At 40.2% G+C, this 576,716-nt stretch overlaps 1 protein-coding gene across 3 annotated transcripts; it reads left to right on the top strand.

The window, feature by feature from the left end:
- The first annotated feature begins 262,749 nt into the window (after positions 1-262,749).
- On the top strand, positions 262,750-540,640 carry SLC8A1 (solute carrier family 8 member A1). 3 transcript variants are annotated; one of them, XM_036262521.1, is made up of 8 exons: positions 262,750-264,578; positions 475,686-475,792; positions 479,265-479,282; positions 483,512-483,580; positions 488,726-488,856; positions 492,824-492,923; positions 511,135-511,410; positions 537,189-540,640. In XM_036262521.1, the coding sequence occupies exons 1-8, from the start codon at positions 262,780-262,782 to the stop codon at positions 537,563-537,565; spliced, it is 2,877 nt and encodes a 958-aa protein (XP_036118414.1). In that variant the 5' UTR covers positions 262,750-262,779; the 3' UTR covers positions 537,566-540,640. The 3 variants fall into 3 exon arrangements, with proteins under 3 accessions (XP_036118414.1, XP_036118412.1, XP_036118413.1); XM_036262519.1 differs by lacking the exons at positions 262,750-264,578; positions 475,686-475,792 and adding an exon at positions 476,335-476,435; XM_036262520.1 differs by lacking the exons at positions 262,750-264,578; positions 475,686-475,792; positions 483,512-483,580 and adding an exon at positions 476,335-476,435.
- Positions 540,641-576,716: the final 36,076 nt, after the last annotated feature.

Below are 576,716 nucleotides of genomic sequence, written 5' to 3'. Positions count from 1 at the left end.
AAAAAACATTTGTTAGGCTCCCATATGCTATTTGCTATTGACAACTAACAACTCAAATATATAGACTTCTTCAAAATGTATTTTAAAATAAACCTGCCAATTGTTTCCTCTACTTCATTAAATCAGAATGTAATTTGAATGATATATTCCTCATTGGGCTCTGCCACAGTAGCAACAAATGCACTAGGTAAAAATCACATAAATTATGATGGAGGCAAATGCACTGCATCCATGTATTTGAATTGAGTTATGCCCCTGAAGTTCTTGATTCAGTGGTAGCTTTATAAAGCAATTAGCTCTTCATCACAGTGGTCCACCATGCACTCTAGCAGTTGAGGTTAGAAAGCACATTCAATGTCAGAAAAGCATTTCTTTACATTTGCCAGCTTCCCAACTGAGATTTTTAACACTCATGGAACCCCTTCCCATTAAAAGCTCTGTTGTGATTCTGCCTTGCCTCCAGTTTTATGGCTTGATACACATTCTCTCCAAGAAATGCTTTTAAAAATCTTCTTTTGTCGGTGCCTTGAGGACCACCTCTCAATGGAAAGTGGTTTTAAGAAGAGCTCTCGTCGTCTTTGGAAAGGTCACAACAGCTGCACAGCATCTCTGCCAAAGGTTTGCTGCAAACTGGCTGTGATGTATCTGCACTGCCTAGGGGCCGTGTTAAGTAATGCATTATTTTAAAGAAACTTACACCTTTATAGTGCTAAACTTATACTAAATATTACCATTTTCTAGAATTACCAGTTTGGGAAAGCTAGGCTATTTCAAAGCTAACCTATCTCAAAAATATTAAAAAGTGAAAGAAGTGAAAATTAGTAGTTTCCGGGAATGATTTTTATAAAACAGACTTTACATGTATAGCATATGATTGTGTGGATAATTCTGCCTCACACATTTGAGATTTGAAGAATTATGTGGAATTTTTTTTAAATGAATGGTTGGAATTCCAATCATGCCTAATGCTTCTTTATGGTGAGTACTGGACACTTTTTATTTCCTAAGAAATATGCCAGCGGGGGCTCAAGAAAGTATATTGAAACTTGTGGACTTGGAATTGGACTTCTGCCAACCAGTGGTTGATGCCATGTGACATTGTAACAGTACCTCTAAAACTAAATGTGTGGCTGAACCTGATTTATTAAACTTAGAAAATATGTTTTTATTTTTAAATATGATTAGAGTCCCAGGTAGTTGCAAAGAGAGTAAGTACATATAGGTCTCACGCCCCCTTGACACAATCTCCCCCAGTTGTTATATCTTAGTTAATTATAGTAAAATAACAAAACCTGGAGTTTGACATTGGTGTGATATGGGTATGAATGAATGATGTAGAGTTTTCCATTAATTTCTGAATGATACAGAATTCTGGGTTTACAGGTTGTTGTTTTTCAGTTGAAAAGTGTTACACGGCTTCCTTCTGGTTTCTACTAGAAATTGGCTATTATGCCAATTGCTTCCCCCACCCCTAGGTAATGAGTCATTTCTCACTGGAGCATTATTTACAATAGCCAAAATAGAGAAACAATCTCTGTAGCTTTTTAAGAAACTTTCTTTGCAGTTAGTCTTTAGAAGTTGGACTAGAATGTGTCTCAGTGTGAATATATTTGGGTTTATATTGTTTGAAGTTCTCTCAGCTTTGTTAATCTGTAGGTTTAGAGTTTTTGCCATAGTTAGGACATCTTAAATCATTATTTCATTCAATACTTAGCCCCATCTTTTTGTTTCTCTCCTTCTGGGATTCCAGTGATCCCAAAGTGATATTTGTATTATAGTCCTACAGGTCCCTGAAGCCGTTTAATTTTTCAGTTTATTTCTCTTCGTTGTTCTAAATGGGTGATTTCTATTGTTCATTGATTCTTTCTTCTGTCCTTTACATCCTGCTGTTGAGTGCATCCACTGAATTTTTATTTATGTTCATGTATTTTTGACTTCTAAATTTTCCATTTAGTTTTTCTTTAAAACTTCTATTTCTTACCTGAGACTTCCTATTTTTCTGCTGAGACCATATTTTAAGGCATTTTAAAAGACAATAAGGCTGCCATTAATATTTGTATGCAGGTTTTAGTGTGGACATAAACAATTCCTTTGGGTAAATCCTAAGAAGCACAGTTACTGGAGGATAAGGTTAGAATCTCTTTAGTTTAGTTTTTTTGTTTTTAATCACCAAAACATCTTCCAAAGGGATGTACCATTTTTCACTCCCACCAGCAATGAATGAGAGTTCCTGCTTCTCCACATTCTCACTAGCTTTTGGTGTGGCCAGTGTTCCAAATTTTCGCCATTTAATGCATATGCGGTGGTACCTCTTTCTTGTTTTCTTTGCATTTTCCTGATGACATATGATGTAGAACAGCTTTACATATGTTTATTTGACACTTACATATCTTCTTTCACGAGGTGTCTTTTCTTGTCTTTGACCCATTTTTAAATTGGGTAGATTGTTTTCCTATTGTTGAATTTTAAGAGTTCCTTACATATTTGGGTAACAATCCTTTATTAGATGTGTCTTTTGAAAATATTTTCTCCTAATCTGTGGCTTGTCTTATAATTCTCTTGACATTGTCTTACTCCGAGTAGAAGTTTTAATTTTAATGAAGTCCACCTTAATTATTTCTTTTATGAATGGTGGCTTTGGTGTTGTATCCATGTAGTGACAGTTAAGTACACAAGATAAATATGTTTGTCACAAATCTGCCTATGTGTCGATATTCAGTGTATGCTAAAAATGTCCAAACTGTGTTCTGTAGGTGTTCAGTGAAGCACTGCGTTTCAGCAGTACTTCAAGGCCATGACGGCTTAGTGCTGTAAGACCTGTAGTATTAGTGCTGCGCACTTTGAGGGGCAAAAAGCAGATAACTCAGACACTGGAGGGTAGAAAGGAGTAGGAGCAGCTTAGTCGGAAGTGTGAACAGGGAGCACACGAATGTACTTGTGACATGGAGGAGAGACGTTTTAGGTAACTGTCAATCCAACTAGATATTCTCTTTTCTCCGAGCTAGCGTTGTCTATAAAACCTCATTAGATATATTTGCAGATTCCATGACCAGTATATATCACCACTGGAAAAATCAGTGTGTCATGATCTCCAAACATACTGTGATTGATAATTCAGTAGAGAGATGGATAAATAGTGGAATAATAGAAATGTAGCCCATATGTATATTTTAAAATGACATTTTGAACAACTGAATAGTCTCTGTAATTACCGATCAAAACCAGTTTGAGAAAATGACCAGACAAATGCCAAGTAACATAATGAGGGGAAAAAAACAAAAACAAACCAATAACAAATACAAACACTAGGCGGGGACAAAATAGACCCTGCTCTTATCCTTTCTAAGTTCACAGCTGAGCTTTGGAAAGTGCAACCAATTTATCCATCCACTGTCCTGGCTGTTATAAATTCAAAACAAGTCTGTCAATGTAAGGCCTTATTTCCACAGAGCAGAAGGAAGTGTGTCTGTGTTTGTGTGTGCACATGCACCAACATTTCACAACGGTGAGCTTTGGAGAGGAACGTGGAATGACTTGGAGTGAAACTCTTGATCCTTTATTCCATTTCTTTTTGTTTTAACAGTTACAAAAGGCTGACTTGTTGTTGTTGTTGTTGTTGTGTGTGTGTATAATTTAAACATCTAATACACACCCTAATATATACATACACACTCATTTTTTTCTTTTTTGCACACATATAATCCACACATGGACACACAAAAACACAATCTTAGACCTAAATATTGAGTTTGAAGGTAATGAAATGCTTGGTTTGGAGTAAAAAATCAAAATTTAAATAATAATATTCATTAATTGTAGTGGTGGTAGACAAGTTCATTGAACCTTTTCTTTTATTGACAAAATCTTCCTTGAACCATCAGTTCTTCATAGCATACTAGTCACATAAACAGGTGGAAAAGAGGCGAGAAATGAAATTATATGAGTACTTATTGTGTAGAAAATAATGTGCTAAACATTTAGCCTACATAATGGCATTTAATTCTCATGCTATCATAGTGAGGATAGTTATACTATTTTCACTTTTGATGAGATATTTGAGACTCGAAGAAACTAACTAACTTGCTGAAGGTTACCAGCTAGTAAATCCTGAAGTCAGAGTTCTAGGTGTGTCTTTTTCCAAACCCAGACTTATTAGTCAAGGTCTTGGCAGGAATAGCATACTTGAATTGCATAATTCAAGGAAAGTTGAGAGAAGGGCCAATTTATACAAATTTAAGCATGGTAGAGGGAAGCAGAAGGGATAGTGCCTTTCCCAGGACTAGTAACCTCCAAGCCTTGGAGGGAGAAGGTGCACATGGTCATGGGAATCTAGAAGGCAGAGTGTCTCTGCTGAGGCCACCTATGGGAGATATGACCTTCCCTTGAAGATATTACCTGTCTCAGGAAACTCTAATCTCCTAGAGAAATATACTGTTCAAGTTTCCCAGGGAAGGAGGAATAAAAGGTCTCAAGTCACCATCCCAGATTCCTTTGCTAATTTACAGGAATCACTCTGTAAAGATTTTATTCCCTTTCACAAGATATTGTGATGTTCCTTTAAAAGCATTTTCATGTATGAATCTCCATAGTGATATTGTGAATGCTTTGGAGTGGCCTGGTCCCCAGAATCATCCAGTAATTGGATAAGCCGAGAAATTTGTTCTGCTTCTTTCTTGTTTCTGCTGCCTGGTTAAGAACAGTTCACTGTTCATTAGGATCTCTCCAGGAGGAGAAGCCCAGAAAAGATACAATTAGAAACTCACCCACTGTTATGAGTAAATACATAGGATCTTAAGAAGGGAACTTAGCCATGGCCAGTTTGGCTCAGTGGTTAGAGTGTCAGTCTACAGACTGAAGAGTCTCGGGTTTGATTCCCAGATAAGGGTATGTACCTCGATTGTGGGTTCAATTCCTGGGCTCAGTCAGGGTCCTGTGGCAGGCAACCAATCACTGTGTCTCTCTCATATCGATGTCTCTCTCTCTCTCTCTCCCTCCCTCTCTATCTGAAAAATATCAGTGGAAAAATATCCTCAGGTAAGGATTTTTTTTTTAAAAAAAGGAGGAGACCTAAAGCAGTAAAAAAAAAAAAAATTTTTAAATTACTATGCCATCATATTAGCAGAGAGTAAGTGAGAATTGGGATACACAGAAGCCATTTATAGGGGAAAGAATCCTCCACGATTGCAGAATTTATGAAATAAGACAATGCTTTATTGAATAAGAGATTATGTGGTTGAAACAAGGGTGATTTTTATTTTTAAAATTGCACACATAATAGGAAAATGAAAGGAATGAATTTGAGGTTCTATTTTAGAGAAATAGGAAATGAAAAAAGCAAAAATGGCTAAACTTTGCAAAAAACATAAAACAAGAAAGGCTTTAAAATATCAAGCATAAACCACGTATGGTTAGGAAGAGAAACTTTGCATTAGTATCTATTTCAAAGACATCCACTCCATCATTCCCATCAGTTTAGCGAGATGATTTCTGCTCATAGTTGCTTGTATTTATCTTTAAATTTATATAGTCTATCTTACCTGGGTCTTCCTAAATTCTCCAAATTTGAATACAGATAATTAGAACTATTTCCAAGAAAAACCCAGACCACCATTAAGTGTTAATCTGCCACAGGCTCTGGAGAAAATTCCAAGAGAAATTTATTAAGATTGTGTTTGCAATGGAAATGTTTTTTTTCCCCTTGTGTAAAACCTGTCAAGATAAATAATGTGCATGGACAACCCTTCTTTTCTCTTCTTGCTTAAAATTGAGCCACATTCTCTTATGTTTCTACTTATTCAAATAATTATTTAATCATTGTTAAATGCATTCATATTATCTTTTACTTTCAAAACATGTATATTTGAAATGAGCATTAAGACCTCCCCTTATAGAGGGCTTCAGTTTTGTGGGACATCATTAACTCTACACTGTAGCCGGCAGAGTATTAAGTCACATGTTAAGGATTTACTGATACATATAGGAGTTATTCTGTTTTAACAACCTAGTCAATTCAGGAAATCCCTCAAATGTTCCCATCAAAAATATCTGTAGTGCATTCTTTTGGATCAACAAGATTCTTGGTGACCACATGAACCTAATATAAATATCCCTGAGAATATTAATGTGTTGTTATTTTAAGGTTTATTAAATACAGCAGATAGATTACCTTTTAACTCCCTACTGAGGTCATGGCACTCAAGAAATTAGGTTAAGAACATCTATTTGATGTATCAGAGAGGCAGGTTGTAAAGACCTACCCAGTGTGACACTGGGAACAATAAAGCCTTTGCAGTGTTACGGGATGAGTGAAGAGTTACGAGCTGGAAATGAAAAATTACATTTAAAAAAGTATGGTGGCCAAAAAAATTGTGTCTACTGCTGAGATTTTCCAAGACTAATCCCTAATAAATACATAAAGTCTTAAGAGATAATACAAAGTTAGATCCTCCTACACTATGTGTGCCTTTCTCATTGCACATTATTATGATTTAAATATTATGGTTTAAACTATTAATTCACCTAACATATTTATTAAGCTCCATTTATTTGTCAGACACTCTGATAAAATGACGAAAGTTTTGGGTCCTTTTCCTTAAGAATCTTAAGGACTGCCCTGGCCGGTTTTGCTCAGTGGTTAGAGCATCGGCCTGCGGTCCAGAGAGACCCAGGTTCGGTTCCCGCTGAGGGCATGTACCTCGGTTGCAGTTTGTCCCCGGCCCTGGTTGGGGCTGGTGGCAGCCACTCATTGTGTCCCTTTCACATCGATGTGTGTCTCTTTCTCCTCCTCCTCTGTCTCCCTCCCGCTCTATCTGAACAAAAAATGTCCTCGGGCGAGGATAGGAAGGAAGGAAGGAAGGAAGGAAGGAAGGGAGGAAGGGAGGGAGGGAGGGAGGGAGGGAGGGAGGGAAGGAGGGAGGGAGGGAGGGAGGAGGAAGGAAGGAAGGAAGGAAGGAAATCTTAAGGACCACTGTCATTTATCCTTTACATTCCCAGCACCTATAAGAATGATAGAAATGCTCCAACAATTCAAATTCTCGCATTATAATATATTAGTTGTTCCTTCTTTTTCAGAAAAGAATGCTTGTCCCATTCATATAGTAATAAAATTAATTTGAAGAAATATTTAGAGACTATACCAAGAATTACTTCAGTAAATACTCAGGTAACAGTTGGACCAAAATGAATATATCTAGTTATGTAAATAGTAAACTTGTTACTAGGTGTTGTACATTCAGGATCTAGAGAGTATCTAATCACATTGTAAACTCTTAATAAATGTTTTCTGATTGAATAAATGTATGCAGTCCTGCCTTTACCATTAAATATGTGAACTCAAGAAAGAAACTTCATCTGTTTGAGTTTATTTTCTCACCTTTAAAGTAAAATAATCTATGCCCTGCCCACCTCACAATGGTTATGCTCTAAGCAGATAGGATAGGGAATATTTAAACTGTAAAGTTAAAAATTTATAAGGTAATATGTTTCAGTGTATTGTGTATACATTAAAGAAATTTTAGTTGCAAATTTCACTTTCCTTCTCTGCCTTCGTATTCCATTTGACTGGGATCATTGGAAAGCTCAAGTGCAAATGCTGAGGTTCTGGGTAAGTGTTATAGGCTTTCTATGAAAACTCGTTTTACGCCTGCATTGTTTAATATGGTAACCACTAGCTTTATGTGGCTATTTATATTTAGGTATAAATTAATGAAAATTAAGTACTATTAAAAATTCAGTTTCCCAGTGGCATCAGCTACATTTCAAGGGCTGTTTAGAGAAAGGCTACCATATTGCACAGCACGGATATAGAACACTTCCATCACAGTACAAAGTCCTGCTACATCATCATTCTGGCTGTCACAGGGCTGCACCTTGAAGTATTCAAACAGATTAGATTTTTGTTTTTGGTATAAGTTATGCATTTGGGTTATACCTAAATTCAATTACGATAAAAGTGGAATGCACAAGATATAGTTCTTTGTGGGAAGAAGCAGTATAACTACTCTGAACTGAAGTCTTTAAAGTGTCAGAAAGCGTTATGTCAATTTAGCTAGTTTAATCTAACATTACTGAAAGATAAGCAGTGTAAATTTAGAGTGCTCTTAAAAGCTGTGCTGTAGGGAATCTAGAGGAATTTAAGAAGTCAATCCAATATGATAAAAATATATCTGTGGCTCACCCTTGTCTTACTTATTCTTTAAGAAAAATATTGCATTTAATATAAAATATAATCAGGGCTCAACCTAGTACAGGCATCATTGTTTCATAATGGATTATAATAATGCATGTACAGTTCCCTACATCTCATGCTACCAATTTCTGAATAATCATTTCCTGTAGTGGTTTAATGGGTATCATTTAAGTAGAGTTTGAAAGAAAAAAATTTATATTTATCAAAATATTCCACAAGCTAGAAGAACATTCTTTATTGTACCTCTCAGTCATTTGTTTTTCATACTTGAAATATAGGGACTTCTTTACTTCCCTAGGTGACTCATTTAATTGTTGAACACTGTAACTTTTATTTTTCTAATTCTAAACTGGAAAAAGGCAGCATAATCTTCCATCCAAAGTCTATAATCCCCCAGAGGAAGGGTTATCTCATCTCTGATTCAGCATTACCAGTGACTTTTTATTTTTATTTTTTTTATTATTTTTTTTTTTAATCCTCACCCGAGGACATTTTTCCATTTTTTGTTTAGGTTGAGTGGGGGGGAGAGAGAGGAACAGAGAGAGAGAGAGAAACATCGATGTGAAAGGAACACATCGAGTGGCTGCCACCCGCACGACCAACCAGGGCCGGGGACAAACTGCAACCGAGGTACATGCCCTTAGCGGGAACCGAACCCGGGTCTCTCCGGACCGCAGGCCGACGCTCCAACCGCTGAGCCAAACCGGCCAGGGCACCAGTGACTTTTTAAATCACCCATATGCATTCAGGTTTTATGCCATTTATTCTTTTTCTTACACTGGATTGGAATACCAATTCCACCCATTGATCCATTTCTAAGTCTCTAAGGATACACAGCAAAAGTCTTATTATCCCTCTTCCACATGGTGGCACTTCAATTACTTTATGATAACTACCATGCCCCACTGCCTTTAAGGCTTCTATTTTTCCAAGGCTCAAATATCACAGGGTTCTTCAAGCATTCCTTCCTGTCCAAGCTGTCTTGCTGTTTGAGGAGTCTTCTGTCAGTAGAACTTGGGGATCATGTCTTCATCCCTGATGAGATTCCAAAACTGTAAGTGTCAATCTTGAGTTATTCACTACCCCTGGCTTCATGCAGTTGTAGGAAGCAAAATCAGTAACTTCAGTCTCTTTTCTGCCAACCAAAAATGTATCAGGGAAGCCATTAATATGGGCCTGGTAATTGGTGAACCTCTGTGTTCTGCCTACCGACATCAGGAAGTTTTAATGTTGCTAAGTGCTATAGTTACTCTCAGGAAGCCCATTTATGAGTGAGGCAACTGACAAAGAAACAGTAAGATGAAAAAGAAATGCATTTGTCTGTAATGATGACCGTGGGTGTCATCCTAAGAGGGGAGAAGGACAAAAGCACTGAAAGCAGTAATGTAAAGAAGGAAAACAAAAACATCCTCTGCTGGCTGGAGTATATCACACAGGAGCAAGAGACACGCCATCAAGGACGAGATTGGTAGATTGGACTTCATTAGCATGAAAAACATTACAAGAAAAACTATATAAAGAAATACAAAGGAAAAACCACAATTTAGATAAAATTATCATAACCTGTGTAAAGTATGAAAGTCTAGCAGCAGCCAGTTTATATAACTTATATAACATATAACTTACATAAATCAGTAAGAAGCCTAGCCGGTATGGCTCAATGGATTGAGCTTCCCCCCATGGACTGAGAGGCCCTGGTTCGATTCCTGGTCAGGGCACATGCCTGGATTGCAGGCTCGATCCCCAGTAGGGGGCGTGCAGGAGGCAGCGGATGAATGTTTCTCACATTGCTGTTTCTCTCTCTCTCTCCCTTCTCTCTCTCTAAAAAAGAATCAATGAAAACATATTAAAAACAATGAACAAATAAATAAATCAGTAAGAATAATTTAAAGCAACCAGTATGAAAAACAAGCAAAGGTTTTGAATTCCTATGGAAGAATTTTAAATGGCCAAGAAAAGACACTAAACTTCACTCCTGAAAAGTACCCAAAATGTAATCAGTTAAAATCACATCTATAAGATTTTCAACAAATATGTTAATATAAGAGAGTAAACAATAACTTTCATTCATTGCTGGTATGAATCTGAATTAGTAAACCAACTTTGAGAGCAATTTTGCAATATCAAAGTTGTTTGAGTAAGTCAAAATTATAAACATTGATTGAGAATAAGTGAGCATTATGTTTGATGTAATCACACAGCTGTACATGCTGTGGCATTTTAAATCAATGGACGAAATTTACTTGTGTCAATGTCACTAAGTCTGAAAAACAATGTTGAGTAAAAATATGTATTTAAATCCTAAAATACATGTATAACTTTGGGAGAAAACTAGTAAATCATTGAGAGAAAGATACATATCAAAATCCAGATGGGATTATTTTAGGAGAGAGGCAAATGATTAGCATTAAAAGATCTATTCAGAGAGTTTTTATGTATCTGAATTTATGTCTTTAAAAATATATCTGAAGGAAATACTGTAAATTGTTAAAATTTATTTAGGTTGGGTGATGGTTTCTATAATAGGTTTGTTTAAAACTTGTATAGTTTTTAATAAATTATTCTCATATTTCCCATATGTGTGAATATCATATAATATAAAATAACATAAAATAAAATATTCACCAAAATAAGTACATGAATTAAATCTCTAAGGATAGAAATTATATTGTAAGGATAAAAGAGAGCTTTACTTACTTAATATAGGTTAATATTATTAGAATTTCTGCAGTGAGAAAGTTTTCTTTTTTTTTTTAAGAATTTCTTTTTTTCTTTATTGATTTCAGAGAGAGAGAGGAAGTGAGTGGGAGAGAGAGAGAAACATCGACAAGAGAGAACATCAACTGGCCGCCTCCTGCATGCTCCTCACTGGTGACTGGGCCTACAACCTGGGCATGTGTCCCGCCCAGGAATTGAATTGTCGACCTCTTGGTCCATGGGTGTACACTCAACCACTGAGCCACACAGGCCGGACTGCTGTGAGGAAGTTTTCATACATTTAGTTTCATGAGTAAAAATTAAACCAAACAAATGTAAAATAAATTATATATAAATATCAAATTTTATATATATATATATATATATAATGATATATGTGTATGCCTGAAGCCTACACTCAAAACATAGAAACTGGATGGCCATGAATATGTCTGTAGTAAATGCTAAAGCATGGCTTTCTGGTCATTATATTTACATGATATTTTAAAAAATCCATTTGCCATTCTTCACAACCCCTATTATGTCACTTTTAAATTGTGACACTTGCACCTAAAAATAACATTTCCAGTTGAGAGGAGTCAGCCTACATTAAAACTAACTCTAGAATTTTCTGTTTCCAATATGCACTTTATAAACATAACCTAGGATTATATTAACTGTTACTGTACCTTCATCCTATAGTTGTCCCATACTGAGCTTGTATTCCATGAAATGACCTGATTGGTTTTCATAGATGATATTGGTGAACTGTGGACTCAGTCTGTACACAGTCTGTAGATCCACACTCCTCCTTAACACTCACCTAGTCCTAACATGGTGTGCCAACCCTTACTATATAAATCAGTGTCTCTCATTCTCCACGAATGAAGTGGACATCTGTAGGTTGGCCCAGATACCTGCTGCAGATCCATGCCATTCCAGGAGGCTGAACGGAAGAAACTTGTGACCTAAGTTAAACTGCAGCCGTTTTGTTATCATGAGGGGAAACACGGAAGACAGCAGAGAATTAAACAGTCAACGTAGAGTTCAGAACTATGATTAAATTATTACCTTGACATTCATGCGCTGAATTAATGAAAAAAATTAATCCCTGTCATTATTTTAAAGAGCATAGTTGAGATTTCTTTTAATTAGAAATGAAAATGTTCTAGATAATAACAGAATCTGATTCAGGAAAGAGTTGTGTAAACTGTCACAGGTCCCAAATGTGGAATGGGCTGCAATTAGGATGAAACGATAAAGTGAGTATATTGTGTTTAAAACTGACAATCTTTGCTCTTCGTTAATTCTCTTTCCTCAAACAATGATTTATTATTCCTTGGTGAGGAGATCGTATGCTACAAGGCTATCACATTAAGATATTTGGCAGGACATTTGTAACATGCTAGATTGTGTTGGCTACTCACGCAGACTTAATGAAGTGCCGTTAGAATAAATGTTTGTATTAAAGCGGACCGTTCTGAGACAAGAGAGGGAAGACAATCTTGCTTTTCTGGAAGGAAAAGGGCCTTTCTGAAAATAATCTGCAATCCAAATTGCCTGAGAATGGGAACCTGATCACTGATATATTTTCAGGATTTGACAAGCCAGGTCTCAGTCCTAGCTGGCTAGTACCAGCAGAAACGAAGAGTATACAGACACAGCAGACCCGAGACTGGGGCCCAGGAATAGCCAGCCCAGCCCCAAAGCACCTCTGCCAAGCTTTCTCTCCATTACAAAGGAGTCCTGATTCATTAATGAGACATGGCTGGGTTCAAGCTAGAGCAACATGTAGCTGATTCTTGCTTCATCACCTAGCCTGTGTTTTTACATTGTCCAATGTAGTGGACATCAAAGGGAACCTAGGTACTAAGCAGTGTGGCTGACCATAAGCAAACAAAAAAGCCAATCTAGGCTCCAAGACCATGATGAGACAATGTCTCTGGCTTTGGTGGTAAAATAGGAGAGCAAATTGGCCAGAAGCCTACATGTTGTTACAGAACTTGTCTGTCCAAAGGAGCCCCAACCTGACTTCCCACCCTTTGTTCCTACTCCAGCCAGAGGACCACCTTCGTTTCTTTTTTTTTTTTTTTTTTTTTTATTTTTTTATCCTCACCCGAGGATATTTTTCCATTTTTTGTACAGACAGAGTGGGAGGGAGAGAGAGGAAGGGAGAGAGAGAGAGAAACATCGAAGTACGTGCCCTTAGCGGGAACCGAACCCGGGTCTCTCCGGACCGCAGGCCGACGCTCTAACCGCTGAGCCAAGCCGGCCAGGGCCCACCTTCCTTTCCTATAGCACACAGGAAATGTGCTACAGAAGCTGCCACTCGCTTTCACCTGCTTTTCTGAGTGATCAGGTCCCTCTTCTCAGTGTCAATGAAGAGATACAGCTTGTCCGGGTCATTTTAAATCTTTATTCTGGGACAGATAATAAAACTTTCCCTTCTTGTTACACTCTCCCCAGGAATCTCTCTCTAAAAAGTTAGTAAATTTTCATAACATGATTATGGTGAAGTGGCAACTGGATCAGCAGCTCATATAACTCATAGCAGGCTGACCTTTTATTCAGTGATTTGTCCTGGGAAATGCTGTTTGAAAAATAATGTATATACACCGCAAAGCAACAACACATGGGGCAAATCATTCATTAAATTATTAGATTAATCATGTAGAATATAAAGCAATCACTTTGATTCTAATGCTTCTGGGAAGGAGCTCATGTCTGTTCACCGATCTTCAGGGTAGAAAGATCTGAGTAAGCCAGGACAAAGCTGATATCTGTGCTCCGATTTTTTTTTTTTTCTTTCTTTACATCACGTCTTTTGAATTCTTCATTTTACTTGCTTATAATTTGTGAGAATTCATACTGGTGAAATGTTTTGCAAGTATAAAGTGCTATATAAAATATATTATTGTTGGAGATAAGCAAAAAGAGAAGTCAGATCTCTTGGGAAAATGTTCTGGCAACCTTATAGAGCAGAACCATTGATTAAACACAGCATGTTTTATTTAGGGTTTAAAACATGGCTCTTGAGAATCCTATACTACATCTATAACAATATTGTAAAGTAACACTATCTAATTAAAGTCACACATTACCCTTGACTCAAAACTGGTGAATATCAATATAAACTAAATTATAGAACACTGTAACAAAGCATTAAGTTGAATAAATTATTTAAGAGAAATACAAACTCATGGCAGGTTCATTGGCTGTACTAAAATAAATTATTCTGATTTACCTTTGTTTTCAATTAAACAATTTTAAAAAACCTTCCTTTATACGTTCTTATTAAATCTCACCTCAGAGACAAATTGAAACAGGAAAACATTTGGTTTTCAAAAGCATAGTCGTGATATTCCACGTCTAATTTTCTAAGCAGCTCCATAGGCAGAACTTAGCCACAGGTCTCAACTCCAAGGTGAGAGTTGTTTTGCGTTGACTGCTCTGAATGCATTGGTGGGTTACAGCACACACAGACACACACAGACACATACCACACATACACAACACACACACACACACACCACACCCATACACATACACCACACACACACTCACACACACATACACACACACACATTTGAAAGAGATTATGCCCTGAGGGGAAGCAGCCAGTTACCTTGTGGAAACCCAGCATCTGTGTTTAGAAGGGCTACACCCCTCAGAGAATCTGTGTATGGTCCTCTGTTTCTCTTGTGAATCTGAACTGTAAAAATTTATCAGTATAAAAGAGAGAATATTGCTTGTGAAGAACAGAGGACCCAGCTCACCTAGAGATATAAAACTTCTGACAAACAGCCCTGGGCAGTGTTACTCAGTTGGTTGGGCATCATCTGGTGCACCGAAAGTTTGTTGGTTTGATTCCTGGTCAGGGCACATGTCCAGGTTGAGGGTCAGAGGGCATGCAGGAGGCAGCTGATTGATGTTTCACTTTCACATTGATGTTTCTCTCTCTCCCTCTCCCTTCCTCTCTCTCTAAAAATCAATTTAAAAACAACTTCTGATTTTTTTTAAAAAGGGGGATCTCTAAGCTGTAGGCTAGTGCAAGTCATGTTAGGGAGGCTAAAGTCTTTGTGTTAAATGAGTTATCAGGCCAAGGAACTATTTTCCATTTAAGTGGGCATAGCTTTTTGGATTTATGGATGTAGGAAATCTGCAACAGATGGGCCTTTGGAATGTTCTAGGTTGTTGATTTTCTATAATATTTAATACTTTTAAGTATTACTTTCCGCCCTGGCCAGTTTGGCTCAGCGGTTGGAGCGTCGGCCTGCGGTACAGAGAGACCCGGGTTCAGTTCCCGCTAAGGGCACGTACCTCGGTTGCAGTTTGTCCCAGCCCTGGTTGGTCGTGCGGGTGGCAGCCACTCGATGTGTCCCTTCACATCGATGTTTCTCTCTCTCTCTCTTCCTCTCTCTCCCTCCTGTTCTATCTGAACAAAAAATGGAAAAATGTCCTCGGGTGAGGATAAAAAAAAAAAAAAAAAGTATTGCTTTCCCAGTTTTTCTTGAAAACTGTATTTGGAAAACTCAGACTGTTGACAGTGAGAGATCATCTGCACTTCACAGAAAGGAAGTCAGAGCTCCTGGGCTTATATATACTAATTATTAATTTTCTGTGTTAGCCTGATGGGACTGCTGGAGGCCAGATATTTTGTCAAATATTATTCTGGGTGTTCCTATGAGAGTGTTTTTAGAGGAGATGAATCTTTAATTGGTAGATTAAGTAAAGCTGACTGTCCTCCATAATGTTGGTGGGCAATCATCCTATCGCTTGAAGGCCTGAATAGAACAAAAATCATGACCCTTCCCCAAGTAAAAGAGAATTCTTTCTGCTCTGTAGCCTTAACACTAGAACATCAATTTTTCCCACTTTCAGACTCAAACTGATAGAATGACTTCTGGTGGCTCTATGAATGAGTGATGTCTACAATGTCCTGTACTCAGCAGCCTTGCTCAGCTCCTGTAGCATCACGCTTATGGCTTTTCTTTTTTTATGAAGTCAATTCATCCCATAGTTGCTCTTCCTCTCTTCCTGCTGCCTTCTATATTCCCAGCATTATTGTCTTTTGCACAGAACTCTGCCTGGAGTCCTAAAGTAAGACAGTTCCAGTTTTGTCACTGTTGCCTCCAGTGATGTTTCAGGGTGACTTTAAGACCCACTCATTTGTTTTGCAGGAGGCCCAGGTCTTCAGACACTCTTCCAAAACTATATTCCAACATTTTTCTTATCTCCTTCTTCACTGTCCAATTTTCATATCCATGCATAGTAATTGGGAATAAGAGGGTGTTGAGGACCTGGGCCATTGCTCTAATTTCCCACACAAGTAAAGTGATGCTCCAGATGTTGCAAAAATGGCTTCTACCTTAGATGGAGCCAGAAATACCAGATGTTCAAACCAGATTAAAAAAAGAAAGAGCCACTTGAGATCTAATTGCAAACATTCGCTGGATACTCAAGTGCTCCAAAGAATTTTAGAAGGTTAGTCTATGTTTTATAGATACAGTAAAGCCTTTGACTATGTGGATCATGAAAAGCGTGGATTGCTCTGAAAGAAACAGGCATGCCTCGGCACTTGATTGTCCTGATCTGCAACCTGCGTTGTGGACGGGAAGCCACTGTCAGAACAGAATATGGAAAGACGGGACGGTTTCCTACAGGCAAAGGTGTCAGAACAGGTGCATTTTATCTCCCTGTTTGTACTTTCATGAAATGGACTCTATTCTGTGAACCCTAGACATGAATATAAAATTACTAAGCTCTCCCTTATACCTCTTGCAGAATGCTAGCTGACCCTGACCCTCCTCAGAGAGATTTTTACACACATGAGAACATGATTTTCAGATTTCTTCACTTATCACTTAGAAAATATGTTGAAGAATCCACCACTTTTAACTTTTTAAACATTCCTTAGAGTAATCCCTGCAGAATCATTAAGAACTGCAGCACACTTAGAACAAGAAGTGGGGTTTTGTTTGTTTCTGAACATATGAAGAAAAAGCACTTGAAAGAGGAGAAAGTTTATAAGGACAGTACAGACTGTATGGAGAGCCAGTTTGAAAAGTCTTTTCAATGGAGCATAATTGGCTGTATACAAATCAATGAAAAAGAGTGGGTACAAAAGAATACATTGCTGAGAACTTCCGGTCAAGACGGCAGCGTAGGTAAACGCGGTATCACATCCTCCCACAACCACATCAAAGTTACAACTAAACTACAGAACAAGCATCATTCAAAACCGCCTGAAATCAAGCTGAATGGAAGTCCTACAACTACGGAATTAAAGCAGCAGCTGCATCCAGACTGGTAGGAGGGGCGGAGGAGCTGGTCCCCCACCCACGTGTGGCGGATAAAAATCAGGAGGACACCTCGGCTGGGAAGGTCCTCCCTGAGGACTGAGGGGTCCTTGTCCCACACCAGGTGCCCAGCTCAAGGTTCCAGTGCCAGGAAGAGAATCCCCATAACTTCTGGCTGGAAAACCAGCGGGAACTGAGGCTCAAGTAAGTTGAGGCAGCTGGAGCCCCAGGCAGCTCCTTAAAGGGCCTGCGCACAGACTTATCAGACTCTCTCCCTCTAAGCTTGGAGGGGAGGCAGCTAAAGGGGCACCAGAGACATACAGGGAAGAACTGAGCTGTTTGGCAGTAGAGCAAGGGCTGGAGAGGGGGCTTTTCCGGGACAAACGTGCTGTCAGAGGCCTTTGTTCCTTTGGTGAGCCCTTCCCTGGGGTGGCAGACAGTCGCCATATCTGGGACTCCAGCAACCTGGCTCACACTGGTAGCCCCACCCTGGTGACTCCCTGAGACACCCAACTTTCAGGCCCACCCAAGCTGTTGCCAGTTGGTTAACCATAGGATTGGCCTGTCTTGGATCCTGCTTCAATTTTCCCTAAATTCTTTCAAAAGAGCAGCATCTGGTCTCAGCTAGCCCCATACCTCTCGTTAAGTAATACACAGAAACAAACACAGGGAGGTAGCCAAAATGAGGAGACAAAGAAACAGGTCCCAAATGAAAGAACAGAATAAAACCCGAAGAAAAGAACTAAGTAAAATGGAGATAAGCAACCTAACAGATGCCGAGGTCAAAATACTGCTTATAAGAATGTTCAATGAACTTAGTGAGGGCCTCAAGAGCATAAAAAATGAATGCTCCAGTCAGAAATGAAGGATGCACAGTCAGAAATGAAGGAGGCATTAACTGAAATAAACAATAATTTACACAGATTCAATAGTAGAGTATGTAAATCCAAAAAGCAAACCATAGATTTGGAATATAAGAAAGCAAAAAATGCCCAATCAGACAGGAAAAAGAAAAAAGAATCCAAAATAATGAGGATACTGTAAGGAGCCTCTGGGACAACTTCAAGTGTGCCAACATTCGCATCGTAGGGGTGCCAGAAGGAGAAGAGAGAGAACAAGAAATTGAAAACCTGTTTGAAACAATTATGGCAGAAAACTTCCCTAACTTGGTGAAGGAAACAGACATACAAGTCCAGGAAGCACAGAGAGTCCCAAACAAGATGAACCCCAAGAGGCCCACACCAAAACACATCATCATCAAAATGCAAAAGGTTCAAGACAAAGAGAGAATCTTAAAAGCAGCAATAGAAAAGCAGTTAGTTACCTACAAGGGAGTTCCCATAAGGCTGTCAGCCTCAAAAGAAACTTTGCAGACCAGAAGGAAGTGGTAAAAATATTCAGAGTGATGAAAAGCCAGAACCTACAACCAAGATTACTCTATCCTGCAAAGGTGTCATTTAGAATCAATGGCCATATAAAGAGTTTTCCAGACAAGAAAAAGTTAAAGGAGTTCATCACCACCAAACCGTTATTATATGAAATGATGAAGGATCTTTTTGAAGAAAAAGATAAAATATATGAATAAACAAAATGGCAATGAATACATATCTATCGACAATGGAATCTACAAACAAAATGAACAGGCAGAACAGAAACATTCTCATAGACACAGAGAACATTTTGTTGGTTGCCAGATGGGAGGGGGTTTGGGGGAATGGGTGAAAAAGGTGAAGGGATTAAGAAGTACTAATTCATTACTAGACTGACAAACCTCAAAGGGAAAGGGGTTGGGGGGTGGGAAGAAATAAACCAAAGAACTTATATGCATAACCAATGGACACAGAGAATAGTGTGGGAAAAGGTGGGAGGGGGCGGGAGTGGGGAGGAGGCAGTCAGTGGGGGAAAAATGAGGAACATCTGTGATACATTGAACAACAAAGATTTTTTTGAAAAATAGTGCTCAAGTAAAGTATTGAAATTGGTAAAATGTAACTAATTTCTGTCAAAAAAAAAAGAATGCATTGCTAATGTCTAAGAAGTTACAAGAAAATCTGAAAAAGACATGCTTGTTTAGGAGTAAGGCACAGTTTCAAAACAAGTTCCTTATAATAGAATCTGTTGTTTCCGCCTGACCAGCCTGGCGTCCTACAACCCATGTGGATTTATTTGGTGGCTACCAGTCATAACATTATCCTGTGGCTACAGTAAGTTCCTAGCAATGGCCTGAGACTCCTGAATGCCTACTACAATCTTTTCTATGCAATGAGGTGAGAGAAGCTCTCTCTTCCTTTTGAGATGACAGACATTGCATTTTATAAGCTTGGAGCCATCGGCAGGCACACACCTCTCTCTTCATGTCTCACCCTGGCACCAGGAGAGAAAACAGCCAACACACAAACAGGTAACCAAGAGTCTGAAAAGGAAAGATTTCCAGTGGCATCACTCAAGGCCCGGGCTCATGGGTGCCAACTCCATGCCTGGACTTCAGAGTAATGTGAATAATTTTTACCCCCCTGAAATCAGTACAAGTTCAGGTTCTATTGGCGGCATGCAAAGTCCTAATGTAGCTGTCTTTTAGACTGAAAGCGCTAAGTTATCTATAGATGTATATTTCATTATTCTTTTATAAATGTAATTGTAAGGGAAATATGATTGATAGTGTTTCATTTCTACACCATCTTTACTGTGTGGAAGGAGCTCAAGTCAGGCATAAATGTCAATTCTACATTTTCTTTAAGTGTAAAGATTTCATGAAATGCTATTTGTCTAACATTTAACCATGAAAAGTAGTTAAACAATAATTAAAATCTAGATCATTACCACAATAATTGTTTAACCATGTTGCAAGAGAAGTTTCATTGAAAACAAGGACATAAGAGTGTATAGTCTGTGTCCCAGTAATCTTGGATTATCTGTTGAGGTAACTTGCAGCAACATTTTCCAAATTGAGATAACAGGGATGTAGGTCCTGAACTTGTATGATTGATTGTACATTTCCATATAACTTGCAACAAGAAAGCTAGATAGATGTAAACATATGGATTTTGTCACTCTAGGTTATTTTGGAGCAGAAAATATATTTATAATTGATCAAGCCATCTTCTCCTAGTCCTCATCTCTGTCACTGTCTGTAGTTTGGAGGGTGACTGAGTACTGATACTACCATCAGGGGGTGGCAGAGAAGAGATACAGGGAAGCTAAAGGCAAATGATTATTGGCTATCTTTGTCTCTGTCTGTAAAATGGAGGTGAAAAAAATTGATGGGAATAAATGTGACAAGTATTCGTTAAAATGAGGCTAGAGTTGTAGGTTTCTACATTTGCCATTACATTTTCTGAAGCAGTCTTTTAAAACAAATAGACAGATGTTATACTCTTTATCCCAGAGTTTAAGTGGGATTATAACAAAAAGCTGTTTTGATCTCCAACTTCACCTTGCAGGTTTGAATAAAGAACTTTTTAAAGGACAAAGTGTTTCTATAAACACCTTGAAAGATCATTTTGTTTTGATTATATTAGAACATTTATCAACATAAAACTAATAATTCCTTCTAGCAACAAAGTAAGAGGATTTATAACAACCTTTAAAAATAATTTTATTCATAATGGCTTTTAGTAGTCAAAGCAAAGCTTTGTAAAATATTGATTCTCTGGGTGTAACAATTCAGAATTTCATTACATGAGGGGAAATATAATTTATTTTAAATTAAAATAGAAATTTATCTCAAATGTTCTTATATTTTAGCTGTCGACTCAAGGTGTTTTTGTTTTAAATTATCTGTTTAGATTATTTTCCTTTTATTATTTTTACTGCATTTACATTTTTTATGGGAAAACATGCTGTGATAGATGATTCTGTATATATATGAGAGGTTAACTATTGTAAATACATGTAATTATTTCTGAGAAGTATTTTTTATCCAAGCAAATATTTTAGTTGACAAGGATGTAGAGTAAATAAAAGTATATTAACTAAAGTAATTTAGATGCATTTCTTTTCATGATACACTGAATTTTGATCAAGGCGGTGATTTTTAACTTTTCTGAGATACTGAAAAACCTAATGCAATTTGTATATCTATTGTCAGAAAAATGCACACTTATGTTTGTCATATATACTGTTTATTGACCATTAATTGGGGTACATGAATGGCTGATTTAAACAGTAGATTTAGAACTGATTTAAAGTGAAATCTGTTTTTAATGTTAATTATAAAATGTAATCACCACCATCCTTATTTGACATGTATATAGATGGATTTTAAAAAGTAACATTCTAAATGATTGAAGCGTTGATTATTGATTTGATCAATTTTCTGGAAAACATGTTTTAAAATTTAAGAAATAGAACAAATATTTCCAAGCCAAAACTCTTATTAGAAAGATAGACAAATAACTTATTTTATAATAAATCAATAAAAAGGTATTGATTGGTATTCTAGGAATTTAAAAACTCTTATTCTTCTTCTTCAAAAAAGAAAAATAGCCAACTCATGTTTTCATGTTATTAAAATATAAAGCTTTTCCACTCTTAGTGTAAATGCAAGAAAATGTTTTCATATCAATGAAAACAAAAATAACTCATTCAAAAAATAATGCTAATATGGACTTGCTTACAATTTGGAATATCATCAATTATTAGATATTTCCCTGCCCTCAGTGAGCTTATATTTACAGAGACAAAAACTCACAAGTATGCAGGAACACACATACACGCACACACATACATACCCCCACACACACACTTTAATGTCTGTTTACTAATTTTTCCCTTAGATTTTATAATTACAACATTCTACATGGGTTCCAGAGTGAGACATCTATAGTAAAAACCTGGGTCTATCACTAAATGGCAAGATACCTATTTTCATCTGTTTCCTCACCTGTAAAATGAGTTTCTCTTCGGCAGTGTGGTAATGTGCTTCATAAGGCTTTTGTGAGGACTGAACAATATAATAATTTTGTGTTTATTGTAATGCCTGGAACATATTTCACTCAAAATGTTAAACTATGAATAGTACTATCACTCTACTGTGATAACGGTAGTGGTACCTGTAGTAGCAATAGTACTTAATGTGATCAAAAATTTCCCATAACTTTTTCTAACACAAAGAGGATAGACAGATGATAGATATATGATAGATAGATAGATAGATAGATAGACAGACAGACAGACAGACAGACAGACAGACAGACAGATAGATAGACAGACAGACACATAGAGCTTACAGTTCTCACAGTGTGGTCCAGGATTCTCTGGTGGTCTCCCAGGTTCTCTCATGAAGTTCATGTCATCAAAACTATTTTCATTATGATACTAAGACATCATTTGCCTTTTTTACGATTATTCTTTCACAAATGTAGAGTGAGGTTTCTAAGGCGAGAAGGCAGAAGCAGATATGAGAGTCTAGCAAACCTCTATTAAATAAGACATTAAAGAGATTTGCAAAATGCAAAATAATGTCACTATTCTCACTAATTATTTGTTTCGGAAAACATAATTATGTTTACAAAATATGTTTTTAATGTCAATATGCAATGTCTCATTTATGGTTATTTAAAATGACAAATATATTAAATATGTCTCAGTTTTAATTGTTAGTAACCATGAATAAATAAAATCCACAGAAACTAAATATCTTTGGTATCATTCATGTAAAGAAGTCTTGAAACTAAAAAGATTAGGAACTGCTCTGCTACTCTATAGATTGATTTGTAATGTGCCTTTTATTACTTTACCATCTATCAGGAACATTTATTCATGTTATGTCAATATAGGCACATCTATGATTTTTATTCTATATGGCTAAATAACATCCCATTGTTCAAATGTGCCAAATTTATTTAACCTAAATGTAAAATGACTGCTTTTTGCTTTTTTTTTTTTTTTAACACAGAAGATAACACATATTAACATATATTTTCTTTGGGATGAGCAGAAAACTTTCTTAACTTATAAGAATAAATTTTTCAATGAGTCCTGTACAATTCGCTGTGTTCAGTTTTGTTTTGTTTTGTTTTGTTTGAGGTTTTATCACATGTCAATGCCTGAAACAAACTTGATAACCATGAAATTACCCAAGGAAAATGCAAGGCCAGTCATTAATTAGGTATTTCCTTATCAGCTCTAACAGAACTCATCTAATAATAATGGCTATGGGGAAAGAAACCAAAGGGAAATACCAAACATAATTGCCCCTAAGTTCAAGAGCACCTAATTACTGTACATTTAATCAGTAACAAAGAGAGTTACCTTATGTTTCACTAAGCTGATAAGATAAATGTAAGTGAAGTAAATACAAATTACTGTTTAGCTATGATCATTATCCATTTATGCTAAATTTAATCTTGAAATCTTTAAGTTTTTTTTAGTTCTATCTGTTTTTGTGTATTTATGGAGAGACTGAAATATTAAGCCTGAGTATGTTCTCTAGATTTTCAGAGGTCAGCTCATGCTCGGGTTATCAGGGTCTCAATGTCAGTGAACAACAGGATAAAAACTCAGTATTATGGAGAAAGAAAACATTGTAAATGATTTATTTTAACTTGTCTTTATTATAAAGAGAATATCTTCATTCTGAGTATATTAATTTGCTATTGCTGCTGTAAAAAGTTACCACAAACATTGTGGCTTAAAATAATACAAAGTTTTTTTCTTACAGTTTTGGAGTTCAGGATTCTAGAGTCTTGTTAGGTGTTAGGAGAGTTGTGTTCTTTTTGGAGACTTCAAGAGATATTCTACTTCCTTTTTCTAGTTTCTGGAGACTACTTACATTGCTCAGCTCATGGCCCCTTCCTCTCTCTTCAAATCACATCTTCCAATCCCTGACTCCATTGTCGCCTCCTGTTTTCTAATGTTGGCCCTTTTGTTTCCCTCTTACAAGGAATTGTGACTTCACTGGGTCCACTTAGATAATCTAGGATAATCTCCCCATGGGAAGATCCTTAACTTAATCACATCTGCAATGCCCCCTTTCCCATGTAAGAAACATACTCACCGAGGTTCTAAGGTTTAACATAGAAAAATCACCACGTTAGAGAGAACAGTGTAACGCATATTCTTTTCAGCAAAGAAACATATACCATCTGGGGTGGGGGAGTTACCTGTGTTTAGGCACACATACGTAATAAATAACATCATAAGTCATTACACAACAAAAATTCTAAAATAGAAATATCTATTAATAGAGGAATGAACAGTCCACACAGTGCAAAGTGAAAGTTTAGAGAAGAGCAAAGTCTGTGGCTGAGATGTGTTTGTGGAGGCTCGGTGGCAGCAGGGAGGATGCTGTGGGAGCAGGGATGGAAGGACAGGCGATCTGGCTGGGTCTGGGAACTGGCAGATGTCCCAGGTGACCACAGGGAGGGGCAGCAGTGTTTGTGGGATACTAGACCCCTTTAACCGATTTGGATGGTTCCGAAGGGTATTGAGAAATAAAGTTCAAACACTAAGTTTTGACTTGACTGGAAAATGTCTTAAATGACGGATACAGATTTTGGAGATTACTATTTTGATAAATAATAAAGATAGTGATACAGATGGAAGAAACATAAGGTAGAAGAAAGAGCCATAAACAAGAAGTTTGACCCTTTGAATTTGGCTAATGGTTTGAATATGACCATGGCTCCCGTCCTTTCTGAGTCTCAGTATTTCAAGTAAAAACAATAACTACCTCAACAGCAACGAAGCAAGACTTGCTCGTCCTATTCTCATATTGCTTGGAGGATTACCCGAGATCATACATGCTAGAATGTTTTACAGTTGTAAAGCTACGTAAAAGTAAACATCTTATTTGAGTAATAAGTAGAAGATTAATGCCCTGACATAAGCAAATCTTTATTTACTCCAGTAGCTGTTGACAGAAATGCATCTTAGGTTAGAACAATCATTTTTTATCCCTAAGGTAAATGTGAACAAGTACATAAGAAGAGAAAGGAGAAGAGAGGAGAGACAGAGAACCTAGTCATTTCCTTCTTTCTTATAGTGCTAAGAAACAGTAAATTATTTTACCCCTAAGTTTAAGAAAACAGACAAACAAAAACAGGGTAAAGATATATATGCTAATGAACCAGAATTTCTCAGTGAGTTCTGTGGATTTTATTCAGGTCTCCTGAATCTAGTACCCACATTCAAAACTATTTTAACAGTAGATATATATGCTTTTAATATATTCTGTTTGGTATTGTCTCTTCTATCCTCCATTAGAAGGGGTAATAAAGAATGGACTCTATTATAAGCAGATATAAATTGATATATTTTACATTCCTCCAGTTTCAAGAGGTAACACTTGGAGTCCGTGCCTACCAGAAAAAAAAAAAAATTAAATTTATGGTGCTGTTCTTGTGGGAACCCTTGAGAGGAAATGTTCCTTCATTAAGAGAAGGAATGTGATCACCACATTGGAATGTAAATTTCATGGGCACAAGGGTTTCCTTACAGTATTTTAATAGACCTTGACTTCATGGTTCCCTTAGCTTAAGAATTTGTCAGGCATCAACACAGTTGCCGTCTTTTCCAGCAAGACAGTAAACAGATAAGAAAATATTAACAAGGCACACGGGATTGCATTTAGCTTAGATTTTTTAAACAACCTAAAATGTAACAGTATTAAACTGAGTGGTAAAAGGCACCTCTGAGATTGTTCTCTAGCTTTACGTCTACCCCCACGCCCAGGCCATGGTCCATCCAGCCACCATTAGGGCCACACACATATATTCCAGCCCACTGTGGGGACAGCAGTTTTTCCTCCGGGGACATGAGGAGATACTGTTTGTCTCAGAAAATAATGAACTGAGTATTTTCCACCATTGCTTTCAAAGATATTTGTGGACCTTGATTCTAGACATGGACCTACTGCTCTTTAGTTGTCTGACTCTCGATGAGACATGAGACATTTAACATTGCTGGGCACATCAGACATGATAAGGCAATTGAAAGTAATTTGAAAACTATCTAATTACCAGTGGAAGTTGTTCCCATTTGTAATGGTGTTGGTAATAGCCCTGTTTAGCAATGCGTTTCATCCATTCTCCACACGCATGCACACACAGAGAGAGAGAATGCAAAGCCCCTCCCCCACTGGTTCTTAAAAAGAGCTTTGTTTGTATTGTATTTTAAAAGTCAGGAAGTGGAGGGTCCAAGGTCCTCAGCTACCTCATCCAAAGAAGGAATACATAAACGTTATTAGAAATTGTCAAGAGAGTTAAGATAAATATGAAATAGCACGATAAGGTAAAAAATAGTGCTATGTACAAAAATGCGCTGTTATTAAATATACAAAATCTTCATGACAAGCCACCTTGACAAAACAGGTTAGCCAGACAGACACAGTCTGCAAAGCATACTTAAAGAAAATGATTTGCCTAGGAGGATCAGTTTGCTAACCCTTGGGATCTCGTCCCCTACGGCAGTGGTTCTCAACCTGTGGATCTCAACCCCTTTGGGGCTCGAAAGACCCTTTCACAGGGGTCACCTAAGGCCATTGGAAAACACATATTTCTGATGGTCTTAGGAACCGAGACCCCGCTCCTCTATCCGTCTCCAGGTGGGCCCGCCCACATGCAGATGCGCCCACATACAACATGAGGAACTGTACTGAAGGGTCGTGGCATTAGGATGGTTGAGAGGGCTGGCAGAACAGCCACAAACCAGAAAAAGGACTTACCTGAGAAACTGGTATGTAATTCAGTGCAGCAGGAAATCTGTACCTACTCCTCCCTGAGCATCTGTCCTAACAAATAACCCCAAAGGCCGTCCTTACGAGGCAAACACCTTGAGTGGGATTTATGTTTGAGTGGGGAATAATGTTACTTCTGTGAAAATATTTCTTCATAATCATAACTACCATTTGTTGAGCACAATATGTGGTTCTAGCTCCTTCCCACCTGCTTTTCTATTGGCCATTTCCCATCTTTTCCCAGTTGACATCTGCACACTCATCTGTTAACATATGTATTCATTCTCTTCCTTTTATCATTCAGAAAAAAACATTTACTGAGAATGATGAGACAAACTGGCATGCTTCCTGGCTTGGGTCCTAACCAGACTCCCCATTGCTCAGGGAGAATTCCCAAGCCCCCTGCCCATGTCAGAACCTCTGATGAAAGATTTCATGGGTTCCTGAACATCTCCTTCACAGCATGTTTTCAATTCGTACGACTTCCCCAAATAGAAGTAAGTTCTCAGGTCTGGTCATATCCACCGAATTCTCAGTGCCTTTTACAGTGCCCTACACTGTTTATTTACTCAGCGAATAGTTCCATATTTTTCAAAAAGTCAACCAATGAGCAGAGTTTCTTTAACTTATCTACCTAAACAAAGGCAACCTAAAGGTTAGAGGAGAGTGAGCATGTAAGGACAGAAGTCTGAGGGAAAGTGATAATATTAATTAAACTCTACTGTGCACTTACTCTGGGCAAGGCTTCATCTCATTCAATCTTGACAAACTTTTTAGGAAGTGGGTACTAATATTTGCATGTTACCTGTAGGGAAAAATTAAGCTTGGAGAGACTGTAACTTGCCCAAGGCGAAACCACTATTAAGTGGTAGAACAAGATTTATCTGACATCAGAGTCTGGATTTTTAACAATACCTAGTATTGTCTCTTGCCAGACATCTGTAAGTGTTCAATGTCAAGATGTTTTATCTTTAAAAGACACCAGAATTTTATGTTACTTCATTATAAATGGTATTTGCTCATTATATAAAAGTAATTGCTTATTAGAGTAAATATCAGAGCAACGTTTTTGACTCCAGGAGGTGTGACATGTTAGAGTCTCCACCCTCTCGCCAACACACACACCATACCCCGTTTGAAATGCACAGGTTTAAAACAGTCCTGTGGATATGATTTGTCTTGGCAGAGGTTTGGACTGGAGTCAGACACCAAGAATGCAGAGTGTATGAGAGAAGGAAGGCAAAGGATCAGGGCGCTCTTGTAGCCTCACATGTATGTACATCACTCACCGCAAAACTCTTCCCATCTACTCTCTACTACTTGGTGGAGAGGATAAGGGAAAGGAAAGAAAAGCAGAAAGAAAATGAATGAATGAGAACGTTCCGGAGTGTGTGCTTGTCATCTGTTTTGAGCCAAGACCATAAATAAAGCACTGATTTTCCTTTCCTCCAAGTCATCCACATCACAGTATTTTCTACTTGCTTTGGTTGTGGGGTAACTGCTCCCTGCACACATTTGATTTATGATTCAGAGCGAGTTGATGAATGAAGAAAATATTCTTTTGCCTAAACTTTCTGTGGCAGCTTGAAAATTCAGTCAGGAGAAGCATGACTTTTGTCCATCATTCATGACAGTAAATTTAGTGACATGTGCAATGTAGTAAATAGAGGGTGAAAAGAAGAGGAGAAATGGTTTGGTGTCTGGAGACCATGCCCATCAGACTCGCAGCAAGAGAAGAAATTGCAAAGATTGCTTTGTTTTGTTTCATTTTAAAAATTTGGCTGTGAGGATAGTGGCATTTTGCTGTCACCACAAAATAAATTTCTTTGGGAAAAAAAAAATCTCTGCTGGTGAACAATTTCTCAAGGTGACCTGGTAGGCTTAGAATTTAAACTAGAAATGTCAACAGCAGAAATGAGTGTGGAGGAGAATAATGTTGATGCCTTCTGAGAAGAGAGCTTAGGGCTTTAAAAATAAAGTTAGAGCTTCTGATATTTGGCACCATTTCCTCAAAGAAATTATGTTCAGACCTGAGCACTATTCCATGGTGTGGAGGTGGATTTTTAATTCTTTAGTCAAGAGTAACAACCCAGTCCAGTGAATTCTTCCCATTCTGAGACTGTGAAGGTGTCAGGACTTGTTCAAGTTTCTGGAAGAAGAGAGGGTTAGAAATATTAAAACTAACCCATGTTAGAATTAGAACAGCTGAAGACCAGTCGGTGAAAATTTTTGTAGTAGGCTGTTTGTGACATAAGATTCCCAGTGACATCGTTGCTTTGTAACCCCAGTAGCCTTTAAGCAAGGGGCTATCTTGATTTCCATTTTACACATGAGAAAACTGATGCTTAAAAAGATGTTTTCCTCCACTAAAAGTTTAAGAATTATATCCATATTAGTTGACCCCAGATCCTGAGTTCTTATGAGGCATCTCCCAGATAGCTATCTAGGTTCTAAATGTTCTTAATATTTTCCTGCTCAGCTACTCTTAGAAAACTCCGGATTAAACAAAAAGAAGTGTTTTCTTTATTGAAAGACTTTTGCATTGTGAATTTACAAGAGTGGGATATAATTTGTACCACTTCCCACATTGCTGTAATTAGGAAAATCTTAATTTTTTGTTCATTCTCATCAAACAAATTTGGAAATTTTGGAAACAATTTTGAGAAAAGGCACAAGTGGTAGTATTTATAACCATTAGTTGCTTTTATTGTCTTAAACTGAACACATGGCCCAAAGATCATTTCAGCTACCAGAGAAGACTGGTAGGGAAAGTAGACACTCAGTGACCTTTGAGACTCCTCATTTACATTTACCACATGAATTCATGAAGGTGCTCAGTGACTGATAAATGAAAAGGTTCAACACCCAGCTCTGCCATTTACCAGATGCGAAAACTCAGATCTAAGTCACTGAACTTTTCTGTGCTTCAGTTTCCTCATGTGTCCAGGAGATACTAATCGTATCTGCCTCACAGGAGTGTTATGAGGACTACATGAGTGAATGTTCCTGAAGTATTTAGAATAGTTTCTGGTACAGAGCGAACTCCATGTAGGAGTTCAGTAAATAAATTATGGAAATCTGGCCTCACTGATCTGTCATGTATTTAGATTCTTTTTTTAAAAGCCAAAAATTCATCTATAGGAATCTTTATTTAAATGAATTATAATACCATGGAAAATAGCAATTGAATGGTCATAGGTTTGATAATAACTTCTTTGAAACTTTGCATAAATTTCTGGATTTACATGATTCAAAGAACACTTCTGTTTGGAAGACAGAAGGATTGATTCTGATTCTTGCCACTTTCAAAGCCTCGTTGAGTTTTGGTTTTCTCATGTGTTCATCAGACGTGACTCATATCTGGTATTTAGCCATGTGAGTTGGTGCACTTCAGGTCATGTATATAGTACTCTTGACTCACAGGAGGCATTTGATAAACTGTAGATACTCTTCATTGTTTCTTTATTGTTGCTAACAAGATGGTGCTGTGGCCTTAAGTATTATGGACTAGGCAATTCACTGGCCTTTTATAATACTAATCTTATATACTTAGTAATAAAGATTTTTCTAAGGAAATGAATAGCAACATAATTGTCAGTAAACGTATACTCTAAAAATATATGAAATAGGATACCAATTATAGATAAGAATTTAAAGAAAAATAATTGTGTGCATTTTAATAAGTTTCAATCTAACTTAAATTTATTTTCAATTGTTGTCTAACAGAATGTAACATTTCTATATTGTTTTTCTTTTTTTCTTCTTCTTTATTTTCTCTTTTAGTTCAAGCCTTGGTAGCTTTATCTATTAACAGCTAGTTTATTGATATTTTAAAATAGCTGAGCTGTCCAGCTGGTGTGGCTCAGTGGTTGAGCATCAACCCATGCACCAAGAGGTCACCAGTTCGATTCCCAGTCAGGACACATGCCCAGGTTGTGGGTCTGATCCCCAGTGAGGGGCATGCAGGAGGTAGCCAATCGATGTTCTCTCTCATCGATGTTTCTATCTTTCTCTCCCTTTCCCTTCCTCTTTGTCTAAAATCAATAAAGAAAAAAAAAAGTTTTAAAAAAATAGCTGAGCTAACTGAATTACTTGACTTTAAGAGTTGTCTATTTAGCTAAGAAAATGTTCATTTAGGGTGCCTTTGACTTCTCTCTAGTTCCTACTTAATTTAAACTAAATTTTAACCCTCTGATAAGGAGATTGTGTATTCTTAGCTCACTTCAAACCCCATTACTGTATTTTGTCAGTGATGAAGCAGGAGTTCTTTGCACTGTGGTGCCATGTCTCACGTCTGTCCACTGATCCCTCTCACCTCCCACCTTGGATTCAGCACAGGTCTAGAGCAGCGATTTTCAACCTTTCTCATTTCATGGCCCGCATAAACTCATCACTAAAATTCTGTGGCACACCAAAAAATATTTTTTTTGCTGAGCTGACAAAAAAAGTGGCATAATTTTGATTGATTCACACGGAAAGTTTATTGTGTTGGCAGTTGTCATTTTTTTGCTTGACAGTCTAAGGGTAAAGAGGCCAATGCCCCTGGCTAAATAGTCAGGTATTGTATGTTTTAAAAAATCTTGTGGCACACAGGTCGAAAATCGCTGGTCTAGAGTGTCGTTAGATAGCTTGTTAGGTAGCGTGGGACACAGGACAGGACACTGGTCTGGGAGTTGGAAGACTGAGCTCAGTTTTCACCAGGTCGCTGCTGGTCTCTCCATGGTGATTCTTCTTCCTCTGCCAGGGAGGAGGCGGGCTCAAGGACCTGCAGGGTTTCTTGCAGTCAGATCTTTTTAACACCTCCTTTCATTTACTAACTAAACCCTTTTTTGCTCCAAAAGCTGCCCTGTTTTTAAGAGTGTTATGAAAATCTTTATTTTATTTATTTTGTGTGACACTTTTTAACTTTCATAGTTGATTCCAAACACAACGTGTGGGGAATTCTTTTAGATGATTATATAACATAAGAGTTTTCTGTGCACGCCATTTGGTTGATCTGACTGCATTCTAGGAGACTCTACCGTAAAGGCAGGTATGCAGACGCAGGTGGTTGAAAGCAAGCAACCTCCTGAACAACAAACTGACTAGATGACATTGCAACATATGGCCTCTATTTGGCGACATTCCATACCCCACCCCCTACCCCACCCCGGGAAGCTCACAAAGAGTTAAATCAAATTCCTACAAGGTAATTAAATGTGTTACAATACCAAAAAGTCATTGCTTCAACCACACTAGTGTATTCTGGGTAAACTTCTGAAATCATAGCTTAAACACCTTCATAGTTTATTTAGTTTCTAAAATCAGTTTTATAATGATTAATTATCAATTAATAATTCTGTTTTGACAACTCTATATATCAGCCCTTTGGTTTAAGATTTTTAAACCAGAATTTCTTGTGTGACACAGACTTCAGTCACTAAACACTTGACTAATCCCTAATGATGCCGAGACCGAATCCCAGCTCCATGATGTCCATTCAGTCTCCATACACTGTCCTACTCCATCCACTCACTTTTCAAGAGGATGCTCTTTTAGTTAGTAATGAGAGAATTGGATAAGTGAATAAAGGTAAATTAAAAATATTATCTTGGAAAATATTTCTGCATGTTGGAATCCAAGATTCTGACATAAAATAATAATTAAAATGAGAGCCAATTTGTTTCTCAGTTTTAATATTTAAATTAATACTTATTTAATCTAAATACACATTTGACTAGTTGCCCACATATATTGAATGGAATCTAGCTAGCTAGCTAGCTATGCATATATATATTTGTATAAATATATAAATACACAAGCAGGCCACAAGCAGGTTTGCCTAGGGCAGGACAATAGCATGAAGGTTCTTGACTTCATGCAGGAAAGATTTCATAACATGAGTTCAGGTGATTTTTAGAAGAAATGTATTAAAGCTGGAGGCAGGGAAACCAGGAAGGGCCTGGGACAGAAGAAGCAATGGTAGAGTAACTAGGTGGGGAAATGAGCCTGGGCTGGTCAGCGTTGGCTCACTAAGAAGTCAGAGAAAAGCGGCCTTGGGGACAGGGTCGGAGGGGTAGCCCAGGATGCGCGGCCGGCTCTTTGCTCCCTGGTTGCAAGCCTCGTGCGTGCCTGTTGGGGAAGAGACGGGAGGGAAAGGCATGGGCGTGCTCCGGGAAGGAGAGAGTGAGCTGGTAGTTCAGTTCTGACGGATGTTAAAGGCTGGGAGTTTAGGAGAGATCTTAGGGAGGATCAAAATGGATTATTCCTCAGTTTTATGCTGATGTGCCAAAATGGGATTCATTCCTTTAACTTCATCTGTCCTTGGGTGTGGTTGGCAAATGGCCCTAATTGGATTTCTGCTATCTCCCTGAGTAGGGTGATTTAAGCTATTTCCCCTCTAGTTGGGGAGAAGGACAAACCATTTACTCTTAAGTGTCCTTGGTTACAGAAGATAGGATTTTACAATTTGCTAGATGGCTATAAACTGCTTGGCTATTTAACTGTCTCAGTTTCCCTATTCCACTTGTCCCGGCTTACTAACCTGCCTCATTTCCATCGATAAATGGGTAACCAGATCTCATATGTGAGGCATTACAGTTCCGTGGTGCCAGCATTTTCTATGTCACATGGAACCCTCCCTTGGAAATGCTCGATTTTCATTCATCTTTAAGTCTAAACATTTACTAAATAGTTTTGAAATGTGTACTATGGAAACAGTGTTTCATGATGTATTAGTCCTAATTTTTAAATAATAATGGTTCAAACCCACCCTACTGTGTTCGCTTATCTTTTTATTTTGTTTCTATCCAGTAGTAAGCTGTATTTTCTTGTTCCTGTCTTCTCACCTTCCATTTTTATCATTCATTGGTTCACATGCTCCACGGAATCTGATTTTGCTTGGTTTTCCTATTTCTGTGAGACACCTGTGGTTCCCGTTAGGCACCTTTGACCATCTTTAGGTAACTCACAACTTTGGGTCTCCTCTCTCTCCCACTATGCAACCAATTAACATTCTCTCTCTCTCTCTCTCTCTCTCTCTCTCTCTCTCTCTCTGACATTTAGTTGCAAAGACCACCACTAACTACACATATACAAGCACCTGATAACAGATAATGATAGGAGAGAAGTCACTAAAGTGCAATTATTAATAAGATCAAAAAAGATGGAGAGAAAAGAAGTGTTGAGGAAAAAATGTAACTAGAATGTTGATTGACTAAGTAAGACCTTTCAGCCTTCAACTTACTCTGAAATGAACTGTCTTAATTTTTTTATCTGCTAGAATCTACTCTATACCTAAGGTGTGCACAGCGCTCAAATTTATATTAACTCTTAAATATTCAGTGGGAGGCGTAAGAATTAAAGGAGCACTTGGCTGCCTTTCCACATTTTACTCGATTGCAATATCACTTAATTTTGCAGTATTTAAATAGCATTGAATCATAATACTAATAAGCCTCTAACTTCCCTGTTCAGCCTGTGCTTTAAATGAAATTCAAGGCCTACTGGACACCATCTATTATACCTACATGTGATATGAGGAGTTTGTTAAAATGTGCTCCAGTTTGGAAATATTAAGACTCAAGTACTGTACTTGAAACAATGGAGAAATAAAAAGGTCATATATTCTTGAAATAAAAACAAGGGCAAATCACACACTGCATATTGCAGTATTATACACATTCAGATATATTTCACTGAAATAAAAACAGTCTTGTAAACGTAAAATTGAAAACTCAAGAGTCACTTTTGACTCAATGACTTTAATAATTCAGGGAACTAAAGGAACCATACATAAGTCTTGTAAGCTCAACAACACAGAATCCTGATCCCACTTCTTCAGATTGTCAGAAAAACAAAAGAACATCCCTGCTGTAGAATGTTCATTTATGCGATTATGTCATTTAGTATATGAAATGTACAAGGACATTCGTAGCATTTAATTACTTTAAAAATATCACTCCCATACCTTGAGCTCCCAAGCTCCTTGAAAATTCAGCCTAATCGGAGTTTCTTACATATTTATTTTTGTCCTCCACTACTAATTTGTATTTTATAAAAACCTTATTGTTTTAAAACTCGTTTTATTTCACATACTAAAATGCAATCAAGTATGTGGGTAAGAACAGATAAATACTTTGATGGGAAACTGAAGTGAGAAAGGAATGATATTTTAAAAAATTTTTTTGAAAACACAATAACAAATAACAAAATTTGTCAAGAAAGAAATGTAGATTTAAACATGTTTGATAAACAGGTTTATATACAGGATGAAGAAGTTAATAACTGGATATTTAAAAATAACCCCGTGGTTGATTCTTCTATACTGTGGCAATACTGGCTTGATGGCCTTCTCCACTTTTCAAATAGATGATACCTTGTGGGATTCCACTAGATTATGTTGACATGTTGAAGTAGACGCTTATGTTTCAGTGACGAGAGAGGTTGACAAAAATAACTGACAGTTACTATTTATATACGAAATCTTAATTCACTAGTATCTTTTTTCTTTGACATGCCAATTTAGAGAAAAACATTTTGTTCCCAAGATGGTTCTCACTAAGGGCCCCCTCCCTTCATGTGGCCTAAGATTTTTAACTTCCTGCTAAAGTTCGCATGTTGAGATGGTTCTTATGCATTAGCTCACATGTCAAGATCCAGACTTTCTGACTCAGCACCTTTCCCAAGTAGCAGGTTCCCGCACAATTCATTCATTTTAACATGCAGATCACATACTTTCTCATCAATCCGAAAAGAACCAAAGTTGCCCTAAAGTACTTTTAATAAAGACACCCAGGATTAGTATTTCCTCCAGACAGGATTCTCAGGGTACTTTTGCCACACTTTCCATGTGATACAGATTTAGAATTTTCTCCCTGTGATAATTAAGAGACTTATGTTCCAAAATCAGTTCTCCCACTGTAGTGTGCTGTTGTCCAATATAGATTTTGTTGAAACACACACACACACACACAATCTCTTTATTTACATTTCAAATATTGCTTAAAGCTGCTGTTGATTTTGCAAAACATTTTTGAGATTACTGCGATTATTTCAACCAGTTATTTCCAACCAGCTATAAGAGCGGTCTGTTAAATTTTCATGTAAGTAAGTTGCAGTTTTGAGAAGTTATGTGGTTTCCCAGAACATCCTGGTAGATCAGAAACCTAACACAGTTCGCTACTCCTTAATGTGGCTCCCTATACCTGTATTTCCTCAGAGAGGAGACCTGTGGGACTATTTGGGACACAATGAAAAAAAAGAGAGATTGAATTTTAGCCAGAAACTGACTTGCTCCAGGAGATATCAAAGTTGTATAGCCCTTCCTGATAATGTATGACATTTCTTCCCATGGTTTAATTTTTCATACTCCACTTGACATGGCCTGGTTACTAAACAAAAACATCCTTCAACCATCAAGTACCTTGTTGAGCCTAAACTCCATCTATATACAAATGGAATTATATATTTCCTGTGTTGTAGCAGAGTTTTAATACATCTAGTTGGTATGTTTTTTGCTGATAAGATTTTATCTGTGATGTATCAGATCAAGTAATATTTCACTGACATTCAATTATACCTTAAGGTTAATCAACCCTATAAAAATAATTTCAGTACATAGCTGATAGGACAGACCTAGTTTAAATCCCAACACTTACACACTGTATAGAAGGGTTAAGAATTTAAATTTCTACTGAAGTGTGGAGAGAAAATATATCTGCTGTACTTCTATAACTCAATAGAATTGGGAGTAAATGAAATTGTAGATATTCTAGTAATACCTCACTCTTTCATTTCTAAGTTTCTTTTAGTTTTTAAACATTCTGAAAATATACAATTTAAACATTCCACAATAAAGATAAATTAAAAATAAAAAAAGTAAAGGGTATTATATAGAAATTGGAGGAATTTATGACCTTTTTTTTTTTTTGCAATGTACCACTGTCATATATACCTTAGATTACATTAAGACTGTATTGTCTGGCAATTGTAGGAAATACACTGCTTTATATATTTAAAAAATGGCAAGTCCTGTTAAGGCTGTTCATTCTATGCCTCATCCTTCTTAAGATAGCATCTTAGAATAAAAGAAGGCTAGGTTTCCATGGCATAGGGCTCATGAGATTGGGGTTGGTGGTTATCCCTGCTTCATTCTGGTCCTTGGGCTACACTACTGGCTATGTGAAGGCTGGTATCCCTGAGGCGGGGTTAATAAGCATCCTACTGTTCTTCATTAATAACTCCATCCTCTTGACCTAGTCACAAACCTATAGCTCTCCTTTGCTGCTGATTCATTCCTACCAAAGACTAAAGACCTCTGTATCTTCCTGAAGTTCAGATTTGGTCCCCAAAGTAGCCTACTCAGTAGCCCTTAATGACCAAGATACTTTGCCCCCAAGGAGATATAAAACTGCCCAAATGCTTATAAGTAAATGTGTCATAATAAATAATCATCTCATTAATCCCATAATCCCCAGTGTGCATAAAACTATACAGTTTACAAACCAAATAAAGTTAATTAAAGTTAGTCTCACAATAACTGAGTTATAAAGGATTGAGACTATTTTCTCCATTTTTTTCACTTAGGAATGGAACTGCAGAACTGAACATGCTTCCATTGCATGACACATATGTGCTGGAACAAAAGGGGGTGTGCAAGGCTGGTGTGGGGGATAATCTTTCCTTGACACACAGCTTAAAATTGTATCATTCTTAATTGAGACTATATTCCATAATGGATAAGAATTTTGTGAGTTTAGCAACTTAGGGGATTTTGGAAACAGTTCTGCCCAGTCCCACATGAGCGCTGACTCCATGAAATGTCCTTCCTACCCACACCATCCTGGACCCTGCAGGGTTAGCACCCGCCACTTTTTTTAAGCGAGGGATATAAGTGTGCTAAGCCATTGAAGAGAGACTTCATTCACAAGGCCTATTTTGGATAAAGCTGATTGAAATCTTGAAATACACAGAGACTCCTGCCTGATGAAAGACCAGGGCGGGGTATAGAAGCTGTTGTCTGGAGGCAACTTGACTTGAATGATCATGAAAGGAACACTGATAGAGTTCCAGGCTCATAATGATACAGATGTGGTCTTCCCGTGATAGGCCACATCCGTTTTTCTTACTACTCAGCTCAGCCAATGGTAATTCAGTCTGAGGGGACAGATGATTCTAGATCTTCATCTAGACTATTTGCTCATTTGTTAACACTCCAGATAGGGGGATATAACATACAGCCACTAGAGGACAGCAGAGAGCCAGGAGCAGGTGCAGAGGTGGCTTGATACAGACACATTTGAAGCTGCAGTTGATGCAGAAGAATCTATGGCCACTTATCGCACCTCTAAACCTGGCTCCCACTTAAGTGGAGAAAAGAAAAATACTTAAGTGCAATCCACAAAAGAAGTTCAGGATGTAGTTTCTCAGGTGCATCGCGTTACGGGTATAGAGTTTGAGATGCTAAACAGGACAAGCAATGCAGAAAGGTGGAAATAATAAAGGCTTGAGAATCAGACAAATGTTGGTCTATTAAACAAACATTTATTGAATGTCTACTGTGCACCGTGTACTCGGATATACTTTGTAAATAGAAAGATATAGTTAAGTCTAGGAAGGGAATAGCCATAATAAAAAAGAATACTTAAGGCAAATCCTTGTGGATGTAAAGGCATGGTCTATATGTCATTTTAGTCCTAATTTTAAAAAGAGTAGAGTTTAAGACCTTCCAGAAGGTATTACTCAAAATGATAATATTTAACAAAAATAGGAATGCAGGGAAAACGAGAACTAAATGGAGATAAGAAAGTATAATGAAAGATAAAGAGAAAGTTATCAAGAACTATACCTGAATTAATACTATCAAATAAATTCAAGACATAGAAGGAGAGTAAAACAAATGATAAGTAAAAAAATTTCTGGTTTATACATAATACTATTACTTAATCTTCCAGAAAACTGAATCAGTAAATTGGAGAGGGCATAAACAAGGTTTTTTGCTTGTTTGTTTTGTTTTCACTGAAAGTTGGAGAAGAGTAAAGAAAGTGACAGGGGAAGAGTACTCTTTTACAAGTTTGGAATTTAAAAAGAGAGAAATAAGATTCTAGGGAGGATAACATTTTTAGAAGGGAAAGAGAAAATTTATGAAATTTGGATCCAGTCATTGGTAAGGTGTGTTAAAAGCGTCAAAAAAATTCAACTTGACCTTGTTTTAGGAAAAAAACAATAGTTAAAACCAAAACCAAAACAGAACCACTAGCAAACCTCTTCAAACTGCTTTGTGTTTGGGGTATGGGGGAGGAAAAATAATTTTTCCACTACCCTTCTAGGTTCTTGGCTGAGACACCCTCCTCCCACTCCTGCTGAAACATTAATGAGAAAAACCAACAGAAGCTTAACAGCAGGTATACCTCTTATATACATGGGAGATACTCAGGAAAACTGAATAGCTCCCAAATTGGCCTGAACTACCAACTTAAATACCATCTCCAGCTAAAGGCAAAAGAAGATGTTGGTGGGCAGGGGAGCCAGGGATGGGAGCTTACCAGAAAAAGCACAGCAAAGGAGGGTAAGGTAGTTATGCAGATATAAATTATTGTCTTCTCCATTGATAAGTTCCCAGAGATTTAGTCATCCTTCTCTTCCTGGTTCAGAGAATCATTAACAAGTGGAGATTTTCCTTATAAATGTAAATATCTCTTACAGAAGGGTAACTTCTGCTCAGTTTTCAGAACTTCTCCTTTATCTTCTACTTCTTAAAAACAGACTAAAATAATTCTGTTCCAAAAAGGTATATTTTGGTAAATTCTGTCCCCCTTTTGAGAGCCTTATATGAACCTGGTGCTAAAATCATCCCCATAAATTATCTTATAATGAAGGACATATAGTGCTTTCAAGAGCTAACTGGACAGAGTTCTGGCTGTTTCGGTTTATGGTCATGACAAAAATTTCATGTGCTAATTATGTTTGGTGAGTTGGATGTAGCCCAAGTAAGAAATGTGTCCAGAGAGTGCATTAGGTTCATTTCATTAGGCTGCTAGGAGATCTTATAATAATGATGATATATTGCATTTATATACAAGTATTTTCTTCACAGAACTCAAAGCACTGTATCTTTTTTTGGAAGTTCTGCATACTTATTAACTCCTGCAATATTTTTTTTTCTGGCAAAGGTAAAAAGAAGCAATGTGTGTTTATAAAGACACAGCAGGGAAGTACTTGATTCGCTTAACCTGTATTTATGAGACATAATTTATCACTGTGCCTACTGTCTACTGGACGCATGATAACAGCCTGAAGAACTACCACATCTACTTAACATGTGGCAAGCTACGAGGGTGGGGAGAACAATGAGCTTATGACTCCTGTAATACAAGTCTACATCATAGGAAAAATCTTATGAAGTCTATGTTCACCAAAGAAAAAAAGTAAAAAAACTAAAGTATTTCAGCAAGCACTTTAATACACCAATTTCCATCCACAACTTTTTGCTAGACTTTGTAAATAGGTATAATGGAAGTTTTTGCTTTCAACAAAGAACTGGCATAGAAATAAATCTTTGAAACAAATTCTCATGGATGTTATAGACCAAAATTAATTTTAGACTTTCATAAAGAATCAAAAGCATGTATTTGGGCAAAAATGAGCTGCAGCCTGGGAGACGCAGATTCAGGTAATAACGTAAATTGTGTTCCACTAAGACAAAATCACCTTTTATACCAAAAGTTCCCACCCAAGTTCTCAATTAGGTCCATTTCATGTAAATAAGGTATATAAATCGTGCAGTTCTGATTAGACAGGGCAGATCTCAGGGCTCTGGCAGAAAGATGAAACCAGGGTTTCCCTGCAGTAGTTGACTCAGATGGCATAAATAAGCAGGGCATGGTATGGAAAACCGAGAGTTTAGCCTGAGGTTCTTCTGAGTATACAGAGTATGTGAGAAGCCCCTGTCAGCAACTAGCCATTAGGCACTTATTATTTATAAAATTTAGGCCCCTGGTTGACCATGGGAAGTCCATCTCAGCAGATAACTTCCTTCTTGGGGTTCACATCAAATGAATGTTTCTTCTTGGAGTTTACAATGTGAAGACATGACTATAAATAATTTTAGTCCTAATTTGAACAGTATGTTGCTGAGTTCTTTTGCTCTATTGACAATATGTTTTTACATATATTTAGTCACTTTAATACATCAAATATGTTGAGTATATTTAATACAGTATCCTTTTAAACAGACTATTGTCAATGGCATAGCATATACATTTCTGGATAAGTCTCCGAAGAATGTAAAAAATTAGTTAATGAAGAGAGATATTTGTGCATGCTACTACTTCCCTCCCATCAGTGAGAAAACATGCAGCCATATTCGGGATTCTGGGAAGATGTCTGAATTGAAGTCACATCTATGGCAGGGCTAACTAGGCTGTATCTCCAAAGCTGAATGAGTTTCTCGTGAGAAACTGCTAAATGCTATGCTGCTACACTCAAAAATTTTTAAAACACCCCTAACAAATTCACCTCAACTGAACAATAACTGCAGAGAAAGGAAATGCATACACACACCTCTTTGCTGCCTCCAGGATGCCAGATTGTTCTGCGGCCTATTGTTTCCTTTTCAGTTGCCATAGTGAATGTTCGCATGGATTGCTAAGGTTCTTAGAGAAAAGTTTCCTTCTTTTTAAAAGAAACCTTGCTTTCCAAAGAACAATGTTCTATACACAATATAATATCATTTGGAATTTTGATCATTATGATTTCCTGGAGCATACATGCAAAGCTCTATTATTAAAGACTGTTTCAAAACACTCTGGCAGATTTTAATATTTATTTAAAAAATACATTGCAGAAGTTTTATTCCTAACTATACAACCACATCAATGTTTGCCCATCCCCAAGGCCCATCCCAGATATAGTAATTAATTATAAATATGATTCAGAAATTCTTCAGATGCTAGTTTAATGCCTAATAACCTGACAAAAGTATAATTTTATTTTATAGATATTCTTTCAGGTATTCTTTCAGAATTTTAAATTATGTGATAGAACTCTAGTCAGAAACAAACACCTATACATGACCTCAGAGTATTCCTTCTCTGTTATCTACTATAAAAAAAGATACTGAGATTTTTGTGCTAGATGATTTATGGATAACATAACCTAAAAATTATTTTATGGTAGAGACTTCGAGGTAACTGCCTTTTCCCGTGGGACTAGAACTTTCAACTGATTATTGGTGACTTGTCACCAAGAAAAAAGGCTGTGCTTCTTAGGCAACTTCTGAAGAGTGTGGTTAGATAACTAACCTGTAACATATAAGATGAGAGATCAATTTCGGGAATGTATCCTTGAAAGGAGAAGTGTGCCCTTTTTCCTTCCTCCACATCTGCTCTGGGAACATGAATATGTTAACTGAAGTACACTTTGGGACTGGAGGCCAAAGGCTGTAATATAGAAATTACAGAGCAGAAAGCTGAAAACACCCCAAGTCCCAGAAAATATAAAATCTTAAACTGCCTCCATCTGGACTTAGCTTTTCTCTTTATGCGAAATAGAAATAAACTCATATATGGCTTAACCAATTTTATTTTTAATATTTTTTATCTTGAGATAATTATAGATTCACATAGAGTTGTACTAATTAATATAGAGAAAACCTTCAGCATTTTCCCTCAAAGGTGGCATAATCACAATCAGGAAATTGTAATTTTATGCCGGGTCTCTGTAGCAAACCTATTTTGTGAATTAATTTTTATTTGGAATGCACAACGTTTAGGTCTTTGTTACATATTTAAGTCGAACATATGTCATAGCTAATATCCTTCGTGCTACTAATTATGAGAAATAAAAACTGCAATAACTATTATAAGTCCTTTGAAAATTCAAATTATGTCCATGAAATTAAAGAATGATCACGGACGGAAGCCACCGAGTGAACACAAAGCTAGTGTCAAGCCTTAGGCTGGAGCAGAGCTGCCCTGGGTGCAGCTGGGTGCAGCTGGTGCAGCTGGTGCAGCTGGCCTGGGTGCAGCTGGGGGCAGGCCGGTCAATGATGAAAGTGGCTTTTTCTGCAATGTCGGAGCTGGAGGCATGGCCTTTGGTCCTCCAAACATGGAGAATGGCTGTTCTTTCACTGAAAGGGTGGACTAAAGCAAAATTAACCGAGCAGGAGGGATGGCCCCGATGGATGAAATGCTCTCAGAGTTCCCCTGCAACTGCCCTGCCTACCCACAGCCCATCAGGAAGGGTCACATTCCTAAAAAATTTTAACATAAAAACATTTAAAAGATAGGTCTAGGCTAGTGATACTCTTCAGTCTTCTGGAAGAATTAAATGTGTGTATGTATATATATATATATATATATATATATATATATATATATTTTTTTTATCCTCACCCGAGGACATTTTCCCATTTTTTATTCAGATAGAGCGGGAATGAGAGAGAGGAAGAGAGAGAGAGAGAAACATCGATGTGGAAGGGACACATCGAGTGGCCGCCACCCACACAACCCAACCAGGGCCGGGGACAAACTGCAGCCAAGGTACATGCCCTTAGCGGGAACCGAACCCGGGTCTCTGTGGACCACAGGCTGACGCTCCAACCGCTAAGCCAAACCGGCCAGGGCTAAATGTATATTTTTCTAATTCAGGCTGCACAAAATTCTTACCAAACAAGAGCTCACTATTAAAAGTACGAAGTACACGAGGAACCAATCAACCACGAGCAAGAGTAGGCAGAGACAAGCAAAGTGACATGACCTTCTGTGTTAATTTCCAAGGGCTGCGCTAACAGATTGCCGTGAAGAACAGAAACGTATCCTCTCAAGGCCAGGAATCCAAAGTCAAAACATCAGTGGGGCGACGCTGTCTTTAGAGGTTCTCTAGCAGATCTGGTCCTTGACTTTTCAGTTGCTGGTAGCTGTGGGCATTTTGTAGTTGTGGCTGCATTGCTCCATCTCTGCCTCCACCATCTCCTCTTTCCTGCGTCTCTCCTCTGTCTCTCCCACCTAAGGACATTTGTCATTGGGTTTAGAGCCCACTTAGATAATCTAGGGTGATCTCCTCATTTCCAGAGTCTTAATTTAATTACATCTGCACAAGGACCCTTTTTAAAATATGGTAACATTGCAGGTTCTGGGGATTAAAACATAGATATATCTTTTGGGGCGTCTACCATTCAACCTACTATATTATCTAAAGAATTTCAGGTACTAGAACCAGCAGAGAGTCATTATGTGTGTTTAAAATAATTGCATTTTTTAATGAAAGAGGCAGCAATATGATGTTATGGAAATGCCTGCCAGTTTTGCAAAAGACCAAAACAGAACTTCAACTTACAAATAAAATAGTCATTAAGCCCTGGCCGGTTTGGCTCAGCGGTTAGAGCGTCTGCCTGCGGTCCCGAGAGACCCGGGTTCGGTTCCCGCTAAGGGCATGTACCTCGGTTGCAGTTTGTCCCCGGCTCTGGTCAGTCGTGCGGGTGGCAGCCACTCGATGTGTCCCTTCACGTCGATGTTTCTCTCTCTCTCTGTTCCTCTCTCCCCCTCCTACTCTACCTGAACAAAAAATGGAAAAATGTCCTCGGGTGAGGATAAAAAAATAAAAAATAAAAATAGTCATTAAAATGAAATACACCAGTGGATGAGTTATACAGCAAATTAAACACTGCTGAGATTATTATGCAAGTTATCTAGATTATATGCAAGGGGAAATTATACAGGGATTATATAATAATAAGGTTAAGAGACATAAAAGATATAAGAAAGTTTTATATATGTGTGTGTGTGAGTATATATGTACATACACATATAAATAGTTAATGGAAATTTTAGAACAAAATACCAGAATGATTGGGAGAATGAAAATATAACTCAAAATTTTTAAGAATTATTAAATATAAATTCTTATATTCAGATATCATGAGTCTGAAAAAAAAGAGTAGATAAATATTAATCCACATCTAGAAATGACACAACAAAGCTGCATCACAACAAATGAAAAGACAAGACATTAAGTGTAATCACACTAAATTTGTTTTTATCTATAAAGATAAATAATCAGTTGAAAACAGACCTCAATAAAAACAACAGAAAAGAAAATACCAGGCTTCTCTGTAAACACAACAGAAAATAGAGTAGAATAATGTTACACATACTGAAGATAGGCTTTTTTGGAGTATTTGTTTTTTTATATATGGATTTTGTCTTCATCCCAGAGACCAAGCAGAAAGAGTAGGACTTCCCTGGAAATTGCTGGTTTTGTGCCAGGGGAAGACACATGGTGGCAGACCACATAATACCTCTGAGAAATTTCTGGAAGTGTGCATACACCTATTCTGCTCATATTGCATTTTACACATGAAGCCTTATGGCCAAGCCTAAGTCAGTATGATAGGGATATATTAATTTGCTATAGGGGAGGGCACAGAAAATATTTTAAACAAAAAACAGTCTGTCATCAACTTGTACTTATTTTGGCATGTAAATTCTCCTTTCCTTGATTTGACATTGTAATCAGCCTCTGTGGCATGCTGGCATCTGGTACTAAATATAGTTCTAGAGGAAATTAGATAGCAGTAATAGAGCAAGAAGGTAACTGGGATTTCCTTCAAAGGTGACCTGCGAGTTCATGTCAGCTCTTCAATAAAACTGGCCCCTCCCTACTCAAGAGATGAGAAAGTATTTTGCTTCACCATTGATGCTCTTTGGGGTTTGGGTCAACTTTTTTCACCATCAACTTTCACACGAGGGACCCAGGAATTTTGTGGATTTCATCAATATCATAATTCTAGGAGTTTTATATATATAATCTTATTTAGTACTTCTAAAAAGTCAAACCTAATAAGGTAAGTAAAAATTTTTCCATATCGTGCCTAATACAATTATTTTATATGATACATTTACTTCAAGATTTTATAATATTTATATATTTAATTAACACTATTTAATTATTTTTACATGCAATCAAATTAATCAATATCAGGGATATGATTCAATGGGTTTAGACAAGTGTAAACAGTTTATGACTGCCACTGCAGTCTAGATTTAGAAAATGTTCTTCATCGTAAGTCCCTTCCTCTCTTCCCTAAGTCAACCTTTTCCTCCAAATTCATGGCCCCTAGAAAATAGTGATTTACTTTCTCTCACTATAATTTTGACTTTCTAGAGTTTAATATAAATGGGATCAGACAGTCTTTGGTGTCTGGCTTTCATTTAGCAAAGACTTTTGAGATCCATCTATGGTGTTGCATGGTTCAGCACACTATTACTGTTTGTTGCTGAGTGGCATCCCATTTTAGGGATATACTACATTCTCTTTAATCATTCATAAGTTGATGGACATTTGTATTACTTTCAGTTTGGGGCTATTATGAAAAAAAACATGCATTAATATTTTTCACAAGTCTATATGGAGGCACATGTCTTATTTTCTCTTGGTAAATACCTAAGAGTGAAATGCTGGATCACATAATCCTTTCGTGTTTGACTTTATAAGAAATTGCTAACTGCTTTTCTCAAATAGATTTATAATTTTACATCTTTACCTATCCTTTTCTGCAACAGATAAGGTTTCAAGTTACCCTGTTATTTACCAGGATTCAATACTGTCAGACTGATTTTTTTTAATCTTCACGGAAGGATATATTTTTCTATTTATCTTCAGATAGAGTGGGAGGGAAGGAGAGAGAGGGAGAGAGAGAGAAACATCGACATGAAAGAGACACATCAACTAGTTGCCTCCCTCATGACTCCGACCAGGGCTGGGATGAACTGCAACCGAGGTATGTGTCTTTGACTGGAATCGTGTCTGTGACTCACTGGTCCACAGGCCAACGCTCTAACCGCTGAGCCAAACCAACCAGGCCAAATTGATTTTTTAATTAAAGTATACTTGGCATAGCCCTGGCCAGTGTGGGTCAGCGGTTAGAGCGTCGGCCCTCACACCGAAGGGTGGCAGGGTTGATTCCCAGTCAAGGACATGTAGCTGGGTTGCAAGTTTAATTCCCAGCCCTAGTCGGGCCACACGTGGGAGGTAACCAATTGATATCTCTTTCTCACATTGATCTCTCTCTCTCTCTCTCTCTCTCTCTCTCTCTTTCTCTCTCTCTCTCTCCCCCCCCATCTCCTTCCCTTCCACTCTCTCTAAAAATCAATGGAAAAAATATTTTTGACTGCAGATTAACAAAAAAATGAAAAGAAAAGTATACTTGGCATAAAAAATTATATTGGTTTTAGGTATACAACAGAGTGATTCTACATTTATGTATCTTAGGATATGGTCACTGCAATAAGTGTAGTAACCATCTGCCATTGTACAAAGTTATTACAATACTATTGACTATATTCTCTGTGCTGTACATTACATCTTTGAGGCTTATTAATTTTACAACAAAGTTTGTACCTCTTGTTCCCCTTTACCTCACCGCCTTCCCCTCTGGCAACTACCAGTTTGTTCCTTGTATCTATGAGTTTTTTTCCATTTTGTTTGTTTACTTGTGTTTATATCATGGAACATTACTCAGCAATAAGACAATTAAATCTTGCTATTTGTGACAACATTGATTGACCTAGAGGATATTATGCTAAGTGAAATAAGTCAGACAGACAAAGACAAATACCATATGATTTAACTTATAAGTGGAATCTAAAAAAACAAAAACAAAAAACAGATTTGTAAATATTTAAAAATTCTGGTAAGAGTATAGTGGTATTTCTTTTGAGTATTTAATTTGTATTTTTCTAATAATTAAGCTGTTAAGCATCTTTTCACATGTTTATTTAACATTCATCTCCCTTTCTTGGTGAATTATCCATTCAAATGTATTCCTCATTTTTAATTGCATTGTTTAGTCTTAACATTGAGTTTTGTTTATATATTCAAAGTGGTAAGAATAAGTATTCTTGCCCTGTTCACAAGCTTAGGCAGCGGAATCTTCTGATTCCAATATTAAACATAATATAACCATGTTTTGTAAATGTATTTTATTATGTTGGAGAAGTTTCCTTCTATTCCTAGATTGTTGAGAGTTTCTATCAAGGAAGGCTGTTGAATATTGTTAAATACTTTATATGAATATATTAAGAAAATCATATGGGTTTTCTTTTTCATCTCTTGACATGATAAATTACATTGATTGATTTTGAATGCTAAAGCATGTTTGCCTTCTTGGGATAAAGCCCTCTTGGGATAAAGCTGTCTTGCTCATGATATATTATACTTTTTATATATTGCTGAAGTCAATTTGGTAATATTTGCAACATATATTTACATCTATATTCATGGGTAATTCTGGTCCAGAATTTACCTTCTTTAAATGCTTTTACTGATTTTTTTATTAAGGTAGTATTAGCCTCCTGCACTTTCTCTATTTTTATCACTTTCTCCCCCTTAATGCCACATGTCTAAGCTCTGGCTTTGTTCATTTTCCAGGATATAACACTGGCTGACAACATTATCGTTATGCTCAGGCCTAACTTCATTGAGAAAAGTGTGACTGAAAACAGGAAGTTTCCCCATCCCCATGCCGTTTTGTCCATGCCTAAATTTAATCATGTAATTTCATTTAATCATTGCCTTTTCTCTCCAGTTTATCTTTTAACATGCAAATTGTTTTAAAGATTACAAGTTCTAAGATTTTAATATTAATAAGCTTATTGGTTGTTTTCTGTAGGTAACAAGAAATAGAAAATGTTTTACTATCAAGAGAGAAATTAAAAGAGACAAGAACCTAAAGTACATACTGGGGCACCAAAGAAAATTGCATTATTGCTTCGAACCACATAGTTTGATTATTATTTTTGAGTCAGAATATGCTGCTCATAAAGATTCCAATTCTCTTCAATCCTACCCCTTTGATAACTGTAAATGAGTACATTTTAGTTTCCTTACCAATGTTCTCTTACAGTGCAATAGTGCTAATATTTAGTGGCCAAACTTAGAAGACACTCCTAATAAATTTGTGTCACTTGTAGATAAGAGAAACAAGCATTCTAACCCTATGACACCGTGAAATGTGTAAACATGGGTGTCAGCACTGTACTGTCCTAACTGTATGGATGTTAGGTGCTCTGCATTTTGGTGTCAGGTGCTCTGCTTTTACACCACAGTCTGGCAGTGAAGGCTTCTGAGGGCAGATGCTTTTCTGAGAATCTCCAAAGGTAACAGGAGTGGAATTTCCAAATTACTATGGTAAACACAGATAAGCTACCTTCACCTTACTTTGGAAATTTGCTCCAAAACACCAAAGTGAATAAAAATCAGAAATATAATACAAACTCTATCTATGATTTTTTTTAAATCTGTTCATTGAAACAAAAATATATGAAGATAGAAAAAGGATAGACTAAAAGTAGACAATTTATCAATGAGAAGGAAGTTCTAACATAAAGGTAATGAGTCATGGTGAGAAAAAAGATATCTTCCAGAAGCACGTGTATTGATTAGTTCTAAAGACATTCAAAAGACTGAAAGATTCAAATAACCAATTAACATAAAGTTAGGAGAACGTGGGGAGCTGAAAGTAGGGAATTTTTTAAAGTATTTATAAAGATGAGTGTGGTTCCAAGCTCCTCAACTCTCCCATGTCTCCTCACTGTCCTGGAAACAAAGGTTTACTCTCTGTTCTTTTCCCCTAAACATATTCCAGATTCTATCATCCTTTGGTGAAAGCTCTCCAAATCTTCACATCATACTTTCTAATTTCTGTGTTCTATCTTTGCATCTAAAAAATATAACCAAATTTGTGTAATTTGCCTTACCTGGCCCTCGTCAGGGTCTTGTGGGAGGCAACTAGTTGATGTGTCTCTTACATTGATGTTTCTCTCTCTCTCTCTCTCTCTCTCTCTCTCTCTCTCTCTCTTCCCCCTCTCTCCCTCTCTCTCCCTCTCTCTCTCTCTGTCTCTCTCTCTCTCCCCCCGTCTCTCCCTCTCTCCCCGGCTCCCAACATTCCTCCCTTCCACACTCTCTAAAAAAAATAAAATGTTTTAAAATGTTGTACTTATTTAAGTGTCTTTGAGATGCTTAATTTTAAGTAGCAGTAATGAAATCTTGAAATGATTTTTTTCTCTTCTAAATCTTGAATGGGAGTGTAGCAGGCTGCCGACAAATATGCTCTGATGTCTGTTTGCATTGAAATCTACCTTTATTAGTTGTATGTCATCAGGCAAGTTACTTTCTGTCCCCTTAACATTGTTTGTTTGTCTGTAAAATGGTGATGATAAAAGCTAGATATCTACATAAATATAAGCAATATCTATATCTATGGATAATAAACAGTATAATTTCTCATAGAGGTTTTTTTGAACATTAAGTATGTGAAGCATTTAGAATATTAGCCCGGCACATAGAGTTCTAAGTAGTTGTTACTTATTATCATGTCAAAATTCTGTTATGATGCCTACCTCTGAAGATATACTGAGAGTTAGGGACTATAAAAATATTAAATAAATATTTTTAGAATTGTTATTATTGTTACAGCAGTAAACTGATGAAAAAGCAAAGATTGTAGTTGCTCACGCAGTATCATTTCTGCCCTTCTTCCTACTAAAAGAACTGGTTTTATCCAGTGCAACAAAATAACAATAAAAGATTACATTTCCCAATCTTCTTTGAAGCCAATGAAATATACACAGAAGCTATCGGGGTATCTAGATTTTTTTTTTTTTTTTTAAAGAGGGACATCTGTCCCTTTAGCTTCCTCAATCTTCTTTCCTGGAATACAGATGTACTGTCCGGAACGATATAGTACTCTTGTGTCATGAGGTAACATTGAAAAGGGAAAACATGCGCCAGGAAAGGCAGAATAGAAAGATAAGAAGAAGTAGTATTTCTTAATTTCAGTGAAACTGCCATACCAGCCCTGGAGTCCTTATCTTCACAATTTTTGTGAAACAAAGTTAAGCTTCTGTGATTTTAAAGACTTTAATTTGGGTTTTGCATTATATGCTGCTGAAGTCAATTCCAACTGACACAGAGGCCAATGGTGATTTCATTTGGCCCACAGTAAGAATATGCTTAGAAAAATTAGTGATTTTGTAAAAGACAAAAGTTAATCCTTTAAAATAATATGAATTCAGAATCTACCACAGAGCCTTCAATGAGAAACCTTTTTCAGTTAGTTTATGGGTTTGGGGGTATTTTGTTTTTTTGGAAAGATATTTCTGTGTTATGGTTATGATTCTCTTCAGTATCATCAGAGTGCTTTTTTAGATTTCTTGCAAAGAAGCACATACAAAATTTGAATGCTTACTTTTGCTATTGGTTTTTCCAGAGTTATGAGCCTTAAGCTTTGATCGACGTTTTGTTAGCATTACATGGCTCAGGCTGCTGTGCAGTAGTGAACAGTGAGCCATTACAGTGTTCACTGTGTTCACAGTCAATAAATATACTATCGTGTATGTGTTCATTGGCAGTGCACACATACATGGTATAAAGATTACGGAAAAGAAGCCACAGTAGTTTTTCTTATGTAAGTTAAATTCAAGGCTCTCGTTTCAAAGACTCATTGAGGTCTGGTATATGTTTGAAAATGATATAAAATATATATTATCATATATTATAAGGTACGCATTTTTAACATGGGCTTATATAGGTTAGAAGAAATAAGGTCTCTCTGTATATAGCCTTACATGGCCCACTACCATTCTAAATACTGAAATCATACTATAGGGACATAAAGAAGATGAAGGATGATTGGATAAACCATTACAAAAAGTAGCAGAATAACTATTTGCTACAAGAAATATACTATTTATAAGTATACCTCTCATAATCACTTTATGAGCCTTTGGCAACTTTTACACTTCAAAACCAGTCATCGACACCAAGGGATCTGGATTTGACCATGTAGGTTTCTTTGCCATGTCTACAAGAACTGTAAGATCACATAGCTCCTACACATCAAAACCAGGCTAAAGGAGAACAGGGAGTGAGCATGATTACCACCAGGTATCATTATTAAAGAAAGAGGACAACCCAGTCTGAAAATCCAGCATTGCCTTCTACTGGAATATAGAAGACTCTCCCAATTTAGGAGATACCTATCTACCATTTTCACTAAAATACTGATTTCCCAAACTGAAACAATAGAAGAGAAAGAGAGCAGACTACAGTATTTTTAAAAGCACATTATCTCAAGCCATTTTTTATTTGTAGTCTGTCGCTGCTGAGAGGAGGGGAATCAGGTCATCATGAAGTGTTTATTTCCTGGATTGCAAAAGGCAAGAGAGACTTGTGTGAACAAAGGTACCAGGAGCATGGTGATTCCCAAGGGCACAGATGTGCCTAAGTAGTCATAGACTGCACAGTGGGTACTCAGGATGGAGTGGACTGGGCAAGATGCAAATTCTACAATACATGCTGTGTCAAACTGTCACATTGTAATAGAAACCTTAAAATTTGGCTACATTAGCCTGGCTGATGCGGCTCAGTGGTTGAGCATCGACCCATGCATCAAGAGGTCACTGGTTCGATTTCTGCTCAGGGCACATGCCCATGTTGTGGGCTAAATCCCCAGTGGGGACATGCAGGAAGTGGCCAATTGATGTTTTCTCTCATCCATGTTTCTCTCTCTCTCTCCCCCTGTCCATTTACCCTCACTCTACATATCAAAAAGAAAATAAAATTTTTTTAAATTGGCTATATTATACATATATTATTAAAGTTCATTATCAAATACTTCTATAATCTTGGTCCAGTTGCTCTTTGGTTATTCATGACCAGTAAGTATCCTACTGTATCTTTTCCTACAGAGCAATTAAACTGCTCAAAGCACAGAGCAAGTAAGATGGTTGATTGTTGAATCACACATCTTCTGGACCCCTCTACCTGAGGTTGCCACAATTAGCAGATAAAAACATAGGGATCGCAGTTTAACTTGAATTCTATTATTATTTTTAATATAATTAGTATAATTATTCTCCATGCAATATTTGAGACATTCTGAAAAGTATTTGTTGTTTGTCTGAAATTCAAGTTTACATGGGTAGGTATTCTATATTTTACCTGGCAAGCCTGCCTTGGTACATTTATTTATTTTATTTATTTTATTTTTATTTATTTTTTATCCTCACCCGGGGATATTTTTCCATTTTTTGCACAGATAGAGTGGAGGGAGAGAGAGGAAGAGAGAGAGAGAGAGAGAAACATCGACGTGAAAGAGACACATTGAGTGGCTGCCACCCGCATGACCAACCAGGGCCAGGGACAAACTGCAACCGAGGTACATGCCCTTAGCGGGAACCGAACCCGGGTCTCTCCGGACCGCAGGCCGATGCTCTAACCGCTGAGCCAAACCAACCAGGGCTGCCTTGGTACATGTATAATGTTCTTTAATATGTTGGCTAAGGCTGGAATATCTTTAAACTTGCGTCTAACACCAGAAAGGGTAAAGTCAACCCAACTGCAGCCTGGAGCAAGCAACTGCACCCATAGAGAGAGCTCTCCATGGTCCTGTCCACAATGCATCTCTCATGCATCCACTTATCTCAGGTAGTGACAACTGACATTTGTCTGGCCACTTGAAGATGTATTGAATCCTACTGCCTTGATTTAACAGTTACTAATACCCCACCCAGTTGCCTTGAATTTTGATTTTATTTAACTGGTGCCTAAGTTGTCTTCAAGTAATCTCATCTCTCCACTTTTTAATATTATGTAATCTATGGTATGAATAATTTGTAAAACTGTTAGGAGAGCATTTATAAATAAGACTACATATTTATTCTAATTGTGTTCACTATAGTGCATATAATAAGATATCCATGGAGATAATTGTATTTTAAATGAAAATGACATCAAATAAAAATAATAATAAAGCAATAAGCAGAGTATGTGGAGACACAAACATACATACATTTCTGGAAGAATTACATAAGAAGATGAAATGGTGAAAACTTGTGTGTTCAGGTAAAGAGACTTACTATTTAACATTGACATTATTGTATGTGTTTATTTTTAGCATTTTTAACATTTTCTGATAAAGTCATAAATCCTTAAAAAAAACAAATTAATATAAATATGTAAAATCTACTTTAGACTCAATACGGAGAAAGGCTAAGAGATATTTTGATAACATAGAGAGTATTTCATTTTTCTATGTGGTCATATCAATGTTGTTTATTAATATTTCAAAGCCTGAATTCTAGGTTTTGTTCTACACACCTCTCTTGATCTTAGTTTTCTTATCTTTAAATTGAGAAAGCTGGACTAGATTTTCTATTAGTTGAATTTTGGTCTAGATGACCAATAAAGTCTAATTTAAACTATGTCTTATAAATAGTTATTTTTATAATATTGCTAGTCATGCAACCTATATTGACAGATTATCAAAGGCACATGAAGTTCTTAAACTTCTAGTATATTTCAAAAGGTAATTTTTAAAACATACACAAAATAAAGTAATAAAATGTTTAAATGAGTATATTGTAAGAATTCACATGAAATTTTGTCCTGGCAGGTGTGGTTTAGTTGGTTGAGTGTCATCCCAGGCACCAAAAGGTCACGGGTTCATTCCTGATCAGGGCACATGCCTGGGTTTCAGGCTAGATCCCCCGTAGGGGGCATGCAGCCAATCAATGGTTCTCTTTCACATCAATGTTCTTTCTCCTTCTCCTTTCCTCTCTCTGTAAAATCAATAAAACATATTAAAAGAAAAATTTTCAAGAAATTTTATATGCAACAATGCAACACAAAAAAGTTTAGAAAATAATAAATCCAATTGCTGATTTAGTGATCAGCAATTTGATTAAAATTGTAATTTCTTAATTTGAATCTAATATATTTATCATATATCTACTACAGTGATACCTCGGTTCTCGAACATAATTCGTTCCAGGAGGACGGTCGAGAACCAAATTGTTCGAGAACCGAAGCAATGAAACCCAATAGGAAATAATGGAAACTGGATTAATTCGTTCCAAGCCCCAGAAAATGCCTATTTACTGGCCTAATTTGTATATAATATGTAGAAAAACATAAGTCTCAACAAGAAATAAAAGTGTACAGTATGTCTAAGGGCTAAATTCAGTGTAAAGCGTGACTCTCTCCACAAAGCGTGACTCTCTCTGCACTCACACTGATGACGCAAGCAAGGCGCGCTGGGCCGAATGAACGCCATTCGGCTCAACTCGGCTCATCTCGGAAGTTCGAGTTCCAAATATTTGTTCGGATTCCACGACAAAAGTTTCTCGAATCTCCTGGTCGAATACCGATTTGGTCGAAATCCGAGGCGTTCGAGAACCGAGGTATCACTAAATATACTAGAAGATACCGTTGAAGTTATGACAAATGTATCACTTATTCTCTAATTTTTTTTATTAAAATTAGGAGGTTGTAGCGATAAACATTGTCTCCCTAGAAGATTCTTCAAATGTTTTGCCCAGAAGTTGCCAGTACCAGTGATACCTCGGTTCTCGAACGCCTCGGTTCTCGACCAAATCGGTATTCGACCAGGAGATTCGAGAAACTTTTGTCTTGGAATCCGAACAAATATTTGGAACTCGAACTTCCGAGATGAGCCGAGTTGAGCCGAATGGCGTTCATTCGGCCCAGCGCGCCTTGCTTGCGTCATCAGTGTGAGTGCAGAGAGAGAGTCACGCTTTGTGGAGAGAGTCACGCTTTACACTGAATTTAACCCTTAGACATACTGTACACTTTTATTTCTTGTTGAGACTTATGTTTTTCTACATATTATATACAAATTAGGCCAGTAAATAGGCATTTTCTGGGGCTTGGAACGAATTAATCCAGTTTCCATTATTTCCTATTGGGTTTCATTGCTTCGGTTCTCGAACAATTTGGTTCTCGACCGTCCTCCTGGAACAAATTATGTTCGAGAACCGAGGTATCACTGTATTTTTTGAAGTTATCTGGTGCACTAGTTTGCTAAAGTTGCCATAACAAAATATCACAGACTGGGCAGCATAAACAACATACATGTATTACTTACAGTTCTAGAGTCCAGAAGTCCAGGATCAGGTTGTTGGTGGGTTTGGTGTCCTCTGAGGTCTTTTCCCTTAGCTTGCAGAGGACTGCCTTCTCACTGCATCCTCACTTGGTCTTTCCTCTCTGTATACGCACCTGGTATCTCTCTGTGTGTCCTAATTTCCTCTTCTTATAAAGGCCACCATTCAGGTTGGATCAGATCTCACCCTGATGGCCTCATTTTCACTTAGTTGCCTTTGTAAATACAGACCCTACCTCCAAATTCACATTCTGCGGTACTGGGGGCTAGGACTTCAACATATGAACTTTGTGGGGAGGAGAGACAAAATGCAGCCCATAATAAGCGGGGTAGAAGGCAAGGGTCTCAGCATTCAGTTCATTCTCCAGTTTTCAGAATGTGTCTCTAGCCTCAGCTGTGTTTGCTGTGCCCAGGAGCAGATGTGCTCTTCACATTCTCCAGAAACTGAACCTTCATTTTTCTGCTGCTTGGCTTCACTGCTCAATGTGGAAAAGGATCATTTCTTCTTCATATTATTTTAATTTCTTTTTAAGCAATCTTTTGATCAATTTTTCTCTTATGAATCCCAGTTTTATTACAGCTTCCAAAGTTGCAAGTGCTATCAACTTTTGTACATTCTGGTTATTGTATGGTATTTAACCGATTGTTTCTTGGCTGTCTACTCTGTTGGCTTTAAGATCAGAATTCTTAACCTAATAAGTCAAGACCACTTTGGTCACGTTTTTTAGCTCCTGAAACTGTGACTCTTGTGTCCTCTCTCATTCTTTTGCCTTTGATTACTTGTTCATTTTATAAAACTCCTTCCTCTGTCTGACATTTGAGTGGGTTTCTAGATGCAATAAATGTTTGTGTTCAACCTGCCATCCTAAGTCAGGGTGATAAAATTTGAAACTAAGAATATTCTACACAAATTTATGCTTATCTTTAAAACTCAGATTTTATAAAAAATATATGTTTGCAATATTATCATTGCATTTGCTATTCAATGCAGATTGTAAAGTTTTCCTCAGAATTGTCAGGTTAGCTCTTTTACTCTTTTCTGTAGTTATTTTTCTTGTTTAAGTTCTGTAGTTGTTAAACTTCAGTCCTAAGTGTAGAAGTTGGAAGAAGGGCATGCATATATTCAACTGTCATTGAATTGCTTGCTATCTACTATACTTTTGTTTAATTTTACTTTATACAAATTATAAAGTAATTTAATAATAGTGTTCTATTGATAAACAGTTACTACCAGACCAAAAAAAAAAAATGTTTCAAAAATAAGATTAAATTGGCTCTGTCTGGTTTGGCTCAGCAGTTGGAGCGTCGGCCTGCAGACCAGAGAGTCCTGGATTAGGTTCCCGCTAGGGGCACGTACCAAAAAAAATTTTTTTAATAAGATTAAATTGATAATTTTCCATCTCAAACAGTATTGAATAAGTGTTTATTGAGAGTATTAATTTAAAAAATTAAAACTTTTTATATTTTTAAATGCTTTTTTGTGCTATCAAAATTATTTGCACAATTGGAAGAGTCAAAGTTCAACAAAATTTTGTAGTTAGCTGAGGGAACAGTTAGTACATGTTTTCCACAGTTATAGTATAAAGTCAGTTTGGTCCAATCTGGGATGTCTATGAATGATTTGGTACTCTAATTCTAGCGTTTGCTTGGATTTCTTCTAAATAAGTGCTTTCTGAGATTATTTTCATCAATAAATATTTGAGGTTTTGATGTAAACCCAGCATAATAATAAATATTTAAATCAACAAACTTCACAGATGGTGCCATTCATTTTTAGGATGTTGCTTGGTCTTAACTGAAAGCTGTCTTCTATACAAGATGCGTAATTCAATTTTGAAATTTTACATGGTTAGCCTGGAAATCACCAACTGTGAAAGCATAAGAATTATGTTTTTCAATAGAATAAATCAAACTCTTTCAAAACTTCCATGGCAACTTAATTCTAAAAAGACGATTTATTTGAGACAAGACAATTAAAATTATTTTAATTATTATTAGATAATTAAATGATACTATAGTACATAGTAATATATGTAGATTATATATACATATATGGTAGTATATGTAGGTTTTATATATATTATAAATATACATAAAAAGAGAGAGAGACAGAGAGGCAAAAATAGAGAACAGAGAAAGAGAGAAAAAAAAAGATATTAGTGAAAGTCTGTCTTGCTGTGTGTCAGGAAGCCAGGGAGAAGGCTGAAAGGTAGAAAAGAAAGAAGGAGTAATACAGGTATTCTCTTTAGTTACAACATTATATGAAAACAATGCTTGGAAACTTGCTGTTATTGTTGACACAGAGGTATTAATATGATGAAAGCCAAGAAATTATTGTGATCTTGCTTGGAAAATCACATTGAATACTGTATACTATTTTCAAGAGGAAAAACAATTGTTTTTGTTTTTTTTCCTTTTTAAACCCTTAAGACATATTTTTCTCATTCCAATGAAATAACCATGATTTGAAGCTCCAGTTTAAAAATAAGCTACTTATATTTTCTAATATCATAATCAAGACAAGGAACAAGGGAATCTTGCTACATCTGTTCCCTCTTTTTCTTTTTTTTTTTCTTTTTGCCAAGATATGACTCCAGGCTTTTTAAAATAAGAATTTTCACATGAAGATGAGAACGCTTATAACATATTGGAACAATTTTGTTCACTTTCCTTTTCCATCTAGATTGTCTCAAGGAAATAGGTAGTAGAATTTTAAAGAATTCTGCCCACATTGATTGAATGCTGGACAAGGTCTGTCTGAGGGCAAGGACAACATTGGCTCTAGCAGTGATTTCTGAAAAGCATCCAGGAAAATGTTCAGAAATAAATAAATGGTGTGCTATAAAATTTCCCGCGATGGCTCAGTCCATCATACGTTGTGTAACTATATATTTTCACACCAATATTCCTGCGGTCGCATGAATGACAGAACATTGTAGCTGTCGAGAATCTTGGCATGTGGTATGACTGACATTTCTATCATAAGAGTAAGTTTTTGTGCAAGATATTTAATTTTCCATAAAACTGGGCCACTCCATAACCTCATCTAGATCCAAAATGACACATCCAAGTTTCCTTTATTTAGAAAAACAATATTTTCATTTTAATATACACTTAAATCATATATAGACAGTATTCATAATTTGAAAATAGGTAACAGACATGAGCTGTTTTTGAGTGGGCCAGTTTTCAAATCCCATTTATTCTACATGTTCCCCAGCATTTCATCTCCAAGCTCAGAACAAATGAAACCATCAGGAAGTGTCCCTTGTCCTGTAGTTGTCATGATTTCTTTTCCAAACAACCTACTGAGAGTATGACTTCTTCTATTAAACTGTATACACATGCTAAATATTTAAAATGTCATCATGCACTTATCATCTATTAGTCAACATTCTTCACTGAATGTATTCATGCCTTGTTGCATATTTGGAAAACTTGAAAAATGAGTCACTGAGCTGATTTGCTATCATTGGTAGTCTTGAGTTCTGCACTGGGAAGGTGGGCAGATGAGAGAATAAAGAAGACTTCAGAAGGACAAAATAAGCAGATTAAATTGAAGTTCCAAAAATATGTAACAGCATGTTAATGACTATCTAAGGATGAATATCTAAAAAATTATATATGACTCTGTTTTTGAAGATTGTGTGAATATTGAAAAGTAATTTAGAGGTCACATTTATAATGACATTATTGATACTACCATGATTATTATTAAATGTTTTTTTTATTATGAAATGTTTTTAACATCTTCTCTTTGATTTTATTAGTCTCTCGTGTTTGAAAAATGGTTGATATGGTGTAGTATGCATGTGAGTTAAAGTTTCTAAATAAACTTTAATTAAAAATCTGAGCAGAGCTTGTGGGCCTGAAGCCATTAAAAAGGCAACGTGTAATTATACCCAAGAAAGGAGAAGTTACATTGGGTAGGGGAGAAAAAAAAGTGAGAAACTAGAAAAATTTCCTTACGAGTTTGCAAATTAGCAAAACATTTTGGAGAAGGTATGTGGGTTGTTTTTGATGTTTGTTTTTGTATACAAAAGAAAGAAAAATAGCTGCCAGGAAATAAGGTCATCATGAAGAGACAGGTATTGAATCCTATGCTTCCTGCTTCCCTGGGCGCTAGACATCACAGCAGTAAAGGCATAATGATCCTTGGACGCTGAAATGGGGACTCTTTATTAAACTCCCAGCTTAACTTGAGTCCAGTAGCTGAGCCTACCCAGGCACAGTGAGATTGTGAGTGGGAAGTGCTTTGAGTTCTTTATAGAGATATGTTTTACATATACTATTATTATTAAAGCTATTATTAAAGCCGAGCCCTGGTTTTAGCTGATGCATTTGTGGAGGCAGTGGGTGGGCATCAACCCACTTAGTGCCTGCCTTAGACACTTAGCATCCTCCTTGCTTTCCTCCAGACGCTGTATCTCAGTTCTATTGTGTTTAGCGTCCTAGCTTTCTCAAGGAGCTCATCCTCCCCCTTGTCTCAGAAGGTCATTCCTCAGAGAAGGGGAAATCTCAGAAGAACAAATCAAAGTAGCAATTTCAGTAAAAATAGCAGGATTTAGCCCATGATAAAATGGTTTTTCTGTTTTTGTTTTTGTTTTTTTACAGAGTTTGCTTTGACACACACATTCATTACTGTATGTCTTTCCCATATACTGCAGGAACCCAAAGGTGTCAGCTGGCAAAGACTTTAGATTTTGCTCCGGCATCCTTACAATCCCTCCAGCTGCCTCCTAACCACCCGCCCTGGGCTATGAGACGGTCATTTATCAATTGTATCCTGCCTTGATTTAGTCACTCACATTTTGGCATGTATGCATCTGCTACATCCCCAAGGCAGCCCATTTTATAGAACTGTTTTTGGAGTCTTTTCTTCCTTTCTTTTAAAAACCGTGTTTGAAATTACATTTATGTTGTCTAAAATTTAATGTCCTCCCACATACATTTTAATTGTAGCTTGCACCTTAGACTCTCAGAATCATAATGGAGGCATACATGGATATCGGAAAAAATAGGCCAGTAAGGATTGGTTCCCACAAGAAACTCTGAAATGAGCCCCAAAAGATTCAAGTTGATGTTGAACTCTGCCACATTCACCAGACTGCAGTTGTAGAACTGGGTAGTTTCTAAATTTTACACACATTATTGTCATCATTTCAAGCAGCACCCTGAAATTCACGAAATTAGTATCCTTTTCATGAGAGCAACATGGTACAAAATAGTGGGGCAACATTTACACAATGAACCCTTAGGTCCAAGAGAAGAGGACTTTCAGAGGTCATCTGCTCCAGACCAATCAGTTAGAGATGGAGGAACTGGGCCCCAGTAAGGTGAAGTCCCTGCTAAATGTCACTTCGATTATGGCAGAGCAGGGACCAGAGTCCGGGTTTTCTGAGTCAGGGAATTTTCTGTTCCCTACGCCTTCCACGGTTACATTGTATTAGTTTCATTACTTTTGAGAAGCTGGAGAAAAATTTCTAAATAAAATGCAAATTTTAGTATTAAATTAAAACTACAAACTGTACTAGTTGTTTTAAAGATTTAAGAACTCTATACTACCTTTTCGTTTTAGATTAATATGTTGTTTATGATTGGACAAATTTTACATATACAGAAAAATAAATATAAATGAAATCACCTCCCAGATAGAACAACTATTATTTTGATAGTTTTTTTCCAATTTGCTTTCACTTTCTTCTATAAGTATGTATAAATATATTTATAAATGTATACATGTGCAAACATATAAATAACATCGACTTGATACTGGAAAAATAATTTTATATATTTATTCTTTCCCTTAGCTTCATTCAGGTCATTAATATTTTCCTATGATGTTATGTATTTTTTTTTTTTTTTTATCCTCACCCGAGGGCATTTTTCCATTTTTGTTCAGGTAGAGAGGGAGGGAGAGAGAGGAAGAGAGAGAGAGAGAGAAACGTCGACGTGAAAGGAACACATCGAGTGGCTGCCACCTGCACGACCGACCAGGGCCGGGGACAAACTGCAACCGAGGTACGTGCCCTTAGCGGAAACTGAACCCGGGTCTCTCTGACCGCAGGCCGACGCTCTAACCGCTGAGCCAAACCAGCCAGGGCGATGTTATGTATTTTTAAACAATGTTTTTTAAATTATATAATTCATTATGTTCCATTTGACCAAAATTTCAAACCATCTTCCATTTAAGATATAATGTACTTTATATTTATCTTTTTTTCCTGTTTCCAAAAGGGGGTTAGCACATACAATAGAACAATATCATGGAACCTAAAGAGAAATTAATTTGCATTTATGAAAAATCTAAAACCTCCTAACTCACATTTGCAGTGTAGCTTGATTTCTGTGGTTATTTCTACCTGAAAAGCCTTTAAATAAGGATTGAACCCACATCAGAGTAATTGTTTTTCTTTTACTAGGAAGTAAATATGGCTATATTGGAACTCTTATGGCAAATAGGATGATGGAATGAATATCTTGTATTTTAAAATAAATAAAAGAATTCACTCTGGAATCTGGGAAAATAACTAGATTAATGCACTTGATAAACCAGGAAAATAAAAACTTTAAGAAATTTGAAACAAACTTAAGTTCTGATTATGCAAACTAAAGATGGTATATACAGTGTTAACAAAAATGTCATTGCATCTATAATATGCCAAGAATGGCATTAGGTGATAGGAACAGAAAGATGCATTAAACATGATTTTATTCCTCAAATAATTCACATCCTAACATGACATATACATATGTATGTATGTATACCAGTCACTGCTATAAAGTTGTTCAACATAATAATGATATTATGCACACATTCAAGTGGTGTGGAAAGATAAAGAAATAATTAATTTTGACCAGTGGTTGAGGAAGATGTAGAAGACTTCCCCAGAAGAAAGGAGTTACAAATTACTATCCCAGGGGTATAGTAATGTTTCATAATGAAATTATTAGGAATAGATAATAAGTTGTGTACTGGAGAAATAACAGAAGATACATTCAGTCATTTATTTAACAAAAATGTACAGAATGGATACTCCATGCCCCCCTCTCTGATCAACCCATATGAAATCTCGCTTTGACTCGGGGAGTTACCTGCTCCTCGGATGCTCTCTAGTGTGGATCTGGATAATAAAGTCTTTAACCTTTACTTGAGTTACCTAAACTATTTCTTTTCCCCTTGGCAAGAGAAATGGGGCAGCAACTGGGGAGAGATTTGCTCTCCAGGGAGGCATATAAATATGAAAGCCACTCCTGTTTGTTTCCAAATAAAATAATCCTTACCATAAAGAGGGAAAGACTCATAATGTCCCGGAGTGGATACTTGCAGGAGAAATGTTTGTGTCCAAAAAGAGAAGGGACCCAGTAGAAAGGTGAGACATGGAAAAGAGCAAGGAGCTTACGCGTTATTGCAGGAGGAGAGGAGAGATTCCAGTGCAGGCCACGGAGGGTTTGCTCACCGGAAGGTGAAGGGGTCCTTTTCTGATGGCTTCTATTGGCTCATTAATATCTAATTCATTAGATTATGATTCTGGTGTTTGGGCTTGTGAATTCCATTTAGGAGACCATTTGAGATGGTGTGCCGGAGAAACATAACTTTTAGATTCAGATGAGAAATGACCCAAAACAGTGTTTGAATGCTACTTTCTAACCAAGGAGGACATATGCTTTTTAAACAAGTGCATACAGGATTGGTTCTATTATAAACATGCTTCTGCTTTCTGATAATTTTTTGACAATAATTTGTTCTTAAAACATATTTCTTTAATTCTCTTTGTAACATAATGATGATTATCACTGTAGGCTAAGAAATAAATAACTTATATAAATGTATACCTAATACTTTAAAACATCTGGCTCCATAATACCTTATAAACCAAATAAACTGCTTTTAATTCATTAATTGCATATTATTTCTTCTACTATCCCCTTGAATGCCATTTGAAAATATTAATATTTGGAAACAAATTAGACCTATATTTCTCATGAAATATGTTTCAAAACATTATATCTTTCTGATCATGAAAATAATACATGCTAACTATTGATAATTTGGGAAATATAAAAATTTACAATAAAGAAAAAAACTATACTCAAGACACAGATATAAACACTTTCATAAATATAGCATATTTTGTTATATAAACATACCACCATAGGTTTAATCAGTTATGTAGGTCATTTGCAGATGTAGAGTGTATCTATAAGGAAATTTACTAATGGACAATTGGAGGAGTGGGAAAGGGTGCAGCATAATTGCAACCCAAAGCAGAGACTTTCAAAACTACAGCATATTAGACAAAAAAAGATATGAAATCATGACACAAGATCTAAAGAGCTTGAAAGATTTTATTATGTGCTCTCAGCATGCCGCTCTCCTCCCCCCCCTCCCCCCTCTTTAAGTCTTCCACATGACCTGGACCCAAATCACGAATAAGCCTTGATTCTCTCTGAATCACCGCAAAATATGTATTGTATTACTTTGGGAAACTTCAGATCAAATAAAAGCAGGTCAGGTTAACCCTGTGGCAGTGTGTGGTAAGCTTGCTGCAAGTTCTTTCTGTCAATGCAGCTTATTATGGCGGCAGGGCAAGGTTTTCTGAGTCAGAAACTGCGTGAACTGGGCCAGCGTTTTCATATTTTGAAGATGTTTTAAAAATTGAAACATTATATACAAAAAAGGGCAAAAGTGGTTTAAAATAACATATGAAACTACCTTCTCTCTTCAAAATGTAATTACTTAATCTACCAGATTTGAAAAAAAAATAGAGGTAGGGAAAAGTAGATTCCCATGAAAATCATTTACTTTCAAGGTTGTGTCCATGTTTAAAATCTTTTTTAAAAATTTATTTTACTGTTGAGAGTGTTCCAGATGTCCCTTATTTCTCTGCCTTTGCTCCCCTCTGCCAGGCTCGCATCCCACCCCAGGCCTTCACCTGCTATTGTCTGTGCCCATGGGCGATGCATATATGCATATAAGTTCTTTGATTAATCTCCTCTAGCCCACCCTCGCTCCCACCTTCCCTCTGGGATCTGTCAGTCTGTTCCATGCTTCCATGTGTATGGATCTATTTGATCATCTGTTTATTTTGTTCATTAGATTCCACATATAAGTGAGATCATGTGATATTTGTCTTTCTATGACTGGCTTTTCTTTTTTATCCTCACTCAAGGACATTTTTCCACTTTTTGTTCAGATAGAGTGGGAAGGAGAGAAAGAGAGAGAGAGAAAGAGAGAGAGAGAAACATCGATGTGAAAGGGACACATCAAGTAGCTGCCACCTACACAACCAACCAGGGCTGGGGACAAACTGCAACCGAGGTATGTGCCCTTAGGGGAACCAAACCCAGGTCTCTCCGGACCACAGGCCGACGCTCTAACCGCTGAGCCAAACCAGCCGGGGCATCTATTACTGGCTTATTTTGTTTACCATAATACTCTCCAGATTCCTCCATGCCTTCTCAAAAGCTAAGAGATCTTTCTTTCTTACAGCTGCATAGTATTCCATTGTGTGTATGTACCACGGCTTTTTTATCCACTATCTACTGATGGACACTTGGACGGTTTCCAGATCTTAGCTATTGTAAATAGTGCTGCTATGTACATAAGGGTGCATACATTCTTTCTGATTGGTGTTTCAGGATTCTTAGGACATATTCCTAGAAGTGGGATCCATTTGGGTCAAATGGCAGTTCTATTTTTAATTTTTTGAGTAAATTCCATACTGTTTTCCATAGTGGCTGCACCAGTCTGCATTCCTACAGCAGTGTACTAGGGTTTCCTTTTCTCCACATTCTCAACAACACTTATTGTTTGTTGATTTGTTGATGGCAGCCATTCTGACAGGTATGAGGTGATCCCTCATAGTCATTTTAATTATCATCTCTCTGATAATCAGTGATGTTGAGCATTTTTTCACATGTCTATTGGCCATCTGTATGTCCTCTTTGGATAAGTGCCTATTCTGGTCCTTTGCCCTTTTTTTTAATTGGATTGTTTATTTTCCTCTTGTTGAGTTGTATGACTTCTTTCTATAGTTTGGAAATTAACCTCTTATCAGGTGTGTCATTGGCGAATATATTCTCCTATACCGTGAATTCCCTTTGCAGTTTGAGGATGATTTCTTTTGCAGTGCAGAAGATTTTCAGTTTGATGTAGTCCCGTGTGTTTATTTTTGTTGTTGTTTCTCTTATCCTAGGAGATGTATCTGTGAAAATTCTGCTACCTGAGATGTCTGAGATTTTATTGCCTATGTTTTCTTCTAGGACTTTTATGGTTTCATGACTTACATTTAAGTATTTTATCCATCTTGAGTTTATTCTTATGTATGGTGTAAGTTGGTGGTCTCGTTTCATTTTTTTTGCAAGTACCTATACAATTTTTTCAACACTATTTATTGAAGAGACTGTCTTTACTCCATTGTATGCTCTTGCCTCCAGTGTCAAATAGTAATTGAGCATAATGGTGTGGGTTGATTTCTGGGGTCTCTGTTCTGTTCCATTGATCTATATGCCTGTTCATATGCCAGAGCTGAGATATTTTGATTACAGAGGCTTTGTAGTATAGTTTGATATTTGGTATTGTGATCCCTCCAACTATGTCCTTCTTTCTCAAGATTGCTGCAGCTCTGTGCAATTTTTTGTTTGTTTATTTTATTGTGTTTGTTGTTCCACATAAATTTCTGTAGTATTTGTTATAGACCTGTGAAATATGCTATTGGTATTTTGATTGGATTTATAGATTGCTTTGAGCATCTTTAAAATCTTAAGACCAAAAAAAATCTTAAGATTTTCTGTATTTCTTTTGCTTTTATGGTGAAATCTGATATTATAATAAGGCAATCTATTTTGTTTGTGGAGTTTTTTCCCTCCTCACCTGACTCATGAAGTATAGAGATAGTAAAATCAACATCTGCCTGGGGAAATTGAGTTCAGAGTGAGAATCATTTTAGAGTAAAATAAAATTTTCAAGTTAATTGTATCTTGCTTCAATATCAACTCACTGAGGAAATTAGTAACCAAAATTTTTAAAAACCAATTATAGAAAATTTGTGAAAAGATGCATGGATTTTTTTTCCTCTTTCTTTTACATCTTTGGCATCTTTCTAGTTATAAATGCTGTACACATGCTTGAATCTTATCACAGGGTTGGCCTAACCAGAATGAAGTAGGTCTGCTGCAGAGTAGAAAACCCAGTGATTGGTCAGCCATAGAATGATAAAGTGACTTGTCAAAAGATGTGGGAATGTGCAAAAATCAAGCAGTGGGAGAGTTTTTATTTTGGCAGACTCTAAAAGAATGCTTATTTCAAGTGTTTTAGCAGGAAACCAGTAGAGTGATTTTCAGGAGCAGGGGGACCAGTCACAGGCAACAGGGCAGGATTTTACTCCTTAAACAAGCCACAGAAATGAGCTCAACCACAATTCTGAAGGGCACATGTGATGGGCAGGGGCTCCTGCAAGCATGACAGACACTCAGAAATAGGAGCTTTAGGTGGAGATTAAACTTTGATAAAATTTAAGGAGTATATAATTTTAGAGTGTATTGTCTTATGATTCCATACATTTAAAAAATAATATTTGGAAATTAAGAAATACTTTTGATAACTTTTTAACCAAAAGGATATCAAATGTGAAGTTTTAAAACATCTGTAAGTCAGTTTCTTGTAGACAGCCTAGTTGGGGCATGTTTTTTGACCCACCTTGACAATCACTGTCTTTTAATTGGTGCATTTATACCATTGATGTTCAAATAGTTATTAATATATTTGGATTAATAGCTACCATATTTGTTGTTTTCATTTGTTGAGCTTATTCTTTGTTTCCAATTGTCTTGCACTCTTTTTTCTTTTTGTAGTTTTAATTGAATATTTTATATGTTAACATTTTTCTCCTTTCTTAACATATCAGTTATACTTTATCTTTAACTTTTTTTAAGTTATTGAACTAGAGTTTGCAATATATGTTTACAACTAATTCAAGCCAGTGATTAAATAACATTCTGCCACTTCACAGGTAGTGTGTGTACTTTATAATAACAAAATAATCCTGATACCTCCCTCCCACTCCTTGTATAATTGCTGTCATTCATTTTACCTATACATGAGCATATATGATACACACGTAAGCATACAGAATTAAATACATTGCTGATACTATTATTTTAAACAAACTTCTCTGTTAAATTAATTAAGAATAAGAAAAATAAACACTTGATTCCTTTATTTATTCTTTCTTCTATACATTTCCTTTCTTTAACTTCATTCCCCTCCCTTATTCTCTCATCTGTTCTCATGCTTTAAATGCTAGTTATATACTGCTGAGTATCATATTTATATGTCCAGCCAGAACTATTCCCCAGTCCTCCATAGTCAGGTACTTAGCAACCTACTCTACACAGATGTCTAAGAGATATTTCAAACTTAACCTGATTCTTGTTTCCTCACCCCAAATGATGCACTTCTTTCAACTGTCCCCTTTTAAAGTATAATTCTATCTTTGTCATTCAAAGGTCTCTGTGCAAAAGTTAGAGAAGTTTTCCCCAACATTTGATTCATAAATTTACAGCCCCCAAGCCCAGGCACTGCTTCCTCTCTTGTGCTGAATTTTCACCGTTTCTTAACACTAGTTATGTAATTAACTGTTGCTTATTATGAGCCTCCCCCAGCTAGAATGTAAGCTTCAATCTCCGCTCTGTTCTTAGGGCCTAGAACATGTGTTTGGACATGGTTTGAGGAGTGAATGGTTATACATAGAGTAGGTTCTTGGGAGCCCGGGACACAGACATCAGCATCATCTTCCAACTCAGCCACGCGGCCTAACATGTATCAACCGGGAGCAGAGCTACGCCTCTCGGTTTGCCTGAAAGCTAGTCCTCCTCGAAATAGAAGCTCCTCCTTCAGCACCCAAGCTCCCAGAGATGAGTTGGCAATTCAGCAAAGACGCCTGAATTCAGCTTGGAGAACAGTGACAGCGTAAATGTCCCAGCGACATCATCTTTACCTTGACATTCAAAGTACACCTTAAAAAATAGTGAATTGTGTTACCTAAGGAATCTGCTGGTAAAAGACACTAGGTAATACAGCTTTCAATGTAGGGAACACTACTAAAGTCAAATAAGTCTATAGGTTGCACTATATTTATTCCTTTAGTCAGGAGTGTGGCTTTATATGCAACTAAAATGTATTGAATTCCTGCCTTTCATTACAAATAGCAAAACCTGCCGTTTTAGAGATATAAATAGTGACATACCAAAGACCAAACAATAATAGCTTAAAATATTAGCAGAGGTATATAGTGCTTTCACTCTATGCTAGACATTATTTTAAACAATTTACTTGCATCCATTTATTCAATCCTCATACAACCTCTAGTTGATATTAGCTCCTATTAAAACTATTTTACTGATGAAACAGCTGAGGCACACAGAGGTAATATTTGCCCTCGGTCGCGTAGCTAGGGAAGCTGCAGGGCTTGGATTAAAATCCAGGCAGTCTGGCTGCAGGGTCCAAACTCTGAAAGAATCTGCTTCATTCTTCTCACAGAGGAGAGTGACTGAGCTGTTCTTTAAACTCATTTTTTTCCCTCCAGCCAAATTTTTATTCCCCTACATCTCAGGGGCTGAAAATCTCTCTCTATTTGTAGTGGAGAAAGGAAAAGGGGTCTGATTTATATAATTATATTAAAAGAAAGGGCCAGAGATTTATGAAGGAGTCAGAGCAAATTAAGAGTTTTATCTGGGATTAAAGAACTGGGAGAGAGAGAGAGAGAGAGAGAGAGAGAGAGAGAGAGAGAGAGAGAGAGAGAGACGTTTAATTTATTTCCTTGACATCAATCTTATCACCAATGAGTTGCACTAAATGTCACCAGGAAGTCTGCTTAAATATCAAAAGTATGTGGTAGATATAAAACACCATTTTAAAGAGATCAATTGTTGTATATGAACTTTGTTATATTCTTTTGGCTTAATTATTTAATTTCAAGAATTCCTTACACTTAGAATAATTGAGGACATGTTTAGAGTTTATCGTTAAATATCATCATCTTCCCAAGAAATGTAATATTTTTTGCTAAAGAGTTTTGATGCACAGTAAAATTTAATACACATTTTAAAAGAAATAAAGATATTTCTTCACAATCTTATCAAGGAAATTTACCTAGATGATAGGATAACAATATAGAATTTAAAAATAAGGGTAATGATGTTTAATTAGCTCTTTTATCTAATACATATGTGGCTCAAATTTTAGCTCTAGTGCACTAAGGACCCATGGTAAGTGTTCATTTTGCTTAATGTTACATTAACTTGTGTGTTTTCCTTACCAGACTATCCAGTCCTCGAGGACAGCTAGCATGTTCTATTTACATTTCTGTACCTCAGTTAACACATTAGAATAAATAAATTAGACCTTAATGGAAAAAACTATTCCTATGTCTATAGTCATCAGATGTGGCAATAGAAGACACACACAAGTAGGATACTAGAAATGTCACTGCACATTTATTTGGGGAATGTGAAGATCTCAAATAAATTTAATCTGATACACTACTATCTATGTAAAATCTTGACTGTTATCCAAAGACAAAACAGGGGGCAAACCTTCATTAACTGATAGTTCTTTCTGCCTCTAAAACTACTAAGACTATTAAAAACAGTAACCTAATTCCAACAACAAAAATAATTTAACAAGCTTTTGATTTATCATGTCACTATACTAAAAGAATTACAGAAATATGTCCTCTGTCTTTTACATGTGCATAACTGATGTAGAATAACTACTTATGAGCAAATAATTAAAGATATACAACAGTATTACAATAATACCCACACAGTCTTCTTGAGTTTTGTATCCAGGCAAACCTGAATCAATTAACCTTTGTTCTCATGACTTTTTAATCCAAGAGAAAATAAAACATAAAAGTTTAAGTTACACTAGATTTATAAATTCATGATAAAAGAACTACTCATGGAATCTGGATGCCTGGTGGAGTGCTGAATAAATGTAGGAGTTAATACATAATTTATTTCTTTGTAGACTCCTAAATGACTTCTGCTTCAAACCACACTGAATTTTTCTTTCCAGGGTAGCTTAGGAAAGATGGCCTAGATTTTGAATAACTTTGAAAAAGACCTTCAAAGGCTACTAGGAAGTAATGTGTAAACTGAAACATGACTTTGTATTTGAAGACTTACCTTGTGGGAGGTCAGCTTCGCGTAATTTAGATGGCCTTGTACATAGGGGGAGCATCTTTATAATTTTTAAGGTGACTAACTTAAATAATTAATGGTTCTAAGACAGAAGTCTTTCAGATAAGTTTGCTAATTAGTCATATTTTTTTATACCAACTAAAATGATTTTGTGCAAATTTTTGCTCCAAATTGTGCTTCCTGTATAAATTTCCTTCTCAAGTACCATTCTGTCAACACAGTCTGTCCTTGTGACTGTGAATCACAGAACGGTATTGGGATAGTATGGGACACACTGGGGAGAAAACAGACTGAATATGCATTCCATGAAACGTTCCCAATAGTGTTGCACGTGATTTGTAGTGTCCTGAGACTCCAGCCACGTTATAATGGGAAACAGAGACTACATGGATATTATTTTTGTAACATATAATTATGCTACATGAAATGAGCCACATTTCCACACTTATCTGAGTGTGAATAAGATACAATTAATTTTAAACAATTAAAGACACATGAGCCCTGGCTTGTGTGGCTCAGTGGATTGAACACTGTCCTATATACCAAAAGGTCAGTGGTTCAATTCCTGGTCAGGGCACATGCCTGGGTTTCAGGTTCAGTCCCCTCAGGAGGCAGCCAACCTATCGTTCTCTCTCACATCAATGTTTCTCTCTCTCTCTCCACCTTCTTCTCTCTAAAAAAAAATCAATTAAAAGTGTTAAAAGACACACGAAATAACCTTTGTTTATGCAAATTGATTTCAAACATGAGTCAGCTATCAGAAACTACTTTTTTTCTATATACCTGTCTATTTATTAGACATTTTTTTTATAACAAATCCTCCATATTTGTAAGACAAAAATTTGGTAGTAAATAAAAATATTTTCTGCTTGTAATTTCTTTCTTTATTTTCCATATGTCTTTGTGATCTTTACACATGTATGCCTACTATTTAAACAGTGTTCTGGACTGTACTGGAGGAAAGCGAATGAAAGGGATCAGCAATGCAGTAAATTACTGTTTCCTTTACTTTTAAAAAAATGTAATTCTTTTCCTACTCAGACATTTCAGAGAGTGTGATGCCTATGTCAATTAAAAAACAGAAACACCTAGGAAACTAAATAATAGAGACATAGAAAATGATGAGGACACGTCTCACAGAGCATCCTAAAAAATTTGAAGGATTTAAATTATTTTTCATGGAATAAAATTAACTGTACATATCTATAACTAAAGGTACTTCTTTTAAATTCTAAAAAGTCCTGCCTTATTTGTAAAAGTAATGTGTGCTGGGCTTCACTGCAATTGACTTTAAATATCCACAGTTGGTTTGTATATCTTGTCAGAGTACAAGATTAATTATTTCTAAAAGAAAAGAAACTTTTGGAAAAGTGACAAAATAAACGTAGCATTTCCCTTTTTCAACAGAGCTATGGGGCAGTAAAAACAAAGAAAAAAGGACACATAGGACCAAAAAAGGAGAGAAAAGGATGGAGACAGTTCCTACTGAACCATGAAGCTGACCAGAGGGTTCATGGCAATTGAGGTTGGTGGATGAGGCCAGGACACAGTAGGAGCTCAGTGGAAGCAGAGTTCTTAAGAGCATCCCTAAGGGGTTGGAAGTTAGGAGTCAGTAGAAGTAAACGTGGTCACAAGCAAAAAGGAGCTGGTTCTAAATGTGGTGCCTAGCACCTTTCAGACATTAAAATATCTCTACAGGACAGGCACATGCCTTGCAAGTTTCCTTGTAGACATTCCTAAATGTGTCTTGCATTTGTTTCCCATTGTTGCATTATAAATTACCACAAACTTAGACACTTAACACAAAACCTATTTATTATGTCAAAATTCTGTAGGTCAGAAGTCTGGGTAGGCTCAAGTGGGTTCCCTGCTTAAGGTCTCAAAAGATTAAAATCAAAGTTTCAGCCAGACTGGGTTCTCACCTGAGGCTCTGGGGAATAGTCCATTTCATGGCTCATTCAGATGGTTGGCAGAATCCAGTTCCTTGGGGCCGTAGATCTGAAGTTTTTTGCTTGCTGGCTGTCAGCCAAGGGCCACTCGGGTCCTGGATGCGACCTGCATTCTTTCTCACATGGCCCCCTCCATCTTCCTACCAAGAAAGGCCCATCAAGTCCTTTCCATGACTTAAATTCCTCTGACTTCCTTTTCTGCCACCAACCACAGAAAATTTCTGTTTTGAAAGGGCTCACCTCATTAGACCTGACCCACCCACAGAAACTTTGTATCTTAAGGAAACTGGGTCAACTGACTAGTAACTTTAATTACATCTGCAAAAATCCCTTTGCCACCTAGCATATATAGTCATGGGAGACATGCTGCATTGTATCACGGAGGAGGGAATTATACAAGAGCAAGGATGAGGGAGGGTCATCTCAGAAGGCTGGCTACCGCATCCTTTCTGGATGATATTGTCAGACATTTATATTAAACTCCACAAAAGTATATTTTTAAAAGTTCACTCAACACATTGATAATTCCACATAATCGAGTAGAGCTAAGTCATTGACTCTCCCTCAAAATTAAAACAAATAAATAAAATTATAATTAGTGTATACTAGCAGTTAGCCAAAGGAAGAAAATATATCTACACTAAAATCTTTGAAAAATACATATCAGGAGAAAAATGACAGAAGATTCCAGGGTTTACTACTCTTTCCCATATTTCTTCTCACAGAAGGACTGCCTGGTAGTGTTAAAGGTAAATAAACATATATTTAAAAGGTGAATGGCAAGGTGTGGAGAAATCCCAGGAACATATGCGGATAATTCTGTAGTGCAGAAGCAGTCCTGGATGTAGCAATTTACCAGGGTCAGAAAATTACCATTGTTGCTTGCCTTTTGCTTTTTTCAGAATGGGAGGCAAGACTGAGGGATGAAACTTGTTATCCTAACTGACCAAAGGTAGTTCCCCAATAGCAAAAAAATAAAATAAAATAAAAATAAAAATAAACTACTAAAAAGGAAGGAGAAAAAAAAATCATCTTATAAATAAGATCATGTCCTTAGGTCCTCTGAAGATGTGTGAGGTAGAGAACTATTACCACAATCAAGGGAAATCCCCTCTACCATAGAAAAGTAAGAGAAATTACATTTTATTAATATCGATGAATTTTTAAAGAATTGTATAACTTAAATATTTTTCACAAAATGTAATAAATGCACACTAAGAGTAATCAGGAAATGAGATGTTCCAGATGTTCGTATAGAAGAAAAAGCAGAGAACAGCTAACAAGTGTGGTTAAACTTTTCACTTTTCCTAGAGCACATAAAACCTCATATGCTTAGAATTATACACATTATCATTCTACAATGTCTCTGGAAAAGTAAGTGTAATAGCATATAGTCCAGATCTCTCCTTCACGTGTTTTGTTTTGTTTTTAATTCTATCTTTCAACTAGTGTTTAAATTTAATATTATTTTGTATTAGTTTCTGGTGTACAGCATAGTGTTTAGATAATCATATATTTTACAAAGTGTTCCTCCCTGATATTTCCAGTACCGACCTGGCACCGTACACAGTTATTATAATATCACTGATATTCTCAATGCTATACTTTACATCCCCGGACTATTTTGTAACTACCAATTTGTACTTCTCCTTAATATGCTTTTAAAATGCTAATTATTTTTCAAGTTTATAATATATATATATATATATATATATATATATACATACTATATAATTGATATTTTGCTGATGATTTTTTTAGGGCAATTCAACATTTATGAACTTATATGACACCTTGCCTTCCTTTCTGTGAATGATGCTTATTCTCATCACTACTTCTACAAAATACCTACTTTGGTATTTGAGTACAGGTTTTTCTTCAAGATTATGGTTTAAAACAAAAAACAAAAATTGAAAGCTATATGGAATTTTTGCATTAAGAATCTTTTATAAATTTTATTAGTGAGTGAAGTTAGGAAGAGCAGCCCCTCTCGCAGAACATGGTTCAAACTTAAAAGAAAAGGATGGTTGGCTACAAGTCATAGAATTACACTAGAAAAAAATTAACATGGTATGTAATGATTCGCTCTATTTTGAATCTTTAAAGAAGATTCTGAGTGTTTCATTTTCATATCTTCAATCTTTTTAGTGCTTTTGTAAACATTTTATTTAATGTTTAATTAATCTTAATTAATGCCCTTACAAATAAATAACTAGGTTTAGGAGCATGTTAGAACCAAAAAGTTGATAAATGAGGTGAATTAATAATACTCTTAGCTTGAGTCTTTCGCCTATGCAAGAAGACTCTAATTATGAATCTAAAGAAAAGTCACTGAGGTACTTTTTCTTAGCAAAGGGAAGGATAGTGTGGGAAGCAGGAATAGAGTGGGCATAATACCAGCTTCATTTTACATCATGCTTCTCCTTTGAAAAGTACTAGTTGCATTCATGAAAATGACCTTTTCCACTTTATTATCTGTCTGATATAGTTGGTAATTGTGTTACACTCATATAGCTGAGGTAGAATATGAGGCTGATTAGGTCATTGTGGTTTCTCAAGCTCCAAATGTAGCCATATCAATGTGGTGCCACGCAATTCCAATTAACAGTGAAAAATCAAGGTGTTCTTTCGCAAACTTTTGTCTGGAGTCTTTGTTGCTAGAACAACAATTTTCAAACCAGTTTAGATGAAGATTTTTTTTGTCAAAAAGTAATGTTTTTTTATGAGCACATAGTATTTTTGCATTAATATTAAAATTAAAATTATCAATCCATTGTTTAAATGAGGACCAATATAAGACAGAGCATATTTCATCTTTCTTTCAGATGTTACTAATATTCTGCAGTAGCTCTTCTCACTATGTGTGTCTCTACTTCTGCTACTACATTTTCCGAGAACACGCAAATGCACAGTATGAATAGTTGATAGACAGTAGAGAAGAACAATAGTTATGCACACACAATTGCAAGGCAATTAGGCTTAATTTATTTCATGAATAACAGGTATATAAAGTATTGATGACTACACAAAATTTTTTTTATAAATTTATAAAACCATAATGTCAAAGTTTTCTATTTATTTCTGGACTGGTTTTATCTGTAAGTTAGATATAGTACTGAGACAGCAAAGAGAGCCAACACAGTAAATACAATAAATTTCAGTTCGATGTGAATCTAAAGAATAGAAATGTAACAAGACCCTCTAATTATTAGCTTCCAGTTCCAAAACTGGTTTTATTTAATTTTATTTTTATGCACTTTCAAGCTTAGTTTATCTCTGCGATATCTTACCCACCAAAAAATTACCAGGAATGAATCATAGCTAGATTGAATAGTGTATTCAACATGGGAATACATTTATTTTCATGAAAGTGATAATGACAGATGATTCATTTCCCTACCAGTTTTAGGGCATAATTGACAATGTTAATAATAATAATAATAATAATAAAATAGAATAAACTCATTGCTTTGTACTGTAAGGGATAATGCTGATTTTTTCTCTATATTGTGTAGTCAATGCAAATCATAATCAGGACATAGTTAACATAAAACATTAATAAGTTTGCTGAGACAAAAACAGACTAGTCATAAAAAATGGTCATAATTTTTACAATTGTAAAGAAAAAATATTGGACATAGTAAATAATATTAGTAAATTGCCATCATTTTTATATTTTTATAGATCTAAATATTTTGATGACTTGCAATTTTTGTTTACGAAAGAAGTTGTTATGAATGATGCAAATGGGAAATTAAAATCTCATTACTAACAAAACTATTTTGAATTACCTACAACTGTTTTTCTCCCAATTTTTCAGCGTCCAAGTTCTTTGATTTCTTTCTAAGACAATTTCACACCTCACAGTCATATATATGTATATATTTTTTCTTATTTAAAGGAAAAACAGAAAACAAGGGATTCTTTGGTAGGCTAGATAATCTTCAAGCAAAAGCCAGTATTTTAAAATGTGTTTGCAGGAAACCTAAAAGCTTTATTTTTGGTAATACGAGTCAGCATGCTGTCAGTTACCTCCTCCAAGATGCAATTACAGTCAGTACTAAATAATTTTAAGCTTCCGGCAAGAGACTATATTCAAAAAGGTTTCCACAAACCTATAAAACGAATGTACTTCTAGAAGCAGTAGGAGAGCAAAATCCCACTTAAGCTATTTTCTGGCAGTTAGAACATGGTGGAAAAGTTGGGATATCAGCTGGTTTTATTATTGAATATTCCTTCAAGAAGCAAAGACATTGCCCAGCTGGTGTGGCTCAGTGGTTGAGCATTGACCCATGCACCAAGAGGTCACTGGTTCAATTCCCGGTCAGGGCACATGCCCAGGTTGTGGGCCCGATCCCCAGTGGGGGGTATGCAGCAGGCGGCCAATTGATGTTCTCTCATCAATGTTTCTATCTCTCTCTCTTCCTCTCCCTTCCTCTCTCTCCAGAAATCAATAAAAATATTTTTTTAAAAAGAAGAAGCAAAGGCAATAATAATAGCTTTCCTTTTATAAATTGCCAAGAAATTCTTTGTCACCAATTTAAATTTTCTAAGGAGTGAGAACAAATGTAAAAGCCACCCGCAGTGTGTTCAGTGTTTACGTTGACTGCCTTACTCTTCTTACTATGGAAAATTAAGTTGCAAATCATCTGCCTAAATCCCAGATGTGCTATAAGTGGTAATTGTTCTCTGCTAAATCACCAAACACAATTGTCATTGTCAAACTAGTAGTGAAACTACTGAGTAGAAATTGTTTCAACGAATGTAAGAAAGATTGTAATTTATGACTACAGTTAACACTTAACAACACAAATTTGTTAATTAATTAATTTATTTTTGTTACAGATGTTTCTCCTCCCCCCCCCCCGCACTGATTTCCCCCTCCTTTTCCCTCCCCGCCCTGTCCCCAGCTTTGTTGTCCATGTCCTTTGTTCATGCACACATGCATATAAGTTCTGTGGACGAATTTGAATTGCTTGGGTCCACTTACACAGACCAGTTTTTTGTTTTGTGTTTTAAATGGAGGTCTGGTAATACCACATGTTGGCTGGTGAGAAAGTAAATTAATACAGTACCTTGGAGAACAGTTTAGCATTATCTGGTAGAATTCCGTGTGTGCAAATTCAGGACTCGGAAGCCATTTCTAGGTAATTACCTAGAAAACTGTTGAGCATGCCTCCCAAGTGACCTGTAGAAAATATGTATGGCATTGCTGGATCCCAAATTACAAAAACTCAGAATGACCATAGACATAGACATAAGAATAAGTAAATTTTGTTTAGGTTATTCACACAATGCAATACTATACTAGTGAAGAAGAAGGGTCTGTTCAAACACCACATAAATGAACATCAGAAACATCGTTGAATGTAAAAAGCAAGATACAGCGTATTCAACTATAATTCGATTAATAGAAATTTCAAAAACACACAAACTGAACAACAGAAGTTCATAATATACAGCAAAACTAAAATGAAAAGAAAGAAAAACACAGAAGTTGTTATGGTTATATTTGAGTTGGGGGGAGACAATGTCAATATACGGAAGATCAAAATTAATAATATTCTATTAATTAATTAATTATTAGTTGCTAAAATTAGTTTATTATTCTTTTACTTTTATATATTATGTATGTTCTTTGGTTTGTCCTAACTGCTTTGTATATATTGAATCTTCACTACAACCCTATAATGTAGATACAATTATTATTTTATTTCACATATGAAAACACAGGAACAAAGATGTGAAGTAAGCTATCCAACTCACTCTGCTAAATTGGGATTTAGTACAGAACATGAGGGTGGCCTTATAGCCACTGAACTGCAGTAATTCCTTACGTTAAAAACCACATAAACAATACAAGAAAAATAGTACCCTCTCGCAACTCCTCAAGTGATAATTTAAGCTAATTGGTTAATAAAACAGAAATGATAATACTTAGATAGTCTTGAAATTATATATTGCAGTACAGTGAGCAAAAATATTTTTTCTGTGAAATGTAAAATTGATTTGATACAGAACACTAGACATTTCTCTTCAATGGAAACAAGACTCTTAAAAGCCTAAATTATAGGCAAGAGCATACAGTGGAGTAAAGACAGCCTCTTTAATAAATGGTGTTGGGAAAATTGGACAGCTACATGCAAAAAAATGAAACTAGACCATCAACTTATACCATACACAAAAATAAACTCAAAATGGATAAAAGACTTAAATGTGACCCGTGAATCCATAAAAATTCTAGAAGAAAATGTAGGCAACCAAATTTCGGACATCATACGGAGCAGAATTTTCACTGATACATCACCTAAGGCAACAGAAATAAAGGAGAAAATGAACACATGGGACTACATCAAACTAAAAAGCTTCTGCACAGCAAAAGAAACAATCATCAAAATGGAAAGGCAACCCACTGTATGGGAGAACATCATTGCCAATGATGTATCAGATAAGGGGTTAATTTCCAATATATATAGAGTGCTCATACAACTCCACAAAAGGAAGACAAAGAACCCAATTAAAAAATGGGCAGAGGAGCTGAATAGACACCTCTCCAAACAGGACATACAAATGGCCAAGAGACATATGAAGAAATGCTCAACATCACTAATCATCAGAGAGATGCAAATTAAAACAACAATGAGGTATCACCTCACACCTGTCAGAATGGCCGCCATCAACAAATCATCAAACAACAAGTGTTGGCGAGGGTGTGGAGAAAAGGGGACTCTAATACACTGCTGGTGGGAATGCAGACTGGTGCAGCCGCTATGGAAAACAATATGGTGCTACCTCAAAAAATTAAAAATTGAACTTCCATTTGACCCAGTGATCCCACTGCTGGGAATATACCCTAAGAAGCCTGAAACACCAATCAGGAAGAATATATGTACCCCCATGTTCATAGCAGCACTATTTACAATAGCTAAGACCTGGAAACAGCCCAAGTGTCCACCAGTAGACGAATGGATAAAAAAGCAGTGGTACATATACACAATGGAGTACTATGCAGCGGTAAGAAAGAAAGATCTCTTATCCTTTGAGACGACATGGAGGGACCTGGAAAGTATTATCCTAAGTGAAAGAAGCCAAGCAGAAAAAGACAAATACCACATGATCTCACTTATATACGGAATATAATGAACATAACAGTCTGAGGAATACAGTAGACCCAGAAACATGGAAGTAGGGCACAGACTGACATCCCTCAGAAGAGGGGATGGGGGGTGAGGGGGTGGGAAGAGATAAACCACAGAACTTATATGCATGTATGCATGACCAATGGACATGGACAACTAAGCCGGGGACAGGGTGGAGGGGGGGTAGGGTGGGGGGTACCAATGGGGTAAAAAGGTAAAATATCTGTAACAAAAAAATAAATAAAAATTCATTTAAAAAAAAAAAGCCTAAATTATAGTGTCCTCTGAAATTTTGCACTCTTAAAATACAGTGGTTGAAATCCTAATTGGTTTTAAAGGCAAAAATAATCAGAAAACAAATAAAAATATAAAAACCCAAGCCACGCCCTGGCCAGTTTGGCTCAGTGGTTAGAGCATTGGCCCACGGACCAAAGAGTCGTGGGTTTGATTCTGGCTAAGGGCACGTACCTCAGTTGCAGTTTGTCCCTGACCCCTCGGTGGCCATGTGAGTGGCAACCGATCGATGTCTCTCTCTCTCTCTCTCTCTCTCTCTCTCTCTCTCTCTCTCTCTCCCTCCCTCTCTCTCTTCCCCTCTCTCTCTCTCTCCCTCCCTCCCTCCCACTCTGTCTGAAGATAAATGTAAAAATATCCTCGGATGAGGATTAAAAAAAACAAAACAAAAAACCCAAGCCACATTTCCTGTACTAATCCCCCCAAATCTGCTTTCTACTTCAGTATTTCAGAATTCTCATTTTGATGATAGGCACACGTGGGTGGGTAAATATGTATTAGAATACTTTCTTCTTCTCTTTTAATGTAGTTAGCAGAATACTATGCACGATATAAAAAGAAATATAAAAGCCTTCAAAATAATTAAAATACTTATGCACTCTGATGGGATGTTTCTATGACAGAAATCAAGAAGGTTTAATTAACAGATCATTGACTGAATCAAAGTTAAACGCACTCTTTCAGTTAAAGCATGGTTGTTGCATTTAATGAGTCAGAGCTTACACTTACAGAAACTAAATTGCACACCAGTGATGAGTAACTATCCTTTTACGGTAGATTAACTCTCCAGGCTGTGTCTGCTCAAAATAGAAAGCTATAAAGAGTAGGGAAAAAGAGAGAATTGGCAACTACAACAGAGTTGGTAAAGAAACTTGTTAGTCCTTCAAGAGCTGTATGTGTTAGTGAACATAGTGCCCTCACATTTCAAGTACCTAAAGCAGGTAAGTAAATCAAGCACACACACATAAAATGGTAAACTTTTTCTGAATAAGCTCAGGTACAGGGTAACTATTCAATTAAACCCTCCTCTTATGGTAACTCCCAGATCCTGCGATTGACATTTCACTACTTGTGCCCACAAGCTAAATGACAATGTTATTTAATTCATTATGAAGTTATGTCATTTTTATCACAGTCTAAATAAATGATTTTAAAGAACATTTTAGGAGATAAAGAACTGGTGAAAAAACCTGGAAGTAAACAGACATTAATATACCAGATGAAATATGCTGCATTCCTACTCTGTGCCGGTCACTATTCAAAACACAAGTATTCTATCTTCGCAGATATTCTGTGAGGTAGACAATATTATTATTCCAATTTTAAGTTGAAGGAAACAAGTCACAGTAAGGTTAAATAAGTTCTACAGAATCATACATCTTGTAAGACATATCCAGATTTCAAATTCAACCCATCTGACTCCAGCATCTATATCAATATCATCTGAGCAATTTAAAAAATTATACCCCCGCTACACTACCATGATCATCATTCTGTTTTATTTTTAGAACCAAGGTCATTTTATTGTTTTTTACCCCCTTTTATCAGTATAAAAGAAATAAAGTATAGCAAAAATGGAAATAATCTACAGTGCCACCACACAAAATTAACACTTCAATAAACAGTCACATTTTTTTCTAAGGATACAAACACAGATATATTCTTAAGAGAGAGAGAGATGGCCTGACACATATTAAGTAACTGATATTAACTTATAAAAACTTATTGTTATGGCTGCATATAGCTATACTTTATTTATTTATAATTTTTTTCTTTATTGATTTCTAGAGAGAGAGGAAAGGAGAGGGAGAGAGAGATAAAAACATTGATAAGAGAGAACAATGATTGGCTGCCTCCCACATGTCCTCCACTAGAGATCAGGCCCACAACCTGGGTATATGCCCTGACTGGGAATCAAACCAGTGACCTCTTGGTGCATAGGTCATTGCTCAACCACTGAGCCACACCAGCTGGGCTATACTTCATTTATTTTTATTGTTATAAAATATCCTAGTATATAGATATACCACAATTTATTTATCATTTCTGCCTTAAATAGATATATAGATTGTTTCCAGTTTGATGCTATTGCAACGAGTACTACTATAGCATTGTTTTATATTCTGGTGTGTACAGTTTATACTGGCTCTCTAGGGTGGGGGAAGAACCCCAATTTATGGCTTCAACAAGGTTCTAATGTAACTACTACCATCGTGACCAATTATGCTACCACTGGTCCAAGGGTCAGGTTGCAAAGTTTTTCAGAATTTAACAACTGGTCCTCCGAGCAAGCACTAGCTGATTTGAGCACACCATTCCATATTTATACCTACGGAACTGCGAGATTACAGAGTATGCACATGCTCAACTTTAGTCAGTAATGCCAAGTAGTTTTCCAAAGTCATAGTACCAATTTACATCTCTACCAGCAGTGCGTAAGAATACCCATTCGGGTCAGACTGTTCAATTTTAGCCATTCTAGCTGGGTGTGTGATAATAAGTAATTGTAGTCTTTTCTTCTCTTTTCCTGATTGACAATGAGCTTGACCACCTTTTCATGGATTTATGGCCATTTTAATTTTCTTGTGATTGTTCAAGCCATTTGCTCATTTTCTGCTTGTCTATTTTTCTTACTGGTTTCAGAAGATCTTAGATATGTAAGATATATCATTGTCTCATGTGTTGAAAATTTCTTCACCAAGACTATAGCTCGGCTTTTCACTCTCTTAATGGAGTCTTTTTATGAACAATCCTAACGTGTTCAATTGCACCCATCTTAATCTGATTAGACTTTTAGTTTTGTTTGAGATATACTTAGCCAAGATCATGAAGATATTCTCCTTTATTGGCCCCCAGATTCTTTATTATTTGGCCCTTTATATTCTTATTTATTTTCTACATTAAAAGTAGTTTTTGCATATGACATGAGGTAGGAGCCAAATTTCATTTTTATTTTTATGGCTATAAAACACTCCGGCATGATTTATTGAAAAATATTTTCCTTTGGAATAGCACTCATTTTATAAACAAAGACTTCACATATGCTTTGGTCTTTTCCTAGACTCTCAGTTTTATTCCACTGTTCTGTCTTTACATTTATATAACATTACCTTATTTAGAGAAACATTATACAATGCCTGGGTAGAACAAGCCTACTCATATTGTTCTTCTCTAAGAATATTATGGCTACTTTAAAGATTTATAAAGCTTTATTGAGGCATGATTGATTCACAATAAAATGATCATATTTAAAGTGTCAATTTAATACATTTGACATACGTACACACCCATAAACATCACAAATCAAGATAGTGTATACACTCATCACACAAAACAGTTTTCTTGTGCCCATATGTTATCTCTAATTCTCTCTTTAATCTTCCCTCCATTCTCACTTAGGTAACCACTAATATGTTCTATCAGTATGAATTAATGTGCCTTTTCTAGAATTTTATATAAATCTTATAATATATACTATCATTTCTGGTTTTGTTTGCTCAGTGTAATTATTTTGAGATGCATCCATGTTGTGTGTAGTTTCTTCCTTTTATGTTGCTGAGTAGTATTTTAATATCTAGATATTCTACAATTTGCTATCCATTCATTTATTAATGAAAATTTTTGTTGTTTCAAGTGTTTGACTATTAGAAGTAAACAAAGCTGCTATAAGCATTCAAGTATACGTTTTTACGTGAATGTATATTTTCATTTCTCCTCAGTAGATACCAAGTAGTGAAATGACTGCTAACAAATAGAGATATGTTTAATTCTGTAAAAAACCTGTCAAATTTTTTCCAAAGGGGTTGTACCATTTTACATTCTCATAAGCAATAAAGGAGCACTCCAATAGCTCCACTCAGCAACATTTGGTATGGCCAGTCTTTCAAATTGCTGGGTAGCAGTATCTCATTGTGGTTTTAGTTTGTATTTTCTATACAGCTAATGACAGTGAGTATCTTTTGATTGGTTTACATGCCATCCATATACTGCTTTGCTAGAGTGTTTGTTCAAATATTTCATCCTTTGTTTTTTAGTTTGAGATGTTCATCATCTCAAAATATTTGTGTTAACTTGCTTTTATTATTTTATTTCTAAGAATATAAGGACATCTTCCTGCATTTTTTGATGACAGTACTAAAAACTCCAGGCACTGCCCAGCTGGTGTGGCTCAGTAGACAGTGTCGTCCCATGGACTGAGAGGTCCTGGTTCAATTTCGGTCAGGGGACGTGCAGGAGGCAGCCTATGGGCGTTTCTCTCTCACATCAGTGTTTCTATCTCTCTTTTTTAAAAAAAATCCAGGCACTACTAAAGATTCTTTAGGGTTAAGTCAATGTCTCTTGGGGAAAATCCCTGTTTAACTATTGCATAATCAATTCCCACCCACCTCATCTCCACCTGTAATGCATTCTATTGAGAGTTGCCCTTTGAGAAACAGGTTTCAAAAACAACAGAGCATATGCCTGTAAGAATTTGATTTATAGCTCTCATTTGAAACCACTGATGGTTTTTTCAATATACAGTCTTAATGACATGGCATATCTTTTACACAATACATATTTAATGATCACCCTTTATGTACCAGGCAATTTTCTAGGCATTGGTATAGGACAGTGAAAATAAGAAACAAAAATCCTCACTTCACGGAGTTAGTTAACGTTCTAGTATACATCTCTCTGAGTAGATGGCACTTGCCGTACCTCACTTCCAACCCTCCCGAAAGTTAGCACATAATCAGATGTCTAAGGGACACCTTACGTTGTGTAGTCCCTGTGGCCTACATTGTTTTTTTCAGATAACTCCAAATACTCCCTTCCACCTAGAATAACAAACAAATACATTGAAATTTAATTTTATGTCTTCATATTAAAGAAAGTTTGAGAATCGTTTTAAATGTTTCACCTAATAAGTATACGTGCATATACTTTTACTGAATAGTCACACTAAAGTCACATGCGTGAGGAAAAACAGTGACATTAAATTGCTTTTAAATGATATCATCTAGTATTTATTGAGCACTTACATCTTCCTATCCCATTTACTTATATTAACATGTGAAGTAAGTACTAGAGGAGAGGAAAACCCGGAGGTTTAAATAACTTGTGCAAGATAACCATGATTAAAAGGTGAAAATGGGTTGGGGGCGAGGAACCAACATCAGGGCCAGCATTTTTAACCACGATGCTATGATGATTTCAGATATTGAAGAGTACTCTAGAGTATGGATTCAGATGAGTGTAAATTAAATCAAAATTACACATCACTTTTTATATCCAGTCTAATGTTAAAATAATTGATTCGTGGAACTCCAGGGCTGTCAAGAAGAGATGAAACTACACAACATATGTGGAAATAATACTGTCTGTGTGTATTTCACCCAACAACTAGTTTGTTTTGCTCTTTTACAGAGCGATCTTTATCTTTTGAGATTTGTCTAAATGTCCTGTGGGTGCAAGACTGTTCTGTGTACGAGAGTGGTCCTCATCGAACCCGCACCTCCCCGGAGGGCTGCATACCACTAGGTTTTTGGAGCCTGCTCTAAGTGACTGGAACTTTAGGGACAAAACCACAAACTGGATACATGACCCTTCATCTTGGAGAACTGATTGCCAGTGTCAGACTCCATCATTCCCTTTTCCCAGGGCTGGTGTCTGAAGGAAGGTTGTGTGTGAAAAAAGATACTGTGAGACAACTACTGGGTCAGGGAACAGCCAGAGGGACAATAAATACTCTTCCAGAAGCAGGTCACCAAACAGTTACAGATGACTGGGTCCTCTGAGACTATGCTGTAAAATCCTATGGCTGCTGCAGCTTCAGCCAGTTGCCACTCACTCTCCCTACCCTGGTCTTTTCCTTGAAAAAAAAAATTATTTTGTCTTTTTATAAATCAAAGTCCTTTTATTAATAGAAATGAGCCCCAGGACTTCCAAGTACACAGTGGAAGCAGAATTGCCACGGGGAGAGGGAAAGCCCACTACACAACATCGTGTCCCTGAGAACGCACCATCTCCTGGTGAATGCTCACCCGTTCCCACTGGATCTGTCTCCACACCTCGCACACCTTGTTTTTTTATTTACACTTGTTGGTCTAAGCTTGGGTATATATGATGCTTAAAACTAAAAAAACAAATTATTGGGACAAGGGAGTCATTTAAGAATTCGCTGAAAGCTAGTGAATAGCAAGACACACAGAAGGTAGCGAAGTACATTTGCTGATTTCCAATCGACTGTTTTTCCATCTTCTAAGCACCTACTTGCACCAAACAGAGGCTCCATGTCATCTGTACCATGACTCTATGCTTACAGCTCTCCATTGGTTTTCTTATTTTCCTGGGGTAACTGATACCAAAACTGACTTCTCTTTCTTGATGTGTTCAAACCTCTAAGGTCTTCATGGGACAGGTATATATCAATATAATATGGCAACCCCAAGATTTATATCAAACCTATATACATACTCACAGTAACTGGAGGGGAGGAAGAAGGAAGCTTGGAAAACAACCTCCCTTCCTTTCCTTGTCCTCTCAAGTTTTGGGCAGCCTTTCTGGTCAGAAAGTAGTTTGGGGAAAGATAAGCTGAGACTATCCATGTTTTTAGCCTTTATCAATGTCTGATGATATTACAGTGTGGACAAGTAGAGTTTAAATGTGGTTCAGCAAGCCACTATTTAAGCCCATTTAAACCATGGCTGAAAACAGGATTATTCAGACACCTGTAAAAAGGATAGATGAGAGAAATAAATATCTATTAGGATAACTAATGGAGTGAATCCCTGAGCCTGAACTGGTCTGCTGGTCCCACATGTGGAACAGAAGGTAGAGAGTCCATAACCACTGAACCTGAGTGTAATGAATACTAAATACATGCTTAATGAAATTATAACCCCTCTGCAACAAATGACAACCTATTATGTGGACTAAGAGCGAAATGAAGCAGCATACCGTGTACTCTCAGAAATTCCTGAAAGCAAAAGATAAAAAGTCCAACAAAATTAAGAACAAAATATCTCAAATACAGGCTAGAGGTGACTAAGACCAACATTCTTATTGTTATTTGGATACTATGATGAAAATTGCAATTCGTGGGAAGAACAAGCAATATCTAAATTCTCATGATATCCGAAGAATTGTTTCCCAACTCAGAACAGTGACTGCAAATTGGCTTGGGGGTATGATGAAGAACAACTAGAGAGGAAGTAGCTGAGCTGAAGGACTAGAAACAAAGAGGGTAAGACGGAGCTACTCACTGAGCTCCCGGGGCAAGACCAGAACTCAACCTTAGTTCATTTTTACTGACAATCCGTGAAAGTGAAAATATAAACATGGACATGGTGACTAAGAACCTGGAAAGTGTTGAAATAGTAAAAACATACAAGTTAGTCAATTTGGGGAGAAAAAAAAAGTGATGTAGGTTTCATTGTTGGGTATGGAAACAGACCTAGGACTTCCGAACAATGCTTTCCTCTCCAAACAAGGCTGAAGTGTAGAGAGATTCTTTCCGAATCAGTAATAGAAGCTCTAGCTGTCTTTCCTGCATATCCACTGGGTTCCCAATGGGTTGTATAAAACATGAAGGAAAAGACACTGTTTCCCAGTTATGGTTCTCATTTGTGCAGTCTCTTCCCAACCCCTGGCCCTACTTCCAAGTGGCCAACAGACCTTGAACCTTCATACTTCCTAGTTTAGCCTGCTTTTTCTTGTCTTCATCCCACCGCCTAACCTCGAATATAACCTCCCTTGTTGGGACCTTCCCCGAGGTGATGATGTAGGGTCACTATATCTAATTCATTTGTGACCTCAAGAGAGATCTATTTACCTATGTGTCGACATAGGCCTTCTTTCCTAATTTCTGCCCAACTACCAAGGGTTAGGTCCAGAATTTGGAGGTGACCTGACACCTTCACCAGATGATATGGATTTTATTTCTTCTCATTAGTTTTTCAAAAACAAAAGTGAAAAATCTCAAAAAGTTGCTAGTTGAACACCAGGTAATTGTTTACTCTGAATCAAATGGTTATTAATTATATATTTGTAAATTACTTTGAAAACTTATTATGCAGAATTAATGTTAGATGTGAACCTGTAGCAGGTACCAAACTGTAGTGTTACCCTTAGAGTTTTGATCTTCTATTTTGTAGAAGGAATTTAATAAATTGGGTTCTATGACTACAGAACACATAGGGGTTTGCAAAAAACAGTCTTTATGAATGTAAATTATTGCTCTATTTTTTTTTTTTTTTAATTTTAAGAGACGTAGTGCCAATGATATATATTTAGACTAATATGGAGTGATATAGAAAGTCTTGGATGGTTCCATTTTCCAGTAGAAAGAGACCATCTCGTTCCTATCACACAGTGCAGGGTTCCCTAATGAACAGCCCTCCCCCTTCTGTACCACACAGCAATCTGCCCTAAATATGCGGTACATTAACCTGCCTTGGGAACAGTGGCCACCCAGATCCCCAGACATCACCCTGTGTGGCTTTGTGTCCCCTCCTCCTCGCATGGCTGTGGGCCACATGACTGGGGCAGCCTTGGTAACACTAACTTAAGGGGCACATATTTGCAAGATTATGAAAATAATTGCAGAACCGTGTTTAAAAAATGGTTTTGGCCATATGTTTACGTGTTCTGAGATAGCTTTCTCCATGAGTAATAAATTTTTATGAAAATGTTTGACTTTTTATAAAAGTATATGAGCTATATGTATGAATTAAATATATACACAGAATTTATACTTAGGATTTGTACATAAATTAAAATATGTATATGTATAATTTATTGAGTTATTAACCCAGGCCTGTGAAAAGCAAATTACATACATCATCTCATTGTATGCCCATTAAAACACTATGAGAAAAAGGGCTACTGAGGCACAGAAAGATTAAACAACTTGCCCAAAGTCACACAATTAGTGCAGAAGTCACTACTCTATGTATTAAATGTGTCAGCAAAGATGGGTGCTAACTAGTGGGGTCTGCAGCGGTTTCATCACCCAGTCTCACAACACCCTAATGGACATTTGACATACAGCTGTTGGTTGGGCAGCATCTAATCCCGACAACATCCAGCAGATGGAATTCAGAGGTCCATGTTCTGATGGGAAGTGGTATAGTATGGGGCTCTCTCTGGTGTTTGAAGCTTCAGACACCAGAGAGAGCCCCATTCCCATGATCAACCTCTCTGAAAGCAAGAACACGGGATTCTAGCAGACAATTACAAATAATCTTGACATTTCGATGGCTCTTTATTTCCCAATGTCATGAGGAGATTGTAGTTGTATTTGATAAATTCCCCATAATTTGCTTTCTCAAAGTGTTATAGTGACAGGTTAAAATAAACCCGACCCAAATTAAAATAAACCAAAATATGGAAAGCACAGACTAATTAATTCATCATGAGTACAGGATGCTATTCTAGAAATTGTAAAAGTTATTTTAGTCTGCACACCATACTATTTTGCTGGGAAGAAATCTAATCCATGTAACATTACCATTTTCTTTCTGCTAGGGAGAGATTACAGAAAGAACACACTGTATGGTCTGATTTTTATTACATTGATAATAACCTTTGCCTCTCACATTAGGACATTTACTCAAGGTCCTTCCGAAACTGATCGTTTGAAATGATTAAAGGACTCTTTCCAAACTTCTAGAATGCCAACTATTGTAGATGAGGATGTACTGATCTGAATTCATTATAAACGGATCATTCCATTCATTCCATCTACTGAGTTACCAAAAGTTTCTAATATAAATTAAACTGCAACAGTATTCAGCAAAAATAATAAATCAGTATTTCTTATTTCAGCAGAGAAAATTCTCTTTTTAAATATGTTTTTATTGATTTTTTAGAGAGAGAGATAAGACATATCAATGAGAGAAAAACATCAATTGGCTGCCTCCTGCACAACCTGCACTGGGGATCGAGTTCCCAACTCAAACATGTGCCCTGACTGGGAATCAAACTGGTGATTTCTTGGTGTGTGGGACAATGCTCACCCACTGAGCCATGCCAGCCAGGCAGCAGACAAAATTCTTTATCTAAACAGGTCTGGAACCCAAAGGCTTTTTACCCAGTCAAGCTTGCTCTCTCTTAATAAGTGAAGGTGTTATACGTGTGTATTCATATGAAATAAACGTATTAAACAGACTAAGTCATTTTATTCTAACCAATGTAATGCTATTGTCACTTACATTTCATACTTGTATGTACTCTACTTTGTTCCAAAAATGGAAGACAGGGATGAAATGAGAAGGAATCCTAAAAAGCAGAATATAATAATGTGCCTCAAAGATTTACAGCCCAATAAAAATATATACACTAGCAACAAGAGAGACATAACATTTCAGAGGAGGATGGGAAAAAAAAAAAAAAGACTGTTTTCCAACAACTCATTTGACAGATAAATTGAAGCTAAGTTTTTCTCTGAGAAATTTCTTGAACAATACAAAGTTAAATTTTGGCTATCATCTTTTCTGTAAAAATCACTATCTTTTGTGAATAATGGTAGAAATCTTTACAAGACAGTCTATTATAAATACTGTTCTTTGTCATGTAAAATGGAAGTGTTACAAGAATTCAAAGAAGGGAGAGATTAGTCTGGAAAGGGTAGGACTTGGGCGAGCTCCTGAGGGAAGGAATCATTTGACTGGCAAGAGAAACGGGCATCCCAGGTGCGCAAGTTCAACTGATCAAAAGCAGGTTGGAAAATCGTTGATTTACTTTATTGGAGCAATAATTTGTGCTGGAGACAGAAGACGGAAGAGGTACATAAGCTGTGCCTCTCTGTGTGATACAGTATTCTAAGAGCCTAGTTATGAGTTTCTAAAAATAATATAAAAAAGAAGATTGTGAATTTTCCAGTAGATATAAATGGCAATTAAATTTGCTATCTGATTTTAAAGTCTTTTTTTCCTCCCTAAATTTTCTCTTTTCAAACATTCTCTTCCTACCTACTATTCTTTCCTGTTTTGTTTTTCCCCTTTCCTTCATGGAAAATTGTCATTTCTGGGGATATATTTATTAAAAGTATGTAATTCTCATTTTCCGGTAAGAAATTCTAAGGTTTAAACAGCCACATTTTAGGTGACAATTTTGAAACATTCCTTTCAATCTCTTACCAATTACAAATCAGTCAAATGGTAAGTAAATTAGGAGAAAATCCGAATGCTCAAATGTTTGCTCTGCATGGTGACTTTTCCAGCAATTTCTTCTGGAGCTTCAGCGCTCCGGGGGAGCTACTTCAAACAGAGCAGCTACACTTTCGTTTATTTTCTCTTGAAATCCTAAAGAAGTATTTATTTGGAAAAATGCTTTGAACACGAACATTAGCTCATAATTATTCTGTCTCAAATTCAATACTGCCTCTCATCTAGGTTTTGTTTTTTTAAATGAGCCAAATATGGGCTCAGTCTTTCAATGATATCTTCAGCTAAGAAGCATCTGTTTAGGACCAACTCGAAGAACAAGCTAGAGTTCATCTATTTGCAGCCTCTGTTAAAAGAATAGAATAACCAACCTTAAAAGATAAATGCCATGTTAGAGCCGTACTACAGACGTAATAATTAATAGGCAACAAGTAAGTTTATTCATCAAAATTCTAATAGTACACAATTCCTACTTTGAATATAAATATATATATTTTTCATGTGCACTGAGAAAGTAAAAATTAAGTGTTGAATTTCAAAAGCAGGGAAACATTTCAGTTAAATGAGAAGAAAAGCACAGCCAATCAAAAGAAAACATAATCCAGTGTCATTATCCTAACAAATTAATGTAGTATGCTCTTCAATAGAAATAAAAATTGTCAGATTAAGTTTTTCCAGATATATATGAGGTTTATAAGTCACATTAAAAATAATTTTAAAACTATAGAGCAGGCAAAATATTACATCGCAATCATAAATTTTAAAATGCAACAGCATGATGAGATTTTATTATACTTCTATCAATAATTACAGACCAAACAAACAGGAAAATCAGGAGGAATACATAATATTTGAACTCTATGTTTGACAAATATGATCGAATAGGCACATATAACATCTTGTACCAAACAATTAGAAAATATTATTTTTCAGGCATACAGGCAAGTGAATAAATATTGGCTACACTCTAAACCTTAACACACGTCTCAGCATTTTCCAAACACTAGCCTCATATGAACCATTTTTTAACTTTAGGTTAGATATCAATAATGAAAATGTAAAAAAGTAAGCTATGTATTTGCAAATTTTTAAAAACACTTTAAATAACTGATAAGCTAAAGAAAAAATCATAATAATAATTACAAAAGAATTTACAACTAAATAACAAATTATTACATCTCAAAACTTCTGATATGCATCTAGAATTATACAGAAAGGAAAGTTTAAAGACTTCATAATACAGATTATATTAGAAGCGATAAAAAAGCTGAAAATTAATGAGCTAAGGATGTTAGGTATCAATAGGGGTATAACCACAGAAATAGCAGAGATGGAAAGATAATGAAAACTGATAAAGCTTATGACTATCTATTGATAATTTAGGAGAAATACATATTTCAAGAAAAATAAATATTATTAAAACCGACAAAAGAAAAACAAACAGAAAACCTCAAAAATACCCTAATATTTAATAATAATCAATATGTTTATAACACAGAGAAACTCTTACATATGTCCTTCAGCAGACACCTTCCACTCTACCTCACCCCAAAAAATATATATGCATAGGTAACATTGTTTGTGGTAGCAAAAAAATGACAAACAACTCAAATGTCCAGAAGATAGATATAAAAATAATGACATATATATGTATACAATGTATATAGAGTAGAAATGAATGAACTGTGTCAATAAACATTGATGAATCAAATAAATTGAAAGTTGAGCAAAACAGCAAGTAATAGACTCTCCATGCAGTTCGGATTTGGTATACACTGAGTTTTAGACATACCATCATAAAACACATTATTTCAGAATGGATTCACATCTGGTAAAACTATAATGAGAAACAAGGAGCTAAATATGCCACAAGGGAGAGAGGGGGAAGGGGATGAAACTGAGGACAGAATCAGAGGGCTTGGGTGTTACTGGAAATGCTTTATTTTAAGTTGTGTACATGGGTAATGGTACACAGCTGTTAATACTACTATTTAAAATATACACATATGCTATAAATATTTTCTATGTATGATTTATTGCATTATACCAACAAATTCAATTCTTTACAACTTCGAAGGCGATTGGCTATTTACTAAATGTCTTCTCTTCCTCTAATCCTTCTTCATTTTCAGACCCACGGCAGCCTATCTGACTACCAATTTAATAACCACACCCACCCCAGCCATCTTTATTGCAAGAGTAAAAGCACGTAGCCTTTTCTGTATAACTGTGTATTCTCAAAGTGCTCTGTGTACCTCTCTATCTTCATACTTACATCCTAGTGTTCTAAATATTGGTTTATGTACCTTTCTTTCTAGCAATATTGTGACCTAATTGCCCATCGAAGCTGTGCTTAAATTCATTGTTCTGTCCCTAGAAGACCATCAGAGTGCCTGACACAAAACCAATGCTTAATAAATGTGTTTCCTGATGGATGGTCGGATGGATGGGTGGATGGATAGATGGATAAATGAGAGAATTCATGAATGGTGTTTATTTTTCAGTGCATTGGTTTACTTGGCTTGAATTATTTGGATAATAAGCATAGTTTCCACTAGCATATCTATCTCTTGCCGTACTGTATCAGGTATCAGATGTTTATTATGTGCTACCATAAAACACTCAGATTTTGATTGGTAAAATTTAGGAAATTACATTCTATAAAGGAATAAAAAGAAGGTAATTTCAAAAAGTTTATAGTGAGTATAAAGTTTGGAGTTAATTTTTCGTAGGGACTTTAATGTGGGTCAAATCACTGTTTTCAGAAAAGTTATGTTTCCGTAAATTCACTGAAGAAAAACACCTTTTATATATAAACACCTTTTAAAATTTTTATGAAGGTATAACTCACATATTTCAAAAGTGCCTTTCATCCTTCAGTATTTGAAAATAATCCACCATGGAAATGTTGAGATGAATTCAGAAGTTATATTCTAAAACTAATTGGCAGAGATCACGTTACCTGTCCAGTACACATCCATCCAACATTGCACTACCTCTTTCTTTATATATGAAAGCTTTGATGACTGTAAAAGAGGGTAATTTGGCCAAATTAAAACATAATTTAGCTGTAAGAAAAGGAATATAAAGTCAGAAAAGAGCATATTATCTGGATCACAGTAGTAATAATGATAATAACTATTATAACTGACACATAACAACTTTAATATTGTTTAGCTAGGTAATAGGTTCTATTCTTTATTTTAATTTCCTCATCAAAATTTTACAGTAACCATTAATCTCACTGATAAGGAAATTGGTCTCAGAGTTTAAGTCTTTTTCCCAATAATCCACATCAGGAAGAGAATTTTAAATCAAGCTCTCTGACCCTACCTTTACTTCTTGGTCTGAGCATTCTTTTTGGTTTATAACAATGTTTCTCTTTTCCTTGGAATTACAATTCTAATATTTAAAACACAACATTTTACTTTAAAAAATCAATTTGAATTCATTTTCTTTTAATTTAATAAGTTATAATTTAGTGATATGACTATAAGACTAAGCAAACAGTATTAAAGTAGCAAATTTGAGTTAAAACTATACCTTGAATTTAGTGGCTGAGCTCTTTCCCAGTTTTTGTGTAATGTTTTCATCTTCTGCCCCAGGCTGTGATCTTTGTTTCTGTACTTGGTGATCTGTTGTGATCAGGAGAAAGATATGATTCTATATACCACCCTAAGTCAGCCCAATATAACCATGCGTCTATTTTTTTCCTTAAGACTACCAAGAAATTTTTTAAGTTTGGCCAATGGCCCAAGTAGACCAGATTCCTGATTACAATTATCCAGAGATTGCCTAATGAAATACTTATCTTTCCTAAATATTCTGATTTTAAGGCTATGCACCTATAATTTAACTAATATGATTTTTGTCAGTGACATAATTATGACAGTACTTAGATTCAGTTTCTCAGTAATGTGTTCAACAGACATTTATGAATAGTCTACTATGTATGAGACAATATTAAAAGTCACTGAGCATGCAGGCAGCAAAAACCCAGGCACGGTCCCTTCCCCTTTTTGAGCTTAGGTTCTGGAAGGTTGATGGTGATGAAGACAGCAGCAATTCGGACGGCCACCATTTAGTAAGTGGTCACTGAGAGCCAGGACCATGCTAAATGCTTGCAATGTGTTGTCTCTTGACAGTCCTTACAACTATTCTGCTAAGTAGGTAAAAACATCCCATTTCATAAGTAAGAAAAGGAGGTCTAGACAGTTTTGTTGACCTTCCAGAATCACCCAACTAACAAGGAATGGAACTGGAATTCAACCCAGATTTTATCTGCTGCCACAGTTACATTCATAATCACTACTCTATGAAGTCCACCTGTGATGGTACATCCTTTAAAAATAAACAGAATTGCCCGGCCAGTGTGGCTCAGTGGTTGAGCATCGACCCCTGCACCAAGAGGTCGCCAGTTTGATTCCCAGTCAGGGCACGTGCCCAGGCTGTGGGCCAGATCCCCAGTGGGGAGCATGCAGGAGGCATGTTCTCTCTCATTGATGTTTCTATCTCTCTCTCCCTATCCCTGTTCTCCCTCTCTCTAACATCAATAAAGAAAAATAAAATAAGCAAAACTGTTTTCTGGGAATGACTGCTTTTGAAAAGAGAAAAACAATACACATCTATATCAAATTACATATCTATATCTAATCTTTTCATAAAAATAATAGAAAGAAAATAAAATTGAATAATTTTCTCATCAACTACTGATAGGGACTGTTACAAAGTTATTTAGAGAAGTACTTTTTTGCCAAAAAGTAAACAATTTGAGGAGGAAACAACTAGCCAGGAGTTTTTTAAAGAACAGTATAGATTATTTTCTTTAAAAACAAATTTGTTTTATTTGATTTGATAAATTTTATCTAGAGTAATATTTCAATTTGGAGGATTTATAACTAAAAATATGCTGTAACATTTTAATACAATTATTTTTATATAATCAAAATATTTATTTTTCTAACCTTGCTTTACCCAGTACAATAAAATTAAATTTTAGTACCCAAATGCCTGACCTCAAAGCGATATAGTTTCACATTTAGTCCATAGAACTAAATGTAAATGAATAGGTAAGTCTGTTCTAAGACACTTTTTTTTCTTAGAAGCCTTAAAAATGAATTAATTTGAAGGTCTGGTTCCCTATCCCCTTAATTTTTATTATTCACAGAGAAGCAAATGTTTGTATAATATAAAGCTAATTAATTAATTTCTATTAAACCACCAGCCAGTTTTAATTAAGTGCCTTTACTTAGCTTTAGTAAGCATTCACTCTTTTCTAGGAATTATAATAAAGACCGGGAATATCAACATAAATAAAGTCACATACTCTATCCTAATAAAGAAAACTAATGGGACAATAAGCTGCTAATGAATTAGAGTGCAATCTAGTTAAGACTTTCCAAGGAGATCTGTAATAGAAATTACAGTAGCATAAGAAAAAAAGACCAGGTGTACCCATAAGCAGTCAAGTGGGGAAAGCATCCCAGAACTATTGCTTGACCTACACTTGATCTACAATTAGGGATTTCCACAGTTGACCAAAGACAGAACATCATTTAATACAGAAGGTAGAGCAGCAGCAAAGGCCCAGAATGTCAATGAGCAAACCTAGGAACCGGCCAGTCATTCCACAGAATGCAGGACGTGAGGAGGGAATGACATCATATGCTGGGATTAGAAAGATCGTACCAACTTCTGTCTCTGTTTTAAGTGTTTTCAGGAGTAACTATTAAAATAAGAAAAACAAGAGCCTACCTGGTTGCATGTACTTCTAAATCTGAGCGTGACTAGGGGAGGAGAATGAGAAGGGAGAAAAAGGAGTTTTTCTTTTGTTTTCTAAAAATAGCATTTACAAGTTCAGATGCAATTGGGTCCACAACATAGCTACAGCACAACATCTAGGCTTTGCCCAGCATGTTTTCTTTTCAGAGTCTGGAGAATTTAATGCAAGACATGTAGTCTTATTGCTACCAGCTGTGAGTATTGGAGGTGGTGGAAGGTTGGAAGTAGTATCGAACACTTGCAACCACAAACATTTTTTATTTAACTGTAATCACTCAAGTGCCTAAAGGAACAGGATTCAATGTGTATTGGAATGCTTTGCCAGTCCTAGATGTGGAAGAAGTTATTTATTTAAATGGGTCCTTTGGGCTTTTTTTTTTTTTAAGCAAATTTGTTTTTAATTTTTTATTTCTTGCTTTTGAGAGAGAGAGAGAGAGCATGGTTCGCAATCTTGGCATATTGGGACAATGCTCTAACCACGTAACTACCCTGCCGGGGCCTGGTCTGATTTCTGTTAAGTAACCAAAACCCTAGAGCTCAAGTGAAATTTCAATTCCATTGTCTGTAAATAGCTGGTACTTCTGAGTGCTCTAAAGATCTCTGAAGAGCAAATTTGCTAGTCTGTAAGGAGTAAGTGTATACTCTGTGTACAGAGGTGGCTGAATTGTAAATAAATGGAATAAATTCCAGAAGGAGATACTTAATGATTGGCTTGAGATGCTGGAAGAACTATGCTGATGATTACCCTGAAAACTGACTTTTATACCACAACCTGTCTACACAGTGCTTTTGTACACATTATTTCATTGAGTTCTCATAAGCACTCTACTGGGTAAGCATAATCACCCTGTTTCCACAGAAAAGGAAACAAGTTCAGAGAGGCTGTTTTTCCCAAGGTCACATAGTAACAAGAGGCAAAGTCGGGTCTCAAAGGCAGGTGTTGTGTTTCCAAGCCCAGGGCTCTTTTCACTAACTTAAATCCTTGGCCAGATCACATAGAGATATTAAAGTTTTCCACTGCAAATATATTAGGTACTCAGAGAAAGTTCTGTGGGTCCAGAATGGCTGAGATAGACTTTGGTTAGGGGAAAACACTGGAACAGAAGCTATGCAGATGCATTAGCAGAGGCCAGTGTAACTGAGCAAACCAGCGGAGCATCTGGGCTTGAGATGACCTGAGGACACATTGTGCAAGAGAGTCTGGTAACAAATGTTATGAGATTCATGGACAGAGGATGACAGCAAGACATGTTCATACTGGGAAATCTTTAACATGAATCACTGAGATACTCAAATGCATTTTTTGCTTAATGAAGGGTGGTCTTCAGTGTGTGGATTTTCTTTGCATTCATACAACTTGCATCTGCATTCTGTGGGTCAGGGCTGCAAGCACAGAACTGGAAAGAGCTGACTGAAAGAATCAATGGAGCGTGTTCTCCAATGTCCATGGGGACTGGTGCTAAGAGAACTGGGACACTCTGCAAACTGAATGCTGTCACTCTGCCATTTCTGTTCTGAGCCACATAAAAATGCAAAACCATGAATGGCAGAATGCTGTGCTAGCTGAGACTTTTATTTCTATCACTGTAGGGCTATGACTATGACATACCTTTCACTTACATATTAAATTAAAATGAAAGTGTCTTTTATCTCACAGATTTTCTTTCAAAACCATATGTATTAACTTTATTTCTCCTTGACTGGGTTTATAATAAACCCCCCACTAGTGAAGTAGCTTTCCCCAATAAGAGTTCTCAGATCTGCCCTTTGAAAAGCTTTGAGTAAATTATCTATTTTCCTGGAAAAGTATTCCTAATCTTATCTCTTTTTTTTCTCTGTCTTCAGAAATTTCTTATTGGACAATATGGTTGAATTGTTAGCTAAATTAATACATGTGTATGTGAAAGATACCAGTATTTCAGTGTGTGCCGGTGGGGTTTTTGTTTTTGTTTTTGTTGCAATTTTATCAAAGGTTTTCAGAATCTCTTTGAACAATACATAGCCTTTGGTGTCCTTTTTATAGAGTAAAATGTTTCTTGTATCCTATTCCCCAATCTTTTAGAATCCCCTATTATGTTATTTCATGGTAGTAAAAATCTCAAATATTATATCTGCTCATTGGGTATCAAAATTAGAAAAACAAAAACAATTAGCTTGGCTGGCAAAAGGTACTCTGTGAGTATTTAAAAGAAATAGAAATTGGTTGAAAGCCTATTTTGTGCACATACTTTTTCTCACACCATATAATTTAATTAACTAAATTAATCAAACTTGTGAATTGTTTAGAATTTTCTCTTTACAATGAGAATTTACAATAAGCTCAGAGAAGTAAAGAATTTTCCCATTCAACTGAAAAATGACAAATGTGAAATTCAAACCTACAGGTATCTAATCATTGCTACTATGTCTCTTACACCATGCTAATTTTAAAAATTCAAGTCTGACCCTGTCTTTCATACATGACATTGATAATCTTTATGGAGTTTTTTTCCCCATGACATAATTTTCTTAAACCATTTTATAGAGGTATGATTGACAGTAAAAAGCTGTACATGTTTAATGTATACAACTTGATGAGTTTGGGGTTAACCATACACTGGTGAAACCATCTCAAGACATGGTGACCTTTGGATTGAATTGCAGAAATATGAGAAGGTGAAGAGTGTATTTGAAACTATCCAAATAATTTTAAATTTCCCTCCATGGAAGACTGGTTGGATGCCCATGCTATCAGTACAATTAAGGAGTGTTAATTGTTATCCTGAGTCAGTCAATTGATCATTTTTGCTTGATCAATGATTTTTGACATGATTTTGACAAGAGGCTAAAGAGCATTTACTGAACACCTATATAATTTTATTCATACAATACATAACTATGTACCTTCACAACTTTATGTCATTCAGTCCTCAAATCACTCTACATGCAAGCAAACAAGTTTTTAAAAATAGTAGCTATTAGAGCCCACATTCTTCTTAATAACTTTATTATGTTATTGACTCTTAATGACTGGTCCTAGTAAGTAGAAAGTTGTCTGTATAATCAATTAAATAATAAAATGTCAATAAAATCTAATAAATTTTTATTTATTTGATTTTTTGTTATTGCTAATCCTCACCTGAGGATATTTTTTCAGTGTTTTTTTGTTTGTTTGTTTGTTTTTGTTTTGTTTTTTTGATAGAGTGGAAGGGAGGGGGAAAACAGAGAGAGAGAGAGAAACATCGATGTGAAAGAGATACATCAATTAGTTGCCTTCCACACAACCCCAACCAGGACTGGGGATGGAACCTGCAACCCAGTATGTGTCCTTGACCTGGATTCAAACCTGCATCCCTTCGATGTGCAGGCTGCTGAGCCAAATTGGCCAGGGCTATTTATTTGATGTTATGGAGCACGGAGTATAGTATTTAATAATTAAATCTGAGCTCAATTTATTTCTTCATTATTAACTGTGTAACTTCAGAATACTAAATTGATCTGAGCCTCAGTTTTCTCATCTGTACAACAGTAATAATTCCTACTCTACAAAGGGTAATGATTAAACAAAGTGATATATATATATATATATATATATATATATATATATATCACATTACCACAAATTCTGTAGAGGGAGAGACAAGTATGGATTTTTATATAGGTAGAGAATCAAGAAATTGAAATCTATTTTCCAGGCTTAGTAAGAAATGAGCTCATTTTCTGAGAAAGAATTCCTGGATTACTGAAGCAGTACTAGATTACTGAAGATCAACAAAAGTCTGAAGAGAAAAATGATTTCTTTTTCTCTTTATTCCATGAAAATTACATATTAACATAAGGAAAATAACTAAAAATCCATTTAATAAACAAAGCAGGAAACAACCAAGGTAAGAATATTATCTGCCAAAATTCATCCCAATTTAGGAAGCCACCAAAAGTTTAAGACATGTCTCCAGATCTCAAAGAGGTGCTTTATTTCTCTGTAAATAATGGTACGATCCTGAGGGACCCAGGATTAATTTCTTAGAATGATAAGGCCTGGTTGACGAGCTAGCCGGGAGAAGAGTAATTTGGGAATTTGATACTATGGCACAGAGCATCAGAGCAGAAGATAAGAAGGAAGTGACGACACCCATACCCCATTTACGTCTTCAATCACGACTTCTAATATGAGGTATAAACTGCAAATGGAGCAGGATAGAAAGAGAAAGCAGAAATCACCTTGCATCCCCTTGCAAAATTTGACTGAGCAAATACACATACTGATGCCCTGAGAAATCCAGGTGAGATTTGCGAGAATCATGCTGAACTGACATCATGGTATCTGCTGCTACCTCTGGAGGAAACAGTCAGGAATGTCTGCCTCCAAGACAAGAAACACAATGTATCTATTTGGAAAATGTTCTGAGAAACATTCCCAAGCTATTAACTGCCTCTGACCATTACTTATAAAGAGCAGACAAGAATTCTGTAGGCTCTAGTCACAATTAAAGAAAGCTCATGAAGAATTATAAGAGAGATTATATACAGAGTTGATGTAAAGCAAACAGGGGCAAAGGAACATAGCAAGCAAAAGGCAGTGCCTGGTAGAGATCAGGAAAGAATTGAAGGTAGCAATGAAATCATTATAGAAATGAACAATAAAGACATTAGATGTACCAAGACAGTGAAAAGGAGAAAAAAAGGATAATAGAGTTTATGATCAACACTTCCAAAGATTTTGCTGAACTATAAAATGGAGTAAGTAGTTAGCGGTAAAGAGACAATAAAGAAGCAAAAAATAGTAATAGTAATAATAATAATAATGCAGGAAATAGGAGAGAATAACAAAAGAATAAAAAGAACCCAAAAGTTCTCAATAGACTAGTTAAATAAATTATGGTATACCATATAATAGAACACCATACAGAAATTTTCTAGTACCCAATGTTGGAAGGAATATATTAAAAGATAAGGAAGATTATGTTAAATAAAACTCCCATTTGTGTAAAACAACTAGAGACCACTTTGCTTCCCCTGGAAGGGATGAGTGTTTAGAAAACAGGATAAGCAGAGGGACCTACTTTTTACTCTATATGCCTTTGCACTTGTACAAAAGCAAGTTTTACCATATCTATCTTCTATTTATTAATTTAAAAAATTTTTTAAAAGACAAGAATAAACCCTTGACTCAGCTTTTCCAAAAAACAGCTAATGAGAAATGTATGCAGATGATGTGGTGTGGAATTGTGCACCTGAATCTGTATAATGTTGTTAACCAGTGTCACCCCAATAAATTCAATAGAAAGAAAAATAATAAATCATAATCCCCACAAAAAAAGAAAAGTTGAAGAGGAAATAAATTGAGGACCAAAGAGCAAAAGATAAAAAGCAAAAACTGCACTAACCTTAAAATACAAGAGTGTCTTGGCCATTCCTTTGCTTTTTTTTTTTTTTTTTTTTTTTTTTTAAGTGAGATCTCTTACCCTTTGAGACAACATGAAGGGACTTGGAGAATATTATGCTAAGCAAAATAAGCCACTCAGAGAAAGACAAATATCACATGATCTCACCTATTTGTGGAACATAATGAACAAAATAAGCTGTCGACCAAAAGAGATCCAGAATCATGGAAGTAGGGAGCAGACTGACAAACCTCAGAGGGATGGGGGGTGGGAGGGTAGGGAAGAGATCAACCAAAGAACTTATATGCATATATGCACAACCAATCGACATGGACATTATGCTGGGGAAGGCAGGAGGGAGTTGGGAGCAGGAAGGAAGGGGTCAATGGGGAAGCAAAGGGGAACACCTGTAATACTTCCAACAATAAAAATTTTTTTTAATTTTTATTCTTTATTCTTTATTTTTTAATTTTTATTAAATCTTTAAATATATTTTTCTTTCTTTTTCTTCTTTTAACATATCCTTTCTTCTTTGTATTGTGTGTTCACCTCCCCAAGTCAAATCTTCTTCCATCATCATAAGTACCATCCATGGTGACTCTTCAAATTATACCTCTAGCCCATACTTTCTTAATTTCCCTGAACTCCAGTTTTATATAGCCAACTACCAACTTGACATTTCACTTGCATTTCTAAAAGACAGCTTCAATTTAACATAGCACAATGTGCCCTTTCTTAGTCTTTGTTATCCCCATGAAATGCACCACTATTTACTCATTTGCCCAAGCCAACATCCTAGGATTTATCCCTAAAATATTCTCCTCATTCCCTCACCTCATCACACAGCCATGCTGACTCTTTCCCTAAAACATGTACCAATTCTGTCCAAGTCTGTCTGGACAGCTGCCACTCTGCTCCAGGTGCCCACCATCCCCTCCTGCGTGCCCTCCCTGCATACACTCTCACTCCTCCGCCATTACTCATTGTCTAAGCTCGGCCATCCTGCTGCCATAATAAACTCTCCATTGATTTCTGCTTTCATTTATAGTCTACTCTCCACATGTGGCCAGAGTGGTATTTTAAAAAGGAAAATAAGATCATGTAATTTAACTCCTTAAAACCCTCAAGGATCTCACATCACACTTAAAATTCAGGCTCGCCACCCGAACCTAAAGGGCCTTCCAGATACTGACTACTTCTCTGACATTATTTTTCCTTCCCCTTTTTCTTCCCTTACCCAGATCCATCCATGTGGAACCTTGCTTTTGTTCCTTGATGCTGCTACGTTTGTGCTTGCCTCAGGTTACTTGCATGAGACATTTTATTGTCCTGAAATACTATGTCCTCATTTCACCTCTCAGAGAGGTTTTCCTTGAACACCAATCTAATGGCATATCATCCTATCCATCACTGTCACACTGCCCTGTTTTATTTTCCTTATTTGCCTTATAAAAACTATTTGATTTTTCTCTTTTCTTTTAGTATTTAAGTCTAGGAACAAGAACAAAAAAACAAATATAAGTAGACTCTGTGTTTGTTGAATAAATGAGTCAATTTCTTTTGTATTCTTAAAATGTTAATGAATCTAAACATAGTTTTTTTTTCTATAGACACAACAAGAGGTCAAGAAATAAACAAGAGACAAAAGTTTCTGATTGGCCCTGGGAAATTAAATGGTAAGGAGGTGAACTTGTGCTTTTAATTTATATGCTTTGAAACTAATTTAATGAAACTAATTTAACTTCTGCAGTGAAAATTACATTATTTTTGTTTCTTATTAACAAACACATAAAGCTTTTATAAGTGAAAAGCCCTGTTCCAGGGGGCAAACAATCCAGAGATTACTGGAGAGGAGATACAAGAACTAGAACTGGTTTAGATAAGTAGAATGCAATAAAATCTTTGTCAATGACCATACATTTATTCTATCCACACTCCTCTTTGCTTTATGCTATAAGCTTTAGATAAAATCCAATTGCTCTTAATCAACAAATGTGATACAGCACATAAACAAAATAAAAGATAAAAACCATGTGATTTGACAAAATCCAGCACCCATTTCTGATAAAAATGCTTAACAATGTAAGAAGAGAGAGATCGTATTTCAACATAATAAAAGTCATATATGAAAAACCTACAGCCAACATCATACTCAATGGGCAAAAACTAAAAGCATTTCCCTTAAGAACGGGAACAAGACAGGGATGCCCACTTTTGCCACTCTTATTATTTAACACAGTACTGGAAGTCTTAGCCACAGCAATTAGACAGGAAGAAAAAAATAAAAGGGATCCAAATTAGAAAGGAGGAAGTGAAACTGTCATTATTTGCAGATGACATGATATTGTACCTAGAAACCCCCAAAGACTCCATCAAAAATCTACTAGAGTTAATAAATGAATTTGGAAAAGTAGCAAGATACAAAATTAACATCAAGAAATCAATGGCATTCTTATACACCAATGATGAACTCACAGAAAGAGAAACTAAAAAAAAATAATCCACCCTGGCTGGTTTGGCTCAGCGGTTAGAGCGTCGGCCTGGGGTCCAGAGAGACCCGGGTTCGGTTCCCGCTAAGGGCACGTACTTCGGTTGCAGTTTGTCCCCGGCCCTGGTTGGTCGTGTGGGTGCCAGCCACTCGATGTGTCCCTTCACGTCGATGTTTCCCTCTCTCTCTCTCCCTCCCTCCCACTCTATCTGTGCAAAAAAATGGAAAAATATCCTCGGGTGAGGATAAAAATAATAATAATAATAATAATCCTATTTACCATCACAAGAAAAAAATTAAAATACCTAGGAATAAACTTAACCAAAGAAGTAAAGGACCTCTTAACCAAAGAAGTATAGGTCATTGAAAAAAAAATAGAGGAAGATATAAAAAGGTGAAAGTACATACCTTGTTCATGGATTGGAAGAATTAACATCATTAAAATGTCCATATTACCCAAAGCAATCTATAGATTTAATGCAATCCCCATCAAAATACCAACGGCATACTTCACAGAACTAGAACAAATACTTCAAAAGTTTATATGAAACCAAAAAAGACCCCGAATAGCCACAGCAATCTTGAAAAAAAAAGAACAAAGTTGGAGGGAAGACATTACCAGATTTCAGGTTATACTACAAAGCCACTATAATCAAAACAGCCTGGTACTGGCACAAGAACAGGCAGATAGATCAATGGAACAAAATAGAGAACCCAGAAATGGACCCAATACAATATGCTCAATTAATATTTGACAAAAAGGGCAAGAGCATACAGTGGAGTAAAGACAAGTTCTTTAATAAATGGTGTTGAAAAAATTGGACAGCCATATGCAAAAAAATAAAATTAGACCATCAACTTACACCCTACACAAGAATAAACTCACAATGGATAAAAGACTTAAATGTAACTCATGAATCCATAAAATCCTAGAAGAAAATGTAGGCAACAAAATCTGGTAATGTGATTCCTCTTACTTTGTACTTCTTTTTCAAGATTTTGAGGTCTTTTTTGGTTCCATATGAACTTTTGAAGTATTTGTTCTAGTTCTGTGAAATATGTCGTTGATATTTTGATGGGGAGTGCCTTGAATCTATAGATTGCTTTGGGTAGTATGGACATTTTAATGATGTTAATTCTTCCAATCCATGAACAAGGTATGTGCGTCCACTTTTTTATATCTTCCTCTATTTTTTTTTCAATGACCTCTAGTTTTCTGTGAATAGGTCCTTTATTTCTTTGGTTAAGTTTATTCCTAGGTATCTTAATTTTTTTGCTGCAATGGTAAATGGGATTGTTTTCTTTGTTTCTCTTTCTGTGAGATCATCATTGGTGTATAAGAATGCCATCAATTTCTTGATGTTAATTTTGTATCCTGCTACTTTTCCAAACTCATTTATTAACTCTAGTAAATTTTTGATGAAGCCTTTGGGTTTTCTATGTATATTATCATGTCATCTGCGAATAATGACAGTTTCACTTCCTCCTTTTCAATTTGGATCTCTTTTATTTTTTCTTCCTGTCTAACTGCTGTGGCTAAGACTTCCAGTACTATGTTAAATAAGAGTGGCAAAAGTGGGCATCCCTGTCTTGTGTCTGTTCTTAAGGGAAATGCTTTTAGTTTTTGCCCATTGAGTATAATGTTGGCTGTAGGTCTTTCATATATGGCTTTTATTATGTATAGATATGATCCCTCTATTCCCACATTGCTGAGCGTTTTTATCAGAAATGGATGCTGGATGTTGTCAAAGGCTTTTTCGGCATCTATTGATATGATCATGAGGTTTTTATTCTTCATTTTGTTTATGTGGTGTATCACATTTATTGATTTGCGAATATTGTAACAGCCTTGCATCCCTGGGATGAATCACACTTGGTCATGGTGAATAATTTTTTTGATGTGTTGCTGGATCAGATTTGCTAGTATTTTGTTCAGGATTTTGGCATGTGTTCATCAGGGATATTGGCCTGTAGTTTTCTTTCTTTGTAATGTCTTTTTCTGGTTTTAGAATTAGAATTATGCTGGCCTCATAAAACGAGTTTGGAAGTCTTCCTTCTTCTTGAATTTTTTGAAATATTTTGAGGAGAATGGGTGTTAGTTCTTTTTTGAATGTTCAGTAAAACTCCCTCGTGAAGCCATCCAAGCCTGGGCTTTTGTTTGCTGGGAGAATCTTGATCACATCTTCAATTTCTTCTATTGTTATTGGTCTGTTCAAGTTTTCTATTTCTTCCTGGTCCAGTTTTTGGAGACTATGTGTTTCTAGAAATTTGTCCATTTCACTCAGATTGTTGAATTTGTTGCCATATAATTATTCACAGTAGTTTTTAACGATCTTCTGTATTTCTGTGGTATCAGTTGTTACTTCTCCTCTTTCATTTCTGATTTTCTGTATTTGGGTTTTCTCTCTTAGTTTCATGGTGAGTCTAGCTAAGGGTCCATCGATCTTGTTTATCTTTTCGAAAAACCAGCTCTTTGTTTCATTGATCCTTTGAATGGATTTTTTGGTCTCTGTGTCATTTATTTCTGCTCTGATCTTTACTATTTCCTTCCTTCTACTTGCTCTAGGGTTTTCTTTCTAGTTCTTTAAGTTGTGAGGTTAGGTAATCTATTAGAGATTTTTCTTGCTTCTTGAGGTAGGCCTGTAGTGCTATGAACTTCCCTCTCAGAACTGCTTTTGCTGTATCCCATAGGTTTTGTGTTGTTGTATGTTCATTTTCACTGGATTCCAGGAAGTTCTTAATTTCTTCCTTGATCTCCTCATTGACCCATTTGTTGTTTAATAACCTGCTATTTAGCTTCCATGTGTTCAAATGTATTTGCATGTTCTTGTTGCAGTTGATTTCTAGTTTCATGCCACTGTGATCTGAGAAGATGTTTGATATGATTTCAGTCTTCTTGTACTTGTAGAGACTTAGTTTGTGTCCTAACTTTGAGGTCTCTCTTTGAGAATGTCCCATGTGCACTTGAGAAGAATGTGAATTCTATAGTTTTGGGGTGTAATTCTCTGTAGATGTCTATTAAATCCATTTGGCCTAGTGCTTCATTTAGAGTCTCTATTTCCTTGCTTTTTTTTGTCCAGAGGATCTATCCAGTGATGTCAGTGGAGTGTTGAAGTCCCTTGCTATGATTGTATTTCTATCGATTTCTCCTTTGAAGTCTTCCAGAAGATTTTTAATATACAGTGATACCTCGGTTCTCGAACATAATTCGTTCCAGGAGGACGGTCGAGAACCAAATTGTTCGAGAACTGAAGCAATGAAACCCAATAGGAAATAATGGAAACTGGATTAATTCGTTCCAAGCCCCAGAAAATGCCTATTTACTGGCCTAATTTGTATATAATATGTAGAAAAACATAAGTCTCAACAAGAAATAAAAGTGTACAGTATGTCTAAGGGTTAAATTCAGTGTAAAGCGTGACTCTCTCCACAAAGCGTGACTCTCTCCACAAAGCCTGACTCTCTCTCTGCACTCACACTGATGACGCAAGCAAGGCGCGCTGGGCCGAATGAACGCCATTCGGCTCAACTCGGCTCATCTCGGAAGTTCGAGTTCCAAATATTTGTTCGGATTCCAAGGCAAAAGTTTCTCGAATCTCCTGGTCGAATACCGATTTGGTCGAAAGTCAAGGCGTTCGAGAACCGAGGTATCACTGTATTTTGGTGCTCCTATATTGGGTACATATATGTTTATCAAGGTTATATCTTCCTGTTTGATAAATCCTTTCAATATTATGTAGTGGCGTTCTTTGTCTCTAGTTATGGTCTTCATTTTGAAATCTATTTTATCAGATATGAGCTTTGCTACCCCAGCTATTTTTTCCTTTCTGTTTGCTTGGAAGATTTTTTTCTATCCCTTCACTTTCAACCTATGTGAGTCTTTTGTTGTGAGATGGGTCTCTTGTAAACAACATATAGATGAGTCATGCTTTCTTATCCAATCAGCTACTCTGTGTCTTGTTATGGGAGCATTCAATCCATTTACATTTAAAGTGATTATTGATAGGTTCTTATTTATTGCCATATTTGTTTAGTGTGGTTATATTTTTCTTCCTATTTCTCCTGCTAATTACAGCAGTCCTTTTAACATTTCTTGCAGTCCTGGTTTCGTGCTATTATATTCCCCTAGCCTTTTTTTGTCTGGGAAGCTCTTTTTTTGACCTTCTATTTTGAATGATAGCCTTGCTGGGTAGAGTAGTCTTGGATTCAGATCCTTGTTTTTCATGACCTTGATTACCTCATGCCATTCCCTTCTGGCCTGTAGTGTTTCTGTTGAGAAGTCAGCTGAGAGCCTTATGGGGTTTTCTTTGTAGGTAACCTGTTGCTTATCTCTTGCTGCTTTTAGGATTCTCTCTGTCTTTAATTTTTGGCGTTTTGATTACTATGTGTCTTGGTGTGGGCCTGTTTAGGTTCTTCTTACTTGGGGTTCTCTATGCTTTTTGAACTTAAATCCTTCTTCCTTCACCAAATTATGAAGTTTTCTGTCACTATTTCTTCAAATATATTCTCTAACCCTTGCTCATTTTCTTCTTCTTCAGGGACTTTTATGATGCGTATGTTATTACATTTCCAGTTGTTGCACAGTTCTCTTAAGCTGTCTTCTTGTTTTTTAATTGTATTTTTCTTTTGGTTTTCTAATTGGTTGATTTTTTCTACCCTAACTTCTAATTCACTGATTCGTTCCTTAGCTTCCTCTCTCTGCTATTTAGACCTTCCAATGTGTTCTTTATTTCTGCTATGTCATTCTTCATTTCTTCTTGGTGATTTTTAATTTCCAACTGGTTGATTTTAAACATTTCTATGTCTTTACTCATGGTGCTCTTGTCCTTACACATCCTGTTGAGCTTCCTCAAGATCATGGCTCTGAATTCTAGTTCTGTTAACTTGCTTAACTGCACCTCATTTATCTTATCTTTGGTAGAGGTCTCTTGTTCTTTCATTTGGCTTTTGTTTCTGTGTTTTACCATTTTGGCTATCTCAGTGGTCTTTGGAGCCTGCCAAATTTTCCCCGTGGGTGTTGGTATTCTGCTGCTTGTGGCTCCCTCTCTTGGGTTTGGATGAGCCAGGGAGGACCCACATTACACACCACTGTCAAGTCTTACTTTCCTGGTTAAAGTTGCTAGCCCAGGGAATGGTACAGTTATCCTCCAGCTTTTTGCCTGGAGGCTATCAGTAGTGATTACCTGAAGAACCTTGGCTTCTCAGTTGAATAAAAAACTCCCTCAGGTGCTCAGTGTAAGAGGATTTCCTGAGGGTGGGTCAGATGCTCGTTGTTTATGGGCCTCAATTAACATTTCAATGGCCACCAGGTGGGGTTGAATTCCCGAGGGAGGGGCCACAGCCTCTCCCCAGAGCTCTGGAAAGGAGTAAGATGACCACAGTCCTGGGTGGCTGCAAATCAGCAAAAGCTCTGAGCACCCTCCAAATCCTGAGTGTCCCCACACAGTTCCAGTCCAGTCTGCCCTCCCTCTGCCAGAGCCCAAGGTAAGTGGCTGCTGCTATTTTAGCCTCTGTCCTGGCTCTGCGCTGTGGAGCCACCTGGGAGTGTAACCCAAGGGCGCCGCTCACAGCCTAGGCCGCTGCAGACCATAGGCTCCCAACCCCCCTCTCGCATCTCCGCAAGCCTACCAGGATTGAGTCAGCGTCCCTGGTTACGTGGTTCTCCAAGCTGCTTTTCTGTTGCCTTTTTCTGACGATTTGTCTTTATTTTTGTTGTAATTTCAGTTTGGTCCTGGGAGATGGTCTGTGTAGCTTCCATTCACTCCACCACCATTTTGGAATCTCAGATCTCTTATCCTTTGAGATGACATGGGGGAACCTGTAGAGTATTGTCCTAAGCGAAACTAGCCAAGCAGAGAAAGATAAATATCACATGATCTCACTTATTTGTGGAATATAACAAACATAACAGTCTGAGGAATGGGGTAGTCCCAGAGACGTAGAAGTTGGGTACAGACTGACAATCCCCAGAAGAGGGGGGAAGGGGGAGAGATAAACCACAGAACTTATATGCATGTGTGCATGAACAATGGACATGGACAACAAAGCTGGGAACAGGGCGGGGAGAAAGAGGGAGGGAGCATCAGTGAAGGAAAAAGGAGAAACATCTGTAACAAAGATTAATTTATTAATTAATTTAAAAAAATAAAATGAGACCGATGCAGAGAACCAGAAGGCTGTCCCTAAGTGATAAGCTTCCTAAGCCTGTGGGACTCAATAACAGGAGGTAGAAAAAAATAAAAATAAGAAGTACCTTTATGTGTTATCTGGATAAAGTCAGAAATTTCATAAGAGATTGTTACATTTTCATATTGATTGTATTATTGATATCCAATTTTTCAAAATATTATAGGGTTTTACAATCCCAATGCAAGTACAGAGTAAAGATGGAGGAAATAAAATATTACATGTTGTTATAAGTAGTTAGATGCTTATGGCAGTTGTTACTTTCATATTGACCAACATGATTAATCTGTGGTTTAGAAATAGAAAACCTGAGTCCCTCTCAGAGAGGGAAGCTACAGGCACTTGGAACTATAATTACCTGTCACTTAATGATGGTATACATCTGAGAAGTTTGTCCTTAGGTGATCTTGTTGTTCGAACATCACAGAGTGCACTTATGCAAACCTAGATGGCATAAGAACACCCAAACCTGTAGAGAATTTCTATATATGCTTATTTGAGTCAAACAGAGGATATATCTGAAAGCAAGATTTCAATAAACAAAATGCTTCTGAGCATAATAATAATTTGCAGTTTCTTTCATACATTTGAGATTAGGGAAGGAACCTAAGGAAAATTACATAAAGTTGGGGGAAAACAAGATGAGGATTGGTTTACAGGATAAACTCTTGAGGGTGATCATGTGAGGATCGGTTTATAGGTGCTTTCTTGAGGGAAGTATTAGAAAGAGAGATCTGAAAAGAGGCATTAACCTGGATGCACAGAAAAAATGGGCTTGCTTGAGGCAAAGATAAGCCTTTGCTAAAGAGGTTGTATGTCAGGGCATGATTACCCACTGTGACCTATCCAGTTAGGAAAGTATGATCAGATCACCTTGTGAGTTCCTTAGAACTTCTTTTCTTCTGTAGACACCAAGAAGAAAGATCCACTTGATGTGCACTTTGAGAAGGAATTTATCTGTTGAGAGCCTAGCAGCCATTTGTTGATAAGGGCTTCTTACCAGGAAGAAAATCAGGCTGAACTCTTGAAGCTTCATGCTTGTTTACTCCATCTGGGTCAACCACTGCAGAGAAACCCTGGTTTCCTCTTTTCTACCAATGGACTGGGACCTGCCCTGTCCAATCAGAACTGCACAGTTTGGATGCCTCATTTACATAAAGTGGACCTAATTGAGAACCTGGGCGGGAACTTTCACTATAAAAGTGGCCTTCACCCTGGTCGGTTTGGCTCAGCGGTTAGAGCGTCGGCCTGTGGTCCAGAGAGACCCTGGTTCGGTTCCTGCTAAGGGCATGTACCTCGGTTGCAGTTTGTCCCTGGCCCTGGTTGGGTTGTATGGGTGGCAACCACTCAATGTGTCCCTTTCACGTTGATGTTTCTCTCTCTCTCTCCCTCCCACTCTATCTGAACAAAATATCAAAAAATGTCCTCGAGTGAAGATAAAAAAAAAAAAAATTGTAGCCTTCCCTTTGTTTCAGTGGAACATAATTTAGATTACTACCTGAATTTGTGTCTCCTGGGCGGCAGCTCACTTTTGCTTAAATAAGTACCTTTTATGCTTTATTATTCTAAAATTAATTCTGGTTTACACTTTCACACACAGGAGGAGAGATGGGCACTTATGACTATAAATGACAAAGTAGGGCTGCTATTAGCTCAAATTGTACCTTTGCAAGAATTTTTAAATGGCATTTCTTCTTTAATTTGCTTTATTTCTTTTGGGCAGGAGAATTATTATAGTCAACAGACAAAGCCACAACATTCGCCATCTTAACAGTGCTCCAACCTGTACATAATACTCGGTGTCTTTGTAATTTAGGAACATTTGGTGGAAGCTACCAGGAGACATTTGAGCTCCAAATTGGGAGATATTTCTAACATCATTTTTAACAGTCAGATTGAACTGTTTCATTAAACTCTAAGCCCCCTATCATTGGAGGAATTGAAACTGGCTTAATTATACTCACATATTAAGTATAAATTATAGATAAGACGTTAAACATAAATGGTAGTTAGACTAGATAATCTCTAAGGTTTTTTCTAACCCCTAGAATTCAATATACTATTTGAAAAAGATTTAGAAAAACTTCAACAAAAGATATATAACACATTTGCTGTTATATATCCAGGAAAGTATCAGTCATAGCTTTAAGAGAAAAAACAAATCTAGTTCAATATATTTCTTAATATCTTGTATTTATAAATCACTGGTATTACCCTTCATGCACATGGTTCCATTGGTTTCTGAAAACAATGAGATAGAAAGGCAAGTGTTAGTTAATTCCATGTTGAGATGAGACAACAAAGATTCAGAGACCTGATTTCACACAATGTTTCACAAATAAAAGCTGAAGAATGTCAGACTCAGATCTGATTTCCTGTCCTTGCTCTCTGTGTCACATTCTTCCTCCAGAAAGTTTTAAGTTTAACTCTGAGTTTCTAATTTGCCAAACCAAAAATGCAAATATAATGAACCATGTAATTTGTATTATGTGGAAAAAAGAAGTTTGACAGGACATCAAGTAAAACAAACATTTTTACTACTATAATTTATTTTTTCACTTGTTTGTTGACTCTCTTTCCTACTAGAATGTAAGTTTGATTAGGAGAAAGAGTCTGACTCTCTTGAGGTGAGTTGGTTTCCACCATCTAGGCTCTCAAATATTAGCTGTTTGAATTAATAAATAGTTTAAGCAATTAATTATGTGGTCTGTATCTAATATATCTTAGATAAAATAGGAGATTCAGCAACAGTTGTGTACATAAATCCACCTTAAATAAGTAATCAGAAAAGCATGGCTTTATAAAATACCACAAATAGGATGGCCTAAATATCAAGATTAAATTTGTGTAAACCAGATAATCAGGTAATTGACAACATAACCCCTTTTAATGAACTGTTTGGACAGTGTACACAAATAGAGTTTTGCATAGTCAAAATTGAATTTCAACTCCTGATTCTTGGTCCATTATTATTTCCATTGGGAATCATGTCTTCTTTCCTCCACTCTATATTAGTTCCCTGCTATTTTCACTAATAGAACAGGAGGGTTGTCATTCCTGATTAAATTCAAGAGATTTTTATCTGTTGGAAGTATTAAATAATACACAGATAGGAAGAAAATGATATAGCTCCCAAATGGATAGGACACAGTGGCTAAACTGGAGAATTAATAAGCTACGACCAAACAATACATTGTGAATGGGACTTGGTGTTGATGCCAAAGTAAAGAATGGAAGGTTTTGGTTGATTCTTCTTTATTGGCATCAAGTCTTTTTAATTTGGCATTTTGAGGAGAAATTTGTTCATTTTATTTATTTTTAATATTTTTATTAAAGACTATTTTTTAGAGCAGTATTGTGGTATTGTGTTCACAGCATAATTGAAAAAGGGATTTTACATATATCCCCTGCCCCAGCACATGCATAGCTTCTTCTATTATCAACACCCCCCCTTCTAAAGTGATACCTTTGTTAACAATTGGTCAGCCTTCAATGACAAATCTTAATCACCCAAAATCCATAGTTTACATTACTATTCATTCTTGGTGTTGTGTTGTACATTCTGTGGATTTGGATAATGTAAAATGACATGAATTCATCATTATGCTATCATTCAGAGAATTTTCACTGCCCTTAAAATCCTCTATGCTCCACTTATTTATCCCTTTCCTTCTCCCAACCCCTAACAATCACTGATCTTTTTAACGGCTTAATCATTCTGCCTTTTCCAGAATATCATATAGTTGGAATCATACAGTAGGTAGCCTCTTCCCATTGACTTATTTCACTTAGTGGTGTTAATGTAAGCTTCCGTTGTGTGTTTTCATGGCTGGATAGCTCATTCCCTTTTTAACAATGAATAATATTCCAGTGTCTGAATGTACCGGTTTATATGTCCATCAACCTACTGAAGGACATCTTGCTTGCTTCCAAGTTTTGACAATTCTGAATAAAAGTACCATAAACAATTGTGTGCAGGTTTTTATGTGAACATAGTTTTCTACTCCCTTGGGTAAATACCAAGGAGCATAGTGACTGGATCATATAGTAAGAATATGTTTAGTTTCACGAGAAACTGCCAAACTGTCTTCCATCATGGGGGCACCATTTTGCACACTCACCAGACTGAATGAGAGTTTCTGATGCTCCACATCCTGCCCAGCATTTGGTGTTGTCACAATTCTGGGTTTTGGCCAGCCTAATAGGTGTGTAGTGGCATCTCATTGTTGGTTTAATTTGCATTTCTCTGATGACATGTCATGTGGACCATCCTTTCATATGTTGTTTGGTGTCTGTATAATTTCTTTAGTAATGTTTTAGTTAAGGTCTTTGATCTATTTTTTAAGCAGATATTTTTGTTTTCTGATTATTGAATTTTAAGCGTTCTTTGTATATTTTAGATTAACAGGCCTTTAGCAGATGTGTCTTTTACAAATATTAACTCCCAGTCTGTGGCTTGTCTTCCAGTTCTTTGTCTTTTACAGAGCAGATTTTTAAAATTTTAATGAAGTCTATTTTATCAATTACTTGTTTAATGCAATATACCTTTGGTTTTGTACCTAAAACATCATTGCCGTACTCAAGGTCATCTACCTTTTCTAATTTTATTTTTCAGAAATACCTGGAAAGAGTTTCTCTGTCTCAGAATTATAGTAGTGACTTTGTTCTCTTGGGGAAAATATTGATGTTGAAATTAAAGTCATAGATTGGTACTATCATTTTTCTTAATGGAAATTAAAGCACTATTCTCTTCAAGAAAACATAGTAAGCTTTCACTTCAGTGGCATTCACTCCTTTAATAATTATATACTATCTACCTTTTAGTCTGTATCTGTCTCTGTGATGTGTATGTATTACTAAAATTTCTTTTTCTAATTGATGCCATTAAAAAAGGTGCTGTTTAAAGACAAGTGACATTTAAAATGATAAAGATAAAATACTAAAGGTAAAACTAGCAACTTTTACAAGTCAGTGGGAGAAGGAAGACATGGCAAAAGTGGCAGAATATCAATCATAAGAAGATGTGAACTATGTTTTAAAAAGATAAAACAGAAAGAAACTAGGCATACATGATTTGAAAACAATTGGTGGCATCAGGAAACATGGTATTGATTATATCAAGACACATAATCATTGATATTCTGACCATAGTTTAACACAAAACCTACTGAATGCTATGTTTGTGGTGCCACAAGACCACAAGTTCAATTCATCATGTGTCGGTGTGAGGGTGTGAAGCAGAGAAGGGAGATGGCAGAGCCTCAATGATATAGCAACAGTTTAACAACAGAGAAGTCTAGATTCTAAAGATAGTAAAACAATACTGCCAAAGAGGATGGTGTTGAGGGAAATTTGTAGAAAACAGTCAAGAAGACAAAACACAAATGAAGGGTGAAGGAGGATCCAAAGAAACTCTACAACTTCTAAGAAGAGGGTGTTTTGATGGCTGTATCTGTCATTTTCTGGGCAACGGGGTTGGTTTGGTTGATGTCTAATTAGAAGCCCCTCCCTCTCCCCCTATTCTATGATGTCTCACATTCATCAGAGAGTAGCCATTCTTTCAGCAGGGATAATTGTTTTTTTAATGTTTTTATTGATTTTTAGAGAGAGAGGAAGGGAAAGGGAGAGATAGAAACATCAATGAGAGAGAAACATTGATCAGCTGCTTCCTGCACGCATGTGCCCTGACTGGGAATCGAACCAGCAAAGTCTCAGTGCATGTGTTAATGCTCAACCACTGAGCCACACCTGCTGGGCAGGGACACATTTTCTTTAAGTCCCTCTTTCTCATTTTCCTCTTCCCCTGACTTTCCACTGTTATCTTTGATCATGTCTAATACTGAAGACTGTGAGAATTGCTACTTGGCATTTTTTGGCACATTTTTTGGCACAAATGCACCAGGGGATATTAAGAATGAGGGACTACTGCTACATAGGGTATTGTGTCACTTAACATGTGTCGCTTTAAGGCAATCAATGTTATAGGCAAAAATATAAAAGTATGGAGAAAAAATCGTTTATAGAACTTTAAAAGCCATAGCAGAATCTTAGCCTTCATAATAGTCACAGCAGACATTTCTGCAGCATTTACAAAGGGCCAGATATCACTCCATATATGAACTTCTTCCGTTCTCACATGGTAGATACTTTTATTTTTCCCATTTTACAAATGAGGCAAGTCTACACTACTGTCTTGTTCTAGAGACCTTCAGACCCACAAGGTGGCAGGTCTTACTTTCCAGGGAGAAACAAGCACAGTTCTCTTTGCCTTGACAGCACTAGAGCTCAAGGTAGAGTCAGGATGCAAGAGGAAACGAAACTTTCAGCAGCGGAGAAGAACTTCTGAAAGTCAAATAGCTCTCTTATATTTCTTATATGTGACTTACCTGGTCATATTTAGAAAAGTAATTCTAATGCAGCTTAAATTTTTTTCTCATTTTGACATTTAGCCTGAAAGCAATTTCATTCCCCAGTATTTTCAGACTGAATTATTCCTAGGTGCTATTGAATAGGAGTCAAAACGATGGAGGGGGGGCTCATGACAGACAGGGTGTTTTGAATCATAAGGATTTGAAACATTTTTGGTTTTCTATTTTATGTGTTCCTGTTAAAAGCATGCATTTTAAAGAAATATTTCATTAAATGCTTAAAAGGTTGGGGGTGAGGGAGATATAATTAAATGATAATGTCAGAAGAATAGAACATTGTCCCAAGATAATGTTCCGCTCTCCTGCTGGAGCAGAAAGGGAGGGACAAAGTGGAAGCACTGATTTTCCAAGCAGGAGACATTTGTTCGGTGACAATGTCTTATTACAATTAATTTACTCTTTGTATACAAACGACGAATGCAAGAGTAATTGCAGCCCCTGCGGATTAGGCAACATTGTTCTCCTGGTTCCTTTCTTCGGGGCCAGAACAAATCGCTGTTGGCAGCTGCCGCCGCAGTGCGTAATACTTCCTTCTGTCTCGCTCTTTCCCCAGGGTGACGTTCCAGCAATGATTTCTCCTGTTTACCCCCTCACACCCTCTTTCTCAGTTTCTTCTACCTCATTGCACCTTGTCATTCTTCTTCTGATTTTTCACTTATTTATCTAAGATAGATAAAGAAATGATTGCAAACCTGACTGTACATCAGAATCAGAATATTTCATTAAGAATAATGAGTTCTGGGCCCCATCCCAGGAAAGCTTAACTGACCATGAAAATCAGCAGTTATCAAGTTCGTATTTTCAAAAGATTCCCATATGATCATTATTTGCAGTCAGATTTGAAGATCCTTAATTGATATCCTTTAAATGACCTCAGTCAGCTTTCAGGTGGTTTATTTCAAGGTACAAGAACTTCTTAAATGCAAAATCAATGCATCGTCCACTTCAGAACTAATGTTCCCACACAGAGGCCCAAGTGTTCCTGCTCTCTGAACCCCCAAACAGCATGTGAACTCCGACACGAAGTCCACGTTGAGTGTTTTTCCGATTCCCTGCTGCTTTGATGAATGTACGATTAAGCAGGCAGCGGACCTCCCGCCCACAGAGACCGTTCTGGAAAAAGTGGACTATGATTGCCGAGCTCTGACTTGGAGTCCAGTCGGAGGAGGAGAAACCTCTCTACGAGAGGGAGCAAACAGCTCCTTTCCTGAGATGTGTGCCTCTTCCCTCTTAGCTTTTATACAGTTATAAGAGGCAGCAAGCCTGGCAACTCTCTCTCTCCTCGTACATTTTCCAAAATTTGTGGCAACCATCTGATAAGCACAGAGAGGCTCCGTTTGCTATTGTTAGGCTGGTTCTACAGTGGCTACATGTGAAGCTGAAACCTACCAAGAGCACACAGGCCCTGCAGACAGGGTTCGAACATCTCTCTGCAACGGTGAATCATTGAACCGCTGAGAGCATTGTGACCACGACACCAGCCCTTACAATGCCTTTGGAAAATTACATCATTATGATTCGCTGTGAAAATATATTATTTATGGGGAAGTTTAAGGGTGTTTTCAAAAGTATCTTAGCTATTCAGCTTCCAGTGCAGAGAAATAAAGTTCTTACATGATCTTTCTAGGCAAAAGGAAATGCAAATATGTAGTTCTATGATTCAAGTAGCATGTATTTATTTAAATTATACAGGGATAATGCAAGTTTGCCACCACACCTTTAAAACCCATGAGCTAAATCAATATTTCTACTTCTATGTACTGATAGGATAGTAAATTACCTCACCTTGACTAGTTAGCTTTGATCATTGAAACAACAATATATATATAGGGTGGTGTCTTGCCCAGGTACTGAATTTATTATCTTTTGAAAATAAAAATAAATAAATATCTCTTTTCTTATTATAACATGCACAGTCATGCTCATTGTTTAAAAAAAAAAAAAATAGACAATGTAGGGAAAAAGGAAGAAAATAAGCCCATCAGAATTTCACCACCCACAGATACCAACATCTTTCACATATTTCAAAAAACATACTTCCTTCCACATATTTTTCTATGTACATGCACACACATACTCACACACACACAGGATCGGGCAATTGAAGAATTTTTCTTCATGTAACAATAATATGGAAAACAATATGGACATTTTGTCAGCAAATACAGACCTGCATTATCATTTTTATAAATATAGACCATATCCTGATAGGATTGCTCTGCAACTTACTTAACACACCATTTTACTTGAACATTTAAAGTGCTTCTAATTTATTGCTATAAAAAATGTGTCAATGCCTTATTTTACATATATCTTTGCCTACCTGTATGCTTATTTCTTCAAGATAAATTTCTGAAAGGAAAACTGCTGGCCCAAATGTTCCTTCGGACATCATTCCTAGCCTTAAAAATCACATTCTTTAGCTCCATGTTACACGCGAAAGAAACTAGGAGAACAAACCTGCTCTTGTTCACATGGCTGTTAAAAATCTGAATTCAAATGAGGATTAGTCAAAGCCACTGCTGATCTCAAACTGACTCTTGATACTATCAAGAGGTTAATCCTAAATCTTCTTGGCCTTTGAGATAAGATTTCCAAATAATGATTCCCAAGACCCATGCCTTATACAGTGGGAAGCCAGAACCCGAACAAGATTTCAGAGGCATATCAAGCACCCTATCGACTTCTGGTTACCTTGTGTTTCATGGTTGAACTCTGCAGATTTCTTGTTCCAACTCTTACAGCCGCGACTCCTTTTCTGGTATCAGTTCTAACCAGAAGTGGATCTCACTCCCGTCCTCCCAAACCCCATCAAAGCAAGATTGCGCCATGGAACTCATTTCACCACAGATAGGGCATTCACACAGGGGAAGGATAGAATAGCTAGAGCAGCAAATAATTTCAGGATTAAATATTATCCAGTTCTTATTTTAAAACTCTTTTGCTCTTGCCATTTCGGGGGATTTCTCACCATCCATCAACCTCCATTAATTCCATCCTGAGATGTGGTCACTTCTTCCCTGTGATTCTTGCCTCTGGCTGAAAATTAGAAATGCTGGAGAGGCTTTATAAAAATGTTGTTGTCCAGGCCCCACCCAGACCAAGTCTTTGGGGAGTGGAACCAAGAAATGAGGATTTTTTTAAGTTCCGCTGGTTATTTCAACCTTGTTGCAACCAGGTGGAAAATGACTTTCAGCCCCTTCATCCAATGCTCCTCTTTCCAATTCCTGAATCGTCCAGTCCTTTGATCTACTAGCCAAACCTGCAAACTAGTATTTCTTGCTTTTGCAGAACAAGGTATTTCTTTTTTGATATCATTTTTTTTTTCCCTTAACCTCTCTGCGCAATGCCCTAAGGCATGACCTTTCCATACTCAAAAAGGTGATTTCCTAAATAAAAGTGAATTTCGGTCCTAAGGAAAAACCTGCTGTTTTTTTTAGAGTGCAGGGTCAAATGTCAGCATTTTCAAACTGTGGAAGTTCAAAACTGGCTCCTTTCACGTAGACTACATACAGGGTGGGGCAAAAGTGGGTTTACAGTTGTGAGTACATGAAACACCAAGTTGATTCATTACTATTATTTATTAATGATTGTATTATTTTCCAAATGAACAATTAGAAACCTACTTTGCCCCACCCTGTACATAAATGAAGCAACCTGTCTGGTCAAAGATCTTAATTAGAATTTGCATCATTATTAAAAATTCACATGGTTAAGGACTGGTCTCTTTCTGAATGGGTTCTGTGTACATTTTAATGGAAATATACACCAGCCTTTCTTCTCTCTGAATTTTTTCTTTTACTTTGCTACCTGCCTTCCCCACATTCTAGAAGTACCCTCTTGAGCATCTTGGACTTTCTCTGTAGAGTCCTAGAATCTGGAGACTTCCACCAGCGTGTTGAATATCCGACTCTCATGCCTGTCAGGAGAAAGTAGGTAACTCTATATCGCCCACAAAGAGAAGTTTACTTTGTATGAGATCTCTAAGGCTGTTTTTCCAGTCATTTCACATATTTTGTCCTGTTTATTTTGCAGAAGTTCATTTCATCTTCCACAATCATATGTTAAACACACACTGCAGTGTAATTGTTTGTGAATGGTTCTGTTTCAGGGGGGTTGTTCTACTGCCTTAAATAACCTATTAATTTTTGTTGTTGTTGTTAGGAAAGAGCACATAAAACTGACAGAAATGATCCTTTGAAAATCTGGGTTCTGAGATCATGGAAAAATGAAAGATACAAATTCATATCTAAAACATCTAAACAAAGTCTATCTTAATAAATCGTTGGTGGTTATTGGAGTTTACAGGTGGTTCTATTTTATGTGTTCATACCCAAATGGAGTTGTGGCACGCCAACATATAGTTTTTGAAAAACGATACCTCTTACACATGAGAGAAATAGAATGTTTGTTAATATCTTGCTTCTAAGCAACATTTTTTAAAATTTGTTTTATGTTCAAAGATTTAATTCTTTCTGTGATATGATGAAAGATATTTGTATGGACAAGAAATAATTTTCATTGCCCTAAAAATCCTCTGTACTCTATGTATTTATCTCTTCTCGCCAGCCTTCACTCAACCCTTGGCAACCATGGATATTTTTATTGTATTCATAGTTTTGCCCTTTACAGAATGCCATATGATTGGAATCATATATTATGTAGCCTTTTAGATTGGCTTCTTGTGCTTAATAATATGAGTTTAAAATTCCTTCATGTCTTTTCATGGCTTGATAGCTCCTTTTTTTATAGCGCTGAATAATATTCCATTTTCTGGATGTACCTGTTTATTTACCCATTCGCCTACTGAAAGACTATTGCTTGTTTCCAAGTTTTGGGAATTATAAGTAAAGGTGCTCTGAATATCTATGTGCAGGTGTTTGTGTGCACAAGTTTTCAACCCTTCTGGGTAAAAATCAAGGAGTGTAGTTACTGGATCATATGGTAAGAATATGCTTAGTTTTCTGAGAAACTAGCAAACTGTTTTCCAAAGTGGCTGCACCATTCCCACCAGCAATGAATGAAAGTCCCTGATGTTCCACTTCTTTGCCTGTATTAGGTGTTGTCTGTATTCTGAGTGTTCACCATTCTTAATAGGTATGTATGCATGTATGTAGGCCTATTGTTTAGAGGGATTCTTCTTACTATCCCAAATTAACTGGTGAGTTTTTTTTCTAAGTCAATGAAAATGAAATTCTCAGAACTCAGAATAAGACATGAGTTAAAAAGATCTTTCAGTAAAATCTCTTTATTTCTACTCAATAAAAATGAAGTAATTATCAGAAACGAGTCTTCCATGTTTCTCAGTCCTTTGTCCATGAGCTTATTTTCCTCCTTGATTTCTCTTGCTCTCCTTATTTTTAATTCTTTTAATTGTATGACCCAAACTGGAAATGCCACTTGTCTTTCGGGAGCACAAATACAAGAGTGTCTACAATTAAGGTCTATGTGCAGAGCTGGTCATAGCTTTTCTTCTTTGAGATCTTAAATATGCAAGACAATTGACAATGATGACATCGAATTAGACTTTTTCTATTCTTGTTTGTTCTGGTAACAGATACTTAATATATATTACAGTGAAGTTATACAATCTAAAGGTGACCATGTATTTATTTTATTGCCTCATCAGAAATCACATTCCTTCTCTTATGGAATTGGAATGCCCTATACTTTGTACCACACTCTTCTAGTGACAGTCTTATCAAGTCACTTATGTTCCTAGATGAAGGAGGCATTTTCTTGTGACAGATTGCACGGTATGCCTCAGAGCTGCTGCTGGGATTGTGTGAGCATCTCCTAACCTTGAGAATGCCCCTGCTACAACTCCAGGCAAGTTCTTCTGGCAGTGCAAACAGAACAGAGGAAAATGGAAATGAGTGCCCTTCTGGGGAGGGAGGAGCAAGCAGACACTTGTACCTGATGCCTTTAAGAGTATAATGTTACTTAAAAAAAAAAAAACACAGAATAAATGGGATCTGTAGATTCAACCTGAACAGTTAAGGTATCTACATGTTACTTTTGTATATATCTAAAGAAAAGATCTTTCAAATAATCAATGGGATTGGTAAAGTGTTTTAAATGCAGGATGATTCAAATTAACCTAAGCAAATACAATTACACCAAGCTCCTTTTCTTTGCACATATTTGAGACAGTTTCCTTTTTAATGACAATTTTTTGTTTAAAAAGTAGTTCAGATAAAATAGTTTTGAGAATGTTTGAGACAGATTTTCTTCCTCCTCTCCCTTTCAGCCTCTCACTTCTCTTTATCTCTGTTCTTTTCCACTTCTTGTATGCGTATCTCCCAACACACACTCCTAAACTCCTTGAAGAGAACCTGGTACGCACACATGCCAGATGTCGCCACAGCAACTCAGAGAAGGTCCACAGATGGGGAGCCTCACATCTCTGACCAGAGAAGATCCAGTTAAGATCCAGTTAAGGATTCATACTTAGTGATCTCTTAAAGATACAACTACTATTTACAGGTAAAACTGTATTTAAAAAAAAGAAAATGGAAAATCTCTTTCATCAGTTGTTGGAGGTGGTTGTTTTTATCATTTTGGTAGCAGTATTAATTTCCACTTAGTTGATAAATCTGTCTACATTTCCATCTGTAAAATCAAGTTTGAGTGGGCCCCAAATGCATTTCTTAAGCATTTATGTTCCCAACCTGTAGCTTCCTGATGCTGTAGTGGGTAGAAATATAAATAGCCAAGAGATAAAATATGTCTGATAATAAGAGAATCCATGGAAAGTTTCCTCCAGTCACAATATTTTTACTGCTCATCCTTTAAAGGGCTTGCTTTCTGTGCTTAGACTAGGGAAGGGAGCCAAAGAGAAAGGGTAATCGCTTACTTTGCTCTTATCAGTCCTTTTGAAGTTGGCCCTTATTCCTAAGCTCCAAAAATAAATGCAGCTGAAAGTGGCAACGTATTTATCACTAGAACAGAAAGAAAAAAAAACCTAAAAAACAATAACCAGACACATACATACGTAGAACTATTTATAGATATATGTGGAGAGAGAGAGAGAGAAAGTTAGCTTTATATTTTCATATTCCAGGACAAATTATCTTTTAACCTCTTCTGATTCCATGAACTATGTATATTCTTATAGAGTCCATATGAATATAATAGTAATAGTAATGGATAACAAGTACTGAGAATATAAAACTCGTGAAGTTCATACAGATTTGAAGGTCCAGCTACGGGAGGGAAGAGAGAGGACAATCAACAGTGAATCAGATGCTTTGACTTAATATCTAAGTGATTGTTGTGGAAGTTTATAAGATATGCATTTTTCTTTTTAAAAAAAATGACTTCAGTCACTCTTGGTTCATTGGAAATGTGACCAAAATAATATTTGACCTAGTCTAAAGAAGTCATCATTAGATATTACTATTAATATGTGCAAAATTAAAGAATGGTCGAGTAGTGATTCAGTTACCCAATAGGTTTTCTCCCACTTCCCTTGTAGTTCAGCCTTTATGTACTCAGAGATGAGTAAGAGACTTTATCATAGAATACTCTGATAGATTTAATTGACTCAATGAAACTGCAATTAGTGTTTACCTTCTTGGATATTCATGATTTTCTAACTGAAATAAATAAAAATCTTAATAATTAACATACATAATCATCACATTCTCTTATCATTTCCCCACTTCTCCATTTCACAGACTACAAAACATTTGAATATGCCTAAACTTGCTTAAACAGCAAAGTAATACCTCAAACTAGATGTTTGCCAAGGTGAAGACTAAGTAGCACTGACCCAAAGCCTGAAGCTTTCTCTTTCTATACAATGTCAGTCTTTATGATTGTGACAAAGTCATTTCATTAGCCAGAGGCCAATGTCAACAAGGACCTGGGGGCTGATATTTCTGGTCCATGCTCTTCCTACTTGTATTGCTATGCTTGTCAGTGGGATTATAAATAATGAAACTGAACTTTTGCTCTGAAAATGGATTCTACTATGTGACCTGGGAGCGGTAAATGTACCTTGATTTCTTCATCTTCAAAATGGGCAAAATACAATCATCTTCCTAATTGGGTTTTTGTAGAAATCATGTAACATTGATGAACTCACTGACTGGCACATCATGAGCTTTTAATAAAAGTTATCATCATAATCATTACCACTATTCTCTTGACTGATGATCACAGAGATATTTCTTAGTTCTCTGATTAGACTATTCTCTTATGATCTAATCCTGTAAGGGCAAGTCTAAAGAGAGTAATTTATATTGTCCTGTCTCCACTGTCACTTAATATATTGCTCATTCTTTACTTGTATGGCACAAGCTTAAGTCAATAACTACCTCCCAATTATATTTAATGTGCCTTCTTTGAAAATGTAATCACAGCAAAAACAATTTACCAAGATAGTGATTGCAAAATTAGTTAAAATAGATAAAAAGCCATAATTAAGAAATGATCCAAATGATCATCAATAGAAAATTAAAGAAACTGGTTCATTCTCACAATAGGACACAAAATAATTTTTAAGGAGAATGAGCATGCTCAATATACTTGGACATGGAAAAAAATCCCATGAAATACTTGACAAAACGTGTTTTAGAGAACAGTATGTATGCTGTAATAGTATTGAGATTTTAAATTAAATATATAGAGATGTATTTTATTTAGCCTGTATATACATACATACTGTTGTGAGATTAGCATACCATGTAAAGATGATCCCTGAAGCGTGAGAATGCACAGTTCATTCTTTGACATTGCATATGCTAAAGTATTATTTGCATTATTTATGTGAGCAGTGCTTTAAAAGTTGTATCTCTTAAGAATCATGATTCTCACCTCCACATATGGAAGGGAAATCATTCTTATGAATGTGATCCACCCCCCTTTGAGTCTCAAGATGCCTCTATTTCCTATTTCATTTCTTTCCCTGAAGAACTGACTTATAAAATCCTCAAAAGAAAAATTAATGTAACAGAAAAGATAGGGTAAAAAGCAAGAGGAATGTACATAAAGATTTTACAAAGGCAAATAAAAGCTGATAGTTATGACTAGAAAGATTTCTAAGCCTCAGTTGGTGGTTTTTTTAAAAAAAATTCACATTGGAAGAATAAAACCAATCAATTCACACTACTCACCTCATGCCCCTATGGACAACCACTACTAAACGAGCAACAAATAAGAATGCGGAATGTCTAGTGCCTCCTTTTAAAATTTTTCAGCCCTATGTATCTCTTCACTTCCAAATATTAAGTTAAACTCAACTCACTGGAAGGCTTCATGGATTAACTCAATCCAAGAAATCACATATACAGCTATTTTAACATTTGTACATTTACTATTATTTGTACATTAAGGTTTTTAACAAAGAGGTTTTTTTCTAACTTTTTAAATTGGTTTTCTAGAGAGAGAGGAAGGGAGAGAGAGATAGAAATATTGATGAGAAGAAACATAGATCAGTTGCCTCCTGCACGCCCCTTACTGGGGATGGATCTTGCAACCCAGGCATTGTCCTGACCTGGAATCAAGCTGGAATCTTCTCAGTCCATGGGACAACACTCAGTCCACTGAGCCACACCAGCCGGGCTAATAAAGAGTTTTTCATTATGAATGTTATTACATGACAGTTCACAGCTATTGAAATTGTGATTTAAACAAGATTCAAGAAAAATATTATGTTGATTCAAATAGGGTAAGATAGATACTATAAATAATTTGCCTTATTTTCCTCTAAATATTTCTATACTTCATAGATTCACATAGTTTTCAGTTTTACATTGTTGTCATCATTTATATTGTCATAATTTCATTATTATGGCTTGTGTAGCCTATATATTAAAATAAACTCATTAATATAATTTAACAACTCGATTATATTCTATGTATATATATCATGCCTTATTTTACCAATATCTAAGTAAACAGTTCAGTTGTTTTTTAATTTTTTTACTATAATAAGTAAGAATACTATAAAAATCTTTATGCATAGTCTCTTTAAAAAAAATTAAAAGAGCTTTATTTAGAATATCCCAGAAATGAACAAAGTATGTGCATAGTTTAAATATCTTAATATATGTCTCCAAATTGCTTACAAAAATGATTTTTTTCTTTTTAATCAACATGAATGAGCTTGCTTCTTTCTGTATATATGAGTAGGTTTTTCATTCCTCTTTCACACTGACTACTGTGGAAGTACTTCGGCCTGTGACAACTGCCCCCGAAAAAGGTTTGCATCCTGTCCTTATATTTTTTCAACTGGGAAACTCATTCTCATCAGATTCCTTAATAGGAGCTGCTTGGGATGCTGCTGAAACTTGTGCTCTAGCTAGATCCCATTTTTATACCAGGTGTTCTTCAAGAAACCCTGCATTTTCACGGACACGAATAGTGGTTGTTCTTCTACTCGTTCTTTCTGCAATAATTGGAGGTGCCCACTGTCTGTTACTTACCACATTTCTTATTCTATTCTTCCCAGGAAGCTGAGTTTGTAGGACTTCAACTTTCTTCCTAGCTTAGTACTTTTCTTTCCATAATACTTGCAGGGTAATGACAGCTTGTTATTTGCGGATCTTGTAGAATAGAGGGAATATCCTAAACCCAACAAGATAACTCTAAAAACAAATCCCCAACTTACATCATCCTTGTTGGTGAAAGACTGAAAGCTTCCCCCTGGAAGATCGGGAACAAGACAAGGGTATTCATGTTTACCCTGTGTGCTTACCAGTGCACTGAAGGTGCTAGTCGGAGCAGCTAGGGAAGGAAAAACATTTAAAAAATGCATATTGAAAAGAAAGAAATCAAACTACCTCTATTAATAGATGATGTGATCATGTAATAGAAAATCCTAAGAAATCCACATAAGAACTATTAGAGAACTAATAAAAATTTTAGTAAATTATCAATATACAAGTTCAATATACAAAATGAAGCACACTTCTTTACACTAGCAATGAATAATCTGAAAAGGAAATAAAACAATCCCATTTGCAATAGCATCAAAAATGAGAAAATACTTTGGAATAATTTTACCAGAAAAAGTGCAAAACATACATTGAAAACTATGGAACACTTAGGATAATACTTTCCAGGTCCCTCCATGTCGTCTCAAAGGATAAGAGATCTTTCTTTCTTACAGCTGCATAGTACTCCATTGTGTATATGTACCACTGCTTTTTTATCCATTCGTCTACTGATGGACACTTGGGCTGTTTCCAGATCTTAGCTATTGTAAATAGAGCTGCTATGAACATGGGGGTACATATATTCTTCCTGGTTGGTGTTTCAAGCAGAAAAAGACAAATACCACATGATCTCACTCATATACGGAATATAATGAACATAACAGTCTGAGGAATATGGTAGACCCAGACTGACATTCCTCAGAAGAGGGGGTGGTGGGTGAGAAGAGATAAACCACAGAACTTATATGCATGTGTGCATAACCAATGGACGTGGACAACAAAGCCAGGGACGGGGCAGGGGGGATGGGAAGGAGGGTGCAATGGGGTAAAAAAGGAGAAACATCTGTAACAAAAAAAATAAAATAAAAAAGTAAAAAAATAATAATAATAAGGTAGTTAATTATATGATAAAATACAACAACATGTTAATGGTAGAATTTAAATGATAATATATGAATATTCACTGTAAAATCCCTTTAACTGCTGTACATTGGAGAAGTGTTCACAATAAAATGTTTCAAGAAAAAAAATCAATAAAATCATATTAAAATAATAATAATAATAAAATACTATGGAACATTGTTGAAAGAAACTAACAAAATTAAAAATAAATGGAAGGACTCCTGTGTTGATGCATTAGAATAATTAATATTGTTAAGATGAAAATACTCCGTACATTAATCTGGAGATTCTGTGCGTATCTATAAAAATCTCAGCTGAATTTTTGCAGATGTTGACAAGCTGGTCCTAACATTTATAGAAAACTCAGGGGACACACAGTAGTCAAAACAATCTTGAAAAAGAACAAATTTTAATTTAAAAAGTTACTCCAAAACTTTAGGACTCTGTGGTACTGACATAGGGAGCACATACAGAACGATGAGATGGAATGGAGAGTTCAAAATAATACCATGTATCTATGATCAATTGATTTTTCACATGGATTCCAAGATTATTCAATGTGGGAAAACAGTCTTTTTGACAGTGGTGCTGGTACAAATGGGTATACAGTTGCAAAGGAATGAAGTTCAAATTATATACAAAAATTAATTCAAAATGGCCCAAGACCTAAATGTAAGAACTAGAACTATAAAACGCAGAAGAAAACAGGCATAAATATTTGTGATCTTGAATTAGGTAATGCTTTGTTAGATATCACAGCAAAATCACAAGCTTCCAAAGAAAAATAAATAAATCGGACTTTTTCAAAATTAAAACTTTGTGTTTCAAAGGACACTATCAGTGAAGTGACAATACAACTTACGGAATGAGATAAAATTATAATTTTCATTATACATTAAAATAATGCTTAATATATCATGGAGATGAGTCAAAAAGATTGTGAAGTTTCTCATTGGCCAAATCTATGGCAACTGAGTATAACAAAAAATAATAATTCAATAATTGATTATAACTTTGAATAAAATAGGAGTCAATGAATCTCGATGAATAGACATGTATAAATGAATGAATCAATAATAAACAGGGGAGATAAGAAATCTCTATCAATAGAATGCCAACTAATAAGCAGAAGAAATGAGAGGATTAGTAACATCAATGTTTGCTAAATTTAATGGGTGAAAGTTTGATGAGGAATAGGATATTTACATAGTCTTAAAGTGCCTACTCATAAATTACAGATGCATTATACATGGAAAAACAATTTACAGTGGAGAATCTTTGCAGACACTACCTAAGCACATGACCAAAGTTCAATTTATCAGTGTTGGGACAAACTGACATTATGTGCCTCCCAGTATAAGAAGTGAGAAGGGCACAGCATTGTGGTATTCCTGGAAAAAAAAAAGTATAACCCAAATTGAATCATGAGAAAATGACAGAAACACAGGACATTCTACAAAATTATTATTTTATCATCATTATCACTACCACTATTAACTATTCTCTTAAATAAAGTCAAAGTTAAGAAAGACAGGAAAACTGAGGATCTTTTTCAGATTAATGGAGACTAGACATGATAAGTAAATGCAACATGTGATCTACATTGGATGCTATGCTGAGGGGAAAAAATGATAAACTATATTACCGAGAAAACTGGCAAAATTTAAATATATACAGTGGATTAGGTAGTGTATTGTTCAAGTTCTTATTTTTTATAGTTATTTAGGGGTGAAAATATGCCTCCAAATGACTCTTAAATACTTTAGAAAAAATATGTTTGCATATGTATATGGTTACAAATATTTATACATTAATAGCTGTGTGAGTGTGTGTGTGCACACATGTGTGAAGAAAAGTAAATAAGCAAAATTTAACAGTCGCCAAATCTGGGTTAAAAGTATAAGATAATTTATTAAACTCTTCTTGAAAATATTCTGTAAATTTGAAATAATATCAAAATAGAAATTTACAAGCAAACATATAATAATTTGCAGAGAAATAAACAACGTAAGCATGCCAAAATACAAATGGTAGTTTGCGCTGGTACCAGGACTGTAGGAAACATTTCCTTGCTTCCTTTTCTTTTATTTCACTCATATCTCGTATTAGAAGTATGTTGTAAATGACCAACTGAAAAAGTAGGGGGCAGCGAAGAACATGCCTCCCTGCGCTCTGCATCAACTACCTTTAGCTTAACTCCTATGGTAAAATACGGCATTGCCGGATGCATTTAAACTTTTTTATTTCTTTTCTTTTTATTGCTTATTGGTATTTTTCTCTTTTATTGATTTGGGTGTTATTACCGCAATATTTCAGAAACTCACCCTTTGGCAGAAACTTGTTTGCTAACTTACATGAAGCATGAATTGTAGCTTTTTTTTCTTGAAGGAACAAAATCCTTAATTTATTTATAGATTGACAACTAAGGACAGAGGATGTCAACAGCAACAATGATTTTAGAGGCAAACAGTATTGGAACTGAGGCTATCTATTTTTTCACGTCCATTCACCCCGCTAGACATTTTTCCCACAACATGAAACAAGCCTGTTCCCTGTGCTGTCAGATGTGCAAGGTGAATACACAACTCGCTTCCCTGGCTCCATCTAGCAAGGTCAGAGTCCCCGTGACCAACTCTGAGTCTCGCTGTTAAACAGAGACACTTCTACTTTCTGCTTTTCTGTTTTGATCTCAGGAAAAGGTGTGCTATAAATAGGCCATATCATCATTAAAGACCAACTTTCCCTGTCTATGTTTTGATCACTGACATTTAAATGGACCCTAATTAGGAACTGCTTAAAATACCACTGGATGAATTTCTACCAGAACATATTTTGAAACTGACAAATATTGACAAAGTTTTTAGAGACATTTTTGCAAATGCCCACAAAATAGGGAAAACATCACTTTTTTTGTAACCATTTTGACAATGCAATCATTTTACTATAAAGTTGGCGGTATGGAACTAAAAGTTCTAGCTAATCCAGGGCCAGAATTGCTAATAAATAAATAAATAAAAATAAATCAAGAATTACTTTCTATTCAAAAGTTTTCAATTGCCTTTTTTGATCAAAAAATAAGAATTACTACAAAATGGCCAAGTCTCATTTCAGGATTAATTCCTTTAACTCAGAAAGTGATTCTGGCTACAGAAGAGAAAAGAGAATCAATCCTAAGGTAGAAATGGACATTTCCAGTGTTATTAATAAAATGATTTGCTTTGTCTGTGGTCTCTACCAATGAGACATAATTTCATTTTCCTGTGAAGCAGGGTACTCTATTAGCAGAGATCTATTTACTGGTGGTGGTAATGGTAGCTGTTTATAAGATAAATGACATTTACTGCATTAATGCTACACAATCTTTTTTTTAATCCCAAAAATTGTCAAGGAGTGAAATGCCTGCCATTGTATCATGCATTTGGAAAAAGTATTGGTGTGTGTGTGTATGTGTGTGCACCAGAGATGCAAGAGAGAAATTAAAAATGACTTCATACTTCATAAAAGAGAATTTAGCAACTATGTGATTATCTTCACTCTCTAAACCCTATTGTGCCTGATACCCCCATATCCAGAGGAAACCGGCGGGTATACATCAGGCTGTAGTGACCCAGAAGTTAGAGATATTGATGTGAATTAAATGAAAGAAAAAATGTGATTTAGCACAGAAAACAGAGCCAGCAGTTCACTTCTTAGACTAGTGGCAATATTCGTGTCTTCTATCAATGTCTCTTCGGTGACTCTTCAGTTTTAAGTAAAGGACTGTACTATCAGATCACAAAAATGAAATCTGTCCAACTGGCACTGAGATGTCTTGGCTGCCAGGCCAGAGGAAAGATGAGATGGTTGTGGCTGGTGATGAGTACATTTGACTACTTAAGGCCAGGATACTCATCTGGAAAACAGAAGGCTACATGACTGAACCCATGAGAGGCATTATTCTGGAGGAATGACTGTGTTTGTGTGTTAAATCTTTATATATATATAGCTTTCTCAGATTTGGTCATCCATCTCTGTGGCAAAGTTGAAGTATAGCCCATTGCCATTTTATAATGGTACATATTTTAAGCAACAAAAAAATTATTTATCCAGTATTAATTGTGTTCCACATATTTACTTGTCATGAGCCATGCATTATGGTGACAAGCAAAATAATGGTCTTGCAAAGATGTCCTCATCCTGTCCACATGGCAAAATGCATTTTGCAGATGTAATTAAGAGGAAAGACCTTGAGACAGAGAGAGTATCCTGGATTATCTGGGTGGGTCCATTCTAATCCTGAGTCTTTGCAAGTGCAGGATCTTTTCTGGGTGGTTAGAAAGCCAGAGAGATGAACCCATAAGACTGTATCTACCCTTGTTGGGGTTGATGATGAACAGAGGAGGCCATGAGCCAAAGAATGAGGGAAGACTTTAGAATCTTAAAAAGGCAAAGAAATAGATTTACAGAAAGAATACAGCTCTGGCAACATCTGGATTTGTCAGGTGAAATTTATGTCAGAGTTTCAGTCAACTGTAATGTAATAAATTTATATTGTTTAAGCCACCAAGTTAGTGCTAATTTGTTACAGAACCATTAGGAAACTAATATACTCATGAAATTCCCGAAATGTTATTTCAAGTGTACAGCATTTTCTCCATTTTACACATATCCAAACTGAAGCAAAGGACAATTTATATAAATTGCCAAGGGTATCATAAGCCAACTGCAAAATCATAATCAATCTCTACAATCCTTTAACAATGATTGGTTGTTCATGTGGAATACATAATTAGGTGTCATTTCATCTTTTAAAGAACGTATTAGCTAAATTAATTAATAAAAGTAATAATCCAAATATAAATATAGTAAGATTGTACCATTTCTATTTGCTCAAAGTGATGAGAACAATACTTGAAAGAAATATCTAGGATAGTCAATGCTCATAATGGAAAAGGATATTCTAATGAATTAATTGGATTTATAAATTAAAGAATAAAGAACAAGATAGACATGCTTGAAAAGACGGACAACAACTAGTGTTGGAGAGGATGCAGGGAAGTTGGAATCTTCATACCTTGTTGGTGGGAATGTAAAATGCGGTCGTGCTCAAGAAAACGCTGGGAATCCCAAAAGTCAAACATAGAATTACCATGTGACCATGCAATACCCAGGAAAACTGAAAAAATATGTCCACCAAAAAATTTGTATTTACATGTTCATGGTAACATTATTCATAACATCCAGAAAGTGCAAAACAAACAAACAAGCAAACAAATATTTATCAACTGATGAATAGATAAGCAAAATATGACATATCTATATAATGGAATATTATTCAGCCATAAAAAGTACTGATTTGTTCTATAACATGGATGATTTTGATTACATTATGCTAAGTTGAAAAAGCCAGACACAAAATGCCACGTTATATGATTTTATTTCTATAAAATATCTGAAATAGGCAAATCCATAAAGACACAGTAGCAATTAGCGGTTGCCAGGAGATGAGAGGAGGGTTTCTGTAGTGACTGCCCATGGGTATAGGTTTCCTTTGAGCAATGGTGAAAATGTTCTGAAATGAAGTATTGTTGATGGGTAGCAAAACATTGTAGATATACTAAAAATCAGTAAAAAGGTATAAACATTATAGTATTGAAATTGTATCTCAATTAAGGAAAAAAGAATGGAAGGGATGCCTTTAGAAATCCAAGCATAAAAATGTGGATTCTGCCCAGGCCGGTTTGGCTCAGCGGTTGGAGCATCGGCTGCGGACCAGAGTCCCAGGTTCGGTATCCGCTAAGGGCACGTACCAAAAAAAAAACATGTGGATCCAGGGAGCTCAATATTTTATAGGCACTTTTCATCATGAATACCTACCCCTGTAGTATGAACAAGTTGTAGTATGTTTGTATTTGCTATCCCCTCACTAAGGATATAATAAAGGCCATTCTGATTTAAACTTTAATCATTACTATGTCAATAAAAGGATTTTAAAATGCATTTATGATTTCTAAATACCAGAAAATAATTGCAAGGAGATTAGACACAAATGGATTTAAGCTAAATTTATAAATGCAAATGCGTTCACATTTAAAGTTAATACTTTGTCCTTCTCTAAAACTTTCTTGCTTGACTTGAATATTCTATTGATTTGCTGTGTCAGGGTTTACTAGCATAGTATATAAAGCCTTTAGTTTCTAAAACCTTGCTATTTATCACAGAAAATCTGCATGCACTATATCACATGAAACTTTAATGGAGACATTTGTTCTATAATAATGTACCCTGGCATTGTTCTATTTGCTTATGTAACAATATCTCAATTGATTATACTCATTCATTGTTAATTAGCTTCTTACTAAAGGGTAAGGGTTTCTATAATATTCTTAGCAACTAAAAATAACGAAATATAAATAAACTTAAGAGACTCTGAAATGTCTACCGTATTCCCAGACCTGCTACTCCAGTATTTAAGTATAAAAATCAGTCTATTGTTGGATGTTGGGCCCTTCCCTTAAAAACAAGATGAAACCTGATAACCTGTTAAATGCACTTGTATCATCAGCAGGAGGGAAACCCACAAGAATAACTACACAGTTCTGGCCAGGAACTATGTAAATACTCAAGCGTTTTAGAGAACCTGTTTGAGAAAATGTTTCCTGTTTTCTTCCACAGATTTTTTTTTAATGTATCAAAAATATGTGAGGACTTTAAATGTAATCCTTAGCAATCTCCTGCTTGTCTTTAATAATTGCAAAACAACTTGCAAGTTTAGAGTTTGAAAACACATAAAGGTTGGTTATTTTCATTTTCATTTTGAGGTCACCGATAGCATTCCACAACTTTCTCTTGTGTCATAGTCTTCAAAACACAAATTCCAGATGTTTCATTTGATACCTGCATGTCTTTCTGGAGCTGTAATGGATACCTTTTGTTCCAGGTGAAAAGCAATAGGAAAAATACACCAAGGCCTGGAATTCTAATTCTTATTGATCTGCTGGATCTGACATTAACAATTTAAGAGACAGCTTGAATTCAATATTAAAAGACAATTACTGTAATCAGATGTGGATATGGGTTTGTAAAAAGCCCTCCTGGAAGGGAAAAGGACAAAAGGCATGGATGGCTGAGATCACCTGGGAATATATGCTGGTTTGTGGTTATTCTGCTTGTAATACTCCATTCGTGTATACCCCCCGCCCTCCATGCTTTGCTTTGAAATTAATTGGAAATACTTAACTAACAGAGTCAATGAATAGAGTGCCAGAATTTTTCAGCTTTTCAAGCTTTAGTGAACTGCAGTTATTGGAAATACAGCAGAAGTTAACATATTGAAATCTATTTTCATAAGAAAAAAGACAAATGAAACTAATCAAATACAGAGAGCAAACATATAAAATTTAGTATCAAAATTATGTTATTGTGCTCTGTGATATTCTGATTTGGGGATAATCTTTGAATAGAGCTCATAGTTTTCATTGAACTCATATTAATTCTGAGAAGACCTCTAATTTTGTGACAACTAAATTTGGCTAAATATTTAAAAGAATCATAAATAAATAAAACCCATTTGATGGGTTTTGTTTCTGTTTTGTTTTTTTTATCCTCAAGGACATTTTTGCATTTATCTTCAGATAGAGCAGGAGAGAGTGATGGGGGCAGAGAAGACACATTGGCTGCCACCCACACGACCCCAACCGGGGCCAGTGACAAACTGCATCTGAGGTACATGCCCTTAGTGGGAACTGAACCCTGTACTCTCTGGTCCACGGGGTTATGCTCTAACCGCTGAGCCAAACTGGCAGGGCATGGGTTTTAATTTGTAAACATATTTGTCACAGAAATAGAACAAAACAATCCTAAAATTTGTATGGAACCACACAATATGCCAAATAGCCAAAACAATACTGGGAGGGGGTGGGGAGGAGGAAGCAGGAGGTATCACACTCCCTGATTTCATACTATATTACAGAGCTGCAGGAATCAAACAATATGGTATTGGCATGAAAACAGACACATAGATCAATAGAATAGGAGAGAGAGCCCAGAAATAAACCCACACCAATTTAGTAATTTAACCTCAATATATAGGCACACCTCACTCTGTTACACTTCATTGATGATGCATTTTTATAAATTGAAAGCAAGACCTTCACCAGCAAAAAATTACTACTCATTTTATTGCCATCCTTGCTTTATTGCAGTGGTCTGGAACTGAACCTACAGTATCTCTGAAAAGAAGAATATTCTCAATTCAACATTTTATTAATATGCATAAATATTTTAGTTCAGATATTTTCACAAGTAGTATCATTTTACTTCCATTCAAAGTACTTTATTAACAAATATGTTTACAAATCAAAACTCATCAAATGATTTTTATTTATGATTCATTTGAATATTTAGCCAAATTTAGATGCCACAAAATTAGAGGCCTTCTCAGAATTGATATGGGTCCAATTTAAACTATAAGCTCTATTCAAAATTTTTTCCCAAAATCAACACATCACAGGCTCTGGCTGGTTTGGCTCAGCAGTTAGAGCGTCGGCCTGCGGTCCAGAGAGACCCGGGTTCTGTTCCTGCTAAGGGCATGTACCTCGGTTGCAGTTTGTCCCTGGCCCTGGTAGGGTTGTGCGGGTGGCAGCCACTCGATGTGTCCCTTTCACGTCAATGTTTCTCTCTCTCTCTCTTCCTCTCTCTCCCTCCTGCTCTGTCTGAATAAAAAATGTCCTCGGGTGAGGATAAAAAAAAGACATCATAGAGCATAATGACATAATTTTGATACTAAATTTTATGGTTGCTCTCTGTATTTGATTCACTCCATTCCTCATTTTTATAAAAATGTATTTTAGTATGTTCATTTTTCCTTTATTTCCAATAACTACAATTCGCTAAGCTTGAAAAGCTGAAAATTTTTGGCACTCTATTTACTGAATCCTTTAGTTAAAGATTTCCAATTAATTTCCAAGCAAATGCAACCAAAATTTGTTTTATTTTTTTTTTAATTAACAATAGCATCTATGATAATTGTCAAATATATTACCTTTTACTAAATGAAGTTTTAAAGCATTACTTGGATTCTACAAATTTGATTTAAAATTGAATTATTTTTAGAAATAATTCATTTTCTTTGGAATCAGGTGACACTGATATAATACTGACATCATTTGATGATGCCAAGTTCTTCTGCAAGTGGAACTAACATAGTAACATTTTTTATACATGCATAAGAAAACTTGAAATTAAAAATCAATGAAATGTGTAAGAAAAATTGTTTGATCTAAATGAAAAATGGTGTGTAGTAATATGAACGTGTACTTTCTGCAGCTCTGTGTGTAAAATTAATGCTTTGTAAATCCTTTCTAAAACAATCATTAGCTTTTGAAGTAGATGCAAATGCTTATTCAGCAGATTTGTTTCTTATTTTTATATGTCCAGTGACATCACCATAGCCCTCACAAAGAATGCTAAATATTGACAAATAATTTGTGCAATTTAGTATTGATCATCAACTTTCTTGAGAAATGAAAATGTAGTACTTCTTTTTCTTTTTTTATTCATTTTTAAAAATCTTGACATTATTGCAGGAGCCACCCTCCCCACCCTTGCCCACCTCCACCCTCTTGGACATCACCCTTCCTTGACCTTTACCAAATTATTGTCTGTGTCCGAGAGGTATGCATGTATGTTCTTAGCTATTTCCTTCACCTTCTTTATCCAGTTGCCCTCCCACCCCTCCCCTTGTGCACTGGCCAGTCTGTTCCATGTATCCATGCTTCTGGTTCCATTTTGTTTGTCAGTTTATTTTGTTCACTAGAGTCCACATATTAGTGAGATCATACAGTATGTGTCTTTCTCTGACTGACTTCTTTCACTTAGCATAATACTCTCCAGGTCCATTCATGCTGTCACAAATGGTATCATTTTACACTCATTTTCATTTTTTTAGCTCATTGCTGCCTAAAGAGTATTTTTCAAAATGACAGAATCAAACATTGTAGCTTTACAATGCAGAACTGCTATAATAAGAGATTTCAGATTGTCCTCCATAAACTCTGTGGCTGAAGTACTTATTCTCTTTTGCTGTACACAGTTCACATACAAGTAACCTGTAATTTTCCATATATTCCACTGATCCTACTAAGTGGTTGCCTGGAGGCCTTGTTATCTTGGCCACTCACGTACAGAGCAGCGGGTTGGAGCATCAAGTAGGAGGCAGAAGCAGCAGAGTTGAGTATTTTTATCATTATCAACTAAACCCAGAAAGATACATCTCACCCAAACTTTCCCTGTCAACACACACTTTGTTTTATCATCAAGTACCCCCTAGCTAATACTTAAAAGAGAAATGTATGATTAATTCTGGAAAAGTTTGGGGTAGCAGTGATGAGTTATCACTGGTCTTCTTTTAGAGTTACTCTATCTAGTAATTTCCATATGGATCTACTGGACCCCTTTATAAATCTACAATATTTTATGGGATCTTGCTGATCTTGTTTTTTCCTCTATATTGAAAAATTTTGCTATTTTATCATTATTTAGCAATTATTTCCAACTAATGCTAAAAAAAAGAAACTAGAAGAATTATACAATAATGTATCCTTTTTCCATGTTCTTACTCTGTCACCTAAAATATTACATCATATTTCAATAAAGTTTAAAAAAAATGATGCAGATTTTATCTTTGGAGTCTGCTTTTAGCCATCACTAATACTGCTGAAAAATTCAAAATGTCATATTTTCCACCTATAATAGTAGAGAGAAAAAGATTAGAAGGAAGATATTCCACACTTATTAGATAAATTAGAAGATTTTTGCAGTGACAGAAGTATCTTAGACTTTAATGACAACGGTAAAATCAATCACTTAAGTGAAATGTCAGACTGTGTGTCTTTAGATGATGATATACTGGATGAATTTTATAGAACTCAAGAACAAATGAATAAACAATACATTCCTAAGGATGTATGTCATTCTCAACCACTAAGTCATTCAACAGAAAAGTCTATGTGAATGTATGACAACTAATGAGCAGTTAGTTGCATTCAGAGGATGTTGCCCACTTCAGATGTTACATAAATTCAAAACGAGGAAAATGTGAAGTGAAAATATACATTTGCTGCATTTAAATGCTTACTAAAATTAGAGTTAATGACCTGTTTCCTTCTATGTACTACACATGCATCTGGACACTATTAGATGAGGCCAAGATGAAAGTTAGAAGTTTAAAGTCAAAGAATAATAAATTCATTCTGACTTAGTTTAATGCAGTTACTAATAATAACTTACTATTTTTTTTCAAACGTGATGTATGCAAGACTAAACAGGAGGCCGAGGGGGAAATAAATGAACTAGAACTATTACTTGCAAAATAAGATGTTGGATCCCCCTAGCTCCTAACTAGTATGCTACAACATTTAGTTAAGCAAAATTTTAAATAATGAAGCCCATAAACACTTAAACCCAAAACCTTTTTTTTATTTATTATTTTTTATTTTTTTATCCTCACCCCAGGAAATTTTTTTATTTTTCGTTCAGATAGAGTGGGGGTTGGGGGGAGAGAGAGAGGGAAAGGAGAGAGAGAAACATCGACATGTAAGGGACACATCGAATGGCTGCCACCCGCACAACCCAACCAAGGCCAGGACAAACTGCAACCGAGGTACATGCCCTCAGCAGGAACCAAACCCGGGTCTCTCTGGACCGCAGGCCGACGCTCCAACTGCTGAGCCAAACCGGCCAGGGCCCCAAAACCTTTTAGTATCTAACAGGTATCTGGAAACTTACAGTGGATCTTAGGGTGGAGTGTAAACATCCTCCATGGAGGCGTCATCACTTCTTCCCCAACAACGGTCCAATCGTTCCATCTCTGGGCAAACGCACTATCTTTTAGAGTGTCCAAATAACGACAGTTTCTTGGCCATCATGCTAGTGCTTGAAGCCATCATGCCACGTAGCAAGATATACAGTGTGTTTATTTGAGCTACTGTTTTCTCTGTATAATTGGAGTGAAGAGTTGCACGGCCTGGAGCATATGGGTTCAATGTAAGATATTGGGAGGCTTTGGTAGCTTTCTCACCGAAGATACTAATTTTTTCACTTGAGATGCCTTCTCCCAAGTGATTAGGAACCGGAAAATAGCACAAGTACCAACTCTCTTTGACATGATTCTTTCCTTCAGCGCTTCCTGTTAGTGTATAAACTAGTCCCTCATCTCACCATGGAGTGGTGAGATCCAAGTTGGAGCTCTGATGTGGAAGTGAACTAAACTGGCCTTTGAGGTTGGCTGCTTTTCCTCCAGACTTATTCAGGATGACTGAGCATTGATAATGGCATTCTCCATGGCGTCCAGCCTAGTTCTTTGCATCCTCCATGGGTAATTGGGGTAGAAATCTCATCTTGCCCTTCAGTATAATTCTACCTTCTTTTCCTTCCTTAAAGAATGCATGACTAGAGTTGATTGGCCAAAAACAGAATACAAATATTTCTGTGTCTCTTGGCCAAATACTTTTGCTAGCCACCAACATCCTCAACACCTTATAGAGAAAATATAATTCTAACATTCGTTAGATAAACAGACTTTACATATTATCAAAAGTCAATAGTCCAAATTCCTTAATAAGGTGTTAAGCTCTTCATGATCTGGCTCTGCCCTGCCCTCATCAGTGTAGTGAACACTGACCTCATATGGCTACGCTGGCACTTGGAAGGTGGCTAGTTCAAATTGTGATGTGCTGTACATGTAATGTACACTCGATTTTGGAGACTTAGTATTTTTAAAGGTAAAATATCTCATTATTTATGTGAATCGATATTATGTATATGAAGTATAAGTCGAAATAACATTTTAGAAATATTGGCTTGTCAAATATATTCGAAATTAATTTTACTTGTTTCTTTTTATTTGTTTAAATCTAACTACTAGAAAATTTAAAGTGACGCATGTGGCTAATAGTTTCTTTCTATTGACACCACTGATCTAGATCTTGCCTCTGAACCCGAAGCCTTGTCGTTTTGCCCTGGCTACAGGTATTTGCTTCAGCACTTTGCAAATAGAGCATCCTGAATGCATCACACTGCCCGCACAACCACGCTTCACAACGGTGCTTCCTCCCCAACTTCTACCCCACGATACTGATAGAACAAAAATGATTCCGACAGTCAACAGATTAGTAGCTAAAAGACATAATTCATATGTCACTCTTCTGCAAAGCCATTTCTGTCCCCCAAGACAGTTCACTGTGCTAATCCTATGCCGTATGCTTACATTTAGTAGTGGATTTATGACACCATACTGTAATTATTATTTACATTTGTCTATTGACTTGCTGACAAACTCTTTGAGGTCTAGGATCATGGCATATATATTTAATATAGTACATAGTTTTCAATTAATGTTTCATGAACTGAATCAAATAATAGCCTTACATATGCTGTTAATTTGAATTAGTTGTTAGCACATATTATGTCAACATTACATCAAAACAAAGTAATATTAAGTAGTTATTACTACTGAAGAAACTGAAATATTGAATTTCTTAAAAATAACAGAAACTGACACTGAATATGGTTATCAATAGTTATATAATCATCATGAACTAAAGTTGCCTTTACATAAAAAGCAAAATAACTTTATGTAGAGCAAAAAAAATTTTTCTGAAAGCAATTATTGAGAATTTAATATGTGTGTGGCACTGTGTGAAGTACTCCATATATGCTCTTTTATTCAGTTTTTATAAGCTATTATCATGCCATTTTTAGAGATAAGAAAACCTAGAGGTTAAATGACTTGTCCAAAGTCACCCATAAAATAGGCTCCATCTGGAATCGAACACAGGTCCTCTCACTTCAGAGCTCTTGAACTTCTTAAACTTTGGAGGTAAATTATAATATGTGTTACCCAAAAGGTTAAGTAGAAATGGAATATTTTATAACATTCACATAAACTGATCTATTCTTCCTCATCCAAATTAGATTCTTTCTTTTCAGGCTGCCTAAGAGATTTACAGGCGTCACAATCATCACTGTGCCAGTCTTTGTAATGAGATGAAAGACAGAGAGAACAATCTCAGAACTCATTCTCTATCAGAGTATCAGGTCAGAATAGAAACAGGTAGACTGGCAGAGGGGAAATGGGGAAGCTATCTTTAAAAACAACAGACACATCTCATAAGACAGCTCTCTGCTTTGTCTTGAACTGCAAATCTAAAACCACCTTTTAGAATTTTTATCTTCACTCCACCAGGCTATTTTTGGTCTGTGTCTTTTGTTCCTGGATTATTGAATACTTTCCTCCCAGAGCTCCCTTCTCTTCCTTTTCCAAAGCAGTCTGAAAAACATTGTAAGATTAGTATTTTAAAAAACAGTTTCACATAAGTCAATTGTTTAGCTCAGAAGTCTTTAAGAGGTTCAGTACTATCTGGAATAGAGTTCAAGGTCCAGCTGACCCTTCTGACTTCTATAATTAATTATCCATCACATCTTTTCAATTCTCTACTATACTCCCATCTTCCTCTATATGTGTGTATACACAGGTACTTACATCCTCTGCTCTGAGGATACTAATATAAACAGCCCCCCAAGCCTGTCATCCACATTCATATGATTCTGCTTTGATTCATACTATTCCTTCAGCCTAAAATGTTCTCCACCCCACTGCTCATCTTCACAAAGGTCATTTCTTTTTATATTCAAGTCCTACTATTTGCCTTATCATTTCAGATACAACAAAGGTCTTCCCTGCCCTTTGTCTGAACACTGGGCTGTCTTATTGTTATTATATTGACATTGCCTTGTGTTACATTCCATATAAATACACTTTCTCTTCTCAAAATGAACAGCTTTTTCAGACAAAGGTCATTGACTATACCTCATGTATTATATAATACCTGATATCGATCTGTATGAGCTTAGTACACTTTTATTCTATTAATAAAACCCACTATTAATTGGTTATCTCTCAAATGAGCAGTTATAGAATGTATTATTCTATTGCAAGATTGTGACATTTGATCTTTACACTAGAGTGAATATCATAACAGTCACAAACTGAGTGTCCAACAATAGCAAATACATGACAGTCTATGTAAAAAACATTAAAAGGTAAACTAGAAAGAACTTGTTGAGGAATCAGAAGAAAACTACTTCTTCTCATGCATTTTCTTTTTCTGGGCATTTAAAGTATTTACAGTGGTTCCTATTTCCATCAGTTTACTTTTTTTGTATTCAAATTTAACACAGAATGTGCTTGAGATGTTTCTGATGACATAATTACATGAGGTAAGGGTTCTCGAGACTGAAATCTAGAATTGAAAAGAAAATTAAATATTACTTCTACCTACCTTAATATTGTTCAAATAAAACATAAGAAACTAGCACAGGACTTTGTTCTAAATAACTATAAATGTAGAAATGGCAAATAGTTTTGTATTCACCCACTCATTCCCAAAGAGTTGACTACAATGATGCTTTGGTTTCATAGCTGAATTCACACTCAACATGGAAATGCTCCGAACAATTTTTTTAATATTGAATTGAATAAATGCATATTGATGTATTCATGCATTTCTGTAATAGTCATGGGTTATATAAGAATCTATGGGAGCTTACACATGAAATGAATTTAAAAATACTAATTGCATTAATAATGACTATTCCACAAATGAAGATAAAGGAAGAAAGGAAAGATTTGTGTCAAATAGACCGTACCAACAGAAGAACAGGTACTTAAGGGAATCGTATTGTTATTTTAGAAACATCAAAACAAAATGCTGAATATGGTTGTCTCTTTTTAAAATGTTTAAAAATGTAATATTATCTATTAGAAAAATTAGAGATAAGAATCATTCATTGAAAAGATTACTTCTGAGGCTAAATTCCATTATTAAATATTTAAAAATGTACCCTAAGTTAAATAGTTTATATTTCATTTTGAAAAAGAATATTAATTCAATGTAAAATAATTTTTTAATTTTTATTTACTAAAAACTAAAACAAAACAGAGCACAACATATCTGAAAAATAAAACAATTCTTTTTTTTAAACAATTTTTTCTTAATATTTTTCTAGTCTATCTTTTCTATCAGAAGCCAATTGATAATGAACTGAAGAAATAAATGGGGTTTAAGATAAACACAAATAAACACAAAATTGAGACTTTAACACTAAGAGCAATCTCATTTTCTGAAATTTTGACCTAGAAGGTGATTACTAAGTTTACTGCGATGCCAAACAAATTCATGGAGGATGCCAAAATGTCATTAACCATGTTCTTGTCCTCATGATATGAATTGATAGTAAAATCAGCAGAACTCATTTTACTTTCTCTGCCCTGTAAGATAAACAGAAGATTATAAGACTATTCTATACGAAAGTAGTTCTGTGCTCACAACCAGTAGCACTAAAGAAGGATAAAGTCAAAATAACTAAAATAATTAGTGTTGTACTTACTGTGTGCTTATGGATTACTGGATCCCCATCCAAACTTAGTTGTACCTGATCTAAAATCAGTCCACGATACTATAATCGTATGTGAGCTCTCTTTCACCACCCTGAGGCATCGTAGCAATGCAGGCTACCACCTTCTCTTGAGGAAGGAAAGAATTTATTTTGACATTTGCTCTCCCACTGGTATCTATTGTTAAAAAGGTATATTTGTGATAAAGAGATAATATGATTCAGAGTACTTTCAGCACAGATATGGTTTTCTGAACCAAAGGGAAAGCTTTATAATTTTATCGATGTTAGTGTTATATAATGAAGAAAATAGAACTTCAGAAAAGAAAGAAAATAAAACTAAAAATCAGCAAATAAAAATATTTATATTAGAACAACCCAGACAAATATTTTCATGGATTCATATTAGTTCAAATTTGTATTTCAGGAATGAAGGGAAGAAGTTTTATTTTTCTATATGGCAAAGAAAATAAAATAACAAAATGGCTTAAAGACTAGAACTGAATGTACATAGAAACAAACATATAGACACTGGCAAGATTGGAAGAAAAATTTGAAGTAGATAAAATGTGACCCTGCATTTATAACATATATAAATATATAACATATATAAATGCAACTTCAACTCCCCTTGCCCAAAACAGGCTTTATGTCTACCTGTAGCCAACCTCCTCCTATTCACAATTAAACATGTGTATATAAGTGATAGGCATCTACCTCCAACCTGTCAGTTTTATAGAAGGGTTTTTGAGCAATTTCTACACATATGTGGCCATGGATTTGTGAACAGATATTTTGGCCTCTGAAACTGATGGCTACACATCTGTGCACCCCAAGTTATCTTCTCACTTAGGAGCTGTGGGTGTTTCCCAGGATCTCCCTCCCTATCCCTGCCGTCCTTCCTGTGCCTGTCTTTTCCCAAACTGCTGCACAGGAAGTGGACTTCTCTGTCCTCCTAGATGTCCTCTCTCCTCTCTTTCTGCACAAACTCTTGTGTTTTCTCTTTAATGCTCTACTTCTAGTTACTTACACTCAGTAGCAAGTACAATTTCTTCCCATGCCCCTGCCCAGTCCTACAGAAAACATTCACATCAAATGCAAGACCCCGTTTAGGAGTTAGCCCCAGGTACTTGAATCGCGGGGTCTTGATCTATACTCCCTTACCTATAGAGTTCTAGAGGAACAACTCCCTTTGACCTGATTTTCAAACAAACCATTCAATAAACATTTGTGAGGTGATTACTGAGCGCCAGGCTGTGTGCTGAGTCTGGCAAACTGAAGGGGAGTACGCCAAAGACCGCTCACTGCCGTGGCCGGCTGAGAACACAGGCAGCCACACACACGGTGCACCCGTAAGTGGTGTGATGGAATTGCCAGCAAGGTGTTGTGGCAACAAATGCTTCTTGCTTTCGCAAGGTCCACGAGCACATTTTACAGTTCTTTTTTTTTTTTTTTCAGGCAAATGGATGTGTTTTATAGCACAGCATTGAATAAAACACTTGCCAACAATTTGATAGAAACTTGCTGGGGATAAAACAAACAAACAAAAACAGCCTGTGCCATTTTCTCTGCTCTGTTCCCTCCTATCTTTCGCCTTAGTTAGATCCCCTCTGACCACAGCCCTTTCATCCTCTCTCCTTGTCACTCGCCCTATGTAGGTATCATGTGTCACACCTGATAGTCTTCCACTGCCCTCTTTCTCTCTCCTTAGTTCACTCTCTCTCTCTCTTTCTCTGCCAAGAGGAACAAAAGGTATGAATTAGATTAAGATAGATGCAGCCACAGTTTTCTTTTCCTTAAATGCAAGAAGGAACCCTGGCTGGTTTGGCTCAGCAGTTAGAGGGTCGGCCTGCAGACCAAAGGGTCTAAGGTTTGATTCTGGTCAAGGGCATGTGCCTGGGTTGCAGGTTTGCCCCGGGCCCAATAGGGGTCGAGCTGGAGGCAACCAATTTATGTGTCTCTCTCACATCGGTGTTTCCCTCTCTCTCTTACTCTTTCCTTTCCACTCTCTCTAAAAATTAATGAAAAAAATATCCGTGGGTGAGGATTAAAAACAAAAAACAAGAAGGAATGGTGAAAAAAAAGAAATCATTATCCTTATAAATGAATAATTTAGATTTCTATTTCAAAAAATTAATAAAGGGAATTTTACTTTAGAATCAGATTTACAGCTATTTTTTTCTTGTGCATAACACACTCCACGTCCCATGCAGCCATCACCAAGACAGGAAAATAGAGCCTCTCTAGCAGCTGCCCTCTCCCCTGGATATTATTAGTTTGACAACAGTAGGATGCAGAGGAGACTGTTACTGTATCTCCATGTTAGATCATCCTGACCATCATTTACAGTGCTGCACAGACCTCGGTTTTGTCCTGTGCATTCAAGGCCACTATTCTATTGTTAAGACACTACTGCATCCTACTAAGAACCCTCCTATTTAGTAAAGATGTCCAACATATTCACCTAAAACTGTTTTAAATAGATACAGCTGATTCCCTGGGGAGGAGTCCAGTGTCACTAGTTCAGGACAGCAGCGGTAGCTTCTAGCTTCATTTAGCTTCCCAGATCTGTTGTCTGGAAAAAGAAATCAGACCTAGGATGATACATAAGGAGATGTGTGCTAAACTGCTTTTCCCCAGGAGGATTAAGGCAACTCACAGGTATTGTGTTCGGTCTGCCATCTGGATCATAATATCAACTGGAAAAAATATAGCAGATATTGTTAATATCTGGAAACAATGATAGGTAAAAAATAAAGAAGAAAAAATCTTCTATCAGTGACTGTCTGTTATACTAAAAATAGAGGTTAAAGGCTTTATAGGATTTTTCCCACAACCCTTTTTAAAGAACATACATACCCGCCACCTAGTACCCTCTTTGTGGATGGATTTTATCTCTACTGTGATGTGTGCAATCACTGTTATTATCATGTGTGAGAATACATTTAAAGGGCATGCAGATTCAAATAAAAATAGCTAGACTCTTTCATACCCCTGCTGTTAGAAGAAAAGACCAGAATGCCATAAGGATTGCTGACTGGCCTCAAATGTCACTTACGGTGTATAATGAGCTGAGTTATGAAGGGAATCTTTCATACACTAGAGCTTACAGTTCAAAAGTTACTTATTTTGGGGGTAGCATTAGAGCACGTGCATGTGTGTGTGTGTGTGTGTGTGTGTGTTTGCATGTAGCAGTAGATACCAATAAGTACACAAAAGCAATTTTGTTTATAGCACTTCTTTTCTTGAGTTAATTTATGTACATGAGAAGTTATGTGACCTCCAATGAATTCATTCCTAATGAATTTAAAATATCCAAGGGCAGGAAGGCTGCTGGGAAGGTAGAGAGGCTGTACTTGCAGCATTGCTTATTGTCTCATAGTTCTGTGACCTTTTCTTCATTTAAAGTGATACCAACACCTGAAGCAAGGTTATTAGATTAGCAACACAAGGAATATTCTCTCTTCACTCTGTGGAAATATACCTGGGAAAGTAAGGCCAATTTACTGTCTATACTAACACTGACAGAGAAAACTAAGGGGTGTAGTAGTCCGATTTAGGACTTAGCTAGGAACATATTCAGAGATCCCATTCATATTTTATTTGTCTCTTTGCTCCATTTTGTATTTAATGATATTTTACAACCCTTTACAAGAAGAGAATCAAACACCCCTACTCTACCCCTAATACTCACTTGTTGCTGTTAGAGTACAGAAGTAAGTGCTCACAGTCAGAGACACAAACTTCAGAATTTCGTGGGACCAAAGACTCCACAAGATTAGCAGATGGGTTCCAGTGGCCATCAGATGTTTTTGTGTAATCTGTCAGTAAGCCAGTGATAGCTGATGTAGACAGTGATAGCTGATTGAGAGTCAGCTCTATTTTAGTAACAAAATTTCATTCCATCCAGGTAAACAGTCTCCATAAATACCAGACAAAGCATATTCCATAATAGAAAGAGAAAAGGGCACCAAGAAAAAAAGAACCCACACACAGCAGCAGTGACTGATCCTTAGGGCAGACACTCATGAACTCTCCTAAGCAGAGACGGACGCATGGGCATTTGTGGCTAGATCCTGGGCAGAGCGAAGGCCAGGCTCTTGTCCAGACTCCACCAGTGCTTGAGAGTCCCCATCTGCTAATCTGTGGAACCAACGTCATTGACCATCAGCAAGTGCACAGCACGTGGTGCTGTGGTCCTCCAGCATGCGCCTTGGCAGGCCACCTTCGCCCTTCCCACTGGCCCACGTGGCCCTGCTGTGTAAAGGGCGCACAGCTGCTGTACACAACAGAGGCTCGAAGTAGCTATTTCTCCAGATCCGGAGGTTTAAAGGATTGAGGAAGAAACTGACTTTAATTTGCTCTGGATAAAGGCTAATTACAAGGATATGTGATCTCGGGCTTCCCTTCTTCGGTATATGAGATATTCCTTTTGATTTGCATTCCTCCGGGGCTGATCTCTTATTTCCTACTGTTCCCACCTACTCATCCACTTGAGGTCAGATTTATCTGAAAGGGATTTTGGCTTCGGCATCTATAATTATGCCTGTTTAATTTCTTTGTAAGGATAGGAACAGTGTGTTAGCCTTATCAGTGAGAACTTGGCCCTCTTCACCATCAGATTTTCAGCTTCCATTAAGATCATAGTAAGCTTAGCTAAAGGAAGGGGGGGAGATGAACTCTCTTTCTAAAGGTCAGCCTTCTTAATTAAATGAAATCTCAGACAGCAGCGTTAGGAAATGAAAAGACTGTGCCCATGCTCTTCGGGAGGAGGCCACACAGTGTCCCGCTGGTCTGGCTGAAAGCAGGGCGAGCTGAACTGCTCCCAGATGGGTAAGAACGAGGCTGCAGCATCACAGCGCTGCTTTCATTTCTGCAAACAAGTAGAACGGACTGCACGTGACCATGGATGTAACGGAGCCTTCAGGTGCAGTGTGCCCGGCGTCCAGTCCACCTGATCTTCACCTTCTCTTTGGCTGCCACCCCCTGACACCTTCAGCTTTCATGGCCACTGTCTTCCTTCAAGGCCAATATGGAGGAGAAATCAGAAAGAGGCTCGGAGCTAGGTACCTCCACATGTAGGAGTTCACATAAACCCCGTGACCAAAGGGTCACCACTTTATTTCTTTAGGAGAACAAATTGAAATTCAGAGAGGTTAGTTCTTTTACGCCAGGTCATGCAGCTATTAAAGGATCTGGCTGGATTGGATGGTCAGTCCCTAGATCCTATTCTTGAGCCCATTCTTTTTCCCTAAGAACCTATGTTTGTGTTGCTCTCATTTTCTTCCCACTGCCTCACTTGGGAATCTCCGGGATGGCATCAGGGTGACACGGCACCTTCCCAGGACCGCAACAAAAGCCACTCTGTCGAGACTTTCAGCCTCGCTCTGTCTCTCGATTTTAATCCTGTTTTCCAATAGGACCCTGGCCGCTTCTAGTTGGTTAGGAGCTCTGCGAAGTCCTCACTTGAGTAAGTGAATCTAGAGGTCTTGCAAAGCAGTGAGAGGCTGCAAGGATCGAAATGGACGGCTTATTCTAACTCCCCTCCTTAGGTGGCTGCTTGACTCCTCCCGTCTCCCAACAGCATCACGGTGAATAGTGACACCGTGACATTGCCCTCCGTTTCGAAAATTAAAAAATTCTGGATCTGTAATTTTATTCATTGATTATATTTATATTCAGTCAAATAAATATGTCGGTTGTGGCTATTCTTCATGAATATATAGCGTCTCTTACTTTGTTAAAAATTAGCACACAGTCCTAAAAGAGTAAAAAACACATTCCAGACACTGATTGGTTTAGTACAAAGGATCTAATTCATTAGACTTAGTAAAACTCTTGGATTTGAAGGTTTTTCAGAGAATGAGTTGGTGTTAAGGCACAGCGGCCACACTGCACACTTCATGGGCACTATCTCTGTTGAGCTCCAGGGGGAGCCATTGAGATTGTGTGAAGTGGTGGCCTCTTCCAAACAGAAGGCAAGGTTGAAAGCAATGGTTTGCATCTCTGGCTGCAATTTGAATATTCAGGGGAACTTTCAGGATCAAGGTCTGAGCTTTACTAGAGGCAATTAAGTCAAAATCTCTGGGGTCAGATCCAGGCATCAGTAATGTTTAATAGTATTATTATTATTTTAAATCACTGGTTGAGAGAATGGGATCTGCAGAAATGGAACCTATATTAGAATTCCAGTTCTTGAACTCTCTAAGGGTCATGCTCTTCATCTTCAAAATAAGAATATGAAATGTTCTTACTTTATGGGATTGTAAATAAAACCCCTACCATTGTATTTCTAGTAAAGATTTAAAAATCATTGTTGTTGTTATATTATTATTGTTATTATTATTATTGAGAAACATATCACTGCTGCTCAAATACTTTAACTTTTTTTTTAATTGCCCGGCTGGTGTGGCTTGGTGGGTGAGCCCCATGCACCAAGAGGTTACCAGTTCGATTCCTGGTCAGGGCCCATGCCCAGGTTGTGGGCCCAGTCGCCAGTGGGGGGCATGCAAGAGGCAGCCAATGGATGTTCTCTCTCATACATGTTTCTATCTCCCTCTCCCTCAAAAATCAATCAAGAAAAAATTTTAATAAGGATATTTTACCAATTAAGCCCACTGTTTTCTTAGAGGTTCCAAAGTATGTAAAATATGATTACTGTCGGATGAGTCAGAAGATAACTCACTCAGTCAAGCCTATAGAAATCCTACTAAACTCTGAACATGGAACATTCACTAAAGATAAGACCTGGCTAAAATCTGGCACTGAACACCCTGGCACTGGAGTTTCACCCTGGCTAACTTATCTTTCTATTCTAACCGCCCTTTGCTTTATCTGCTACTTCAGCTCTCTCTTAAACACCGAGCCTACATTTGCAGTGACTGTTAGCTGCCTCTAGTCACCTCAAGTCCTTCAAAGTTAACCTTCTCCTAAATGTTATTGCAGCAATATTGTGGCGTTTATAAATCAACTTTTTGGTTCCTACGTGATTTATAACACTAGTGCATTTTTTAAAGACAATTATTAGTCAAAAGCTAGTATTAGTCTAATCTCAGTTTGTAACTCCTAATTTTGACTTCTACATAATTTATGAGACTGATGCATTTAAAAGAATTATTGGGTTATGGTTTTGGATTCACAATGTATAAAAATGTGATGTTGTGACACCAACAACTAAAAGGTGTAAGGAGGAAGCTGTCAAGTGATAGACATTTTGATTTTTTTTTTAAATCCTCACCCAAGGATATTTTTCCAAATATCTTCAGATAGAGTGGGAGGAGGAGAGAGAAACATGGATGTGAGAGAGACAAATCAACTGGTTGCCACCCACACAGACCGAAACCGAGGTCTGTGCCCTTGACTGAAATCGAACCTGGCACTCACTGGTCTGCTGGCCAATACTCTAACCACTGAGCAAAACCGGCCAGGGACAGAGTGACAGACATTTTGTATGTTATTGCAGTTAAGCTGGTACAAATTCAAAATAGTGTGTTATAACTTTAGAATATTAAATGCAATCCCCATGGTAACCACAAGGAAAATAGTTACAGAACATAAAAAAAAAAAAGAAAATGAGAAAGAAATTTAAACACTTCACTATGAAAAAATCAACTAAATACCAAAGAAAGCAGTAATGCAGGAAATGAGAGGCAGAAAAGCTTTAATGTACAGAGAAAACAAATAGAAAATTAACAGAAGTAAGGTCTTCCTTACCAGAAATTACTTTAAATGTAAATGAATTAAACTCCTCAGTCGAAAGATAGAGATTAGCAGAATGGACATAAAAACACGGTCCAACTACAGGCAGTGTACAAGAGACTCATTTTAGATCCAAGAAACAAATGGATTGAAAGTGAAAGGAAGGAAAAGGGTATTCTATGCACACAGTAACCAAAGAGAGTAGGGATAGTTATATTAATATCAGCAAAATAGACTTTAAAACATAAAAGACTACAAGTGACCAGGAAGGACATTATATATTTTTAAAGTTTATGAAGAGCAAAAATACATAACAATTAAACATGTATGCAGCCAATGACAGATCATCAAAATATATGAAGCAAAAATTGGCAACATGGAAGGGAGAAATAGACAGTTCTAGAATAATCACTGGAGACAATAGCCACTCCAAAATAATTAAGGATCCAAAAATCAAAGTGATGCTCGTAGAACTAGCTGACATTACAATGGATGTATGTCAGCTTAACTTTCTCATCCTCAAGAAAGTCCATTTTGTTTCTACGAAGAGAAAGCGAAAGGAAAAAATAAAGGAAGATGAAAAACCGAAAAGCACAGAGGAATAAGTAAAATAGGTAACAAGAAGATGAAGAAAGGAGAGGCCGGGGAGACAAGGAAACACAAGGATCAGTCATGGCAACTTGAAATCAAGCAGTAGAAAGCCTCTCCATTGGTTTCTTCTCTCCGGCTGCAAGATCTGGGCTCAGAACCAGCCTTCACAGGACTTCTTGCCCTTCACTTACCATTGCAAGGGACACTGCAGGCTGTGGTGTCTGCCTCAGATCCTCTTCAGAACACTGAGGGACTAGGAATAGAGCCATCATGAAAAGGAAAGGCGGGCACTAACCAATGGGTCCTTATCACTGACCACAAAATAGAGACCCATAAGCCATAATCATCAACAAAAGCTTTCCATGGTGGTTACTCAAGACCAATGTTACAGATGAGTGTTTGTCAACTGTGGCCATGTTCAAGTCACCTGGAGGGCTTAAAAAACAAAACAATAACAACAACCCAGAACCCATCCTTAGAGATTCGTCTTTAATTGGGCTGAAGTAGGTCTTTATATTTTTTTATCTAAGTACCAAAGGATTGTAATGTGATCTGAGGCTTTGGAACACCTTTATAAAAGGAAATTTTCTAAAATATGCTGCTGGCTTACTTATTGGTAAAAATAACTAATTTTGACTGTTGTGAACTATTAATTTTTATTTCCTTGAAATCCAAGGGCATTTTCTCAATGCTTTGATCTCATTCATCTGACAACATAAAAACAAGTCATCAGACTGTTCTTAACACAGTGTACACGGCACTGTGTAACAACTTCCATATCTTATTTCATTTCATTTCAGCCAGTCTTACAAGAAGCTCAGGTCCGTCTGCATCCAAAGCCATTAAGTCTTCAGTCCAAAGTCCAAATTCATACCTATGTCATTGCACTTCTCAAAAGGATTTTAGTATCTTATCCTGCCTGATTGGTACTATGCTGTTTGTATAGAGTGAAAATCAGTGAGCAATGATCCTATCCCAATCCCATCCTTTTCTTCCAGATCTGCCTACATCAAGAACAGAAAAAAACTGCCTACTGCTACTCTTCTCATATCTGCTGTCGGGGAAGCGTCTAGCACTGTTAATTACTCTGGTTTTGAGACGATGCAGTGAGGATATACATATCTTCCTAAATGCTTATGTCTTATTTTAATAGGCTGTTAACATTCTTAGTGATCATCAGAGCAAAGCTATAAGATTTCTACATTTTTCATAATCAGAGCACCCCATGAAGCACTTGAGTGAATGACGGGATTTCCCAAAGGCAAGTTCAGGCACTACTGATAATAGTCCCAGAATAGAGATGCTGGAATAAACAAGTGGAAAGAATCCTAGAGCTGCACTTGGAGGATACAGACTAAAACTGACTTGGTATGCTTCCAAGCTGCATGACCTTGAACAGATCATTTAACCCTTATGAGTTTCAATGTCACTACCATGGAGATAGTAGTTTCTGCCCCAGCCAGAACAGAAAGTGATATAGTGTGCATATAAGAGGCCATCTTTAGGAACACATTGTGTACTTTTGAAAAGTACAGTGCAAACAAATATTTTTGTTCCCCTTCTCTCTGTTGCTCGTCTCCACTACTCTCCAGGAGGTACCGGGAGTCACTAAGCACCAACATCACACACACAGCTCTACATTAGAGAGGACTCCAAGTGTCTGAGCAAAGCAACCAGTGCAGGCAGGCAGAGGTCAGAGGTTGACCTGGGCTACAGGGACTAGAGAAAACCATGACACAGTAGAGAAAAAGAATCAGAGGATGATAATGCATACCCTAATTATGTTTCTAGAATTTATTTTGCAAAATATTAAAAGTATTTATTTCTTGTAAGTATATATGTTTGATGATACTTTTAGGTTTTCTTTATGAAGCAATCAAGGGATTCTAAGAAATAGAAACAAAGTTATCAAAAATACCACAACAGAGCCCTGGCCAGTTTGTCTTAGCAGTTAGAGCATTGGCCCATGGACCAAAGAGTCACGGGTTCAATTCTGGTCAAGGGCACGTACCTGGGTTGAAGGTTCAATCCCAGACGCTGATCAGGGTCATGTGGTAGACAACCAATCAATGCATCTCTCTCACAATGATGTTCTCTCTCTCTCTCTCTCTCTCTCTCTCTCTCTCTCTCTCTGTCTCTCTCTCCCTCCTTCCCTCCCTCCCTTCCTTCCTCCTCACATTCTATCTGAAGATAAATGGAAAAATATCCTCAGGTGCGGATTAAAAAAAAAAAATGCCACAATAGAAAGTTCATTTGAAAAAGCTTAATCATATTGGGAGAGAAGATCAACTCAACACTTGATCCCCAGATGCTGAAAATATATGACCAAGTATGACCAGCAATACAGTCCCAGAAACAGAAGCAATACAGCATTAGAAAGTCCTGTGTACTTACTGGCATTTGTCTGACATGCTATAAAGGAAAGAGCAGGAGTTGAAACAGAATAAATATGTTTCTAATATGCAATAATAATATAGCCTGAGCCTAAGGAACCTTCCTTACAAGTACCTTTATTCTGCATATTAAATTAATGACAGTAGTAGATGTTTCTTACTAACAGTAACTATCAGTACCGTTGTTACCTCAGATAGTTTTCAGTACACCTCACAAGGTGATTACTATTCCATCCCTTCCCCACCACCATCTGCAGATTGTAAAGTGGATAGTCAGAGACAAAGCACCAAAATGTTTGGGGTTTATTTAGTTTTATTGTTTGTTATCCTTTTCCCTCTTGGAGTGAAAGATTTTCCTTGGCTTAATAATTAATCAGAGGAGGCACATTTTCTTTCTTTCTTTCTTTTTTAATCTTTATTGTTGAATGTATCACAGATGTTCCTCATTTTTCCCCCATTGACCCCCTCCTTCCCTCTCCCGTCCCCTTCCCACCTTTTCCCACACTATTGTCTGTGTCCATTGGCTATGCATATAAGTTCTTTGGTTTATTTCTTCCTACCCCCAACCCCTTTCCCTTTGAGGTTTGTCAGTCTAGTAATGAATCTGTACTTCTTAATCCCTTCACCTTTTTCACCCATTCCTCCAAACCCCCTCTCATCTGGCAACCAACAAAATGTTCTCTGTATCTATGAGAATGTTTCTGTTCTGCCTGTTCATTTTGTTTGTAGATTCCATTGTCGATAGATATATATTCATTGTCATATTGTTTATTCATATATTTTATCTTTTTCTTCAAAAAGACCCTTCATCATTTCATATAGTAACAGTTTGGTGGTGATGAACTCCTTTAACTTTTTCTTGTCTGGGAAACTCTTTATATGGCCATCGATTCTAAATGACACCTTTGCAGGATATAGTAATCTTGGTTGTAGGTTCTTGCTTTTCATCACTCTGAATATTTCTTGCCACTCCCTTCTGGCCTGCAAAGTTTCTTTTGAGGCTGACAACCTTATGGGAACTCCCTTGTAGGTAACTAACTGCTTTTCTCTTGCTGCTTTTAAGATTCTCTCTTTGTCTTGGACCTTTTGCATTTTGATGATGATGTGTCTTGGTGTGGGCCTCTTGGGGTTCATCTTGTTTGGGGCTCTCTGTGCTTCCTGGACTTGTATGTCTGTTTCCTTCACCAAGTTAGGAAAGTTTTCTGCCATTATTGTTTCAAACGGGTTTTCAATTTCTTGTTCTCTCTCTTCTCCTTCTGGCACCCCCAAGATGCAAATGTTGGCACACTTGAAGTTGTCCCAGAGGCTCCTTATACTATCCTCATTGTTTTGGATTCTTTTTTCTTTTTGCTGTCCTGATTGGGCGTTTTTTGCTTCCTTATATTCCAAATCAATGGTTTGCTTCTTGGCTTTACCTACTTTACTATTGAATCTGTGTAAATTATTCTTTATTTCAGTTAATGCCTCCTTCATTTCTGACTATGCATCCATCATTTCTGACTGGTCCTTTTTTATGCTCTTGAGGCCCGCACTAAGTTCGCCGAGGTTCTCACTAAATTCACTGAGCATTCTTATAAGTAGTATTTTTAACTCAGCATCTGTTAAGTTGCTTATCTCCACTTCGCTTAGTTCTTTTCTTGGGGTTTTGTTCTGTTCTTTCATTTGGGACCTGTTTCTTTGTCTTCTCATTTTGGCGGCCTCCCTGTGTTTGTTTCTGTATATTACTTAACAAGAGGTATGGGGCTATCTGAGACCAGATGCTGCTTGTTTGAAAGAATTTAGGAAAACCTGAAGCAGGATCCAAGACAGGCCAATCCTATGGTTAAGCAAGTGGCAACAGCTTGGGTGGGCCTGAAAGTTGGGTGGGGCGGGGCCTCAGGGAGTCAGCAGGGCGGGGCTACCAGTGTGAGCCAGGTTGCTGGAGTCCCAGATATGGCGACTGTCTGCCCGCCCCAGGGAAGGGCTCACCAAAGGAACAAAGGCCTCTGACAGCACATTTGTCCTGGAGAAAGCCCCCTCTCCAGCCCTCGCTCCAGTGCCAAACAGCTCAGTTCTTCCCTGTATGTCTCTGGCGCCCCTGGAGCTGCCTCCCCTCCGAGCTTAGAGGGAGAGAGTCTGATAAGTCCGTGCGCGGGCCCTTTAAGGAGCTGCCTGGGGCTCCAGCTGCCTCAGCCTCCCTGAGCCTCAGTTCCCGCTGGTTTTCCAGCCAGAAGTTATGGGGATTCTCTTCCTGGCACTGGAACCCTGAGCGGGGCACCTGGTGTGGGACGGGGACCCCTCAGTCCTCAGGAAGGACCTTCCCAGCCGAGGTGTCCTCCTGATTTTTATCCGCCACACGTGGGTGTGAGACCAGCCCCTCCGCCTCCGCCCCTCCTACCAGTCTCAATGTGGCTGCTGCTTTAATTCCGTAGTTGTAGGACTGCCATTCAGCTTGATTTCAGGCGGTTTTGAATGATGGTTGTTCTGTAGTTTAGTTGTAACTTTGATGTGGTTGTGGGAGGACGCGATACCGCGTTTACCTTCGCCACCATCTTGACCGGAAGTTGGCACATTTTCTTTTAATGATCTATATTCTTTGCAACTTGTGAAGGCAATGATTTTTTAAAACTCTATTTCTATTTTATTAGTTTCAAGTAAATGAAAATTGAGGAAAACTTATAGTCCAAACTAAACTCTTCTTATAGCTAGGAAAACATAAAAATACAATTTCCAATGGAAAGAAGTAAGTTTGTAGATTAATATAGTTACAACTAGTAATGGAACAATTATTTATTAATAGAAATGAAACAGCAGTATATTTTTCATCAATATGTTAATACGCATGTCACAGAATTATTTTTGAATCCATGTTTATTTGGGAAAAATATGCCTCCTTTAACAAAAAGACTTTTTTTGTGAGAGTATAAAAATAGAAATGTAAATGAGATGCTTATGTAATTTCTAATGCTAAAATAGCACTAAACTGTACTGTTGGTGGTATTGACAACCTTAATTAAGAAGTCATTTAATGATAATGTTAACAAATTGGCATCTTTTTTAGTCAGATTGACACTACTCAAGACACAAGCATAATTGATGTTCCCTCAGTAAAATACAGAGTATAATCTGTGAAGGAACATCTGATGTCTATAGCAAAATTAAGGTCAAGGACTTGGCAAAATATGTTATAGACTGTAACAGATGTTCCCAGATTAAATCACATTTCTATTAAAAACTATAGAGATGCTCAGTTGATAGAACCTAGAATCACAGAATTGTTGAACCAAAGGGATTTTTAGAGACTAGTCATTCCTATTATTTTAAAACTGAGGAAACTGACATGCAAAGAAGGTTAAGTGATTAGCCCCAGGTCCCAGAGTAGGTTATGAGGGTCTGGACTAGAACCCAAACCTTTTCGACTCTTCTAGGTTGTCTCTCAATTGTGACAAATGAAGGGACATTTTAATAATTTATTTAAAAATATATTTGGGATAAATTATCCAATGAGGTAAAATTAGATGCAAGAATATTAACACAACAGACCATTGCATCTTTTGGATCTTACCTGACTCTGGCTCTTAGCTATTGCCCAATCTTATATTTAACATTAAAGTCCAAATTACTGGAACACTGCCATTCTCTGGGCATTAAAAAAATTATGTCAAACTAATATTAAATCTGCAACACACATCTTAAAAAATTTTAGTGGTACCATTAAAAATCAGCAAATATTAGCACCATGCCAGTCTGTGGGTGGCAGCTCCTCAAATTCAGATAATGAACAAACACTTTCTCAGTTGATCTTTCACAAGATTTAATATCTAGAGTTTGGGTGTTAATACTAAACTTCTATGAATCACAAGTGACTTGGCAACAAATGGGCAAATACACTGGCAAAATAAAAAACACTCCAGCGTGTTTAATATGCTTTTTTTCATGAATAAATCAACTTTACAGTGGAGCAGCAGCGTATGTAGAGGGAAAAATATATGTTCCAAAATGCATTTATCACTTGTAATTTTTAAGACCTTATAGACTGAAAATTAGAAAATCTGAGTTCTATTATCATCTCTTCTGTCATGTCAGGAGGGACTCTGACTCCAACTTTTCACTGACCTACTGGGATATACCTTCTACAGGACAGACATCAGTAAATTAGAATATGGTTGACTTTCATCCCAATAATAAAGATGCAGAGCTAATAATCTCTCACCATCTTTGCCAATGGCAGAATTGGTCTTTGTTCCCAATAACCTTAACGTTAATATGGACTCTTCACTTGTGCCCATCCCCCATCTCTAATTACTCAACTTGATCAAGTCTATATCTCACTGCATTAACTTTACTTCAGTGGTTCTAAAATGATGGGTATCCAAATCTTCTGGGGAACTTGGTAAAATTTTTAAAAATTAAGGAGTCTGGGCTTTATTAGCTGTGGTGATTATGATATGCAGCAAATCTGAGAAACATTAATGCATGTTCTTAATATCTCTCTGCCAGATCATTGCATTTGCTTCCTAATTCATCCACTTGACTCCAGCTTCTTGCTGCACCAATTCATTCTCCAGCCAGTCAACAAACCTGGAAAAGTTCAAGCTTAAAAAAGAAAAAAATTAATGGTTGCTTATCACACTCAAGAGTAAGAATAAATTTATTATTCATCTAAGGTCTTTCAGGATTTGCCTTTTATAGTCCTCTCCCAGTCTTATTTTTTATCACTCCAAGGTACATGCACATTCCCCTCATGCACAGTTTCCTCAGAGTCTGGGTCCACATATTTATTCAAAAATGATTTATTGAGTTCTTCCCATTTGTACAGCAGTGGATCTCACACGGGGGGTAAGGAGGTGAACAGATGGACATCATACCAGTGCTAAGGAGTCAAAAATATACAAAGGAACACATTCAATTTATTAGAATCGGGATCAATGCTATAATGAGTAACTATAGGGTTTAATGAAGCAGATAATGAGAGTCTCACCTACTCTGGCAATTTTCAGAGGTAGCTTCCTCCAGGAAGTGATTTTTGAGCTAATGCTTGAAGTTTGGATAGAAGTTTCCAGTAGGTTCAAAAGAGCCTTCAAGTTGGAACAGAATGTGCAAAGCTCTTGCAGTGGGAGGAGAATAACGTGTTTGAAGGAACCAAAAGAAGGTTACGTAGATTAAACAAAAAAAGAGAGGGGGTAAGTAGCCAGAGATAAATTCGGTGATAGAGTCAGAAACCAGTCCTTGTAAGAACTTCTTAGGCATAGTTTTTCTTCATCCTAAATAAAATTAAAAGTTATTCAATGCTTTTAAACAGATAATTGTCTCAGATTTGCATTTGAGAAGAGTATTCTGAACACAATGTAGAGAACCCCTCTTCTGGGATGGAAAGCAGAGATCACCTACTACTTACTACGTGGTGCTTACAGCAGTCCAGGAGAAAATAGATGGTGCTTGAACTGTCCCCAAAGCTGCGGCAGGGCAGATGGTGAAGGACAATTAATCAAGGGATGCTTTGCACTCTCCTCAAATAATCACCTTTCCCCCCACCTCATCTGTTGATTTCATCTACAAGGGCTACATTAAATTGGGTTTTCCCCCTCTGGGTTCTCTCTTAGCAATGGGCATTTACTATTGCTACATTTTAAATATTGAGTTATACATCTTTCTTCTGTACTGAAATGTAAACTGCTAAGGACATTGACTATGTTTTATCTCCACTGCCTGATTAATTTTGTTTCAATAAATATCAGAATGAATCAACCATGAATTGACCAGCCACTTATAAATGGGTACTTATAAAGTTGCCAAGATAGTCCTCCATTTCATCATTTAAGAAGTAACCTCTCCTCCTCACCCATTGTGAGTTCTTGAGCCATATCCTGATAAGCAGATCTTTTTCCTGGTACCAAGGATTTACTGAAATGGAATTAGGTAGATCCAAACAGGAAAGATTTAACTGAAAGGGATTTCATGAAGGGACTTTTTATAGATGTTGGGGCAGGCTCAAAGGACCAAAAAGAATATCTCAGCCACCCAGGACCTTTGGTATCAGGAAGCCTCTACCACCCCTAGACATAGAAATATAAAGATAAGGAATAGTGTTAATGAAGCCTAATGAACGATAGAGCTATGGGTGTTGTTCTGTCCAACAGAAGTTGTGGTCATGAGAGCAGCCACTGCCAGAACAACGGCCAGGCAGGCGGTGAGCTGGTGGAGGGAAGAACTAATACCCCAGTCTACCTCCTCCCAGCCTTCAGCATCTTCCCAGAGCCTCTCATTCACGGAGCCAGAGGAAAGCCAGGTGATTCTGTTCTTGAGGTTGATCTCTCAGGCCACTGAGCATGACATACCAAGGGGAAGAAGGGATCTAAGGAAGCAATGGGGAATACTCAAAACAAAAAGAAAGGTTTACACAGCTAATAAACCATGAGGATTGAACTTAGTAAACCAGAGAAATCAGTCCAATAAAGCTTTCTAAATGATGAGGTGGGCCAGACAGGAGCAAAAATAAGAACACAGAGAACTCCAAAAAAAGGATGAAGTAAATGGACAAAGAGGAGGACAATATAGGCAGAAGCTCAAGCCTAAATCCTTTGCTTTCACATATATGTCCACAACTGTGTTCAAAGGGAAATAATGCAAAATTTCCAATCAAGAAATGAAGTAATCTCAATATTTATATATATGTGTGTGTGTGTGTAGACACACACATATATACATATATATGTTATTGTAACTGCAATAAAATACCTTTTTACCATCAACTACTCAGAGACCCTTGTTTCACACACTCTATTTAATTTGATTTAATGTAAAAACTCTATGACCTAGGAGTACAAAACTAAATGAAATTCAATATATCCAATATTAAATATCAATTGAAACATTAAATTATGAACCTACATAATTACTGTAGATCTGTAGAGAATTTGCTGTCTATCAGGCAAAGATTAATATAAAACTGTATGTGAAGGATATTATAATCCACAGCTTTCTGGAAACAGGCCTAAGCCGTCTAAAGGAAGGTACCACACCCTACATGACAGGTGGAACGTGAGAAGACTGGGTTCTCACTCAGGTCTCTCACCCTAGAGCTCGGGTTCTTTTCTCCCTATGCCATAGCCTCGTGAAATGATGGAGCTGCCCAGGGTGGGGGCTAAAAACTGGTGGATGAGTTGCCTGTTTAGGTACAGGGGTACGAATGGGAATTTACTTTCTTTTCTAATCAACTGGGAAAAAATATGAGGAAAGAAGGAAATGTTTAGTTAATTGGTTCAGGGAAATGAGGTAGCTTGGGTTAGCAAGAGTACATGATGCCCCATCGATGTTTATTACAGAGGGAAATGAGCCTCCTCTCCTAGGGTCCTGGAGAGAGTTTGTGATCCGCAGGCTGGGCTTGAAAAATGTGTCGTCAGGACGGGAAGATTGGAGATGAGCTTGCAAAAGGAGACATGCAGCCATGCGGAGTTGTTTGTGGGAAAGGATGCTTTCAAGTCTGCCTTCCTGGCTAACTTTAAACATTTCTTTATATCACCTACCTACTTGCTTGGGTAACTCATTTCCCTTCTTTAATTCCAAAAGCAAATTTGACTGTTCTGTACATTCATGCACACCCCCAGGTGCTGGGACATGGAAAGACAAAGTTACATGCTCTTTCCCCTCACAGAGTCTTATATCCAGTGGAGGACGAAGAGTCGTACACCAGCAATGGTAATCTTACATGACAGATGTTCAAAGAGCTGCTAAGGGTGCTCTGGAGGAAAAAACATCATCATTCAGAGGTCAGAAGGGTTTCTTTTCAAGAACTTGATCTTGAAGCATGAGAATTAAATGGGTAGAGAAAAAAATGTAAAAGGTTTTAAGTAGAGAGAATGACATCTGTGAAATCCTTGAGGACAGAGGCAAATCTTTTTATACAACCAGAGCATCCCTCTGAGACAGGGATGGAAGATGAGCCGAAAGAACAGGCAGGTGGCAAATCATGAAGGAGCTTGTAGACCAAGCGAGGGAATTTGAGAGTAACCACAGAGCTCTGGGGAGCCACTGAAAGGTTTCAGTCAGTGGAATGGCAGAATCAAATTCAAGCTTAGTAACGATCATATTGGGGGCCATGCGGAGAAGAAATAGGAGGAGCTTCAAGCAGGAGGCATAGAGACCAGTGGAAACTTGTCCCCACACCTGGGCGATTCTGCACATAGTTGATCATTACTGACACGGGGAACACAGTAGGAGAGGCAGACTGGATTAGAGAAAAGAGTTTGCCAACCTAATTATTTTCCCATAAATTCTCATCAACCCTTCTTTAACGTGTTAAAAAGGGGAAGGGGAAATATATACAATTGATAAAGAGTGGATATGATTATGCTTGTGCTTATTACCTGTTCTTGAACTGAACACGGATTTCCAGGGAACTGTGTTTGCCGGGAATATGCAGAAGCAGGAGAGATGAATTGACTTTAAAAACTCCCATTCTCACCCCTTTGTCATAATCTCCCCTCCTCAAGATTTCAAAGCTAAGAAGACACTTCGCAGTGATGATGATCTTTGAGGGGAGAAATCCTAGTGTCAGTGAGGAATAAATGAATTCTCCAAGAACATGGTTTTTGCTTTGGTACACTTACCTTTTGCCAAGTCAGACCTATTATGCCGAGATTCACATTAGTAGGCAGCATGTAGGAGGGAAAAGCAACTCATCCACCACGTTTGAATGGATTTCTTGCCTGCCTCACTGCAGATAAGGGCCGGTATTGATCTGATTAGGGTAGTTCAATTAGCAGAGCAAAGAGATTCCTAGACTGGAGAAAGGCTAAATGATGTTCGTCCTTGACCTGGAAAAATTAGCTAGGCAACCAGTACCCACAGTTTCTCTGTCTCCTAAATGAGCCTGGTCAATGGTGCACCATCTACATGAGTGAGTCTGATACGTTTTGGGACCCATTACTCCAGATATAAAGATTGTAGGGGGGGGGGGTGTGAACAGATACATTTCATTTGCCTCCTCTCCCCTAAAATGGGGTAAACACAACCAGGGAGAAACATTGTGAAATGTACACTATCTCAGTAAATGAATGTTAGCAATCTGAGAAAAGCACAATGTTGCCATACTAAATAATGCTTGATGATAAAATTATTTGGGTATTTTACGATATTGCTCATATGGGGAAACAGCACTAATTATATCCCTCCCCCCTCCCTCCACTCTTCTATAGCAAGCAGAATTCTCTGGTTAAAAACATGAGAAGCCAACTCTATAATTTAAGGAGAAAAAAACTGTGGAAGGTCAGGGGGGTGGCTCATAGGAATGAAGGGTAAGATGATAAGGAAACTGGATAGAGACATGAAACACTTGTCTCTGGGGACCTAGAGAGTAGGAACCAACAGATGTCTCTCCTAAGGGACAGTTGAGAAAAATGAGTTCCTTTTCAAGTCACGTGACAGCTTTTATAAATGATGTTGAGGGAGGAATGAGCTGCACGAGAAAGAAGAGGAGAGGCAGACAGGTGTGTCAGAACTCCTGAAGCAGTCAATCAATGTGCACCTACCTCAGTTGGTGACGATCCCTTGATGAATTATAGCAATTTAAAATGAAACAGCCCAGCAAATATTCTGTCTATAGAACATAGCTTAAAGAAAGACAGCGTGAGGAATAATATTTTTTAAAATCTGACTGTTCTACCTTGACATCCATCAGAGTAATGCAAAAGTATAGGTTAAAGTGTGCAATGATAAATTTAATAAGGCTTACAAGCCACACAAGGTCATAGAAGGGAGGAGAAATTAAAAAAAAAAAAAAAAGGAAACCTACTTTCTTTCAAAGTGGAAAAATAAAACTTGATTTGGGCAGGATTTATAATGAATTAAAAATTAGTTTCTTTCAACGTGTATTAAATTTTCTTGAAATAAATACCCTTTATGGGGCCATGAGGATACCCAGCCCCAGCCAATGAATAATTTTATTGAACTGCTAGTTAGTTCAACAGAATTTTCAGGCAATAATTTAGATGACACTTTAGTGTTAATTATCTCAGAATGGAACCATAAGTCTTGATGATGTAATGATAACATTAATAAGAGTGATTGCATAAGATGAAGTATGTCATCTCCCTAACACCACAATAAAGTAGGGAGAGTAGTTATCATTTGGAGGCCTGATGTTCAATCTCACACTTGTTATCTACGTAGTTTTAGGTAGCGTTTGAACCTTTTTAATTCTCAATCTCATCACGTGAAAGCAGACTAGTAACGAATGCCCAGCTCTGCCTGTCTCACAGGATGGCGAAGTACATCAAGCAAAATGATTGGTGGGAAAATCACTTTGCAAACCCTACAGCACCCTATAAATCTAAGGATTGATTGCATTGGTGTTGACATGCTATTTAACAGTAAGCTTCAGGACAAAGTTGTAATGCTTTGGGTTTCTTGACCTCAGGTCTTAAAAGCAGTATTCATAGAATTTACATTCCCCACAACCACTTGGAGCAGTATTTCTCAAACTAAAACAACGTTTGTAAAGAGTTAATGCCAGTGTGCTGAGTTTATATTATAACCCTTAGAGGAAGTAACTTAGGTCTGTAATGTGTCTATCTCCATAAACAATTTCGTAGTTAAGACCATGTGAAACACCACTGGAAAAAATGCTGCAGTTGTGACACCACCTCTGACATGACAGAGCATGAGCATAATTAATATGCATACAAATATCTCCAAGCATTGGATAGCGAGCTCACCGCTTAATTGTTCTGAAAATGATAGGGTATGTTCCCTTTAAGCTACATCACCACACATTTTTTTTAATTGCCCTTTAATAGAAATCATACTGTATTTTTAGTCTAGAGAAAACAGTGTCTGTGGGAACCACCTCTCCCACCCATGTCTTGGCAGTGGGAACGAGTGTCTCAGATCAAGACTATTTACTGATCCTCATGGCAACAATGTGCTCTATCTTGCACAAGTCCCACTATCATAAGGACCCAATGAATCTTTAGTATGGAATCTCAACCCTTAAATAAGAACCTTGGTGTGAACTATAAATACTTTCAATAGAAGCATTTTTTAAAAATAAAATATTGGTATGAAGCCAGAAAGTCTTATGTAGTTTCACCTGATTTTCTTTTTGGAATAAATCCTCTGCCTTTTCTGAGTAAAGACACGGGACCTTTCAGAGAAGTGGCTGAGTTCAAGTTGTATCCTTTGTTACTTGAAAGAGCAGTAAGTGGAGTGTGACCCTGTTGGGGCTGGGGTGTTGGGTGATGTCCCGACACACATGTAGCAACACTCCGGAGACACTGCCAGGTGCATGGGTTGCCTAAGTTTAGGGACCATTGTCCTCTTGTCTTCCAGGCTTGCGGTAAGAAATTACATCACTAGGACTTTCTACAGTGAGACTTGGTCACTTTCCAGGTTGCTAAATGTGTTAAAACACACTGGCTAGGATTCTAAAAGACAACATGAAAAGATTGAGTTATACTCATAATTGCTTTGGGGTCCTCAGAAGAAAAAAATGCTGTATGAATACCAACACATGGTATTATTATTATTTTATCTCCGGTCGGACCTGACAGTTTTCAAGCCTACGGGATCACACACACATTTTAATAAAATTCGTGTTCCACAGAATGTACTTCCTTCCATACAACTACATTATAATTTTTGTTCGAGAGTGTAGGTGGTGGTACTGATATTCTACTTCCTTTGACAGCTTCTCTTCTAATGTTTCAAAAGCATTAACACTCAGCAGGAATAATGGAAATACTTTTTAGACTTCAAAACCATTCCCTTGCATGATCTCAAAGGGTTGCTAAATCAGGGTTGAGTGAGCTGTAAGTGGCAGTGTCATTCATTGATACTTTTTTTTTTTTTGTAGACATTTAACATTTCCATGCATTTAACACCCTCTTTTGGTATTGAACGCAGTGAGAGCCAACTCTTTCTCTGTTCTCTCTTGAAGGCCTGCTGTTCTTTTTCATTGTTCAAGTGCTTCCTGAACAAATAAAAGCACTTGGCATTGTCCTTCAGAGCAGTGTTTCAAACTCTGGACCCGCTGATGTTGCTCTGAATCCTTTGCCTCCGCCCTCTGCAACCTAAAGGTGACCAGCTGAAGAGCGGCCGCCTGAGCACAACCAGGGCCGCTCCACGTGCCCCGCAGCCTGCCCAGGCGCCTGCTCCCCAAGGTTCTAAAATGAGTGGCCTTTTTGTTCTTTTTTGTAAACTAAAATTGTCTAGTGAAAGTGCTAGTTGGGAAGGATTAAATGAAGAAAGCAAATGAATTTTGACCTCACCGAGGTGAAAAACTTCATCTTATTCATGTTTGTATTCCAGGTGGTAACTGACCCCTCAGTGCCTCACACAGGTATAGGAGTCAGAAGAGACAAAGAACAAGGGACAGATTTCTGAGTCATCCAATATAAGGAGGAAGGTTCTCATTTTTTAAAAAATCATAGTCATAAGGAAAATCTAAACAAAGCACAAGTTTGGGAAACATTGCTTATATAGTCACGTGTATGTCTTTATGTGTCTGTGATAGGTGTGTGTGTGTGTGTGATACGTGACGTATGGCTATAAAATAGGGAAGTTTAAAAAACACATATTTGGACAATATATCTGTTCTCCAGTGAAGTTTAATTAAATAAGTTATGTTAAAGTTCTTTGCAAAGTCCTAAAATGGTATCCAAATGTAAAATGTTGCAGTTATAGATTGTTCAACATTATTTAATGAGCAGATTCTATGGTCCATAGCAATCAAATAATAGCATTGGCCCCAGCCAGGTAGATCAGTCAGTTGGAGTGTCGTCCCATACACCAAATGGTTGCAGGTTGGATTCCTGGTCAGGGAACATACCAAGGTTGCAAGTTCCATCCCCGGTTGGGGTGTGTATGAGAGTCAACTGATAGATGTTCCTCTCTCACGCTGATATCTCTCTCTCTCTCTCTCTCTCTCTCCTCCCTCTCTCCCTCCCTCCCTCCCTTCCTCCTTCTCTCCCTTTCTTGCCCTCTAAAAAAAATCAATAAACACATCCTCGGTTGAGGATTACAATAATAATAATAATAACATCGGTAGGGACCAGGAAGAATGAAATGACTTTTTCCATACCTATACCACTACAGAAAAGGAGAAACAACTAATATAAAAATAGATGGCAATGTTTATTAAAGACCATTTAATGATGAGGCATCCTTATCTGTCCAATATACAATTGGCTTTGAAATACATTGTTTCTTTATTTCTGAAACAGTCATTTTATCGTTGTACTTTCAAATGGCCACTCAGAAGCTGTCATTAAGAACACAAATAAATTGAAGAACTTTCTCCTCCTCCGCCGAGAGTATGGCAGTGTACAGACGCAGTGCCATGTGGCGGCACAGAGACACATGCAGGAAGACAGGTTCTCAGTAACCTCGTCCCAAATGTACTATCAATAGCGTTTGCACTCACTCTCGGCTGCACTCTGTCTCACGGTTGGACAACACCTCTCATTCAAAACAAACCTCCAGTTCTTAATTGCTCCGAATCAGGTTGCTGCCATCTCCTGCTGTTTCATGACCAGAACATATTGCTTTCAGATTTGTCTCTCTGTGCCCTTGAAGCAAATTCACAAGCACAGAAATACTTTGAAAGATCTTACACTTACGAGTATTTGTGAGTCTGTATCAAATTGAAAACAAATCACAATGACTAATGCTGTTATTGCAAAGTTGTCATTTCCACTTACCTGTATCTGTGGATAAGAAATGTGTTGAGTTTTTAGGATCAGAGATTCTCTCCCCCCATCATGGTTAAAATTTTACACGTGGGATGAAAAAAACTGAAGAAAAGCAGTGATTTACTGAACTTGTTTCCTTCAGAAAGAATCTCATTCAAGTAGCTTGTAGATAATTCTAAACTATCTTAAATAGGATCAGCTTTTATTTGGAAAAATATATATCTCTGTGTAATGTTTGTGCATCTTTCTAAACCCCTGCTGTGTCTCTTTTCTATGTTAACGAATGGCTTAGGTGACATATGTAATAATTTGTGGACTTAGATGGCTTCAATGACTCTCCGACATGGTTAGTTTCTAAGAAATGTTTAGTAACAAGTTATTTTTGCCAGTTCTCTTGATTTTTCTTTTGAACCAATGGCCAGGTGCGTTTGGATAAATGCTCCCTGCTTTTTCAGCTTCACCATCATCACTCAGTTCTCCTGTCAGTACCAACTTTACTGACCTTACTCAGTCTGGTTCCAACTAGCTTGATGGGATGCCTCCTCATTCATCGGGGCATTTCAATCCCAACCCAGATTTTCCCTGGGTTCCAACTAGGAAATGGAGAGAGAAGAGCACAGCATTCCAACTTTTTCTCTCTATTCTTGTTGCCAACAATTATAATCAAAATGCCTTGAAATTGCTTACCCTCATTTCAGCTCTTCTCTTCAAACTCTGCCTAATATAACTAACAACAAAGCAAAACAAAAAACCCTAAAATAAATCTTCTTTATTGTACTTTAGCATTAATGTCTGCCTGTTCTGCAGAGATAAGCCCTTGAACATGATTATGCTTAACCAGGCTGTGTACATAGGAAGCTAGAATAAACTTTAAATGATACACTATTATAATGAGTAAAGCCTTTTAAACACTGATTTTTTTTTCTAGTCAGTGTCTGGTGACAATCTTCACAACAGCAAAATCTGAGTGGAATAAGGAAAATGTCAGTTCACAAATATTTCTTTAGTAATGTATTTATTGAGGAATGTAACACATTATTAGGTCCTACAAACGGCTTATACAGTACATATTAGGCTCAGTCCCTGAAGTCAGGAATATTCTAATCCACTTTTAAAGAAGGATCACCAGTCTTTATGGAGAGCAAAATAAGTGAATATTATTTTGTTTTGCTTTGCTTTTTAAATGAGATACGTAACTGAAGTCCTGACTTACCTCTACCCTTCTAGCCTTCCCCTAGAGGGAGGGCCTTGTATGCCATGTGAGTGCCACGGTGGGCACCTGGGACAGGCCACAGACCTCGCAGCCCAGGAGGAGTTGGAGACCAGTACTTTGGGCTTTCTGTTCTGTTGTTCAGGGGCTCACATGGAGAAGCTTGAATGATCGCCTTGCAAGTTTATGTATATGTAATAGGACATGCGTTTGAGAAGTGGAGGAAAGGGAATCTGTCTTTTGCAATGATAGAGAAGAACAAAATCAATCTCTGTGAAGAGAGCAAAGATGAAATGAATTTACCCAAGATTATCTCCTTGGATACCACCAGTTCAGTTAGAGCCAAATTTCCAATGATTTCTTCAAAGCACCAGATCATGTAATCTAAAATACAAGGATATCTAACACAAATAACCAAATATTTTAACTATAATCACACCAGGTGAATTAAATATTCTTATTATATAGGGTTATTTGGATTATTTAAGAGACCTCCTGTATACAATCAGTAATGGTAAGTACAATGATTCTACTTTTCGATGCCCTGAGCAGAATTTAAAGTGTAAGTGATCATATAAACTTTAGCCCCAACACTTTATTCTGACCAGAGATTACACACTTTCTCTCCTCCTCCTCCTCTACTAAGCTTCATATTAAATTCAATAGTTAAGCCCTGGCCAGTTTGGCTCAGCGGTTAGAGCATCGGCCTGCGGTCCAGAGAGACCCAGGTTCGGTTCCCGCTAAGGGCATGTACCTCGGTTGCAGTTTGTCCCCGGCCCTGGTCAGTCGTGCGGGTGGCAGCCTCTCGATGTGTTCCTTTCACTTCGATGTTTCTCTCTCTCTCTGTTCCTCTCTCTCCCTCCCACTCTACCTGAACAAAAAAATGGGAAAATGTCCTCGGGTGAGGATAAAAAAAAAAAAAAAAATTCAATAGTTAATTTATAAAATAAGTTCTATTTAGGAACAAAGAAGACATTAAGTATTTTCTTCCAGGGGGTGCCAAGTGAGAATCCACCAACCTTCTTATCTGTAAACATTTGATTTTATGATTATTCTAGTATTCTCTTCTCATCAAATCTCATTGCACAGGAAAATTAAATCTTATAAAAATGTTAATTTTGACAGTGCCATAATTCCTCCAATAAACAAACCCAAAACCAAAATGCTGAGCCTGGCACCTGAGGTCTTTTGGGTTTTCAATATTGCCTTCAATTACCCTAAACTTCAACCAAAGTGGACTCCTCACAATTAATCAAATAGATTCCTTCTGTACCATAGCGCTTCTCTGTCATTACTCAAAATCTTCTTTCCACTTAGAATTCCTCCCTTCTCACTTACCATGTATTCACTCAGGATCTCAGGACATGTATACTTCTCGCTTGGTCTATGCCAATTGTCTCAATTCTATCCCTGCTTCAGGAGAGGAATATAATTCAAAAACCATGCAATTATTCCATAAAGTCTTTCTTCATCTTTCTGATTAAGAAGAATTTATTAATTGATCCATTTAGTCATTTGTTCAGTTAAATATTATATTGAATACCTATTGTATACTGAGTCCTAATGATACAAGTACAGATGAAATCTGTTCCCTACCTTTATGGAACTTGAAATCTAATTGAAAGCTAAAACAATGAAATATTAATTTTCCTACAATTATAAAATGGAATGGCAGAGTTGTGCAAAGTGCGTCTCAAAAACCTAAATCATACCAGAAAGGCCATTATCTTCCCAGAGAGAACTGATGATGTGAACCTGAACATTCAAGGAGAATTAGCTAAATGAAGAAGAGAATGAAGGCTATTCCAAGCAGAATGAAAAGGCACAGGGGAAAATGACATGAGTGAGGAAAACCAAGGCTCTCTAAGGGGTCAGAGTGCACAGGCAGTGCGAGTCATTTGCAGTGGCTTCCATGAGAGCACCTTGGTAGATGAGTGACCAGAAGAGAATAAGATGTGAACAGGAAGTAGATCCTGTAACATTTCTGACAACTAAGTTAAGAAATTTATAGTTCATCCCAAATGGTTTTGGGAAGTATTGAAAATGCTGAACAGGTTATGGCAAAATCAGAATTTCTTTTTGAATGGCACCCAAATACTTAAAAGCCAGAAATCATGCTATCACCCTCTCTTTCCATCTCTGACATTTAATCCACCAAGTCTCAGATCACTGTTAAATGTATCTGGGCTCCATCTTTACTTCTTCCCCTCTGCTGCTACAATATTAAACCAGGATCAACCACAATGTCTTCAAGAATTTTTGAAGAATATGCTAATTGGTCTCTTCTCTCTATCAATTATACAATAGCATGCATGATCTTCTAAAAATGTATTTCTGATAATACTGTACCTCTCCTTCAAATGTTTCATTGATGTAATCCTTTAAAAGATGATTAAATAAGATATTTCTGAGGACTTCATATCTGAGGTAAGGCCCATAAGATTGAAAGGACATAATTATTCAAAGAACTAAGGGAAAATCAGAATGACATCATTCATTGAGTGAAAAGGCACCCAGGGAATGACAGAAGATATTTACAGAACAGGGCTTATATACACAATTAAAATTAAATAATAATACAAGTCACAAGTGGCTGTCACAGTGAAGAATGACAGGTAACAGCAATCAAGTCTTGCTATTTACTGAATGTCTGTGTCTGCCCCAAATTCGTATATTGTAACACTAGTGCCCAATATGATGGCATTTGGATATGGTGGGGCCTTACAGTGGTCATTCAGTGTAGATGAGATCATGAGGATGGAGCCCCCGGGATGAGATTGGTTCCATTAAGGGAGGCTAAGGAGACCAAAGCTGTCACTCACTGTCATGTAAGGATACGGTAAGAAGGTGGCCATCTGTAAACCAGGAAGAGGGCCTTCACCAAGAATCCCACTATGCAAGCACCCTGATTTCAGATTCCTGGCTTCCAGAACTTCTGAACTCCCACACATGTTTGTTGTGTGAGTCACGCAGTCCATGGTATTCTGTTGATACAGCCTAAACAAAAGCAAGTCTTAAGGACTAGAGCAGGATCCCAATTTCCCCAATCTAAATTAAAAGATAAGGTACAGGCAGGAAGGATGAGGTTCAGACGCAAATGATGCCTAGTGTTAGGCAGACATTTTGTCATCAGTTGATGATTTCAGTTTAATTAAAATATATAAAGATCAAAATGGGAATGCAGCTTTAAGGAAGGTCAAGCAGAATACCTGTAGGCAAAACAGCCCCCATCCTGCTCACTGGTTTCTGTGAAGACCAGAGACACAAGCAGCACCAGAAGGTAGACTGAGTGGCTCAGTGTTTTGAATTCATAATGCTTCTGTCTGAGAATTTCACCAAAATTTAAGAGTTCCATGTCAGAAACTTCAGTACTTGATCATAGAATAAAGGTACTTCAGAGTTCCACCAGTTAGTATGCTGCTGAGATAGAATACAACCTTTTTAATTAAAAATAAATACAAGTATTTTGAGAATGTGATATTTTGTTAGAATCAGGGCAGACAGCTATGGAAGACCAGATCACAATCTCACATGTTATGTGAGAGGCTACATTTTCGACACTCGTATTAATATACACCTCATGATCCAATACTTCACTTATCAACTTTTGTCCTGTTCCTGGCTCCAACCCTCATGTCTTGAATGATTATTTGCAGGTATTCTTGCCCGTGGGCTGTCTACAAGAGCATTATATAGATAAGGCAGTTTGTGTTGTCCTATAAAACAAGAGAGTGGCTATGTAGCCATCAGTTTGTGGAGACATAACAGCAAAGAGAACAATATGATTGAAAGTCATTCAGTCCGTCTAAAGGAGAAGAAACAGAAAGCACATTGGTTCATAAGAGGGAAAATTAGAATCAGAAGAAGAATCAAACAGGGACTTTGGTGGTTTCCCCTCATGAATGCTAATTTCCTCCGGGACAACAGGGGCGGAGGGAGCCAGCTCTCTACCCTATGCTTGGATTTTTTAAGAGTCTGAGCCAAGTCAGAAAATTACTAACCATGGAATTATATTAACCTCATGCAACTTTTCCAATAGAGCTATCTGTTCCCATTAAAGCAAGCATTTTTAACACATTAATTAACACTACAACCTTATAAGATTAGTGATCAACTTCTGCATCAGGTGAAAGGAAGACAATTATTGTCAATAGTAAAGTAACCAAAACATTTACTAAGCTATAAATCTGTGTAAATGAAAACAGCGGTCCCCCTCTTGCCCCCAGATTGCTTACTTGCCACTTTTAAAAGACCCTCCAGCCCCCAATGGCCCTGGTAAATTCTAATCCCCTTAATTTTTCATATACTTCCCTTTATAATGTTGTAGAACACTTATTAAGTGTTCAACATTGTTCTTGTGCTAGATATAATATAAACTAAGACTTAGTTTCAGCACTCAAGGAATTCGTTGTATAATCCAAGAGTCAAGGTAGCAATATAAATTGTACAAAAATATCATTAGGATCGTTCAGGTGGAATGTGGATGAAGAATTCAAGGCAGGCTTCACAGTGAAAGTGGCTTATAGTTTGATCTTGAAGGATGAACAGCACTTTGAAAAAAAGAAGGAATTCTAGGGGAAAAGAAAAACATGCAACAGCTTAGTCATAGAGATTGTGATGTGTGTGAGGTATAGTGAAAAGTTCATTAAAATTAGCAAATAAGCTGCAGAGGGGAGAGTGATAGGAAATGTAACTGAACAGTACATCAGTGAAGCTTGAGGTGTACCTTGTGATCAATGGGAAGTCAAGCACAGTTTGAGCAGGACAATACATATGGAAACTTGTTGTTGATGATGGTTACATTATAGTTTTATATTTGAGGAACATAACTCAAATGGAAAAGGAACCTATATCAGAAAAGACTGGTATTGATTGGGAAGATCAGATCAGAAGCCCTTTCCAATAAAGAAATAATAAAAGTCACCATAGAGTTATAATACTGGTGTTTCTACAATCTCTTCTAATTTACATATTATGTATGGCTAACTTCCACAACAGTTAAGTCCAGAAATTTCTATTATTTTTTAAAACCCAGGATTAAAAATCAAAACAAAACAGAACAAAACTAAATCTAATAAACTTATAAATGATTTTACCTTAAATTTCTAAATGTCTATTATGCTCAAATTTACATATTTTCTCTCTAAAGTTGCAATCTGTCCATTTTCTTTGTTTGGTTTGCTTATTTGCTTACTTTGTATGTTTGTATTTTTCTATTTGTTCCTTTCCTGGCAGCATTTAACAACCTGAATACTAAATGAAGGAATGAGGCACTTGGTTACCCAGCCACAGGGCAAGTAAAACTGATTTTAGATATCATTGTATCTGGTAGAAAGAAAATGAGTAAGTACTTTGTAAAAAATAGGAGGTTCAGACCTCTGCTTCTACTAAGTACAACTAAAACTGAACATTATATGTAAAACAAGCATAGAACTCTGAAAGAAGGCAGAACAGTGAGGGTCTTGGGACCCATCAACAACGTAATGATGAGTTCCCTAGGTTTTCTTTTGCCTCTGATATCCCAAACATGGAGCTGGTGTAAAATAATAAATAAATAAATAAATAAATAAATAAATAAATAAATAGTCCTAACCTGCTCTCTCTAGAGAAAAGGATGTCCTAGAAAGATAGAAAACATTTAGAAAATCACTGCTTACTCCAAATGAACACCACAAATAGACACATGATGGTAAAAATGCTGAAAATCAAAGACATGGATGAACTTTGAAAGCAGTAAAAGAAAAACAACGTGACACTTACAAAGGAACTTCAATGAGAATGTTTTCTGACTTCTCAGCAGAAACAATAAAGGCCAGGAGGCAGCGGGATAACATATTCAATGTGTACAAAAAGAAAAGAAAAAAACAAAATTCCTCTCTACCAAGAATGCTATAATCAGCAAAGCTATTTAAAAAAAAAAAAAATAAGGCAACATAAATACTTTTCCAGATAAACAAAAGCTGGCAGAATAGGTTGCTAGCAGACTTGCCCTATAAGAAATGTTAAAAGGTCTTCCAGCTGAAAGCAAGCAAACCTAGATGGTGAAGCCAAATAAACAAAGAGCACTGGTAAAGGTAATCAAGTAATTATAAAAGACACTATAAATACACATTTTTCCTTTTCTTCTAATTGATTTAAAAAGGAATTGTATTAAATTATGTATATAATATACTGTTAGGTCTATCACATATAAAAATGTTATATATATGTAATGTATTTGCCAGTAATACAAAGCACAAAGGAGTCAGTGGGATCAAAGCTGTACTGATTTAAGAAAGTGACTACAAGTGGTAAAGTAGTAGTTGTAACAATGTATTATTGGTTTGGTAACATTAATAGATGTAATACATATAGCAATAATACCATTTTAAAGGGGGTGGGAGTAGAACTATTTAAGAGGAGTATTTCTCTATATCATGGGAATTAAGATAATTTAAATCTGAGGCCGATCCTGATGTGTTAAGATGTATATAGTAACCCTCGAGCAACCAATAAATAATAATTCAAAAATATAGTGAAAAAAATTACTAAATGAATTAACATGCTACATTAAAAAATATCTTAAAACTAAAGAAAGCAGTAAAGAAAAAATAAAGGAACAAAGACATGAGAAAATGAAACAAAAAGCAAAATTAAAGGTAAATTCAACTACATCAATAATAAAATCAAATGTGAGAAAGTTAAACAATCTAATTAAAAGGCAGACATTTTCAGACTGGATTAAAAGCAAGCAAATGAAAATAATATAACCTAATGAGGTTTTTCCACAGAAAACACACTTTAGTTTTAAAGACATAAATAGAAAGTTAAAGGATAGAAAATAACATCATGAATTTAGCAGTCACAGGAAAGTTGACATGGCTATAGTAATTTAGACAAAATAGACTTTAAAACAGAAAATGTTACTAGAGATAAAGAGAAATATTTTATAATAAAAAGGGTCGATTGATTAGAAAGCTATAGCAATTGTAAGAATTAAATTGCAAACACTTCACTAGATTAACCAAGAGAAAAGAGGGAAGACTTAAATTACAAGATTTAGAAAAGAAAGGGTGGACTGATTATTACTGACCTTGCAGACATTTCAAAAACAGATTAGAGAGAATACCATGAACGACTGACAACAAATTGCTAACTTAGATGAAATGACAAATTCATAGGAAGACACAAACTACTTAAACTGATTCAAGAAGAAATAAACAACCTGAATAAACTTATAACAAGAAAACAGATTTAAATAGTATTCAAAAACTACCCATAAAAAAAAAAAAAAATAGGCCCAGATGGCTTCATTTTCTTTTCTTTTTTTCTTTTTTAGGGAGAGATAGAAACATGGATGTGACAGAGAAACCTCGTTGGCTGCCTCCTGCATGCCCCATACTGGGTATCAAGCCTGAAACCAAGGCATGTGCCCTGACTGGGAACTGAACTAGAGACCTCACAGTCCATGGGGCGATGCTTAATCCACCGAGCCACACTGGCCAGGCCAGATGGCTTCATTTTCTATCTGAAAATGAAATTAAGAAAACAATTCCATTCACACTAGCATAAAAAAAGAATAAATTACTTAGGAATAACAAAAGAATTACAAAACGTATACTAGGAAAACTATAAAATATTGTTGAGATAAATTAATGAGAAGCATCCCATGTTTATGAATGAGAAAGCAATATTAAGATGGCAGTGTACCCTAAGCTGATTTATGAATTCAACATAATTCCTGATTCTAAAATTCATATGACTTAAAACGGACCCAGAATAGCCAAACTAATCCTGAAAAAGAAGAACAAAGTAGGAGGACTCACACATCCTTATTTCAAAACTACTATAAAATAATGTAACGAAAACACTGTGTTACTGGTACAAGGAGAGAGATATAGGTCAACAGGAAAAAACTGAGACTCCAGAAATGAACTAATACATCCAAGGCCAACTGATATTTAACAAAGGTACCAAAAGTATTCAATGAGAAAAATTAGTCTTTTCAACAAATGGTGCTGGGACAAATGGTTATCCAGATACAAAAGAATAAAGTTCATTTTATACAGAAAAGTTAACTCTAAATAGATGAAAGACCTAAACATAAGAGCTAAAACTATAAATCTTTTAGAAGAAAGCATAGGGACCAATGTTCATGCCCTCATATTTGGCATATGATACCAAAAGTATGAGCAACAAAAGAAAACAAAGGATAAACAGAACATCATCAATATTTAAAAATTATGTACTTCAAAGAACACCATCAAGAAAATGAAAAAAAAATCTACAGAATGTAAGAAAATACTTGCAAATCATATATCTAAAGTACTTGTATCTAGAGTGTGTAAAAGACATTTATGACTCACTAATAAAAAAGACAAATAACTCCGTTTTAAAAAATGGCCAAAGAATCTGAATAGATATTTCTCCAAGGAAGATAGATACACAAATAATAAGCACTTGAAAAATTGTTCAACCTCATTAGTCCGCGGGGAATGCAAATCAAAACCGCAATGAGACCACTTCACAAACACTGGGATAGCTAGAATCAAAAGTCAGATAACAAAAAATCAGATAAGTAAGCATGTGGAGAAATTAAACCCTCATACACTGCTGATGAGAATGTAAAATGGTGCCACTGCTTTGGAAAACAACCCTGCAGTTTTTCAAATGATTAAGCATAGAATTATCGGCAATTCTATTCACCCCAGAGAAATGAAAACAAATGTCTATGCAGAAACGTGTGCACAAATGTTTATAGCAGCATTGTTCATAATAGCCAACAGACGGAAACCATTCAAATGTTTACTAATTGATGAGTGGATAAATGAGATAGTGTAGGTCTACACAATGAAATATTGTTCGTTCATAAAGAGGAACAAAGTACTGATTCCTGCTGTAAATGAGTGAACTTTGGAAAATGAAAGAAGCTAGTCCCCAAAAAATACATATTGTATGATTTCAGTGATATAGAAGTCCACAATAGGGACATGTATAGAGATAAAAAGTTAATTATTGGTTACTTGGGGCAGGGAGGTTGGAGGGATAGAGAGTTGGTAAATGTTTTAAAGTTGATTGAGGTGATGGTTGTACATATCTGTGAACATACTAAAAAACATTGAATTGTACACTTTAACTGGGTGAATTGTATGGTATGTGAATTATATATCAATAAATAGTTGTTAAAAAAAAAGAAATCTGAACATTTTGCTAAGGGAACCCAAATGAGACTAATTATTATGTTAATGGTGGTTCTGAAAATCTACTTAAAAGAGGTGTTGTTTGAGCTGCTTCTGAAAGGGTAAAAGCCATGTTTAATCTCTTCTCACTTCTAGTCTTGCAAAATGGGATGGAACTTTTGCTATCCATTTGCCTTCAAATCTTTTGAAAACATGTTGTGCCTTACATCATTAGATAAAAAAAGAAACATTTTTTAAATCACAAAAAATTTAATATCTATCGCCTTTTTAAAAATTGCTGTTCTCGCCCTGGCCGGTTTGGCTCAGCAGTTAGACCGTCAGCCCACAGACCAGAGAGACCCGGGTGCGGTTCCTGCTAAGGGCACGTACCTCAGTTGCAGTTTGTCCCCAGCCCTGGTTGGGTCATGTGGGTGGCAACCAGTCGATGTGTCTCTCTCTTCCTCCCTCTCTCCCTCCTGCTCTATCTGAAGATGAATGCAAAAATGTCCTCAGGTGAGGATAAAAAAAAAAATTACTATCCTCACCCCTCTCTCTCTTTTTAAAATATGTTTTTATTGATTGGAGAGAGGGAGAGATAGAAACATCAATGATCAGCTGCCTCCTGCATGCCCCCTACAGGTATCAAGCCCACAATTCAGGCATGTATGCTGACCAGGAATAGAGCCAGCAACCTCTGCACATGGACAATGCTCAGTCCACTGAGCCACACTGGCCAGGGCAAATCCTCACCCCTCTTTAATAATAATAATTGGTGTCAGCTATTCAGTCTAAATTATCTGTTCTAATGTAGTAGACCACTGAGTTGGGTAATGAGAAACATTAAATAATTTTCCTAGCTAAATCAGGATGATGTCAATATTTCTGAACTCTGTTTTCTGTCTCTTTTGAGTTGACAGACCTTACCCAGATAGGCAATGGGTTATTTGAGATTCCTGTACCTTACACAGCAGGGAGTGTTGCTAGGCTAATGGTCACTAGTTGACAGTTAACTACCGTTTTCTCATTTTACACTCATTTATCAATGCAATTAATTCTTCAATGAACTTGTTATGGCTTGCTTACTATAAGGTGAACACTATAATGTTGGGGATACAGAGTTGGCAAGTAACACAATGCTGCTCCTTCAGGAGCTCACAGTCTAATGGCCAAAGGCAGACAGGTAGGAATAGACTACAATAAAATGCTATATGAATACCTAGTTGTGAGGTCAGGAAGACTTCAGGAAGGAGGCAGCACTGAGCTGAGTGTTAACAGCCTGAGACTATGTTCTTTCTGCAAAGGTGGAGTGCATGTATGTGTGTACATAGTTTGGGGAGGAAGTGCAGAACATTTCATGGAAAGAAACAGCCTGTGCAAAGCACCCCATAGTGAAACAGAATGCCAAGAAGCATTGAACTATACCCTTCTTCGTAGAGAGGCAAATTGATATCAGTACATTGAATCCTGACTTCTGTGTCTATAGGGTTCACAGGAGACCAATTTAACCTCCTTCTGTGGAAGCATGAAAGACCTTTAACCTCTTTATCAGGAGATCTTCTCCTATCCACACATCCCACAGCATCTTCCAGAATTGGGAAAGATCACATGTCATCTCAGTTTGGCCAACCCACAGTAGGTAAATCGATTTTAGAATATACAAGGTTGTCATATCTTGGCTGTTCCTAACTTTAGAGCAGAATTCACAAGAGGTTTTAAAGTAAGCCAGTCAACGTGTCTACAAATTCTTCTTTGAACAGAAAGCAGACGCCTAGTCCCTGTTATATTAAGTATGGAGTCACTGTGGGTCCTGTGTGTCAACCATCCTGTATATTAAATAAACAGTCCCTTGCATTGATGTAATCCCTTACAATTTATGAAGCTATACCACACACATTAACTCATAGGGCAATTCTGAGGTTAAAAGGTCAAGTGTTCTCTTGACTAACAGAAGAAAATAGAACTCTATGACATGACCAATGCCACACAGCTAGTAAGTGACAAAGCCAGGACCAGGGCACCAGTTTTTTATCCAAATCCCTAGTTCACAATCTAGAATCTATTTTTTGTATTAATTATGGTTTTATTTTTCTCACATGACAGGATGTCCAGAGGTGGGTAGTTCAGGGTTGTGAGAGCTGTCTGTCTGGTCCACCTTCCTTTGTCCCCTCCTGGTCACCAAATGGCTGCAGCAATTTCAGGCTTCAAGTTTGCTGTCTCAGAAGGAAATAAGTGAAAGACATACAGGGACAAGAAGGACAAAAGCAGAGCCTTCCAGTTTTTAACAGAGAAATAAAGGCTTTCCTGAAGTCCCACTCAGGGGGCTGCTGGTTGCACCTGCTTAAGCAAACTGAGTTACATGGCCCTTCCCAGCTGCAAAGGGCAATGGGAAAACAATGCTTTGCTTTTGGATTTCTAAAGCAGAGAAAGGCAGGAGAAGAGAGGATATTGATGCTCCTGGGTGAGGCAATTTTCTACTCCCTCCATCACTGAACCATATCTGATCAGCTTTTAAATATCATATATTGATTTTTACTAGATATAAATTATTATTATATAGAATATGTTGTATAGATAGGTTATTATGCATGTATTACAATAGTATATTATCTAGATAATAGATACCATAAAGTATAGTATATAGAATATGAAATATATATGTATTGATATGTGTGTATGTGCGTATACCTGAGTGGATTTAGGGAGAAAGAGGTTAGAATATCAGAATATTTTAAATAAAAACCCACAACCTTGCCCCTTCTTGTTCTGGCCTAGTGCTTTTGCAGAGATGACTAAAATATAGGATTCCTCAAACTTGCAATTCATATGTCTATTTTGTACTCGTCTCTCCTTTTTTCTTTTCTTTCGTAGAAATGTTAAGTAGAGAGGGTAATACAATGAACCCCTATTGACAGGTCGGTAGGTACAGTGATCATTCTGCCGGTCTTGTTTGGTCTATGCCTCCTTTTGTCCTCTGGAATTTTTTTAAGTAAACTAAGTTTATTTCAGTACACCAAAATGAGTTATGCCTGTATGCCTCAGACTTTTTCTTCTTCTTCAAACAAAAGACTCTATGTGAGTTTTAACATGATTTTGAGAAAATATTACCAATGAAAATGTTATTTGGACATCATCTCTCTTTCTCTCTCCGTATTTTGACCTCTCATTACACAAGAGCAAGAACAAATTTTAAAAAGAAAGAGAGAAATTTAAAAACCAAGAAGCCAAGTTACACAGAGACTGGAAAAGCTAAGCAGAGTCTGGCCAGCACCCTAAGGGAGTACCTCTCACCTACTACCCTGCCCCTCCCCCATCTTGAAATGTAGGTCACAGTTATGGGTCATTTAAAGTATCTTGACAAGTGTAGCAATTATTATTCTATTCAGGTTTACATTCTTCGACATTTAAAAAAAGTTTTCTAAATCTCAAATCATATGCTCTACAGTGGCTTCCTTAGTAGGAACTGTCACAATATCCTAAATGAGAAGCTGTCGAAATAAGAACCTGGCCTCTCCTTGTCTTTTAGAGATTTTGATGACTTTGACCTTCTGCTGCTCCCTTATCCTTTCAGACAGATAATCCAGAATTTTAACAACTATTCCTAGTTAAATGAATACATTATGTATTTATTTATTCATGTACAATGTCATCCACTTGCTCAGCCATTCATTTATATGTTCATTCATTCACTAAACATTTCTCAGGTCTCATACCATATCTTACTGCTAAAATCTATAAGAATGAAGATCCCGGGACCTGGTTTATACTCTGTTTCCATAAAGCAAAGCAAACGCACATCCTGAAATCTCGTTGGGAATCAACTGGAAAGTGGTAGTTCTCTAAACGTTTGGAGAGGAGAAATGTCAATCTGAAAAGGGTATTTGCAAAAAGGCACAGTGGCAGGATGGTGGGGTGAGAAACGGGCCTGGCTGGAAGGATCTCTATATGTGTATTTTTATCATCCATGTGTTGGATGAAGCGGGGAGCTGCCAGATAGCTTCTTTTCGACAGCTTGGAGTTACTGTTGGGAACAGATCCATGTATGGAAGCGAAAGCCGAAAGGCGCAGATAAGCAGAGATCCAGCTATGCAAACCATGTTTAGAGACACTTAAAGGACAAGCGTCCCAGGTCCTTTCTTTCCGGTAAATGTGGAGGAGCCATCTCACCGGGTCTTTTTTCACATCCAGCCCATGTGGACCAAGCAGCCCAGGCTTGCTGGAGAGGTAGGTGCGGGCTTTGTGATGAACGTGATCCGCGGGAGCATTCTGAAAAGTCCCTCCCAGGCTCTTGATGTCCCTTAAGGGAAACTGCCGGATAATATTTTGTGGGGAAAAAGAAAGAAAGAATGATTTGGGTTGGGGTTAGTGACTAAGGGGTATCTAACAGCTCTGTCTTCACGAGACAGGACAGCTTGGTTACAGAGAGAAGGTGATAGCTCCGAACTGCTGCCAAATATAATCCCTGTGCCCGGGTCACTCACCGTGCAGAGTTTTGTGGCTCTGAATCTCCCTCGATGTTGCCGGCACCCTCAGGGGGTTCTGATACTGTGCGTGTTAGGGTGGGGGAGGTAGAATGTGCCCTTTTCTTCGCTTGCGCCTCCGAAGCCAGCATAAACTGCTGTGTGGCTAGTTCTTCCTCAGACATAGGAAAAGCTGCTTGTAAACGACATTATTATTTTTGGCAGCTGAAGTCATTTTTGCAGTGTTTCTCAGCAGATCGGAGGTTGATTACATCCTGTCCAGAGATTCTTGGGTTCGTCTCACAAACACGGCGTCTTGCGCAATTGGAATCGCTGAAACCAGCTGCCGCGCCGGACTCTTCTCAGTGCCTTTCACACGTTCTTGCTCTCTTTTCTGTCAATGACTGAATACTTGAGGAGTGGATGAGAAATTTCCCAGAGGTTATCATAGTTTTGTCATCGGGATGTTCTGGGGACAGCAGAATAACAGCAGCCATATGTCTCGGGGTCCAGAGAAAAAGTATGAAGCGAAGGCAAGAAGAATACTAGTCTTTGTCTGCCTCTTGTCTATTTTCTAGAATACTCGTTAGCTAGCCAAATCATTACACTTGAAATGCTACTCCAGTTAATCACCAAGTTGTAATAATTAGATCATTAAAGCAGCTCTTTTAAAATTGTTAGCCAAACCTGAGAACTCCTGCAAAAAGTCACAAAAAGCATGGGAAAAAATTACAGGTCATGGCTATAATACGTGTGTGTGTGTTTCCAAGATTTAATTAAAAGAAATTTTACACAAGATAATGAAATTTAAATTCAAGATTTCTCGTTGAGAATAATGTGTCTGTATTTCAAGCAGTATTTGAACCAACTACTAATTTAACTAAGAGTTTTCAACCTTATGCTAGAGCATGAGAGGAAAGAAGAAAGAACAACTGAATGTGATTTTTACTTCCCTGATGACAGAACATGACATGGAAAATGACTAATAAACAAGTGTAAGAAAATAATATAACGTTTATAATACTAACCAAGGAAATGTTTATTGGGTAAACCAGATAGCTTGGAAAGACAATTCACGTAAGGGGTATGCATGAAATGACTTCAGTTATGTGGTGGTTTCCTCCAAGTCGCAAATGTTCCATAATACCAGAAGAGTGGCAGAAAAGACGCATGGTTCTATTTCCATAGTAATACAGTATTATTAAAATAATAACAATACTAAAATATGGATTTTTCATCAAATTGTTCTTTTTCCTTTCTAGTCTATGTACACTGACAATACATTCCATTAACAATACATTTGCACTTACCCTTCCCACAACTCTAAAATAGGCTATCTTCCTTCACTTAAAAATACTAATTCTATATTTGAGAGAGAGAGAGAGAGAATAAACTATGCCTTCTTTTTATAAAACTAATAGAGACAAGCTGTCATAACTTTAGCTAAAGTGGAACAGGCCTACAAAAGGATGGTTTGAAAATAATTAAACACTACATACCAACCAGCTTTCCAAAAGGAACAGCACAGCAGGTGGTTGGGCAATTTTCAATATGTAAAAGATGGTTCTAAATTATGTCACTAGTGTTTGTGATCAGATGCAATGCAGACACACATGATATCATAGAGCATTTTCTCATTTGCTTACTGCCAAGTACGTTTCAAGTGTGCACTTCTCATGAGAAATGTCTGCCCAGTTTTTCTTTAGCAAAAGTTTTTACTAAGCATAATAAAAGTAATAAAGAATGACTTACTGCTATTTTTATGTACAACATGTCAGCATGTATGGAAAAAGGTGATAAAGTCAAGCTAGTTGACCTTTTGACTCATAACTTCTTAAGCATTCAGTGATGACTATACATGTAGAAAATCTCGGCAAGATCATATTTTGAGAAGAGAATTGGAAGTATTGACAGTCTAATGTGGTAAAAAAAAGAGTCGAATGTTCTATCTATGCTATGGTTAGCTGAGAATGAAGCAAATTCCTGTCGGTAAAGAACGACAGAGAAGATAAAAGTTGTCCTACAGTCATAGAGCACAAATGTAAAGCTTCTCTCCATATAATAGGACCAGACTGGATAGATTCTGGGCCTGGCCAATGAGCAGGAGGAAGCAAGTGTTTTTAGGGACTTTGATGGGGACCAGCATCCCTGAATATTGGGGGGAATTTGTATGAAAAGTAAGAGTAGAGCCCTGGCCGGTTTGGCTCAGCAGTTGGAGCGTCGGCCTGCAGTACAGAGAGACCCGGGTTCGGTTCCTGCTAAGGGCATGTACCTCAGCTGCAGGTTGTCCCCGGCCCTGGTTGGTCGTGCGGGTGGCAGTTATTCTATGTGTCCCTTCACGTCAATGTTTCTCTCTCTCTCCCTCCCGCTCTATCTGCACAAAAAATGGAAAAATGTTCTCGGGTGAGGATAAAAAAAAAGAAAAGTAAGAGTAGGGATTTACTCTTCCAGAGGTATGGAAAGTTTTAGCCACAAGAAGGGTCATTAAGTTTCAAGGAAATGATAGTTTTGATTACTCTTTTAAAAAAAATCTTTTTGGGAAATTTAAATAAAATAAATTTTACTCAGGTGACTAAAAACTGTGAGACACTAAGACAGACCATTGAAGATTTAAAGAACTTTAAAAATGACAGAAGGCATGAGTCTAGGAGATGGTACAAGTGAGGAGTTTGAAAACCAGAGAGGGTACATACTTTTTCTAAGGTCAGTCTTTGGAAGGTGAAGCTTCCCAATCATCCAGATCACATGGTTTTCTGATGAGAAATGATCTCCCATCCTGCACCTCTTCCAATTTCTTAGTCTTAAAGTTACGTATTTTTGAGTGTCATGGCAAGGTATTAGAAGAAAATTTCATGCCGGAAATTTTTTAAAAGTAGTCTTAAGGTATATAAAGTAATGGAAGGGAGACAAATTTCCATGGCTTTTAAGTGCTGCTGAGGAGAAAATGAACTTTCCTGTTCCACTGACTTCTTCCCCTGAGATGAGTCACAGTACTCAACTCTAATCATACGTTTGAATCACTTAGAGTGTGTGACGTCCACACCATATACCAATGAACTAAATATGCTGATAGGGTCCAGGCAAGGGCAGTTAATTTTTTCAATATACCCCATAATATTGGGAGGTATTATTATTCCCAAGGTGATAATAATGAATATCTTATGGGTCAAGTATCTAGATTATTGGTCATTGAAACATTTTTAAGCATGAAAGGAGGGACTATTAATAATTGCACTATATTAACAGCAGTGAATGGACTATGCTTGCCCTCATTAAAGGGCTGTTTTCAAGAATAGATGAGTACTGAGCAGGTGTTCTAAAAAAACTAAAATGAATAGCTAACAAACACTTCCACCAAATACTAGATTTATGCTAATGGGCTATAGACTAAAAATAATTCTATAAGAGAATAAACTAGGAACTACTATATTAAATCCAGGTAAATTGATTCTTTACTGAAGGAGTTCTTGGAGTTTTTAATAAGCTAATCTGCCTTAGGAATGTCTGAGCACTGTCAGTGTGTTTCATAGGTTTTATTTTTTCAAGGAGATAATATCTGATGACTCCAGCCTTCCAATGAATTCAGTATGGGGAGTAATGGAAGGCAAGGTTCAGGGATAGAGTGAAATGGGTGATAAATGTGATTCCAAGATTTTTTCCAGAAATTTTGTTAGATTGTTGGACAGATAGCTCAGTGGTGTGGAGAATTCCAAGCCACAATTTAGAAACAATGTCACCCCGAGTTAGCTGCTACCAAGATGTCAAGGTTGTTCTGATCTCCTGGAGAGACAAAGAAACCTTTTCCTGTTTTTCCATGAAAATCTAATATTTGGTTTGTTTTTGTGGTTCTATGGACTTGAGTTTATGACTGGGAATTTTAAAAAGTAGGTTCTTGGTGTTCTCTCCTTCTCCTCCAGTAAGGACTTGGGATCAGAGTCAAAGAAAACACACACACACACACACACACACACACACACACACACCCCACAGATTCTGAATTGCCATTGACACAGAAGCCAGAAACATGTACAGAAATCTTAGGTATGTGACATATGAAGGTAAGAAGATGAGCTCAGAACTGGAAGAAAACCTAACCTTGTCAGATGCTCAGCAGAAAGTTACCCTGGGCCCTTTTGCTGGAACATGACTTCCCACACACTCTGGTGGGAGTTGTGGAGGTGAGCCAGCAACCAGAGCACTTGGGAACTTTCACCAACTTCTATACACTGGTTTACAAATGATCTGTAAATTTTAAAAAACTGCTTCAAGATTACCTCTTTACATTTCTTTTTTTAGCTAATGTTTCCTTGGTGGGGTGGTAGATTATGGTCCATACTCCTATAACTACTAGTAACAATGATAACTAACTCATAAAGCAATTTCTATGCCAGACACTTTTCTCTGCTTTTATGAGCTGGATTCTATTATCATCCTCATTTTCAGATGAGAACAATGAGGCAGAGAGGGACTAAGTAAACCTGCCCAAGGTCACACAGCTCTTAAATAGTGGAGCTGGGCAAATCTTGCTCCCAAGTCGGTTATTCCCCACTCCTCTATGGGCAATTACAGAGATAAACAGGGAAAGGCAATTTCTCTTATCTAGTAATGATAGTTTTAGTCCTTATAATCAGAATATAATTCTTTTTTAATTAAACTTATTGGGGTGACATCACTTAATAAGGTTATATAGGTTTCTAGTGTACATTTCTATGATACATGACCTGTATATTGCATTGTATGCCCACCACCCACAGTCAAATTGTCTTCTGTCACCATATATTATTCCAACTGCTATCCCTTGAAGTCTCTGAAGACCAGATGTTAATTCCTTTTTCTTAAACTTTATGACTCCAGATCCTTTGGTGGGTTCTCTTATGACATGCACGTGAATTCCTGATTACTTTAATTCCTAAATCTCATCTTCGAATATGCACTGGTGTGTCTATTTTCTTATTTAGTTAGTTGATGTATTAAAGGTGTTGGTAGCCACAACTTGGCCAAGAAGTACTTCTCAAGTAATTTTAAGGTCTCCAGGTACAGGACCTTGAGACCCAACACTGTTAAATTTTATCTTTTGAGATCTTAGTGGATCCTCAATGTCACCCAGCCTGTTTTCATTCTTCAACTTTGATATCTATTGCGAAGGTAGTGAAAATGGCTTTTGTACCTTCTTCCAATCCTCTGACAAAGTACTTGGCCAAAGCCAAGCACAGTACCATGCAGAACACCACTCATTTTATCCATCAAAAGTCAGCAGTATTTGAGCATAGTTGTTCAGTTAGGATTCTCCTTAATTGCAATCAGTTCATATTTCTCTGCTTAGTACAGAGTACCTTTGTATAGTTATGTAAAATATCCTGATGAAGGTCAGAAATCATGTGCCAAAGGCATTTCTCTGTTGGCCTAATTTAAGGTCCCTTAATGTTATGAGGTTGGGCTCATTGACTTTGAACATTGACAGTATATTTGCTTATTAGCAATCTTTGGCTCTTCTTCCAATTTCCAGAATTCCTCAACGACTACTGGTTTGTTCAGCATTCTTTGTAAAGATATTTTCATACATTAGAATATAATTTACGTATGCAAAGCATCTGAACAAATTTAGAGAAGCTAGGTACTGTTTTACCATCACTTTTACTTTTGACTCTAGTATCCCATTACTAATGTTTACTGCCCACCCTCTATCCATACATCCAATTATCTATTCAACCCATTTCTGCAGATCCTCTGACTCATACTTAATATGTTCAAAACTAAACTCCTCATTTTCATTATTCACCTGACCCACTTTTCTGGTTTATCTAACTCTTTATTTCACCTTAAACCAAAAAGGCAACTTAGATGTTTTTCCTTGACTTACTGTCTCCCTACAACAAATATAGTCACCAAATCCTATAGTCATATGTCCTGAATGTCTGTCACATCTATTGCCGCTGCCTTTTATAATTTATTACATGAGTGATTACAATAGCATGTTAAAATACGTCCTTCTACCAGCATGGCCACTCCCAACTATTCTTCACTTTGTTGCCAAAGTGATCTTGCTAAGACACAATTTTGATCATGCATACTCCTCTGTAAAAATCATCTAATAAATTTCTACAACTTCCAGGTTAAAATCCAAACTCATAGCTTGGTACCAGAAACCCTACATTGTAGCCCTGCCTACATCCCTAAGCTTGTCCCTCTCTACCTCCCAATAAACACTTTTTGTCCCAGCTTTACCAAACTACGTATGATTCACTACAGTAGTCCAGCAGAGCTCAGATCTCCCTTTTTCTTACATGATCGTTACCTTATTTCTTGAGTGTTTTTGTTCTCTTTTCACTTAACAAATGCTGCTGCTGCTATAAGACTCAGTATAAGAACCATTCTCTCTGTGATGCTTTGCGTGCCATCATCCAGTTCTAATCTGGAGTCTCCTTTGTGCTCCTACTGCACCCTGCACACATCTCCACCATAGCACCTACTATCCTCAACATGTGTTCTGCCTCCTCATTAGATTCTAAGCAACTTGAGGGCATGAGCTTGTCTTACTCATCTTTATATATGAAGGGCTTGGCACAGTGTCTGACATACAGTGGGTGCAGTCCTTAAATGTTTATCAAATAGCAAAATGAAGGTCAAAATAATTTTCATTGGATGAACTAGAAGAAAGTGTACTCTGGGGAGTTACGTTTTTCTTTTCTCTCCCACATGCAAGGGGTCTATCCCTTCCTCATTTAGCTCCAAACTGTTAAGCTAAATTTAAGAACCCTATTTTTTCTTTACACCCTAAAGTCCACCTAACTAATTTATAAATAGACTTTTGTAACATTACTCATTCCCATGTTGAAGGACGTGTGGACTTTGGCAGTTCATTAACTCCAAAATATACGGTTTATTTATTGTGAGGCTATCCAAAGTCACCAATCCCAAAAGCTGTCAATCTGACCAACCTCAAAGTGAGAAGAACTTACACAGAGGAGAGGGTGATTGGGATCTTTCTCCTTTAGTTAAATATTCTTTTTAATTATTTTATCTTTTGATATTCACAAATATTCTGAGAGTAACTTTTTAAAAATTGGGCACTGGTTTGCCCAGCCGGTGTGGCTCAGTGGTTGGGCATTGACCCATGCACCAAGAGGTCACCAGTTCCATTCCCAGTCAGGGCACATGCCCAGGCTGTGGGCCTGATCCCCAGTGGGGGGCATGCAGGAGGCGGCCAATTGATGTTCTCTCTCATCGATGTTTCTGTCTTTCCCTTTCCCTTCTTCTCTCTCTAAAATCAATAAAAAAAAATTTTTTTATAAAAATAAGCACTGGTTTATCTGGTTATAAAGGATAAAACAACACATGGTGATGGCGAGAAGCTTCTATTAACATTTTTAGCAACATTATCCAGATCTTGAATCAACTGTTTGAAGTACTTGACATATAGCAGTACTTTCTCTCTTTGGGTAGTTCTGAAATCCTTTTGGGTAGTAGTTTTATTTTATTTATTTTGGGGGGGGGGTAGTATGGATATTTTATTTATTTATTTTAAATTAATGATTTTTGTTGTTGTTGTTACAGATGTACTTTTTCCCCCACTGATTCTACCTCCCCCACCCTCCCCACCCTGTTTCCAGCTTTGTTGTCCATGTCCATTGTTCATGCACACATGCATATAACTTCTGTGGTTCATCTCTCCCCCCTACTCCCTCTTCTGGGGATTGTCAGTCTATACTCCACTTCCACGTCTCTGGGAACCCCATTCCTCGGACTGTTATGTTCAGTATATTCCGTATATAAGTGAGATCATGTGGTATTTGTCTTTCTCTGTTTGGCTTGTTTCGCTTAGAATAATACTTTCTAGGTCCCTCCATGTCGTCTCAAAGGATAAGAGATGTTTCTTTCTTACAGCTGCATAGTACTTCATTGTGTGTATGTACCACAGCTTTTTTATTCTTCTTCTACTGATGGATATGTGGGCTGTTTCCAGATCTTAGCTATTGTAAACAGTGCTGCTACAAACATTCTTCCTGATTGGTGTTTCAGGCTTCTTAGGGGATCACTGGGTCAAATGGAAATTCAGTTTTTAATTTTTTGAGGTAACACTATATTGTTTTCCATAATGGCTGCACCAGTCTGAATTCCCACCAGCAGTGTACTAGAGTCCCCTTTTCTCCACACCCTCACCAACACTTGTCGTTTGATGATTTGTCGATGGCGGCCATTCTGACGGTTGTGAGGTGATACCTCACTGTTGTTTTAATTCACATCTCTCTGATGAATAGTGATGTTGAGCCTTTCTTCATATGTCTCTTGGCATTTGTATGTCCTGTTTGGAGAGGTGTCTATTTAGTTCCTCTGCCTATTTTTTAATTGGGTTCTTTGTCTTCCTTTTGTTGAATTGTATGAGCACTCTATATATTTTGGAAATTAATGCCTTATCTGATGTATCGTTGGCAATTATGTTCTCCCATAGAGTGGGTTGCCTTTCCATTTTGGTGGTTGTTTCTTTTGCTGTACAGAAGCTTTTGAGTTTGATGTAGTCCCATGCGTTCATTTTCTCCTTTGTTGCCTTAGGTAATTTATCAGTGAAAATTCTGCTGCATATGATGTCTGAAATTTTGTTGCCAACATTTTCTTGTAGGATTTTTATGGATTCATGAGTCACATTTAAGTCTTTTATCCACTTTGAGTTTATTCTTGTGTATGGTGTAAGTTGAAGGTCTAGTTTCATTTTTTTTGCATGTAGCTGTCCAATTTTCCCAACACCATTGATTAAAGAGGCTGTCTTTACTCCACTGTATGCTTTTGCCCCCTTTGTCAAATATTAATTGAGCATATTGTCTTGGATCCATTTCTGGGTTCTCTATTCTGTTCCATTGATCTATCTGCCTGTTCTTTTGCCAGTACCAGGCTTTTTTGATTATAGTATAACCTGAAATCTGGAAATGTAATCCTTCCCACTTTGTTCTTCATTTTCAAGATTGCTGTGGCTATTCGAGGTCTTTTTTGGTTCCATATGAACTTTTTACGTATTTGTTCTAGTTCTGTGAAGTATGTCATTGGTATTTTGATGAGGATTGCATTGAATCTATAGATTGCTTTGGGTAGTATGGACATTTTAATAATGTTAATTCTTCCAATCCATGAACAAGGTATGTGCTTCCACTTTTTTATATCTTCCTCTATTTCTTTTTCAACGCCCTGTAGTTTCTGCGAATATGTCCTTTGTTTCTTTGGTTAATTTTATTCCTAGGTATCTTAATTTTTTTGCCGCGATGGTAAATGGGATTGTTTTCTTTGTTTCTCTTTCTGTGAGTTCCTCATTGGCGTATAAGAATGCCATCAATTTCTTGACGTTAATTTTGTATCCTGCTACTTTGCCAAATTCATTTATTAAGTCTAGTACATTTTTGATGGAGTCTTTGGGGTTTTCTATATATAGTATCATGTCATCTGTGAATAATGGCAGTTTCACTTCCTCCTTTCCAGTTAGGATCGCTTTAATTTTTTCTTCCTGTCTGATTGCTGTGGCTAAGACTTCCAGTACTATGTTAAATAAGAGTGGTGAAAGTAGGCATCTTTGTTTTGTTCCTGTTCTTAAGGGAAATGCTTTTAATTTTTGCCCATTGAGTATGATGTTTGCTGTAGGTCTTTCATATATGGCCTTTATTATGTCGAGATGTGATCCCTCTATTCCCAGATCGCTGACTGTTTTTTATCAGAAATGGGTGCTGCATTTTGTCAAATGCTTTTTCAGCATTTATTGATATGATCATACAATTTTTATCTTTCATTTTGTTTATGTGGTGTATCACATTTATTAATTTGCTAATATTGTACCAGCCTTGCATCCCTGGAATGAATCCCACTTGGTCATGGTGAATAATTTTTTTGATTTATTGCTGGATTCGATTTGCTAGTATTTTGTTCAGGATTTTGGCATCTATGTTCATCATGGATATTGGCCTGTAGTTTTCCTTCTTTGTAGTGTCTTTTTCTGGTTTTGAAATTGAATTATGCTGGCCTCATAAAACAAGTTTGGAAGTCTTCCTTCTTGAATTTTTTGAAATAGTTTGAGGATAATGGGTATTAGTTCTTCTTTGAATGTTCGATAAAATTCCCCGATGAAACTGTCCGGGCCTGGGCTTTTGTTTGCTGGGATAGTCTTGATTACATCTTCAATTACTTTCATTATTATTGGTCTGTTCAAGTTTTCTATCTCTTCCCGGTTCAGTTTGAGAGATGATGTGTTTCTAGAAATTTGTCCATTTCACTTAGATTGTTGAATTTGTGGCCGTATAATTGTTCATAATATTTGTTAAGAATCCTTTGTATTTCTGTGGTGTCAGTCATTATTTCTCCTGTTTTATTTCTGATTTTGTGTATTTGGGTTCTCTCTCTTTGTTTCTTTGTGAGTGTAGCTAAGGGTCCATTACTCTTGTTTATCTTTTCAAAGAACCAGCTCTTTGTTTCCTTGATCCTTTGAATTGTTTTTTTTTGGTCTCCGTGTCATTTATTTCTGCTCTGATCTTTACTATTTCCTTCCTTCTACATTCTCTGAGGTTTTGTGTTTGTTTGCTTTCTAGTTCTTTATGTTAGGAGGTAGGACTAGAAATTTTTCTTGTTTCTTGAGGTAGGCCTGTAGTGCTATGAAATTCCCTCTCAGAACTTCTTTCACTGCATCCCATAGATTTTGTGTTGTTGTGTGTTCATTTTCATTGGTTTCCAGGAAGTTTTTAATTTCTTCCTTGATCTCCATGGTAACCCATTCATTGTTCAATAACATGCTGTTTAGCCTCCATGTTTTCAAATGTCTTTGCATGTTCTTATTGCAATTGATTTCTAGTTGCATGCCATTGTGATCTGAGATACTTGATATAATTTCAATCTTCTTGAACTTGTAGAGATTTAGTTTGTGCCCTTACATGTGGTCTATCTTTGAGAATGTCCAATGAACACTTGAGAAGAATGTGAATTCTGCAGTTTTGGGGTATAATTCTCTGTAGACATCTATGAAATCCATTTGATCTAGTGCTTCATTTAGAGTCTGTGTTTTCTTGTTAATTTTTTGTCTAGATGATCTATCCACTGATGTCAGTGGGGTGTTAAAGTCCCCTGCTATGATTGTATTGCTGTTGATTTCTCCTTTGAAGTCCTCCAGAAGATTTTTAATATATGTTGGTGCTCCTATATTGGGTGCATATATGTTTACCAAAGTTATATCTTCCTGTTGGATAGATCCTTTCAATATTATGTAATGGCCTTCTTTGTCTCTAGTTATGGCCTTCATTTTGAAATCTACTTTATCAGAAATGAGTATTGCTACCCCAGCTCTTTTTTTTTTCTTTTCATTTTCTTGAAAGATTTTTTTCCATCCCTTCATTTTCAACCTACGTGGGTCTTTTGTTGTGAGGTGGGTCTCTTGTAAACAACATATAGATGAGTCATGCTTTCTTATCCAATCAGCTACTCTGTGTCTTGTTATGGGAGCATTCAATCCACTTACATTTAAGGTGATTATTGATATGTACTTATTTATTGCCATATTTGTTTACTGTGGTTATATTTTTCTTCCTATTTCTCCTGCTAATTACAGCAGTACTTTTAACATTTCTTGCAGTCCTGGTTTTGTGCTATTATATTTCCTTAACCTTTTTTTGTCTGGGAAGCTCTTTATTTGACCTTCTGTTTTGAATGATAGCCTTGCTGGGTAGAGTAGTCTTGGATTCAGATCCTTGTTTTTCATGACCTTGATTACCTCATGCCATTCCCTTCAGGCCTGTAGTGTTTCTGTTGAGAAGTCAGCTGAGAGCCTTATGAGGTTTTCTTTGTAGGTAACCTATTGCTTCTCTCTTGCTGCTTTTAGGATTCTCTCTTTGTCTTTAATTTTTGGTGTTTTGATTACTATGTGTCTTGGTGTGGGCCTGTTTAGGTTCTTCTTACTTGGGGTTCTCTGTGCTTCTTGAACTTAAATGCCTTCTTCCTTCACCAAATTATGAAGTTTTCTGTCACTATTTCTTCAAATATATTCTCTAACCCTTGCCCATTTCCTTCCTCTTTGGGAACTCCTATGATATGAATGTTATTACATTTCCCGTTGTCCCACCATTTTCCTAAGCTATCTTCCTGTTTTTTAATCATTTTTTCCTTTTGGTTTTCTGATTGGTTAATTTTTTCTACCCTGTCTTCTAATTCACTGATCCAGTCCTCAGCTTCCTCTACTCTGCTAGTTAGTCCTTCCAATGTGTTCTTTATTTCTGCTATGTCATTCTTCATTTCCACTTGGTTGGTTTTCAATGTTTCTATATTTTACTCATGGTGCTGATGTCCTTACTCATGCTATTGAGCTTCCTCAAGATCATGGCTCTGAACTCTACCTTTGATAATTTGCTTAACTGCATTTCATTTATCTCATCTTCGATAGAGTTCTCTTGTTCTTTCATTTGGGATTTGTTTCTTTGTTTCACCATTTAGGCTATCTCAGTGAATTTTGGAGCCTGCCAAATTTTCCCTATAGTTGGTGTTCTTCTGTTCGTGGCTCCCTCTACTGGGTTTGGATGAGCCTGAATAGGTCCACATTAAACACCACTGTCAAGTCTTACTTTCCTGGGTAGATTTGCAAGCCCATGAAAGGTTCAGTTATCCTCTAGCTTTTTCCTGGAGGCTAGTAGTTTCAGTTACTCAGTGCCTTGGAATGTAGCTCTGGTGTTCTGCATAAGAGAATTTCCTGAGGGTGGGATAGATGCTGGTTGTTAATGAGCCTCAATTTGCATTTCTTTTCCTCACCTGAGAAAGGCTGAATCTCTGAGGGTGGAGGGCTGCTGCTTTTCCCACAGCTCTGGAAAGGAGCACACTGGCCACCGTCCTTTGTGGCCACGACTCAACAAAACCTCTGAGTGCCCTCCAAATCCTGGGTGTCCCCACAGAGTTCCAGCATAGCCTGCCCTTCCTCTGCCGGAGCCCCCAGGTGAGTGGCTGTGGCTATTTTAGCGCTCTGTCCCTTTGCTGTGGAGCGGGCTTGGTCTTTATTCCCCAAGCGCACTGCTCACAGCTAAGACTGCTGCTGGCCATGGGCTCCCAGCCTGCCATTGGGTAGTAGTTTTAAAATGTTTATTTTAATCACACAATATCACATACCATTGCAGTAGGGCCTCCATTTGGATTTGGAAGTTTGCCTCATTTCACCAGTGTATACAAGCAAGTATGCCAAATATACCTAGTCAAGAAATGTTTATTTAAAACAATATGAAAATACCATTTAGATAATAGCTAAACATTTAAATAGATTCTAAAGCTTGACTTTGGCTTTGTATTATTTCATTGATTAGAATCAAAGTGTTTTCTAACTATAAGAATAAAATGGTAATGAATAAATGTTGGGTGTCTCACAATTGCTGAAAGAGTCCTCTCTAGAGCTCTTCAAATGTAGCCCCTGAATGGATCCTCTTTATTTTATTTATATATATATATATATGATACCTTTTGAGAATCAAATAATTTTTTCTGGCATCTAACAACTGAATAATCACTGATAGTCCTTCATGGCAAAGCCTAACCCTGTTAACAAAGGAGGTATGACTTTAAACTGGCTCCAGGTTCCATGTGTGAATATAAAAAGGTAAACAATTATACTCAAAATCCTAAGTCCTGGCTTCAAGTTCCAATTCTGTCACAAAGCAAATAGTTAGCAAGTCAGTAATCTTCTCCAGACCTCTGTTTCCTCTGAAGGATGGCGAAATTGTATTTCATAACCACTGGAATGTCTTCTTGCTGTAAAGTTCATGGTCAAAAGTTGCATGAGACGATGGAGTAATACACTTGCAAGAAGTTTCTCAGTGTACATTTTGGTGTTTTATTCGCAAACTGATACATCTGTGATTTGTTCCTACACCCACTCTTTGTTCTTGATATTGCTTATCATTTTTACATAAATTGTCCTAATCCTTGTCATCTGATGTAGAAATGAGGAGGCATAATCAGAAAATAATAAAAACCCTTTAAGAGTTTGTCCTAAACTTGGACCCTTTTCTGTTCTCCTACGCATTGAATATAAAACATGTTGACTTCGGATGATGCTTTACTTGCAGACATAGAGAGAATAAGTACTATTATTATTATTATGACTGTCATTTGTTGAGCTACTACATTGTAAGCAGACACGCTAGAATTGAACATATGTTCGCCTGACACTAAAATCTATGCTCTTTCCACCATGTGTTGTGACTCGGATACTCATCACTCACACTGGAAGTTTTTATTATCATAAAAGAAATCATGTCTATGAAGACCATACAATTGTGTATCACCTGATATATAACTTTTCAATGTTTCTTCACTTTATTTATTATAGTGCCTATGTTAAAGGTGAACAGAATACGGAATTGACAGGATGACTTTTCACTGCGGTCTTAAATTCAGTTCTGCATTTGTAAATGAATGATAATAATATAGACTTTATTGGTTTGGGGGAGGGGTGGCCAAATGAGATAATAGATGCTAGAGCATAAACACATGATACATGACTCAGAGTTCTCTTTTGTCCCCCCCCCCCCTCGTATTTACCTCTATATTTTCCTTAGAAAACACATTTGAGATCCTCAGAGACTAGACCAGTTCTGCCAATGGCTGACACAAATTACATTCATGAATGAATGACATAAATGTTTCTGAACATCATCCAAAGGGAAGATGAAACTAAGTCATCTCTAGGTCCTACTTGGCTTTACATATTATATTTATGATTTATTTAACCTCAAAAGCAATTTTTCATGCTTGTGTTTCCTCTTTGGAACGTTAAGATTATTTTAAAACATTTTTCCAAAAAGCGATTGGATTGAGGACAAAACTGTCTAGGTCCCTAAAAGAAATTACAAATTAAATGGATGAGTCACCGAACGGCAGTGGGACAACCAAACATATCAGATCCTTTTCTTATTAGAATTTGGGCCAAGTGACTCAAATATTTTATTATAGTGATTGCAAAGGCCTATAGAAATCTCAAGAAGGCACGCACATTTTGGTCGATGGAGTCTGACCATCAGTTTCTCAAATCTGCAAAAAGGGAAAAGTATCTACTGTTTAAGAAAAAGTTGCAAGAAGGAGAATGAAAAATGAGAAAACCCCATTACAGAGACTGAACAGAGCTCCTGACGGGATTCCCACTGACAAAAATAATATGGGAAAAATGGTTGTATTTTGATGGAGGAAGTCTAGGCTGGGTTCTCCAACTCCCCAGTTCTGTGATCTTAGTAAATTTATTCTCGTTTTCTGGATCTAAGCTTCTTTGACCATAGAATAAGAGCTTAAAGTTAGTGATTACTAAAGGTCCCTAACAACTGTTACATTTTATGCATGGGAGAAGAACAGAGTCTTATAAAAGCATATCCTTTTTTTACATAGAGAGAACTTCTTTATGTTGATTTGTCTTTGAGCCTTACAACTTCAAAAGAGAAATTCTATACAAGGTGGGGCAAAAGTAGGTTTACAGTGGTGAGTATGTGAAACACAGTTTATTGTTATATTATTATTTATTAATTATTGTATTATTTTCCAGACAAACAACTGTAAACCTACTTTTGCCCACCCTGAATTTTAACACTGGGCTGTTTATTTTCACATTCTTTTCCCGAAGAAATACAAATTTGGTAGGAAGTATAGTGAATGGCAGGGTTTTTGAATCCAGATGTAAGAAGATATTACTTACCAATTCTTCATTGTTTCTTATTTGTAGATATTCTTACTCTGTATCTGGTTTAATACATGTGTTTCTCTATAATATGATTAGTATCTTTGCCCATATGTTCCAACCAGATGTTAGTCATCATAAAGCCTTACTGTGCTTTGTACCTTTTGCTTCTTTTTCTGATATTATTAATACCTTGTGTTCAATGTCTTTGCCAAACTGACATCAGAAGTCTTCCATTTTGAGTTTTATCCTTAGACATCCCTGGTTATCTGAGCAAGTAGCTGTGAATCCATGGCTCTTTCCCACTCCTCACAAACCACCTCAGAATGTCATCATGTTCCATTCACCTTTGCACCATCTGCATACACACAGAACTTTCCATCTACTGAAGATCCATTAAGTACCTAAAAGATCCTCATCTTTGTTTTCTCAACACTATTGGAATTCTAGGTATCTAGGAGAGTCTGATCAGTCTTGAATAAGTTAATATATTTCTGTTTATAAAAAGAAGCATTGTTTATGCGTTCCAGATATGAATGACAAATTTAGAAAAACAATGAAAAAAGAAAAGAAAAACAATTAGGGGATGTGAAATGAAGGTCCTAAAATTTTACAGCAATATTATCCTGTGCTTAAGACCTTCAAAATACCAAAATTTCTGTTCAGAATCTGCATCAACAGTCAAAGGTTAAAACGATAATAAGAAACCTCTCTCTCCCTGCTTTCCAATGAGCCACATGTTTTAAAGTCAAACACATCACATTCGCCCTCATAAGTATGTGATTGCACATTCCAAGTGATGGATGGTGCTTAAATGATGCATATTTTCCCTGGATGTAAGTAAAATATCCACACAATTTCACCGGTTTCTTGGTGGAAGAAAAACTTATACATATTTAATGTCATCAAAGTTTTGATGACTGTGCCTTGATAGGCACAGGGAAAAACAGCTTTCTGTGTTTGTTTTTAACACACAGATAAGGACACGAAGCAAAATGTTAGAAATGTCCCCCGCCCCCCACCCCTTGGCAACCACTTTCTATTTCTTTCTCCTTTCTTCTTCTTCATCTTCCCTCTTCCCCCATCTCTGGGAACCACCTTTCTACTTGGTGTACCAATGATTTCAGTGGGGTTTATTTCTTTCAGTTTTATTAAGAAAAATTGGCATACATCACAGTGTAAGTTTAAGGTATACAGCATAATGGTCTGGTTTACATATATTGTGAAATGACTGCCACAAGAGAGTCAGGTAACATCCATCATTTCATATAGATACAACAAAAAGGAAGAAAAAAAAAATGTCTCTCCTTGTGATGAGAGCTCTTAGGATTTGCTTTGTTAGCCACTCTGCCATATATCACACGGCACTGTCAGCTGTGGGCATCATGTTTACAGCCCAGTCCTATTTGTCCCATAACTAGAAGTTTATGTCTCTTAACCACCTTCCTCCAGTTCCCCTGCCTCCTACCCTCTGCCTCTGGTGACCACATATCTGATCTCCGTTCCTTTGAGTTTGGTAGTCTTTTTTTTTTTTATCCTCACCTGAGGACATTTTTCCATTTTTTTGTACAGATAGAGTGGGAGGGAGAGAGAGGAAGAGAGAGAAAGAGAAACATCGACGTGAAAGGGACACATCGAGTGGTTGCCACCGGCACAACCCAACCAGGGCCGGGGACAAACTGCAACCGAGGTACGTGCCCTTAGCGGGAACCGAACCCGGGTCTCTCTGGACCGCAGGCCGATGCTCTAACCGCTGAACCAAACTGGCCAGGGCGAGTTTGGTATTTTTGTTTTGGGGTGTTTTTGTGTTTTTTGTTTTTTTTTTTAGATTCTACGTGTAAGTGAGATTATGCACTTTTTTCCCGTCTGGCTTATTTCACTTAGCGTGAAGTCCCCTGGTGTCATTTCAATTACTGCAAGTGACTTCTGGGGATGGACAATGGGGAAGGTTGCACAGTAACATGAATAGCCTTAATACCCCTGCAATGTACACTTCAAATGCATAAGATAGTAAGTTTTAAGTCATATGTATTTTACCCCAGTAAATAAATAAATAGATGTTTTCAAAAAGAAGTGTATGATCCTGTAAAGGTAAGTAAGTTCCATCACTCCACACTGGGCTGTAAAATCTGAAAACTGGCTCTTTAATAAGGTGCTACTATATCGTATTGCCTCCTTGGAGATTTAGAGAAATGTTTTTTCCTTGGCTACAGTTTTGGAATTGTTCCTATGGGAGGATTCTGCCAACAAACGTTATGATTCTTTCCCTGTTCAAAGACTAGCTCCCCAGAAGGTGGTCAGGGAGCCACTTCATGGGTGTAGTTGGAGCTGAGGCCTGAGGGGTAGGTTCCCCATCTGTCCCGAGAGAGGACCGAGTCTGCCTGTTCTTCCGCCCTCAAGCTTTCTTCTGTCCTCTGTTCTTCACCAAGCAAAGTGTTCTAATCCCAAAATGAAACTGAATCTTCACCGCACTTCCCCTTCCAGAAATATGCCACAGTCCTCTTACCAGCAGAACAGAAAAGGCCATGCTGGGGTCTTAAAGGAGTAACGCTGACCATCAGGAGAGCCGAGAGACTCCCAGGCTGGCGCAAAGGCACAGAAGCCTGGCCTTGGGCAGAAAAGTCCCTCTGCTTCCCCTGCCTCATGCTTACTCCGCGTCCATTTCCCACTCTGCCCCTGGTCGATATGGCTGTTGGCTGCAGTATAAACACTTTTGCATAGATATTTATGTTTGGTTTACAGGCTCATGTAGTCCTATTCAAGCCCAGCAAAACTGGAGGTAAATGATACTTTTGTTTTACAGATAGTGAAACTGAGCAGACAGATCTGATTTCTCTTTCTGCTTCTTACAAATTACTAGCACCGTGTTCTTTGAGACAAGTATCTTTAGTCTTCTGAGTCCTCTGTAAAACAGGATTCCAATAGCCTAGGAAGTTGATGCAACGAACACATGAGCTGTTTGCAAGGCACTTCATGCTACGCCTGACACAGAGTAGCACTCAGTATTACTATTATTACCATCATGATTATCTTGTGGGATTCTGGCAGTCTTCTACTTCCAAACCCAACATTCTTTCCTGTCACATAGCCATGGTCTCACACAGCATTGCAATCTACCTCCGGACAGACGGATGGCTCGGTGGGGCAGCACTGTCTACCCTCTCTGCACCTTCTCTGAGATCTTCCAAGGAGCCCGTCTTCTGCGAAGGTATGAAGATTTCCAAGACATGAGCACAGTCCTGAAAAATCTCAGGCAGGTGAAGAAATCAAATCACTATAGGTAATACCAAAACGACACAAGGAAAGAACTCCTGTGAACTTAAGTAGCCTTTGAAAGTAAAGATGATTTGGATGGGAGGAAAACAAAATAGGAATGAGGAGATTAACGGCTTAGTGCAAAATGTTTGGTTTTCTTTTCCTTTGCCTCACCCTTACCCCACCCCCAACCTTTGGTCACTTAGCTTTAAAAAAAGCACACAGTTGGTTTTGTTCAAAAGCACACTGTCACATGAGACTTCCCTTTTGACAGTTAAAAGGGAACATGTTCATTCCTTCCACGTGCAGAACAGGCTCTCAAAACAACGACAAACCCAAAATCTTAAGAGTCGTGTTTCAAAAAGAATTTGCCTGCACATTCACACCCTATGAAATTAGATGGCAAGAGTCTATCCTAAGAGCATTTTAACGGACTCGAATCTTTTAACTTCTATCTCATGGCAATTTCCTGGCATTTATAGTCTCTGACTAGCTTTCTCCCTGAGTTTGGGGGAGAGGAAGATTGTAGATGAAAAAGCCGCTACTTGCTTTCGGTCTATTTCTATCCACAGAAGGTGGCCCCCTTGTGGTCACAGCAAAGGCGAGCCTGGCATTTCGTCTAATCTTGTGATATTTTACACATGTACAAAGACCTTTAGTTTTCTGACTATTCGCTCTTTAATAGCTAGCTCTTACTTCTAAAAGGTTACACTTTTATTCAAACACTCATTCCGATCTGAAAGTTAATGCTAAACTCAGAGCCAGATATGCAGTCAGCTGGCTTTAAACTTTTTAACCTCACTTGTTTTGAAATCCTCCTTCCCAGGGACTGGTTGTATTGGTTTTCCATGAAGTAGTATCAGAGATTAAGATGGTGTTATCTGTCCATTAACAATTTACTTACTGGAGCATGAAAAAGTACTTAAGCACAGTGTCTGTTTCAGTGCCACGGCTGACCATGAAGCTTTCTGTTATGCAACCCAGCTCTGCCTTTTTAGCAACGGAGGGAAATCCAGTCTGAGTCAGCAGGCACCGCCGAGGGCTTCTTCCCTCCGCCCCTCTCTCCTTAGAGTCAGAGTAAAGACCAAGTAGTGAGAGTTGGTAGTTTTGCTTATTTTTAAGGAAGTATCTCAACTGAACTTCTGGTTCTCTGTTTTGAGCAGATTGTGGGAATGGATGTTTTATTCCTCTGTCTACTATGTTGACATATCCAATTATCTTCTACACAACTTTCAAAATAGGAAAGGTTTACACGGTGCTTTATTCAAGAAAATGGAAGGTGATTAAGCGCGCTGAGACAATCACTTTACAAAGGCAATCCAAACTACATTCTCTCTTACTGGAGAAGTACACAAAGAGAGAAATGTGAAATATTTCTCTCAATCAGCTATCTTCTATAACTAAAGTAATTTCCAGGGACATGGTATATATTTAAAGTGCTGAAAATTGTCAAATATTAAAGAGAAAATCTGGGTAGTGGTAAATCAGTATTTAACAGGATGGAGCTGTACATCTACACATGTCATCTCTTATGCCACATCCTCAAGAAAGCCTGTGTTTTCACTACTGGCAACCCAGGAGCCTGGCATATGTCATACATACAATACATGTCATTGATTGAATAATTTTTTAGAAAATGGATATTTAAAAAATACTTGGCTTGTGTATACCACCTTCTTCTCAAAAACGATTTATGCGAGTCCATTGAAGGTTATATTACATACGCTAGATTAGGATGATGCTAATAAAAGATCTTTAAAACAATTTTAAAAGATATCATTAATACAGTGTTCTTGGGCATATTTTCCCATTTTCTACTTATTTGTTCTGACTTTTACTCATTGATATACTATAATCTATGTTTTTGCAAAATGAATGTAACAATTTTAAAAATCAAACATAGAATGGCTCATATATAAAACACACTATGAGTATGAGAACTATTTGTTAGAAACAAGGATATATCTTATTGTCTATGGCAAAATTATGTTCAGGGGACATAATCTAATTAAGCATCTAGATCTGAATCTGCCGAAATAAATTCTACCATATGTGATACTCAGACCAAAGTAGAAGACATCAGTACTTTTTTTCACAGTCTCTATTATTCCTCTTGTATCATAGCATATTTTCTCAGCAGGCGTTCTTTGAATATATTTGTTGATAATTGTTAAAAATTTGTAGCATAAACAATTTTATTGTTTTATATCACTAACCTGTCAAGGTGGAGGAGATGGAGCAGACCCTTAGATCAATTCAAAGCAATGGTTGATTGGTTCTTTATCATTGACATTTGTGAAAGTCAATGAATCACTAAAACATAGTTGTGCATCCATGGTATTGGACTATTCACTTTTTTCTGTGGCGTTGGGAAAAGTCTAACTAATGGCAGTTGTGCTTTTATCCTGCTCTGTGATGTCAGGACAAACTACCAGTGAGTTAATATTGAATCCTGGATTCTTATGAAGCTCATATAATGCAAAAGTTGTTCAAAGCACTAACTTGATCATCTGGGAATGATGTACTCACTTGAGACACCACATTTTTAAAGAGTTAATAAACTGTAAATGACCAATAAGGCAAAACATCTGTAAAGAACTTCAACGACGAACAGGTGAAGGAGACATGGATGTTTAAATGTACTTGAGAAGGCATAAGAGTTTTCTTCCAATACAGAAAGTCCATCTTATGAAAGTGGAGGGTTTTGTTTAGAGTGGGATGGAAGAGTTCAGAACACAAAGAACTTTGCCATAATTTGAGAGGTAGAGCACAGGGTTGGGCTTTCTTGCAAAGAAGTGAGTTTCTTTAGGTTGGTTAAAAATGTTCAAAGAGTGTCAGACAACTCATTTTCAGGTGAGTTACTGAAGGAATGTTTTATTACAAAATAATTTTGGCTGGGTAGTCTTTAAGGGCACTTCCAACTCGAATTATTTAGAATCATCTGATTAGCTGGTATGTAGCAAGTAATCAAAGGAATGTAAAATTCAGAAGATAAATTCTGCTTCACACATAACAGGTGGAAACAAATACTTGTTGAATAAATAAAGGAGAATTACTCTTAAGGGGCCTGGAGGATGAAATGGGCAATTTCAGATGAGGAAGACTCGTATGTTGGCCAAGAAAAATGGCCCCAAACCAAACAATGGCTACTATATAATTTTCACAATTAAAAGTAGCACAAAGTGGGTTCTCAGTTATTATTTTTCAGGTTCACTTATTGAGAACTTCATATGGGTCAGGTAATATTTTAGGTGTACCCAGTTTGTGCAAGGTACAATGCTAGATTCTGGAAACACCAGAGTGAATATTCTCTACACACAATGAGCTTACACAACAGTGCAGAACTAGATATTAAACAGAAATTACACTCATTATAATTTTCACTCATTACAGTTATGCTAAGTGCATATCTAGAAATACAGGGTATGAAGCAGGGGTCCTGCTCACAGGGAAAGTTTTCTTAAGGAAACAACACTAAGCTGAGTTATGAGAAAATAGCCACTAAATGTTAAAGCACTTATAAAATAAAGATAGCAGTTCTATACCAACAAAGTGAAAATGTGTAAATGTAGACAACAGAAAAGGATGTAATACTACATACAGACACATTAAATATGTATATAATGTTTACAAAAGTCATATGTTATTTGTATATGATGACATATCACCTACTTTTCAATAAAGAAATTATCAAGCAAGGCACTTAAAATAAGAATACTTATCCAACAGGTAAAAAAACTACTGTGAGCAAAACTAGGGCTGAATATTAACAAAACATTCTGAAATATTCCTTCTACCTCTAAAACTATGATGTCTGTGAGACAACCAAAAATGCAGTTGATTAGGGGAAATACATAAAATGGTTCACTGTCAATTAACATTTCAAGAATTAGATAAAGGACTGAGACATATTAGAGTCTATGTCATTTTCCATATTTAATAGGATTATTTAATAGGACTTCAGAAATAATTATTGAACAATTGATTCTTTCTCTAATACTTGAATTAGTTTATTTATTTAGAAGAAACAGATTTTCTCTCTTCTGAGAGACAGTGCTTTGTTAGTTTACTTAATATTAATCCTCCCCCCCCCCCCAATAACTGTTCTACAATGTGGCTGATTTTTCATAATTAGTATTTGCTCTCCAAGCATGAATTGGTTGATTTTCCTCCCGTGCTCAAACATCTGCTCCTACGTTCTATACAACTTCCTCTTTTCCTCTGACCTTCATTTGCTTCACACTCTTCACCAACTTCCTCCATATCCCAGATGTTTAAATTTGCTTAACATCCACCAACTATGCCATTTGTAAAAGAGAAATTTATCAGTTTAGTTGTTCAACAAATCCTGGATGTCTGATGTCCTCAGATCATATGTGAAATTTTCTACATAGTATTTTTGGAGCATTTCCAGAAAGGTGCTATATATAAAATGTCATCTCTCTTTTGCCAGACATTCTAGCCTTGATATAATTATTAACATTATTTTCCTGGGCATCTTTTTTATGTGGTCATTATTCTAGAGAGAGAGTGTAAGTTTTAGCCACTAATAACATAGTTAAGAGTCTTCAATTGAACAAGAGTTTACCTTATGTTTTTATCTGAGAGAAATCAGAGCAAACGGACAACAGTGATCCCTGAGGGAAGAGGGGCGATGACTAAGATGAGAAGAATGTATCACTTGCCTTGTCTTGGCTTAATAGCTCCTCATATTTAAAAGTAACTGTATTTTGAACATGTAGGATTTACAGGGAACAATCATCAAAGCAACAGTTTTTCCTCCCCGTTCTTTTCAACCTCAATACAAAGCTGAACAATACGTGATTAAAGGTAATTGTTAGTAGAAACTCTGCAGTCATTTTAAGACATTAACATAGTCCCAATTTAGAAAGCAGAATACCTGGTCCCATATAATGAGCAATTGCATTTGATATAACCTTGAGCCCTTTTCCGTGGGCCCTGGAGGCTGGCTGTAGGTTGATGTCCGCAGGCTGAGGGCTGGGAGGGGGTGGTGGCAGGACGGGTATCTGTTCTCTCCTAGTTTGCTTGGTTTCACTCTCTGTCCCCTGTTCTTGCTAACCCAGTCACAGCTGACTTGTGGGGAGAAAGAAAGAGGGAGTGGAAATAAGAAAGTGCCAGAAAACTCTTATTCATTGTTTAGTACGATAACTCCTCACAGGTGTCTGACTTCCTCTCATGGGAACGGTCTTGGATTCTGAAGAGATCCCAGCAGTGAGGAGGATAAATGATCATTCCCAAGAGGCAGGTGACACATTGCATTTTTCTCTGACTCGCCCCTCCATCGCCAGCCTCTCTCTGCTGAGGTCCCGTCACATGCCAGGTGGCCCTGATGGAGAGAACCTAGAATGACTACACAGCACAAGTCCTCTTGTGTTCGTGGCCCACATCCAGTTTATGAAAATCACTGAACTCGGCCTTTGAACACTGCTCTGGTTCAGGTAAGTGCCAAATGCAGGCCTCCGCCCTCTCTCCCTCTGCCCTGCTAAACCAGGTGACAGTACCGACTTTCACCTTCACCGTTTTGAGAATATGTTGGACATGATGTTCCCCGAATTCCAGACACATTTCAAGCCCTCAAGCCCTTCTCACTGGCTTTGGGTGGTAGGGACAGGGAGCACCCTTTATGTAGAATTATCAAGGAGAGCCTCTGTGATAAAGTTACATGCAAATGACTTATTGTAAGGATACTGGGAAGCGAGCAGCATCCCTAGGAAATAGAGAAGCAGAGTTGGAGCATGGTCAGCAACAAGGGCAGGATAGACAGTCAGACTCCATCTATCCATGTCCAGTAAGGACACAGCCCTCAGACCCCTGGCACCCTGCTTACACCACTGCCCCTTCAGTACTGGATGATGCACTTCCTTCCAAAGGGCACTGTGATCACTGTTGTACCTAGAAATCAGATGTTGCTGCTGGTTCCACCACCCTAGAGAGGACACGCCATTGCTCCTTCTTTCCTGCTTCAGTAGTTCCCATGGAGAGGCAGAGCCAGGTGTCTGGCTGATCACAGGTTATGTGCCCACACTCTAGGTGCCCAGAGACTAGTGACAAAGACAAGACTTTTCAACATCTATGGTGAAAAGCAAGCTCTGCCTTACATTTATTGGTGGAATAATAGTTACTGAACACCTGCTGTCTACCAGGCACAATTATGCCCTAGGCCCTGGGGTCCCCTCACCCCTCATGGAGCTTCCATTCTAGAGGAAGGTGGGAGGTAGTGCTAATAATGGATGCAGGAGGAAGAAGGCATGGCAGAGGACTGGGTAGTGGGCAGAGGGAGTTACCCAAATTCATATGGCAGAGAATTTCCCAAATCAGAAACAGCGGATCAAATATTTAGAAGCAAGAAGAATCCAATACAGGAACCTAATTTAAAATAAGGTGTCGATGGACAGCATCTGAACACAGTTCCAAAGGTAGAGCTCTAACACTAATTTGGTTAATAGCAGTATGATCGGAATAATAATATTTTCTCCCACAGTGACAGTTTGTGGGGGATGATTTTTAAAAATTATTTTTATTAATTTGTTTTTGTTAGAGATGTTTCTCCTTTTTACCTCATCGACACCCTCCTCCCCAACCCCCCTGCCCCATCCCCAGCTTTGTTGTCTATGTCCATTGGTTAAGCATGCATGCATATAAGTTCTGTGGTTTATCTCTTCTCCCCTAACACCCTCTCTTCTGGGGTTTGTCAGTCTGTACCCTGCCTCTATGTCTCTGGGTCAATTTTGTTCATCAGTTTGTTTAGTTCATTATATTCCACAAATAAGTGAGATCATGTGATATTTGTCTTTCTCTGCTTGGCTTGTTTCGCTTAGTGTAATACTCTCCAGGTCCCTCTATGTCATCTCAAATGATAAGAGATCTTTCTTTCTTACAGCTGCATAGTATTCAATTGTGTACATGTACCACAGCTTTTTTATGCGCTCATCTACTGATGGACACTTGTGTTGTTTCTAGATCTTAGCTATTGTAAACAGTGCTGCTATGAACATAGGGGTACATATATTCTTTCTGATTGATGTTTCTGGCTTCTTAGGGTATGTTCCTAGAAGTGGGATCACTGGGTCAAATGGCAGTTCAATTTTTAACTTTTTGAGGTAACACCATAGTGGCTGCACCAGTCTGCATTCCCACCAGCAATGTACTAAAGTCCCCTTTTCTCCACACCCTCGCCAACACTTGTTGTTTGATGATTTGTTGATGGTAGCCATTCTGACAGGTGTGAAGTGATACCTCATAGTTGTTTTAATTTGCATCTCTCTGATGATTAGTGATGTTGAGCATTTTTTCATATGTCTCTTGGCCATTTGTATGTATGTCCTGTTTAGAGAGGTGTCTATTTTATTCCTCTGCCCATTTTTTAATTGTGTTCTTTGTCTTCCTTTTGTTAAGTTGTATGAGTACTCTATATATTTTAGAAATTAATCCCGTATCTGATGCATCATTGGCAATTATGGTCTCCCATATGGTGGGTTTCCTTTCCATTTTGATGATTGTTTCTTTTGCTGTGCAGAAGTTTTTGTGTTTGATGTAGCCCCATGTGTTTATTTTTTCCTTTGTTTCTTTTGCCTTAGGTGTGGTATCAGTGAAAATTCTGCTGTGTATGATGTCTGAAATTTTGTTACCTACATTTTCTTCGAGAATTTTTATCGATTCATGATTTACATTTAAGTCTTTTATCCATTTGAGTTTATTCTTGTGTATGGTGTAAGTTGGTGGTCTAGCTTCATTTTTTTGCAAGTAGTTGTCCAATTTTCCCAACACCATTTATTGAAGAGACTGTCTCGATTCCACTGTATGCTCTTGCCACCTTTGTCAAATATTAATTGAGCATATTATCTTGAGTCAATGTCTGGGTTCTCTGGATGATTTTATTTGAATGCATAATAACAATACATTGTTTTTAAAAAGTATGGTCATATAATGTGAGTTACAGTTAGACCTGTTCTATGATGGGAGCTTCTCAACAGAATGATGGTTGATGTTGATGTCAGCCTTCTCATGAAAGGTTTTTATCAATTAGGATTAAGGTCAGCTGCAAATGAAAAAAACCCCAAATAAACATTTCTCCAATGAGCTCTGGTCTGTCCCTCTCTGACGAACAGAAGTTGGAGACGAGCAGTCCCGGTGGACAGAGTGGCCAATGATCACTAGGGCTCCTTCTACCTGTCTTGAAGCCTTGTCAGCTTCCGTGCACTGTGTCACATGGACCAGGGGGCTGCTCAGATCCCAGTCACTAGTCTGCATTCGAGCCAGCAGAAAGGAGCAGGGGGAGAGGACGAGGCAAAGGGCCACGGCAGCTGTCCTTGAAGAAGGTGTTGTGGAAGCTGCCCCGTAACACTCGGTTTCCCTCTTGTCACGTGGCCACACCTTCCTGCTTATTCCGAGCAGTTAAAATGGAGGGACCTGTTCCTAGTAGAATATTGGACTAGATGAGTAGCAGTCTGTAATTTTTTTTTTTCATTTGTTTTGTTTTTGTTTTATGCAGCTTCTCCCTTGGGGAGGTTAGGACTAGGCTTTCTCTCCTCTGAATGGTCAAGCTTTCCGCAGACTTCAGCATGCTTTCAGCTCAGGGCTGTTCACCCAGCCTCCCCCTCTACACACGCTTGCATTATTAGATTATAAGCTGCCGGGGATCAGAGACGTATGTTCCTTTACTTTTCATCTCCCAGAGTCTTGAGTGAGTGATTATGTATTTGAAATTTAGATTTTAAAATATAATAATATCTAAATAAATAGAGTTAACTTAATAGTCACCAGTAATGCAAAATTTTCAACTAATCATTGTATCTCCTTATTTATTGTCATCAGCACTTTCTCTCATCAGTCTCCTGTAATAGAAATAAGGAGAAGCATTGTCTCTGTAACTTTCTGAAAGTGTCTAGAAGAGACATTATGTTGTCATGGTAAATGGAAGAAAGGCTCTGGAGACAGATTGCCTGAATTCAAAGCCTAGGTCTGCTGTTTTCTAGCTGTGGGACCGCAGCAAGTTACTTAAAGCCTCTGTCTGCAGTTCCCTCATTGTGCAGATTAGAGGCAATTACAAGGATGGAGGTCATCCGTTGCTCTGAAGTGGACGTACTGAAAAGCCGAGGAAGCTTCTGTCCATAGTCACAGCTTTCCTGGCGATTTGAATCCATGATCATATGCTTTGGCAACATTTACAGAAGTAAGATATTTTTTGTCGGTTTGTTTTCTTAAAGCAGGCCCCCAAACTGTATAAACTTTAGATCCTACAAAACCCGAGCCTCCCCTGGCCACTGTGCACTGAGTCTGAAGTCAGAGATGACCCTTCACGGAGGAACCTTGGATTAAACAGCCTGTGAGGCAGGGGTACTCCATGTGAGAGGGCCAACGGAATCAGAGATACTCGGGATATTTGTTTTTAAAAATTGCAAGAACTTGGAACACATACCTCCACATTGAGAGTCGTTCGAGACGGGTCCTGCGAATCTCTACTGTTATCAAGTTGCTCAAATGATTCCAATGTGTCATAAAATTTGACACACTCTACTGTGATGTCTCTCCCAACTAGGAAATTCTAATATAAAACAACGCAATCCTTATTCAGAAATCACTAAGGGCTGTGGAAGAATCAGAATCCTGGCTTCCTCCTCCAGGCAAGGAATTCTCTGAATTCTGAGAGAGAGAAGGAGGTGTAGAGATGTGAAGACTTGGGACCCCACTTTTAAGCAGGTAAAAACAACTTGTCTGAAAAGGTTAAGATTAAGAACCATTCATTTTCCATTGGTATACTTTCAAGAACAAAAGGAGTAACCCACTTTCTCCTCCTACCCATGAGCCCCGTGTTAAAGGTTATGATAATTCTCTGCAACATGTGATTTTATTAGCTCGAATCAAGCTGTGCTTCACTGCAGGGAAAGGAGAGGAAGCGAAGAGTTACTGACTATTGCTCTTTCTGAACACACTGCTGGGTGCGCTACAGGTTAGCTTGTTGAAATTTTACAATGGTCCTGCAAGAAAGGTGGCATTCCCAATTTTATGAATAAGTGAAGCTCAACTAGATTAAATGATTTTGCAACAAAATCACATAGCTGATGTACGGCGGAGATTTAAACCTAGGTGTGGCTGAATTTAAGGCCTATTTTGCCTCCTTTCTCCAACACTGTGGTGCTTTCAAATAAATATGGCATTCATTGGTGTAAAGATGACATTCAAAACTGAAAGCCTTAAAAAGAAATGTTACGTCTCAGAACCAATTAATTGCCCTTTTTTTATATGCATTCCTCCCCATGGTAACTCATGTTCTTTAAAATGCTCAAGTGCCTACGCCCATGTGTATACACACACACACACACATACACACATACACGAGAACATTTGCTTTCTTTTAGAAATTGTCTCTGAATGCTGCCTGCTTTTTCTGACACAATTGTTTCTAAGGGCAAGGAGTGCACGTCTCTCTCCCCTCCCACAGAAAAGCACATCACTAAAAAGGTTGTGGTTGTGATCTCGTGTCTTTTTAAGCACTTGTGTTTAAACATCAGTGCAGTTACAGACACTCACAAATCTCTTCAAAAATGTGGGATTAGATGGTGGCTGCAGATTATCATGGGCTCCATCTTTTAGCCCATCACTGAGTCCCTCTTCCTGACATGTGGACTGGGGTAAGGAGGATGGTAGAGCAGTCAGTGCACACAACACATCTTGACAAGGGATGTCTCTGAGCCCCTGTCACCCAGCCAGACGTTTCGATTGGATTCAACTAATACACTTAACCTCTTTTATATATATATATATATATATATATATATATATATATATATATATTTTTTTTTAATCCTCACCCGAGGACATTTTTCCACATTTTTATTCAGATAGAGTAGAAGAGAGAGAGAGAGAAGCATCGACGTGAAAGAGACACATCGAGTGGTTGCCACCCACACGACCCAACCAGGGCCGGAGACAAACTGCAACCAAGGTACGTGCCCTTAGCGGGAACCGAACCCGGGTCTCTCTGGACCGCAGGCCAACACTCTAACAGCTGAGCCAAACCGGCCAGGGCTCAACCTCTTTCATCAAAGCAAGGTTGGGGCAGCCTAACCTTTGATGGCAGAAACCAGTTCATTTGGGGAAAAGAATCATATTTGGCTTCCACTTCCAATATTTCACAAGGTGTTTTTTTTTTTTTTGTTTCAGTCTTAAAATAAATGCTTGTAGCCTCTTTACTGGCACCAAAAACTAAACCTTATGGTCTCTCCTTGTCCGGCTTTTTCTCCCATTCTTCAATGAAGTCAAGTCACTGTGCAAACCTGATCATGGGCCGTCAGTCAGTGTTCATAGCTGTATCAACAGATCATGGCATCGGGAAGAAATTGCCCAGGACATTAATTACTGTCCCATGGGTGGAGGCGGAGGACAAGAAGTGATGCTGCTACTTAATGGACCACTATGATGAGATACATGAGGCAAGGGGTGTTAAATAGGCTTGCATTTTTCTCCCAACAGCAATGATTTTTAAAATGTTTTCTACATATCCAGAAGTGTTAGGATTCCAAAATACCTTGTAATCAAAGCTGAGATGGAAACACTCATTTATTATGAACATTTTAGTGATTTTTCCTAATAGAAATAAAACCAATGTTTTAAGAGATGAGAAGAAGAAACCCCTACTTATTGCTCTTGAAATATTTTTTGTTTTTGACCAAGATGAGAAGTTTCTGTTTCCTCCTCTGTAGAATGTATGAAATATTTATCACTATTATCTCTGCCTCAGAATATCTTGATGAGAAAAAAAAAAAAAGTGGTAGTCAGCCTGGTGACAAAGAGAAAGATCTTTATGAGTTTAAAAACATTGATTTCCCGCAACTTGAGAACATTTATGATCAGAAGATAAATAGTATATAAACAGTTTAGGGTTCACGTTCTAGTGCAGCAATGAATTCATTGTGACTATGTGCTTAAATATAAAATAGTCAAAAGTGTAATTTCAAATTTGTAAGTTAAAATTAAATACAAAAAAACACGAATTCCAACGTCTTTTGAACACTTAATTGAAAAAATATTAATTTAGAATTGAAATCCCACTAAGAGGACTCTCACAATTCAGTGAAATATATTTTAAATGTTCATTTAACAATAAGCACATGTCTAAATGTTTGCACATTCTGAATTCGTGCTCTGAACTGATGAAGCCTGAATGTTTTCCTGAAGCTTAACATTTGTTGGTGAACAATGTAATCCAACATCCAGCGAAGTGGATGCAAGTTTTCATTAGGAAGTTTATCGAAGTATAAAAATCACTGAAATCTTGCTCTCTCTGAGATCCTCTGGAACTAAACCGAAACTGATTATTGAGAAGGAGACGTGTACTATATTCTGATGAGAGTTTTTCAACAAAAAGAACTACTTCAGTTTTCCCCCACTTAAACAAATCACAGAGTTTTACATGGGTTCATTTGATTCGATAACTTTAAGTAGATATTTCAATTAATGCTTGGATGTAGAGATAGAAAGATGACGGCCTATTGCAATGTGTTGGAAGGGCTTAGCTCTGTAAAGGTCATACTGAGTTTAGTTGGCCTCAGCAATATGTAAACAGGGCAGGGAAGACACTTGGTTCAGCAGTCCTCTGCTGGTTATGGCTCAAATAACAGCTGTCCTCACCGGGACAAGTAGAACTGCCGTAAGCAGGTGGCTGGTTTTGTTTTTCAGAAAAATGGTGATGTTTTTTGTGTGTGTGTGTAAGAGAGAGATGGGCCGAGTGTGTGTGCATTGGTCATGAAAACTGGGTGGGGGGAAAAAACTGGGTCAGGGAGTGACTCTATCATCCTCAGCCAAGGTGTAGCTGAATGTAAAAGGCAGAACAAAGAAATTACTTCTCAAAGAAAATTAGTCAACAGGAACGAAACAGGGAGTAAAGCTCTCCAGAAACGGTATCACTGAATTTTTACAACTTGATGCCAAAATATGTGGCTGAGGGGGGCAGACTAGTATAACAATGTCATGTTATATGTGAATATAACATTTGTTTCCTGAGAAATTCTTAATACATGGTGATCAATCTCTAGCCTTTCCTGAGCTGCAGTCCAAAGAGCTCCTAGAGAGGACTGAGTCACAACTATTCTGGAAACTGGCTTTGGCATGTCAAGCTACTCTGACTCAGAAATAGACGTGTACTGAGCCTTTACTGGGCCCTTTGAAACTTCATTCACCAGTGTCTTTGCATTCAGTTCCCACATTGACCAGATCTCTCCCTACACACACACAGACACGCACACACACAGGCCCACACAGGCACAGACACCTACACACACACACACACACATCTTTATTGAAATTCAGTAGTTCAACTCAAGGGCAAATTACTCATGTGGCTTAAGTGTACAGAGCAGAGAAAAATGCTTAAGTTCATCTCCAGCTACAGGAAGGAAAGCCCTCCACGCCAAGTGACCCCTTTTCTTCCTTCAGCAAAAGGTCAAGAGTCTTTTGCATTGGGGTAGTGCCTGAAAAGTGCAAGTATCGCTGCTGAGGTATTGTTTCGGTGGCAAGAAGTTATCCTGTTTTCAGTATGTGGGACGAGGAAATTAAGGGAGTGGGCTAAAGGAGAGGACCCGGGGATCATTTTACAGATAAACAACCTGCATCAGAAAAGATGGAGTTGACGTGCTCACATGTAGTCAGAGGTTCTAAGAACAGGGAGCTACACAACTTAGCTCTCAGTCTAGGGCTACATCATAAGGTCTGCGTCTCTTAAGATACCAGAAACCTCACATTTTCTTCACACTCGGTGGTATTCCGGCCAACTAAAAATCAGTTAAAAAGATCATGGGGTGCAAGACATTCATATACGTATTTAATGAGCTCTCTGTTTCTATTTTCAGAGAAAATAATGCGATATGTTTTTAAACATTGAATATTACAAATAATGCTTGACACCGTCATTGTCGATATTGCTTGCTATAGGTAAAATGCACCCAAAATATCAGAGAAAATAGTCTGACAACGTTTATTCATTGATTTACTGGTTCATTCACCGCTTCAACTATTGAGTGCGTATTTAATATGCAGTAGGCATTAGGTTTGGTGCCGTAAGTAAAGGAGTGAACAGGACCAGTAATAGAAAGATAATTATATTAGAAAATCTGAAATGAGTGAGCACTATTCCTAGATACTCAGAGATCAAGAGAACATTGTATGTCCTCTACCCCAGTGAGCTTCCCCGGAGAGAAAAGAAGTGTATGTTTCTCCTAAGAGACTCTGCTCCTCTTGATACAATCATTACATCAGGACAGGAGTTAATGTTGTAGGTGCCAGCCGCTAAGTGTGTGCCCCACTTTTTGGAGATTTTCATTTAGGTTTAGAAAAGACATTAAAGTTCTTTGTTCCTAGGGAACAATCAATAAAACGTGTTAAAGGAATGATCGGACCATCTTGTCTAAGGATGATAAAGAGGTTTCATTCCACATCCGAATTCTGCAAGTTGCTATGGTAGCTCCTGGAGTGGCTATTACCTGATCACTTGTGTGTTGATGAAAATCGCTCTGAGACTTAGGGCGTTATGTTCAAACCTCAGAAGTTACGGGAGGGATATAAGAACCGATGCCCCAGCTACCTAAATGACCACATAAAATCAGTGACAGCCTGAATCCTTTGGATGACTTTTTAACTCCTCAATTAAAATCCCAAATTTGCATTGGGATGGCCTGTGCAGCCCTTTATTTCTCAGGCCTCTTTCTCACCACTGTTCTGTATGCATTAAGCGTCCTAAACGCATCAAACTTCTTTCACATCCCAGGATGCCACTATTGTTCTTCATGCCACTGCTCCCTCCTGCATCGCCTTCCAAGGGAACCTCTCGTGGCCCTTTGAGAGGTTTTGCCATCAACTTCTCTTGAAAGCCCTACTCGATCCTCCTCATTTTCTTCCTGCCTGCAGAGCAGGCCCGACCCTCCCTGCAGAACAACACCCAGACCGTGCCTCTACGCTGCCTTTGCTGCCTTGCCCACCTACCGTTCTAGCTGTTCCTACATCAAGCTTGAGATTTCCAGAAGGCAAAGATTTTGACTTCCTCACCTCCGTCTCTCTCTGCAGACCAAGCTAGTAGGACTGCAGTAAACGCTGGTTGCCCAAATGGACTTAAAAATAAATGAAAAGCAGCATTCCTATGGAAGTTGAGAATCTTCTTTTCCTCATCTTCTTCCCTTTTATGTCTCCAGATCTGCGGTGTTCCAGGCACGGTTCAGTTGCTTAGGGACCTCTCCATTGTCCCTGTTTTGCCCGAGGTAGTTCCCCCCCCCCCCCCCAGCGGAGGACAACTGCAGAGATGCATGGAAAGCGCTCTCAGGGTAGCATAACTACTCTTTCTGACTCTGATATTGGAACCTCAGGACCAGTCCTCACGCTGTCATTTATTTTATGTCATTAACTTCCCACCAGGACACGAGGCCTCAGGGCTGACCCATGGGAATGGAGTCTGAACCACAATGTACTCCACCTCCTCCTGATGCCTCACCTCCTCCTGATGCCTGTTTCTCTTCTACTGTCTGCGGACTCTCCTGACAACTTCTGCCTTGAAACGGGCATTGTTCAACCAGACCCTGACTCCACCTCTCTGTAATACTGTGATCTGAACCCTCACCCAAGCTCTTTTATTGGCATTGACAGTCCACAGCAATGCACAGCCCAGAACAGAAATACCCCCTGCCTCTCCTTTCTGCTGATTTAATCCCAATAAATGCTCCTATTAGCTGTGCTTAGAAAATATTATTTTCTGTTCCAACAATTATTCTAGTTCGCAGAAATAGCTATATAGCTAAACATTAACTTCTGATTCTAGAAGAACTGGAACATGAGGTATTATGCTTAACCCTAAAGAATACTCACTGTAATTAGTTTTCCTTTAATGACTAAGAAGGCTTTGGGGACCATATATTAATTTAGGATATTATCATGAGCATCAATTATTTTCTCATAAATATGAAAAAGATCCAGTTAATTTAACGTCCCAGAAAATAACTACTGAACAATCACCTTATTGTTTTTGCATATCTTGTTGTATCTTTTGTTTTTAGTTGAATACGGCAAACCAATTTGCGTCTAGTTGATAAATACAGTGTTTGTTTATTAGGACATTTCTTTGTAACATGTTATTCTAGAGGAAGGATGGTGTTTGAATGGGGCAAGGATCTTGGTCTTTGGCATCCAAGGCATGCTATGGCACAGGATAGAGACAGTCAAGGAAGCGAATGAGAACAAAATAAGGAGCAGAACATCTGAGGTGGACACGTAGGTGTAGAACCTGTTATGCAGAAAGGAATATAGGTGGGACTAGGCACCAGTTACTCGGTGGTGTTTTAAAGTCAGGAGCAGTCAAAGGGACTGTCATCTACTGTGCTTGCTACCTACTTTTCTACACTTGTGTGCTTAGATGCTCCCAGGACATCCCATTCTCCTTGCTGTCCTCGTACGTCAATGGCCACTTATTCCGGTTTCCTTCTCTGGGCCCTCCTCTTTTCTCAGCCTCAAATATAGGAGTGCCCTGGGCTCAGTCCTCAGACCCCATCTCCTCTTCTTTCTACTTTCCTTCTTTGTTTGATTCCACCCAGTACCAGGGATTTTTAATGACCATCCATGTGCCAGTAATGTTCAACTTTTCATCTCAAGCCAAAACTCTGAGTTCCAGACTCATGTGCTCAACTGAGAAGTCAACAGTCCTACCTGGATATTTACTAGGCATCTCAAACGTAATACATTCAACACAGAACACTTTACTTCTGTCCCCTGGATTCCTTGTCTTAGTAAATGGCAAGAACGTTCATCCAGTTGCTCAGTAAAAAAAATTCACTCACCCTAGTTACTTTCTTTTCTGTATATCTCACTTTGGATCCATTAGCTAAGTAGCTAATGCTGTGGTCTCTAGCATCCAAAAGAAAAAAAAAAGGTCTCAAATTGGACCATCCTCTCCCACTGCTAACTAACATCCTGGTAAAAGCCACTAGCAACTCTCTACCCACTGGTCTCTTTGCTTTCATCATGCCCCTAAGCTGATGGAAGTGTACTCAGAGTGATCCTCTTTAAACATGACACTCTTCTACTCAAAACTTTCAAGTAGCTTCTGGCACTCTTAGAATAAATTGTGACAACCTCTCAGTTCTTCTATCTCTACCACTTGTTCATTTGGCTCCAGCCACACCGTCTCCTGCTGTTTCCTCCAATGCAAATAAGTCAAGTTTCTTCTTACCATAGGGAACTAGTATTTTCTATGACCTCGACCAGGACTGCTCTTGGCGCAGGTGTAGACTTCTCCCTTATGTTTTCAGAGCTCTGGGCAAATGTGACCTGCTAAAGGAGGCCTTCCCTGACCCCCTTACCCAAACCCTTGCTTTGTCATTGTCTATCCCATAACTTGCTTTTTTCTAGGGATTACTACTACCTAACATTAGATTGTATCTTTGTTTATTTTCAGTGTTCCCCAGATAAAAGCAAGTTTCAGAAGGGCAAAACTTGATTTCTCTTTCCCTAAATGAATAAATTGACTCCAGAAGGCATCGAGACCTCAGCCTTGCCAATGTAGTCAGGCAATGGGGTTTGGACAATGGTGCATGGTGGCCCTGGGAAGCTGAGCCAGCAGTCTGCTTTACACGCTAAGCCCAGAGTTCTATGGGGTCTCCTTTGTGAAAATGGGCTGTTGCAAATTGGGCGATATGAGGAAAGGTGAACAGGAAAAAGTCATAGTTCTTGCAAGAGAGCCTTACACTTGCCTGAAAAGTCAAAATGTTCCACCAATTAACTTGTAAATAATACTTTTAATTTCTCATTACTTATTTATTTTCATGCTTTGAAACAAGACAAAAGCTCTGAGAGATTAAAAAAAAAAGTCTAGAAATATGTTAAGGTTGTTGACTATATTTTGAGTAGAAAATTGCTTTGAGGAGGGAAATTCTTCCAAACCCTTTAAAAATTCTGAAGCATCAGAGACTGTTATGTTTTGGGGAAAATGGAACTAAAATAGGAGAACCTGTGGCATGTGTAATTATCTAAAAGAAGCACTAAGGGTTATTTTGTTTTTCTCCTCATTGGTCGTTGTAAAACAGCGGTTCTCAAAGTGTGGTCTGGGGACCCCTGATCATCTCAGAGACTCTTTCAAGGGGTACATAAGGTTAGTGCTATTTTCACAAAATATGAAGATGTTATTTGCCTTTTTCATTCTCATTTTCTCACGAGTGTACGCTGGGGTTTTCCAGATGCTGCATAGTGTATGATATTGCAACAGATTAAATGGGAAAACAGACATGAAAATCCAACTGTCTTCTCTTAAGCCAAACATTCAAAATATTTTCAAATATGGAAAACAAGATCATTCTTCTCACTAAATTTTTGTTTTGGAAACAATAGTGGGTTTTTAAAATATATATTAATTATGTTAATGTGTAATGGGTATATTGTTATTTTTGTTGCATTAATAACTGAATAATTAATCAATTCTTAGTTTTAATTTCTAATACAATAAATGTCTATAAATAACCCATATAAACAAAAGCTCTTTTAAGTCCTCACTTATTTTTAAGAGTATAAGGGGTCCATAAAGTCTGAGAAATGCTGCTCTAAGACACTCACTTATTTTTAAGAGTATAAGGGGTCCATAAAGTCTGAGAAATGCTGCTCTAAGACATTGAACTATCAACAAATAGTTTCCTACATGAATGTTTTATAACTTAAATTTAAGACAAATGAAAATACTGCAAACTATATTTTAACCTTGAACACCTTAGTTAAATATATTTCTCAGGGCTCCAAGAAAATCATAATTTTCTTTTTGGTATCCACCATGTCTTCCTCTTTCCACAAAGGTTGTTAGTGTAGACTCAAACAATTGTTTTACTTATTAGCCTACGTAGTTAACCAAAGCTTTGCAAACATATATCCCAGTGGAAATCCATGGAGAATTTTTAAGGTCTAGCATTGCGGCCTTGAGCCAACCCTTCTATGCTTTAGTTTCTTTAACGCTAAAGTGTGGATAATATTAATACCTAAATCAAAGGGCTAGTAAAAACATTGAATGACTTCATACTTCTCATGTCCAGAACAATGCTAGGCACATTTGGTAAATGTTAGCTGCTCTTATACTGAATATAAAAATGTTAGCTAGCATTATAATCATTACTGAGAATAATACCAAAATATTAGCAGGAACTGTGTGTGTGCGTTGGGGGGGTCTAACAATAAAACTGTAAGAAGTACTGGGATTTCAATGTAATTAGAAACTAAAAGATAAATTTATTTATTTATTTTATTTTTTATTTTTGGTACATGTCCCTAGCGGAAACTGAACCCGGGACTCTCTGGTCCACAGGCCGATGCGCCAACCGCTAAGCCAAACTGGCCAGGGCCTGAAGGATAAATTTAATCTTATCATTGAGACAGTATCCTTTTTCTGAGAAATCAAATTTGTTTTGTTCAAAAGTAAATTTCCCCTCTGATACTCTATTCGGTGACTATGTGATAAGGCAATTTTGTTATATATATATATATATATATATATATATATCTCCCAAAGAAGAAAACAGAGGCTGCAAATTATGAAATCAGTAATTAAGGACAATAAGATCTGTTCGTTCTAAGAGTGTCATTTCCTAATGACATTGCTCCCCGAGCCAGGACGCCACATTTAAAGCCAGAGGACTAGAGAGCAGTTGCCCTGACGAGGGTAATGGGCATCGGTGAAAGCCAGACTTGTAGGAAGACAGTCTGCTGAGAACTCCAGTCTCGTCATTTGCACTACAGAAAGGACAGCAGGGGGAATCACCTTAAATGGAATGGTCTAGGTTATCTCAATTATTTTTATGTTAACACTAGGACTGTAACTTGTGAAAGTTATATTTTGGGCATTTTTTTTTATCTCAAACAAGTTTATGTCTACATCTATATTGAATATCAAGTCAAATTAGAATTAGGATAACTAAACAGAGTTTTAAGAATTGCATAATTTGGTCCAATGTAAGAAGAAAATAACAAAAGATCAGAGTTGCCTACGCATCTTATTTGAGATGATGAGTTCCCCGCCATTAGATGTCTATTTTGTTTTATCAGAAAAAAGTCATAGGTCCTACTGTTCACCCATTGCATTAATAAGCTAACAAACAAACCTCTTATCCTTCTATAATAGAAATAAACTGCTCTGTGAAGTAACCTATTTTATATTCTGGACAACCCTCATTCATTTATTTAACAAATATTTATAGTCTAGACATTCTTTTAGGAACTTGAAATATATCAAAGAACGAACCATATAAAATCCATACTTTCACATGACATATTATTTTGAGATTAGGCACATTAATAAATAATAAGTAAAAATATATGTGTCAGAAGGTGTGCTGTGCTGTGAAGAAAAATCAAGCAGGGAAGAGGGATAAGGAATGTTGGAATAAAGGTTGGGGGATGTTAGTTAAATACTAAAGGATGGGTATCCACAGAGGAAATAAAAAGAGGTAGAAGTAAGGATTTTTATTTGTCCATTGATTAAAATTTGCTACCTGGAATCACATCAAATAAATTTAATTTATTTATAATTAGGTGACTGTGTTTGTCTTTCATATTGCAGGCTAAATATCTTCAGTTCTTTCATTATTTACCCTGTGCTTGACTTCTATATCCCTTGTGTCTTCTATCTCTCCCTTGGACAGGACGCTACACTCTAAAATGCAGAGTAGATTGGGAAAATTACCCTCCGCTCGCATTCTGTGTTCTGTCTTCTGGCCTGAGTGGTACTTGCTTCAGGATGCCTTTCTGACTCCCAAATCTGAGCTATGCGTCTCCCCTATGCATTGTCTTAGCTGTTTTATGCTGTATTATAATTCATCTTCAGTCTGGCAGGCTCCAGATTGCCTCCTAAGCCATAGGCTGCACGACAACAGTAGTGTGTATATTTTATTCCATCATTCTGCTTGGCACAAAGTAGGTATGCAGAAATATTTGTCAAGTTGGATGAATTACTATCCCTCACAAATCTAGTAGCCTATAATTTTAGTCTCTGCTGATTAGATATGTAAACTCTAGGAGGGCAGAAGTTTTATTGTGTTTCCTGCTAGACCCACGACACCTAGAATAAGACTGGTACATAGCAGGCATTCAAAAACATTTGTTGGAGGAATATACATCTTTGAAACAGCCAATAGGAGTGTTGGGTACCAACAGTTAGGATTGCATAATTGGCAAATAATTCTAAAAACTCAGTCTTATATTAATACGGTGCTTTACGTTTTACCAAGTACTTTCTCCTGTGTGTTCTTCCATGGAGGGGTAGATGCGATGCGATGCTGTGCTTCCATTTTATAAAGGGAGCCATTGTATTTGGCTCACAGAGGCTGGGTTATTCTGATGGATGTGGTCAGGCTCGCACCCAGAACTTCCAAGTCCAGGGCTTACAGTTCTTTATACCACAACACACGAGTACAAGTTGATTGTGGGGTTGCCATGTAAAATGAGCATTTCTTTATCGTATGTAAGTCAGAGTGTCACCGTTGACAGCACTTGGCTTTCTATAGCATTTCAATGTCTCTGCTTTCACACCCACACGTTTTAAATGGTTTCGATGTAGGTCAAGTTTGTTCACAGTTCCTCTCAGTCCATTCCTTTCTCTCCTACCCTGGGGGCTCTGCCCTTTTCTCCCATTAGATGATGTGTTACAGCGGGATAAATATCTTCTATAATCTCTTGGGTTTTATTTTGCTTTTTTAATCCTCAACCACGGACAACTTTCCATTTATCTTCAGAAAGAGTGTGTGTGTGTGTGTGTGTGTGTGTGTGGTGGGGAGAGAGAGAGAAACATTGATGTGAAAGAAACACACTGATTGGCTGCCTCACCACGCACTACCCTGACCAGGGCCGAGGTTCGTGCCCTTGACCGGAATCGAAACTGTGACTCTTTGGTCCGCGGGCCAACACTCTAACCACTTAGCCAAACTGGCCAGGGCCTTGAGTTTTTTAAAAATATTTATCAGCATGTGATAGAAACATGTATATCAGACTTTTGTCTTAAGGTCTAGCATTTGATTAAAAAATGAGTCTTGCCTGATCTTGCCAAAGTTATCTGAGATTTTCACTATTTGTAATTTCAAAAAAACTGTTTCAACATCTTGCAATCGCAGTAATCATTTCAGATTTCCTGTCAACTTTATTGCCTTGGTGGGTATGAATAGGGTATTTCCAGACAGTTGCCTGAGGTCAGTAACTTCTTATTTTAATGAAGGGTGTGCTTCCTCTATGTGACTGATGGAGAAATGTCATTTCTAGGCAGTGATAGCAGTTTGGTGTGGTTGGCTCACAGTTTACTACCCTCTCAGAATGTGGGGTGAGGGGAAGTAGTACTGACCCACAGGAGTGAAATCGTGCAGTGCCGTGAGAGTCTCGACACTGACGGATAAGGCCATCTGTTCCAGCAGAACCGTGGTGGCAGAGAACCAAGTGGGATGGTCTCTGCGTGGCTAAGACTTGTCAGATAAGACTTTCAAGCTAGGAAAGAAAGTGAATGAGACTGAGCTAGAAATGCAGGCAAAGGATGGGTTTTAGAGTAAAAAATGCTGTGTCCAAGTCCAATGTAGGAGTTTAGTAGCTGTGTGAACAGGGGCTTTCTTCCCATCTGTAAAATAAGGTTATCAGTACTTATATCAGAGGGTGGTTTTAAAGATTAAATAGCATAATATGTATAGTCTCCAAGAACATGAGCAGTGCCAAAAGTTTCTGTTTGAGAAACTTAAACTTCGGTGGAAACCTTCCAATTGCCCGGCTCAGGATAAAATCAGCAATTTCACAGGTGATAAGAAGCATCAAGTCTAGGTACATAGTTTTTTTTTTTTTTTTAAAGTTGGACAGTAGAAATCATAGTAATAGCAAAGCCACTTATCTATAATCTGCACCATGAGATTTAAGGGAAGAAGAAACAGTGATATATGTTAGGTTTAAATGGCAATGAACAGGGATCTTCTTTATTTACAAATTAAAAATGGATTTTTTTGCAAGTAAATATTTTTTTATTGTTGACTAAAAATACTTCTTTAATCATAAAATGTAAACTTTCAATTTTATTTACTTTTTATTGTTAACTTTGGTCAATATTCACGTATTAATGAAAATAAACAAAGTGGAAAGAGAAAATTACTCAAACACCACCATCCATATATCAACAAATATGTTACGTTTGAAAGGATGGGCTTTCAGAAGTTTTCTATGCATATCTGTATATCTTTATCTATTCATATAAAATTACTCTTTTTAGAAATATAGTATCTAAGTATACATGATGTTTTTAATCTGCTTTTAATACATATATATTCATGTCAGTATAGATTTTTATTCTATATTGACCTAGAGATCATCTGTTCATGTCCACATGGATCTATAATTTCATTTCTAATGCCTACCCATGATTATCATAATGTATCAGATAGGCTATTGTGGTTAGACATTTAGATTGTCTGCAGTAACTTTTGCTATTAAAAACAATAAATTTTGCTATTATAAACAATGAATTCCAACGGGTAAATTATGAAGTAATGATACATAAAATATTACCAATCTGAAATCTCCAATGAAATAAAGAATCTGGACAGTAATCCTCAGTGGCTGCTGAAAACACTAGTTGAAGAACTTGAATGAATTAAGCTGATGATACCTGAGCACACGAGTAAGTTTAACAACACAAAAAGAAAGCAATCAGACATTATTTGCTTCTTAATATGAAACAATGGAAGATATATACACAATGCTCCCTATGATGCAATCACGCAGCTAAGCATCTAAGCGTACAGAAGACACAGAAGACAGAAGTCCATAAAAAGATGCCCTGGCAATGCAATCAGCAAATTGCAGAATGTGTGAAACTTGACAGAAAAAAGGACTTGAATTCTTTCTTAGGGACATTAAATTGCAATAACAAAATGAGAAGGGGGATTTATAAATAGGGTCTTAAAGACATATCAGACATGTGTGATGTTCTAATGTAATTTAGATCATTATTCTCACACACCATTTGCAAACATATTGTTAATGAGACAATCAGAAATTTGTACACTGGATATTTGAATATATTAAGTAAGTATTGTTAATTTTTTTTTATCCTCACCTGAGAACATTTTTCCATTTTTTGTTCAGATAGAGTGGAAGGGAAAGAGAGAGAGAGAGAGAGAGAGAGAGAGAGAGAGAGAGAGAGAGAAATCGATGTAAAAGAGACACTTCGAGTAGCTGCCACCCGCACAACCCAACCAGGGTCGGGGACAAACTGCAACCTAGGTACGTGCCCTTAGTGGGAACCAAACTCGGGTATCTCTGGACTGCAGGCCAACACTCTAACCACTGAGCAAAATTGGCCAGGGCAGTGTTGTTAATTTTTTAAGCATAATAATGTTGTTGTAGTCATGAAAAACAGGCCTCTTTTAGAAATATACATTCAAGTATTTATTGATGAGATGATGTGATAGCCAAAGGTGGCTTTAACATAATCAAACCTGAAAGGTGGAGGGGCGATCTAGAGGCCACAAAACTGACTATTTGTTGTCAATTGGTGAAGCTCATTCTATCCCTCCCTCTATTCTATGTATGTTTGAAATTTACTATAATAAAAAGTGAAGAAAGTTTTGCAACATAGATTATTACATACAAAAGATTTATGCACACTGGGAATACACAAAATACAGAAAAGAAAAGCTACTTTTAATTAAGAGAAAATTAAAATCAAAAGAGAGCCCTGGCCAGTTTGGCTCAGCGGTTAGAGCATCGGCCTGCGGTCCAGAGAGACCCGGGTTCGGTTCCCGCTAATGGCACGTACTTCGGTTGCAGTTTGTCCCCAGCCCTGGCTGGTCATGCAGGTGGCAGCCACTCGATGTGTCCCTTCACGTCGATGTTTCTCTCTCTCTCTCCCTTCCTTTCTCTCCCTCCCACTCTATCTGTACAAAAAATGGAAAAATATCCTCGGGTGAGAATAAAAAAAAATAAAAATAAAATCAAAAGAGAAATCTGTGCCTTGGCTGTGTCGCTCAGTTAGAACGTTGTCCTACTACACCAAGGTTGCAGGCTCGATCCTGGTCAGGGCACATACAAGAATCAATGAAGATATGCATAAATAAGTGGAACAGCAAAATATCAATGTTTCTCTCTGTCTCCCTCTCAAATCAATTTTTAAAAATTAAGAAGAGAAAATTGTGATAATCTTAAATTCTTTCTGTTTTCAAAAGGAGCTTACTTAAACCTAATGGGCAGTGCTAAGAACCTGACTCCCAGATCTGAGCTATGTGACTTCTCTATGCATTATCTTAGCTGTGTTATGGATCACCTTCATGTGGAAAGACATGAGAAGTCTTCATAATTAATTGAGTGATTGCTGATTTTTTTTTAATCCTCACCCAAGGATATGTTTTCCTATTTTTTATCTTCAGATAGAGTGGGAGAGAGAGAGAGAGAGAAAGAGAGAGAGAGAGAGAAGCATCAATTGGTTGCCTCCCGCACATCCCCGACCAGGGCTGGGGACTGAACCACAACCGAGGGACCCGCCCTTGACCAGAATGGAACCCGCAACTCATTGGTCCACAGCCCGGCACTCTGCTGCTGAGCCAAACTAACCAGGGCAATTGCTGATTTTTTAAAGGATCTATTTAGATGGATAGGAAAGGAAAGAGTATATTTCTGTAAAAAGGCAATAATAGTAAATAGTCATAAAAATACATATACACCAGTTATTTTTAAATAATGGCACTAAAGTTAGTGTTATCCCAAAGTTTTCTTTCCAGAGAAAAGGAATGACTATATTTTGAGCAAGATGAAAAGAATTTCCCATCATGGAGGGGGATTCTAGTAATTCCCTAGCAACTCTCACATAATGTGCAAAGTACACCAAATGATGGGAAGTGAGCTTTGAAACCAAGAGCAAGCACTGAGGCTTTTTATCATAAAATATCAATGTTTTAATGGGGAAAAGTGACAGAATCACCTCACGTCCCCATTTTACAAATAATCAATCTGAGATCTTGGAAGCCGAAGTAGTTTGCTTAAAGTTATAGCCATAGAATGGTAATTACATTTATTTTTGCACAGTCATATGGTCATAAGTAAAAAAGTCTTTATTCCCATTTTGTCATCAAAAATTACTTGTGAAGATTACAAAAAAATGACTGCCATAAAAATTTAATATCATGAATGTAATAGATAAAGATGGTGGATATACTAGTGAATTCAAAGTGTCACAAAAAAAAACCACATTGTTTTTTCTTTGGGAAAAGGCAGACATTAATGAGGATTTAATTAAAGTGAACAGCATTCGGAAGGGAGTGACGAGAATAGAAATTATTTATGTGAATGTCAATTACAAGGAGACATTATATGATATCTAATTAAGAAAGAAATTGTCTCTAAAAGGAACAAAAAGAAGCAAATCATTATTCTGTTGAAAAAACAAAAGGAGACAAAGATGGCAGCTACAAATGTGTTTAATTGGGAGGAGAAAGATCATTTAGAGAAGTGAATGACACAGTGTGACTTTTGGCCTCCTTCCATCCTAGCTGGTAGACGATCATTACGCTGCTGACCTGTGCTGAGGAGGGCCATGCTGCTGTGTGAGCTATAGGGTGATGCTCTGTAGGGCAAGTCCTTTCACTTTGGGTTATTTCTTTATTAGATTGAATTTGCATCAATCTGCTATCACACTCTCAGCTCTGTGCACAAGGAAACCTTTTCCAAATGTGCAGCTTGGGTTTCACAGTAGAGTGTTTGGACAGGTAAAAAATTGAAGCGGAACAACCCTCCTGAGGGTCAGATACCCTATGTGGCATGATAAACACTGTGTTCCAACCAGCTCCACCAGCCTCGGGGATCTAGTCCACTCCTTCCAAAGGATTTAATTAACTGCTCCCCTCGTGTGCACCAGGTCACTCTCAAATTAATTCACCTTTAAGACACACATGCAGCTTCTTTCTTTCTCTGCATATTTTGTTTTTAGATTGCCAGTTCCTCTAAAATATATGATGAACTAACCCTGATATCTAGATGCTATTATATTTAATGCTCTCAGACCATTTATAAATGAGTTAATGATGTCAAGTAATCATAAATAGTGTTTTCAAATATATCATACATGTGAATAGAGAAATTAAGCATCATTCATCGGATATTTAGAGACCAAGTCAAAACGTCCCTATCTGTGCTCCTTGGGAGTAGGTGTTGGGGTGGGGACACATTCAACCGACAGCATGAACTATTAGCTGTTCTTATGTGCACAGCTTGGGTCTGAGTACTGTGGAATGAAGAAGGTACAGCACCGTATTTCCTGTCATCACAGAAGACTTTATACTTATGGCACCAAATGATTCTCACAATAATATTGAAAGAAGCAGAAGAGTTATTAGCATCCTCAGTTTGCAAGGGAAGAGAGGCTCAGAGTGGTGGTGAGTTTACTAACAACTAGTTCACAGCAGAACTGGAACTATACATTCATTCCACTCTTCAGGTAGCTGACCATCCAACTGGGTATAAAAGCTGCAGAAAGACCTTTTAGTCATTTTCCAGTGATAGTCCCCAGTGGAGGTCTGGAGAAACTCCTTTCCTGAAGAGGCTCCCTGAAAGGCATATCAGTCCAGAAATGTTTCAGTCAATTTAAGTTATTGAAAGAGCCTCCTTTTTGTAATTGTTAAATTTAGGTCTCATAATCCATTTAAATTTCTCCCCCAAATCCTGTCCTAGCCACAGCAGACAACATTTGCAGATCTTGAGAAGTTGTGAACTTGGAGAGGTTATCGATTTCTTCAGATCCAATCTCCCCCTGTACAACAAAATGCTGTTGCAACTCCTCCATTATTCTGAAATAATTAGTTATAATATAGCATATTCCATGAATATTTTAAAATTCTATATAATGCTCTAACTCTAATATAAAAGGAGAGTAAATGCCAATATTTTGTAATAAACTAACACATTGTTCATGTGATGAAACTCAGGTATGACCACTGCAGAAGATACGATGGATGCTTGTCCCATTAGGTAGAACCACCCTGAGGGCAACAGCTACAAGTCTGATTAACAAGTGATTTTGCCATCTGTGAAGTGATTTTCCAAATGGTAAACAGCTCTTGTTAAATTCTGAATAAAACAAAGCATGATCTTTTCTCTAGTGGTTACCTTCCCCTACTCCAGGCGTACATGATACAGAACTCAACTGAAGGCTAAGACTGGAAAGGCAGACACCAGTCTCTCCTGCTTACAATCTTGAAAGCAATTCTTTGGGAGGCTTCCTCTTCTTACCTCACAGGAGGAGCCAGCTGGGTACTGACTTCCACAGCTCTTGAGTGGGTAGCACACAGCACAGTGCCTGATTTATTTACACACCCCAAAGCAGACATTTTAACTTCAAATAAAAAGGTGGCTATGTGGGAATCCTTTAGTTATGAATGGCGTTGCTTCCATTCAAGAATGTATCCAGTCTTTTGTGTTGTGCACTTGGGCTTGCGATATTTCTTCTTCACTACAAGAGTGATTTGGGGGGGCACGTCCAGGAGATATGTGGGCATACAAAGAACAGGATTCCCACTGTATAATCTGCACAGCGCACTGGTGGAGAGTCCTGGTCATTGTAGTGATTACTGATAATCCACAGGAGACCCCCTGACAAGGCACGACAGTGCCAAGTACAATCACGTGTAGAAAATATGACTTAATTTGTTTGTGATTTTCCAGTTGTCAAGTTGGTCCCTTAATACCGAACTTGGAGTTCTGGTAAACCACATGTGAGCAAGGAAAGCGGGAAAAGTGAAGAAGAGTTTACTTATTGCCAAGCTAAATTTTTCCATGGGAAAACTAAGGCAAGTCCCCAGAATGATACAAAAGTTATCTTAATCTTGAAAAAAGACCAGAAGACCAGGCCCCGCTGTTCTGCATGGCTCTGTCTACCCTGCAGCCTGCTAACACCCTTTCTCCCTCACTTCTGTGCTTTACGCCCTCGAACTTTTTTCATTTCCTTGACTGCTCCTACTCACCCCAGGACCTTTGCACCTGAAGTTTCTTCTGTCCAGGACTAAACAAAGCTCACTCAGCTCTTCTCCCAGCCAGTTCCTAGTCATATTTTTGAGCTTTACAGACTCTCCTAAAAAAGGTCAGCTCCCTCTATTAGAAAACTATGTAATGTGGTTAGTATCTCTCTTTTTCCTCAAGATAAAGGCCCCATGTTTTCATGTGTTTACTGAAAATTCCCTTATGTCTAACATAGTGCCTTGCTTAATAGGCACTCAAAATCAAAATGCAAGTCCACCTCCACAAAATTTAAGCTAACATTTATTCTAATCATGTGCTCTCTCATAGGTAAATGCAAGAAGTTTCCATACTCAGGAAATTCATCAGTTTTCTAGTAGTAGTATTTATATATAACTAAATTTTATTCTATTAATTTAAATAACTTTATTTAAATGTACTTAATGTTAATGAATTAATAGTGAAATGTATTTAACGTATTTAAATAAAATAAATAATTTCACTTTCAAACAAAGGGCTAAACATCTAAAAATCTATCATCTGCTTTCCATTTAAAAATATATCTCATAGCGTCAAGTAGCATTAATGTTAAATTAACACTAGATTTCTCATAATGATGAATGCAGTTTTTAGTGTGGGTCAGCTTAAGGGTGTGTCACGAGAGATGTCAGAAATACACATGAAAAATTAAACCAACTTACTTTATCCTTCAATCTGTTATCCAGCAAATAAGACTGCTTTTAGGGAAATGTTCTTCTGAATATATATATATATATATGATCAAAAGACAAAAAGATTTAATTAAATGTTACCCTTACATTCAGATTTCCTTCACTGATTCTAATTATTTCTGAAATAATATTAAAAGCAGCTGTGTTGAGGGGAAGCTCTTTGTAAAGCCCGTACTTCATCAAACTTGGCTCCGGCCGGCTCTCCACGCAGTGGATTTACAGGTCTGGCGATTTACTAGTGGAGCGGAGGGGTGGGTGTCGGTGGAAAGAATCTTTCACGAGCTCTCTAGGTACAAGTCCGCTCTATGTCATAGAAAGAGAATCAGAAATGCTCAACTCCCAAGAACCTATTTAAAGGCAGCTGCCCCTCCAGGGGACAAGCCGTGGGAGAAGTCCGTCGAAGGTGCGAAGAATAAGCGGGCACCCTGTTTGCAGAGAATTTAAACACAATAATAATACCAACCAAGGGTCATCTACTCTCTGTTATCACCACGTGCCATCTCGCCGATGCCGGAGCAGACGACCCCCACCCGCTTCAGTCTGCCCCTCTCGAAGGAAAACACTTCCCTGGAACCCTAAGAGCCTTATAGAAAGCATGTGTTCCAATTGAAACCATCCAGAATGATTCCCCTGAAAATGAAAACTCCGTATGTTTGAAAATATTGGCCTGGGGGTGGGGGTGAGGTTAATGGCATTCAGCCAAGAATGGAGCCAAAGAGAAAAATAACTACATTCTTCCCTTTCTTCTCTGGGAATTGTTTAGAGTACTCGTATTTGGGCTTTCTGTGAGACTACTGTAATCATCTTCTCACCGGTTTCTTCTTCATAAAACAGATATCTGGCTGTAGCATCCATGTGCTCAAAATCTTCAGTCTAATTCTCGCTATGAGACTTAATTCCGAGAGGTCATAGATGGTGTCTAATTCATGTTTTAATCACCACAGAACTTAGCTCTTGGCTCTGAATACTCGCTCATTATTTGCTGCTTGATTTAAAAATTCAGCCAGTAAATCTGCTTCAAAATTTCCTTTAAGTGATTGCCCTATAATGAGGCATGTTCCATTAATTTGCATCGTTTATTCAACGCATATTCATTGATCATCTATTATGAGTTAGGTAGGCACTTGCTGTGTTGAATAATTTTCCATCCACGTGTGCCTTTCCTTGAGCAACTTCTACATTCAGAGGTATTTGTTTGTTGGCAAAAGAAACAGGAAGAACACAAAATGTATCTTATGATCCCTAAAATACAAAATTCAGGATTTGGGTTTTTTTAGGCTTCAAATCCATTGATGTTCATTTCAAGAGATCAGTGCATGGGTCATAATCTACTTTAACCTAGAAACCTCTAAGTAGACTGAAACCAAATATTCAAGATCTGGCAAATAAAGGACCACTAATGTTAAATAAAATTAGGAACAAAAGGAGGTTGGCTATTATTTCCATGGGTTATTTGCAAATTCACAAATGGTGATTTTTCCATAATCATGTGTGTGGATGAGAGTGTGGGTTTGTGTAAGAGTTTGTTTATGAGTATAGTATGTGTGCTTGTGTGTGTGTGTGTGTGTGTGTCCATACGATGTGTATTGTATTGTGTAATCTCGGATAAGAATGTAGAAAGAAGGAAAAGGAACTGTGACAAATTCATGGAATAAAGCCCCGGAACCATCATTAAGTCACACATATGTGATTTCCCTCCCTCAGCACCAGCACTGTTGACTTTTTGGCAAGAGGTTCAGCCATGGGAGACCACTGGCATAGTTTTCCATCTAGTTGCTTTAATAAGATGCTGTTCTTTAAGTAAAACCAAAGGGGACACTCAGAATTCTTGCAGCAACTCTGCCTTAGAATAAATACAGTCATTTTATGTGTGACCTCTGGGAGCTGTCTGCCTTCTTGGAAGGACTCTGGGATTTATGTCCTATGAAATGCTTCTGAATGAGCTGGTGGATGCCGAGTGACCATGGCCCTGCAACTCCGACGAAGGCCAGTGGCTCTGAGGTGGGAATCCCTATAGAAACCACAACTCGGGGCAGAAACGAACGCTCACACAACAAAACACTGTACTCTACCACTCCGACTATTTGGGACGCCAGGAAAGGAATGTCGCTGTCACTGAGAAATCCTAGCTTCATCCAGTTTCTGTAAACAGATCATCTAAACCAGCGTTTGCTCCTGAAGTCTCTATCATGCTTTCCTTTTCGTTTCGTTCTTAGCAGTATCTCCATCTGACACCTTATAATGTGTCAATGTTTATTTTGCTTATTGCCTCTTGCTTTTCTAATGGAATGCAAGTCCCAGGAAGGCATGAACTTTTACTGATGTTTTCATTGTTGTATCTCCAGGATTTCATACAGTACCTGGCCCAGAGTAGGTCCTCATAAATATTTGTTGAATGAATACATGAAGGAATGAATGAACAAATGAATGATATGACTATTCTCAACTGTGTTTTTGTTGGTGGTGGTTTTCTGTGTCTTTGCTCTGCCCAGCTTCTTGTCTTTAATGAGAGTTGCTTGACCACTGACTTTGAACATAGCAGGAAGTTCACAGGTTTTTTGATTCTTGAAATATTATATATAAAAATACAAGTATAGTACCCATAAAATATATGCCTAAAGAATCCCTCTTAACAGGAAATAAGAGATTCTCTGACACGCTTACAAACTGGGCCAAACAGGAGCTTATAAGTAATTCCCGAGATAATCGACAAAGGGTCAGTTTACAGGCGCAAGCCTGAGGCTCGGTCAGATTGCCATCTCTGTGTGGTCTGGCCTCCTGCAATGTCACAGACAATCTGTCATTGCAGAGCAGGTGGCCAGGCAGATCTTTGGATGTGGATACAGTGACAATGTCAGTTGCTAACCAGGGCCGTCACTGTGCTATAAGGAGATGATTGCTATTAAGTTGCAATTTGTACTAGACAGGGGCCACAGAGTCTATATAGGCCAGTCCCCATACAGGGGACATTATGTGCTTTGTTAAGTCATCTACATGCACCAAAAACTGCTTTAGATGCTGGGGACTGAGTGTTCAAGACAGACACAGGCCCTGCGGCCGTGGACCTGGCTTTCCTGACCACATCTCTCAAGCTGCTTATGCATCTGTGTCAGGTCAATTACAGTACCCACCTGTGCCTCGTGGAGACTCAAAACAACCCTCAGACATTTGTAAGTTCTCTTAAATTTCCAAGAAAAGTTCCCATTTTTATATTCTGTTAAATATAAATATTCAAAGGAGCAGCAAAATAGAAAGATCATTGTAGCGGAGATGAGATTATTTTTTTCACTTGTCTTTACTACTTATTAGCAATTTGATCTTAGGCCAGTGGTTCTCAGCTCTGGCTGAACCTTAGTACCACCTAGGGAACTTAAAAATATGCTGGTGCCCATACTCTACTTCAGCTCTACGGGAACAGAATCTCCTGGGCTTCAGTATTATTTTAAAACAACACAAGTGATACTTCTGTACCCAGGACTGGGCCTATCTCTGTACTTTCTCAGTCTCTAAAATGAGAGTAATCTCCCGGCCAGTGTGGCTCAGTGGATTGAGCTTCATCCCGTGGACTGAGAGGTCCTGGTTCTATTCCCCGCCAGGGCACATGCCCAGGTTGTGGGTTCAATTCCCAACAGGGGGCGTGCAGGAGGCAGCTGATTGGTGTTTCTCTCTCACATGGATGTTTCTATCTCTCTCTCTCTAGAAAAAAAAAATCAATAAAAACATATTTAAAAAATAAAAATAAATAAATAAAATGAGAGGAATCATAGCTCACCCAACTAGGTCATAAATGTTTCTTATATAAAAACTTTGGTTGCAAATGGCAAACAAGTTTTAATATCTATATAAACAATATGTTTATTTTGGTCTACACTCAAAAGTTCTAAAACTTACCCAGAGATGACTAAGCTTTTGTGGGTGTGACAGGACAATATGTTAAAAAAAAAAAAAAAAGGGAAAAATGTAGTCTCTGAATGTCTCTGCCCATGATTGCTAAGGACTCTTTAAGTCACACTAGATAAGATTCTGACTTTTTAAAGAGACAAGAGCAGACAGTTTTGTTCTTTCTAAACACTTGCAGTGGTAGCAGAATCAACGCCATTAAAACAATGAATTAAGACACCCTAAGTTCAGTCTATTTCCCCTTTAGGTATTTCTGGTATGACTATTTTCAAGGGCTACAGTCTGGGCTTTGTCGTAACCACTAAAACATTGGCAGTTCTCAGAAGATTCTAATCAGTGCCCAGCAATGGAAGAGTAGAGGAAGCTATTCCTCATCATAGAGGCTGCCTTGTAAAAGAGATGTACTGAACAAGCTGAGGTGCCATCTCTCAGGGACATTGGTTCAGACCTGGATGGCAAGGGACAACTGCCTGGTCCAGAGCCCCCCAGGGGCTTCCTCTTGAGTCCCTATTGACGGAGAGTCCTTGAATCAATATTGAGGGAAGTTCCTACAATCTTTGTGAAGAAGTTTATGTTCTAATAAGATCCCCTGTTGATACAATTAACGTGACAACAAAACTCTTCATTGTCATGGAATTTGTTTAAAATGGCTCTATTGGAAATTATACCCTCAGATCATTACAAAGATGGGATCAAGTTAATATCCAGACATAAAAGAAAATAAATATTGTGATTGAGCCAGAATGTGGTACCCCTTTTATCAATCACATAACCACACTCTGTACGTAGAAAATCAGACAGTGTACAAGTAGCTTTTTTAACTGCAGATAGGGGAAGTACTTTTATACTGTAGAGGCATACGTTTTTCTGGATTATTTGTTGTACAGAGTTCTGTATAACATAAATGATAGCATAATTATTATCAGTACTGAGAGGTCCTGAATATGTGGAACAAAATTATATAGAAACTTTTTTTTAACTTTATATATATCATTTCTATGCAACTTTACCAATAATTATAAAACAACAATATCATTTATTAAATAATTACTATAATCAGGAACTATGTCACACACATTACATATGTTTGATCCTCTCTATAGCTCCCTGAAGGAGAATTTTACCATCTAGGTTTTCCTGACAGAAATTATGATTCAGAGAGGTTAAGAAACTTCCCCAAGGTCACCCAGCTAAAGGTGATATTCTGACTCAGGTATTCTGACTCCAAAGCCTTAACTCTTAACTAGTCTCCGTTATTTTTGAACACACTAGTTGCTCTGGATAATGACTTGCTATTGAGTTACTCATTGGCAACCGTACCATTGGTAAACTTGTGGGATCAAGACTACATGTATCCTTGATATAATAAGGAGCAAAATGAGAAACCAAGTGTGAGCATTTTGTACAAGGCCAACCCTTGACTATAACTGCTTAAATGCAGAAGTGCAGGCACCTGATATCCAAAGACTGACAAATACATGAGAGGTGGGTGACCTCAGCACAGGGGAGAATGGGTGATAACTGTGAGTCTGGGAGTAAGGCTGCCCCCATTCAGGAACAATAGCATTTAGAAGTAAACAAAGAATCCTATCACCCCTGAAGCAAACCCCCTGGATCCCATCAGAGAAAACCCAAAGGACCAATGGAGCCAGAGACCCACCTGAGGTTTCCTAGGTGTGAGGAAATGGTCAATGCAAAGCTCCACTAGCTGGTCAGGCTGAAAACATTATAATACTTTTTCTTATGTAGAAATCAGTGTCAGACTCAGCTCAAGAATGAGCAGAGATCTGAATGGTGACACCTAGCAAAACAGTAAATGAGGTTGGGAGGGACTAGTTCTATATTAGCATACTTAAGAAGCACCAAGTACTGAAGAAAAAAATGGTAGTACCTCTGACCTAAGTAACTCAAATTAAATGGAAAGGAATTACATTATAGCAAAGTAATTTTTCCCTAGGATAAAAAATTATTGAGTGTTTTAGTAAAATATCAAATATTTAGAAAACATTTTGGTACCCCTGATTTTTCCATAGACTGGATAAAATGTTAGACCTAATTCACAAGTTTTATGGTCTGAAAATGAGTAGACTAAAGTCTCCTGAAGATTTGCAGGAAAATAGTTCATGAAAATCTGAACCATCTTTAGACTATATCAAGTCTTTCTGAGTGGAGTCCTCAAATGGTCATGCCATTACTGCTTGGATGCATAACAGTGGAAACCTGTAACTCAGAACCTCAAGACCAAAGTAAAGAATGGCAATTAGTATTCAAGAATACAATGAAGAAATACTACTGCTGTTGGAATGTAAACCACCATCTCCTTCTTTCCAGAGCCACAGACTCACAATTTCCTTAGCTAGAGTCTTGTGCCAGTGATATAGTCTTTGATAATTCTTGCAATAAAAATCCAGTCATGCTTGACATTTAGGAGGGAGCAAAAGGTTTGATTTGCCTCGGGGCCCTGGAACCCTTATAGAGATGCCTTTAATGAGAAATGAAAGGCAATGGTGATGGAAAAAATTAAATTAAATTTAATTAAAAAAATAAGTGTTCAAAAACTGAGCCAAATCAAAAAAGGTTGTCAAATTACTAGGCACCAGGCTGCCTTTAAAGGTTCTAGGTAATGGGAGGACCATTTAATGAAGGACCCCACCCCCCCCCCCCATAATCCAAGTTGGACTAATATCAGTCTAGATTGGAAAAGAGGAGGAATAAAAAAGATCCAAAAGGTAGCCTTCATGCCTTCTTGGCTATTGACAAGATGGGCTTTAGAATAAAGTCCTTGGACCACTGGAATAAATATGTTAAGAACAGAGTTCTCTTCACCCTACATCACAAGCATGCTTACCCTTTCCAGAAAACCTGAGCTCTCACTAAGTGGTCTATAATAGCAATAACAGACCACACCCCTTCCACAGAATCTATTCCAAAGAGAGGTACTCCACTGGCATTTTCATTTAGCTCTTCCACTCAGCTCCTTCTGTTAGCTTTGTCCCATTTCCTGTAGGTGGGGTCTTTAGTTACATGCTTCTCTCTGTGTCATTTAGAAAGCAGCCACTTGACTTTCCAAGCCCATTTCACTGAGTGTGAGCCGAATGCCTGCCTTTTCACATCCCCTTCAAGTCAGGACTCCAAGTAATTTTTGGCTGAGGATGTACTCAAGCAGAGAGGTGGTGACCTGTGAGTCTCCCCACGTGTGATTCTGTTCACACTCACTAGTCAATGCACTCTAACAAAAGGTCTGTGTGCAGAGTGGCTTCCAAGAAAACTTAACGCATAGCGAGGAAAGGAAAATGTTCTTAGAGAGGAATTATTCCTGGGAATATACAAGACGAGAAGAAGCTTGGAATTTCCTCCACCAGGCCCAGTGTTCATAACCACTGGCTGGAATTCAAGAGACCTTTGCTAATTAAAGTGAGGGCCTCATTCAGGCAGCATCACCATCACTAGTAAGTGATGCAAAAGTGCGGATCCCAGGCCTGCTCCAGATCTATTGTAGCAGAAATGCCACTCCCTAGGTTATTCAGAGCACATTCTTGCTTAAGGAATACTGGCCTAGAACAGTGACTTTCAACCTAGGTTACATAGGAATCATCCCGGGCACATAAGAAAAGAAATGACTGGTGCTGGGGTCCCACCCCCAGAGATTCCAAGTTAATGGGTCTGGGGTGTGGCCTAAGCACCAGGGTGTTTAAAAGCTCTCCAGGGGATTTTAAGGGGCAGTCAGGATTGAGAGCCACTGACTTCCATTAGGCCCTCTCGCCTCATAGTCAAACAGGGAGTTCCTGGTCAGAATCTCCTTTTGCTATGGGCTGGCTGCCTCGGATCTGCACGGTAAGTATGGAGGAGAATTCTGCTAAGGAACTGCACTTTCCGCCTAGTGCTCTGCAGCTCTCTCCTTCTCTCACCTTCCCGGGGTAGCTGTCCCTGACCCCCGACTCCTTGGCAAACCACACCAGCAGCGAATATCTACTGGTGCTTTAAAAATACAAACTTGGAGTCCCGCTTGAGAGCTACAACACCAGTCTCAAGATGGGACGCGGAAATCTGCATTTTTAACAGGCTTCCCAGGTGTCTGATGTGCAGCCAGGTTTGTGAACTCCACAGTAGGTCGAGCCTTTCATCCTGCCAAGTCATTAAGTATTTGTAAGGATGAATGAGCTGTCAAGAGAGCAGGGGCCTGGTGCAATGCTCCTTTATTAATTATGGGGAAGTGATGTATTGGCAATGATAATGCTTCTCTTGGAAAGGGCAATGAATGGTTCGTCGATTTCTGCATTAGATCTTTCCCAACTGAACCTTAATGCTCAGCTTTTACTCCTCTCTGTAGTTGAAGAGCTGCGTGGCGTTCACATTAAACAGCCTCTTGGTCTTTATTCCCAGGTGAGCTGCAATCTTTGAGGGAAATACCAACACGGAGAATCTTTCAGAGTTCTTGGCTGGGGAATACCTCTCTCCCCACCCCCATAGCCTTATCTGCTTGCGTCAGCAGCGAGTAGCCAGCGTGTTGCTGTGCATGTCTGATATGCAGGAAAAACACGGAGTGAGGATTTAAGCGAAAATCAATGATAGATCCCCAGATCCCTTTGCTAAAAGAAAGCTTCCTTTAGCAAAGGGATAGAAAGTGAAGGAAGAAAGACAATATCTGATTAACAGTTTCAGAGGTGAGAAGCGGGTGGGCGAGCTGGGGTTGGGGTTCTGCCTGCGGACGAGGCGAGGAAGGCTGGAAAGAAAAGTTGCAGCGCGGGTCTGTGCGTGTAAGCGGTGGGCTGGGAGCCGGAGAGCGCTAGCGCGCGCCCGGAACGCACTGCGGGGCCGAGAGCCGGGAGGAGACCGAAAAATCTCAGCGCAGAGACGGGAGGCTGGAAGGGCTCCCCGCCCGCTCGGCGCTCCGGCAGCGCGCCGGCTCCACTCCCGGGCGGTGGGCGAGGGCGCGGGGGGCGCGCAGAGGGCCGGCGCGGGGGGCTCGGCGGGCCGCGGCGGCGGGGCCGAGCGCGCGTGCGAGCCAGTGCGAGGCTGCCGGCGGGCGGGCGGGCGAGTGTGCGCGGGGGGAGGGAGAGCGCGCGCGCCGCCCGGCCCCGGCCCTCCCAGCCTCCCGGCCTCCGCGCTGCCTCCCGCCCGCGCGCACCGGCTGCCCGCCGCCGCCGCTCCTGCTCGCGCCGCGCTGCACGAGAGCCTGCCCTGCGCGGGAGCCTGCCCGCCGCCGCTGCTTTGTGCTTCCCGGGAAGATGGGAGCGACCTCTTCCTGATCCGGAGCTATTTAAAAGGACGGAGTGCGCCCTATTTCTCACTAGCGTGGAGAAACTGGGGGGAAGACCCATCCACACTCCCCCAAACCAGGTAGGATCTTATGATGGGCAAGCGAGGGGGATTTGGTCCGATGCCGCCAACTATTTTCCATTTGCTGTTCATAAGGCTACACTTCCCTCCGCTGTGACAAAGGACCGGCTCTTAAATTGTGTGTGTATGTCTGTGTGTGTGTGCGTCCCTACACATTGTCTGGGGTGTCCGGGCTTCTCGGGGAGTGGGGTTGCTCGGGCTCGTCTGTCTGGGTGAGTGGACCTCCCCGCCGGTGCCGGCTGCCGGCTGCCGGAGGAAGAAAGGGCTGCCAAGGAGAGATGCTGCACCCCGCACCGCACCGGGCTCTGAGGACTGAGGGCGCGAAGATCCGAGTCCGCCCGGAATGCCGCGCCTCGGGGGAAGCCAGGCATCCCCACCCACTGGGCCCCGAGGTCATCCCTCCTCCTGGTAGTCCCTGGGGTCTTCCCCAAGGCCGCATTTGCGAGTCCCCTCTTATCAGGCGACGCTGGGTGCTCCTTCACCACCGACTGCGGAGCAGAGGGAGGTGTGGCCCGGCCAGGGGGCAGGCAAGGGGGAAATGCGGCCAGTGGACTGAAGGGTCCCCGTTTTGGGGCGCAGCGCCGGGTGTGCGTTGGGGATTCTGCACACACAGGCATGGACCCCCAAGGGAGTGCCAGGGAACTTTGCAGCTGCATTATCTGCCTCTGGAGCTTTGGGGAAATGGCCAGTGTTCTGAGATGCGAGGGTACCCTTCTTGGCCCCACCTTAATGAAGAGGGAGGTCTTATGGCTGGACAGTATAGGCTAAGGAAACCAAATCAGCCCAGGCGACGCTTTTAAAAACACAGTATGTGTGCATCCTGGGTTTTTAAAATCCCTCCCCCACCCCCGTTGGATTCTGTTGACTGATGAATGGTTTGGGCTGGCAATTCATATTTCCCTCTCCAGACAAAGTGGCAGTGGTTGGATTGAGAGCAGAGTGATCACATTTAACAAAGACTTTTTTGAAGAGAGCGATGTGCATGGTGTCCGCAGTCACTGGGAAGAAGTCATGCTTTGCACGAGGTGACTGTTTTAACCCCCTTAGCCTGGCTCCCTTGCCTGTGCGCTCAGTCTCATTCCTGCTAGTCAGCCACTAGTGGTTGTGAATATAACAATACAAACTTTGTCCTGCTGGAGGTGTAAAGACTAAACGGAGAAAAAAAGGATATCAGTAGGAGGTGTAGTGGAAGAAGCTTTTTAAAAAATGACAGATGTGGTAAAGACAGTACAGGCATCTCGATCATGGAGGAGCTGGCAGAGTAGGTGGGGATTCTGATCAGATCTGGTTAAAGGCAGAGCTTGAATATCTCCAAATATGAGCAATAGAACATCCACATGCCAGCTCCTGTGTGAAGATGTCCTAAGGGAAACCTTGGGAGTAATCAGGAGGGGATTGCAAGGTGTACATCCCACCCGTGCCCCCCCCCCCCACACACACACACCCTCAGCTCACAAGCCTTCCCTTTCTCTCCCAAAGCGATTCCTGCAGCAAGTCAGGGAAGCAGGGAGGGAGATGTATCTAGAGGTTTCATTCATTTCACATAAGAAAACAAAGCCAAAATTAGGGTGATTGTCTTTAGGTTCCTCTTTCAAATCCCGTGGTACTTGGATTTTGCTAAACTTGCTTAATTGGGAGGTTAGGCGGGTATGAAAGGAGGAAGGAAGGGGGAGAGCTCGTTTCATTTTGGGGGCCTTGTGAGTGGTGAGTGGAAAGGTGGGGGGAAGACCCACTTATTTTGTCAAGAAGCAAGATGTGTTTTCTTAAATGGTTTTCATTTTATAAATTCTGCCTGCTTGGAGGATGCCCTTTGGATCTAGGGGCTCTTTAGCTAAGATTTCTTCCAGCCACTGTAAAAGGATCCCTGCTTTTCCCCCTAAAATGGCTGTTGTCTGTTATTAAATATGGAATGCTTAATTCCTAAGGGGGAGAAAATAGACAAAGGTAAACTATTGTGCACTGGTGAGCTGTGAAGACAGTGCCAAGGATGTAAGTGTCCATGGCAGTCAGACTTCATTTACTCTGTCTTGCAAGGTTAGTGGGGCTGGAAGAGGAGAGGACTGAATTAAAAGAACGTGAAGGCTATGCTTTATTATCTGCCTGTCGAGTTACCGATCTACATACTTACCTGCCTATCTAACTATATTTCTATTTACTTTTTACTATTAATATTTAATGATTTCCACTGTATCTTTTTGGATTAAGACTGAGAACTAGATAACCCCTTTGCTGACTCTGAAGGGGAATAAAATGCATAGCAGTGGGCAGTACTTTAACTCCAAATAAAATTACAAAAGGAAGGTGAAATACAGTCAGGAACACCTACAGGACTGTTTGCAAGAATTACATTAATTGCTCTTTTAAACTTACTATGTTCTCTTGGAAAGAAAAATATATTGCAAGAGAGCTTCAGCATTTTGTTAGCAAGCTATATTTAACATGTTTTTTATCAGACAAAAATAGACTTTTATTTATCTTGCAAAGTAAACGCATGGTTCCTTCCCTCTAAGTACTTAATGTGTTTCTTTGACAAAATAAATGATGAGGAAAGCTCTGCGGATCCAATGAAGTCACATTCCCCCTTTAAAGCAAGTTAAAGCATTCATTTAGCTCATGTGCTTCTTCCAAAGCAAGTGCATTTTAGGACTCGACCAGCTGATTTTCATGTTGTAATTCAGTGAGAGGAGACCCTTCTCCAAGATGCCTTCAGGTAGAGGGAGAATAACCTGTAGGTAATAAGCAAGCAATCTGCCCCATCAGCATGGAAATAGATAAGTTCAAAACAAATGCAAATGAAAAGAGGCTTGGCAGAGCACGTATCTTTAATGGTTTATGTTTTTGCAGAGTGTATGTAGGTTGCTTTTAACTGCACATTAAATTGTTGCTTTATATTTGCTAAGAACTTAGGAATCATTATGCACTGATCTCTTTTCTTCCTGATCCTTTCATCCCTTTTTTGTCCTCTAAGAGGTAAATGTCTCTTGCCAAAACACCTTCCCAAATCATCCAGACCTCCTAGTTGGACCCCTCATCAGAACCTCTACCAAATTGTCTCCCATCTGACCAAATTCTCCTGCTCCCTCTTGTGGCAAATATTCTCCCCAGGTCCCAGAATCGTCACTCAGAACTCCCTTCGCTGCCTATCACTCGGGTTCTAATTCTCAGTAGTAACTGTGGCTCACCAAGGCAGAGGGATCCTGAACTAGCTGTTTCCAATTTTCTATCGGAACAAAGGGGTGTCTAGGGCCTGGAGACACTTGAGTTTTAGTGGAAGTGAACGTCAGTTGTTTTCTGACCCATTGGGGTGGACCAGATTTGGGGAATGCAAGCTTTCTGAGTCTGCTTCTGAAATTTTGGCTCAGATTCCGGGCTACTCTGGTGGGGCCTCATCAGGTGCAATGGGATTATTTCCAGTTTTCTTTCTCTTCCAAAAGATACCTCTGAGTGTGTGCATCTGTCTCTCTCTCCCTCCTCAAACTCCTCCCTCCCTCCTCAGCCTCTCATTTACGTGCATACATGTCACAAAGCATATTTTACATAACACATATTTTGAAGACTCGAACTAATCAATGATTAGATTCTTACTAGGGTCTGTAAATCAAACAGCCTATTTTCTGATCTGGGGACTCCTAGGGTAAATTACTGCTCCTGATATATTTTATCAGGAGCAGTTCAGACTACAAATGAGGAGGTTGGGTGCCTTTTCTCATGGTGTTGAATTAACTTGGGAGATAGCTTCTATCAACCCTTACTGCCTCAAGTGGTTTTGGCAGCCTCTCTTTGCTGATAGCTCCGTATTGAACCCTGCGTGTTTTATATCTATATTTGTGATTGTCCTTTGATCTGCCAAGAGCCTGTGGTAAGTAACAACATAGACAACGGTTCACAAGAATTCTATTTTCTCTTTATCTGAAGCTTCCTAGCCCATTTCAGAAGGAGAAGAAAAGTCCCGAGGTGAAGGAAATGTGTTTGTGGTCAAGGGCAAGTATATTACAGGTAGTACTAAAGTGATTTCAGGAGGGCAGAGCATCCCTAGGTGCAAAGCATTTATCCATCAGCCAACACAGGATCTGAAATTCTCACTATCAGAGACATTCCACTGAATAAGTAATTCTATCCAGTAGATCCAGTAGATCCTTAATGAAATGCAATGATATGACCTAAGAAGGAGCTACCATTAATTCTCACAAATCATTAGCATCTTTTTTTTTTTTTTTCTTTTTAACTGGGATTGCTTTATCCGATCAGCCTGCAGATAGAAAAGTCCTGAGGGCCTGGAACACAGGAAGAAGCAGAGGAAGTGAAAGAATTTTGAAACTAGGTTGCCGCCTAGTGAGTGCCCTCCCCTCCTAGGGCTCCTCTGGTGGGGACATGCGAGGGACCCCAGAGCCTGGGACCTGCTGCTGACAGAGCCAGAGGCAAGGATAAACTCCACCGCTGAAATTTTACCTCTGGGGCAGCACAGGGAACAGACATTTGACCCTTTCTTGAAATATTAGCCTTTTTAAAGTCTTCTGAGAAATGGGCAAAATATTTTCCCTGGCTCGAAGTGATATCCGTAAACTCTTGACTGCCTTCTACTATATCATTTTGGAATATTCACATCGGTCACAGGGAAAGCTGGTACGATACCAGTGCAAACTAATGGTTTCTTGCATAAATAAAAGACGTAGGAAAATACATGTAAATTGGATTCATCTTCATTTTTATTTTTTAAAGACAGAAAAAGTAAGCGCTTTGAAGATGTCATTGTGTGTGAAGTCAGCATAATTAATAATTGCCTGGTTGAATTTAATGTGAGATGAAGTCAAACAGACAAGAGGGTGATTCAGCAATTTATTTCAACCCAACCACGATATTTATTGAGCATCCAGTGTATGCAAGGCACTGCACCGGGCCTCTCAGAGAAGGCAGGTGATGAAGGGGAGTGATTTGACCTTTGCTGAGCACCCACTGTGTTCCAGGGACCAGTCTAAGCTCTCGGGACACCTTTCTCATTTCATGCTCATAAGTGCTCGTGCTGTAAGGGGAAGCGTTCTTTCCCCGACATGAAGATGCAGACGATGCCTCAGCTAGATAACTTGTCCAAGACTTCATAGGTGGTGGTACCGGTTTTTGAGGCTGTTCAAAGCCATGTTCTTTGTGCCAGATTCTCTGTTCTCAGGGATGTCGCGGTCTAGAACAACTAAATACCTGGCCGAGTGACATAGATCGCTGCAGCTAATGAGCCAAGTGCTGTACCGTTGAAAGAACACTGGGAAAGGCTTCATGGAGGAGGAAGCATGTTAGTTTGTTCTCAGAGAGAGTGAAAGGGACTTTAAAAATAAATAAAGTCTAGCCGTTTTAAAATAAACAGCCCCAGCTAATTTATGACAAGGACAACCTAGGGCAATGTTAGGGCCATTTCCTGACTTTTCAATTCAGCTGTCTGTCACAGGCAGGGCTATGCCATGGGAACTGTGGCTCTGGAACAGATGATAGCATAAGTCATTGCACAAATGTATTTTGCACGTGAAACCAAAATGTATGGTGAATTTGCAGCCCAGCCCTGAAGAAGAGAGGCTGCCACAGTCCGAGAGGTCAGGCAAGTGACACCTGCCAGCCTGTCCCTCTCTTAAATTTGATGGTTATGCTTTTTGTGCCGTTACAGCTGTTTTTTCTGTTTTTGGCACCAAATGGCTCTGGTGCTTTCCCCCTTGAGCTTCTTGAGCTGCTCCAGCTCCTCACATCTGCTTCCCCTTACAGCACGAGACCTAGGGCTCTCTGTCTGCTCGCCTGGATAGATAGCATCCAGTCCTAACAGCAGGTTTAGGGAATCGGACTGCTTGCTCTGCATGTAAACCTAAACCTCCATAGACGGGTCGAGCCCCAGGGTGAGGAGCATCAGCTACTGGGTAGCGTTTGGACAGGTGCTCAGTCATACAGCAGATCTCTCAAAACAATCTACCTTTTCACTGCTGGGGGATGTGAGCCCCTTAGAGCTGAACGCTGTGAGTTGGTGCTGGGCAAAGTTGATAGCTCTTTTCCCCCCTGACTCCTCACTGTCTGTCTTCTGCTGGACGTTTAGCTAGCTTTCCTGACCAGTTCTTTTTTTTTTTTTTTTAAATTCTTTTTTTTTTTTTTATTATCCTCACCCGAGGACATTTTTCCATTTTTTGTTCAGGTAGAGTGGGAGGGAGAGAGAGGAACAGAGAGAGAGAGAGAGAGAGAGAGAAACATCGATGTGAAAGGAACACATCGAGTGGTTGCCACCCGCACAACCGACCAGGGCCGGGGACAAACTGCAACCGAGGTACGCGCCCTTAGCAGGAACCGAATCCGGGCCTCTCAGGACCCCAGGCCGACGCTCTAACCGCTGAGCCAAACCGGCCAGGGCCTGGCCAGTTCTTTTCCTGCTTAGAACCACAGCTAGTTGCTCTGGAAAAGACATCAGAGCATCTGATGTTTTATTTGTTTGTTTTTGAGTTTTTAATGATTTGAGAGGAAGAGAGAGGGAAAGAAACATCAATGAGAGATACATTGATTGGTTGCTTCCCTACTGGGGATCGAGCCTGCAACCCAGGCATGTGTCCTGACCAGGAATCGAACTGGTGACCTCTTGGTGCATGGGGCAACACTCAACCAACTAAGCCACACCAGCCAGAGGTTTTTTGTTTTTTTTTAAAACAAGCATATGAAGGGCATGTGAAATGAAATTACTTTATAAGAGTGAACTGGAGATAGTTGAATCCAGATCAGTGACTCTGAAGTCATTTCACCAAAGCCACAGATCCCTTTTTTCCTAGATAATGTAGAAGGCTCCAGAAACGTGCCTGTGTTTTCTGGCCTTAGGACTCTCGGGATGAATAATGACGATTCCCTAGAGTGCAAAGAGAACTATGACGTTTGCTTCTTGACTGAGGAGATTGACGAATAGAAGGAAGAGCACAAGAGTACTCAGACTAACATTGTTTGAATTCCGCAGATGGTCTATTTAACACCTGTGCCTCATTTTCTTCATCTACTAAATGGAAATAATAATAATAGCAAAGAGGCTTATGGGGGTTTTGTAAGGAATGACACATTAATACTTGTAAAACGTGGGACAGTTTCACATGAATGCTCTGAGTTTATTTCTTGTCATGTGAGAGATGGGGAATGAGAAAACCCCTGTTCCTGCCTGTGTCCCTTGCAGGGGTGGGAACCCTTTTTTCTGCCAAGGGCCATTTGGATATTTATAACATCATTCGAGGGCCATACAAAATTATCAACTTAAAAATTAGCCTGCTATATTTGGTCAGGCCAATTTGATGAGGGGTGTGATGTTAGCTGGTATAGATTTCGAGGGTCTTAAGCGGCCCTGACATTCCTCACCCCTGCATGAACATGCTAATTGTGGGGCGTTGCCATGGACAGTTGAAGGAAGACAAAGACATACAAAGTGACATACACCAAAGGTCATACAACTTTCTTTCAAAGGGCTGCATAGCATTTTCGGCTTTGTGGGCCATGGGTTTGTCACAGTTCTTCAACACTGCTGTCGTTGAAAGCAACCATAGACAATACTTAAACGCACAGGTGTGTTGCATTCCATAAAGTATTATTTATTGACACTGAAATGTGAACATCATCTAATTTTCACATCATGAAGTATTATTGATTCTTTATTTACAAATATTTGAAGATGTAAAAAAATTCATTTCATGGACCTTATAAAAACAGGCAGCAGTCCGGCCGATGTGGCTCAGTGGTTGAGCGTCGACCCATGCACCAAGTGGTTGCCAGTTCAATTCCCAGTCAGGACACATGCCCAGGTTGTGGGCCAGATCCCCAGTGCGGGGCATGCAGGAGGCGGTCAATCAATGTTCTCTCTCATCCATGTTTCTATCTCTCTCTCTTACTTCTTCTCTCTCTAAAATCAATAAAGGAAAAAAAAACAAAACAGGCAGCAGACTAAATTTGACAAAGTTGACCCATTGGCCATAGTTTGCCAAGTCCTGACACACAAGTAAGTTGTGAAAGACACAAAGCAGCATTCGTAGGCTTGGGAGATCTTAGCCTTTGGACTGATGCTGTGTGAAGAGAGATGACCCAGAAGCTCAGACACCCTGTATTAGAGCCCAGCTCTGTCGCTTCTGAGGTGGGTGGCTTTGAAACATCTTTTAGGTTATCCTGGCCTGAGTTTTCATGCAGGAAAAGGGGGAATGAACAAAGTTGGATGACTTTTAGGGGACTTCCTAGCAATAAAAGGAGTTTTATTAAGGGAAATTGGGCCTTTGAGATGGATCATGGAGGACAGGGAGAAAAGCATAGGCAAGGAAAATGTACAGGTCTGGGTCCTTTTCATTTGGTAGCTCAGTTGACCTGGGAAGGTAGACAGGCGCTGTGGTGAGGGTGATGACCTTGAATGCCAAAGTGAGGGATTAGAGTATCAGAGCTTCAGGTTGTAAGTGAAATTCCACAACTCTGAAAAGGGGCAAGTGACTGTCCACAGCCACACCTCTGGTCAGTAAAGCCTAGTCCAGCACTCATTCCTTTTGGCCCCCAGGCCAGTGACCCTCACCACATTGCCCCCCAGCAGTGTGGTAGAATGCAATTAACTGCAGCTGCATGGCTGTGACCTCAGAGGGGAAAAGTCTCATGTAAATTACAGAAGCTGCTTTCAGTATTTTCTGAAAACATGATCTCATACCCCAGTATATCTAACAAGGTAGGTCTGTGAGTAATCTCACTCCAGAGAGGGGTCACTGCACACTGTCAGCCTCAGGCCCTGCACTCCAGCAACCTTTTGCCTGGCTTCCTGCTGAGTGTCTTAAATTTCAGCTCACATGTTATTTCTTCAGCAAAGCCTTGCCTGATACCCTAGTAGGTCAGGTCTTCCATTATTTACTCTTGTAGAAGGTATTTTTCCTTCACAGCATTTATCAGAGTTAATGATTATGTTTCTTTTTTGTAACAATTAAATTAACATCTGTTACCTGTCTTCCCAACTAGATAATAAATTCCAAGAGGAGAGAGATTGTGTCTATTTAGTTCCTGGTTCTAGCCCCCCAATGCTTTGTACATTACAAGACACACAATATACATTTGTTGAATGAATGAATGTTCTCTTGGTAGTCATTGATATTGATGAAAACAGCACTTAAGCAAAGGTTTAACAGGCAGAAGTTATGATCTTCACTTGCTGATTAAATGATTAACATTTCTTTCTCCATTGACTTTTTTCGCTACATTTTTTAATTGGGACTCTCCTATGGATCTTCCGATCACAAAAAGACAATTTCATAGTAGTCTTGGCATAGTTACTAACATTAAAATCATAACACATAAGCCAATATTTAAACAGTTCTTCAACAACAAGTGTATAGGGCTGGCTTAAAGAGATAAGCACTAGATGCCTTATTTCCTAGAGAAACTATGTGTTTCATAAACTATGCTCAGAGGTTTGTGTAAACATTTTATACTTTTCCATAAGCCACTCAATTTGTTCCTCTAAATAATAAAATCTGGCTAGTTTCTTTCTAAGCTGCTTCTATTTTAAAATAGTTATTTTACATCTTTTTTGTTTTAATTGATTTTTTAGAGAGAGAGATAGCATCAATGTCCCAGAGAAACATTGTTGACTGCCTCCTGCACCCCCCCTACTGGGGATTGAGCCCGAAACCCGAGCGTGTGCCCTGACTGGGAATCAAACCGGGACCTCTCAATCCATGGGACAACACTCACTCCACTGAGCCACACCGGCTGGTCTAAGCTGCTTCTATAAAAATTAATCCGTTCTATGTACATAATACACTTCGTTTTAGAGCCGTGTCACTAGTATATTTTGAGGAACTTCCGAAAATTGTAACATAGAATACTGATGAAGGGTCACCATTTCCTGAGCATCTATCAGCTTGAGTTTCTTCTTTAAATATTTCTTACTTCTTTCTTTTGCTCTCCTCAGGAGCATCTTATTCTTTCAAGGACTGTGATTTGAGACTACGCAGGAAATTTTAAAAGACTTACAAACTTCAAGTTTGATAGGATTCCATCTCCTGAAAAGCAATCTACTTGAAGATGATGCCTAATGACTCAGGGAAAAAGGCTGATGAATTCACCAGCTTCTACTCACATAACCAGCGTTTTCCTTGTTAAAAAAGTTTTTTTGTTTCTTTAAAGGCATTTTAGGTTCCTATCACATAACTGGAAATTGGATTTTATATTAAAACGTCCCCAGTCCCAAGGGGTAGACTCGAAAGCAAAAAGAGTGACAGCAAAGTTTTACCGCTGAGTTGAAGTAAACAAGGGGACAGGTGTAAGCAGCCTGTCATTTCAAGAGCCCAGCTTTCCTCAGCACCCGAGGCTTCTAGCTGAGGGCTGTGTTTCTGCATATTTTCTTCCTCTGTTCAGGATTTGTGTATGGAACCTAGAAAGAAGGTCTTTGAAAACTCCATTTATGCTGGGACTTTGTCACTTGTCAATTCAGAGTCTGAGCAGTCCCTACCTCTTTCTACTTGGAAAAGGCAGGATTAACCCTGGGCAAAATGATGAAGTAGGTATGTTATTCCAGCGCTTTAATCTTCTTTCGAGGGCCCCTGTGATCTCCTAGAAGGGTTCATTCCTCTCTGCCCCCCTCTCTCCTACCTCGGACACACACTCGCCAAGGGCTTCAAGATGATGCTATCTGGAGTCCTGTCTGTGAGAAGAAAAAGTTATCCGATATCTTATTTCACATCGACATCTTCCTGATATTACAACAACCTCTCTCCTGTTTTTTAGACATTAAAATACCCTATTTTAGTTCTTTTGCCCTCCAGTCTGTAATTGCTGAACATGCCCCTGCTCTGTGGCACTTCTACCTAGTTCTGTCCTTTCAACCCTTTGTGCCAGTTTCTCTGGAGGGGGGGGGGGTGTGCCTCCCAGACTGCCTGTATCAGAATCACCTGGGGAGCTTGTTAAAATGCAAATTTTGGGTTCCTCTTTAGAGCTACTGTGTATCTGAGGCTCATGCCCAGCCATTTGCATTGTCATGAGCTCCCCAGGTGATGCTTACATGAACTGAAGGTGAAGAAGCATTGCTTTTCTGTCATTTCTTTCTTCCCGAATAGCCTCTCACTCTCCAGCTTCTGTCACCCTTCCAGCCCTTCATTTTATGGAATTTTCCATCTTCTTCCTAGTCTTCATGGTCATTTGAGTAACTATCACTTGAAGATTGTAAATTCATGAAGCGCAAACACCATGTGTTAACCATCTTCGTAATCCCCGCAGTGTTTGATCTGGTGCTTTGCTCATGGATGCCACGCAGTAAATCTTGATGAATACATGAATGGTTCACTCTCTGGAACTAGAAATATAGAGAGGGCTATACTTCTCTCAAAGAACAAAGCAAAGCGAATTTCTTAAGTTGAAATGTCATGAAACTGGTGCGCAAAATTTTTTTTGGAAGGTAGGTAGGAAATCTTTTTGGGTGACTCAGATATAAATGCAGGTATATGATCTTATTTTAGTTTTTCAGTGTAGAAGGTCCAACATCAAAGAAAGACTGCTCTTTCTCTTCAGAGTGGACGATGAACAAATCAATGATTGTCTGAAGTGGTTATTATTGTCCATCACGAGGCCCCTGGAAGATTCACAGGGTACATAAGAGATTCTCCAAGGCCCTGCCTCCGGGAGCTCACTGCACTCGGAATCTCTCTGTTGCAGGACTGTAGGCTGAGCAGTTTGAAGTTTCTAGGACCCTGGTTGTATTAACCCAAGACCCCAGGTGCATTCACCTGGGAACTATGTGGTCCCCTTTGAGTGCACCAGGGTGCACCTGTGGCCGCCCTGTCTGGATGCCTGGAATGTCTCCCCTCTCTGTGATTCTCTTGGAATGGAAGAGTTCTGTCTTCCATAAAGGGGACTCACTTCTTGACTTGCAATGCCTCACTAGAATGTGAGCTTCATTGGGGATATTATCTTACTCATATTTGCAACACAGTATCTGGCACACACGAGTGTCTAAGAAACACTTGGCAGACAAAACCGTGAATGGATGTGTTGTTTTTCCATTTCTTTGGAAAACTTACCAGTTTAAAAAAATTTTTTTTTTTTAGTGTCTTGACCCTAAAACAGTACATCTGTGAGCTGCATTGAAATTCTTCAAAAAATATTGATGTATCCTTATTTGAGCAAAGTATGAATTTGTTATGCTAAAATTTGATATTCTCCCCAGCTCGCTCGTTGCCCTCTTCCACTTTGGTTTTGTTTGCTCGCTGCTAGGAGTTCTAGTTCTCTTTTCTTTTTTCCTGACCAAGTGGAAAAACCTTGAGATTATTACATGACTTTGGAGTGATTTCAGACCTCAGATTTTAGCTGGTGATCCTCTAAATGGATCATCTTTTCCTCGCCACGTGATGAAGAGCCGCGTTTACAGAGCCTTCCCTTGGGGGCTGAGGGGCAGCAGAGAGGCCGGGAAACGTGAAGGGCCCTGTGAGGGCACAAACTACCCACCTCTCTCCAGGCGGGAGGAAGGGTGCTCTGTGCTCAGTACCCAGGCAAGGAGCCCTCGGCTGCCACGGAGCAGTAGCTCAACCAGTGGAAACAAACACCTTTTCGGTGCCAGTGTTGTGGAAACCATCCTGCGAGAACCCCAGGGTCACTTATGTTTGCCTGACATCAGCCAGTTTGCCTTTGTGAAGGATCTCTATTTCTCCCTTGCAAAATGGGAATGTCATACCTCTTTGCAATATTGTAAGAAAGGTCAGGATAGTGGAGGCAAAGCAATCAGTATAGCGTCTGGCCCAAAGCAAGGGCTCAGTCAATGGTTTTAGTCATGATTGTCACAAATGCCCCAGCTCAGGTCCTTACAGTGCCCTTGGCACTGCATAATGAATCAGAGGACAATCCCGGATGGCTTTACATGGAGCTCTCTGAATTCCTCGTCATCTATTATGGGAAGATCCTTCATTCTCCAGCTTTCTTCCTTCTACCCGTATTTCTTGGTCAGCGTGCAGAGTTAATATATTTACAGTTAAATTCTGGGTCCCCTTTCCCTGTCATGGGGCCTTTGCAATGGAGGTGACCTTTGGTTGGTGTTGGACTGGATGTCTTTTTATTGTACTGAAAGGAGAAGAAGATACGCTTTCTTGAGAATGTCCAGAATATTAGAATCCTCAACGGAGCAGATGGTTTTGGCATTGCAGAAAAAAATCAACCAGTCAGGGCCACTGTAGGAGGACCCCAGCCGGGTGCTGGGGACAGGTCAAGGCCCCAGCCCGTCTCTTTGTGCTGGAGATCAGTTCTCCCTCCGGAGGTTCTCTGCCTAGGAGCCCAGTCAGGTTCCTCCTCACCCAACACCGACACTCGCTTTTCAGTGTGATTACTGGCCTCTGCTCGTTTTAGGGAACATTTTTAATTGCAAATGCCCAGACTCCGCTCCCACGTTCGGATTTGCTATCCGAGATTCCATGAATCAGCACACAACCCTATCTGAATGATTTTACTTATTCAATATGCAGGTCCCCTGCTGCTTCCATTTACCAGACTCTGCTCCAGGAACTGGAGCTACATCAGTGAACAAAAGAGGCACAGATCCCTACCCTCCCAGGCACAGAAAGACAATAAACAGAACCTTTAAGTAAATTGGACCGCATATTAAAACTAATAAGTTCTACACAGAAAATGCAAGTAGGGGAAAGGGCCCAGGGGTGCGTCTCATGACTTTTTAATCACTTCTTCATTATCCTAAACCTAAATCCATCTTTCCTTTCTTGGCCATGTTGTCTGGCCATCCCCCCCCACCACTTCCTTTGATGAATGAGGCGGGTGTTTTCTGACATGGCACAGGACCCTGACTCTAGTCTTCTAAGTTCAGGCCAAAGGACTTGAGCCCCTTACCTGACCTCTTACTGCTCGTCCCCTCGAGAACCTGTTCCAATTCATCAGCGGCAAAGAGGAAACTCGCTGGAAAAGTGGTCATAGCAGAGAGCTGCTGTGGAAACCACGCGCCTTCCTGACGTGTGGTCAAGCCCGAGTGGCCGAGGTCGGGGGCCGGGCCAGTCATTTGCAGCCTGCATGAATGGTCAGATAAGCAAAGTCACTGTCTGGCATCATCTCCTTGTCTAGAAGCATTTGGAGTGCTTGCCTGGGTAGTGGATAGAATCTGTGGTTGCTTTAATGTTGCCTTAGAACAGATTAATTGCTTAGCTTGGAGGCCTTCAGTCAGCAAGCATTACACAGAAGGGATTCCAGGTCCTGATGAAAGAGAGACAAGGAGTTCCTTGGAATAACCCCAGCTGTCAATCAACAGAAGGAGATTAGGCCGCCTCATGCACTGGACTGGTGGGTGTGCCGAATGTATTCCTTGTCTCCGAGTCAGATTCTTCTTGGTAATCAGAATGGCTCTAGCTTTCCACAGGGAACCCGCTGCTCTGCTGCCCCACGAATCCGCAGGCCCGTGCTGTGGGATTCTCTTCCTCACGCTTTACACAGGCATTTTGATGCAGGCAGGTACGTGTTTCCATTCCTGTGTCCTCTCCCTTCAACCTACGTTAGTGGGCTTGCTCAGTTGGATCCAGTTTCACTGTCCTTTGCCAGTGCCATTTCTGGAATCTGTAGGTGCTGGGTTGTTGGAGGTGTTTTAAAATATATAGGAAGCAGAAGATAATCCAAGCATTCCTGACCCTGTGGATGATATAATGGGGGTTCCTAAACAAGAACTGGCCACGGACGTAATAATTGAGCTGAAACCACCGTTAAAACCAGTCTACCCCTTGTTCTAGAGTTCAGTGGATTAGATCAGGGCAAAATACAAGAAAGACAGGCAGCAGACCAACATGTTGACAGCTTCTATTTCCTGCCTCATTTCTGTGGAAATATGTATTTGAGGGGAAAGCGGGGAGAGCCAAGTAGATCTGCTTAAATCTGATGGTAGAGGCACGACCCTGAAAGATTGGAGACAAAAGAACGAAGAAGAACTCGCATTTAAGTGACACCATCCCACTTCCTTACAAGCATTTGGATCAGGTGTTAATTCAATAATTAAAGAAGCTGAAGTCCAGAAAGTTCTTTCCAGTTGCTTCATTGCCAATAGGCTGTTTCAGTGATTTATGTCCAGTGATTTCACGAATTATAATACTACCAGTTTCCAAATCTAACTGTCATGTTTTTGAGTTAACCTCAGACGCCCCTTTCCCTTGTCTCCGATGGTGGGGATGGGTTGGTACTGTCCATTCCCCCTTGCACACCTGGTACCCTTTTGGCTAAGCACATGCTGTGAGATGTGAGTTGGGGCAGGGCTCTTTCTTGGCTGACCTAAGAGCTCGCCCCAAGAGGGCAAGCAGGAAGAGGTTGCCAGGTAATTGCTAAAAGGCTGGAGAGTGAAGGGTAGCTGTCTCCAGGGGCATGCCAGCCCACATATTACATTGCAGCCATTGAGGCTTGTGTGTTTGAGTCTCTAATCCATGAGATAAAAGCCAGGCTGTTGGAAACCTTCCACGGGACTTTTGCCACCTAGGCCCTCCTACCCTGCATGAAAGCCAAGAGGTTTTCCAATGGGCTCGTCCAAGCCCAAGTTTAATAGTTCTCAAACATTACTTCACACACTATCAGGGATGATATAATGGAGCAGTTGATTACATCAGTCTCGGAGACAGACCAGGGGTTGAATCCTAGTTCAAGAGTTGACAATCTGTGTCGGAGGCCAGAGCGGCACCAGGTGTCAGACTGGTGGAGCCAGACCAGACCTCGGTTCAGCAACCTCGGTACTTGAGTTCTGGCTAAGAAAGAATTCATAGTCAAGACTCAAACTATAAGCAAACGTTTAATTAGAAAGTCACAGAGGTAGAAGTGAGCTGTAGAAGAAATGGGTTCAGGAAACAAGTTACAGACGCGAAAGAAGGGCCCTTGGAGCTTAGGAAACAGAAAGGTAAAGGTACAGTACCCGAGGGGAAGGAGAAGAGGAGGGGGCAGGAAAGGCTGGTGTGCTCCCAGAGCGAGAGCATGCTGGGTCCTGTGTCCTAAGGGCTTTTAAGGGTGGGAATTTCAGGGGAGCTCCCAGGGGGAGGATCCACAGAATATTCATCAGCTTTCCTGGTGGGTCCTTTGAAGGTCATGATCTCCATGATTGGTTGGTGCCGGGACAGGGGGTCATTAGTCAATGTATCTGGTACTGAGGTCAGCCACGGTGTCATTTCTCTGGTTTTGCTGCTTTTCTGGGTCTGGAGCTGAAGCACAACCAAGGCCTAGATGTATTTGATGTGGGTCAGAACCTCATTGTCCTGGGGGTTTCATGCTTAAGGGCTATTCTCTGGTCCCTTCGTTCGTTTCCCCTCCAAGGGCTTCTGACCCGCATGACTAGCAACATGCCAGGGGAGGAAAGGTCGGGGGGGGGGGGGGGTCAGGACTGAATGACCACCATGTGCTAGGGGAGGGAAAGTCTTCTGGGGACAAGGTCCCTGTTTTCCCAGTTTGCCTGTTGCTAGGCATCTGGGGCTTTCCACCCTGGTGACCTCCTGTACCTGGCCCATCATCCTTGCTCTGGTCATGTCTGTCTAACTGCCTTCCATATCTGTATGACTTTTAACAAATACTTGGTTCTCCCACCTCCAAAATGGGCCAATGATACCTACTCTGTAGGGTTACTGTTAGGGCACTGTGCACTGTGCAACCACAGGGGGCGCTATCCTGGACATGGCAGCAGGAGCCCAGCAAGGCTGGTTATTGTATTAGATATAAAGATACCTGTGAAGAATTTCAGCATGGTGTCTGGGGTAGTGTTTAAGAATGGAAGCTAGTGTTATTCTCTTAGGCAACTGACTATCATTTGCTGTTGTGCTCTTTGGAAACTTGCTTCTAAGAAGGAAAATAGTTTGAGGCACAGAAAACATCATATGCTAAAGACCTGGAGGTAAGAAACTGTTTTTGTGTTTAGGGAATGGGAAGACTTTCCATATGCTAGAACTCAAAGGCTATATCCTAAAAGATCTGAACAGGCTGTCGAGGGCTCTGGGTTTGTCTTAGGGCGATAGGCAGCCAATGCAGTTTTAAAGGGAGCGAGTGAGTCAGACCTGCACTTCAGAAGTGCATTTTGCCTGAAATGTGAGGAATGTGATGATGAGATTTGGCAGCAGTTTGAAGGCAGTGGTTAACATCAGGCAGGAGTTAGGCGCAGGTTGGAGTCTCTCTGGTGGTCGCTGTCTCTGTCCTGTGCTACTCTGAGCAGCTCCTCACCGTTTCCAATCCTCACAGACTCCTGAGGCATTTTAAGTTGGAAATCTTTCCAAAGGGTCACTACAAATGTGTCTTTTTCCTTTTTAAACTGTAGATCTCTACTGGATCATTTTTATACCTGCCAGACATTGGGATCATTTAAAAAACAGATTTTTTTTTTATAATAATCAAAAGCTAGTCTTTTTGTTTTCTCCCTTGCCCCATAGTCTTTCTGCACTGAACAAACAGAGAGATCCTATTTTAAAAGGAAAATCAGCTCGTCTTACACTTGTGATCAGAACCTCCCTGGGATTCCACCCCGTCACGGTCAGTCGGTGCCTTAGTGGCCTCAGTGCCTCTCATGGCCCATCCCCGCGGTGTTCCCCCCTCTGAGCCCTGCTCCCTGCGCTCAGTGCACTCTCCTTACACTGGCTTCTCTGTGGTTCCACTATCAGGGTCTTCGCACTTACCTGGAATTCTCTCCTTGCCGGTATCCATCCACAAGGCTTGGTCCCTGGCTTCCTTTAGGACTCTGCTCAAATGTCCCCTTATCGGAAAGGCCTTCCTTAACCATCCCGTGTAAGTCACGCATGCTGTGTGCGTGTACACACTGACACACACTTACACACACGTGGACTCCTGTCCCCTTATGTTCTCTTTCCCATCTGACATTTGCATTTATTTGTCTGTTTCCTTCCACTGGAATACAAGATCTGTGAGACCAGAGATTTAAAAAAAAAAATTATTAATGAATTCTCAGGACCTAGAAGAGAACCTGGCAGATCATTCTGAAATATGCATTAGGTAACATGGGTACATATTTGTGGAATAAAATGGCTGTGTAAGGGAGTTAGAACTAGACTTTCCACTATTCTTGTGGGCTGGTTCCAGGTTACCTTATTTCAAGAGATCCCACAACCCACCCAAAGCCCTGTAATGTCTGAACAAGCCATCCCAGGGACCACGAACCTTTGCATATTCTGAAAATATGCTTTTATTTTCCTGCCTTTTACTTAGAATGGACTTCTACCACCCCACGCCTCTGTTGTGCCTTCGTCAGTATGGGGAAAACGTCAGCGCTTCTCCCCAACAGTGATGAGCTACACGGGGCTTTAGGGGATGGACTGCCAGGGTGAGTGGGCCCTGGGGAGGTTTCCAGGATAAGCCATCGGCAGCACACATGGGCCAGGGAATGCAGGTGAATGTGGGGAGACTCCCAGACAGCCCGAGGCTGGGAAAGGCTCTAATCCAGCTCCACTTTTGACTTCACTGGGCCACAGGGCTGTGGTCTGACTCAGGACCCTTCTATCACCACTCTGTCTACTGGCTCACTGACCTTCCAGACCAGAGTTACCCTGACTTGGAACAGACCCTGCTCTATTCCCCCGAGCCCTGGAGGCAGAGGTGATGTAAGGTCCAGCTGATTTTGCCTGAGCTGGTGGGTGAATTTGGAGCAATGGTGGCTCAGTCCACCACTTTGCTCTGCTTTCCAAGCTTCGGGCTGCTCACTGACTCCCTTGCCATAACCCTAATTGCCTATAGTCCTTCATCATATGTCACTTTGTGGTCACTGTCATTCTGCCACATGAGCTAATTTAGATGGAATCATCGCTCGTGCACTTTTAGGTCACTTGAACCCTCTATAGAACTAAGATGTGTTTTAGAAGGATCATGGAAAGTATGAGATCGGCACCAAGAAGGAACACTTTATGGCTGGCAACGCTGATTTCACAGCCTGCCAGGCGAGAGCTGACACTCACAACCAGCTCTGGGCCTGGCTGTCTCCCTGTCTGTTGTGGACAGCCTGCAGATTCTCCGCGAGTCTGCGCACAGATGTGCAGAGCTGTGCTGGAGGAGCCAGAGGCCCAGCTGCTAATGCATCAGGAGACCTGCGCTTGCTGAAAAGTAGGAGGAAATGTGCTCTCATCAAACACGCTTTTAAAAACTGTACTAACTGTGTGGAAATATTGCATTGCTGCAGACTTTTTTTTCCCCTCAAGTACAAATGCCACTGAGCTTTCGTTGCGGGCAAGCGTGCAGATTTCACTGTTTCCCAGTAAGCTTGGAGTGATGGCACATGATTTCATGAAAGGTAGTGTCAGATGTGCCCCAGAGTCTAAGATTATCACCAGGCCCCGTGTGTTGGTGGGATTTTTAAAGTCTGAACTTCAAACCATTTTGGGGGTCTTTTTCTTAGATTTATTTAGGTTGGTAAAAATTCCAAAGCAAGCTTCTACCCACACTTTACAGAGGATTGGAAAAACATCAAATAACATTAATGGAAGGGGGTATGGCATAGGAGTAGCAGTCCATGCCTCATCCTCGAAGCCCCAGGACCACCACTAAAGCATCAATTTTAATATGGTGATTTTGGCAATGAAACCGTTTCTGGAAGGTAATTGTACTAATCAAAATTTGAAAGAAAATCTGCTTCAGCAACAAGGAGAAAATTATTTAATGCTTCAAAAGTTTGTGTTTTTCCCTTCTCATTGACTGTTAGCATAAATGTGCAAAGCTGTCATTGAACTGTTCATTTCCAATAAGTCAGCTGTGTGTAGAAAACCCACAAGCGGAGTTGAGTTGTACACTTTACTTCATGACTGATGGATTCTTAGAAGAATGATTCACCATACATGGTGTGATAGTCAAGTATAAGCAAATCACTGGTAAAGTTAGTAAATATAAGTAATTAGTCATGCTTTGGATCTGGCTCTAATGATGCCATTTTTCCCACCCAACCCCCATATTATTTCTTTCCAGTAGGTTGGGACGGTTGGAAGTCGGCTGCTGGGCAACATGCTGCGAGTAAGTCTGTCACCCACCTTTTCGCTGGGATTTCACCTGTTAGCTATTGTGGCTGTCTTATTTTCCCATGTGGACCATATAAACGCCGAGACAGAGATGGAAGGAGAAGGCAATGAAACTAACCAGTGTACTGGCTCATATTACTGTAAGAAAGGGGTAATTTTACCCATTTGGGAGCCCCAAGACCCTTCCTTTGGGGACAAAATTGCTAGAGCTACTGTGTATTTTGTGGCCATGGTCTACATGTTTCTAGGAGTCTCTATCATTGCCGACCGGTTCATGTCCTCCATAGAAGTCATCACGTCTCAAGAAAAAGAAATAACCATAAAGAAACCCAATGGAGAGACCACCAAGACAACTGTGAGGATCTGGAATGAGACGGTTTCCAACCTGACCTTGATGGCCCTGGGATCTTCTGCTCCAGAGATTCTCCTCTCCGTAATCGAAGTGTGTGGCCATAACTTCACTGCAGGGGACCTGGGTCCCAGCACCATCGTGGGAAGTGCTGCCTTCAATATGTTCATCATCATCGCACTTTGTGTTTACGTGGTCCCAGATGGAGAGACGAGGAAGATTAAGCATCTGCGTGTGTTCTTTGTGACGGCAGCCTGGAGCATCTTTGCCTATACCTGGCTTTACATTATTTTGTCCGTCATCTCTCCTGGGGTCGTGGAGGTCTGGGAAGGTTTGCTTACTTTCTTCTTCTTTCCCATCTGTGTCGTGTTTGCTTGGGTTGCAGATAGGAGGCTTCTGTTCTACAAGTATGTCTACAAGAGGTATCGGGCTGGCAAGCAGAGGGGAATGATTATTGAACATGAAGGAGACAGGCCATCCTCCAAGACTGAGATTGAAATGGATGGGAAAGTGGTCAATTCCCATGTGGACAATTTCTTAGACGGCGCTTTGGTGCTGGAGGTGGATGAGAGGGACCAGGACGATGAGGAGGCTAGGCGAGAAATGGCTAGGATTTTGAAGGAACTCAAGCAGAAGCATCCAGATAAAGAAATAGAGCAGTTAATAGAATTAGCTAACTACCAAGTCCTGAGTCAGCAGCAAAAAAGTCGAGCATTTTACCGCATTCAAGCTACTCGCCTGATGACCGGAGCTGGTAACATCTTAAAGAGGCACGCAGCTGACCAAGCAAGGAAGGCTGTCAGCATGCACGAGGTCAACACGGAAGTGGCTGAAAATGACCCGGTCAGTAAGATCTTCTTCGAACAAGGGACCTACCAGTGTCTGGAGAACTGCGGCACCGTCGCCCTGACCATCATCCGCAGAGGTGGCGATTTGACCAACACTGTGTTCGTGGACTTCAGAACTGAGGACGGCACAGCCAATGCTGGGTCCGACTATGAGTTCACTGAAGAAACGGTGGTCTTTAAGCCTGGCGAGACCCAGAAGGAGATCAGAGTTGGCATCATCGACGATGACATCTTTGAGGAGGATGAGAATTTCCTCGTGCATCTCAGCAACGTCAAAGTCTGTTCCGAAGCGTCCGAAGACGGCATCCTGGAAGCCAACCACGTCTCGGCACTGGCTTGCCTCGGCTCCCCGTCCACAGCCACCGTGACCATCTTCGATGATGACCACGCGGGCATCTTTACTTTTGAGGAGTCCGTCACTCACGTGAGTGAGAGCATTGGCATCATGGAGGTGAAAGTATTGAGAACATCGGGCGCTCGAGGAAATGTTATTGTTCCCTATAAAACCATCGAAGGGACTGCCAGAGGTGGAGGAGAAGACTTCGAGGACACCTGCGGGGAGCTTGAATTTCAGAACGACGAAATCGTGTAAGTCCTTTTTCTATATACACGTGTGTTGGGTGCGTTTGTGGAGGTGGGAATGCGTGCATGTTCTTTTTTTTTTTTTTTTTTTTTAATCCTCACCCAAGGATATTTTTCCATTTATCTTCAGATGGAGTGGGAGGAAGGGAGGGAGAGAGAGAGAGAGAAACATCAATGTGAGAGGGACACACTGACTAGCTGCCTCCCGCAGGACCCCGACTAGGGCCAGAGACCAAACCACGACTCAGGTATGTGCCCTTGGCCGCAATCAAACCTGCAACTCTTTGGTCCAAGGGCTGAAGCTCTAAACACTGAGTGAAATTGGCCAGGGCACATGCGTGTTCTTCTAAACGAAACGGCATACATGGAACAGAATGGTTACTGTACCAGATCACTTTCAAATCCCAGCCCTCACTCATATACCATCAGGGCGCTCTGTACACAGAGGTCTTAATTTGATTTTATTTTTACTTTTGCACTTTCAGGTATTTTATGTACATTATAGATCATGATAAATAAGTCTGGTGACACAGTTTATCAGACCACTTATGATGGGTAGAAAAATTGGCATTCTATTTTGGATCACTTAATATACACACAGTAAAGGAATATTTAAATCATCACATCGGGCCCTTGAGTTCATTACTGATTACTAACTGGGAGAGCCCAAAGAAGAGACACTTCTGAAAAGAACTTTCTGGCCACCAGGGCTGGCTGAAACAGTTTCTGCTGCTTTTATCTGACACTGGTGTGTGACAATGTGCTTAAATGTTAATGCTATTGATGACAATGATCAATTCTGCTTTTTCAGTTTTATGCCAGTATGGAAAAAGTCATACAGCTCTTATTTAGTTCCAGTCTCATTTTACTTTACATGATGAAAGAGACCCTTTTCCCTACTGATAGTGATGGGGAGAGAAATAAGATTCTCTCCAGGCACCCCACTTGACGGGGTGCGGGTCAAGGAAATGGAGAGCAACGTGCGCAACGTGCTCTTCCTGTTGCCGCTTCGCAGTGACTTTTACCAACGTTGTAACGTGTAGTGCCTGGCTGTGCACTGCTTTTTCCTTTGACAGTTGCTATTTAGAGAGCTATTCCTCCTTCCTTGCCTAGGAGGGGCATTGCACTCACTAAAAGCAAACCAGAAAATTTGACTCAATGAGCAATGTCTAAACTGGCAAGAAGAAAGAAAGGAAACTGTTTATATCTCCAATGCAACCAAGGACAGTAATAGGAATGATTACGTTGGTTGAATCATTGCTAACTTAGGAATTTCAGGAAAAAAATAGAAAATATAGTTTGTTCTATCCATGGTTAACTATTGAGTAAATAGCATGTATATGTCAAATGGCAAGTGCATTCTCCTACGGAAAGTGTAGGGAAAAAACAAAACACACAGGTGTGGTGGTGGGGTGGGCAGAGGGAGCAGACTTTTTTAAGCCTCCCAATGTCTTTGACATTGTAGTCCAGAGGTGAACAATTACGGAGCGTGATTTCATAATGAAATCAAGCAAAACAGAGATTATAATATCCATCTGTGGATGTGTGTGTGGAGGATAGCTTTTGATGACTATTTAATGTTGGTTCTTACAAAGTTAATGTTTCACTTATTGAGATGTGTTTTGTTAGGACACATGTTTTATTAAAAGTTGGTAATATAGTAGCAAATGAAAATCTTGCATACCCCAGGAAAGATCTTCCCAAAGGCCTTGTGTGGACTGTGATCCTGCCCACATTAGCATATAAACTCTGCTCCTTTGCTAGGAAAACTTTCTCACTGTATTTTCTAATCATTTCAATTATTGAACCCTCTTGTATTAGATTGCACTTATAAGCCATGGGAAAGTGTGTTACATATTACTAAAGGGGTATGGAATGTTAGTAAATGAACTCACAAGGGCAGCCCTTAAACAGGACCAAATTGGTGTTTTGTTTTGTTTATGCATTTTACTTAGGATGTTTTCTCATGAAAATGTGGTCTTGCTTTCTCTTAATAATGGCTCTGTACTTGTTTATTTGAAAGGGTTCTCCTATCTATCCCGGTGTCCAGGACTTTGACCCAACCATAAATAAATAATCTTCTTTTGGGCACTGTGTAGAAGCAGAAGTAGAGGGAAAAGATAGTGATTTGATGGAATAATTTATTCTGCCATCTCCTTCTAAAACCCTCACCCTATGCCATTAACTTGATTTAATTCTTGCTAAGGAAGGAGTATTGCCAAACTCCAGCTTTAGATATTTACATATCTTGTGAAAAGCGGTAAGAATTGGTGGAATTATCAGTATGGCATCTTGGTATACATGTTCTTAGGACTATTCTAGACCAATCGCCGGTTTCTAGTTTTAAAATCTCTTACTGAATTTTATTTGCTAAATTAAAATATGAAATTTAAGAAATAGCAAAACATTTTATTTGTAAGTGGAATAAAATTACAGCCCTATGTTTTTACTTTTTCTAGAATTTTAAAGAATTTTTATCTTCACAGTATAGAGTTTTACTACTGATGAAAAACGATAAATGGTTAATAGGTCTCTTGCTTAAATACATTTGTTTAAGTGACTGGGACTTAGCTTTAAGATAGGCACCAAGGATCCAAACATAATGTTTCTAGAAAAACATAATATTATCAAAGGTCCCTCATTCTATATCTTTTATGGATTTTTTTTTTTCTGGTAGTTGCTTGTAATGTCAGGTCCACACGGTCAGATCTAAATGAGAGTTTTTACCTCATGCAGTGAAATTGAACTATGTAAAGTCAGCACAATTTATCTTTAAGAATGAATTTTTATCTCCTGCAATTACACAATTAATCTCAAGAGTTTACTTTCTTTAAAAACCTACAACACGTATACGGGACTGTGGACACCACTGAGCTTCATTAAATACTTCAAAAAATCTGTTTTGTTTGTTTAATGCTCTGCACAGAGCCAGAATTTGTGATTCTTTCCAGAGTACCATAAAGAGATTCCTGGAAATGTCTGGATTTAAAGGCTATCTACTTTTAAGAAGCCATTAACCGAGGTAGAAATAGTGTCCAGTCTGATCAGGGATGGAGATCAAGAGGCAGTCAGCTTTATTGAATCTTTGGTTTTAAGAACAAAATAGATTCTTAATCTTTGATCTTACTTTTAGTACAGAATTTATTTAAATTTATAATTATGTTTGTGCCTATTCACTTATTTTATTTTGTTTACATAAAAGAGTTGAAATATTTCAATCTGACCCTTTTAAGAACAAAATCTATATTTGAGAAAAATACTGATAAGTAGTAAGTGGTGCTTGTAGTCTCTAATAAAATGTATTCTTGGCAAAACCTTTTAAAATTCTAGTTGAAAAACTCATTAAATAGATATAATTAATAGCACATGCATTTGTATAAACTCAGCCAGTGACAAATACTAAACCCATGCCAGCTAATCCTGACTTTTAACAATGAATTCTGTCTAATGTTGACAACTAATAAAAAATAAATGAAGAATACGCTAATTTGATTTGTGGTTTAGGAAAGTGATAGCTACAAAGTTGGCATGCTACTAATAGTTGTTCTTTAATGATGCTAGTTCAGTGGTAATAATTATTACAAAAGGTTGTTTGGTCTTCCAAGGTCTAACTTAGCTTGGCTATTCCAGAAAATGTTAAGGTTAATGAACTAGTACAAATATAAACCAAATTTAATTATAGTACTTAGTTATAGCTCAGTATGAATATTATTTTTAGAAGACAACTTAGAAAATTACCAGCATCTACTATTATATATTTAAATATAGAGTTGAAAAACAATGTATGTAGGTTGGAAAAGTTATATAATATATTACTTAGCAAATCAGTTTACTGGGCATTTCAGTCACAGCATAATTTATCAAACAATGGATCCGTCCAAAACAAATTCTCTTTTAACAACTATTACACTTTCAAGTATGATTATAACTTCATTAACTAGGAAATAAAATAGTAAGACATCTTAACAAATATAGCTACTTGACACTAAATATTTACATCACTTTTTTTGGGAAAAAAATAGAAAAAGTAAAATTATATTATTATATAGATTTTATGGAATTATTATTATTATATTCCAGGGAAAATACTTTATTTATATTACCAGTGTTTTTTTGCTTTATAGAATTCTAAGGAATAAAGACCTAGCTATAGGAGAGAATGATTCAATTCTGAAAGTAGACCAAATATATAATACAAGAAGGCAGCCAGCTGTGAAAAAAAATGGAAGAAAAAATATTAAGAAAACTTGAGCCCTGGCTGGTGTGGCTCAGTGATTAATGTGTCAACATGGAGACCAAAGGGTCTCGGGTTCAAGGGCACGTACCTGGGTTGCAGGTTTTTTTCTTTTTCTTTTTTCTTTTTTTATTATTAATTAATTAATTTATTTTTGTTACAGATGTTTCTCCTTTTGCCCCCACTGATTCCCCCTCCCCCTCCCTCCCTGCCCTGTCAGCTTTGTTGTCCATGTCCATTGTTCATGCATATAAGTTCTGTGGTTTATCCCTCCCCCACCACCCCTCTTCTGGGGATTGTCAGTCTGTACCCCACTTCCACGTCTCTGGGACTACCCTATTCCTCAGACTGTTATGTTCATTATATTCCACAAATAGGTGAGATCATATGATACTTGTCTTTCTCTGTTTGGCTTGTTTCGCTTAGGATAATACTTTCCAGATCCCTCCATGTAGTCTCAAAGGATAAAAGATCTTTCTTTCTTATAGCTGCATAGTATTCCATTGTGTATATGTACCACCGCTTTTTTATCCATTCGTCTACTGATGGACACTTGGGCTGTTTCCAGATCTTAGCTATTGTAAATAGTGCTGCTACAAACATGGGGGTACATATATTCTTTGTGATTGGTGTTTCAGGCTTCTTAGGGTATATTCCTAGAAGTGGGATCACTGGGTCAAATGGAAGTTCAATTTTTAATTTTTGAGGTAACACCATAGTGTTTTCTACAGTGGCTGCACCAGTCTGCATTCCCACCAGCAGTGTACTAGAGTCCCCTTTTCTCCACACCCTCGCCAACACTTGTTGTTTGATGATTTGTTGATGGCGGCCATTCTGACAGGTGTGAGGTGATACCTCATTGTTGTTTTAATTTGCATCTCTCTGATGATTAGTGATGTTGAGCATTTCTTCATATGTCTCTTAGCCATTTGTATATCCTGTTTGGAGAGGGTCTATTTAGTTCCTCTGCCCATTTTTTAATTGGGTTCTTTGTCTTCCTTTTGTTGAGTTGTATGAGCACCCTATGTATATTGGAAATTAATCCCTTATCTGATATAACATTGGCAATTATGCTCTCCCATACAGTGGGTAGCCTTTCCGTTTTGATGATTGTATCTTTCACTGTGCAGAAGCTTTTGAGTTTGATATTGTCCCATGTGTTCATTTTTTCCTTTGTTTCTATTGCCTTAGGCAATGTATCAGTGAAAATTCTGTGTATGATGTCTGAAATTTTGTTGCCTACATTTTCTTGTAGGATTTTTATGGATTCATGAGTCACATTTAAGTCTTTTATCCATTTTGAGTTTATTCTTGTGTAGGGTGTAAGTTGATGGTCTAGTTTCATTTTTCTGCATGTAGCTCTCCAATTTTCCCAACATCATTTATTAAAGAGGCTGTCCTTACTCCACTGTATGCTTTTGCCACCTTTGTCAAATATTAATTGAGCATATTGCCATGGGTCCATTTCTGGGTTCTCTGTTTTGTTCCACTGGTCTATATGCCTGTTCTTGTGCCAGTACCAGGCTGTTTTGATTACAGTGGCTTTGTAGTATAACCTGAAATCTGGTAATGTGATCCCTCCAACTTTGTTCTTCCTTTTCAAGATTGCTGTGGCTATTAGAGGTCTTTTTTGGTTCCATATGAACTTTTGAAGTACTTGTTCTAATTCTGTGAAGTATGCCGTCGGTATTTTGATGGGGATTGCATTGAATCTATAGATTGCTTTGGGTAATATGGACATTTTAATGATGTTAATTCTTCCAATCCATGAACAGGGTATGTGCTTCCATTTTTTTTATATCTTCCTCTATTTCTTTTTTCAATGACCTGTAGCTTTCTGCGAATATGTCCTTTGTTTCTTTGGTTAATTTTATTCCTAGGTATCTTAATTTTTTTGCCACGATGGTAAATGGGATTTTTTTTTTAGTTTCTCTTTCTGTGAGTTTATCATTGGTGTATAAGAATGCCATCAATTTCTTGACGTTAATTTTGTATCCTGCTACTTTGCCAAATTCATTTATTAAGTCTAGTAAATTTTTGATGGAGTCTTTAGGGTTTTCTACGTATAGTATCATGTCATCTGCGAATAATGACAGTTTCACTTCCTCCTTTCCAATTTGGATCCCATTTATTTTTTCTTCCTGTCTGATTGCTGTGGCTAAGACTTCCAGTACTATGTTAAATAGGAGTGGCGAAAGTGGGCATCCTTGCCTTGTTCCTGTTCTTAAGGGAAATGCTTTTAGTTTTTGCCCATTGAGTATGATGTTGGCTATAGGTCTTTCATATATGGCCTTTATTATGTCTAGATATGATCCCTCTATTCCCACATTGCTGAGCATTTTTATCAGAAATGGATTCTGGATTTTGTCGAAGGCTTTTTCGGCATCTATTGATATGATCATGTGGTTTTTATTCTTCATTTTATTTATGTGGTTTATCATGTTTATTGATTTGTGAATATTGTACCAGCCTTGCATCCCTGGGATGAATCCCACTTGGTCATGGTGGATAATTTTTTTGATGTATTGCTGGATCCGATTTGCTAGTATTTTGTTCAGGATTTTGGCATCTATGTTCATCAGGGATATTGGCCTGTAGTTTTCTTTCTTTGTAGTGTCTTTTTCTGGTTTTGGGATTAGAATTATGCTGGCTTCATAAAACGAGTTTGGAAGACTTCCTTCTTCTTAAATTTTTTGAAATAGTTTGAGGAGAATGGGTGTTAGTTCTTCTTTGAATGTTCGGTGAAACTCCCCCGTGAAGTCATCCGGGCCTGGGCTTTTGTTTGCTGGAAGAGTCTTGATCACATCTTCAATTTCTTCTGTTATTATTGGTCTGTTCAAGTTTTCTATCTCTTCCTGGTTCAGTTTTGGGAGACTATGTGTTTCTAGAAATGGGTTGCAGGTTTGATCCCTGGCCCCAGTCAGGATGGTGTGGAAGGCACCCAATTGATGTGTCTCTCTTACATCATTGTTTCTCTCTCTCTCCTTCTCTCCCTTCCACTTTATCCTTCTTCCCTTTCACACTATCTAAAAATCAGCAGAAACATATCTTCAGATGAGGATTTAGAAAAAGGCCACTTGAAGTGCTCAGGAGAACAATTACGTGTGCTCAGAGAGTCAGAAATGATGAATAATACTAGAGAAAATACCGTCAGACAAGAAAGGCTATTAGCACATACTACCTTGAGTGCAACATAGTGAAGATTCACTGTATGGCAGAAGAATTTTATCTCCTGCTTTTAGGCTACTAAATTTATGTGTTCCTTTTAGCCTGTGAAAACTTAAGCTATTTAATTAAAATTAAAAATAAATATTTTACAGTAACATAAAATTTTCCTGGGTAATATGCTACTGAAAAAAGTTAGATGCAGTAATTTTTGGATTTTGATGAATTTGATGGAATATTCTTTCAGACTGAAATATTTATCACTTCTTAGTAATCCACACATAGTAATAACAGCAGATCTAAATTACAACTACAAGAAATGTTTCTATAGATACATATACTTTCATGAATGCATAGCTATTATACTAATAAGACAGGATCAACATAGAAACAAACAAACAAAACATTTATGGCTTTGAATTCACTACCGCCAGAAGCCTTAATTGATTATTTACATAAGGGTTGTTTACCAAGGTCAACCAGATTGCCATGTTTGCTGTTATCTCATTTCCCACTGCTAATTAGAGTTTGGGGTTATAATACAGTTATGTAAAGAAATTTTATCTTAGCAAATGAAGAGGTTTCATTATTTAGACACAATGAACTATTTAAATTATGAACTCTTTTTTCAGTGATCATTCAAGGCCATTACATAGGGTACTAAATGCTTCACTGTTCAAGGCAGGAGAAGAATTTACATGCCAGTTGATCTGCACATACTTATTAAGCTCTGATTTGTGCCCAACACTGGACTAATCATTATGAAGGAAACAGAAAAATATACTGCTTGTACTCTAAAATGGGAGATGAGATAACTCAAGTTTTGCTAAGTACAGACATCATTATGAAGACTCAGTAAATTGTAGGAGAAGTCTTAATTTTGGGCAAAATATCTGCATTTACTTTTGAAAGACAGAAGGCATAATCGGAGAGAAAAATGTACATTTCAGTATGGAGCCATATCTTGGTAAATCTGGGAGTAAGGACAGTTTCACTAAATAAACAGGATGGTTAGCAAATGTAATGGAAGACTCAGTGAACATTTGTTTTCTTTAATGGGATTTTCAATTATTATGAGAGCATTGAAATAAATCTGAGTATATATCCCTTTAAGCCAGTCACGGAAGGACAAACACTGCAGGATTCTACTTATACGAAGCATCTGAAATAGCCATTCATAGAAGCAGAGAGCAGAGCTGTGGTTGCCGGGGCAGGGAGAGGGAGAAATGGGAAGTTGCTGATTAACAGGTATAAAGTCTCAGTAATGCAAAACAAATAAGTTCCAGAGATCTGCCATCCGATATCGTGCCTGTATTTGTACACTTAAAAATCTGCTAAGAGGGTAGATCTCAAGTGAAGTGCCTTTACTATAATAATATAAGAGTTTTAAAAATAAATAATACAACTGATCTACTTGAAAAAAGCAAGCTTATGTGCTTGCCCTTCTGTACCACGTTGCCTCCTACAGAGTCTAAAGAAGGTTGACTAGATTTCTCGGTAAAATGTCAATCTATGGACTGGCCCTCGGTCTCAGGAACTGTGTCACTGACTTCCGTCCTTGAGCAGCCCTTGCTCCGTTTTGCTGTCCACTCTCTCTCTGCATTCGCTCAGAGTTACCAGGGAGCTGCCACTAGCTTGCTAAAACCTGAGCAGATTTTACACAAAATCACAAAGTGAGACGAAATCTTCTTTCCTGAGGACACTGGGAAGCCAGGGAAAGGGATTTAAGCATGCCGAATTCTTCTGAATGGAGCAACCTTGAGGGTCTGGCACCTCGAATAGGATGATTTGTTGCCGTGCTGCTCTGTCCTGTTAGCTGAGGTGCAGAACATTTTCGGTGGATTACCATAGCTTGAGCACCATAGAGGTTTTCCTCTAAAATACAGGGTGGGGCCAAAGTAGCTTGACAGTTGTGGGCACGCGAAACGGTTTATTTTTGTATTAGTATTTATTGATTATTGTATTCTTTTCCATACTAACAACCGTATTCCTGCTTTGGCCCTGCCCTGCATGTCCGTCGTGCTCTGTCCTGGCTAATGAAATCCGCTCACGGAGGTTTCTTTCTCCAAGCCGCGAAAGTGTGAGGCCCCGGGGACACTGTAAATGCCATGCAACCAAGTGTTAACCTGGCGGCATTCGAATAGAAGTGGCCCTAAGCAGGTGACACCAGAGGACGAGAGGACAGCCAAAAGGGGCGGTGGGTCGTCGGGGATCTTTATAGCCGCCCTGGGTGAGCCAGCGGAGGGGAGCCCAGGGAAGGGGCTCCGAGCAGGCCAGCGGCCGCAGAGCTGGTGGGCATTAGCTGCTGGCTTCCCACACTGCCTGGCACCTTCTGACATGGCAGTGAGGAGTCCAGAAGGTCCTGGGAGGGAAAGCAGTCAGTTGACAATATGGGCAGAATGGAAGGAAATCTCCTTTGCTTCCTCTCCTGGCTCGGCACACCACCTACATAATACCCATCCGTTTGCCAAAGGCTGCACCAGCCAGGGCTCATTCTTTGCACAGGCCTCTCCAGCTGTCTCGTTGTAGGCCCAGGCAAGACAAACAATGCCTGTTCATTTCCTGCCTTTCTCTGGAGGACTGGTGCTCCAGGCGACATTTCTTCCCTCCTTACAATGGTCTCCACACGGTCAGCCGGTCAGACGGGGAATAGGCATTGTGCTCTTCGGGGGCAACTGAAGATCAGGACGCAAGGGGCAAACACAGCCAGAGCAGAGCTTGCCTCTCAAGCTGGTATTCATGATAAGAGGGAAACCAGGGACATTTCACTGAACCTGGGACTTCAGATATTAATGAAATAGCCTGGGGTATTTTATTTCCAGATACAGTTTTTCTAAGGCTTAGCTGTGAGAGATCTGGAGCCCCGTGGTGACCCTTGCGGCCAAGATTACACCACTTTTCCATGTGAGACTTCCTGAAATACAGACAGACTTAGGTATAGCCATTTGGATGGCTAAACTTATAACCTAAGTTTGAGCTCTACGCCTGTCCCCTTTGTGACTTGCAGAGAATTAATTAAGCTCACCTGGATCTGTAAAGTGAGGATGATGGTGGTAGAGGTGGTGGTGGTAGTAAGTGATAATGGTTGTAGTGATAATGATGATGGTGTTAGTGCTGGTAATTTTGCATATGGTGATGGTTGCAATGGTGGTGGTGGTGTTGAAGGTGGTGGTAGTGCTGCTGCTGCTGGTGGTATTGGTGTTGGAGGCAGTGGTCTTAGATGTGGTAGTGATGTTGGAAGTGATGATGCTGATGAAGGTGGTAGTGGTCTAAGACGCAGTGAGAGCCAGGTTTCCTGCCTTTTCCTTACAATGTTCAATTGATCTAATCATCGCAACAACTTTATTAGGTAGGTGCTATTATATTCATTTTACAGATGAAACAGCTGAGGCTTAGGGAGCAACTAACTGTCTTTGGGTTGCACAGCTAACAAGGGTGGACCTAGAGTTTAGCCATAGGACTTCTGCCTGTCAAACCTGTGCTGCCTCATCAGGAGCTGGTGTCCCCTCGAACAGCTTGCAGAGGCTGGACGCCCCCACGGGAGCCCTGGCATGCAGTGACACCGACGACAGCATGGCTTGTGCCGCTCAGAAATGAGAAATTGGGGCATTTATCTTCTCTGGAATTCCTGAACATGTATTAACCACATTGCACCCTACCCCCACTCCAGGAAAGCCACAGTTAACTGAGTTTGAGAAGCAAGAAAAATGCTAATGCTATAATCTCTCCATGTACCTTACCCATCCAAGTGTCATCTGTTATGTCGTTTCTCCATATTTATTTCCCTTTGTTCCTAAATGAGAAAGAAACTTTTTATTAGTAGCTTTCTGTCATTGCCTGCACTGGCCCTGTAACATTTTAACTTCCTTATATGGCTGTATAATGAATGTAAGCTTTTCTCCATACTTAAAATAGTAGTTTCTCCGTCTATCTTTTTTATGTATAATACAAGACAATGTAAAGTAATGACAACAGAGAATCTGTGCTAGAGGATGCTTGTTACCTTGTGTCAGTGCTACCATTCTTGGCTTCTAGAGGTTATCAATAGTTAGGATTGTTGGTTAGGAGGTTTTCCTAGAATAAGTGACCAACATGGCATTTCATCTCATACAGCCCTACCCAGAGCAAATGAAATTTTTAGACACTTTTTAAAAATTCAATTCTAATTTGCTTGTGCTTCTGAGCTACATTTTCTGTAGGAGATAAGACCAACAAAGACAAAACCTTCTGCCCAAAATCAGATGACTGTCCAATGACAATGAGCATACACTGGATACAAAATCAGTCTTCAGGTGTTTGTAACTGATTTGCTGTTTTAAGTGGAGTGGTTTTAGTTTATCTTTTTTAAACTCATGTAGGTAAATTATTGGTCTGCTTGGAGTAACTCACTGTTGATATGTTTATAAATACAATTAATTATAACCTCTAATAGAGGCCTCCAACCATTCTCTTTCAACAGAGAACTTTTCTCTTACACACACACACACACACACACACACTCTGCCAAGGTAAAGGTGGGAAAGTAAAATTAAATCCTATTTACAGAGAGTTTAATTTTGGGGTGCAATAAAACAAAAACAATTCCCAAAGGACAGCTTTCATTCTCACACACTAAACATTAACAACCTTAACTTCACACAGTTTGCAAATGAGCTCTTCAGTTCAATGTGTGTATTTGTGTGTGTGTATGTGTGAGGGGGGGTGTTGTGTATCAGCTCAACTAGGGGACGAGGGGGAGGGAGAGAGAGGAGGCAAAGAAAGGAGACGAAAGGGAGGGATCAGAGGGTCAGATTGGAGATTAGGAAGGGGGGGGGGCAGGGACTGGAGTGGGGAGCAAAGGGGCAGAGAAGTATGGGAAGGAGGGGCGACACAGGTAGAAATAGAGAAAGGGACACAGAGAGGAAGCAGAGAGAGAGTGGGGGAGGGGGCGGAGGAAGAGGGGGGGAAAGGAGGAAGAGAGAAGCAGATACCTATCTATAATCTATCTAGATATATGTCTGTCTCTATATCTATCCCTCTATCCCTCCATCCATCTGAATAGAGAAAGAGGGGAGGCGGGGTCTGAGGACTGGGGAAGAGAAAGGGAGAGGAGAGAGACAGAGGGGAGGCAGGGAGAGTAAGAAAGGGGAGGGTAGCCAGAGAAAGGGGGGAAGAAGGGGAGGGAGGCAGGCAGAGGGATGAAGACAGAGGCTAAGAATACACAGCCCTGATTAGATTTCAGCTATTACCAAAGTGAACTGAAGCCTGGAATTAGTCCAGAAGACAGTATGAGAGTAAGAAAATAAACATGGGATTCACTCAAATTGCTTCTCTATTAAAAATCCCCAGCAACTTTGTCTTTGAGATCAGGTGTACATAACAATCACCTAAGTATGTTTGAGGAGCTGGAGGGAGCTTGTGGCCTCTTCCTGGGCTGGATAGAGCGGGTAGGGCTGTCACCTGGCCTCTGATTGCTGCTTTCAGCAACTCTTTGATGAGCACCCATCCTTTGTCACATGCCTTTGCGAGATGCTGGGACAGCAGTTTCTGAGACATGGGCCTGCCGTGGAGAACCTCACGCTGTACTTGAGGATGTACAGATACTCGGTCCTGCACTGACCTGGGTGTTTCACCAGCCACCGGAGCCTCTCTGTGCCTTCCTTGGCATCTCCCTCAGTGCCCCCCATGGGGCTCTTACCCCCCATGGGGCTGGTGTTCAGGCTGAGACGGTACGATGATGAAATGTCAGTGTCACCATTGGCCACCCCAGCGGCGGCAACCCCCTCTGTGTGCCCGCTCTTCTTCAGAAGAGAACTCCTTCTGGGTCCCCACTCCATCGCAGATGGCCCCTGTCACCATTTGGCTGCCCTCTTAAAGGGAGACCAGGAGAGTCGACTTCGGGAATAATCCAGATCTGATGCACGGTTCCCAGCAGTAATGGACTCAGAGGGATGTGAAGTGGGGAAAGGTCGCAGCATTTGGTTTGGAACCCGAGCAGCTACCTGCCTCCCGTTGTTTCCTAACCCTGTGCCTTACCAAGGGAAGTTGTGCTGCTCACGGCCCAGCCCTTCCTGTAAATGATGCGATGTCGCTGAGCACAAACAGCAAGGCCCTTACAGGCCGGGGCTGCCCAGCCAGGGGTTCAGTCAGCCGGGGCTTGGTGCCTCCGGGGTCTTAGACTTGTGTAGCCTGAATATCTGGACATGGTTCTGAAAGAGAATGGACAGGTTCCTGAAGAAAGGTAGAAAGCTGCAGGGGTCTTCCTGAGCTGTTGACACGGAAAAAAGAACTCTAGGTGGGTGAGTTCTGGGAGCTTTAAAGTATTATATTATAGGAAGTGATTCATCTGACCCACACATGGTCTAATGGATTGGTAGAATAGTAAGAATATTAATATAATGTATTAACATAATCAGTGTAAACGCATAGGTCTAGATATAAAGTAGATACAATAAAATAATAATGCAAGGAAATTAAGTCCTGATTTATCTGGTGCTATCTAGGACTAAAATGCCCCGTGAAAGTTAGCTTTTGAACCACTGAAGCATATTCTGTCGTTCTGAATTCTGTCAGGAAAAGAACACCTTTCCTGCAATTTCGTGACTTCATAATCACTGTAAATGATATTCTCCTAAATAAATCTGGCTTTAGTTGGTGATGAATGATGACGACCGTTAGTGATCAGTTCCTGCACATGAAGGCAGCCCTGGGGATATTGGGAGGCGCCTCTGGGTCTTGGATCTTACAGTGAAGTGTTCTAGTCGACTGAGTTTTGTGTTCTTGCATTTGCTATATTAATATAGGTGTATATATACTTATCTGTATTTACTATATATGTAATATATGCACATTTAAAAATATTTTTTTTCTTTTTTACAGTCAGAATATCAGTGTGCCTGACTCTAGCAATGTTCGTTTTAAATGGCTTCTTCCCACACTTGCACATAGAATAAGAATGAATGGCGGGTATTCACTGTGGACACAAACCCTAACCTCTTGGCCAGGTGCTCAGCACTTTCTTAGTGGATGTTCTCAGCGACCCTCATTGCAGCCACTCAGGCATCTGCTGTGGGAACAATGATCGGGAGCCCGGGCTTTGGGGCCAGATGAGCAGGGATTTAAATTCTTCCTCTGTCACTCGGAAATTGCATAAGTTCATACATATTTAACCTCTCCGTGTTTCGGTTCATCATGTGTAGGTTGAGGATAATAGTACCTGTTTCAAAGGATTCCATGCCGTTGGCCAGCCCCTGGCCCACAGTGAGTCGTTGCCTTTAGTTACTGTCCAGATGGTTTTTGCATAAGCCTACTCTAGGCTTGCGAGGAATCAGGCACAGGGTGCTCTCCTCTGATCTTCCTTTTCTCAAACAAAAGCTCAGTGTTGACTTTGGTGATTCTGTGTGTGGAGTGCATGTGTGTGTACTCGTGCGTGTGTGCACGCTTGTGTTCAGGGGCACTCAAGGCATATGCTTGTCTCCCACCAACTTAGCAAAAATGATAGCTACAGAAAATGACCCAACTTATAACAGGATGCTGCCCAGAGTATGCGCCATCAATACAGTCATCAGTTTGGTGGGAGGGAGGGACGGAAGATCTGATGTGGGGACCAGGGACCGAGGACTGATAAGGAACATGGGCAGGGTCAGAGATAGGACCTTTCCTTTCCATCACACGATGCTATTTCCAGTGCTCCTACCTCACTTCTAGTTCACCTCCACAGCACGCTGCCAGGGGAGCGCCACGTTGATTAATCCTAATATTCGGTAGAAAGAAAGAGGAAAGCAAGACGTCTTCACCGCAACTCAAGTTCAGAGAACTAAAGGAATTGTTTTCAGTGGCAGAGATCAGTGGAGACCAGTGACACTGGCATCTCAGCTGAACTTGGCGCCCCACCGGGTGGTCGAGTTGTCGGGCCTCGGACTTACCCTGTGTCTCTTTCACAAACTCGGGAGAAGTTGCCTGGCCGGGTACCCGCTCTCAGTTCCCACAAACCTTTCATGGCATTCTTTCCTTAATTATCCTTCTGAAGAATACTTTAATCAATTTCCACCTGGTTTAAATTGTTTGTCCCAAGAGGCAGAACTGGTTGCACTTGGAAGCCCTGTGCTCTGCCTCTCCTGGCCCCTGAGGGTGACTGTGCTGCAAACACAGCTGAGAAACGTCTACAAGCTACCCCGAGCTATTCGGAGTTAGAGTTGGGGGAGAGTTAGGACCGAAATGATAGTGATAGTGATATACTGTATTGAAGTGGTGAGATGTGCACTTCCGTAATGACTGATATGAAAATAAATTCCCCGTGTGACAGTGCCAGGGCCACATTCTTACCCTTACCCGAAAGTGAACAGGTGTGTGGAGTTGAGTGGTTATTTATCTTTCAGCATCAATGCTTCCTTGAAAGAAAGCAGTTAACATTAGCAACTTACCCATGTATCCTCATCATTCCAGGCTCTGATTCTTCCATCCATCTGTCTATATGTTAATCAACCAACTAATTCCTCAAAAATCTGTTAACTTCTTAATTATGGCTTGTGTTATACTTGATCCAGAGACTTGAAGATTTGAGAAAATTACGTATGTCCACTGAATTGATTCAAGTGATCACATTAAGTATTTTTTAGTGTCTTAACATAAATGGATATTCCTGTCACAATGCATAGAGGGTAACTGTGTAATTTATTGTCCAAATTGGAGCACGTTTTTAAGTAAAAGGAGGCACTATTCATAGTTATGTCATATACAATAACTGGGAAGTATGGCGTAGCCACCCTGCTGTTAACCACTCTCCAGGTGTGTGCTGGCTCAGAAAAGTAGAGATTGCTTTTCTGTTGAAGACACTTGTTAACAAGAGCAATAGCCATCAGAAATGGAAGACTTTCTATTTGATGTTTCTGTCTGTTTACTTCACCTGCCCACATCATCGTCCACTCTTTTAAATGAAGCATTCAAAAGTATCTTAATATAACGTGGCTACTAAACATGTCTGCTGGAATGGAGACAGATATGAGGAATTAATTAGAGGCAAGGGAAGAGGGAACTCATTATACCTAAATCACAACTCCAGTGATCTGCTACTCTAACCACATTGCCAGGAGATTTCATGTATGTATGGATTAAACAATCGGTTTTTCTTCCTTGTCTTCAGGGAAATCGTAAGGGCAGCTGAAACAGCACTGTACATATGGTGGTGTCTGCAGCACAGTTACTGTGTATGTCTTCTAAAAAGGAAAGAATCCATCCGCGAAGGCCATTAAGTCCTTGCAGCTCTGAAATGCAACTGTTTGGCAGCAGCACACCCTCCTGAGGCCCTGTGACCCTGCAGTCCTTACCTCGCTCTTTGCCTTGGTGGTCCAAGCCTAGAGAAATGCCGGGTGTGCCTCTAAGCTACTGGTGCTGCTTGCGTCCATCCCATCAGCTTTCCTCAAGCATCCCATGGCCGCTGCTCAGGGCCCTGTCCTTAAACACACTTCCTTTCCCTCTGCGACAACTTCCTGAGCCAGATAATCCCTGCTCTTTCACACCCAGATGACACAATCTGTGCTCCTTCTCCAACATTGCCATCCCCAGAGGGTTTTCTTGAATTGAAACCTAGTGTCCTATTGTAAATATACATCATGTAAATATATAAACATAACCAATAGTATTTTTCAGGGTGGCTGCATAGCAGAGAACAATCTATTGATCTCTAGGCATAAGCCAAATCATTTCCAATCCAATTATCTGTACATTTTCGGTAATACATACATTGTCTCATCATGAATATATGGCAAATTAAGCTTATTTATTAATTAAAAAGGGGGAGGTATTGCAAAAGTACATAAACAGTGAATAAACCTCCAAGAGACTAAAACAAATCCCCAGTTAAACGTTAGGCTATTGATGGAATAGAAAAATACTTGAAGAATTATTTTAATTAATAAAGTGCCAGGTATTAGTAGATCAGTCAAGATGAGAACAGTATGGAATTTAATGCAAGGAAAAACCAGTCAGGCACGTTCAGAATCAGAATCATTAGACTTGGAACTACTCTTAAATAAAAACCAAAAATCTGAGTGTTTTAATTGACCACAAGTCTCAAGTTGCTCAGCAGAAAGTACAGGTAATACAATGTAATGACCTAGTTTACTAGGCACACATCAGTAATACTGTTGCATTCAAACACACCTGGTTGTGCCCTGGCCAGTTTGGCTCAGCGGTTGGAGCGTCAGCCTGTGGACCAGAGAGTCCCGGGTTCGGTTACCACTAGGAGCACGTACCAAAAAAAAAACCAAATACACCTGGTTGCTACATCTTGTGTAGGCCCTTATACATAGCTGCAGATGTGTACACATGTTTGCTTCTCCAAAGTCTAGCTGTCTCAGTGGCTAGAGCCTCAGCCATCCCTAGAGTTTTGGTCTCAATCTAGTATATTGTTTCCCAACAAAATCAACATCTAACATACAAGCAGCAAAGAATGCAGTTTCACTCATTAGCAGTTCTATAATTGCTTTGGCTTGTGTTTCATTTTATAATATACTTGGAAGGCATGAACAAGATTATTACATTCGACAAATCAAGGTAGTCATTTTTTCTAAATTGTTCATACACTTAAGGGGCCATTTAAACATTAGGTGGCTTCTCCTGCATAATTTTCATGAATTTTCTTTTTCAATTGGTGTAAAATAGAGTACTCAAGAAACGGATTTTCTTCACAGCGGTTAGGTGGTAAATCAATCTGTATTATTACAGGCGACACCTAGTGAGACACCTCATCATGTGCCTGCAGTAGATCAGCTTGTGGGTCATGGGAACAAAACACATCTTCTTTTTATGTCTGTTATATTCCCACCTGTTCATCCAGGGATAGTAAATATAAATCTGCCTTGTAAACAAAGAAAGTTGGAATGAAACTTGCCACACATTACACCTTCGTATGCCTTTGAGTCCCTCCTTAAAGGAAATTGATGATCGTGGGGTGTAAGGACGTTATATATCATAAAGCCCCAAACAAGCGTCAGCACATAAGTGTTTTCACTTGCAAATACCATATGAGGCTCCCATGGTATTTGGAGGAAAGGTGAAAAGAAAACCAAACATGAAGTGTAAACTAACATCTGAATTCTTTATAACTTTTTCTTTTTAAGAAAAAAGGGATCTGGGGGAGGTAAAGAAGGGATAGGGGGATAAACGGTAATAGGAGGAGATTTGACTTGGGGTAATGAACACAATATAATGTACAGATAATGTGTTATAGAATAGTATACCTGAAACCTATATAACTGTATTAACCAATGTCCCCCAATTTAAAAAAAAAAAGAAAAAAAGAGATCTGATTGTAAAAATTCTTATATAATTTTAAAAATCAGCAATAATAAACAAACACTCAAACTTTTCAGAGGACACTTAAATCATAAAAAGTGTCCATCTACAGTTTTCATCCACAGTAAATTTATTATGTGTTTGTAGTTGATACTCTAATGATAAAACTATATATTTTTATTGTCATTGATTTAGGCCTTTGCCATTTTAGCAGCTGTGGTTTTGTAGACATTATACTTGCCAGCGCATTTAACAGGAATTTCTGAAACCAGTGAAATTACCTGTGTTGTCTTTGATCTAGGCAGGCAGAGGCGCCCGGAGAGCATTTTTTAGCAAGGAAACCAGCTGACTCTCCCTGCTCCGAACTGGCGCCCCCTTCTCGTGGTTAGGAAATAGCTTCATTCAAGAGTGCAAGCTCCCTCCAAAGAACTGTAAAATGTATGTGAAAGAGCACGAGAACTTGCTAATTACTCCCAGACTTAAGTCCGGTGCCTGATCCACTGTAAATGGATGCAGATGGATGTAAATGGATATAATATTCCTCTATGTTAAGCAGCCTTTGGATTCTCAGGATTAAGAAGCAACATATTCGTGTAAACTGGTTATCTATAGGGTAAGTTGATTACTTTAACTACATCATCAGAATTACAAGCCATCTCACCAACAGGGTTACAAAATTTCATAGACAAGAGTCCCAGTTGCAAGAGGTCATGATCTCCACATGAATGTATTCTGCCCCATCACTGAGCACCCTGTGTCACGTGACCTGTGTAGCACCACGCAAGAGCATGAGTGCTGGAGTCAGATGACTTGGTTCAAGCCCTAGCTCAGCTATTCCCTTGGCAGGTGATGTTGAGCTAGTTATTGAATGTCTCTCTGCCCCAGTTTCCTTGTCTAGTAAGCAAGATAAATAAATGTATGTCAATGATTTTTATAAGAAGTAAATGAGAGAATAAGTGCAAAATGGTTAGAACCACCCCCGACACATGGCAAAAACTCAACCCATGGTCATCATTGTTAAGATACTGACTTTAAAATAATTTAGGTGTCTGTATAAAAATATGTACCTACTATATTCATAAAATAAGGAGAAAATTGTAAATCTCAGATTTTTACATTTTAGTATATATAATCTTTGTCTTCTTGCTTTTGCTGTGTAGGTCTGTGTTTAAAGTATTTCTTAAATAAATAAAATTCTTTAAAATGAAATCTTAATAGCTGAATAATATCCTACTATGAAAATATAATTTACTTAGTGAGGCCTCTACTATTGGTTTTGTTTTAATATTGTTTGGTTTTATTTTCTTTTTACAAATGTTTATTCATAAATAATGAACGCCCTAGTAAACATTAAAAAAAATAACTTAGTCGTCATCTTAGATTAGTTCTTTAGGCTAAATACTTAAATTAGAATAACTAGACCAATATATGTAGACAAATTAAGGCTCTTAATAACTTTCACAAGTGATTTTAAGAGAATCTATACTAATTTATATTTCTAATATCTATTCATAATTTTCCGATGAGACCCGTTATTTATTAGAAAACCTCATCAGCACTTAGACATGGAAGTGCACCCTTTAAAATGTTTCTGCTAGTATTCATTGCCAAATACTGTGCCAGCTATCACCATGCTTTACCTTTGTTACCTTTGAAGTGCGCCTGGATTCCAATATATCACTATTGTGCAAAACCCTTCTAAATTCCTCTTTGGAAATTGTCTTCAGAGCCATAGAGAATATCTATTTTTTAAATTTTTCTGTGGCATTATCTTTCCTGACCATTCACTTTATTCAAAAGGCTTAGTGCCAGACATTTTAGGCTGATCCTCAAATTAAATCCAGTAAAAAAAAAAAAAAACCTATTATTTTCAAAATCTTTTATCAAGCTTGCACTGTACTGCAGTGTAGAATGGGTATTGTTTTGGGGGTTGAAAGTCTCATTTGCTGGCCTTATGGAATAGCTAACTTAGTTATATGTTAAGACTCACTTTCCTTTTCTGAAAAATGGTGAAAAAAGTTCTTAATCAAAATGCTTTGATAAATATCATGAGATAAGGTACATGAAAATGCTTTGTTAATGAGAAAATTGTATTTGGCAATAATATTATTAGCAAATATGGAAGATGATGTATAGGTGAGTTCAAAAAGTGGTAATACATTATTAAAATGGCATGTCAGAATTATGATGATGACTATATATACATAGTAAGAAAATCTCATTTCCAGTTCTACTTTTTGTGAAAAGTTTTATTCTCTGTAATGCTCATAAACATTAAGCAACTGGTAAAATATGTAGGCTCCTTTTACGAGTCACTAGAAAGCTTCTGATGCAAACCAAATAAGTCTTTCAGTGTGGTCCCTACTATTGGATATTGATTCCGTCCAGGTTTCGTCAGTCACAAGTCAAACTGAAAGATTTTGCTGTGATTTCTGTAAATTAGTACGATTTAGTGTTCTCCTATTCTGATTTTTTATTACATTATTTCAGACCTCCAAAGGGTGCTGTAATAATCTAACAAACCATCTCTAAAGCTTATTGCCTATAGCTGCAGTGGAAAGAGGCATTCTATCGCTTGCCCCATGATTTATTGAAAAGTTAACCAGACAGTATTTATTTAATAGGTTTCATCTAGTATTTGCTTCCAGAGGGTACCTCTTCCTTGCTGCTCTCTCATTTCTTTCTTCTCCTTTTTCCTCTTCTGACTCTTAGCCTGTGGTTGCTCCTATTCACTGGGCTATTTTCTCTATAGCTTACAGCACTGCATTTTTGGTGGTGCAGGTATAGGACGTATGGACTAACAGCATTAATGAATTAGCAGCTTAATTGGTTGCTTGGTAGACAGCTGTGAAATTGAAGGCAAAGCAATAAAAAGTGGATCATACACGTATGACTACATTCTCATTACGGGCTCTGCTAATGGTGACGTTTCGATGATGTGCCCCAGAAAGCATCCTCCTCACTGCACAGAGAGCGAGGTGATCTCTCCTGGAATTTCTCCCAAAAACCTGAGCATCATATTCCTCTCTCCACTGTCCTGCCTCATGATGTGCCACCACCTCCAACTCTTCTACTCAGCAAGTTAGGTGACAGATGAGGTTGTGCTGTAAGAAGGAAGAGCTGTGGTCAGTGACTCTACGTGGATGACCACAGGCCCACTCTTGGTGAACTGAAGCTCTGATGTGGTCTTTCGTGGGCATGTTTCTGAAGGGTGGTGAATTCAAAACTGTTTGGAGAGTTCAGATTTATTTCTGGCCCGCTGCTTGCTTTGGACAGTTCTGAAGGAGGAATTCTTGACCGAGAGCCTACGCTTCCATTATCTTTTGGCTGTGAAGCAGGGCACACATCCTGATTTCCCTAGTGACTCCTGGTGTATTTCTGAAATTGAAATCTACAGATTTGTTTTCCCAATAGGAAAAAAATTCAGAATATATCGCTATAAGAAAATCTGATTGAGTACTTACAGGTGGTATTTTATTCAACCAGTAGGCAATTTCAAATGAGCATCAGAAGTCAAACCAGTGTGACTATTTCAGGGAGATTTGTTCTCCTTGAGGAAGATACCTTACATCTTTGGCTCCTGGTCCTAAAGACAGGGAGAATTTTATAGGCCTTTCTTGAATTGATACTTTGAAATGCTATCAAAAGTGATGCTTATAGCCTGCCAGTAGGGCTCAGTGGACTGAGCGTCGTCCCATGGAGGATGAGAAGTCAAAATTCGAATCCCGGGCAGGGCACATGCTCAGGATGCGGGCTCGATCCCCAGTGGGGGGCTTGCAGGAGACAGTGGACAGATGGTTCTATCTATGTCTTCCTTCCTCTCTCTCTCAAAAAAATCAATAAAAACATATTTTTAAAAGTGATGCTTAAATATAATCATTTACTCAGATTTAAGCATGTTATATAACCAGAACATTTTTTTTTTTCACTCCTGTGCTGTTGTTTTTAACTTACCAAGGAAAATTTGTTTTTTGTTTTTTTTAAGGCTTCTTAGGGTTATAAATTATTTCCTATATTAATGTCTTTTAACTCAGTATTGTAGTTAAAATTTGCCCCAATGCTCTATCTTTTACTACAGCAGAATTGGACAAGCCTAAGGAACAGTAATTTATATTGCTAAACCTTGTTCCAGCTCTTGAATGTCAAGCCTCTAACTACAGCCTCTCCACAGTATGGGTTTTGGGTGCCGGAGGGCAGTTTTGGGAGCATGAGGGCATGCTGCAGCGCGGTGTTCTGTCACTCAGGGCTGTCATCCGTTCCAGTGCCCCCAGCCGAGCCACCTGCTTGCCCCCCCTCATTTCCCAAGCTGCTTTACTTACTGGCTCCCTCTGCCCAGGCTGTCAGATTGTTCTGTTGTGTCCTGTGTCTGAAGTACCCAAACCCCACGTGGCTATAGGAAGGAAATACAGAAAATCAAACAAGAGACAGTCTCTCCGCTTTGTCGTATTTCCCAGCTGACCTTGGGGGGACTCTGCAGAGGTGTGCCACTGCACGGAAGGTGTCCATAGCCTAAAAGAAAGTGTCCAAGTGACATGGGTGAAAAGGGCCAAAAGGTGCCAACTTCCAGGTATAGGTCTGTAAGTCCCAGGCTGTCACGTACAGCATGGTGACGATAGTGAGCAATCCTGTATCGTACATTTGAAAGTTGCTAAGGGAGCAAATCTTACAAATTCTCATCGTAAGGGAAAAAAATTGTAACTATGTGTGGCAATGGATATTAACCCAACTTACTGTGGTGATTATTTCATTATACATACAAATATAGAATCATTATGTTGTACACCTGAAACAAATACACTATTTTATGTCAGTTATATCTCCATTAAAAATATTGTTGATAATCCTGCCAAAAAATTGATAAAGGAAAATGTTGATAAGGCTGGGAGGATTATCTGAATGCTGGTATGTCTTATAGAGAACAACATAAAATAAAGACTTTCGAGGGTATGAGTTTAGGTTGGATATATAATAACTGCATTCACAAAGAATGCATTCACAAAGAATGAGCAAGTCCAGGGAGTTTAACCACAAACACACTTTCAGTAAAGATGTATTAAACAATATCTGATGAACTGAACTCTGTCAGGAGTTGGGTGTTAGGGAGGAAGCAAATAGAGAAGGCGATCTAGAAGCATGAAGAAAATATGGCCTTAGCCAAGGCCAGGTCTCACCATCTAGTATGACAGGAGATTATTTAGTCATTATGGAGATAAAATATTTGTGACTTTATGAGCTATGGAATATATTCGTTGATGTCTGCAGTTATTTGCCTGCGCTTGTAAGTGAAAAAAAATGCAACCTGGTCAGTAATTAGAATCACCATTGAAATCCCACAGTTCACAAAAGTCACCTCAGAGGAGATGGAACATCAGACTGGCTCTTTGTGAGGAGAAATGTCCAGGAGGGTGAAGTGGGACTTCTCCTGACCACTCCCTTTGCCTGAAGGGACCCTCCAGAGGAAGGTTAGGAAGGTCAATTATTTACAAGATATTTGCTGAAAGTCACAAAGCTGGGAGGGTAAAATCGGTGAGATCGGGAAGGTCTTTGTGGCAAGTAGCTGATGGTTTGTGCAGGCAGAGAAGTCAGAAAGCCATGTGCCGGGGGTGCGGGAGCTGCAGTTCTAGAGCAGCGAGGTTTCCCCAGGGCAGGGGACCCGTGGGGTGGGAGGAAAAGACTCCACCAAGGTGAAGAAGTAAAAATGCAAGAAAACCAAAACGGAGAATAGACACTGGCAAAAGGCAGGGAGAGAGCAAACTACTAAGAAAGAGAAACCATTGCCATTTAGAACCACAGATAGCATCTGATTAACTATCTCCCTTCACAGCTAAGGAAAACGTCCAAGAGAAATCTAGTGAGTGACTTCCTAAGAGCAGACAGTTAGGAAGGGGCGGAACTGGGCCTAGAATCCACTTGGCCTAATCCTCCATCCACTCTCTTGCTTTGCCATCCTGAAGTTAGCCATCACGGGAAAGAAATGAGGGCACGCAGCACAGATGGGATTGCCTCACTCCTGCTTTGTGTAGATGCAGTTAGCACATGACATAGACATGGGGAATACATATCAGATACTAACGTCCCTAAGCTTCAACCCCAAGAGGGAAATGGAGGACATTAGGTCCTTCTGCAGATGTCTCTGAGCTTCTGAGAAGTGACCCACAAGGTGATTTAGCTTGGAACCCACAGAGGATAGCTGACAGTGGTTAGATTGTAGGCATGGTGGACATGCAGAGCCACGCCGGCTCCGGCTTTGTGGCCAGGCCCTCAGCACCACACACACAGTGGCATTGGGTGGCAGAGGCCCGCGGCTTTCCCAGACCTTCACCACACTGATTTCATCAGTCAGTCCTAGAAGACACTCCTCTCCTCCAGCTTCGTAGCATACCCTCCATACTGAGCCCTCACCTGTCTGCTACAACTCCATTAGAAGGTTTAAAATTCCATTTCATATGTATATCTAATGTTATATTAAAATTGCTTGGGGAACATTCCGCCATCTCCCAAAATAACTGCATTCACAAAGAATGAGCAAGTCCAGGGATGCACAGAGCTCCCAGAACAGTGATATTGTCTATTCTTTTTAAATTGCATATGAAAGGGAGCATGCTCGAAATGTTTCCTGACATCATACTTAGCATAATCTCTGGCTTATGTGGATGAATATTTGAGGAAATGCAAAATATAAAAACTGGAACTTTTGTGTGTATGTGTATATGTTTATGTTTTTGTATATTTTATAAAGAGGACTGAGAAGATGAGTCCAATATTCATTTAATTTCATTTTCCCATGAGTGGGAGATATTGCAAAACTCTGGGCCACAGAAAGAGGTTGGTGTATGTGTGGCATACAGTGGTGTAAGACATTGCATAAAATGGTTTTATCAGGATTACGATAGTCTTTGTGAACTCAGCTAACAGATTTTTCAAACGCATACTAATCAAGGACCAAAGCAAATTTAAAGTAGATTTCAGGTCAAAGCTTGTTAAAATCATCAGAATAATTTACAGCTAGTGTTACATGGTTTGACGAGTAGAAAAAAAAAAAGAACAGGGAACAAAGAAAAAAATAAAACACCTGTTAGCTCAAGTACAAACATTGTATTTCATTAAAATTATTAAAGATTGAGACAGTCGAAGAATGATCTCATTCCTCCCATTCTAACATTTCTAAAAAGGAAACATGCCCAAAGCAACCATAAAGCATCATGCAAGCGCTACAATTCAAATGTAAAAAGGTGAAGCACCTTCTCTTTCTTGGAAATTGGAAGATGAATGGGGGCTCCAGGTCTCCCAAGAATTCTACTTTGTAGGATGTGTGCTAAAGGGGCCAGCTGTTATACCATGATTCATCCACTTTGTTTTAAAGACGACCTCTTAAAAACTGCCATTTACAAGGTATGAAAACATCCATGCATTTGCCTTAAGCAATCTATATTTAAGATATTCCTTGGCTTTGATCCACAGTGTTTTCCAGATTTCTTTTTTCTTTCATCAATTGCTTTAGCAAATGGAGATATACAGTCAGCCCACCCTAACTTTAAACTACCAATCTGCCCTGACATGCAACAAAAATGGGATTAATGTATGCTCTGAAATATGGCTCTCCTATCCAACAATTAGAGTATTTCTTTGGAAATTGGGAAGCATGTTTTCCTAGGGTTTCCCCCCTTTTGCCTGTGAGTACTACCTTATTGACATCGCTGACTCCAGTTCTTTGTTGAAATGAGTTACATCCTATGGGGCTGTAGCATGGACTTGCCCAGTGGTTCAGTAAATTACAGCATTTTCATGGGATTATAGATTCACAAACAGAGATAATTGCTGTTTGCCAAAAGCTTTTATTAGCTTTGAAACAAAGGAAAATCTGTCTTTGTCAATTGCTTGGATGTAGCTTTTCTATAAAACCAAAGATCACCACGGCACCCTACTTTTCAGCATTCATTTGAACAGCAAGGGGTTGTTTTTGGACAGTCTGCTTAGCTGTTTCAGTTTCACAACTAGCTTTCTGGTTAATTATGCATTTCAGGCTAGGGAGGTACTGGCCCGCTTGAACCTCTAAAACGCTTTAGTTCTACGTTGCAATCGCGGAAATGCAAGAAATACCACCTTCAATCAGTCAATGGCTCTTACAGCCCATATTTTATCTTTTAAAGAATGTATAAGACTTATGACCAATAATGATATCTATTAATTTGTTAAGTATTTTTTGGATTTGGTTCCTCAACAGGCACAGAGTTTTCAGATACCGAATTGAACAAATTTGATAGCTGTTGCATAAAATGATGTATAGGAACATGGCCCTTTCACATCACCATATCTGTTGCAAAGAAAATGTATTCCTGAAGGCACTGGAGAAAGCACTGCACTGCAGATGGGGTGTAGAAGTGTCTCACTTTATGCAAATGGCTAAACATACGCAAGGTTTGGTGATCACAGGGATATACACGGAAGAACAACAGAGAAAAAAGATTTGTTGTAAGATACGTGTCGAGAGCAGCATTTCTTCTGATGACTGACAAGTGAGAAAGCTGTAGAGACATAGAGGCATGTCTCAAAGGTAGGTTTACAGGTGTCATGCAGGTTATGATGATTACAATAGCTGTATAACTCAACAAGAAAAACTCTGTTGTATGTACTCACAACTGTAAACCTACTTTTGCTCGCCCCTGTATGTTAAAATTCATGGATCTACTTTATCTTGATAGTCTCAGGTGAATAGGTTCTGTTAGACACCAATGGGTCTGCAAATCTATGATAATCTTAAATTTATGAAAAGTTCTATTTTAAAATAATCAAGTGAAATAGTGTCACTTAATATTCAGAAGCAACAGAAGCTTTCTACTTATTTTCTTCGGGGCACATTTGGCTGTCAGGAGTTTATTTTCACTTCACAGCTGTATTTGCATGCCCTTGCCTTCAGAGACAATGCTATTATTATTCATTATTAGTTACACATTTGTTTGGGATGCCAGAGTGCTTTCTATGAATCGGTTCTGTGCCTTTGGAATCTCTCGCAATAAATGTTCTTTACTATTCCAGAGGTAACGTGGAATTTCCAGCTGACTGTGTATGAACAGAGGAATGGCAGGGGAAATCATAACCGAAAGGTTTTCCAGATCACTGGGAGGATTGCCTAGCATACCTAGGAGTCAGATAGTCAACGACTTGACTGTTTCAGACGAATTAAAGGCTGCTTCTGAATTTGCTTCTGTCGGGAAAGTGAGGGCAAAGAACGAAGCACTCCCTTGGTGGACAGTACTGTCCTCAGAAACTGCAGGACAAAGGTGTGGGCTCCTAGGACTTGGGCGGATGGAGGGAGTAGAGTCTGGCTGGGACTGTTTGGAAGGGAGCCACTGAGAAAGCTCTGTGGGCTGTTCACACTGCTAACCATGGAGCAAACGCACTTCCTTCTTGAGTAATTAAGGGTCTACTTTCTTCTTAATGCTTGGATTACAGGCAGAATTTTTTTGCTTTGCAAAATGTTTGCTTTTGAATAAAGGTAATTGGCATGCCGTCCTGAGTAATACAAATTGCTTGGTAATTTTCAAGCTTGCCTCATTTTCAGTGTTTCCTAGTCAGTGAGGATTAACTTCAAATACCAATTTAAATCTCAGCTTCAGTTCCCAGATGATTGCGTGTGGCGCTATTGAAGTGCATTGCGCATGGAACCTGAATCTTGTACATTTGAGTGTCATATGTGAAAGGCACAGATGCCTAATTGGGGGGGAGAGGGGTTCATGGCTTAAATTTTGTTAACTGCTACTCAGATCCGGAGCAGCAAGTCACAGATAAAAATAAAACGATGCAATTGTGTCAGTGACTAATAGCGAAGGCTTTCATTGGAAGGAGGTGATTTACATGAGCCCGGAGCGCAAGGAACAAGCAGGATGGGACCGGCGAGGGGAGCAGCTGGAGCCCGCTCCGGACAGGCCTGGCAAGCGTTCCTGTCCTTTCCTGTGGCGGAAGAGATGGGCTCCAAGCCCTGCGGGTGGGATGAGGTAAAGGGTTTTTCTTGAGCGCTGGCAACGCGGCCACCATGACCGAGGGAGAAATGAATGAATACGAATTTGAGTTGGGACAAACGTCAACGCGAAATTGCCTGTGTTCAGCACCAGTGTTTTTACTCGACAAAAACCTAGAATTGTACACTTAGGTGGGATTTCAGATGTGGGACCGTCTGCACGTGTGTTTTTAGCATGTGCAGTGTTCATAAAGAGGGCCGATAATACGGGGGGAGGCAGCGAGGAGAGGTCAAGATATTTCTTCCTTGGGGAACACTGGCTTGGAGGTCAAAGGAGGCTTGTCCTGGTGGCCAGTGGGTGAGTTAGGGCTGCGATGTCACGGTGTCCTGGGACGTATCTTCTTTTCCTCCTGAACTCAGAATTGTCTTTCTTTCTACCTGTGGGAAGAGTGGCTGTTTCTAGGTGCCAGGTGGCCTAATAACAATGCTAATCGTAATAAATAGGAACTTCAGAATACGTTACTATTTACAAAGGCCTTCTCACCCTACCCACTTGGTGCTCACCTGCCCCAGCGAAGCTGCACAGGCGTAGTAGAAGGAACATGAGAACGTTAGACCTGTATAAAAACTCTTGCGATCAAATGTATCACTTATTTCTGGGGGATGATTCTTTCACCTGGACAGTAGCGGTGATGTGCTGGCCTCCCCGATCCCTGGGAACTCTCAGGGTGCCAGTGTCTGTGTTCTGTGAACTGTAGAGCCGTGCAAATGTATAAAATGTGAATGTCCTCCTCACCCAGGCTACCAAAGTTGCGTGTTCCTCCCTGTTTCTTCTCTCCCTTGTATCCTTCAAATGTGGCTTTTCCCACTGAGTTCAACACTCCCTGCCCATTTCCTGCCTCTCCTTATTACAGGGAGAGTTGGCATTCTGGACCCTGCCCCCTGTGCCAGTTGGCAGAGTCCTTGGAAGGCAGATGCTCCATTTCTGACATCACCACCAAAATCTCTCTCAGTTGTCTGAGAGGAGCCCTCCCCTGCCCCCTTCCTGCCAAGGAGTTGGCACCTTTCTCTCCCCTAGCACTCTGCCCCTCCCACTTCATACCCCTCTGGAGCGGGCGGTCCCTCTCATTTCCTCCCTCCTGCCTACCTCGCCTTCTCCCCTTTTCTCTCCATCTGACACTCAAAAGTTTTATAAATGACGTTTACTTCGAGGCCAAGAGAAAAATAAAGAGTGCACAAGAAGAACCCAGTGAATGTATGGTTTTATTTTAAATGCATCTGCTCCCTTGCCAGGGAGGTTTGACTGGCACCATTTCTCGTTTCCTCGGTGAATTCTCAGATCACCCGTCTGAATCCTTTTCTCTTTCTCTGCTGGATGGATCTTCCCCGCCATTACCCACCCTCATCTTTCAGTTCTGGGATCTGCCTTCAGCCTCTGACTCTCTTCTCCTTAAACTTAAACTTACACCTATTTGTTAAACGGAATTGAATAGAGTGGCTAGTGATACAGATCCTTGATAGGCTATGAAATTTAGAAACTGATGTTCTTCATTTTGTTAGTTTGAGCAATTCTTCATCAGTGATTTACTTTTTAGATGCCCTTGGTAAAGAGAGAGGGGCTATTTATTTAATATTAGTGTTTCCCACAGTGTAGCATTTTGGGAAACAGAAGAATCTAAGGCCCCGAGGGAGCATTTAGATGGTTTTTCATTCTGGTGAGAGTCAGATAAAATATTGCAGTCTCTTTATTTTTTGAATCCAGACCTCTAGAGACTGGGTCATTCCGGACCTGAGTAAAATTCCTTCAGCTGACTTCCCCTCCGGGGCGTCTGCAGAAATCATGTTGGAGGGGCCTGACCCAGTGCAAGGTCCCAGTGACCACAACATGCCTGACGTGGGTTCTTGCTGACATTGTCCCTAAAAGGCCTTGATCCCAGGGTGGGGGAGGGGTCCGGGAGGGCCTTACAAAGTCCTGACAGCCCCACTCCATGTCAGTGTCCCCAAGGTGGTTTGTCGGCTGGGGGTTTCTTGTTGGGAAGAACCTGATCATCTGTTCAGCTCTTCCGCCGAGAAGAAGAATGTTCTCTAACCAGCAAAGGGAATGAAGTGATACGTCGCCGGCCTGGCTGTTCTGTCCTCTTTCCTAGCTACAGAAATGCTAGCAGAGAGAAGTGGGCTTTCTAAATACTAATCCTGACAGGTGCCTCTCTGAGATGCTAGCTCATTTGGGGCTTGGGGCTGTTTGTACCTCCCCCTTCCTCATTCCGTCTTTTCTCCCTTCTGACGGCCTCCGTTGCTGTCCTGTCCCAACACCACCGGGAAGAGGACTTGCCGCTGCAGGCCTGCGTCATGGGTCGCCACAGCAGAACCAGTTCCGTCCCGCCCAGACCCAGTCGCAGGATAAATACATGTGGCAAACACATTTGTAAAAGGAAGCAGAATAGATTAATAACAAGTGACTAGGCACCATCAGTGACTTGAAAAATTACATGGCAATTTTCAGTGGCAAAAGGGCAGGAACCTAAGACGGGGCTTCTTCTAAGCCTGTTTTCTCTTCCTGGCAAATAGCGATCAAATGGTGACATAGCAATGCTTCTCTCCTTCCGAGCACCCGGACATGACAGCCATGCAGCTCCGTCTGTTTCCTCCCAAGCCACTGGACTGGGCTGTGTAAACGGCAGAATCTGCTGCCTGCGCCCAGGACGCTGGGTCATCCTCGGTCAGTCGTAGCGGTGTGACGGCAGTTGAAGAGCTACAAGTATCATCGTGGCATAGTTTATAGCAGCAGACTAATCCGAACGGCTAAATATTTCTCAGTACGGAGGTGTTATGTAAATTACAAGGAGCGAGTGTAAAATAATCCTAAAGCTAATATTCTAAGCGAATAATCATCGACGACGAGATATCCGTATATTTTATCCCGCGAAAAAGGAAGATTGTACAATATTGAGTATTGTGCGATTACATTTTTGTCAAAGCAGAAAAGAACACGTACACAGGAGAAGTGTTTGGAAACTGTGTGAACGGTAGTTAACATTTGGTGGTCCTATAATGGCTATGTTCTTCTTTTGTTTATGAATTTGATAAGGAACTTGTACTGCTACTGAGATTTTTCTACGCTATTTAAAGCTTAACAACATAGCCCTGGCTGGTCTGGCTCAGCGGTTAGAGCATCGGCCTGCAGGCCAGAGAGACCTGGGTTCGGTTCCCGCTAAGGGCATGTACCTCGGTTGCAGTTTGTCCCCGGCCCTGGTTGGGTTGTGTGGGTGGCACCCACTCGATGTGTCCCTTCACGTCGATGTTTCTCTCTCTCTCTCTGTTCCTCTCTCTCTCTCTGTTCCTCTCTCTCCCACTCTATCTAAACAAAAAAATGAAAAAAATGTCCTCGGGTGAGGATTAAAAAAAAAAAGCTTAACAACATATAGTAGTAGAAAAACCAATATGCCCCCAATAACCGGGAACAAGCCGGTAAGGTGACATGCTGGGGAGAGGCTGTAGAGGTGATGCATCTGTGAGCACCCCCGCCCAGGAGGCCGTGCTGATGACAATGCACACTGAGCTTCTCCGGAAAGCCAGCCAGCCAGCAGCGGGGCCAGATCAGCCCAAAGGGCTGAAAAAGCATATCAAGACTGGAAAACGACTCCGAGGCACACCTGGTGCACCTTTGAGCCTGCAGTTCCGTTTGTGTTGAGAAGCAGCCAGAAAAGAAAAAGCGGCCCCGTGTTTTGGGAGCTAGAAGGCCGTGGGCGTGCTCGATTCTTTGCTTTCAGCGACTGCAGGGAAAACATGCGGTTTGGCCAGGCTGCCACGCGCGCCAGATGAACAGAGGGTCTCCCCGTTCTGTTACTTCCCTGGCAGTGGGGACATCCGTCGGCTCAGCTGTTTAATGTGTAAGTGCAGGGTCCCAGGGGCCGCTCTCCGGAAGGCAGCAGCTACCGACCGTAGCAAATTCGGTGTCGGTCCGGGAGCGCAGTGTGTCCCACTTTAAGAAAGTGCTCAGGGTCAAGGAGCCGGCTGTAGAGATCCGTGCAAATGCTGGCAAATCCAGGGGGAGAAAGAGAATGTTTTTCTTTGACCTATGAGCTCTTTTTCTGTTGATTCACCGGGTGGTCAATCTGGTGAGAATCGTGTCCATTTCAGAAAGCATCCTCCACTTTTCAGTGTGAGGCCTGAGTGTTGACATGTTTATGAAGCTACACAAGTGATTTGAATGTGCAGCCAGTGTTGAGGAGTCGGATCTGGAAAGGTCAAGCTTATCAAATGTATCCAGATATGTAATAATGACAATAGAAACACTTTCAAGTGTGCAGCTGGTGCTCAAGCCCGGGATCAGTGAGCCATGCTCCTTGCATCGATTTTCCACCAGTGAGGGCAGCTCTGTGGTTAGTTCACTTCCCTGTCCTCGTTGTAAGCAATGAAAAACTTGGCTGAGATGGCCTTTGACTATGGAATAAGACAAGCCAATTAATCCTGTCGGAACTGATCCATAACTCTATTATCCAGAAGACTCGTTTTTATCAACTGAGAAAAGCTAGACCATCATATGGGCACATTTAGCTCAAGACATGTTTATTCTGCTAACTCTGAACCCTGAAGTGTATGTAGGTCAGACAGAGAAAGGGAAAGGGGGCAGCCGGACACATGGTTGGTTACTTACTATGTACCAGGAATTGCTTTCAGTGCTGTGTGTTTATTTGTACTTAATCTGTGAAACAACAGTTTCGTTTGTTTCTGTTCAGGGGAATTACTGACCCAGTTCCTTCATGGAGGACTGAGATACACTCATCGCCATTTCTCAGTTAAGGCAGTAACACGAATACATTACCTTCCCAGGGCCTTAGGAATTGCACATTTAAACCCTGCTCCTCCTGCTTGGAATCTGCCCACCTTCTGCACATGCAGTGGGAAAGCACACCTTCCCAGCACCACCCTCAGGGAGGGTCCCTCAGACTAGCAGGGGGAGAGACCTAGGAAGGCAGGGCATCATTGCTGGATTAGTTGACCTTGACATCGCAACCTCTAGTTTCTCTGGCTTGTTTCTTTCATTTCTCTTCTCATGTTTTACCTGGTGATTAGAGATGATGGCTGAAAGGCTCGTGCTTAACAGAGATAAAATCTTATACAAGTAGCTTTTTTCTTCTTTTTTTTAAATCCTCATCTGAGGATATTTTTCTGTTTATCTTCAGATAAAGTGGGAGGGAGGGAGAAAGAGAGAAATATTGATGTGAGAGAGAGACACCAACATGAGAGAGAGACACATTGACTGGTTGCCTCCTGCGTGACCCTGACCAAAGCCAGGGACTGAACTACAACCGAGGTACGTGCCCTTGACTGGAATCGAACCCGCAACTCTTTGGTCCACGGGCCAATGCTTTAACTGCTGAGCGAAACCGGCCAGGACTAGGTTTTTTCTCTTTCTGATGAACCATCAGGTTCCAGAAAAAGTGAATGAGTTAATCAGGTATTTCTCCCCACCCTTTTTCATTGTCAACTATTTTTCCAGGCTCTGTAGGTATAGCATTGCCTATTATCCTTGGATGCAGTCTTGTTTTGCAATCCATTGCTTTCAGATTTTGATCATTGTTTTCTAAGGATCTTAAATTTGCAATAGGCTACTAGGATAGATGATGATGATGATGATGATGATGATGATGATGATTAGCAACAGAATTGAAGTCTAGGCTATAAGTGGTTTGCAGACCATCCATAGCTTTACGTAACCTTAGAGATTCATGACTGAGTGAACAGTTGAGAGCTACAGGGAAGGTGACAGCTCTGGAGCTGCTGCCTGACTGAGAAATACTTTCTGTCTGTGATCTGAGGATCTAAAGCAGAAAAGGGACCAGAGCAATTGAATGCATATTTGCTCCCCATTACATATTTCTCCCATTCTCCCAGTAGCTTTAAAAACATTTCATCAAAGGTTTTTGGTTTTCTGACAGAGATGCATTCCTTTAAGAGGATTTTTAACAACATTTCCAAGGTTTCAGGAAGTAGTAACTTTCTTCTGCTTCAACCCTTGCCCATCGCCATGATGTTAAAAGGAAATGCATATCCCGGTCTTCATTTCTATTGAAAAACAGTAGGAAATATGCTGAAATTGTAGAACAATATGGACAGTTATAAGTGTCAGTTTAAAAGTCAGTGTGTGTTCACTCTCCATATATGCTATTAATAAAAATGAATAGTCTACACCCTTGTCTGCTGTCATTTAAAACAGGTCTTTCATTCACTGAGGCTCCTATGTAAGCTAGGATCCAAGTTGATAAAGCCTTTAGATAAAGCCTTTAATTCCACATCTGTAATCTTCCCCATAGCTTCATTTTGAGTTCTCATCAATCTGATAATGAGCAGACATTTCTGAAAATTGAAAAATGTTTCGGTTCTCCTTTTGTTTCTCTTCCCTCCTCTGCCCTTTTTCTCTTAGGGCACTAAATAGGTAAAAGAAATGTAGGGAACCTAAGTCAGCCTCTGTTTTCCTCGGTCTTAAATGCTCTGACCTAGGCAGGTGGCATTTCCCACAAGGGTTTTTGCAGACTGGGGGGACACCCCGGGCAGGACAGCCGGTGGATTTGACATGAGGAATTGGGAAAAGAGGCCCCTGCAGCTTGGACTGTCAGTGATGAACCCCAGATTAGCACGGACCCTTGTCATCGGACAGGCCTGACCCAGTTCTGGATCGTTGTGTTGATAGTGTTTTGTGGTCCGAGTAGCAAGGCTAGGTCAGACTGAAGATCTGATTTACGTAATGCTGGAAAGGATTCAGCCAGCCAGGAGATTCAAGCAGGACTCTTTGTTTGATCAAGGATCAAACAATTGATTTCAGCTTCTCCAGCAAGGTGTTCCTACTTCTTATATTAGTCACCTCAAAGGATGCTTTTGTTTGTTTTTATAGTTGTTGTGGTCGCCCTACCTTCAGAGGCAAGTAGATTCCTTGTCATTTGAAAAAGCATTGTCTCGTCAGTCCCTGTGTTCTGGACATCTGTGGTCTCTTAAAGCTGAATCCATTAGGAGAGTGAGTTTGTTTGGGCAGACATGATATTCTACCAAGGAGCTGGAGGTTTCACACTCTGCTGGGAGACTGTGCAAAAGAAGAGACCTCTCCTCTTTAGTTCCAGAATCTTTGGTTTCCGTGTTCCGTATCCTGTCTGGGACTCGGGCCGAGTTCTTGGCACATGATATACTAACAATTGTCTTTCTGGGAATCTTCACATAAATAACAACTTCTATGGCCTTTGTGTGTGCCCATCATACCCTCTATTTACTCATATACCCCCTCTTTGCGCCTGGTTAAGTAGGCTTCTCCATCAGATTGCATTGCTTTCCTAAGCCAGCATAATGGGTAGATGAATATGTTCCTCCTTGGCAGGAATGGAAACTATTTTTTTTTAAAGAAGGAGGGAAAAACATGTTATGCTAAATCAGTAATTGCTATGGCAACAGGTACTCTATACATGTTAGAAAAAGAGATGGAAAATGCTATCACAGTTCTCCAGAAAGGAGGAGCGCAGAAATCAGTTCATGAAATTTTTTTTCACAGATCCATACATATGTATTGGACATCCATGATGTGCTCTGTACATTCTTACCACAGAGTATAATAGAAACTTGAGCCCTGGCCGGTTTGGCTCAGCGGTTAGAGCGTCGGCCTGTGGTACAGAGAGACCCGGGTTCGGTTCCCGCTAAGGGCATGTACCTCGGTTGCAGTTTGTCCCCGGCCCTGGTTGGTCGTGCGGGTGGCAGCCACTCGATGTGTCCCTTCACATTGATGTTTCTGTCTCTCTCTCCCTTCCTCTCTCTCCCTCCCACTCTATCTGTACAAAAAATGGAAAAATGTCCTCGGGTGAGGATTAAAAAAAAAGAAACTTGATGGTGAAATTAAATGCCATTTGCTTTGTTACAATTATCGCTATTGTGGAAAACCACAGAAAACACAGAGTGCACACCCTGTTTTCAATATAGTATTTAAATTCCGCTGCCTTGATAAATCCACATGAACAAAGGCAAACATCTTATGTAGTGAGCATAAACACCTAAATGGGAACGAATTACTCCCCCTAGAATAGCTATCTTTCTCCTTTGCCCACCTAGAATGTAGGAGTTTTTATAACGTGTTACATCCTCATTGGATGTCTAGTTCTTAATGTTTAGGGCAGGGTTTCTCAACCTGAGCACTGTTGCCATTTTAGCCCAGATACTCTTTGTCGTGGGGCTGTCTTGGGCGCTCTGGGATGTTTGGCAGCGTTCCCGGGTCTTACCTAACTAAATGCCAGTAGAACCCCCCAAATTATGACAACTAAAAGTGTCTGTGGACGTTGACCCATGTCACCTGGAGGGTTTATAACCACAGGTTTAAAATAAGCTAGTTGTGTTCTCCGCACGTGTGGTGCCTGAAGTAACCCACTGCCACACCAAGGGTCACGTGCATAAGTGTGAATGCTGAACTGCTCACCTTTTTGCTTGATAGGGTAATGTGGGTGATGACAGTTGGTGAATTTAGCTTACTTGACTTACATTAGTTCTTTGTCTGGTGACAGCCTATTATAGAAATAAAAGCACTGATTTTCTAGCTGCGTAATTTAACTGTGTTACCAGGTGAATTTTGACAAACCAAAGAACAACAGGATACTATTTCAGATCTTTATCCCTTTGTGTTAAAAAGTTATTTCCTAATTGTTTTTGCTAGGAGCATCTTTGTATGAGTTTATTTGGAATTGGAAAAGGTTTGCATAAATTAGAGTATATAACCAGAATTAAGACTTCAGGCTGGAAATGAGAAAAGAACATAATAATATTTTACCACAGTTGGGAGTGCAGGTTGTTTTTATGGGCCAAAAAAACATCTGAAAGAGAACAGATAAACATTTGGAACATGGAAATCCTTCCTTTGGTCCTATAAATGTCTTCTCATAAACGTCATTTGTGAGATTTTGTTATAATGCCAGGTAAAGTGACCACAGCAAAGATTTCTAGGTTTCTTAATGTACATGCTCTGAAAATTGACCCCAAAGAGCAATAGAATATTCTTGGAGGGTGTTGGGATTTTTTTCTCTAACTGAATAAGAAAAAATTGTGAAGCTGGAAGTGTGTTCTAATCATCACACTTTTTGAATTTTCAGAAAGAACAGAGGTGATGCTAACTTTTGTGTTTGGGATGTTGTGACTTTGTTCTTGACATTTTGTAATTCTGTAAAAAGAGGTATCAAATGTTGTAAAAGATTAGACGGTTTACATATTTTCTTTAATTGAGTTTATCTGTCTGGGCTAAAGATGAAAGACCAATAAAGTCAGTACTGTCCTGGCCAGTTTGGCTCAGTGGTTAGAGCGTCAGCCTGTGGTCCAGAAGGACTTGGGTTTGGTTCCTGCTAAGGGTGCGTACCTCGGTTGCAGTTTGTCCCCGGCCCTGGTTGGTTGTGCGGGTGGCAGCACGATGTGTCCCTTTCACGTCGATGTTTCTCTCTCTCTCTCTCTTCCTCCCACTCTAGCTGAACAAAAAATGGAAAAATGTCCTCATGTGAGGATAAAAAATAATAAATAAATAAATAAATAAAGTCAGTACTGGCACTGATCTGTCAATATATGTCTTCTGCTTTTTTGTCTCCTGACTTGTGCCAGCAAAGATGTATGCGTTTACTAGTCTACTCCAATCTCAAGGATGCTCACCAGGCACAGACAATACGTATTTAACTGCATGTAGGGTAAGAGCAAGTGAACCCAGAGATGAACAGTGTAATCTGCTTCAAAATTTGTAAACATTAATGCCAAAAGCCCTCGTTTGCTATATAAATCATAACCATGATGTTTTTCTTGTCCTCCTGCTCATTTTATCTTTTCCTCTAATTTTTGTTGTTGTTGTTGTTAATCCTCACCAGAGGATATTTTTTTTTCGTTGACTTTTAGAGAGAGTGGAAGGGAGACAGGAAAGGAGGGAGGGAGGGAGGGAGGAAGGGGGGGGTAGAGAGAGAGAGAGAGAAATATTGATGTGAGAGACACATCAGTTGACTGAATGGGGCCTGGGATCAAACCTGCAACTCAGGTACATGCCCTTGACCAGAATCAAACCCGCAACGCTTTGACCCAAGGGCCAGTGCTCTAAGTGCTGAGCCACACCAGCCAGGGCTTCCTCTAATATTTTGAGCATCAGCATTTCAGTACCAATAAACAAGAATGAATGTGAAGGAGATAGGCAGGGTGGATGGGGTAGACAAAAATCTTGAAAAGTTTTGGAAGTTTCAAAGATTTTTTCTTTTTTACCAAAAGCACAGAGCAACTTTGGTAGCTCTTTAGCAGATAGCACTTACCTACAGTGATGGGTGCTAGCTTGTCATATCCAGGTACTCGTGATGCTACATAGTGTGACTTACATGCATGGGGTAAGTAAGTCTGAACACTTATGTGTCCTAAATTTATCAAGGTATTTCTTTTCCTTTCTTTCCTTACAAATAGTGAGGTTTCTAGTTGTTTAGTTCTATCTAGACATTAGTTCTATTTAGATATTAGGTATCTGTTTTGCTTAGATATTCTATTATTAATACCCAGTTGCAAGGGGTAGATCAGATGATCTCTTTCAGTTTCCTCTAATCTGAACTTCTCTGATAAAAGATCTTTAGATGTGTGGATTTGTTTTTTAGAGAGGGCAAACGACAATTTGCTGTCTCTACCTGAGGACCGAATGAGAAGAAATGATGCTGAACTGGATCATGGATCATTTGGTTTCGCTCTGTGCAAAAACATCCAGAGTCCAGGACATTTAGTCACACAGTCAAGGAGGCTAGTGACATGAGGGTCTGCCTGAAAAGGTGCAGTCCTGGCTCCTTGTGTCACTGTGTGACGATAGACCTTTTTGTCTTCCTGACTTCGCTTTATCAGCAGCACAATGTTTTCAGCGCCCCTGAATTTCCTCTAAGGCTCAGTGGCTCCAGGTCTGGGACGAAGGCCCGTAGTGTGGAGGCGGGATGATTGCTGAGGGCCTTGGCTCTTCTAGTCCCAGCAGACTTGGAGGGCGAGGCTCTGGGACAGAGAGAGCAGGACAGACATGCTGTCCTGTCGTGGGATAGCCACAGGAGAAGATTTGCGGTGAGTGTCAGATTCCCTGTGGCTCTGTGCCGACCCCACACGGAGCGGGGAGAGACTGGGCTGGGAGCCCCTGGTGTACCGTTAGCCAGACAGTTGTATTTGCTTAAGAGAGGAGATCAGAGCTTTCAGAGTGTTTTTAGGTCTATTCTCTGCTTTTTCAAAAGGGGGCATATGCCTATTTATTCAAATACCTTCATGACACACTAGCAATTCCTTCCCATTCTGAACAGTAAATAAATAACTTTTCCTCAAAGCAGCCTTCCCCCTAACATGGAGTTATTTAAACATAACATCATAGTATATATGTATTATACTTAAATATGTATGTTATAATCTATCTACATATATATTGAAAGGCTACTAGAACCTTTGACAGGAAGGATTAGTAGAGGAGCACTCTAAATAGCCTCGTTTTTCAAGTTAGAAAAAAACAAAAAGAAAGAAAAACAGCTTCTGCAAAATGCTCTGTCTTGTCAATAATCTGTCTGGAAACAGGGGCACAGCTGCACCAGCCCCAAGATAAATCCACAATCATTCATTGGCTTCCAGTAGTTTCTGTTGTCTCTTCAGGCAGTTTGCTACCAGAAAACAGAAATGTTAAGAGAAGATAAAACGTCCATCACATTGGTTAGAGACTTTTGAAGAAATATGCATCTCATTTTCTTAAGCGGCTTATTTAGAATGATCTTACCAGAGTGTTCAGATTAAGTAGATGCAGACCCGTGATATCAGGATGTCCCTGGGGTGATGTTACGCGTCAGACTGTTAGAAGATTTGGTGGATGCCTAGATAGGTTTGTGTTTATGTGAAATAGCTCCTCACAGTAGGACCTGTCTAGCATACTGCTTGAGCAGTCACCTAGATCACTGGAGGTTTGTTAAAACACCTTTTGCTGAGGCTGACTGATCCCCAGGGGTTACATTCAGCCAGTCTGGAAAGGCGCCCCAAGAATTGGCGTTCTAGCAAACTCTCAGGTTCTCTGATATCGCTGGTCCAGAGACCATCCTTGGAGAACCGCTGGGATAATAATTATGCTCCTTAAACTATTTAGAATAATTAGTAGGAAGTATGTGAGAAATTGCATAGGTTTTGGAGCTGAGGTGAATCAGCCCCATTGAAGATCACATCTTGTTCATAATTAGAAACTTTTTTTAAAAAAATGGTAAATAAGTATGAGTCCAAGCTAAGAGATAGTTGCAAGATGAGCAGCACCTCCCCTTCAAGGAATGTACATGAAGAGAACAGAACCTCCCCTTTAGGGAATGCCCACAAAGGGAACAGAACCTCCCCTTTAGGGAATGCCCACGAGGAGAACAGAACCTCCCCTTTAGGGAATGCCCACGAAGGGAACAGAACCTCCCCTTTAGGGAATGCCCACGAAGGGAACAGAACCTCCCCTTTAGGGAATGCCCACGAAGGGAACAGAACCTCCCCTTTAGGGAATGCCCACGAAGGGAACAGAACCTCCCCTTTAGGGAATGCCCACGAAGGGAACAGAACCTCCCCTTTAGGGAATGCCCACGAAGGGAACAGAACCTCCCCTTTAGGGAATGCCCACGCGGAGAACAGAACCTCCCCTTTAGGGAATGCCCACGAGGAGAACAGAACCTCCCCTTTAGGGAATGCCCACGAGGAGGACAGAACCTCCCCTTTAGGGAATGCCCACGAGGAGAACAGAACCTCCCCTTTAGGGAATGCCCACGAGGAGAACAGAACCTCCCCTTTAGGGAATGCCCACGAGGAGAACGGGAGATAGATGAATCTGTCACTTAAACTTTCTATGAATTCTCTTACTTTACTATTGTGCCTAGGCTGTGAAATCCAGATGTTCCAGAAAGAAAAGAAAAGTTTCTTTAATTACTAATGCCCAACAATAAATACTTTTGCTCACAAATATTTTAATAGATAACATTTTTCTTTAGTAAGAACACACTGGTGGTAATTCTGTGTTTTCTTATTTGCTTAAACCACACCCATGATGTACAATGTTCAATTTCAGTTTCTTTAAAGATAGTTGCAAGGCACTCTTAATTGCAGAATCCATTTACCTTCTTCCAAATCATTTACAGCCATCTTGCCCGCATCAAAGTAGACACCTTTTTAAATTAAAACATAAAACCTAGCCCTGGCTGGTTTGGCGCAGCGGTTAGAGCGTAGGCCTGCGGTCCAGAGAGACCTAGGTTAGGTTTCCGCTAAGGGCGCGCACCTTGGTTGAGGTTTGTCCCCGGCCCTGGTTGGTCATGCAGGAGGCAGCCACTCGATGTTTCCCTTTCACGTCGATGTTTCTCTCTTTCTCTCTCTCTCTCTCTCCCTCTCTCCCTCTCCCTTTCTGTCTCCCTCCCTCACACTCTATCTGAACAAAAAATGTAGAAATGTCCTCGGGTGAGGATTAAAAAAAACCAAAACAAAACTAGTATTGTAGGAATAACTAGTCATATTTTAAGTAGTCATTTTATTTTTTTAATATAATATTTAATCAAAATTATCTAATAACAGCACAAAAGTGGCATAAACAGGTTTGAGAATAACAAACTGACCCTTGGTGCCTATGCATCTCCACCCTCCCAGAATACCTGAGAATGGTCTACTGCGTGCAGGTCATGTGCCATGGAGAGCAGTCAGCTCATCATGGAGTTCATCGTCAGTCCATCATTAAGTAGAGCTGGGCTAGGAGCTTCTATTGTCAAGTCCTACTGAGTACCCACAATGTGCCAGCCTCTGTGGGAGCCCATGGGTTTAGCCTTTGTTGATGAATGCACAGTCTAGTGAAGAAGACAGATGTGTAAAGAATTATAATATAGTAATAAGAGCTATGACAGAGGAATGTGTTAAGTGTCTGACATTGCGAAGGAAGGTTAGATTAGCCATATGAAGACAGAAGAATAGGGCACAGTAGAGGACATTTGTGGAATTTTGCAAAGTGAATAACATTTTGTCAAACTGAAGAGGGGAAAATCTATTCTAGAAAGATGAGTTGTGGGTTTACAAACTTGTGGAGGTATGTAAGAAAAGGAAGCAGCTATGAACTTTGCTCCACTGGACCCCCAGATACTAGGCAGCCTGTTATAATCACCTGAAGAGAAATACAGAAGGAGAGTTGTGGAAGGATAGAGAAACGGAAAGGTTAGCGCCAGCCAGCTGGATGTATGTGTGGGAGGATGTGATAGATTGGGGCAGGCTTCCTGGAGGAGGTGACGTTTGAACATTCATTATGCAGTAAACCATTTCAGGCATGACTGGTGTTACTGCAGAGCACAGCACCCTGATTCTGATGTCTGGAGCAAGCACAGAGGCTGCTGACAGAGATAAACAACTAGAAATGTGGCTAGTGAACTTGGAAATATTCCTCTCTGTGGTCACATGCTCTTATAGGAAACACTCTCTTACAGAGGTGATGGGACCCTCAGATCCTGGGTTTCTTTATTCTGGGAAAAACTTCTAACTCAGACACTGAAAGGTCTGGAAACGCAGCGAGTCAAAGCTGAGGGAGGGAAAGAACCTGGCATGTCACAGAAAAAGAGACATTTTTACTGCCCTATTTTGGGTCATATCTGCAGGGTGATTTGTTGAAAAGTAGCACATTCCCTAAAGAAATAGGACACCTGGTAACCTTTATTTTCATAGAAAGACCAAAATGGCTTTAGCCAGATTAGTAAGTAATTTCTGCTTTCCTGAAGTTGTCAAAAGCCCACTTAGAGCCTGTGTGGACCCTCATTACTCAGGAAATCCTATTAAGTATAATCATTGAAATTCTAATAAGCGTGGCAATAAAATAATTTAGGCGCTCAGTGCTTGCCACGAGCTAGTTTATTTCCCTCTCTTAAGGTGGGGAAGCTTGTTTCCAGTCCAGCTGGCAGAGCCCACTGGTGCAGACTGATTAGTCATGATGTCAGTCAAACTTCGACCGACAAATCAGAAAGTATCTAAACATCTGTCTCACAGGTCTTGGCTAAAAAAACAAAGTGGGCTGACACAGATACTTTGGTTTCCTTATGAAACTTTTTTGTGAAGACTAGAGAGTACCATGAAGAAAGTGAATCAGCTACATGTTCATTGCACATCAGTACCTCTCTTTGTGACTTTTTATATAATCCCTATGATTGATTTAGTCTTTTTCAAGGCTGTTCTGTAACTAGACTGTGGAAGCGAGGACCTTGACATATACTTGAGCCTAACTCCTACTGCCCCTCAGCATGGGCTGGGGATCCTTGACCCCTCCAAGCCTCATTTTGTTATATGGAAAAGAAGTGCAAGAATATTTGTCTGACTTACCTCTTAGTATTGCTATTGAAATAGAGCAACAAAAATGCTTTGTATTGCTATTGAAATAGAGCAACAAAAATGCTTTGTAAACTGCAAAGCACTAACCAACTTGAAAGTACGAATATGCGATTTTGTACACCACTCATTGTGGACAGTATGATACAGTTATAGTGCCACGAAGTGCTGGTGTGTGGTATCGAGTTTTGAAATGTTTTATTAACATTCACATTCAAACAACATTAAGACCTACTAGAGTTCTTTCTTAATAACTTTACATTGGCAGAATATTCGAGTGAGCTGTTAAACTTTTATGGCGGATGTGTTTTACATTAAAGTTAGCCTGAAAACGTGATAGATTTTTTTAAAAAGAATCGTCATCTCTATTAGCTAAAATGCCTTGATCATCACAGAAGCCAACTAGATATAGAACAGCAGTTACCAAAGTGTGGCCCCTAGATCAACAGCATCAGTATCACCTGGGACAGTGACCAGTAATTCTGGAGGGTCCGCCATCCACGTTTCAACGAGCCCTCTCAGAAGGACCACTCTGAGGCTGGCGTAAATAGCAATGGGGAATTTGAGCCCTTGCATTTATTCACTGACTCACTCAAAGAAGTATTATAAATAACATCTATTATGAAGCAGACTCTGTTCTAGAAACTGGATGTAGAGCAGTGAAAAGGATGGGCCGAGAGCCTGCCCTTGTGGGGTGAACCGTCTGGTCTGGGGGGCAAACAGGAAACGAATAAGTTAATAGTGATAAACACTATGATGACAAAATAGAATAAGGGGATGGAGAGTCAGAAGACTGTTGTTTTAGGAAGTGCAGTCCAGGGGTGAGGGAAGCGAGGACAGGGTACGGGGGGTGGATAATTGGTAATGGAAGGAGACCTGACTATTGTATTGACACACAATACAGTGTACAGATGATGTATTGCAGAATTATACCCTCTGAAACCTGTATGATCTTACTAACCAATGCCACCCCAGTAGTTCAATTAAAAAGTTCTTTTAAAAAGTAAAATAAAGTGTCATCAAAAGAGGCCTCTCTAAGGCAGTGGCATCGACGCACAGCCTCTTAAAGCGAGGGCACGCTAAAGAGGGCAGTGAGCGAGCTGGGCAGCAGAGCTGAGCAGGAGCTGAGCAGGAGGGGTCGCCGGGCTGATTCTCTCCCAGCCTCTGGCTTCCGCCTTCGCCACACACGTGCCGCCTTCCTCTCTCTGCAAGTGGGACCTGCTTCTTCCACTTTAGTCCGAATCGGAAACTCCCAATGAAGAATGTGATTTTCCCAGACACTTCTGGTGAGATCCCTCTCCTGGCTTCCTGCCGCACTCGGAGCGAAAGCTCCCCAGACCCGGTCTCCTGCTGCCTCTCAGGCCCGTTCTCCCCACCGCTTAGCTTCCCAGGCTGCCTTCACCGTTTCTTCCTCTTCTGCTCCAGGTTTCCACTCCCGAGGGCCTCTGCATCGGTTCCTCCTCCTGCCCGGAACACGTTTCTTTTAAAAACCATCTTGTCTTGCTTCCTTCTTTCCTTCAGGCCGGTATCAGATGTCACCTTCTCCAAGAGGCCTCTGGGACTATGGAAAATGCCTTTCCCTGGGCTTCCCCCTGTAGCACTGATCAATATCAGACACATATGTTGATTTTTATGTAAACTGTCTATTTTCCTTTCACCAGAATTTAAGCTCTATGAGACTCTATGGGGCTTGTGTCTGTTCTAGTCGCTACTTTATCACCAGCTCCCAGAACAAGGCCTGGCGCGTAGTAAGTGCTTAATACCTATTTGGTGAATGAATGGATGGATGCAGGAGGTGCAGGATACTTTTCTGCAAAGCTTGTGGATTGAAGGTGAGTTTAGAGTGAGAGCTGTAAGACAATGGGGAGGTTATAGTTGGGTGTAGTAAAGAATGTTTCAATCGGCTGTGAGACTTTCAATACTTCAAGACATGAGTCTTCCAGCTTAGTCTTCAACCAAATGGCCTTGAGGAAGTCACTGAAGCTCTGTGTCCTTTGGTTAGAAGACCATGCAGAGTTCAGGGTCTCTGCTCAGGGTCTCACAAACTTGAGGTCTTCAAAGTTGTTGGCAGAACTGCTTTCCCTGGGCACATAGACCTCGTGGGGGCTGTGGAGTATTCAAGGCCAGCAAGAGGATCTCTTTGAGACTCTTTCAGTAAAGGCTTGGGGCCTCTTTTTAAAAGCTTACCTGATTAGATCAGATGCACCCAGGAAAAACTCTTGATTCAATTTAAGTCAAATGAGTAGGGATCTGCGCACTCTCTTCACTTTTGCCATATAAGGTAATCTAGTCTTGGGAGTTACATTCTTTTTACCTTTGTCATAGTCATCGGTGAGAAGCAAATTATGTGTACTTCTCATGCTCAAGAGAAGGAGATTATATATGGTCATGGGTCATTGGGGGTCATCTGGGATTTCTGCTTGTCATACCATAATAGTTTGGTGACTTCATGAGACAGAAGAAATAACTTCCCATTTTGGAAATGAAGTATTCATAATCTTTGGTTGGCCAGAGGAATTTTTTGGGCCCCACTGCACATTCATGAGGATGTATAGAAGCTATAGGTTACCATGCCTATTTTTGTGCCCGTTTATGAATACATGTTCATAAAATTTAGTCTAAGATTTGCTTTCATGGAAAAGACCACTTGGTAGGGAGATTGTAGGGAAAGAGACAATAGCTACGTTCTACCTCTGATCTTATGGGACCATGGACACTTACCAAAATATTGAGAAGCAAATCGGCCTAGCTCTGTTTACTTAAAGAAATCATTAGGGTGCTTCCTTGTCCATTGTCCCAAGTTTGAGTCTGTCAAAGAATGCTAGACGGCTGGGTAACAGTTACATCCTTAATTTGTGTAGCAATCAGTGAAACTTAAAAAAGAGCAGGATAATGGTATTGAAAAAAGGTGATCTGGGAAACTTTTAAGTTGGAAAGCTTACTTTTTTATTTAGCCCTATCTGGCTGAGTCAACCTACAAACCTAGTTGTCTAGCTCTGTATAGTTGCTGATGTTTTCAGCTGCTTCAGTGTTTGAGGGATGGATCTAACCTTATCTGAAATCCCCAGAATAATTGACTAGAAAATGCTTAACAAAATGTATTTGATTCAATATGTGCTAATGATCCTGGAATCATATGTCGTACATGGAAGCTTAATGAAGATGCTATGGTATTTGATATCATGTTGAAAATCGAACATGGAAAATTCTTGTAAACCTATCCAAATAAGGTATCTCTTTAAAGTGAACTACACTTTGATAAATGGATATATTATAGGTTTGTTAGGTAGAAAATACTCTACAACAAAGTTTTAAAATTCCCTAGTTAGATCAAAAAAGAAACCAAACAAAGCAACTGAAAGGGAAATATTAGCAATATTTTGAGTCAGTTATGTCTCGAATTCATCAAAATCAAAGGTACCAATTGATAACTGTGTATTTGCTGTTCTGTAACTCCCTTAGCCTTTCCCTTGTTTGTTTATCGTGTTCTGTGGTTGTTCATAAACAGATTGAGCATTCCTTCGATCTCAGAATTTCTTAAAAATATCAAGTGTGTCTTGTGACCAGCATCAGCTGCAAACACAGCATCAATTAACTCACCAAAACAGGGTCTTTGGTGATTAATCTGTAATGACAGGCTGTTCTCCCTACCGATTAAATTCATTATCAAGCAGCCAGAGGTAGAACACGTCTCAGGAAAGATGGATTGCTCTGGAACTACCTTTCTGCTGTGTACCGATGCTGCTAGATCTGGAAAATAAGAAAGACGAAAATGCAAGGGTCTCCTTTAAAGTAGCTAGTCTATATGTCCAGTGCCTCAGCTCCAAAAAACAGATTACAACCGTAAGCATATGTCATCTTTAGTCATTCATAAAGCATTTGAAACTGTTTTATTATCACAGAGGGGGAGTGATGAATCTCTCCAAGGGTCCTGCGTGTGAGTCCAGCCAGGAATATGAGTGTCCTTGTTCTGTCCACACCCACTGTGGTACATCCTATCGCCAGCAGAGCTGGACCTGGGTAATACTTTTCTAAACAGGTGCCCATTCTCTCTTCTACAAGCCCATCCATACCAAATTAACTTGCCTGGGTGTGATCTAGTTTCTTCCCTTCTGCAACACACACACACACACACACACACACACACACCCTCCGAATAGTCTTAAGCCTTTTTTATATCTAAATTCTATTCATTAATTCCATTTTCACTTTAGTGTTTCCCTCTCCTCCTAATCTGTAGGACTTTTGGTATTTAAAGAGCACCTTCTGTAACTTAACTTTATTTCTGGATGGTTGTTTTGCATCTTCAGTGAACTTGTGGGTGCCCAAGGGTATAAAAGTCCAGACTTTTACTCCATTGTGCCCTGTGTTTCACACTGGGACAGGCAAGGAGTGTTGTAAACAACACTCTCTCTGAGCTTTCTTAAGAAAATAACATGAATTTATTTAATCTATCAAGTTGCCTCCTAAGCCATCAGATCCATACTCATCTGAAGATAGATGAAGGAGAGTACCTAAACCTACCGCTTTAAAAATGCTGTTAGGAGAGAGGGAGAGCAAAGAATAGGGGAATGGAGGAGAGTATGGATACATACAATGAAATCCAATACTCCCAAACCACTTGTTGGTTTGTTTGGTTCTAGGCAGGAGATACGAGAATCCTGTACTACAGATCTTACTGTGCAATTTTGATTATTACTCAGGACCTCAGAGCATTTGTTTCCTTATAAGATTAGATTTACTAATACCTGGTCCATGAGTTATTGGGCAAGCTAAATAGAGTAGTAGTGTGTAAAACAACTTGCAAACTACTTAGCTTAAAATAAATACTCAAGAGATCTTAGTCTTCCCCCAAACTGTAAATTAGTCTCGGGGTAATGTTAGTGGGAGGGAAGGAGGCTGACTCTAAGTTGATTTTTGGTTATGTAGGATATTATTGATATTGACATTGAATTATAGAGCATGGGAGATTTAATCACAACTGTGGTTATCTATTTTTGAAGAGCCATGCTTTTGCTGAGATGGACCCAAGGCAGAGGACCTGGTGGAAAGTGGGTTCAATCATTCAAGACATCTTTGTGTATAATAAAGGGACAGAGTTACATATGCTGAGAGAAATTTAATTTTGCAGTTGATATTCATCCCTTTGTAAACTCAATCCTAATATTATAAGATCTCAAAATCTAATAACAGCTTTTTGAAGAGACATCCTTCCAAGCAAGAAAAGTAACAATATTGTTGATGCTAATAAGCGTTTTGACTTTGCTGGACTTCCTTCTTCAGTTTACAGTTGATGACATAGTTTAATGTTTCCCAAGTTGGTTGGGTAAGTTTCTGAGGGCACTGTAAGGCTGATGTAGGTATTTTGTATGAATTATTTTTCCCCCTTTAGCATCTTTCCTCCTTTGTATTCCCTCAACACCTGTCCCCATAAACCACCTGGGACTTCCCTTCCATTCACTAGCAGGTGAGGCAGTAAGATTAAAACCAGAGATAATGACTTTCCATTGTCACACTGGGGAAATGAATGAAACAACAAAATATCATCCTATAAACAATGGCTTGTTAACTGCAGGGGAGCAAGTATCTTCAGCAAGATTCCTTAGAACCCAAACTCATAATGGAAGTGCCTTCAACCTAGAAAGAAGGGGGTGAAATGTTACCATTTCAAGACTAGTTGAACATTTTCAAGAAGTATTCTTTCTAACCTAAAAGATGTAGTGAGAAAGGAGGAAAAAACAGGAGCAAGAGCACTCTGAAGGTGGACCACAGGAAAAAGTCCTCTCTCGCGCCCCCTCTGGGGCAGTTAAGGCTCCAGAATGTGGACTCCAGTGGTCTTGGATGTTCATCACAGAAGTTTTATCCATGAGGAAAATACTTCAGCATGATAAACAGTGAGATTTCCCTGCAGGAAGGCAGTGGTGGCTTAAAATGGAAAGTGTTACATGTGCTTGAGGAAAGCTGATTAATGAATCTTACTTGTAAACATTGCCAAGGCTAAACGATCCCTATGGTAGAACACACATGCATACACATTATAAGAGCCATGGCCTCTGAGTTTTTTCCTCCTTCTTTTCCTTTTTCTTCTCCTTAGGAGTTCTGTGACCATATATAGCCATGGCATCAGCTTATAGTTGGTAGGATTCAAGTTTTCTGTTTAGATTCATAGATGAAAGTCTGGAGTCAAATGTGATTATTGTAAATATTTCTTGATTTCTGGTAGCAAGCTGTCTAATCCTTCCTGCATTAAGAGGGGCTTATCACCATTTTCTTCTCTTTAGAGTGTTTGGCTTTCGCAGCCATGCCTTAGGAAAGCATTTACATTGCTCTGGTGAGATGAAACAATGCCCATAAATTAAGAAATGGGCAGGACATCGCATCCCGATTTCATGTACGAATATAGCCCTGCGTTTGGTTCTCAGCGTCTGCCCAGGAGACAGACTCGGGACCTCCTTCTGTTGTAAAGTTGTGTTGTCTGGCTGCAGGGCTGCTGCTAGGGCAACGGAGGAGCCAGTGATGTCACATGCTCAGAACCTGCCTGCCAGAGACAGTGTTTGCACAGAACAGGGTCACTTCTGTGCAGAGGCAACTTTGCACACCCCATTCCAAAGAAATATAGTTTAACTTTTCAATCTTTCATGTTCCCGCTTTAAATATATTTGTCTCTGTTTGTTGTATCTCCAGAATCAGATAAAGTCTTTATAATAGAAAGAGCTAAGATTTATTGAACATTTATTATGTGCAAGTTACCATGCACTGTGTTTGACTTTCCTTATTTCATTCAATCTTCACAAATACCCTAAGAGGTAGAAGATATTATTTTCATCTTTCCTTTGTGAAATCAGGAAACAGGGGCTTGGTGAAGTAGACGTAAAGCTTTGGTAGACACTATCAGGTTGACGTGAACTTTGGTAGACAACTACCAGGCCGATGACAGTTGACAGGGCTGCCCTGAGTTTTTGTCTAACAACCTCTTTTTGCCTTTTTTTTTCCTCCCCAAATGCTACCCTATTTCTAAAGCTGTGATATTTATATGAAAGACAAAAAGGAAGATATTTAATTTGAGAAATCATTCTATTTTATCAAGAGCCAACCATTCAACTGGAAGGAAATTCAAGTCTACACTTGACATCCAAGTTTCTTGTGATGACCCGGAAATGAAGTAAACTGGCATCATCCCGCGGGTGGGGCAGGGACCTCTGGTATGACACCTAGAAAAGGTCGGTAAATGGTGATGGGAAAAATAAAATAAAATGTAAAAAATAAAAGAATAAAATAAACCAAAAAATACAAAGTACAGTTTTCACCAGGCGTCTGTGTTAGAGACTCGGAAATGGGTTAGACTGTTCATTACACAGGAAAAAGCAGTCATTTTAAAAACAACATTAGGCCAGTGAGGCCAACACACAAGTATGAGGTGAAATGAAGAGGAAAAGAGAGAAGAGAGATTTGAGAGCATTTTTCATACAAGGAGTTGGGGGGAGGGTTTGCTGGAGGGAAGGTTGGGAACGTAAATTGATTTCCTCAGGACCTGGTGTCCTTTCCTGTTCAGCTGCTAGCAAAATACCATGCCTAAAAATTCATCAACCTATACAGTGGTTCTAGAGGAAACTCTAAAATGCTTATCACTCCTGCCCATACAGTGACTCAGGAACAAACAGAGAGAAAAGAAGTTCTTTCCCTTAATTTTTTTTCCTCCTTAATAGTAGTAGGAGTTTCATTTGTTTTTTTCAAAATGTTTATTAAAAATTTTTAATGTTGACATTATTGCAGGTGTCCCCCACCACCCTTTACTTCCTCTACCTTGTCCTTTATCAAACTCCCTTGGCCTTCATCAAACTATTGTCCATGTCTATGAGGTGTTCATATATGTTCTTTAGCTAATTCCTTCACCTTCTTTATCCAACCACCTCCCACCCCCTTCCTTCTGGCACTGCCATCTTTAATTGTTATAGGTATTATATTTCCGTTGAGTCTGTTGCCCAGAATTTATATCCAGAATTTATAAATGGGCAGCTACTAGACTCCCACATCTCTCCATCATGTTTTCTCAGACTAAGAGCATTGCGTAAGATTTTATGATTATCTCAACTTCACATCTTCATGGTCTTTGTTTCATTGGTCTTTAACCTTGAAGATATCAAGCCAAAGGAGAAGTTTTGAATTGTTGCTTCAATATTTCTGACCAGTGTTTTGCCTCATTCTTTTCTTCCTCAGCAGTAGTGAAGTACAGCTGATTCTCATGATGCTCAGCCCGCACATTGGCTGCCAGGCTTAAGCCCTAGATGATTCCCTTAATTGGTCCCAGCCAATGGCTCAGCTGTTTCACCGGAAAGACATTTACAAGGACTGTTGAAGAGAATCTGAATGGACTTGCTAGGATTCTGTTTCCTGCATACCCCATGGTATTGGCGCTACCATGTGTCAGAATGACACACAGCCATAGACAGAAGGACCGGGGCTTTGGGGCTGGCTCATCCACAACCATATAAGCATTACTTAAACAACTGAGATTTGACTGGAGTACAGTGAAAATCCCGAGACGACTCATGGCTCAAAAACAAGACAAAATGCCTAAAATTAGCATGGCTAACACTGCCCAGCTTTTCTTAGAATGGAGCTGTGGAAGCTCATGCATATTAATAACTAAAAGATTATGTGCTGATGCTTCTGTTCCTGACTTCATGCTTTATGTCCTCAGCTGACGGCTGTCATGTAGTTGTTAGATCCCTGAATGTCACGCAGTTTTTGCAGACGCGGCGGAAACAACCCATCTTAGATGACAAGGTGGGAAGAACAATACTAATAAAAAACCGTTTCTCCATCTTAATGAAAGAGAAAGAGAAGCAAAGCCCACTTTTTCCTGATGAAATTCAAAGTCAGAATATCAATATTTTATGAATATAATAGTAATCATGTAAATAATTTAATTAATATTAGATTAATTAAATGGCATGTGATTCATATTAAACAGATTATAAAAGGAAGTTGGGATAAATATAAAGATGCAAATTTGATTGAAAATAAAAACCACGTGCACCATGAGGCTTAGGGAGACCTGGATTGGCACCAGTCTCTGTGAACAAGATAGGGAGGTTTTCGTTGCCGTCAAGCTGTGCGTGAGGCAGCGGTGTAACGTGTCTGCGGACAACGCTACTGTAAACCTAGACTGCGCTTTGACAGGGGCCATATATCCACAGCCTGAGATGCCATCGTCTCCTTGTGCTTGGTACTGGTGGACCGCAGCCGAGTGTTCGATTGCATTTTGGACCTGCATGCTCAGATGTCATCGACACTGTAGAGGCAGCTAGATGCGATAGTGAGCAATCAGGCCGAGGGGCATGACCGATGACACACGCTCATTTGCCCGACTTGAGAGTGGGTGGGTGGCTTTCAGCAGGGTAAAGACAAAACTTATTGCCTGATTTGGTAAATTGTGTTTCCACTAGAAGAAGCGATTTACCAACATTTATCCGAAATCAGCAGGGCAGGGGCAGAAATGGGGCTGGACTGGAATGCCAAGAAGCTATAACCTGGAGGTGAGTTAGTGAGGGAAAAGGGGCACGTGGGTGCCGTGAATGCAAAGGTCCGAGTTGGATGTTAGAACAGTTACCGTGTGGTATCAGAGAAGGTAAAGCAGAGTCAATGTCAGGAAGTCCCAATTTGGCTGGAAGACATAGGCAGAAGCAGATTCTGAACGATAGACTCCACGTTTCATGTCCAGTGAATCACTGGAAGCAGAGGCTGGGGTGAGGACAAGGATACCTGACTACTCACAGGTCAGCACAGGTGGGATTGTGATCCTAGGGGTGCCCTCTGCTTGATTAAACAAGAGTCGATATGAGATTCTGCCATGTGGAAACTTGTCTTTGGGGACCAGCCCACTGACGGGTGGCTGGGCTCTCTGGAGAGACCTTATAATTCTACCAGTTTGGTTTGGTGCCAACTCCCTGTGAAATCACCCAGAACCCCTGCCATGCATTTCACTTGTTTGAAATGGCCCCACCTTCAAACGCTTAACAATCAGATGCCAAAGGTTAACCTCAGGTAGAATTTTAAAATGTTCAGTGTATGTCACCTGCAACTGATGGATGAAGCCCTTTGAAAAGAACATTAGATTGATTAAACTTGTTCATTACTGTCATTGGGTTCCTGCCACACATTTTTAAAATTCTTTGGTGATGATAAACTATCCCCAAAATGTAAACTCTATTTTCATCAACATTATCAAATGCAGTTTACACAGAGCAAATACAGCAATACACGGAAGGAATGCGACGGAGAGCTCACAGCTCCGCGTGGGGCAGCTAGGAAGCAGTGGAAAGGGCACTGGAACTGGCAGGGACAGAAAAAGACTTGTGTTTTCCGGTCTGAGTGTTCCCACTTGCCATCTAAATGACCTCGAGCAGGTGACAGAATGCTCTCTCAGCGTGTTGCCTTGTCTATGGAAGGCAGACCATCACGTTTGCAGAACAGTGATCTGTGAGGATGAAATTAGGGGATAAACATGATAATTGCCATTTATTCTGCACTTTGTAATTTATAAAGCCTTTGACATTTATTATTCCATTTGCTCTCCCGAACAGTCTCGTGAAGTCGTTTTCGTCGTCGGTGGCTTTATATTCGTTTTTTTCTGATGAAATTACTTCCCTGCAGGTCACATATTGGCAAAACCGGGACTCATTCAACATGCCTGCTCTGAACGTTTATTTTGTGATTATGTCTGCCATAACTATTTTAAGAAGCCTTGGCAACTATAACAATAAAACTAAAAGAAGATATTTTTTGAGCGCTTACTGTCAAGTTGCTCTGAGTATGCATGTCTGTGAGTCCATTTAACAGTGTCCTATGGGGCTAACTTATTATTACCCTCATTTTATCATGGGGAATATAGAGATAAAGGAGGCATATTCATTACTTTTAGGGAGCTTGTAATGTACTGGGGAAGAATGGAACCCTGGTTCTCTGGCAAAATCTAGTTTTTTAAAAATATAGTAAAGCATGTTCAGACTTTCAAGTTTAATGCAAATGAATGGCATGTTTGTGTGTATAAATGTGTAGGTATGGATGGGTCATTTGCAGAACAGGAAACCTGACCTCTGCCATCTGCATGAGAAAGAGTATTTCTGAAGAGATCTTCCGAAGGGACCAGAGGCTTCCCGCTACAGGGGTCTTGGAATGGTGTGATTAAGTCCAAGTGTAGAAATATGCTGTTTGGCCACACATTTTTATGGACAGTAGTTAATCATTTCTCTGTTATGTACAAGTGACAAAGATTTGGATAATGATAGACACAGAAATGATATATTTTATTTTCTGCAGGTTATTCAGATATTGGAATTTGTAACAACATAACCCTGAAACGAATCCACATTAAAGTACCAAAATATGGCCCTGGCCGGTTTGGCTCAGCGGTTAGAGCGCCCGCCTGCGGTCCGGAGAGACCCGGGTTCGGTTCCCGCTAAGGGCATGTACCTCGGTTGCAGTTTGTCCCCGGCCCTGGTTGGTCGTGCGGGTGGCAGCCACTCGATGTGTTCCTTTCACATCGATGTTTCTCTCTCTCTCTTCCTCTCTCTCCCTCCCACTCTGTCTGTACAAAAAATGGAAAAATGTCCTCGGGTGAGGATTAAAAAAAAAAGTACCAAAATATGCTCTATATCAATATATAGATAATAGGACCACCCACTTGGGTGGTAGAAAGCCTGGGTTCTTGTTCCACTTTCATCTTTCTGGCTTAATCATAGGTGAAATGTGGTAGAATACCTTTGTTGCCTACTTTATGATTTTCTGAGGTTCAAATAAGGTGAAGCTCTGAAATACACTCTGAAAATGGTACCGTAGTACCGCAAATAACTCATTGAGAATATGGCCCGTACAGACCAGTCTCAGATGGTATCAGGGCTAAAAGAATACATTCCGTGCAGTATAGTAATATCATAAAATAACTCCAGTCCCTTACTTGATATCTTGATTAAAGAGATATGTGCTCCAGCCATAAACTTCTTCTCCCTCTTCTCCCATCTGTTACCAGCACACATCCTGAAGCTGTTCCCTTCTTCTCTCAGTAAAAAGGATAAAAAACTGCATCTGTCATCTTCTTATCCTCATCTCCTCATTCTTTCCTCCTAATTGTCCCATAAAATAACCCAAGAACCAAGCTGGCAAGCAAGACCTTCCTTGGGGGGCCGGGGCCTCTCATAGATGAAAAAGAAAGCCTGGGGTTGGGTCTTTTCAAATTTTTAAATTAATTTTTTTCCAGTCTATATTTGTAATGAATGGGGGTAGTATAAGAGCAGCTGGTACATTTATCTGCTGAACAAGAGTGATTTAAGTCTAGCTGCAAAGGGAACATTAAGTTGAACCTGTTTGGTGAACATACATGTGAGTAGAGCAAAATAATTGTTCAGGGAGAGAACAAAAAGTAAGTTATTCAATTTTATTAGATTGTGAGCTTTTTAGATGGAAAAGCAGTAACATTTTTTTAGTTCTGCTTGCTATATTCTCCAGCTTCTTTTATTTACATTTTAAATGAATCAGTAAAGCACATTAACCCAAAGCAAACAGAAGAACTCTAAATTTCTTAGTGATTAGACGATTTCATGAGTTTGAAATTTGGTAATGTTAATGACCTGAAGGTTTAATAGCTATGTATTTGTCTGTGTGTGTGTGTGTGTGTGTGTGTGTGTGTGTGTGTGTGAATGCTCACCCGAGTATATTTTGTTCATTGATTTTTAGAGAGAGTGGAAGGGAAGAAGGGAGAGAGAGAGAAAGAAACATTGATGTGAGAGAGATACCGATTGGTTGCCTCCTGTGGGACCAAACCTGCAACCTAGGTATGTGCTCTTGACCAGGAATCAAACCCTTGACCCTTTGGTCTTTGGGCTGATGCTCTAACTGCTGAGCCAAACTGGCCAGGGCAGTAGCTATGTATTTTTTAATTGTTTTGTTTGTCCATGTCCCCATCACTTAATCTATCTATTGATCATTGAGATAAATCATATTGACTGATATGTTTTAAGTATTTTATTTACTGTTATTTATTTTTAAAAATCTGGAAATTATGCTAGACTAAGGACAAGTTATATTATCAGGCACTTGTACACTTCTGGTATCTTATTGTAAGAAAAATAGAAACGGCTCTTATCAATAAAAATGTCTTTAGTACTATGGGTGCAGAGACGACAAGGTGAAACAATACAGAGTAATTTGAATTAATCATTTTTTATATTGTGCTCATATTATTTTCTTCTCAAACGCACAACCATACATGTAAACCCTACCCACCCCCCCCCCAAAAAAAAAAAATCTCCCTTGGAAAATGTCTTGCCCTGTTGAACCGGCAAAATATGTGACTGTCCAGCATCAGTCAGCCTTAAAGAAATAGATGTTACAACTCAGGGCCCGAACACAGAGCCTGGTTCGCTGCGCCAGGCGCAGTCCTAACACAAGCAGTTATAAATAATCTAAGCCAAGCCCATGTGCTGCTACCTGCTGAAGAGGCGCGGGCCTGAAGAAGTCTCTTGTTCTGATGGGCTCATTTCCATGCATTTTTAAAGAAGTGTATTGTCCAAGGTATAAATAAATGACTACTGAACAGTTGATATGACAGTAAGACAAGGCATTTTGAGTTATTGCCTCGGAGTGGTTTGGGATTTAATGATAATAGCTTTTGTTTTGTAATCATTTACCATGTGTCAGATGTTATGCCTGTTTATATCTGTTTTTCATTTTCCAGTACCTCTTTGAATGGCTTCTAATCTTTTCCCTTACAGCCAAACTAATGCGTTATAAGAAGGTACAACTGTCTGACTCCCTATTGTAATTATAATTGATCAGTTGCATATCTAAATACATAATATTTTATTATAAATTAACATGTTTAATTTTTTATTTATATTGCAGCCTGGGCAGTCTACATTTTAATTAAGGATGCAGATAAATGTAAGCATCTTGGAATTTTATGTCAGGATAACGAAGGTGTTGTAAAATACTTATTCGAAAGGGAGATGGGATCTCTTAGAGTTGATAGCCACCATTCTAGGGAAAACTATGAAACCGCTGCTCGTTTAGAGTCAGCCCTTTAAATGTTCGTTCATTATTGTTTTTTCTCTAGGTAATACATTTCATGAGGAAATATGCAGCAGGTATTGAATGTGATGAAAAGATGATCAGATTGGACTCTGGTTCATTGGGGGAGAAAAGTACTCTCCCTCTGGGAGCCCCAGGAAGGGCTGTGAGGGGTTGAAGAGGTTACCATTCCTTCAGATGAGTAGAAATATTGCTGGCTCCTCTGGTGTGCACCTGTGTTTACTTACGGAGTTACCTGTCTAATGAGATACCTGTTCAAGGTAAACTGAGGCAAAGGGGATGAGCCTGGAAAGGACTGGGAGCAGCTGAGTGATGTTCTATGGAGTTGTGACTTCAATTTAGCAACAGCAACCGGCACACATTTTTAAGCAGGGGAGTGACACGATCAGGCATTTATTTTTCAAGTGTAGTTATGATACAGCGTGGAGGGCTTTTTGGCGATGGGGGCCAACTGGAAGAGAAGAAACCAGTTTAGAAAATGATTTTAGTGTTACAGAGTGGTAATGGGAGTGGAAAGGTAGACATGAATTTAAATCGTACTTGGGCCTGGCCGGTGTGGCTCAGTGGTTGAGTGCTGACCCATACACCTAGAAGTCGCTGGTTCGATTCCCGGTCAGGGCACATGCCCAGCTTGTAGGCCAAATCCCCAGGGGGGACATGCAGGAGGTGGCCAATTGATGTCCTCACTCATCGATGTTTCTCTCTCTCCCTCTTTCTTCCTCTCTCTCTAAAAACATAAAAATGAAAATAAATAAAAAATAAATAAAATAAAGCATACTTGGAAAAGAACATTGATAAGATCTGGTGCCCAACAGGTTATGGGCAGGTGAAAGAAGGAAGCAGAAGAAAGATCTGGATGTGTAAACGTGATTCCCAAGTCTTCACCCCGAGTAAATGTTCCTTCATCAAGATAGAAAACACAGGGTGGTAGGAGGTCGGTGGGCACCTGTTAGGCCAGTTTGATGTGTAAGTCATTTAGCTTCCGATCACTCAGATAGAAGTGTTAAGTACGCCCAGATTTGTTGAAAGGTAAGCAGATAAATGACCTCTTATAAAGGCTAAAGTGACATAAAGCACATTCCTATACTGTAAATTTAATTCGAGTTTCCAAATAATCTGATCTTCAAAGAGAAATGAACCTGTAAGAAACACAAAGTACTAGCATTTTTATTTTTTGCTTCCTTTAAAATCCCCCACTTGCACAAGTTTGTTCGAGTCCCAGGTTTGTCCCCAGCTGTCATTCTACCTCTGAACCATGTGAGCACGGCCAGGGTTCCATCATCTTAGCCCCCTTTCTTCCTGAGCACCCCTCTCTTTCTTCCTAGTGTAGTCCATGCCAGTCATCCTGGAAGAGCTGGGTTAATTTACTGCTCCTTTAAATTTGGATGGAATTGTGCCCAGGCCAGGTGGCTCAGGGGGTTGGAGCATTGTCCCATACACCAAAAGGTTGTGGGTTCAATTCCCAGCCAGGGAACTACCTAGGTTGCGGGTTCTATCCCAGGTCAGGGCGTGTACAGGAGGCATCTGACCAATGTCTCTTTCTCTCTCAATCAGTTTTTTTTTTTTTTTTTTTTGGTACGTGCCCCTAGCAGGAACCGAACCCGGGACTCTCTGGTCCACAGGCCAATGCTCCAACTGCTGAGCCAAACCGGCCAGGGCTCAATCAATTTTTAAAATTGGAATGAAATTGAGTTGGATGTTTTTGCTAAAACAACAAAAAGCGCTGATGCAGTGTTTAAAAGAAGGAACCAATTTTCAAAGAAAAATATATACATATTTCAAAGAATCTTTTCTTAGCTGCTCTTTGTTTTGTGTTATAAAAACAAACAAACAAAGAAATGAACAAATAAGCTCCCCACTTCCAGTGGATCAATTTCTGGTCTTTTCGTTCCAAGTGAAATATATCTGACCAAATACTGTTGAATGCCTTTTTATTTATTTTTTATTTCTTATATTCTCAGGTAAGTACTTTGACCCCTTTCCTTACCAACCACCCCATCCTTCATCCTGGTCCTTACCACCAGCGTTTCTTTTCTGGTCTTAAGAATTTTCGTCTTATTGTTAATACAGGTGTAAAGGTCATTGGGCAACCTTGTGAAGAGTGCTAGCCCAGAACACTATTTTCATAGCATCTGCTAAAGTGTTAATTCCCTGACATTTAATGTGGCATGCACAAGTCATTTTTCTTCATTCATTCACTATGTGTTGAGTGCCTACTATATGCCAGGCATTGTACCCATTGCTAGAGATGGAGCAAGAAAAAGGAGAGATGCGGGGTTTGCCCTTCTGGAGATGAGTCTGGCAGAGAAGACAAGCACTTGGCAATGCACTGTGGGGTGATGAGTTCCCTGCCCGAGTGAGTGTTGGGAAGTTTGGCAAGGTTACTTCTCAGGGTTCCGGAGTGGGCAGGGGCAGCCCTCCCTACCGATATGGATGACTACTTAGTGCATTGGGTCTACTTCCCCCATTTCAGCGACTGCAGGTGACAGCATTGAGCAGAGAAGCATCATGCTGCCCTCCGTCTCTAGGCAGTGAGGCACTTGATAGAGTAGACCACCTTGTAATGACGTCTTGGCCCTACTTCAGACCATCTTGATGGGGCACCAGATAGAATCCCTTTATATCAAGTCGCCAGGTACTGGATATTGTTTTAAACTTTTTACAGTAATGGTAAGACTATTTCTTTATTTTAAAAATTACAAAAAAGCCCTGGCCTGTTTGGCTCAATGGTTGGAGCATGGGCCAGAGGACCAAAGAGTCTTAAGTTCGATTCCAGCCAAGGACACGTACTTCAGTTGCAGTTCATTCCTGGCCCTGGTCGGGGTTGTGCAGGAGGTGACCAGTCGATGTGTCTCTCTCATGTTGATGTCTCTCTCTCTCTCTCTCTCTCTCTCTCTCTCTCTCTCTCTCTGTCTCCCTCTCTCTCTGTCTCCCTCTCTCTCTCTCTCCCTTTCACTCTATCTGAAAATAAATGGAAAAATATCCTTGGGTGACAATTAAAAAAACAAACAAACATAATTCCTTTAAGGATTCTACTAATGTTCATGATAGTTGTAAAGTACTGAAAGAAGGAATATGTTCACATACAGGCCCATGTATCCCAACCGATTTTTCAAATCAGAGCACTAAGCCCTCTTATACATCACAGAATCAATTTGTAATTTGACACTTGAGGTAAGTGGTACAATACGAAATTCCTGGATGGCTGGTCAGAACCGTCCAGTTCATTATCTGAACTGTTAGCAAGCACTTAATGCTCAGTGTGCTTAGCAAGTACAACTGGTAAGCCCCATTAGTGAACAAGGGTCTCTTGAATTCACTGTTAACACCCTACTGCGGTGGTTTCTGGTGCTGGAAAATCTTCATCTTGCTAAGCCCCTTGCTTCACCTCTTTCCCTGCTCCATCTGATGCCATCAGAGAGAAATAGTAGCTTCCTCCCAGCGGAGATTTCAGGACCCCTGATAAAAGTGTTCTTTGCACTGAATGAGAGACACATGAGACCCACAGGCTCTTTTTGTACGTTTTGTTCTGACTCTCCAAATGTCTGCCTCAGTATTTAGCCTCGAATGGTTTCTTAGATTCACATGGGGGTGCTCTGACAAGCCATCCCACTGCGTGGCTGAAGGAGAGGCTGCTGGAGCAATGACAGGAAGACAGATCCTGGGGAGATCTTTGTAAGAACCAGGGTCTCCCAGGGTTAAAGGTGTGATCTGGCCTCTCCAGTTGGGTGTGTTTGGTTTAATGCCTTTACAGCTGTGTGACCTTGGGGCAAGTGACTGAACCTCTTTGTGCCTCAGTTTCGCAGTCTCTAAAATGAGAAACATAATAGTACCTGCCCCTTGGGGTTGGTGGGAATGAAGCATAAATAGTGTGATACAAGTAAAAGGTTTACAACAGTGTCTGGCACACAGTAAGTTTGCAGGAAATGTTAACTCTTCTAATTGTTCAGTGAAGTGTGGGGTAACCACCTGCCACAGATGCAGAGCTCTCAGAAATACCTGTTAATCACAATCTATGTTTTTGTATTGCAATATTGATGCTATTGGTTTGAGTCAATATACAACAGGGTTGAAATGTGGTTCTACCTTTCATGAGCTGTAAAACTTTATTCACTCATTCTACCTAACTTTTTGAGCATTTAGTATATCCTAGGCAGGGTATTGGGGATGAGGGATACAGCAGAGAATATATCAAAATGGCCTCTGTTGTTATGGAGTGTCAATCAGTTTTTTTAATGACTCATTTCACTCGTCTTTAAAATGGGATAATAAAATGACCTCATCGGATTCTTAAAAGGATTGAATGAGTTAAACATAAAAAGCTCCCAGCACATGCTAGCAGGCATAAATAAATATTGTTTCCTTTTTATTCTTCTCCCCAAAACAGACCTTTCACAGTCTCTTACATGTAGTCGACACATTCTCTATCTGTTGATGTAAATTTAACTCTGGTTAAAAGATATTTAATGTTCCAACCAGAATGCAATTTCTTGACATGACGTCAGAACCTGATTTTTAATGACGCCCATTATAAAACAAAAGCAGCCACCGTGTTACCTGCGTTGTGAAGCACATCACGTCTGTGACTTTGTACCCCCACGGCACTGGATTCACAGCTTTAGTGTAGGATTTCTGGTTACATCTCATATGTCCATATATATCTCTGTGTTCCCAGCTGGACTTCTGCCTGTGGAGGTGGCCAATATCCAGTTTACTGCTAGGCACCTCCTGATGTTTTCCTCCTCATTATCTCTCAAACCTCTCTACTCATCTGTCCTTGTTGACCCGACACCAGCCTGGTATGAGGCTTCTCGCCTGGTTTACTGCAGGAGGGTCATAGGTCATTTTCCATGTCTTCTCCAGCTGCCTTCTGATCTGTGCTCCACCCAGAAGCTGGAAAGATCCCATCAGCTCTCCCCTTACAGCCTTCCGAAGCTTCCCGTTGTGCTCAGAGTAAAAACTTGTCCAGGATGAAGAAAGGCTCTGGGTGACCAAACCAGCACTGTTAGTAACAATATAACGAGCTGTGTATGTAACTTGAACTTTTTTAGTAGTCATCTTAAAAGAGATAAAAAATAGCCCTGGCCGGTTTGCTCAGTGGTTAGAGCGTCGGCCTGAGGTCCGGAGAGACCCGGGTTCGGTTCCCATGGGGGTCGCGTACCTCGGTTGCAGTTTGTCCCTGGCCCTGGTTGGTCGTGCGGGTGGCAGCCACTCGATGTGTCCCCTTCACATCGATGTTTCTCTCTCTCTCTCCCTCCCTCCCACTCTATCTGAACAAAAAATGGGAAAATGTCCTCGGGTGAGGATAAAAAAAAAAAAAGTTAAAAAATATATTAAATTGATTTTAATAATATACTCTAGTTGGCCTCATCTATCAAACATATTATCATTTGAGCATGTAATCGATGTGCACCATTATTGAGATAGTCTGCATTCTTTTGTGCCGTCAAACTTCCATGTGAACTTGACATTTACAGCCTATTTCATTTCTAACTAGCCACACATGTGCTGGACACTCCCTCCTGCCTTGAGCTTCACACTTTCAGACCAGACTGACCTTTCAGTTCCTCCTCACCCCTGGGCTCTCTCCTGTCCTAAGGCATTTCCACGCACTGGCCCACCCTCTGCGTCCCCACCCGGTCACCCAGCGCTTAGTTGCAAACTGTCTTCCTCAGTGAAGCCTGCCCCAATGGCCTTGTCTGTGTTGGCTTCTTCATCAAGTTTGGACCAGCACGTCCCTCCATCAGAGCACACACTTTAATTTGTCATTGAAAACGTATTAGTGGGATCAGTTTATCAGCATCTGAGCTGCCTGATAGACGGAGACCTCCATAAGAGGAACAGCCGAGTGTGTTGTATTTCTAGCAGCACCTAGGACGGGCAGTCCTCGGGTCATTGCATGGGTTTTGAGTGAATAAGTGTATGAATCAATGCATGAATGAAGTGGTGATTGCCTCACTTATTTGATCCTCCGTTCAGCTCCATAAAGTAAAGAGAATAAATAGGATAAGACAAGGCTAGTTCTCAAATTCAGGATTTTTTTTTTTTTTTTTTATTCCAAATCCCTTATTCTTTCCTTGATGTTGCAGTGAAAAAGAAAACCAAAAAACCTGGGAAGTTTCTGATATATGAATTGACTTTGATGTTTCCAAGTATCTAAAACTAGGTTAGCCGTGTTCCCTAGCTCGCAGGATGTCAGTGAAGAGACGCTGCTCAGGGCACTGCAGGCCGAGATTTCTGCAGCCACATTTTTTAGGATATATTTAAACGTAGGCACCATGTGGTAGGCTTTTCAAAAAAAATCCTCTGCCTACATTTGAATTTTTAAAAATATGTAGATTTGATGAAGGATGTAGGGGCCTCAGTAGTTGCTGAACTTGCTTGAATGAACAAGGCATGAATGGGTAGATGAGTGGATGGATGAACTCTCCCCCCAGCCTTCCCCTGGTTCCCTCATTCATAGAGGGATGAGAGTCACACCACGACCCGCACGCCTTTCATTTTCTTAAAAAAAAAAATTGTTTTTGGCATTCACGGAGGAAAAATAATTTTGTGATGGAGTCCCTTTTATTCCCTTTGTACAAACACATGGGGGTAAAATAACTGGCAGCAGAGGGGAACCACGCCATGCAAAAACAAAGGTCTGTTCCTCTGGCCGCCGAAATCTAAAGCAGCGCCACATAACGGGGGCCTGGAGTCTAGTCCGTCAGCATTCAGGGATGTGCGTGGCTTTTTATATACTGGTTATTCACGTGAGCAGGTTGCTTCTGCTCTGAGCATAGAAATATTGCTGTGTACATCCTTTCTTCAAATACGCTTAAGTATCTTTTAGAAGGTCATTTCAAGGAGCAAGTACATTATACACATATTTAAAAGCATATTTGCTTGGATACAGCAGAGATTCTCTCTTTCATATCCCACCCACCCTGACATGCCTGCATGCATCAAAATTCCCCCTGCCGTGTCTGCAGGTGTAAGTGACAGATTGACTGGCGAGGTGTAATTGTGATCTGAATACTGCTGGAGTGCCCCTGTCTACCACAGGGCAAGACGGTTGTGACGAGAAGCAGACGACGTGGCGTGTACCTTTGATCGCTTTTCTTATAATGAAGGATTAAGGAGATGTCAGGTTTGTGTTTCTGTAATTAAACCCGAAATGTGACTGCTGTTCTCTCGCCCTGATCCCTCCCCACACTGACGAGGCGTGCAGAGGTGGGGGCAGGGAGCTGACAGCCTGGAACGGCAGGGACACTCACACAGAGGCGGCTCCCGTCTGCAAGGCTGGTCTTGCCTCTGGGCCCGTCTCTGCACAGCACCGAGGCCGAGCTGGAGACCAGCATCAGATTATTGTCACATATCCAGGTGACGTTTGGAGACAAGCTTGAGAACCTCTTCATAATTCAAAAATATTTTTCTATTTGAGAGGGATTCATACCATTTGTATTTAAGACATCATCAATGCATTCTTGGGTCTCTTAAGTAACTTAGGAAAGTTGAACTACACTTTATGTGAGCTTTGGAAACGAGTATTTTTCTTCACACTTTCATTCCCTCCATCAATCACAAGTCTGAGTACTTCCTGTGTGGCAGGCCCTCCCACAGGTGCTGACGTGTGAGGGACCGGGAGGCAGGCCTGCAGCGGTGTGATGCTGGACATCTGCAGAAGGAGCTGCACGGGAGCAGGGGCGGTGAGGTGGACGCAATTCAGACGGAAGTGAGGTGAAGCTCAGTAAAGCTTCCTGGAGGAGGAGGCATCTGAGCTGCATTCGGGAAAACAGCATGTGCACACCCGTGAATGACTCTGTACCTCTAGCTCTCAGCAGAGTGCCTGGCATACTGGAGATCAGAACACGTTGATGACAGGGAGTGAGGGGACCAAGCAAAGCACCAGGCTTTTCCAGCAAAACCCACGTCAGGGGTCTGTAGAACTCGATGAAGTTTTAATAATTTGGTGACATTGACAGGTCAGAATCTTTGTTGTAAGAGTATGGCAGAAGCCCTGGCCAGTTTGGCTCAGCGGTTGGAGCATCGGCCTGCGGTACGGAGAGACCCGGGTTCGGTTCCCGCTAAGGGCACGTACCTCGGTTGCAATTTGTCCCCGGCCCTGGTTGGTCGTGCGGGTGGCAGCCACTCGATGTGTCCCTTTCACATCGATGTTTCTCTCTCTCTCTCTCTCCCTCCTGCTCTATCTGAACAAAAAATGGAAAAATGTCCTTGGGTGAGGATAAAAAAATAAAAAAATAAATAAAATAAAATAAAATAAAATAAAAGAGTATGGCAGAAAATGCTCGGAAAAGCAAATGTCCAAGAAATCTTGGGACCACTGGTGAGTTTGTGCTGACATTTAAATGATGAGCTGGATTGGGGGACAGGTGTGTGTTACATGTGTGTGTACGACAAATAAAAGTGAGGCTGGATTCTGACCAACTTGGTCACTTGACCTCAGGGTAAACTGCTCCCTGGACAGCAGGTCTGTGACCGTGGGTAAGCAGAGGACAGGTTCTACACATGAGAAAAACGGTGATTAGCGTCAAGGTTTCCCAATATTGTGTGAAGAAAACCCTCGAGCTTTCCTGGACTATTTCTCACTATAGGAGTGTTGACTTTCTCACCCTTCTGCTGGTGTCCATGGGATGAACGCAAGGAGCCGTTCGCTGCCCCTGGGCTGTGTCTGTGGCACTCCACCCCACCTTAGAGGTCAAAGGAAGGGAGGCCCCACGGTGACTTTGTAGAGCAGCCACTCTGGAGATGAGCCTTGAGAAGCCCGTGACTAAGGACACGCAGCGGCCGTCCGATTCACACTCATCTGATTACCGGTCGGATGCTGTTCTTCCTTCACCCCCATTTTCCAGCATAACAAACACGAGACCCTTGATGTTTTCCTTTTTTCTGGGAAGAGGATTCTGCAACCAGATTTTGCTGGGAGACATTGATTACTTGAAGTCATCCCCATATTAAAGGCTTGGAGATCTTGCAATCAAAAAGCTGGCTTATCTGTATTTAATGCAGCACTTCCTATGTATATCTGACAACAGAACACTTGTCCAAAGGCCACCGGTGACTCGTTGGTAGTTGATTCTGTGTAACCCTCTCTAAGAAGCCTTTCTCTGTGCCATGCTCTCGTTGAATCCTCAGGGTTTGCGGGGATACTTCTGTGGAGTCCCAGGGGGAGGGTGTGCCGTCCAGGTCCTCCACATTCCACACATTTGTCAAAAATAAACTATAGTACGAAACTAACATAGTGTCAATTATGTCTCAATACAAACAAAACAGGAGCAACAAAATAAGTACCATGACACTTTTATATAACGAGGTGTGTTTAGAAATGTAGTCCTGTAAACCACAAGGATGGTCCAATGTGAGAAGGTGTTTTGTTTTATTGTTTTATATTTCTTTCCTCCCTCCCTCCTTTCTTTCCTCTGTCTCTCTCTCTCTCTTTCTTAAGATTCACACAACTGATGGAAATGTAAATACTACATTTTAGAAAAAGGAGAAGACAAATCATCCAGCCAAAATCCCCAAATAGCACACAATATAAACTTACAGAATAAGCAGTCCCCTTTCTACGCTCGGGAGAGTCACCACCACACATACACACTTCATTCAACATCTGCCAAAGCAGTCACTAAAGGTGGACTGTGAGCAACTTGAGTTCTTTAAGCCCCTTGGCCCTTTTGATGCAGACACCACCTCCAGCCTCAGTTCTAGGACAGGTGTAAGGGGTTGTGACTTGAAGGTAAAGAAACAGCGCTGTGGATCACAGAGTGCCTCCTGCCAGACGCAGGAGTTTAAGGGAGAATGCAAATGGCCCTTTAACATAAGATAAACTCACAAGAACGTCAAGTCAAACTTCACTGAGAATCTCCTTCTCATCGTAAGACTAGCAAATGCAGCAGTTGGACAGGACACTGTTGCAAAGCTGGGAGGAAACAAGTCCGCTCATCCTTCTCTGGAGGGAGTGCAAAGTGCTGTAACCTTTATGGAGCGAGATCTGGAAATAATGAGCGGAGTTAGAGACGCGTTTGTCCTTTGACCTAGCAACCCCATTTCTGGGACTCTGTCCTATAAAAACATCTGCACAAGAATGAAATGACTTACGCATAAAGTTTTGCAATTTGGTGCTGTTTGTCCTTGTTCAGCCACTTACTATCTGTTGCTGTGTCAGTAAAATGATCATTAGTAAATGTCTACTTCCCTTTCTCCCTTTGGAGTCGGAAAGAGGGCCGGGGGCGGGAGGAAGCAGCTCCTGCTATGATCGACGTCTCTCTCCCTTCGGAAGGCTCTGTGGAAGGGTGTACAGGTGGCAGAATGGCAACTGTGACGGTGCCATTTACCAGCCCCCAGGGGCCAATTAGGGAAGTGAAAATGGGACCAAAATATCCAAAGGCTAAGTCGAAGGGGCCTTTGGGGAAGGAGAGGCGAGGGCATATGGGTAGGGTTCTGGGAGAAGGCCCATCTGCGGCCTGTGCTGCTTCAGTTCTCAGGCCGGAGTTGACTCCGGTTAGGGGTCCTTCCCACTGGCCACAGCTGCAGAGAACGGCTTTTGCTCACAGTACTAAAATGTTGGACTCCGTGTGCTAGGGATGTTATAAAGGGACAAGAGAGGAGGGAGGTCAGGATGGGAATTGTTTAATAATGGGTGAGGACCGTTTTCTGTAATGAAAAGTCGACAGGATTTGGAGAGCTAAGTCGGGGTCAAGTTTTCCTGGTTAAGCGGCCAGGAGGAGGATGGGGCCGCAAGGAAGGGCTCTCGGAGCATCGCTTTTTTTGCTTCATCTTTGCTTAGCTGTCAAGAGTTACCCCCAAGGAGTCAGGGATACAGACATACGACAGCAAGCACATATTTGAAGAAGGGGGATTTGAGTAGGCAGGAAAATATTTCCGGGAAAAATTCTCATAAAAAAAAAAAAATCAATCTAATACTAGAAAAGATGGACCCCCCCCCCCTTTCTCCCAAATAACTTTGTAATTGATGATAGAAAGTCATAGGTGAGCCAGGAGTATGTCAGAAGTTGGACACAAAAGTATTGTTTTGAGGTCTCCACCCCTCCAGGAAGTCAAAGATAAGGATTTAAAAAGAAGGTGGGGTGTGGACCTTCTGTAAATGAGCTTCCTACCCTGCCTGGTTTCTCAGATACACCAGATAAGCCACAAAGACTTGGAAGGCTCTTACTTGGTGTAGACATGACTGGAATTTGGGATTAGCTCAACTGGATCCCGCAAATAAACATGAATGTCTATTCTTTTGAAAACGTGGAATCCTGGTATTAATTTAAAGCAGTACTCAACTTCTTAAAGCAGTCAGATTGTATGAAAAGTTCACTTTTTTTTTCTTAGTAAAATGTGACCACAAAAAGTAATATTTTCAAAAGTGCCTGAGTAGCCCAAACCTTGGAGACTTAAATCTTCTCTGTATACATAAAAGTCACCTTAAAAAGTCACAAGTTATTATTTGTCAGTTAGCCAAAATTATATCCAGATTTTTAGAAACCAAAGTTGTGTATTACAGTCTTCATAATCTCTAGGAAATTAAATCCCACACTCATTTTTGATAATGAGTTTTGATGGCTCCCAGGCATCTTTGAATTCCCAAAGACTGTAGAAAGAACACGCACTAGCCTTTGGATAACGAATAGACACGTCCACTCCCAGGTGGGATGAAGAGCCTGCGGGAGCCTAAGGTGACCATGTGAGACATGCATTGAAATCTAACCTCCTCAATAAACATAATGGAGTATTCTTATCATTGGAGAATGTTATTGCAGAGATAATAACCTTAATTTTCTGGGCCAAATATAGCTTCTGCTACTTTAATTCCCTAATTGAGTTTGCTCTTAAATTGAATTCTTCACAGGATGCACTGGCTCCACACTCCAATACAGCAGCTGGCTTCTTCTCTGCATTCTTGTGACAGAATTCCATTTTGTGAACAAAGTGAAAGGAAAAAAACAAAAAAAAACAAAACCGCAAACAAACAAGTGAACGAGGCAAATACTTATCTATGTATTTCTAAAGGGAATAATGTCACAGTGGCCAGGTAGAATGATTACTTAGATTGACATACACAATGTTCATTTTAAAAGTCTTTCCCACTTTCCTTATGTTGGCCTTTTGCTTCTTTGGACTAAGACCTGAATCTTTTATGAACACACACATGCCTGTTTTGTGTGGTGTCAGAGAGGTTTGCCCGGAAAACCCATTTGCTGCATGTCCCCTCAGTGTCCTAGGGAGCTCCTCGGAGTCGTTGGCTTGACCTTTTACTTGGGTCATCACCACCTCAAGTGCTCAGGCCAGCGAACCCAGTAACTGTGATCCAGAGAGCTCCTCACCATCTCCATCAGAGCTGCCCCCCCTGCCCCCCGCCGTCCTTCCTCAGCTGCATGACACAGGGACAGAATGTAGTGTGTACGGAAAGTTGTTGGCGAGGGCTCGGTCTGTCCTGGGTGGACACTGGGCTGACATAGGTGTTCTGACTCTTTGCCAGAGGCTCTCTCCTCCTTAGCCAACTACTCAGCTCTGATGTATCACTGAGAACAGACACTAGAACTGAAGACATCTCAAATCCAAGCTCAGGGCAGCCCAGGAAGCACCGTGGAGGGAGTGCTGGGACCAGCATCGTCTTCTCTCCTTAGGACCTCTCATTGCACACACCGTCTGCGTGTTCTCCATCACTTCCTGCACTGACTCCACCGGAGAAGGGAGAGTGGGTGAGAAGCCGGAGAGAGGGGAGGGTCGGGGCACGTCTCTGCATCATCTCCACGGCACGTTTCAAATCTGCGACGTGGACTCATCCACTCACTGAGAGCTGGGATGTCTACCCTGTACAGAAATAAAGTTCAGATTTAGTCTCTGCCTTATCAAGTAGGTAAGACGGGGCCCCCAACGTGAATACCTAATACACAAATGTCCTAAAAGAATTATGCAAAGTGCAATGGAGGTATTTTCAGACAAGATCAGTTATAATGCTTTACCTGTGATTCTCTGGATTTTCTCAGTGTTTTCAATATCACTTTGGAGAGTAACCCTGTGCAGTGCAGACAGTGGACTAAGGACGTGGCTGTGAGGTGGGCCTGTTTGCTCTGCAGCTGTCACATAATAGCCCCGGGCCCTGTGACAGGCCACCTACCTCTTGAAACTGTAATTTCATCATCTATGATATGGCAACAATAATGATATCTTCTGTACAGAAATATGAGGATTAGAGATGATTTCTATACAGTGCCTACCACGGAGTCTGGCTCCTTGCAGGTCCTTACGAAATGGTAGTTCCCACTTGTTATCCAACAGTTACTTTTTATGTCTGTAATTGACAACATCATTCAGTTTGGTGCAGTGAGGTGTATTGTGCTTAAAAGCATAATATCTACAGAAGAGGAATTTTATTTCTAAATTAAATACAGGCCCACAGTTCAGCCACCCCTGTGCCTCTGAGAACACCCCAGCCGTGGCTCAGCCCACTACCTCTGCCGAAAGTGTCCACTGAGGATGCAGCACACGCTGAGAAGATGCCCTCTGTCCGTGTGATGTGTTCCTTGGGCAGATTTTTTTTTTTTTTTGACGTTAGAATTTTAAAACCTGGGACAAAACCTTTTTATTAGATGCACTGATTTGATATTTAAGATGTCTGAAAAAAATCGATTCTTTGACGGGATGGGAGATCTGATACTTTCCTTGAAGAGTCACAGTGACTGATCTTCCCTGGCAGTTCTCAAGAACATCACAATGTGGAGCTGGAAGAAGCCAGCACCGGGGGCCGAACCTCTTTTTCACAGAGGAGATGGTAGGCCCTCAGAGACGGCCAGGGACTTGTGCCTCGGATTCCCGCAGATGGGAACGGCAGTTTGAGCTCAGAACCCATGCACCTTCAGCATCATGTCTGACCTCCACTCTGTCTTCCCACCCTGGGAAACATTTCAGCCCGTGTGGAAATTGAGAGGAAAACAGCCCTTTCCAACTTGTCTGTAACACCCGTTGCTGACCTACAGTCACTGTGTAAGCACTGAAGCAAATACAGTGTGCATTTTAAAACTTTAGATTACATTTTTTAAATTGTAATTAAAAATGAATGTGCCTTTCTAGACACAAAGAATGTATGGACTATGAGGCATTGTTTTATTTCATTTCCTTATCTTTATTATAAGTGATGTGGCTGGTTTTAAGGTGAAACTATGTGGGCTTTAGCATTAGAGAAATTTGGGGTTAAATTCACAATTAGTATCACTAAAGGAAACATATTTTCTCACTGAATCTTCTCAAGGACTCTGTGATGTGTGTGTTATGCCCATTACAGATAAGGAATCTCAGGATCAGAGAGGTTAACTGAGAAACTTCTTTGATGAAGCTAGGCACTTACCTCAGGTCGTGTTCCTCTGAAGCCAGCGTTCTCCTCATCGTTCCAGGCTGACTTCTTTGCCTAGTACATGCAAAGGGCCTGTGGCATATGAGATTCTCAAAGAGATTCTGCCTTTTATGTGATTAAATTTATAGTTTAGAAGAAGCAAGGTGTGGCCTTCTTTAAGAAGTTCTGGGAAGCACTGGCTTGCTGTCTAATGCAACCTCATCACGTAGTGACACCATTTACAAATATATACACACATATGTAAATATATATGTAAATATATACATATTATTTTAGAGAGGAAGGGAGAAGGAGAGAGAGAAACATTAATCTCTCAGCTGCCTCCTACATGCCCCCTACTGGGGATCAAACCCACAACCCAGGCATGTGCCCTGACCGGTATTCCAACCAGTGACCTTTTGGTACATGGGACAATACTCAGCCAACTGAGCCACACTGGCCAGTGCATGACATCATTCTTAAATGATCTAATCCAGCCTGAGAAAAACAACCACACTCAGTTTCCCAGGAAGGACTGAGCTACACCGCCTACCTTACTATTAACTGGCTGCATGTTGCTATGTGCCTTACCCTGTGCTAAGCACTTCACAGGCCTTGGTCCATCGGATGCCCTGTGTGCTCTATGAACTCGATGGGCTGTCTACTGTACATGTAAGGATTAGGGAATAGGCATCTCACATTTAAGCCATCCAAAGCCACTCTTGATTTTTACTTTTTTTTTTTTCCCACCCACACCTACTCCTCTTTCTGGGTTCCTGACTTCACTAAATATTATTACTGACAACATAAGAAATGTCCAAACCTGGGAGAATTTTTATGAGTTTATTTGAGCCAAATGATGACAACTGCCAAGCAGCAAAATCTTGAGGGACTGAGAAAACGCTCCAGAGAATGGCAGTTTTGCACCTTATTTCAGACATTGCAATCAAAGGAGGAGGCAGAAGGGGGTTACATGAAATTCACTGGTGATAGATTAGGGAGGTGGGAGAAAGCAAAGGGGGGGAATTTCTGGGATTGGATAAAGGGTAAGATGAAGAGACAGATACCTCCTTTGCATTGGTGGGTATAGGCTAGCGAACAGCGTCTGTAACAGACGGTGTGCTGGGGAGCGAGATCAGCGAGGGGTCCCGGGGTCTTGGGATCTGGTGGGCACTGTGCGCTGAGCTGGCTGGGGAAAGGGATCACTTTGACATTCCAAAGGTATGTTATCTTAGATGAAAAAGACAATAGGCAGGCTCAGTTAAGGTAAAGATTGACCTTTGTCAAGGAAGATACCTGCCTAGGGCGTGGCGACCCGCCATGGCTCACTTTTAGTTAAGAAGTTTTCATTTCAGCCCATCCTATGTGTTACTTTCGGGCTGAGTTTGCAAGGCCACCCTGCGGGCCTCCCCTGACCTTGCCATTTCTCCCTCAGGACCTTTTCACTTGCTGTTTGGAAAGTTCTTTCCCCAGATAGTCTGACCTCTCTTGTTTTATTCAACTCTCTGCTTAAATATCAAAGAGGTTTTTACAACCCATTATATTTAAAGCCACACTCACACCTGCGTTATTTTTCTTCAAAGGACTGACATTATTTTCTATACGTATTATTTGATTTTTTAAAATCTTCCTCTGGAAGGTTTGTTCCATGTGATCAGAGTTTCTTTCTTATTTACAATATATGCAATATTTATAACAATTTTTGGTATGTAATAGATACTCAAAACATGGCTGTTGAAGGAATAAATCAATGAATGAATAATCCTACAGAGGGTGAGCTCGTTGCCACATTTCAAATAGCCAGTAAGTAGCAGAGCCAGTATCTGAACCCAGGTACAATGAAATACCCAGATTCTATTTAAAATGCTGCCTATTGCCCTGGCTGGTTTGGCTCAGCAGTTAGAGAGTTGACCCACAGACTAAAGGGTCATGGGTTTGATTCCTGGTCAAGGACACATACCTAGGTTGTAGGTTTAATCCCCGGCTCTGGTCAGGGTCATGCAAGAGGCAATCAAAGTGTTTCTCTCACATCAGTGTTTCTCTCTCTCTCTCCCTCCCTCCCTTCCTTCCACTCTATCTAAAAAAAATCAATGGAAAAATATCCTTGGGTGAGGATTAACAAAAAATAAATTAAGATAAAAAGTAGAATGCTGCCTATTACCTTGATGCTGTGGAAGTGTCCCTGTGACAGTCTGTACCTTGACATATACAGAAGAGAAGACGTGGGCAATAGAAGATGAAATAAGTGTTTTTCCATCTCTTAACCTGCTTGCATGTGGGCTTATGACTCAGGAGAGGTGAAGCCAGCCTGCAACTTAGTGGAACACAGACGCCGGCTGAGATCGGCTCCGATTATTACTCCATTTAAAATTACCCCGAACTTGAAAGAGCTCTGAGCTCCAAGACTTCCCCCCTTTCCCTTCGTTTATTCTCTGTAAATGTTGGTGCCTTTAGACAAGATGCAGACAAAACAGTTTCGCCTCGCAGCTCATTCTTCTCTGTTTGTCACCCAGACTTTTTTCCCTCTCTGCCTTCCTGTGTCCTGTGTTCCATTTTGGGGACTGCCCTCGAAAGGCCAGACTTGTAAATTTGACTATTGCAAGAGCTCTGGTGGAAGAAAATAAAACAGTGACTGCAGCTTGCTCTCCTTCCCAGAAAGGGTCACAGTACCCCCGATGGCAGGCTGCGGCCCTGGATGAACCGTATGTGACCAGAGAGCAGGGCTCGTTGCAACACGGAGTGCTGGGCCCTGCTCCCAGAGAGTGTCCTTCATTAGGGGTCGAGCCCTAGAACGTATGTTTCCAGCAGGTTCCCGGCGACGCCGATTCACGTTAACATGGAGCAGTGTGTTTTCTCATGATGAGGAGCCGCCCCTCTCAGCTCTGGCGAAAGAACTACAAGGGAAGGAGAAGGCTCAGCGTCGTGTCCCGCACTCTACCCATTACTTACTGTTCCCCAAACAAGGAAACTAAAAGGACCCTGAATGCCGAGATGGAGAGCCAGGTTCCTGAGAAATGAAACGGTTCAGCATCTTAAGCCAGTTCTTGTTATTTCTGAAAACTACAGGAAAATGGAAGGTTTTCAAAATGCAGATTTTCTAGTCGTTGTAGAGCGTATTGACTCCAAGTTGGAGATAGTCAGACTCAGATTGCTTCGTTTATTTATTGTATCCATTGACTAACAACTCCAGGGATAAATTAGTGGCCTTGTCCTTCTCAACGCTGGAAGGAATAATCTTCCACGTTAACTGGGTGTTTTGCCTCTCCGATACTCTTCTTGGGGAGTATGGCTCACAGGGATTTCTGGATGCTTTCCTACAGAGCTAAGCTATAAATATGTTTTTCTTTCTCATGACACTCCAACTCCTTTGGCAGATAAATGGGAATATAATTTATGAAGCACCTTTAACATTTTTCCACCAAGTTTATTTTTAAATACATATGTTGTTATTGATAAGTTAGGGGTATAGTGATTCTTTTTAAAGCATGTGGTGAGAAGTCAGAGATCTGAGAACATAGTAGGACCCAAACGTAAGGCGTTTTTCTCTCTATTCATTGGGACCGAAGGAGACGGAGTGTCACTTGTACTCTTGGCTGTCATCACTGTGAATCTGAGCATCTGCCACAGAACAAAGAGAGGGACTTGGCTCTGGAGAAGCAGGCAGGGTCAGAAAAGCTTTGCACTCTAAGCTTGGAATACACAAACCGAATCAGTTATAACATTTGAAAATCTTTGGCTTCTGACATCTTGCCCCCTTTTTAAAACAGGCAAACAAAACACCGAAGGTGACTCTCAGAGCTCCCCAAAGTTTGCTCATCCTGACTTGTGCCAATTGGTTCATCGTATGGGGGTCAGGGCAAGAGAGACTGAGTGGGGAGCATGTATATAGACTCTAGGGTCTCATATGCTTATTAGCATGCTCAGTGCTGTGTTGAGTACTAGGTTCAGATTCTTGGCTTCACATCAGTCTGAGAATTCAGGTCCTGCTAGGTACATGACCTAAGGACAGTTCTGAGAAAGAGCTTCCCAGCAGGCCCAACCTCAAGATAATAACTGTGTGTACATTGGGCAAGATTGGCCAAGACTAAGGCCACTAGGAGACCTGAAGTTTTGTAATTTCTTTTTTCTTGCAGCATTTAACTATTGCCTCATAAGACTGCTTACTCTCCACAGATGCTTTTTGAGTGCATTTCCCCCAGATGTTTTTCTCTCTAATAGTTTACATTAAGATAAATAATGGATCTGGGTGTCTTACTCAAAGATGAATTCCCAGAGCCCAAACCACTATGACATTTTTGCAGTGCACACTTGGGGTGATCTGCTTAGTTTTCGTCCCTTTCCTTTCATGTCATTGAGGGTCAGAGGGAGGATTGGGTAGAAAGTCTTTATAAGTTTGCACTGAATCCTTATCTCCAATGCATTTTTTTTTCTCACTTACATTGGCATACATTCAGTCCTCGACACCTTAAAAGAATATTGCAAAAAATCTCAGACAGACAGCTTGTGGAATCAGCAGAGCCTTGTCCCTTTGAATTGTTTCAGGAAAAGGGGTCAGTTAGTTTCCCTGGAAGTTCTTTTTACCATCTCTCCCCTCTTCTGCCTGCAATATCCCTGGCTCACTAGATTGTCATTAGACACATCGTGTCTCTGTCTTAAGACTGTGAACTTCCTGGGACTAGTAACCCTGTACCTGACCCAGGTACTGGTGTGTCATTGACCCTCAATTGCTTATTGAATAGTTATTATGTTTTAGTCACTAACATTTTTATAATAAAAATAGGAAAGAATATCTCTGAGACTCGTCTAATCATTAGCAGAAGCTTAGAGTTTTTCTTTGACTACAAATGACAAGTAGAGTGGTTTGGAAATTAGACATGACATTTCCCAAAGTGGTTTTCAAACTATATTTTTCATATTTATCTTCAAACGGTCATGAATATCTTTATTTTAATCAGTAGTAAGCACAACTATAGAACTTATGTCTGTGTTTAATTTATAATAATCCATGCTTTTATTTTATTTTTTATTTTTATTTATTTATTTATTTTATCCTCACCCGAGGACATTTTTCCATTTTTTGTTCAGGTAGAGTGGGAGGGAGAGAGAGGAACAGAGAGAGAGAGAGAAACATCGATGCGAAAGGAACACATTGAATGGCTGCCACCCGCACGACCGACCAGGGCCGGGGACAAACTGCAACTGAGGCATGCGCCCTTAGCGGGAACCGAACCCAGGTCTCTCAGGACCGCAAGCCGACGCTCTAACCGCTGAGCCAAACCGGCCAGGGCATAATAATCCATGCTTTTAATGAACTAATTTATAGTTTTATTACAGTTGACATACAATGTTATATTAGTATTAAGTGTACAACATAGTCATTAGTTATTTATATACCTTATGAAGTGATCACCCCAGTAAGTCTAGTAACTATGTCACCTTACACAGTTACTACACTATTACTGACTATATTCCCTGCGTTGTACTTTATATCCCTGTGACTGTTTTTATAACTGGCAACTTGTACTTCGTAATGCCTTCATCTTTTGTACCCATGTGCTTTTTCAAAAAAAAAAAAAAGAAGAAGAAAAGAAAACGCTACCCACCTCTGCATCATTACCTGTACAATTTGCTTTCGAGGACATGCAGCCCTGTGGGATCTAGTACAGCCAAGGGTGACCGTCTCAGGCGTCAGCATTTTCACCCGATCTGCATGGGCTGATGTTTGTTAGGTGAATAGAACAGGGCCCGGCAGCTACTAAGTGCTGCATAAATTTGAAGTAAGTTGTTAGACTACTTAGAATTTCAAGTGACCTTAGAGATGATTAATTCAGTATTTCTTAAAGTGTTACTTAAAACTTGAGTTTTAAGTTCACAGGCAGTGTTCATAGGTAATGTTTATAGGTGATAGACATGAAGATGTGGTACAGAAGGGGGTTATTGAATGGCCAAAAGATTGAGAAAATGTATAATTAAACAGCTTAAAAGGCTTGTTTGCAGCTGAACTCTTTAGAGTGTCTATTATATGTTACTCTCCCTCTCTTTTTAAGTAGGTGTTTTCCAAGTTTTGCATTGACTCGTACATCTTTTGCTTTCCCTTTCTTGTACTGAACACCTCACAGAGAAAGAGGACATTGAATTAGCCCAATATCCTCATGTTATTCATAGTGAAGATGAGGTCCCGAAAGCTAAGGACCTGAAAGTTCAAGCTGATACAGAAATCTCAGGAGGCGACCAGAATCGTGCTTACTATCTTAGTGTATGTAGTAGGGACTTATGTGGATACATTTTTCCCAGGAATAAACCTGAAAGTGATTAGTGCATGTATCTCAGTGTCAGGGATACTGAATACAGTTCGTATTTCCAGTGACCGATCTTTGCAGCAACTCTCTGAACTGTCTGGGTCTCCATCACCTGAGGTATTATAAGTGGGTGGAAATGCACATTAAAGTTTGCTCTGTGAGAATTTAGAATCATTGTAATGTATATTCCAGTTATTAGTCAGAAAGAACCCTTTTTTAGTAAGCTCCCTAACTCACCTGTCACCATAAACCATATAATAGCATGTTGACCCCTAAGGAGAAATACAGAGAGAATGCTAGTTGTAACATTGTTTCTTTACATTTTCCAGAAACTCCTTGTTCACAACCAGCCATTCATCCATCTCCCTTCCCATTCGCATTCTACTGCTCTTTATCAGAATATTGGGAAACCACTGGAATCATCTACCAAATCCCACTCTAATTACCTTACAATAATTTCATTTGTTTTATGTTTTTGTTTTTTTAATCCTCACCCGAGGACATTTTTCCATTTTTTGCTCAGGTAGAGTGGGAGGGAGAGAGAGGGAAACATCGATGTGAAAGGGACACATCGAGTGGCTGCCACCCACACGACTAACCAGGGCCGGGGACAAACTGCAACCGAGGTACATGCCCCCAGCGGGGGCCGAACCCGGGTCTCTCCGGACCGCAGGTGGATGCTCTAACCGCTGAGCCAAACCGGCCAGGGCGTTTGTTTTATGTTTTGAAAACACTAAAACATTTGTGTTATTTTTAACGAAGAAAACACCCTTAACTCACAGATGGTAAGAGAGGAAAAGACCTTGTAAAACTCAGCAAAGTCATGGAAGGAACTCTTCTTTATTTTATAAAGTCACCTACAGAAAGGACCCGAGCTTCCGTCTCAGTTACTTGATTTAGACTCGAGTCATCATAATGAGTGCTATGCTTCTAATGAGAAGGATAGTCAGGGCCAGATGAGAAGGCAACTGGTTACCTCCACCATTTGCTTGCTTGTTTGCTATAATCTCTTGTGCGCTCGCTCCCTCTCAACTATCTACTATCTATCCATTTATCCAAATTTGGTACATGCATTTGCAAAACAAGCTTCACCTCAGGGACGTGTGCTTGCTAGTGCTCTCTGGGCTCCTTCCTAAAGATGACCTAACCTGTTTCAGGGAGCAAATGAATTGTCAGTCTCACTTTTCTTTATGTGAAAAAAGAGTCACAAAGGCCCAGGGAGCATAGAAAGCAGAGCTAATACTACACCACTCAAGGAAATAGGCCACATTACTTCCCTTCATACCACTCCAACCCTCTCTACTCTTGATCATTAGCCCCTTCAAGCACTTTCTCCCACAAGGATCACATAAAACATAGTAGGTTATAAAATGGCTGGAAACAGCTCAAAAGATGAACTTTCTCAAGGGAAAGTAGATATGCAGGAATCAAAGCCTGAGTAGAAAGAATAAAACTCAGGCATTGCTCGCCAGTGTTTGTGGGGCAGAGGGAGTGTGTGTTGCTCTCTCGTTATCTCTGAAATAACTCCTGACTTCTTCCTACTCTAAAGACCTACATTGCTAACTTGTATGATTAATGTGTATTTTCTTTACTCTCACATTGAGCTTGCAATTTATCAAGGAATGGATTAGCTAAAAACCATGAGCACCATGGGGCCCTCTTGTTGGGTAGAAGATTACACAGCACAAATCCTCACCCTAAATCTGGGGTCCTCAAGGAGGGAATGGGGAGCTGTGTTTGACAAGACCATTTTTCCAACTCCCTCTTGACCAGAGTGCCCGATCAATCCACAGAAATAGGACAGGCCATTTGAGGTGGGCATGTTCCTCCTGGCTATCAGAGGTGTGTGCTGATCAAAATTAAACCCCCACTTCAAATGTCCAAAGAGTGCTTTATATAGTGTGACTTAAAAGCAAATTGGCCAAAACTCATCAGGAATACAGGCTATCATAAGCACTGGGAGGTTCTGTTCTCTGCTATGAACATTTTTATCCACCTCATATGACTATTTGTTCTCAGTAGACAAGCCAGTGCATGCCAAAAGTTCTAAAAGGTAATGAGTAATTCAATATTTCACTTCATTTACTTAGCATTCTAAAGTGAATTTGTGATATATTATAGGGTAGATTGTTATCTTGATTATTTTCTGCATAATGATATATCTTCATGATTTTTCTAATTACCCACAAACATCTATGTACGCATTCATTCAGTTATGTCTTAGAAACTGACAGTATTCCACAATACCCAACTCGTATCTCCTTACCCCAGTTCATTGCTAATAACTGAGAAATTTTCAACATTTCCCCATACATGTGCTAAACATTCAGTTATTATATGCAAAATAGCAAAACTGATATTATAGGTTGCATTTTATTCCAAAACCTACATTATTTATTCTACAATATATACTAGACAGGTTTTCATACATATACCTAACATATCTCATTTACCTTGACTTCGATTATTTTCATTTCACAATCTACTATAGTCAAAATGGTAAAATACATGTTTCTAAAACAAATTCTAAACCATGTGTATATAAAAATGGTGGCGTGATGTCTGTCTCTGCTCAACTTTGAACAACAATCAACTTCTCTGTAACTGGATTGTCAAAGCTCATGGAGGGACTCACAGCATTGCTGGCACTGTGGCGAGGACATGTAAGGAGAGAAGGCACCTTGCCTTTATTTGGTCACTGGCCATCTTTAAACAGGATACTCTGATCTGACATGAAGCACGTATACCTGCAAGACAGGCTCATGACATCTTTCCATGCTTACTAACAACTAAACAAAGAGACATGAAAGACAATGCTGGAGACAGATTGTGAGCATTGATTTTACTAATACAAGTCATCCCAGTTCTTAAAATTTGGACAGATTCTCTGTTTGTGTCATCTATGTTGTGGGCTGTCTTATTTTCCTTGCGTTGGCAACACAAGAGCAGCGCATTATTTGAGGCCAACATTTTTCTTTTTTTTTTATTTATTATTTTTTTTATGAATTTTTATTTATTTTTTTGTTACAGATATTTTACCTTTTTACCCCATTGGCACCCCCCAACCCACCCCACCTCCGCCCCGTCCCCGGCTTAGTTGTCCATGTCCATTGGTCATGCATACATGCATATAAGTTCTGTGGTTTATCTCTTCCCACTCCCCCAGCCCCCATCCCCTCTTCTGAGGGATGTCAGTCTGTGCCCTACTTCCATGTGTCTGGGTCTACTGTATTCCTCAGGCTGTTATGTTCATTATATTCCGTATATAAGTGAGATCATGTGGTATTTGTCTTTTTCTGCTTGGCTTCTTTCACTTAGGATAATACTTTCCAGGTCCCTCCATGTCGTCTCAAAGGATAAGAGATCTTTCTTTCTTACTGCTGCATAGTACTCCATTGTGTATATGTACCACAGCTTTTTTATCCATTCGTCTACTGGTGGACACGTGGGCTGTTTCCAGATCTTAGCTATTGTAAATAGTGCTGCTATGAACATGGGGGTACATATATTCTTCCTGATTGGTGTTTCAGGCTTCTTAGGGTATATTCCTAGAAGTGGGATCACTGGGTCAAATGGAAGTTCAATTTTTAATTTTTTGAGGTAGCACCATATTGTTTTCCATAGCGGCTGCACCAGTCTGCATTCCCACCAGCAGTGTATTAGAGTCCCCTTTTCTCCACACCCTCGCCAACACTTGTTGTTTGATGATTTGTTGATGGCGGCCATTCTGACAGGTGTGAGGTGATACCTCATTGTTGTTTTAATTTGCATCTCTCTGATAATTAGTGATGTTGAGCATTTCTTCATATGTCTCTTGGCCATTTGTATGTCCTGTTTGGAGAGGTGTCTATTCAGCTCCTCTGCCCATTTTTTAATTGGGTTCTTTGTCTTCCTTTTGTGGAGTTGTATGAGCACTCTATATATATTGGAAATTAACCCCTTATCTGATACATCATTGGCAATGATGTTCCCCATACAGTGGGTTGCCTTTCCATTTTGATGATTGTTTCTTTTGCTGTGCAGAAGCTTTTGAGTTTGATGTAGTCCCATGTGTTCATTTTCTCCTTTATTTCTGTTGCCTTAGGTGATGTATCAGTGAAAATTCTGCTCCGTATGATGTCCGAAATTTTGTTGCCCACATTTTCTTCTAGAATTTTTATGGATTCACGGGTCACATTTAAGTCTTTTATCCATTTTGAGTTTATTTTTGTGTATGGTGTAAGTTGATGGTCTAGTTTCATTTTTTTGCATGTAGCTGTCCAATTTTCCCAACACCATTTATTAAAGAGGCTGTCTTTACTCCACTGTATGCTCTTGCCACCTTTGTCAAATATTAATTGAGCGTATTGAGGCCAACATTTTTCTTTCCAGGGAAGTTCATCATCTCTGGCCTAAAGGTTGTTGTATCAGAAGATCAGATATTAATTTGTAACTTAAAATGTAATTCCTGTTTATCATTTCAGTTATTTTTATATTTATGTTTACTTATATTTATGTTGTATAGCATTTTGTTTTCAGACATTTCACGTCCCAGCTATGTGTAGTTTACCTAGCATTTCACTGAATTCCTGTAATGTATATGGTACAAGGACCTATTAGGAAATTATAAAACAACGTTCATCATCTAATTTCAAAGTAAGACTCCTCACTAATTTTATATTATGGTGACTTACTATGGAAACGTGCCTACAGTCTTGTTAATTCTGCTCCTCAGCGATCATTCACATTTATTTACTGAGCGGTTTCAGTGGGGTCAAGGCAATATGAGGGCGTTTACAGAGCAGCCACTGAATCAAAGACCCAGGTTTGTGGGCCGGAAGCTTGGACTGTGTTGCCTTCCATCCCAGAGTAATCTTCAGTCAGCAGGCTCAGTGTTCTCAGAGCAGCTGGTGTTCATTTCTTATTATCCAAGTCCTAGAAGACTGGTTTTCTCATACATACATGTGATTGTGTGTTTGTTTGTGTAGGTTGGTAGGTGCCACAGACATTGTTTTATGTGTTAAGATTTGTCCTACAGGCAGGATGACCATGCTTCTCCTATTATGAAACCTCAAATGTCTCTGTCTTCTGGGAAAGCTACCAGATGCTGCTCCACTGAGGTTATCCATTAGCTGGATTTTAGCCTCATTGGTGAGCAGGGGAGAGAAAGGGGGGTGGGGGGTGGTTAAGACAGAGCACAGCTCCTCGACCCCGTATTTTCTAAGTTCATTGCAGCTGGGTCATGTTGTTCAAGGTACTTCACCTCCTTCACCTCAGGGACTTCTCTATAGTTACTCCTCATAACAAAACATGAGCCAAATATCAGTTAGACCTGATTTAGATGACTTAGGATTATTCAATGATGGATAAAAGAATCAAGGAATTTAATGTTTATGCAGTACTTTAGAAGATTTATAATAACTGAAATAAGGAGACTTCCTAGAATTATCAGAGTGGCATATTTCTCCATGAATTGAAATAATAATTTCATATTTTCCTAGAGACATAAATGGGAATGTGGGACTATAATAAGAAAAAGAAATTGAATAGAAACCAAGGGAAAAAGTCTAGGAGACTATACAAAAGTATCTAGGGAAAGAAAAAGTTAAGAAATCAATTCGTACTGAACAATATCACCGAGTACCCCCTGTTTGGATTTGTTAACTACTGGTGCAGTATTGCAAATGGCCTGGGTGGAGGTGAGTGGTTTGTGGTTTGACTTTGATAAGCTCTTTTTAAGTCAGGCACTTTCTTAAAGCTTACAGTAGAGAATTCAGGGTCATGAGGCAAGAAATAAAACTCTTTTGTATAAATCAGCTGCCTGGAGCGGCAATGCAATCCTGACAAAACAATATTACTATTTATGATGATGTCTTCTTGCCTGGAAAACCATTTCTAACAGAATATTACAACTCAGGTATAAAGCTCAAAATAACATTCTAAGACAGTTAATTTATTTTCTTTTCCCTCATTCTTAAAGGAAAAGGAAAAGAAAGTTTATTTTAGATTTTTAAAGTCATACAGCAGCTGGAAAAATGCCTTGTACATTAAATAAGTGACTAGCACAATTATGTTTAAATGGAAATAGACGCAATATTTGCCATGTTTTCAGCCATCCTGGAAAAAATTGGTTGGCTTTTGTGTATTACAAAAATGTCCATATGTTCAAAGGCATCTTTAAGGCCACTGTTTACTGAACACCTATTCGGTGCACTGTGTTCAGGTGCATTATATATGATGCCCACTACCCCTTAGTAAGTAAATATCCCCATTTCACAGGCAATGAAACTGAGGCTCAGGAAGTTAACTCACCCAGGATCCAACAGAAAATGGCAGAGCCAAGATTCAAACTCAGATCTCTGACACCTAAGTCTAAGATCATTCCATAGACTTCCTTTGCATTTAAAAAAAAAAAAAAAAAGTAGTGCAAACAAAAATACTAAGGGTCCTAAAACAGAATGTGCCGGCAGAACACAGAGGTCTGTGCCTGTTTTGGTGGTGAACCCAAGTGAACCTAACCACCCATATCTGCGATAGCATCTCCAGAAATGGAGCCTAGACCAGTAGCTGGAGCAGTCCCCAGTGGAAAGGGTCAGTTTAGATAACCTCCCTAAGGGATGTGAAGTTATTTTTCAAGAGGTTTGGTTAAACAAGACTTATCTGGGGCTCTGAGGAGCCCTGTGGACTCGTTTCAACCTCTCAGGAGTACTCAGAACTGTATATAATATAGGGCATTCTGAGTTTTTCTTAGTGAATGTCATTACTAACTACAGGCAAGAGTGACCCCTGCAAGGCTTTTGCTGTCTTGGTTGAATCCTCTTTTATTCATGATTTGTCCAGTCATTTTAATGTATATAATTTGTCAGACACTGTTGTGGTGTGATATAAATATGTCCCTGCCTTCACATGGAAGAGATTATTATAATGCAGGGTGATCATTACTACGTTAAGGATGCTCACATATCTTTAAGATTTCACGCAGAGGGGTCCATCCAAGGGAGGCCAAAGTCATCCTTGATATTGGAGCAAACTAGAGAATCTCAGACACCAGCCATTTGCCCTTAACCAGAGGCAGAGATTTAGCTTGTGCCCACGGCATGGATTTTAGGGAAACACACTGCCCCATTTTCTCCAAATTGTAAATTTCGTTTCTTGAGCCACAGCTCCAACATCACCCTCTGCGAACTTCACCTTTCTCCCCACTCATTCTCAAGCACTTGGTTCATGTACCAGCTACGAGTGCTTTCCAACCTTCATTCATTTCTTTCTTGACGTTTTCCCATAGACCGTTCCACTTCTACCGAAAAGGTCAGATTCCATTTTGGTCCAAAGCATTTCTGTCAAATATATTGCTTTGTTTATCTGATAACAGATAACCCTGGAACAGCTAATCAACCTCACTCTGCTCCTGGAAATGCCAGAATGATGCAGCCGGCTGGTTAATTTTGGTAGTGTGGGATTGTAAACTCACTTCGAGAGACTTCTGAGCAGGTTTGGCATTCCTTTCCCATACGAAAGTCTATATATATTTGACCTTTGGATTTAAGCCAACTCTCTTCTTTTCTGCCGCATGGTAGAGAGTTGTGTTCCTAACCTATTTTTGACTCACTGACCTCCCCCGCCCCCAGTGTCACCACGCAGTGCTGAGCCATACAGTTAAGAGAAGAGGCAGAATAAGGAAGTTTAGGGGAGAGTGGAATCCTTTCGTTCGAATGGACTGGCTTGATAAACATACCTAGGGATGCATAAGGGGGACCTCCACACACAAGTATTGGAGAGAGAGGCTGTTCACTTTGTCGTTTGAATTGAATTTTGTGGTAAAGTGAAGGGTAAAGCCAGAGTCAGGATTTGCAGTGGCAAAGTTCAAAGCCACTTAAGCAGCAATTGTTAATGGTGCTGCGAAGAGAAATTTATAGACCCAGCCTGTGACCTTTAGAAAGGCAGAAGAGGTTTAGACATAAAATGCTTATAGTGTATCCAAGTCACTACAAAAATCCTCTAGTAATGTTCTATTTAGGAAAATCATCACAAAGGGGAATGGTTGATAAGGTTCTATGCAACGCCCATTCCATTTAATGGAGTTAACTCACACGGAATTGCACGAATGTATGAGACAAATGTCTGATTCTCCTGAGAGTTCTTTGCTATAGGGTTGGATATCCATCAACCTGGGACGTGGCAGTGAATCAGAGAAATAGCAAGTACAGTCGGGCACCGGAGGAAGTATTTTCACTGTGTGTGTGTGCCTTTGTTTGAGCTAGATTATTCTATGAATGTTCTGTAGAAAATGAAATTAGAAACACTGGCTAGACTATTCAATTTTAAAGCCTCATTGATAATTATAATATTAATAAAAAACATTTATTGACACTATATCATGTGTCAGATGTCGAGCTATGCATGATAGATGGCGTTCTCTCAATTAATTCTTACAATAATCCTGTAGCAGAGATATTGTCACCCTCCTTTTCTGAGAGCAAGAGTAGAAACGGCCCTGGCTGGTTTGGCTCACAGTTCGAGTGTCAGCCTGTGGTCCTGAGGGACCCGGGTTCGGTTCCCACTGAGGGCACGTACCAGTTGCAGTTTGTCCCCAGCCCCAGTTGGGGATGTGTGGGTGGCAGCCAGTCAGTGTGTCTCTCTCACATCAATGTTTCTCTCTCTCTCTTCCTCCCTCTCTCCCTCTCACTCAGTCTGAAGATGAATGCAAGTGTCCTCAGGTGAGGATAAAACATTTTTGAAAAAGAACAGAAACAGAAGTGTAAAGAGGTTAGGCACATTTCTGAGATCACAGAGCTGGTAAGTGCTAGGCAAGCCCAAATTTGAACCCTTGTCTGTGGACCTCCAAGCCAGTGCTCTAGCGTGTGCATGTACTGCTCCAAACTACTTAATAAACACTTCATTTCACTGGGAAAAAAGAAATAATTTATGATTTTCTGAAGACAGTTTTTTTTTATTCGTTATGTTTTGTATGTGGCTCTGATTTTCAGGTAACTTGATAGTAATGGATCAGCTATTTATCTATAGTTACAGCCCTATATTTAGCAAATGTATTCATTAGATTACAAATTTGAGAATTCTGCAATTTGCCCAGAAAGTCTTAATTTACTAAATCATGTCAGTCAGTTATTTAGCAGTCAGTGCAAAAAAATAAAAAGGAAAATGTGTGTGTTTTTTTTTTCTTTCCTGAGCTAATAATTTGTGAAATAACTATTTCTGCATTGATCTTTGCAAATATAAGCAAGCAGCAGAGTAAGGGTATCAAGCGTTCTGTGTGCTCTTCTTTCTATGGGACTGTAGTCTACCGGGGTGTTGACACCAGGTGGGAATAACTGACTAATGTGTTAATTTAGGGAGAGTATCAGGTACCACACTCATACTTTCCTGTTTTCTATTTAATTTTAATTTATCAGATGGAGTCAGTTTTGGAGACTGTTTTTATCAGTCACGGGTGGTTTTATTCTTTTCATTCCCTTACTCCAACAACATGTGTCGTTTTTCAATAAGTAAAACTGAATTCCAAGAGAATTTTAGCCTGAAGAAGAACAGGAAGAACTGGTCTTGATGAGACATGACCATTTATCCTCATCATTTTCATACATTTCTTTGACCAATTTCACAGTCTCACTTTAGGCGAAAGAAGATACTATTGTTCTCCTGCCTCCACTATGCAAATGGAAAAACATACAGTGCGACCTAAATGGCATGAACCCAGGAAGTCAGAAATAGTTCTTGGGAATAACCTTGAATCCTAATAAACAGGGCAGTACGGTCCATTCAAAAATATCACTTAAAATCCAGTTTTCTTTAAGTCTTACCAAAAAAAAAAAAAATCATGGTCCACACCCTTTTTTATTTAGAAACATTAGTTTATGTTTTTAATGTTTTCGCTCCTGCTCTTTAAATAGTTTAGCATTCCCCACTTCCCCTTTTTATTAGCTCAGTACTTTCCCAGGGTAAGTGATAAATAAAGCTGGAGCACTGGTTACAGAGTCCCTTCTCTCTCCCCTCAGCCCTACCTCCGAGGTATTTGGAAACCGGGGCATCCCACAGTGTGATAGGACACCAGTCAGCGCCACATGGATGGGATGGGGTCAGGGGACATCTGCAGCCTGGGAGTCGTCTGAACCTAAAGCTCCACTTTAACCTAAGTGAGGGCTAAAGATGGGGACAGAAGAGCTTAGCACAAGAACTCACATTTGCAATGCCACATTCTTGCTAATGAGCCATTATGGCAAGCAATTAAAATTCTCGGGTAACTCAGTCTTTTCTCCTTCCTTCCCCTCCTCCTCTCCACTCCTGTTACAGGAGGATTCTGATGCACATCTCCTTGAAGGCTTCTAGGGTAGCTGGCGATCTTCACATGGCCATTTATCAAGCAGCTAGAGGAAGTTTGGCCTTTGCCAGAGAGATTTAAAAAATTAAGCACACGTGAATTTATGGAATTTCTTAACTTGACCCTTCAGAAAGGGAATGTTTTAGTTATGCAGACAGAAATGTAAATGAGCTCCTCTGTGCTGTAGAATACTGGCAGTTAGATACCAGCCTGCCAGCGGAGGAGACAGAGGTCTGGGAGTGCTGGTGGAAGTGATAACAGGAGGTTGGACGGAACGGATATGTAACATTTTAATAGGCCGGAGCACGTGAGAGTCTTGTGTTTGAAGGACACTGCAGAGGAAAAGGTTCAGGTGGGTGAAAGCCCATGTCTATTTTCAGTGAACTTGAAATAGTCCACAGTGTGAGTGTGGGTGTAGACTGTTCTAGTGTGAGGACCAGGATTAGGAGACTCACGTGAATGTGTTTGGATTTCACTCTGCCAGCTGACCACATCTGTTGAGTAGACAAATGACATGATCTACTCTAGGGTTCAGGAAGGCACCTGATGGTGTGGAGCTAGGTCGAGGGGATGAGGCTAGAGGCAAGCAGATCAGAGCGCTGTCCTCTCAGTGGGCTATGGGTGAGGGATTTTGATGGCCTACAATAGGAGGAAAATGGAATGCACTGTGAAGCCAGGACCAATTCTGGAAACTTGATTGAATGTGGACTATGAGGATGAAAGTGACATCAAAGGTGATGGGCCTCTAAACTGCAGGCCTTCACATGACCTGAGGAACACAGAAGGAGCTCAGTTTGGGACTTGGATTTTAAATGCTGTCATTGGCAGGTGGCAATCTATGTGTCAGACCAAAAAGGAGAATTGAGATTGGGGAGGTAGCAACAAGAAGTAATGGCTAGTCAACGGCGCAAGTGGCATTGCCCACAGAAAGAATAAAAGAAAGAAAAGGACTGGAAGAAATCTTGGAGAAATGCCTTATTTGAAGGGGTCATTGGAGGAAGGACTTGAAAGAAAGAAGGATGGTTAGAGTCGGAGGACGTAAGCCTCTGTAGTATCACATCAGAGGTAATAAGGGAAGAGAGAGTGCCAAGGGCAAGGGTGCCTAACTACTACTAGTAATGGAATTGCCCACCCCCTCGGGGGGCAGTTTGCAACCTATGTGGATCAGGCTAATGAGTTACATTTACTCACATGGTGCTTTTGGATAACAGGGATTGCTTACTTTCCTTTCTTGTCACACTATTTACTAGCTTGAATATTCTCTCTTCTCACTCATCCAAACCTACTAATGTCCTAAGACTCGATTAAAAGTCTAACTCTAGTGTGGTTTAGTTGATTGGAGTGCTGACCCATACACCAAAAAGGGTGCAGGTTCAGTTTCCGGTCAGGCCACGAACCTAGGTGGCGGGTTGGATCCCTATTTGGGCCTGTACAGGCGCAACCAGTCCATGTTTCTCTCTCACATCAATGTTTCTCTCACTCTCTTTCTTTCTTCCTCTCTCTCTAAAAGCAATAAAAACATATCCTTGCGTAATGATTAAAAAAAAGAAGTCTGACTCTTCACCTACTCCCGATGAATACAATCTTGTTCTTCTCTGAATGCCTGAAGTTGATATACTTAGTTCTCTTTTCACATGTAAATGTCTAATTCCCCCAAGTGGATTATGTGAGTTTCAGGGCAAATATTGTATTTTAAACTCATTAATTTCTGTCTCGATGTCTAACATAATTCTTTGTACAAAGAAAGTGCTCAAAAACTTGTAGATTTTATTTTATTTTTTAAAAAGCTATGATGTGAAGTTTTGTAATATGTAATAGGAGTCATAAAACAGTTAGCTCCTTTGACACAGTAATACCTCTTCTGGGACTATATTCTACTAGAATAATCTGAAATGTGAAAATGTCATATGCACAAACATACTTGCCAGAGTTCTAATCAAAATAGTTCAAAGATCCAGTATCATAATAGTGGGATGCCTGTGTGAAAATATAAGTATTTTATTAAATGGAATCATACAACTTAAAAATATTATGAAGACTATTTACCAACTTAGAAATGTGGTTATGATTTAAAAAGCAGGGCACAAAATTTGGGGGCACTATAGTTTCAAAGGTATAAAATGTACATATGGAAAATATTGGAAGACAATAGGTTAAAATGATAAGTTTTAAGACAGAAATAGAATTTTGGGTTCTTTTCTTTCTGTTTTAGAATTTGCAGTAATATATTATAGTTTTAAGTTGTCCTACGTTAAAGCAATCTTTTGTTTTCTGTGAGGGACCAAATACTGTGCCATGAACTTGAAAGGTTACTTGGGCCATTAGAGTTTTATTAATGATCCAAGATCATAGGGTCAGTAGCTCTGCACTGAGACCTCTCTCTTGTTTCCCCACAGTCATCTTTAAGCTCACATTGTTAATCCAAATAGAGCCAACAGATTTGATTAAGACAACACTTAAAGCATAGACCCTTCTGGAAGTGGATAGATGGTGTCCTTTTTAAATATACAAGTCATCACTAGGCTGTCAGGATCCATAGTGGTGACCATCACCATTGATCAATACCACCACTTTGTTTCAGCTCATAATATTGGACAAGGGGACCATCTTTCCCTTAACTATTGACAGTTCTAAGGTTTAAAGAGAAAGAAAATAGAAGAAGAGAGTTAAGAGGGTAAAAATACAAGAAATGGGGCGGGGGGGGGGGGGGTGAGACAGGTAGCAAATAAGTGGACTGTGAAAGAAATAGGACCACAGACAAGAAAAGGCCAAGGGTAGGGAAGAAAGATTTTTAAGATAAGTGTGTCTGCCCCTGTCTGATGTTCTCTTTCTTCTCTTTATTTGAATCTCTTCCCTGCTGCTCAGTGGAGCCTTTCAAACAGAAGCACTGTATTTTCAAAAACTGGGACTCTTTTTGATCTTTTCTCTAATCAATATTCTGAGGTGGTCTTGGCAAGAAAGAGACCTACTGTCTTGAATCCCAAAGTGTACTATACCAAAAGTGGGAGGTTCAGCATCACAGGCAAAGACAAGTACCAAGTAATGGGGTAAACAGAATCCGGTAGGAGGAAGCAGGAAATGAGAGCGTGGGCTTCCCAGGAAACTCTGGGATGCACCCTCCAGGTACCTCGTAGCCTTAATCAGCTTTGAGTGTGCAAAGGCTGGTGCAGATGAGCCAGCTCCACTACCTGGGCCTGCCTGAAAAAGCCAGAACAGGTGGTCATCAATTCCAACACCACACGTGACACAACAGCTGGCAGGAAGGTGCAGTACACCTGTGACCCGCTTCTGGACAGTGCGGAGTTTTGGACTTCCCTGTTGGGCTATTGAAAAAAGCAGTCCATGTTCTTGACCTTGGGCAGGCCCAGTAGGGTGCCCTAGCACAGACATTAATTTATCTTTTTCCCCGGCCTAGGTAATCTCTAAAGGACAGTGAAACCTAGAGAGATCACGAAGTAAAAAGGTGCTTGATTTTTCATAACAATAAATCAAACACCTATTAGAATGATTCAGGTTTCAAGACTGGATCGCAAAGGAATTGAGCCAAAACTTTTTAAATGATATTTTTATAATATAAGATATATTATAACATAAAACATAATGATTAAATATTAAAATAGCTGCAACCCTCCTATATGCTTGAGTTGGCTCATAAATTGCTGAATGGATTTCCAGGGAAAGTAGTCATTATGCCTTGCTTTTCTCAGGGATACCATTCACCAAATTATTGATCTACCCTAATGGTTTGAAAGGGAAAAGCAACCTCCATGGATAGATCAGGACTCCTCCCTGGTTCCAGAGGCCTGACAGTCCACTCAAAAACAACAACAAAAAAAAACCTTCTCTCTGACCTACCTCAAAAGGTCAAGTTTTTTCATTGCCTTTATTAGGAGGGGGCAGAGTTGTGTTTTCCTTAAATCACCAAGCATCAACCTAGACTCTCCCAAGTAAACTGTCTGCTTTTTTTTTTTCTGGCCATAAAACAGAAAATGTAAGCTATTTTATCTATAAAAGAATTAATTGCAGTTTTCCTCTCCAGAGTTTGTAGGCAGAAAGCAGACCTTTAAAGAAATAATTGGGTCAGTATTTATTAAGGAAAGAATGGGAAGGGACGTGGCAGGGATTTCCTGGCAATAAAGAAAGGGTGTTGACATGTAGCAGGAGCAGTGTGTTGAGCGTAGGGTCAGGATCTGGAAGGAATTATAGGAAGGAAATAAGCAGGGGTTAAAAATCAGGGCACAAACCATGGACCACATCCTTCGCACATCATCTGCGCAGCCACTGTGTCCTCACCTAGCAGGAGGCCAGGTTGTTTCTCACTGTCTGTCATCTGAGGACCGCGGCACCATCAGAAAATGCTGCGGACATGCCTCCATAGCACGACACAGTGCTCTGACATTTCCAGTTAAACCAAGAACTTGGCAAGACACAGCCTTTGTGAATAATCAGAAATAGCATGTTCCTGATAAACCTGAGGTTTGAGACCTTGATGTTTCTAATGAAAAGGAAGAGAAGAGGAATGAGAGAGGGAGGAAGGGAATAACTAAATGTCCTAGTTTTCATGAGACAATTTTGATTTGCGTGTATTGTAATTATTAATAATGCCTCTTTTCTAATCAAGTGTCCCAGCTTGGAATAAAAATTACATGGAAACTCTATTTACAAGCCAAGTATACATGGAAATAAGCAAAATATTTTATGGCCTTTTTATATTCTAATAAATCTTTTAAAAAATTCAACTCCTGCCCTGGCCGGTTTGCCTCAGTGGTTAGAGCGTTGCCCTGCGGTGTGGAGAGACCCGGGTTTGGTTCCCGCTAAGGGCACGCACCTTGGTTGCAGTTTGTCCCCGGCCCTGGTCGTGTGGGTGGCAACCACTCGATGTGTCCCTTTCATGTCGATGTTTCTCTCTCTCTCTCTTCCTCCCACTCTATCTGAACAAAATATCAAAAAATGTCCTCAGGTGAGGATAAAATTTTTTTCTTTTTTAATTCAACTCTTGAAACTAGAACCACCTCTGTCATAACTTTCTCATACTCTTTCAAAGATGCAATAATCCCCTTGATAAGAGATCTAACTTCTGACACCATTTCAGGCCATTTAAACAATTTGGAATATTTTTAAATCCCTGCAAAGCACTCGGAGTCTAGTTAAACACTGTCAGAAGCTGCTTGGTAGGAGAATTTGTTTATGTTTTATCCCACCCCAAAAAACTGGACAATGGGACAAATAATCATCTGTTCGAGTTGCAGCTGTTTTGATCATATGCCACTCTGTTAATTTTGCTTTATGCCATTTCCTGGTGCTTGAATTTTGCCATATAAATATTTGTGGAATGGGTGATAATCGAATTTTAAATTGGGGAGTTTGAAAAGAAGATTCTACCGGCAAGTAAGTCAGAAATCCAGACTTGTTTTATGTTGAATAGATTAATCACTCAGATTTATTTTGAGCTAAGCAAATTGACATAGGGAAAAAAGAAAAACAGGTGAAGAAATAATTTGAGACTCAGAAATGACAATTCTATTTTTCTATCTGCAAAATTTTTGAGCTTTCTATTGGTCATAGTTCTAATGGGAGTCAAAGTCTTAAGTTCCTTTTGTTTGTATTTCAAATCCTGAAAAGGAAATATTGATAAAAAATCAGGATGATTATTTATTAAGGAGACACTATGCTATGGATATCAATCTTGATAGCTATTTAAAGAAAATGATCAGCTTTGTGATTTGTCTGTGAGAAAGACACTAGGAGCTTTTGGGAAAGAAAGCATTGGAGTTGACCAGGTGATGTTGTTTTGCAAAGGATTAAGAATACTTCTGTGAATATTTTTCTCTTCTGTCAATAAACTCTGGATCTCATATTCATTAATTTTTAACTAATCAATTGAGTTTTAAATGATAAAATTTAGTAGCAATGGAATGGCATTCTTAAATGAAATTAAATCGATCGCAATTTATTTATTTTTAAATGTGGATTATAAAACCTACCATAGAGGGTTGTTCTAAGAATTCAATGAGATTCCATATATATATATACATAGTGTATAGGTCTGTAAATATAGTAATATTTGTACATACTATATATATTTTAATGATAGTATATATGTGTATCCTCCAAAGCATGGAAAACACTGTAGGAGTGGCATTTATATAATCATCTTTGTTATTATTTCATATTAAGTCATTCAATCTTGGCTTAATGGCAACTTGTGAAGATATTAAATGTGAGAAAATTATGGCTTCCTTTTTCTTCAACAAACATTTATGGATTACTCATACCGACTATAGGATAGTTCCTTAAAGTTAAAAAAAAAAAAAAAAATGAAGAAAGTGTTCTGTGAATCAGGAAGTTTAGCTGCTAAGCCAAGTGGTACATGGAAAACCCTGTTCTCATATTACACGAAGCCACAGAGCAGCCTTTCTGAAATCATTACTATGCAACCTTATTTTAAGCGCATTCAGTGAAGTGGAACAGAAGTAAGGAAAGTCAAAGAAATTGATTTGCAGCTTAAGAATATGTGAATTTTATGAATAACTTTTATATCAACTCCAGTGGTAGACATCATGGTCCTTTCTGTTCTCTTAGAGATTCAGCAGCAAATCCTATGGTGACTAATGAGTGACAGGATTCCTTAGTTGAAGAAGATAGTGAAAGCTTAATAAAAGCTCTTGGATTGATGAAATGAGTTAGGAAATACTTTACAGTCTCAGATGATTCATGACATGGAAGGTACAAGTCATAAATTCCATGCCTTAGTAAGAGCCTTCTGGTCTGTTTTCAGGTCACTAACTGCATGAGCATATCAATCCGGAGGCTCAGTTCTTTTTCTGATGAACAGAATCCCAGTTGGAACTGATGAAAATGGCCGTAATGGTTATGAATGTCTTACATAATTGCATTGTGCAAACCATATACCAAATACACAAAAATGTCAGAAAAGTCAATACGATGTTAATATAATTATTTGAAAGGGAGAAATCCAGCTGTCGGATGTGTATGACCGAAAGAGATATATAGTAGGACTTTGAAAGTGATCAAGTTTAATATCCCTTTTCATTTGTAGGTGGGAAAATTGGGACAATGGAACCAGAAGTAGATATATGTATGATTTTGAAAAACATCTGGAGTCAAACACAAGGTTTCTAACTCAAACTAGGGATTTACAGCCTTTCGCCCTTGGTTTCCGTGGCCCTCACTCACATTCCCCCCACATGCATGATTGAAATGGGAGGTTCAGTGGTACAGGCTATTAGAATGCAGCAGTAAAAGCTGTTGATGACTTAAAGCCAAATTGGCTACTTTTGTTCTAATCAGTGATTGATAGAATGTTCTGGGGGCCAGAGAGAGAAGAAGTCAACCACATTTGATTTTAATGCATGTTCATGAGGTCATCACATGCTCTTTTGAGGCAACTCTTAAAAGATCAAGTTTAAAAAATATTGAAAATGGAGGAAAATGTCCCTTTTAAGTATGGCCTCCTATGTTACATGATCCGTTGAAGATCAAACCATTCCTCACTCTTCTTAACAATGAGACACATATCAAAGCGATTCAAAGAGGAAATGTTAAGAGTTTAAAGAGACCTGAAATTACTCAGCTGAAAGTGATTTCCTTATTTAATACATTTCTGAGACTGGGCAGATCCCATTCTTTTTCATCTTTAACATAAGCATGTAGTTTGATGTATATTTGTTTAGGGTAATCCATAGCCTAAAATATACACAGAATGCCAAGACTGTACATTCAGAAAGCCTTCAGCTAAATCCGGGTGTACCAGACAACTAAGCGCGCACAGCTATGGGACATAATGTCCAACATAATGGTGTAATGTTGACCCCTCATCATCTGGTTAGTATTTTAATCAGTATTTTGATGAAGACGTTACGTTTTCATTGAGTAACAGAAGAGTTATTAAAAAATGTTTTTCTGGAATAAACTGAATATATTTCAGTGTATATATACAAATGTACTATGTGGCATTTAAAAATAAAAATACCTACAACTTCTGGCCAGTGTGGCTTAGTGGTTGAGAGTCCACCCATGCACCAAGAGGTCGCCAGTTCAATTACTGGTCAGGGCACATGCCCAGGTTGTGGGCCCGATCCCCAGTGGGGGGCATTCAGGAGGCGACCAATTGATGTTCTCTTTCATTGACGTTTCTCTCTCTCTCTCTCTCCCCCTTTTCCTTCATCTCTCTCTAAAAATCAATAAAGAAAATAAAAATTAAAAAAAGTAACTACAACTATTAGGGCTCTGACTTAGGTAATATGAAGATGATGATGACAATAATAATGATGACAATTACAACAAATACTCATGTTTATTGAATCCCAACTTTATATATGGTTCTGTATTTGGAAGTTTATCTATATCCTGTATCCTTGGAACAACTTTACAAGTTGTTCAACTTTATATTCCCACATAATAGATGGAGAAATCAACCATTTATTCAGGAAGACATTGATTGAATACTTCCTATTTGCTCAAATGTCACAAACACCATGATTTGAAGGTGAATCATAAAGCTCTTCCTAGATCCTAAGACTGTACTTGTTTGTTCTTCATGTATGTTAAGTGCACCTCATAGTACATGGCACCTGGTGGGTATTCAAAAAATAGTATTTATTTCCCATGTTTATAAAGTGCAGCACTTAAGAAAAATAATACGACATTATAGTTAATTGCAAGCCATTGCTCACCTAAAATAACTCCTAAACTCTTGAAATCTATGTTGCTAAAAACATACTATTTTTGGAGGGGGCAGGGGTGTTGAGAAGAAAACTGATGATTCAAACAAAGGAAACTGCAGTGTTCAGCTCACATCAGGAAGACTGTTTAGTTCTGGCACCACTTTTTAACAGGGACATAGACACACTCTAGAGAAAGATGATCAAAACTGAAATATCTGGAAGTCACACTGTAAAAGAAACACTTGAAAAGGATGTGGAAGGAGAATTGGGACTGAGGAGTTCTTTCAGAGAGGAAGGAGTTCCCCTTAGCAGGAATAGTGTGTAGCTCTGGAAAGGCAGAATGATGACTAGTGGAGGAACAATGAATGGAGGAGAGTTCGTCCTCACAGAGGGGTTTTACGGCAGGCAGAACTGCGCACACAGTGAATTATGGCGTGGGATGCTTACTGAGGCATGCATTCTTTCTTTCATTTCATTGTTTGTTCAGGAAACAGGTATTGAACATTTCATGTAAAGAACATATGGCCTAGAGAGTGATCAATGCCGCCAAAGCTGGATCAACCAGGTAACAAAGGTAGCTCTAAGAATTCATCGAATAGCAGCTATAAAGGTCCATAGTACAGAGAACCAAAGGGAAGAATAAAAACCTGATGAGATGAAATCAGGCACAGTGGGTCCCTTGGTCCAGCTGCCTCTGACCAGAAATAAAGAAAAATTAAATAGAGTCAATGTTGAGCAATTTGTGTCTTATTCCAAATGATATGATCTGCTAGAGACTTCATGAGCACCTGCTAATTGTGCTACTTAGGAAACTGGAAATTCTTATTATGATCACATGTGTTTTGTAAAATAATGTCCCACTTCAGTTTCTCTCTGTTGTGAAATAAAGCTATCCTTATACCTCCCAAGAAACAGGAGTATGCCAGGAATTAAAGGCATTCTCATTGTGTTACCTATGTTACTAAGCTGGGCATTTCTGTCTTATTGTCCAAGTCCAAATTACTGGAAGCTGAAGCTTTCCAGTAGGCTGTTATAATACAGTGCTGTACCGCTTAACAACCAAGACGTGGTGGGAGAAATTCATCATTAGGGGGTTTTGACACTGTGCAAGCTCCATGGAGTGCACTTACACAAACCTGGATGGTATAGATAGCCTACTGCACTCGTAGGTTACATGGCATACCACCATCGTATATGCAGTCTGTCATTGACTGAAAAGTCGTTATATATAAGCTCATGACTGCATTTAAATATCCAGATAATGACTGATGAGGGCGCAGGGTAGGATCAGAAGTCAATAGTGTCAAATTTGGTAATTTTTTAAACCTCATCTGTTAAATGGAGTCCCTGAGGCCCTCGAGAATCAGTAGCCTTGGAATAACAAATGAACCTGCTCAACCAAGTACATTTCCATTCATAAATGTATTTGGAAGTTACTGGAAGAAGATTCAGAGAAAAATATAATTGAGTCTCTAGAAGACCATACTGCTCAAATCAACCTGGGATATTTTCTCTAATAATCCCGATAAGGTAGTCTGATCTTTTGTCTTCTTAAGAAACCTTCTCCTAAGGTGAGTACACCACTTTAGTCCAGCCAGTAGTGTAGAATAGTTCCAGTCTCTCAATATACTCACAAATATCTCATGTAGTCTTTTTAATTGTGGCCATTCTGTTAAGTGTGCAGATTTTTATTATGGTTATAATTTGCATTTCCTTAGTGATCATTGATGTTGATTGAGTATGTTTTCAGGTGTTTGAATCTGCCCAGGTTTTTTGTTTGTTTAGTGAAATGTCTGCTCAAATCTTTTGCCAATTTTTATGGCATATTTTCTTAATGGTTGAATTTTGAGCATTCTTTATATATTCTGGATAGGAGTCTTTTGTTAGATGAATTATTTGCCAGTGTTTTCTTTGGTTTATCTTTCCATTCACTGAACAGTGTCTTTAGAAGAGTAGAAAGGTTTAAATTTTATCAATTTGTTTTCTTTTATAGATCATGTTTTTGGTGAGGTACCCAAGAAATCTTTGCCTAACCTGAAAGTTAAAGATGTTCTCCTCTGTTTTCTTCTAAAAGTTTGATTTTAGGTTTACGATCCCTTTTGAATTAATTTTGCAATATAGTATGAGGTATAGATCACTACATTTGTCCTTGCATGTGATCCAGCGACATTTGTTCCTCACTGAATTGCCTTTGCAATTTTGCTTTTTAAAACGTTGTTTATATATGTGAGGATATATGTCTACACTCATATGTTTGATTGATCTATTTTTATGATACTACCTTACTATCTTGATTACGGTAGCTATAAAATACATATTGAAATCAGGTAGTATTATACCTCCAATTTTGTTCTTTTTGAAAAGGTGTTTTAGTTATTCTAGTTTTTTTTGTGTTTCCACATAAATATTAGAAAGAACTTGACAATTCCTTCATTAAAAAGCCACTGGGATTTTCATTGGGATTATATTGAATCCCTAGTCAATTTGGAAAGAATTCATATCTTTAAAGTAATGAATCTTCATAAAAGGTCAAGCTCTCCATTTATTTATGTTTTCTTTAATTTTTCTCATCAGGGTGTTGTAGTTTTCAGTGTACAGGTCTGGCCCATCATTTGTCAGATTTATCCCTAAGTATGTCATATTTTTTATGATATTATAAATGTTACTGTTTTCCAATGTCGATTTGCATTTATTGCAAGCATATAGAAACACAACTAATTTTTGTATCTTGATCTTGTACCTTGCAAACTTGCTAAACTCCCTTACCACTTCTAGTAGTTTTGCTTTTGTAGATACCATCAGATTTTCAAGATAGACTATTATGTTGCTTGTGAATGCAGTTTTACTTTTGCCTTTCCAATCTGAATGGCTTTTTTTCTTTCTTTCTTTTTTGCACTGGTTAGAATCTCCAAGGTAATGTTGAATAAAATCATTGAGATCAGCTATCTTCATCTTGTTCCTGATCTTAGGGGAAAAGCATTCAGTCTTTCACTGCTAAGTGTGATGTTAATTTTAAGTTTCTCATGTATGTCCTTTATTAGGTTGAAGAACTTCCCTTCTGTTACTCATTTCTCAAGAGTTTTTATTAGGAATGGATGTTGGATTTAGCCATATCTTTTCCCATATCTATTGAGATGATTATAAATGTTTTCCTTTTTTTAGTTTGTTAATATAATGATCACCATAATAATATCAGCATAATAATAATGATGATGATGATCAGCACAATAATACAGTTAACACTTTATTATTTTTGCTGCTAAGTTCCAAAACAAAGCAGTTTCTGAATAAGCAAAACATTATTCAAGGTAGCTGCCTGCATAACATTAGAATAGACTGAGCGAGATAAATGTTTTCTTTCCTAAGAACTCTCTTTGGAATTTTAATTGTCTAAATCTGTTCCAACTGCCTTTCTGTCCACATTTGCTAGCTCCAATTGCTCTGAAATGGCCTTAAAAGGGGGGGAAGAGCGCAGTGAATGTTAAAGTTGATCAGGAACTTACTATGTGGCCCCCAGTCGTGATCTCCGCCTGAAGAATTGGTCAAAATAGATGAAGACAAATAAAAATGGGTCACATGTCTGTAATGGCACTCTGTTATCCAAAGTAAACCTTCTAGAATACTTATCTACAATCTTTTCATGATGGTTGTGTAGCAATCATCTTAAAAAACAATTTTCCAGTAATGGGGTCCCAGAGATTTGAATTTATCTCAGTTTTACCTTGGTTCTGTGTAGCCTTTGGCACATGGTTAGAATACATTAAGAAACAAAAGGGGAAAAATACTCAAAAGCTTCTTGCAATGAGAACATCTGTCACTGGGCTATATCAAGAAATGAACCTGGGCATGCAACCAAGATAAGTAATTGCACTGGCTTCAGGCCAACTTAAATTGTGTAGCATAGTCTTTTTATGTAGAAAAAAGTTCATAGGTTTTGTGTTCAAACATTACATGGAAAAAAAAAAATCATATGAAAGCCTTTTGTTCTCCCAGCAGGACCTGAGTTTCTCTTCACTGTATAACCTCTGTGAGTATTTAGAACTCTGACATGGTATGAACGGTGAAAGGGAAGTGTTGGTTTGTGCTGATCACAGTCAATAAAAACGTATTTGGTCTGTGAGCCAAAATCAATTCAGATTGACATGATTCTGGAATAAACTGGACTTTCTTTTGCCGTTCAAGAGCATGAGGAGACTTACCACTTGGATGTTAGAAAGATGTAATTTATTAAAAGGAATACCACTTGAGCCCTGGCTGGTTTGGCTCAGTGGTAGAGTGTTGGCCCATGGACCAATGAGTCGCAGGTTTGATTCCGAGCAAGGGCACGTACCTAGGTTGCTATTAGTCCTTGGCCCTGGTTGGGGTCGTGCAGGAGGCAACCACTTGATGTGTCTCTCTCACATGGTTCTCTCTTTCTCTCTCTCTTTCCCTCCTATTCTATCTGAACAAAAACAGAAAAATATCCTTGGGTAAGGATTAAAAAAAACAAAGAAGGAATACCACTTGAATAAATTCAGATACCTCTGCAAAGTAATGTGTTCACTTCATTGGAAACAACCAAGAGACATTCAAAGGGCTTAGGAATTAGAAAGAATTTTTTCTATTAATTGGAATATTATGTATAAACAAATATTAAACAGTATTTAATTAAATATTAACAAGTAAATTTTGTATAAAAAGTCTATTTAGTGTATTATAAAATTTAAAATTCAGTGCATATTTTCTTTGTTTAAGCACACAATTTATATTAAAATAAAAATTTAGCTGAGATCATAAACTTTTATAACAAACTTTTTTAAAATTCTCAAAGTTTGTTTCTTTTTAAAAATAGCTATAAGCATGAATTCAAGAACATTACCTTGTAAAGAAAATTTCTCTACCATTTTTAATGACTAAATAGCATTTCTAAATTAATTTGTAACAAAAAACCTGAATTGTTACATGCCATATGAGAATTACAAATAATAATTTTCAGACTGTCCATAATACTCAATATAGACTAAAATGTCCAGGAATACATATATCCATTTAAATGTTCACAGATGTTCAACTATTTAATAAAAATGGAATAGCTGTTGATTTTAGATTATACTTTTACAGAATTATAGATGCCAACATTTTATCTAAGTGATTCTTAATTCAGAAAAAAATCATTTTTGATAAAATTACTAGTTGGACTGATATTCCCATAAAATGAGCAATTATTGGTAGCTTTAAATGTATTCAGTTTATTGTATGTTAATGGTACCTCAAAAGAGCTGTTAAAAAACTGGAGCAATAGACCTTGAAAACATGAGACTGTGAAAAGCTGTAAGATGTAAAACCAGCCTACATTTGCTACAATTGATCAAGCCTAATGCTATGTCTGACCAGCCATGACTCCAAATCTAAAATAAGAGCTTCCGGTTCTGTTTATGTGACGAGCTTGGTATCCAGTCCTTTCTTGTATTTTTCAAAGAATGTGATCCATTGGTTTTGGAATTAGAAGTCCATCCTTAAAAATGCCTGTGAAATTGCAGAACGCGGTTTTCTGGACCACCGTTAGAGGATGTGTGGCGTGCACAGCTAGAGAAAACCAGGAACATGCTCTATGGTGAGATGGTGTCTCTCACAGTTGTTCATCATGATGACCCTCGTGGTTTGAGCCCTTGTAGCATAAACAAGACCTATTCCTGTGGTGTTCAACCTCATGAATAAGCAAATGGAGTGATCCAAAGTGCGCTGTTAAGACTTTCATAGGAGGTAAAAGTGAGTTAAAACAAGCTCAGCAAAGGTGCTAGTTGAAGTGATGCTCCTATAAACTTGGCAACAAGATAGAGGTGACTTGTTTCAGATATCAGACAGCCTGAAGCTTGAAGATCACTCCTGAACCATGAATTTCGTGTTTAGCTGAGAGAGATGATACCCACTGAAGATATCAAAAGGAGTGAAAAGGAGCTGGACCTCTTTGCGATTCAAGGGCATGAAAGCAAGGGGGGATGGGTGAGGAGGAGGTCAAGATCCCAGGCACTTGTTTCCTTTCACAAGACTCCCTTTGTACTGGTTCATATTTGATGCTAAAGAATTGACTGTTTTCGGAGTTCAGAAGATGGCAAGGGCACCTTGGGTTCGTTTTTTGTGTTTTTTTTGTTACGGTTTCTAAAAGATAGTTGAGTAGAAACAAATACTAATGAACCCACTTTGCAATCACAATGAAGTCTATTTTTAACATTTTTAATTATATGAGGAATTGTGTTCATTGTTGAAAACTTAGAAGATAAAAATATGAGAACAAAACAAAAAAATAAAACCTCTCCTAATCCCACTACTTGGAGATACATGGTTCTCAATACTTGACGGATGTCCTTCCAGATGTTTTCTTTATATATATATATATATATATATGAAATATAAAGATGTCAAACTTTATTCTTCTGTAACCTTCATTCTCTCAACAAGTTATCAAACTTTTCCTATCAATACATATAGATCTATATCATTTTAATGCTTTTAATGGTCCGATTATATGAATGCACTCAAGTGATTTTAACTGATCTCAAGGCTGTTAAGTTCTATTACTTTTAACTTTATTCTTTTTTTTTTCTTAGGGAACAACTATTTTCTCTATTGCATGATCCTAGCAGAATCCCACTAAAAAGCTACAGCTCTGAATTTTTTCTTTTTATCCTCACCCGAGGACATTTTTTTTTTTTTTGCATTAATCTTCAGATAGAGTGGGAGGGAGAGAGAGAAACAACGTGAGAGAGACACATCAGCTGGTTGCCACCCACACGACCCCAACCGGGGCCGGGGACAAACTGCAACCAATGTACGTGCCCTTAGTGGGAACCGAACCCGGGACTCTCTGGTCCACATGCCGACACTCTAACTGCTGAGCCAAACCGGCTCTGAATTTTAAATGGCAAAGCGCTTTTAGAGCCGTGCCTCTTGAACTGTTAATTTTACAATGAGGTTGAACACTAAGTAAGCACTCTTTAGTGGTTTACATGATATTTATGTGCATATTCTGGGCTTCACGGTCTAATCACAGTACAGAATAAGTTTGTTCTGCTGGTTGACCTCTTAGGGAAAATCATTCATTTCTTTTTGTTTCTAAACCTATATATAGATGGATACTAATTTATGCCATTTATTCAAAATAGAAAGGAACCCTGTTTGTTTAGACAATTAACTAGTAAGGATTAGATTAAAGACATCACACGTTTTTGTTTTGAGATAAGGTAAAAATATTTTAAGACCTTCTGCTGGGTCTTGCATAGCCTGAGGGTGTGTGAGTATATGCCTGCTAAGTTGCATTTTGACATGAACATATGACCAAATCCAACTCTTGGGGCTGGGGCTGTGAGCTATTGTGGAAAATGTATCACCGAGAGGAAGGAGACTAAGGAGGTAGTCCCTAAGGTCTGTGAGCTTGGGGAGGTCTCTTAGCCTCTCTGAAGCTCAGAGGTTTCATCTTTCAAATGATGGAATTGGAAAAGGTCGCCCTACGTGTTCCTCCAGTGCAAGGACCCTATGGTTCTGCCCTGAGTCGGGGCTGTTGCTACAGACCCAGGTTCTTTAGATCCTTGGCTGCTTGGCCTACGTCCCTGGCCACCGACCTCATCTCACCCACTGCTCTTTCTCTCTTATTTGGTCGCTCACCTTACCCTGAGGTCTGAACTGTTCCCCGTGGATACCTTCTTTATTTTGTTCTTTCTTTCCTCATTCCCCAGTTGTGTCCTGTCTCTCGCTTGTGTTCTGTGAAAACTGCCATGTTCCATTGCGTTAACCCAAGTATTTTTGGTCATGGTGACCCTTGTCCTCCACTGTGGACATACTGCCCTGGCAATCTAAATTGCTCATGAGGGTGCCTTGGCTCTGCTCCAATTCCTTACATCTGGAAGCAAAGAAAAGCCTTAATATACTACCTCACTGTCTTGTACATAGTAATTGCTTAGAAGATATTAGTATTAGTACTGACATGTGCTGCAATATGAACTTGAAAACACTATGCTAAGTGAGAGAAGTGAGCCACAACAGGCCCCGAATTATATGATTCCATTTCTATGAACTATCCAGAATCACCAGTACGTAGAGACGGAGAGTAGGTTAGTGGTTTCGGGCTGGGAGAAGGGGAGGGTAGGAGTGACTGGTAATTGGTACCAGGCTTCTTTTTGGGAGGGTAAAATGTTCTGGAATTCGAAAACGATGATGGTTGCACAACCTTGTGACTATCATAAAAACCACCAAAGTATACACTTTAATAGGGTGGATTTTATGGTGTGTAAATTACATCTCAATAAAAAAAAATATTTGTTGACTATGTGAAATATGAAGGTAATTGTTTGTTTACACCTGATGGATTGCTTAGACATTGGGAATATTTCAATGACCAGTTGTAGGGAGATGGTTGAGATCACATGGGCAGAGTCCAGAGCACAGGTGCTTGTTATGTGTGCCTCTCAGAGCCTGAAGCACCTCTCCTTAGGGAGGGGCTTCTCTCGATCGCTGCAGAGAGGGAGCAGCAGGGGCCATGACCAATACCTGCCAACTTTATTCCTATATTGAAAATATAAGTCTTGTCCAAAACATTAAAAATGCACCTTGACTACGAAGGTCAATAGGGAAGAAATAAGATTTCGCCTGAAGCACGGCCAGCTTGATATCTGTCCCCTCAAAAGCTAAACCCAGTAAAGACAGTAATTAATAATAATAACAATAACACATCAACAAGCTGTATTTCACCAGTGGACTTTTTCCCCCCTGCCAAGTCATTGATTCAACTAGATATTTCACCATGTCTAGGAATTTTAGATTGAATCAGCATAATCTCAATATCCCCAGTGGGTTTGGGAACTTAACGATTCCCAGGACCCATTGGCCCAAATATTTTAGAAGGCCATCTATTCTATCCACTTCCCCCAGGCAGGTTTAGACCCATCATCTTACCCGCTGAGAGCGTGTCCTATTTTTAAAGGCCTCCAGAGAAGAGTCTTCTTCAGAGAGATGAGATGACACAGCTTTGCCCTGTGCTGCGTTCCCAGTGGAGCTAATCAGCCAGGTGTCTGATCGCTGTGGCGTCTACCTAGCTCCCTCCTCCCCCACAGGACCGATTGCTGTTGGAAACAACTGTGAGCCCAACACACCTTTAGAGGTTTGTTTTGATTTTCTTTTCCAACAGAGCAATTTCTTCTGCTTACTGAGTAAAGTATGTAACACCGGGATATTAGCAATGTTCCCAGAATTCCTGGTGCTTGGAGCCTTACAGCATCACTTCCCAAGCTTCTTATTCCCAAGCCCAGCAAAAATGACCCATGTTCACTCAAACTGGAGTCGCTGGTTAGTTTCTGTCCCACGTTGCATCAATATGTCCTATGACTCTTCTGCTTCACCCTCTTCGTCCCTTCGTGGCAAACCTGAAAGCTGTCTAGCTCAGTCTTGTCACATGCAGAAGAGACTAGGATGAGGGACAGCCTTCCCCAGGATGGCCCAGTAAAGCAGTGATCGATTGAGAATCCAGATGTGGTGTTCTAGCCAGGTGATTGCATACTCCCAGCATGCCATGCTGCCGTTCTGTTCAATTCCTACCATTCCAGATAGATCCATGCTCCTGTCACCACAGGAAAAATTACTAAGATAATGTCACTGCAGCAAATGATGAGGCACTTTCTACTCAGAAACGAGCAAAAGGCAGATGCCACAAAAGAAGAGGGGCCTTGTGCTTTAGTAGAGACCAGCAATTCTCTGTCGGTGTGAATATTGGACAAAGTGGGTCTCTTAGGCTTGAGACACAAAACTCTCTTGAATGATGTTGTTTTGGTTTGTATTTATTTTATTATTTTTATTTTCGGAATCTCTTAGCCGTTTGGTCTTGCAGTTGATGATACAGACTAGGCAACTGTTTCAGAGATAATTGCTCAGGATGCTCATTGCCGTGGCCCTGTGCTGCTCATGGCCCTAACACAGGCTGCAGGGCTGTCCACTCCCTGTGGAGGGTTCCAGAGCCTGCTGCTATCTCATGTCACTGAAAGGCACAAACTAGGCAGACCAGCGGACAGTAGTCCTACATTGACATCTGTGGATCTGTTTCCTTTATGTGAACGAAGTGTGTTCCTGACCATACACCTCTGATGACCAGGAGCCTTGGCTGCCCATGCTAAGAAGTCTAGCCAGAGACTGCACCCCTCTGGCCAATTTCTAATAATAAAACCAAAAGGGAGTGGCATTCAAGGGCTTTTGGTTTTCTATGGTTGAATTATTTATGTCATGATTTTTTTTTTTTTTTTTCAAGTTAGGGACTGAAACAGAATCATCTTTTACTACAGTAAAGGCAGGGACACTTTTTTTTTTTTAATCTTCACCAAAGGATATTTTTCCATTCATTTTCAGATAGAGTGGGAGGGAGGGTGAGAGAGAAACATTGATGTGAGACAGACACATTGATTGGTTGCCTCCCGCACGACCCCAACCAGAGCTGAGTACTGAACCACAACCGGGGTATGTGCCCTTGACCAGAATCGAACCCGACACTCTTGGGTCCATGTGCCGACGCTCTAACTGCTGAGCCAAACTGGCCAGGGCAGGACGCTCTTCATTAAACAAAAATCTCAGAGATTTGTCTTCTGACTCATCACAGTATTCCTTCAGCATAGATGGGTGGAAAGTATTAGCTTCCCTATTATCCGGAAAGGAAAATTGGAGCAAAATTGTGAGACAACCCATCACGGAGCCTGGAGTGCAGATCCGCTGACTTGCACGCTGCGCGGAAACGGCCCTGGGCTTACGCTGAGAAGGGTACTCCGAGAGGAAAGCTGGCCGTCACGTGGGCGAAGGCTTACTGACTTTGGCAGGGGGACCGAGTGTCACACTTTCCTTTGGCAACTCTGGGTATCCCAGTTCAGTCGGTGTGCATTTCCAAGAACTCCCCCCGTGGGCCCACTTTGGGCTTCCATTTACCAAACATTGCGGAATAATAACATCTACCATGTACACGTCTAAAAGCTTGCACTGACGTGTTCCGTGCTAGGCGCTCCCTTCTCCATTCTTCTTCTTTTCATTTGTCCTCAGATGCCCTTGTGCCTCTGTATTCGCCAGTCACAGGCATTTTGCTCTCCCTGAAACATGTCCTTCTCCATGCCTGCCCCTGTATTAAGATCAATAACCTAAGCGTCTTCAGCTGTGATCTTTGCTCGACCACTTGACTTGGAGACCGCAAGGCTGCAGCCCTGCTCCTCACCTCCTCCGTTCCATAACCATGGACTCCCCCCAGCTTCCCTCCGCTTGCTGGCCTGTCATCGCATGTTCAGATGTCAGATGCGTGTGTGTAGGAACATGTGCGTCAGACTAGACAGTGCCCTGGATATGCACTCACCCTCACAGAACCTGTAGGGGAAGAGACACAGCTGCTGAAGGGCATGCATTAAGGTGAGCCAAGCTCCAAAATATTCCCTCTGCTTGAATCCATTTACAGTGCAACATGTACACACACCCCTTTTGGTCATTTTCTAATAGGAGTGTGCAAATAATGCCGAAACAGCAGTATAGGCTTCCTTTTAAAAAGCTGTTATTTATCACTGTAAGAGTCTCGTTTTCTTACAGATATCCATACTCTGTGTGGATTATTCTGGAAGACAGGCCTTCTTTCTTCCATTGTAATACACCTGATAAATATATCCATGACAATTCATTAAGTCGATGAAGTAGTTCGATGATTATCTTTGGAAAGTGCAAGTATGGTTTCCACTAGATGAGGCCAGGAACGGAATTTATTCTAGGTACCAGGGAATGTGAGGGCATAAGCAGTTCATTTGTTTATCTCACACACTTTTCTTGAGCACTTACTATGTGCCAAGTGCTCATCACACACTCTGAAATGATAGCAATTCCTATTCCTGAACAGTGTGTACACAGCTCTGGGGCTGGATTCGTCATTTCAATCATCCATGTCTGTCTCCCCTCATACCCACAGTTCTCAAACAAGGACAGTTTTGTTTCCCCAGGGCACATTTGGCAATGCCCGGAGACTTTTCTTTCATTTTCTCACTGGGGAGGTACTACTGATATCTAGTGGTTAAAGGTTCTACCGATACCTAATGATTAGAGGCCAAGGGTGCTGCTAAACATCTTACGATCCACAGGGCATCCCTCCACAGCACAGAATTATCAGCCCCAAATGTGAATAAGCCTGAGGTTGAGAAACGCTGCCTCAGACTACGAGTCCTTGAGGACAGAGACTGTGTCATCATCATCTTCGCGTCTCAGTACCACATACGTAGAGGGGCCTCCCCAAGCAGTGATGGTGCCAATGCGGTTGAAATGCCAGAGTGCGGAGAGGAAGAGGCCACGGCCCCTTTGCTAGAGCCTTGGCACTCAGATGTGACCCGGCCAGCAGAACTCCTCTGACCTGGGAAGTTGTTAGAAATGCAGACTCTCAAGCCCCACTCCAGACCTACTAAGTTAAAATCTGCATTTTACCAAAACCCTCCGTTGATTCCTATGGTCACAAAAGTCAAGAAACACTGACCAAATGGGTTTTCGAGTTAAATGGGTGGGGTGGATAGATGACAGATGCTCAAAAGGAGACACCCAAGTTTACCTGGCTGCAGGGTGCAGCAGAATGCCACCTGGATTCATCACTAGAGCACAAGATTCTAGGGTTCTAGGTGAGCATGACCGTAGCCCAGAAAATAGCTGGACTTGGAGAGTTCAGGGCCACAGCTGGTCACCCAGGCAAAGCAGTGCAGCCAACAGAACAGGAGGTGGTGGTGGTGATAAATGAGCACATACTGCAGCCAAGTGTCAGTGGCTGGGTCAAGGGAAGGGGTGGGACAAGACTCCGGGCAGTCAGGGCAGAGTAGGACGAGTGCCAAGCGGCACCAAGGAGGCTGACAGTGGAAAAGGACAGGCCAAATGCCAAGCCCAGGAGAGGCCAAGGCTCTGAGACTGCGGGGGTGAGAGGCAGCAGCCCAGACTGGCTACAGGCTGTTCATTCCATTGTCTGGGTGGCTGGAGTTCATTAGGGGAATCGAGTTACTCAGACTCCTTGTACAATAGCTCACAGTCCTTCCAGGACTTGATAATGTGGTAATTAGCATGAGGATTCCAGGAATGCTTTGGATTTGAGTCTTGTCTGTAACAGGCTGATATGTCTGGAATCTGGATATTGAAATTTTCGAGTCCAACATTCTCCTTATTTCCTTCACGTGGGACTAAGAGGACTTAAAAAAAAAAAATCTGAGTGAAAGGGCAAATGTGACCCAGAGGAAGGAAATCTCTGGGGGCCTCTCTGGTAGCTTTGGTCAGGGTTTTCCCAGCAGCTCTTCTGTATTTGCTTGTGGTTGAAACACTGCCATTGTGTTTGAACGTTGCGGCATTCTTCAAGTGTAGGAGAGATGGTAGAGGGCTTTGATATTGTGCTGCTGTTATTTTAAAATATTTTAAAAGCCACTGGAGCCCCTTTTTAAGTAGATGTTGACTTAACCAAGCTCTCTTGGTAAATGACGACATGTTGTCCAGCCTAACCTCGGCCTGGGACTTTTACTTGCTCTGGAAGATGAAGAGGCCACAGCCGCCCAGACCGTGATTGGAGGGAGGCCCGTGTCCCGTAGTAGAGTACCCGATCTTCCTTTCCCTGCCCAGATTAGGTTCAGCAATTACCTCCATCTCGGACTTCTCGCGGACTTGAACCACATGAGGTCTAGAAAAGCTAGAATCCCTCACATTGCAAAGAGGACAAGTTACTTAATCCTTTGGAAACTCACCATTGATTCCTCTGAGTATGTTTTTATTGCAAATTATACTTCTGGGTTGTGTTCATTACCTCACTTTTCATTATCAATGTATTGTCATACTTGCTTTTCTGTTCCTCCAACACCTTCAGGCATACACAGGAGCACGGGCAACCAGAAACCTAGACATCCTCCAAACCTAGAGGTCCAAGAAGGTACAGTAATTTGTCCTTGACATGGGCTGCACTTTCCAGAACCCAGTGTATTCAGTCCATGCAGTTCATTTTACAGCAAAGGTGTGAATGAGTAAGCGCCTAAACAACTTCCTCCACCCTGCCCCCACCCACTGTGGGCCAGTGGGAACTCTGGCCGCTGATTAGACTCTGAATGTGATGAGTATGTTTGCAGTTAAGCAAGTAATGATCCTTAAAGTAAAATGTCCTCCTCTTTGGGGAAGACTCTTCTGCTCTTGGGGGATGGAGGGGTATGCTAAAAACATGGAACGGTTTTTAAACTGAATGAACATGGCATCATGTGGTCAGTTGAGAATTGTCCTTCTGGAAACAGACACTTGTCCAGAATCAATCCGATTCTGGCAGGGTGCAGTCACAGTGTTCAGATTTAGTTAGTTTTTCTGGTGCTTACATAAGAAAGGAAGAGTTTGAAAGTGCCTCATTGGTTTTGCCTCTTTTAGATGTTTAGATCTCCATGGACTCCCTGAGCTAGGCTGGCAGGCCCTTTTCATAATTTTATAGATAACTGAGACTTTGAAAGACAGGGTAGCCTAAACATCATAGGTTTGAGTTTTGGATTCATATTTATGTTCTGCTACTAGCTTAGCCGCTAACTAGCTTTATTGCCTTAGGCAAGTTTTCTATCAACTCCTCCAGCCTTAGTTCCTTTATTCCTAAGAGGAGACTTAGAACATCTAGTTTATAGGGTTGTTCTGAATCCTACATTAAATAATGCATATATAAATATACATATTTATATTCATATATAAATGTATATAGACATGTATACAAATATATATTTATAAAAACGTATATAGAGAGCATTTAACAAATGCTTAATGTACAGAATCCAATGAACAAAAATTGTTACCCATATTCTATTGTTTTGATTATTGTTCAGGGTTGTGGACTAGTTAGTGCAAGGGATGCAAAGCTAGACCATCTGACTCCCAGCCACAAGAACTTCCTTGACCTCCTTCCTCCCTCTATACCTACAAAATTGGGGGCCCAATCACAGTTTCCTATTTCTTTCCACCTTGAAAAAGTCTATCCTCAAGAAGGATGATTAAATATCTATTTTTCCTGAATATAAACTGAGTTTCCTTAGCCTACCAATGTGAGACATGTATTGGTAACCCCTTCCCATCTCTTTGGTTTATATATTTGATTAAATACGTTTCCATATGGCTTTAAGACCATCAGCAAAAAGGTTCTCTGTAAGGCCAAACAAAGAATGACCACTGCCGTGGCTGGACCGAGTTCTCAGAAGGCTGCCATTTGTCTTCGCCTATCCCTGACTCAGCTGCCCAACCCGCTTTGCTTCGGGGTGCCTTCAGTTTTCTTCTACCCTTTCAGAGGACTGGTCCCCAGAGTCTGTACTCAAGTTCCAGGCGAGGGTATAATTCCGGGGACTGCAGCTCAAAACTTGTGTCTGAGGTTTGAATTGCAGAGAATTCTGGGCTCACAGGGGCCCAGTGGGACTCACAAGCCTTCTGATCGACTGTGTATGTCTTGTTTCAGCCTTATTTTGAGGAGCTGAAACAATACTTTACCATGAGCCAGCCAAGGAAACAAATAGGAAATGCAGCAATGTCTTCTCTGTGGAATAGAATATTCTAGATTTCAAGAACCCAGCTCTCTAAAGCGGTGACACATAAAGGCTTTAGAATCATCCAAAGCTGGATGGAAATCCTGGTTCCACAAGTACCCAGTTGCAGGCTCTTCTGTTAGTTATGTGACCTCTCTAAGCCTGTTTTCTTTTCTTGTGTGTACAATAGGTGCGATAGCAACAATGACTTCATAGGCTTGCCCTGCGGGGAAAGTGAGATGGCGTGTACACATGCCTGGAATGTACGAGAGGAACTGCGTGCCCTGGGCTTGACGGGGGAGCCGCTGGTGCGTGGGGAATTCAGAACCCTGCTTCTTGCCCATGTTTGTCACCCAAGCAGACAGTGGGTGTTAAGCCTTTCCCCTGGGAAGTATTGGTGCTTTGTGCCCACTTCCTTTCCCAAGGGCCAGGATTGTGATGGAGGTTCTATGTGTGCATGGGGTGCCCGAGTTCAGGAGGCTTGGGGAGATTTTTGCAGAGATTTTGCCACTACTTTGTCACCACCGCCTAAACTGATGAGTGGAGAAAGGTCTACTCCTGGCGAGCCACTCAGTCTATTTTTCTCTGGAGCATAGAATAGGGCCCAGGGCTTCCTGAGCTAGAACTCTCTCCCGCCCGGCTGCATTTCCACGTGAAGGATGTTTGGGCAGAGGCAGATGAGAAGCCCTTGCAGGTGCAATCTAGTGATGGAATCGAAGGTGAAAGAGGATGCAGGCAAAAAGCCAGTCCTCAAATTCCCGGAATCACCCCCCTCCCAGTCCAAATGTCTTCAAACCACCTGGGCAATGCCCCTTCCTGGGAAGGGGGCCAGCAATTTATAACCGTCTCTCATCTTCCTTCCCTTCTTTTTTCACATCCAGTTTCAGAATAGAATTCACACATGTGTCAGGGCTCTTGAATTCAAGCAGAAAATGAGTTGATCTCCCATTTCTGTTGCAGAATGAGGGAAAGAAAGAAAAAGAAAGAGGAGAGCTGGACTGCTGATGGTGCAGGCTTGTGGCTAAAAGTGTCTTTAATAACTTTCTGCACTCTGTGGAAAGCAGGCAAAACACTAGGCAATCAGCTCCTTTCATGGGTAATGAGCGTGGACATCTTTCCAGGGATCCTGATGGCACAAGATGTAGAAACACATTGTTTGTGACAGGGAGCCACAGACACAGGAGCTGGTAGGTGCTCCACAGCAACCTGACGTGGCTCTGCCACCCGGGGGTGGGTTGTGCAATGCCTGCCAGCCTCAAATCCAGGTCACTTGGTGTGAGGTGCCCCAAATCTCTGCCTTGCTAGAGAATTCGGAATCTGGAACTTTGTTTTTCTTACTCTTTCAGAGGTAGCCTACACCTGTGCCCCCAGTGGATCCGGGTTCATTGCCTTTCTCCTTCCTCCCCATACATACATGGCCTGGGGGAGGGGGGACAGGGCAGGAGGGATGAGGTCCAGGGCAGAGTATGGACTAACTGACTAGCTGCTGTAAACATCTACATCGTACATTCTGAGCATTCTTTCTTATTTATTTATTTATTTATTTATTTATTTATTTATTTTTATCCTCACTTGACATATTTTGGATGGACATATTTCCATTTTTTTTTGTTCAGATAGAGTGGGAGGGAGAGAGAGGAAGAGAGACAGAGAGAGAAACATCGACGTGAAAGGGACACATCGAGTGGCTGCCACCCGCACGACCAACCAGGGTGGGGACAAACTGCAACCGAGGTACATGCCCTTAGCGGGAACCGAACCCGGGTCTCTCTGGACCGCAGGCTGACGCTCTAACCACTGAGCCAGACCAGCCAGGGCCATTCTGGGCGTTCTTGAGAAACATTTCTAAATTCTAAGCGATTATCTGTTTCATTTCACCGTCAATAATAGTACGCTGCAATGGTATTTAACATTCATAGAAGCTTTGAGAGTTCTCAACATGCTTTCCGGTGCTGTCTCACATCATCCTTCCAATAGTGCCCCAGAGTACATACGTTATTATCATTTTACAAGTTACTAAACGTTGACCGCGATGTTGAAACCACAGCCTTTTAATTTCTTTCAAAATAGAGTAAGTGGTAGTTTCAGTTCCTTATCTGCAATTAATCTAAGAAGATTAAACTAATTCATCAGCTTGAGGTATAGCAAAATGGTGGTGAATATTGTCTATATGTTTTATTCCCTGAAATTAACACCATCTATTCCCCACATGCCTCATCCCCAACCTCAAAAATCTATTTTAGTAAAATTTCTCTTTTTAATAAAAGCAGAGTATTTCACTCATAAACGCCATTAAACTAAAGCTTCTGAAAGCAGTGTATACCCAGTTTTCCAATCCTATAACCAATCCATTCCAAGAAGAAAATAGCCAAGAAGTCAGGATAACTCCCAGTAGGAGGAAGGTGGAAGCAGTTTGCTGGACAAAGTAGCCAATTTGTGTTTGATGTGTGCGCCCGGTTCTGTCACTCACACTAATTAGCCTCAGTAGACAGAAACACTGGGTTTTTTTAGAATATGCATTTCATAGTTCTTTTCCCAGTCTGTATGAAGTTCACACTTAAATCATACATCTTTTCCTCTTAGTTGTGTACAGAATTCTTCAGTTTAACATAGTAGCCCCACTTCGTGGAAGGACTGATCGAAGGTGAGTCATGGAAGAGTCCCTCAGTCCCTGGAATGTCAGACTACTAATGCTCAGAACACGGTGCTTCCAGTAATATGGGTTAGGGTGTCTGAGTTCATAGTTATATCTGTTGAACAGATGGACAAAACCCAATCTGCATTATTTTTCCAAGCTTACAAATGACTGGCATCAAATTGAGTTTGTAGATATGGGATTAAAGATTTGCTTTATAGTCCAGCCAGTGTGGCTTAGTGGTTGAGTGTTGACCCATGCACCAAGAGGTTGCTGGTTCGATTTCCGGTCAGGACATATGCCCAGGTTGTGGGCCTGATCCCCAGTGGGGGTCATGCAGGAGGCGGCCAATCGATGTTCTCTCTCATTGATGTTTCTATCTCTCTCTCTCTAAAATCAATAAAGAAAAAAAAATTTAAAGTAAGGGAAATTATAAGAATAAATGTAAAATACTGTATGGAGCTATCTAGCCTTACAACAAATACCATTAATTAAAATGACAGCTGTTTAATTTCCACTGAAAATTTTTAGCAGATATTTGTCTTCAATTTTGTTTGTTTGTTTGTTTGTTTGTTTGTTTGTTTGTTTGGTAAAAAGAGAAAGTATAAAGAATCAGAAGTAGCCCTGGCCGGTTTGGCTCAGCAGTTAGAGCATCGGCCTGCGGTCCCGAGAGACCCGGGTTCGGTTCCCGCTAAGGGCACGTAACTTGGTTGCAGTTTGTCCCCAGCCCTGGTTGGGTTGTGTGGGTGGCAACCACTCGATGTGTCCCTTTCATGTCGATGATTCTCTCTCTCTCTCTCCCTCCCACTCTATCTGAACAAAATATCAAAAAATGTCCTCGGGTGAGGATAAAAAAAAAAAAATCAGAAGTAGAATGTAGGAAATTGTACTGTGAATGTATATTAAGAGGTGGGTTTATTACCAATCAAAAAATTAAAATTTTGCCCTGGCTGGTTTGGCTCAGCAGTTGGAGCATCGGCCTGCGGACCAGAGAGTCCTGGGTTCGGTTCCTGCTAAGGGCACATACCTTGGTTGCAGTTTGTCCTCGGCCTTGGTTGGGGTCGTGTGGGTGGCTGCCAGTTGATGTGTCTCACATCTATGTTTTGATCTCTCTTCCTCCCTCTTTCCCTCCTGCTCTATCTGAAGATGAATGCAAAAATGTCCTCGAGTGAGGATAAAAAATAAAAAATTAAAATTTTGGCTTTAGTAACTTGAATTTTACCTAGTTCTGCATGATTTACTTATCTTATTCCTTAAAGATATTCCATAGGGAGGCAAATTTTGACACCGTTCTGCTTGCCTTAAAACAACAGTTTGGATTTTGTACACTGAATAACAAATCTTTCTATTCAGTTTTTTTTTTCAACACAAGTGCAGAAGAAATGATGGATGTTTTAAGTACAGAGTAGCTACTCCTAGTGTTACCATTCAGCACCCTGCATTTGTACATTAAAAACATGCAATTTAGCATTCAGTTGCAATTTCAAATTTCTGCTTACTAAAAAGTCACTCAGTTAATGTAGATTTGGAAAAGACCAGAAGCTAGTTTTTCTCACCCATATGTTAATAGGAAAAAATAAAAATAAAAATGTTGCTTGAAGCCATAGAAGGTAGCAAAATCTCACTTTAACTTTAAGTTTAATAGAGCTCTTAAATGAGGCATAACATATTCATGAAAAAGAAATCAGTTTACTGCTATTGCTTGGCTGGTACCTCTACTCTCTCTCATTAAATAACCATACACTCTTCCTAGGAATTGGGTGGCAGCATTCTATATTTTAGGTTGTTCTCAGCAAGGAGATATTATTCCTAGAAATTTTGGGATCTAGTCATTTCTGCCCTTGGGCTCTCTTGGTTAAGGGAAAGGGAAAAAAAGTACTGAGAGCACTTTCTAGCATATTTTCCCCCTAGAATCACTTTCAATATTCTTCAGTTGCCATGGAGGCAGTACTAATGTACAATGCAAATCAGATCTGACTAAATGAATTAAGGAGAGTGGATTGACGCCTGTTCCTTATTTCTTTGCAAAACGGAGGAAATGATAAGTGATGTAGCCAATGCCCAAGAGCAATTAGGCTCTGCCGGCGATCAGGGCAACTGTTAACTTTTCGGTCTGGCACGTGGACACTGGGAAGCCTTTCTCCCCACCAGCAGCAGCCTCCTCTGCTCAGCACAGCCCTCTCCCTGCCCTCGTCTCTGCTCGCAAGGCTGGGCTGTTGGAGAAGTAGCAGAAGACAGGGATTTCGCCTCTGAGCCTTAAGGTTATTTGTGTCTCTATGCGTAATATATTCTAAGTGTAGATTGTGGATGGCCTGAGAGAAAAGTAGTTGTGCTAATAGGAGCCCATGAAATTGAATTGAATCTATAGGATTAATAATAGGTTGATCACCATTATCACTATATGGGACTTACCAAAATTCAATGTCATGATCCACAGGTGTTTCTTGTACCACATTTCCTTGTGATCAAAGTCTGATAGACTCTATTCCTGCCTTTTATCATTTATCACGAAGAATTTCATAGCACAACATAAAATAAATAAAATGAATATCAGGACAAAGAATGTTTTTATTTCTTTAGTCATGCTTATATTTTTAAACTACATATCAATCCTTTTAGAATGATTACAGTATATATCAAATCATTACAACGTCCGTTATAGTTTTATATTCAATATATTCCTTTTAAATCTATTGTTTAAGTAATTTTATCTTTATGGATTCATTCTAGGCATCATTTTTCTTGTTTATGTGCTACATGTCTAAAGAAATTTGAGTATAATTCTGAAGTTAACATAGTCTAAGTTTTATTCTGTTTTTTCTCTTCAATGGAAGTCATCCGTTCAGTACTGCATATTCACGACATCCAGAGCATATATACACATGAATGTAGATTATGTAAACTCGATTCTTTAATAACTTCTTTTCATCATTAGGGAACAAAAATACGACCCATAGGCGCCACACCTTTTCTGTTGTTGCTTTTAGGGCAGGGGTGGGAAAAGCAGCTGCATTTAATGTTATCTTAACAACTCAAGGAATACATGACCTTTTTACTATTTAAAGATGTTAAATTAAAATAATTTAGAAGTTTAAAATATGTGAAGGATGAAAGTCCACTTTAAACTTCTACTTAAGATAATAGGTAACTGCTGATTGGTTTGGACAGATACTTCTAGACTCTTTCTAGGCATTTATATACATATGTAGATATACATATATAGTGCTGTCTAATGAGAAATATATGTGTATTATGCAACTTGCCATTTTTAAATCTAAAAATATATCCTGGATATTTTTTCTGTAAATTTAGATCTACCTCGTTTAAAAAATTCTTGCTAGGATTCAAACCCTGGCTTGGCCATTTAATATTTCTGTGGGTTCTCACAAGCTACTTTACCCCATATTTAAAGTAGGGGCAAAAACTGAAGATTGTTGTTGTTATGAAGATCAACCGAGTAACTGTGTGAAAAATGCTTAAAACAATTTCCGGCATAGAGCAGACAATACATGTCAGGGAGGAAACAAATCCCATATTGATTGACATATAAGTTGTTTTCAGTTTTTTTTAAAGATAGAGGAAACACCATACGATTTCACTCATGTGTAAGCTATAAAGCAGAAAGCAACAAACAAATAAGACAAACAAACAAAAGAACTTAGACACAGACCACAATAAGGTGGTTACTAGAGGGAAAGAGGGGTGGGGGGATGTGAAAGAGGGTCAGGCAATCTGATATATGGTGACAGGAGACTTGACTTTGGGTGGTGAACACACAATTCCGTGTATAGATGATGCATTATAGAGTCGTACCCTTGAAACCTATATAATCTTATTAATCAATGCCACCCCAATGAATTTAATAACATTTATATATACATTTTAAAAAGAATTGTTATGTACTATGAAACAATCTGCAAGGAAACTCTTCAAAGTAGAATTGCGGGCTTAAAGGGTATGCAGACCTAATCTCCATGCTAATTTTGACCGTAAAGATATCTCATTGCAGATTGAGGGGAATGAGCAGCAAAATCTAGTTGGTTTCCCTCCTACCATTGCAGCACTTTATTTAAAGCACTAAACAGGTTGTCATGGATTCTGTTGATCCCCAAACTTTCTATACTCTAAACACTAAATCTGCCACATAAGTCTCTATATAATAATCAAAATCGCCTTGAATTCTGTACCAATCAATACTGTTTCTAAAGTTATATCTGGATACCTTGTTTTACAACTGATTTACTAACATCCAGAGTTTGACTTTCTTTTTCTTTCTGATGATGGAAAATTATGTCAGTGAATAATAAGTCTATAAAACCTACTCCATTTATATGCCTCTGACTGGACAGCAGTGGAGCAACCACCCGCAAATGGTACCCAGTTGAGGACTTCTGCCTAGAAGAAACCGCGAAGAAACTAGGTACAAAACTTGACAAGACCTGGCTGGTTTTGCTCAGTGGTTGGAGCATTGGCCTGTGAATCAAAGAGTCCCGGGTTCGGTTCCCACTAAGGGCACATACCTCGGTTGCAATTTGTCCCTGGCCCCGGTTGGGTTGTGTGGGTGGTAGCCAGTTGATGTGTCTCTCTCACATCAAAGTTTCTCTCTCTCTCTTCCCCCCTCTCTCCATCCCACTCTATCTGAAGATGAATGCAAAAATGTCCTTGGGTGAGGGAAAAAGAAAAAAAAAAACTTGACAAGCTGCTTTCTTTACCCTTCAGTTAGCATCAGTACAGTGATTTTTCTTGTACTTACAAAGTCCATAAAGCTAAATATTAAAGTCACTGATATTAAGGGAAGATAGAAGTGTTGAAATTTCACCTAGAGGACATGCTTCCATTGAGGGAAACGTTATTTTAAGATTTGAATAATGGAAACTTTTCCTGATTTGCATACAAACTCTAAAACTTCAAGTTTGAAATTATTTCATTGAACACAGTAACATCACTACGCCTTTATTTAAAATCCACCATATGGTGGTCAGTTTTTTTTCATAGACTCCATTCATTCTCTTATTTTTCAAATTCTTTAATATGGCAAACATTTATTTAGTGCCTACTGCCTGTTGGTGTCCGTGTTCCCTGCCTTTGAGAGGCTGTCATGCCGGTAGGAGATGCAGAAATACGGGAGGAGGTGAACCACAGTGTCACGCAGACGGTGAAAAAAATGCTAAAAACTAAAGGGTTCAACAAAAGATGGAAAAGGGGGACCTGATTTAGATTAGCTGGGCAGGCAAATTCTTCACTAAGGAAGTAGCCTTTAGATAAAAACCTGAAGTACAAATAAGATTTAGAAAAATGAGCAGAAGAGGAAACGCATTCCAAACAGAAGGAAGCTGGTGTGGGGATTTTGTGGCAGGAAAAAATGAGATGGTCCACTCAAAGAAGGGAAGGAAGACCCCTGGAGCAAAATGAGGTAAGATGAAGAATTTTCAGAAGTAAGATGGAGAATTTTCCAGGTCCTCATCTCACGTGCTTTAACGGTCTCTCGAAGCCAGTGGAGGATAAACGCGAAATGCCTGTTCCCTCTGCCCTTCTGGAAGCCCACTAGCAGGGAGAATAGGTGCTCTTGTTATTGAGTGTGTAAGATCATAGGCGATTCGGTCTGCTTGTTCATTTATTTTTGGTTTTTAGATTCAGTTGTTGATAGATATGTATTTATTGCCATTTTGTTGTTCGTACTTTTTTCTTTTTCTTCTTAAAAAGAAGACCCTTTTTACATTTCACGCAATACTGGTTTGGTGGTGATGAACTCCTTTAGTTTTTTCTTCTCTGGAAAACAGACTCACAGGACATTTTGACGGTTGCCAAATGGGAGGGAGGTTGGAGGGATAGGTGAAAATGGTGAAGGAATTAAGAAGTACAAATTGGTAGTTACAGAACAGTCATGGGGATGTAAAGTACAGCATAGGGAATATAGTCAATAATATTCTAATAGCTATGTATGGTGTCAGATGGATATGAGATGTATTGGGATGATCACTTAGTAAGTTATATAACGTCTAATCACTGGGGTGTGCACCTGAAACTAATATAATATTGTATGTCAACTATAATTAAATTTTTTAAATGATTTTAAAAAGAAGAAAAAAGATAACAGACAAGATAATAGAACATTCTTTTTAGCCCCCACTGGTACTATTAAAGGTCTAAAAATCCCCTGGTCCAGCCCTTTTGTCAGAATGAGTTAACAAAAGACAAATAAAAAAGTACAGTAATGCGTTGAGAAGGGAGCCATCATTTTCTGAAGTCAATTTGCAGAAGGCTTCCAAGATTTTATTGATTTAAAATATCACAATCACTCCTGGGTATACCTCTCTCTACTAGGTCTTCAATCCATACCACATTATGTTCTTCAGTGAGCTTTCCTGGCCTAGATTTGTCCCCATGATAGGCAGTCGTGTAAGTCATGGCAAGTAACCAGGGGTGTCTCTAGAGGGGTGAAACAGCAGTATGACCCCAAATCCAGCTCCGATGCTGGAGACGGAGCCCAAAGCCCCACCTGAGATACCCTGGTTGCTTTGCAGTTTTGTTCTAAAACCTCCAAAAAGGCCATTGAATAATGATTCAGAGAAAATAAAATGAGAGAAAGGATGGGTCAGTGGTATGTCTTGTCAGCAGTAGGCATGTGAAGACTCTTCTAGTATGTGTTCATTGGTAGAAAAGTCCTGAAAAAGAGGCGTTTTCTTTGTCATTGCCCTGAATAGACCACCTATGTCCTAGAAAGAGAAAACTTTATATAACCAGCCCATGGCTTAGTTTTCCTCTGTCTTTTCTTCATTTACTTCCACTATTATCACATGAAAAACTCTTTAGGTCGTTTATATTTAACTCACCATGTACACGTAAAGACTAACAATACTTATACAGCTAATCACGTGGTGCTGGAAGGTAATGGGATATGTTGATGTACAGGTGTTTTTTACAATGTGCAACTTGTAAGAATTTAAAAGTGAGCTGATGGGTGGTGAACGAGGTAAAGGCGCTTTTCTAACAATCGATGTATCGTTGTGACTGGGGATGACTTCAACCTCTCCGTGAAAGTTGACTGAATCCATTTTAGCTGGGATTATGAAATTATCATGAAAACTTCACAATACTGAAAAAATGCAATAGATAAGGTACGTTGACATAAAATAGCAAAGGGCTTGTTGAGGGACACGGGGATTTATTCTTTCAGTACCTGAGGTCACGTGGCTCCTTCAGAGGTGATTGAAGCAGTGGTACTATTGGGTCACTGTGAGGCCCCTTCAAAATGTAGGGTCACATTATGCCATTTACAGAAGTGCACCCCTCTTTCCTGCCTCTTTAAGAAAAAATGTCCCAGGGACTTAGGTACACAATGGCCATGTCGGGACAGTGGTGCCCTGGGTTTTATTGAGAGACTTTGGGTTTGGGATTCAGGTCGCATCTAGGATGTCAGCAGGGAAACTTACTGTATAGACTTTGTTTTCATTTCTTAAATTTTTATTGAGCATAATATGAAACTGAGATATAAAGCCACGGAGTCATAAACTTTTAAAGCCCCTGTATTAACACGTGGGCACGCCTTCCGTTTGTTTCTCCTGTGGCTTTACGTTGTAGGCTCGCAAGGAGAAAATGCTCCTAATAATCAAGAATGCAGATGTGTAGTTGGCATGAACTTCGGCTGCTTCTGTTACACTGAATGTTCATGTCTAGAAAATGCGCTCAGTGGTTATGCATTTCTGTCGTGGACACACAGCATGGAGGAAATACCAATGTTGCTGGGGTGTCAACTAGAGTTTAATTAAGCTGACTGCAACATTTTGGTCTTGTCTTTTAACTGCTGCGACCAAAGATGAAGATACCATTGTGGCTGCTTGAGAGTATCTGTGAAACACGAGGAAAATGTATTACTCGTTATTGAACAGAGTAATGGGATCATTTGGGTGCTTCAAATCCTGATGACTAAAACATAACAGTACCTACAGCAACTAAGACAGCCTTTGTTTTCTGGCTTTAAAAAAAAAAACGCATTGTTTTATGGAGACCCAATTTCCCTTTGCTGCAACTCTCTTATTTTTGAGCTTCCCAAAAGGATTCCTATCCAGTTAAACTGGATAATGAGAAAGCAGCAACCTACCCCAGGACGGCCGTTACTGTAAATCTGGCCCTGATTCTGCCACAGTCTCCTTTTTCGACAACTCATCATCTTGGCTTTGTTTAAAATCTGATGTTATCTCTTCCCTTTGTGAGAACTGATGCTATCTATGGGTCAAATAGAAGATGTAGGATTTTCCCAAAAATGTGTTACTTCACCTATTTTTAAACGAAGATAAAAACACAGAAAAACTTTTGAAAAACAATTAATGTTTGCCTTTCCTACTACAGGCCTCATTTACTAAACAGATATTTACTGAACTGGACTGTGGGCCAGGCCCAGCAAGGCCCAGCAGGGAGGACAGTGATTTAGTGGAGTCCTTGAGTTAGTGGAACCAGCTGTCTGCTCACAAACTTGAGACCAATTCACAGGCAAAAATTCTCTCTCCAAATTCCTTACAAGCGCCCCTGTGTTGTCCTGAGTGCACTATTCCACACCTCTTGCTGCTTCAGTAGAACACTTGCTCAAGACTTCTCCTAAGTCTAACCTACAGGAATGATTTTCCTCCACCTACTCTTTCGAACCCATCTCTGTTCACTAATCTGATTCTGAATTTATATCGATATTTATCTATAGATATATAGATATAGAATATAGATATAGATATATAAATATATAATCTTTTTTCAAAAGATTCATTACCTTTCCAGGGACCTAATTTATATTTTAATGAGATTGTCTCATTGTCAAGGTAGATTACAAATAAGGCATTTAAAGCTTTAAAGCAAGCTGGTGAAAAAGTTGTTAGGGGCCATCTGGGATTTCTTCACTACCCCCAAATGTGAAATTATGTTTGTAACTTGAAAAGGGAAAATTCTGCCCTGTGCGTTGTGATATAAACCATACCAATACATTTTTTAAACCAGAAACATTATTACAAGTAATTTATCAAAACAAATCTATTCTTTGAAAATCAGGACTTATTTAATCAACCTGCTTTTTTATTGTTTTATAACTGTCCTGCATGTTCCCCGAAGGAGAAAAATATTACTTAGGATTTTATAATACATTTGAGTGGGAAAAAAACCATTGCATTTGTGCATTAAATGTACTTACCTATTGTATATGTTTGTAGAACATATAATAATATTCTCTAGTCATTTAGTAGAACCATCTTAAAAGGTTCTGAACTTTTGAGGTTCTCTGAGAAAACTGAGTTCACTTTCCCCAGTGGTGTGCTGGTGAGCAGGCCTCCTCAGGGGAGGACAGTACCGATCTTAGCATGTGCCTGTCCCCGTGATATAAATAACTCCACCGGGATGATGTCAGGCTACTAACACGAATGCTCTGAACTCAAAGTTGGAAAGAGACAGGCACATTTCACTCTCAACACAACGTATGAGTTATACTCACTTGGAGGTTATCCTCCGCTTGGGGGTTTCAGCTGAGTTAGGAGTGGAGGTGGGGTCGGGGCAGGAGGTGAGGGAAATTTCGGCCAAGTCACGGCCAACCAGAACCTCATCTCACGCCGATGAGCCGCCCTGAAGCCAGAACATACCTGGTGAAACTTCTCTAGTCTCTCTTTTTCTTCAATGGACTCTGCATTGCCTTTAAAAGCTAGTTGTAAAACCCTTATCTATGTCAAGTTTTTAAATGACAAATGATTAGCTTTCCCAAAATGTGGTTCTGTTCAATAAAAACAAAGCAGATGAGAAGCCCAAAGAAAAATTCTCCATGGGTGGGTCTATTTGCTTTTCAGATAAAAATTCCTGAACCCAGGTCCCAGGCAGGTTTATTTCCAGAACAGACCACTTGGCCCTAAGCAGCACACTGGTTTGCAGACAGTCTGCGGGGCTGCACCCAACAGGACTGGAAGGGGATGCAGGAGTGGTTTCTAAGCCAAAGGACCGGCCACTTCTTTTTCTTTTTGTTGCTCAGGCCACCACCCATTATAGTTTCCTAACCTTGTGTGTGCTCCGCCCCTTCCCAGAATCTCAGCACGAACCTGGGTCAGCCCTGCAGCTTGGCCAGGCCCAGGGTGTCAGCGCTGATCAGTGAAGCAAGGGGAGCGGTGCCCCCTGTTTCCCTTCTCCCTCTCTGCCTCTGCAGCCAGCCAGGAGTTAGAGGAGACAGTAGCAGCTTGCCCTTTATCACTGCCCTGTTCTGCCCTTATGTAGAGGAGAAACCTGCCCCGGCTTCCCGGCACACAGTGAGTTAATGCATTGCGGATGGGAGAAGAGGCAACAGGCTAGCATCGCCCACCAGCCAGGATGGCCCTTCCTCATCATGGCCTGGGGAGCCCCCAAAGCAGCTTCCCATCCTCAGGTCTGCCCACCTCATCCTCCCCTGCCCCTCCTCCAGCCTTCATGACCCTGCCATCTTGGTGTAGTGAGTTGGAGCTGGAGCTAAGGATCCTCTTGCGCGCATGCGCGCACACACACACACACACACACACACACACACACACACACAGCCTTTCCCCTGCCTGGTGTGCTGAGGGATTCAGGAATAGGATTATCCTCTGCAGGGAGCTTCTGGGCAGCTATATCCCTGGCTTCCCAGATATTATTCCTCTTGGAAGGATAAAACATTGTGGGTTTGCATACTTAAGCCTGTGAACTTAAGGGCATTATGGATAATGTAAGCTTTCTTCGTACCTAACTCATTATTTTTCTGAGAATACATCTAGACTGCTGCCAACATACAAAATAGCTGTTTTAGATACTATTGATTCACTCACATCTCAACTAAGCACTTAATTCTAAACCTGGACTGGCTTGTCTTGCTCTATACTTATTATATTTGTGTTTTACTTCTACTCAACTAGACAGCACAGTACTGCACAGTAAAGTTGTATTTTCCTTTTGTCTCAAAGTACTGTTGTTCAATACTTACTGACAGACTGATAACAGGTTGGGTCTTACAACCTTTTAAATATTGTCTGGTAGACAAACAAGATTTGGAAACTCAGTATGACCTCACTTATTGAACTTCAAATTGTTTTACATACCTTTGGGGGGTGGGCTTGCTGACCAGTTACTATTCCTCTGGAAGTCACTTAAGGATCCTAGGAAGTCACGTTTTCAAGTCTGACTCTAAATTGCACCCACAATGGCCTGAAGGCCTGATTCCAGCCTGCCCATGGTCGCATCTAGCTCACCGTGTCTAAGTTGAGACTGCCACAAAGAATACATGTGCAGAGCTGGTTTAATCATAACCTTGGTCAGACTAGTTAAACACATGTGATCTAGAACATGATCCATAGAGCACTGGAAACATCAGTCTTTCCAGGTCGCACATGGTAGGTCCATCGTTGTTGGGTTGCAACCGAAAGTGACCGTAAGCATGGTTCTGAATGGACTGTGTGTGAACATAATTGTCCATCTTAGCTCAGGGTTATGCAGAAAGTCATCAGTGGAACTCAGACACCAGCATACATTGCCTGATACAAAGCTCATTAGACAGGTACCTTAGCCGAGCTGCCTTAGACCTTACAGTACACACCTTCCAGGCCAACCATTAAGGTGCAGCCAAGTCTTTTCTCTTCTGGCCATCAAAGGAGTCACAAAACCCTCCTCTACAATCAGTGATTCCATTTCAAAGAAAGCTCATGTAGCCGCTTTAACATAAGCTGTCTCCAGCAGGGTTACCCTCCAAAATAAATGCTCATCAGGCAATAGCAAACGAGAGGAGGCATCACCTGTCTGTCGTGTACTGGTCTGAGTCTGCCGCTTAGATTACAATGTGGAAGCTTGGACCACAAACAGATCAACAGAAGGTGCTCTCCTGTGGACCTGGGATTATCCCTATCACGAAGCCTCTTCTCTTTGAAGATTAAATGGAGTAAAAAATGGGATGAGAGAGCTCACCTCTAGAAGCAGCATAATGCACCATAGTGAAGGATTCCGCTTCTTCACTGAACAGGTAGCTGTCATCTACTATTGTCCATTAAGTGCCAGACACTGTTCTTGGTGCCGGGATTTAAAGGATGAGCAGCACAGGGATAAACTCAGGGTTCCCAGCTCTGGCTCTTCGGGAGCACTTCTACTCCTACCCTTTTTCTCTTCGGGATTTTCTGCAATAGTACTTGTATTTCAAACATTATTTTGGCCATTATTCTCCAATCAGAAGATCATGGAAAGTGCTTCGGGCAAAATATTCTGTTATTAAACACCACCAAGGAAAGTCAAATGAAAAGTAAAAAATGCCATCTTTTCCTGATTCCCAGTGACCACTGGGCCTGATTTCCATTGCCGCCTCGATCGATTGGACTAACAGTGTATTGCTGGAGAGCCCATTAGCAATGTGTCAAAAAGAGAAATGGACAAAATCAAAAGCACTGCGAGTGCCCTTACCTTGTATGAGCAAAGTAATCACACTCTGTTTAATCGAGAGTGATTATTTAACTTGGCTTACAAGGACCAGAAGAAAAGCCAAGTTATCTCATATGTAAACACTGCGATCTCCCTCTTTCTGTCTGTGACAGGGGCCTTTCTCTTGTCGTCATTCCCTAAGTTCAGATAAATCGCACTCATCAGTGGTGGGGTAACGTAAAACAAAGCTTAATTTTTAGACCAATTGTTAATTATAGTTTATTTGAGAGAAGGAATATGAATGAGCGAGGCACACACACACACACACACACACAACCCTAGAAACTGACTTCCCCAGCCTAGCCTCATAGCCAGTGATGATGCTGTTACTGAAACATGGGTTGATTACACAGAGCCCTCCTCCTACAGTTGTGAGGACAGTAAGGACAATGTCTATCTGATGTACACTGTAGTGGGTAAAACATATAGGCTTTGGTATCAGACCTCATTCAAGATCTCATTTTGTCTCTTGCTCACTGCAAACACCTCGAGTTCCATTTCTTCATCTGTAAAAGAGGGACGTTGATCTCCAACTCACAAGTGTATGGAAAAGAGTTTAGTCAGTGTCTCCGGAAGGACAAAATTTTGCCATCTCCCTGTTCCTAAAGTCTGGCTGACCATTTTGCAAAGAAATGTTTTGGAAGAGGTTATATTCTGTGGCTTAGAAGGCTTATATCGAGTTCCCAACTCGGACATTCTTTGGTTATAAAAGGAGCATATTGCCCAGAGCCTGTCCACATAACCATCTAGATGAACACAAAACTTGCTCCTTCCAAGGGGTCTGGGGATCAACCCCTTTTACTTCCTGAAGAGGTGCAGGCAGCATCCTGTGCTGCTCCCCTGCACGAATAAGCATTGATCACTGGGGAGCTGCTGTTGGCAAGGCTGACATTCACCAGCCAAACTTCATGGGTAAGGAGAGCAAGGAGGCATATTACTCCTAACCGTTCAGTGTAAGACTGAGCAACATCTATAACAACAACAAAGTCGGGGGGGGGGGATATTTTTTTCATTGAAAGCTTTTAGAAAAAAATGGGAGCAATATGATTCATGGGCAGGACGTTATAGGATAAGACATTGGTTTTCAAAATTAACTTCCTGGGGGTCTGGGCTCCGTTGTAATACGACCGAGACCACTGCCTCTCTAAGGCACCAGAATCACACAAACAGGTGCAAGCCTGCTTGTCCTGGACTCCACCAAAATCTCTGGGTGAACGGTCACACAGCTTTGCTTTTCAGAAAAAAAAAAAAAAGACATTTTTGTAAGTCAGGCTGGGGAGTGGATAAATATGCCAAACCACTGACTTTTCCAATCATTTTCCTTCTGCCTGATCACAGCTCTTTCTTCTCAAAGCCTGGCTTCTCAATGCAAGTCTAGCTCATCCTTGTCTACCTTGGGAAGACTTGTATTGTGCTTCCAACTCGGACCTTCTGGAAGGCTCTTTGGGGTGCACGGGGGCATCCACAGCCTTCTGGAGATGGGGCTGTTCTGCACGTATCAGGAAAGGACGGCTGGCTTGAAGCCGGGTAAAGAGCTCTGTTTTGACTTTTCAAGGACTGGGTGCAAGAGAGAATGAAGCTGCCTCCGTTTTCACTCTTTGTGCTTTGCCTTGGTTTTTGTTTTCTTACGTGTTGGGAAGAGCTGTCACAGGGACTGTCATTCTGGGAACATGTAAGTCTCCAGTGTCACTGGCAGCTGATGGCTTTGTGTAGGTGTCTTTGAGAGGGAGGCTCTGAACAATCACCTTTAAAGTGGTCCCTGATGAACCATATAACACTCTCCAAATAGCTTAACGCTCTCCAAATAACTGTTTATTATTCTCCTTTGTAAGTCATCGTCTGTCAAAGACCACATGTTTTACCATGTGTTGAACTTGCTTTTCAGGTTTATCAAAAATCAAAGATAATAGCATCCAACTCCTAGCATGACGTCAGTACAACTGGATGAGAAGTTATGCCATTAGTGAGAACACTAGTTTGACTATATCTTTACTTTCATACCCTCCTTCCATGAGGGGGAGAAAAGAAAAAGGAGTTTATAGTTTGTGGATTTTATTTTGTTTTATTTTCACTCAGTGGGCCAGTTCTGACATGATGTCACAACCTCAGTACCTCCTAGACTGTCGAGATCTGGTAGAACAGTTGACGTAATAAAGTGAAAGTAGTGGCTTGATAAAGAATCAAGACTGTTTTGAGAAGAAGTGATTGAGAAAGAAAACTAATGAAAATCAGATCCCTCCAGGAAGAACCTTCAACGAGACAGGAGCAGTTGGGTCATCATTGTGTGGACTAAGGAATAAGGGTAAGTCCAGGTTCTTCAATACTAGGGTGGGTCAGAGATGTGGAAAGGCCGATGGAAGGTTGTCTGCATCTGCTGGCTTAGTCTGGGTCAAAGGTCAAGTTCCCTGTGCAGCCAGTATTCAGATACTTTTCGTTGCTATCCTGTTTCTGGGCAGGACAGGACAGGACTGGACAGGAAGGGAAGACAATCCACTCTAAAATTCCTGGCAACTAATTCCAGCAAGAACGGGATCTCACCCTCACCCAAAATCTATAGCATGGTTTTCTTTTGGTTCCAGATCTAACCGAGCAAAGGAATGTGTGAAAATGAAACAGATGCAGCATTGCAGTGGGTGGAAGGCAGGTCTCCTAACAGCAAAGTCTTTTAGTTTCCTTCTACGCCTTTAATCTTGGATGATAATAAGTCAACAGTCTGTATGTACCGAGTGCATGAATGAATGTACATATGCAAAGTGCAAAACCGGGCAGTCTTTGAATTTCAATAGGCACTGTGCATGCTCACAGTGTGATATGCAGTGTTCTAGCTGGCGAAGAGATACAGAAGATACAGTCTTTACCCTCTGCTGAGTGTGAAAGGAGACTTCGCTGGGTAACTCTAACACCAGTTCTTCATTTCCCCCAAACATGAGTTCGTTTTATCGTGGCTTATACTTGGGATGAAAAAGCTGCTTAATGGAACTTATCCCAGATCAAAAGTTACTCTCTATTCCTACTTTAATCTTAAGTGTTTTCAAAATGTTTTCCTTTCAGATTTAGTTAAATTTGCCAGCACACCTCTGAATTAGGCAAGGAAAATAGATGCCCTGGAGGAAGACGAAAAAGAAAGAAAACAAAACAACACAGAAAAGTGGCATTTTAGTATTTTATTGATCAGAGGAGGAGGAAAGGGTGAAGCTGATGTCCCAGCTGTAGTCATACAACTGTGCCCTTCTGTTGGCGGGGCTGGGCCTGGGGGTCAGAAACCAAGAGCTACTCTGTTATCAGACTTGTGTAGAACACAGACTCCTGGGAAGCACCAGTTTTGAGTGTTAGGTTAGGATGAATGGAGGAGTGCCTTAGTCCACCCAACACTTAAGTGAAGGCAGAGCCTCAGCACCAGGACGAAGAATCACTTCCTGAGGATCAGGGAACACTTACTTTTAATGACCACGATGAGCTGATCCCTGCGCACGGAAGTTCCCTGGAGAGGCGGTGTTGAAGTCATCGCTCCCCTCTGCTTCGCTTCTTCAGAAAAGAGATCAGTTTCACGTGATGGGCCTCCCCTTTCCAGAAATTCCCAGCTTCATATCCTTAAAGCTTTTCTTTTAAATGGCCTACAGGACACAGAGCCCTGCGCATGCTCTGAAGTGAACCTCTTTCTCGGTCGGACCAGGCGAGGGCCCTGGACTGTGCTGGGGGAGGTGGCTGGGACCCCAGGGCCATGAGACAGAGGTCGCCAGACCTGGCTTGGTTTGACTCGCTGCTCTGTTAGCTGTTCTCGACAAGTGGCCTGGGTCACTATGACCTGCGAGACTTTGCCCTGTATACCTTGCAACTCAGACACAAAGAATGTTGACCAACACTGATGCTTTTCTTGTTGTTATTGTTCTTATTATTGCCTTTTCCAAAAACTGTGTGGAAGGCGAAACAGTTCCCATTTCTCATTCCAGCTCTCATGCCATGTGAGAGCACATTTCCCAGACCCTTTTTTCCACGTGACCACAAAAATGTCTGCGGGATGACATTCTTTGGAAAGATTAAGAGACTTTTTTCTCTGTCCTGTCCCTGGGAATGGGACCATGTTTGTAAAAACCAAAGGGGCTCCCCTTATTGATGAATGGGTCAGTGGGTATTTTGGAGACTATATATTTCACAGGTATTTCTTGTAAAATCTCACTGTCATTCATTCATTCCATAAAACCTATGCAGGCAAGTAAGTGCAAGACAAAGAAGGAGGTACGAGGGTGAATCGGCCTGCTTCTAGAAGGTTCATGTCTGCTAAGGGAGACAAGCTTGTAGGTCAGTAGAAACACACGTAATGTCCATGCTAACAGAAATAGCGACAACATGCTGAGGTGCTATATGAGACTGATTAATTCTGTCTAAGAAATTGCAAATGCTTTTTTTTTTATCCTCACCCGAGAATATTTTTTGCATTTATCTTCAGATAGAGCAGGAGGGAGAGAAGGGGCGGAGAGAGAGAGAGAAAGAGAAACATCGATGTGAGAGAGGCACATTGACTGGGTGCCACCCACACAACCCCAACCGGGGCCGGGGACAAACTGCAACCGAGGTACATGCCCTTAGCGGGAACCAAACCCAGGACGCTCTGGTCCCTGGGCCGACGCTCCAACCGCTGAGCCAAGCTGGCCAGAGCTGCAAATGATTTTTTACCCATCTCTGCTTTTACACAGTTCTCCTGCCAAGAGAACCTTTGCCAGGCAGTTCTAAGGGGGACTTCACAGACACCATTCAGACCTCACCTTCCCTGACCGGCTGGATTCATCCTCTCTCCTCCATTCCACCCTGCATTTATCTCTCGCAGAGCTAATCCCATCAGATCTGAATTATTTGGTGTCTGGCTTCCTGGCTCACGTGCCTGCCTGAAGGCAGGGGTTTCATTTTTTATTTCACTCTATTTTCAAACAGAAAGAAGGAATAAATAATGAGTTGATTAAACAGGAGGGTGTCGCAACTTCTGTGCTTATCAGAGTGTCCTGATTGAAGGCAAATGTGACATTTGTGTAGTTTGACCTCTGACTTTTTTAAATCTACAAAGAGTAGTTATCTAAAAATGGAATACATATTTCCATCTACTCTTGTGAGAATTTCTCGCTGGGGCTTTTCAGAAATGGAGTTTTGTTATTTTTCCATTAGAACAGATGTTTTATCCTGTGACTAAGGATGGTGAAATTAAATTTCAGGACTTTTAAGGAAGAGAAAATAACCTGCTATTTTCTTATGTTGACTTCCTCAGGTTGTATTATCATTAGATTCCTTTATCATGGCAGACATTCATCTTTTAGGCTCATACTTTAGTCGGGTTTGTGTTGTCAGTGTTCCTGTCTGCTTTTGCAGTTTATGTGGGCCAAAGAGAATCCTAAAATAGTGGCAACCGCTATCTAATGGCTGGGATTTTCAATTCTTTATTTTTCTCATCTTCCTCACCTAACTTCTCAATCTGGCACTGAGTGTTCTCCATCGCTTGCAATTCAAAAATGCTTCTTCTTTTTTAAAAAAAGGTAGGTCCCAGGATTTTAAATACCCTATGGTCTACATGGTCTACCACATACAGATGCAATGGTGTTTTAATCTGCATTTTTTTTTTTTTAATCAGAGTGGAAAAGAAGCAGCAAACATTTTATTTATACAAACATTTATATCCTATTTTCTCTGCCTGACATAATTCTAAAATTTTATAACCATGAATGAATCCAACACTTATAACAGCCTTGTGATATTATTATTACCACCATCGTACTTATGGATAAAGAAACAAAGAGATAAAGGGTTAATGTAGGAAGGTTGGAAATAAACCATCCAAAGGCTAAATAACAAATACAAACAACAATAGGGTCAAGAGCTCCAGCTCCTTAGTGAAGTCTGCACATTGGGGGCACTTTAGAGCCAAAATGCAAAATGCATCCATTTTTCACCCTGGTAACACATTTTACTTTGTGCGCCAGAGTAAACTTTAGTTTTGCCCCATTTTCAAGGCTGATACAATGCCTTCTTCACTGAAAGAAGGACGAGAATAGGATTTCCAAAGCAGTCATGGGAAGAGATGCGTCAGGTCCTATCAAACACGGAATCAAATGGACCACTTTCAAGTCACGTCCACGTGCAATAAAAATTGGTTAGTTTGCCCTACTGTTGCTTTGTTCCTCAATGACATTCAAAATTGTTCCATTGAGTTTTAGAGGTCAGTTGCCCAAAATTGATTTTATTTATTTATATATATATATATATATATATATATATATATATATATGTATATAAAACCCACTACTCCTTATATAAAAGAAATTATCAATCCTTGATCTTGTAGTTTAAGTAATTTTTCTATTTCTGGCAGTTTTTATTTTGATTTGTTTAATTCAAGTCATTTTCTGTTTCACCAGAATTTAAATAAGTCGCTTGTTCTAAAAACCCTATTTTTGATCATTGTTAAATTGTCCAAGTGTCACATGAGTGCCTGAATGTTGCGAGGCTGCAGTGTGGTATAAGAAAGCCAAAAAATTGCTAGTTGAAGGAAAAGCTGTCTAAAATGAGAGTAAAATTAACAGCGGTCCCCGAGGATCGGCTCCTGGACTCTCCGTGATCCCGGGCACAAAGAGACAACAGCTGTGGACCGCTTGTAAATCACTCGTAAATAGCTGTGGGCCACACATTGCAAAATGTCTCCATCAGTGGGAAAACAGTTTTGATTCTTAAAATTACAGACTTGATTCAGGGTTTTAGCCTTGTAAAATAATCAAGCTGTCACGTCTTAAAAGTCTGAGATCATATTTAAAATTCCATGGCTCTGGAGTAACCATTTAGATCCAGAGCAACCAATAGTTAAGCATCTGAGCTTTGAAGACAAGTCAAAAAAAAAAAATGTAGGGGAAATCATTACAAAATAAGAAGGAAAATAAATTTATCAAAAAGGAATATTGGCTTTGCCAGTGTGGCTCAGTGGATTAAGCATCATGAGGTCATGTTTGATTCCCCATCAGGGCACATGCTGGGGTTGTGGGCTCAATCCCCAGTAGGGGGCGTGTAGGAGGCAGCTGATCAATGTTTTTCACTCATCAATCTTTCTCTTCCTCTCCCTTCATCTCTCTTAAAAAATCAATAAAAGCGTATTTTTTAAAAAGGAATATTGATTAAACTGTATAAGATTTTAGGGGCTCCCATGTCAAGTGAGGGGTTCTGTTTCCTTGTATAGGCACTAGTTGCAGAATAGAAGCAAGATGTGCAGAAAGAAAAGAGAGAGAAAGGGCCACCTTGCCGTACAGACATCCCATCAGTGTGTCCCTTATAAGAAAAAATGGAAGAGAGCCCTGGCTGGTTTGGCTCAGCGGTTAGAGTGTCGGCCTGTGGTCCAGAGAGACCCGGGTTCGGTTCCCGCTAAGGGCACATACCTCGGTTGCAGTTTGTCCCCGGCCCTGGTTGGGTTGTGCAGGTGGCAACCACTCGATGTGTCCCTTTCACATAGACGTTTCTTTCTCTCTCTCTCCCTCCCCACTCTATCTGAACAAAAAATGGAAAAATGTCCTCGGGTGAGGATAAAAAGAAAAAATGGAAGAGAGATCAGAATGCCCAGCTCTCCAGATCTCTCTGTCCTAACACTGAAGAATATTGCTTTGTCCACATTTGGAATTAGATGCTTTTATTTTGCACATGTGAGTAATACACACAGTAACTCTAATTTCCCCATATCATCATTTTGTGATGCCTTTATTTTCAGAAATACAAGGAAATAAATTATGGAGTTAATGACTACTGTAAAATAACCATTGCATATTTTTAAAAGACAGAAACTAATGATGCCATTAAACAAGATTATAAAAAAACAAAATGTGTTAAATCTCTTCAGGAAACCCTGAGATCCCAGCAGATTGCCTGGCCAAATCCTCTCCATTAGGCAGACATAGAGAAGTTACTTTGCCTTTCTGTGCCTTGCTTTCCTTGTTTGGACAAGGGGAATAATAACATAACTACCTTAGGAAGTAGGTATTAAAATTAAATATTTAATAGATATGATACTTACATGTATTGAGGACAGTGCTCAGCACATAGTAAAAAACTATATGCACATTTGTTCTCATTCTTGTTCTTAGTTTTCTCCTTATTCGTGTAGTCAAATGATCAGTGTTATTGACTGTATTAGAGCTGTTAAATGAGTGTTTACAGTATTTCAGACACTGTTAAATACTTTGCAGTTATTATTTAATTTAATTTATGGCAACCTTATGAGATAGATACTATTACTATCCCTATTTTAAAGCTAAGAAAACTGAGGCACAGGGAGGGTAAGGAACTTGGTAGAGTAAGAGCTCACAGTGGTAGAACCAGAATATGTCAATATGTGCTATTATTATCAGCATAGACCATGTATTTCTATGTTAACTCTCCATTCCTCTATCTTTGTACCTTGTGCTGTAAGGTTTATGTAGCAGAATCCATCACTGGTTTTTAATTTGCACATGATATTATTTTTAGTTGAATAACTGTAGGCTGCTGGGTATAGTCTCATTGCCTCTCTACCTAGACTTTCTAACCTAGGTCATCGAACTCAAAAGAGCCACTCTGAGCTAAATCACCACAAAAGGTACGTTTTCCCCATAAAAATCCAACATAAGTTGTGCATTGTCAGTGCCCAGAATAAATCCTCTAACGTGAATCGTTTAAACCAAGGGAAATAAAACATTCTTGCAGTCTGAAATAAAGATGCCCAATAAAAACAATGGCCCCTTTAACATGCATTTTGAAAAATTAAAGAAGTAGTAGTTTTGTGGCACTATGAACACACTAAATAAGACAAAGAAAGAAAAGTAGTGTCCTTCACCACACCCTGACCAAATATTTTATATCATCCACTTGATCTGAGTAGAAACCTCTGGGTTGCTTTGATGGCTGAGACTGTCCTGTATAACCATAGTGTCCACGAAGAAAGAATGAGCTCGGCATCCTTCTTCTGTTGGCTAGAGAGTAATGCATACGGAATAGACATTCGCTAAAGTAAGGAAAAGACATCAAATCTGTTAAGCTCTTATTTTCACCCATTGTTCTCATTAAGCCACAGAGTTTTGAAGGGAACATAATCTCAGTCTGAACCTGTTTCCTCTGTCTGAACCGCACACTGAAATGACCGACTTCCTCCATGAAGACATCTGTTTAGGGAACTTGGGCTCAAGGCGAGGCTTGAAGACCGGGCAGTCAGGGTGCTCTCTGCTTGCTCTCCTTGCTCGGGCTTTATAACAGGTGGGAGGATAGGAAGTGAAGGGAAAGCAGCTGCTAATTAGCTCCCGACCTCAAACTTGCCAACTATTTGCCAAACTTGCCGATCTAAAGTCATCGAACTACAAAACTTAGACCAGTAGGTTTCACTTGTTCGACTTTCACGACTAGCTGTACGGATCTGTTCCCAGTTAGAAAGGAAACATCCTTGGTGCTGTCAGCTCTGCACGGCTTACAGGAGCTGTGGCTAATGAACCTTTCAGAGTCTGCCTGTACTGTGTGTGCACAGACATCTGCCCCGAGGGGACTCAGCCTCCTCACCTTGACGAGGTAACCCTCCTGCAGAGAAGTTAGTGAGTCCCCTCCCCCAACACCCATCAGTTGCGGGACTGACCTCCCAACAGAAGATTCAGACTCAAGGCTCACTGCCCGTGCCCAACCTTATTAAAGTATTTCTACGTTTGCGAAACACCTTCCACATAATTATCCCACGAGACTCTCACCACAGTCCTTTGAGGGACTTTGATTTTAAAGCCAGGACAAATCAGGCTCCAGTGGCCTGGGGCTTCCTCGGGCACACAGGAGGGCCAGTGAAAGAGAAAGGCTTCAAATCCGGGCCTTCTGGCTTGAAATCCCTTTCTTTTCCCAGACACCCTTCTCCCATGGATGAAAGCAGGCTCCACCCCACGCAACGTAGAATGTGTTGCTTCTGGAGATTAACTTTAAGAATTTTCTTCACGCACAGACTGGTTCATTTGCAAAACCTCGTGCACTTATTTAAGCTTTAAGTGGCATTTGCAACCAACAGCTAACCCTGCGGATCCTTAACATAAAACAAGTCCCTCCTTTGTTCAGAGTAGAGAGATTTGAGTCTCACATCCTGTAGGCACCTCATGGTCAGAATGAGTGACTCAACTGCAATGGTATCTACAGATTTTCCGTCTTCTATGGATTTCACTGGTGCTTGCTCCAGGGTTTTCAAAACTGTAATACAATAGTTTCAACTCAATTTTCAAGTGCTCCAATTATGAAACTTAAGTATTTATTTCCTGTTGCATTCATTTGAAATGAGGTAATATTGGAAAAATTGACCAGTTGTCAAATATTTTGATGCTAATCTGATTAATCTTTGTATTCAATAAAAATGTTTCAGCTTTGATGCACTTTTGTCGTAGAGGAAGGAATGAATTTCTATTTTCATTGTCTGCCTGCTGTTTGTGGAAAACAGGCATGTGTGTCATTATAATTCCGTATCTATATATGGCCTCAATGTAACATAAGGGAAAATCAAATGGTTGATGTGCAGCTTCAACCCTAATACATTTACTGAGGGGACCTTCTGATAAGTAATCTCTGTTTGTAGCAACCAGATTATGTGTAGGAGCACTTTGAGCTTTTATCAGTGTTTATTGTTCTTTTCCTATGGGGATATTACAACCTTCAGTCGTTTATTTTTATCGAGGCCGTTCCGTAGCATTTGATCTCCCGTCAGCAATGAACTGAGTTTTCAGATGAAGAGAACGAGAATTCCTGTATCTGGTTTTCCTACAGCAGAAATAGGAGCCTGTTGATAGGCATGCGTCATTACCGAATCTTTTGTGAGATCTCTGTTAATGAGCATTTATGTCGAATGATCGAGTTTCCCATCTCTTGATCCCATTCTTCCACAAAGAGTTGAACAGCCTCTCCCACAGTCTCATGGTCCAGAGACAACCCCCCTCCACAGCTTCTGGCCAGGCTGTGGTTGGAAAGTCTCGGGGCACAGTGTTCATTGACTTTTCATATTGGGCTGCACAGCCGAGCTTTGCTGTTACTCCTTCGTTTTTAATCCTAGGAGTTGTGTGTTTATTTCTAAGATTACAACAAGCGAATTTGGAGAAATCAATATATGTAAGTGGAGCTAAAAATACAGGGATGGGCCCTAGACGGTTTAGCTTAGTGGTTAGAGTGGGCCCGAGGACCAAATAGTCATGGGTTTGATTCCCAGTCAAGGCCACGTACCTCAGTTTTGGGTTGATCCCCTGCCCCCGGCCCCAGTCGGGGTCCTGCGGGAGGCAACTAGTCAATGTGTCTCTTTCCCATCGATGTTTCTTTCTCTCTCTCCCTCCCTCCCTTCCTCCTATTCTACATTTAAAAAATCAATGGAAAAATATCCTTGAGTGAGAATTAAATATATATATAAAAATATATGTGTGTATATATATGTGTATATATATATGGTATATGGATGGGCAAAAGTAGGTTTACAGTTGTGAGTAGATGAAGTAGAGTTTTTTCTTGTACTATTATTAATTATTGTATTATTTTCCTTAAAAACCATTCTAAACCCACGTTGCCCACCACTCTATACAATGCCAGGCCCGGGTTTCCTTGGCTGGTACCAAATAGTGAATGTCTTCTCGGGAGACAGCGCGGAAAGCATCGTGCCCAGTCGGTTTCACCCAGGACTGCGGCACACCTGCCTGTGGTCCTCTGACCCCAGACCGTGTCACAGGGGAAATGAGCAAATGAACCTAAATGATCTCAAAGCAGCGGTGTGATGCCTTTTTTATGAGGCAGAGAAGCGGAAGGGTAGGGCTTGGACAGGTGCACAGCCCCTCGTCTTAGTACCTACACCCAGCAATCCTGGGAGCCACAGAGCCCCCAGAGAAGGGGGACCACCTTTCTGTGCTCCAGCCCGAATGAGCTAAAACGAGGAGGGGAACATGGTACACTAGAGATTTCTCCCTCCTCCTCCTCTTTGTTGTGCATGGTACCTTAGTGAGAAACAGGAATTTCACTCCATCCCGAGGCACTAAACCAGAAAGGAAAGGCTCAGACTGACCTAGAATTGCTACGGTGTCATTTCACAACTGTATTTAGTTAATTGCTGATTACTGAGCACTTTCAACGTAGAGTTATGCTTAGCCCTTATTAGCCCTTATTAGAGCTAACAAATAGCATCTAATTTTGGATACCCCGTAAGGTACTTTGGGGCTTTCCACATTGTTTCTACTTCAAATAAACTTTCTGACATCAAGCTTTTTTTGGCCCACAAATCAGGGAGCAGGGCTAGGATTTGTATGCCTTTGTAGCTTCTTCCCGGCTCATCTGTTCTTGGGAAGTATCTCCTTATACTTCTGACTAAAGAAGAGTATTTGGAAAGTGCGTTTCCCAGCATCTGGTAGTACACAGGGCATGGCCAGTGGTCCCTATCTGGTTTGCCATAGGCAGTGAGTCAGCTGAAGGTTAAAATGAGCTCACACTAATTTAGAATCATTTCTTTAGTGTACATTTTCTAACTAAAACAGAATTGCAAGCACGATGTGAACAAAGGTGGAAATTGTTAAAAGGGCATTGCCTGGTGCAGTCCCCTCGGCTGCGTTGGGAATCAGGATTGTGTGCCTATTCTGACTTGGCCGGTAGTGAACTAGAGTGACCTTGTAGACCCATGTGGTAGAGCCGCAGAGGCTCAGTGACCTGGCTCAGTCCACCCGGTACCATCTCTGCAATGTTGGTGGCAAGACCATGTTTCTTGACTCTTACATGACTGAAATCCTTTTCTTATCCAGAGAGTCTTTGTTTTTACTTTAAGATGCTTTCATCTTTGTCTGCAAAAAATTTATGTGAAAAAAGAGGACTTGTACAGTTACAGGGAGGGAGAGACTCATACTCCTTCGCTGCCTCTCATCATGGCCACCAGCATAAGAAATGGCCCAAACTGATGATGTTCTGATGACAGGAACCTATTATGGGTCTAGCTTAGGTGCTTGATAAATACTATGTCTTGATTGGATGAATGAATGAAACAACGAATGAGAATGGAACAGAACCTTGAGATGGAAATTAAAAATAAAAGTTTGGTCATCAGTAACAGTTGACTCTTTATAGGAAAACCAGTTGATTAGTGGGATGTGTAGGGAGAATGTCTCTTTCACTACTCACACTGCGTTTCACAGCATCGGTGCTCAAGAAATACACACGAAATGCACTCATTCAACCAATCCGTGAGTGTCTGTACGTGTAAGGCGCTGTTCTTGGCTCAGAGAGTTCCCTGCCCTCCGCATTTCTACATTCTAGTGACAGAGACAAATAATGAGGGGGGAAAACAGACAAATGTAATGTTAAGTACTGGTAAGGAACGTGAGAAATAAATCCACGTGTTCAGTTGTGGGACGCAGAACGAAGGGAAGGTTTGGTACATTAGTAAGGGGAGTCAGAGTTCTCTGAGGAGGTGACATTTCCTCTGGGGCTGGAAAAAGGGAACAAACCACCATGTAAAGTTCTGGAATTGACACTTCCAGGCAAAGGGAGCAGCAGGGGCCACGGTGACAGCTGGTTTAGGGAGCTCCAGCAACAGCAGGGGGCAGCGCAGCTGGAGCCCAGTGAGCCGGAGGGTGGCGGGCCAGGGGGGTTGGGCCAGGCCGGGTAGGGCTCTGTTAGCCATGTAAGGGGCTTGGTGGTCTTATAAATGTGAGAGAAAGTCATTAGAGAGTTTTGAACATGGAAGTGACATACTATGCATTTATTTTTATTTTTTAATCCTCATCCGAGGACATTTCTACACCTTCTGTTCAGGTAGAGCAGGAGGGAGGGGGAGAGAGAGAGAGAAGTTGCAACGTGTTGGATAAATGAATGAATGAGTGCATGAAAAAAAAAATAGAGTCAGTCATTTTTTCAGCACCTTGGGGTGGGGCGCTATGCATTTCAGTAATCATGTTCTGGATTCTCATAACTCTACAAAGTAGATATTATTTTTCTCATGTTATTGGAGAAAAAAGAGCTTCAGTGAGTTTCAGTGGGTGTGCAGGACACAGGGAACTGTTTTGGAGTGATTCCTACCTTTGTGACAATCAGGACCCGTCCCAAATATATTCCCGAGTCTCCTGTGTCCAGTCAACAGGATAACATTAGGGAGACTTGTTCACAGTCAGTAATTGAGTTGAGTCCTCCAAGCCTTGTGAATGCTCACCGCTCTTTTTACCCCAGGTTCGCTGACTCCCTTAGGTCTCAGAGGCCCAACCTCCTCATGGTTTTCATAGGAACTTGAATGTCTCTAAGCCCATGGCCATCGTGAGTTCATGCCTGGAGTTCTTATGCTCTTCCAGTTGTGTTTCTTAACTTCATGCTGCTCTCTAAACTTGAAGTGAGGTTACTTTGGAGTAGAAATGTGTTTTGGAGAGGTTAATAGCTTTTAACAAGTTGATTCCACACTTTATCTTTGGGGGATGATTTGCTTTATGTGTTTCATTGCTATGAAAACTCTTTTTCCTTAAATGTTGGACTTTCTCTGACCTCTTAGCTCTGGGTTTGTCACTCACTGAAGGAGGCAGGAGAGCAGGAGTCCTTTCGGGACTTTGGAATGTGTTGATACAATGAAATAGTTTCCAGAAAGTAGCTTACCTACTGTGACCTATTTTCTGCCCTTGTACGTGTACAGGAATCCAGATTGTTTGATTAAATGTAGCCTCTCCTGGTTCTAGAGGGAACACTTTGCAGCATGGAATATGGAGAATTAGCCACATGACTCCATCATCATTAGTGGGGAGTACCAAGGCATCCCCCAACTCCAAGTTGCAAATGCAACCCTAATGCTTGTTAAAGGGACATATCTTCCATCTGTAGACCATCTGGCCCCTAGTATTGTACAAGTGCATGAAAAGTTTCTTGCCCCAAGAATATGCATTTAGAAGCAGATGGACATAGTACACTTTTCAAATTTTAGTTTGCTTTAGAACCGTCTAGTAAGTTGCCAAAAATGGAGGTTCCTGGGCCCCATTAGTGAGTCTGGGACAGGACCCAGGAACATTCATCTTTAGCACCAATAGCAGCATGTCCACTATGAATTGGAGTTTGGGAAAATCATTGCATCTCTCCTAACTTTTGATTATTCATTCGATTATAAGACTGCTAATGTCAGCATGATAGGTCTGTTTTCAAGATTAAATGTAATAAAATATGTGAAACCCCCACCACAATTCAATGATTATGTTTTCCTTCTCCCTCCCATTGACTAAGAGATAACTGCTCAATAGGGAAGGCAAGCGGTCATTAACAAGTTTCCCTAATGTTATCCTGTTGACTGGACACAGGAGACTCGGGAATATATTTGGGACGGGTCCTGATTGTCACAAAGGTAGGAATCACTCCAAAACAGTTCCCTGTGTCCTGCACACCCACTGAAACTCACTGAAGCTCTTTTTTCTCCAATAACATGAAAAAAATAATATCTACTTTGTAGAGTTATGAGAATCCAGAACATGATTACTGAAATGCCTAGCGCCCCACCCCAAGGTGCTGAAAAAATGACTGACTCTATTTTTTTTTTCTCATGCACTCATTCATTCATTTATCCAACACATGTTGCTGAAAACCTCTTCACACCAGGTACTGCAGTGACTGCTGGGATATAGTTAGCACACATTTCTTGCTTTCACTGAGCTTACAACTGAGTGGGGCAAGCAGACAATTAGAATACTGTGTGTTGCCCTGCTGGTGTGACTCAGTAGTTGAATGTCAACCCATGCACCAAGAGGTCGCCGGTTTGATTCCTGGTCAGGGCACATGCCCGATTGTGGGCCCAATCCTCAGTGGGGGGGGGGGGCATGTAGGAGGTGGCCAATAGATGTTCTCTCTCACTGATGTTTCTATCGCTCCCTCTCCCTTCCTCTCTCTTTAAAATTCAACAAGAAAAATAAAAAAAGAATACTGTGTATTGAGTATTTAGTGTCTTTCTCAGGACTGGAATTCTTAGCGTCTAACAGAGGACTCAAGAAGAAGAAAAGCACAGTACACAGAATAGTGGCACGACAGGAAAATGTTAATGAAGAAGTTCGTGGCTTGTATGTGTTACAAGCTCACTTACTAAGGAAATGTTGTTTCCAGGATATCAATCTTTATATTCTCCCTGCCTACATCTCTTTATTTATGTTCCTTCAAATGATAAGGGTTGTGGCTGAAGTTGTCTGGAGATATAAGACCTCTGTGGGTAACTCAAGCAAATGTAGTCTTTCTCCTCCAAGGGCATGATCTAAGGTCTTGCTAAGAGCTCAGCAAATTTCTTTTCCTGTTTTATATTCTCGTTAATGAGAATGTTCCAGTATTGGTGATGGTAGAACAGTCTTCTTTTTTCCTACCCCACTTTTTACGTTTTATTTTTTTATTTTTAAATTTTATTTTTAATTATAGTTGACATACAATATTATATTAGTTTCAGGTATACAGCATAGTGGTTCAACATTTGTATACCTTACAAAGTGATCACTATAGTAAGTCTAGTTATGGAAGGGGAAAGAGAAGGAAAAAAAACAATTGTTAAATTGTGGTGGTGGGTGTTTTACATAGTTTATCACATTTAATTCCCAAAATAAACTTGCCAGGCTGACATTTCCTACTCTATTTTAAACGACTTTGCCCACCATTTTGCCCAGCAAACCTAGTGAACCGGGCTTCCCAAAGCTGGCCGGTAAGTGATGACTCCCGTACACAAAGCAAACTCAAACAGGAGGAAAACCCCTCACCCTCCACCCTTTGGGTTTACATCTTTTACTTCTAGAGGGCTTAAAAATAACTTGCATTAACAGGATATTCATCCTTAGTCATACCAGTTCTAGCCATTTACTGATGAGCTAGCGTGCCTTTAAACAATTCAAGTTAGTGAGAGTCGAAGCGAGTACTAATTTTATTTACAGCCCACTTGGGGGAAATGGCCATCCTTAATGATGCAGGAAATAGTGGTCTATGGGCATCACCTGCTGCCTTAACCCGTCATTAGCCTGGTGAGGAGAAGTGTGCAGTGATCTAAGGAGAAGGATGTGGTACAAAATGCAAATGAGTCTGTGAATGGTCTCCGATATGGAGTTGGTAATTGACCAAGCTGGCTCTCCTAACTGTTCCCTTGGGAAATGTTGCCCTAGAAAACAGTAGAGGATAAAATAGCAGGCACCACTCTCCACAGCCTTCTAACTTTCTAGTGTCTGGCAGCAATGGGCAGACGCCTTCCCAATGGCCTCGGAGTTGATCCTACTCTCCCTCCTTGGGATTCAGGGTCTTTACTCCAACTGTAAAGATTACAAGATACAATGAGACACAAATACCCCCCCCCTCCCCTTATCAAATATCATGGGCCCTAGATTAGGAGTTTCAGGATATGTGGCTTATAAGAAAAATGTGAACCTTTTCCTAGGTGGGCTTGGTCCTCAGATCATGATGACTATTTTGGACTCAGGCTGGGAAGCTGAAGAATAGGAACCCTGAGAATGTAGTTCTTCTGTAGTTTTGAAAGAAAGAAATAACTGCATATGGTGGCCCAGAAGAGACATATTTATAGCATTTTTTTTTTTTTTTTTTTTCCAAATGCACAGACTTCAAATTAGTAGAAATAAACTCTGTGCACCAAATTCTAGAAACTTTTTAAGTTCACCCTTTTGGTGGAACAAAAGCCATAGAAATTCTAAATGCTTTTTCTTCTCATTGTTGAAGTTAGTGGTGAGTATGATTTGATATAAGAATGGCTGCTTTGGGGAAATTAATTTATGTTAAATGGATTAAACTGGATAGATTGGAAGCTTTGGCCTTGGAACGTGCACAATGGTTGTTTCAGTGCACGTTGAGATCTTTGCCTTTTAGTAGATTTTTTTTCTTGTTGCCTGGGACTTCCCTCAGTAAATAATTTCATGCTATAGAAATGTCATGTTCTCAAACCTTATTTCCAGTAATGTATGAGGGGAGGCATACTGTAAATAAAAATTAATCATTTTTCAACATCTAAGCAGCAGCCTGAGTGCCACACAGAGAATGAATTACTGCCTTCGGTCCTAAAGAACATCACATAAATCATTTAAAAATTGATTTTGTAGCTAGACTTGCAAGCTTTTGGTAGGGGCCTCCCTTCATCCCATGTAATCTTCAGGTCATGAACCTGAGGGAAATAGAGAGTTCTGTAAAACTAATGGGTCTTTTCAATCAGAGCTATTTTCTGTCCACCCCTCTCCAATTCTGTAGTTATCCTCCACGGGCCTTTGCTCAGAGAATTTTATTTTTATGTCTGTGGGAAAAAAATAATTTTTTTCTAAATCAAAAATAAAAGCAACGAGAAAGTCTATTTCTCTTGGTAGAAGTTTCACCCACTGAGAATTTTATTTCTCATAAGCAGTGAGGTATCTGTAAGGTGGCACAAGAAGCATTGGCCTTAATATCATAAGACCTGGGCCTGAATCCTAGATCTGAATAGTTTCAATCTTGGGCAAGTTAGGATAAGCCAGGATTTGCTGCAATAATAGACAACTCCAAAAAATCTCAGTGGCAAAAACAACAGGGATGTATTTTTTGCTCCTACTGCATTCATCATAATTAGTAGGGGACTCTGTTCCACATTGTCCCTACTTCAGGACACAGGACACTGGACAATCCTCCTTCTTGAATATTGTTTGTGGTGGCACAGGGAAAGAAAGTGGCTTTAAAGGCTTCAACCCAAAAGCAGTACATGCCTCTCACATATTTCATTAACCATAGCAAGGCACGTGGCCATGTCTAACTTCAAGGTGGAGGTAAGATACAATCCTTCCCTATGCCCAGAAACACTGAAAGTATTCATGTTCTATCCCATTAACCCTCCTCTGAGCGCTATGATTAATAGTCCTTAATGAAATGTATGTTCTGTCTCTGTTGAATAACAATTACTACATAATAATATCACTTATTCAGCTGCTATGTAACTTAAATTATCATCTAACAATACACTGTATTATTTTATATCGTATCCACAACAACCCTATAATCTAGGTATTATTGTCACCACTCTGGAGCTGAAACTAATGCTTAGAAAGGTTAAATAACTTTTTCATGAAACTTAGTAACTGACTCCCCAGCCTGTGGTTTGACCCTGCTGTATAGGTTATTCAAACTCGAGATCATCCACTGAAGGGACATGTACTTTGTGGAAGCACTCTGGAGATGGCGTGGCCATCTCGTGGTCACTTCAGTGCTTCACTCGCGTGCCTTCCAGGGACTGCAGACGGACAGTGTGCTGTGAACAGTGCTACTGTGCAGATGCCTGGCTTCTTGTTGGCCACTTCATTCTGTGCTTCCAGATGCACCTCTTCCTGCCTCAACTTAGTTGCCGAGAGAGGCTGCAGGAGAACTAAATATGATCAAAATTTGAGCGAGTCCTCATGGTATGCATATCATGTGTTTAGAGCAGTTTGGCCGAGGACTGCTCCTTGGAGCTCCATGTCCACCAGTCCCCATCAGACATGCGTGACGGGAGTTGAAGCTCCATGAGCAACTCAGCAGAAATCAAGGAGACTTCCTGGTACAGCGCAGGGGCTCAAAATATAGTTCTTGAATGAATAAATGGATGCTACAATATTTTGTTTTTAAAAAAGATAGTTAATGTTTCTCTTTTATAACTTAAAAAGTGGTTTACAAACCAGGATGCCAACATGTCCTGGAAAATATGAGAATTTTACTCATTTGATATCCAAGTCAGATATTGTTGGAATTACCAATGAATCAAAGACCACGTTAGCAGCTAATGTTCTTTGTTCCACCGCTTGCTTTGCCCAGTCCATACTAACTTCTCACTTGGAGGAGAATGGGCACCATTGGTTTAAAGGAAACAAAATACTTATTTGTCCTTTCTTGCCGTGTGCTTAAAACTGTGGTAGGCATCAGTAATATACTGCTGAACAGAGCAGAGATGTTTTTGGTCTCCGTGGAGGTCCCGATTTGTTTGTGGAGCAAGCAATAAGCATACACAACACAAAAGAAGATGAACTTGTAAATTGAATGAGAGCAGTAAAGGACGGCCTTACCTACAACCCCCCCCACCTCACTTTATATCTACCCCATAATCATTTTCTCTTTGTCTGAGACAGGGAGACATGAGAAGAAAATGTTTGCCCTTATTGAAAGACTCATTGTGAAGTCTGAGTTGCATTGCTATGCAGTGCTCATGCTCACATTTTCCTCTTTAAATAATTCATTCAGCTGCACACAAATGAAGGCATAGTATCTTGACATCCAGACGGGCATGGCATTATTCTCCACTGCATGGCTGATGTCAAAGCTGCCTCATTTTAGGGTCTACAAGACCTCCTGTCTCAAAACTAGTGTTGCCTAAATCTCAGAGCAGGAAATCAAGTCAGCCACGTGAGACCCTGGGATTGAAGTCACCCCAAATACCATACAACGTTCATCACGTTTTGTTTGAGCATTCCAACCCTAGTAGAACCCCAGCACAATACCAATAGAAGAGTTTCTAATATATTCTGTTAGATTGGTGTCACTGCCTAATATGAAGGAGAAACCTTTCCAGGCAAGGGGGAAAATGACAAATAAATAGAATCTGAAAGAAGCTGAAAAATGATTGCCTCTGCAAGCAAAAGCTGTTAGTGTATGTGCAGAATACTGATGGCCTGGGCTTCCCCTGTTTCCTACAGAAGCGAGTCTCCACCAGGACTTGCGGGTAATTGATCTTGACACAGCCAGTGAACATGCCCCAGACTGGCCTTCTGCTTCGGGTGATAGAGCCCTCTGCCTTCCTACTGCGGAAGATCCTCGCAGCCAAGATTCCCCAGAGCACAGCAATAGCCACTCTGACCTGTCTGTTGCTCAGCATCCTTAGAGGAGCCCTTCCACTCCATCTCCCGTCCTGACTCTTCGCCAAACTGTATTCTCAGTTGTGGCTACATTGAGTAATTTTATCCCATGTAATGTGTAAATGGAAACAAGATGAAAAGTTCTCGAAAAAAACTGAATTCTGAAATGTTTTCCACATACTCTTAGGCCTGATTATGAGGGAGGGGAAACTGTATGTCTAGCTTTCTTGCCTCAAAGGGTCCCGATAAGTAAAATGAGCCACTTTGTTTCAGAGATTGTGGATTGTGGTTACATGTGGGAGATCTAAATATAAATTTAAAAAACAACAACAACAACCAAACTTCCCTGGGAAAGGAGACAGTATTTCAGTAGACCATGTCACAGTTGCCATTCAAAGGAACCCGAAGTCATCATTTATTCCAGCCTCTGCTTTGCTGGAGGTGTGAACTCATATTGTTCATATCATCTTTCCTCCAGTGAGTGTGGGTATAACTGATATAAGTTTAAATGTCTTTGAATTTATTCAATCATCAGCTCTGGCAAGAGAGAAAACTTCTCAAAAGAAGTTCATTTATTTTGGTCTCTACCACTAATGCTTTTGTTTCTGATCAGCCTAAGTCAATCAAGTAGGTTGGAGACCCATGGTGAGGTTGGTCAGGAACTGTTCTTTATCTTCAAAGTTGACACCATAGAGGTGCTTTCATGGGCTATGGATCTTTGAGTGTTGCATTCTGTAGCTGACATGGGTTTTCAGTGAGCTCTGAACACCCCTTACCTAGTCCTGCTGTTTAGTTTTCCCTTGAGAAACAGCTTCCAGAGTTAGATGAACAGGTTGTGGGGGCTAACTCACATGTGTCTATAAAGAGGAGAGGGAGACAGAGAGGAAGAGAGAGAAAATCAACCGCTGTTCACATTCTTGGACTAAGGAAATGAGTCACTGTTGATGTGTAAATATTAGTTGGGTTGCAGTACATTAAAGTGTTCAGCTATAAGCTGTTAACACCCTACTTCAAATTAGCCCATTAAATTCACTATCAACTTTCTTAGGTATGAGACATAGTACACATGCATTTTAGTATGAAAGATGGTTGGAAAAGGTCTAAGAGCCATTCAGTTGGGTCCAATCTACTGAGACAGCCCCTGGACAGCCAGAAATCAGCAAGACTACCTTGGGAAAAGTTTGATGGAAAAGGATACATGGTCAGTGGGAGATTAGAGCTCATTTACTCTGTGTGCTAACCTATATGATTTGTCATATTTTGGGTAAAATGACTACTGACTGTTTCTGAAAATGGAAATATATCTAAATAAAATAAATTTTTTTGTACTGATGGTATCAATGACTGTCCATACGCTAACAAAAGATGATCATGAGAAGAAAAGGTTCTCTTGTGGGTTTAAAGAGTGAGTAGAGGGTGAATGAAGGAGTGGGAAGGAGCTCTCTACAGGCAATAGAAAGAAATGGCTCTTCAAACAAGTCAATGTCTAGAGGGTAGGGACTCGCACTGTTAAGTGGATTTTGATGTCAAGACAGGAGTAGTGGGTGCTGTGATCCAAATATTAAGTCTGTTAGCAGCCAGGTGTTCATAATGAAAGGGGGACTCACACTGTTAAGTGGATCTTGATGTCGGGACAGGAGTAGGGGGTGCTGTGATCCAAATCTTAAGTCTGTTAGCAGCCAGGTGTTCATAATGAAAGGGCTACCTCATCTCCATCCTTGGGAGCATTCCAGGCCAGAACATCAGCCAGGAATATCATAGACAGGATTTCTCTCGTAAGCTGAAAAGGTAGATCCCTGACCTCTAGGGGCCATTTCAACACTTAGCAATCCAGACATCTAACCTAGAGACTGCCTATAGACTGTGTACAAAGTAACACTATTAACATCTTGCATCTGTCTCATTGGCTCAACATCTCTGAAAGGATAGCTCCTTGCATTACTTGTCTCAATCTATAAGAACGTATCCATAGAGGTGTGCCAAACTCTAAAAAAATTGGACTAGAAAAGTATTGTTTCCATTTCTTTTTCTCTCTGGTTCAATGACAGCCATTGGAGGCATCATCCGAAAATTTGATTTTATATTGAAAAGATCAAAGCGCTAAAAATACACTTTAACCAAGACCAGAACCCCAAACGAGGTCTTAGGTGGAGAGGGATGGAGATGAGATGGGTAGGAGCCTTAATGCAGAAGATTCTTTCTTCAAGTTTTAGGGCCAATTGTGACTACAAATCTAAAATGGAACTGTGGATGCCAGTCATTTTATTTCATTTTGACGTCTGCACGCAGGTGGCTCCGCATGTGTTGAGAGGTCCTCTGTTCCTCTCTTGGCGCAACAGCTGACCTGACAGTGGCTAGAACCTGCCCCAGAGACCTGCTCGATTAAGAGGGTACACATTGCTGAGCGCTACATCTGCCACTGGAGATGTCAGTCTGCCAGCAACCAGGGAAGCCGAGGGTTGGAATTTGAACAAAATGTCACTGTTTAGAGATTTTTTTTTTTAATATGCCTTTTCTGTGATGATAAATTACAGGCCTATGCAGGGGATAATAACACAAAATATTTGACAGCTTTTCTTACAATTGTTTGGCATCCTGGTTGTCTAATTATTGTCAGCAGCACCCACACTGGTGAATTGTCGCAGCAGAGCCCCGCGCAGTGGCTGTCAGAATGTACACGTACCACTGTCCACCCTCTCTACTCCTGGCCCTGGGCCGACAGGTTGGGCAGCAGCATCTTTGCTGTGTGAAAACGCTTGGCAAACCTGGGCTTCCTGCGTCCATGGGGAGATGTGGTTCTGCCTTCTGACCAGATAAGAGAACGACGCAGAAAGAGTTAATGGAGAATTTCTGAAAGGTCACGAAGAGATAAAGGATCATTTAGTTCAGCAAGGTTCTTTGACACACTGAGGGCAGGGTAGAGAAATCACTCACCTTATGCGTATGGAAAATTATGTATTTATGTAATCACCCTGCTTTGAAAAGGAAGGGAATTAATTGCTTTAATGAACTCCAGTAAAAACTAGATTGTCACAAGGGGAGTGTTGACATAATGTGCTTTGCCATATCTGATATGCTCTTGGAAATAGTTGCTATCTCTGTAGCCATGTTCCTTTCTCTGGGACCTCACTGATGTTCTGGCCATAAACTAGGCTGCCTGTAAGGAGGGTCAAAAAAAGAAGGAAAGGTCGCAGAAAGGGTGATAAAGTGTTCATCCATAGTTGTCATTGACTGTTCACAGGGGTCTCGTTATCATTTCTTAGGTTTCCTCTGATTTGGACCCACCTAATTTTCCACCAGTAGCTGATAGCAAGAGAATGGCCGTCACAGGGAGTCGAAGGCCGTCATCTGGTTAGGTCCTCCTTTGGGAGCTGCATGTTGAGAATTTGTTTAAAAGATATTCCCCTGTGGTGTGTTTAAAGAGGTTTCCTGAAATATATGGAGTGTGCTGGTGGGTTAGGAAACCTCCATAGTACATTAGAGTTCATTTAAAATGAGAGAAGTTCTGCAAGTAAAGTTTACAATATCCTTAGCTAAAAAGCAAGTAAAAAGATTATAACAGACTAGAAGATTCAGGCTGAGAATTATGAATTTATATGTATATATTTACATACAGTATATATGTAATATATAGTATATATAATATATGGTTTATATGTAATATATGGTATACATGCATAGTGTGTGTGTGTGTGTGTGTGTGTGGCCCGACTGTACCATGGCCCTAATTTCAGTTCCATACACACTTGACAAGGGTGGTGCCACTAGAGGCATCAAATGTAGTCATTGCCACCATCTTGCAGAGACCCCCAAGGTCACAGGTTTGCCTCCAGACATGTCCTGGATTGCAGGGAGAGTCTACTCGTACCGTAATTCACCGACCAAGGCGAAAGAGACATTCCCAAACTATTTCCATTCGTTTCTTAATTCTGCACGTATTTTCCATAACAGAATCATAGGATTTCATTTTATTTTTTGAATCATGGAATTTTAAAGCTGATGCTCTCACTTTAGAAATGAGAAAATCACACTCCAGAGCAGTGAGTTGACAGGCTAAGATCCCCTAATTACAAAAAGAGGACCCGAATGACTGAGGTTCCCTGATGCCCAGTCCAGAATGCTATCCCCTCCTCTACATTAGCTTCCTTTATACTCAAGATCCTCTCTATACAAAATAGCTTCGGAAAAAAATGGTTTCCATTTTCCCTTTGAATGTACATGACAAGAGATGGTCCAATAGTTGGGAGGCATGGTGAGCTCTAGGACCTCCCAGAAGCTGAGGCTCTGGCCCAGCCATGGCTGCCTCTCCAGCCGGTTTCCTGCCCACTCACAGGCTGCTAGGGTGCAGATGGTGAGGATATCATCATTTCCACCAGGGAGGTGGGAGAGAGAAGAGATACTATTTCATTTCAGTTCATTTCAAATTTCTTGTTGTTTGTCATGTTAAAATTCTGTCACATTTGGGGATGTTAACCAACAACTAGGAAGAAAGAATTCTTTCAAGTTCAGCCACAGAGAGATGGCATCAAAAACGAAACAACAACAACAAAAACCTCTGTCACTTATTAAGAAGGAAGGAAGGCAAGAGGAGGAAAAAAAGCAGAGAAGTAGTGAAATCAAGGAGGAAATAGAAGTTGGAAAAGAGACAAGATGGAAGGAATGGAAGAATAAATAACAGGACTCAAGTCCATACTCTTCTTACAATTAAATGGTACCTTGCACATCAGCCCAAATGCTCATTCTTTGATATAATTATCTCCTCATTAACATAAGCAAAATTACTATTGCACAGTATGAGCTCTCAAGTGGAGATGTCAATATTACCATAACGAGGCTGTCAATCTTGTGAAAATGAACAGAAACCAATATGCTGACAGAAGTTCATCGTCTCCTGAGAAATCGGTGAAGCTGATAAATTCACCAACTATTCAGACTGGCTAGAGAGCATCAGTGTGGCATGACCTTACACACTGTAATTTATAGGTTAAAACTTAATTTTCTGGATGGAAATATGAAATACAAAGACCGAGTACAATTTTAAACCATTTAAAGCAAATGATATTTTTGCAAGTGCAAACAATAACTCTTTGTTGCATTTAGCTTCATGTTTTCTGATGTTGCTTCTAAATAGCCAATCTGTTTGATGAAGTATTATAACAGCCTGCAAAGAAAAAAGCATGCTTAACAACTGAAATTAGGAGCAGTTCGTTAGAAATAGGGTGTGTCATTAATTCAACATGCCAACTCTGAGTGGAGTGTTGGCTGCTTTCTTACATAGTAGTGTTCTTTTTGACCCTTACAATGTAGGGAAATGACTTAAGACCTCAATCTCATTTCTATTTTTAAATCTCTGGATGACTTAGCAATTGGAAAGAACGTTTTTTTTCTTTTAATGTGTAACTACCAATGCTAATATTTGCCTTCTCATTAAGCGAAAACTTTCAACTGAAATCGAGTTGGTTTGAGATCTTATTTTATTGGCCTTCAAAACAATAAACTTCTATGATCATAGGTTTGAAGAGACGCATTAAAACAGGTATTTTCTTTAAAATAAAAAACTTGAAAATAAACTTACAGATGTAGAAAGAGCAGGTTTTTTGTTTTGTTTTGTTTTTTCATCCTCACCCGAGGATATTTTTCCACTGACTTTTAGATAGAGTGGGAAGAAAAGAGGGAGAGAGAGAGAAATATTGATGTGAGAAAGAGACATCAATTGGTTGCCTCCTGCATGACCCCAACCAGGGCCAGGGGGAAGAGCTGTTTTATATCTTGGGTTTGTCCAACTTAATTATGCTCATCTCAAACTCTGCAAAGTTCAACATCTGAAACCAGAATCTCATGAATCAACTATAAATTCTCATATAGATACATTATAGAAAATTTGGAGATGAACAGAAAAAGAAGGAAAGAAACAATAATCCATAGTTTTTATACCTATCATGAATAACCACTCTTTATTGCTTGCTCGAGTTTTTGTGTTTTTTGTAAAAATTTTGTGTTTTTACATCCCTACATGATCAATCACACTGAATATATAGTAGTTTAAAAACACAAATTTTTTTCTCACACCATTTATAATGAACGTGGTTTTTATGCCATGCAGTATAAACATCTTGAGGAATGGGATCACTTGTAAATTTCCTGCATTTTCCTATAATGCCCTGTACGTGTTGAATGAATAAAGCAAATGAAGGGGAAACGATTGGGTGTGTTTATGTGGTTGGATTAGATATACTTCCAAAAGGGTAAAGTGATGTAAGTCCAAAGAGGCTTACTTGTGTGTATTTACTCATTAAACAATGACCCCCGTCAGGCAAGCTCAGTTGCTCATTCTGTCTCTCAACTTGGGAATCACAAAGTCAGCACAGGTTGAATGTCTGAATGAAGAGATCTCCTATGAGACTTCTTCCTCATACAGCTTATCAAAGAACAGGGGTAAAGTATTAAAGGAATCCTAAGGCAATACCTACAGGCTTCCAAGCTTTATTTCTGAGTGATTTACCAAAATGTTAGCTGGGTCAGCTAGGTTCATCTCTCCGGGACTCAGAGGGCTCTCTTTAGACGAAAACCTCTTCTGTTCTTGTTCTCTCTCTCTCTCTCTCTCTCTCTCTCTCTCTCTCTCTCTCTCTCTCTCTCTCTCTCTCTCTCCCCCTCTCTCCCCCCTCTCTCCGCCTACCACCTCTTCCCGCTCCTCTGAAAAGAAGCATGCAACTCAACAATGAAGAGGTTTTCCACATTAGCCGTATTGCCAGCCAGCCGCTTCTCCTTGTTTGTCTGTTTATACAGTCTCCTTAGCAACATGAAGTAGAAGCAGATATTTGTTGTATCTCTGACTAGCAGATTTGGTTTTCCCTTTGTCTGAAGCTTATCCACCTCACACACCGAGTCTTTTCTAGTGAGATTTTCTTTTTAATTTTAAAAAGAGAATCACTTCACACCCTAGTTATTTTAGCAATATACTATTCAGACACCCAGTATTTGGAGGGGGGTTCTTAAAAATAAACTTCAAAATGATGACTGAATCATGCATTTTTTAATTTAAACTTGCTAATATTGCATTCTCCCTGGTCATTTCAGTAAGTTCTGTAGATCTTTACACATCGCTGCCTGGGCCTTCACGTAATGGCTTGAGAGGCCAAGACCACGAAACAGAAAAACTAAAAAGCCCTAAGTGGGGATCCAAATCTCACCTCCCTTAATTCTGTGATCCAATCAGTGGAACTACCGAACAGCCCTAGGCACTTTTTTGCATGCAAATATGCTTATGTTATTTCAGCTATATTTTGCTGAAGTACGTCCCATTTGTCCCCAGATTCCAAGTAAATTATGGGCCATAGAGAGACTTTATCGGTACCCTTTCTTCAATGGCGTATCATTGCAGTGACAACCAAGTTGTAACCCTGAGTACATCTGTTGAAAAGATTAACATTAACTGGTCTAGCTAGTCATTCTTAATGGGGGTGTGCATCAGAATTATCTGGGGCGTTTTCTTCAAACATACAAGTTCCACTCTGGACTTAAACTCACCTATCATGGGACCAGCGTATGTGTCTGTTGAAATTTGTCCAGATCATTTTTGTTGTAAAGTGCCAGTTAATAATCACTGATGGAAATGACCGTGGGAATGTTGAGCACCTATTATTTGCCAAGGTGTTAGATTGTTTTCTCCAGTTAGTACTTATAATCTCTTTATCATGTGTATAGTATGCCCATTTTCTAGATTAAGAAACTGAACCTCAAAGATGTTAAGTAAATTGTCTATCACATGGTGGTAAAGGAAAAATCCTAATTCCAAAAATCTTAATCTCCTTACACTGTATGAAATGTCTACCCCCAAGTAATAAAGTAATGCTTAAGAAACAAATCTCTGTATTTCCAGACTATTTTTATTCTAATAATATGTTTTAATATTCATCACAATGTTTCTTTCAAAAGTTTAGTTAAAGAGTTGTTTCTAGGTTGTTAAGGGTATAGAACAATGGCTTGGTTTGAAGTACTTAAAAATTACCACATACACACACGTGCATGTACACACTCAGCCCTCAAAGGTTTTGAAAATAGAGCATGAGAGCCCGGGCTGGTTTGGCTCAGCAGTTTGAGCATCGGCCCAAGGACCAATGAGTCTCGGATTCCATTCCAGTCAAGGACACGTACCTTGGTTGCAGTTCATCCCCAGCCCTGGTTGGGGTCTGGTGGGAGGCAACCAGTTGATATGTCTCTTTCACATCGATATTTCTCTCTCTCTCTCTCCTCCCTACATCCCACTCTATTTGAAGATAAATGGAAAAATATCCTCAGGTGAGGATAAATAAATAAATGTAGATAATTAGATGAATAGATTTTCATGTTTTTTACTTCTTAATATAACTGCATCACCTTTCTTTGGAATAACCATGGCCACTTACCAAAATGAAATCTACAGCTTGAATACCAATGAGTCATTTTCAGCGAAGTCGCCACCCTTGTCTTAAATAAGGCCTGGGCAAATAATCAGACCAGGAAGCATTTTGAGCCACATAATACATTATAGTTTGACAATACTCAGAGGTTTTAAATGATTCTTTGGCAATTTTTAATATTTTTAATACCTGCAACATGAAAAATGCATTGCAGTTATTCAAAACAATGCTAATATTCACCCTGAGTTTAAGTTCAAAAAAAAAAAAAATATTTTAAGCCAAGTTTTTAAAAGCTTAAATATTTTCTGAGTCACCCAAAGTAGTGCTTCTCAATAGGGTGGGAGTGGGGGAAGGGGACACCTCCTCTCTCTCCTACGACCTCCTTGGAGACTGGCAAGGCAAGGCCACCTCTCCACCCACTGGAGAAGCACCGGGAGCTATAAAAATATTATAGTATGCGGTGAGTTATGCAAATGAACAGTACCAAGACTGAATTTTGAAAACCACTGATGTAATGGGACACATTGTTTTGTTTTTTAGCATTTATCCCAAATAAAGGTACTTAAAATTTTTTGCAGCTAGTGATCTACTCATTTCAAAAGGTTTTGAGAGCATCTTCTCTTCAAACCGATGGACATGTATAGGTGAACACAGCTGCTCTCCATTTGACAGATAGAGCAGAGACGTGTCTAATGAGCCAGCAGCAGCCCTGAGAGTTTCAACACCAAACTCAGTGATCTGCTTAAGTTTTCACCACGTAGTGTTGAACTCACCTGCTTACAACACCCCGAGGAGCCCTGGGAGGAGCCGTACCCCACTCCGGAGCAGTGGAATCAGGTGGAAGTCGTTTTTCATGGAGCGTTTGTTTCCTAGAAGGAATTACAAGCTCTAAGGACGCTGTGGCCACCGACAGGCTGATCGCATCTTCCACTCTGCTGCTCATCCTGTTCTCACTGAGTCTCCCTGGAAATAAAAACCCACTTTGTCCCTGGTGAGGTGGAGTCAAAGCCAGACACATCACTGGGTGCAGATGTGGTTTGTTTGTTCTGAAAATTGCTTGTGGCCTAAAGGTTACTTTACAACGAAGAGATAAATACTACAACCCTTTCAAAACCAGAAATGACTTAAGGTTTGAAAGATTAGAAGTAGATTTTTTTATCTCAAGATCCAGTAGTCTCACCTTTAGTCTTAGTGTGATTAGAAATACCAATTCATTTACGCCTAAACTGGATATCACTCAAAGGAGATTTTGATTATAGGTTGTTAACCCTGGAAAAGAACCCTAATATGAATTATATCCTTCAATAAGGCCTCAACAGGGATACCTTAAGAGCAATTCCAAATGACAGTGGAAAAATGCACCTTAGAATTGGTACTTTATTTATAATCCACAGACTGGAACATTCGGTTCTCTTAATATGCCTTAATGTCATTTAAAACTTTGAAAATTTTATTTATTTATCCCTTGGAATGTGATTTATAAAAATGCTATAAATATTTTGGTGTGATAGAGAACTGAGATTTAAAAAAACAAGCCATTTGTTTTGAGGGACTCAGAATCACAGCCTTCAATCAAGTTTGAGGTCAGAGAGCACACACAACTATTGTTGGAACATTTTATTGAGAATTCAGCATAGCTGACATGGTTTACTTTTTGCTTCTGAGTCTATTACAGGTGATAGTGGAAATAGCATTGAACATGGAAGCAGAGAACCTATATTCCAATCATAGTTCTGACACTGATGACCTATAAGGCGTTTTGCAAATCATTCAGCTTCTTTGTATTTTGGTTTGATTCTTCACCTCATCTGTAAAAGGAGGGATGGAGGAGATAACCCCTAAGGTCCTTTTCTCTTATAAAATCTAATTATCTATGTATTTTTATTAGAATTCCATGTGCAAATTTGTATTTTCTATTAACAGATTATAAAAGAAATGAGAACAGAGCTGTAGGCTGGGGTGATTAGAATGTTTGTCATTCGAATGTTGGCCAGCACAGCTAATATGACATCTATGCCCTGAGCCTTTTCTCCCCCTCATTTTCATAGTACCATCTGGTGCTCTAGCACATGGGAGAGTTTATTTAAATAATCTTATTAGTTAAATCCGTGCCTTGCACCCATCTCTACACACACACACACACACACACATACACACACACACAGCACTTTGCTCTGTTCTAATGTTGCTTTGGTCAGGCTTCTTCCATATTCTGAGATGGCTCCTTCCCAATCACGTGGCAGGTGCAGCGAAACGAGACCCCTCTGCGTCTGACCAGCCTGGGGTCTGACAGGTCAGGACCGTGGTGGGCTCAGGGCAAGCAGGGCACCTCGCCTGCGCCTCTCGTGCTCTCTGGGGGACCTGGGCCTCGCGTTCCAGGCTGCAGAAAGCCAGTGCCCTGTGCTCGGAAAATCCCCCAAGGCTCAAAGGCTTCGCATAGTTAAGAGTCAACTCTAAGGTACCAACTCCCCAGTTCTTCCCAGGAAGATGGCCAAATTCTCCTCTGGCATTTGTTTATAGGAAATATGTGCAGCCTTTCCCCTGCAGCGTGTTTTCACACTACTGTGACTGTTTCCCATCCTTTAGATATTACATTTCAGAGAGTGTGGGGAGAGATGGAGGAGCTGAGGCAATAATGGAAAATGCCCACTTTTTTTTTTTTTTTTTTAACAGAAACCTGTTAGAGCACAAGCTTTCCCAGGCCCTGGCTGCTAGACTGTGTTTGCACAACCCTAATCACCTCTGACTATTTTCCTTTAAAGTGAGAAAATTAAAAACAAGTTGAAAAATTTCCTCTGAGTTGTCATAACAAGTGTGCAGATTTTTAAAATTGTATGTTCAAGAGAATGCAAACCGTCCATGACAGCCTTAGTATGAAAGCATATCAAAGCACCATGCATTCCCCATCCACTTCTGAAACAAACAAAATAGCAGTGACTTTCTTTACAAAGGCCTGTCTGGAGGGCAGTGCTGGAAATACAACACACTCGACTGGCAGCTCTTACAGGCAGGATGTGCAGAGGGATCGACTCCTGAACAGATAGCCAGCCCGGTGCCTGGGCTGTGCTGAGGTTCTGCTGCAGGGGACCCACGGAAGAACCTCAGTGAAGTCTGTCCCAGGGACTGATTGGAAACATGTACAGTGACCCACACTAAGTAAAAACCCAAGGAGAAAAATTGTGTTGCCCTATTTGACTCTGGCCAAGAGTTGCATGCTTGCAGGGTAACCCCAATAAAAGCAGGCATTCCTAGGTGGAGTCAAGACCACGGTCTGCATATTTCTCCTGTTCAGAACACGTTTCTAAAGCAAGGTCTGAATGGAAGTGTATCATGTGCTTGTAGTGGGGGTGAAGCCACCCATAACCGAGAACTACAGCTATGAATGTTTCTTTTCATGTTTTGTTTTGCTTTGTTTTTCTTCATTTGAACTTACGTGTGTACAGCTTAGAATTTAAGTTATTGCCTGTCCAGGAAAAGAATCACGTAAAATCTACAAAAACTCTTAAATGAAGAGAGGTTCATTGATAGCTATTTTGTAAACCAGTCCAAGGTAAGTCATGTAGCCTAATGATTAAAATCCTTAGCTGCTGAGACAGACCTGTAGAGGCTCAGCTACTAACTGCATAACCTTGAACAAGTTGCTTGACCTCCATAAACATTAATTTCCTCATTTATAAAATAGGTTTTCTGGAGTAAAATATGGTAATTTTTATATATATAGCATTTGACATATCTCCAATGCATAATTATATAATTATATTACATACTATAAAATAATATATATAATATCATTCATTGTAGCTTAGAAACCAGGCATAAGGTCTAATTAGAACTGTTTGGCATGATTTTTAATCACAGTATGCATCACAAGAGAGCAGCAAATTGTGTCAGGATGAAGTGGTTATTTTTTAGTCAACTTTATCAGTAAGAGGAAACCAAATGAAAATATGAGTGCAAGGACATGTCTGGTTTGGTTTCTTCTGCTAAATTAGGTGGTTCAAGTGCATTCTGTTACGTCAGAGGTTCTTTTCTAGGAAGAAACAAACAGGTGTGTACAGCATCAAGTCAGAGCGTTGGAAATTGTACCTTGTCAGATTTCATGCGTGCGAAATTGTCCTCCTGAGCACTCTGACCTGAGAAAACCCCACTAACCCACTTTAAATCTGCACACTGTTCTTCCCAGGAGAACATTTGGCTTTTGAATGTAGATTTTGTCACAAGAAAGGGAAAATGTCTTGAACATATTTTTTAATCTGTAGACACTGAGTGTGACTATGTGTTGGGAGCTGGAAAGGGGTATCGGATCAGGCACAGACCCTCCAAACTATAGAGATCGGTGTCATCACAGGAGAGAGATGTGTTCACAGACCAGCACAGAGGGTGGAATTCCCACCCCTTCTCTGCGCCACATCCGGAAGACTGTGTTGGTTGGAGGGGAACGATCCTTGATGTATACTGAATTCCTCTTCTTTTGATTTTTTATGATCTTAACATATGGTGCATTTTATGGCCCATTTCACATTGCTCAGCTATATTGGTTGCCTATTTTTAACATAGACATTTATATAACTCTTTCAAGAGCTAGGAAGCTACCTTTGAACACTGTAAACAGTCAAGTGGTCTTTGATTTAGTAGAATCCTTATCACTTGGCACATATATAGAGCAGACATTTTCAGGAATGAGTGCAGAGAGTCTTATCCTCCAGACGTCCCCTCCCTGTGTTAAACAAACCCACAGGCTCATGCTAAGACTCCCGGCAACTCTTTTCTTGGTGGGAAGAAGTCTGTGGATTTCAGCAGCGCCCCCCTGTGGCCACTCCAGTGTGACGGATCCTCTTGACTGCTCTTCCCATGGCCGGCTGGGTGGCACTCCACACAGAGCAAAAGCCCAGATGAAAACTGAGGTACAATCTGTTGGTTTAAAAATATCCAGCAGTAGAAAAAAGGCCTTGATCAGTCTCAGACAGGCTGAAATTGATGAGTGCTTTCTGTTAGAAAAAAAAAAAAATTTTTTTTTTTTTTTGGTTTTTCATATCATGTACCACACTTGTCTATTCCGCTCCAAAAACAACATTTTCTCACAGCAATTGCCAGGGAAAAACATGAGGTGGAAAAATCAGAGTAACGTCTTCCCTTAGGGTGAGATTATACAGGAAAAGTCACTGGACAACTCCCAGCCTGGGCTTCATAGGTTGGCAGGAAAGGCTGACATTACCTTAACGCTGCTGAGGAGTTTAAAGAGATGATAGGTGTGAAGTGCTCAGGACTCTCACATAGTAGGTGCTCACTCAGTGGAGGTGGTTAGCCTGTGGCCTGTTCATTAGCACTGACTCTTTCCTCATCCACCTCCTGAATCCAGGAGACCAGGGCTGCTACTCACTGTCTAACCACCGTGAGGTCTGGAAGGCTTCAGAGTTTCTCCGTAGAAAAGCTTAGAGGAAGCAATCTGGTTGGAATGTAATGTGTGCAGCTGTGTTTTCACAGCACTTTCCATTAAATTGCTCTCGTGTTCATTTTTTATATCAGAGGAGGGGCTGCTGAGGGAGAGCTGGACCTCCAACTCTAGAACCCTTTGCACTCCGGAATGACTCAGACCTGTCGCCATCTGCCTGCAAGCTGTCCCCTTTCTACCTGCTCTCCTCTTACACTGCTCCTGACTCATGAGTCCCCTCGAGGTTTTAGACATGTTTGGCTGTTCAGTGCTTGGACTCATCAGAGGGAGGCACTAGGGCACTCACATGGAATTCTTCTCCCGCATGAATATTTTTTTTTATCTTTCGGGGGGAAAAACTAGATTTAACTCTAAATGTGCAGCTGAGTTGGTGCCCCTGTCGCGACGAATGTATTTTCGAGTGCACGGGCCGGTCCATCACAAAGGAGAAACGCAATACTCTTCAAAAACCTGTGGTGCTGATGTAACATCACCTTCCTTTGTTCCGTTTCCCACGCGAGGTTATGGGCAACAGGCTCCATGTGAATGGATTTCTTAGTCTAAAACAAGCAAAGCCAACCCTAAAACCAGGATGGCACTACCTGTTTAAATATTGAATCTAGAGCTGAGAGATTTTTCTGCTTTCTTTTCATGAGTTGAAAATAACTAAGTACTAAGTACTACATCAACTTAGGCTGAAGATTTAGAGACCTCTTTAGTATCTAAAGCATCACAGCTACTTTATGTAGAAACTAAGAGATGTGAAATGCATCTTCAAGGTCTAGTCCTGCTCTTACTGACATTCCACAGGCACTTGTGTTCGTGTTTGCTGAGGGAATGAATAGATGATTTGTTTTCATTACATTATAGGTCTCCTCAAAGATCTTAAATTTGGGGAAATAATAACATGGAATAAAGAGCAAAGCCTCAATAGCTTTGCTTTTATAAAGAAGGAGATGGAACAAAGTATACTCTGCATTTCAAGTTTATCTTTACTGTCTGGCTAACTTTGCTCAAGGACACAAATTTAGTCTTTTATTTTCTAAGCAAGCCTGGGAAGTCTTAAAATACAAGTCACGGTTGTATCCCTCTGTGTCTCCCGCTATTATTGAGTAATTGAAGTCACACCATCTTAAAATCTCTGGTCTTTGGTTTGGATGGATAAGTGATACCAAGAGTACATGTTGAAAGGGACACCTGATGCAAAGAACAAGTAGCAGCTGTTTTCCTAACATTTTTAGGCCTTTGACATTCAAAATGGTATCTGCACCACTATGTTTCCTAAATAGAGCTTGACAAAGGGAGAGTCGAGTTGCTGGGTGCAGCCATTGTTTTCCTTAGTGGATGGAGATTTATAATTATGCCCTTCTCTGCTTGGAGCACATGTCACAGGGAGAAGCTATATAAACACAGGCAGCATGATGGTGGGGAATCCAGAACAATAATGAGATTATAAATTACACAAAGCAATTTCAGCATGGATGAAATAAGCTTTATTTGCAAATATGAAACGCAATGTAGACTTTTTACTGTTCTGTTTTAGTTTGTTTCCCCAAATGATATTTACAAAGAACTAGACAAGCCTACTTAAACATCTTTGATGTTTTCCGTTCTGGCTTGCGGTGAAATTCTAGTGGATTTATTTCTTCTAAGTATTCTCATATCTTTCTCTCTCTCTCTCTTACACACACACACACACACACACACATACATACATCTTTTTCACTCCTCAAGGAAGTCATAAGGCTTTGCTTCAATAATGATATAGGTAGTTAAAGTTGAGACATCATAGTTGCATTACATTCATTTCTTGGGAATCTGCCCCAATGTCAATAGCAGGCTATAGGAAATAGACAAAACTGTTGAGTAGAACATTCCTTGAATTGTAGAAGTGTATGTAATTACTCTTTTCTATTTCATTTTTTATATCTTTCATCCCAAATGTTCAGCAGCACAAATATATTAATTTTATAATCAGGAAAAAAAAGAGAAACCACACCTATCTATATGTCTAGTCTCACTAGATTTGGACAAATTTGCAGATGTTTATGATGCAAAAGCCCCCAGTCCCCACTGGCCATGAGAGGTGACAAGGGACTCTCAGAATCTGTAGAGTCCTCCTTTAAAAATAGAGGGTTCAGACATATGTCACAGGCTCTGAATTGGGCCTGCAATAGACCACCTTCCCACCCTTCCTTCTCCAACGTGTGGAGGGTAGTGTGCAGAATTTGGAAGGACAGAAAGGTTATTCATATCTCGAAGCTGGGGGATGGCAGAGAAGAGGTGTAAAGGGAACTAATATGAATCATACATACTTTTTTTTTTTATCATGCTGTGTTTTTTAATACTGAAAGGAAGGAATTTGTTCTATTTTAAAAGTGCTACACTTGTGTGTGTGTGTGTGTGTGTGTGTGTGTGTGTGTGTGTGTACACATATACATATTGGAACAGCAATGCCTGGTACTTAGAGAGTGCTCAAGAAATGTTTATGGAACAAATTATTCTAGTAATATAGATCTATGTAACTTCGCGTATCTTATGTATCTGTATGTTTACACTAAAAAGTGTTTATAGTGCACATTCACGTGCAAACACATGAATGACAGGGAGATGGCTCTTCTGGGGTTTGCTGAATATGGCAGGAATTTTTTCCTTCTTTACTACTACAGAGGAGTTCAATTCAAAAACTCCTCTTAACCAACCCAAATAATGTCATTTCCCAGCTGCGGTGTTACATTGGGTCCAGTTCAAGTGCCAAAAGCTTAACCCAGGGGAAGCCAAAACAATCACATCTTGATCAGGGAGAGTATTTTCCACCCATCAACACGGTATGACACACTGTCTCGGGGACCTCCTAGAGCCTGCGGAGTCCTCAGCTCTGCCAGAGGCCCGACACCGAGCCTGCCGCACCGGCAAGCCTTAACGAGAGTTACGTAATAAAGACTTTCTGTCTCTGGAAGTACCCACTTCCCAGTCATGATTTATGACCAGGAGGGCTTTTCCCCCCAGTCTAATGCCATAACTATGTGCTCAAAATATTATACTAGTGTCCCAACCATCATCAGATGGCTTTAAGCTAAGCCCATCGATGTGTTTCCCAGGCTCTTGGAGGTGAATGCTGGTTTCACAGTTGGCTTTATTATGAGACTGGGATATTTGATTCATAGGATTTCGGAGAACAGAAGAGGTGAAGCAATGATTACAAATCGAGAAAACGTTCCCTTCTTGTATTACATGAAGGCATTAGTTCAGTTTCCAAGGTACAAAGTAGTAATCCCCAACAATTAATAGATTTAGTGGGGAGATAACATCCTGTAAGGAGGAAGTTAAAATTATTTCATTTAGCAAATTGGACTAGCTCCTTTGAAGACATCAGTGGGCAATGAAGCCCAGATATTCAAAGTCAGAGCTTGACTTCCTCCCTTCCTGCGAGAACACAGCAGGGGGGCTCTGATTCCCAAGGCAGCTGTGGGAGGAGTCAGGGACCTGAGTTCTAGTCCAGCCACATTAATTTTTGCACCGTGACAAATCACTTCCCTTTTTAGATTTTGGTTCCCTCGTCTGTAAATAAGAGGCTTGAATAGATGCCCTTTGTGTCTCTCAGCTTCAAAGTAGTGTAGCTCTAAGTCTGTTCACCTCACAGCAAGCCCGAAGATGACTGAAACTAGGAAATAATGCGCAGATGACTCAGTGATCTTGCTACATACCACCCAGGCAGCTCGTGCCCAAATCTGCTCCAGCCAACAACAGAACGCTGATTGAAACGGTCCACGTTAAAGATAAACGTTAAAGAATCAGCATCTGTGTGCTTCATTTATTTTAAAGTAAACCTGTACCTTCTTTTTTGTGTGCTTGACATTTGCTGTTGTTTTGTTTTTAGACGAAAGTTACCACTGTGTGGTTTTAGTCAGATTTCAGTTGCAAACTTCACTAAATATTTTAGAAGCCTCCATAAGATTTTTTTTTTTTTGCTGCTATAATTTCATTAAAATTCACTTGGGAAACTATACTGCCTCAATAATAGAATCGCATCTTATGTTTTGGAACCATTTCCATGGTAACAATGACAGGTGCAAGTTCTGGTGCGTGTGTATGTTCATTTAAAAGGCTACTGCCATTATCACTGAACGGTAAATTGTATTGCAAATAGCATCTAAGTACCTACAGCGTTCCTTTTAGGAGAGACTGCCTTCTGTACATAATGATATACATTAATTTCTTCCAGAAGAAAAAGACATTTATAAAAACTTTTCATAAAAGGAAATCTGGGAACAATACTTGAGTTATTTTTATATGATAGAAACTCATACTTAACTTCACAGAATATACAAACTTGAAGAATTTAAAGACTTAACTGCATAGCTCTAACTTGGAGGATATTGCCAGTAAGAAAGAGAAGAGAAAGTTGGATGGCAACAGAATGTTATTAGTGCTGCTTCTACAAAGGCCGTCCAATCGGAGGATATGGATTACGTCTTCAGTTTTCAATCCTAACCTCTTAATCTCCAATCTCTTTGCACAGATAGATGCTCTCTAAATGGCACATCACCCCGAGTGTATAAATCTTGTCATTCCTTGAAAAAAAGTTGGAGACCAAAAAATGTAATCTGTACCATGTTCACATGCTCCATCTCTCTTACAATAACATCTGTTTGTAATCAGAGCAACTATGTGCCAACTGGAAGAGAACACACCTGCCTATGTGCTTCTTGTGTCCTCTGCCTTCCGTTACTTCATTCCGAGGACCTAGGTGCCCAAGCAGAGTAGCGGGTTCAAAAGAAGGCAGAGTGCAAATAGTCTTTCAGGTCATGTCCAAGGTCTCCTCGGGGTTTCTGCTCCCACAAACCCATCACTACTCTCTGACTCTTTGTCTACCTTGGCTTGAATGACCTACCGCCCCTTGCAAGCTTTGCCTTATTCTTTGAACTTGACCCTGTTGCCTACTAACACCTTCCTGGCCTGCTCTGTCTTAGGACACATCCTGATTCTGTTATATTCTTTATCTCAGGAACTTTATCTTATGCCTGTCCATCCTCGTCAATCTCTAGTCCAGAGCATCCACTCTATAGGCATCCCAGGCCAGAGTCCAGGGACAGCCAGGCCCGGCTCCATGACCCCATCCCGGGCCAGACTCACATTCAGACAGGGATGCTGGAAGAAGAAAACAGGTGTCCAAAGCTAGTTGCTTTCACAGGTGGTGGTGAAGGTGGATGCTATTGATGTAGGTGTTGCTGGCTCCTGATGAGAAATGCACACACCCTACAGCAGCTGAACCTGAAGGGTGTGTCTTTCAAGGGAGATTTATGTGAAAGAGATGACAGAACATAATTGTCTAAAGCTCAGGGGAGGAGATCAATGTAAGGAGCTCTGCAGAAGAATTAATTTAAAGAGACTAGTGAGAGCACCAGATTCACAACAGATAGGAAAACCCAGGTGAAGTAAGTCCTGGAAGAAAAGAATGAGTAGTCTGACCTTGAACCAAAGAGGGAAAAAAAAAATACAGGCTCAAAATAGAGGACTAGACAGCCTTTTTGAAACAAACAGCCATCGGTCCAAAGTGTCACCTATGAAGATAAAGTGATTTGGAATCCCGAGCGACCATAAAGATTTATAGATGTATATCAGGTACACACACCCCCAAATTAGATGCTAATGCTAAAAGGACAATGAATATTTTCCCCGTCTTATGTGTATACATATATTAGAATCTTCAAAGTGTAACTCCATTTTGCTCTATATTTTTCGTACCACCTTTGTCGGTTCAGAAACATTGTACCAAGAACCGGTACTGCTCTCTCATAGGGGGCATTTGCTGCTCTTCTGGGGACACTGAGCATCCCTCAGCTTGTGTCCTGAGACCAGCAGGGCAGAGAGCTTGCAGCAAGCAGCAGCTGGTCCAGTTCAGGGAAACAGGCAAGGCTTCAGAGGGGTGGCAGATCGCTCAAGGTCCAGCTTGTGTGCCGCCCTCCCTCTTGGTTAGGTGACAGTCTGAGAATTTGACAGCGCGTGCACCAAAACAGGTTTGTTTTCATCTGCTCCTAGCCACGCCCACCACTTCTGCTTCCCACATACAGGGCAGCCGACTCCTGCATGTGGAAAACCCACTCCCGTGGGAGGCAAGCTCTCCAAACAAGACAAAGGGGTCTTCTCAATGGAGAGCAAACAGAGCCATCCTTTTAATCTGCTTATGGGAGTATGTTTAGCTGCTGTTCTTGTAGGCTACAAAGTAAATGTGAGAGCCGAACTTGATTTACATACACATGTGCATTACAGTTTTATGAAATACCTAGATAGGATCATTCTTTGGAAACATTCAATTAATTATCATTTGAAAGGAAAAGTGAATAAGACCTAAACACTTCCCACTCATTGAACCATTCATAACCTGCTCCTGCCTAATACATCTATTTAGCAATTGAGTGCAAGTTGAGATGGAAGGTTATAATGGCCTCACTTGCTGAACCCAGGTTGTCAAAGAGGCCAGAGCAAGTGTTTACGTTGTTTTACGTGTGGATCTAAATAGTGTTGCTCATTTGGCCTGAGATGTAACGTGTGAGCTCTTAGGAAGGAAGCCATCCCCTGGTGTGGGAATGAATGGAATCAGAGTATTCTCAGAGGTGGGAAAACACAAATTCCCAACAGCGAGAAGGCAGACATGTCCAGGCTTCGCCTGAAGCTGAGGATTTGTATATAGAAGGACAGGGCAACAAGGCAAGTCCAGCAAAAGCTGAGTCTTTACAGGAACCCATGATGTTTCTGGACTCACCATAAGCCAGTACCCTTCTGATAACACGGTGGCTTGCCTTTGAGCCTGGACTCCAGGAAAAAGCTCTACACTGGAGACCTAGAGGTTTATTGTAGCCACAGGTCTTGCGACAACAACTCTGGAATGTGTAACAAATCAGTTCAGCTATTAGACCTCAGATCCAAATCTGAATAAGAGTTTTGGTTCACTTGATCTCTAAGATCTTTCACAGATCAACAATAACAACACAAAAGGTTATTACTGCCCAGCCGATTGGCTCAGTGGATTGAGTGACGTCCCATGGACTGAGAGGTCCTGTCAGGGCACGTGCCCAGGTTGCAGACTTGATCCCCAGTAGGGGGGGTGCAGGAGACAGCCAATCAATGTTTCTCTCCCATATTGATGTTTCTATCTCTCTCTCCCTCTCTCTCTAAAAAATCAATAAAAACTTTTTTTTAAAGAAAATTGTTACTGCCCTGGCTGGTTTGGCTCAGTGGTTAGAGTGTTAGCCCAGAGAGACGAGGGTTCGGTTCCCACTAGGGGCATGTACCTCGGTTGCAGTTTGTCCCCAGCCCCAGTTAGGGTCATGTGGATGGTGGCCAGTCGATGTGTCTCTCTCACATCAATGTTTCTCTCTCTCTCTTCTTCCCTCTCTCCCTCCTGCTGTATCTGAAGATAAATGCAAAAATGTCCTCGGGTGAGGATAAAAAAAAAAGATTGTTACTGGTTAGTTCCTGTCCATCGAATAAGATAGGAACTAACCTAGTTCCCGGGAGCTGTCATAGTCATTAGTAACTAGACTCTCTTAGATGTACATTTTTTATAGGTTCAACCTACATACTTTTTCCTAATACTTTCTTTTATACATAAATAACTGCTCCTAAAGAACCCAACACAGTATGCAGGATGTGAAAGATAATGAGGTGCCAGGCTGCTGCCAGAGCATCTTTAGAAAAGCGTAGTCCTGGGTGGTGCCCAGAGGGTCGCAGTGAACCCCCCAGGAAAGCATGTGGGTGAGGCGCGCGCACAGCGGTGGCTCCGAGCAGTGGATCCAGCGAGCACCGTAAGGGCTGTTTGGGACATTTGTCAGTAGAGTCTTGCAAATAATCAACTCTTTTTTAAAAATATGTTTTTATAGATTTTAGAGAGGGGAAGGGAGAGAGAGATAGAAACATCGATGAGAGAGAAACATCGATCAGCTGCCTCCTGCATGCCCCGCACTGGGGATACAGCCCACAACCCGGGCATGTGCCCTGACTGGAGATCAAACCAGTGACCTCCTGGTGCACAGGACAACACTCGACCAACTGAGCCACACTGGCCGGGCACAAATAATATCAACTCTGGATTGACCAAACGGATAAAGTTTTGCAGCTGCGTTGAAAACATAAAGGAGAGATTAACACAAGGACAAGTTCTATAGTTTTGAAAAGAATTAAGGGGTTTCTCTGAAAATTGATTTTTTTTTTACATGTTTTCCTTAAGGTACGTGCTTTGTATTCTTAATACAAATAACTTGATTTATGGGAAAGTATATTTCTCTTGATGTGGCATTATTTTTTATTCTTTATAATTATAACTATGAAAATTGTACTCATGCAGCTTACTGGGGTCAGAGGTCATTTGCTATCTCTAACTGGCAGCTTTTCTACCCTAAGTTTTATGCCTGTTAATTGCACATGAAACAAAGCCAGTGTCTATGTGAACAGTAGCCAGGTAAACAGCTTTGTGGAACAGTCAAATGAAAAGTAGAAATTAGTTCAGCTTTACGGTTACGGTTATTAGAGTATGCATAAAATAAATACAGTGTATTAGCATGTGGACATGTTAGCATATGACCATATGAAATTCCTCATGACTGGCACCTACTCGCCTTTCGAACAGTGATGGTTTAAATGCCCGAAAAGAACAACTGCTTCCCCTTCCTTGTGGTTTAATAAAACAAGCAATAAGCAAGATACATTATCTGCAAGAACTGAAAACCGAGCACCTTTCACATAATCGAACGATTTAGCAAGGAAAGTCCGTAGCCACAGGTGTGGCATGATTCCACCAAGGCTGCCCACCCCTCCCCCATGGCCTGGTGATACAATCTGCGCATCAAAGCAGGTTTGTTTTAAACCGCTTCTAGCCGCATTTCTGCCTTCCACATGGATGGCAGCAGATGCCCGCATGTGGAAAGCTCCCTGCCGCCCAAACCTTCCACGAAGCTGGGGTATGGCAGCAGTGAAGTTGACCCACGATAAAGACCTAGGAGTCTTGTCATTAAGTGAAGTTCAGTGATGCTAACCCGCTGCCGCCTGTGCCAGGCCCCACCGCAGGGCGTCTGGCACCCCAGGGTGGGGCTGCAGCCGGTGGGTGCTGCCGTCCAGCTCCCCAGCTTTCATTCTCAGGCAGCTGCCGCTGCCTCCAGTTGGCTGAGACCCAGCGTCAGGCCAGTGTAGACAGTAGAATTTTCCGCAGCCTTGGCCACATCATCGAGCATCCCTGAGAGCTAAAGCGAATCCACCTTGCTGCTTTGGGTGTGTGAATTCTCGTGCAAGCATTTTCGGATCTCGTTCGGTGTGCATGTGGTCTGTACGTAGGCACAAAGTTCACGTCTACTGCAAGGAGGAAAAATGATATTATGTATGTGTTGCCAAAGCTTTACACTAAGATGAGATTATGTGGAGGATGACTGAACTAGATAAGCTCTGTGTTTATAGCAGGGGACAGGGCTTTTTCAACAGCCTTACTTCCTAAGGCCAGTCGTCCAGGCAAATTGTTGTTGTGTTTAACTAAATGATTACAGTTGGAAAGAGAAAAGTAATTTTAAGTATACATTATGAGTATGCTAGTTACATTTCCTCTTGGTATTCATTCACCAGCGTGATCCAAACTCTGTGTATGTAAAATCTGAGTAATAACCATGTCTAGACTCTAGGCCCCTTGAAGGCAGAGAGCAGTGCATTGTTCCCTGAGGTTCCTAAGACAGGAACAAACCGAGTCTCGAAAAACATAACTAACCCTCAGCCACGCCCTGGCATTGAGCAGAGAGCCCGGTGCTAGGTGAAGTCCATCAAAGACAAAAGACACAAACCCGAATTCCAAAAGCCTCCTCAAGGAGATAAGTTCATGGTATTGACCGTTAGGGTATGATTAGGGTGCAAAAAAGGAAACAAAACACCCCGGTGAGGTCACAGAATATGGCACTCACTCACCCCCTAGCAGCAGGTGATAAGAAGGAACGTGTTAGACAAGACATCCTGTCATATGTAGGGTCCCTGTTTTCTATGGCTAAGAGTTTTGCTGTGGAGATTAAACTGACACCCATAAAGCCAAGAACCCTAGAGAAGTGCAAGCTTAAATGTTGAATTCAAAGGCATGGACTTCTTGTTATATATTAAGAGGTCAGGGGAAACACTGGGCTTTGACCCCCATTCAGAACAACCGAGAAAGGTACTATAGAGAAAAAGGGTCTCAGAGTGTATGTCTAGCACCCTACTTAAAACTCAACAGTGAGCCCACTAAGCAATGCCTTCTGGTTAAAATGTCTCTTATCGTGATCATTTTCTATCTCTGTTTTTCCAGAGAGCTCCTTTGATATAGAACAGTGTTAGGTTTGTTTTGTCCACATTTTATTACATTAGCCATTTTACTACCCTTGCCTTCTGTTAATAGGTGCTTATTAGTGGCACTTCTGTTAACTAATTTCAGGATTACACCAAGTAAAATCTGCCTGGTAATCCGTTAGATCACTCACTAAGAGTCGGATGCCTTCATTTGCTACCTGGATGGACATTCCAGTGTGGACATACCAGTCAGGACGCTTCCCCTTCAGCCCACAGTGAGACAAATGCATGTCAGTCTAATCCCCGCACTGTTGGTCTCCTCTGCCCCCAGAGGGGCGGGGGTTATGGCAGGAGAATCAGGCTCTCTCTGGAATCCTGAGTGTATTTGGTTAACTTGTCTGTGGAGGAAAGATCCAGAGGCCAGGTCTCTGTCGAGAAACCAGATTATTCTCCAGTGCCTTGTGCCTGAGCAGGTCCGTGGTTCCTGCAGCCTAATTGCTCCAGCCTCCACTTCAGTTTCTTATGCACCACAAAGCTGACCCTTGAAATCACAGACATTTGGCCCTGGCAAGGTGGCTCAGTTGGTTGGAGCATCATCCCATATACCAAAAGGTGGTGGGTTTGATTGCCGGTCAGGACACGTGCCTAGGTTTTGAGTTCAGTCCCTGGTTAGGGCATGTATGGGAGGCAACTAACTGATGTTTCTCTCTCACATCAATATTTCTCTCTCTCTCTCTCTCTCTCTCAAATCAATAAACATCTTCAAGTGAGGATTTAAAAAATAAATAAACCACAGAAGTTTACAGTACAGGAAACAGACAAGGTGTGCAATGCTTCCCAATCTCCATCCTCTCTTGAGCCTTAAAGTATTATGCAATTACAGAAGAGTTGAATAGACTCAGCAGGGTTAAGTTTGAATAATTTAGTTGCAAGACTTGAACCAGCCCAAAATGCCATTCCTTGCCCTGCCCATCACCCAGCAGACTCCACTGTGCTTATAAAGTAACTGTCATATCAAGGCCTGACTTCTAGAGAGAAAACAGTAAAATGAGCTGTCATCTGATGTACTTTAGAACAGGGAAGTTAGCCAGAATAATGGGAAGGGAAGCTGATTTGTGAATTCATCATAAAATACTCTCTTATGGAAAAGAGAGTATTGCTTATCATCTCATTGTTTGCTAAACTAGAGGAGCTGAGCAATTATGCAAAAGCATCAGGATTCTCTGCAGGGTGAAGTATAAATACAGCAACTGTAACACTGGAGCTCACCATTCAAGTGCCAAATGTACTTGTCTGTGTCTGTCAGCTCGTAGAATGACACTGGTTGAATCTGTTATCCAGGTGAGTCCAAGATAAAGTGTGATGCTTAGGGAGTGGCGTCACCTCCCTCTCCCAACTCCATCAGCCCCCCAACCACCACTAAAACACCACTAAGAAAAATAAGGGGTTTGAGAGTCAACTTCAAGAGAAGGTTCCAACCTGACTCTCACGTGAGCCCCTTAAACAGAAGTGATGTCTCCTCCGCGGGGTGTAAGAGATGCTGTGTGATCTATTATCATCCTGGGATCTGTCCCACCTCCAGTACCTTCTCCCCAGTTATCACACTCTCCTGTTTAAAGAGAAGGGGAAAGGAGAGAAGAATGGGACAAATGCCATGGTCTGGCCAAGAGAAAATTGCCAGTAGTCATAAACATGGCAGAAAGAGCCACTGCTCACTGAGCACTGTGTGCTAGGCACTAATTTAACATACATATTTTCACTTAATATTTAAATGCAGTTTGAGGTAGTAGCTATCATTCCCACCAAACAGAGGAGGAAACTGAGGCTTAGCCAGGTGGCACGCCCACAGTCACAGAACTAACCAGAATTAAAACCAGTGCAATGGGAACCACCACACTCTGCTGTGGACCCTGCCTCCAGCAAAGGTCTCCCTTGGTTTTTCTCAGAACACTCACTCATAGGATAAGGCAGAACACAGCTGAAAGTCCTACACTTATCTACTCGACACCTAAGACTGCACGCCTCCAGGGAAGCTGTAGTGTTAAATGGAAAAACCAAGGAACCAGAAATTATAGACCTGTGTTCCAATCCTCCAAAGTTGGTCAAACCTGAACTTCACTTTCGTCTTCTGGAGAAGATAGGTAATATTCCTGCCTCAGAGAGTTGTGGGAATTAAACAAATAGTTCTCAACCCTGCAGTGACTCAGAGTCATTTGGTCAGCTTTTAAACAACTACGCTTGCCTCGTTCTAACCCGCAGCCGAAGGAGTCCAGTTCCCTGGTGGGCGTTGGGTTGGAACCTAGAGGCAACTATGTATTTTTTCGTTTCCATGGATGATTGAGATGCACGACCATGACTGGTAATCATTGGATTAGATGAGGTATGTGAACCTCAAACGGAGCCCAGCGCCAAGCACATACTGACATGTTCTCCTCCAGCTGAGATATCTCTGCCACCAAATAAGATTCTGCTTTTCTCATGAGGTGATGGCGTGTAGCTCCTGGTAACTTCCAACTGTAAATAGTGATGTGAATTAGGGGCTTTTCAGACCTAATTCCCAGCAAATCTGTAAGAGAGGCAAGGTGTATCTCTGGCTTCTCTGACTGTGTCTTTTGAGACATCTCATGCATAGAGTCTCAGACCTTTCAAACCTCCCAGGACCCCACTAACCTATGGAGAAGACAGTCTCATCTCAGTCTAAGTCTACACCTTTCCTGTTCAGTGAAGAGAGTAAGGTGCTCAGTGAGAGGTTACAGTGACTCCATCTCACTAGACGATTAGCTATCATTTCCCTGCCAAATAACATCATGTCTGAGTCCCTACAAAGTGAGAATTCCATCCCCTTTAATATCTTTGCAGAAGATAGATTGTGGCTAAGCTATGACAGGCCCACATCACTTAGGTGGCTACCTGTGTGATTAATTTCTGGGCAAGAGCTGCTCTGATTCTGGAAGGCTCATTCTTGCTTTGTCTCTGACGGTTGCAGAGACAGGGCAGACTTCTTGCTCACGCCGCCCCCCCCCCCCCCGCTCATTATAAATTAGAACACACTCACTTCTAATATTCTGTCAACCCAAACCGGTTAAGGAAAAAGCTGTTCTTGTGATAAAAACATATACTTAATGGAAATAAGTCACACAGATATTTAATTATTTGTACATATAGTCTATTGCTTGTTTTCCTGAGGTCAGCATTTAGTACATTAAATACAGTGTAGTGATCAACAGAGCACCAGGGATCAGTTGCAAATGGTTCTCTGCTCCCCCATCCCAATTAATTTACAGAACGCAAGGAGAGAGAGAGGTATCAAGAGCTCCAATTTTTCCCCTAGGAAAAATAAAGCATTCGAATAGCAATGACTAATACTTAAGAGCACTCAGATGTTCTCTTAAGAAAATGCTATATTTTTTTAAACTGTTAAGCAGAAAGGCGGCTGTTTCCGCCTTCATCCCGTCGGAGCCTATTACAATGCTGCATCAGGCGTCCTGTTAGGAAAAGGATGCACAAAGAGGACAGAACTGGGGAAAATGAGATGAATGCAGAGAGCTCTGAGCCAAGCGGAGTTTTAACCACCCCACCCCCCGTACCCATGCCCTAAAATAGCTGCAAAATTGCACATGCTTATATTTCATTGGCTGGGTTGAGAGTTAGCAGAAATTAATAGCTGAGTGCCTTTTTCTTAATGGAAGTACTGCTTTGTCAGGAAAATAAAAAGAAGGGCTGTGAGATTCAACCAGTCTCCAGATGGGCTGGCCAGCAAATGGCAAACCAAATGCATGAAGACCTGTGCCCAGGGAGCGGCCAGGCTCAGGACCTTCCCAACAAGCACTTACAAGGTGATGGCTAAGCATGACCCCTTTAGTAATCTCCTTCAGAAAGACCGCTGTTCCTGCCTCACTCAGGAGGTGAAGGAGCCAAGTTAGAGACGTCTCAGCTGTAAGAGTTGGCTCCCCCGTGGATGCCCAGAGGCGTGCGATGTTTTTTTCTCTTCCTTCCTAATCTCCCTTCTCTCTTACCTCCCTTTCCTTTCCATCTTCTTCTCCTCACTGTTTTTTTCCTTCTCCTTCCTCCTTTGTCTTTCTCCTCTTCATTTGTCTTGGTTTCTCCTATTTCTTCAAAGAAAACCCCAGAAAGTCACAGCCATGCATACTCCGTTCCCAGCTCCCTGCAGCCAGTCACAAGGCCGCAGCTACAAAGAAACAAGAGCCGAGGAACTTTGGCCTCATTTGTCTGAGATGAAAATCTGAAATAGATGAAATAGTGATCCACCGATCTCAGAAAAGATCATCTTATTTACCTGGTGCAATTTCAGTCAAACTCTGCCCAAGCAAACTTTGACAGAAAGATATATTGATCTTTTAAAAAACTGTTGTAGCCCGGCTGGTGTGGCTCAGTGGTTGAACATTGACCCATGCACCAAGAGGTCACCGGTTCGATTCCCTGTCAGGGCACATGCCCAGGTTGTGGGCCCGACCCCAGTGGGGGGCATGCAGGAGGTGGCCAATTGATGTTCTCTCTCATTGATGCTTCTATCTCTCTCTCCCTCTTCCTTCCTCTCTAAAATCAATAAAGAAAAAAAAATTATAAAATAAATAAAAACGTATTTTAAAGATAAGTATCGTAAGCTAAAGTGATTTTAAAAGACCTTTACTGTTAAATAGGTGAACAACTTACTACAGTGAAAGGATAAAGGAGAAAATAATACCTTGCAATTGTGGTGTTTGGGGCCTTGTAAAAAGTGTTGATAAGTTTTGTTCCATTTCAGAAAGCATTGCTGAAGGAGACTGCAAGGGTATATTTCAACTTCATTTCTGTTTCTCTGGTTTGGAATACTTTGGCAACACTGTATTGGAGAGAGAATCCCTAATGTCTCCAAAGCTATCTGAGGGGTTGAAGAGAAATTGCAGAAAACGTTACCAATAGTTTGAAATGTCTGGGAAGAACTGCTTGCTCTCCTATCCACGGCAAACCTGCACTCACAGGAGCGGACGAGGCATGACTACTCCCTGTGAGCCTCAGCCAGGTGCTGACTTTGGATTTCATGCAGGAAGCCTACAAGGTCAAGTGCCAGCAGCTCTTCCTGTGCCCTTTCTTCTCGTTCTCAGTGTGCACACCTCAGGAGTCCTCTCCCCTTCCTGCGTCCCTGTTGAAGGGGGCACGTAGACTGGGCTCCCCCAAACTAGGAGAGCCTGACTTCTCCAACAGATTTTTCTGAACATGGCCATGGTGTCAGACTCTGGAGGCTGATGCAGGGTTGCAGATGAAAACAGGATTCGAAGCTGATGGTTATGGAGGGAAAGCCCAGTTTCCTCCGATGCACGGGCAAATCTTGCTTTCTAAGTCTAACTTCACTGTAAGTTAAAAAAAGCACTCGGGGGTGACTCCCTGCCACAAAAGCTGGGCACGTGGCCAGGACACTGCGCTTATTAGCCTCAGGGCGAGCCAAGATTCCCAGAACACCCGGTCAGCATTTTTCATCCAAAGATGGGGGTGTCCTGCTGAAGTCTCAGAGAGAAAAACAAGGTTACCAATCTCTGCAAGCCAGGAAGTTAATTGATTTTTCCTCCCAGAAGAATGTTTTCATCTTTTATAGAGCACTGTAGACCCGAGATAAATGTAATCATCCGTAAAATCAGAAAAGTACATCAGCTAAAGGCCCAGAGTATGCGTCCTCCTGTTTCCCTTGGCTCTGTATATGTACTATTCAATAAATGAAAATGGACGATAGTGATTTTAACCTACTTGGTCATACCAAATATGTTGTCATTCACAAATAGTCTTTCTAGCTGTTCATATTTTATTCAAAAAAATGCCATGCTTAATTTGTTGCCATTCCCTTGTTCAAAGTGCAATAATTACACATGATTTGTAATGAGTTTATCAAGGCAAAACACAACTAGATATAGAAAATAGGATTTAAAAAAAAATCCTCACCCAAGGATATTTTTTCCATTGATTTTTAGAGAGTAGAAGGGAGGGAGGGAGGGGTTGGGGAGAGAGAAACATCGATGTGAGAGAGACACATCAATTGGTTGCCTCCTGAATGTGCCCGGACTAGGGGATGAAACCTGCAACCCAGGTACATGCCCTTGACCAGGTATCGTACCTGCGACCCTTCAGTCCATGGGCTGATGCTCTAACCACTGAATCACACCAGCCAGGGCAGGGCATTTTTTACGTAAGCCTAGTCGTCTCGGCGTCCTAATAGCAGAAGGGAGAAATGCCGATAAAGTGAGATTTAGATCCAAAGTGGTTATTAGTTGGAATTTTTGTCAATAACTATGCCGGATTTGTCAGTTAACTGTAATTCAGGGTTTAGGTGAAAATCGGATTAGATTTTGATAGTATAGTCTGCAGTATAGTCTCCCATGCCATCCTGAAGGCCGTGCCCCTTCCCAAACCCACTGACACGAAGTAGTTGCTTCCTCCTAACATTGGCCCTGTGGGCCTGGGTGCAGAGATGTGTCCTCATGCAACCCATTCACCGCATGTTTGTTTCAGAATACAGAAATGTTCACTGTCAGGAAAATATAAATTAAGTATATGATTGCTTAATATTTTCCACTTGTTAACCCGGTTCTCTTGCCATGCAGATATAACTTAGATGGGCTTATGCAGTTATATAACTGTATGCAATTAGCATTATGTGTTTCAGTGTTGTGATTAAAATCTTCAAACTAGTGGTTTCGCAGACTGACAGGTGGGATAATTTTAGCAAAGCCTTACCTTGTTGTTCTATTTGATTTGGCTTCTCCGTATAGGGTAGAGGTTGGGATCCCAGTTCACTGTAAAGTCGGAGTCCTCTGAGCTCCAAACTCCAAGGACAGCATTAGGAAGCCTTGGGAAAGAGGACCCGGAGTCACCTAACCAGAAGGCTTTGGGAGTCTGGAAATGCGTGCGGGACAGAGGAGAACCTGAAGAATGCTGAAAGGAGAGTTCAGGTCAAGAACATGCACTAGGAAGGCCTCAGATGTCCACCCACTGCCACCTTTTAGCACCTAAACGCAGGTTACTTTGTCAGATATCAGACCTGGGCAGAGCAGCTGCGTGGGATCATGAGAGAGGGAAGGGAACTTCCGTTGGTTTGGGGGCTGGGAAATGTGGAATATGATTGGAAAAGGTTTTAAGAAAGACAATGCACACACATGCACATATGAATTCTCATGTATATGAATAATAAGAGCTAGCACGTGCTAAGTTCTTTTTATGTGCCATACTCTTATACATGCTTTATCAGAGCAAAGGAAGGAAACTATGGGAGAACTTACATGAATTAGCACACACAAAAAATTAGGAAAATATTTCTAGTGCATTACAAAACTCCTAAGACCTCGTCTGACGTTACAGCGTCCCTGGATTTGAAAGGACCCAAGCTGGTCCTCTGGGCCACGAGAATTGGTCCTGTAAAATTATTAACATACCTAGAGCAACAAAAGTCCTGAGACAAACACTGAGCTGGTAGCCTGCCCTGCGAGAACTGGAGAGGAAAGGAAACAATGAGTTCCTAGCTGACCTCCGAGTTCTGTCCCACAAATCTCAACTGCTGGGGTTGCTTTCTCTGAAGTGACAGACACAATGTGTGGTCCTGGTCTGGATTTTGTAATGAACAGGTCGTTGGGATGTCTACAGAAGCAGACGATGCGATCCTGGACCACAAAGCTAGTAGGAGCATCTGAAGGCAGCTCAAGATGAGACTCTCCGCTCTTCATAGCCCTCATTTTACCCGCTAATTGCCTGCTCCAAATGCCTACCATCTGTTATTCCTTTGACTGTTGACCTGGAAATCCCCTATAAAATACGGATCCATTATATCAGTTGAGATGATGCACACATGGATGATATGCTAAGCAGCTGCTGAACACCTGGCCTGGAAAGAATGAGAAAGAGCAGATATATTTAGAGGGAGATGAGCGGTTGGGTACAACTCCCTGACATGGCTTACTGCTGTGGAGGAGGCCGTTTGGTTCCTGCCCCAAGGGGGCCTTGGCCGATCAAGGAGTCCTGGTCAGGGCCACCTGGAGAGTAAGGCATTGGGGAAGCCACACTCAGAGACTAGAGGGAAAACTACTTCGTGCCCCACCCTCCTTCACCTGATTCCTGGCTGAAGAGGAATCACTCCTCTGTGAGCAGCCAACAGTGTTTGGGTCTTAAACATGCGAGTTCATGTGTGCATGGGTGTACATATTCGCACATGAGAATGTACACATGCAGATGCAGAAGCAGATGCATACGCTGATTCCTATTACCCATCAAGCCAAGGCTCCTTGCCACACAGTATATCCCACCACTTGCGGCCACACTGGGGCTTTCTCAGGATTTCAGAGTACCCATGATCATCTGTGGCTGTTCATTTTCCATGGCCCATTTAATTGAAAGGTGATGCGGTTACTGTTTTTCTTTTAGGAAAGCGGAGTTTATTGCCCTGCTGCCTCTGGAAATTAGCCACAGCTTGCAAATTTGGAACACCCAAAGCAAGCGTGATAAATTATCCCCACTGTAATATCCCCAGTGCTTCTGCCAGAAGAAAGGCTTGGCAGCCTGCGAGAGTTGACATAGCTCTCCTCGCTGTCATACCAGCTGCAAAGTGGACTTTCCCCCATCCCGCTCTCCCAACGAACCACAGAGTAAAACGATCACTTCTGAAAGAAATTTAAGATGAAGGGGAAAATTGTGCTTGGGATTCTTTCCCAGCAGCTGGGCTGCTGTTAAGCGAAACTGTGAAGAGGCGAAGGGAATTTGAGGACCCCAGGTTTATTCTGTGTCCAACTGCTTACCTACTTCTAATGCCCCTGCTGCTATTCACAAGGCCATGAATAACTGCCTCCTCCCCTATAAAGTACTTTAGGTGAGAGCCATCCATGTCATGCATTCCATTTACCAGCTGCCATCATACATTAAGCTCAATATTTAGTGGTTGTGGTCCCTTTTTGAAAGACGGTGGCATTAACTAGCAGGTATAAGGTTCTGGGAACCACTTACTCCATCTACTGGTCAAACACTGTCTGTTCAGAAAAGGGCTCTTTCCCTTGTGTGTAGGATAGCGGGGAGGTGAGGAATGCAATTCTAAACAGACATTTCCCATGGTAGGTTTCACCCCTGAGTCCCTCTGTGATCTTCCCAGAAAATGATCTATGGATGCTGAAATCACCAGAAACTGGAATTTGAGGGTGACAATTAGAAATGAAAATGTGTCATCACTTCTGAAGTTGGCGGAGGGCAAGAGGGTGGGGGCACGGAGTAGTGATGCAGGAAAAAATCAACTCGGTCGCCTACTTTAGGGTATAAAGGTTACAAGCTGGCACAGCACAGTATTCATCTTCAGCTAGTGATGATGTCACTTCTGCCTCCTCACATACCCTTGGTTGTCTCTAATTTATGGACCATACATGGGACTCTCCAAACAAGTTCTGCATGTGGCTGCCGGGAGAAGTCAACAGTGTTGCTTAAAGACGAACGCTGAGTTCAAGGCGCTCCGCCCAAGATTGTGAAAAACTTGAATGTTTCCTGGAGGAAAGGAAGGAGCCAGAATGTCTTCACTCTTTAGTGCTTCGTCCTTCCTCCCCGGAGGCACTCAGGACGCCTGGAGATACTGCATCTCTTCTGTCTAGCCCTTGCTGATAAGCGTCAGGGTCACCAGAAAAGCAACTACCCCTTACCTGTCTTCCCTTAGGTTGGCTAGGAACTCTGGCCTCGCCTCTATCCTCTTTCTGGACCATCTTGAAATTCTTCCTTTTTCTACTCCTCTTCTCCATTGCTTGTTTGAATTATATAAAATACTTATAGGTTTTAAAAACTAAGAAAGATGCAGTGTGCTGGAGAATATATCATGCGTTTGCTCAAAATTCCTAGTATTTCTGCTTTACAATTTGTTCAGTGAATTTTGATTAAGCATAGATCATGGTGTTCTGTACTGTTCCCTATTTTATTCATATATCATTTTTTTACGCCTCTAATGTTTTACTCATGTGTCCTTCCACCCTTCATAAAAAGCATTTCTTTCTTTCTAAGACCAGCACTCCTCCACTGTCCTCAGGATGCTCTCCACTCCCATGCAATAAAAGAGGATCACTAGTCCCTGGGAACCTGGCTTTGTCACCCATCACGTTGCCGAATCCACCCTCTTAAGGATGACTGATTTTTTTTCCAAGTTCCAGATTTGTAGGAGTTGTACAGTGCTAACCCCGAAAGCACTGCGCATTTGAAGTACCCTAAAGAGATATTCCTTGGACTTCTGAAACACTCGGAAGCATGCTGCTTAGCTTTTTCCATTGCCCCTAATGAGTCACTGTATGGCTTGTCTTCCTCTTCCCACTGCTTAAATACGAACATCTCCCAAGGTGCTGCCGTCAGCCCCTGCTTGTGCCTCCAAGGACCTCGTTCCTTTGTGAAACTTGCACTAGGACTCTCATCTCAGCCTTGGTGGGTTCCCATCTATATCTTTAGCCCCCGGTCTTTGTTGTGAACTTCAGGCCCACATTATTAGCTATCTATTGGAAAAGCCCAATTCTAGGTCCCATCGGCACTTCAAAATGACAAACAAAATGTCAGAAATTGTATATAAAAGTCCCAAGATCATTCAAATTGTTTATAGTGCCAACTACTATAGTTATGTGAGAGGTGTCCATCTATATGCATTTCAGGCCCAATGAGCCTTCACAGCCCAACAGGACAAGGGAGGGGGCGAGGCTGGCAGGCGGGGGGACATGATTACAGAGATGCCCACTGGCTCCCTGTCCAGGACAGGTCCGCAGTCCAAGGTGGCCATTCGTGCTATTATTGAACTTGACAGAATTATTTCTAGACTGGAAAGACAAAGAAAAGGTCGGCTTACGGATGGCCCGATTTTTCCAAGACAGAGAGTCCCCTGGAAAGGAAAGTCTGGATCTTGATAAAATCTAACCAGGCCCGAGTCATCCGTCTGTCATTGTGGGGGGCCTTGCGCTGTTAACGGTGCCTTATAAACTCATCCATTCTCAGGAACTGTACATAAAAAAGCACAGAATTATGAGCAGACTAAGAGCAGGTAAGAGAGAGAAAGGATTGTAAAGGTCAACAAGCCTTCCAAGAAGTAAAGTGAGTGCGAAGGAGACCATGAGAAGCAGTTCAGAAGAGTGGGGAGCTCTAAAGGTCACAAACCGATTCCTGGGAGGGACAGAAATGACAACCACCCTGCATTACTCAGCGTTCATTAGATAGCACTAATTGTTATTAAAGCCTTCAGCCCTTCCCTGAATGTCTAAAGTATCTCATTTATGACAAACTACAATGTTAGCATATATTCATTTTGAGACCGATCTTCGTAACATATGGAAGGAAGCAATTCCTGGAATTAAAGAGATGTAAGAATCCTTGGGGTTGTTCTTCACATTGGCTGCCTGAGAGCTGCCTTTACTAAGCACCAAAATCAAGTCTGAGCAAGGACTGAATAAATGCCATCACTCTTTGAGGTAACAGGACCTTGTGACAATAGTTTGATTGAATAATTAAATTACATTCAGGACAGGTGAAGTAATGACATCTTTTGACTCTAGAAGTAGACACTGAGCAAAGTGGCAGCTACTCTAATTTTAGCACTAAAACTCAATAATTTTCCACAACTCTGATATTAGTACTAACCCAAGCTCATTCACACTAGCATTCTATAAATTAAGTGAGGACACAATCGAATTGGTTCTTTGTTGGTTCTTCGTAGCTGCGGTCGTTTTGTTGGTCCCATTATCTACTTGCAAAGTAGAACCTTAGTTATGTATTCCCACCAAGTTTGGCGAATTCCTAAAAGCAACTTTTTTCTGCCTCTAGCACTTTTTAGACCTAAAACGTGATGTGCTTTTCAGTAGAGATGATTTCTTTTAAATAGGGAGCTGTTATTTTTTTTCTTTAGGTTAATTCATAATTATGAACAGCTGTGTGAGCAGCTAATGTCCAGATGTGAACAGTGCAGTATTTAACTCTTGAGAAAGACTGTGTGAACAGTGGAAAGAAAATGGGGTGCAGACCTCATCACTGAGCCTGTCCAATGCACTACCACATGTGGCTATGAAGTCATTGGAATGGGGTTAATCCACATTAAGAGATGTCATGACTATAAAATATATACCAGATTGGAAAGATTTAGTATGAAAAATATATATCTCATTCATAAATTTTCCACTGATTGTATGTTAAGATGACACTATTTTGGATACTTTGGGTCTAGACAACACTATTCAAATTAAAATTTCCTTTTTGTTTTACTGTAAAAAATTATATATGTGGCCCTGGCCAGTTTGGCTCAGCAGTTAGAGTGTCAGCCCATGAACCAAAGGGTTGGGGGTCGAATTCTGGTCAAGGGACGTGTACCTGGGTTGCAGGTTCCATTCCCAACTCTGGTAGAGGTCGTGCAGGAGGCAACCAACCGATGTGTCTCTCTCACATCAATGTTTCTCTCTCTCCCTCTCACCCTCCTTCCACTCTATCTAAAAGCAAATCGATGAAAAAATATCCTTGGGTGAGGATTAACCAAAAAAAAATTATATATATGGCTTGCATTGTATTTTAATTGCACCAGCCTGTCTAACCTGCTCAAAATGAGGCCGATTTTTCTCTAATCTGCTCTGAAACAAGACCCATTAGGTCTGCCAAAGGGATGGAGTCATTAAAGCGGGGTTAATTCATGGTCTCTCACCGCTGGAGCTTTGTAAATTCAATTAGCTAATGGAGTGCTGGCTAGGAACAAGGTCCATATGGTTGTTTTCCTTCAGTTAAGGGCAAAAATGTAGAGTCACTTCTGCTGAAAACTGAGGTACATCGTTGTTATGGAGGTTACCCTGAACTGGGATGGAAAAATCATCTGAAAACATGTAGCTGATTTTCTTAAAAGATTATGGGGAGAATAATACATTCAAAATGCCTATACAGGCTTATAGGAGTTTTCTGTAAACATTGCACCTGGCATAATTTCACAATTCTTATAAAGTAGCAAGTAGTATTCTAATCCAATCTTAAAAGAGGACAAGGTATCCCAAATTCAGGATGTTTTCTGAACAGACTTCTAGCATAGCTCCCGGATAGCAACCACAACAAATGGCTTTTAAAAGCATGTGTGCTTCAAATGTCATCTAAAGAACACACAGACCTTCCTACATTTTTTTTTTTTATCTTCCTGTCTTTGATTTTGTTTGTAAAATTGTTTTTAACCCTCACTGTGCTAGAATTGGGAGCTTAGATTTAAAGGAGACACTGAATTAGCAGCACTGAATTTGTTCATCTTTGGCCATTTGTTATCCTATTGGTTTTGTGATATGTTGTAATTATGTGTGTATTTTTGACTAAAACTCCTCTGAGCTATTCTTGCAGCTCTCTTGGGCAGCTCATGGAAGCTTTAGCAGTAGGCATACTATGGAACAGGATTTTTTCCAGCCCAGTGATTTGGGAATAGTTCTTGAAGTGGAACATTTTCTGTTTAGGGTTTTCTGGAAACTAAACCTGGGAGATGGAAAGAGCCAGAAGTAGTGCAGTGTTAGGAGGGAGTAGAAGGCCTGTTTCTCTAAATATATTACAGTACAGTTCTTTAGCTCGAAACTATCCCAATCTTCTGTGCCCTTTAATTTGTTTATCTCTGGATGTACTTTGAGCCTCTTTCCATTTGCTAATGAAAGCTGGGTCTCCAGGTTTATTACCTCCAGCATCAGGAATGCAGAGTTTCTAATAAGTCACATTTGGGAAGAAAGTGCAAGTAAACATGCTTAAGGGGGTCTGAGCAGAGCTGCCTAACATCAGCCAATTAGTGAGACGAAGGGAAGGCTGCGTAAAGTAATAATTGTAAAGCAATCCCTTTGTTTTACTGAATGTGAGTGGTTGGCATAAAAAGCAACAATCCTATGTTACTGTCGGAGTGGGCTCCAAGCGTGGAGTGCTGTAACATGGCGAGGTCGGCTGTCATGGCCCACTACGGGGACCTTTTTAAAGCATGCCTGAAGTTGCTTACATGAATGCCATTCCGGCTGGCATTGGCTTCTTCTCGGAAAGCCAGCAAGATACTTTATCTGGGCCTAGAGATCATTTCTTAGTCACAAACCCATGCTTTCAAACCAAAGGGTAATTGCAATCCGCGAACAGTGACTTTTTAATGAAGTGATATATTGGCTGTCGCTACTCCACCGACTCCGCAAAGTGAGCCTCTCCCTGATTGTATGGGCGCCCGAGGCTTAGCTCCAGTTCTTCTAACCTTCGCTCACATTACGTGGTGGGTCTCAGTGCTTTCGACAAATGCTTAGAGTGAGGGGAATGGTATTGGCCTAAAAGAAAAATACCTACATGTGGACATTAGTATATATTCTGATTTGTTCAACATTTCCTGATTGCTTTCCCTGCTCTTCAGAAATGCAAAGCTGAAGCAGACAGTGATTTTGGTTCTCAAAATGTTAACAGTATCAATGATGAGGTGGGAACAAAATCACCAGCAAATCAGGATGTGAGATATGCCATGTGAATTTACCAAAAATAAGTGGGATGGTAAATTCAGAGAACAAAGAGGTTCTGAATGATGAATCAGATGGCTTTGTGGACGGGGTGACCTTAGAGCTGTATCATAAAGAATCAAGTAGGCTTTGGACCAAATGATGGTTTACATGCACTAGTCTATACGGATTTTTCAAAGTTCCAAATGTTGAATGGGAACGACAGTGCACAGGATGCTCTTAAGCATTGGAGCATAAATTAATTCAAGGTCACCAGGACCCGAGAAGGAAGGGCAAAGAAAATAGACGAGAACAGAACTCCAGCCAATGAAGTCTTTGACATTCTCTCTAATTCAAGGTCACCAGGGCCCAAGAAAGAAGGGCCAAGAAAATAGGCAAGAAAAGAGCTCCAGCCAATGAAATCTTTGACCTTCTCCCTACAACAAAAACAAGCACCTGTAATTTCCTCCAGGAATCACTGTAAAGGGCGTTTTATGTTGCAGTGACTTGAATCGTGCTGCACAGAGATGCGGAGATACGTAGGCTGCGAGCCAGCGAGTGAGCGCCCTGTGAAAATCGTAACTTCTCCTATAGTTTGTGTTTGGCAAGTCCTCTGGAAAGATCTAGCTCACCCCGTCCATGACAGTGTACAGAGGAACATTAGTGTGATCTGTTTCAGAGTGATGTAAGCTGACTTTGTTATGAAAACAATGTAATTTTAACATTGGAATGACATCTGGTCTCTGTCACAGCTCTATCAGGATGAATGATAATCGGGAGAGAGAAACCTGCCTTTGCCAAATAGGGCCACTGATGAGTAATGCTTTATTCCTCTCCCAGTTCCCCTGTTAAGACTGGAACTAAGAACAAGAGCCTAATGGAAGTCCTGTCCATTTCCAAGTGATCAATGACCATGTAGAAACAGCAGCGTGTGCCAAAATGCACAAACTGTGGGGCTGACTTTTTTCAGTTGTGCTTTTCTAAACGGGGAGAGAAATTCTGAAGACATAGTTTGGTAGCAAGCGGGATAGGAGAATGTGCTGTGCTGGCCTCCGGAACCTGATTTCATATGGTCAGGGAAATACAAAAAAAAAAAAAAAAACACACACACTTTCACCTCAAACTCTTTTGCATAATTTCATATGGTCAGGGTAATACAAAAAAAAAAACAAACACACACTTTCACCTCAAACTCTTTTGCATAATCATTAAAGCTTTCCTTTGTTGTTTAGTCTTTACTCTAGAGTAGTCCCTATCTCTTAGAAAACAAATCCTGCTGGCTGTCAGCCTTTGGTCACCTGTGGTATAGTGCTGACAGACTATAATGATGGTCCTTATGGAGTCTATTCTCTGTGCTGTGACCGCGGGGATTAAGAGGACCGTGTGTTGGTCTAGAGGAGGGCTACTTAGGGGACCCACTGTCCCTGCGCCTCCGCTCCATCCGAGGCAGACAGTGATCCAGCATTAATGCAGTCGAGGTGCCTGCATGAACAGTTTCCATCCCCACCACTGCAGTAAAGCTGTAGAATGCAAATTATATTATTTAATCCCTCTGTTTTCCAGGACTCTGAGCAGGCCCCATCACGTACCCCAAATCTGACGACTAAATATATGAAAATGTTTTTAGCCCCACTTTACAATGGGATCATGTTCATTTTGGGAGTGGTAAAAGTAAACCATTTTCCATGATATTCGCAGGATTTATTTCTGTATTTATTAAGTGCATTACCAAAGAACTTTAAAATACAGTGCCTTCCATCAAGAAACTTGCATGTTATGGGCCCTAGAGTAGTTTAACTCCTTTGAATAATTTTTTCTTCAGTTGATTCCCCGTAAAGCTGGGTGACCCCTCTGGAAACTCACAGCATTGCATGCAGAGAAATCCCTCCGGCCCCATATCCACATGGAAAAGGACTGACCACTGAGTTGACGTGGACTGTGGCACAGTAAGAGGGGCCTGGGGCTACATTTTAGAGACGCTCTTCATGGTCACTAGTGCCTTAAAGAGGGAACCTACTCAGCATCATGCCTGTGTCCTCATTAACATGCTTTCAAACATGCTCTCCATACAACTGGAGACTAGATCAAATTTCAAGGCGCCTGACTTGGGTTTTATTTATTCTTCTTCTTCCTGTTTTCCATACCATTGTGGAATTTATTTTTCATTTTGAGTTACATGCTGTGTGAACACATTGGCCAGTTTTACTGAATGCAGTCTTTTAAAAAAAATCAATAAACAATTTTCTCATAGCAAATAAAACGAATAATACTTGAAATATTTTCTAGAAACTACATGAGCTAGATACATCACTGAGTGTTCTGGGCATCTCAGAGATCTTAGTACATAAATATGTAATGTTGACATTTCTGTGTCCTCTTCCTCGGTAGGGAAATGTAAGTAAGAGCTCAGGCTGATGGCGTTCCCTGAAAGGACGTGCAGCTAATTGAGCCCGCATGCGTGTGACTAATGCTCCGTGTCAGACACAGTTGTCCCCAGAGCCAAGAGCGTTCTTTGCTATCATTATCTTCTCTACCACCAACTGCTTCATTTTTCATTCCTACATTTTACCCCTGTGTACATGGCCCTATTGTCCCTAAAGGTTTCATTCAAACTATCACGAATTCATTTGAGAAGTCAATGTACATAGACAGTGACTTTGTCTTATATTTTCACGGAGAAATAGTCTCAAAGATGCCCATCACTTCCTTCTGTCTAAATGCCTGACCCGCTGGCAGGTCCTCCTAGAAGTTCAGAGCGGATGGTCCTCTGCTGCTCCCCATCTGGCCATTGCTGAGGGACGCTCATGGGCATCCTTCTGTCCTGTGTTCGGTTTGGTACCACAGGCCACTGAGAGAACTAAAGATGCAGGAGACAGGAGACAGGCACTGCTTTCCCTGCTCAAAAGCCATCCCCGGGGAGCCTGTTGGGCGGTCCTCTCCTGGAACCGTGGCAGCGGGTCTAACCTTGGATAACACCGCTCTCTTGGTTCCACAGAGGTGCCAAAAAAGATGTAGCAAGATGAGAAGATGACCTAACTGGGGAGAGTCTTGGAGACAATCCGTTTCACTCTGAATACTCAGTCATCTCCCGTTCTAAGAGCATTCAACTTGTCTTGACATCCTCGTCTATAAAGGGGAAATAGAAGCGAGTCCATGAAAATACCCGCCAGCGAGCGAGGGTGCAAGGCAGAGGAGGGTATGATAAAGAGATGTCTTGCTAAAAAGGAGAAGCAGCTTATTTTATCATAACCGTCTGCTTAAGTCAATGCATTTCCTGGGCTGCTTGATTCATGAAAGTCGGTGTGTAGGTGCAGGAATAACTGATTGCTCGGAAATTGGCAGTTCGTCCTGAGGGACATTTCCTTTGCGATGTCTTTGGCATCCGTGCTCTGCTGGTTCCATTCCTAGCCGTAGACACTGCGCCATAAAGTTATAGCTTCATCCCGAGCCACCAGCTTTCACTTCTGCCGATAGCCTCTGGGCTCAGGGGATACAGCGCAGGTACCCACATGCATAGAAAGTGCATCCCTAATTATATGCTGATTGTATCCGGAACACCGGAACTATTGAAATGCACTGAAATTGTTTCATCTGGCCCCCAAGTGGGAACTTGGGCTAATGCCTTTGTGTGGATTGGTGCCAGACAAGCCTGGTCCAGTGCCACAGTCATAAATGCCAGACGTCCTTTTATGTGTAGCCACTGATGTCTGTGATCTGTCCAGGAGCATTTCCATAAGACTTCTAATGGAAAGTCATACAGGGAGAGAACAGATCGATCTGCCAGGAAGAATACCCCTCTGCAGAATGTTTTACAGACTTAGTAATTCTATGAAATAATACATGGATTTGTACCACTAATCAATGTACTGAGAGTAGATTTGATGGAAAATGCACCTGCTTCATTCTAGTGGACAGAATGTGCAAGGGCCACAAAGAACCACCTTTTCTTGCACCCTGAACAAGTGATACGATATCTGATCAATCTAAGAAAATCGTGATGGAAAGGAATAATTTCATGAACTGTTTAATGTGGAAAGTGAGACAGATATGAAAGGTGGGTTTGTTAAGGCTTCTTTCCTGATGATATTTGCTATTGAGCCTCTTAACCTGGGGGTAGGAGCAGGTCTAGTGAAATGTTTTCCTCACGCCAAATGATGGGTCTCTGCTGCAGAATCATTAGGGGAGCATCTGTGCACTCCAGATCGCCCGCTCATCCTTCGCCTATGCATCCAGAGATTCTGACTCGATGGCGAGGGCAAGGAATCTGTTTTTAAAGCTCTGCAGAAAATTCTGATCTGCTGGATCTGAGAACCCACAGTCCAATATTCCGTGCCTCCCATACTCCTCAGGACCTCGCGGATGCAGAATCTGATTTCTCCATATGCCATGGGCCTTGTTTTCACTGGGAACTCATTTTTTAAGTCCTAAACCATGCTTAAGTTTTCTCAGGCCACTTCCTGTGGGAAGTCACCTCCCATTGGGACTGCCCCTGCTGTTCGTCATCGTGGTCACTTTCTGTCTTCTGTTAAAGCTGGAGGGTACTGCCAACAACAGTCCCGCCTCAAAATCTCTCTCCCTTCCCATCACCACACAGATCAGCTCTTCGGCTTCATCCAAGTCTCCTCTTAGCCCAGACTGTTACCCCTTTTTTCCTACAACTGTGGGGCTTCTGATTTTGACATGCGAGAGCCTTTCTCTTGAAGGACATCCTACCCTAAGCTTCAAGGACCTGGCAGTATCTCAGCCTCCCCATAACTGGTGCTTTGGTGTGACCTTACATCTCTCTTTATCTCTCTGTCTCTCTGTTTCTCTCTCCCTATCCCCTTCCCTCCCTCCCTCTTTTCCTCTCTCTCTCTCCCTCCCTCCCTCCCTCTCTCTCTCCCCTTCCCTCCCTCCCTCCCTCTCCCCCTCCCTCCTTCCTTCCCTCTCTCCCCTTCCCTCCCTCCCTCCCTCCCTCCCTCTTTCCCTCCCTCCCTCCCTCCCTCTCTCTCTCCCCTTCCCTCCCTCCCTCCCTCTTTCCCTCCCTCCCGTTCCCTCCCTCCCTCTCTCCCCTTTTTTCACACTGTTACCAGAGATCCAGTATCCAGTTCTGTGTGCCTTGGCCTTTCTTCTAAGGTCAGGCCATCAGCTCAAATGAATGGCTTCAGTTTCCATTTCTGTATGCATGACAAATGTATAGAGACCTCTCATCTAGACACCCCCTCTTCACTGGCGACCCATATGCCATACATTCTGCAAGGCATTTCCCAGCATGGCTGGATGCAATACATCACGACCAGCATTTATTATCTTCTCCCCATAAAATCCTTTAGCTTTTCATATTATTATGTTAGGTGCCTCCCAGGTTTGGTGCATTGGAAACACCATTTAGTTATATATCTAATAGTTGTAGATAAGCAACAAGAGAAAATATCGTCACACAGAAAAGATTTGGGAGGAAGCAAGTAGAGAGAGCCCAAGAAGAAAGGCATCGTGGTGTCTGCAGCTTTTTTCTTCAGATTCGTTCCCACTTTTCTCCCTTTGCTCTGGTTTTCCACAATCCCAGACTGATCCCAGCCAGCTTCCTCAGCCCCACTCCACTCCGACCTGGAGTAGGGAGGATTTCAGAAGAACTAGCTGAGCTCTCTGGGCCTCAGCATCACAACTGGCTTGTTAATCATCAGATTCTGCCCTTTCCTCAGCCAATAGTCCAGTCAGTCATTTATCAATCACGGTGGTCTGTCTGTGCCTCCTGCGTAACCGTCCAGGCACTCAGGGAAAGAACAGTGAACTGCTAGGTTTCTGAAACCTATCTGAAAGTCGGGTTTGATTTCCTCTCTGGTCTCCGCCTTCCTGCCTTGGTCTCAGGACTTCAGCTGATCCTAAATGAAGGCACCTGTGCTCTGTCATCAGTCCCCTTGGAGGACTGGGGCCTCTCTCCGGTGAGAACGGGGTTTGGCTGCATAATGCTGTTTGTAGCAGGCCTTTGTCCCTGCACCTCTCGGTGTTGCTGTGTTCTTGAGTCCACATCTTGATGCTTTCTTGCCGGCCTACCCAGGGTTTACTTGGCTTCCACGGAGCATCTGTTTCCACACTCTCTGGTGCTGTCTCACTGCTCTGGAATGGCTCTCCTCCACCTTGGGTGGCTCCTACCCCTGACTCCCCACTCCCTGCTCTAGGCCAGGGGTAGATCGAGTTCCAGTCTCGTCCTCTTCCAGTCTGTGTCATCCCACTGTGATGAATCCGGCCTGGCCCTCTGATGGAACACCAGCCGCTGCTGCTGAGCCCTGGTGATCCTTTCTGCCTCAAGCTCTCGCTGCTCCTGTCTGCCCAGCACAAAGGAGAGCGAGGAGCAGGGGTCATTGTATTCATGCTTCGATCACGCCATATTGCTATTTGTCATCATAGACCCCAGACACTTTCTATAGTCTGTCTCTCTGTCTGTCTCTCTACACACACACACACACACACACAGCCTGCTGAGTAAACCGAGTCACTTTTCTTAGGGGACTGCTCATTATGTCAGGAGAATAAATAGTATTCCTTTTACCCTTTCCTCTGCCCAGCATGTAAATTTCCATTTCGTGACATCATTTTGTTGTAATTCTCTCACCAATCCTGCCAATGCTGTAGAAGATAATGTCTTGTGATAGCAACTATCTATGTGATTCATTTACCTGAGACTTCACTTTTTGATACCTTCATTTAAAAACTTAATGTATGCATCTAGATACCATTTTGTCATAAGCCTTGCCAAAATCACTCACAGCTGATAAAAAGTGAAATGAAATGTGTGCTCCGACCTGAACTGATAGTAGATAATTAGATTTTCTGTCCATGCAAAGCAGGTCAGTTTGCAACCATGATGCTTTCTCCAGCAGACTTTGTGTCTGACTCCCTCCAGCTCACTAAAAGAAACTGATTGTGTAGGCAAAAGGAGGCCTCAGAGAGAGCATTTCATGGATTTTCTGTTTGTTTTCTCTAACCCAAACCCACAGGCAAGTTCTCAGGAAGGAGAAAAGTTGCAGAAAAGGAATTAAAGCATAACAGCAATTTCTTCAGCTTTGTCAGATCTAGACTGGAGGCTGGAGGCCAAATACTTTCTCCAAACATGTCGGTCAACGTCCGGCCGATGTGGCTCAGTTGGCTGGGCATCATCCCATGCACCACGAAGTCACTGGTTCAATCCCAGTCAGGGCACATGCCAGGGTTTCAGGCTCAATCCCCAGTAGGGGTGTGCAGGAGGCAGCTGACCGATGTCTCTCCCTTATGAATATTTCTAGCTCTCTCTCCCTCTCCCTTCCTCTCTCTAAAAAATCAACAAAAACATATTTTTTTTAAAAAATGTTGCTCAGCCCTGGCCGGTTTGGCTCAGCCGTTAGAGCATCAGCCTGCGGTCCAGAGAGACCCGAGTTCGGTTCCCGCTAAGGGCATGTACCTCAGTTGCAGTTTGTCCCCGGCCCTGGTTGGTCGTGCGGGTGGCAGCCACTCGATGTGTCCCTTCATGTCGATGTTTCTCTCTCTCTCTTTCACTCTATCTGAATAAAAAATGGAGAAATGTCCTCAGGTGAGGATAAAAAAAAAACCTTGCTCAAGGGGCACCTGGCACCTGGCAGCTGGCAGGGACTTCAGCATCTACCAGTTCAGGAGGCTGCCTCCCTGCTGCCCTCGTCACTTCCTTTGCATTCTTCTCAGCACAGGCTCTGTCCCAGAATTAGACTGATTGTCCCAAAGGTCGAAATGGACCATGGCAGCCCGCAATCAAGAAGGCCCATCGGGTCTTTGTTACAAAATTGTCCCACACGACCTAGCATTTCTCCTGACCCCGAGCTCTCCTTCTTGACTTACCTCCCGTCAACCCTCCCCCACATCCAAGCTCACCATAAACACCGGCGAGACAGAACTTGACACTTCTTAAACAGATCATGCCTTTCATTTCTCTGTTATTTACACCTAGTTTGGTTTTTGGTTTGGTTGTTTTGGTTTTGGTCTCGGAGCCTTCGGTGCATTTATGGCGGCAAAATTCATCTCTTTCTTTAAGAACCAGCCCGATTACTCCTGACCTTCTGAAGTTCGCCAGCCTCGGCCTCCGCAGCACAGAGCCCACACTTCCATTTAGCACATATGGAGGCAGGTGATCTTTGATTACATGCTGTCACCCCTCTACACTGTGAGTTCATATTCCTTTTTTCATCCCTGTCACCTAGTGTGGGCCTGACACATAGCTGGACACGCGGTGAAGGTCTGGGGAATGGCTGGACAGAAGAACGTGCTGCAGAGACCTGAAGGGTGTCTGCTAAGTTCCTTTGGCCATGAGCTTGAATCCCCTCCACACTGCTCACTGTGCTCACGCTCATGGCCAAATCTACACTCAGGAGCCTACCTTTGCATCTAAAACAATACATGTGGGCTGCTTGTACCAAGAAATCTGAGAGACCTTGATGGAGCAGCACAACTCAAGTGCAAATTGTGACAATAAGCATAGCTGAGTCGTTCACAAACATCTGTTAGACGAAGATCACATGTGAGCACTGTCGTGAGGGATGCACGCAGCACACCTGGCCGTGTCCTGGCCCTTGTCAACATGGTACTGTTGAGTACAGATGGCTTTACCAAAAGATTTGACAGTATCGGGGCTCTAAAGGCCCAGACTGTGTTTGTACGGGTTCTGTCCAATTCCATCAGCAGTGTAACTTTTGAATACCTCTATCAGGAAGTCGACTTCATGGAAGAAATTTAGTTAAAACTGTAAAGAGGATTTTGATTACTCTAGAAACTCAAAGGCAGCCCAATAGAAGTATTCAGGACCTATCAATATTATACCAAGACAGTAAGTTAATAGAGAGGAGAAATTCTATAAATAAGCTTTTAAGGGTTTTCTGTACTATTTAGTACAAAGGCTGAAAAATTCTTATTTCTCCTGAATAAGTAGGATTTATTCATCTGTCCTTAAGATGCACTCTTATTTCTCCCTTTTTACTCCATTTTATTAAATGAACTATATATTATTAATAATAATAATATAAGTTAAATTCCATTCTACAGTATTAAAGTTAATAGAAATTAGCTTTAATCTAAACCCAATAGGGCAGTATCATAATAAATATTTAATAAAGTATTGGTTCATGGACCAGCATTTGTGTCTGCTGCTATAATTTCTAAACTTTAGTTATATAAACATAAAATATAACTCTCAAAGGCGACCCATGGACGTCAGATATTACTGCCTTCCTGCTCACCCAGTAAACTTTTATTAGAATATTAATATTGATACATGAGACATATTTTAGAGTGGAGCTGAGGAGGCCTTAACAGAAAGATTGTTGGCATCAAGAGACTAAGTTTGCTTAGTTGCAAAATGAGAAAATTAAGTTGCATCACAATAATAAAAGTACTCTACATTTAAAAATGCTTCAAGTGTGAAAAGTTATTCTATATACATTAGCTCGTGTGTTTTCCATGTCAACTCCCTGTGGTTCTCACTTTATATTGGATGAATCTGAAATTTAGAGAAAGTGACTTGACCAAGGTCATTCTGATAAAAGCTATTATATTTACATATATTTATGACTACATTTATAACTAAAAGGTATTGCAAATGCAAATCTAGATCTCATGTGCCCCCTTTACCTACAAAATTCTAAGCAAAAGTGCAGACTTTCTAGAGAATTTGTAAAGAGCATAAATTCTAAAAACAATAACCTTTCATATAAGTGGATCATGCCTGGGTCAAAAGCTGAAATCATGGGAGGATTTGCTTTTTGAGCACTAACTGTGAACTAGGTGCAATTTATAACAAAATAAAAAAGGTTTTCAATTTTAAAGCCTACTTACAGATTTTCCCCGACAATCAGTGTGCACTTGAAATGCAGCTCATAAGAAACCCTGTAATTAATCCAGGAATTGCTCACCAAGAACTTTCTCACTTTGTTTGGTCTGGTGGTTCAGTTTTGTGAAACAATGTCATTATTGGCATTCCATAAACTTACCCTGGTTCTGTAACTTCTGATTCTGGGAGAAACTTACATTACAAACAAGAAACATAAAAGAAAAAGGAAAATGCATTTCCAATTCAAAGCCAATAAGCTCCATGCTGGTCCTGATTAATTTTGATGTGAGGCTCTAAATGGCTGGTATCAATAAGAAGCTAATTGTCTTCTTGCTGCTTTTCTCCAGTGATGATTACCTGTCAAGTGCCTTGGGTCTTTTCTGTTAAGAATATGAGCTCCAAAATGATCATTGTTTGATGTGGTTCTAAACCAACAGGACTACCTGGAAAATATTTAAACATCCGAATCAGTACCACACTGAAAAGTTCAGTGGGAGTCAAGTCAGTGAAGCGCTGTGTTTTGCAGAGTAGAAAGCAGCAGCAGGAAGCAGTGGGTATATTGAGGCCCTCGATATTTTGTGGGTAACAATTTTTGATTCATAGTTTACATCACTTTTAATTTGTCCCTGTTTGTGGTTAGACACTCAGGGAGTATTTCACCGTATAGAAGCAACTACTCAGAGCTCTGAGGCTTGTCACTGTGCAAAGCCAAATCCTCCCGGAACGACTCCCTTCGAATTAAGAACATGGGATCTTGTTAAAGGGGGAAGTACACTTTTCAAGTGGAAAAAAAATTACACGACTGTTGACCATTCTCATCTCAGGACAAAGAGAGCGTCGGGTTTCTGATCTGGTGGCACACCATGACTCTGGTCAAAGAAGGAAGGAAAAAGAGAAACGCAAAGATGGAAAACTGCCCCCGACGCGATGCCCAAAAGACTTGGCTTGATTGTGATTTATTCTTTACTTAGTGTTTCTGTGGATGCGCTAGATTCCTTTCACATCAAAGACTCGCCAGGTCGGGATTTTACACAGCCATACTTACCACGAAAGAAAGTTCATGTGTCCATGGACGGGCCACTTAATTTATCCAGCATCCATCAGCATGACAGACAATAATGAAGAGGCACCGAGTTAAGAAAGAAACTTGTGCATTTTCTTTTGCTATCAGCATCAGTTTGAACTTCATTAAAAAGAGGAGGGAGAGGAAAGGTTTTCTAAAAGGAGTGGAGAGTTGGATTTCAGCAGCACCAAGAGAAGAAAAGTACTAAGATAGAGTAAATAAAAATCAGACATGGATTCAGAGTCTGGAGATGAATTTTAGTCCCAATTCTGTCCTCCACTAGCTCTGAGGCATCGGCTAGTTTCCGTGGGTCTGGGTTTGCTCATCTGTATAATGGGAGGTGAACAGAGAGACTTCTGTGATTGAGGATGGAGACTGTGTGCTTTCAGACTAGAGAGTGGTGTGTTCGCGAAAGGAAGGGCTGAATTTGAGTGGAAAATGGCAAATGCTATTTTCATGACAAACTTGGGAATGGGTGATTCGTAAGTGATTTAGCACAAGGAATTATTGGTTATGAAATGAACAAAAGCTTAGAAAGAATGGCCTTCGAGGGAAACAATATTGGCAGATGATTCCTGAGAACTTTTCCAGAAAAACTAGCCAAAAGGTTCGCAAGGACCAAGGAGAGAATTTTCCCTTTTTAAATGGAGATGCAAATTTTCCTTGGGCACAATTCAGACAAGAGCATCAGTCAAGTCTGATAGAAAAAGGTGACAAGGAAGTTCCCACCTAGGAGTCTGGAGTGGGGCCCAGGCCTGTGAGGAGGTTGTAGGGAAAATGAACATTCACCTTGTAGGAGAGGAAGACCTTCCCTTCTAACTTCTTTGGCTGGCCTAGTAACTAAAGTGACTGAAGAAAGGTTAACCAGAGAACATATTTAATTTCGTGCCTATGGCCATTGAGGTGTATATACTGTCCTGAGCTCAGGAGAAGGGGTAGGTGTCTGGGACTTCAAGGGAAAGACAGTTCACAGGAAGACGGGAAGAGTAAATGTTTGGTAAACAAATGTTAGCCATGCCATGCAGATGAGTCTGATATAAAATGTGGTGTCGGTAATAGCACTCTTCCTGGTACAGGCCCCTCACATAAATTATTTTAGGCAGTGAAAGGACAGGTAAAAAGCTCTTCTTGAGTCTGTTGGGCCTTGATTATCTTCAGCTCCAAATAATCCACATGCCAAAGTGGCACGTTGGGGGGAGGCCTGCCCTGAACCCCATCAGCCTCTAACAGAGCCGATCTCAAGTAGCTCATCTATAAGAAAGCCCCATAACTTTATAAGATTTTTGACTTATTTTATTTATTTCCCCCCATAAAATATAGAAGCAGTCTAGTTAGATAGAAACAGCAGAGAGAGAACAAGTGGCTCACAATCCAATGATAAAGATATATAGGGAATTACATTATTATAAAGACATTTCATTGGACATCTTGTGTCATTTTAAAGTGGAAGTTCTTGAAAAAAATTTTTTTCTTATGTCATGGGAAATGTTCAATACATGACTAAGTGAAAAATTATGACACCAAATTTTATTTATACCCACAGACATGCATACACATATACTAGGTCCCAAAGTATGCAATGGACATGTATTTTAGGGGCAAAAGCAAGTATTTTTAATGTTAAATAATGATCTCTAGTGGCAGGCTTATGGGTGACTTTTATTTCTGTTTCTTCATTTGTCAAATTTTCAACAATGAACAAGTATTACTTTAATAAGCAGGAAAAGCGATTTAAGAAAAATAAAACATCGACAAGCAATTCATATTGGCTTAATTGCATTTAGTAAAAAAAGTCTGTGAACTATAAACTTGCTGATACGGGTTGTTATCGTACATTCTGCCAATTTATGATGTTCCCACGGGAACAAGGACAGACGTTTGTTAAAATCAAGTTTTGCCCAGGTTATCAGGAAAAGCAAACCCCAAAATATACACTTTGAAAATTTGATTTTAAAAAAGATCTATATTACCAGTTTCTACTGACCTATCCCTTGATACCAGTAAATCGGCTTTATGGAAATCATTTCATCCCCAGTGTCTCCTCTCCTTGCTCTCTGTAATAATAATTATGATAACCATTACTTTGTGGGTGCTTTCATGTGCCAGGTTTTGTTCTGTTTTCCATGTAACCACCTCAACAACCTAATGATATAGACAGAACTGTTCCATGCTTACTGATGAGGAAACTAAGGCATAGTTAGTATGAGTTACAGACAGTTCAACCCCAAGAGTCCCGGTTGTTACCTTGGCACAGTATTACTCGTGGTCATGATAGAAAAGCTACTATTCATTGAGTGCTTAATATGTGTTAGGCTCTGTGTTAAGCACTTTATATGTATTAGCACAGTTACAATTTGCAGCAATCAAATAAGTATCATTCGCATAACCTTACAGAACAGGAGCTTGAACCTTAGAAAGAATAAGTAACTCATACAGGTGCCCACAGTAAATAGCAGGGCAAGAATTTTGCAACCTGAGTTCCTGTCCTATAAAAGCATTTCAGGAGGTCATTTTACTCCACCACTATTGTGGAACCACTCAGAGCCATGGTCATGGTCACGGAGACCTGATTATTCTTAATAATTATGTTATTTATAGAAATAAATTAACATTGGAAGAGCTTAAAAGACTCCCTGGAGAGCTTCTTACAGGACACCTTTAGGTTAAATAAACCCGTGTCCAACCTGCCCTTCCAACTTTACACCCCATTGGGTAAGCCTCCGATAAATATGATTTATTATTTTATAAACTATTGGCCTCCACTGTGAAATACAAAACTAAAATCCAAAGATATTTATAGAATCTATAGTATAAAGACATAAGAATTGATTACTTAATTTAATATAAAATAGCAATTCAACATTAGCCATAGAATAGAAATGTGAAACCTAAAAATCAGCATCAATTCACTAGTTATTGATTTATTTTAGTGATGTTCAAGAAAGTATCTGGCATCCTGTCTTTTAGAATATTTTATATGGATGCATGCAGAGAGATTGATTGGCCGTTGACTACTGTGGCTGGGGAGAAAGGGAGGGAAGAAAGGAAGAGGTAGAGAATATGAATAAAAAACTTAAGAAGGCCAGCTTCATTTCTTGGTGTTCTGTTTTTAAGCTGGCCTGTTTCAGGCAGAGATACATTGGGCATATTCTAGCTCTTGTCCTGTGACATTCAAGGAGTGAAATCTTTCCATTGTTTCCCAGGGAAACTCTTCATTTTGAACAATGAATCTTGACAAAGTTAAGACCGAAGGTAGAAATGAATAATCTCTGGAGAGAGTCCAGCGACACCCCAAGAGTGTTTAAAATGTTCAAGATGAAGTGAACATTTGAAAAGGATGGAAAATCAACAGTTTCTTTGAAGTTCAACAGTATCCATTTCACTTCATTCCAAAGTCTTAAAAAGTACAGTGGCAAATTGAGGATTTATCAGAAGTTTCTAAGACCGAACCAAGATGTTTATGTGTTCAGTTTACAGAAAACATGCTTGATGCCACAGGGCACTCTAAACATGATCCTTCGCTTTGAGGAATTTGTTAAAACAACTTTTTCTAGAGAATTGGAACTTGAGAAAATGTTCACTCCCTTTAAGAAGAACAGTGAATGCCCTGGCCAGTTTGGTTCAGCGGTAGAGCGTCGGCTCATGGACCAAAGAGTCACAGGTTCGATTCCGGTCTAGGGTATGTACCTTGGTTACAGTTCGTCCCTGGCCCTGGTTGGGTCGTGCGGGAGGCAGCCACTCGATGTGTCCCTCTCACATTGATATTTCTCTTTCTCTCTCTTTCTCTCCCTCTCTCTCCCTCCCACTCTCTTTAAAGATAAATGGAAAAATATCCTCGGGTGAGGACTAAAAAAAAAAAGTCCAGTGAAGATCTCAGATTACAGATAAATATGTAGTCCTAGCAAATTAAGGAATCCGTTTAAGATGATGAGAATCCTCTATCATTTTGCTAAAAAGTGCCTCTGTTGTGGATTTTGCACACTGCTAATATTATTAAACAATAAAGAAATCTAGACCAAGATCTCTTTTGGTATATTTCAGCATGGTGCACAATGCTTTCTTTTCCACTAAATTAATAAACTGTCTGAGCATGCACATTTAGGTAACAAAACCCAGGATTATTACTTTCCTCTCCTTAAGGCTGAAGTTTATTAACTGCAGAGGGAGGCAGTGGTTAGGTATGACTTTTACAAATCACAAAATTATCATCACTTTTTAATACATCCATATCATTTTCTCTTAGTAAACTTGACTCATGTGATTTTCGCATTAGCTTGCCATAATGGGATAGAGCCTTGGGGGTATACCAGAATTCCCAGCATATTATTATTGGAACAATAATTCTAGGACCCATCCAGTGTCTCTTTCAAGTGGTCAACTAGCATGGCCTCTAGGACAGGAAGATACATCATAGTTTTTTCTTTTGAGACTAAAGCTGACCATCGATTGCTAAAAGGAGAGAGACCAAAAAAGAATTACGTTTGTTTCTATTTCACACTGGGAAAAAAGTAGGTAATTGCCATTCAGTTTCAAAAGTAAACAGAGGAAAATAGAATAGGGCAAGGTTTTCTTGGAAAGCCCCCACTCCAGTGCGCCCTGAGACTCCCCTGCTTCCCTGGAGAACAGCAGGATTTAGGCTGTCCCTGCCTCTTGCCCTGCTTGAAGCAATGATTTCAATTACCACTTGTAATGCAAAGAGATCAGTGCGCAGATGACAAGGCCTCCTGGAGAATTACTTTGGTTTAGCTACTTTAGCAACTCTCATCTTTGGAGTTTATTTAAATTACAGAATAGCACCATCCGGGCTTATCAGCTCTGCTTCATAGCAGGAGCTCCAAGAGAAGTATGACTTCGGTCCCCTCTGTGTATCTAGCTAATGTGGGAAGAGGGAACCTGGCAGAGCTGGGACTGGGCAGCTGAACAGTAGTCGCAGGCCCCTTGCTTCACTGAGTTTAAGGTGCTATATTTGGATACCCCATTATATGGGATGTGATCCAAGCTACATATGAGAGGGAATTTGAAGGTATTGCCCATTATTCCATCAAATATTTCCTGACCCCCACCTCCACCGTCTGCCAGCTGCCCCTTTGGGTGACTGGGTGAACAGGCAAGTAAGAACTACAAAGTACACCACTCCTTTTCAACAAATCTTAACGGCTTCTAACACTTTATAGTTCTGGTCCTTTGCAAAGTTATTTTGTATTCATTATATCATCTGATTTTTTGAAACAGCTTGTGAAGTTTTATTTTCCACAGTTGATGAATGATGACCCCGTTATTGATCATCACAACACAGTGAACATCCAAATCACTGTGAAATGAGTTTGAGTATCCCCATTTGATAGATGGTAACATCATTGTTTAGAAAGATGCCAGAACTTGCCCAAATACTTCAGCTAGACAGTGGCTGAGCCAGTTATGAACTCAAGTCATTCAAATCCCAGTTTGGCGCCCCTGATGTTTGAACAAAGGGAACAACAGATTGATGTCATGATTTTTATTGCCCTTTCTATGAAAATATGCAATCCAATGAGTTTTACTGTATTCTTAGAATTGTGCAACAACCACTATAATCAATTTTAGAATATATTTTTTATCCCGACCAAAGGATATTTTTATTGATTTTTAGACAGGAAAGGAGAGAAACATTGATGTGAGAGAAACATCAATTGGTTGCTTTCTATATGCACCCTGACCAGGAATTGAACCTGAAACCTAGGTATGTGCCCTGACCAGGAATCGAACTGACAACTGTTTGTTGTGCAGGACAACAGTCAGACCAGACCTGGCCAGGGCTAGAATATTTTTATCACCTCAAAATGGAATACTATTAACCATCAGCATTCACCCCTTTTTACTCCCCAACCCCCAGCTCTAGGCATCCATTAGTCTACTGTCGCTCTATGGATCTGCCTACTGTGGACTTTTCATATAAGTGGAATCATACAATATGTGAAATTTTATGCCTGGTTTCTCTAACTTACCATTATGTTTTCACGGTCCATCCATGTCATAATGTCGGGAAGGAAAAATAATTTTCCCTCCACCCTTCGGAGTTCTTGGCTGAGACCATGTACTAAAAAACAGATTAAGAAGGGAAAAGCAAATTAGCATGTATACTTCACGTGTTCATGGGCGATACTCTGGGGGGGGGGGGATGTGTCATTCTCTGAGGTGGTTTAATAGGCTGAAATATCATCTTAACAGGAAAAGGGGGTGGGGGTGTGGCCTCCTAGGGAAGAGTGAATGATGTGGGAGAAAGATGAATGGGCCCAGAGAATAGACGGGGCATATGACAGTTTGTGACAAAGTCTGTGTGGGTCTGGTGTGGACTTCTAGTCCCCTGTCCTATGATAAGGGTTTCACCTCCTGAGGGAACTCCCGGGAGGAATGCGTGACAGTTGAGTCCCTTCTGGAGGATCTGTCTTTAGGCAGGTAAGGGGAAGTTCAGAGAAAGCCTCTCCCTGCATTTGCTCTTTTTCAAGTGCCGACTGCTCAAAGTAATCAATATCCTGACGTGGCATATTCTGGAATAGCATCTGATGCTGCCCTTCAGTAGCATGTACCAGAATCTCATTCCTTCTTATTGCTCAATCATACTCTATTGTATGGATAGATCACATTTTATTTATCTATTCCTCAGTCGAAGGACATTTAGGTCGTTTCCCCTTTTTGGCTGTCGTGAACAATGCTTTTGTGAACATTCATGTACAAGTGTTTGTGTGGACAAATATTTTTAAATCTCTTGGGTATATACCTAGACATGAAATCACTGAGTCATATGGTAACTCTGTTTTTCAACTTTTGAGGAACTGCTAGACTTTTCCGAAGCTGTTGCTCCATTTTACACCCCCCCCCCCCCAGCAATATCAGAGAGTCCAGTTCCTCTGCATTCTCTTCATCACTCGCTACTGTCCGTCTTGGTGACTCCAGCTGTCCTCGTGGGTATGGCCTGGGTATCTCATTGTGGACTTGGTTTGCATTTCCTTGAAGACTGATGCTGTTGAGCAGCTTATCTTCCTTGGAGAAGTGTCTGTTCAGATTCTTCACCCATTTTAAGTTGACTCATTTGTCTTTTTGAGGAATAGGAATTTATCTTGAAGCTCTTAACATCAGGTGTACTTGGGATTAAATTTCAAACTTGCCTTACGTCATGACATCACTCTGTGGTCAGAGAAGTTGCCAGATCGTCTTCCTGCATACGTGGTCAGGCCTGAGCCCCTCCCCCCGAGTCTGAGTGTGGTGGCGGACACGTGACGAGCTCCCAGGGCCATGGTCACGGCCTTGCACCGACCCTGCTCAGAGGCTTGGGGGGCGGGGGTGAGGCATTACTGTCTTCTGCGGCAACTGAACCCCTAATCTTTCAGTCTCCAAATAGAACCTCTGTTGTGTGAAATCCTCTCACCAGAGTTCCTGTCACTCCGTTAAGAAGGAAATCACTCTGCGCGAGTGTTGGAGCTGTTGCCTGAATGCTAAAGGTGTTTTCTTACTGTACTGTTAAGGTTGTCTGCGGAGACCAGCATTTCCTAAGAGGAGAAAACAACTCTAAGTCCTCCATACAGTCCAGGGAAGAACACTGTGAAGGAAAAAAGGTTTCTCCCATGTTTCAACCTAGATTACTAACTTGATCTACATTTTAGTTTTGACTCTGTCTTCCTCACGTTCTACCTATTCTTTATTTAATACATTCCTTTAAACATCAGGCCATAGATTCTGGCTCTCCATGAACCAGCCACTGAGCCAAACTGGCCAGGGCTAATCTAATCTAATTTTATTTTTAAGATTTAAACCCTCTTTAGGCATACTCAGAGGTCAATGGACTGATGGGCACTTTGCATTTCTGATTCCACGTGTCTTCCTAACACCCCAGTTGTGATTCAGTTCCAGCCCTGGTTGGGCTCCTGCGGGAGGCAGCCAATCCATGTCTCTCTCACATCGATGTTTCTCTCACTCTCTCTCCCTCCCTCCCCCTTTCCTCCCACTGTATCTGAAGATAAATCTCGAGTGAGGATTTCAAAAATAAATAAAATTAAAAGCACCACTGCGGTATCTAAATATGTAAAAATCCTCACTAAAAACGTTTGCATGAGGATGTAGAAAGATTCTCTTCTGCATAATCTTCCAAGCTGTCTTTTTCTCACTTCTGCCAACATTAAGGGCAGTCTTAGGGAACAGAAACCACAGAAGGACAAATTGAAGCTGAAACTGAAAAAAAAAAAAAAGACTGTGATACAACTTTGGCTTAATGATGAAAGACTAGAACACAGTTTGGAGAGATTTTTCCTTTTAGTTCCCACTAATAAAGCCGCCTCCTCCGCCTTCACCCTCCCTGAGTCGCTGCCTGATATGAGAGCTCCTGGTTAGAATGTTTGATGTGTTCAGGTCCTTTGAGACCCATCAAATAAGAGAGACTGAGAAGTAGAGACGTTGGTTTACTATCATCAAAGGAAAGACACGGCAGAAATCACAAAACAGCGTGTACGTTTCCACGAAATAAATTGATCTTTCTTAGCCAATGCTTCCCCCAACTCTGAAATGGAACCAAAATGTATTTTCATAAAAATTTTGGCCACTTTGAGAAATTATTTAATGTATCAAAACTGATTTTCTGGCTTCCAGAAAACATAATTTTTATACTACGTTGTTCAACTTTAGAGAGGTATAAAAGAAATTCAAATGGGAAGTTCTTACTTTCTTCATAATAATTACGAAAAAACGTTCTGTTGGTCCCTTAATAGTGCGAGGATCGTCGTTGCATGAGGGGCTATGTCTACCTTGCTGTTCTAGTTTTGTTTTGATCAACCTTTTACTCTAAAGAAATAACAGCTCTCTGGCTGTGCCCACTGGTACCCAGAACAAAAGAACAGAGGGCGTGAATCTGTGGTCTCAGGGAGGGTCCCTGTGATAGTGCAAAGGCCTGTGACTGTGGGATTGGTGTGGCAGTGGGGGAGACTGGGGGACCTTTAAGGTCCCTCCAGCCCTGCATATTCTATTTCTGCTGCGGAACGGTGAGGACCAGAGGCCTGCTTCTGCTGGTCATCCAGACGGTGCCAGTGGAGCCTTCGCCAGACCAACCTCAGTCAGGTAGCCCTGTGATGGAAGTCGTGCTAACAGTTTCTTGTATGCATTAGGCCTGGAAAGTGAGCAAAAAACATCCCTTTAAAAATTACACAACTTAATTTTACCTTTGCTAATGGGAGAAACAGATCTGCTCTGAAGCAGAAGGGAGACGTTACTAATCCCTTTTGATGTCTGCCTGTCTTGATCCAGAGGGCTAGTTCATAAGGATTGACTTCACGCTGCCTCTTTAAATTGATTGACATGTCCTTTAATACACATTTCAATTAATTGCTTTACCGTGCAAGGGGAGAAAAATCGATATAAAATTTAATGGTTCCTCCTGTCAGGGGCAGTATTGATCGTGTAACTAATGATTTTGAAATGATATGCCATTATGCAAGCCCCATCTATTTTAGGTACGTTTGCCAGGCACCCGCTGAGGGACTGTTTTCTTTTCCTTCGTCTTTGATTTTCCAGTGTCACAGGTATCAAATACTGAAATAATTTTTAAGGATTATGACCCTAGTGAATGGTGATGATCTAATGATCAATTTAAAGTGCTGCTTCTCTTTTATACAAACACATTGTGTGGAGCCCTCTATTTCATACAGTCATCAGCTACTCAGAGTATAGAAAGTAAAGCTATTTACCGAGTAGAGGATGAAATTCATCAAGGATTAGAAACAATGTGTTATTTGGCTGTTTTCATTTACTTGTGAATCAATGATCATGTTGCCCTTGGAGCATGAAACTAGTAGCCTTCCCTCAGCAAACCCTTGCCCTATTAAGCAAGGCTACTCCATGCATCTCCGCTGTGCTTTCTTTATTTCTACAATTTCATGAAATCCGTGATGAGGTGCAGGATGGGTTGGGAGTACAAGATGAAGAAAGATAAATCAAATGCTCTTAATTAATATGAGCAAAAGCATTGCAATATGACATCTGGTTTAACGGACCCGATCATGAAGTGCTTTGATAATGAATCCTGGGCCATCAGGTCACACAGTGGCAGAATGGCCTTTCTAATGCCCATCAATACCTGATCTTACGATGCTGACTGCTTTAGTGGAGATGTACACTATAACTTAGGATTAGAAGGAGTAAGATGGAAATTAAAACCTAGAATGCATAAGTTTGATGACAGAGGGTAGACGATTGGCAAGTTTTTTCTGAGTAAATTTCATCTCACTTATAGCATCAAGTTCAGTTCTGAAATAAAAAGCACACCCGGCATTCTTCCACCTTCTTGACCTTTCTCTGATATGTTGTATTTGGTGGGTATTGAGGAATGATCCCAGTTTAGTCAGGGCAGGCTGATTTCTTTTATATGCTAAGTAAATAGATGAGTTTCAGAAACTTGTTCTAGAAATTAGACTGGAAGTTGGATTTTGCCACATCGTTAGTAAATATCTAACTATCCCAAAACAAATGAGTGTTGCTTTAGTCATGTACAGCTGCTCATCTAGCTTTAGCATTGCAGTCTTTGAGGACAAAACTGAGGTAGAAAGGGCACTGTCATCAGCTCCTTAGGAGAGAAAAACTGTGATGTGAGCAGCACGCAGGGATATTCTGCAGCCAAGGAGCAGAGTGGGTTACAGGGCTGCAGAGGACCAGACCAGTCATTTGCTCTCACTCTACAATGCTAGTCCAAGAAAGCAGGACTAAAGCGTTTAGCATCGGGGGCTGAGAAACTAAGAAATTACAAGCAACTTCTACTACTCATAAAAAAGACTGATGCTCTTTGCCATACATAGATCTAAATGAAATGATGGTATGGATTCACAAAATTAAAAAATATATATATGTAAATCAGTTTCTGTATAGAAAACTGAAAATTCCACCAAAACTAAATAATGTCCATGCCATTAAAACTGTGTGTCTAGCCCTGGCCAGTTTGGCTCAGCGGTTAAAGCGTCGGCCTGCGGTCCGGAGAGACCCGGGTTCGGTTCCTGCTAAGGGCACGTACTTCAGTTGCAGTTTGTCCCCGGCCCTGGTTGGTCGGGCGGGTGGCAGCCACTCGATGTGTCCCTTCACGTTGATGTTTCTCTCTCTCTCTCCCTTCCTCTCTCTCCCTTCCTCTCTCTCCCTCCCACTCTATCTGTACAAAAAATGGAAAAATATCCTCGGGTGAGGATTTAAAAAAAACAAAAACAAAACTGTGTGTCTATCTAGCCCTGGCCAGTTTGGCTCAGCGGTAGAGCATCGGCCTGCAGACCAATGAGTCACAGGTTCAATTCTTGGCAAGGACACATACCTCAGTTGCAGTTTGTCCCTGGCTCTAGTCGGGGTCATGCAGGAGGCAGCCAGTCCATATGTCCCTCTCACATCAATGTTTCTCTCTCTCCCTTTCTCTCCCTCCCACTCTGTCTGAAGATAAATACAAAAACAACAACAACAAAAAACCATGTGTCTTTCTAAATTCATTGTTTCAGAAACTTTAGTCAGAAGTGGTTTTTGCCAATGTTATTGAAAAATATATTTTTTTTCAAAGACAAGCCTTTAGGAGCTCTGAGTAAGTTATAATACATGAAGAGATTAACATTAGATCTATTTTCAGAGTCCTCAAGGCTTCTGGGAAGTTGAGATTTACATAATATTTGCATTTGTCCCACCCACTTGTCAGTCACTCACAAGCAGAAGACCATAAGGCAAGAGGCACCAAAAGGATGGGTTATGGGAAGAATTCTTAACGAAATTCCTTGGTATAGCAGTGAAGTTTAAAAGTAGGGTAAATGGTGTTATTTTGTGAAAGTTGAAACTCAGCTATGGGTGGGATGAAAATAACTGTAACATCGTAACACCTCACCCCTCACTTTTCAAGACAGCTGTTGAGCATCTTCAGCTTCCATCTTTGGAAGACAAACAAAGCATGAACAACTCCCCCTTGTGATCTCGGTGGGAAATCTGACTAAGCTGAGTACGATTAAATTCTAGGACACTGGGTGGGGTAAGATAAAGGACTTTCTATTTTCTTTTGCGGTGCTTTTGTACATTCATTATTTTAATAAAATCTTAAGTTGAAAATATTATGTTTGGAAATACAGCAAAGCACAATGAAGACAAAAAATAACCCATAAGCCTAACACTCCTAGATAAGCTGTGTTAACGTTCTGATGTGCTTTATTGATTTGTTCTAAAGGAGCGATTTCCAGGGCGCAGCTTGGACAGTCCTACAGTTAAGGCATTTACTCAATAAATACATATTTCTTTTCCTATTAGTGTGATCTGTGTTCTTCTGCTCTCCCTTTTCACGATGACGACAAACCTGTTGGTACTGAGTGCTGTGTTTTGCCTGAAATAACTCTGCCCTGGGCAGGGAGCTATGGCTCGGATGACCTCTCCAATGTTCCAGAACTAACGCATTCGCGTTCTTCATGGAAAAACAGCGCAGATCTCAGTGGCGGTTTGTCTGGTCGTGCAGCTCGTTAACCTTGCTTTCCTCTTCTTTATGTTCCTTCTCTTCTCTTTCCTCTTCCCCTTGTTTGTCAATTTCTATTCTTCTCTGTTTCAGCAAAACAATATCAGTCAAGGTAATTGATGATGAGGAGTATGAGAAAAACAAGACCTTCTACCTTGAGATCGGAGAGCCCCGCCTGGTGGAGATGAGTGAGAAGAAAGGTGGGGGAGCGGCTCCGGGCCGAGCCCAACAGCTTCTGCTGCCGGTGCCACCCTGGATGCTTGCACTCTTCAGACGTGGCTTCCAACACACATATCCCTCCGCCTATGTAACAGGGCATGGCTCTCACCAGGGGCCACCAGGGGCCCGGCCTGTCGCTCCATTAGCCAGTTTGGGCCACTCTGCACGTTTCAGGCCTGGGCTAGTAATTTTCAGTGCGGCCCATCAAACCCCCGTCTGGGAACCGTGACGCAGACGCCTGCCATGCTAAACGAACCTGCCTTCCGATTTCTCTTCCCAACTCGGGGCACCTCCTCACTGCTCATTGGAGCAGGAAGGATTTGTAAACGTGATAAAATAGCAAAGAACACATAATGGGGGCCAGCCGAGAACACCCAAGATGCCCTTTTACATACTTCAGGAGGTCCATGTGTTGCCATCTCTCCCTCCATAACATCACAGTAACCTTCAGCTTGGTGAACACCCAGCATGAGCGTGTGACTCCAACCATTTGTTTTGCCTTTGTCTTGTGTTCCCACAGGAAGATCATTACCATTAGAATATTTGACCGTGAGGAATATGAGAAAGAGTGCAGTTTCTCCCTTGTGCTTGAGGAGCCCAAATGGATAAGAAGAGGAATGAAAGGTGTGAGAGCATACAAAGACGTACCAGCGAGAAATTGTACTCTTCTCTCTCCGTGGCTCCTGCTCTCACACTTAACTCTCTCCTCTTCCTCAGCACTGTACTTCATCTCCTTTGAAGCTTGAGCAGTTTCATTTCCCTTCCCTGGCTCACCAGTGCACCTAGCCATGCCCATTTTCTTCAGGAAATGCCCACTAACCCTGATTGGAACCAGATTTAATCAATGCTGGAAGAGATTTTTGGCACCCAGAAACGATGTCATAAAAGAATAATGGGTGTGTTTAATTTTTCACTATTCAGGGATCATTTTCAAATTTCGTTCCAACGATTGAATCTCCCCTAAGATGTTAGTGATAAAGACTACTTTTATTACCTATTAGCAGTGGTAGATGAGTCTAATGGCAACTAAAAGGAAATTTCAAAATAATTAAATAATTAGGTTTCTCCAGAGGACCAGGTTTCAAAAATATGTTTAATAAGAACACAATCTTTAAAGAGTAGTGGTGTCAATATTCTAGTGTTCATTTGGACATAATATTTTTATATAATCAAATATGACATGTAAAAGGGACCATATGTATGGAACCATAGTCACATCGATTTTCTTTAAATAGGAAGGATAACGGTCCTTCTGTAAGAATTTAGGACTTGCTCAAGGCCTCTCCAGCCTTATATTCCAAAATCTTTCTTTTATAGAAATGACAAAGTTCTAACATAGTAAAAAGAAAAAATAAATAGCCGTATCCTAGTTGATTTGTACTTACAATTGTAGAAAATATCTGAATAAAGTAGATAATTTCTTTGTTCTCTTTGACTTTATATTTATTTTATGTGGCTTAAATTTAATAAGGGAGGGCAAGAATTTTATATCAGCTTTAAAGGTAATTTTTTATTCTGAATCATTATGAGAACTTCCTGTAATTACCCTCTAATTGTGGCCATTTTAAAAGGAATCCTATTCAATTAATTATATGTATAAAATGAGCATATTACATATTAGTAGCTCTTAGTAATTGCATACAAACAATTGATGATTAGATGGACCACTTTGCAAGAAAATTATACTTTTATGTGTTAAAAAATCATAGGACTAATTTCTATACAGATTCAACATTTGGGGGAATTTAACTAATCCCACATTTGTAAGAACTCAATGGCTTCAGAGTCCATCAGGGAAAAAAAAAAAAAAGTTTATGTTCCAGACTTAATCATATTCAAGATGGTAACAGGAGCCTTTGGAATATGGAGAAAAAAAGCACTAGGGACCCATTTTAATTCAGCCTATTTAATATGCTCCAGGGACAATAGGTGGAAGGAAAATACACTTTAGAAAATTGGGCTGATTTCTTACAAAAATGGGATAAAAAATGCCTCATTAACATACAGGAAAAAGCACTTACTTCTAACTGAAATCCTCCAAAAAACTGTCTTTTATCTAAAGAGAGAGCATCTTGGATGCATCTCTTTCAATTGTCATTTTAATAAAATATGCCCTCATGTAAAAGCAAATTAAAATTCCTTGATAGCACTATCAAGTTTTGTGCCTGCCAAGTAGATACTTATCACTATAAATAAAATTACTAACTTGTTTTAGAGTATCCTCTAATGCCGCTACCATTAGAGGGAAAACTGGGCCTGAAAAAGTAATTGTACCATTCCCATCTACAAGTCTGCAAGTCATTTGTTTGCAGACAAATAGCTTTCACCAAAATGAAATGTTACAGTATAGTCTGGGTTTAAAGCACATAACCTGAAAGAAAAGTATGTATTTTCCACCCCACCATGCCTTGTTAGTTTCCATGGAATTATCTATCCACAGAAGCATTCTGGTTGTCCAATTACAATGTGCAGAAGTCATAGATAAGGACAGACAAATGAATGGACCAAAGTGTCCTTCTAGGAAGGGTGGCCAAGATGAAATTCCCTAAGATGGTTTATCTGTTTTCATGGAATGAGAGGTGTAATACCTGAAATCCTGGATGATTTAAGACTTCCATATGTTGAATTAACTAACTCCCAGACAATATTTCATGAAAAGACTCACTCAAATAAACTTTAGGATTATCTTCTTAAAGTGTTTCTACTATACTTAGTAAACCAGATATATATACTACATGTAAACATATATAATAGAAATGTTTACATGTAAAAAAAATATATACAAAGTGAAATATATATATATGAAATCAGTCACAACATTTGCAGAAATTAGTGATGGGATTATTGATTTGGAAATATTTCAAATGCCACTAGTTTTGGGGTGCACCAGTTCTTTGTCAGTGGCTCCCTACCACTGTAATCAGATCTGCCTGGACTTCTTTCTGCTGATATTCCTCCTATTTTCATTATTCATCTGGTCTCTTATTCTGTGTTTGTCTTTGTCTGTTTCCTTCACAGCCCTGTTATTGAATGAGCTTGGTAAGCATTTCATTTCTTGCATTTCCTTTCCATTTTTCTAGGTCAATTTCCATTTCAGTCAGGTGATACAATTGCTTTCTGACTTTTATTTCTATTGATTTACTAGCAAGCTTGTGTTTAGGGCCATTGACCTCATTTTTGTTAAGGTCAGATAGTTTATATTCCAGTTCTAAAAATCAGTGATTTCTTGGGTATGCACAAAATTAAATGTGTGCACTAAATCCCATAATCTTAAAAGAATAATTAGTGATTAAGTCATGAGAAGATGTTTTCATATTTTTCTTAATTGTAAAATTAATTTGGCCAGATTTTATGTCTTGGATGGGTTGGCAGGTAGTCTGATGTCACTGGTATTTGTTATTTAGAGTGTGAGTTAAATAAATTTTAACATTTATTTATTTTTTTCTTTTTTAGGTGGCTTCACGATAACAGGTATGAATTTTTAAAATCTAACGACTTCAAATTTTACTCTTTACTGTCTGTTCTCACCATATATTGTGCAGATTTTTAAAAAAATCATTTCTCCTCTTTTACTTTCCTTTAATGAAGGAAAATACCTGTATGGTAAGACAAATATTTTAATGTTCCTCATTTTCTTCAAATACCCTTAAAAACAAAACCAATACTTCATCTTATATAACCTGAGTATTAACACTTAGCTGTAGCACATGGTGTGTTCTTGCTGATTTTAGATATTTAACATTTTACACATTAACACGGTGTGTGTTGTGTTCATTTATATGCAAATTTATATGGAGATCCTGTAATTGGTCACATTTTGACACTGGTCAATTTACAAATGTCCACATAGCCCTGGTGCTGTGCAGTGAGTATACCCTGCTAGATGACCTAAAAAGTACCAGAGTAAATAAGACAAGGAAACACAGGAGTTGACACCTAAGACTTCTCCATGGCCCAAGCTCAGGTAACTAATAGTAATGCATACCCTGTTGGGAGAAGGCAGAGAAGCCCCTTCCCATCATCCCACCACACCAGTGTGAACAAACCCCTCTTTGGTGACTTAGGTTTTAGCATTATTAACACTTATAAATTAATGAGTAATATTTCTACCACTTGAAGAGCATTTCAAAATGTTCTATAAAACTTAAAATGCCAGCCAAAAAGTTGAAAGCCCTTAAATTCAGCCTGTGTACACAGGTACCCAGTCTGTGTTGATTCCATTGTTTAGCACAACTCTAGAGCTATTTTCTTGTATACAGAAGAAGGTATTTCCTTACAGCATCCTCTCTTTTGACCCTTAATATTTTCTCTTTCAAATTGTCTGTGCAGATTTAAAGAGGGAGATAAATATCAAGCGTCCAATATACTGAGCAGATACCAGAATTCTAATTCTTTTTTTTTTTTTTTCCTGAAATTAGATAGTTGAACAAAAAACTTTAGAAAGTTTCCAAATATTTTAATCGTGAAAATGCTGTGGTAGGGTTAGGGGTTAACTTAAACCACTGTTAGTGTAAACTCATGATCAAGTAGTTCCAACATGATTCTGTCCAAAGTGGAATTTTATGAATACAAACAACTTCACATGGGCTCTTACTCTCCACTGCCTCGCTCCAGACAAAACATTTAATGACAAAAATGACTCATAGACTCTCAGAGACATCAAAATTGAAAAGGATAAAAACGTTAAACAGGACAAGTCCTGGTAGAGGATTTATTAAATCTGATTCATCGGAAGCTCTCCTGGGTCAAGTCTCCCCAGTTCTGCACTGCTGTACGTGCTGTTTTCCAATCCAAATGCAGGAATTTCCACTCATTTTTAATCTTTTTATCTTCCTTTTCTCATCCATCATTTTAACTCATTGAAGTCTTCCTGGGAATATTCTGATTCTGTCATCCAATCGGTTAGTTATCCTTGTGAGATTTGAGGACGGTAGAATTTTGGCAAGTTGAGCTTCAAGGCTTCCTTGAAGTCATATTTTTTTTTTTTTTTATCCTCACCCGAGGATATTTTTCCATTTTTTGTACAGATAGAGTGGGAGGGAGAGAGAGGAAAGGAGAGAGAGAGAAACATCGATGTGAAGGGACACATCGAGTGGCTGCCACCCGCACGACCAACCAGGGCCGGGGACAAACTGCAACCGAAGTACTTGCCCTTAGCGGGAACCGAACCCGGGTCTCTCCAGACCGCAGGCCGACGCTCTAACCGCTGAGCCAAACTGGCCAGGGCTGAAGTCATATTTTTTTAAGTCAACCATTGTTGAAACAGTCTCGTATCAAGCAGCACCCTCAGCCCTGTGCAGCCTGGTAATGAGACCTTCATTACAGTCTCTGCAGTAGAATGAATGCCTTGTTAAAATGCATCGAGGTATGTGGATATCTAACTATTTCTTTTATCGCTGAATGTGTCAGGATTTTTCTTTTAGGGCCTGCCTTCTGTATCGCTTGAGGCATCTTCCCTTTTAGTATTTAAGTAATTGGATCCCAGTTCTCTTTTCTCAGAAACAGTTCCTATGAAGTTCTAGGATGTCTGTCCAGTTATGTGCGACATCTGTGCCTTGCCGCGTCTTGCACCCAAGGGGGCAGAATCACTTCTTCTGAAGGTTTCTGTCACTTCATGTACTTTACCAAGTTCTCTCTTGTGGCTTAAACTTTCATCCGAAACCTCAGTTTTTAGGTTGACACCACCTCTTCCCAAGACTTGAAATTAGTGCTGTTGGAACGAGAGAAAGTTCCAGAACTTTGAGAGAATCTCTACATTGGCCTCTCCCTTTATATGGCCCTCCTTCTCTGGAGCTAGACCAGACGCCTGGATGCTTCTGGGGAAAGTTTTAAACTTCTGTCTACACAATCAAAAGCAGCTTTAAGTCCCAAAGAGCTTTTCTTTGAAGTGTGTTTGAGGCTTTGAAGTTAAGACTTTGAGGTGTAGCAGAGAGGAATTGATCTAGCCTTTGGATTTTCTTTTTTAAAGATTTTTTACAATTGATTTTTAGAGAGAGAGGAAGGGTGAGGGACAGAGAGAGAAGTACTGATGTGAGAGGGAAACATCAGCTGCCTCCTGCATGGCCCTGAAGGGGAATCCAGCCCACAACCCGGGCATGCGCCCTGACTGGGAATTGAACCAGCAGCCTTTTGGTGCACAGGATGACACCCAACCAACTAAGCCACACCAGCCAGGGCTAGCCTTTGGGTTTTGCCTGCAGCTTGTATGCGGTCTTGTGCAGATGAGTGTGAAAATCTAACTTGGAAAGAGGATGTATGGAAATTGAAAAGTTGTGTGGTCCACCGCCCAGCACCTGTATTTCAGAGATCTCATTAGTGGGGGCCATTACATTCTGGAGGTGCTTTTGGAATTTGGAAATCTTTACCTGTTGCTCCTGGAGCTTGCCTCATTGAAAGGCTTCGGTTTGGACCTATGAGCTCATTCCCCCAGGACCCTCCAGACACCTTACATAACCCCTATTTCTTATTTATTATATCACTGAATCCTCAACCTTATGGAACAGGATGATATTGTCCTCACTTATAGGAGAGGAAATGAGGGTACAAAAAAGATTCATCAATCTACCCCGCATCACCCATTCGGGACTCAGAGCCTGGCCCTTGGCCTTTAAGTCAATGGTCATGTGATGACTGTTCCAATCCCAGCACTTTTATTTCCATTCTCCCAACCACTTCATTCCTCCCTGCATCGTTATCCCATTCAGTTCAATGCCTAGCCGTTTCATAAATGTCATCAGTTTGAGAGGAGAGAGGCATGTTTGATTCCCCAGTCAGCTGGTAGAGTTCCCTAATTAATTAAAAGTATATAACAGTCAATATACCTCTGTTAAAAGTTATTCTTCCAATCACATTATGCTCACCATGTAATAGACTAAATAAGGTACATGGAAGGAAGCCAAACTATGGAAATTCTGACAGTTAAAAACACCTTAATCACTCCAGTACCTAGGTTAGAGTAACAAACTCCCTTCAAGTTCAGTTTCATTTCACAACTGAGAAAACCAAGTCTCAGGGAAGAGAAGTACCTTGCTCAAGTTTAGACAGCAAAAGTTGACTCCAAGTCCCAAGATCTCATGATTCCCAGGTCAGGTCTGAGTAGCTCTTGGTAGAAGCCAACAGGAGGTGGAGGTGGCGGTCAGTTGAACCAGGAGTTTGATGAAAACCTTTGGCCTTGGTAATCCAAACAGTTGCTGTGAGCATGGTGTACCCTTACAACACCTGCTAGTGAATACGACATTCTCCCAGCCAGAACACCCAGGAAATATATAAACATGTCCCCAGATGTTATGTTACTTGACCCTCAAACTAACCTGTGGTATGGATATAGCAGAGCGCTGGGCTGCGTTGTTGGCACCAGTATAAAAACCAGGCTACCTTTCATCACACTAAGTGCTTTGCATTGTCCCATGGAGCCTCTGGAAGCAGTAACAGGAAGGACATGAATGCTCCCTTTCAGAAGCCTGCAGGAATCTGGCTGTGCCCCCGGCTGTGGCGTGTGCGCTTCGTTCATACAATCTGGTTTGGCTTGTAGAACATTTGCACCATCTTCTGCAACCTACCTAGGAGTGACCTATGACCACTCAGTCCTCTAACACTGCTTGTGATGTGTGCATCTCAGTGTGATGTTTAGCTTACTAATTCCACAGAGCTCTGCTAGCAGACCCATCTACCCTGCTGACTTCTGTCTGTCCTTTTGCTAGGCCAACCTGTCTTCAGGAAAGTTCATGCTAGAGAACATCCGATCCCCTCTACTGTAATCACCATTGCAGGTACTCATTCCATCACGGTCCTGGAAAAAACAGTGCAATTAATTTGAAGTTAACTGTCTTCAAGTGTTCTTTAGGTCTTTAGACATTCCAGTGACACAGTTCAGCCCCTGTCTCCTCTAAACCATTGCTAACTAAGGCAGTGGCACTCTGTAGCTGGGTGGCGGCAGACCAGCAGCAACAATACAGGCCCCGTCGGCACAGGACAGGAGGCACGCGTGGCCAAGGAGCTGTCCGAGGAGATCCATCCCAATGGCCTGTCTTACAAAACTTGCTTCTCGAGCATGGGTCTTTCCTTCCAAATGTGGAGAAGTTTCTTTGAAAGCAAGCTGTATTTCTTCCCAGAGCCGCCTTTCCTGCCTCCAGCCAACATGATGTGAGCCATATGTGCGCAGATGATAGTGCATCTGTGGTGCTGCTCCAGAGGGGAACGTTGACGGCGTGACTAGGGGATTCCACCACCAGATCTCCTGAGGTCCAGGGCCCAGAAACACCTCCTTGCACTGCATCTCTGGATGAGGACATGGCTATTCACTCTGTGCATCACCAGGGCCCCTCATGGGCCACGGCAGTAGAAACACTTCTATCTGCCCCAGTAACGCCTTCTTCATCCCCACCTCCCACACCCCATCCAGTAATCATGATACCCAGTCCTGACTGCACACTTGTTCCAGAATATCCCTCATGGAAACAAAAGTGCCAGTCTCCTTAGGCTCTTATCAGAGAGGCCAGCCAGGTGCTGAACACTGTCAAGAGGTCTCTGCTCTCAGACCTTCAGCATGGATCTGAGTCAAACATTAAAACAGCCCGGAGAAAATTGTCCCACCACTGGCTTGGTACCCCTTTCCAAATTTGACATTGTTTGTTAAGATTAAAAATGGCAAATGCATTAAGGAATATCAACAGTAGCTCATCGGGCACAGATCTCCTGTGGGTTGTATCGTTTTCTAATAGGGACACTCAACCCCTCACTGCTCACGGGACGCTGCCTCAGATGGCAGCCTGAGCCCCAAGCGTCAGCGCAGCTTGGGCAGCGTTCCCTTTGTCTAGAGTCCAGGTACCTGCCAGCTTTTATCATTTATCATTTGCAAAATCAATTACTCAGGAGAAAGGAGGTTCCCCTACTGGTGATTTTATCACAGGACTGTTTTTATGTCCCTTCAATACTGATTTTGACAGTGGCTATTAATTATGTAGCTGATCTTTAAGTTGTGTTGGTTAGTTAAGACCATGGTGTTATATGATTTATTATCAACTTATCAGTAGTAAAATATGGTGAGTTTGAAGGTATACATGGATATGGATAGATATATGGAGAGAGAGAGAGTTAATTTTCTCACTCTGCATAACTGAGGAAATGAAACTGACTCGACCACAGTAAAATGGATTGCATTTGATCCAAACCTCAAAGTGAAAGAAACATAATAATCACAAAATTCTGTTAACCCATTTCCTTTTCGATAAAAGTAATCTAAAAGAGGACACTTTTTAAAAAATAGACTCAGCTTTCTTCTTTACCAGTGTCAGAAACCTGCTTCATAAATGCTAACTCATCAGTATCATTATAGAGCAATAATAGCATTTATCCAGCTGCCTTTTCTCATTTACATATAAGTATAATGATCTCTTACATGTTCATGACATTTAGTAAGTGAAATTGGCTCTGACCTTTCCATGACACTATGCCTTTGTGCTTTGACTTCTCTCTGCCTGGAATGGCCCTCCTTACCCTACCGCCTCCTTACCACCACCTTCACCTGGCAAGCTTTTATATGAGCTTCCAGGACAGTTTCAAATGTCTCCTCTTCCCTGAAGCCTTCCCCAAGCCCTCAGCTGCTCCTCCACCCTCCCCCTCAGCCTTGGCCTGACTGCACTAGAAGTTGTCCCACCTGTATGCCTGGCTTCCCATTGGACCATGAGTTCCTGGGAACGGGGCACGGGAGCTGGAGAGTGCTGACATACGGTAGGAGCGCAATGACGTGTGTTAAATGAACAAGTCTTTACACGCAAAGAACAAATTAGAGGCTTTCCTAACAGTGAGCTGGAGAGTCTCACAAAAAAATTTGTTGAGCACCTACTACATTTTATACACTGTAATAGGCTCTGGGGGTTGTGATCACAGTTCAAAGAGCGATGAGACATATTCTATCTCGGTCAATTGACATGCTGGATATTTGTATATCAAGGTAACTTAAATTCTTTTTATTTTAAAGTATATTAGCAGGGTTCCTGTCCAATACACACAACAAATATTAAGGAGTTAGTCTAAAGTTAGAGTGGTCGTTCCTAAATAAATCAATCAGGATATTTCATGCAAGAAGAGGTGGGTTTTGAAAGTTGGATTTAGCCCTGGCCGGTTTGGCTCAGCGGTTAGAGCGTCGGCCTGCGGTCCCGAGAGACCCGGGTTCGGTTCCCGCTAAGGGCACGTACCTCGGTTGCAGTTTGTCCCCGGCCCTGGTTGGTCGTGCGGGTGGCAGCCACTCGATATGTCCCTTTCACATCTATGTTTCTCTCTCTCTTCCTCTCTCCCCCTCCCACTCTACCTGAACAAAAAATAGAAAAAAAAAATGTCCTCAGGTGAGGATAAAAAAAAAAAAGAAAGTTGGATTTAGCTGGGTGGAAGTAGGGAATTTTCTAGATGGATAAAAAGTGCAGCATTAAATTCAAGTCAGGTTTGAAGCAAGAGTAGGAAGCAACATAACAAGGTGCCTTGTTTCCTTTAGTATGACACCAGTGAAGAGAATATTCCCAAATTTTTGTCATTTTCCTGCCTCCTTTATAATCTTTGCCTTTGCTGCATATCAGTTATACTGTTATTTATTTAATGTAATTTTTTTGAAATTGCCTTACATTTGTACTTCCCTAGATTTGTTTTCAAAAGAAAATTTGTCACTAACACAGATAGATAGTATCATTTATCGGTAGTAGAAAATAAAGTTTAAAAAGTTTAGAATGGAAAAAATGTATTAAATTCTAACAAAATACAGTCAAATGTGCTTTGCCTGGGGACAGGTCTCTCTTTCTTAAATGGTGGAAACCCAAGTGTCAGGAACTAGTTACAGACATGTGAGCACCACACAAAGCATTTCTTTTTGATCAGAAGGACGATTAAAAAGGGAATAACCTTTCCCCCACTGTGTGATTCGATTTCATGTACTACCCTCTCCATTTATTCAATACCATGTTCCAAATCATTTCATTTTGTGAAATGCAGACTAAACAATACCTTTACATCACCTTTCTTTTGTAATTTTTCTAGTACCTTGAATCTCATTAAAATTACCTTGAATCCCATTAAAAGCAACTTAGCATTTCTAAGTAAACTACAGAAAACTTGGGAGGGGGCATGATAAATATTCTTCCCCAACAGCTTTGCAATTCAAATCAAAATCTAAGTAACAGCAATTCTTCTCAGAAAATAATTCTAACTTGATGTAAGTCTTCAAGCCATCCATGTGCAGCCAAGGTTTTGAAAAAATACATTAATATCACCTGCTGTTGTGAAAACTGACAACGCTGTCCTGAGTTCAAGGATCAGGTGGCAGTAGGAATCACACATGACTGATTTATGCACTGGGTGCATTGAACGTCACATATTTCAGCCACTCCCTTCATTTCAAATACACGTGATTTCAAGGACAAATCTTAGGGACGCCAATCAGAACCCTTTGCCTTCCCAAGCCTGCTTCAGAAAAGATGACCACTTTTACAGTGAAAATGAGTGCCCCTGCCCCTCACCTTTGTGTCTGCTAGATTCTGAATTTTCCTTTCAGGAAGACACTATTGAATGCATACTAAAGAATTCCTTGATATGCTACCTTCTGCTTTAGACTTCTGTTGGTTTGACACGTGGTGCATATAAAATGCGAGCAGGGCCTCGCACCCGTCGGCTCTGTGACCCAGCAGAGACCGCTAGCCTGGGAACCAGTTGGTGCAACATCTGCTCGGGCATGAAGTGGAGCCACCACGGCTGGGTCCCTCAGCAGAGGGAAGCCATGTGCCTTTGGGGGGAGGGGGGACTCCTGCAGAAGCTGATGCCTAAATGCAAAAGGCAGGGAGCCTGGGCTAGAAGCCCCTCCCTCTCCGCTGTCTCCTCACTCAGCAGATGGTCCTGAAAACAGAGGCATCAGGGCCGAGGTCTTTCTATACCACCCACACTACTTCCTCGGAGATGAAGTTTATTCAACTTGACTCTGAGGGGAAGGGGCCAGTCTCACTGTAGTGTCCCCTGAAGGCCTGAAGGATGAAGGGGCTGAGTGATTACAGGAATAGTGTTTGTCCTGCACGTGTGTGTGGCCTTTCCAGTCTGGGATTTATCCTAATGACCTTCAAGCAGAGAGGAGCCAACTGTGAGCTTCCCCTCATTAATGGACTCTCAAGCCCATTAACATTTTCTCAGCACCACCTAGCCTCTCCTGGAGTGTAAGCTACATGGTGGTTCTGGAAATAATCATGCTCACCTGGTGAGTACTATTAACTCCACAAAGGCCTCACCATCACCCTCCCTGTTTACTTTAAGATTGACAAGGTCAAGGTCTTCCTAGCACATTTCAGCTTTGCACCAGAGAGAGGAAGCTTGGGAGCAGACATCTTCCTGAAACATGGGATGGATTTTTTGCTTCTTAACTTGCAATAGGAGTTTTTGGCAAGTGAGAGGCTGAGATCAGAATTTCCCTTCCAGCATCTGGGGTATTTTCTGTTGCCTCTAGAAAGTGGAGAGAAAGAGACCAGATTCCTTTATCCCTTGAGTCACTTTTGCGCCTTTAATTGTGTTTCCTTTCGGTCACATGCTAAAGGAATGTGCACACACAGCCAGATGAGCCAGCATCACAGGGGACAGCTGGATGATCCCCACAACATAGACGACGTGCAGGCAGTCTTGGTCAGTGATGCGTCCCCATAAACTGTTCTCCCTGGTCTGCATTTTCACTGTGCTTAGGTTGTGGGACATTCTGATCTTTTGCTGTCATAGTGATATGCCGCTTGACATACCAAGTGTCTGTCTATCCAGTATCCCCCGAGCCTTATGATCTCACCAAGGGAATTCTAGTGGGTCATTAGGGCTTCCCTCCTTCTTGGTTTCCTGATCCAGGGAGTTCCAAATAAAACTGAGCACGTTGCTTACTTTCGTGCCCTTCCCTTTCACAGAGGAATGTGATGACAAGCAGCCGCTGACCAGCAAAGAGGAGGAGGAGAGGCGCATTGCAGAACTGGGACGCCCCATCCTGGGAGAACACACTCGGCTGGAAGTGATCATCGAAGAATCCTATGAATTCAAGGTATGCTCACCACACTGCCCACCAGGGAGGCCAGGGCCATCCTGGGATCAAACCTCCTTTCTTCCTAGTGTCACTTTCCAGAGAGAGAGGCAGATGTAATTTCAGCAACTTGCTCAGCAACCAAGAAGCCTTCGGAGCAGAACTGGAATTAGAGAGTTAGTCGGGAATCAAGAGTTTTCCCAAACCAAACAGCGTCAGAACCAGGGTCCGACGGTGAGCGGCATCTGCCAAAGGGTCAGAGGCGGTCCAAAGGGAGGGCTTTGTCTGAGAAAGTAGCAAGGAAAAACCAGAGGTAGATTTCAAAAGAGTGCTATGTGTAGGAGAAACCAGGCTGCATTTGAAAAAGCTAATAAATCTATTAGAAGCAAAGCAATCGCACCAAAATTGAGGGGGCTTTGGTTAGGTGCTGAAAATTAGGAGGCTTCTGTTTTGGAGGGGAGATGTCAGCTCTCTTTACGGAACATCCCATCGACCAACTCCCATTTACATTTAGTCACCCTCTTAAGATTCCAGGACATTTTCATACCATCAACATACTGAAGGTATAGGCCTGTAACCAGAGAGCTTATAATTGTGCTGATGAAATTAGATTCCCAGTTCTCTGGATGATGACGGTTATTTTGCAGAAGCTAAACAAATGGGCTTTAGGGTGAGCTTAGTGTGCAGAGGTGCAAGTTCCTGTCTGTTCTTAGCTGCTCCCTCTGCCCCTAGCCACGTCCCCTCCCGTCTCACTCAGAGCCCCAACATCCGAGAAGACGCCACACCTTCGTTCTGCAAGGGGCATGGAAAGGAGAGGCGTTCCCCTGGCTCTTGGAATTACGAATCCAGAGCACAGCAGTGTCTTCTCGCTTGTTTTTCAAGAGCAGACTCTGCTCCTGTCTGGGAAGCAGAATGAGGATTCCAGAAGGGGGACTCAGGCCACCAACTTGGACGCTTCACTCTTTCACCTGGACATTCCGTTGCTGCGGCCTCTTTCCCTTTAGCTGGGACCATTAATTATTTGTATTTTTAATTTAGTTCATAAATTGAGGTGGCTGATGGAAGACAGGTGGAGAGTAAAAATGCCTTTGCAATTAAAGTAGAATTTTTAAAAGATAAAAATGCAATTAAACGTTCCCCTCCAGGCGACTGGAAATCTATCCGTTAACGTTTGTTTTCACTCGCCCCCGAGACAGAGAAAGCGGGGTGAATTCCAGCATCAGTGCTGACTAGGCGGACCCCAACCACCACAGCTCGCCTGTTGCTTGATCTGGAACCCGGGTCACCGCACACACACGAGCTACCTGTAATTCCAGAGTACAGATATCCCAGACCGCCCCTTTCCATGGACCAGTCTGTCCAATGTGTCCGACCTCACTTTTCTTCATGCACCTTCTTTTCATCCGGAATCAGAGGGCCTGGTGCCCCCTGCCGCAGCGGGGACTCTGTGGCTTGGCATTTCTGTGTAAGCTTGTCTCCCACCCCTCCCAGGTCACTGATGGGGAACCGTGTGTTCTCTCCCGTATGGCACCGCCCCCAACCTTCCCCTTCCATGTGCCGGGACTGGGAAGAGCAATCTCGGCACCTTCCCGGAGGAAGTGCTGGCTTGGGAATGGCAGTGTGGTCTTCCAGACGGCAAAGCTTCCTTGAGTCCAAAGCTCTCTTTGGTAACCACTCTAGTGATCTGAGCATTAAAAAGTCCCCCAAGTCTCTTTACATAAGTCTAGTTGTTTGGGGGAACTTATCTTCCTAGAATACCTTCCATAGACTATTTCCTAACATCTCTTCAAAGTTCATTCGTACAGCTACTGTTATCAGTGAAGGGCACCGCGGAGCATTTTTATGAAGTGCCCTCAAATATCAATTTTTATATTACATATTCCTTTAAGAAATGTCTTTTTCTAAACTATGGTTATTTTAAAGAACTTGGTTAAAGGTCTCAGAACTGCATTAAAATGCAAAGTTCGGGTGACACCTTACAATGTCCCACTGTGTTTTCCCCACTGGGTTCTTGTTTACTTGTGACTGAGGGCTTGGCTTTCCTAAAACACATCGCCGAAGTAGGTTACAGCAGTCGCTGACCAGGCTGGGGCAGTGGAGAGTTCATCACTGGAGTGTAGGCGACCTCGAGGCAAACATAGGTGGCGCTGTCCAAGTTCAAGCATCTCACGTCAGGTTCATCTTATTCTCTCCACCTGTATGCAAATTAAGTCCTAGGAAGAACCCAAGCTGTCTCCTAGCCCCCCACGGTTGACATAAACTGAAGTTGACAATCAAGCCTGAGTATTATGTATTTATAAATTTCAAGTTTAGATTATCTTAAAATGTTGTTCTTTATAGATATTTCTTGAGTCAATTCTGTATTCAACTGTTAGACCAGTTTATGTGTTCAACTGTTTATCTCCAGGGGATACGCATGGGATTTTCTGCCTGGGCTTCAGGACAAAAAGGGCACCTCTGGAGAGAGACCTGCCCCAAGTTTCCATCACATGTAGAAAAAAAAATCAAGGTTCTTTCTTGTTACATTCTACACAGAGCTCAGCCAAGACACTCAGAGTGCTTGACGAGGTGTGGCTGAGTCGAGAGAGAAAAGGCAGATTCTTGTCATGCGCTTCACGTTATGGTGGCCAAGAGCAGGGACAGCTACAGCTGTCATCAGGAGCACTAGCAGCTCTCAACACAAGGCCAGAGGCTGAAAGAGCACCACCCTGGGACAAATAAGCTAGCAAAGAATGATGGAGATACAGGGTGGGCCAGGTGGAGATGGACCCTCTTATGTCATCTCAATATTTCAAGTCCGTTCAAATGACTCTTACTGAACTAACACACTTGACATTCTGCTTTCGCTTTGGCCTTCTGTACAGGCTTCTCAGAGTAATTTTTTTAAAAACTCCCAGTTAGCTGATAATGTGCTCTCTGTCTCAAACCGTAGTCAGTTCAGTTACACTGCATTAAGCATGTACAGAGTTTGACCTAAGACAAATAACACGTGTTTTTGCCTCTTTGCAATGAGTGGGAGTTCGAGGATGCTCTGACAGTAAGTGTGGGTGTGTGTAGACTAGTCGATGTGCTAGTTCCTCTGGGGAGAGCAGCCTCAGGTCCTGGACGTGACCCTGCTCCCTGTAGTGGCTGTGATGCGCAGTAGTGCTTTGGGTGCACCTGCTTTCTTAGCTTTCTTGCAAATGCTTGGCTGCTCCTTCTGTTCATTAAGTGACAATTAGAAAGCTAAAAAGTGTTCATTGTAAAAACCAAGTGTTTAAAAATGGTTGAAAGAAAAAGAGAAATAAGAGGTTCCGTGTGAGTAAAGCAGGGGGGTAATTCAGTGTCAGGTCAATTGCAACGTGCCCTAAACTCTACGAATTGACCATTCCTTGTCTTGTGTTTTCTTGTTTGCAACAGTAGGGTGAGAGTGAATTCTGTGACAGCCACCGGGCTGACAAAATCAGGAGCCAGAGAAAAATCCATTTATGGATGATCGATCGCACAGCAGCAATTTTGAGGTTTTGCTGTCTGGCTGCAATGTATTGATAAACAAAAGTACAGTGACAGTTTCCAGTGCTCTGATCTATCTGCCACTTCTGGCTATTTACAGATATGTAACTGCTGAGCAGGGCATATGTTAATTCAGTTGCAGACAGCACGCTGTAGATAAAGCTACTCGAGAAGCAAGTTCATAAAGCATTCAGGGGGCGGGAGAGGGGCTTTCGCAACATCTGCCCTTCTGGACCCTAACGCCGTTCCTCCTTGGCCATCTAGGCAGTGACGGAGGCCTGCGTTTGCTAAGAACGCGTTTCCATTTCAGTATGTTTCCAAGTAAGGACTAAGCCTGTTTGCATAATCATAACAGTGTTTGATGTCAACACTGTTGTTCTGAGCCTAACATCTGCCACCCTTTACACAACTCTGGGATTTCAAAACCATCAGGGTCGGATTTCCCAAGGTCTCACTAACCCAGCAGTCACTGTCTTACTCTTTTCAACCTGTCTAGAGTACCGTGGACAAACTTATCAAGAAGACAAACCTCGCCCTTGTGGTCGGGACAAACAGCTGGAGGGAGCAGTTTATTGAAGCCATCACTGTCAGTGCTGGTGAGTACCTTCTCTGCACGTTACACACTTGTGGCCCGAGCTGCGACCCCTTCCCCCCTGGGACCCCTTGGCTGTGCCAAAGCACCAAAGAACTTCTGTGATGAGGTCTAAAAGAGAAATGAATGTATTGGTAGCCTCTAGGCACACTTTGGGGACTAATTTAGACTTTCTAGATGAAGCCAGTGTCCTCAAACATGACATTGTCCTCTATCTACATTGCTGCTTTCTCTCTGGAAGTAGACACGATACATGTAAGGCCTGTGTGTCTCTCGGGTAGCCAGTCACAAGGCTTGTCTGGAAAGTTCCCTGAATGCAGAAGTGGCCAAGTGAGGGTCACAAAGGAAACAGGAAAATCCTAGGTGAGACGGGCTGACAGGGAGACACCCCCACCCCCACCTGCGCCGCGTTGCTCTCCCCTCCGCACGTGTCTGCACTGGCTCCGGAAGTGGAAGCGAATCTCATCCTCTTCCTTCCTGGGCAAGTGCAGAGTTTCATTTAGGAAGGTCCTGCACAATGAAGTGTTTTCCAAACTCCAGGAGCCAGTGACATGAGGAGAGCAAATCTAGGGGGAAAAAATTGTCCCTTCCCTCTGTCGTCAAACCTTGTCCACTGTGTGGTGGTATAAAGATAGAGAGATGTCCCTGTCATAGACTCATGAGAGCGACAGCATGGTGGGATTTTTTTCATCTGCTCCTCCATCTCCACCGGATTTTTATCTTTAAAGATCCCTGAGGGCTCATCTTCTACTGTTACAGCTCATGAACAAAGCTGGAGTTTTCTAAATAGTAATTCCCAAACTGTAAAATATGGAAACTGCATCACTAGCAGTCGGGGTACGACTTCTCACACAACCCCCTCTCTCCAATCTGCCGCAGAGCCATCTGACATCTCCCGAGTGCTGTGGGAACAGAGGGTGGTAAACATTTTTGTGCCTGTTTATTATTAGTGCTGTTTATAATCACACTTTGGCTCCTTCTGATTGAGTTTACAATGGAAATTTATGAATATCAAATGGTGAGTCATGGCCCAGGCGAGTCGATTGGAAGGTACGGGGGAACTCGCACAGGGGGAGGGGACGCCCCCCGTCATCTGGGCTGCTGTAACACAATACCACACACTGGGTGGCTGGTAAACAACAGAAATGTATTTCTCACAATTCTAGAGGCTGGGAAACCCAAGACGAAGGTTCTGGCAGATTTGGTGTCTGGTGAGAACCCTTTTTTTGGTTCATAGACAGCTGTCTTCTCTACGGGTCCTCACGTGGGGCAAGTGGGGAGGAAGCTCTGGAACTCTTGGGTAAGGCCGTCAATCTTATTCACGAGGATTTGCCCTGCTGACCAAGTATCTTCCAAAGCCTTTATCTCCAAACAGCCTCCTGCTGGGAATTAGGTTTCAACATCTGATTTGGGGAGGGACATGTACATTCAGTCTTTAGCACTCCCTCACTAGGGCTTATGCTTCTATAAATCTAAGATTAGTATCTGAGGCATGAACTATACTCCTCTTCGCAGAGAGAAAAACTGCAAGGACAAAGATAACTTGAATAAGAAACTGTTGATGAAACCAATGGCAGAAGATGTGAAAAATAACCAGATTATGCCCTGGCCAGTTTGGCTCAGCAGTCAGAGTGTTGGCCTGTGGTCCGGAGAGACCCAGGTTCGGTTCCCCCTAAGGGCATGTACCTCGGTTGCAGTTTGTCCCCGGCCCTGGTTGGTCATGCTGGTGGCAGCCATTCGATGTGTCCCTTTCGTGTCGATGTCTCTCTCTCTCTCTCTCTCTCTCTCCCTCCAACTCTATCTGAACAAAAAATGGAAAAATGTCCTCAGGTGAGAATAAAAAAGAAAAATAACCAAATTATTTGATTGTGGACTTTGACATATCAGAATTGAAATATTAAAAGCAACCTAAGTCTTAATGAGCCCTTTTAATGATTTTCAGGTTGCCTTTGGCCAAAGATGTATGAGCAGGTGTGTAATGGTCACATGCTGTTTATGATCATTCATTCTCCTGTATGTCAATCATTGTTCTTAGTGGGAGGGACAGGACAGTGAGGGAGACAGACAAACAGCCCTGTCCTAGTGGAGCTTGCATTTCCATGGAGGGGACAGCAGCTACGTAAGATAAAACGCATGTCCGCCGGAGAGCTCTCCTGGGACAAGGCTGCAGGAAGTGGTGCGGGAGCCACGCTGCACAGCGGCTGGGAAGACCCTGGCAGTAGCCGCAGCAATGCCAAATTTGTTTTCCTAGCCGTGCAGTGGTTTTGTGTTGGTTCGTTCACACATTTTTGTAACTCTCAGGGACCAGGGCAACCGTTTTAGGACCAGTCTCTGGCAATGGGAAAGGGTCGTTTTAAACAGTGAAAGAGATGACGCCGCAAACATGGCCCAAGTTGTGTATTTGAGCCTGGTCAGAGTAAGTAGACAGACAAACAATCAGAAAGATGCTATACTTTCTTACTTTAATAAGGGGAAGATTTGGGTTTGCAAACATTTTTATAAGGTTGAATTAAGTCCTCTCAGAATCCCATGAGGTAGGTGTTAAGATTATTCTTATTTTCTAGAGGAGGACTGTGAGTCTCAGCTAGGCAACACGGCTTTGCAACATAACTCAGAGCCCTGATCCACTGCGCACCAGGCCAGTGTGCTGGGCACTGCCCGAGAGAGAGAACTTCCAAAGTGAGGAGATTGTTTCCTCCTGTCTCACTGAATGACACTAGTCATGTCACCTCTCCTGGTGCCAGTCACAGGAGGGGACTAACTCCTGCCCAAATCCTTTGAAGAAATGTTAATGAATGAAATGCAAAACCTCTCAACTATTCTTATTTGTCATGCCACATATTGCGTTTTTATGTTTCTAAATGACTGCTGGGGAGCAAGATAAAACTGTTTAGAAATTTGTGGGCTGTTGGGTAAAGTGACCTTATTTATAATTTTGAGACCAAATATCAGAAAAGCAAACCCATATTTTAGAGGCACTAACTTACCCAAGTGGCAGTTAGAAAGCTCAGTGTTTGTCATTAGGATTCAATTTAAGCATCTAAAGAATGTTAATTTTCTTACGTGTTTAAGTGGACAATAAAACCGGTAAAGCAGCATTTATTAAAAACAGACTTTGATTAGATTTTAAGATTTCATGGCTAAATAGTTGTGATCAGAAAGATTTGCCTTATTAAAAATATTAAATTGCTTCTCAGTGGCTCTACTGAGAGGTTTTTCCCTATGCAATTTTCTGTGCAAAATTAAGTCTATATATCTTGCTGAACAAAAATAATAATTTTGTAAGTAGGAGCTTGCCTCCATTTCTCACTGATTATATATAAAATAGTTTCAAGGTAGCCCCTGGCCGTCTTCCTATTCCCCTGCTTTTCCTGAATTTCATAGCTCAGTAGCGGGGCCTCCTATGACCATCATGTGTCTGTGAACCAAGTTCTTATTGCTCAATATTTGGAGAGTTCAAGGATTGATGAGACTCCAGCGATTAGGAAGGGGTAATCAGTCAGGTCCCAGCAGTTCTCCCCTCATATCCTGGGTGGTTAAGTGGCTGTCAGCAGCTTACCAGGCTGGTCCAGCGCCCGCCAGCAGGTGACCAGGAGATGTGTGGGCAGACAGACGCTGTCTCAGTGAAGTTAGCAGACACTGCATGTCCAGTTTGAATCTCCCCGGTGCCCCCTTCTTCCCAGTGTCTCTGCCGGGGCAGAATGGAGGGTTAGCTTTGAGAAATCTGGTAGCAGCTGATATATAAGGGAGCACAGAAGTGTCCAGGAGAAGGGCAAGCATCAGCTGGGTGAAGAGAACCAGATGCCAATGCCAAGTCCACAAGCACCGCATTGCTGTTTTGCCACAGCCTTGGGCCTCGGTGAGGGGATCGAGAGCCACTGAAAGCCTGGCTTTGGAGGCAGGTGGTGGCTTGTGTCCCAGCCCTCCAGAAACCTGTGGGTGACTCCAGGCAGATTACTTCACCTCTGCATCTCGGGTCCCGCATCTGTAGAGTGGAGACCACTGCTCTTCACTCATGGAATTGCTAGAAGGATTAATCAAGGCAACACGTTTTCATGAGGACTGGCTATACTTTTGGATCCCACATTTGATTGCTTTGCAAGGCAGATCATTTTGAAGATCCTACAATAAAATAGAACCACAATGTGTGTTAAGGAAGTTAAGTCAGTTTGATTACTAAAATGTCTACGTGACTAAAACGCTGCCTGTCTGTTTAGTTTTATAATATTGCACATACCATTTTATATATAAGAAAATGGAGACTCGGGAGAACGATGTGACTTGCTCAGAAAGTAAAGCTGGTAAATGGTGGTGCAGGGTCTGGATCCGTCCAGGATTCACTCCAGTGTGAGGAGCATATTCGCTTGCTGTGCCTGGGGCCCGAGTCCACGCACACACTCACCCTCACACATATAGACAGTGATTCACTTGAAAACACTGTCACCTGAAGACTGATCCACTTCATAAGTCCTAAATAACAAATAATAAAAATAGCACCCCCTTTTTTTTTTTTTTTAAATAACAGCAAATCTGTCCTATTTACCACTATTTCTCTAGCCCCTAAGACAGTGTTTGGCAATGATATGTATTTGTTGGATAACAAATGAATGAATTTATGTGTGAATCATTGCTTTTCAATCCACATGTAATAGACTTACAAAGCCTGTTTTCGCTACACCATACTGCCATCTCTAATCTAGAAATTAGATTAGATCTATATAAATACATACGTTCACACACACATATGCCATGTTTCGGAAAGTTTCAGATACATGTAATCTGTGTATAATAAATATATATACACAGGACATGCAGAGACACCTACGCATAGATTTGTACACATAAAATATATTTATTTTTGCATATGTAAATTGGGTATGGAAAGCTATGTTTAAAATAGCATGTTCTTTTCATTTTTCTAGTGGAATTTTACTGTTATTTAGCTAATAATCATAATCCTCACTGGGAGAGAAGAAAAGCCAAGGGCAAGAGTAAGAAAGAAGATGACATCAATTTCCAGAGATAAAAGTGTTTGTGGAAAATACATTAGAGCTCTATTGGTAGGCAAGCAAAGCAAAGTAGGTTGTCCGTCAACTTAAAAATGACAGTGAAACTCTGGCCAGGTGGCTCGGTTGGAGCATCACCCCATACACTGAAATGTCAAGGGTTCAATTCCTGGTCAGGGCACATACTTGGGTTGCAGGGTCAGTCCTGATTGGGAAGCAAACAGAAGGCAACCGATAGATGTTTCTCTCTTACATCCATGTTTTTCTCTCCTGCTCTCTCTCCCTTCCTCTCTCTAAAATCAGTAAACATATTCTCAGGTGAGGATTTAAAAAATGTCAGTGATGGCAGAATAATACAAGGTTGAATCAGTTAGCTTCATCACCCAGTTTCAACCACGCAGGGGTGGGAGGACAGAGGGCAGGAGAAAAAAGCTATTATTTTCTGGCCCCTGGGTATCCTTTAGCTGGTATTTCTGAAAAGAATATTGTCTTGTTGGGCTGTTTTTCTTTGAAATTGCTTATTACAAAATCTGGAGGAAAACACTGTATTGGAAGGCTCCAGAATGATTCAGCACTATCACGGAAGCCTGAAGTCACGTCTCCAATGCGGCTTTTGTCTGGAGAGGCAGCGGCTCAGCTCTGCAAACAATACGCCATCACTGGATCCAGTAGCTCTTTTGTTGGCCGGCTGCTGCGATGTGAACACAGTTTGCATTGTGAACACAGTTTTAGTTGTCGCTTACTAATCAATGCACCAGGCATGGGGGGGCTTTTCGCCCCCAGGTGGGAGCCTTTGTACAAGGTTTTTAGCAGGGAAAACATTTCAGCATAATCCTAAGAGGTGGAAAGAGGAAAAAACAGCCGCTATGTACACATGCACGCACACACACACGCACGCACGCCCCAAAGGCAGAAGAAAAACCTCATAAAAGTGACTTGCAGCATTAATTTTTGCTGTTCACAGCCTGCTCTCTGGATAAAGACCTTGTCATTCTGATTCCTGCAATCAAAAGCCACTTGCCTGAGCCAACAGGCTTTGACACACACTCCCCACCCCCTGCTTCTCTCTTGCTTTGCCTGTGCCTGGTCATGTCTGGCTGGGCCCTGTGTCTTGAGTCCTGTGAGACCATCTTCGACCAGAATCCTGGCACAGAGCTGGAAAGGAGTTTACGGACCAGCTATTCCAACCTCTCCTGGTTTTGATACACAAGAATCTGAGATCAGGGAGGAAAAGCGTTTCATCCAAGGTCACACAGAGTCTGGTTTAAAATCTAAGGTTCTGTCTGGAGCACACAGTGTTGCTGTCATTTTTCTTCTGGAGTTAGCATTTGTGGAACCATTAGCTTAGCCCTCATTCCCTTGATGGTACCTAAGGAGCTCTGGGCTTCTTGATGATGTGATGCTTCAGGATTAGGCAATGCAAAGACCAAAGCTTTCCTGGGCCAGAAACTGACATTGGCCAGAGCGAATGGCCCTGCCACTGGTGAGTAGTTGTTCTGTGTTCACACACGCCTCACAGCAACCCTGCGCGGTAGGCACTCGGGAGCCCACCTGTGAGGCTGGAAAACTGAAGTCAGGACTCACATCCGGGCCCAGGGACCGATTCCACGGTCAGTCCTCTTTCCGTCTTGTCTCACTTGTGCCTCGCAGAGTGGAATGCCTTTAAACCACGGGCTAAATTCTGTTCTTGGCCCTTCGCTGTCGCCTCGGGGCCTGTGCACAGCCGGTTCCCTCCACGGAACACTTTCCCTCCCCGTCTGGGTTTTCTCATCAGGCAGGTCTCAGCTCCCAGATCACCTCCTCAGAGAATGTTCTCATCCTCCCAGCCACGCCTTATTGTATTCCCTGACTTCATTGTCCTTATTGCCCATCTGGAAAATATCATGTTTCTTCTTTTGTTTTATTTGGTTACTATCTCTTACCCCTTGGAAGTTTCATGGGGTCTATTTTTATACATTTCCAATGCCTGACACAGAAATGATTAATAAATATTCACAGAACGAATGAATGGTACAAATAAAGTCCCTCTTTCAACCACGCCATTCCCTTTGAAGATTTACTACAGATACAGGTCCAGGTTAGGGGTTCAGCTCAAGCTTATGGTACAAAATCATGGCCTGAAATCGTTTTAGAGCTCAGATCTATAAATGTAATAGTATTTGCACTATGCCTTAACCCAATAAAGAAAACAGGCCATAGACTTACTGATAATGAGAGAGAAAGAGATCTTTTTAAGACGGTGCATATAGCCCTGGCCAGTTTGGCTCAGCAGGTAGAGTGTCAGCCTGAAGACCAATAAATCACGGGTTTGATTCTGGTCAAGGGCATGTACCTCAGTTACAGTTGGTCCCTGGCCCTGGTCAGAGTTGTGCAGAAGGCAACCAATCGGTGTTTCTCTCTCACATCAATGTCTCTCTCTCTCTCTCTCTCCGCCCCCCCCTCCCTCCCTCCTTCCCACTCTATCTGAAGATAAATGGAAAAATAGCCTCAGGTGAGGATTTAAAAAAAAGTGGTTCATACTGAAGAAAAGCATCAGAGCAGCTTGTTTTAGGGTTATTATTTATGAAAGACCGAGAAGCCACTGGCAGGCGAACACACGCGATTATCAGCTCCCACCTTAAGCAGCCTACTCTCTGCAGAAAGTGTCCCCGAGCGGTGAGAACATGGAGATATTCCATCTGTACCCCACTGACGAGCCAGTCCTCCCACCACACGCCAACATGACTACCTAGAGGATCAGAGCTCCCCTTCAACATCTCAGTTATCTTTTAACAACACAAAAAAGGAAGTCAGTGATGGCCAGCCCCCATTTCCAGGACAAGACATGGAGGCTCGAGGAGCATCCGTGAGGTTCCCCGGAATCTAATTGGTCAAAGCCCCTTGTCAGTGGAGGAGCCTGTTAACTGGGGGGTCTCTGAACATCACAACAGAGAGGAGCAAAGGGCAAGCAGAGGAGGGGTGCCCTGAGGCTTTGCAGTCACGCTGTACCGTGCAAACCGAGGCCATGAGTAGAACCCTAGATTCTCAGCTTCTGTCACCACTTTGGTAGCAAATCAACTTACCCACCCCCGTGACCAGAACAAGTCCCTTCGAGTGATTCTGAGACCAGGAAAGCAGTCGCTGAAGAGGGGAGTCGTTCCTGAAGGTCTAGCGTCCTTCCCAGCGGACAGATAGACAGGTACTTGCCACCCAAATGAGAGAATCCACTTCCTAACAGGGTCAACATAAACCACCAAGAGAGAATTTTCTTAAAGATGAAAGGAAAATCAGACTCTTTAGGAAGAAGAAAGGAAGTAGAACAACCCATTTTCAAAAAAAAAAATTCAATAATGTATATATGATATCACAGTAGAGAGTTATTTTAAGGAGAGTAGTTATTTCCCAATTACACTTTTCATAAAACAGCCAAATGAACTCAGAGGTCGTCAGAAGGGACTTTTGCTGGACAAACCGCAGAGATGTTTGTCTCTGGGATCAGTGGGGTCGAGCAGTTGCACTGAAGTAGCGGACAGTCTTAGATCTCATACGCATCCCTGAAACTCCCTGAGCCTTGGTTTCTTCATCTTTAAAATGGAGAAAACAATGCCTACTTCAGCAGGTTGCCAGGAAGGTCAAGATGAACTGGGATGTACATATTTCCCCGTGTGCCTGCAGGTAAGCACTCACTAAGTAAACCCAAATTTACAGATTATTCACAGCAGCATGTTAGAATCCAGACAGTCTTCATACTCCTCTACTTGCGGGACAGCCTCAGACACACACCAACCCAACCCTCTCTATAAATTTCGACATTTTCCTAGGACTTAACATGGAGCAGTTGGTTGAAAACAAAAAGGTCATTGCTGCCCAAACAGTTCCTCCATGGCTGGACTTCCCGCAGGCAAGGAGGCTAATTCACAGAGCTGCTGCTATTTACAAAGTGTTTTCAGAGCCCCCAGGTCGATCCTAGAACCTGGTGTGCCCACATACTACCACGGTACCTAAACCATCTAAGCTGGCAGGAGGCATCTGCACTTGCTGAGTATCAGTTCTAGTTGTTGAGGGTTGATTTCTTAGGTACTCAAGTCTAGGCAATATGCTTCTCTATTGCAGAAGCCTGGATGTCTGCTCATCCTACAGTCCATAAAGGATGAGAAGACACTGAATTTCAAGACTCAGCCTGCTGTGGAGTTATTTTACAAAACAACAAAGCTTGGGGCAAAAACTCCCAAGACAGATTGTGTCAACCTATGCTCATTGTAGAGAAATTCTTAAAAGAGAGGTAGGCTAAGCAGTCAGTTTTCAGCTTTGAACTGATTCATTCTGCTGACAGACTCGCACAGAGCGAGAACTCCTCCGTGGATCCATTTTTCATCTTGACACTGGCTGCGTTTGCTGAGAAATATTTCTGTCACATTAGATATTTCTTGGGCTGCATTAACCATCCTAACAAGATCTATAATGGCCTGAACTGGTAAGCATTCTATTGTTCGTGGAAAATTTCACCCAGGAGTTCATTTGTCCAGACAAGGTTGGAAGTCATTCACAGAGTGAGTTGCCTTTTCAAGTACCATCACACGTGACATGTGCCAGCCCCCCAAGTACGAGCTATAACAGGTACCGTGGGACAGAATAGCCCATAGCTTTCTCTAGCTTGAAAGTAGAGGGTGGGAATGACTAATAGGACCTATACAAGTGTCCTCTAAGAGCAGGCCAACAGTCCACATAACAAGTCTACCGCAATCGTGAACTTCGTCTCCTAGAGGTGGGTGCCCAGGTACAGTGGATTCTAGGCATGGAGTCTTCACACTGATTTGATTCCCCACTAGCTAGTGAAGAAGGCTCTCTCAGCAAACCACCAGCCTTGCGCTCGGGCCTTTGGCTGCCTAGGACTAGGGCAGTAGAACTAGAAACCAACCACAGGGGTTACATCCTCTCAAGATCAACCAGTCACACCAAGAGACTTTCTCTCACAATCCAAATACATTCTGAAGAAGGCTTCAAGAAGGCAAGTTTTCAGAAAGAGCTGCTATGATGTCAAGGTTCATGTTTTCTAAGGCCAAGCTTTCACTTGGGCTGACAAGATAGTAAATAATCATTTGGATAGATGAACAATTATACAGCTGTGTCCCAAAAATCTATGACACCAGTGTGGGAAATGGAAGACATTGAAACGGTGGGTTGTTGTTAACTTATATGTATAAGTAAGCTCTACGTATGTCAATGTGCATTGTGGCCACCAAAAGCCCAGTATCCAGAAGGAGAAAGACAGGTTAAGTGCCTCTTAGAGGCAGCTCCAGGCACCATATTCTCAAAAGAAATGTTGTGACTAACAGAGAGTACTCAGAGGAGCATGGCCAGCCTGACAAAGCATCCCGAGGTGAGGACCAAGAGTGATGTGAAGGTGACCGGCTACAAGTGCCTGAAGGAATGTCATGTGGAGCCAGATTGGATTTGTTCCATATGGCGTAAGGGATGGGACCTGAACAATTAGTGGGACCTAACAGCACTAGCTGACAGCTTGAGCTGCTAAAACTTGGATTGTGAGATCATGAACACCTATTAGCTGAGACTCAATTGCAGTACCAGTGACCATTTGGCAGTGATTTTAGAGGAATTCACATTTAATGGGGAGTTGACCTTGGCAAGCTCTGAAACCCTCCTAATGTTTAAGTTCAATTATTTTCTAATACCTATATGTTTCAATTGATAGAATCAAATATCTACCTTTTTTTTCCTCTGTGCTTTGACAACCCATAGATCTATAAATTTGAGTAAACTTTTTTGAGGTCTCTCTTGATAAGGAATTATCTTGTAATATATTTGGCCAATAAATTACAGATATGCACTTTAATCAGAGAATGTATAAATAAGTATTTCCCTACCATTAGATTATAGGGAAATGTTCATGGCACTTTTCCCAAACCCAGAACAAGGGATAAATTCTTGTTTGGGAATGAATCTTTAGGTTCATTCATTTAGTGTCATATAGAAATTGTTAAGGGTTGGAAGAGATTGATAAATATTTTCTTACTAGAAATAAGATACAAGCATATAAAAGGGAAAGGGGACAAAAAAAGTTTTTAGATCACTGAGTAAGCAAGACAGTAAAAGTCACTGGGTTTAACTCAAATCCTTATATATGACACATATACGGGTACACACACGCTTGCCCACACGTGTACACACACACACATAAAAGAAAACAAAAATTCATCAATTAAATCACAGTTCTCATTTTTTTTTCTCATACAATGAGAAGGGGGAAATTAGCTGATTACAAAGTTTTCTTTCATCTTAAATATATTATGATTTTATCAGAGCCTTTGAAAGCAAAGAGAAATAGAAATGTACAACAGAAGAGTAGAAGTTGATTTGTAATGACTGTATCAGGTTGCAAAAGAAAGTGATAGATGTGGAGGAGAGAGCCCATACTATGAAATTAACTTGTTCATTTGTTGGAAGACAACAAATCTTGGTGCTCAGAAGCCAAAGAGACAAAATTAAAACCAACTCCATTTGGTAAAAAAAAAAAAAAGGGAACAAAATGTCAGAAAGAAATTATATGCGAAACGCTGTAAGTAGAATGTAGAAGACCACTGCAGTGATCCAGCTTCACAGGAGGGTTTGTTTATTACACAGGGCTGCTCAGTAACACTTGTCGAGTTCATAAGATCACACGGGTGATAATGCTGTTGGCCACAGATGTCATCCTATATCCATGTTGTCATACTTCTGGGAAGTGTTCTGATTATTCTCACTATTCCATAGTGGAGAGTTCTCTTGTAAAATAAAAATGGACTAATTATAGATACAATGAATACCTAGAAGGACTTGGAAGTCAGACACTTCCTTAGATAAGCAGCAGCATACATTCCCAGAACTACTTTCCATTACAGATGTGTGATAATGCAGACAGTTTCCCAAATTCTGGAGTGAAGAGCTGGGTGCAAACCAGGATGTTTGATTCTGGACTAGATGTTTGACCTTTGGCAACTAGAAATGGAAATAAGGACTTGTCACACTCTAAGTTACAAAATGATCACAACCACGATGCCCTCCCTTTATTTATTGTCCTGTTTCCTGTGTTTAGCTGGTTCCCAAGGGCTTGAGAAAGAACATGTGGCTGACTCTGCTGAAAATATATCCTATCTAGAAAAGAAATTAGAACACAAACATTCCTGATCAGTGCTTCAACATTCCTTAAAAAAAGCACCCTTGTATTATATAGCGTTTAGGCCCAGGAAGAATTCGCAGATTCAGACTTTGAATCGATATTTGACAGATGCTGTACCCCTCACCTGACTTCAATAAGACATCATGTGCACTAAATGGTCCCCAGGCTGTGAAATGAAATCCCAGCACAGCTACTTACCAATTGTTTAATTGTTTCAGAAAAGTTACTTCCGTTCTCTGAACTTCATTCAGGTTCTTCATGTGTGCAATGGGATAATAATGCCCACTTCTCAGAGTTATTGTAAGGATTAAGCCAAGTCAGGTGTGTGGGGAAATTTAGCTCAGTGCCTGTCACTTAGCAGGTGCCTGCCTCATCATGTTCTCTCCCTCTGTTTCTTTCTTTTCTTAAAATCAAGCAGCTCGGAGAAGCTGTAGCAATACTGTTTCGTTCAAACAGAATATAGATTCTGTGAAATCAGGAAACTCAGCTCGTGCTGATTGCCACCTCTGACAAGTAACAGTGGCAGAATATGGCACATCTGTCTGCAGAGGGGTTCCGGGTTTTATCAAGGACTTGAACTTTCCTCTTCCAATCCTCACGACAGTTCTGTGATGTAGGAGCTAGGAAACTCATTTGACAGATGAGGAACTGAAGCTCAGGAAGGTCAAGTGTCTTTCCCCAAAACAAGCTATTAGAACTAGAAATTGACTTAAGTTTTCTGACCCAAGTGTCTATTACACTCTTTTTCTAGTTCTCAAAGCTCTCTCCCAGGCCAAACCCTGAGCGTCTATACTGGGTTGTACACTAATCTCTGGTTTAGATGTTGTGTCATTTGCAGGTGTGAAGCCCAGGGCTGCCTTTCATGATCACTTGTGCTGATGACGGTTTGTTCTCATGCTCCAGAGCAGGGTCAGTACAAGTACCATTATGTCAATAGTTGAAGTGGTGGTATTCTTACCAATCTTTGTGGTTTTAATGATTTGACTATTTTTGTAGTTATATTTTTAGGATGTCCAACATGTACCAAGGAATCCATTTAAAAGGCCATGGGGCAGATTAATCAAATACAGCTTTTCTTGTTATCTTTCCATTAGTAGAATCCATAAAGCTGAAAAGAAGGATTCTGTGATAAGAGGATCCTTTGCTTGGCTCCTTTAAACCTGCCTGTTTCTTTGCAAATGCAGAGGAGGGGCTGGAAAGAATGACGTAGCCTCCGGTAACCTTGGGCTGGCAAACCCACAGACCCAGCAGATCACGATCAACCTGGCTGTCACATAAAAGATGCTCCCAGGCCACTGTGTGTGTGTGTGAGTGTGTGTGTGTGTGTGTGTGTGTGTGTGTGTGTGTGTGTGTTTTAATGCTCCACTGATCTTTGCAAGGAACAGACTTTTAAGTATAGTCCAGATGGTGATGGATGAACATACTATTTCTTCGTCCTTCTCCAAGACAGGGTAATTGTGAATCATGCATGGCAGTCAGTGGTCATTTTTAATATTTAAATGACATCTAAGTTGGAGATTAACATTTGTAGAGAGCAGTGAGATCCCAGGAAAAAGGGTGGGAAGCCACTTCTACTTTCAAATGCAGGAAAACAGATGGGCCTCCCATTCAAGACATAAGCACTGAAATATTTAAGATTCCTTGTAATGCTAGAAGCCCACAGAAGGAAATTTTAATCAATCTCTGTCTCTCTCTCTCTCGCCCGCTCACTCTTGTCCTCGCTCTCTCTCTCTCTCTCATTTGGCATTGCACACTTATAGATCATGAAGTTGATTCCAGAGGGCAAAATTACATTTTGTTTTTAAAAGCCCAGAATGTAAACTTCAGACACAACATTTGACTAAGGAAACATAGTCACGATCCTTAAGTATAGGAAAACAATAACTACCATAATAATTATTATCTTGAAGTATCCTCAGATACTTTACAGAAGTGATCTAATTGTTCCCCTGCACACCCTTCATGGGAAAGGTGTTATTATTTTCATCTTGAAGACAAGTATAATATCTACTCTCAATTTATAAGTGTCATTTCTTCTGAGAAGCTTCATTATTTATTTTCTTTACAATATGAACATAGACACCCAAAATTAAGTAATTTTATAGAGTGAGAGGCAGAAATAATCTATTTTTCTATAGATGATTGATTAAAATTCAGTTTTCCAAATTTTTGATCATATGCCCTATGAAATTATAAAATGTCCACAAATATAGACACTTAAAAGGATTAGATACGAAATAAATATACCTTGAAAGTCTAGTGCTTGTCTGAGCTCTCCTGCAGTATATGCAGCCCCCTCCCCCACACACACTTTGGAATAGGCATCGGGGGAAGAAGGACGTGGAGAAATAATATGGTTCTCTTCTTCCTCGCTCCCTCCGATCAGTCCTGATAATCGCAGCTCTCACAAGTTCTACCTGGAGCTAACATAGGGTACAAGGAAAATGGGAAGAGAGGTGAAAGAAGGAAAAACAGAAGAGATGGATGAAAGACCCAAGAAGGGAGTGGGTAATAGGAACACAACGGCAGTTCCCACGCATCAGCGTTAGGCACAGGAGGCGTCTGAGGGCTGCTGCAATGGTTTGCTAGGGCCGCCATACAAAACACCAAACCCTGGGTAGCTTAAACAATACGAATTTGTTTTCTCACAATGCTGGAGGGTAGAAGTCCAAGATCAATGTGTTGGCAGATTTGGCTTCTCCTAAGGCTTCTCTCCTTGAGTTGGGAGAGGGAAGGGCCACCTGCTCGCTGACCTCGCGTGGCTGTGGCTTTCCTCTGTGTGCCCACATCCCGCTGCCCCTCTGCGGGTCCCAGCTTCCTCCTCTTACAAGACTCCAGTCAGGCCCTGGCCGGTTTGGCTCAGCGGTTAAAGCATCGGCCTGCGGTCCAGAGAGACCCGGGTTCCCTTCCCACTAAGGGCGCGTACCTTGGTTGCAGTTTGTCCCCATGTGGGTGGCAGCCACTCGATGTGTCTCTCTCACATCGATGTTTCTCTCTCTCTTCCTCTCTCCCTCCCACTCTATCTGAAGATAAATGCAAAAATGTCCTTGGGTGAGGATAAAAAAAAAATAGACTCCAGTTAGATTGGGTTAGGGCCCACCCTAATAACCTCATTTTAACTTAAATATCTTTTCATTTAGGCCCTGTCTCCAGTACAGTCCCATTCTGCGGTGCTAGGCTTAGAGCAATGAATCTGGTGGGAACATAATTCAACCCCTGACACACGCAGTCGGCCCTCGTTCATCGCGGTCAATCAGTTCCAGACTCTACTGCGATAAACGAATTTCCCCGAAGTAGGGTTCTTTATTTATACAGTCGTCCCTGCCACTTCGGGCTTCGACGTCCGTGCGTCACTCTGTCGCGGTTTTTCAGTATTTGATAAAACTGGGATAGCCTGACGCCGAAAGTCGAAGCGTGAAGTGGTGGGGGGGGGGGCTGTACTTTTATTTATGAGCATCTTCTGCTTTTAGGCACGTGTGATATCAGAAATCTGTAATAACCATACGGCATGAGTGCTGGAGGAAATGCTGTTAAAAGATAGACTGAGGCACAGGACATGTTTCAAGAGTTCATTCGCGTGAACATGGATTCTGGGCAGAGAAAGCAGAAGCCGTCAGGACCCTCCGCCAGCAGGAGCTCGGGACAGGCCTTGGTAGAGCAGAGACAGAAGCAAAGCAAGGAAACGATTTGATTGGCTGTAGCTTGAGCAGTTGCCTTATTTGGGAAAGCCTGGGGGGTCGTGATTGGTTGTCTTAAATGTTGTTTTCTCAGGTACAGGTATATGTACAGGAATAACTCTGGCTCAGGGTTTAGTTTGTTTACATACGTTACCAAGGCTCTAGAGCAGCGGTTCTCAACCCGTGGGTTGTGACCCCTTTGGGGGTCGAACGACCCTTTCACAGGGGTCGCCTAAGACCATCGGAAAACACGTTTCCGATGACGATTCATAACAGTAGCAAAATTAGAGTTATAAAGTAGTAACAAAAATAATTTTATGGTTGGGGGTCCCCACAACATGAACTGTATTAAAGGGTCGCGGCATTAGGAAGGTTGAGAGCCACTGCATTAAAGCCATCTGGGGCTCATGGCCTCCTTGTTGAATTACTTGGACACAGTCAACAATGCTCGTTGGCTCTAGTGAATCACTCAGCTGACCTGACTCAAGTTCCTTACCTAGTCAGTCTCCCAAGGTGAGCCCCTTGTCGGCCGGGGGCTTCCTCCCAGCCGTTTGTTGGAGACCTTCCAAAGCCTCAAGGTGAGGCTGCTTTCTCCACCGAGCCTCCAGGTTTGTCTGCATCATAATTCTGACCATGACCTCCTTGAAGAGTGGGCCATTGCCTCTCCTCTCTTCCTGTAAAGTGACAGATGACACATGAGACATTTCTCTCGTCATGTTTTGTGAGAGGCACGTTTCCCTCAAAGCTCCTCTACTTTAAGGGGGTCTTTCCAATTCGTGATCTGCACCAGAGGGCCTCGCCCTCACCGCAGAGGACCTCAGGGGAGCACTACATGGGCTCCGCACTGGCATCCTCAGGTCACGCAGTCCCCTGGGAAGCCGGACCGCCTCCCCGGCTGCATTCGGTGACTGAGAGCAAGCAAATCCCTGGTGACAAGGTTGGGGGCGGGGGTGGTGAACAAAGTCCTCAAGGGAAAGTTATTCTTTCCAAAAAGGCCCTAAAACACATGAATATGTAATTGCCTCCACTTTAGAGAGAGGTGACATTCAATATCCCCGTTCTAGAATACATGAATGGGAATTATGTCACATTGTTAATGAAGTTTCCATTTTAGAGCACTTTATTGATTTCCCGGTTTCTTTAAATAGTAAGATTTATGCATTTCTTTCTGCATTGATAGTATAACCTAATTGGCAAAATTATGATATGTGTATATATTATGTAATTAAGTGGTTATGTAAAGTCAGTAGAAATTAATGGATATATTCATTCACTTAACAAGCTTTTAGCCAGCTTATTCCACAGTCTGGAAATGGGACCAAACATTAGGAACACAAAAATGAACAAATCCCTGCCTGGGGAAGAGGGGAAAGGTGAAGAGACGTACTCTAGAGAGCTGGTCTCGTTTGACTCATGCATGACAGTCACCTAGGGGGCAGGTTCAAGCAGATTGCTGGGCCACCTCCCATCCCCCACTGCCCAATGCCCTAGTTTCTGATTCAGTGGGGCAAGAAATTGGCATTTCTAACAAGTCCCCTGGTAATGCTGCCGCTGCTGAGGGACCACACTTTGAGAACCACTGATCTAGTGTTACAAATGTTGGGGGGCTATGGAAACTCTGAGGAGGAGTCCCCAGTATTGGCTGGAGGGTGAGGGGGTTCAGAGAAGATTTCATAAAAAAGAAATAAGTTTTAAAGGACAAGTGGGGAAGGGGAGGGAGGGGGCTATTGGGTTATGCCAAGTACATTTTGTTCTAAAAGACAAAGGGAGAAAGTACATATGGTTTGAAAAAGAACAGAAATAATTCCGTTTGGCGAGGATGAAGTTTGAGTTTGAAGTCGCTGCGGGAGACAAAGCTGGGGAAATATGCAGGCCTAGAGCCACAGCTGCGGGCCCTGTGTGAACACTGTCCTCTTAGTGGCCACAGACCCCTGAGTGTCCAGAGCTGAGGCTGGAAAACAAAAATGTGTTCCGAGAAAAGGACCCTGGTAGAATTCGGCCAGTTAGCTTTCTTCAGAAGAGGCTCCTTTCCCGAGCCCAGCACAGGGCTCTCCAGTCTTTTGGAAGAAACCTTGTCATTTCTCTGAAGTGACCGACTCACTGGAGGAGACAAGAGAGGAGAAAGGTGTGTCGTTTGCATATAACCTGAACTGGGTGGGGGGTTGAGTTTTTGCTATTAACACATGACATTCAGCATGATACAAGAATTGTCTCATTATGGTTGGCTCTTGGAAAACCCTAAGCTTCACCCACCTCTGATGGCCTCCTGGTCACTCAGAGGGGAAGGGTGACAGGCCTAGGAAGGAGGGATGGGGAGAGGGGGACACCCTGGCAGCACAGGAGGTGATGGAGTGTGCTCCGTTCCTCTTTCCCTAGGGGAAGATGACGACGACGACGAATGCGGAGAGGAGAAGCTGCCCTCGTGTTTCGATTACGTGATGCACTTTCTGACTGTGTTCTGGAAGGTCCTCTTTGCCTTCGTGCCGCCGACAGAGTACTGGAATGGCTGGGCGTGTTTTATCGTCTCCATCATCATGATTGGCGTCCTGACAGCTTTTATTGGCGACCTGGCTTCCCACTTCGGCTGCACCATTGGCCTGAAAGACTCCGTGACTGCGGTCGTGTTCGTCGCACTGGGAACTTCAGTACCAGGTAGGCAATTCTTTTGCCTTATGACCTTATCCTGCCTAACAAGTTCAAGGACTGTGATAACAAACCAGGCCTCTGAAAAGCAAGAGCCCAGAGATATAAATAATGTCACTGCCGGAACATGCTTCCAGGCTAGAAAGCTGGTCGGTATCATGATGGTGACCGGAAAGTGTTCCCGAAGGGACTGCATGCCCTGCGTGGGGAGAGCAGGTTGATTGGATGGATAGACTGATAGAGAGCGCCCCAGTACAATTAGCCCTTTCCAAAAGACAGAAACAAAAGCAAAAGCAAAATTACAGAATCATCCTCAAGAACAAAATTTCTGTCTTTTATAGAATTATTAAAGTTTGGATGATTTCCATGAAACTCTATTCATTGGGTAACTAAGATCAATACTTATGGAAGAACTGACACACTATTCTCTTCACCCAAGTGTTAATGGGAGTAAATATAAAGAGGCATACTTTGATCAGGACTAAGTACACATTTCATGGGCATCCTCATGCATCCCTGCAAGCTGAACGTGTCTTCCAGCCCACAGCTGGAGCTCATTATGGTTCCTCAGACTGCTGAGTAAGACATCATCCTCCCAGACACGACATTGGCAGCAGTAATTTCAAACTTTGGTGGGCATCAAAATGACCTGGAAGCTTCTTTCAAAGAGACAAATGCCCGAGACCCACCAGCAACCTATGGAATCAGATGATCCAGGGCCCAGAAATGTGTGTTTTGAGCTCACAGGTGATGCTGGTACACATCAGAGCTTATTGTAACGGATGTTCCCTTCCCCAGCACTAGTCAACATCTTGACAGGTATACAGCCTTAACTCTGAGTGACCCACATTCTCTACCAAGGTCAAGGACAAGTGTCACAGTCTTGGACCTGGGGGAGAGGCAGGGCTTGAGGGGAAGTATGGCCCTGTTGATGGTACCATTTCAACGTTCCACACTTACCGCAGCTCTGATGAGCGCTGTGATTTCTAACACGTGCCATAATTGGCAACCTTGGCTTTTGGTTTTGAGTCTGAAAACCAGTCCAGTTTAAATCATGTCTGTCTCTTCACTGGGATCCTCTAGTTGTTTTACACTCAGATACTTATCACCTCAGTGACTGAATACACGTTATTTAACTTCTCTGAGCCTCAGTTTCATTTTTTTGTACAATCAGGATGACCTGATTTTAACTTGCAGAAATGTGGTAAGGACTGGAGAAAACACCTGTAAGTTCCACATCTTGTAAAGCGGATGAGACATAGAAGGAATTTAATACAATAGTAGCTCTTGTGATTGCTTATGCTGCATAGCTTAGGAGGATAACCAGGGATGAAGTGTCCAGGCTTATACTGGTCGGCCATCGCATGTGGTGCCACCCAGCTGACCAACCGTGTGGGAGTCCTGATCCAGCCGAGCGGGGGAGGGGCCCGGGGACGCAGGACGTGCTGTCCCTCCTGCCTCAGAGAGCAGGGCTATGCACCGCCTTCCAGATGACTGCTCTTGGCAGAGCGGAGCGGGCTGCCTCTCAGCTCAGCTCTGTGCTTGCAGCTCCACAGTTGGTCTTTATTTTGAACTTTTTCCAAATAGGAGCAGAAATTTACCAACTGGAGGAAAATTGTAAAATATGCATATTTGAAGTTGCTTTGTTTAGAGAATATATATACAACTAAAGGAACCAAACACCATGGTTATCCATTGCTCTGTGGTTATTATAGGAAGATGTTTTGAGGTCTACTTTGCCTAAGGCTTAAATTACTGTATCAAATGGTGCCCACATTAGCACCATTCGCTGTGGGTTTAACCCTTGAGGAGAATATGATCAGATTTCTATAATGAAGGCAAAACTAGGTCTCTCTTCAGCTATTCAAAGGCAGGAGTTGGTCCTCGCAAATGGCATCTCTTGCTTTCAGAAGGAGTTTAAACAGGTTTTTCCTACATTGACTCTTTGTTCCAAAATATGCATTGTTGTTGTTTTTTAATTTCTCAGCTCCTCATCCTTATACCTCAAAACTGGCTCCTTTTCCTATACAATCTTCCCAAATGGTTGTCTGCATCTTCTGGGTTAATGCTTTTGAATAGCGTGCATACGATTAAAAATTATTTTCCTGTAACATAAAATGTGAATTACAGTAAACCTCAGTGTTTGCATGAGTCACTTGCTCTGTCACTAAAACCAGCTCAGGTCCCGGAGAGAGGCATTAAGAGGTAAGAAAGCCTTTTGGGGAGAATATGACAACATCATTTGTTGTCAAAATGGTTTCCCTGCACTGCCGTAAATTCTTCCCATTGGGACACAGATTTCTTTGCTCTGTTATTGGGAGAATTCTTGTAATTTGTTGCTATATTAACTGTACAGCATGCTCCCCAAACAATATAATCATGGTAATCGCAAATAATCATATCTCTATAAACAGACTTTTATTTTCAAAAACAGCTGTGCAAATTGAACAAGATGCTGAATGAACGTAATATTTCTGACTTTTCAATGCTGGTGATTCTGAGTAGTGCTTTATCTTTTTTTTTTTATATATCCTCACCTGAGGACATTTTTTGACATTTTGTTCAGATAGAGTAGGAGGGAGAGAGAGAAACATCGACGTGAAAGGGACACATCGAGTGGTTGCCACCCACACGACCAACCAGGGCTGGGGACAAACTGCAACCGAGGTACGCGCCCCTAGCGGGAACCGAACCCGGGTCTCTCCAGACCGCAGGCCAATGCTCCAACCGCTGAGCCAAACCGGCCAGGGCTGCTTTATCTTTTTTAATCCTTACCTGAAGATATTTTTCCATTTTAACTTCAGAAAAAGTGGGAGGGGGAGAGAGAGAAACATCGATGTGAAAGAGACACATAGATTGGTTGCCTCCCACATGACCCTGGACAAACCGCAGCTGAGATACGTGCCCTTGACCGGAATCGAACCCGTGGTGCTTTGGTCCTCAGGCCGATGCTCTAACCACTGAGAAAACCGGCCAGGGCTCTCCTGACTTTTTAAAAAAATTCTGTTGTTGCTAGATGACAAAGCCCCCTGCTGCAGGTGGAAGAAGGACACATCCTCTTTGCTTACAGCCGCCATCCAGTGGCATCGGTCCTGGAGTCCAGCATTTTCTCTAGGCTGAGACCGTGGCGGTTTTCCTAACATAGAAGAACTCCTGACTAGTGCGCAGTACACTGCTGCCCCTCTCTAGGTGAGACTCTAACCCTTAGCCTGTGATCGCCTGAAGGGCATTGGAAACCTTCCTTGTCTGAAGGCAGGATTAAAGATCATTTGAAATATTTTTTACCATATTGCTCAAAATCCATGAGAAAAGGAGCTTATGACTTTCTAGGTGAGACACAGCCTCTTCCTCATACCAACTGGTGGCAGGTGCTCATTGAACCTACTGACAGAGAAAGATTCCTGCGGGTCTTCACCCCCCACCCTGAGGTATGCATGAGGGAGTTTAAAGACCCATACAGGTTAGTAAAGAAGGACCTGCTTTTCCCCAGTGACCGTTCACAGAGCTACCTGTCTGGAGAAGAGTCCTGGACAGTTTCTTTCCACCTCTGCGCATGTCTTGTACTCATAAACTTTTGAAAGTGTGGCAGCCATATGATTAAAATGTTCTTATATAACATGAGATACGGATTGCAGTTGGGGTGAGCCAGAGCCTGGTCTCCAGCCCTCTTCTCGGTCCAGGCTCCCTCCCTGCACCATCCCGTCCGTCCCCATGCCTTAAATGCCATCAAGATGCCGATGCTGTCCAAGTGTGCATCTCCAGCCTCGACTTTCCCCTGCGCTCCAGATTCATATACCCCTGCCTTCCCTGTACACGTGCCAGATGTGTGATTTGCAGCTCAGAATTACCATGTCCAAAATAGAACTGTTGATCTCCACTGCCTAAGCACCTTCTCCTTCAACGAAACCATTTTTTTCCCCACCTTGCCTTTCTCTGGAAAACAGTACCATCATCTGCCCAGGAGTCTTCGGTTGCTTTTCCTCAGCCCCACAGTCTATAGGTCCTGCAGATGTTTCCTCTAATGTATATCTTGATCGAACCTGCTCAGCTGTCTCCCCTTCACTACCCTCCTGGTCTGGACAGTAGTTCTCTCTCTCTCAGACCCGTGCCGTAGGCTTCTGTTTGTCTTCATGCTTCTGCTACAGATCGTTTCATGATATAAATCCAGCCACATTTCAAGGGCTTCCTGTTTCACTTACGATAACCTTGAAAAGCGTTGCTCTGGCTTATAAAGACCCGTGCGGTTCGGCTCTGCCTCTCTTTCCATTGTGTTCCGTTGTGTCTTTCCACTGTTCCTCAGCCCTCCTGGCCCTGGTACCGTCCTGTTCCTTTCTCGGGGATGCAAGAGCTTTCTAAACTGCTCCTTCCCTCATTTACACAAGACTGGCTCTTTGTCTGCTTACCTCTCCTCTTCAATGTCCCTTCTTCAGGGAGACCTTTCCTAACTACACAGTGTGAAGGGTCAGCGCGTTCCTCTGTATTATATCCCCTATTTTCTGAATGTATTACTTTCTGGATTTTTTTGGTTTATCTAGTCAAATAAATATTATTGTCTAACTCTCCTCACTGAAATGTAAACTTCATGGGAGCAGAAACCTTGCCCATTTTTTTGTCTCTGTGATATCCCTGGCTGCTAGAATAATGCCTAGCTAACACATAAGTAATGAAATTGTGTGTGTGTGTGTGTGTGTATTGTGTATATAAATGAATGTACAAATAAGTCATTTACACATTAGTAAGAGTTGGTTCAGTCAGACTGCTTTCTTCCTAGAGACAGCTACGAATTACAGTTATGACAGAGGGAGATAAACAGTAGATAATTCTATAGTGTGGCTCATGTATGAGGAATAGAATACATCTGAGGAGGGCATTATATTACGAAGGGGCAAAGGTAACTTAAGAACAGCAAGAAGCTTAGCACAGAAACATTCTTCCTCTTGCATAATTTTAACTATGGTGGGAACTTTGATGAAGAACAAGATGTTATTTCTTGCCTTTATTCTTTTCTCGGCAATAATCACTGCTTCCAAGAACTGAGACTGGTACTTTTAAAACTTTAGGCATTCTCTGTGGAGTGCTAAATAGGCATTTTTTAATAGCCTGGCATGGGTTTATACCTATGTTATATCACATGACTTCTGTGGAATAACAGTTTCAAATTTCAAGAGAAAAGAACAATGTAAGAAGGAGCATTTGGAACCCAGCCTTTTTTTATGTGAGGACCACCTGTCGTGGCATATTCTTTTTGCTTACAACTATTTACTTGGGTGAAACCTGGGTATGTTAAGTCAGGACATTCCAGTTTCTATACCAGGTTCCAAATATAGATTGTCCCTTTATTTCTTGCTCCTATTGGATTCAGAAAAGTAAGAATCCTTCCTTAATTACACAGCAAACTCTTAGGTGCTGGTGAGTTAGCAATTTGTCTCCCTCCCTAAGCCCTGCCTCGGTCTTTCTCCACACATCTGTCGGATGGAGCTCGTGCTGAGACTGCATGCTGCTCCCTGCACCTTCCCTTCACCAGCGTTTACTCCTGGGGCCAGAGCAGTGTGCAAACTGAGTACTAGGCTGCCCGTAGCCTCTGGCATCGTCAGACTTTCTGTGGGCTTGGAGTGTTTGAAATATCTTCTGGATTCCGTCAAGGAGGAATCATTTTACGCTAGAGATTTTAAGGCAGGATGGGAAAAGATATAGATGACTTTATGATTTTTATTTTTTTATTTTTTGTAAATAGAAACATAAAAAAAAATAAACCTTTGTTTTAGAGAAAATACATGTCACTTTTAAATTACATCATCTGCTGCCCGGCCTGTGTGGCTCAGTGGTTGAGCATTGACCCATGTACCAAGAGGTCCCAGTTCGATCCCTGGTCAGGGCACAGGCCCAGGTTGTGGGCCTGATCCCCAGTAGGGGGCACACAGGAGTCGGCCAATCTCTCATCGATGTTTCTATCTCTCCCTCTCCCTTCCTCTCTGTCTCTAAAATCAATACAGAAAAAGAATTTTTTAAATTACATCATTTCCAGACTTCCATCATAGGAAGAATTTTATATATGACTGGTTATACTAGCTGTTTACTTAATTCTCTTAGCAAAGTGCTCATGACTAGACGAGACAATAGAGACACAGCTGTGCACCTGGATTCAGGAAAGCAGACTTCTAACCACTATTCATTGTGTGGCTGGAATCAATTTATTGACGCTCTGAGATTTGGTTTTCTTGCCTATAAAACAGGCATAATAAGGCATGGCAATTTAAACAGAATTAATGATAGGATTAGCAATATGGATCTCGGAGCATTTTATCAACTGACAAATGGTATAACATGCAGGAAATAATTATCATTATTTACACTGAGATCAACTCTCAAAATGTCAACAGGAATAGAAACCATAAGAAAATGAGAATGAATGGGAAAAGTTTTATGAGCAGAGAGAGAACTTTTTTTGTCCTTTAGACTCTTCTTTTGGAAATAAGATTTTCTCTTTGTCACTGTGCTTGATAGCATTATATTATTTGTTTATGTGACCAAAAAAAATATCATTAGCTATTGATGGTTTAAATTTTTCATCTTTTAATTTCCTGACTTCTAATTGTTCTGAAGCTGAGATATTCTAGAGTATATTTAAGTTCATTACAATGTATTACATCTGCTTTGCCTCTCAGCGGATGCTAAAGTAACTCCACTGGCTGTGCAGGTTGAGTATTTCCATCTCAACGGGTCACCATAATCTCAGTGATACTCCTGACGCATACAGGGTACCACACCCACGGGGGTACACAGAGCTGGCCCGGTACAAAGGCCACTTTATAGTATATGAGATTGAGCACCAATATCCTTAGTTACATGGGAAAATTAGGGCTCATAAAGAATATGTGATTTGGCCCTGGCCGGTTTGGCGCAGCGGATGGAGTGTCAGCCTGTGGTACAGAGAGACCCGGGTTCGGTTCCCGCTAAGGGCATGTTCCTCGGTTGCAGTTTGTCCCCGGCCCTGGTTGGTCGTGCGGGTGGCAGCCACTCGATGTGCCCCTTCACGTCGATGTTTCTCTCTCTCTCTCTCTTCCTCTCTCTCCCTCCCACTCTATCTGAACAAAAAATGGAAAAATATCCTCGGGCGAGGATTAAAAAAAAAAAAGAAGAACATGTGATTTGGCCCTGGCCGGTTTGGCGCAGCAGTTAGAGCGTCGGCCTGCGGTCCAGAGAGACCCGGGTTTGGTTCCCGCTAAGGGCACGTACCTTGGTTGCAGTTTGTCTCCCGGTTGCAGTTTGTCCCCAGCCCTGGCTGGTCGTGCGGGTGGCAGCCACTCGATGTGTCCCTTTCACGTCGATGTTTCTCTCTCTCTCTTCCTCTCTCTCCCTCCCGCTCTATCTGAACAAAAAATGGAAAAATGTCCTCATGTGAGGATAAAAAAAAAAAGAATATGTGATTTGCCCATGTTTAGTCCAAGTTTATATCGATAATAAATTCTGGACTCCATAGTATCTCTCTTTCTCATAATCTAGTACTTAACCCCTCTATCATTCCACTTTGGATTTATTTTTAAGATAAGCATTGCATACAGTCTTTCCCATATATCTCAGTTTTTGGAAATGACTCATTTCCCTGTTTGCTTCTATTTTAATATTTTCCACTTTTAAAGCATGCAACAGTGAGTTCATACTTACACTCGTTGAGGTCAGGCATAATCATCATTCCCTTTGACATGGAAAACAGCTAGTATAGTGCGTACTTCAAAAAGTTTCAGAAGTGAACAAAAACCTATTTCTACAGCCATAAACACTTAGCATTTCTTCCCTATATAGACCCAGAGACATAGAAAGGAGTATGGTTCAGACTGACAAACCTCAGAGGAGGGGTGGGGGGGGATGGATGAGATGAACCAAAGAACTTATGTATATGTGTGCATAACCAATGGACATAGACGACAATGCTGGGGGGAGGGGACAGGGTGGGGAGGAGAGTGTTTAGGGGGGGGAAAGGAGAAACATCTGTAACAAAAATAAATTAGTAAAAATTGAGAAAAAACTTTTAAGCACTTGGACAACTAGAAACTTGTTGAAACATGTCCGGCTCTGACCTAGCTGGTGAAAGCAGAATGCCCAGCTAATCCTGGTCAGCACAGCCACGCGCCGCTGGTGGAAATGACCATGAAAGGAAGTCTGGTCATTCTGGGCCCAGACCACAGCTGCCTGGGGGCGCACTGGTGACACTCTCCCAGTAGTTACGTTCGGCAAAGATTTAGGGGAAACCTTGGAAATCATGCCCCAGTCGTTTGGGTCTCAAGCATCACTGGAGATTACTGTCCCAGGCGTCTCTCAGTCCACCCCTTCCTTAACCACAGAGGTGGGGTCGGAAGGGAACACAGCAGCACCCCACCCAGGATGGACATTCTTCTTAGGGGACATTGTACCCATTCATTCTGAGTTCCCACGGTCATCTGATCTACCGGAAAGAACAGCAGGGAATCACCCGCCCCACGTACCAGCTGTATGACACCCAAAGGGGCAGCTCAACTCCTCCAGCCTCAGTTCCTGAACCTGAGTTACAGGGATGTGAACATCAGTGTCACAGAGTTGTGGTGAGGATTACACAAGAGGGTCTCTATCGAGTCCCCAGCCCAGGGCCTAGCATATAGCTGATGCTCAAAAAGAGTTCGCTCTCTTTTCCCTTCTGCTTCGAGGGTCTGAGGAATGGGTTAGGCCTCCCGGGGTCTTTTGCTCAGCTACTTTGCAATAATTGAAAAAACAGAAAAGCAAGAAAATTCTCAGACCATCTTCATTATTACCCTGTCAGAAATGAGGTGGACAGCCCCCCGTGTGCTCCTGTTTCCTGCAGTTTCCCTGTCTCTCCATGAGCTTCATCCTCTGAACCTTGGCATTTCGGCTCAGAAAACTTGGTTGAAAAGGAAGTACCCTAGCTACAGAGTGCACACATGCATATTTCATTGGATGATTAACATTTCACATCAACTTAAATGGAGATAAAAACAGAATTACTTTACTCTGAGCCAAGATCTCCTGATGGCTCTGGTGTCCGTCCCCACAAGAGATCCTAAAGGGCACGTACTTTTTTTTCCTGGAGAATCCACCAGGCACTCAGTTTCTTTGTCACCAAGAAAGGTCAGGACGGCTGAAAATGAGCCCTCCGATCTATAGGCAGGCCAAGAGGCAAAGCCACCAGGGACAGGGTCCGGGAGGAGCGCAGGTGGCCTCATTGCTCAGATGACTTTCCAGGGGACGTTGTTCTCACCCCACGCCAGTGAGGAGCTGTCTGGAGGTAAAATGCCCGGCACACTTTCCCGTGAATACCTGATGTCACTGGCCTTGAAGGAGGCCCACAAAAGCAAAAACTGACAGGGACAACAAAACAAGGACAAAAACTAGACACTAGATTTCCCAAGATTTGCTCCATAAATGGCACAGAACTGCCTGTTACTCGCAGTTGAGAAACACTGGGAACAGATTTATGCAGCAGCCTGGGAGCATTTGGTAGAAACCTGGGAAAGACACATGATGTCAATCTACCAGGAGGGGGTCGGGGAGGAGGGGTGCTCAGCCTGTGTCCTGAAGTTCCGCAGAGCCAAGGATAAGCGCCCCAGTTCCGCACCAGCCCCCTCCATGCATTCCCACGGAAGTCACAATGTAAGGAAAGGGGAGCTAGGAATATTTCATTCCCGTCTCTCTCTGGCCTTCTCGCATACTCCAGGTCAGCCCGAGCAAGGACACTTGGCAGAAACATGCGTACAGGTGTGTGTATGTGTGTGCATGTGTGTTGTTTGAAGAGCTAGTGTGATGAATGCGTGATGTGTATGCATGTAAATGTCCTCTTTTTGGTCTCGCGTGTACTCTACAGGGATCCAGCAGCAGTGTCGTGAACGCATCCAGCCGTGTTGCCCGTGGCGGTTAACAGGATGTGGGTCTCTAACAAGTGACTTTTAATTGCTGAGATGATGACTTTCACATTTCTCCCCTTCCACATTTGCACATAAGATAATGAAAATGAAAATTTTCCAAGACCACTATTTTGTTCTTTGTCTTTGTAATTCAGGCCTCAGCCTGCATATTTAACAACTTGATTTGAAGTATAATTTACTTACCATAAAATTCACTCATTTGAAGAATATAATTCAGTGATTTTTTTTTTTTTTTAGCCAATTGTGTTGGGCCACCATTACCCCCACAGTGTGAGAACATTTCATCACCCCAATAAGACCCCTTTGGGCTACTTACAGAAAACCCCCACTTCACATCCAGCCCAGGCCCCCACTAATGTGGCTCGACTGATTTGCCTTTTCTCCATTTTCCAGAAAGACCAATTTTAATATACAAATGTCATAGATTTGTCACATGATAGTAATTGTTCTTACTCTAATAATACATAATGTTAAGAACTTACCATGGCTTCCATGACATTTTTAAATAATTTTTTTATTCATCACAAAATCTCTCTAGAGACATTCCCAAATTACAAGTGTAAGTAAAATATATTTGGTATTCAGCGTGTTGTACACCTATGGATTTTTATACCTTTTAAAACAATTTCACTACCCTCCCCTGACAGTAACCTTGGCTCATAGAATAGGAGTTGTTTGGGGAAATATCGTGCAATGGTCCTTAGAATTAGCTCTGTGAATCTTGGGGTAACAGCCCATGCTTAATGATATGTAAATGCTAAGTGTCCTTGGCCAGTTCAGTTCGTTGATCACAACACAGTGGTAAGGAAATGACTCTTATAAGTTCCGCTTCTTAGTCTCATACATGCCCCCGGCCTGTCACCCTGGATCAGTCTAAACCCATGGAAACCATGAGGCAGAGAGCAGAGACCAAGGCCATGCGCATGCTCTCCCTGCACAAAGAATGACACACAGTACGTTTAAAAGAAACAACATGGGCCATAAAAAAAAGCCCAACTTAACTGCCATGTCATGGGCACCGCATGGGCAGCAAAGTGCATGTAAGGCCCACTGGTATTTTTAGAAGAGAAGGCAAATAAAATGCTAACTCAATTTAAAAGGCAAATTCTACATGTGACTATAAAAGAATTTTAATATCTGTTGCAAATAGTGCATATTACAGCTATGAAATCATGCTGCTTGGCATTTATGCACGATGCCAGCTGGAATGCCCTCGTTATTCCTCAGCACACAGACTTCACATCCTGCCTTTTCCCAGGAACGAAGCATGAGCTCTGTGTGACTTGTTTATACTCTGCTTTATTCCAGAACAGGATTTAAAGCTGTAAAACCCTTCACATTATTCAGCCACCTTCTCTGGCACGTGACCCAGAACTGCTAACTCTATTGGCGACCGTATTTGTGGAGCTCAGCACATATAAATCCTGCGTTCTGTGCACCAGGAGAAAATGGCTTAGTTTGGTTCTATTATTTACAATCAGGAAATTACACGTTGTGTTTGTTTTCTTCCCTCCAAGCCCTCTGGAGCCCAGGGGGCTCTGGGGCACGGTCTGCGGCAAATTGCAAGCTATGATTAGGTTAGCTCGGTAAAAAATCATGGCTTGAGACAACAAGCAGGATTTGCTGTGGTTCTGAGCTAAAATGACTCCCCACTGGGGTCCGCAAATGGGCCCAGCAGAGGACTAATTGTACCTTTTCATCCCTGAGTTACCGTTGCAAAGCAACAAATAACCATAAATGTACAAAGGGCCGTGGAAATGTCCTTCTCTAAAGGACTCTCTGCATGAGGGTGCTTCAGGAGGCTGAAACATGGCAAACCCAAACCCCAAACAAGCCCCTTGTCAAACTGGAGGCCGTCAGCTCAGGCCGCCCAGAGCGGCCGGCGCTCAGTGCGAGGCTACATTAGAAGTGGCCACAGGTACTGCCTGCCCTTTGGTTGGTGCTTCTGAAGTTTCACTTTGAGGAAGAAAAGAGACAAACCTGACATCAGTGACTTCTGCTGTGTTAGGTATTCTTGTTCTCAGAATAAGGATCAAGCCCTGTCTTGTGCACCTGAGTTGAGACTACAGTGGAATATTAGTGTCAAGTAATATTCAGAATAATAAAAAAAAAAAATCGTCCGTGTTCCAACAGATGATTCCAACCACTAACTAAGAAGCCCAAACCGAGACCCTGACGCAACGTGGCATTCTTTATCATCAAATACTCAACGGACCTTCCCTCTACTAGTCATGAAGCACCAAAAAGGAGATTAATACCATTTTTTAAAAAATTAAAACAAAGGAAGGAGAATGGCACAATGGCAAGGCATAGGCTTAACAGCCATTCTGCATTGGTTTTCATTTACATTCAACAAACATTTCATGAGCACCTGCTAGGTACTAGGCCCTGATCTACATGGTGGGTGGAGGTGGAGAGATAAACAGTTTATGTTTAACACCATGAAGTTCACACTCCAGAGGGAGGAGACAGATACTTAAAAACATGACACAATTTCAGATAGCAATGAGGATGAACGTTGTGCAATAAAACAGGATTATGGAATCATGGAATAGAATGTGTATACATGGAGAGGCATCTTAATAGGGTGGTGTGACTGCTTGTACCACTAATCTTTGGCCAATTACCTAATTACTCAGACCTCTGGTTCTCCCGATGCAAACCTACTCAGGCAAGTCTAATCTTAGAAACTATGAGAAAATGTTAGTTTTTCTGGGTTCCACTTCAAACAATAATGCCTTTGAATTACATCAGGTCCTTGAATAATGTCCTTTCATTCTAAGTAATTTCATTATAACGTTGATGAGATGCCTCAGGAACTTAACTCTGTTTCTATCAGTTAGCCTATGGTAAAATTGGTTTCCTCATATGTTGTCTTGCCAAAGTCCCAAGAACCTATCGATGACCCTAAGTGAGGACTTAATGTGCTTGGTGTTTTCCGTCTCTGGCAGCTGGATGTTTATATAGCCTCCTCTCTCCTTACTAGCTAGTACCCAGTGCCCTGGGTTTTTGTCCACAACACCTGTTTGCCCCATCTAAATATTCCAGGTTAGTTATGACTTTGGAATATTCAGCAAATGCTCCACATTAAAGATCAGTGACTGAGATGATCCCATAAAGGTAGAGCATTTGCATTTAATGCTAGCAGTGTTGCAACAATAACCACATTTGCATAGCTTCATTGTTTAAAAAGTACATTTGTACAATTCACCTCTTTGATATCCACAGCAGCCCTGAAAGTTAGGCAATTTAGGTTATGTTATCAGATCCAGAGCATGGGGTGATATCTGGCAAGAACAGGATTTGATGAAGGATCCTGAAAATGAGCCTTCAGCGTAAGGACTTGGGCATCAGGGTAACAGAATGCGGATTATAATCCCACCTCACTCAAATTCCGTGTGACCCCTGGGAGCTTCAGTTTCCTCCCCTGACAAAATGAGGCTGATGGGACCGTTCATCTCAAATGTCAAGAAAAGCAGATAATATGACATCTGTGGCAGAGCTCTAAAAATTAGGATATTGTAAAAATAAGAGATATTGTCAAACGACTTTTATTAAGTATCTACTTAGAGCTGTGCTAGGTGCCGGGGAGACAGACAAGGACAAAACTTGACACTAGGGCTCAGCCTCATAGCATATTCTTAGCAGCTTGGATAGAGTCCCACACCTGGTTTCCTGGTTTTGCATTACAAATAACATCTCCAGGAGAGCCCACATACAAGTGATGAAAGACTTGGGTATTACACCCCTTCCCAGACATCTCAAGGGCACAGATCTCTTAACAAGTTCGCAGAAAGTATTTGTCAGGTCAAGTGAATACGCAAAGCAATTGTGAGTTAAAGCCAGTAAGACATACTGTTAGTAAATAAAATATAATGTTGTTGTAACACAAAATACAAAATTAAGAGAGGGTTTTGGCTTTGCTGTGCAGTCCCTCATTGCTTGACAGGAGTGGTGGGCAGGAAACTTAGACAAGCAAACATCTTCCCTCATAGCCCTTTTACAATCAGTGAAATGTGTTTTTTGGAAGAATTCTTGTTCCACTTTATGGCCTGTCCCAGGCACCTTCCTGACTCCAGACCCTAAGCCATCCCTGATGCCCAGGAAATGCTCTCCTCACACTTTACACCATTTGGAACACACCTACCCTGTATGTAGTATGAATGATGCCTTCCACGAAGTATACAACTACCATCAACATGACTTCTGAAACGACCAGAAAGGGCTAAAATCAACCCTTCATCCCTTCCCAGACAGACCCAGTCATTTATGTAAGACCACTTTAAAATGTATATTTAATAGCCTTTTAATAACGTATCATAAATAATACCTTCTTTTTAAATAAGAGAAAATCTCTTTGTAACAAGCAGAGAGTAAAAAAAGAAATCAGGCAAGCCCCACCATCCGTTTGCATTCTTGTATCTATCTTTCAAATTTTAAAATCCTGGGAAATTTAAATAAATTGCACAAAAATTTGTTTACAAAGACATATAAAATATTTATCCACTTTTTAATAAACTCAAACTAGGTATAATTATATCAACTGCTTTTTCACTTAGCAGTACGTTGTGAAATATTTGCTTTGTTAGTGTCCCTTACATCATGATTTTACCAACTGCACTGTTACATGAAATTGCACTTTATTTTACCAAAAGTAACGGACAGTTTGTTTCTAATTTCTCTCTAACATAAAAACTCTGTCCTTACCACCCCCATGTATAAACTTTCACACTGGTTCAATTATTTCTAAATCTTTAGAAGTAGGATTGCTGGACCACAGATTTTGTGGATTTTTAAGACTTTTGATAGACACGTATGGTTTTTGCACCACATGACTAATCCACAGGAATGAGTGAATGGGGCACATTCTACACCGAGGCAAGGCAAGGTTGAAGCAGAAATGCAAGAATTCTCATACCTTTCCGGAACCCCGCAAACCTCCCCTGTCCTTAGGTGTCACCTGCTGCCTCCAGTACCAGGTCGAAGTTTTATGCAGGGCTATTTTCTGCTTGAGTTGCACCTATTTGCCTACTTTTAATAGTGTTCATGTATTCCTGCACTTACAATGCACAGCAGTCCCTTCAAAGAGAGGACGTCTATGGGGAATAAATAACTGGGTAACTATTCACAGGGCAAAGGCACATGTTGGGTGTCTACAGTGTATTGTCCGGATCCATAGACTTAGCGCCACCCCATTCGAGTCCTTTGTCGCTCTTTAAGGCTACCTGGAGGTGAGAGTGGGTGGGGGGGGGGGGTCTTTTTTAATTCTCTCCTGATTTTTCTATCAGATCCTTCCCAGCTGCCTCTAGCTCTAGCCTGGCTTGGGTCCGATGGCTCTACCATCTCTAATGCAGGACTTGTAAAAAAGAGGAAGAGGATTTGAGAAGATTTAGATAGGATATGGATGTCCCATAAATAGAACAAAGCATAGAAGAAAGAACCAGGCTTCAACTCTAAGGAGGGTGAAGAGAGAGACAGAGAGAGACAGGTTAGTGGGAAGGAAGGAGAAGCAAGCTGGAGGACACCGGTTTGCGCAAGGCAGCCGCGGATTGTTTCTGAGGCGAGAAGTGACTTTTGGTTGTCTAATAACTGACCACTTGGCTTCGGAAAATGACAATTAATTCAGCTACTTCAGCCCCATAGCTGCCCTTCCTTTTCCCCTTTTCAAAATTAGCAAAATGTTGTGTAACTAAGTCCTACCCATGGTTTTATCCTCATGGACTTGGTATTATTAAAATAAAGGTTTATTATAGAAGTAATCAAATTATAGCTCAAAATTTAAAATATAAAAAGCTCGATGCTATTTTCAAACTAGGTTAGTTCAAGCCTATTTTTATGTGCTAGGAAGACAGTGTAAATGTAATGTCAGGAGAAGCCAGGAACTAAGGCATCAAAAAATTGTATCAGTCAATGATCTTGAATATTGTTCGAGCAGAACAAGAGGGCTTCCAAGAAGATAGCCCCTTCTTCATGTTTCTGATCCATGTGATTATAATATTTTGCTAAAGGAGTCAGGCTGATGTTTCTATAGAGAACAATTTATTCCTTTCCTTTCAAATCATCAGCTGTTTTAACATTGTACAGTTATAATCAGAGTTGAATATGATGAATTTTCTGGATATTTTCTTTGAACTCTTTGTCCGTTTTCAAATTGAGATATGTCAGTTTTCCAGTCTTTGTCAACACCCAGTATGCACATGGTCTCGAGCACAAGGTCCCAGTCAACACCCCACGTACGTGTGGTCAACAACATGATCGCCAGCTAAAGCCACCCTCCTGTGGTCTGAATCCTCGTTTCACCTCTTACTGGCTATACAACTTTGGAACATTTTCTTGTACAGGAGTCCCCCTTATCCATTTTGTTCTCCATGGTTTCACTACCCGTGGTCATTCACAGTCAAAATAGTAAAAGGATTATCCCAGAAAGAAACAATTTTTAAGTTTTACATCACACGCCATTCTGAGTAGCACGATGAATTCTCATGCCATCTCGCCCCCTTTCACCCAGGTTATGAAGAACTCCTTGGTTCAGCGTGTCTACACGGTAAAGGCTCCCCGCCCATTAGTCACTTAGCAGCCGTCTTGTATATCAGATCCATTGGCATAGTATCACAGTGCTTGTGTTCAAGTACCCTTATCTTACTTAATAATGGCTCCAAAGTCATGTGCATAACTTTTGTCACACTATATTGTTCATAAATTGTACCTAATTTATACATTAAATTTTATCCTAGGTATGTATATATAGGGAAAGAATACAGTATATATACTGTACTATCCGCCATTTCAGGCATCTGTCGGGGGTCTTGGAAGTATCCCCTACAGATAAGGGGGGACTACTATACTCTGGGATTCAGTTTTCTCATCTATAAAATGGGGACAATAATAGTACCTACTTCATCCAGTTATTTCATGGATTAAGTGAGAATCCATATATAATAAGCTCATAAATGTTAACTGTTGTTTTTGTCCTTATCACCACCCTCATTTTTGGACACCAAGGACAAACATATTCTCCCATAATCTTGCAAAAAGATTTATTAACCCTAAATCACCTAGCCAAGGAAACCATAATGAACATTTTAATATCATTAACATTTCCTTTGTCATCAGAAGAATCTGAAATATAAAAGGTAATATTTGTTGTACACCTGTTTTCTTCAGATATAATGCTAAGCCTTTTTGCATTACTTCTTTTAGTCATCTTTATAGCCACATAAATGGGGACGTTTGTTTTCCATATTTTACAGATGAGATATCAAAAGCTTAGGGAGCCGGTTTTGCTCAGCGGTTAGAGTATTGACCTGCGGTCCAGAGAGACCCGGGTTCGGTTCCCGCTAAGGGCACGTGCCTTGGTTGCAGTTTGTCCCCGGTCCTGGTTGGTCATGTGGGTGGCAGCCACTCGATGTCCCTTTCACGTCCATGTTTCTCTCTCTCTCTCTTCCTCTCTCTCCCTCCCACTCTACCTGAACAAAAAATGGAAAAATGTCCTTGGATGAGGATTGAAAAAAAACAGCTTAGGGAGGTTAGTTATCCTGAAGTCACATAGCCAATACATGGGTAATGGGATTAGGATCAGGTTCTATTCCATAGCTTAGTCTCCCTACTGCCATAATTAGATACGTTATTGAGGCCACAGTAATTAGGACTGGCCTTCTTCAGTGACAAGAGTGCTTACCCACAGAGTCACACACATTCAGGTGACCAGACCAAATCAGCCTCTTACAGTGGCCTCAGCTTACTAAATATCTCCATGCCCAGAACAATGATTAATTCACATGGACCAACTGGGAACTGCTCATCGTCCCGCTGCCTGTTCACCTGGTTGACCAGAGTCAGGAGACTTCACTCAAGTCAGTGAGTCAACCTCGTACCCCTTACTCCATTCGGTGCACATTGAACTTGCACCACTATAATTTGCATAAGCTTTTTTTGGAGGGGTTTGAGGGAGTAGACCAGCAAGATTCCCAAAGTGAAGGTACCAGATTTGCTGGGGCATACAGAATGTGGTCCCCTAAGAACCTCGTTCATCCAGGTCTCCAGAGAAAACCAGGTCAGAACACTGCTTCCTTGCTCCACACCCAGCTTTTTGGACCACGATCGGGAGGGGGAACAAGAGACCAAGCAGTTGAATAGAATAAGTACCATCTTAGATAAACTCAGAGTTCTTTCGAAGGTGTAAAATGTTTTTGTTGACATCAAAGTATTAGAACCAAGGATTAAAAACATTTTTTTTTCCATTTATTTTTAGAGACAAATGAAGGGAGAGGGAGAGAGAGATAGAAACATCGATGAGAGAGAACATCAATTGGCCGCTTCCTGCAGGCCCCCCACTGGGGGTTTTGCCCACAGCCTGGGCATGTGCCCTAACCTGGAGTCGAACCGGTGACCTCTTAGTGCAGGGGTTGACACTCAACCACTGAGCCACACTGGCTGGGCAGAACCAGGGATTTGGGTTGGTGGGAGGGAAGGGATAAACCACAGAGCTTATGTGCATGTATACGTAATCGGTGAACATAGACAACAAAGCTGGGATGGGGTGGGGGGAAATGAGGAGGAGGGTGTCAATGGGGGGAAAAGGAGAAGCATCTGTAACAAAAATAAATTAATAAAATAAAAATACAAAAAAAAAAGAAAAAATTTTAATGGACCCTATGAAGCTTGGGGTGTGATCAAGGAAGGAAAAATTTGGATCCTCTCTTGAGCATCTGTGAATATCATACTAAAAAGTAAGCCCATTCTGGATATGTTTAAGAGAGGAGTAGAGTATTATCTTTTGGGGTTTTTTTTTTTTCTTTTTTTTTTTTAGAATATCTATGAAATTACAGTTTGGAAGGTAGAATCAATAGCACTGTTGGTTTGTGCTTATTTTTTTCTCCGCCTTGTATTCCCTGAGAGGAAAACATCCCTGTTATTTTTCTCTTTTAATTAGAATTTATCTTTTTCATTAAATTTAAAATATACCGGGATTTTTTATTCATAATAGGAAACCTAATTCCCAGGGGAAACTCTGCAAAGTGAATTCGAGTTACTGTATATCAAAATGAAAAATAAGTTGTGTTTCTATAAAAAGAATGGTTGTGTTCTGTTGCTCTGTGTGTCGGAACTATTCCATACAGGGAGGTGCCTTGTCCTCATACAGATAATGGAATCAGGGCTGTGAGTGGTTCGTTAGTGGGTCTCAATCTGGTTGGGGGAGCTTTAGAAAACACCAGTGCTGCCCTGGCCAGTGCGGCTCGGTTGGGTGTCGCCCCTGCGCTGAACGGTTGCTGGTTCAAATCCAATCAGGGCACATGCCCGGGCTGTGGGCTTGACCCCTGGTAGGGAGCATGCAGGAGGCAGCCAATTGATGTTTCTCACATTGATATTTATCTCTCTCTTCTTCTTTCTCTAAAAATAAATTTTAAAAAGCATATATGAATTAAAAATGACTATCTAAAAAAAAATAAAACAGTGCTCAGACCCATCCCAGACAATGAAGCAGAAACTTGGGGTGTGGCTAGCAAGTTGGTATTTTTCATAAGTTGCCCTGGTGACTCTGATTTGCAGCTGGGGACAAAAATGAGCAGAAGCAGGTGTTCTGATCTGCCAACATGAGTTCTCTTGAGCTTTTTACTTACCTGCTGTTTCCTTCTTTTCTAAAAATAAGTCATGTCACCGTCTCCATTCCTTTTTCCTTCTCTTCAGGGACAACTTTTATGGGTAGAAATCTTAAATGTGTTTCCCTTTTTCAGTTTTTACAATCCCTCTCCTAACTGGTCATTAATCAATCTAGCATCTATAATTCCCTGATGTCTTAAACCTCACTTGGATCCAGCCGCTGTGGCTCAGTGGTTGAGCGTCGACCCATGCACCAAGAGGTCACCAGTTCTATTCCCGGTCAGGGCACATGCCCAGGTTGTGGGCCCGATCCCCAGTGTGGGGCATGCAGGAGGCAGCCAGTCGATGTTCTCTCTCATTGATGTTTCTATCTCTCCCTCTCACTTCCTCTCTCTCTAAAATCAATAAAGGAAAAATAATTTAAAAAAAACTCACTCGGAAGCCGAACAAGGACTCTTTTTCATAAGCCCGTGAAGCGAGTGTGTGCATGTAGTGAGGGAGTGTGATTTTCATACTTACTTGGGTAAATAAGTATCACAACTAAAGGCAAAGGCTTGTTAAGGTCCCCAGTGACAGCAGAACAATTAGCACATAAATAAGTAATATGTCCATGTGAATTGTTAAAGGGAAGACAAGAGTGCACAGAAGAGAAGAAGGCACGGGGGCAGGTTACACTCACCGTTACAGCAGACTCCTGCCTTTCAGCCACGGTAACATTGGGGCCTTAAATCAGTAGATCTCGACTTTTTATGGCCTGGGTTATACAGAATTTTCAAAATAAAGAATCTCTTTGATTTTTAAGAACAATTTTATGCTCTACTATATTTTTAAATGCAGAAGACCATAAAGTCAATACATCTGTAAAGGGTGTTATAACTCCCCAGAAGTTTAGAATCATTATGTCAAGTTAGAATTCCTTACCACAGATTGGTTCTCTTGGGATCTGGCTCTGATGTATTATAAAAATAGCAAATAATATTCAGCACTCATTAAGTGGATTCCGAGTGCTGTTCATGTTCTCGCATTTCCTTTGAAACCCTATAACGTAGGTAAGCTTCTTACCTGGCAAGTGGAAGAGCCACAATTCAACTAACTTAATAATTGACCTTCTCCCTTGGCCTTTCATAGTACACATGCTGGAACAGAGTTTTAAAAAAAAATAAGCAAAACATGACTTGAGTGGGAGGACTTCGGAAATAGCAGTGCCAGCTCCTCCACCAGCCCACCCAAGTTGTTTCATGAACAAATGACCACTATGTCCGAAGGCGGCACTGTCTCCCAGAGAATCAGCTGCTCCTTACCTCCCCCAATCAGCTGCCTCCCTAGAACTGAAGGCCCTCTTCATCCCAGCAAGGCCCCCGAACTGTGGGCACTTGGAGCAAGAGCATCTATTTCCATGTCTTAGAGCTTTGGGTCTCAAACTTTGGTGTACAAAATACCCTAAGACTCTTGTTAAAATGCACGTTTCTGTGTCTCTTTCCTCAGGGAGTCTGATTAAGTGGGTTGAGGGTGGAGCCCCAAATCATCATTTTTTAGCTAGGTTCTCCCAGTATTTCTGGTGCCAGTGATGTGCCAACTTGACTGACACACAGTGTTTGAAACGCAGCCATCGCTGCTCCCATTCATTCCATGTTTTCTCTCATGAAAGTGGATGGCTGGCCAGTATGGCCAATATGATTCGAAGTAAATAATTTTGCCAACACTTTGCATCTATTTTTAGAAGTTAAATGACTCTGTGCTGTGTGGTTTAATCTCTCTCTCTCTCTCTTTTTTTTTTTTTGCCATAATTTGATCAATGACAATAGCTTCAGGACTGGAGACCTACCTTTCTTTCTCGATTCTTCAAATATTTCATTTAGGTCATTCTTTTTTTTTTTTTTTTATCCTCACCCAAGGACATTTTTTTTTCCATTTTTTGTTCAGGTAGAGTGGGAGGGAGAGAGAGGAACAGAGAGAGAGAGAAACATCGATGTGAAAGGGACACATCGAGTGGCTGCCACCCACACGACCGACCAGGGCCAGGGACAAACTGCAACTGAGATACGTGCCCTTAGCGAGAATCGAACCCGGGTCCCTCAGGACCACAGGCCTACGCTCTAACCGCTGAGCCAAACCGGCCAGGGCCATTTAGGTCATTCTTTAAAAGGAGAAGATACTGTTTATTATTAGTCGATTCTGATGAAGCAAGGTGATCACAGACAAACCCCTACAAAAAAAGGAAAAGCACACCGAATCATATCTGTGGATTGAATCTTTTGCTGTATCCTGTGCAGCCCCCAACCCGTACAGTTATGGGGAGTCTTAGCGATGTTCTAGTCTAAATACTAGCTGCTGAAACCAGAACCTCGACAAGTGAAGAGTCAGGCCCAAGAACATACAGATCGTTAGCGGGGCCCAAGGTGTCTCCTTGACGTGGCTTCTCTCACTGCGCCACGAAGCCTGCACCCTGTGCTCCATCCCGTACGTGGTCAGTACTCACAGATGCTGGAGGGATGTAAGCATGCCCCCTCAGGCTGCGCTTCAGTTAAATCCCTGTCGGAGTCAGTTCCTGAGCACAAATCACTTGAGAGTTAATGGCCAGCCCCCAAAGTATGCTAAGAGTCAAGAATAAGACACATCGTCTGCGGTGAAACCCTTGCTCTAGACAATCCATAAATGTGCCACCTGCAGGACTGTTCTTACAGAAGACGTGTTTAAGGCTTCATCTTTATGTACCTATCAGGTTTGAGGAATTCAGGTAAAAAAAAAAAAACAATTTCTGCAGGGAAGGGAAGTGTGTCGACCTATTCCTGTATACCAACAGGATGCCTTGGCCAAGGTTGCAGATGGTGAACTCAGGAGAGGTCTACAGAGAGCAGTTATGTCCTGACTCTGTGATGTGTTCTTCAATTCCAGCCACACTGCCTCCAAACAGATCTTCCCTGTTATTGATTTACAGTCATGGGTGAGGAGGCAGGACTCTACGAGTAATCTAAAAATTATTAGAATTCAAGGTGGCAGTTAAAAGAAGAAAATTCTATTAGAAATCTGGCCTGAAGCATACTTGTAGGGAGATACACACACACATACATATATATATATACACAGTCATATGACTTAGTTTGTGCCAATCACAGTGGAAATCTCATTTATCCATGTTTGTATTTAATAGGCTAAGTTCTGAATATGATTGCAACCGTGGCAGTAGTTCTTTTGTGGGTTTACTTTGGGGAATGGCATTTGAACGGCTTTGGCCTTGTGCAGCCATAAGCAGGTTGTGGGCGTAGCATTCAGGGTCGGGCTCGACAGTGCCCAGAATAGGGCATGTGATGGGTTGCTCTATGCATTAAACAGCAAAGCAGCTACAGAAGGTGATTTTCAGAGATCCCATCACATTTCATTTGGAAAATGGAGTCGTCTCTGGTGGGGCTAAGGTTAATGGTTTGGATTTGCATGTGTTTCCACATTTTTTTTTTCATGGAGTTTGAACTGAAAACAAACAAAAGACCCAGGTAAATAAAACCAGCCAGACTCAAAGACGCCCCAAATGTGTTTTATTTACATGACAAGCTAGTCGCTTTGGCCACTAATGTTTAGGGAATCCAGAGAAAGGCATTTGCAAACAGGAAAGTATTCTTACAAGAATTCCCTTGGGATGTTCACAATAAGCTATTGAAAATGGCTTGAGGGAGGGAAAATCCCAACAGGCCCAAGCGTGTCCTCCATTTGAGGCAAAATGACTGGTGTAGGTGTTCAGAGGACCCTGGAATCTGATTTTACACCTCATTCCCTTCCGGCACTGTGGCAGAGTGCCACCCAGGACGCTGGGGTTTCTGCGTGGAGAGGGGCACCCAGAAAGTCCAGTGTGCCATGCACCACGGGCCAGGGGGAGGTGAGCAGCGTGGGGGGGCAGTGCCCCCACCGACACCCCGCCCACGGTGGCCAGCTGTTCACCACCAGGGGGTGCAGCAGTCAGATGGGCACCAAAGCACGTCTCAGGTGTCCTCGGCAGCAGCTCAGCTGTAGGCGGCTTTCTCCTGCCTCGGCCTCTGTTCTTTACTTTCCTTGCTCAGCAGCCTGTCCTTGAAAAAGGAAAGCAAACCAAGTTCATCTGCAGCAGCTCCTCGTAACTCTTCATAATGCCGTGTGGAAGACCATGAAGATTAGTCCTGCTTGGCTTTCACTCTCCGGCCCCTGCGAGTCCGACTGGGCTGCAGTGTGGGATCTGGGCGCACCAGCAGCGCCCAGCTGGAGGGGTTAGCAGCCTGCCTACACCCTCTCCAGCCTTGGCCCCTGACAGGAGAGCGTGGTGTGCGAGAACCCGCTGCAAAGTTCCTGAGTGACCTGAACCAAGAGGAAAGGAGGAGCCTCCCGGGAGGGGCCGTGGGGTGTAGACTGAGAATGTGCTCTGAAATCTAACAGATTTGGCTTCAGAACCCTTGTTCTCAGTCCAACAGCATGTCCCAAATTGTAAAGGAATAATGTCTGCTCCATAAGGCTAAGAGGGCTGAATGAGGTTATACATGGAGCATGTGTACAGCACAGAGAAAGCAGAGTTTGCCTCTTTGTACAATAGCAACTAAAACCTGGTTTCCATCACAGACAGCGATCAGAGTCGGTGAGGTGGGCCCTCAAGGTGAACCGGTTCCCTTTCGGAGAGAGGGTCATACCGCGGGTTCAGCCTCTGGAAGCCTGAACGGCCTCCCGGCTCACTGTAAAGCACAGGGACCTACAGGCTGCAGGCTGATATAAACTTAGATGCTCCATGTGTCGTTCCCATTGGAGATTTACGGAAGGATGGTAGCAACAGAATACCACCGAGGGGAGAAAGTAGCCCAGATATCATACAACTACAAGCATGCTCAGAGCACCCCAGGGATCTCAAGGGGGCCAGAGCACATGACACGACACCTGTAGCAATATCACACCTGCCATTACTAACTTTGCAAATCTGAGTTCAATTTGATAGTGATTCACATCTACTATAAAAGTACTGTGTGAGGTATTTTGCGGAGGCAGCCAGGACTTTGAGATCAGTAAGTAGATAATTGTATAGAGAAGAAATTGAGCATCTTGGAGGTTCTGTTTACATGGTTACTAAGGCGAGATAGTTCAGATCCTCAACTTTTAATAAACTGATCTAGCTGGCTCTATTCACAGTACCTTCCAAAACCACAAACACAGCTACTCTTGCTTTGCACCAAGAAACACACATCTTACATATTTTATGTTGACAATAGCTCTCTGAAGTGAGTGGCACTATCCCCATTTTACAGGCTAGGAAATCGAGACTGATTGAAGTTAAGTAATCTGCCGGGGTCACACATTCACTTGCGAAGGCGGGTTTGAGACCGCCTGGCGCACAGGGGCCCTGCGCCTGTGCTCTCCGCTTGGAGAAGTGGGGTCACTGCCGCCCTACTCCCTGTGCGCACCGCGACTCTCCCAGGCTCAGAAAGAGATGCGTGCAGGACCATTAGTGAACAGAGAACTTGAGGATGGTCGTTGGTACCCATGGCACAGTGGAAGGTAAGGTGGCACAAGGAACAAGCATTTGCCTTGAAGGCAGGAGGCCCGAGCCCAAGCCCTGATGTGGCTGCTTTCTCGCTGTGCCATGTTGCACCCCTTACTTATCATCTCAAGCCTGGTGTCATCACCTGAAAAGGTTCCTCCCCTCACAGAATATCACAACCAATGCAGTAATGTGGGCTAGCCTGTGCTTTCCCGTTCACAAGGCTCTGGGCGAATGCCAGCTATTCCTGTCACGCGCTTAGTTTCAATGCTATTGACTTGCTCTTGAACCTTGCAAATATCCCCTGACCCCGTAACTTTTTTATCTATAAACTAGAACTGATGATGCAGCATCTTTTAGTAATATCCCCCCGTAGCCGGAGTTTAACTTTAGTGACCACCTAGAATCCTTTGGCATGTTGTCAAGCCGGATTCCTGAGCCTCGTAACATTCACTCTTAAGAAGGAGCCCACAGGTTCCCGTGTAGATGAGCCATGATCACTCGGAAAAATGCTGCCCTGTAAGTTCAGTGTTACAAAGAACCGGGGTACCTGTGGGTAAAAAAACTTGACCAAGACCACCTGCAACCCTGAGTCCTCGAGTCCTGACATCTGGGTTCTGTTGCTCTGCCCACCCCACGGGGCCTCCAGTGACCGGCACACCCTGTGTGGTCACAGGGTCCCCACCCAGGTTGGATTCTGGAGTGCTCAGCTGCAGCTTCCCCCGCTCCACAGGTATCTTTCAAAGGCTAATCCGTGGCACTGCCTTTTTGTTCTTCCTCCGCAGACACTTTTGCAAGCAAAGTGGCAGCCACCCAGGACCAGTACGCAGACGCATCCATCGGTAACGTCACTGGCAGCAACGCGGTGAATGTCTTCCTGGGAATCGGTGTGGCCTGGTCCATCGCTGCCATCTACCACGCGGCCAACGGGGAACAGTTCAAAGTGTCCCCTGGCACACTAGCTTTCTCTGTCACTCTCTTCACCATTTTTGCTTTCATCAATGTGGGGGTGCTGCTATATCGGCGGAGGCCAGAAATCGGAGGTGAGCTGGGTGGGCCCCGGACTGCCAAGCTCCTCACATCCTCCCTCTTTGTGCTCCTGTGGCTCTTGTACATTTTCTTCTCCTCCTTGGAGGCCTACTGCCACATAAAAGGCTTCTAAAGGAACAATCAGATACAGTAAATTTATATATATATACATATATACATAAAAAAAATATGTACAATGAACAGAGGAAACTGACATTTGTCATGTTCTCTTACCTGCTGATGGAATCCAGCTTCAAGAGCATACTTACTAGGGCTGAAGTGAGAAACCATCACCTCCCATCCCCAGGGGCGTCGTCACATTGAACAAGGCGTGGAGGCAGGGCCATCTTTGCGGTTCGGCCTAGAAGGGCTGTGTTCTCTCCAGGTTCATACATCGTCCAGTCTTTGATTTGTTTTCTGTTTTGGCTTGTTTTCAGTGGGGGTTGGGAGGTAGTTGATGTTTGCCTTTTATTTTGTTTCATTTTCGTTTTTTTTGTTGGGAAGATCAGGGTTCTCGCTTCTCTCGTGGGAGGTGATGACCAAGCTAAATGCAAGTGGATTTTTGGTATAAGTTTAAGTCATTCAGATTATTTTCCCTTCCCCCAAACACTTTACAAGTTATTTTGGACTAAGCAAGGCTGTGGGCACAGAAGAAGCAGGAAGCACGTTTTCACCATGTTCCTAACTCCAAGCTTAGCTCTGGAATGTGAGCAGAGGTGAAGCTGCCTCCAAGAAGAAGCGTGGGAGCCGGACTGGAGCCAGGAAAAGTGATGGTTCCCGATACAGCTGATATTTAACGCTCTGATGCCTGGCACTCTTGTTCAACAGGTCCAAGAGTAACATGCCCAGATTCCCAGGAACGCACAAAATCCTCTATTTCTTCTCTCTTTAGCTCTGGATTGTGGTTAGCAAGGCCCTTATTCTGGTGTTCCAGCCCAGCTAACTCCCCAGGTCCCCCACCCCACCGCCTCCTGCTACCCACCACTCTTCATGCAAACAGAAAGAGTAACTCCATTCAAAAAGCATTTTCATCCTTTTCCATTTGCATCAATCCGTGTCCCAGTCCCCTGTTGCTGTCGCCTGGGATCATCTGTTGGTTTTATTTTCCAAAGCATCCATGGCTTGCACAATCCTGTTCCAGTCACGACTGAACATTTGCTCCTTCTTCATGTGCTTGTTTGGGAATGTTGTCATGATACTTGTTACCCAGTGCATGGACGAAAAACAAATAAAACAAAACAAAGCGTTACCTGTATATAGTAGAGTATAGCATACACTGTTCTCCCATCCAGCAACGTTAATTGGACATGGAAGACATAAGGGAGTTTTCTTTTCACCTGAGCTGAAACTTTTGTGTTGTTATTGAGCTTATGACTAGGGATTAAAGGAGAAGATGGCTTCTTGTTGTTCATGGAGCTGCACATTCATTTCTAAGAAGCAATAACTGTCACGTGGGAAGTGAAAGCTATGGCGAGGACAGCAGGCAAACTACAGAGTATCTCCATGGAGAATTAGCCATGTGGAACACACCAGAGGCCTCTAAAAACCACCTGCTGATTCGGGAGGGCCGAGGAGAGAGGTACAGAGACGTGGATGCGTTAGACGAGCCTAGGCTTCGAGAGCCTGTTTTCACAGCACCCCCCCCCCCCCGAAGTATTTATTTCACATCTGCTCTGTCTGGCACAGATGGTAGATAGTGCTGGTTTGTTCATTTTATTTTTTATGTCGAAGGCTATTTTGAGCCCTGTTTCTTTCCCAGTCCAGACCCCTTTGATTGTATCTGCAGTTCCTGAGTAGGAAAGAAGCCAGGCTGACCAAAGGGTCTTTACAAGGGAGTCTTCTCTACTTACGACTGAGGGATAAGCATTTAAAGGAGATGCGGGCCTCCCAGGAGGCCAGGGATTTGTAACCCTGGAAAGGGAACGGCTCTTTCTATTTCAAAATACCAAAGAGCATGGATGAACCCACCTTCCAAAGTAGTGAGTTCACTGATGAGAGAAATGGAATGTCACTGGTCCCCTCTCAGAGACCTCTCTATAAAGATTCCCAGGCTGGAGACACCCCTAACCTTCTGTATTGATTCAAAGATACATAAGAAATAGAAACTGTTGAGAGCTATTTTCTCTATTTCCACTTGGTGATTATGATCACTCATCATTTAATATAAATATCTGGTGACTGGATGAATAATTAAATGCTGGTTACCCGCTCAGTATGCCAAGTACTATGCTACCTCCTGGGGACTAAACCATGAAGGGAAAAGCCCAGATCCCTGCCCTCAGGGGGCCCACCGTTAATCTGATTGCTCTTTCTATGAGTCAAAGTTAACCCAGCCACGTGGGAACAGATTTATCTTGCAAGGAAAAACACAATGATGAAACTTTAAAAATAAACACATTGAAACTGTGCAAATACAATTGTTCAGAAAAGATACACAAGATCTTTCCTGAACCAAGAGTAGAAAGCGTAGATTAGGAAAAGTATCCTAGGTGTCCTTGGCCAATCTTGCAGATACATGCATCTCCTCATCTGAAACCAAGAAAGGCAATCGTGTTGGTATTCCGTACCACTGAGGAGGCCCAGTTAATCCCAGTTTGTATCTTGGTTTGACAACAGTACTTTTCTATGCCCCACCCTCTACAATTGTTATCTCCTGGAGACTCACCTCTGACCTGTCATGGCCCAACACACTGGTGACCTGACTCCTTTGGGGGTACATTCTAGCCCCCCGCTTTTTGGAAGATTTACTAAATGGAAAGCTAGCCTAGAAACACCAAGTAATTATTGTCAAGGGATATGAGTTGTCTAAACATTAGAAAGATCTCACACTTATTTTTAGCCATATTTGGAATGTCAATGATCCCATAGCAAATTGTTACAGGGAACTTTTGAGAAATTCTTACCATTGGTCAATTTCAATTTCAAATCTTTTGGGTTTGTTTGCTTTTAAAATTTTTACGTTATAGGGAAAATATGATTCTGGTTGTTCAGGGTTTATTAATAATTATAGTTGTGTAAAATTATTTTATTTTGTTTGATTATTCTATTATGTGTGTATTGTGCACAGCTTTAAAGGAAAATGCACTAATTGTGCTGTTCCTTATACATGGTACACGTTACTGACACAGACAAATAAAGTTTCTCATTGTTTCTGACTTAATCACTAGTGATACAGCATATTCTGTATGGAATATTTTCTCCCTTCTCATTGTCATCATCATTTTTTGTTTTCATGTTTTAAATAAAAACCCAAAAGGTATTATTGTGTAATTGGTATCCTCATCCAAAAGAAAGAAAACAGACATGCTAGTATGCAATTTCTGCAAATGTCAACCCTTTGGTTATTCAGTATTTCCTTTTTAATGTTCCAAGAGAGCACAGTATCAGAATATTGTCTGACAGTGTTGAGATAAGTGTTGGGCATTTCACCATTTCATTAATTGTTTTCTTATATCATTTAGTACCACTTTATCTACATCCTTTCTGCCTCCAAGACCTTGAGCCCCAAAACAGTAATACAACAGATCACTTTTTAGCGTTTGGAGTATTAGATCAAATCAATCAATCCCAATAAAATTGATCATCAGAAGTGTATAACTAGCTGTTTTCCCTAGTTGTCCACCACGTACATGTAAATGACCCTTTAGTCACCTGACCGTCTTTAGAATTTTCAGGATTCCTCATTATATTCATATATGGTCATGCGGGGAGCACTTTCCTATGTGAAGGAAATAAGGTACAATTTAAACATTTTCTTAGACCGATAATTAATGTTTCCTGGGACCCAATCTTTGGTTTAATATAAAATGAGCAGCCCACATTTACTTCTTTAAATGGCAAAAAGAATAATTAAATGACCAGAGTTGCCTTGACTGTTTAACAACCCTTCCACACAATGCCACAGCCAATGACTCTCGACCTTTTATAAGCTCGTTTGAATTCTTTCAAAGATTCTGATTCAAGCCTGCCACCAGTGACGATTTTATAGAGCTTTGGTTTCTGAGATTAACGACATAAACATACTAAGTTCTTTCTTGTTGCTTTTCAAAGGAAAAAAATTATAAAATGTGCTGCAAAGCAATCCTGCAGCTATTCTGAGAGGTGGCTGTCATCCACAATGAGAATCCCTAATGCAGCGCCTTTCCACTGGTGGTCTTGTGACTAATCGAAGCTCACTGTCCACACTGCCTTGCCCACACGGGGCTTGATTCATTGTTGATTCCACAGCCCAGGGCCCCTGATCCTAACCTGTCAAAACGAAGTGAGATTGATTTGCTCTGCATAAGTCTGAGAACTTTGTGGATGCAGTTAGAAAAAGAACAGATTTCCTCTGGTAGACAAGAAAGCCCTCTGTTCTCTAATAGTGACAAAACTTTCTTAAGAATGTAAATCAGCCCCTTTAAGATTTCTTTCAGTTTCCTGGCTCAAAGTGTAGAGTCTCTGTTTAGATTCTGGTTTTCTGTCTCTGATCTTGAGAAGTTACATCCAGAGCAAGTCTTAAGTATAGTTTCATAACTTCAAGAACATTTGGCCAGTTCATGATTGACCATGTACAATATTGGATCTCACCCTGACCGACCACTGGCATTCATCGTTTGTTGTAGTAATCACTTCACTTCACTGGGTCAAAGCATTCTAGCTATTGGTAAAAAATAATTTCAATCGACAAAAGAGTGCATTATGTAGAAGAGGCATACAAAATCATGTTTATCTTACAGCGAAAGAAAAGTGCTATTATGAGTGGATTCATTGGCTTTCATTCTAATCTACCTACGAATTTTTGCTAATGGATTGTATTACTGCCCTTCTTTTTAAGCATTACGTTCTCATCATGTCTAGACATTCATTGCCTTCTACCCATCATATTTCAAGTGTTGGGTGGTCCTGATGGTATTTCACCAACAAGGATAACACAAGAAAGGGAAGCAATTGTAAGTTAGATATTTTATTATTGGTGCTTAATTAGGCCATGGTTAATCACCTCCCAAAGCAGAGAAGGAGCAACCACTGAGAGGTGAGTCTCCTGAGGGAGAGAGTGTGTCTGCTTTCCAGCCAACAAGACATGGTGAGTATCTAGCTTTCTGTGACCTTTCTCCCTGCCTGCCACAGTGTTGAAATGACACACTCAGAGGCTCCCCCAATTTTCAGTTTTGTCAAAGGTCCTTTGATTTAATCCTACCCCCATGGAATATTTAAATTCATGGTCGTTGCATAAATTATTATTTTTTATTTATTTATTTGGAGGAAAAAAACATTACTTCATAACTTCAAAAAGCAACATGACATGATAGATAAAACTATGGCCCATCCCTTTGCAGGAAGGCTTGCTTGTCCAGAATTGCCCGGTCTATCTGTAATCATTGCCGTACTTCACAGACACTTGACCTGCTCATATTCTTTAGAATCATGCAGTCCTAACCTTTCCCAAAGAGCCAGAGAGGTGTCCCCTGGGGAATATGCAATCTTAATCTTTCTTTTTCCTATTTCCAACCCTTGTGGCTTCTCCATGGCTACTCCTAATGTGTTGATGGTGAAGCTGCATTGTATTTATTATCCTTAGTAATGCCCACTCTTACCTCTCAGGAAAGGGGAATGGCTCATGGACAAGTTTTTCTGAAAGGAATCTGTCACAGGGAGAATTAAATATAGTGATATTCACCTAGAAAACAATCACTAGATCATAGCATGTTATTTCTATAAATGTTGAGGACAGAGTATTCCCTACAGGTACACACTATAGCAGATTGTTGGTTTTATTCCTCTTTGGATCACCTTTTTCATGTTTCTGTGCCCATCTATCTAGGCATTTCTATCAAAATATGTGGATATGGATCAGGGATAAGGACCCTCACATACACCCCCAAAGGTGAAGCATGTAAACACAGAAAAACATCATGTAGTCTCCATGCCTCCAAGAAATATGAGGGGGTCAAACACTTCACTATATACAAATGGTAGGAAAATTCATGTTAATAACCAAACACAACAAAAGGGAAATTAGCTAAGGCCAATGTCACGGTGTCAGTTTTAACAGTTAATGCAGAGCCTAGTGCTCCTAACGTGTTGATGGTGAAGCTGGAACCGCCACATTCAAGAGTATGTTGGGGAAGGGGAACTTCGTTACCGCCCCTCTGCATTAGAAACTTCCTTCGCCTGGAAGGCTCTGGCCCAGAGATTTTCAAAGGCCTTTCCCCTACATTCCCAAGTTAAAACACTTCACTTTTAATTTACAGAATTTTTATTTATTTTTTATGTTTTTACTTTAAAAATTGTTTTGCTAACAGTTCACATTCAATATTATTTTGTATCAGTGTCAGGTGTATAGCACGATGCTCAGGCAATTGCATGTATTTTGAAAAGTGTTCCCTGTCATAGTTCCATCACCCACCTGGCATCATACACGGTTATTACCATGTTATTTTATTAGATCGCTCGAGGCCACATAATAGGACAATAGGTAAATTCTCTAAGAATATTTTTCCCAGAAGTGTGATTTTAGGTGTGCAATCACTCATATTCTAACGTGAGATCCCATTCTTTCCAAGTGGAAGGAACAATTCTATTAAATAACCAAATATATAACCACTTTCCAAAATATTTCACCTAAAAACTAAACAAAAGTCCTTAAATATTTCAAAGTGATGTGATCCACACACATGTCCAGTTTTGAGAAAACTAAATTTCTCTATAGGTACTTTTCTACTTCTTATGCGCATGTTAGCATTCAACTTTGAAAAATACTCCAAGGAAGAAATCTTGAGAGATTTCACATTCCCATAATGCCCATATAATTAAATAATACAGCTAAAATAATGATTTTGAGAGGATTATCTATGTGATTTTCAAGACCGTATTTTAAAATGAGAGAATCAACAAAAAGAATATGTCAATATTTCATCACAAACTACCCTTGTCGAAGATATTTAAAAGTTATTACCCTTAAGGAAGGTAGATTTCAGTTTCTAGCAACAACAGTACAATTTAAACTCGTATTCTGTTTTTATTAAAATCAAAGTTATACACACCTTTTGGTCTTGGCAACAACAACAAAAATTATGCTTTTGGCACACTTTTCCATACTATGGAGTTACTGTGTGTAGTACACCAGACCTCATAAAAATGCCTTCGATTATTTCACTTTTTTTTTAAGCCATGAAGTTTTAAAATTTTATAACTTAATACCTTGACAATTTTATTTATAAATGGCTGATTCCAGCTTTTAAATTTAATTTTAGAGAGGTGGGGAAGTAGAGAGAGAAACATGGATTTGTTGTTCCACTGACTTATGCATCCATAACTTGCTTCCTGCACGTGCTGTGACCAGGGGTCAAACCCGCAGCCTTGGCATATCAGGACGGTGCTCTAACCAACTCAGCTACCTGGCCAGGGCATGGCTGATTCCATTTTGATGTTGTTTATATTTCAGAACTTGTTTTAATATTTAAAATAACCAATTCCATTGGATGCAATATTGACCTTTGGTCTGGCTCCAATAAACATTAGAGCCCAGAGAGACCTACTAGAAATGAGAAGCTTCTGATACATTGGCCTTTTCATTCACTGCAAGTAGATCTGTTGTTTTCTATCTTCTTTCTACCAAAAATGGCCATTTTAACCAACGTTAAAAACAAAAAGAAAGATTTGAAATGCTCAATTGAAGATTATTTCTCTGAGAATGAGCTGTGGTTTCAGCATTAAATCTCCTCAGTCTCACTCTCCTTAGAGCCTGGAGGTACACACATAAATACAAAAAGAGGTGATGTATGTCGAATAACCGGAACTGCATTTTGGGATGCCTAGGATTGCCCTAAATGCCCATGTCGTGTTAGTGTTCCTTTTTATCAGATCTTTCTTTTAGATGGAAAAAGGGGGAAGATGTGAAAGTAAGCACATTCCTGATTTTTTTTCCTTCTTAGCTAAAGATGCAAATTCAAAGTTGTTTGAAACTACTTAGAATACTGTTACTTATATGTAGCCTTCTAAAAACATAAGTAGATTTTAAAAAGAAATTCATTTTTCTTTCCTTCATTTAGCAAGCATTTCTGATAGAAAGTTTTAGGATCAATTAGGACTCCTCTCTGACTTATCCAATTACCCTCTGTGCCTTGTAGAAGGTGTTGAAAAATATCCTTATTTAGGTGAAATCGTGGGAGATTTAAAGGATGAGATTTTGTATTTTTCGTGGAAACATAGCACCAAGCAGGCCGGCTCCCATACATCAGCTGACATTATCTAGAAATGTATTTCAACATCTTGGGAGAAAAGGAATGGGAGTCCCACCCAGTTCTGCCAAAAATACTTACTCGTCTATCACCACGTAGCACCTCCACGAGCTGTAGCTTTGCCTGGATGTTTTCAAATGAACCAGTTTAACTCCCATGGTTGTCTTGCCCCAGCATTTTCCTGCCAAGATCTTGCACACAGGCAAACTACCCCTTTCAAGCATTTGGTGCATGAGATTCCTCCAAGGGAAAGGATGAAGAGCAGGTACAGAGAGGGGCATAATGTTAATGCCAGGTCCCCAGAGCCTATTGGACCAACTGCCTCATTACATAGGGGACCCCATTTGGGACACCTACTATTAGAAAAACTAGAAGGACTTCATTTTATTGCAATTTCATCAAAATTTTCTGGTATTGGATCTAAGCAAAGGATCATGGGAAAACCAAGTTATTTTTATTAGCTACAATCATTATTGTTACAATTTGCAAGAAAATATTTCTTTGCGGTTTCAGTCTAAAACTCCAAGAACAGGTTTTGCTGCCACCGGTAATCCTATAGGGAACTTGGCACTCCGAATCTTTGAAACAGATGACACTACGGTTCATGGATGCATAAAGCTGAAAATATTCTTGATATTCTCAGGTCGTTCTCACACATTTTGCATAGATTACTTAAAAAAAAAAAAAAGAGTCTCTTTCTCATCAAATGGATTGGGTGTTTTCCCAATAACTAGCTTCGTCGTGTCGGGAAGTGAGTCTAGCACCCACAGAAGCTGTGGACCGTGGACTGCATCAGCCACTCTGGTTCTCTGCCCCCCTTTCCTGCTTCTGACTCCCAGTCCCTGCGCACATCCTGCAGAAGCAACTGCAGATGGTGAGAACGCCAAATAAAAAGCTATCCGCCCTTCCAAAATGGACTAAATCTGCTCATCAAATCTTTAAACTTCTAATGCAAACCAAAGAGAGATGCTTTTACATACCAAACTGAAGCAGAAATGGCATTTTTGCACGCTGTAAAGAAAGTGTAGGTTAATTATTGAGACATGGGATTAAAGAGCATCATTGCTGAACCACTGCCCTCCCCCCATTCCATTCATGCAGTATCTAGAAGCAAACAAGCAGTCGGGCGGGGGAGACAGATCACTGTTCATTCAATCACTAGTTTTGGTCAAGAACTAGGCAAAAGAGATTAAGCCAAACCTAGCCCTTGAGCCAGACCACCACTCTTGCTCACTCCTGTGATGGATATGTCTGTGAACATCAAAACAACACCAGAAGTATTTTTTTCACTTGACGTGACTATTTCCTACAGCAATTTCTTTTGGCTCTGAGCAAAGAAATTGCTTGTTTGATTCAAACCTTTCCAAAGAGTCATGCAGCTCACTCACATGCTATCGCCCACATGGAGAGTGAACCAGCTTTTCAAACTGGTTGCCATGGAACCAGTTTTTAAAAACACTGAGAAAGCAGCATGGCCAAGTGGACTGGATCTGGCAATGAGGAGTCCACGCTTGGATTTTTTTACTTCTTAGCCAGTGCTCCGACACTCCAACTCTAAAAGTGATTTCACTAATAAAATGAAAATATTTGCTTTGTCACTGTTAAGAATTCATCCATACCTCTTCAGAGCTTGAACTTCCACTAACCAAAATGAGAACCATGGGTAGTATTAGTATGATTTTATCCAAAGACCTGATTTGTTTTGTGAAGAAGCCAGAATCGGTCTGGGCCTCTTAAAAGCAACAGACAAGATATTTCTTAACATTTGAAAACAATGAAGAGGGTCCCGCACAGGATCCTGGGTTGTGGAGGAGGGCAGGGCTTCTGACAGGACCTCTTGATGGTTTGCTCTTTCTTGTAAGGATCCGCCTGCCCTGGCTCCCGGTGGAATACGTCCCCACATGCGTGCAGTGGGCGGGTGCTGACATAGGTCCAGGCTCTGCCTTTTATTTCCTAGTCCTCCCAGGAGAAACAGCCATCCCAGAGCTTATACTATAAAACAAAACAAAGAAAAACTGACAGGTCTCATTGGTTGATCCAGAAGATTTGTACAGAAACACTGACCATTCTGACGGTCTCCATATCAACCTGGGACTCACCAAATGGCTTTTTCAAAGTGACTGCAACCCAGGAAAGAGATTGGAGGAAATACTTCCAATTATTAATCAAACTTAGAAATGGCTTTGATGCCGGGATCTTAAAAGCCACTTTACCTTCCTGCCCAGTCTGCAAATCCATAAGGCTTGAGAGATTCGGGAAATGTTTGGACAGTGCTCGTCAATTAAAATTCAGATGTGAATACTGGAGCTAGATAAATATCAACTGGAAAATTAACCTGAAAGAAGTTAAACCAAAGAAGGCCGAAATTTAGTCAATGTAGCAAGTCTTTCTTCCAGGATCATTGACTCACTTTATATTCAATTAAAACATTTAAAAACATCTATACAGTCAAGGCAGTGGAGCAATTTTTAAATCAAGTGTCAAGAGTTTATTATATTTTTCCAATCATCCAATTTCATAAACCGCAAGTGGTTTTTTTTGTGTGCCAAGTATTGAACTAGGTATCCTAAGATGGTATGAAGAATTCAAGATAAAAGTAATTTCAAGAAAACTAACACCAGCCCTGAATTTGGTCAGGAAGTGTCCAATTACAACACTCTAATTAAATTACCTTCCACTTTTGGTCTAGAGACACTTTATCAATTTGAGACTGCTTAAAGGAGCTGCTATCTAGTAAATTTCTTTTCATAGACATACAAATACTAATTTTGTTAACTTCCCATCCTGCCTTTCATCAATGAGATAAATGGATCCGACTCAACTAACACATCTAGAATCTGCAATGAGCCAAAGACGGTGTCAGGTCGCTGTATGGCCCTTTCTTTAACGTTGTGGGTAAAAACTTGTTCCAGAGATCATGTGTCTCCCCATCACTGAATGTCTTTCCTCCTGGGTGTTAGTATTAATTCATCACTGGGTTTTCTTAACTCTGCCTGCTGCTCCTTGGCTTTGAGGCGACTGGTTGTATGTCAGTGAGTTACGAACCCCAAAGGTCACATTTTAACAGCCAACTAGGGGAGCTGACCTCAGTCTCTGTGTCTGAATACACAACGTTCCCTTCACTTTAACATCAAAGAGTCACCGGAGAGGAGACTCCAAGTCTTTCTTTTCTTGAAAAATCACATTTAATTGCTTCAGGGGATTATGAATCTTCCTCTCTCCCTGGATTTGAATTTGCTCATCATTACAAGGAGAATTTCACCCATACCTTGGTTTTCCAGCACACATGAAGCCCTACATGATTTGTGGTTCCCTGTTATCACCCACTGGGTGTGGGTTGAAGGCTTTATGCTGTGAACCAGTAGTCCCTCATAATACTTAAAGCCAATATCAAATATCAAAGCCAATGAAACCATACTAAAGCTGACAGGAATTTAAAGATTTATTTTGCAATAATTCTTTGTGTCCTGCTGGAAAAAATATTCCCTTCCCTAAGAGGAATGAAATGTTTCTCCCTTTGGGGGATGCCCACAATAGAACATTTAATAAGCTTGGACTGGATTCCATATCAGTGACCTTCATAAGGCTAAACCCACTATTCTTCTAAATGTAAACTTGAACTTCACACAAGTTTCCCATGATAATTCCTCTTTTATTTTTCATTCTTTGTACTTAATGACAACCTTTTAGGAGAAAGAAACTGGCAGCGGTTATTTTATACTAAAGTGCATGAATACAAACAGGATGTGCATTGACCAGCAGAAAGATAGTGAAAGATACAAGCATTCTAAAGAAAGATGGAAAAAGAGTTGCGATTGCTACAGAGTGCTGTCTTTTGAACATCTCCCCTGTTATGGAGACAATTACTACTATTCAGAAAGATTTGACGAGAAGACTTAAACCCCACCCTAGCAGTCATCTGGTTTGCCACAGACCAAAGGCCCTATTAGCAATCTGAAACTGCACACAGTTGGAGAAAACAGACCAAGAGATGTAGACATCGCCATGGCAAAAGGAAAGAAAAAAGAAAAAGCAACCACGGTGAACTCTGCTTGTATAAACAAAGAATGTTTTAGTGGAACAAACGTAAGCTTGCTCATGAAGGAATCCCAGTTAGAATGTCATCGAAAATGGCAAAACCGTTTCAACATCACAGCAGTAATACCTTCGTTTCCTGAGCACGGAGGCACAGAGCCAAATTCGTCAGGAGGGAAGGAAAACAAAATTTCCCTGCGTTGAAACAAATAAAAGGATCTGGTGAGCCTCACTCCTGAGAGAGAAAATTAAAATAGGTAACATATTTAGAACAGTCGTCATTTCTATGACCTCGACCTAGGGATAAAATTACTTGCCCTTCTCTCATTCTGAATATCTACATAGAACTGCTGTTCAGTTGCCGTAGGAATCGTCGTTACATATTTCGATAAGTCCCTCGTGTTGAATTTGACCCCCGTTTCACATTTAATTAGGAAATCCTAAACTAGAAAGGTAGAGTTTCCTGCCCCTTTTTCAAACAAATCTGCTCCAGAAGCATTTTCTGGAAATGACAGCCTGAAGCCATCCTGGTAGCCCTGTCAATCAGCCGGTGCTGGTTTAAGGCAGAGAACTCATGAACAAGTTGAGCCTTCCTTCTGCGTAGGCAGCTGCTCATTCACACAAACTCCTCTCTCCGTTTCCTCACTCATTCTGCCAGTCCAGCCTCTTGATTGACCCAGGTCTACGTATCGATCAATAAACAGCCACCTCTAACGACGTGTGCTGCAGCTTGTTCAACCTAATTCCTCAGCAACTGAGGTCCCTGCATTGCCCCTGAAGTCCTGCCCTCCCTTTACACTTGCATGTAGGCTCCTGCATTTGATATACCTTAAGAAGAATCTTACTAGAAAAATTCAGCAAACCTTCGTGCTGCGTGAAGAAACTGAACATACAGTTGTTATCATATTGATTTTCCTGAGGTCATAGGCAGAACATCTCCCACTGTGTTAGGAGAGAAGTTTAATGCTATTACTAAAAGAATACTCTGAAGAGAAGCTGTAGAGTCTTCCACCAACAGCTTTATGGGGACTCAAACTTAATGATATAGAAAAATCACATTGCCTTCGGAGGAAGGTCAAGGTGAGAGCACGAGTCGGAGTCAGATTTCACTTACAGGTGCTGTGTGTGCTGATATGATACTTACCCTTCTGAACCTCCAGAGTCTCTATAATTAAACCAGCACAGATTGAATATGCCCCTTGCCCACATTATAAGAACACCTGCAGGGGAAACCTAATACTGACTTTCACAGGCTACGTGGAACAGTTCTGTCCTGAGCCTGCAGTGAAGGTGAGTTTAGAATAAGCTACTACAGGGGTTCGTAATGCACGGTCCCCAACAAACAGCATCAGCAACAACTTTGAAATGTGTTAATACGCAAATTCTCTGGTCCCACCTGAGACCACAGCCCAGACCCATAAATCAGAAATTCTGGGCGTGGGCCCAGCAGTGTGGGTTTTAACAAACTCTTGTGATGATTCTGGTGTATGTTCACGTTTGAAAACTAATCAGGGCTCTGAACTGGCCAGGAAAAGCTAGTGTCACCCACTGTTTAACTCTGCTTTCTCACAGGAAAACGCCTAAAAGCTTAAATGAAAGGTTCCATCTAGGCCCAACACATTTTGATATATGGACAGAGATTTTCACCATTTGGACTTATAATTTGAAGGAAAATTAACCCTTACAAATATTCCTACTGTCCGATCACTGAGCTTCAGGCAGGCTCTTCAATCAGACGGATTTCTGATCAGCTCTTCCAGTTCTTGTAAAAAACCAACAACTAAGCTGCTTTGCCTGACTGCCCAGGGCCCGGGAATGACGCTGGTCACCTTTCTCTTAATTGATTAGCTCTGGCCCATTGACTTGAATGCTAGCCCGTCATGTAACAGCATGAGTCCTGCTTAGTGGCACTGGTTTGAAGAGTGGGTATGGACTGACTGAGCTAAAGTGATTTCTGGTTATTAATGACTCTGGGTTTTAGTCTGGAAACCACCGACAACATAGACATCCATCCCACGACCCCTGGGAACCCGGTCCAGTTCATTAGAATGGGTGCAGAACCAGAGCAGAGAATCAGCAAATGACTTTCCTTATAAAAATGGCTTAAGAAAGGGAATTTAAGATTGTGAGTTATGTGTGTGTGCACGTGCCACCTTAACTCTAACCTGAAAATGTCACCTTACAGGTCCTTCAAGTATTCGTATGTGTTTTGATGCTTCCTAATTCAAAGTATGCAAAAAGAGGCCTAACAGGGAAGCTCAACAATGGTGTTCTGGAGAAAAATGCTAAATCTATCCCTTGACGTCTCCCTTAGAAGAAGCCCAACTTGTTAGATGTTTTGGAATAACAGCTCTTTTTCAGGAATTACTAAAAAAGAATAATCATTGTATCATAATACGTTCTACCTGCTTCTCTAGAACCTGTGTTCCTCTCCTGCTGCTCGTCATTGGAGCATTCAGTGTCCATTTTCTGTCTCCGGGAGCATTTTCTCATTGGCTGTTCCCCACTGTCCTATTTTTCCCTCACATACCTGATCACCAAACAGCTCCTGCTAAAGCACAGTCCCTCCTTCTTCTGTCTCCGCCGTGTGTCCATCTCCATTTGCATATTTTTTATTCAATGTTAAAGCCTCCCTAAGAAGACACTTGGAATAACTACCAATGTCAAGGTGCGTTGGTGATGGAAAGTACATACACCTTTGCAGGATGAGGGGCTGGATCAGACTGACTGGGATTCACTCACATCCAGAGCCTTGAGCTCCTTCCAGCCCTTTGTGGCCCATAGTGGGGTTTTTTCATACTCTTAAGCCCAAGGCAAAGTTACAGTGGTGGCTTGCTTTTGTCCACAATCCACGGGTTTTTGGCTCAAGTCTTTAAATCTTAAAAGTGGGTCAAGAATTTCTCTCAGAAAGCTTAGAAAATAAAGTTATATATTCTAAAGGCCTTGCTTATGTGGTACAGCAAACAAGTCTTGACATTGAGGGTAGCAGGTTATTGTTTCTGATCTCCCAACAGCTTTGCCTTTCAGTGCCATTCATGGTGATTTTCATGGGTCAGTGGTGCAATTCAACACTTCTCTAATAAGCCATAATAATGATAGTTGGCACAACTGTTAATACAGCAGGGATTTCCCTGGGTTTTATCTATTAATTTTTGTAGACAGGAGGAAGCTCACACTGAGGAGACATTTGTAGCTTCCTAGACAAGTGCAAGAGAAGGAACTAGCATACTGTACATGCTGTCTGTCTGCACAGAACTGTGCCTGTGCCACCGGAAGTGTCCTGTGGGGGCAGGCGGGAAGGAAGATTCCAGGTAGAAAACAGACTTCAACTTTTCTCCACCTGTGATGGTTACGATGGCAATCTGTTCCCACTGGATAAGCTTGGTGTACTTTTGATAGTAAACTGAATTCATTCCGAGCCAGCACAACAGGCAGTTCATAAAGAAAAGGGTGGCAGATCACTATGCCAGCATCCCCCTCTTTCTAAGAGGTGGTCACGAATTTCCTGCACAGGACACACACTCACACAAAAGAACAGCCTGTTCACATCCGGTGTGCACGGTTTAAAGGACTCATCACAAATAACCTTCAGAGACAGAGACAGGGAGAGTGGAAAGAAGAGAGGGCAAAACGAGAGAAGGAGATGTTATCTTGAAAAATGAAGTAAGCAATTCTAATGTTCCTCTGATCGATGTTCACATGTCTAAAGCTACTTTATGAATAATTCCACCGCACTTTGAAATTCCTGAGTGGTGGTGTGTCAGTAACACATATGGATATACTTAGCTGAATTTTTCCGTTTTTAGTCTTTCACGCCAATGAATGTAATCTCTAAGACTCGCCATTTTGAGTACACACACACACACACACACACACACACACACACACAGGTATATGCATCCTATATCACTTGTTTTGTGGGAAACACATGTAAAATAATCAAAAAGATTCCAGTGGAGCCTTTCCATGTGTTTAGTGATAACATTTTGTGGGGAATAGAGGTATCTATACTCTCTTTACTGACCATATTGTTAAAATTATGACCTTAAGCAAACTGTTAGAAGTGTTTGTGTAAAGTATCTTCTCTAGTATCAGTGAATCAATACACTTTGCATATAACTTTCAAAAAGAATGTGTGCTACACTTAAATATTTTTATATCTGTGGTGTTTTTTCCTATTAACATACAATAGTCAACCAGTGGCCGTACAATTGACTTCATCGAACAGGAAAATGGCCTACGTGAAATGTTAAACATGGAGGGAGTTGTTTATAAAGTCTCCTGCCAAAGACAACTGTCTAATGATCTGTAAAATGTAGATTAACTTCTTGTATTATGAATGTGGTTATAAGAAATGCTCACTCTCATCCTCTATCTTTAGAAAATCAGTATTTTGTATTCCTAAGGACCAAGGAAAATATTTTTTAAGCCAATGTAGTGCACAGATGCCTTGGAAATGAGAAGTACAATAATTTGGGTTAACTGCATAATGCTAGGTTAGAATTCCAACATCTGATGGTAAATTTGTCAGTCTTTCCTATAACTCTTATACTGCACTCAATTACATTTGGGAATTTCAACTAATCTTTTCAAATGAAAGGCACCAACCAGTGTTACTGACAGATCTCATCTAACATGGCAGGCATTAAAATGTTCCTTTTCAAGTACCTCGAGTGGATGGAAATTGCCGTTAGATAATTTTTCCACTTAATCCATTTCACATTCGTTAGCTCAGAGTTCTAACTAGGCTGCTTGGGAGGTTAACAGACTATGTATACCAAGGACATTCAATTTGTGCAGTTAGCAAGACCTAGCCATTCACAAAAAATATTCAAATGTTTTATAAATACAATTTTGACTCCTATCATTTTGTTCAATCTATCTTTTAAAATAGTTAGATTTTATTTGAATTTTATAAATAATCTGTTATAAGTTAGATGTTGCTCTGTTGATTCTGTGGTTCAATGTACACTCAGCCATATTCCTGTGGGAAAACATCAATCTCACTGACTTTCTTGGCATGAGCCAGATACTCATAGTTTCTTTAAGGACTAAGTATGAGACTCAAAAAATAAAATGAAAATAACCGCCAAAATTAAATGCTAGTGAAGAAATTAGAAGCCTGTTGTATAGAATGTATTTTTAAAATCTTAAGATACACTGCCTGTTAATCTAGTCTCTTTGTGAAATAACCACAGCATAATATTTGTTAAGACTCTGAAACACCAAATATTTGTGATGTTTGTACAGCACTGTTGTTATAATACGTGATTTCAAATGGTAAGCATCTTTGTTGTAATCATGTGAGCCCACAGAAGAATAAATCCCTGCTGTTATGCACAACCAGCTCTCAGAACTCAGAATTCAGATTTCCTGCAGCTGCTGTATCACCAATAAATGAGAATTACTTGTGAAAAATAATTTTTAAAGAATTGAGTTTATGATCACTGTGCATTTTCCTAATGAATGAATTCTGAGAGTTTTATTTTTTACCAGAAATGCTCTCTCTCATTCAGTAAATGCAAATGCTGATTTCAATCATGCTGTCATTTCAGTGATTTCTATATTCTTGATCTAACTACCAAAAACTCGAAGCTTATTGCAAGGTGTGTCCTAACAAATGTACAATAAATGACTTTTCTTGCATGCTGCCTGAGGTATGTTGTAATTTGAAATGTCTTATCAAAAAATTATATATTTCACAACCCCAAACTGAACTGACAATATTTCTCATGTGTATAATCAATGGTATGTTAATATCAAAATCAGCACTGTCTGTCATACATGTATGTTATATGTGATGTTTAACTTGTTAAACTCTAACCCATGAAATACTCACGGCTTGAACGATCAATTCTGTACAAATCATTGTCTTAACTGTTTTCCTAATCTTACCATGTTTCCTAACACTTAAATATAAATGTTTGTATTTTAGTCACTCATTTTTTTATGGCTTTTTATGTACCTTCAGTGTGACTCCATTAACTAACCCAAAGGAGAATCAGAGCGTTCCCCTGTCATAGTCTAGCCCACGCCCAGGGACATTTTAGCTATGGCAAGATTCATTCATTCATCAAATAAATATTGACTGAGTTTCTACTGTAAATCAGGCTCTATCTCAAATATTGGGAGAAAACTTGAGAAGCAGGGTAGTCACAAACCTGTAATCCCTGTGAGGATTTCTGAACTCTCCCTAAAGCATTCTTCTGTGACTTCCCTGGAATTCAGAAATTCTTTTGTTTCTTCTTTGTCAGAAGAAATTGACAGAAATTGTCCAAGAAGAGTCTTGGATTAAGTAAAGCACATTTGGCCAAGGAAAATGCAATTGTCCTTCACAGAAGTACTATCTTACATTCAAATTTTAAAATAAATTAAAACACAAGTCAGTTTTAGGGATTGGACCCTAACTCTGGAAAAAAACACTTAAAAGAACTCCTCTTGAAAGTTGTTTATTGTGTCTGTTTTGAAACATTACTCTTAAGGTTCTTTGCTACAAATAAAATGTGGCATCAGATCACATTTCCTTAAATGGCGCACCTGCAAGTGAGCACAAATTCTGTAAAAGAAGAGAAAAAAGGCTGATGGGGGGGGAGGGTTAATGTTTATCTACAGATACCACAGAGGGGAATACACGCAGGTTGTGTTCTCAATAATAGGTTTCCTTACATGGCCATGTCTATTTACCACTTGTCCAAGTGCTTGTACTTGCACACACAGTCACAGTAAGAGTCGAATCTCCCACCACATTCTCATTTTTCTTATTTCAAGGAGCTTTCCCCCAAAACCCTCATGGTTTGTGATATTATGGTGCTGAGGGTAATGAGGTTGACAAGGCTTCCATGCTTTGACTTTGGTATCACAAATTAATTGTGCAGCATTTGTAATTCCTCTGCATTTGTATAAAATAATTATAACTTTCCTTTTTCACAGATATTCGCTAATTCACTGTAAATATTTGCTAAGTATTGGCGGTAAAATTAGATCTATCCACACAGCCTCACATGCTCCGGATGGAACAATGCCCGCCAATGCACTCAGAAAACTCTAGAGTCAAATGCCAGCTGTATCAATCCATCCAGGTAGTCTTGTAAAAAGTCCTTCACCATTCTAAAGTTCTATTTCCTTCTGTGTAAAAACGAAACTCACAGGATCTACTCTTTAGGATTCTCATAAGGGTTAAGTGAAACAAGGAACATTTAATAAGTTCCTGGCACAGAACCTGATACTCATAAGAACTCAATAGATAATAAATTTTATGTTGATATTTGTGTCCTATATGGACATAATCCCTTCTACCAGTGACAAAAACTCTCTCCTAGATCAAACTTGGGTCAGACTTCTCTGGAGACCTCTTCTTGACTAGACCCCAACCTTAGGCTCTGTCTCTGGCCAGCTTAGTCCAGTTTTTACTAAAATCCTACAGGGTCTGTTAAGTGAAAATCCCCCCACCCTTGATATCTGATCAAATTCCTCATCCCCAGCTCTTGCTATCTAATCACCCTGGCCTGCTTTTAGGAGGAATCATGTTGACTCAGCCAAGCAGAAATCCACCTAGCCCCTTAGTAATTTTCCATCCACTGAACCCCATCCTGCTTTTTGGCTATAAATCCCTCTTGTCCTTATTCTTTTAAGAGTTGAGCTCAGTCTTTCTGCCCCATTGGGGCGGTCCCCTTCTTGAATAAAGTATTCCATACTATCTTTAACAAGAATCTGCATACATTTCTCTTTAACACCAACAGCATCTTCCATGCTGAAAGATGTATGACCAAATGAGCTCAATTTGAACTCTCTTCATTGTAGCAGTTTTAGCCAACATTTATTGCGTGCTGGCTATCAACCAGGCAACGTACTAAGCACTTTCCTTGGATTATATCCCAAATCCTCCCAAAAACCTTCTGAAAGGAGTACAGCTTCTGCCCCTCTTTACACATAACAGTGTTTAGAGAGGTTAAGTACTTGCTCAAAATCACGCAGCTACTGAGTGGAGAGAACCAGATTTGGATTCAAGTTTGATTCCAAAGCTTAAGCTTATGGTCATTGTGTCTCTCTTTTTTAATCTTGAAAATATCTATTAGGATTAAGAAAACTCCTAAAACAAAATAAAATTATAGCAATGTCTACCAATATACACAACCCATGCAATCACCATGCTCACCAGGTTAGTAAGAAAATTTCACTCAGATTTGATGTACAAACCCATGGTAACAAGCCTACATCATTATAATCATAGATCTTATAATTTATGATAAGAGCTTATATAAAATGTCAAATCAGTAAAGAGACTTTAACTAATATTCCCCAGATGCATAGAAAGCACACTAAATAAGGTTTTCATGCCTCATCAGTTACCTTGGAAACAGATCATCCAACATCACCTTCAGTATTTCAGACAACCACAGAGAATAGATATATTTCTTCCTTGCTGTTTTGTCCTGACTTATCTGTACACATCTGATTTGGGAATAAAAATATAATTTATCTCACCAATTTACAACACAATTCTTCTTCTAATAAAGAAAGTTACAAGATTATCCAGAACAACAAAAAGAATGTGACTGTGGTAGGTAATCCATGAATGGGAGCAATGATCAGTCCAAAAATGGGCTGCGTACACCAGGAATTCTCTGTTACAGCCAATGCCATTCTACTCTGAGATCATCCACAACACTAGCTACATTGCAGCCATATTTTCATCAGCTGTCATTCTCTAGCTGTGCTTATTGGCTATATACCATGAAGTCACCCAGACAGAAGAAGACAATATAATCAGACCAAGAGATTTGCCTGTGAACTCTTGATTTTTTTTTTCATTTAGACCCCAATAATTGAACATGTTTACATGTAGACCCCCAAGATCCTACAACTTTACATGCTTACATATGTAAAACTATTAGTAGCTCTTCCTAGGATCTGCACTCTGCCCTTCGGTGGCAGATGAACATCACCCCATTTCAAGGAAAAGCGGTGGACATACTGCAAATATACAACTGGTAAACGTTTACATTCAATCATTGGTGGGCACCTTAGCCAGAACTTAAGTGCCTCTGTTTCCATATCCCATCTATTGGCTGGAAACAAAATGCTATGGAATTTTTTCATAAATTCTGAGATAATAAATCTGTAACATAAAGATTATCTATGATGGTCCCATGCATATCCCATCTATTGAAAGGAAGTCATTTCATCTGCGGGATAACATTGACCTTCATTACCAAAGATGTGATATCACAGGGAAATTTTTATTTTCTTGTACAATAAAAATTTATTAAACAGGCTACATGAGACAAGGATTCATTTTTTTATTTATTTTTCTTATTATAATGTACTAAAAACAAGATACAGGTGTCATAAGAATCCAGGAACACAAACTAGAAAATATGACAAAGGTCAGGCCCTCGCCAAACAGCTGCACCTGTTCCGACAGCTTTGCTGATTTTACTTTGTGAGAAAAAAAAATGTTAACAATTTTCTTTGGTTACCATGATAACTAGAGGATGGACAACCAAGCAAGTTTCCTAGAGGGGGAAAAGCATGTGGCCATCTGCTCTAAAAGTCTAGCCAACAAATTCCAAGTACATGTAAGTCCCAACCTGTAGAAGCCAGAGTCTAAAGATGCAGGTGAAAAGAAGGTTGTTCATGATTCACCTAAGGGCACGCATGCTTGAGGACACTGCAATAAGAAATGAGGCATAGCCCTGGCCGGTTTGGTTCAACGGTTAGAGCGTCGGCCTGCGGTCCTGAGAGACCCGGGTTCGGTTCCCGCTAAGGGCGCGTACCTCGGTTGCAGTTTGTCCCCGGCCCTGGTCGGTTGTGCGGGTGGCAGCCACTCAATGTGTCCCTTCACGTCGATGTTTCTCTCTCTCTCTCTCTGTTCCTCTCTCTCCCTCCCACTCTATCTGAACAAAAAATGGAAAAATGTCCTCGGGTAAGGATAAAAAATAATAATAATAATAATAATAATAATAATAAGAAATGAGGCATAAATCGTGGCTCCTACTGTTGTTGATACAGAAAATGTGAATTTTCATGACTGAAGCCACCAAAGCCTCCTCCCTCACACGTTAGTGCGGATTCTTAAGTCAGAGTTCCACAAATTCCAAGGGGAAGATTAACTCAAAATTCCTAACTAATCTTCTTCTGTTGACAAATCAGAACAGAGATTTCTCTCAAATATCCTTCCCCAAAGGCATTTCAATTCAATAGAAACGAATTACTAGAGCACCTGTGTCTTTCTGAATAAGATTTAAAGCAAAGTCCAGATGTCAAAAAAAAATAAAATCCAGTTGTCAAAAGATGATTAAAACACACACAACAGCTATAAGAACAACAAAGAAAACACCAGAGCCCTTTAGAATGGATGAAGTTTGAATAGAAAAAAGCATAGGCAAACTACAGATCCTTTAAGGTCAGTCAACCAGGGCACTTCCTTGTATCTGAGTTGAAGGCCCGAGATGGAGCGACAAGTCTGGTAGTTATGGGGAGCATTAGGGCCTGACCTGTGACCAGGAAAAGTCACTATGCCTCTGCTCTCATGGTGCAGGGTAAATCCTAGGAGTCTAAGTGTCATTGCACTGCATTACAGTTGCGTAACTCCTAGTATTCCTCCAGAGAGGCACTATAGGGTAATGGTTAAGAGCATAAATTCTGGCCCAGCTGGTGTGGCTCAGTGGATCGAGCATCATTCCCATGAACTAAAAGGTCCTAGTTCGATTCCCAGTCAAGGCACATGCCCGGGTTGCGGGCTCGATCCCCAGTATGGGGCAGGCAGAGGGCAGCCAATCAATGTTTCCATCTCTCTCTAAAAAATAAATAAAAATGTATATTTTTTAAAAAGACCATGAATTCTGGAGCCAGACTACCTGGATTGAAATCCTGGCTCTGCGAAGCTGTGTGATCATGGGAAAATTATTACTTTGTCTGTACCTCAGTCTCTTCATCAGCAAAATGGGGAGAATATTAGCACGTAAGTCATGGAGTTGTTGCAAAGATAAAATTGGAGAGTGCCTGGCTCATAGCAAGTGCCGTGTAAATGTTACATACTATCATCTCTGCCATAAGAGAGAGAGCTGTGATTGGTTCTATTCGTTCTCCAGTCATAGGGAAGTATACTTGATTCTTTTTTTTTTTTTTTTTTTTTTTTTATCCTCACCCGAGGACATTTTTCCATTTTTTGTTCAGGTAGAGTGGGAGGGAGAGAGAGGAACAGAGAGAGAGAGAGAGAAACATCGATGTGAAAGGAACACATCGAGTGGCTGCCACCCACACAACCGACCAGGGCCGGGGACAAACTGCAACCGAGGTACGCGCCCTTAGCAGGAACCGAACCCGGGTCTCTCAGGACTGCAGGCCGACGCTCTAACCGCTGAGCCAAACCGGCCAGGGCGTATACTTGATTCTTATTCTGTGTTTAAGAAAATAGAAAGTAACAGAGAACAGAAGTCACAGAGACATGATTGGGAAAAGAAAAATACAAAAGTGAAAGAAAGTGGTGATGCGAAAATGAACACAGAAGAGGCTCATTTTCACACGAAATAAGAAAAGGGGGGTGAAGTAAGGAAGGAAAATTGATGGTTAAAATATTTATACAAGTAGTGATGCCTGTTAAAGTACTCTTATTACTGTGCCATCAACAACAAGAATGTCGTTAGTTCACATTTATTAAGTACCAGCCACTGCTAGGCACTTAGCATATATTATATCATTCATCCTTCACACACACACACAATACCTACAAATGAGGTATTATCATTTCCACCTCTCAAATGAAAAAGCCTTAAAAGAGGTCCCTAATGTGTGAGGCTTGCGTGGCTGATGGATGCAGGGCCGGCGTGAAGACAGCCTGACTCTAGAGGCTGACCTCGTTCCCACACGTGTCAGCACGGGGGTCAGTTCTGAAAAAATCCAAATGTTGAACTAGATGGAAACAGGTGACAGCCATAAAGAAACATGCTCCTGAAATCTTCTCTTCTTTTCTCCTCCTTCTGGATCTTTTGTTATATTAATCATTTTATATCATATAACTCCACCAATAACAATAAGCTTTTACTGTTTGATAGTCAATGAATCTATGCATTCATTATTTTTGTTATTGTATGTGTGCAAAAAAAAAGTACTATTTTAGAAAGTCACATAATTACAGAACCAGGTCTCTGCTGTGGGCAGAATAATAGTAATCTTTACAATGTAGGGGCCTTTTTTAATAAGTTCTCACATCATAACGTTGTAAATCAAGCCTAGCATTCCCACATGAGGAAAAAATGTGAAAAATGGGAAATTAGGTTTACAACCATAAGCACTTATGTTTGATACACTATTACATTCCAGAAAACTGAAACACATCAAGTTTTCTGAGCTGAAGTACATAGTCTTCTAAAATGCTTATGAAGATTTTTTATAGGAAACCAACAATAGAATTTCAGAAAAGTATGTTGAAGTTGACATTGCATCATAGCAGACTTGACAAAGTTTTTATCTTATGAATTCTTTTATAGTTCCTTCAATATTTTTATAGCAACAGGTCAGAAGGTGAAAGAACATTTTTATTGTGATCATAAAATTCATGAAGTATGTTTGGGGAAAAATATCACAGAAATTGTTGAAGAGTCCCTTAGAGAGATGCAGGGTCACTAACCCTCCAAGGAAACTTATACGATGTCCTCTTTATACCAGGACAATGACACTGTAGCACTATATCTACTGTAGGCATGAAAGAACGAGTCACTGTCCAAAGCCGAAATTAATTTCCTCCAACTGGCAAGATGACGAATGATCACTTACACGATGCATAGGAGAATCTCTTAGGAATAACATGTACTTAATTGGTGAAATGCTTTAAGGGTAATTAGTTTGCATCAAAGACTGCCTGTAAGAATTTAGGAATAAATCTTCTATGACCAGGTTAGGGCATTTCCTTTTGATCTTTTTATAATTAGAACCATTGAATGCGCTATTGTCTCTATGTAATTGATTAAATGGAATTAAAGATGAGTTTAAAGGTTTCAGAATCCATAAAAATATGATTTACCCCCCCCCCCCATATGCCAGAGTATAGAAATCTTTCTTGACTTCTTCTGAAAGTTAATTTTACTAAATTTTGCTAATTCATTTAGGAAATTAACCCAAAGAGGTTCAGGAAATTAATCCAAAGCCTTAATAGACATAAGGTTTACCTAGGTTTGGCACTCATGTATTGGACGGACAAAATAAGAGAACGGATGACTAGAATGCCCAGGAATAATCAGGGTCTAAAGATTAGATGAGACCACTGTGGTGGTGGGTCAGGTTATGGGGAAGATTTTTGTTCCAAGCAATCAAAGCAGTGGTTTTTAACACTGCCGCCAGGGAAGCATTTAATAAAAACACTTGGCTTAGGACCCGCTATCGACCAATTAAATCAAAATCTTTACATGTGAGAGTAAATGGTAGAGCTTATGTAAAAGTATTTTGCAGACCTTTCCCTAGTTGCCAGGTTCAGCAATATAATATAACAAACCAGAACATCCAAGACACCCCGCATTTGGCAGCCAACAGCGGGAGCAACAGATAAGAAGCCAGGGCAGAAACTCAAGTTTAAGTGAATAAGACAGGGACTTAATTATTTGCTATGATATACTATGGAGTTTTTGATGGTTACAACACTGCTGTGGAAACTCAGAAGGTGAGAGCAGAATTCACAAATAGGTGAAATCCTTCACTTCGGAACCAGATTATGGATCCAGGAGCCCTAATGTTTTCTCTGCCAAGGAATGATTTTATATCAGAACCTGAGATGTATAAGTCCAAGAGAGTTCTGAAGTGACCTTCATTGTGTGATCGGCCTTTTGGTTTGAGGACTGACATTTCACTGTGGCAGAATGAGCGAATAAGCCAGCATTCACATCAATAACTCTTAAAAGTATCTCTATTCACCAGTATTCATGTCAAAGCGACAAGCCAAGTGAGAACAGCACGAAGAGCAAGACTTGAGCAAGATAAATGTCAGTTATTGCCTATAGGAGTTTCCTTCTGTGAACTGAAGATGGCAAAATGAAAGCGGGTTTTGACACTAATGGAACTATCAAAGAAAAAAACACTCAAGGAGTCTTGCTCTCCCTAAAAAACTCCAAAGGTACACTGGCAAAAAACATTAGAAAATATAATGGTAGAATATACCTCATCTGGAATGCGAGTTTTCAAATATAGGAACAATCTTAAGAAACATATATAGTCTTTAAAAACGCTAATGACGTCTATCATAAATATGAAAAAGAGACTTTAATAGAAAAATGGACGAGAGACTAGAACAAGCATTTGCAAGTACCAATCCAAGTTGCCAAAAACAAACAAAACACAAAAAGACACTTACCCACTTCAGGAACTAGAAAAATACAGATGAAACCCACCCAGTAATACTACTACATACCCACCACAATGGCTACAATGAAAGAGACAGACAATGTCAAGTGTTGGTGAGAACATGAGTGTGGGAAAAGAATCATGCACTGTTGGTGGGAGGGTAAATTAATTTAATCATTTTGGAAAATCATTTAGCATCAACTAATAAATGTATAAATATATCCTGTAGCCCAGCAATTTCACTCCTTAGCACTCATCAGATGTGTGTGCAATATTGACCAAAACTCTTGATAGGAGTTTTATTACATGACTCATATATAATATACATACATAATAATAAACCCTTATTATGTGTGTATATTAATAACCCAAACTGGAAAAATGTGTGTGATAACAGAACAGTTCAATAAAGTGGGTATATTTATGCAATAGATAGAATATAGAAATGAAAACAAATGCAGCTATTCACAATCGTTTAATAATGAATCTCACAAACATAAGGTTGAATATAAGAAGCTAGACATAAAAGAATACATTCTGCATGATTTCATTTGTATAAAGTCCAAGAACAAGCAAAATGATTTTAATGGTGGAAATTAGTACAGTATTTATTTTGGAGGAAGATGAGGACTACTAATTCGGAGGAGAAATAATGGAAATATTGAGAGTGCTGATCTGGTGACAGTTAAGTGGTTATATTCACTTTGTGATGAATATATGCACATGTTTCCTGGCTACATGGAGGAAGCTCATCTGTACTGAGTGGAAATAACACCAAGAGAGAAACAGGCTCGAGAACTCTAATGAAGGACAGCACCCTGTTTGGGGCCCCTTGTTCTGGCTGTTACTGAAGTCATGTTCCTAGGCTTCCCAGTCAAATAAGCCCGTAAATTTCCTTTCTTATTCACATCAACCAATAGTCTAATAAGTATATCAAGGAAAATATTGACAATCAAAAGAAGAAACTAGAAACCAATCACAGTCATCACCCAGGAATGTACGCACATATGTGCACTCTCAATTACATGTTAAAATATAGTTTTTAAGAACGATTTTTTTCAAACCAACAATGTACTGCAAATATATTTTCATAGGAAGTTTTACTTCTAATGTCAACTCTAATATTAACCAGCTGCGTAAGAATGAGCCATCTCTTAAAAATCTCTGGTTATTGCATCTGTCAAGCAAAGAATCTGGGATTGGATCACTAAGATCCAGCAAAGTTGGATAGTGTAAGACAGACCAGCGGATGAAAGATTATAATTGCCAGGTGGAGAAGTTTGGGCAGCAATGAACTAAGGTGGGCTCCTAAGCCAGAGTCCTATGAATTCCATTATTACATATTCTTTGATTTTTTTTTCCCCTCTTACAGCACCATTTGAAATTTTAAGATAGTCCCCAAAACACAATTAGCTTTATTTTCTGCCTAGTTTCCTGTAATTTCCTAAAAGTATATTTTTATTTCTCTTATTATATGAAATGAGCCTTGTTCTATATAAGCCACAGCCGTGGCCTTGGCTTCTGAAGTGTGGAATTTTTGAAAGCTCATTATTTCTACTCTTCCACGGACTTAGGTCCATGCTCTTATTTAAGATCGTCTACTAAGTCCAAGTATAATTGATAGTACCTCGCCAGCTAATACAACCTTGGCTTGCCTCTCATCTAATAATAGCCTGTGTCCTTTCAGACATTTCTAAATGTGATTCCTCTTTTCAGCCCAGAGCAACCCCTGCCTAAAGGCAAAAGGAGGTTATGGGCCTCCTTCACTCCTGGGAAATCTGGAGACCTGAGAAGGGATTCTCCCAAGAAGGACTCTCCAGTACGAAAGATCTCCCTGTGGGAGAGGACTAAACCCATTTGTCTGGCGTGTGGCACTTGCTCCTTCTCACAGTAGATTCCCTTGGGGACATGACTTCTAACGGTCCTTCCTGGAACTGGCGGGAGTTGTAATGTACAATAACAGCCTGAGAAGAGCAGTTCTGACACGGACCTGGAGTCTACTAACAGGTGAGGGCCCATACTCTCCGCCACGCTCTCTTCCCTCTCCGTGTCACATGTCAGGATTTCTTTCTTTTTATAAGGTTTTTTCAGAGAGAGAGGAAGAGAGAGAGAGATAGAAACATCAATGTGAGAGAGAAACATCGATCAGCCACCTCCTGCACGCCCCACACTGAGGATCGAGCCTGAAACCCAGGCATGTGGCCTGACCGGGAATCGAACTGGGACTCTCAGTCCATGGGACAGTGCTCAGTCCACTGAGCCACACTGGCTGGGCATCACATGTCGAATTTCCTAACACAAGGGATTTCATTTGGGTAACCGTTCATGTTCCTCCCTGTCTGATGATATCTAGTCATTATCTTTAGACTGATGAATTTTTTTTTTTCAGACAGAGTGGCAGGGAGAAAGAGAGAGAGAAACATCGATGTGAAAGGGACACATCGACTGGCTGCCACCCACACAACCCCATGGGGCCAGGGACAAACTGCAACCGAGGTACATGCCCTTAGTGGGAACCGAACCCGGGTCTCTCGGGACCTCAGGCCGACGCTCTAACCGCCGAGCCAAACAGGCCAGGGCTAGACTTAAGGCTTTTTAACAGGATTTTTAGCACTGGAACCTTCTTCCAAAGGCAATCAGGAGCAGGGTAGTGTGTGAGGAGTGAGTAGGGGGAGAGTTCGCTGTGTTTAGTGTCCCTGGTCTCCCGGTCATCCCCAGCACCCAGATGCCTTACTCCCTAGCACCATGTGGCTCCCACTGAGGGAGGCAGGAACATAACCAGTATTATGAGTGCCCTCTAGGAGCCTAGGCACCCTGCTTGGCATTTATGTTCACTGCCTCATTTCATCATTGTAACCACCCATTCTGCAAGTATTATCACCTTTTTTAAAAAACAAATAAATGGTCTCAAGAAGTTACTTTCCTCTTGCATTTTCTCACGTGGTGTGGTAAGTGAAAGAGCTAGAATGAAAGCCCTAGAGCACAACCTTTAATTCAGAGAAATTCCTAGAGGAAAAAGGCAGACTGGGAAGAGCTTTATTATTTTCTGAGAGTGGGTCTGTCCTGGCTGATGGCTCATGGTCTGTTCTTGAGTAATGGTTGACACTCTTTCGCTCGGGGTCTGCTGTGAGGATTGAGACCCGTTGACGGGAGGCTGGACGCGTGGCAGAGAACTGGCCAGCCACGTTTGAGCTTCTGAGGCTGGTAACATACACTTCCCGAATTTCCATTTCTAAGCAATGTGCAAACAGTGTGACCAAGGGCAGGTCACTCAGTCTCTCTGGGCCTAAATGCCATCTTTCAAATGAGGATAACAACACCACCTCCATCCAGGGCAGTTACGAGCATAGAATGAACTAAGCTAGCTGCTGGCATTAGTAAACTTTCAATCAGGTTTCATTATTGCTCATTTCATCCCAGTATTTTCCATGAACATCTTATCATAAATTTCTTTATCAGATAAATGCCTGCCAATGAGTAAAGCAAGGGTTACAAAAATATGAGGAATTGTCTCAGGGGATCGTCAGGTTGGACAGCAGGGCACAGGAGGGGCTCACTGCAGGACACCAGAGGAAGGTAAATGATGGTGAAGTGGGAGTCACGAGAATTTCAAAGGTTAGAAACGTACGTCACACGCTGGGTGTGGCTGGCAGAGAGGATGCCTATGTTACAAATCAGACCAAACAAGCATGGTATTCGGTTGTTTATGATTTTCCTCTCTGGAATTGAAGATCAACCTGTATTAACTAAACCCAAAGGAAAGAGTTCTCAGATTTCTTTCCCTCCAAATAACATTTAGATTAGTTAAATGTGAATGAATATGGAGCCGATGGATTAAACTGCCACTTAAGTACACAGGGGGCTGAGAAGCAAATGGGGAAACCAGTTAGCAAAATACATTCTGAGTTCACTGAACCTGAAACACTGGAAAAGGTGTTTGCCAGGTGGAACACACCCAGGGCACAGCTGCCGCTCTCCAGACCCTGAGCCCTCCCACTGATTTCCCAGAGTCCCCTCCTGCCACTCAGCATCCTCTGCTTTCACCAAGAGTCAAAAGACACGCAGCAAAGTTTCATTTTTACCATGAGGATATATTTCAATTTATTATTATACTTTTAAACAATAAAACTACTCTAAAAATTCTCTACCTCTGAAACTGGCCTCCCGGAAAACACATTAACAGGAGATCAAAGTTAATGACTTTATGAGTTTAAAATAGATAATTGCTCATTTTATTCATGTAATTGACAGGTAGTTATCAAGTAGCTGCAACGTGGAATGAATGAATGAATGAATGTGCAAGCATTGTGTCAGACACCAAGTGAGATGCCCTCAGAGACATTATACTTTAGAGAGGGAAATAAAACACACACACCAGGATGAAAAGAATGAGATAGAGTGACATTTCTGGACAAAGGGCTACAGTTGTTTAGTAAGCAGAGCCCAGAGCAGCAAACTAAAGTAGAAATTATAAAAGAGATCCTAATTCTCATTCTGGCTTCACTACTCATTAGTTATTTCCCCCTAGCAAGTCATTCTGAGTCTCCGTTTCCACATCTATGGGTGGTTAAAATAGATTAATATCCTGGCATTAGCATCCTTTTATCTTTTGTAAATAAAATATTAACACCGAATTCCAGTATGTTAAATAGGTAAAAACAGAGCTTTTCAGGAGACATTGAGTGAGGTCCCCACTCACCATGTCACCTAAATCAGACAAAACAGACTAATGCTTGAAGGTTTTGTCAAGTCTAAAAATCACAGACCTGCAAAATCACTCCCAGGTGAGATAAACAAAGATGTCATTAGAGGAGAAGCAGAAAACTGGATAAATACAAAGAAATTGAAGGATCTCATGGTGAACATACTGGATGACTACAGACAAATCACTTTATTTCTCTGAACCTAATTTCCACACATACAAACGTATTTATTTTTATTGCAATACACACACACACACACACACACACACACACCACAGAATGTATCCTCTAAACCATTTTAAGTGCGTAGTTCAGTAGTGTTAAGTATATTCACATTGTTGGGGAAGAGCTCTCTGAAAATTTGTTAATCTTGCAAAACTGAAACTACACCCATTTAAGGACAACCCCCCTCCCCTGACCCTGGGAACCAGCATTATACTTTCTGTTTCTATGAATGTTGTGGCTATTTCTTTTAAATTACAGTTGATATTCAATATTATTTTATATTAGTTTCAGGTGTACAGCATAGTGATTAGACATTTATATGACATACATAGTGATTCCCCTGATAATTCTAGTACCCACCTGGTACCATACACAGTTATCACAATATTATTGACTATATTCACAATGCTGCCCTTCACATCCCCATGACTATTTTGTTACTACCAATTTGTACTTCTTAATTTCTTCACCTTTTTCACGCAGTCCACACCCCCACCCCATCAGTCTGTTCTGTATCTTCGTGTCTGTTTCTGTTTTGTTTGTTCATTTATTTGGCTCTTTAGATTTAACATATATGTGAAGTTATATGATTCTTTTTTTCTCTGTCTGACTTATTTTGTTTAGCCTAATTCCCTGTAGGTCCATCCAGATGGTCACAAATGGTAAGATTTCATTTGTTTATGGCCAAGTAATATTCCATTGTGCATATGTAGCAACTAAGAATTAGAAAGATTATCTATAATTTTCATTAAAATACTGTTGGATTTATTACTTTGTCCACCTGTTTGTTTTTTTTCTTTTTCCATCAAGGAAAGTCCAAACAAGCTTGCACACATCTTAGAACTAGAGCTATTTTGTCCCTGAATTCTCTCTCTTTTCCTATTCTGTTAGCTGGATGGAATATTCCAAAAATAGATCTAAAATTACCTTCACTTCTTTGTTGTGAACTAAACCATTCCAGACAAAACTCTGCTTCCACGTAGAAAGTGCTCGTCCACTGACATTCCTATCAACAGCAATGAAGACTTAGTTGTTTAAGGGGTAACCTGTACAATTGCCATCTTAGCACCCCTCTTTTGCACTTTTTAATGCAGTTGCCCTCCCCATTTCCACATGAACTGTGTTGATATTTTTTATCATATCTGGAACTTTTTTCGGTCATAATTGCTTTAAATTGTCGTTCCCTGCTTCTAAGACTCCAATTTTATGTGATTGCTAGGAATTATTCCACAGGTCATTGACACTGCTCACGTTTATAACAGCTCTTTTAAATTCCTTGTGTGCTAATGCTATCATCTCTGTCATTTTAGAGTCTTTTTGTATTTGCTGATGTTTCCCTTGGTTATGGGATACGCTTTTCTGTTTCTTTACCTAATAATTTATCATTGGATGCTAGACATAGTGAATGTTACATTTTGAGTGCCTAGATTTTTTTAATTATTATTATTCCTTTAAGGAGTACTAGTCTTGTCTTACTTGTGGATCATCAAATCCTTCTGAGGCTTGTTATAAAACTTTGTTAGAATGGGTTTATAGTAGGCTCCAGGAATTATTCGGCTTATAACTTCCTGGTAATTCATTCTTTTCCCAGCAGTTATTCTCTTCCTGGCCTTTTGAAGCTTCACCTATATATGTGCAGATTTGTGTTTATTCAAGGAATTGAGGAAACCTCTATGCAGATTCCAAGTCTGCATAGCTTCCTCTGATTAGCTTCCTCTCTGCTAGTATTCTATGCCACAAATATAGCCACCTTAGTTCTCCAAAATCTGATCTCTTAGAATACTCAGCGCAGCAAGACCACTTTTCTCAATTTGAGTTCTTTCTCCCTGTGCACAGTCCAGAAACGGCTTCTGGGCAGAAATCTGGAATGATCATGTTGATTACCCTGTTTGTTTTCTCCTCAGGATCCACAGTCCTCTGCTGTCTATTGTTGGCAACAGCTTTTTTCCAGGCTATTTACAGTGGGTAGGCTAGTGTGGGTAGGCTAGTCAGGTACCAGTTCCTATGTCATGGTCAGAAGATCAAAAGTTGATCAAAAACTGCTACTTTTTTTTAATTGATTTTTTTTTTTTTTAGAGGGAGAGAGAGAGAAACATCGATGTAGGAGAGATACATCAACAGGCTGCCTCCTGCATGCCCCATACTTGGTATTGAGCCTGCAACCTTGGGCATGTGCCCTGACTGGGAAATTGAACCAGGAATCAGACTGGGACCTCTCAGTCCATGGGACAATGTTCAATCCACTGAGCCACACTAGCCGGGCAAAAACAAAAACAAAAAAACCCTGCTAAACTGCTATTTTTGAGATCCTATTATAGACCATTGGTTTTACATTCATTATCTCTATTTTCTAAAAACACTGCTAAAAGTTTGGTACTCTATTTTCATTTCATGGACAAAATACCAGAGGTTCTGAGAGGTAATGTCATTTGCCCAAGACTGTGGAAATTATTTCTGATTCCAAAGGCAATCTGAAGTAATCAGTAGATCATCCCTTTTTTTAGTCTGTAGCTGTACCAGTGTTATAATTCTATTTTCCCTCCTACCAGAATCCTTATCCACTGATATTTTAAGATGTTACTATCGCAAATGAAGAAAACAGTAACCTTGCAGTTATGGCAAATGACAAACAGGTACAACCTCCTGGGGCTTAAATTTCATTCAGTACTATGTGCTTTAAAGTACAGCATAGGGAATATAGGCAATACTATTGTAATAGCTATGTATGGTGTCAGGTGGGTACTAGACTTACTGGGGTGATCACTTCATAAGTTATATAAATGTCTAATGACTACGCTGTACATCTGAAACTAATATAATGTTGTATGCCAACTGTAATTAAAATACTTTTTAAAAATAATTTTATTTTAAAATAAATACACATGTCTATATGTAGAATTCATAATCAACATGAATATTTAAGATAAAGTTGAAGACTTTAGAGAAGTGTTATTTTTGCCAGTAGACTGCTTTGGGTTGTCCTCCCAGAATTCCATAAGTATAACTTGACTATTTTTTATTAGGGGCACCAATGAAAAATTGTCTAAAGCACACCGGCCTGAGGATACATGCAGAGCATCAGAGTAGGAAAGAGCATAAGAATGTAGGTTAGAGTGGTCAGGGATAAAAGAGCACCCTCTTCTATCACAGGATGGAGTGGTTTCACCTTCCCAATATTTTCTTATCTCTAATGATTCTGTGTCACACCATAGTACATCCTGGGTGCAGTTCTGAAGGAACATATTAGCTCCCTTCTCTCTACTGCAGTGGCTTTCAAATGTATGTCCCTTAAGACTCACGGAGGAAACGTTTTCAACATCCGGTCTCCTGATCCCCATTTTTTAATCATCTGATGCTACAGTCTGAGGAGCGCTCAAGAATCGGTATTCCCATTAAGTGCTCCAGGTGATTCTGATGGTTGTCTGACACACAGAGTACTGCAGGTGCTATCAAGGACCCTTATCCATATTTATTAGTGGGCAATTTACTACGAGCAAGTAGTACCGACCATTGAATAAAAACTTCAGTCATATTTGTAACCTAATTATTTTGGTTGGCCAGGCAAAAATCAATTCATGAATGCTACAAAATTTCACCAAATGGCTCATGAACTGGGATCTTAAACAACAAAAATCAGAAGCACCCATTCCCCAAATTCAAGCAGCTCACATACCAGTTGAAAAGACAAATGAGTGAGCAGTTAAATTACAGTGTAAATCTAATAAGTACTATTGCAGAAGTAGGAAGTGGGGAAACAGAATACAAAGCAGCTAACTGCTTGGTGGCGCTCCGTAAAAGCCACATCAAGTCAGTGACCTTAGGCGAGGGGTTGAAGGATAAGTACACATTTACAGCAAAACAAGGGGCAAAGAATATGTTCAAAGTGCCTCATCTGACCCCTCTGTCCTGTCCACAGGATGGTCAGGAAGTCAGTGTAGCAGAGGACTGGGTGATGAGATGTGGGTGGAAAAGTCCATCATTTTGAACCACAGCAGGTGGGTTTGGCCAAGAGCAAAGGGGAAGGCGTATGTGGGAGGAGTGGAAGGGAGTCAAGATAAAGTACAAGAGGGTTAATTTAATCCAATCAAGATGCAGCCCAGGGCCCACTCTAGGCCTCTCCAGAGCCCGAGAATTGTTTAAATGCCCAGAAAATTGTACCCAGATGTTTTGACATGAGGGCCTCATTTCCCATGAAGTCAATTAGACGCATTTGTTGCTTAGACGTAGACCTCTGGTGTCTGCCAGATTATTATGCACTCCAGGGGGATGTGTTGTTCAACCCTGTCGTGTCTCCCCAGTGTAACTGTCATGTATGTGTCTGTAGCTAATTGACGCTTGCTTGCTTGCTTTTTAATAATTAGTCAGGTGGTGGTAATAAAAACTGAATAGAAAAAAAAAAAAAAAAGCTGGCTGAGTTTTATTTAATGACTATTTGGGTAATGAAAATTAATAGCAGAAGAACCCAAGCACAGCCCGCTGTGCCCTTGTGTGCTGAAGTGGAAGAGGGCTGATGCGGGCCCCTGGGGTGTCCTCAGCTGTGTCTCCCACTGGCTGCGAGGGGTGGGGAGAGGGCAACGGTGCTGGCTGTGCCCTGAGATGGTTTCTGTTCCCGGGAGAAAGACACCAAGTCATGACCAGTGGAGCAGACAAAACCTTTCTTGATGAAATTCTCTACTGATTTTGTTTTTCAACCTTCTCCCACTCCCACCTCTTTCTCCCTCAAAGTACCTTCACGTGGCCCCATTTACCAAGTTCCCCAAGGTCTGTCCAACCAGGACAGTCCTGTGGGTACCAGCTTGATCTACCATGTCCAACAGGAAATGCGAGTGGCGGATTCCAGCAAATGTGCTATCAAAGACCCAGAAACCTCTGGGATAAAGGTTTAGGTTGTTTCATTAGACAAAGAAACCCAAAGCTGACGCTTTGGCTAGAGACCAAAAGAATACAGAACTAATGTCAGAGGAAAGTTATTAATATCAGCTACAACCGTACAAGTAGTTGGAAATACTTTTTTTTTAGCATCTACGTGTACTCATCATGCTGTTTTGTATTTACCACTCAAGCCTAAGCCTAGGTCTGCCTAGTTAGAACCACACTCTTGTACTCAGCTGACCTTGACAGCTGCCCTTGGAGGTCTTAGAGCAGTCTTAAACGTAACATGTCTAAAAACAGACTCTTTATCTGTCACAGTGTTCTCCGTCTGAATAAATGCCAACTTACAAGTTTCCATTTGCTGTGGTCCAAAACCACGGCATTATTCTTTATCCCTCTCTTTTTCTCACACTTCACATTTAATCTATTAGCTAATACAGTTGGCATTCCATCATCCATATAAGTCCGGAGTCTGCTGATTTCTCATGACCTCCACAACTCTCCCCAACCAAGCCACCATCATCTCTCCATTAACCAGGGTCTTTCCACGGATAGCCCCTGAGAATTTTCTGCATGCAGGCTAAGAAAAAACTTTTATTGAATTCTAAGTTCTAGCCACTGTTCTAAGCATTTCACAAGTATTAATTCATTTGATCCTCATAACAACTTTATGACGTCAGCACTATGTCTATCTCCACATTGGGGAAACCGAGGCATAAAGAAGTAGTCCTCTTGCCTACATTTTAGACCTGCCCTGGTTACCGTCCTTCTAATGGACTGCTTGGCCGCCTTCTCCTCCAGTGCTGGGTACCACCAATGTCGTTCCAATAAGTTAGTACTAACAAAAGTAACTTTATTTTGCTTGCATCCGAAGAACTATTATGTGCTAGTCTCAACTATAGGAGTGTCCTTCCCTGTGTTTCTTTCCAACAATAGGTATTTGATTAATTTGATTCATTACTGTTCATAAATGATGTGTGTGTGTGTGTGAGACCTCTCCGAAAAACACTGTATTTTTATAGAAGACTACTAAGCACACAATCCCTTAAATTTAGAGGAATAAATAATGAATTGCAAAATTCCTGGCACCATGATAGGTTGGTGATGGAGCTATTTTGGGGAGGAAATCTGCTCATAGATGAGTCCCCTGAAGTCACATTTCGTAACTGACCCCTAGCCTTGGCAACAGCCTCTGGCTTCTCTGTTTATCCTGAAGCTTCGAGGAAAGATTTATCTGTCCCTCCACTGCCCCGATACCCAAACTTTTCTGAAAACCCATCTACTAATAAAGTTTCATAGATTTTTGAGGTAGAGTTTGGAATGTCAGGTTAAGATATTTAGCAAATTAATAAATATTTAAAGAAAAATAATCTTTTTATATTTTCAGATTTTCCTAATTCTCTCTCTCTTTCCCTGCCATTTTCAGGAGGCTACAAGGAGCTCTGTATGTCATACTCAAGAGATGTTTCTGGTTCCTAGTCTTAAAATGCTCCAAAGGTAACACTGGAGATGTATATTACATAGAGATGTTGATTTGTTAAATGTAAACAATTATTTCCCCCATAAGAAAAATATTAAAATGGCCTTTGAAACCAGTCCCTTTAGAACTGCTTTTAAAATAGTTACTATAAGGACTAATTCGTCAGTTGCGAATGAAACCAGCAGTAAAGGTGAAATCCTCGGGAAGTGACTTAATCTAAGCAGCATTAACAATGAACGGCCCTGGCCAGTTTGGCTCGGTGGTTAGAGTGTTGACCTTCAGACCAGAGAGTCTCAGTTTCGGTTCCTGCTAGGGGGCACCTATCTCCGATGCAGTTTGTCCCCAGGCTGGTTGGGGTCATGTGGGTAGCAGCCACTCGATGTGTCTCTCTCACACTGTTGTTTCTCTCTCTTTCCCCCTCTCTCCCTCCCGCTCTATCTGAAGATAAATGCAAGAATGTCCTCGGGTGAGGATTAAAAAAAAAAAAGACGAGGACAACAACAACAAAAATAAATGGACTTGACCGGCTGGTGCAGTTCAGTGGTTGAGCATCGACCCATGCACCAAGAGGTTGCCAGTTCGATTCTCGGTCAGGGCACATGCCCAGATTTGGGGTCAAATCCCCAGTGGGGGGCATGCCGGAAGCAGCCAATCAGTGTTCTCTCTCATCGATGTTTCTCTCTCTCTCTCTAAAAAAATCAATAAATATAATTTTTTTTAATGAATGGACATATCAAGAATACCTTTGGCCCTGGCCGGGTAGCTCGGTTGGTTACAGCTTCGTACAGATATGCCAAAGTTGTGGGTTTGATCCCCGGTCAGGTCACATACAAGTATCAACCAATGAATAAAAAAATATGTGAAACAACAAATCAATATTTCTCGTCTGCATGCTCTCTCTCTCTCTCTCAAATTAAAAAAAAAAAAAGCATACCTTTGAAAAACTAACCTTTAATTTACCAACCACACCCAAAGGGATAGAAGGAGCTTTGCATTAGGAATCACTGGACAGACTCAAGATCTGATTATGTCCAAAGTCAGAAGTCAGTCCCAGCGGAGCTCTTATGAGGAATCAAAGCATCTTGGTTGCTAACAGGAAAACAGACATCACATCTCCAACTCCTGTGTTCAACTCAGCTTATCTCATACTCTGTAATTGGCAAAATAGGAATTCAGAAACCAAATATAGAGAGGGAGAAACAACAAAAGGAATATATGCCGTTATCTCTAGGAATGAGGTGGAGGGTATGAATTATTCCAATTGATGAATACTTGTTCCATTCATTCATCATTTCATTCAGCAAAGGTTCTATTATGTGTGCTGGGAGAACCATGAGGAACAAGAAGAGCCCCATCTTCGATGAGTGCGGAATACAGGCACCCAATACCCTTTAAAGGTGCGAAAAGTACCAC

The sequence above is a fragment of the Molossus molossus genome, unplaced genomic scaffold (genome assembly GCF_014108415.1).
Source record: "Molossus molossus isolate mMolMol1 unplaced genomic scaffold, mMolMol1.p scaffold_m16_p_15, whole genome shotgun sequence".
Lineage (NCBI taxonomy): Eukaryota > Metazoa > Chordata > Mammalia > Chiroptera > Molossidae > Molossus > Molossus molossus.
The sequence above is the reverse complement of the archived record's forward strand: the minus strand, read 5'-3'. Positions and strand labels throughout refer to the sequence as shown.

Bases quoted from the DNA above. Each gene is read 5' to 3' on its own strand.
- SLC8A1 (XM_036262521.1), top strand. From the start codon at position 262,780: ATGCTGCGAGTAAGTCTGTCACCCACCTTTTCGCTGGGATTTCACCTG. The intron at 492,924-511,134 runs GTGAGTACCTTC...CTCTTTCCCTAG, and splicing joins AGCCATCACTGTCAGTGCTG to GGGAAGATGACGACGACGAC. The intron at 511,411-537,188 runs GTAGGCAATTCT...CTTCCTCCGCAG, and splicing joins ACTGGGAACTTCAGTACCAG to ACACTTTTGCAAGCAAAGTG.